Below are 569,192 nucleotides of genomic sequence, written 5' to 3'. Positions count from 1 at the left end.
AGAAAGGTCTATAAACTCAAAGAGTTAATGAAATGGCTGCAGATCAGGGAGAAAAATTCTTAACTACAAACTTGATGTTTAGTTTGACCATAATCCCTCCCTAAATCATAAAGCACTGACCTCCTAAACTGGAATATTAACTTTCCAAATAAAACACAAACTAGTCAAAGATTCATGTGACATGAAAATTAGCTTAGAAGTATCAACAGTACCTAGGATTTAATTTTAGATATAAAGCCTATAGAAATCAAAAAAGAGGGTTAGATGTACAGGAAAAGAAAATAGTTTCCGACCTGTGACAAAACTTCTTAATGAAAAAAAAAAAAAACTCCTTGTGGAGGACCTCCTGGTTATCCAGCCCTCCGTGGCGGGAAAGCCAGGGTGACAGTGCCTTGGAACCGAAGTCTTCCAGCTCTGGGATCTCTGGTCAGCTGCAGGTGGACTGTGGTAGTGGAACCATGTCCCTAAGGGCTGAATAACATTTAGGGTTGTTTTTGTTTGTTTGTTTGTTTGTTTTTTTGTCTTGGTTTTTTTTTTTTTTTTTGAGACGGGGTATCTCGCTCTGTTGCCCTGGCTAGAGTGAGTGCCATGGCATCAGCCTAGCTCACAGCAACCTCAAACTCCTGGGCTTAAGCGATCCTACTGCCTCAGCCTCCCGAGTAGCTGGGACTACAGGCATGTGCCACCATGCCCGGCTAATTTTTTTCTATATATATTTTTAGTTGTCCAAATCATTTCTTTCTATTTTTAGTAGAGACAGGGTCTCGCTCTTGCTCAGGCTGGCCTCGAACTCCTGACCACGAGCGATCTGTCCGCCTTGGCCTCCTAGAGTGCTAGGATTATAGGCGTGAGGCACCACGCCTGGCCTGTTTGTTTGTTTTTTAAAAAACAAGGTCTCATTCTGTTGCCCAGGCTGGAGTGCAGTGGTGCAATCATAGCTCTTGTAACCTCCAACTTCTGTGCTCAAGCAATCCTCCCACTTTGGCTTCCCAAAGTGCTGGGATTATAGACGTGAGCCACTGCACTTAGCCTGAAATATTAATAACATTTTGAATCATTATTGTATTGTTCAGCCATAGTTCAAAGACACATCTATCTGGTGACTCAATGTAGGACTATTTTGAGATGTCCATATGTGGGTGTCAAAAGTCAAGAAAATGTTCATGATTTAGCCATCCGGAGTGGTCGCCTCTATGGAGGCAGGATAGCCCTAACCAAGAGCATGAGCTTTCGATTAAACAGGTGCCTTCAGATTTGTTTGACAAACCTGAATAGCCCAGGACACTGATAGGTGTCCATAGCACCCTTCGACCTACACCAGGTGAGTCGTCAGTTGCCCCTAGTTCATATGCACATACTTGTGGTTTCTGCAGATTAAGTGGAGCTTCAGGGAAGTGGGCAAAGAGGGAGTCCAAGGCAAGTTTTCTAAGAAGAGGGAGTATTTGCCTCCTGGACATTGAATAAATCAGTATGTGAGCATGCTAAGGGGCAAGTTATCTTAAAAACTTAAAAAAAAAAAGTTAAAAGGGTCAATGAAATGAGTGATGGTTTATGGAGGTGGAGGCAGAAGGATGACAACAGGAATCCTCCTGACTGAGCACCTTCAGGGACAAACCAAACATGGAAACATGGGTGAACTGCTAGATATAGAAAGAAAGATTGCTCAATCCAATGGTGAGGGCTAAAATTTTAGCCCTGTAAGTAATTCTTAACAAAGAACTCATCTTTATTCCTACCCACCCCAAAATAGCCTCATTTTAGAGCCTCCGCTTTTGGAGACACCCAAGAACTATAAAAATTGCTGATATTAGTTACACCACTGGGGTTCTCCATAAAATGCAAGAATACTTAAAATATTTAAAATTTTTTGACATTTAAATTTCTATTTAAAATTTATAAATACTTTTAAATTGTAAAGTTAGTTAGGCCAGAGAGGGAGAGCTTGAAAACATAAGTGAATGTTCTAAACAGGCAATACCCTAGAATGCAAGGACAAGGCAGGCAATTGTGCAAGGTAATCTGCATATGTGTTGACATCGAGAAACGAGACCAGGGAATCTCCTAACTGTCGAGAAAACTAGGTTTTTTTGTTTTGAGACAGAGTATCTCTCTGTCGCCCAGGCTAGAGTGCCCTGGTGTCATCATAGCTCACTGCAACCTCAAACTCCTGGGCTCAAGTGATCCTCCTGCCTTGGCCTCCCTAGTAGCTGGGACTACATGCTTGTGCCAGCACACCTGGCTAATTTTTTCTATTTTTAGTTGCCCAGATAATTTCTTTCCATTTTTAAATAGAGACCTCTAACGGGGTCTCGCTCTTGCTGAAGCTGGTCTCAAACTCTTGACCTCAATCGATCCTCCCGCCTCGGGCTCCCAGAGTGCTAGGATTACAGGCATTGAGCCACCACGCCCTGCCAAAACTAGGGTTTTTAAACAGATAATAATTATAAGTGATAAAGCGTTTTTACAAGTGTTATCTTATTTGATCCCCAAAATAATCTTATAAAGCAAGCCCAGGTATTATTACTGTTCCCATTTTAGAGATAATGGAATGAGATTTAATAGAACCAAGTGAAATACCCTAAATCACACAGCCACTATGCAGCTGTGACTCATTCAAGCCCAGGCCCTATGCTCCATCCTTACCCCTACACCAGGCATTGAGGAAACTAAAGTATTATAAATATGCTAATTTGATACAAATATTAATTGATTAAGTAATTCGACAAACATATTTTGAATGCCTACTAGGAGTCAGATCCAGGGCAAATCCCTGCTCTCAAGGAGCTTACAGTCTAATGGAGAAACAGATCTGTAACCAATTAAAATATTATATGAAAAGTTCTTTAAGGACATGTATACAATGGAATCACAGAAAGGAATATCTAAGTGTGCCCAGAAAATTAGACTACATTGTCCTAAAAGAAGGGTGGCAAAACTCCTTTAAAAGGTATCTTTTAAACGGAGTCCAACGGTAACTTCTTAATACAGTGTCTTCAGCATTCTCCACTGATTCTAATGGCCAGTACTAGTTATTAAGGAAGAAAAAAATACTTCTAATTTGGAGAAAAGCAATCATAAACTGGTAGACATATCCAACTTTTTTTGCACAAGTACTGAGCTCACCAAATAGACTTCCAAATTGTATTTAGTAACACTGGGTTTATCCATTTCAGCAAGAGGAAATAAATACTCACTAAAAATAACCTGTTGCTATTTATCCTGCTCAGGTCTTCTTTTGTTGTGAATAAACAGATAGCTGTTCTGGTCTAAAAAGCAGCTGTGGGAGAGTTATTATGAGTCAGTTCTCTATATTAGTGCCATCCAATGGAAATTTCTGTGATGTTGGGCTGTTAAATAGGGTAGCTAGCCACGTGTGTCCGTTGACCATTTGAAATGTGGCTAGGGAAACTGAAGAAGTGATTTATAATGCTATTTAATTTTAATTAATTTAGGTAGCCACATGTGGCTAATGGCTCTCAACTGGGCCAGCACAGCTCTAGACCCTCACTGCTCCAAGTGTGGTCTGTGGGCCAGCAGCAACAGCATCACCTTGTTAGCTTGTCAGAAATGCAGACTCCCACGCCACCCCAAGACATACTGATTCAGCAGCTCCACGTTGACAAAATCCCCCAGTGATTTGTACACACATCAAAATTTTAAAAGGGCATGGTTAGTTCTGGGTAAACTGAAAAAAGAGGCTGAAGACCATGTTTGTGGTGACCCCTCCAAACTGCAGGCTCCCACTCTGGAAATAATATTCAGCATAAAGGGCCTTCTTCTTTCTTTGTTTCTGTCCCTCTCCCACCCCTTAAACATAGCAGAAGAGGAAAGGGAGAGAAGGAGAGAGCCTGGAACACGGGAACCTAGAGAATGTTAGTATAGGATGTGGGCATGAGGGATGGGGTGGGAAGAGTATGTGTTTCTCAGGGATATTTATACAAAATAAAATGATGGTATTTCCTTGATAATTATTGAATATGAATGAGGGCTATATGGGAGTTCATTATTCTATTGTCTCTACTTTTGTGTATGTTTCTCTACAAACATTTTGAAAATGTTTGTAATTTTTCAAAACTAAAAAATAGATGTGATTTCAGAGATGATGTGTGTGATAGCCAGCCTCTTAGATGGCCCCCAGTGACCCTCTCCTCCTGGTATTTGTGCCTGTGTAGTCCCTCCATATTGAATCAGGGCTTGTATATGTGATCAAAGTGGAGGTGACAGGCGGCGTAACTTCAAAGAGTTAGGGGACTGTGAATTCTGTCTTGCTCTGTCTTGGATCTCTTGCTCTGAGGGAAGTCAGCTACAATGTTGTGAGGACAATCAAGCCATCTTGTGGAGAGCCACCGAGATTTCCTGCCAACAGCCATCCATACGAATGATCCACGTAAGTAAACCTCTATGGAAGTTGATCTTATGGCCCCAGCCAAGCCATCTAATGACTATAGCTCCATCTGACATATAACTTCAGCTGCATGACAGACAAACCTCCAAACCAGAACTGTCCACCAAGCTGCTCCCGAATCTCTAACCAACAGAAATTGTGAAAGACAATAAATGTATACTGTTGTAGTAAGCCACTCAGTTTGGGGATAATTTGATATGTAGCAGTAGATAACTGATGCACTGTGATTTCAGGATTTCTCAGTCCTTGCCTGCCGAAAAGAACACCCTCCTCACCTTTTTGCTGATGCCTGATAGAAACAGGAAAAGAAGGACCTTTTCAAACCATGTATAAGGTTAACATGCTAATACCCCTTGAAGAGATAATATATTCACTTAAATTCATGGTAAAACATATGTGACAGATATAAATTCTTTCTTTTTAAAACTCGTAGCGGGCTAATCTATTGAGACATTAATTTCAGTCTTGGTCTTGCTGTTGTAACAGACTAGAAAGAATAAAAAGGTAATTTCTCCCTGAAAGTCCACTATCTCAAGAATAGCTAAAATCTTGAATTATAAGGTTTCTACACCCCCCTTTCCCCACGACCAGCTCACAACAACATACTCTGGCCAACAGCTTCTTCTTGTTTCAGGGGCCACCCTAAAGAAGCGATCCCTCCACCCCCACCACTGGCCTTCATCTTGAGGCTTAGGTAATAGAGAAACTATGCTGGAATTGCTCCATACAGGGAGGGGGAAAGCTGGTACTGGTTCAGGAAGAAGGCAGGTGGCCAGGCCTAAGGGATGAATGACTTCCCCCCAGGCTGGGAAGGGTTTTTCGGGAATGGAAGCCTGTCCCTGGCTTATGTGCAGTCCCTGTGTGCATGTAGCGGGTGGAGTGGGGAGAGCTGCATGGGGTGTCTGGGAAGCGGGGATCCGGGCCTGGGCCTGCAGGCAGCAAAGACACGCCTACGTCTTCCAGGGCTGCACAGCTGGCTTGCAGGCTAGGGAGCCGTGCCCCTCAGCGGGACCTCAAGAGTCATGGACCAGTAGTATCAAGAACGGGAAGGAAAAAAACCCTTTCCCAAATCTGGGGACTTTACAGCCCCAGAGAGAAGGAAGGGGGGGAACCCCAAATCGTGACTGATGAATTTCCCGCCAATACTGACAGGTGGGAGCTGAGCCAGATTTCTTTAATTTGTAAAATTAAAAGATATATGACGCTTCTTGCCCCGGAGTCAGTTGCAGCGAATTCACTTCACTTAGACATACTTTTCCTGAGAGTGGGTTTGGGTAGAAGGCAGAGGAGTACCGGGGGCGGGTGGGGGGTTGGGATGGTGGCAGAGGAAATAAGAGAGGAGCCCGAGGGGCCAGTGCCCCGCTTCACCACCAGCTCGGCGTCCCGGGCGCATTCTCAGAGAGAATGACCCCACGCGGGGACAGCGGCTGACGACCCCGCGCGCGTCCGCCCGGCGGGCTCCGACACAAACACACGCACGTGCGCCCCGCCCCCGCCGCGCGCACGCGCCCCGAGGCTCCGGCGGCGGCGACGGGCGCGCGCGCGGTGCTCGCAGCCCCCACGCCGCTCTCTCCGCCGGGATCTCGGCGCCTCCCGCTCCCCGCACCGCTCCCCGCCGGGCCTGCGGACCCCGAGGCGGCGGCCGCGGCCGGTGAGCTGCAGCGGGCGCAGCAGTCGAGGCGGCGGCGCGGGTGAGCAGAACGGAGCCCGGCAAGTCCCCGGGCGGCGATGTTGCGGGCGCCGGCCCCTGCGTAGGGCGGGCGCTGTGACAGGCCGGCCGGTGAGGCACCGCCGGGGGAGGCCGCGACGGAGCTCCCGGACCAGCCATGGGCTGAGACACGTCCTCGCCGAGCAGGTGCAGTGACCAGAGGTCCCGGGGGGAGCCCGTCCCTACAGGCCCCGGGGCCCCTCAACCCCATCAGGATGCGTCCTACCCAGCCCGGTGCGCTGTTGACCTTCCCTCGGCTCCTCCCAAAAGGCCCTGTCGACCCCGCCTCCAAATCCGGCCGTGCAATCCCTGTGACCTCCAACAGTTCCTGACTACCTGTGCAAACCCCATTTTACACCTCTGTGACCCCAGCCCCGTGGCCCCTTGTGCCACCTCCTCTTCTGCCCCAGTATTTTGAGCCCACCCCCTGCACAGTGCCTGGGAACTACTCAGCATCTTTCTTTATCTTCTAGCGCAACGGGGGTGGAGGTAGGGGTGGGAGGGAAGGTGGGAGAGGTGGTCCTTCCCTGTAGAGTCCTCGGTGACCACAAACGCATGTCTCTCAAGTGACCTTTCTGTACCCCACCAGAACATGCCCGGGTGACTTCCTCCCAGATCTTCCTGTGGCCTTCCTCGCCCACTCTAGTGACACTATGCAACCCCAGCGTGACCTGCGAGGCCTCTGGCTCCTGCTGCTGTCCTTGTTCCTGCTCCTTTTTGAGGCGGCCAGAGCTGGCCGACCCGTGGTTAGCTGTCCTGCCGCCTGCTTGTGCGCCAGCAACATCCTCAGCTGCTCCAAGCAGCAGCTGCCCAACGTGCCCCATTCCTTGCCCAGTTACACAGCACTACTGGACCTCAGCCACAACAACCTGAGCCGCCTGCGGGCTGAGTGGACCCCCACCCGCCTGACCCACCTGCACTCCCTGCTGCTGAGCCACAACCACCTGAACTTCATCTCCTCTGAGGCCTTTTCCCCAGTACCCAACCTGCGCTACCTGGACCTCTCCTCCAACCAGCTGCGTACACTGGATGAGTTCCTGTTCAGTGAACTGCAAGCACTGGAGGTGCTGCTGCTCTACAATAACCACATTGTGGCGGTCGACCGCTCCGCCTTTGATGACATGGCCCAGCTGCAGAAACTCTACTTGAGCCAGAACCAGATCTCCCGCTTCCCTCTGGAACTGGTCAAGGAAGGATCCAAGCTACCCAAACTAACACTCCTGGATCTGTCCTCTAACAAGCTGAATAAGTTGCCATTGCCCGACCTGCAGAAGCTGCCAGCATGGATCAAGAATGGGCTGTACCTACACAACAACCCCCTGCACTGCGACTGTGAGCTCTACCAACTCTTTTCACACTGGCAGTACCGCCAGCTGAGCTCCGTGATGGACTTTCAGGAGGATCTGTACTGCATGAGCTCCAAGAAGCTGCACAATGTCTTCAACCTGAGTTTCCTCAACTGCAGCGAGTACAAGGAGCGTGCCTGGGAGGCCCACCTGGGTGACAACTTGACCATCAAGTGTGACACCAAGCAGCAGGGGATGACCAAGATGTGGGTGACACCAAGCAATGAACGGGTGCTAGATGAGGTGGCCAATGGCACGGTAACGGTGTCCAAGGACGGCAGTCTTCATTTCCGGCAGGTGCAGGTCGAGGATGGTGGTGTGTATACCTGCTATGCCATGGGGGAGACTTTCAATGAGACGCTGTCTGTGGAGTTGAAAGTGTACAATTCCACCTTACATGGACACCATGACACCCTCAACACAGCCTATACCACCCTAGTGGGCTGTATCCTCAGTGTGGTCCTGGTCCTCATATACCTATACCTCACCCCTTGCCGCTGCTGGTGCCGGGGTGTAGAGAAGCCTTCCAGCCATCAAGGAGACAGCCTCAGCTCTTCCATGCTTAGTACCACACCCAACCATGATCCTATGGCTGGTGGGGACAAAGATGATGGTTTTGACCGGCGGGTGGCCTTCCTGGAACCTGCTGGACCTGGGCAGGGTCAAAACGGCAAGCTCAAGCCGGGCAACACCTTGCCAGTGCCCGAGGCAACAGGCAAAGGCCAACGGAGGATGTCAGATCCAGAATCAGTCAGCTCAGTCTTCTCTGATACGCCCATTGTGGTGTGAGCAGGATGGGTTGGTGGGGAGATTCTGCCCCAGGAGAGGTAATGCACCCTGAAGGATATTAGGGGATGGAAAGAGAGGGCTGGCTGGCCAAGGGAGTGGGTTCCTCCTGACCTCAAGGGAATTGGTCACAGGTACAACAGAGGGCAAGACCCCAACCAGGGCGTGGCTGCCATAATTTTCAAATATGGATATATTAATCCTCAGGCAAATGCTACATCCTTACCCAAAGCCCTGGCAATTCTCAGTGTGGTAGAGGAAGAGAAGCATGTCTGAGCTGGATGGGAATGAGGAAGGAGTGAGGGGACAAGCAGATGCCCTAAACTTTTTTGAGGTCATCGCTAGCTCCTTAAGAGAAAACCATTTGGGAAAAAAATTTTTCTGTCTCTGCCCACCCACACCTGTGATGTTCTGTGTGTTGGGGGGAGCTTCCACAGGAGCCACATTGGGGGAAAGCTGTGGTATCTTCTTTGGTCAGGAAGTCATACTTCACATCTGGGGAAATTGGAAACCTTTGTAAAATGAGTTAGGAAAAGACTGAGACCTCAATCAATAACACTCCTCAAATCTATTGAGATAAAGCCTTCCTTTTTCCTGATAAGCCCTGGGTGGGTGGATCTTTGCAGGAGCCTGGCCTTTTGCCTGTTTGGTTAAGGCAGCAAGGTGGGATGTGCCTTGTCCTAGGACCAATGGGACAGGTGTACAGCATGAACTGACAGATCTGTGTCACAGCTGAAGTGCCAGCGCAGAACTTGTAGATGGGGGGTGAACTCCAGATCGGCTAATTCCCTGGTTGGTGAAACCCTTGGTTAGCATTTGATTCCCAGCATCTGTGTGTCAGACCACAGTGGGGGCTGCTAAAGGCAGAGCTTTTATGGATGCCTGCCACAGATGTGGTACATGGGCCCACTTCACACTAGGAGGATGAAGGTAAATCTGCCTCCATTATGTAGCATCCAGCTGGACCTACCTGATTTTCTGTGTATACCATCTCTTCATTCAGTCTCCCTATCAAGCTCAGGTGGGATTCTGAGTTTTCCCTAATATGCTGCTCTGCAAAGGGAGGAGCCAGGAAAGTCTGGCCCTAGCTGGGTTAGACTGGGCTTGGAGGTAGAGGGGACCTGGTATGTATCTCTTCTATACTGACAAGGCTTCCTCGCTCAGAAATCTCACTCCTGCTGCAAAGCCGAAGCATGAGATTTTATCATGAGAGAGGTTGGAAGTGGGTGGTCTCTGCCCCAGACTGGCAATTTGGAGTGGGTCTTAGAGTTCTGCCCTCTCCACAAGATTCCACGTAATCTATAGCAGAGACCATCAGTAGCACTAAACTTACAGAAGGAAAGTTCTGCCACCCCATCCTTCAGTCAGAGCTCTGAGCCATTGTGGTTGTCAGGCCAGAGGAACTTAAAAAAAATGAGCCCACCATATGTTCCATCCAAGATTGCAGAATACTTTTGGGTATGGAGATGACTGATCCCTTTAACTTTTCTCTGTGATTATACTGCATGCCCTGGGAAATGGTTGCTCTGAGCTTTGGCAGCAGGATGAGCAGGGCAAAGGTGAAAATGTTTTCTGACATTGGCCTTTTTCAGTGTCTCTTCTCTCCCATATTTCTTGTCCATTGGAAGTTCTCCATATCCTCTAATTTTCTGACCTGCTCTTTAGATCCCAAGAGGTGTTATTTACCTGCAGATGAGGGCTGCTTGTTAGGAGGGCCTGACTATTAAACTTCCTGTTAAGATTGGGGAAGGGGACTGGAACTCAACATCTTCCCCTTGTCTGGTCCTGGGATCTCAAGACTGCTGTCCATCCTTTATTAGTAACCTAGTTTCATTGAGAGAGAGGTGCAGCATTTCCCTCGAGTACTTGCATGCTCCCAGGTATGCATGCTTATAGGTATGCATGCACACCAGCACCTTGACTTCCATCAGGACAGTGAATCTGTAGTCCCCACTAATGCTCCTCTCAGAATGGTCTCCATCTATGTGCACAACTTCATGCACACAATTTTCTTGCCCTGTAGGAGAGACAGTGACCATGCCAGGCTCCTCAAATACACAAACTCTTGTACTTTCATTTATGACCTCCCTGAAGCTTCACCCACATCTCCATGGCACTGAATCACTTTTCTGCAAACGCTGGGGTTCGGAGAACCATGGGTTGAAGACCTTGGGAGAAGGGTTGGTGAGCTAGCTGGTTTTTCAGGCTCCTCAGAAACCCTCCTTAGATTAAAGTCTATATATATGAGAAATTAAGATAGAACTAGGTCAATGAGGGACCCAGAAGAAAACTGGCAGGGGGCCAACCAGCTGTGAGTTGCTCTTCCTATGTTAGCTCCTCACAGAAGAGAAAAGTTGCCTGGTTATACTCCAGAGACTTCTGAGGATTTTGTTACTGGAGCTATAGGAACCCAGGACTCCTTCCTCAGACTTACCAGGAAACCTGGGAAAATCTCATTTCCATGCTACAGTTTCCCCTCTTGGCACCATCTAGGGCTCTGAAAATCTTTAAAGTGAGTGTCAAATGAAGTAGGCATTCTGGTGGAGCTCTTGAGGACCAGGAGGGCCATTTTCTTCATTAGTCTTACCCAGTTTAGGGAGTGAGAGAAGGCCTGCAGCTCTGAGTCTCCCTACTCTATCCACTAGGTTGGCCCCTAGTTTGAGACACCTGGTAGATGTGCCTGGCTGCCCCAACAAGAGATTTAACTGATTAGCCTCTTCCTGTGGTTTCAGTTGATAGAACCCAAAGGTAGCCTTTTAATTGGGTGATTGAGTACTCAGCATATGTAAGCTCACTAGAACCCTGTGTAGAAAACTACCAGGTATGGTTATAAGAACAGGCTAAGAGATCACCTCCTCCTCACACCCCGCCCTGCACCCATAACCCAGACATGTCTCCTGGGAAGCAGGTGTCCCTGGAGACAGAGTGTGACAGGCTCTACAATCTATGTAATTATTTGTGATTTTTTTTTTTGGCCTATATTTATGGGGCTCCCAGGAGGGGCCAGGAGAGGGTACAGCCCAGCTGGGGAGAGCAAAGCCTACTGATTCCAGTTTTCTGTGTTCTTACCTCTGTGCTTCCTTGTAGCCCTGCTGGCAAAGCAAGCAGGCCCCCCGTGTCCAGGACCCTGTTTCTCCCTTGTGTGTACACCCAGGCTGGCAAACCTTGGAGCCTCTGGGCTCTACAAACTAGACAATGATCATTAAACCTGGCTTGAGTCTCTGTTCTGGCACAATCTGACTGGTTTATTTATCTTTTCAGCCTGTGGGTGGGGTTCACTGTACCTCAGAAGGGCGTGGCCTGTCTAGGGAGAGAATCTTCAAATAAGGACATGGAAATCCACATCTCAGCATTAAGATACGTCAGGGGTCAGCGTACTTTTTCTGTAATGAGACAGACAGTAAATATTTTGGGTTTTACAGCCACATAGTCTCTGTTACAACTCAACTGTGCTGCCGTAGCAGGAGTATAGCCACAGACAGTATATAAATGAACCATTGTGGCTCTGTTCCAATAAGACTTTATTTATGGACATTGATATTTGAATTTCATATAATTTTATCATGTCTTTTGAGTTTTTTCAACCATTTAAAAGTGTAAAAACTATTATTAGCTCACAGACCACATAATATTAGGCAGCAGGCTGGTTTGACCAACAGACCATAGCTTGCCGACCCGAGATAGTCTCAAAAGAAATGTCACTAAGGCTTTGGAGTTCAGAAATCCCATGACTTGGGCCTAAGGCATGTAGATAATGAAGTCTTCCTGGATCCCTGGGGAGGCGAGTTGCCCCCCCCCCCCCCCCCCCCGTAGAGTTCTATTAGAAGTTTGGATCAAGCTTACTAACCATACTATGGGAAAATGCTTGGATTGGGTTTTAAAAAATGGTGGGAATCAGCTTATGTTCACAGAATTTTTTATTGTTACCAGTCTGTTTTCCTGTTGTAAATGGTAGCCATCTTAGGCTAAAAGTATTTTCATCTTAGGCTAAAAGGTTAATATTCAATGACAGTTTAATATGTCCTAGGCATTGCATGGAATGGAAAAATGAAATCCTCACTTTTCTGGTACAAACACAGCCTATCAGAAATTGGACTGGAGTCTACACTCTGGGACCATGCTAATTCTTTGGCTACTCTCTTGGTACCTCTAGAAAGGAATTGTCAGGGTAGATGCCAAAGAGGGAGAGGAAATGATATAAGGAAAAAAGAAACTAAAAGAATCAGTATTTGAATAATTACCTAATTTTTTATATTCATAAAATCCTCACCAAAGGGCAGCCCTCCTCTATCTGGAAAGTTGTCTTTTTCACTTCAGGAGGAACAACCAAAGTGATGAGGGATGGAGACACCTAACAGCCAGCCACATCAGACAAATCAACCTTGGCAGCCAATGAAATTTCAGCTGCTGATGCAAGGGCACTCCTGTAGTCTGCATTTATAGTTTCTGATCTGCAAAGCAGTTTTTGCTATGGCTAAAAGTTTGGCCAACAGGATGAATCTGGTAAAGAGAACAGGTCTGGGAAAGACTACTTGGAGTTCCCCCTTCTATTTTGGCCCATGCCAAGCCTTTAGATTCTGGCTGAGATGTGCAATTTTGTCTACCATGTCTTACAGAACTTTCCCTAGCTCCTTGTAGGCAGCACTTGGGGTGGGGGCTAATATGGCAGTTGCCATTAGAACAGAAGATATGAGTTCCGTGTATTGACTAGCCTGGCCCCTCTTCCACCTAGTGTCTCAACTCCTTCCCTTTCTGCGTTTGCAGTTCTTGCACCACTTACCTTATCTCCCAGGAAACCAGTGGTGAAGCTTCACTTTCCCACATGGCAGAAAAGCCTCAGGCCCCTGCAGTAGGACGATGAGCCTGTGCTGGATGCTTCCTCTCCAGGGGCTTGAGAGAAGAAGGCTAAAGCAGCTGCCAATCAAGCCCCTTTGTCAGGTTTATACACTGTCAGGTGAAAATATAAAATGGATACTTAGACCTGCCCTGAGGCCTTCCAGTCTAGTCAGCCTGGTTACTCTCCTGGGATAACGGAGGTTGTGGAACCATGGCTTAAGAGAACCAACCTCCAGTGAGCCAGGACATGGAGTCCTGCGGTGGGACTTCTGGGTGCCCTTCAACACTGGCATACATACAGCGAGAGTCATTGCCCCCAAAGACACACAAAGATGTGTGTGTGTGCGTGTGGGGAGTGCTGGAGTTGGATAGTACTTTGTGCTGCTTTGCCCTCATTTCCCACTGCTTCCTCACTGGTCGTAGTTTGCTTTTGGTAGGGACCTAAGCAGAACTGGGCATCCTTAGAAAGCATAACTGGGAATCTGCTTTAGAGATGGGGGTACTAGGGGGCCACTCACGTATACTCAGTGAGATAGAAAGTTGACTCCTCAAATACTACAGCATAGCCTTAAGTAATTCCTTAATCTGCTTCCAACAAGGTTAAAAACTCATCTGGGAAATTGACAGTAGCAGGTGGATTAAAAACTGGGATTGTTATTCTCTGACAACACTGGTGACTAGCCAAGCCTTCCGGGTCGGGGCAAGGTCATTTTACTGGAGGTAATTTATATCTGTGTTAAGCCCAGTGCTGGAGACTGGCTACTTCAAACCGCCCTCCATGGCAGTTCTGGGGCATTATCCTCCTGCCTTTCGGCTATGTCTTCTCTCTGCTGTGCGGGCGAGAACCGCTGAGGCTATGCCCACAATGCCTGACTAGCAACTCATTTCTGGATCCCAGGGCAGAAAAAACAATTAAGAGAAAAAGCAAATATTCGAGCCTCTGCCTGCTGTTGTTCCTGCCTCTCTGCATCCACTCCAGGCAGACTGCTGGCTGCTTTCAGACAAATGGAATGGAAAGTATCCTTCCCCCAATTTAAAATTTAAACAGAACTGCTTTCATGGTGTGTGCGCGCGCATGTGTTTTAATTCTGATAAAGCACTTTGAGGAGGAGGGGACTGTGTGATCCTACTCCAAGAGCCTGAAACCAGGAAAGGGAAACCAAGCTATGGACCCCCGGAAGCCAGGGTCACAGCTCTGCACCTCCAGTGCCTGAGGCAGGCGCTGCTCAGCCTGTGGCTACAGGGGAAACCAGAGGGTCAGGGTGGCGGTGCTGTGTTCATTACTGTTGCTCCTCTCTTCCTGGCTTGTCTGCCCCACTTTTCCCTCAGAAGGGCAGAATTAAGCAGGAGAGATTTAAATAGACTTGTGACTTGCAGTCCAGAAACTTCAGCTTGGATGTAGGGGGCAATTATACTGACTCCCAGATCTGTATTCAGCCCCATGACTTATAAACACCAGGTAGGCAGCACTTAAGGCAAACTTCAGTAGTCATAGCCTTGGTGGCATTTCTGGCAGAAGTGGATAAGCACTGACCTTGCATTTAGAAAGAAGAAATGTGTCCGTGTTCTCTTAGGATGACCAGCACAACCTGAGACTCAGGTCCCCTAAGCATCATTATCCGTAACTGCTTATTGCCTCCCTAAGAAGCATAAAGCCCAGAGTCAGGCTCAGTGAAAGAGATAAGGACAACAACATAATAATACCACCTGTTTACATCTGTTTAATGCTTTGAATTTTCCAATGCCTGTTAACATTCGTTCTCTCTTCTAGCCCTCACAACATCCCTGTGAGGTAGGTCAAGCAGCAAGTGGTTTGCCCATAACCACACCAGTGTTAGGGATCAAGTGAACCCATACTGCAGGTTCCCAGCTCCCAGGCCAGTGCACCTTTCATTTCATGATACACTGGGTCTTTATGCCAACCAGATACAGGGGCATCAGGGGCACTCTAGGCTTGCAAGGGGCACCAGAAATGCTGAGGTTGAGGCATCAGGACCAGGGGTGCCCCATGGAAGCCAAGACAGGTAAACAGAAGGGCAGGAGTACTAGACATTCACAGTCACGAGCCACCACTGCCACCACCAGTATCGGCCAAGCATTTACTGTGTTCTCTCCATACCTTGATCTTTGTCAGGTGCAAAGGTCTTATTAGTTTCCTGAGAGGACTCTCAGTGCCCATTCCCAGAGGAGAGAAGCCTCCAGGCATGGCTAGGCAGCAAGACTCCTAAACTCCTTCCCCTCCCACAGTGCCTCCCCATTCTGTTACACTCCGCAGCCCAGGAATAGGGTAACGGGGAGGGCTGGCTGACTCAGCCTGCAAGTGCTTAGAGATCTGGAGCTGAAAGGCTCCACCGCCATTCAGCTAATGATTATTATTAACTCTGAACAGGCCTTGGCACAGCAGCCAGCTGGCTCGGGGAGGATGCCTGGATCTCCCACAGTGAGGTTTTAAAAACAAGAGCCACAGCAGCTATACACAGGTTTGGCAGGGTGGGGACAATGAGAAAGAAGGGACAGGAGTGTAAAGGAGTGGAGAAGGGTAGTCTGACTTGTTAAGGGTGGGGAGAGAGGAGGCACAGGCTGGCAAGTGACAGCAGCCTACCTTTGATGCAGCTGAAGAGCCAAGAAGGTGAGGCTGGAAGACGTCCCTAGACACAGCTCCTGCCATTCGACACCACGCCCAGCCACGGCTAAGGGTGGTTACAGGAAAGATCCGGGCTTGGGAAGGGTATTCAAACCCAGAAGAGTAATCTCATTACCATTCAGATTTGGATACAAAAACCATCTATATTTCTACTGTCCTCAAGGTTGAGTCTGAATATAATCAAACTTGGAATAAAATCAAATTTGGAATCAAGGCTTAGTGAGCTTGATATGAAAATTTGTGCAAATGACATGCAAATTTTTTTTAATCTGCACTTTTTTTTTTTTTAAACGCAAAACAGTCTGACTACTAGCAGCTTTCCCTAGCCAGGGAACAAGGGCAAAAAGGCAGCCATTTGCTGCTCCTGCAAGGCTTCTGTCTCCTTGCTGAGGAGCCCAACTATATCCCAGACCTTAGGAGAAACGGGGAGGTGGGGAAATAGCGGGTGTGGGGAGGAGGGAACACACCAGCAGGAGGCAGATGCAGCTGGTAGCCACGGAGATCCCAGCTGGAGGAAGAGGGCCCTGGCACTGAGGTCTGATGGTTGTCCAGCTGCTGCCCCAGGATGTGAGGGCAGGTGGTGATGGAGGGAGAAATGGAAAGACAGGAGGGGAGGGAAGTCCCCCCTATAATCTGGCCTGCCAGGAAGAAGGGCCCCCTCGGTGACTTACTCCCTATACTGTAGTCAGACCTAGCTAAGCAGGAGGAGACCACCTGTGCCCCCATCTCTACCCTGTGCCCCTGCCCTCCAGGCCCGCTGGTCAGAGAGGCGACAGCTGGGGCCCCTTCCTCCTGCAGAATAAAAATGACTCCCCCTTCCTCCCAGGGCTGGGAATAGACATCAGATGGCACAGCCCACGCAAACTGCCGGCTGTCAGCACGCCTGCCCGCCCATCAGCCCCCGCACCACCTGGGAGGAGGCAACACCTCAGGCAGGCTCAGGCTTTACGCATTGCCTGCTTGCTCTCAGAGCAAGCTGGTGCACTTTACCTGGCCCTCCGACCCTGCTGAAGATAGGGTGAGACCTCCAACACTGGCGTGATGAGAAGAGAGGAGATGGAATCCCTGGATGAAAGTGACCACCCTAGGTGAGACTCTCCTCCACACAGCCCTAGTAACCATTTCTTCCATGTTCACACCACAATGGATACTTTGAGGGGGAGAAACAGCAATGAAAGAGACAGGAACAATCACCCCTCTGCACAACAGGAGCCTCCTTTAGATGCTCACTGTCTAGAGAGCTCCTGGGAGATGCAGTCTCACCCAGGAGCACAGTGAGGTACACTGAGAGGACATTTCTGCCCTTGCAGTCCCCATTCCTGTACTATTGAATCACACTAACCTCCTTACTTCTGAGCTACCCACAGAGGAGGACCTGAATCTTTGGAAGACCTGAGACATCCAAAATACTGACATGTAGAATCGCCTCCCCCTACTCCTGGGAACTGGAGCTCCAGCCCTACACCCCAGGCCTCCCAGAGTTCCCTGTGAGCTGCATCTACCTGGCTCAGCAGTCTTCAGTCCTTGCCATGATCTGTGGAGGTCCCATCTCCCCGACTGAGCCAGACCACAGCTAACCAGTCTGGCCCTCACCACCAAGGGCAGTCTAGGGAACTACTTTCAGCTGGAACAAAGAGGGGGTCTCTGCAGGGAAAAGGCCCGCCCCTCATTTGCCAGCTGGCACCAAACTCAGCCCCCTCTTGAGCCAAAGAGCTGGCAAAAGATGACAGCTGAGGAAAGCTTAGATAACAAAGGGACAAGCGCAACCAGGGGGACTTTGTTTTCCTTGGATAGAAAAGCCCCACCCCACTTCCTTGACCCTTACTAAAAGCTTTGAAATAGCTCCACGAAGCTATGTGCTAAGCTAAGAACCTGAGCCCTAAAAAGGGCAAAGCATGAGATGCCCTGAGAACGGATGCCAGGGGAAGAAGCACACCCCGGTTCTGCAGCCCTCAAGCCTAGATCCTGAGGTGGGCTAAAGGAAGTCCTTAGCCGGGCTGAGCAGCCCAGCCAAGAGCCATAGGCTTACTGAAGCCAATGCCCTCCTGCTCCTCTAAAACCTTTAAAGTGACTTTAGTGCCTTTACTGTCTTGGAGTCCAAAAGACCCTCACCTGGGTCCCTTCTCTCCACAGTGCCTGACCCCTTCTGCCCTGGACGAGGGACCAAATCAGCATAGATTTCTGAAGGGCCCCAAGGACAGACCTGTCGCTAAAGAGGAGTAAAGGGAGAATGAATGTAAGAATTACGTCCTGAGTCTGCTAAGTGGTCCACGTGGTCCAGAGCTGGCAGGGTGTTCTGTTACATCAACCTGATAGACACTGAATATTAGAGATGGAAGGGACTTAGAGATCGTTTAGAAACATTTCACAGATGAGAAAACTGAGTCTTAAGATATGGAACTTACCTAGGGTCACACAACAGAGCCTAAGAGGACATAACCCATAAACAAGACCCATGGGCTCTCTACATCATATCACACTGTGTTCTCAAAAGTGACCCAAATGTTCATGGCTGCCATTCATAACTTACAGGAACCCAACTTCATCAGGCACACAAGGAAGCAATGGCCACCAACACCATCACCACCACCACCCAATACTCTATCTCCCATCAACGAGTGAAGACTTCAGGATCAAGGTCTCCATCACCTTCCACTTGCACCCAGTACACTTCCCCATTTTGGCCCACTGAGCTATCCTTCAACAATAGCAGCTTGGGTTTCTGCGCCTCCTGGCCCAACTAAGAAGTGCAAAAACCTGACCACTTCTGAAGTGGGTCCCTTGTAGGTCACCAAAGGAACCACTGAAGTCCAAGGCAAGTGTTCCATCTGGACTCAGAGTTGGAGGAATTCACATTTCCATTTTCTTCCTTGGCAAGTAGGAGCTGGAGATCTGGTGCATGATCACGAGGGCTGGATAGAGGGGCAGCGCCAGGCACAGGTACCAGGCTGCACCTTTGATCTGGGCCTGGAACCACACTGAGTACATGCTCAGCAGCACTGTCACTGTAGCCATCAGGTACACCACCAGTCCACAAGTCAGATGGTAGAGCTTGAGGCGAGCCACCTTTGAGACCCTGGCTGCCCGCGGACAGAGAAGGCAGAGCCCACACAGTGCCTGGCCACCAGTAGCCAGCAGTGTCAGGGCCCCTACCCAGCTGTGCCAGGACACCAGATGGGGTAGCTCACTGCGGGTCCTGCTGGAGATGATGAAGCCCAGGCCCAGGGCTGCAGAGAGGATGGCTAGAGTCTGCCCCGCCCAGTGGAGCCGGATCCGAGCCTTCCAGGAACAGAAGAAGAATGGGGAGTGCTCAGGTGAGAAGAGTAGGATGGACTCAGCCATGCAAAGGCAGAACTGTGAACATAAAAAGAGGGCTAGTAAGCCTCAGGTCTGGCTTGGGGGCCTGAGAAAAAGGAGGTGCTCTCATACATCCCAACCAAGACAAAGGGTAGGGGCTAAAGAACTTCCTCCAAAACCTCCTGGTTAGCATTTCTGGGAACAACTGGGAATCAGCACTTGTGTGCAGGTCCCATCATTCAAGCTGACATTCCCCAACCCCAGCCTCTACAGACAATGATTCCTATTTCATGACCAGTGAAACAGCAAATGTTAAACTTACTCCTGAACTTTGAGAGCAAAGGAGGAGACAACTGGGTAATACCCCTTCCACTTCCTCCTTTCAAGTCCCAGGGGAGAAAGAAATATCTCCCCTGCCCGTCCACGTTTTCAACCACATGACTTCTTTTTTTTTTTTCTACGTAAGGCCCCGCCCTCCATGTTTCCAAGTCCTATAGGTTACAGGGAAAGATAGGGTGCTAGCTGTTTCCCCCACCTCCCTGTGCCTTAGGAAAGCTGACCCTTCTGAAGGCTGGATGTTTCCCGAGGGGTGAAGCTAGACGTATCCAAACAAATCAATTGCAGACAGAAACCCAAACTCACCGCCAAGGCCATGAACACAGGGTGCCAGGAGAAAAGACCTAAGAATCAAAGAGAAGAGGCTGACGGCTGGGCACCATTGTTCCTGCCCCTGTAGCTAGCTGGGGCCCAAAGAATCTGGCCACAGGAGAAAGGTCAGTGTACCATCCCCAACCCTAACCGGAAATCAGGAACTCAGGGCAAAGTGGAGCAGACAAGGGGCCTCCCCATAAGCATGCGCCAGTTTGGCCTGGGTTCCCCGTTTGGCACCTCTCAGCAGTCAGCCCAGTCTTAGAACAGACATCGCCTTCCTCCTTCACTTGTATCCTCCATCAGGGGCCCGGCTTCTGATGCAGTCGGTTCGGTCTGTTCAATCGTCTCTCCTTCCCCCACACACCCAAAGCCCCACCCTTCCAGGATCCCCGGGGGCCCCGCCCACCAAGCCCTTAAACCCCTTCACAGTCTGCCCCTCCGCCGCTCCGGGACCCCGCTCGGCGTCTCCCGGCGCTCCTAAGCGCGGCCCCGCCCCCTTCCGCGGCCCCGCCCCGCCCCGCACACTCACTGGTTCCTGGCCGGGACAGCACAGTCAGAAAGATGGTGAAGCCCAAAGCTACCAGGTGCGCCAAGATCCCACTGCCTCTCCGCAGCCAGCGGGTCAGTCTCGGCTCTCTTGCTGGGGCGGGAACCAGACCTACCTCCAAAGGCTGCATGGCCGTGTCGGGCCGGCCCGCACACTCCCGCTGGCAGAGCCTGTCTTCCGGGTTTGCGATTGCAGAGGCGGCGGCGGCTGCAGGAGAGGCTCCTCCCCGGGGACGCCGCCGGCAGTGCGGCGGAGCCGCCCACAGCGCCCTCAGGGGGCCGGGGGGGAGGCGCGTGCGTCCGGGAGAGGCCCGCTGCCACGGGAGCCCAAGGGCAGAAAGGGACCGACGCCTCCCAGCCCACCTTCATTTGTATCTGTGTGTCTACAGGGCCTAAATCCCGAGCAGCCTGCGGAAATTACATTTGTGGCAACCGATTTCGGTGAAACCCCAAATCACACAGTGGGTACGCTGAACCAAGAGTGTGAAACCAGTGTTTTGAGCATCTTTCCAGTAGTGCTGGATTCCCCCGGCTGCTCACTCTCCTGTCATCTCCTCTTCTGTCTTGTTAAAGGAACAAGATTCCTCCCTGCCTAAAAACAAGGAGAATAATAGGAGAGGACAAGGCCAAAAAATAGTGCCCTATACCCGGTAACTTCACGTTTGAGGACCAAAGGAGGGAGATGCAAGTCTCATCTGCTATCTGCACAGCAGTTGTCCCCAGTGAGATAAATGGAAGAACTAGGACACTCCCAGCCCTGACGCCTCCTCAACAGCTGCTCAGCCCTGAGGAGCCAGGTGAGCCTGAGGGACCAGGGCATCCCACAAGTTCTGCAAGTGATTATACCTTTTCCCTTCCTGCCTCCAAAAAAGGTGTGATTCAGCCTAAGGAGGCCTACCTGGGAAAGGCTCTACCTCTTCCTTAAGAACAAACCCACAGGCTGTCCAGCAGAAATCAGGGACATCTGAGAGCAGTTACCAACCCAGCTCAAGCTCCCTAAGTGGTTGTGAAAATGAGGCTGTGGTAACAGGGAGGAAGATGCAGGAACAGTTGAAGAAACTGAGGAAATAATTCAGAGAGGGATGGAAGCCTAGGATCGCTGGAAGACCAGAAAAGAGCCACAAGTCAACTCCCACAGACCCTCAGGGCAAGGGTCCCAGAGCAGAGCCAAAGCAGCGGCTGTCCTCCCCCTCTCAAGTTTCCCTTCCCAACGGGACTGGAATAGTCTCTGGGGTCAAAATCCTGGGGTACTTTGCTCATTCAGAGCCACACACCTCATCATCCTATCTGGAGAGAAGACTCCCCCAATGATACAAATCCCAGACATTTCCACGCTATTTAAAAGGCCAAAAAAAAAAAAAAAACCCAAAAAATTAAGCCTAAGACTTCTGCAGGCAAGCTGTGGGAGCTGGGGCATGGCTGCCTATCATTTCAGCCTCCCAGGGTGGGGCTGAGCACAGTAAGGACACTCATTTTTTTTACATTTTTCTTCCTTTTCTATGTTTCTGTTTTTATATTTTCTTAGCAGCAACAGAACAGGGAGACAGTCTTGAGGTATTTTAAAGAATTTTTTTCTTAAAAAAAATAATATAAAGTTATAAAAAGCGGCAGCAGCCTGGGGCCCGGATCTGGAGGGGAGGAGGTGCTGGCGGCTCCGTTGCAGTGGGCAGGCACTTTCTCATTAATGGGCTTTTGACTGCAGGAAAACAAGAGGCAAGAAACAGGGTCAGGGTGAGGACCCACCAGTTGTCCTACCCAGTGAACTCCGGGGACTATAAGGGCTAAAGCTTGATTTCCTTCTGCTAGCCTGGTGAGTAAAACCAAGCAAGGGGGAAGATGAAGGCCAGCCCAACAGGGGCCGCTTGGGTAGTGAAGCTGGAGAGCATATACGGTTTAGGCCCGTGCCGAAACCAGGATGGCTCCCTCCATCCCACCTCCAGTAAGTCCCTCATTGCTGAGATCATATGGATAGCCCATGGCATGCTACTCCAGGGATCCCACCAGAAGAGGCAAATAAACCTGGCTGCAGGCTTCACTAGAAACCCTGGAGAACTTGCCTGTCACCTGAAAACCTAGAGGTGAGAACATGCGCAAGGTGGGCATGCATGCACACGTGGACCTCGAGTTGCATACCTGCCCTTTAATGCCCTGATTCCCAGAGGAAGAACCAATGAGTAAGACCAACCCACCCACCTTGCTGCTCAGCATGTTAGGCCACGGCTCAGGAACCCAAACTCCCTTTCCTTCAAGGGACAGAGGTAGCTCCAGTACCTGGAGTGAGGGCCACAGCCAATTCAGAAAGAAGAGGCCCTTTGATTAAAGCAAAAGCAGGAGTAGAGAAGTGTGGTATCTCTTAGTCTCAGGGAGAGGGCTGGGGATAGGGGAAAGTCCACCAGGCAAAAACAGGTTACCTTGTTAGGAGCTGACCTAAAAGGAGATAGTCCAAGAACTCTCTCAATCTCCCCTTTCTCCCCTTCCCTGCACAAACATCAACTTAGCACCTTCTCTGTGTCAGGTATGCACTGTGTACCCCACCCCCATCCATCTTCAGGGAGCTGGGCCGGTACCTTCAGTGTAGAGCACTTCTCCTCAAAGGCCAGGGCTGGGCCCGGCTTCTTGCGGCGCACAGAGCAGGCCACATCAGCCGGGGGCACCGGCCTGACAGTGCTTGGCCTTCACTGGCCGGCAGTAAGTGGCCAGGTTTTTCCGCTTCTTGGCTACCTCCTCCTCAGAGAGGCAGCTGGTCGGCAGGGCCTTGGCTGGGTGTCCAGCCACTGCCCGGTTCTCCAGCTGAGAAGCCTTGACCGGTGTGGGGGGCTGATGAGGGGAACCCCGACAGTCCAGGGGCCCTGCCCGCTTCACCCTTGGCCCCACTGTCCCGTTAAGCCCCATGCTCAGGGCTGTTTTAGTCTTGGCCGAGAGACCCCGGCAGCCAGAGGGTTTGCCTTTTCCAGTGGGCTCCAGGATGCAGGTCCGTTTGAAAGTGGTGGGGCCAGGGGATAACTTCCGCTTTCGAGAAGGGGCTTCCACCTCTGCCCCGTCCTTGGCTTTGGATGACTTGCTGGCCTTGGAAGGCGGCAGCTTGCTGAAGGACGGGGATGGCGTGTTGGCAGGCAGTGGTGAGGTGATAGCCTGGCTCCCACCCATGCACTCCGCCTGGCTGCAGGCGGCTGCCACACTGGGGGAGCCTGCAGGGTAGCTGGGGACAAGGCTGTCCTTGGTCGGGAGTGTGGAAGCTGGGCAGGCAAGTCTTGGGGGTGGGCCTGGAAGGCGGGGGCAGCTGCCCATAGAGGATGGGCTCAAGGGAGCAGATAAGGGGGAACTGACAAGATGGGATGGAGGTTCAGCGGCTGGTGGGATCTTCCTGTAGCAAAAAGAAAGCTCCGCTGTGACTGTGAAGCAAACAAGAGGCCCTCCCCCAAAACACACACTAATCTCTCTGCCCCACCTAGAAATGGCCCGCAGAGCCCTAGAGTTGCTGCCATCTGCTGGAAGATGCTGGAACTGAGGGTTAAGAAGAAGGCACAGGGATAGAAAGGAATGAACTACTAGTGTATATTAACTAGTAGGAAAACCCATTAAGAATCTCATTTCAAATCTTGGTTTGCGCATCCATTAACCCTCATTACCCAAAAGGTACTGGAAGTGATGGATAAGCATCTAGATTCATCCTCAGACCACCCATCCATGCCCTGCCTTAGCTGATCTCCTGGCTGCTAAGTTTTCCCACCTCCTCTTCATGCCACTCCCCATTTGGGGTCTTCCTGGAAAACTGCCAAGGCACACCTACGGAGATGTGTGAAGGATCAGGGCTTCTGAAACCCATGTGTGCCTGGGGCCTGGGAAGGGGAGTTCTGGGCCCGAGAGACTCACTTCCACATGTGTGAGCTGAGGTGCCGTTCCAGCATGGAGCTCAGTGCTGAACAGAACCGGTCCAGCCGGCGGCTAAACACGTAGCATCCTGGGCTCACCAGCCGGCTCCCAAAGGTACAGAACTGGAGGCAGAAGGAAGGTATATAGTTTGCAGGGCCTGAGGTGCAGGAGGGCATCTGCACACAGGTTCTGACCTCCTCCTCATAATGTGGGCCAGGAAGGCTGGGCCACCCCGCACCCCAGCCCCCTGCCCCAGGTCCTTACCGCCTGTGGCCGTGGGGGCCGGGTTGCATAATGGCAGTCAGGGGGGAGGTGGAGGTCGTCAGATGTCCCCTCCTCCTCACTCTCCTCACTGGAGGCCTGGGCCCCACCCCGGGGCAGGGGGAAAGGGAACAGGCCTGGGTCCCCATCACCACCACAGGGGCCTTCATCATCCAACTCACTCTCAGAGGAGGCCCGGGACCTGGAAGGGCCAAAGGGGATGTGAGGGTAATGTGACTGGTGTGGGGTCAGGGTAGGGGTGTCCCTGAACCCGGCAAGCTCAAAAAGCAGGGCACCAGGGCAGACACCCTGCCGGGCAATCGGAGGAAGAAGACAGAGGGAAAGACGGGAGGAAATGATACAGCTCACAGAGTAAGAGACAGAGAGACCACGGGCCACAGCTGCCAAGGGATTCTCTCCCCAGCCCCTTCACTTCCCAGCCCCTTCCTCCTCAGGGGGAAAATCTGCTCCAGATTCGCCTCGTCCAGAAAATCTTCCGAGTTTAACTGCACCCAGCTCTGGTCAGCCCAGTCAACTCTCTCAACCCCCTTCTTGCATCACATATTCCTGTGAGCCTGTCTGTGAGCTGAGCCTGTGTTTCGTGTCTGCCCCTCGTGTGACAGGCAGAGATGCGTGTGTGTCTCCTTCGGCAAGGCAGGCTCTCCCCGGGGTCCAGCGTAGCCTCTGCACACGAAGGGGCCATTGAATGAATACACAGTAGGACTACCTCACCCAGGACCGTGACCCTTGTGGCTCCCCAATTACAAGTTTTGGCCTGTTGGAGGCAGCTAGGAAAATGTCTGTATCCCAGGGATTGGATCTGGCACACTACAGAGAGGCGCACTTCCATACCACTGCCGAGCCCCAGGTATCCCCCCATGCTCAGGGCCGAGTGAGCACATCTTCCAGGATACTCTCTGAGCCTGTCTCCAGGGGTCCCTGATGGCTTAGGGGCCAAGCATCCCCAGGTCAAGTGGGGCTGGATCTTGCACGTACCTGGGCAGTGCACAGTATGGGTAGGTCTGCTTGACACGAGCAGAGAAGGTGCTGCTGGGAGCAGCCACCGCTGCCACAACCTGGACTGAGGACGGGAGCTCCTGGGAGGGGCGCTCGAGAGCTTGCTCCTTGCGCCCTGGGCTCTTGTCCTTGGGACACTCCCCTTTGCGGGAGTTGGCCTTCAGCTCTGCCACTAGCACGTCAAAGTCCTTGGCACGGCCCTGGACCTCCCGGCGCTGGTGTACTGAGTGGATCTAGAATACAGCAGGGTGGAGGGTTGGGGAGGGCAGTGAGCTGAGCAGGGGTGAGGGGGAGCAGTATGCTCTGGCCTGGGCAAGAGGAGAGAGACGGGGTGTGAATATGCCTGCGGGTGTGTTTGTGTGTCTTTGTTTCACTCCCCCACGGTGCCAAAACCCTCCTTTGGGGTGGGGGGATCTGGAAGCCATCCCCTGCCTATTGCTCCCACTTTGTGCCCACTGGAGGCAGCCTCCTCTCTCCTTCCCTGGTGTGAGCCTAACCCTTATCCCTCAAGCTGAATCTTCAATAACATCTAAATTCCTCTCCTCGCCCAGGGAAGGAGAGGGCAAGTCCTGTGCTGTCCACCCTCATTGTGCAGTGGGAGTGGGGGTTACCTTGCAAGTCAGCAGACGGGTACAGATCTTTTTGGTCTCTGGATTTATTACCCCACACTGCCTGTTGAGGTCGCACTCCTTTCCTGTGGGGAAAGCAGTTTCAATGAACCTCAAGGCCATTTCCAGGAGGCCAATGGAAGGATATAGCCTCCTCCTATCAAGGGACTGGGAAGAACTGGGACTAAGGCAGAAGTGCCTCCAGGCCGCAGGTCTGGGCACCTACATCCTCTGCTGGGCGTGAGAACAATCCCTATCCCCATTCCTATCCCAGACACTCATTTTGGCAACTTCAAGCCCAGAGTGGGGCAACACATATCAAGAAACAAAAGCAGCCACAGGCTTCTGAGATGCCAGAGAAACCAGCTGTGAGATGTGTCTGGTGCCCTGGATCTAGGTGAGAAAAGAGGTAAAGGTCAGCTACCCAAGGGGAGGAAGAACTTCATCTCCTGGGCATGGGCTTCCTTAGCCTCAATCAGGAGACCTGGGCTGCAGAGAAGCTTCCCGGGGAGCAAGCAGGTCAAGAGATGACAGGGGTTCCTGCACCCTGCCACCTATCATGGCCAGGCCCACCTCTTCCTGACCTCCCCATTGGGCCCGAGGACAAAGCAGCCCAAAGGAGTCCTCACTCTATCTTCCTGAGCCCCAAGACCACGACTACTCACGAGCCATCTTCCGGTGGGTTTTGGGGGGCAGCCTGGCCCCACCAGGCTCCTTTTCAGGAGGGCTGCCTTCGGTCCGGTGACTGGACCCCTCACTGGGGATTATCTTGATGCTCTCTCTGCCAGGAGGTTCTTTAGAAGGGGGAGCCACGGGGGTTTTTCCAAGGGAGTCCTTGGTGAGGCTGCCTGGCTGGCTGAGAAAAGCAGAGGGCGGGGCCACCCTGATTCCGTGTCCATCAGGCTTCGGGAGACTGGACATCTTCTCCAGATTCACCACAGGCACGAAAAGGCTACACATGGAGAGAGGGTGTTGGCTGGGGGGCGGGGAGGCTGGGCCTGGGGCCTGGACTCTAGCCCAGAGCCATCTCTTTCCCAGCCTTGGAACTTGGGTGGGCTCCAGCAGGAGTGTGGAATATGGGAAAAGGAGACCCCACCTTCCCTGGAATACATGGAAGGGAGCTGCAGATCGGGTGGCTGCCTCCTGCTGTGAACACTATCCCTCGACCCAGGGCTGCCTCCACTGGTGTCAACCCCTCCCTGGATTGGGGTCAAGGCCAGTCTTAGGGAGTATCCAGCCTCTCCTTACCAGAGGTTGTCCTTCTGGGTCTTCTCAGGAGGCTGGTGGCCACGGTTCCGGGACCCCTGGCCCTTCTCCCTGGAGGAGGTTTTGGTGGAACCTTGGGCCCTACAAGCTGGGCCCTGCCCATTCACTACATGGCATTTCTGAGAGCTGGCAGGGGCTGGAGGTGGGGGTGGGGCCCGGGCATAAAGCTTGCTGAGGGGCCCATGTCTTCTTTCTGTCACCAGGAGGTGGAAAGAGTAATCGAGGTGAGTGGTATCAACTGCCTCCTTATCCAACCTCCTAACCCTGCCCATAGACTCACATTAGAGAATCTGAGTTTCCATAGTTTAGACTGTAAATTTGCCTCTTTCCCATTTGAATTTGAGCCTTTAAGAGTCAAAATTCTAGACTGAGCTTCCTGAACCTCTTAACTCCACTGGATGCTAGAATTTTGTTCAAACAACAACCCTGACCCCCCACAATGCTCTGAAGCCACCCCCAGGACCTTCCTATGCCCAGCACCACCCTCCATTACCCCACATGACCTCCCAACTGACCCTGTCTTCAGAGCTCCATATTCCACCTCCCCCTGTCCCCTCTATCTCCTCCCTACGGTTCCCCTCACCGCAGTGCTTCTGGAAAGCTTGAGGCTTCACCACTTGGCTGCAGTGGTTACACACAACCAAATAGAAGTCGTCATGGGCAGGGCAGTGCCCGAAGATAGACATGTCTGCAATGACAGAAGCCTTTATCACTGGGGCCGGGATCCCATGGTTTCTCTGTTAAGATTAGAGAGGACTCCCATCCCACAACTCAGAAGGCACTTCACCTCCCAACTGATGTGATGGGCTTTATGCTGGATGCTCCCAGTTCCCAGAGTTCAATCTAAGCAGTCCCAAAGTATATATACTTTCAGGTGAGTGGGCAGTCACCTAGATTAGGATCTCCAACAACAGGTCACAGGAGCCAGGACAACAGGCTGACTCAGACCTATCAAAATGAGGATCCCCAGACCTGCTGCTTCAAGTAGCCACCTCCTTCTAGCATGTGATGGAAGAGGGGAGGGTCTCCTGTCTGCCCTGGGTCCCAGCCCTAATGTGTGTTAACTCCCACCTTCTTTAATGAGGGTCATGGCATCCAACTTCTTTGTGTTTTTGCTACTCTCCTCCAGCTCAGCCCCTAGAGGAGAAACATAGCTCAGAAGGACCACTCCCTTCCCAGAAGCCCCATCTCCTACCCAAGCAAGGCATGCAGCCTGGCAGTATGAAGCCCACAAGTTCCTGGTGCTGAGGACAACTTGGAGAACCTTTTAGTGGGTCATTCTCAAGTGCCCATTCTTCCTTCACCTGCTACCTTTAGAATGAGCTGGCCCCATTAAGAAGAATCCAGCACCTTTCTTATGGATTCTTCACTTCAAGGTGCAGTTCAGCGTTCCACTGCTGACTAGTTGGGTGATTGTGGTTAAATATCATCTCATTTCTGGGCCTACTTCCCCATTTAAAGGGGAAATAGTCCTTAACAAATTTTTCTGTAGATCCCTGAGACCCCTCTTAAGATTTCTCAGATGGGTCCTTTCTGCTACTCTGTGGCATCCCAAACACTCTCCCAGGTGTCCACACCATGAACTCAATTTTGCTCCACCTGGGTTACCACAGCATCATCAAAGTTACACCCAGCTTCTCAGGTCCTACACTGATAGGGCGGTCACAAAGCAGAGAAACTGCTGTCTTTTGGCCTTTTGGCATCTTCAAAATCTCCTTGGTCAGCCATGCAAGCCCCTCCCCTTCTTAGGGGGGCTTTGGGCAGGGGTTGCCCTTGTACCTCAGTTTCTGGATTAATGGCAAAAACATCTTAGCTGTGCAAAACAGCTCTTTCCCCATCCCCCTACCTTACTCCGCCCCCCTCCCTCCTCTACGCCCCCTCCCTGTCCCTTGGAAAAAAAATCAATTCTGAGTCACCAAACCCGTCTGACTCCATTTCCGGTTCTCATTGCACCCAGACCCTGACAATGGCCCCATCCTTGCCCACCCAGCATGGGGCAGTCCCAGGGTGGCTGGGCTCCCACTTAGGTCTGCTCTCTGATGCCCACTAACAGATAGGCCCCTTTCTAGGATGAGAAGATTGTTGACAGTCTTATATAATAACCAGATATGAGGGGTGGTGGGTTAGGCATGCAAGAGACAAGGGGCAGCTCCCACTCTTCCAAGTCCGTTAAATGCAATGTAGGGAATGATGTCAGATGTCTCAGAAGAGAACAAGTGTCATTAGAGACCCCTCCATGTGGTCTCCTCCTCCACCTCTTCTCACTTGAAAACTTCTTCAGGGGCGTGATGCCTGCTGTCACCCCCAAAGGCCACGAGGCCAGGTGTCCCCTGGGGCCAGGAGACAAAGATCAGAAGAAGGGGCTGTAGGCCCGCTCACTAAAGGCACTCAGGGGCCTAGAGAAGGTGGGAGTCAGAGGAGAAAGCCAAGAGGCAGGGCAAGAGGCTCAGGAAAGGACGGAGGGTTGAAGGCATGGATGGATGGACGGAGGATGGAGGGACAGAGGGAGGATAGATGGATGGACGGATGAACTAATGCAGAGGCGGCGGGGGTCTAAAAGCACTGCAGCCGGCAGGCAAACGCCAAAAAAGAGCAGGAGGTGTAGGGCAAAAGACGAAGGAACAAGGGGGGTGAGAAGGGGGGCACAGAAGTGGGGTGCGTGGGAAACACGTGGAGAGGACTGTAGCGGATGAGGAAAGCCAGAGGCAGGTGCAGGAGGGCGGGAGATGGAGACCAGCAGGCAAGAAGAAAAATAAAGGCAAGTATATGTGGGGGCAGATATTGGGCACTGGTAGAGGCAGAGGTGGGCAGGGTGGGCTGCGAGCGGTGAGCCGGCGCTAGGACCCGGAGGCGCGAAGGTGACGGAGCGGGCGGGCACTAGGACCCGGCGGGTCCTTTGTTTGGGGGGCCGGGGAGCCGGACGGCGGCTCCTGTCGGCTGCTCCCCTCAGCTGGCGGGGGCCCGGAAGGGGGGAGGGGAGATAGTGATGGGGTCCCTGGACTCTAGGGTGGCTTCACTCACCGTCGGCCGCGGGCAGGTCGGCCCGCTCCACCCACGAGCTCCAGCTCTGTCCCGCGAAGTCATCGAGACTCGGCACCCGCCGCTCCAGAGCGGCCATTGCTGCCGCCGCGCGTTCACGCACCGCCATCACCGCCACGGACGCGCGCCCGCCCCAGCGCCGCCGCCGCGCGGCCCCCTCCCTCCCGCCCCGCCGCGGGCACGCCTCCCCTCTCCCCCCTACCTTTCCAACCCACTCCTTGCGCAAGCGCAACACAGGTCGCTTTTCCCCCTCCCCCTCCCTCACGCATTGCCTTCTGGGAAATGTAGTATTAGAGAGGGCACTATTGCCTACTGAGCACGCAGCGAGAGCCCTTCCGAAATGCACAATTGCAGGGGGAAAAGAGAAGACCAAAGCCCCAGGATCTCCTCTTTTAACCCTTGTGCACACATTTTTGTGCTGCCAGTCTACTCTCCCGAGCTCACTGCACACGCACCCCAGCCCCAAACCTCTCTCTGCCCAGACGCCCCTCTAAGCCGTGCGTCCGCCAGCTGGCTGGCGCCCCTTCCCGGGCTGGCGGCCACGAAGCGACTCTGCTCCCCTGTAGATCGAATGGGGTAGGTGCAGGGAGGTGGGCGCTGTGAATCAGAAGGGCAAGGGGAGGGAGTCTGTAGGATGTGCTGAAGGACACAGGGGTTGGAGTGGGGGAGGGCCTCGGCTCCCGTGTCTTGCCTCCTCTGTGGGAAACCCACACTGCCCTGATGCAGAGCAGAGGGTTGGAGTGGCGTTGTCTGGGTTTGGGAGGACTTGGCTAAGCTGACCGAGATCACCTGTCAGGATGACAGAAGGCTATCTCCGAGCCAGAGCCAGCCAGCCCCGGAACTGGGGTGGCCCCGAGGCTGCTGGTGTTTGCAGCATGTTTGCTGATCGTCTCTCTCCTCCTGAGAACTGCGATCGATAGCCTGCACCGCCTCTTCCCAAACCCTGGCTGGATCCTGACTCCATCCATCACTTTGGCTCCTTTTTCTAATGAATATTTTCTCTGCTGGAAAGGCTGCTACCGAATCCTCGGCATAGGGAGATTGCTTATCAGATCTGTCATTTTCCTTGCTAAGGTCTGGAAAGTACCTTAATCAACCACCTCTTTCTTCTTCTCAGCTGATACCATTTCTTCCTACTGTCACACAATCAAGAGACAAAAGTCTGCCTCCTCCTTCCTCCCAATCACATCAGAAAAGAAATACTAATCCTTTTTTCCCTCCTCAATATCTCACACTTAACCCCATACTCATCCCTTTAGCGAAGGGGAAACCAAGTTTGGAAGCAAATAAGTCAAGGTCTATGACTTTAAGACCTTGGACTTTCTTCTTTTCATCCAGGGAAGGTTTAATTACTTCAAGGATAATCTCTGAGGGTAGAAACTCTTAACCTGAGAACCATAGATGATCCCTGGGAGGTCCAGGAACCTGGTGAAATTGAATGTAAAATTGTGCCCACGTGTATTTTTCTAGGGAATGTAAATGTAGTGTGAGACTGTCTGAAGGGGGATAGAGGTGCAAGTTTGTTCAGCAAGAACCTTATAGTTAAGAGAGCAAAGCATATGGTCCTTAACTCCCGACAGGAAGCTTGTTTGGGTCACAGATGGTAGGAGAGCAAATGGAAACAGCATTGTGGAAGCCACTAGCTCTCACCTTTTGAGTTTGCTCCAAATTTGCTAATGAGTCCCAGTTACTCTGGATTAATTGGGTGGATTAATAAGAGGAGATGTCACCAGACTGGGACCTGCCATGCCAGGAGATTGCTCAGCCGGGAGACTCTATTGTTTGGAGTACAGAGTGGAGAGGAATGGAATGATGTCTTTGTGGAAATGCTGATATTTGTCCAAGAACTTAAAGCAAGGGAGGGGAAGAGAAACAAAATCCCCAGAAGGGCTACAGTCTTGGCTCCTTCATGGCAAATACTCACTGCACTGTTTATTCAAATGTGTAATAACAAGCACCAGAAAACAACATGCAACATTCTCCCCCCACCCCTGATCTGCAATCCCAGAAGTAGGAAACTCATGACCATGATATTAGAGGGAACTCATGTCCAGGAAAGGTCCTAGGTGGGCACCCTGACAGGGTTAGAGTCTACTGGGGCAAAGGACAAATGCCCTGCTGTTGGCCTCCTGCAGTAGCTAGGAAACCAGACACCTTCTTCTACCTCAGGCCCCACTAGGCAAAGCAGTGATGCCAGCCCTGGTTGAAGGGGACATGAGTCCCATGAGGACAGCCCAGCCCTCTAGAGGTGAAGTGGCCTTTCCTCTTAGGGTGGCCATGGAGAGAGAGGCCATAGCCTAAATCAAGGCTCTTCTGGCCGAGAACAAGTCAGTCTCTTGAGGAGAAGGAGAAAGAGCCTTCTCTGCTCTAGAGAAAGTTCTGGGCTGGGAGTCCTTGGCAAGAGTGAATATACCTCCCTTTCCCTAGTTTTGGGGCCAGTTGCTAACTTCAGCCCTCAAATGAGAACAATCTACTCAGCACATTTCAAATAAATTATAAATAAAGACATAGAATCCAAACAAAGTTCCAGTAGAAGCTGCTCACAGACCCCCACAGGGGCTGGCCTGAAGACAAACGAAGGTCACCCCTTTGTTCTCTGTGTCTCTGGAGCCATAGGCAAAACTGTCCCCCTTGTTCTTGAGTAACCATGGGGACAGCTCAGGACAGAGAGAGAGTTTCAGACTTAGAAACACTCTCACCCTATCTCCTTTCTTCCCGCCTCAAATCCCTTCCCCCAAATCTAAAAAACAAAATGAAAAACTTAATTCTTTCACTGAAGGATTCTGGAGCATTTGGGGATATAAATCTCACACTTCCCCTGTCAAGTGGGGAAACTGACCCAAAGAGGAAATGATTGGCCTGGAGTCAAAGGTCCTGACCCCTGGGTACCCCAGGAATGCACATGTTATTATACTATGGATGGTGTTCAAGGAGGTGAGGAGGTTGAAGGGGTTAACTCAGTCCTGAGGAAAGATTGGCACAGGGCACAGTCACCTTTGGGATGCTAAGTGGGCCAGTTGGCACTAAATTGGAAAATGGCTAGATTCATACCTCTTCATCCTTCCCTGGGCAGCCCTATGGCCAGGGCAAATTGAGGTGTTTCCAGCTGGGTAGGAGGTGAACTGTCCTTACCCAGGGAGCACTGACTCTTAGGCCTTGGGGTCCAGAGAGGGACTGAAGGAGGTATCAGGAAGAGGAGACACACCAAAGACAAATATGGAACTGGGTCCCAAAGTGAAGAAGCACCAATAGCATCGGCCTGCCCTGGACTGGGGAGGGGATAGAGCCTGGGAGAAATGAGGACTCTGGGGAGGAATGGTAGGGCAAAGGGAGAGGGCACATCCTTTTGTGAAGATGAGAGGGGCAAATATGAATGAAGGATTAGAGAAGGAGCAGGAAAAGAAAATCGAGCAGGGAGTAAGGAAGAAATGGGCCCATCCATCCATCTATGTCCTGGGGCTCTGGGGCAGCTTAGCTTCATGAAGGTCCTTTGGGCCCTTAGAAAGCCCCTATCTGGCCCCACAAGAATAAAAGGAAGGCCTGGACAGACTTCAAAAAACATCTTGAATGCCTCAGACCTACGAGGCTGGGGAAGGGAGATGGACAGAGGGGTTGGGGTCAGGGGGGTGGGTCCTAGGCCCCACATCTTGTGTCCCGAGTGTGAGACCAAGCCCAAGAAGGACAGGGAGGAGAGTAGGAGGTTTCTAGCATAAGTAGAGTTTTTTAGAGTGTTGGTGGGAAGTACCCCAGCCTTGGGGGTGGGAGGACTGAAGGGATAGAAGAAACTGATTCTGCCTCAAGTTTGCAGGCTTTGGTTTCTTGAAGTTGCAACTCAGTTGCATCTGCTCCCGGCTGAGTCCAAGCCTCATCAGGACCCTCTAAAGGGCTGTTTTCTAGGCCAGTTGGGCACTGTCATTCACACATGATGGACCCTGTGGGCAAGCAGAGGCCAGAAAAGATAGTGGGAAGCACACTGAGCCCTGGGCTGACTGGAGTTCAAACACAGGGACTAGATGACAGCCACTGGGGAGGGGTCACCAAGCCACTGCTGGGGCTTCCACACAAGGGACCAGGGGGAAGGCTACCCATTGATTTCCCTTCCCCCCACCATTATTGAAGCTGGACAGGTTGATATAAAGGTAGCTGCTAGGAACCAGTCTCAGATCTCCAGTTGCCTGCTTCCAACCCTCACCTGCAGCACAGGCTGGTTCTCAAAGGCTGTGAGGGCACAAGTGAGACCCCAAGTCAGATGCCTGGGTCCAGGCAGTGGACAAGAAGCACTGAGTTCCTGCTATCCATGACTCCAGCAAGAAGAGGGATAGGAAGCCACTGGGAGGGCTGCCCAGGTTTCCAACAACTGACGCCTGTCCATCAGTGTCTCAAAGCTCAAAGCCCAGAATGACGGGGGAGGGGAATTGGACGAGGAGGAAGAGGGAGGTCCTGGAAGCCGGAGGTGGTTGAAGAGGTGCTGTCCAGTTCGGGAGTAGCCAGGTGGGGGCTGCTTACTGCTTTTCCACTGCTCCCTGCTCAGCTGCGCTCTCCTGGCTGGGACCCTGGCCCTGGTCCTGGCCCTGTCCATGCCATGGGGTCTCCTTGAACACAAACCAACAGTTCCCAGCCCACAGGAAGAAGTTGATAAAGCCGAAGAGCTGCAAAGACATCAGGGGAGTTTGTGAGAATAGTAAGGGGGACATCATGGGGATGGGGGCGGGGGGCGGGATTCCTGTGGTGGCAGTGCGGGGACAGGGAAGAAGCACAGAGGGCTAGAAAGACCAAAAGACAGATAACTGGATATAGAGGCAGGGTTCAAGGCCATCATCCATTAAGGGAATCCCTGGTGAAAGTGTCTAATTCTGTCCACAGCATGCACCCAAGATATAGCTTGGTCACTAGCGGAATCTGGCCTAGAGCGGAGCACCATGCAAATCATAGCAAGTAGCCAAGGGTCAGCGGGCAGCAGCGCTTCCCACAGCACAGGTGGGGCTGTGTTAGGAGCACCTTCTGCCAGGTGGGTGTGGCAGGAGCTGTCCAAGGTGCTCCTTCCCTAGGACCAGGGACCCAGCCAGGGCTATATTCAAATATTTATCCAAAATATTTTAAAACCTAACAGCAGGAAGTAGTTAGGGGAAAGTGTGCTGATGTCTCCAACTAACTTAGTAATGCATTAAAAACAAGATGAATACTATACTCGGCCATAAAAAAAAAAAAAAGGTGAACTAATACCTCTTGTATTAACCTGGATGGAACTGGAGACCATTCTTCTAAGCAAAGTATCACAAGAATGGAAAATCAAACACCACATGTACTCACCATTGAATTGGAACCAACTGAGCAACACTTATGTGCACATATGGAAATAACATTCATCAGAAATCCAGCAAGTGGAGGGAGAGGAGAGGATGTGTAAATTCACAATTAATGGGTACAATGTACACTATCTGGGTGATGGACACACTTATAACTTTGAATCAAATGGTACTAATGCAATTTATGTAACCAAAACATTTGTACCCTCATAATATTCTGAAATTAAAAAATATATAAATAAAAAAATGACAAAAAACCAAGATGGATTGATGGATGAAGAGGTGAATAGATATGTGATAAAGCAAGTCTAGTAAAATGTTAATGGCACAGTCTAGGTGGTAAGCATGTGGGTGTTCACCATAAAATTCTTTCAACTTTGCTGTACATATGAAAATTTTTACAATAAAATGTTGGAAGGAAAAACCCATCAGCAGGGTTATAGCAAGTTTCAGAAGGCTTCTTGGGATGCCAGCCATTGAACATTTTAGTTGTGGGCCTTGGGGAGGTCCAAGTCATTTTCAGAGCAGGGCTGAGGTGGCTGGGATGACAGGCGGCATTCAAGAAGCTCAAGGTCTCAGCTATTTACCAACTGATATGGATGTGTTTCAAGGTTCTAACAATTGGGATGGCCAAACGTATGCATACCAGTTGGGCCTGCCAGTGTCCCAAAGCCCCTTTCCAGTCTGGAGGACTAAGCAGCAGTGAGCCCCTTGTCCCTCACTCTGAGTCTGCTCCCAGCTTGGAGCTCAGCCACAGCCCCGTGCCCCACTTCATGAGTTCACACGTGCACACACACACAGTGTAGAGCAGGCAGGAAGAGCGGGAGGCAGCACATAGAGCATGCCTAGAGGTGGGGAGACAAGAAGGGAAATGGGAGGCAGAGTGCAGAAGGAGGAAGGAACAGGAGGCTAAATGGCTCTTGTCCCAGATGTCTTCTCAGGGTTGGCCAGGAGCCAGCAGCCAGCATCACGTGCAGGGTGGGCACCAGCTGCAGGTGCAGGGGATACCAGCTCTAGGGACACTCTCTCTGTTCCTCTCAGAACCTGCTGGCCAGGACAGGCCTGGGCAGCTGGGATAGTACTGCCCCCACCCCAGACCCCTTCAGTGGCTGCAGTCTCACCACGGAGATGTTGGCCAGTCCCATGGAGGGCGTGGCCCCGGCACTGCACACTGCATCCTCTCCGTGGCACACGGACATCGCTGCTGTCAGGCTGGATGGCCGTGTGGCCCCCTTGACATCAGTCAGGCCCTTGCCCCAGGCGGCTGCAGCTACCAGCCAGAAGAAGGTGAAGGAGACAGTCACACAGAAGTCCTGGGAGGAACAAAGGGATGGGAAGTACACTCAGAAAGGCCCAGTGAGTCCCCACTTCTTTTCCTCTTTTCCTCTTGCCCCAATGTAGAATACGGGCATCTCAGGACAGCCACCTCTTCACATCCTACCCAACACCTAGAGCCCAGGTCATCAGCGGAGTCAAGGGACCCAGATTGTCCTGAGGAATCTGTCAGGCTGCCCAGGCCCTCAGATCCAAGGTCAGGCAACAATGTACCAAATGTACCATGGCATCTGCTGGTCAGCCTCACCCCAAAACCCATTCACCCCAAGAGTGGGGCCGAAACTCCCAGCTTTTCTTTTGGTCACCATTGCTCAGCTATAAGTAGTGGCAGAGGGCAGACTACAGAAGGCAAATGGGGTCCCCTAAGGCACCCCTCCCACATTGCATGCCTGGAATAGGGAGAGACTAAAGAAGAAAAATATTAATAATACCGAAGACTTACTGAGGCTAAACTGTGTACCAGATACTTTTTTTTATAAAGACAGGCAAGAAGATTCAGCCAAGATGTACCAGATATTTTACATGTATTCTCATTTTATCACCAAAAAAAAAAACCTATAAAGCAGGTATTATTTTATCTGCATTTTATAGTTGAAGCAACTGATTTAGAGAGGTTGAGTACCTTGTCTGAGATCACACAGCTAGTAAGGGATAGTGCTGGGATCTGAAACCAGGCTGTCTTACTCCAGAGCCTGCTTCTTTATGCTGCTATTGTGCCTCCTGTGAGCAGGAGCAAGCAACAGGGGGCTGATAGAAGCAGAGGTTTCATATTTCCCTGTGTCAGGGACCCAGGAAAGCCACCATGTATGTCCTCCCCTCCAGCTCTGACCTCAGTCCCCTAATAAATATCTCCTCAGTTTCTCTGCACGATTCCTTCCGGCCATGCTCACTCACCACCAGTGGGAAGCGCTTGTTCTCCGTGTAGAGGTTGTGGAAGCGCAGATAGAGGACCAGGGCAGCCATGGTATAGAAGAAGGAAAAGATGCCAAGGGTCACAAAGAACTCAGCAGGGGCAGAGAAGTCCCCCATAAGGTGCATGGTCTTCGAAGTGGAGTCATCGTCACAGAGGGGCATCTCATACGGGATCCGGTGCAACCTGGAGGTGGCAGGGGAGGACATCCTGAGCTCAAGCAGTCCTCTTTCTCCCTGCCGCAGAAGTAGTCCTGTGCTAGTTCTCACCCTGAGACTCTTACAGAACCAAGAAAGGGGTGGGTCATGTAGGAATGAATATTTTTGCAGGGAGCCTTGCAGTCAAGAAAGGAACTTTCCAGAGATTCCAGTCAAACCCTCAGCCACCACCCCACACTCATCCACCCTGCCCAGACATGTATTTCCAAGTATCTCTGGGGCCCTTTAGGGCACCACACAATATATGTAGTTCTTCTATTTTGGGCAGCCAAACCACCAGGCAGATCAGCTTCATCCCACCCCTGGAAAGCAGAGGCCTACAGTGGCCAAGTTAAGGCTGGAATCACCCACTCTCAGGCCTTATTTAGGCTCTCCAATGAGACTGTATTGGATAAAATAATGAGAAAAACCACAGCCTATCACGTACAAGAGACAGTTAATCTAACTTAGGTGCTGATACCAGAAATTTCTGAAAAGCTAAACCCTACTCCTTTCTTCTCTAAACATTTAAGCTTCCCACTCCCTAAGCTCCCAAATACCCAGAAAAGAGTATTCTTTTCTACCTCCCGGTCAAGGTGTGCCTCCTTGTATTCTGGTGGCACCAGGTGAGCATCCCACATCAACTCTTTACTTGCTTACCTTCAAGGCAGAGAGGAGGCTGCTGAGGGTCAGAGAGCCCTGCCCAACTTGCCCAAACCCTTGTACACCTCCATCCCAAACTGCATGGATTCTTTCTGTCCAAGCTGATGTGACCTGCTCTTGCTTGTCTATGGACTAGAACATTATTATAACAATGATCTGTGCTTCCCTTATGTTTTTCTCTGGTCAGTGTGTCTGAAATTGCTAAAGAATAGACAGGACCCAAGTCTTATCATTCTATTTGAATCTGGAGTGGCACACAACAAATGGTCTTTAGGTTTCTGGAGGAGAAAGGGACCAAGCAGGTCCTGCCCATCCAGTGAGAGAGGCTGTGCCCGGTCAGGACCGATTCAGGCTCACCTGAAGGGATAGCCGAACGAAACAATGATGGAGCTCACGTCCTTGGCTTCGTTGTTGCAGCGAACCAGGGCTCCTGTCTCCCCGCTGTAGGAGCCGCAGGACCCGAAGGCGAAAATAGCAAAGAGCTGAGAGAGAGTGAAGCCTCTTTGAGAGTCAGAAGGCCTCAACTGGCCAAGGTAACGAACCACCCCCTGACTTTCGGCAGGTGCAGATATTGAGGGTGGGAGTCAGAGGGAGTCAGGATTCCCTTTAATCAAGTTCCTCCTGGGCAGAGACCCATGGTTTCCATTTGTCTTCCAGCTTCAGGGTGCTGTGTTCATTGCACAGCGTGCTGAACTAAATAGCCAAATGAATAAGGCTGACTTTGAGTGGTGTCTGAGAGGGAGGGAGATGAAGAGACAGAAAATAAACAGGGCATGACCTTGGGGACCACAGGTAGCCTCCTTAAGATGATGACTAACACCAAACCTCTGCAATTCAGGCTTTTGAAAACTTCTAGCTCAAAGCTAGACTTGAATTTCCTCCCCAAGGAAGAGGAACCCTCAGAAATAGATTCCCCTGCACCAATCTAGATCAGGCATGTCTGGAATACCTTTCATTTCTCCTTGATCTACTCATCTGATCTTGTTTCCTTGTTGCTAACTTCCAGTGGTTTCCTGCCTCTGTGGAGGTATAGCTGGAGGGGACAACTTCCACCAACAAAGAGCCATGCTGCTGTCCCATAGCACTGCCAGCCAAATTCCTCTTCCCCCAAAGGCACATTTCCTTCCAGCAGTAGTGCTGGCTGGGCCGATGATGACAGTCCTGGCTAGAGCCCAGAGAAAAGTGCCCTCCACTTCCCTTATCAATCTCTACTCTTTCCCCACTGGTGTTTCCCTTTGTCATCTGTTGATACTGCCATTTTTCAGTGTTAAGGACCAGAGGCATTTCAGATAGCTTGAATTGTTTTCTTCTCCACCTTTCATCACATTTTACGACACCTCTTGTCTTGAGTAAAATAAAATTTCCTCATCCTGTGATTTTCAAATTTCTTTCTGGGAAACATGCTTTAGTTAGAAAAGGAGGCGAGAAATTGGAAACTCTTATCCTCCCACATCATCTGCTCAGGCCCAGTTTCCTGTGCACTTACCTTTGGCTTATACACAATATAATCATTCTTGTTAAGCAGCGAGCTGATTCTGTTAATTGTTCATTTTCTGTATGTTTCTCTGTGACTCAGTGTCTTGGACATCAAGCACCTAGAAGACAGCTAATCTACACCCCAGTCCTGCATCCAGAGTCTAGAACAGAGTTGTATGCACTTTATTTTGCTAATGCTTGTTAGTGTTATGGACTGAAAAGGGACTTGGATGAGGAATCTGGAACTCTTGGTTCGAGTCCTGGCCCTGTCACTAGTTAGCCAGGTGAGCTCTGATAAGTCACTCTCCTCTCTGAGTCTCAGTTTCCTCATCTGTATAATGAGGGGTTTGGAGTAGATAATCTGGAGGCCTTTTCCAGCTCTGGAATTCTCCCACTCTCTGAGGGTAGCACTATCAGTGTGCCCTTGGCCAGGCTTGGGCCAACAGCTGTGCTCTGCCCCTGGGAGGTGTCCAGCGCCACTGCCCCGCCTTGCATCGCCTGGCCTGGCAGGTCTCCATGCTGGAGCCATTGACCTCTCTCTAAAGGTCATAATGGGCACCTCTCTGTTTCCAGGAGTTTTATTCCAGACCAATAAGAATTGTCTCCATTTTTAAAGACATCCAGGAAAGAAGACAGTATAATGCCTCCGATACCTACATGACCTTCTCACTTGAATTAAATTATGGAGGCTGTTAGAACCCCGTCTGCTCACCTCTTGACAGAGCTGGAGAGAAGTCACTGGAATCCTCTGCATCATTACGCATTACGTACTCAAAGTTGTCTCACTGGCCTAACTGTGGAACTTCTCCAGCTTTTCCTCACAGGAATTCTCTAATCTTTCGTTGGCTCTGTGGCTCTCTGATTCCTCTCAGAAGTTTCTTTATTCCTCTCAGCTTCTGGTGCCCAGAACTGGACACAATTAGGGTGTCACATTGTAGGAAGGGCAGCACAGTTGGATATATTTTTACCTATTGGCAGTTAGTCAGTGAATGGCTCCTTGTAGGTCCCCTAAGAAAGTAAGTACTCATAACTTGGGGCAGTGAATGGTCAGTTATGGTGCCTTGTTTTCAGCAGCACTCTATGACAGGCACTCCTGAACATGTACAAGAAAGATGACATGTATTGAGCATCTGCTATGTCCCAGGCACTGTTCTGAGCACAACTGTTTAACAGTGAACAAAAGAGAAAAAAATCTCTGTCCTCACAGAGCTCATACTCTAGAGTTGCACTATCCAAAATAGTAGCCACTAGCCAAGCATGGCTATTTAAATTTAAATTCATAAAAATTAAATTAAATTAAAAATTCAGTTCAGGCATGCTAGCCAGATTTCAAGTGCTAGATAGCCGCATGTAGCTAGCAGGTACTATAGTAGCACAGATTATAGAACTTTTCCATCATCACCAAAAGTTCTGCTACGTCTAAATGTTGGTCCTGAGGTTCTGACAATCCCAAATCCGGACTTCTGATGCCTCAGAAGACAAAGTATGCCCGTAATAACTTTAGTATTAACTTTTTTCTTCTATTCTGATTATTTTAAAGTCAGGAATCTCTAAACATCTTACATAAATAATAATTATTTATTTACCAGATTATATGTTTAAATCTGAACACTACACAGCCAGTTGGTGCCAGATAACAGTTTGCTATGAAAAGTGCAAAATGGGAAAATCTGAGGGGAATTGTACAGATTCACAGAGCCGCAGAACAAAAGAGATCTCAGAGATTATCAAGCCCAATGGTCTCATTTCACAGAGATGGAAACTGAGCCCCAAAAGATGACGTGACTTTCCCAAAGTCACATTTAGCTAATATGAGAGCCAGACTTAGAATTCACATCTCCTGATTCCCTGTCCAGTATTCTTTCCTCTTCATTCATTCATTAATTCAACACTTTCTTTTTCTTTTTAGAGACAAGGTCTCACTCTGTCACCCAGGCTGGAGTGTAGTGGCATGATCATAGCTCACTCCAGCCTCAAACTCCTGGGCTCAAGCAATCCTCCCACCTCAGCCTCCCAAAGTGCTAGGATTACAGGTGTGAGCCACCATGCCTGGGCATCTCTTATTCAGCATCTACCTTGTGCCAGGTGTTGGAGATATGAAGATGAATAATACTTGGCTCTTGCTCTCAAGAATTCACATCAAGAAAGGAGTGTCATATTAACACAAACAAACAAATAACAAAAACAAAACCCTGTATCACAGAGTTATTAAGGCTAAAGAAGAGATCTCTACCATGTGCACTGAGGATCACAAGGAGGGAGGAAGTGGCTCTGTGCTCTCAGGTGCAGGAGCAGAGAAAGATACCCTCTCCTCCCCACTTCCATGGCCCCTAACTCTCCCCCTTTCTGCACCAGATTTGCTTTCTTCCCTAACTCTACCAGGTGACTGAGCCACAGGGAAGACAGGGAAAGAACTGAGACCACCCCTGTTACCAAGTACAAGGCTCTGAGATGAGCAAAGCGGTCATAAAGAACAGCAGCCAAGGCAAGATAGAGGTCCTGAGGCAAAAGGAGTTCTAGAGTTCTATTGCCACCCAGCCTTCTTCCTCTTGGACCTGCATTGCCTGAGACAGCAATGGTCATACTCTGCCCTCTACCTATTCCTCCTCCTGCCTCTGCATCTCTTTCGCAAAGATGTCAGAATAATCTCCCCCATTTAAGGATGAAGCTCCACTTTGGTGCTGCCTTGCTCACTGGTGATAATCTTGTGTCAGTCCTAAGAACATTAACATCACCAGTTAGTGCAAAGCTTAAGGAAGATAAGTTCTCTCCCCAGATCCTACTCCCACAATTATCTCTTTGGTTTTATGGACTCTAGTGGTGTTCAGATTCCCTACACTTATTGAGATAATTTATTTTCATTACAAAGACTTCAGATGCAAATAAGTGACTCTGGTGCCCCAAAGGTGAATTATTAATCAGAGGCACACCCAGTTAAAGGTAATATGACTTATTTATAAGCAAATGAGAACAGTGACTAAGTCTCTCAGAGATTTTTTTGTACCTTACCATCAAACTGAGGATTTGACAGTGACATTTGAATAATCCCACCAAAGGACAAGTCTTGCTGGATAGTCTGCCTAAAGGGGGAAAGTCAGGGGAAAAGGGAGGCTCAGGAACAGGAACGAAGGGAACCAACACTTACTGAATACCTCCTGGAGTGCCAGGCTCACTGTGGTCTTCCAGAGTGTTCTAGCTTTACAGATATTACCTCCTAGAATCCTCCCAGTGAGCCTGTAAAATAGGTCTTACCCTCATTTACAGATAAGGAAACTGAGGCCCATAAAGATTTCATCACTTACCCAAGGTTCCAGGGCTAGAAAGCAGAGGGGACTGAATTTAAATCAAGGCCCCTCTAACCTCAAAGTTTGTCTTTTTCTTGTTTGAAAAACTGGTTTTGCAACAATTGGTCTATGTCCAGGTTATTTGGCTAGCTTAGTATAGACTCAGTGAGATTCCAGAATTGGAATTGAGGTGAGATTAGTTAATTTCTCAATTTTAAAAAGACACTCTAAGCTAAGCTCCTGACTAATAAAAGAATAACATTACTTTCTTTTCACAAGGATTCCAGTAAAACCTTTGCTTTTTGGTAATAATGACAACAAAAGCTTTCAATTACCATTACAGTAACTGCAAGGTTTATTTATTTTTTTCCTTCTCCAGTCAGGAGCATTTGATCCCTCCAAGCAGAAAATGAGTGAAATGGCATTTCCACTGTCATTCCTGGTGCTGGTGCCTGTGTACTTTTATACTACCTCATCTGCAGAGCTTCAAAGCAAGTGAAAGCCATGTCCTGAATTCAGGCTACCTAGGAAGGCAGTAAAAGCAAATCATATCTCCTTATGATGCTACCCTGTGAATGAAGGTCAAATTCAGAGTCTAGCACAGGCCCCAGGGATGTGAGAGAAAGGGATCTCCATTTTGCATAACTCCATTTCTAAGAGGTTAAGGATCATAAAAGTCAAAAACAGGTCTTAATTCTTAGGGCATCAGTGCTGACCCTGGAAGGAGACCAGATCATTTCCTAGGCATTGCTTTGTGCAGCCTTAACAGAAATGTTGTTGGTAGTGGTGGGGGTGAGGGGAGTGGAGGAAAGGATAGCACAATCGAAGAAGGAAGCTTTTCAGAATCCCCCCAGGGAAGATGAATCTATCGTCTAAGAACCCCATTGTTGCCCTCATCCCTTGACAGCTTGTCTCAAATTCCATTAGAACCACCTGTCTAGTTTAATGATAAAATTGGTCTCTTACATTTCAGGTTCTGCTCCTCTGGATGGCTCATAATGGCTCTCCTAGTTTTGGATGCCCATCACTCAGAGCCTTAATATCATTCTCATATGTCCCCCTCTGGTACTTGAGTGGTGGGTCAGAACAGGGAAGTCGCCAGAGATGAAAGAGTTCAGTCAGGAGTTGGTCCAACTGCTCTTGAGGCAGTAGGGAAAGTGGAAAGTCCCCATCAGGTCCCAGAGTTTGCACTTGAGACCTCCCAGACTGGACTGATAATCCCAAATGCACTATTGCCCCTGAATTCCATTTGATTCTCATCCAAACCACGATTTAGGAATTGGTGACACAATGCTCATTCCTGTCTCCAGTGAGTTCAAAGCCCTTTAGAACTCAATCCTTCTCAGTATTAATGGTAACATTCCCTAGCTGAATTATGGGCTGAGAGCACATTAACTGAGTTATCCACTGGTATGTGGATTGTCTAATTTAAAATCTCTTCTGCAGTGGTACGCTAAATGCCCCCAACAAGTCTTTATGACTTGAGAAGGTGACTACAACTGTCCACATTCCTAATTTACACCCAGTAGGCCTTGGGTACTGAAGAACAGAGAGCACACCAATGTCTCAAAGTATCAGTGAAGCTAGGAGATGGTATTTCCACTAGACCATAACAGGGGAAACTGAGGACCTAGGCAAGTGATTTTTTTCAAGGCCACAAGGTAAGTCTAACGTAGGGCCATATTCTAGCATGCCAACCCATTTAGAGCATAAGGAGGCCCTAGGGATGGTCTGATCAACATCTGACTAAATAACTGAAGTCCAGACAAGTGACTTGCCCAAGGTGACACAGCTGGAAAAGGCAGGTCCAGCTTTGGAACCCAGTCCCCCAGCTTCCTAGACCAGTGCCCTATCTTATTCTACATGCCACATCTTAGCCATGCTGTGGTTTTTATACTGTCTTAATTTTTTTCTTTTCTGTAATCCTAGAGCCATAAGCTACGTTCATTCATTCGTCCGTTCCCTCACTTATTTACAGGTACCCAGATTACTCCAGTGACCCCAACAAGGAACTGCGAGTTGGGAGCCTATCCCCTCAGTCTACCACCCCCGGGATCATCCAGGTGCTCGTGGGTTTGGGGGCAGGATGGTTTCCATCGCCTGCCTTCTCCCCTCCTTTGCCCTCCGCAGCTTTCTTCTTGGTGTACAGCGGACCTAGTCCCCCTCGTCCTCCACCCCCCTCCTGCCACCAAGTAGTGTGGTATGTGCAGGATCAGAGTTCTGGAAAGGTTACACCCGGGTCCTCTCGCCCTGGTGAAATGTGAGCACCCTGGGCAAAGGCTCCTTGCACATAGAAGGACCGAATCCGGGACTCCACATGCCTCGCTCCTCACCCTCCTGCCACCAAGCCCAGAGAAGCAGCCCCAGCCCGCCCCTCCCCCGCCCACCTGTCGCCGCCCCCCACCCTTCCGCCATGGCCCGGTCACTGCACCTCCCCAGCCCCCACTCTGGCCACATTACTTCGGGTCAGCGTCACAGCCCAGGTTCCAGAAATAGCCCGAGGCTGGGACTGCGACTCACCCACTGGAGAACTTTGATGAAGCCCAGCGGCTCCTCCAGCCGCCGCCAGCGCAGCCCCACGAGCAGGCGGTCCACCTGCGGAGACAGGGCCGGCCGGGGTCAGGGCGGTGGGAACCGCGGGAAAGCCCTGGTCCCCTTTCTCCCGCTCGCACCCGGGCCAGGTCGCGGAATGAGGGTCAGGCCCGACACCTAGAGGGGGCGGTGAGAGACCCAGTGGGCCCACAGGGGATACCTGCTGGCGCGGCGACTTGTCCGCAGTTTGGCCGGAGTTCTCCGTCGAGGACATGCTGGCTCAGCGGGGCTGGGGCGCAGCGCCGGGGCTCGGCTGTCGCGCCGAGAGGCGGCAGAAACTGGGGTCGCGTGGGGGGCTGCTGGCCCGCGGCAGGGAGAGCGAGCGGAGCCGGAGCGCGGGCGGCCGTCGGCGGGCCGGGATCCAGGCTGGTCGCGTGGGTCTCGGGGGCGCCGCTGCTCGCGCTCGCCGAGGCTGTGGCCGCCGCTGTGCCCCTCCGGCCGCAGAAAGCCCCCGAGTCCGATTCAAACTTCTGTCAAACTCGCAAACGAACTCGGCAGCCGAGTCACGTGGCGCGCGCTCGCGAACCCTTCTCCCGCCCCCTTCGCCGCCTTTGCTCCGCTCGCTGGGCGCCTTAAAGGGACCTGTGGCCTCTGTGGCCGGTTCGGCCGCGAGGGGGCTCAGGTTCATTGCCAAAGCCTCTAGGGCCAGTCCCTGCCGGAACACCCCGGCAGCTCCAACCCCACCGCGAAAGTCGGCCGCGCTGGGACGCACGGGCTCCTCCTTGCCTTTCCCTGTTTTCCTGGATTCGGAGCTGCTCTGCGCCGTTTTTTCTCTCCTCTTCCATACCATAATACTCAGAACTTAAAAGATTTTCCTAAGACATTATCAGGGCTAAAATAAAGTTCTAAACCTTACGGTTAACATACGCTTGCTTCCAAGGTCTTCACAAGCCGGTACAGACGAAAGGGCAAGAGAATATAAACTGCTCACTTTTTATTCTGTCTAGGTAGGTATTGTTTTAATATTTTAACAACAAAAGACATTTGTGTGTTAGTGATTTAAAAGTTATCAATCTTTCAAAAGTATAAACTTCATGTCCTTTAAAATGGTCGTCACCATTTAAATGAGTGAAATTAAATCTTTGAGGAATGGGGGGGACGCAAAGAATGTAGTTTGTAATGGAAAGTTGACGTTGTCGCATTTTGGTGACTTTAAATCGTTCTCTAATTTTCGAAGTGTTTGGTAGGAGTGAGCAGTCGTGAATATTATACATTCGGTTTATGGGGAACGTAAATGTAAGTAAGTAGTGAAAGGTTAAGTGATTTGTGCAAGGACACTGAGCCAGTGCGCCACGGCCTGGAGTAGAGAACCGGTCTGCACTTCTATGAATTGGCTCGTAGATATGTATCCGTCTCACCCGAGTCATTCTTGGAGGTCGTCACCTAGCACTTCAGAATGAATGCTTTTTGAACAAACATTTGGCTATTATCTATATAATTCATTCCCCCATTGAGTAAGTGCCTACCCAAAGTTGGGAGTGGGGGGAAGTGGGGGGAAGAGGTCGCTCCGGCTGGATCAGGCCATCTGGTCTTGAAGGAAAGGTCTCCAGTGGATTTCCACGCAAATCTAGGCTGAACAAGGGACAGCTGAGTCCCCAGTCCAGCACTTAATAAATTGTTCTAACGTCTTAGGTCCCTATTCTACGGAATAGGGCTAAAAATTTTGTTCCACTTACTTCTGAAAGCTGTCGTGAAAACCAAGTGGGGTGATATATGTAAATGTCCACACTATTCAAATATGAAATAATACGCATTACCAATGTCTACAGTAATATGCATACAGAATACAACACAATCAGAAAAGAATCAGAATAGCACAGCAAAAATTCACATACCCACTAATCAGTCTTGTTATTCTTTAACTTTTTTGCCTCAAATCCATTCTTTTCCTTGGTTGCCTCAAATCCATTCTTTGAAAAAGAAAAAAAGCATATAAATGCAAAGCCCCATGTATTTCCCTCATGTCATTCCCTCCCTCCCTTCTTCTCCCCAGAAATCACCACTATCCTATCCTGAATTCATTTTTTTCAGTCTCATGCATGTTTTAATACTTTTTCTATATATATGACTATATCTAGAAACAATGCATAGAAACTTACCAGACATAGTATTGTTTTTCAAATTGTTTTAAACTTTATCTAAATACTTTTATACGTTAGGTAACTTTCTTAATGTTTAATTTAATTAACCTTTAATTTAATGTGTTTATGAGAGTCATCTAGCCTGGCACTTGTGACATTTAGTTCACTCCTTTTAGCTATATAGAATTCTACTGCATACATACATATACTACGGTATATTTACTTATCTCATATTGATAGGCATTTAGGTTGTTTCCAAATATCCACTCTTACAAACAGTGCTGCATTGGATTTGTACACATCTCCTTGTGCACACGTGCATAGATTTTTACACAGCCCAGAATTTCCAAATTTTTTTTGTGCGTGTGTATTTTTAAACCACAAACTCTGGTAAGAAATAAAATTTTACAACCTAACCCGCTATATAAATTGAAACAAAAGTTTTGCAAAACGCTCTCATATTTTCTATTCCATTCCATCAAAAAAAAATTCTGGTCACCCAGAGGCAGATCCAGGTTTTGTGGAGACAAAAGTTAATACAATTTGAGGGATCCCTTTAGAAAAAGAAGATGAAATTCTGAATACAAAATTAGTAACCAGGCCTTGGAAGAAGCTTTGCAAGTGAGGGGGCCTGAAGCTTAAGCTTCCTTAGTTTCAGGATAAATACCTCTCTGGGTAGGCATACTGAATTGATTTGATAATTCACTAAGAGTAGGACTCTACCAGCAGTTTGATAAACATTGCTCTATACCTAAAAGTAAGCCACCTAGGTCATGAGATGTGTACCTGTTCAACTTTGAGTTTGACAAATGTATACAACCATGTAACCACCACCGCAATCAGGATATAGAACATTTCTATCATTCCAAAGATGCCCTTTTCCAGTCAATCCGCAGGTGACCACTGGTCTGCTTTCTGTCATTGTAAATTAGTTTACTTTTTGTAGAATTTCAAATAAATGGAATTATATAGTATGTACTCTTTTGTGTCTGGCTTCTCTAACTCAGCATAATATTGAGTAGTGTTCCACGCGTAGTAGTCCATCTTATGAAATATGATCCATCACAGTTTGTTTAGGCATTCACCTGCAAAAGCACATTTGGGTTGTTTCCATTTTTTTGACTATTATGAGTAGAGCTGCTATAAACATTTTTGTACAGGTTCTTGAGTGAACATGTTTTTATTTCCAGAGCACATACCCAGAAATGAGATTTCTAGATCATATGTAAATATATGTTTAACTTTATGCAAAACAACCAAACTGTTTTCCAGAGTGGCTGTACCATTTTGCATTGCATTGTTTTCCACCAACAACGTAGTCCAGTTGCTTTGCCTCTTCTCCAGAACTTGATATTATTAATATTAGTTTAGTGTAGTTTTGGTTTTAGCCATTCTAAAAGGTATGTAGTGGTATTTCATTGTGGTTTTAATTTGCATTTCCCCAGTAGCTAATAATAATTTTAAACATCTTTTAATATGTTTATTTGCTTTTGTATATCTTCTTTGGTCAAATATCTGTTCAAATCTGCTACCCCTGGAAGAGCATGGTGGCTCAATCCTATAATCCCAGCACTTTGGGAGGCTGAGGTGGGAGGATCGCTTGAGGCCAGGAGTTTGAGACCAGCCTGGTCTACGTAATGAGACTCCATCTCTATAAAAACTAAAAAGAAATTAGCCGGATGTGGTAGTACATGCCATAGTCCTAGCTACCTGGGAAACTGAGTCAGGAGAATCACTTGAGCCTCAAAAGTTCAAGGTTGCAGTGAGCTATGATTGCACCACTACACTCCAGCCTGGGTGACAGAGGGAGACCCTGTCTCAAAAAAAAAAAATTTCTTTTGCCCCTTTTAAAATTGGGTTGTTTGTTTCTTACTACTGAATTTTGAGAATTCCTTATATATTCTGGATGCAAGTCCTTTGTTGGATATGTGATTCATAAAATTTTTTTCCCACTCTGTGGTTTATCTATTCATTTCTTTATACTGTCATTGCAAAGCAAAAGTTTTACATTTTGGTGAAATCTAGTTTATCAATTTTTTTTATGGATCATGCATTTGGTGTTATGTCTAAAACACTCTTTGTCTATGTTTTCTTCTAAATGTTTATAGTTTTCTGCTTTACATTTAGGTACATTGAGGGTTTTTAATAAGGTATGAGATTTAGGACAAGTATTTGAAAAAATATTTTAGATGTGGATATCCAATTGTTCCAACACTATTTTTTGAAGGCTATTCTTTTGCCATAGAATTACTTTTGCACTTTTGTAAAAAAAAATCATTTGGCTCTATTTGTATAAATCTACTTCTGTACTCTCTTCAGTTCCATTAATGTAGCTGTCTGTACCTTTGCCAATACCACACTGTGTTGGATACTGTAATTTTATAATAAATCTTAAAATAGAGTAATATTTCTCCAACTTTATTCTTCTCCAAAATTGTTTTAGCTACTCTAGCTCCTTTGCCTTTCAAAATAAGTTTTAGGATCAAATTGTCTAGATCAAAAAAATTCTGCTAGATGCTCTCACTCATTTGGGGGAGCTAAAAAAGTGGATCTAATGAAGATAGTAGATTTGTGGTTATCAGAGGCCAGGAAGGGTAGGGCAGATGAAGAGAGTTTGATTAATGTGTACAAAAATACAGTTAAATAGAAGAAATAAGAGCTAGTGTTCTATAAATCAGTAGTGTAATTATAGTAAAAAATAGTCTACTGTATGTTTCAAAATAGCTAGAAGAGAATAATTCAAATGTTTCCAGCATGAAGAAAAGATAAATGTTTAAAGTAATGGATAATTACACATTATGTTAATGTATCAAAATATCACACGTACCTCAAAAATATGTACAACTATTATGTATCAATACAAAAAATTTTAATTCTGCCGGAATTTTGATTGGAGTTGCATTAAATCTATAGATAAATTTAAGCAAAATTGACATCACTACTATGTTCAGTCTTCTAATCCATGAACACAGTATGTATGCCTTTCCATTTATTTAGTTCTTCTTTGATTTCTTTCATTAACATTTTGCAGTTTTAAGCATACAGATCATATGCATGTTTTGGTAGATTTAAACATTAAGTATTTAATTTGAGGGGAAGACATGACAAATATTATTTTAAATTTAAGTTTCCAATTGGCAATTGCTACTATACAGAAATACATTTTTTTCTGTTAACCATGTATACTGTGACCTTTATAAGCTCATGTTTTAGTTATGTACAATCTACCATACTAATAGTCCAAAGAAGAAAGGACCCATAATCATTATCAATTGATACAGAAAAAGCATTTGACAAAATTCAACATTCATTCATGATTTTTAAAAAACTCTCAGCAAACAAGGAATAGAGAGGAACTTCCTCAACCTGATAAAGGGCATCTACAAAATCCTTTGTAGAATCCTTGGGATTGTCTATGTAGAGAATTATGTCATCTGCAAACAGGATCTGTTTTATTTCTTCTTTTGCAAGCTGTATACCTTTTATTTATTTTCCTTGCCTTATTGCACTGGCTAGAACTTCCAGTGCAACGCTGAATAGGAGGGGTAAGAGTGGGCATCCTTGCTTGTTTCTTAGGGAGAAAGCATTCTGCCTTTCACCATTTAGTATGTTAGCTCTAGGTTTTTTGTAGATGCCCTTTCTCAGGTTGAGGAAGTTCCTCTCTAATCTTTGTTTGCTCAGAGTTTAAAAAAAAAACATGAATGAATGTTGCATTTTGTCAGATGCGTTTGCTGTATCAATTGATAATGATCATGGTTCCTTTCTTCTTTGGACTATTAGTACGGTAGATTGTATTGAGTGATTTTTAGAAAGAATTTTAAATTATATATATATATTTTAAATTAATAGACTTTATTTTTAGAGCAGTTTTTTTTTCTCTTTTCTTTTTGTTAGAGACTGGTGTCTCTCTGTGTAGCCCAGGCTGGAATGCAGTGACATCATCATAACTCACTGCAGCCTCAAACACTCAGGCTTAAATGATCCTCCCACCTCAGCCTCCCGAGTGGCTGGGACTACAGGTGCACACCACCACACTGGGTAACTTTTAAAAATTTATTTAATTGTTTTTCTTTCCTAACCACTAGACAATGTGGGATCTTACTGTTGAATTTTAAGAGTTCCTCTTACACTCTGGATAACATTCCTTTATCAGATAAGTCTTTTGCAAATATTTTCTCTCAGTCTGTGGTGTGTCTTCTCATTCTCTTGGCAGTGTTTTTTGCATAGCAAAAGTATTTAATTTTAATAAAGTCCAACTTATCAATTTTTTCTTTCACAGGTCATGCCTTTGATGTTGTATCTAAAAAGTCATCATCAAGCCGGGCATGGTAGCTTATATCTGTAATCCCAGCACTTTGGGAGACCGAGGTGGGAGGATCGCTTGAGGCCAGGAGTTCAAGGCTGCAGTGAGCTATTATAAGATCACATCACTGCACTCCAGCCTGGACAAGCCTGTATTGAAAAAAAAATTTTTTTTAAAGTAAAAAGTCATCATCAAATCCAAGGTCATCTAAATTTTCTCTTGTTATCTTCTGGGAGTTTTATACTTTTGCATTTCACATTTATGTCTGTGATCCACTTAGAGATAATTTTTGTGAAGGGTGTTAGGGCTATATTTAGACTTATTTTTTTGCTTGTGAATGTCCAATTGGTCCAACACCATTTGTTGAAAAGCCTATCCTTTCTCCATTGAATTGCCTATGCTCCTTTGCCAAAGATCAGTCAATTATATTTTTGTGGGTCTATTGATTGATTTTTCTTAAGAGGTAGGGTCTTACTATGTTGCCCAGGCTGGATTTGAACTCCTGAGTTCAAACAATCCCCCCACATCAGCCTCCCAAATAGCTGGGACTACAGGTATGCACCACCGCACCTGGATGATTTTTGAACATTGAGCCAGCCTTGCATTTTTGTCATGGTGTGTTAGTCTTTATATATTTTTGGTATATATCCTGTCATATATTTTATATATTCATATCATGTATTATGTAATATATTGCTGAATTTGATTTTCCAATATCTATTGAGGATTTTGCATCTATATTCATGAGGGCTATTGGTCTGTAGTTTTCTTTCTTTTATACTGTCTTTGTTTGACATCAAGATAATGATAGCCCCCTCAAGGGAGTTGGAAAATGTTCCTTTTTAAATATTTTCTGAAGAGCTACTGCTTATTAAAAAGCTGAAACCATATTGTAGCCAAACCAAGTATACATTCAAGGTAACATCCCTTTCTCAATGTTTTCTTAATCCATTAAATTATTCCATAGCAGATATTTCACTTTTTGTGAATTCTGCCTGTTATGAGGAGAGACACTTCCAACTACAAAAAGAAATTACCTGCTTGCCAAATTTCTGTCCTATTAGGTTTTTTTTTTTTTTTAATTTAGATAATCTTGAGAGACACTAAAGACTTCTTGGACTTTTGGTAAAATGACTTCTATTATCTGGAATCCTAATTCTGTAGGATTTGGACTTACAAATAATTTGTAAAGGCCTAATACATTTCAACAACCTCTTAATCTTCATACGTGCTTCAGAGGAAAATAGTTTAGGAAAAAATATCTATATGAGAGTAAAAATCAGTGGCTCTAATTTTAATGAAAATCATGACAATTACTGTATGAAACAATGATTTAAAGATTTCCATTTTTCTGGAACCAGTGAAACAGAGAAAGTATTCTTATATAAATAAAGGAATGGAAATATGAAATATGAAAGTATATTGATGGTCAGCAAATACTTCTATTTGCCCTGAAAATCAGATGCATAAAGGTGGAGTAGTAGAAAATAAAATTGGAATGACGTTTGAAAGTAAAGGCCTTGAGTGACAGTCTCCTGGACTTTACTGACACTCACCCTTAGGTTTTGAGCAGATAAGATAAAATAGCATAGTGGTTAAGGACCCAAGCTCCAGAGTCAAACAGACCTGGGTTCCTAACCTGGTTCTGCCATTTAGTAGCTGTGTTACCTTTTCAAGATATTTAATTTTTCTAAGCTTTTTTCCCCCTAATCTAAAGAATGGAGTTAGTGATAGTATCTATTACAAATGGCTGCTGTGAAGGCTAAATATGATAATGTATGTAGAGCCTGGTGCCTGAAACATAGCAAATACTCAATAAATACTAGGGACTACCTAATTAGAGCTGTGCTTCAGCAGTGTGTAAAGAGATGTAAGAAAATGGCTCTCCTTCTTAAAACAGAACCAAAGCCTTCCAATGTTGGTGCCAAGAATATTTCAGAAAGCAGAATCTCTAGATGGGATGGCATGTCTCTGAAATTGTATTAGCAAGATTTAGAGGCTACTTTGATTAAGGTCAGGGAAGAGGGAGTCGTGATTGCACTATTTTTTATATTCCAGTGTTCCAGTGCTATTTTTGTCTTTTTAAAAATTTTATACTATATTTTTAATAATTTTGTGCCTGAAACAAAGTGTGTGTACAGTGAACCATCAGAAAGCAAAGGTGCCTGTCTCAGCCACTCCTGTGGACGACCTGTGGTTGTTTGGAGTCACCACCATTCCGGAGTCTGTGTTCAGAGTAACTAAGCAGCCCAGTAGCATCACCAGAATACCTATATCAGCTGTTAAACAACAGCAACAACAAACAGCAACAAGCTTTCAGGCTCTACCTGTGATGCTGTGTTTTGATTAAAAGGTCACTGTACACTGTGTTTTATTTGTTTAGGTGAGAAGAAACATCAGAAGCAGTTGAAGGACCAGGAAGTGGCTCATCTAGGGATGGGAATACTGTGCTGTTTTTCAGCCTTGAAATTCAGGTATTTTTATTGATGTAATATTGTTATTTTACACATTGGTCCGCGGCTTCATTTACTCTCCTTGGGTCTCTCTTGAAACCCACTTCCCTTCTGCCCAAACCCTCTCCCCATCACTGATACCCTTACCACCATCCCTCCCACCCCATTTTCACCACCCAGCCCCAGCAACTCCCTACCTCTTCCAAACTCCTTCATCCTCTGCTATACTCTCATAGCAAAAAGGCTGGGCAAGGACTAGGAAGGAACAACATTCAAGGTAGGAAATCTCTCCACGGGATATGGAGAAGAGTCAGTCCTTAGTTAGGGCCATCTCTCTTGGACTCGTAGGAGAGAAATCATTTCCAACCAGAGGTAGTAGTCCTGAAAACTCCATGAGGAGTTAAACTGAGCAGAAAGGTCCTGAAGCTCTTCCAAACCAGTTATGTCAGAGATGATGCATGTTTGAGTGTGTGTGGTGGTTGGGGGACTTGTGTGGGGAACAGTGAAGTTACGGAAAGCAGCAGAGCCCGTAGTGACCAGGACACTTGATAATGTGTTTATAATATTTGTTTTTAAATGCATTAAATAATATTTAGTTTCATTAAGGAAAAGCTTTATAAATTCTGAACATGTAAAAAATAAAATCCAAAGTAAATAAAATCCAGCATTTTGGTTTTATAGGAAATTAAAACAGCAACAATAATATAATTTTGCTCTAGTATTATAACTACTCACTGAGGGATGAATCAAAGATGGTTTTAAGTGTGAGAGAATGTTTAGGGAAGTTATAACAATAGGGAAAGTCATTAGGGTCATCAAACATTATCTTGTACTGTAATATAATGAATTATAAAATATGATGTCATGATTAGGGTCTCAAACTGGTTTTTTTCTTTTTTTTCAATTAGAGAGAGAGATTTTATCATTTTCTTTTGCTTTCTTTTGCTATCAGCACCAAATACCCAAACACTGTATTTCATTAAGTGTTCAGAACTTATAAAAAGTTTTTAATCAGTGAAACTGATGCTAATTTACTTGCCTCCGAGCAAAAACCCTTTTCTATTGTTGCTTCTAATCTGCTTGAATCAGAAAACCAGAAGAATTAGTTAAGACTCTTTCAGTATATACACCCAACTCAACCAGGTTTCATGTAACTGAAAAGCCTGAGTTTTAGTCATGGCTGGTTCCAGGGGTTCAAATTATAACATTCAAACTAGGTTCTCTCTCTGTCTCTTTCTCTTTGGTTCTCTCTCTGTCTCTGTTTCTCTCTCTGTCTGTCTTTATCTTTATCTCTATTTCTATTGCCATCTTTCTGCTCTGCTTTCCTCTATGTTGGCTTCACATTCCAGCAGGATCCTCCTGCATGGCACCCATTTCAGTCCGGGCTTACATCTCAATAACCTAGCAACCCCACAAGAATTGCAGGCACAGTTCTAGGTAGGGCTCTCAATGCCCCAGATTGGGCCACGTCCCCATTTCAGAATCAATTACTGTGGCCAAAGGAGTGGCCAGATCTTGGTCATGTACCTTGTGGGTAGCATCAGCCCTACAAAATCCACAAAACTGAAAGTGAGAGCAAGCTAGTTTACCCAAAGGAAAATCAGGGTACTGTTACCTAAAAAAGAAAGAATAGTGAGCAACATAAGGTTCAGTACACCAGATAACTAAATCTGTTAGAACTAAATCTAGAATCATGGCAAACTGGCTCTAAATGAAGATCTGAGAATGTTTCCCATTGATAAAGCTGGTGAACTTTGGTGCATAGACTTTGTGACATCTATCTTGGTAGTCCCAGCTTGCAGAGCTGAAAGCCTAGAGTTTTTCTTTTGCAGAATCATCATCCTCTGTCAGCTCTTTGTGTTGGCATTTCTTAGGGTTTTATTCCCTGTATAATTAAATTGGACATAAATGATCTCCAGAGAAGATAAGTTGTTACCATAATCTGATAAGCAGTATTTCTCTTTTTCTGAATTGCACAAGCAAATCACTAGGTTGCAAAGAGAATCTCACGGGATACTTAAGCCACCTGGATATCAGATAGAAAGCTCCACGTGTAGAATTAATAACTAAGGGATTTGGGATTGCTCTCCAGAATGCAGTTAATTTTTTAAATGGAGTCAATTCAATAAATATCAATTGAGGCTGGGCGCAGTGGCTCACGCTTGTAATCCTAGCACTCTGGGAGGCTGAGGCAGGAGGATCACTTGAGGTCAGGAGTTTGAGACCAGCCTCAGCAAGAGCGAGACCGTCTCTACTAAAAATAGAAAAAATTAGCCAGGTGTGGTGGCGCCTGCCTGTAATCTCAGCTACTCAGGAGGCTGAGGCGGGAGAATCCTTGAACCCAGGAGTTTGAGGTTGCTGTCAGCTAGGCTGATGCCACGGCACTCTAGCCCAGGGGACAGAATGAGATCCTACCTCACACACACAAAAAAAATCAATTGAACACTGCAGTGGGCATTACTGATTTCTTCTACAATATTAATTTCTCCATTTTCCCAATAATAATACCCAGATTTTGCTTAAGGCAGGCAATTTTTGGCAAAATTTTTGGCAAGATTGACCCTACCTCTAGTTTCAGGAGTAGGCTCTGAATAGCTTATGGCAAAACTTCTGGTCATGATAATTTGGTCAAGAATGGTCACATGACCCAAATTGGGCCAATTATACTCAATGCTTGGACATTTGAGTAATCAAGAGTCTCTCTATGTCTTGCTCAGTTTTTCCATCTGTCTCTCTCTCTCTCACTCCCTTTTTCAATTGAATGTAAGTCCACAAGCACATCGTTTCAGGAACTACTGGCAGCCATCCTGCAGCAGGGAAGGAGAATTTGTTGGAAATGAAGCCCGTCTCAAGGTAGCAGAGCAGAAAAACTGATATACAAAAACCAAGTCCTGGTCAGGTGCAGTGGCTCATGCCTGTAATTCCAGCACTTTGGGAGGCTGAAGTGGGAGGATCGCTGAAATCCACACCCCTATATTCAACTGCACTTCGAACATAGCCCTCTACATGTCTCACTCAGCATCTCAAACTTAACATGTCAAAATTTAGCTGTTGCTGTTTTGACCCTCACTCCAACAAATCCACTGTTTCAGTAGATGATTCCACCGGCCATTCAGTTGTGCAAATCCACCTCCTTTGCCTCTTCACTTGTTTTATCACTAAGTCCTAGCCATTCTACCTCCAAGATATAACTTGAATATATTTATTTCTCACCATCCCCAATGCTACTACCCTTGCCCAACCTAACATCATCTTTTGCCTGGACTATTGTAAGAGTCTCCACCTGGTGTCTGTATTTATCCTTGTATCCTTTCAATCCATTCTTTACATAGCAGCCATCACTATATTTTTAATGCAAATTTTATCTTGTCATTTACTCCTTAAAACGTCTCAGAGGTTTCCCATTTCTCTTAGGATAACGTTCAAGATCCTTAGTAAGGTCAACAGGCCTTGCATGATCTAGTCCCCAATTCTTTCCAGTTTGCTCTCCTGTTACTCTCCCCCTCATTCACTGGCTCCAGTCACACTGGCCTTTTCCCTTTCCAAGCTCCTTCATGCCTCAGAGTGTTCATACATACAGTTCTTTCTACTTTGAACATTCCCTGTTCCCTACTCCCCTCTCCATCTGCCCCTTACCGTGTGACAGGAGCTGTGCCCTGGGTAAGACACCACCCTCTCCCCTTAAGGAGCTCACAGATTAATATGGAACTCACACATACATGTAAGAAAAAAATTCAAGCACAGTATGGCAAATCCAACAGAAGCATGGACAAAGAGGGTAATATTTATCTATCTTTGAGAGTCAGAAAAGGGCATTTAAGTAGAAAAGAACCAGCGAGTCCCAAGGACAGAGGCAAGAAGCACATGAGCTGTAAGCATTTTGGTACTGCTAGAGAGTAAAGGTGAGAAGGTGGTGGGAGAAGTGTCTGGAAATGCCTTGAATGCTGTGTTAAAGAGCTGGCTTTATCCAATATGCAAAGAGGTAGTAGGCACGGAGAGAAGATGGACTGAAGATATTTTTAAGAGGTAGAATAGATAGGACTTGGTGACTGAACAAAACAAATCAATTCCTTACTTTTATGTAACTTACATTGTAGTAGGAGAGGCAGATAATATCCAATAAACAGATGCATACATGATATAATTCCTGTACTGTTACAAGGTAGGGAAAAAAGTAGAGCAGAGGAAAAGCACAGAAAATGAAGGAGTTATTTTAGATAGGGTGGTCCCTCTGAGGAGGTGACATTTGAACAGAGACATGAATGTTGTGAGGAAATGAGCCATGTGAATATCTGTGCAAAGAATATTTCAGGCAAAGTGAATAGCAAGTGCAAATGTCCAGAGGTGGCAATGTGCTTGGCATGCATTTGAGAAAAAAACAATGAAGCTGGTATGGCTGAAGCACAAATAAAAGCAAGAGGAGAGTGGAAAGAGATAAGGTCAGAGTACAGCAGGAGCCCAGATCATGAGGGCTTCACAAATCATGGAAAATTGTATCTTATTTTAAGTGTGATGTGAAGAGTTTTGAACAGGGGAGTGGGATATGCTAGCTTGCACTGTAAAGGGATCGCTCAGAATAGATTATTGTGGGGAGACAGTGGAAACAGGGTAGCCAGTTAGGAGGAAGAAACCTATCTGAGAAATGATGGTGGTTTGGATGAGAGTAGTAGTGATCCAGCTGGTGAGAATTAACTAATCAGATTTAGAATATATGCTGTAGGTAGGCTGATGGATTGAATGAGGGCATTAGAAAAGGAGAGGAGTCACTGATGATCCTGACATTTCTGGCTTGAGCAATAGGGTGAATGATAGAACCATTTACTGAGGTGGAGAAGACTGAAGGGGATAAAGCTTGGGTGGCAGGGAATCTAGAGTTTTATTTGGACATGTTTAGTTTGGAATACTGTTAGACATCCAAGTGGCTAGTCAAGATATGAATCTGGAGTTCAGGGGAGGGGTTGAGGTTGGAGATATACGGTTTTTAGAATCACTGGCATATAGATGATATTTTAAATGATAGAATTGGTTAGGATTTTCTAAGAAATGAGTGTCAGCAAAAAATGAGAAGTCCAAGGATGGCACATTAGAATACTCCAGTACTTAAATGTTGAGAAAAGAAAGCAAATCTAACAAAGAGATTGAGAAGGAGAGGCCAGTGTGGTGAGAAGAAAATCAGTAGAGAGTGTGAGGGAAGGATAGTTTTTCAGGAAAGAGGAAATGATCAACTGGTCAAATGCTGCTGTTTAGGTCAAGTAAGTTGAGAATTGAATTGGGCAACATGAAGGCTATTTGTGACCTTGATAAGAGCAGCCTCATTGGAGCAGGAAGAAAGAAAGTAAGAAGTTTTACTATGAAAAGGGGAGCAGAGAAATGAGGTAGTAGCTGGAGAGACACATGGCATCAAGGAGGGGTTTTTATCAAGAAGGTAGGGAAAATTGGTGGTGCAGTAGAGAGATGGGGTAAGCGTGGAGGCAAAGTCCCTGAGTAGGTGGATTCTGTAGATATTTGGATATTTAGGCCTGGAGCTCAGTACAGAGGTGGAGGCTGGAGACACAGGTTTTGGAATGATTAACTTACATATAATAGGGACAAATGTAAGAGTGGATGAAATTGCTTGGGGAGAGTGAAAAACAGAAACCAAGGACAGAACCCTAAAGAATAAAAAAAAAAAATTGAGAGGATAAGGGTAGAAGACCAGTAAGGAAGACGGGGGAGGAATGTCTTCTATTTTTCAATCATTTTTATGCTATACTACACGCCATGTTGTTTCACCCCTCATGCCTGGGAAGTCTTCCATTCCCTGGATTCATCCTCATCTCTCATAATACTTTATACATACCTTTATTAGCACTGATTTCACTGCATTTGCATATGTCTGCTTCTTCCACCAACCTGAAAGTGCCCCCCAGAAAACTCCATTATTCACCTTTGTATCTACAACATTTAACATCATACCCTGAAACATAGTAGGTGCTCAATGAATGTTGCATGGAATCGGGGGGAAGTTAAACCATAAATAGTGTGTATAATACATAAGCATTAGAAAGTGTGAATATGCCTTTTATGCCTTTCTAAAAGCAGTATATATGTTGGAAAGAATTCACCAGTGAAGCCATCTGGAGTTTTCTTTGTAGGAAGTTTTAAATTATGAATTCAACTCCCTTAGTACATAAAATTTTTTATTTATTCTGGTTTCAGTCTTGGCAAGTTTTGTTTCTCCATTTCATCTGAATTGTCAAATCCATTGGTATAAAGTTGTTTGTAATTATCTTCTTATATTTGTAATGTCTATAGGACCTATAGTGATGTCCCCTTTTTATTGTTGATACTGGTAATGTATTTTCTTTCACATTTTCTTTAGTAAAAGGCAAAAAAGATTTATATCATCTGAAGAGAAACCAGAGTATCATATATTCTTGATTAGTCTTGCTAGGAGTTGATAAGTTTTTGTTAATCTTTTAGAAGATTATTAAGTTTTGGCCTTGTTGATTTTCTCTCTTGGATATCTGCATTCTATTTCAGTGATTTCTGATTTTATCTTTATTTCCTTTCTTTTATTTTCTTTGCATGAATTTTGCTATTTTTTTCTCTAAATTTCCCTCTGAGATTTGAATCCTGTGGGCAGTTCTCTAAGTGACTCATTAGAGGAGTCTTGAGTCTCGCAGGAATGAGCCCGCATTAGTACCCCGCCATGCTCAGTCATTGGCTACGAGCAGCTCATGGGAAGCATGACCTAACCTTCAGACACGTTGGTAGATCCAGGTCAGTAGCTGGGATCATCAATTAACTATGCTTTCCACAGCAGGGAATCTGAGAGACCCACTTTCCTAATCCCCACAGTCTATTCTTTGTGCCCCACAGATCACTTTTTCACGCAGGTTTGGGGAGAAGCTCTTCCATGGTTCCCCTGGGCCTCTCTTCCTGAAGGGAAACTTAAAGAGGAAGATTAGTGGGACAAACTACAGCAGTTGTTCTGGAGACCATAATTGATACTGATCCCCTCTCTCCTCCACTATCTACTCTAAATTCCCCTCATCATTAGTTATCACCTCAGCAAGTCTTGATGGCTTATGTGGTAGTATAATCCAAATCTTTATTCCTGAGGGGTCTGAGCTCCTGGTAACCATCCATACACTCTTCTCAGGCCAGATTTACTGCATATGTTCATTCAGTTATAATACTATGGGGCAAGAAAGTATAGGGAGATGCCCAAGTGCATCACATGGTCTCTGTAAAAAGCAGCACTACCTCCTCTTACTGATCAGGGCCATTTACCCCGTCATGGTGGTGATTCTTCTTTTTGCCTGCTGGTCTCTGGACATAAGGAGTCCAAAATGCTCCATCAGTAGCCATAGCTTGTAGTTCAATGAGACCTTCTGTGTATTCTAACAGGAGTGCAACCCCTTCAGCGACCAGGACCTCCAGCCCTACACATCACAGATTTGTGGGTATGGGAAGCACAAAAATCCTTAAGTGGGTCATTGATAGTGAAGGCAAGTGGGGACATCCACTTCTTGATTAGCAGACCCATGTATTTTTCTTACTGGTGTCTGCTATGGTTTGAATATGTCCCCCAAATTTCATGTATTGCAAACTTAATCCCCAAATTCATACATTGAAAGCATCTGGAGGTGGGGCCTTTGGGAGGTAATTAGGATTAGATAAAATCATCAGGGTGGAGCTCCCATGATGGGACTTGTGGCTTTAAGAAGAGGAAGAGAGGGCGGGGTGCGGTGGCTCACTTCTGTAATCCTAGCACTCTGGGATGCCCAGGCAGGGGGCTCGTTTGAGCTCAGAAGTTCGAGACCAGCCTGAGCAAGAGCGAGACCCTGCCTCTACTAAAAAAAAAAAAAAAGAAAGAAAAAAAAAATAGAAAGCAATTAGCTCGACAACTAAAAATATATATAGAAAAAATTAGCCAGACATGGTGTTGCAGGCCTGTAGTCCCAGCTACTCGGGAGGCTGAGGCAGAAGGATTGCTTGAGCCCAGGAGTTTGAAGTTGCTGTGAGCTAGGTTGGCACCACAGCGCTCTAGCCCAGGCAACAGAGTGAGACTCTGTCTCAAAAAAAAAAAAAAGGAAAGAAAGAAAAAGAGAAAAAGAAGAGGAAGAGAGGTGGGGTGCAGTGGCTCACACCTGTAATCCTAGCACTTTGGGAGGCTGAGGTAGGAGGACTGCTTGAGTCCAGGAGTTCAAGACCAGCCTGGGCAATAGAGACCCGGTATCTACAAAAAAAAAAAAAAAAGGTAGTCAGGTATGGTGGCAGCACCTGTAAAAGTATTCTTATAAAATGATTGAAGTAAAAAGTCATACACAGGGGAAGTAGGCACTTATTCTTCACAAATAAGAGAAAAAGCAGTGAACAATGTGAGTCTGGGATCCTGAGCTCTGGGTCATCAGGTCTGATGGACCTGTACTGGAGGGAGGGATCCAAGAAAGAGTTGGTAAAATTACCTTAACCATGCAGAAACTTGAAGACTTCTACATACCAAAACTCACAAACTTTTCTCAACAAACGAGCCAGGTTGGCTGAAGAGAATGGACGCGCCCACAGCGTCGGCTCAGACCTACGGTAGCGCACCCACCACTGTCCTAGTTCCGGAGCCCTCGATAGGGCCTGGGGAAGAAAACCGCGCCAGGGTCTCCGAAGAAGGGGAATTCCGCTAAGTGCTGTCAAGTGGAGAGCGAGGAGGAAATGGGACCGACGTGCTCTGGGGGGGATTACGGGAGTCGGCGAGGGACTCATCAAATCAGGGTTCAGACAGCTCAACTCTCTGTGTAAGCTCTCCCAGATGCCAATCCTGGGGCGGGCTCACACCTACACTAAAAGACTAACTCTCACCTCATGCCCTCATGCCCTGAGTTCCCATCACCCTTAGCAACCACTTGCAATTTAAAACGGAAGGATCCCCCCCCCCTCCGCCTTTGTCCCGCCTCCTCCTCTGACCAACCGAGTCACGGAGAGGAAGAGCGTTGGTCCAATTACCTCGGCGGGAACTACAACCAGCCAATAGGAGGCAGGCGCAGGGGGGCGGGCTAAAGAAGTCCGGGGCGCACGCGCAGTTGGGAGCAGGGCCCTTGGTTCTGTGGCGGTGTGGGTGACTTGGGTGCTGGTGGAGTCGCGTTGGTCCTCAGAATCCCCGCGTAGCCGCTGCCGCCTCCTCCTGCCCTCGCCATGTTTCTCACCCGGTCTGAGTACGACAGGTCTGTGCGGCTGGGGGAAGCCGGTTCGGGATTATGGGTGGGCAGGCCCAGGGCCGCTCCCCCGCCAGGGTTCTGCCGTGTCATGGGGCGCCCCGGGAACCCAAGTCTGGCCGGGCCTGGGGATCTCTTGCCCTCTTCAGGCTCCCGCCGTGATTCCCCAAACTAGATTTGTGCACGTCGGCCGCACTTGTCCTACCGCTGAGTCACCGCAGGGTCCTAACTTGGTGCGGAAGCGAGAAACTCTAGTTTGTGCTCAGGGAGGAAGGCTTGAGGGGCTGGGACTCCTACCTTGAATCTGCAGAAGGCCAGAGGTCAGCCCTTCCCCCGTTCATCTTTCGGTGCCTAGTTTGACTGCCTTTTAAAAGAAATTAAACATGGTGCCTGGAAGACAATGCAACTGAGACTATTTAGTTTATAGTAGGGCATGCTGTAGTGTATAGTTTCTTCGATAGCGCTAAGACATTCTCAGCTATGCCCAGATATATTGTCTGGAGTCTGATTTTATAGGAACCGGAATTTAGAATGGTTTTCAAGCGATTTCTCATCATGCTGATTCCACTTGACCTAGGTTTTTCTGACTTTTTTAAAAAAGCTTAAAGCAAGTTAAACTTTCAGGGCTTGTAAATGCTAACATTATTAAATTGTGCATATTTATGCTGCGGACATTTTTACTTTCAGTTTCTGTTTTTATCATTTAAGTTTTCACATAGCTATTGTTTTATTTTTTTAAAAAAGCCAGGAAAGACAGACGTTTTCTTTGTACTAAGTGGCCTGAGAAGCTGCATTTCTTGTCAAGTATATGTTGACCCTGTCAAAGTTTTATCACCTGGAATTACCACTTTTTCATCTTTTTACTGACTCATAGAAGATGTATGTGAAGTCTTAAAACTGACATCTTTTTCTACTGTCCTATGACTTTGTTAGTCAATATTTAGCTTCCAAAGCATTGAACAGAATCATCTTGGGGAGATATTCTGAATTGGTTGTGTACAATGGAAATTATTATCCTTATCAGAAAGGCTTTATTAAATTTTGTGATCATTTACTTAGTATATGTATTGTTTGCTTTGTTACTCATTTTTGTATTTTCCCAATGCCTAAAATGTAGCCCTTTCATTTTTTTCTTTTCTTTTCTTTTGAGATAGGGTCTCACTTTTTTGCCCAGGCTAGAGTACAGTGGCATCATCATAACTCACTGCAGCCTCAAACTCTTGGGCTTAAGCGATCCTCCTGCCTCAGCCTCCCAAGTAGCTGGGACTACAGGCGTGTGCCACAATGCCCAGCTAATTTTTTTTTAAAAATCTTTTTGTAGAGACAGGGTCTTGCTGTGTTGCCCAAGCTGGTGTCAAACTCCTGGGCTCAATTGATCTTCCTGCCTCCGCCTCCCACAGCCCTTTCTTGCTCGCTTAGCTAATGTACTGGAGTGCTTGCTGTATACAAGGCAGTATTCTAGGTGGTTGTCATGCAGCGTTGGACAAAATCAAGATCCTTGCTTTCATATAGGAGACTGTCTTTTAAAGAACTGTTTACAGAAGTAGCTGTGGTATGAATCAGAAATGTATTAATGCCATTAGAGCAATTCAAATCAATGCTAAGGAAGTTTTGATGAGAGATTGCAGTCAATATTAGAGGATCATAAAAAACTTCACAGAGTAGCTGATATTTAAACTGAATCTTGAGAAAGAGTAGGATTTTAATAAAGACAGTGACAATCAGTAGTTTTGAGTCAGAGAATATAGGATGACCAAAGTTGGGGCAGTGCAAAAGCACAATGCATGTTTGGGAAAAGTCCAGTCTGGCACATATGATATATGTATGGGAATAGAGGAGATATGGGAGAAACAGGATGGGGCTAGATATTGGACCGTTTTTAATACAAAGTAAAGGAGTTTGGGTCTTATTCTGTAGGTAGTCGCATGCCTTTAATTTTCATATTAAGAAGTTATGTAATTATAATTGTGTTTTATAGAGATTACTTGCCTGGATTAGAAGCAAGAGCTAGTCAACACTGGTTAGGAGGCTTTTGCAATAGTTAGGTGAAAGATAATGAGGGCATTGAGAATGGAAGGAAGAGTGATATGTTGCAACATATCTACTGTAGTAGAGTAGGAGTAGATATTAACTGATATGATATGATATAGATATATGCTATAGATATTAACTGATATGCCTTGGCATATGGTTGGATGTAGGAGAAGATGAGGAATGAGTTATTCTCTCATAACTTTCTAGCTTGGGTAACTAGGAGATTGGAGGTGTTTTAAAATAAAACTGAAGTAGGAATGGCAGATGAAGCTGATTTTGCAGGGTGGCTGGATTTAAAGAGATAATATTTCAGATTGGAAAGTGTTGAGTTTTGGTGCTAATGGGATATGCAAGTGGAAATGTTCAGCAGGCATTTAGATTAATTAGAAAAGAGTTCATACTGGTTATAGAGATTTGGAAATAGTTCATGCTTGCCATAGATGAAATAACCCAGGGAGATGGTAAAGTTTGAGAAGCGCGTAGAGCCCATATGGAGGAGGACACAGTAATACCTCATTGGATGAAGTTTCTAAACTAAGGTGAAAAAATACTATAATCACATAGTGCTTTACAGTTTACAAAGTACTTTGTTTTTTTTAATAATAGAGACGGGGGTTCTCACTTTGTTGCCCAGTGATCTTCCCGCCTCAGTTTCCCAAAGTACTGGGATTACAGGTGTGAGCCACCATGCCTGGCCAGTTCTTTCATACTCTGTGCAATTCAGTACTCAATTGTCTTGTGACAGAGGCAGGACAAATATTATATTTTTTCATCTGAGGAAATTAAAGCAATAAGTGGTAGGGCTAGAACTCAATCCCAGATCTTCTGACTTTAAACTTTTGTTTCAGTGATTTTTAAACTGTTATTTAGAGCCCTAAACTTCCTTTTAAGTGGCCTCAGGGATATTCCCTCAGGAGCAAATCTGGGCACTGGGATGGTAGGATTTTCTCTACATCTCTGATTTAGCCAAGATAATTCCCAGAGGTGATATAGTGGAATAGTTGAGAGCTTGGTCTCTATAGTCAGATTGTCTAAATTCTAATTCCAGCTCTGTCACTTATATGTCTCTCACTTAACCTCTTTGTGTCTCAACTCCTTCATCTGCAAAATAGTATTTGCTCTAGAATACTACTTCTTAGGATCATTTTGAGGATTGAGTTATATCATTTAAAGTCCAGGTATATAATAAGTGCTCAGTAAATGTTAGCTTTTATTATTATTGTTTATATTTGGGGGTTCTATATAAAATTTCTTATAAAAAAGTTTTTGGTAAAACAAATTTGAAAACACTGTATTATATATCATATTACCTGTTATAAAATCCAGATTCCATAAACCAAGGATTATGACTATTTTCATTCATTTGTTCAGATACTTTAAAGCGTCCATTGTATGCTGTCAAAACTTTTATAGCTAAGACCATGACTGGTGCCACTTCTGTATAGGGATTTCCAACACACTGGAGCAAGGAAAGGCGGGGAAGTGTTTTAGGTAGAAAAGCAGTCTGGCTTGTAATTGGTGTTAAGTATCTATTGAGTGAATGAACTAGGTTAGGCTTTAGGAACTCTCAATTTATTATTACGATAATAATACTAAATCATACAAATAACTAGAGAAATGTCCCTGTGATTTTCACTGAAAATTAAGATGTTATCCTCAAATGCACATAACGGGAAGAGGATAAGGAAAAACGAAACTTTTCTTGAGAATTGCTTGGTAGTTTGGGGTCACGAACTTACTAAAGGACTTGTTGATTCAGGATTAATCCAGGTTGATTCAGGATTGAAGCAGAAAAGTCACCTGCTCTCATTTGATGAGTTTGGGAAGACTCTGGGAGTGGGACAGAAGGGTTCTACATATAAGTTTCATTCCCTTGAGAAATGGTTATTGCACACACAAAAAAAATAGCTACCGAGTGTTGTGGGTAACATAGAGAATATTGATAACATATATATCCTATAGCCATCTGACCTAGTTGTCAAGGAACTTGAGTTCAGTGTCTATATGACTAGTTTTCCTAAAAATTTTTAATAATTTTTTTTTAAATTATAGGGGCGTGAATACTTTTTCTCCTGAAGGAAGATTATTTCAAGTGGAATATGCCATTGAGGCGATCAAGGTATAGTATAGCAAGTAGCATAGTTTTGGAAGTTTCATGGCAACCTTACACTTTGCTGGCAGAACATTAGAAGTAAATGTGTTTTAAACTATTCCTCTAGAAAATGTTCTCATATCCCTTTAGTCCACCAATATTAACTGTTTTTTTTTCCTGTCGGTCAACACAGCTACAGTTATTAATGATTTTTATAACAATTTCAATCCTATTGCTGACATCTGTTTTAAAGCTTTTTGAGCAGGTAACTACTTCATAGTAGTTTTTTTAATATTTAAACCTCTTCCGTAAGACAGTTCCTACTTCATAATTATGTAAGTAGCTTTTTCTAAGTAGGGTGGGGACATGTTTGTGTTTATAATCCTCTTGGCTATAAAGAGGGGTGTAGAAGTCCAAAGTTAGCACCTGCATTATTTTCTGTTATTTTATATTCTTGAGCAAATCATGTAACTGACCGTCTCTGTATTCTTGTTGGTAAAGTTGTGAATTTTAGGGAATGAATAAAAGATGTATCCTGTAATTTGGTAACATAAAATCGAGTAGTTCAAACCAGTATTCCAAAAACTAGAAAGTAAACTATCTATACCTAAAGTTAGTTATCATGTGGAAACTATATTTGTTGGATTATGGGTAATCTAAATAGTTTTTTGGTTGATGGATGTTTAAGAAGAACCTGAGAGAAAAACAAAGATGAAGGAAACATGGATATCTAAAATCTTTAAATCTAGTGTTGAAAGGAATCACTGGGAATGCTTAAAAGAAAGAAACAAAAAAGATGTCTAAGCCCCACCCTAGAAATTCTGATTTAGGTTGTCTGGGGTTAGGCCCAGGTGTCAGGCCTCAGTTATTTTAATGTCTGACAAGAGTTGAGAATCAATGATCTAGTTCAGTTCTTCACTCTGCTTGAATCACCTCTTTATCCCCAAACAGCCTCTTTGAATAATCTCTCTTTGTATAGTTCTAGTGATAATATTTTCTCACAAGATAGCTCATTCTATTTGAAACAGTTCATGGTGATTTTGGAAATTTATCCTTGTATTGAGTCAAAAGTCTAGCTTCCTGAAGTTTCCTTCAGTTGGCCCTGATTTTGCTCTTGAACCACATAGAATGTTTAAACCTCTTCTATAAGACAGTTCCTCACATAATTGAAGAGATCTGTTGTGTTTCTCTCTTAAGTTACCTCGTGTAGAAAGAGTGCCTTTAGGGAAAATGGGTGTATAAGAATCTGCAAAAGAGGAAAAGAGATTCTGATTAGTTGAAGACAGAAGTGAAAGTGGAAGCATTGTGATAGTGGGACAGAAAATGATCGGCCAGCTACAAGTGCCTATTTTTATATCTGATAATCTTTGCCCTGTATTGAAAACATACATTACTGTGAAATGCTGGACTATCAGAATTTCAAGCTATAGCATTTATTTTGAGCTTTAGCTAAACAAGAGTTCTGTCCAGGCATGCAGGATTAAGAGTAATGCTCAGATTTTTGGTTCCTGCTTTTAAGCTCCTTACAGCTAGTAATTTCCAGATTGTCTACTGGTAATTGAGGTGTGGTATCTTATATCTCTGTAGTCTGAGATTGGGCTAGGTTAGAGATAGTGATGTAGCCCTTAATGGATATGACATGTGAAAATTCAGGCACTTTGGAGTTGAAACAACTTGCTAGTTGCCTTGGCAACTTATGAGTGGCCAATGAGAAAGCAATTTGATAACTATAAGGCTTTAGTAGTATGAAAGGAACTGGAGAATGACTAAAAATGGCTGACGGTAGAAATTATCACTTGGAGCTACCATATGAATGGCATGGGTAAGACATAGCCAGCAGAGGTAGAAGAAAACGCTTTTGGAGTAGGTTTCTGGGGAGAGGGAATGGAAATTTGTGATAATGTCAAAATTGTTATTTGAGCATCTAGATCTTGGTTACTATGCTAATGAGTTATATTCAAGAAATACATGTAGAGCTAGTTTAAAAAGTTCCCTCTCTTCTTTTTTGTCTCTACCCAATCTCCACCAAGTGGGGTGGAGGGAGAAATTTAGGCAGAATTATAATATTGAAATATCTGAAGGAAAATGTAAATATAAAAAGAACATCTTGAATTTTGATACATTTTATTAAATAGCCTTTCTCAAAATAGTGACCCTTTTTTAGATTAGAAACCTAGGAAGTTATTTAAGTTAGAGGCCATATTGAATAGGCTGAGAATTTATTCTTGTGCTATGAGAGCACTTCCTCCACATAGTAATTATAGTCCCAGGGACTATTGACATTTTGGACTAAATAATTTTCTGTTGTGGGGGCCTATCCTCTGCATTGTAGGATATTTAGCAATATTCCTGGCCATTACCCATTAGATGCCAGTAGCACTTACTTTTCTAGTTGTGACGACTAAAAATATCTTTGTACTTTGCCAGTGTCCCATAGGGGACAAAACCATCCCCCATTGAGAACCACTCTTCTAGATAAACTTAAAAAGTAAATATGAATTCTGTCCTATCCTGTTCAATTGGGGATTCAAGATCAGTATACTGTACAAAAAACAATTAAAGAACAACTAAGTGCTCAGTAAATTTTCTGGCAGTGGTTTTTGACTATTTAATTTTTAAGGTATACATGGATGTAGTTTTAGAGTCAAAGGTAAAATACATCTGTAATCTCAGCACTTTGGGAGGCCAAGGTGGGAGGATTATTTGAGGCCAGGAGTTTGATACCAGCCTGGGCAACATAGTGAGACCCCATCTCTACAAAAATTAAAATTAACAAAAAAAGTTAGCCAGGCATGGTAGCACATGTCTGTAGTTCCAGCTACTTGGGTAGCTGAAGCAGGAGGATTACTTGAGTCCAGGAGTTCAAGGCTAAAGTGAGCTACGATTGTGCCATCCCACTCCAGCCTGGGTGACACAGAGCAAGATCCTGTCTCTTACAAAAAAAAAAAAAAAGATAAAATAGTTCTGTAAACTTTGTAACAAAAACAGCAATTCCTGGGCCTGTCCCATCTATTAATATTTTCAGCTTTTCAGGGGTAACACTTTAAATTCTTTTAGCTGAGAATGTTCTAGGGATGTACCTCCATATCTCTAGAACACAGACTTACTTTTTTGTTAGGCATTATCCATGGACTTTTCATTATGGACGATGAAGATTTCTGCTCCATGCTCCTAACCCCCACCACACACAGTTGCCTAGTGGGGTAGAGGTAGGGCATTCCTCTCAATATATAATATCACATTGACTGCCACAGTAGAAAAAAATTTTTCCTTGGGGCCATGGTGTTTTATTACAAAAATTGAATAAAAACTTCAAAAACAATGTAATCCTTTCCAATTTAATGAAAAATTTGTCATTGATTTCTATTCATTTAGTCCATGTTTTTAGAATTGAATTGTCAACATTAATTGTAACAATAAGAAAGAACATCAACAAGTAAGATTTTCACAAACCAACCGCAGGGGTGCCCAGGGAGCTACCCGTCACATAACATGTATGCTACAGCATGGCAGTGTAAGTTGCCTGTGCACCATGTAGCTCCCAAGATAAAGAGTGTGAGTTACATATGCTTTGTGAAGCCTCAGGCTCAAAACTATCGTGAGTTAAATACAACTCACATGGCAGTTAATGTGATATGTATCATAATTTTGTTAGATCATTAGTCAACAATTACATTAGTATGGCTATAAACACTATTCACAGCTGAGCCATTTTGTGTTGTATGATTATTTTTGTTTCTGCACAATGTTGTTTTTCTGAGTTGATTCTTCTTTTTTTAAAAAATTTGCTTAAGTTTTAAGTTACATAACTAATTCATTCCAAAGTCTTTCAAAGTTATGTGTATCCTCTCAAAACATTCAGGCATATTAAGTACCTGTTAAGGATTCTTAAAGAAACCTTGGAGCTTTCTGACCTACTCCAGTCTGGACTGGTTGTTATCTGGGCCTGCTGCACAGCTATAGACTTAAAATTTTCTGTCAGTGTCATTCTAGGTATTCCCTTGAACTCCCCCTTGTGTTTGATTCCATGTTGTTGTCTTTTTTAATTTATTTCCTCAGTTTGATATGAACCCATTTCCAATAGTTTATAGAAACTTTTTAATTTCCAAGCTCTTGTTTTTTTCCTAGCATTCTGTTCTTGTTTTATGGATGAAATATTTATTTTTTTCCAAGAATTTTTTTTCTAACTTTTCTTTAAATTTTTTTCCTTTTGATCTGGTCAGATTCTTTAGAGCTGTGTTTTTCAATCTGTAAGTCTAGACCTGTTAGTGGATATTGGAATCAAGTTAGTGGCCATGAGGAACATTTCTTTTTTAAGTGGAATAGAGCAGTAGATATCATAATGCCTTGCCATAGTATTGGTAAGTATTTTTTTCATGGTATGTATTTATATCTGTGCATTTTGGTCATGATATCAAATGTATTTCTTAGTGTGAATTTTGGTCAAAAAGTTTGAAAACCACCACTCTAGAGAAAACTGCCTCTTCCCATTTCTTTCCAAGAGGGTGTTTCTGGTTTTTGACTTCTCAGAACTGAGTGGAGAAAGAAGACTGGGGTTTTTAACATTAGGTTTGTAAATTTTTACTTAATTCCCCAGTTTTCAGTATAGTATGCCTCCCTTAGACTGTGCTTGGTGTCCCCCAATCCAGAGACCCTATTTTTTACTTTCTCCAGAGATTAAACCCAGAATCTTCTGCAGGAGTGGGGATGAGGGCAGTCATCTAGCATTACAGCATAGGGGAGGGCATCAGAGAATCTGTTTTTTAAGCAGATGTTGAAATACCTTGCCATTTTTAGCTTCTCCTTCATTTCCATTTCCAAAGGTCCTTGTTGCCACCATTTCTTTTTTGGGGGGCCTGTTATACAAATCAGGTTGTCTTTTTTGTTTTTGTTTCTTAGAGACATGGTCTTACTCTGTCACGCATATTGCAGTGCGGTGGCACAGCCTTGAATTCCTGGACTCAAGTGATCTTCCCACCTCAGCTTCCCAAGTAGCTGGGACTACAGGCATGCGCCACTACACCTAGCTAATTTTTAAATTTTTTTTTTTTTTTTGTAGACACAGGGTCTCCTTATGTTGTCCAGGCTGGTCTCTAACTCCTGACCTCAAGTGATCCTCCCACTTTGGCCTCCCAATGTGCTAGGATTACAGGCGTGAGTCACCATGCCTGGCCCAGGTTGTTTCTTGACCTTTTTTAGTACTGGTTTAGGATTTGATTTTCTCGAGTCTGCTTAAGTAAATTATCATTAACCCGTCTTCTTTCTTGCTTCAAAATTTTGTTGCTGTATCTTCTCCCATTCTCTTTGTTTTAGTAGAATTAAGCCTTTTTTTTTTTTTAAAGCCCTTTAATTTTGTATTAACAGACCTGAGGAAGGAGTAGAGCTAATGTATGTATTCAGTCTGCACCTTTAATTAGAAGTATTAGCAGTTATTTTTTACATAAAATTTTTCAACAGGCCGGGCGTGGTGGCTCACGCCTGTAATCCTAGCACTCTGGGAGGCCGAGGCGGGTGGATCGCTCGAGGTCAGGAGTTTGAGACCAGCCTGAGCGAGACCCTGTCTCTACTAAAAATAGAAAGAAATTATCTGGACAACTAAAAATATATAGAAAAAATTAGCCGGGCATGGTGGTACATGCCTGTAGTCCCAGCTACTTGGGAGGCTAAGGCAGTAGGATTGCTTAAGCCCAGGAAGTTTGAGGTTGCTGTGAGCTAGGCTGACGCCACGGCACTCACTCTAGCCCGGGCAACAAAGTGAGACTCTGTCTCAAAAAAAAAAAAAAAAAATTTTTTTTCAACAGTTCGTCTCCTATAGTTATGCATGTATCTGTTGATTAAAAAATACCTGACAAAAAGCTGATATACATTTAATAACATTTCTAAATAAAGTTTCAACTTTATACATTTGAAAAATAATGTGTGAGATATGATCATTCAGTCTTTAGACATGTTAAGCAAAAGATCTATGGAATTCTTTGGAGCATGAAAGATACATTGGAAGAAAGATATCAAAGATAGGGAGAGCTATGGAAGTAATCTAGACCTTAACAAGAATAACATTTGTTCATGTATTATGTGGTAGGCCCCATTTTAAACATTTTATGTGTTAATGTGTTTATCTTTCTCAATGTAGGTATTGTTATCGTTATCGTTGTTTTGGAGGAAACTGAGGCATAGAGAGGTAGATGACTGGGATGTTGGAATGGAGATGAAGAGATGAATTTAGCTATATTGTTGACTTCTAGTGATCTTGAATGATTAAATTTTTATGTTGTTGGTGGTGATGGGGAGGTGTTTCTTTTTCTTTCCCCTCCCTCCTTTCCTCTCCCTTTCCCTCCCTCCCTCCCTCCACTTCCTTCCCTCCTCCCTCCCCTGCCTCCCCCCCCCCCCCCCCCCCCCCCCCCCCCCCGTTCTCTCCCTTCCTTGTTTGGGAAATACCGCTTTTTGGGACAGACCAAGATAGATGACAGAGGTGAAAAGAGACCAGGTCCAGAAAAAAACATTAGTTTTATTCCTTTCTTGCCCACTATGTTTAGAACTTTAGAATCCTCCCTTCCTCCAAATATTGGCATTAGAGAGTGGATTTTTCAGATGTTTTCAAGACTATTGAACTTGCTCTTATAGAAGCACAAAATTCTATAAATCAATGTTATTGCTGTTGACAGGAACAGTATATTATTAAGGTGCTCCTTGTTCTCTCTGCATATTAGATACGGCCAATTAAAGCTTTTATCTTATGAAGATATACAGTGAGATAATCTGGTGAGTATGTTTTTTGACCTATACATGGTAGTCATAACATGTTTCTCTTTAGCTTGGTTCTACAGCCATTGGGATCCAGACATCAGAGGGTGTGTGTCTAGCTGTGGAGAAGAGAATTACCTCCCCACTCATGGAGCCCAGCAGCATTGAGAAAATTGTAGAGATCGATGCTCACATAGGTAAGGAGTAAAAGAAAGCTGTTCAGTAGGGTCTGGCCTGGGTTAATTAGTCCTCTGTGCTATTCTAAGGGAGGTTCATGAGATGAACACCTTATCCCCTCGTTAGCTATTGTTTTCCAGGCAGTAGGCCAGACGCATGACTTTAGGATCAGGACAGTTGCAGGACTCATTTATGTTTAACCTACTCCCAGAAGTTCCTTTCTCCCTCAGATTTAGACTTGGCAAATGTGATAATTGTTGAAATATGTAAAGGTTGAATCATAGGCCAGCGCACTATGATGGCTGGGTCTTAATGTTAGGCCTGGTAGGAGGCCACCAGGAGCAGAGGATCATGTGTGGGAAGGTAGGCTGTCTGTGGAGAAAAGAGGAAGTCTCAAGGATCTTCAGAGTGACTAAGCTTCAGAGAGTTATAACAGATTAGTCGTTTTTTTCTGTTTTTAGATTTATCTTTTTATTCCTTGCCCCCTCATCTCCCCCTTTTTTTGGTCTTTATTATAATTCCCCTGCCTTGGCTTCTAACATCATTGTAGCCTTACAGGGTGAGTAGTTCTATTTCTCTATAGCACGGTTATCCGAATTTTCTTAACCTAATTAGTGAAACATTGGTAAAATAATTAATTGCTTGAAGGCATCAGAACCAAATGCCATGGTGACTCTGGGAGCTTGGTATTATCTCTTTTATAGATGTAGAAACTGAAATTTAGTCTTTTAAGAGTAGAATATTGTATCTACTTTACCTCAAGCCACCTGTCATTTGGAGGTGTGTCAATGTCCCTTCATTCAACAAATTGAGAACCTACCATGTGCCAGACATTACACTAGACCCAGGGATACAGAGCAATAGAGCATGGTCCTTGTTTTCTAGGAGCATACAGTCTAATGATGGTGGTGAACATGTAAATGAGTACACACAATTAAGTGATCTAGGTATTAAGAAAGACTGCTAGTATGTGTGCTCAGTAGGGGTTCAAAGGAGGAAATAATTAGTTTTGCCTGGGGTCAGTGGTGGGCTTTCAGAAAAGGATTCCATGAAGGTGATACTTGAGCTAAGTTTAATTCTTAAAGATAAAGAAGTGTTTACCAGGCGAACAAGTGTCTGGGTATCGCAAGGAGAGAGCATCCTAGTCAGAGGGAATAGAGATGACTGAAGCTATGATGTGAAATATAAAATACCGTGGCACAAGCAGTTTAATATGACTAGGAGGTGAACTATGGCAAGAGATGAGTCTGGTGTCAGAGAGTAGAAGTCCTTTTTTTATTAATACCATGTTAAACAGCTTGAACTTGAGCCATGCATGGGAAAGGTTTTAAGCAATGAGGTAATATGATCACATGAGAATTTTAGAAAGTCTGGTAACAGTGCTAAAGGTAGACTGAAGGGGGCTGAGACTGTAGGCAGGGAGACCAGTTAGGAAACTTTTGTAATAGTCCAGACAAACTAAGGCAATGGACAGAGAATAGAGACTAATGCCAGACAGGTTAATCAGATAGAGATTGACAGAAGTTGGGATCTGATTGGTTGTGAAGGCTAAAGAAGAAGATGGGAGTCTAGAAGGGAAATAAGATGAGTGTGTGGTATATCCATGTGGATACATCAAAGGGGTCATTTGGCTTTATAAAGTCTGAAACTTGGGAGAGAAACCTAGGCTGGAGATTTAGATTTGCGTCATGGCATATAAAATAACAGAGCCATAATCTTGCAAACTTCCTCTTTAATGTAACTAGTTGGTTTGTGTTTGGGACAGGAAGGTAAAAAGGCTTTTGCTTTTATTCTAGGGTCTTCCCCTGTAGCCCACAGTGAGATGGTTTTCTTTTCCTTATTTCTTAGGTTGAGGCATTAGTGTTTGCTTAATTCAAAAATGTATCATGGTCTACAAAGAGTGCTAAAGGCATGTTTAGGGATGTAATATGTGGAATTTCATGTTTGGTTAGCTGCTTTCCTCTGTATTCAGTCTTATTATCTGGACTTCTCTGTCATTGTGGATGGTTTTTTGTTTGTAACATCATGATACTTGGGTTCAGCGTAGATCATTTCCCATCTAACCTATTGGGTATAATGCTATGGGATTGCTGAATGGCTGCCAAAGTTCCATTCCAGAATTTCAGGATTTCCTGAGTGGATGAAAGAGTTCTACAAGGATCTGGCCACTGGGTCACTGTTGCTTTTACATTGCAGGTTGTGCCATGAGTGGGCTAATTGCTGATGCTAAGACTTTAATTGATAAAGCCAGAGTGGAGACACAGGTAAAGTTGGCATCATCTCCTCTTTACCATGATGCTTGAGTTCCTTGTTTAGTCTTGATATAGTTTCCTGGGTTATATTTAGGTACCTTTGTCAATATGAGATGTGGCTCTTGGGAGTGATTTTGGGTAGAATTCCCAGTTATAACTTTCTGGATCTTGGAGTTTAGCTGTCCAACCACTGCAGCTTTAAGGAAGCTCTGGTCAATAGTGCTGACAGTCTCTTGCTTCTTTTGGATTTGCCTTATATAAAGCATGCATTACACTGCATTCTGTTTCCTAATTGACTTTCTGTGGGAGCACCATGGCAGGAGGTGGACATAGTTAAAGGACATTCTCCCCCCAACTGCCTTTGCTGCCAGGCTTGCAAGTAACAGCTCTCCTCTGGTGAGTAATGATTTGTACCAGGTGACAAATACTGGTCAGGAATGCTGATTTTTCTTTTTCTTTCTTTTTTTTTTTTTAACTGAGTACCTGCTGCCTGGAGAGTAGTAAGAAACTAGTAAGAAAAAAATATCTCATGGTAAAATTTTTTGCACTTGTTTGCAAGTTTGCTGTCAGTACTTAAGAAAGAACAAGTCATTTAACTTAAACACCAACAGAGTAAGATAGGGACTTTGAAGGAAGGTAGCACTTGGCTATCAGCATTTACTTTGTGAAAAGAATAAACTTGGTGCTTTGAGGGGAGTAATCCTCTAGTCTGTCATTGCTTAAAGTCCTTTTGATGTTTATTTCCAGAGCTATTTCTGTTCCTCTCATGCAGTCCCAAGTACTCATGTCTAGTGTGAATTAAGAAAAACACACTTGAGCCTTCAGTTTCCAACCACATTTCAAAGGGATGTGTGTATGAGACGGTGGGCTGCTTTAAGGCCCTTCTTATTAGAAGGTGTATCATTCTTGCTCTTCTTCTAGAACCATTGGTTCACCTACAATGAAACAATGACAGTGGAGAGTGTGACCCAAGCTGTGTCCAATCTGGCTCTGCAGTTTGGAGAAGAAGATGCAGATCCAGGTGCCATGGTGAGTGTGATGCTTGTGTCAAGTTTTCTTACTGTCCTATGGAACTTAGGACGTTTATCCTCTGCACATAACTTTCCTAGCTCCTCTTACCTCCCTTACTTCATAGCCACTTATCTTAATACTTCTTTTTGGTTCTAGTCTCGTCCCTTTGGAGTAGCACTGTTATTTGGAGGAGTTGATGAGAAAGGACCCCAGCTGTAAGTACCACTTTGCAGGGTTTTTTCCCTGCTTTTGGTGGTGGTGGTGGGGTATTTTAATTTGGGGTAAGGATTGGTAATTTAAATCAACTGAGAAGATTATTGTAGAGTTGTAAAAAAAAGAAAGGCTTCTAACTCTAAAATGCAGTGATTCATGCTGTTTATACAAACAAATTTGGGGATTCCATAAAGATTCCTATTGGAATCAGTGCTAATTCTAGAAAGAATTAGAAATAACTTTGTTACTATAGGTAGGGTATGTTTTAGAGCTTTGCTCTGGATTGTTGATCTGATCTTCATCCTCAAAATATTACTAAGATAGGCATACACAAGTGCCGTATTTATATATACTGTACTTTTCTTCTTAATCCCTGAGGAAATTACTAATTTTCTTAAACACTTTTTAAAATAACTGGTTTCTCCAGATAGAACATCTTTTGGGTCTGTGCCTCAGTATTTTAGTGGTGGGGTTAACCATTTATACTTTTCTTTAGTGAGATGTTTGTTACATAAAGTGCTACCACTCTTAAACATTTTTTTTTTTTTTTTTTTTTTTTGAGACAGAGTGTCACTTTGTTGCCCGGGCTAGAGTGAGTGCCGTGGCATCAGCCTAGCTCACAGCAACCTCAAACTCCTGGGCTTAAGCGATCCTACTGCCTCAGCCTCCCTAGTAGCTGGGACTACAGGCATGAGCCACCATGCCCAGCTAATTTTTTTGTATATATATTTTTTAGTTGGCCAGATAATTTCTTTCTATTTTTAGTAGAGACGGGGTCTCACTCTTGCTCAGGCTGGTCTCGAACTCCTGACCTCGAGCGATCCACCCGCCTCGGCCTCCCAGAGCTAGGATTACAGGCGTGAGCCACCGCGCCCGGCCTCACTCTTAAACATTTTAATCCTCTTCTTTTGGGGGGTTTTACAGGTTTCATATGGACCCTTCTGGGACCTTTGTACAGTGTGATGCTCGAGCAATCGGCTCTGCTTCAGAGGGTGCCCAGAGCTCCTTGCAAGAAGTTTACCACAAGGTAATTAAACATTCTCACAACTTTTATTATTTTAAAAATCAAGGTATAATTTACATATAATAAAATGTACAGACTTTAAAGAGTTCAGTTCTATGAGTTTTGGCAATTGTATATACCCTTTGAACCACAAGAAGATATAGAACCTTTCCATCACCCTCCAAAAAATGTTCATCCACATTCCAATTTCTCCCCCTTCCTTGCCACCATGTTTACCACTATACATTAGTTTTGTCTGTTCTTGTGCTTTTTTATAAAAGGAATTATACAATTTGTATTTTTTTTTGTTTTTAACATACTGTTTTTGAGATCCATTCATGTTGTATCAATAGTTCATTTTTATTGTTGAGTAATATACCATGGTATGGATGTACCACAATATGTTTTTCCTCTATCCTCATAGCTTTACTTAGCAGTTTATACTTCATAGTTTAGCTCTTGAACCAAGTAGGCATTTGGTACTTTATTTGTGGGATGGGAAGATTTGGTTTTGAGTAACTCATTGGTATGATTGAAGGGTGCCATATTTATCATTCCTGTGGTTCGTACACAGATGCCTGCTCACATCAACTCCTGACAGTATTGATTTTACATGTGGAGGAAATTATAATAGGTAGAAATGGGCTTAAAAAAAAAAAAAGAGTGAATTTTTGGCTGGGCACAGTGGCTCACACCTATAATCCTAGTGCTATGGCAAGCCAAGGCAGGAAGATCACCTGAGCCAGGAGTTCAAGGCCAGCCTAGGTAACATAGCAAGACCCTGTTTCAAAAAAAAAAAAAAAGGCATGGTGGCAGAGATGGGAGGCCTGCTTGAGCCCAGGAGTTTGAGGCAAAAGTGAGCTATGATCATACTACTGGACTACAGCCTGGGCAACAGTGAGACCCTGTCTCTAAAAAAAAAGAAAGAAAGAAAATTTTCTAAACCACTGGACTGCCTTCATAGATCATTTGGGCATTATTATTAACAGGATATCGCCAATATCATCTTATCTTGCTTCTAAATTAAAAGAGGAATTCAAATGTACACTAGAGAAGTGTAGCCCTTTCTTCTTCTTCAAAAATCTTTTAGTAAAAAAAAGCTTGTGATTTTGTTGTGGCTCAAAATAAGGCTTTTTTTCCCCTCTGAATAAGTGTACTCTACTTATTTACCATTTACTTGAGTTTTGGAGATACTTGTGATGCACTGTACTAATTAAGATGTTTGATATGTTAATATTTACTAAATCATTTCTTCATTGAGATAAAGGGAAATCTCTGAAGGAAGGAGGGATTATGTATAATTAATGGCCTATCTTCTCTCCATCTTTGTTTCAAGTCTATGACTCTAAAAGAAGCCATCAAGTCTTCACTCATCATCCTTAAACAAGTAATGGAGGAGAAGTTGAATGCAACTAACATAGAGGTATTTTTCTGTTTCATTGTTTTTTATTCAGACATCATAACTCCCATTGCTGAGGATTGGTAAAAGAGTGAAAGGGAGGTGATGAAGTGAAGAAAACAAGAGTATGTTTTCTCACAAGGTTTGATTAGTCAGAAGGCAGCATTAAAGAAAAGGATTTGTGTCTTTTTAAGGGTGGGGAAAGTCTTGGAAATACTAGTGGATAGAGACGAGTGGGTAGAAAAATGTTAAATGAAAATGAAAGGATAGGTTAGGATAGTGATGGAAAAGTTCTAGAAGAGGAAACCTGTGGTATAAATGAAGGAGTTGGTTTTGAAAAGTAAAATTCACTCAGCATTATATTGAGTACCCATTACATGGCAGATAGCTAGATGCAGGGATATAGACATGGAAAAATCCAATTCCTATTGAAGTAGTATACTGTATAATGTAGAGGACATAACAGATTAATAAGAGCTTAGGATATACTTTATATTAATAATAGCAGTAAAAACAAATTGCCATGAGAACACAAAATTTTGACTAGGGCATTAGGAAAGCTTCCTGGAAGAGGTGATGTCTGGAGGAGGGAGCAGAAAGGTATTTCAGGAAGAGGGACCAGTATGTGCAAAGGCTCAAGATGTGAAAATATGCATAAAAGGAAACTTTGAGGATTTTGTCTGACTGCTGGGGTGTGGGATGTACATAAGATAGGGGAGGTGGCAACAGGTGAGACTGGAGAGGCATGGACCAGATTCTGAACGTCCTTATTTTGAATGCTAAGAGATAGGAGGAAAGGAAGTAATGATGGGTAAAGATAGGTAGGTTTGGAGATAAATTGGGAGAGATGTCTTATGTTTCCCTGGTGATTATTAGGTCATCTGCTGAGGGTGAGTGAATGAAACAGTGAAATTAAGGAGAATGGGAAATAGTTGGAAAGGTCATTATGGATAGGGAAAAGAGAAGACAGGGATGAATGAAAGGATTGCTGGGCCACATGAAAATACTAGCTGAGGCTAGACTAACAAAATGAATTGTTCTAAAAGTCAGAATAGAGATTACCCTTGGAGATATAGTATATATGTATGTTATATTTCAATTAAAAATTTTTAAAGGCCAGCTGAGGCTATAATTATAAATTAGTAATTACATCAGTCAGCACTCATCAGGATATTTGTCAGCCATGCTCATGAGAAAATGGATGGTTGGATTAATCCCTGGTAGGGGATTGACTAGTTAAGGACAGAATGGAGAGTGCTGTTGATGAGTGTCTCATCAGTAGAGCCAGGTTTCATAGTCTGCTGTGAAAGGGGCAAAACTAGATACTAAAGTAGGAGGCTGGCCTTAGGAGTGGTAGGGGGATCTGAGAAGAGGCGCTTGAGTAAGGATAGTGGGAGGTGATTGGCTTGCTCCTTGAGCACTAATGGAGAGAGGGGTGTTTAACATGGTTCCTCAATGGAAAAAGTTACTTCATAAATATGGTGTTTTTTTACCTTCTTAACACAGATTTGAAAATACTTCCTCTTCTTGGCAATCTCTGAGAAGATGAGGTGCAACACATGCAATAATGCTCCCATATTGACCTTTAGGAGGGATTTTATCATTACCTTTCTAGTACTTGTTTTCTTTGGTACTGAATGAGACAGGCTCTTGGCATTTCTACCATCTCTTTGCCAGCTCAAAGGAATTCACTGTAGCTCTGTTGATTTCAGAATGAAGGCTCTAAAGCCTGTTTGATTCAACTGAAGATGTAGTTATTTTCGAGTTCATTCAGTTTTAGTGCCACTAAAGTATTACTTTGAAAAGACCATCAGGTATGTCTCATCCAGGCTCTAGCATTAACCACATTAACCTCTGTGACTACAGTTTTCTTCACATTAAAAAAGGGGTGCTGAATGCGGTGGTTCATGCCTGTAATCTCATCTCCTCAGGAGGCTGAGACTGGAGGATCACTTGAGTGCAGGAGTTTGAGACTGCAGTGAACTATGATTGTGCCACTGCACTCCAGCTTGGCGACAGAGCAGGACCCTGTCTCTTAAAAGGGGTGTCCAAGGCTAACTGCTCTATCAATGCTCTAACACATGGTTTTTAAACTTGTCCATCCATAGGAGTCTTTGCAAATGAGGCCCAGAAATCTATATGTGCAAGCTCCTTGGGTAATTCTGATGGTCAGTCTAATAAGGACAGGCATTTGGGAGCCACTGCTCTAAGCACTTCCTCCTCCATCTCCTTTAAGTCTTTGTTACATCTTTTACCCCTCCATTCTCCAGCCTTGCTATGAGCCACTTCCCCTAAGAAAAGGAAAATATCCATTTACATCTTTCTTTAAAAAAAAAAAGCAAAGTCATCTTTATTGACACCTCTCTCTACCTAGTGTTCTACCTATCTTTTTGTTGAGGTATAATTTACATACAATAAAATGCACCTATTTAAAGTATACAGTTTGGTGAATTGTGACAAATGTGTAACCATTGTATTGCCACCACAATCAAGATATAGAACATTTCCATCGTCCCAAAAGTTCCCCCTACCCCTTTGTAGTCACTTCCCCCACCACTGATCTTTTGTCACTATAGATTAGTGTTCTAGAATTTCATATAGATGGAGTCGTACAATGTGTACTCTTGTGTCTAACTTTCACCCAGCATAATGATTTTTGAGATTCATCTATGTTGTATCATTTATGTTACATTTTATTGCTGAGTGCTATTTATCCATCCTATTTTTTAACCTTTATTGCTAAGTCTCTTCCAAGTAGACTCTGTATTCAGTATCTTCACTGCCTCACCTCTCATTTATTCCTCAGTCACTACCATTTATTTCAGCTCTTATTACCTTCATGAGACTGCTTCTTGCTAAGATAACTCCTGTTTGTCAGATTTCATGGTCACTGTTTGGAATTATTATTTGACCTTTCTGAAGCATTCACCTCGAATTTGACAATTCTAAAATTAAAATCATTCTTCTTATGATATTTCTAATTCTGGTTGATGTCACCCCCAATGTACTTGTCATTCATATCAGAAACCTGGAAGACTTTGACTTCCCTTTTCCTTCACTAAATTGTACCTTTGCCCCCTTTTTAATAACTCTCAGATCAGTGCTTCTTCTCCATCTCTACTTCCAGAGCTTTTTGTTCAGATCCTCATTTTTCTCCTGCCTTATATGTTTTCAGAGGTCTCCTGTTCTTCCTGTTTCTAGCCTTGCCCTCTTCCATTTCCGTCCATTTTTTCCTTATTATACTAGTAGAGTGGATTTTCTAATGCATACCTAATCTTAATTGTTCTCCACTTAAAAAATCTTTTCTGACTCCCACTGTCTACAAGATAAATTCCAAGCTCCTTTTCATGGCATGGTAATTCACTACTTCTAAAGTCGTATGTTTAATCTGTTAGGCACTTTGCTAAACAGTTATTTCTTTTAATCCTCGAATAACTCTAGGATAGGATAGATATTCCTATTTCCATTTTACAGAGGGGCAAACTGCACCTTTGAGAGGGTAGGACCTTGCCCAAAATAACAGAACTGGTAAAGGGTGGAGTCAGGATTTGAATCCAGGTCTGATTTTAGGTCCTGTACTTTTAACCACTTTAATGTACTCTCTCCCTCTGAGCTCTGACCCCCCTGCTCCCTCTCTATTTCATCTCATATCCCATGTGCAACCTCTGCTTTAGCCATACACAATTTTCTTTCAGTTTTGCAAATACATCATGTTGTTTCATGCTTCTATACAGTTGCACATTTAGTCTGCCTGTCCCCCACTTATTCTTGCCATGCTTTAATGTACGACTCAAAGGTTGCTTCTCCTTAAAGCCTTCCTGGAATCCCCCAGATCACTATTTTACATATGCTTAGCTCTATTATAACAGTTAGCTGACACTGAAAGCATTTGGCATCTAGAGCCCTCAGTAAATAAGACACACTCTCCTCATCTTTGTTTTTTTTTTTGAGACAGAATCTCACTTTGTTGCCCGGGCTAGAGTGAGTGCCGTGGCGTCAGCCTGGCTCACAGCAACCTCAAACTCCTGGGCTTAAGCGATCCTACTGCCTCAGCCTCCCCAATGGCTGGGACTACAGGCATGCGCCACCATGCCCAGCTAGTTTTTTTCTATATATATTGTTAGTTGTCCAGATAATTTCTTTCTATTTTTAGTAGAGACGGGGTTTCACTCTTGCTCAGGCTGGTCTCAAACTCCTGACCTCGAGCGATCCACCCACCTCGGCCTCCCAGAGGGCTAGGATTACAGGCGTGAGCCACCACACCCGGCCCGCCTCATCTTTGGATCCTTAGTCCCTAATACATCTGTAACTAGTACACAGCTGCTTAGTAATTATTACTGATGAAACATGACAGAAAATATCTGCTCTACCTGCCTCACAGAGGGTTTTTGAAAGTAAAGTGAGATAAGAAATAGAAAAGTATATTTCATATTCATTATGTAAATACATTTATCAGTATGCAAATGTAAGGGATTATTTTTACTCATCTAGTGATGAGTAAGTTCCTAAAGGCAGTACTTTGTTCAAATCCTGACGTTTTATCTCTCTGTCCTCTTGTCATTGATCATCAAGTAAAGATATTAGACCTTAAGAGAAGCATTAATCACATTTATATTTGTAAATACCCTTGGAATAGAACTCATGACCTACATGGACATGAGTAAATTGTATACATATATTTTGCAAATATATTTGGGAGTCTTTTGACATTTCATGTAATTGGACCTGTCTTTTGGGAGAATCTAGAGGAGACTGCAGGCTTTGAGAGGAGCACATTTTTATTTAGTCTATTCACGGACGACATCATCAGATGTCTTAAGATGTGCAGCAATCTTTCTGAATTTTACTTATAGGTGAGGCAGAGAATAATAAACACCATATAACTGGATTATGTTAATTCTGTCTGGCAACTTTCAAATTATATTAAATGTCAGTAATGAATATTACTTTTAAAATGCACTACTGTGTTTAATTTTAAAACTAAAAGGCTGGGCATGGTGGCTCATGCCTGTAATCATAGCACTTTGGGAGGCTGGAGCAGGAAGATTGCTTGAGGCCAGGAGTTCGAGACCAGCTTGAACATGATGAAACCCTGTCTCTACAAAAAATAAAAAAATTAGCCGGGTATGGTGGTTCACTCCTGTGGTCCCAGCTACTTGAGAGGTGGAGGTGGGAAGATCACTTGAGTCCAGGAGTTCAAGGCTGCGGTGAGCTATGATTGTACCATTGCACTTCAGCCTAGGTGACAGAGTGAGATGTGAGGTCCTGTCTCTACAAAATAATAATAAATATATGTATTATATATTTTATATGTATATATGAATGAGGAAATGACATTTAAAACAAATTAAGCACAAAGCTTTTGAGGCAAATGTGAAGTGGCACCTATTCCTCTGTATTGTCCCCAAATGTGGGACTATGTGATCAGCAAGGATGATGGAAAACGTAGTAGTTTTAGTTAAATTTGAAATTAACCATCTTCAGACCCTAGTTTTTATCACATAAATAGATTATTATCTGGACTGCTGGTTATTACTGATATCTTAAGTCACAACTGATTTCCTATGCCAATATTAATGGAATCTTTTCATGGCCAGTCCTTTTAAAAAGACAAAACAAACTTTTTTAAGTTGCTACATGTACAATTTTAGAGAAAATATCTAACAATGATAGTTAGCAATTATGTGGTGCATTATATGTTCTAGGCACTCTTCTAAGCACTTTACGTATATTAACATTTAATCCTTACAACTACTCTATGAGTTAGGTATTATTATCCCCATTTTACAGATGAGGGAATAAGGCACAGTGGCCAAGTAATCTGAGGTCACACACCACAAGCTCAACTTTTAAGTGTATAAATGTGCCTTAAATATAATTCCAAAGGACTCTTTAACAGAAAAAGTACTGACTCCTTATACTTTGCTACTGCTTATGTGATCCTTGTGGAAGTAACTGCAAGAAGTAACAATGATGCCATGCATTTGGTTAACTATTAGTGGTGTGTTAACCTCAAATAGAAAGTTTGATCAATAAGCATTTTTATTTTAGACCCAGAGAGCTATTTTAGGAACCTACTGCCTGAAAAGAATATCCTTGGGACAGCAGATCCCTTAGTTCCTAATGAACAGCTGCATCACCAGCTCAGCCTCTCCTGACCATGCTAGGGCCATCGGCAGGGTAATTTAGCCCAGCTTATTAACCCTGCTCTGCTTTCTTTCCAGCTAGCCACAGTACAGCCTGGCCAGAATTTCCACATGTTCACAAAGGAAGAACTTGAAGAAGTTATCAAGGACATTTAAGCAACTGTGATCCTCAGAACTTCTCTGGGACAATTTCAGTTCTCTTAATTGCCTGTAAATTTTATTTCCAGCTCCTGTTTCTTGGAAAATCTCCAATGTATGTGCATTTTTTTATGATGTCTGTACATATAAAGGCAGTTCTGAAATAAAGAAAATTTTAAAATATTTGTTAATAGATGTCTGTTCTCTTATAGTGCAGTCTTTTGTTTGAAATGCATATGTTAGCAGGCCAAAAGGATATGGTATTAATATCCCTATCCTATGAAAGTATCTATTCTAAAACTGTTTTAGTGACTCTCCACAACAGAATCAACTGTATCCGTGAATCCTTTGGTGTTGGTAAATGAACTCAAACTAGCTCAGCTCCTCCGAGTGGTTATAGATATTAATGCCACTGTAAATCCATTTCAATCCTATAGTTTCTCTTGAGTAAATATGTATTTTTGCTGCTTTTCTTATATGAAAGAGATGCTACTAATTGATAATCAAAAGAACATGTTTTGAGGTCCTCCCCAAAACATTGATGGGTTGGAGTATGCCATCTACAATGTTGTACCAGTTCTTCAGTTTTCATAGACAATGGAAAGAGATTTCCCTTTTTATGAAGTTAAGGACTATAAAAGAATTAAATTCATGATCTTGGCCTCAGTGGCAATTAATAACAAGGTTTAGCCATATCAGTAAGAAAGAAATATAAAATTCAGAATTAGGTTTACAGTAGATTTTGGAATGTATTACGAACATCCCCCATGAGAGCTGCCATCAAATGATTGGTTGAGATTGTTTAAATAATCATTCTACCTGAGTCTCAAAAATGACCATAGGAAGTAGGTATCATCATCACTACTTAACGGATAAAGAATCTAAGGCTGTGTGCCCATGGATACAGAAAGTAAGTTATTGGGACTTGAACAGTTTAGATTTTCTTGTTTCAAATCACCAGCTCTTGAGTAATAGGGAACTCTGGAGATCTGAAATATACCTGCACTATCCACAACATGATTAATTGTAATTCACTAATGACCCCACAATTACTTGCTGGGCTCTGTATTGTCTTTATTAGTATGGGTAGGAAGTTGTACTCTATGATGTTAAAGTAAATCATGACTTTGAGTGGGCTGAATTCATATTAAATTTATACTGTTAAGCAAAAATCAACTGTTTATATACATTTGGAAACTGCAATGACAGAAAGCATTTGTAAGAAAGGAATTTTGCCCTAGATGTAATGCATATAAGGAAAGTAGAGAACTAGAGTATGTTGTTACCAATGTTCCAGAGAATTTCCCTAGTGATTTGTAACCCTGCTATTAAATATAACATGTTGATCAGAGGCCAGGCGCGGTGGCTCATGCCTGTAATCCTAGCACTCTGGGAGGCCGAGGTGGGAGGATCGCTCGAAGTCAGGAGTTCGAGACCAGCCTGAGCAAGAGCGAGACCCGTCTCTATTAAAAATAGAAAGAAATTATCTGGACAGCTAAAAATATATATAGAAAAAAATTAGCCAGGCATGGCGGCACATGCCTGTAGTCCCAGCTACTCGGGAGTCTAAGGCAGTAGGATTGCTTAAGCCCAGGAGTTTGAGGTTGCTGTGAGCTAGGCTGATGCCATGGCACTCTAGCCCGGGCAACAGAGCAAGACTCTGTCTCAAAAACAAACAAACAAACATGTTGATCAGGAGATTTGTTTCTCTCATGATCGCTTTGTTTTCTTAAATCCAAATAGGAAATAACAATGACAATCCTATCTCAACTTCTGTTTATTCATTTAACAAATTTATTGAGCACCTACCTAACTATATGCCAAGTAATGTATTACGCATTAGGGATAGAGCTGTGAAAATGCTAGATATGGTCTGTGCTTCTATGAAACTTAGATCCAGTGGGGAGAACCAGACAATATTACCTTTTAACACTGTAGGTTAATGCAGAAATGGACAAAGCACGTGCTACTTTATAAAGAGGTGAGTTGTGTCTATGAATCACTTGCATTACATAGGGGAAAAATCAACCCAAATTCTAAGGTATAACTCTTGTTAGCCTATCTCTCTTAGCTTCAGCTTACACTTTTCCCTCCCTCTGGCTGGGCAGTGTATTTGTACCTCACACTAACTGGTAAAAGTAAATTTTATATCCTACATAATTATGTATATTCTTCAAGGAGATAAAACTTTTTTTTGGCAAAGGGAGAGAGAGTGCACACACAGAGAACTTTGATTTTTGGTAGAATATTAAAGCAAGCTTTCCCCTTGTGTCAAAGAAATGATCTTACTAGGAAAAGCAATGGTTTCATGATGTGTAATTGCTTTATGTATGGTTTTTAGTAATAAAATAAATTTACATATTTGAGTCCTGCAAATAAAGTAAGATCTTATGTGCATTATTTCACTAAGAACTGACAGTGCAACTTTTGTATTAAGTGCCCCTGTCCTTAGACAAAAGTGAAATACTAAATCATGTCCCCAGCAGCTGATAACAGTTTCAGGAAGGAAATACATAGGTACTCTAAGCATATGAGTAAAAGCAACACCTTAAAAAGAAGGCACAGATAATGGTAACAAATTTAATATTTAGTTAAAGTGTATTTGGTAATTTCTCCAGGAGATGGCACTGTTGAGTTGGCTTTTTTCTTTTCAGACAGTAAGACAATAGACCATTCATCTTTGTGTCACCCAAACAAAGAAATATTCCTTTATAGCCCCTCTTCTCCCCCTAACTAATCACATGCTACTGGAACTGACTGTCTTGTGATCTACTCCATACTTGGCATAGATTAAAAAATAATCTATTTTTTAAGATAATCTGACACATAGAAGTTACAGAAAGGAACAAATTGTTCACTAGTTTTCATCAGCTTTATCCTGTCAGTCCAGTGGCTGAGAACTTGTCGAGGACTATTCTGCTGATTTTACCACCCTGCTCAGGTGGCATTCAAAAACATTTTTTCACTTTTCACATTTTACTATGGTTGTTTTGGAAGAAACAGAAATTTATAAATCTTTTTGTTTGCAAGTTACCATGACCAGAAGTATTTTGATGTAAATATTGGGTTGGATGTACTGCAACATTTTGCTCTACAACGAATATGCCCTCATTTGGATTTGCCGCCAGTTTATAGTTAAAAGTAATTTTCAAGTTGCTTAATTTGAGTTGTAACGTTTTGCATATTTTGTATCTTTCTACTTGCTACCTTCTCTACTGAACAACTTCTAGCATTCCAAAGGGATGGAGTCAGTAAGGGTTAAGGATTGGGAACTGGTTTTACCTGCGCTGCCCGTACTAGAAGTTGTGTGCCCAGTTTCTGCAGTAAAGGGCAGCAGGGGAGCGGAGGGGGTTTGTTTCACTGAGGCGGGATGCTAATTTAGAGGGCATGATATACGGAACCAAACGTGTGCGAAGCACTCGCTGCAGGGTTAAGGCACTTTGGTAAAGATAAATGTGCATCTCGTGAAATGATAAAGTATTGGGCAATTCTCTCGCTCCCTTTTACCTGCGCCTAATGCCTAAGCTACAATTCGAAGTCCAGGAAAACCAATAAGTAATTCCGCCTTTGGCCTATCTCCCTGCGGAAGAGGAAGGCAAGAGAGGCCAAACGTGGTGGAAAGACTTTTCCTCAGGCTGGCCCGAGTCACGGATGTCCTGATGTGTATCTGCCTCCGCAGGATCCGGCCCACTTTAGCCCGCATTCACCTTCCCGGCAGCAGGGCGGCTGCCGCAGCAGACAATGGGCGCTCCGGAGAGCGGGGGTTGAAAACCCGAAACACTGGTTCGTGACGAAGCCCCCTTTTCCAGCAGAGCGAGCTCAGGGATTCCCTGAGGACATTTTCCAGGCGCTGCCTCGCTGGAAGGAATTTTAGGGGTGTCTCTGGGGGACACACGGGGAGTGACCCAGCCCCAAGTTGAGGCTGCTAGAGGAGCAGCGAGGGGTCGCGCGGCCACCGAGCGGGGGGCTCCGCGGGAAGGTGGGGACGGCTCCTGCGCGAACTCTGGAGGCCCGGCCCCGGCGACGCCAGACGAGGGGGGATGACCTCAGCGGGCTCTGCCACGTTCCAGCCAATCAGTCCCGCATCTTGGCATCCGAATCCAGGGCCCCGCAGCCAGAGGCGACGCGAGCCAATGAGGAGTGGGCCGGGAAAGAAGGACAGGCGGCCGGCCTATGGGGGCGAAGAGGCCGGGCGGCGCGTGTCCGGGGAGCGCCGGCTCGGCTCGGGGGTGTGGCGCGGCGCCGGCGGGGTGGGCGGGCGCTCGGGCGGCAGGTGTCAGCGGCGACGGCATTCGGCGGCGATGGAGCGGCCCCGGGGAGCTGCGGCCGGCTTCTCGCGCTGGCTCCGCGGCCTCGGCCTCCTCTTTCTCCTGCAGCTGCGGCCGCCGGCGACTCTCGGTCAGGACCGGCTGGACGCGCCGCCGCCGCCCGCCGCGTCGCTGCCGCGCTGGTCCGGGCCCGTCGGGGTGAGCTGGGGGCTGCGCGCCGCCGCGGCCCGGGGCCCGTTCCCCCGCGGCGGCCGTTGGCGGCGCAGCGCGCCCGGCGAGGACGAGGAGTGCGGCGGGGCCCGGGACTTCGTCGCCAAGCTGGCCAACAACACGCACCAGGTGAGCGGGCGCCGGGCCGGAGCTGTTGGCCTCACCAAAAATTGTGCTCCCCGGTTTTGCGGAGGAGGCTTGGCACCCGCCGTGGGAAGGCAGTGCGGCCCCGCGGGCGGGCTCGGGGGCCGGCCTGCCTGCGTTCGCATCTTGGCTGTGTCACTGCCGAGCTGTGCGACCCGGGGTAAGTCACTTAAGGCCCGACTGCGAGGGGCCTTCCCGGGCCCCCGCCGCCGCCCCCTTTCCCCGGGCCGCGGCCCCGAAACTGCGGCGGCCGGCGGGGCTGTGTTTCGTCACAGGGGAGGCGATCTTGGACTTTCGCGGCGTTCTTTTTTTTTTTTTTTTTTTTGTAAGTTGTCAAAAATCTCTTGAGCGTCATTGTTTTCTGTCTGTGTAAATAATCAGGATCCGGTAACGCTATTAGGCACCAGGAAGCTGGAGGAATAATTACCTAAGTGCTTGCAGGAGAAGTTTGGCTGCGCAGAGGCGAAGGTGTGTCCTCTCGGGGTCAGTACTTTCAGGGTGGTGAGGTTGGTGTTCGGAAATCCCAGAGCAGTTGTTAGGTTAGTGTGTATTTTAATAGTTAAAGGAACAAGCTTGGAAATGAAATGGCAGTATTTACAGGATCTCTCTCACTTCAAATTCGACCTTCTATGGTGTGATCGAACTCTGCCCAGGATGTCTATATCCTGTTGGGACAAAATGTCCAATAGTTAAGAAACACATTGCACATATTCTGCTTTGAGCTCGTCACTTGGTCAAAAGACTTTCAAAACTGTGGCACCGGTGGGGACCAGCAGCTCAGCCTTTGCACACTACTGGATTGGCAAAGCCAACTGATAAGAAAGTCCTGACTGCTTCCTTTAGTACGACTTGGGCATCTTTCTCATGTTTTTCTAAAATTAACAATTTAATTGTTCCCACCCACATTTGCATAATGTTTATATTCAATGTATTTTCTCCCTTATGTCTTTTCCTCTTTCAAAGAGAATTAATTGCACATGAGAGCAGAGATCGGTGGCTAATGCTCTGTACCTACATTTGTCCTTGTGTAACCACATTCCAGCATCAGCCGAGCCTCCATCTCCCTTTGGATTATATTGTTTTCTGGACCATATATATATATATATATATTTTTTACCTGTGACATAATTCTGAGATCTGGGGACACAAAGCACAAGTATTCAGGGATAACTGTGCTTAATGCAGTCCAAGCAGCAGTTGTATAAAGGTAGCCAAGCTAGTGCTAAAGGGTGGGTCAGGTTGGCTACAGATAGGGTAGAATGTGTACTGGGAAGTCTTCCTATTTGATGAGAAAAAAAAAATTGTGTAGACTTCCTTTGCACGGTGGGGGGTTGAGAAAGGCTTTACAACACTGATGTTTAATTTATACTGGACCACTTCCTTCCTTGAGCCAGCTGGACACAGCATTCTTACTCCATATTTCTGATTCTTCTCTTGCTGGTTGACCTGCCTTTAGGTCTGCTGCCACTCCCGGATTTATTCCTTTAGTCAGAGTCTTCCTGGTTAGTTTGAATTGATATGTCAATTATAATATATTGATTCCAAAGCAAGAGGTTGAGAAAACTGGCTCAGGTGGTTCTTAGGCCAAATCTACTTAAGAGCAGATCTGAAACCACTCATTCTTTGAAGTGCTTATGTAAAGAAATTTCCTTCTATTTCATTTAGCTACTGTTTCCAATGATTTTTAAGCTTTTTTGCCAAATCTTTTTTCAGTGACTTTATTTATTTATTTATTTATTTATTTATTTATTTATTTATTTATTTATTTTTGAGACAGAGTCTCACTTTGCTGGCCGGGCTAGAGTGCTGTGGCGTCAGCCTAGCTCGCAGCAACCTCAAACTCCTGGGCTCAAGCGATCCTTCTGCCTCAGCCTCCCGAGTAGCTGGGACTACAGGCATGCGCCACCATGCCCAGCTAATTTTTTCTATATATTTTTAGTTGTCCAGCTAATTTATTTCTATTTTCAGTAGAGATGAGATCTTGCTCTTGCTCAGGCTGGTCTCGAACTCCTGAGCTCAAATGATCCACTAGCCTCGGCCTCCCAGAGTGCTAGGATTACAGGCGTGAGCCACCGCATCCGGCCCAGTGACTTTATTTAAAATAGCTATTTTTGCATTTGTTAATCATCCATGGTCTCTTCTTCAGAGAGCCCACCCTTTTTGTAACTTGTATATCTGGTTTTTTTTTTCTTTTTTTAAATGGAGGCTTTGTTAATGTCCTTCACCTTAGAAGTGACTGAGTAGAGTAGCTCTTAAAAGTTTTGCCTCCTTAACCAAAAATTGTTAGGTAGTATTCTATTCTGGTTTTCAATTCTTTGTTTTTAGAAGTCATAATAAATCATCCTGAACTATATTGAAGAGATCTAGTATTTTTGGACCCTTTTAAAACAGTGTAACATAAAAGTATCAGCATGACACAACAACTTTTTAACAGAGATATTGTATACTTTGTACAGCTGGGGAATGAAAGTGCCATTTAGAGCAGGTTTTCCCAAATAATATGACAGGATCCAATTCCCAAGAAAAATCAAAAGTTTGTGCTTTTCCTCTTATTTCGTTCATTTCAAGCCATATTAATTCATATAATCAATGTGTATGAATGCCCTCTAAATGCCTAGATCTGTGCTAGATGCTGGAAGTGCCATAATACCTTTTCTTAGGTCATTCAGATTGGAAAGTGAAAAGCCTCAGCAGGTTTTAGCAAACTCCTAGACCTGTTTCTATAGCTTATGAGACTATATCAGCATTTAGTCTTAAGAAAGCAGAACGAAGCTAAAGCATGATAGTGCTTTTACATTATGGTTTTAGGAGATCTGTGCCCTAATGACCTGTAACTCAGACTTCTTTGCTCATGAATTCCAGCAGGTTATTTTATTTGCCTAAGCCTCTTTGTTCTCTCTAGGAGGTTTCCTTTCATATCCTTTATTTTCAATCTATTGGTTTAAAATCTGTTTCAAATATAGTGGGTTTAATGTGCATAGTATATTTTTTCACATAGAAGTCATAATGATTAAGTGCTCTATTTTGGGATTTGAGGCAGGGGAGGAAAACATATTCCTTTCTAGTTATGGTATAAATAATTTATAATAGATTCATGGGAAAGAAAGTGGAAATAAAAAATATTGGCTATTACTAGAAACAAAAAACAAAAGAGAAAGATAAGTACTTACACCTTACCAAAAATTGTGCTCCCTAATTTTTTATGAGGGTTTTATATACCATGGCAGTATAGCACTGTGGGTCAGGCTTTGAGGCCAGCCTGTCTGCATTTGAATCCTGGCTGTGTCGCTTATGAGCTGTGTGATCATGGGTAAGTTCTTAAGTCTTCTATGTCTCAGTTCCTAATCTGTAAAATGGAGATAATGAGAATACTTAATTCATAGAGTGGTTGTGAGAATTAAATGAGTGAATGAGTGTGTGTGTGAGTGTGAAATGTATTATGTAATAACTCGTTAGAACAATGTCTGGCACATAATTAGCACACAATAAGTAATTAGTTATTATTAGGGGTCATTTATAAATGCTCTTTTCTTAGACTCAATAAATAGTCTTCCATTTGCCTTTAACCCAAAACTGTTTTCATGCCACACTTTTAACTGATTCTTTCCTTCAACGCTTGGAGTATTTGTGATGTTTATAACCTTTGTACATGAGAGAAATTGAGCAGGCCTAGAAGATTTTTATTAACATTGGTTGCTAAGTTGGGTTGCTTAAAAACATCTCTCCTGTAAGCACCCCTTTGAGGGTAGGCATGAAACTCTGTCTTAAAGAAACAGATGAAATGCCTTGGCCAGAGTTATGATGGTAGCTGACATAATTTCCTTACTTCTCATTCCTGTGTACAGACCATTTGACAATTTCCTTAAAACTTTTTAAACTTATGATTAGTAAAGCCAGGAACTGTTCCTCATTTTCTCTCATCCCTCTCTTCTGTCTCTAACTACTTCTTTACACATAACTTCCCAACTTCTACCCCAACATCAAAGCATCTGGTTTCTTAAATAAACAGGCCCTGTAGAGAGGCTGTGTTGTATGGGGTGTCGGCTCTGGGAAGAATGTGTGTGTTTGTTTGCTGGCGCTGGCAGGGTTGAATCCAGGCTGACAGGACTGAATGTGCCTGTGAGAGGCTTCAGGGAGCTGCCGCTCACAGCCTGTTGTTGTGGATCACCAGACCTTTATAACACCCGGAAATCCGAAGGTCAGTGCCTTTAACTATCCTGGAACTTCTTGACTGCCTCATTTATTCCAATACTTAGCCACTCTTTAAACTAGCTTCCCCAGCACCTCACCCTCACTCTCTAGTTTATTTAATCTTCTCTTGAGTTCTGTTTCTTCCATTCATTTTTGGGTCAAGGAATAGGAATTCTGCAGAATCTCCTTGGTCCTGGTCGAGCAGAGTGAGCAAAATCCTCATGAAGAGTCCTCTCTCCTGCCATGCATGTACTAGGCAGAACTTTAATCCCTAGAGGGACGTTAAGATGACGTATGCATTGAGGATTTCAGTAACAAGTATCAGCAGATCTGATGAAGTATAATTTATCTGGGGAAAGGTTAGTCTTCATGGGAGGTTTGGTTGGGGTGAGGGTAGAAAGCTAGCCAGGTATGACAGATGGCTCAATGGGAATGCAGTGTAACAATGAATTAAGTTCCCTGCTGACTCAAATATTTGGCTCTGTGCAGAGTGATTTTTAATTAGAAATCTGAGTCTCCTGTCTGCTTGTGGAAATAATTGGAAGAAGGCTTATGTTCTGGTCAATTTCTAATGCCTATTTTCTTTTTGTAATAATAACCATAATAGCTCTCTATCTTGCTGTTTTGATCTGATGTTTCATGTCAGGTTCAGAGAGACTATTAACAGTTTCTTCCGCATTCTGCCAATTTCCAATCAACTCTTGTCAACAGGCGTTGGATTCTCAGTGGGTGAGTGCAGAGATTGTGCTCGCCAACTTGTCCTCCTTGGCCTGTTACCCTTGTGTGATACTGCATGCCAGACAATGCTTAGCACCAAGTTGTAATGGCCATACCAAGAGAGTAACGTTTCTTCTTCTCCCTCCCTTCCTATCTACCCCTACCCCTCAATTTCTTTCTTTGCAGAAAGTGAGCTGTGTTTTGAGGCTGGAGAAATGAGGCTCAGATGTTTTATATAATTAGGAGCTAATATTAGGGCAGACAAAACTATCAAATTTGGCATGTAATTAAAAATACAGCTTTTCTAGAAAAAAACTGTGTGGCAATGGCTCTAAAAATATCATGAATTAGATATTGCATTTGTAAGTTTTCAGTTCCCTTTCTTCCCTTTGTAACCGTATTTTTATTGCTCTTTTACTCCTTTTTTTCAAACCTTGTTCTTTCCACTTTGTGGTCTCATTGGTCTGTGTGTAGGTACGTTTGAGGAGCAATGGAGCTTGAAGAACAAGCTTATCAGTTTCAGTCCGTCCTAGGTGGCTTTTTTGTTGTTGTTTTAATGGTGACTACGGTCAGAATTGGGTCAGAAAATGTGGCTTTGAGATAGTTTGAATGAATCTTCATGACAGATTCTTCATACCTATAAAGTTTGTTAGGTGAATGCTGGATGCATGGGTTCACTTAAAGATTGAGGCTATTTTTCCTTCTCTATCCCCAATCCTAGTCTTAGGAAACCACAGTAAAAACAAAATTCTTTCATTCAGAACCTGTGGTGTTCTGCTGAGAAAGTTTTCTGTGAATGTAATTTATTTTCTGTTCTGCATTCCGGTTTCTGGCCCTCAATTCCTTGTGTACAACATGAGAAGTTTTGGACTAAGTTAAAATTTCTAAAAAAAATTCTGTGATTCATATGGAAGAAAAAGAGGCCAGAGGTTGTGATCACAAATGTTTATTGGTTTATTCCAAATTTAGAAGCAAATTGTGGCTGTTTGACTTCCCAGTTGAACTTGAACAGCATGGACTTCACATCTGGGGGTGATTTGTTACCACCCCCAGAGCTTATGTCAGTGAAATATAAGTGTTCCTAAAGATAGCCGGAGTATTTTTTCATATAATTATGAAAGACATTTATCTCTTTTATTTTAGGGGTAATACTTTATTAGTCCTTATTGGCTGAAAAATCTAATGCTAGTAAAAGCCATTAGCTTGGATAGTCCAAAACCAAACCCAGTGGATAGGTAGCAGTAAATTTTTTTTCCCCTTTCCTACAGTACTCTGCCAAAATTGGGGCTTTTTTTCAACCTGGCTGGCTGTGTGTTTAAAAATGGATGGTCAGCTTAAGATATGTATACTCGCAAGTAGAAGCTTACATGTGATTAATTGGCTTGATTTATTTTCATCAGAAGAAAATGCACATTCCTTCTAGGGCATATGAATACTATCCCTCTTATATTGGCTATTCCTTGGAGTTTTGTTCTTCCTGTTTGTTCTAAAAAACTATTTTCTAATATTGTACTTGAGCCAGTTTGCAAGTCTGATTCAACAGTAAGATTGCCCTGAAGGACCAAGAGAAACTGAACTGGGAAGAAATATTTTTATTAACCTTAATATGTCCCAGACAAGGTAGTTCAAATCAAATGTTTATCTGGTACTTGCTATTTGTCATAAAGGATTCAAAACATAGATACGTTGTATACAAGATTCAGAAGAGATATACCCACATTTGAGTCCTGGCTCTGCTGCTTCATAGTTGTGTGACTATGGATAATCACTTCTCTCACCTTTACAGTTGTTTTTTTTTAAACTAGAGAAGCAGCTCTTAGAATTTTTTGGAGGGTCAAATAACAAAGTGCTTTGTTAAATGCGAAGTATTGAATAGATGTCATTCATTTAGACACTTACTAAGCTACCTGCTATGTACTGAGAGAAGTCCAGGACTGTGCATAAACAAAGCTAAGTACTGATGCCATCTTAAGGATTTAGGTGTTCAGAGACAGATTGCTGGAAGTTTGGGGGAAGGCATGACCACTGCAGTGCAATGTTCTGGGAAGGCCTCCTGGATGAAGAGAGAATCAAGATGGAGGTAATTCTTAGGGAGATCTGTAAAGGCATGGAGGAGGTAGGAAAATCCAAGACATGCTCAGAGGATGGTCAATGGAAACTTTATTTTAGGGAGAGGTTATTGGTGGAGAGTATGACTAAGGTTTCCAGGAAAACATACAGGGAAGTGAAAAAAAGATAGCTCTTTAGGGGGATGGAAAGAGAGAGGAGGTGTAGGTGAGGAGTTTGGCATCAGGACTTAACTTGTGGAAGAGTTTTAACAGGTAGTGTTAGACATGAGGCTAGAGCTGGAGAAACCAGAGGTAGGAATGGGGATACAAGAAGAGTTACCTTTTCAGAGGCTGGCCATGCTGCGGTCTTGGAAGCATATGTTCGGCAGGAGAGCAGAACAGAGGGCGGGCAGACCGACCTTTATACTTGAAGTGCTAAAGGTTCCAAAAAACACTCCCAAACTTCTGGACCTTATTGAAGGAGAATGTGAGCCAAGGTATGAGAAACTAAGACAGTGATGCCTGTGAACAGATTTCTCTTTTCTGAACATTTGTGAACAAGGATAAAGTTGAACACTTGATAATGTGCTTAACAGTTTGAATCATAGATTATTGGGCTGATTAGTTTGTCAGAGCCCTAACTTTTGCTGATGAGGCTAAATGACTTGCTTAGGGACCAAGAGCTGAGAGTAGAACACAGATGTCTCAATATGGTGCTGCATTTGGAAGTGTTTCATAGTTTCATTGTTTTAAATCATTACATTTGCTTTAGGGATAAGACAGGGTTATAGAATCCATTTATAAGTCATATAGTTACGAAATCTACTCTATTCTTCAAGGTCATTGCACCTTTGACAGCTCAATTAGCCTTTCTAAGCCTCAGTTCTCCACCATATAAAATGGAGCATTATCACGAAGTTTTGAAGAGAAAATGTGTGTGAAAATGTTTTGAAAATCTTAAAGTACTGGGCGAATATGATTTGTATGATTTCTTAATAAGCCTGTTGATCCGTCATGGCCTCCACAGGGCCCAGTTGTCAGCCAAATGATCCTGATAAACACAGCCCTCGAACCAGCCCCCAAGGAACGTGTGCATTAAGGGAGACAGATGAGGCATAAGTGCATTTATCACTTGGTGGTTTTATCACTTGGCAGCGTGGGATGACAGGTTGGGTGGGGGTGGCAAGAATGAGAGTGAGTCAAGATTGGCAGAAATGTATAATAAGAAGCATATGTGGTGGCTTTCTTCTGTTTTTTAACCTTTGTGATTACATCAAATTTTTAACTTGTTAATATGATTGATAGTTCTTTGAGGCAGTGGTTCTGGGAGGAACATGATCTCAGGTATCAGACCTGGATTCAAACTTTAGTGGTGACTGTAGACAAACAAATGTCTCTGTATCTTAGTTTTTTCATCTATAAAATGGGATCACTAATACCTGCCTCTCAGGGTCATTGTGAAAATAAAGAGACGGTATGGGATTTAGTGTAAGATGAAAATCTTTTATTGAGAATTTCTTATATGAAGATTATCTCCACAAAGCTTCTGATGCATGACCAGTTAGATGCTTAAACATTTGTGTATGTACTTAAAATTTTTTCTTCATAGCTGTTATATTCTTAGAGAATTATTATGGTTACTTACAGGAACCAAATCTGGATTAAGAAATATTAGTCTCCTATAGTCCCAGCTACTCAGGAGGCTGAGGTGGGGGAATCACTTGAGCCCAGAAGTTTAAGGCTGCAGTGCACTATGATTGTGCCTGTGAATTGCCGCTGCACTCCAGCCTTGGCAGCGTAGCAAGAGCCTGTCTCTGAGAAAAAAGAAAGAAAGAAATACTACTTATGTGGTTGGATTCAGTGTAGGAAAAGAGGGGTTAGGGTCAAGGAGAGATCATCTATCCAAAGTGTCTTTCTCAAAGCTATGAGAGATGGAGGAGAACATAATGATCAGATTAATAATTAGAAAACAATAATCAGATACCTGGTCATCTGGTTATAATAGTTTATATATAGTTAAATAGTTTTAAATAGCTTACAGTTATAAAAATAGGCCTACTTGTAATTTAGTAACTATTTTCCTTCTCCTTAAGCTTTAGTTAGAGTTAGTGACTGTAGTTTAGGTTGATAGCTCTCAAATAACTTCATTCATATTTCATTGACTGAGCAGCCACTGTATTCTACTGTCCTCTGTGAAGTTTTAAGAAATATTAAGAGATGTCATAGGTACTTCTCAGGAACTGTGATTGAAAGAATAGCAGACCAGAATGTCGATGTAATTATTTTTTATTATATGCATATTTCTTTAACCTATTTCACCACTTCCTGGCCTATGTTAACCCTCTGTTCCAGTTAAAGTGACCTTCTCACCTGTCCCTTAAGTTCCTCATGTGCTGTGTTGCTTTTCCATCTTTGTTCTCATGGCATTCCTTCTGTCTGAATGCCCTTTTAGCCCTGATTTTCCTTTTCTCTCCTACAACATTTAACTATGCCATGTAAGCACTTAGAGTGTTCTGTCTTGTATTCAGTTTCATTTATAAAAGTTTTATTTCCTGGTTATAAACTTCTTTTTTTTTTTTTTTTTTTTTTTTTGAGACAGAGTGTCGCTTTGTTGCCCTTGCTAGAGTGAGTGCCATGGCATCAGCCTAGCTCACAGCAACCTCACACTCCCGGGCTTAAGCAATCGTACTGCCTCAGCCTCCCGAGTAGCTGGGACTACAAGCATGCGCCACCATGCCCAGCTAATTTTTTCTATATATATTTTAGTTGGCCAGATAATTACTTTCTATTTTTAGTAGAGACAGGGTCTTGCTCTTGCTCAGGCTGGTCTCCAACTCCTGACCTCGAGCGATCCACCCGCCTCGGCCTCCCAGAGTGCTAGGATTATAGGCGTGAGCCACTGCACCCGGCCTAAACTTCTTAAATGTAGGGCCCAGCCTGTACTATGAGTTCTTCGTCACTTGCCTCACATGGTCCTAGAGAAAGAATAGTCATTAAATGTGTAGTCTGGAGTCAGACAGACATGAGTTTGAAAACTTGCTCTGCCAATTTTTAGCTGTGTGACTTTGGGCAAATTACTTAACCTCTCTGAGCCTGCTTCATTTATAAAGTAGCAGTGGGTGCCTTAATATATATAATGCTAATATAATAAGTACTCAGTAAAGGTTAAATACTCTTATTTTTCTTTTAATGCAACAATTGTTTATTGAGCACCTATATGTGTTAAACACTGTACCAGGTCCTGTGAACTGGTGTGGAACACAACAGACAAGACCTCTGCTTTTATGGAGCTTTATGGACCAATAGAGAAAATGGCCACTAACCAATATATAATTATAAACATGACAAGTATCAAGAAGGAAAAAAATAACCACAGGAGAATAATTGACAAGGTATTTTTAGTCTGGGGCATTAGGAAGAACTCTCTGAGAAATTATTTAAACTGATACTTGAAGATGAATAGAATTTTGCCAGAAGGAGTATCCTAGGCAGAAGAGCGACATGTTAAGGCCTGGGTCTAAAAGAGCTTAGCGTACTCAAAGATCTGCAAGAAGGCCAGTGTGGTCGTAGCAGAGGGACTGAGAGTGTCAGTCCCCACACCCAGTGCGTGAGCAGTGAGCCTTTATGGTTCTCCCAGCTTAGTTGGCAACTAGAGCATATCTCTTAATCACTTTCTTTTCTTTGAAATGGAGTAATATATAAAAATTAAATGCTAAATGTTTTGAAGTGTAGCTCATTTACTGAGTATGGTTAGAAATGAATTGTTGCAAGGAAGTGAATTTTTCAAAAACTGAGCCTATCCCTTTAAGTGCCAAAGGTTTTGTTTGTTTCCTTGCTTTTTTAATGGAAATCTTTCTGTTTCTCTGCTTTCTTAGTCAAGAGTATGACTCTAGATCACTAAGAAGAGATTAAATTATGCTGTTCCAAGACTGCTATGGCTTGAACGTGCCCCCCAAAGCTCCTGTGTTGGAACCCTAATCTCCAGTACAACAGTATTAAGAGATGAGACCTTTGAGAGATGGGACCTCATGATTAGATCATGAGGGCAATGCCCTCAGTGGATTAAGGCCTTTATTGCAGGAGTGAGTATCTCAGGAGTGGATTAATTCTAAAAGGTGGGAGTTTGGCTCTGTTTCCTCTCTCTGTCTTGTGTGCTTGCTTCCACTTTCCACCACGAGACGACCCTTACCAGATGCCAGCATCATGATCTTGGGCTTCCCAGCCTCCAGAAATATGAGCTAAATAAACTTCATTTCTTCATAAATTACCCAGTCTTAGGTGTTCTGTTATAGCAACAGAAAATGGACTAAGACTATGACTCACTCACATCATTTTAATGTGCCATTTAATGCCCACTGGGCTATCGAGATATATGGTGCTATTTTCTCCCATTTTGAATGGCCTAGATTTATAAGTTTAGCACTGTTGTCTGCTTGTTTAAGTTTACTTTTTCCCCCTGCAGAAATTATATTTTCCTTGTAATATCCTGTTCCTTCTTGCTGCTGTCCCTGTCTGTCTCTAAATATACCACCCTCAAATTTGATTTGTTTCTTCTGTATGCTAGGGAAGCAGATTTCTAATATTAGGCAATTCTGACTAGTTTAATAAATTGAATTAGAGTGACAGTCTGCAAGTTTCTCTTAGAGATTGAATGTATAGATGTTTAATGCATAGATAGTGGCATCCGGGGTCTCCCTTGCTTCCTTTCAGTGAGAGTCCAGATTGCAGAGGTGTCGAGATAATGAAGGAAGACTGCTATTGCCCGTCTCCTTTTCTTTTCTCTCTCCTTCCTTCCTTCCTTCCCTCCCTCGGTTTCACTCTGTTGCCCTGGCTAGAGTGCGGTGGCATGATCATAGCTCACTGCAACCGCAGACTCCTGGGCTCAAGCGACCTTCCTGCCTCAATCTTCCCAATATCTGGTACTACAGGTGTGCACCACCCCACACCTTGCTAATTTTTTAGTTTTTTGTAGAGATGGTATCTCGCACTTGCTCAGGCTGATCACCCCCTCCTTTTAACACTGGCATGTTGTGGAGCAGGGAGCTGATTTTTTAATTTAATTAAGTAATTATTTTAGAGACAGCCTGCTCTGTCACCCAGGCTGGAGTGCAGGGGCATGATCATAGCTCACTGTAATTTTGAACTCCTGGGCTCAAGAGATCCTCCCACCATGGCCTCCCAAAGTGCTGGGATTACAAGCATGAGCCACTGTGCCTGGCCTTTTTTTTTAAAAAAAAACAAAAACAGATAACTAGCAGTGGAAGAGCAAACTGAGCGGTTAAATTATTGATGAGTCATAGAATTTTAAAGCTTAGGGGAACTAGAAAGATTGTTTTTCTAGCCCCCTCACCTTGGTGGTGATTTAGGTTGTGCTGCCCAATTTCACACAGCTTTTGGCAGAGCTAGAAATAAAATTCAGGTGGACTGATTATTAGCTCAGTGCTCTCCTCTGTATTATCCTGCCTCTCAGAAAACTCTGAATAATTGAATAGATTTGAAAACTTGTACATTATTTTATGGTTAGCTTTTTCATTTCTAAGAATAGTCTCCATGAGAGCTGGAACATTTGTGATCTTATTTTTGGCCCATGTTTTATGTTCCTAGCAGTGCCTTATTCAACAGAACTGTATTCTGGTAAGATTTTCTTCCTGCCTGTGAAAGCATCACTCATGTTGTATTCCAGACCTCTCTTGCACATCACTGTGTCCTGTCCCTGTGTCCCCTAGTTGGAGTTTGGAAGCCTAATCCTAGATTCCCAGTCTTTTGGGAATCACCAGTGCTTTGTCTTTGTAATGCTATTCCATTTGACTCTTATTCCTGAGTGAAGGAGCATAACTTTGTTTTACTCCTGAGAAAATGGATTCCCAAGAGAGAAAATTATTTGTGCCTACTTTCCCAACAAGTTAGTTACTAGGCTAGGCTTTTATTTTTTTTGAGACATGGTATCACTCTGCTACCCAGGCTAGAGTACAGTGGCATCATCATAACTCACTGCAACCTCAAACTCCTGGGCTCAAGCGGTCCTCCTGCTTCAGCCTCCTGAGTAGCTGAGACTACAGGCATGTGCCACAATGCCCAGGTAAGTTTTCTATTTTTTGTAGAGACAGGGTCTTGCTATGTTGCCTAGGTTGGTCTCAAACTCCTACCCTCAAGCGATCCTTCTGCCTCAGTCTCCCAAAGTGCTAAGATTACAGGTGTGAGCCACCATGCCTGGCCAATGCCCATTTGTGCTTTTATTTTTACTGTGACAGGCTCTCTGCAGATTAAATGTGTAGCATGTTTAGTCTTGACTTTTGTATGTGTGAAGTTTGTTTATGGAGTATAAACTTCACTAGCTCAGGGCATATACTATCACTGCTGTTTCCCTAGTGCCCCACATAGGATCTGGCACATTTGTTGAAAGAAGGAATGTGTACGAAGGATGCCATCATTGAATTCCCTCCCTTCTTTGCTTGTCAGAGAAGCTGCTCTAGATGGCGAGATGGCCAGGCCATCTGCAAGTGGCTTTAAACTGGGCCTTTCCATGGGAAAACTGACCCATGCTCAGTTGTGCCAGTGTTAGTTCTTTTAGTATTTTACTTTTGATCAGGTGTGTAACTAAAGATAGGCAGGAGTTTCTCATGACTAATTTTTTTTCCAAGCTGTAGGGACTCTTGGGACCAACTTTAAGTTCTCCAAGCTTATATAGTAACAGTAATTTAATTAGGCTTCTAGTTTAATTAGATGTGAAGATAAAGTTATTTCCATGAAGAATCTTTTGTTTTGTGGCCTTTCTCCACTTCCGAACAGAACTAGGGATTATCCACACGACCACAGAATGGACATTGTGTTAATTCATAGCCTCTGAAGTATGGGGGCCTCCTGCTTTAAGATGGTAAACCATAAATGGATGGATGAGTCTTACATCAAAACTCTCTAGGTGAGTGTGTTTCAGAGAAGGTAGTACAAGCTGTCTCTACTTTCTAACATGAGTTCCTGAAAACCTATTTGACAGTCAGATGGCAACTGTAAGTGCCAGCCAGTGACTCCCTGCTGCCCAGAGCTCCCCTACTGGGGGTGGTAGATGGCTGTTGGTACCATCCGGGACACCAGAAATCACTCGGTTCACCAGGTAATGGACAAAAGGCTCTGAATGTGACTCTGAAAAGGTAGTTTAGTTATCAGTGGGTAATGATGCTAGGTTATGGCAATAGGAAGTCTTAAATCGAGACCACGTATGTTACTGTGCCTCAGTATAGCAGGAGCTCTCTGACCTATCCTGTAACCTTCTGGTACATCTGTTAGCCAGTGTTATATAAATAAGAATAAACTGACATGATCTAATGATCTATGTGTACTTTTTATACCACCCTTTTCATATATACTTTTTTCGTATATTATTTTTTGCTAAAAATAGCTTACTTATATAGTTTTATTTTAAAAAATGATTCCTGCTAATTGGTGGTGGGATGGGAGTAATTCGTGCACTCTAGAAAATCCATAAAGAAGAATACATCCTCACAAATTCTACCACTTAGAGACAGTTGCTGTTAATATTGTGAAGGGCATCCTTCCAGATGTTTTTTAACCATAAATATACACATATGGTTTTACATGCATTCTATAACCAGACTTTTACTCAATATATTATAAATATCTTTCAATGTCAGTAAATACCTGACACATTTTTAATAGCACCTGGTATTTTTTTTGTAGTTTCACCATACTTTGTCCAAGTGGTATTTTTTTATAGCACAAGATTATTTATTTAACACATCTTCAAGTCTTCATCTATAATGTATGCATATAGTAATATCTCATGGGGTTGTTATGTGGATTAAATAATAATGTGTGTAAGATACCTAATACAGAAGATGACACATAGAGAATACTCAGTATTTGTCAGCTGCAATAAACATCCAGGTATATAACATCTTTTGTAAAGGTATGTAACTATCCGCTTATGATAAATTCCTAAGAGTGGGATTGTGAGGTCACATGGTGTGGACAGTCTCTGTTCTTTTTTTTTTTTTTCTTTTTGTAGAGACAAGGTCTCTCTGTGTTGCCCAGATTAGTCTTAAACTCCCAGCCTCAAGCAGTCCTCCTGCCTCAGCCTCCCAAAGTGCTGGGGTTACAGGCATGAGCCACTGTGTCCCACCATTTCTCAGTTCTAATTTGCATCACCAAATAGCTCTCCAGAAAAATTATAGCAGTTTATATATTCCCACTCACGTGCAGGAGGGTGCTCTGATCTCCATGTCCTCACTGGATACATTTTTAACCTTTGCTAGTCTGAAAGGTGAAAATATCATCAAATTGCTTTTCTTTTAGAGGTTGAATAGTTTTTCATATGTTTATTGGCCATTTCTATGTCCATTTATGAATTGTGTCTTCATGTCCTTTGCCTGTTTTCAGGTCTTTGCCTATTTCTTATTGATTTGTAACCCTTTCTATATTAACCCTTGTTATATTACAAATAATTTTTCCCAGTTTCATTCCACTTTCTCTCTGGTGTTGTTTAAATTTTTTAATATAGTCAAAGTAAATCCTTATGAGTTCTGATTTTTTGTAAAGGTCTTCTAGGATTATTAAAATATTCACTTATATTGCTAGTATTTTTATAATTTAACTTTTTACATGTAAATATTTGCCCTATATGTAATTTATTTGGCAGTGGCAAGAAGAGAGGAATTCAGCTTTTTATTTTTTTCCAAACAGCCAGTTTTTCCAATGTTCTTTCACTACTAACTTGAAGTGCTGTCTTTGTCATATTCTAAAAGAAACCTTATCCATTCCTGGACTCTGTTTTGTTTCACTGATCTGTCTTATCTATTCCTGTACCAGTAACTGTGCCACAGGGTTAATAAATTTCTCCAGAAGCAGCAATATAATTTCATGCTCATCTGTTCCTGATAGACTCAAGCTGACATTTTACCCAACTGGTCTTAAACTTCTTGGTTTCTGAGGTTCCTACCCTAGGACATGATTAGGTAGTCTGAATTACTGCATTTGTTCTGTGGCTCCTCTGGTTACTGGCTTTTGGATTGTTAATTAGAGAAACGACATATTTATATAGTTTTCCTTCATTTTAACCTATTTCTAGATCATATATTTGCTGCCTCCTTAGACCAGATGATGTTATCTTTTTGCTAAATAATCTACCTCTTAGGCATACTACATTAGAGTAGCACAGCTATTATTTACCAAAAGTAAAACATGCTTCAACTCTCTCCACACTCTCCAGTTGATTTGTCATTTATACAGCTAACACATAACATATTTTTTTATAACAGTGCTTGAGATAGACATTCACTCTACCTTCTGTTGGCTAGACTCCCTACTCCTAAATGTTTTTTTGTGGTTCAGTATTTTAATATTGTAGAATATTCATTGGTGATATTGTGTCTGGGATTTTAGTTTTCTCTTCCTAAAGGAATTATTCTGTCTTTCACTTCTTTCTAGCCACAAAGCTTTATCCTCTGCTCATATTTCTTTTATTCTTTTTCCATTGCCTTGATTAGAACAACTGAACCATAATTTATTGGTTGATTATGTTCAGCTCCGTATACCATTGGAAACTGTTCCTGTCTGAGTAAGTGATCCTGTGGCCTCATCTCAGCTTTCTTTGGATCTTTCAAGCAGAAGTACTGTTCCTAAAGTGTCTTCTCAAACGTAATTCCTTTTCTCTATTTTTATTTTCCTTTTGTTTCAACCTTAATTTTGTTTATAAGATCTCGAAGTTCTTATTTAACAAGTACTTCGTAGCATCTACTGTATACTCAGCACTTTACTAGTTGGTGATATTGAGATTTCATTTGTGTTACCCTTTGAAATTTTTCAAGACTCCTAGATATATCTTACTGTTTATTCTACCTGCACAGTTACCTTCTGCCACCATCTTGCTATTGCTTGTATCTGTTCCACCTTTGTAAGCTCTGCTTAAATCTCAGCATTCAGACATTTATTTCTTCATACTCAGATTTTGAATTTCTCTTCTGTATAGTCAATGCCTTTAAACACTTGGGTGTCAGGGCATCTTTAGTAGTTTTTAACTATATGGAGTTAATGGTAACTATGGTGGAAAGGATAGGAGTAAGGTCACCATTACATGTGTAAACACCAAAGAACACATTCTAGTGTTTAACAGTGTTTTGGCTGGCTGTAAGGGAACAGGAATAAACCCTATTCAGCCATTATTTACTGTAACAGTAGTAAACAAGGTAGAAGGAAGGTTACATACAGATCAGTAATGTTAGTAGTTGGAATTTCTGAATAAACTTTTATGGAGATGTTTGTGGAGTACCTAATATATATAAGTCCTTGTGCTAGTGCTGATGTGTAATACCAAATTATAGTGTCAGCCATTGAGAATTCATAGCATAATTTGAGAGGCATACAAATATATATGTAGAAGAAATGTCCCTAAGTGCTGTGAAAATAATATAATACCTAGGAAGAAGAGATCACTTTGAGCTGTGACAATTGGGGGCCAGAATAGTTGGTTTTACGTGGAAAGATGAGACTTCAGCTGTCTTTCAGATCTTTTGCCTGGTTTAGTCCCTCCTTTGTGGCTATCAAAAATGCCAAAGAGCAATGGACAAATGCAGAACAGAACATTTATTTTTTGAAAACAGCAGTTTTAAAAGATATTTTCATTGATTATAGAAGTCTAGTTGGCAGTCTTTTCCTAGTACTTTAAAGATGTTGCTGCACTATCCTTTGGCTTGCATTATTTCTGAGGAAAAGTCTATCATTCTTTGTTTCTCCATATGCAATGTCATTTTTCTAGATGCCTTTAAGATTTTTCTCTATCACTGGTTTTAGATAATTTGGGTATGATGTGCCTTGCTATCATTTTTATCATGTTTCTTGAGCTTGGGGTTTGTGAGCTTCTTGGATCTTTGAGTTTATACTTTTCTTTTTCTTTTTCTTTTCTTTTTTTTTTTTGAGACAGAATCTTGGTCTGTTGCCCGGGCTAGAGTGCCATGGCATCAGCCTAGCTCACAGCAACCTCAAACTCCTGGGCTCAAGGGATCCCCCTGCTTCACCCTCCTGAGTACCTAGAACTACAGGCATGTGCCACCAGGCCCAGCTAATTTTTTCTATTTTTAGTAGAGATGGGGTCTCACTCTTGCTCAGGCTGGTCTCAAACTTCTGACCTCAAGGGATCCTCCCGCCTTGACCTCCCAGGGTGTTAGTATTATAGGCGTGAGCCACCATGCCCAGTCTGAATGTATACTTTTCATCAAATTTGGCAAATTTTTGGCAACTATTCTTTTTTTTTCTGTTCCTGCTCCCCCCAACCTCCTCCAGAGATCTCAATTGCATATATTAATTTATTAGGTTATTTGAAATTGTTCTACAGCTCAGTGATGCTCTCTCTATTCACTTTTTCTGTCTTTTTTTCTCTGTGCTTCACTTTGGATAGTTTCTACTGGTATATCTTCAAGTTTGCTAATCTCTTCTGCAATGTCTAATTTCCCGTTTCTCCTATCCAGTTATTTTTCTTCTGAGACATTGTAATTCTCGTTTCTACAAGTCTTTTTGAGTCTTTTAAAAATATCTTGTATGTCTTTATTTAATATGCTCAAGCTATTCTCTAACTTGCAGAGTACAATCATAACTGTTTTAATGCCCTTGTCTACTAATTCTATTATCTGTATTATCTCTGAGTCAGTTTGATTGATTTTTCTCTTCTTTATGGGTCCTGTTTTCTTTGCGTGCCTGGTGGTTTTTGATTGAATGTTGGATATTGTGAATTTTATCTTGTTTGGTGCTAGATCTTTTTGTATTCTTACAAATATTCATGAACTTTGTTGTGGGACACAGGTCATTTGGAAACAGTTTGATCCTTTCCGGTCTTGCTTATAAAGCTCTTTTATGCAGGATCAGAACAGCATTTAGTCTAGGGTTGATTTTTCTTCACTACAGAGGTAAACTTTTCTGAGTATGCTACCCAGTTCCCTTGAAATATGAGGTGTTCTACTGTGGTTGTTGGGAACAGGAATTATTCCTGGTCCTGTGTGAGATCCAGATACTGTTCTCTCCAGTCCTTTCAGGTAATTCTTTCCTGGCCGTAGGTAGTTTGTGTGCTAACCAGTGTTCCTCCAGAAGACCTGGTGGGTGGTTGGGGAGCCCCTGCTACAGAGCTACAGAGCTCCAGAGTTCTCTGTCTGTGCAACTCTTTCCTCTGTAGCCAACTCTGGCCTCTTTGGCCTCCCCACACTACCAGCTTCATCTCTTCAATAGGGAGACCTCTGGGCTCTGCCTGTGCTCCCCTTCCCTGACCTACGGCCTGAAAATTCTCCCCAGGCAGAAAACTAGGGCAGTTGTGGGGCCCTCTTTGTTCATTTCCTATCTTTCTGGGGTCATTGTCCTTCACTGCCTGATGTCGGAGATCTTGAAGGCTGTTGTTTCATACATTCTGTGGGGTTTTTTTATTAGTTGTTTCAGATGGGAGGGTAAATCAGGTCCCTGTCACTCCATCTTGGCCCAGAGCAGAAGTCCTCTCAGAATAGAACTTTTACATTTCATACTCGTTTCTGTCATGGGGAAATTAAGTGGGTCTGGCCTTAGCTTTTGAATTCATCATCCTCCTTTTTAGAGCTTCACAAGTAGTTCTTAAAGAAAATGGATTCAGTGTTTATTGAGTGCCTACCATATGCTATGCTATATATTAGTTGCTAAAATGTATAGGCTTGATCCCTTCACCAGATGGGCTTCAGGTCTAATGAGGGGGGCAGACAAGGTTCTTGTTGCTGTCGTTAAAAGTACTGTAATATATATCCTGAAAGACTTAAGATGCCACCACATTGTAGAATGACATGGGCATTGTGTCAAATATGATAAATGACTAGGGGTTAGAATTGAAGGCTTTGTGCTGACTCTTGTGAATTCTGTCTCCTAACTATGACCAGGTTGTCACGCATATTCCTTCTCCCATTGAAGGGGCAGGATTGAGTCTGTGCTCTTGGTCCCCTACCTTTCCTGGATTTATCTCCTTTCCATATGATGTTTTCTTTCCAGTTGAGCTTTGGTCTGCTATTAGACTTGGTTTCTTTTTCTTTCTTTCTTTTTTTAACTTTTACCAGTATAAAAATGTTAGAGACAGAAATGTTATAAAAATCAGTTACCTTTGCTGTAGGTGGATGAGTTTTGCGATGAATTCATACATTTTCAAAAGCAAATGCTAATTGGTTATTGGGGGGCTTGGGAGGGAAGGTTAACCACAATTATAGTTCAATCTGGCCTACATTTCCAAAGAAACTCTGGATGATGAACAAGGTCAATTATCATTTCAGTTGTTTAGGTGAAGCTGAATTGCTAGCTTGTTTAGATGAATCTGAGTATGCTACCCGATTCCCTTGAAATATGAGGTGTTCTACTGTGGTTGTTGGGAACAGGAATTATTCCTGGTCCTGTGTGAGGTCCAGATATTGTTTTCTCCAGTCCTATTCATTAATACTCCTTGTTCTGTGATTGAGCAATAGGAAAATGTGGGTCATGCTAGTCTGCACTGACTGGGTCAGGTTTATAGAGAATCGCCTGAGAAGTAAAAGTTGTAGGTCCTGATTGGCTCAAGACTGTCTTATAGTCTGATCAAGACAACCATGAACTCCATTGCCATAGTTGATGGAATTTTTCTTTTATCCTCATCAGTCGTCATGATCAGAATCTTCCTTGGAAAGATGACCTATGTTTAGATTACCTTTAGCCCATGTGGTCTGTCTGGTGCTTGTGATAGCGCTAGATATTCCGGCTTCTCCTCAAGGAACTCATTGATGTAATTTCAGACACTGTATCATCAATCAAGAGAACATGCAGTCTTGCTCATTGTGAACTATACTACAAGACACACTTCTATGTCACTTGTTAAGCTTCTGGTTCCAGGTGTCTCTAGCAGCCCTATTTTTTCTCAGATGCTTGGCAAGTCTATGTGTCTGAATAGCCTTTCTGTCCTGCAGAGGCTATGAGAAGCTGTGCTGAGCGTTTGAGAGTGAACCAGTATTTACTGAGCAAGCCCCGTGCAAGACACTGATTGTATCACTTACAGAGATTGTAAAAGAGATTCTTGTGACTTCAAAGGTGCTTATAGTCCAGGGGAAAATAGCATAGGTAAAATTTAGAGGCCCATTCAGGAAGACCACAAGAAAAAATTAGAAGATAAGCAAAGTAGTTCATGTTTTGAGTTTTGTTTCCTTAGACTTCTCTGTTGGGGTTGGTGGCTTGAGTAGTGACTAAATAGCTGGCATCTCACCATTTATAGACATGCTCTATTTCGAGATTGAGTTTGTGGGTTGGGAAGGATATATAATCATTTTCAACAAATGCTTGTTAAGTATGCAGAGTAGCCTTGTGGTAGGCACAGGGAGCACTGAGAGGTATGAAGTTACATCCTCTGCTTGTACGGAACTGCTCATATTTGGGAAGGCAGGGCATGTTTAAAATTTTTAAATTTTAAAATATAAGTCTTAAGAAAAAAGAATAATCATCAACATTTAGTAGAAATATATACTAAACTATTAAACCCTGTGAAGAATGGGGCTTGGGGTGGTGAGCATGTGGCCCAAAAAAGGGAAGGTTCTTTGTTGTATATGCTGTATATAGTATGTAATTCCTGTATGGTTAGACATTTTTACCAAGTACAGGTATTGCCTCTTTGGAATTTTTATTTTTTTATCAGTTAAAAAAATGATAGAGACTAGAAGGTTGGACATATAATGTTAAGCTTGAGTATCTCTGTGTGGTAGGATTATAAATGACATTTTTATTATTGTATCTCCTTATAATTGTCTACATTTTCTATAGTGACTACATATTATTTTATAAGTAGAAAAAAAAAGTGCTTGAAAAACAAAACCTGAAAGCACCTATAATGATTACTATAACTGTATTTTAACATGCTTACCATACTTTGGATACAATATATGAGCTTTCCCTTTTTTGTCTCCCTGCTCCCACTACAACTCTAGTAGAATTGTTCTATTATTATTATTATTGCTATTATTATTAAATAAAAAGGTGAAACAAGGGCATTTGCTTCTTGCTTCTGCCCCTTGTCATTTTGAGTTAGCCTAGAAGCAAAAGGAATCCAGTTACTAACTATTCAGCTATACTATGAAGGCTTCCCAGAAAAATTTAAATTATGCTGATTGGGTTACAATTATGTCTGTCAATGTGGGCTATGATCTCTTGTTTTAAAGCATTCTAAAAATACATTGCTATATCTTTATATTTAGTTCTTTTGGAGAAAGCAATTAGATTATTCCATCTCCCCATCTGGTGCAATGAAGAAAACTCATCTGCTTGGCTTACTTCGTGTGAGAGAGAATATATTTCCAAGTTATTTGTGATTCAGGTTAAGTAGTTAAATCCCTCCTCTCCCAAATTTTGTTCTGGGAATCCATATCCCCTTATAATTATGAACTTAATTACTCTGAACAGTAATGAAGTTCTGAATTACTCAAGGAAGTGAAAAATTGAAGGAGTGTAGATATCATTTCTAAATCTATTTTATTTTATTTTTCCTTATAGCATGTGTTTGATGACCTCAGAGGCTCAGTATCCTTGTCCTGGGTTGGAGATAGCACTGGGGTAAGTTATATTTTGAGTCTGTTATTTCAGCCTAGCAAGATAATGATGTAGATTTTGGGAGTTTAAGCACCTAATATCATTACTTTCTGAAACCATCTTCAACCTCAATTGCAGAAGCATGTTTGTAGGACAGACTTTCAGGTACGGTTTTGCTTTAGAACTGGGAATATCTTGAGACCACCTTCTTTCCTAGTAGGAAAGATTGATACCTTTTTAGTCCTTGGTGGCAGCTTAGCATCAAAATGGGCAAGAAGAAGAAATAGGAAAGAGAGTGCTATATGCTGAGAAGGGAACCCCATAATATTAAATACTTATGAAAACTCCTGTGTAGAAGCAGAAAATGTGTCTTCCACATCTTGTCCTTTTTCCTTCAAACTGTATTGTTCCTATGTCCTTTTCTACAATTGTGTTGAAGGACTGTGGTGCCCATGGGGTCATGGTTGTTCAGCTCCGTCTGGTGTCGTTGTCCCTGCCACAAAGGAAGTACTGCCAGGATTCGGGGAGCAGAAGGAGAGTCATTCAGCTCCTTGTCCCTCCTAGTATGTAGATGGTCTCCCACTAGGAGGGTCAGCTGAGGATGCATTGGCCCCAGGTCGTAAATCAGGGCTTGTTGTTATACTGCTGGAACAAGAGCAGGGCAATGTTTTGTGTCTCCTGGTAATGGATGTGTCATAACATTGAGGCACATGATAGCTTATCAGAAACCTAAAGAAATAAAATTTGGTGCTGAAAAGTAAATCTTAAATTTCTTATTTTGGCTGGGCGTGGTGGCTCACGCCTGTAATCCTAGCACTCTGGGAGGCCGAGGCGGGTGGATCGCTTGAGGTCAGGAGTTTGAGACCAGCCTCAGCAAGAGCAAGATCCTGTCTCTACTAAAAATAGAAAGAAATTATCTGGACAACTAAAAATATATATAGAAAAAAACTAGCCGGGCATGGTGGCGCATGCCTGTAGTCCCAGCCATTCGGGAGGCTGAGGCAGTAGGATTGCTTAAGCCCAGGAGTTTGAGGTTGCTGTGAGCTAGGCTGACGCCATGGCACTCTAGCCCGGGCAACAGAGCGAGATTGTGTCTCAAAAAAAAAAATTTTTTTTCTTATTTTAATTAATTTTTAAACTTCCAATAGAATTTTTTAAGCATATCTTAGGGTCTTCTAAAGTTTGAGTTATATCCTAATTTCTCTGATTTACCCTTTTATCTGAAATAGTTGGTATCTCTAAGATTTCTTATTATATGGCTTTTTTAGGCTCCCTATTGTACTCATCTATCCAGAATCATTTCCTCCTGCATATTTTTCTGTAGAAAAATAATTATTTAAAAATGAATTTTATAGAAAACTAACAGCAGGGAAAAGGACAGATAAATAAAAGTAACATAGTGACCTCTATAAGAACATCCACACTAGTCTAGCCTCGATAAGCAGAAAAAAAGAGATGGTTCTTGCCTGAGACTATCTTAGATAATATGGATATCAAATAGTTAAATCCTTGCTCTATTATAAATATGTATTTGAGTATCTCTGCCTTGCTGCTTCAAGTGTAGGTGATAGGGATCATTGCAATAAAATGAGCTGAGGACTTCCTGAATCATTGTAAGTAAGCCCTAGTAACTTGATCCTTCCTGATTTTAGGATATATTACAATAAGGGATACTACAAAGTAGGACTATCAAAAATATTTCAGGTGTTGACTTAATCCCATCACATATCAGCATGTAATTGGAATATCTTTCTCATTTACGGAATGCTTTTGTCTCTCTCCAGGTCATTCTAGTCTTGACTACCTTCCATGTACCATTGGTAATTATGACTTTTGGACAGTCCAAGCTATATCGAAGGTGAGAGCAATAACATATGTGAGGGTTATTTGACTAAGCCACACATTGAGAAGGTAAGGTCCCCCCTTTCTAGATTTGATGGGGTCTAAGGTGATTGAAAAGATTTTTCCAGCCATCTTAAATTTTCACCAGACTGCCACATTCAGCACACTTTTAATATCTACCTAGCAACCTGAAGAAATATGACAAGGGACCTAAATCCAAGGAAGTTAGTTTGACCTGACTAAGGGTCAGAATGATAAAGGAAGATGAAGGAAGAGTATATAAGGGTATGTGTTTATGTTAATTTAAATGAATATTTATTTGTGGGAAGGTAGTATGGAGTTTAAAATATCTTTATATTTATTATAAGCACAAAGTGTTTTTTTGCATTCCTGAAATGAAAATCCTCATTATACCTTCCAAGCAAATATTATTTACATAACATTTTGAGGACTAAACAGATTGTTTCTAGAGAAGCAGGAGATTCTCAGGTCATACCTATCAAAATGCCTTCTAGTGTTCACACTGGTAATGACGGTGGTAGCGCATGTTCTGGAACCATAACCTATATTGTAACATTTCACAAAGTTGTAGAGTTGTCTTCTCAAAGGTACAGCTTGGTTAAATAGTAGGTTCCTTTCCTTAACAGTGAAAGTCAAGACCAGCTAACTCCCAGGAATTGCTGATTGTCTTCTCAATTGTTTGTGTCTATCGCATTTTACCCAATGGATCTAAAGAAATAATGACATCCCAATAGATGATGTAGAAACGGCCCGAGGGTCAGGGTATCTCCCAGGAGTCATGGTACTTTCTCAGGGTTCTTTATATGACTGCTGATCTTGGCCTGGGTGGGAGTTAACCTGTGTTGAAGCTCTGAAGTAGAACAGCCCAACCTCTCTTCTTACCCAGTAGGTTTGATCTTTGACTGCTCCTGCCTGGGCCTGGAGCCAGAGCTTTCTGCTCTTCAACACAGTGATGTTGACTTAAAAATAGGTAACATATACCTCTAAGCCAAGAAGGAATTTCCATCTTGAAATTGCTGTGTAAGCTCCATGAAAGCAAAGTTCTTGAGTAACTTGGGGTTCTCCAGCATCTAGCCAAATGACTGACACATTAGTAGGCAGACAGTAGATATCAACTGAATGAATGAATGAATGCATTAGCTTCTCTATAATTTTTAGACTGATTTTTTTTTATTTGTCTCATATAAGATTGACAATGTATTGTAGAGTCTTGGTGCTAGAAAGAGCTATAATAGGTGACTTTGTTTATTCAGTTAGAACAGTAGTTGTACCATTTCAGACAGATGAAAAGTATCCTGTTTGGGGAGGGGAAAATGCATAAAAAAACTTATAGCTTTATTTCAGTAACTGTTTCCATTGTTTAAGAATCCTTGCTGTTATGAAATCTCTCCTTATGATACAGTTTTCCTTACCAATTTAACTTTCAAGCAGCATAATAATATAAAACATTTGGAAGTTTTAAAGGAAAGAAAACATTCACCATGTAGCCAAGTGTAATCTTAATGTTTACTGTCTTGATCATCCCCTTTTGTTATATAGCTGTGTAGTCTTGGGAAGCAACGCAGAACGGCAAAAAGCAGCAAAGTTTTGTTGGCAAGTAGACCAGGGATTGAATCTCAGCACTCTCAGTACAAACAGAATGAACTTGGGAAAGTCATTGAACCTCTTAAGTCTTTTTTACCATCTGTAAAAGAAAGATGATAACAATGCCCACTTCAGTGATGTCATGAGGTATGCTCTACAGTGCCTGGCATGGAATAAGAGCCTGGTGCTGTTAGCGGCCACCATGCCAACGGCCAGGGATGGCATGTAGCCAGCATGTACTGGTGCTGCTGTACCAGTTGTTAAAATGAATTGAAGCTTGGGCAATAGCAAGACCTCACTGTCTCTACAAAAAAAAAATTAGCCAGGCATCATGGCGTGCACCTGTAGTCCCAGCTATTCAGGAGGCTGAGGCAGGGAGGGTCACTTGAGCCCAGGAGTTTGAGGTTGCAGTGAGCTGTGACGATGCCACTGCACCCTAGTCCAGGCAACAAAGTGACACCCTGTATCAAAAAAAAAAAAAAAAGAAAGAAAGAAAGAAAAGAAAAGAATTGAAAGCCTTCCTTGCTAGTTGGTAAAAAGTGACTGCCTGCCCGCAAATGCTTCCACAGCTTATACAAATGCTCACCCCCTCAGCCCCTGCCAACATGCAAGTGTTACTAACACCTGGCATTATGACCTGCGTCCATGCTGATTGGTCAGTGCTCATACCATCCCCTGTACTAGTAACCCCTCACTTATTTCATTTATTTTATTTTTTTAAGAGACAGGGTCTCTCTCTGTCACCCAGGCTGGAGTGCAGTGGCGTGATCATAGCTCACTGTCAGCTCAAACTCCTGGCCTCAAGCAATCCTCCCACCTCAGCCTCCCAAGTAACTAGGAACACAGGCACATGTCACCACACCTGGCTAATTTTTTTATTCTTTGTATAGATGGGGTCTCCCTTTGTTGCCCAGGCTGGTCTCTAATTCCTCACCTCAAGCCATCCTCCCTCCTCAGCCTCCCAAAGCACTGGGATTATAGGCATGAGCCACCATACCTGGCCCACCCTTTATTTTTTTTTTTAGATTGACATAATTAATTATTGCTCCATTGGAGAGTTAGGTTGTAGCTAATTTTTTTCACTGTAACTAATATTGCTTTGATAAATATCATATGTGTTTGTGTAGTAGGGGATGCTCATTTCTGGTCCCTTTTTTTTTTTTTTTTTTTGAGACAGGGTCACGCTCTGTGCAGTGGCGTGATCATAGTTCATTGCAACCTCAGACTCCTGGGCTCAAGCAATCCTTCTGCCTCAGCCTTCTGATTAGCTAGGACTACAGGCATGCACCACCACACCCAGCTAATTTTTCTGTTTTTTTTGTAGACATAGGGTCTCTCTCTTGCTCAGGCTGAGCTGGAGCTCCTGGCCTCAAGCAATCCTCCTGCCTTGGCCTCCCAAAGTGCTAGGGCTACAGGTGTGAACCACCATGCCCGGCACAGTTCATTTTTTAGTAGCAAATGAAAACCTCCTCTCTGATTGATGTCCACATGTTTTGAAGGCTATTTATTAAACTCTTCTTGTCTTCCATTGCTCACCAAAAACAAACAAACAAAAAAAAAAAAACTCTTCCTTCTCCAGATTGAATTATCTTCTATACCTAATGCTTCAACCACTTTTTTGCTTGCCTTCTGAATTTACTTTTTATTCTCTACGTTGTTCTTTAATCATGTGGCTAGGATTGAACCTAACAGGTTTCTGAGTCAGGCCCATGGAAAATGAAAATGTTTTCATGACTTTTTTCCCCAATCCTTTTGCTTTTCAATATTGTGTGTGCTTTAAGGTGACCAAAACTGAAAGAAGAACCAGTACTGCTATGTCACTATTTAAATACCACCACCATCTGACTCAGCCCTTTTTCAGGCTATATTTGTCTAGTCATGTGAGAAACCCCTCTTTCCTGATATATACTTTACTAGAGAGAAATGCTATTTGTTTCTGATATAGTATAATGTTACCAAGGTACTTTTTCTTCGTGTTGCACAGCAGTTTTGGGTTTTTTTTTTTTTAACCACAGTCACTTTGAACATTATCTCTTTCCTGCTATGAAGTGGAAACCAACTCTATGCCCTCTTCCAGAGTCTAGGTGGAAACTGTAAATATGCCTTGTTGCCTCTCCAGCTGGGCTGGGCTGACCTGAAGTGACTCGTGTTGTTGAATACACCAGCCAAGAGGCACCTGTTGCCTCAGAAATGGGAAAGGGAGGGAGCAGTTTGATCAAAATGGGTCCTGAATATGCTGTGGTTGCCCAATTACAAATAAGATAAAAGCCTATTGAATCCACTCTGAAGACTTGTTTTTCATAGCATTAATAATTATTTATTGGATTATCTTTGTGCACTAAATTTTATATGGTTACAGTTTCATTTGGGATTCAAATAAAAGACATCTAATCACATGCCACCTGCTCTGTGTAGTATGGCATGAAGGCACCCAAGAATAGAAAGAAGTTGTCTTCGTTGCCTGTAGTGAGTTAGAGGAGATATACTTCTGTCTCTAGAATGTGAAAAAGACTTGTTGAAGGATTTGGGAGATAATAAAAATATATATCTCTCTTCAGTTTAAAGGAACCATGTTTGAATAGTATAAATTTTGATTCTCTATTAAGGAATATTTATGGAATAGACTGTAAAGTACATTTTTCTCGCTTTTGGAAATACTGAGTTAAGGAAATAAACTAGCTATTATTAAGATGGTAATTTGATTTTTGGCAACTAAAAGGTATTTTGCATCTTTTTGTTTTATGACCTCTTGAGTCTAACTTTTCATGGTACGATCTACTTTGTGAAGCAAATATAAACATTGTTTTACACCAAAATTTTGTATCTAGTTACCACACAAACTACTGGGCTATTTTATTTCTGGTTTTCTTTCCTATTGAGAGTTGCTTACATTTAGGAAATTAATAAGGAAATCTCTAAGAGACTTTACATCACAATTTATTCCATAGTCAATGTAAGTTTTTCAGAATGTTACTTTTCAGGATTTAACTTATAGGTACACAATGGGCAAGGTGCTGCTAAGTGTAGTAAACCAGCTTCTTCAAGATGCCTTATGTAACAACTTTTTAAATGATAATCTCAATTCAGTTTTCACTACAGGAGATTATTAACAATGACTGCATATTTCAGTTACAGGGTTAGCATAAATTCCATTTATAACATATATTTTCCTGGTTTTTTTTTTTTAACTTTTAAGCTTTTACAAGTGTACTAGAACAGGTGAGGGTGGTCGGGGATATTTCCCGACACTTCTCGTGTAAACTCACATTTTAGGTTCTTCTTTGGAGTAAAACAGGTTCTTCGACATGTACAAGGTTATTCCTGAGTTGCAAAAATTCTCCATGTTTTCCCCTGTTTTCCTCTATTCAATCTTGGCTGCCATAATCAGACAGAAAGTGCAAGGACACTTTTTTCTTGTATCTGTAGTGAATCCTTAGAGCAGACAGTAACTACTCCAGTTCTGTCAAATAGATAAATTCTCACCTTTTTTGAAAGAAAAAGTTTATTAAAATGTATGATGATGGCATTTGACTGTCTGTTTGTTTGTTTATTTATTTATTTAGAGACAGGCTTTCACTTTGTTGCCCAGGCTAGAGTGCAGTGGCACAATTATAGCTCACAGCAACCTCAAACTCCTGGGCTCAGGTGCTCCTCCTGCCTCAGCATCCTGAGTAGCTGGGACTACAGGTACACACAACCATGCTCAGCTAATTTTTTAAAAATTTTTTATAGATACAGGGTGTCGCTATGTTGCCTAGGCTGGTCTTGAACTTGTGGCTTTAAGAGATCCTACTGCCTCGGCCTCCCAAGGTGCTGGAGGGTTACAGGCATGAGCCACTGCACTCAGCAGGCATTTTACCTTTAATGCTACTTCACTTTTACACACTTAGAGTTATCTTATCAATCAAAGCAAAATAAAGACCCCAGATATATACTCATGTTCCTTCAAATTAGAAGTTCTGTGATTTTATTTGCAATATCTTACTCTCTTTATTTTCCTACTTGTGTTTTCAAAATTGCTACAGAAAACATGCATCCTTCCCCAACAATGATAAAGCACAGTAAAATATTAAAATAAAAAAACACAAAGTATCAGACAGTGGGGGGAAAAGACTGAAGTATTAGGAATTAAGTTTATTATGAATTCAAATTCTGCCAATTTTACCTGACAGTTGTTTCTGGTATATGATTCTTTGGGCACATTTTAATAAGCTACATTCTCCCTATTGATCTTTTAACTGCAAATCTCAGTACAGTTGTTCTCATTATTCACAATAGTTATGTTCTATAAAATTGCCATGAACACTAAATTAGTGAATACTGAAACCTTGCTCCTAGGGGAAATATAGGGTTAGATTTCTGCAAACCTTTTGTCACAGCATTCATTTTCAACAAATGATCAGCACATAACTTTATGTGTGTTGCTATTTAAGGACCCTTTATTTAATATGTATGGTTGATTTATTAACATTGAACTCATGGCCAACAGCATTACAGCTCATGCTCAAAAGAAGCTTGTCTAACACCTATGTTATTCCCCCATGTGGCACATCAAAGTTATCTTGTGCTTAGGGACACCAAACAACATGTCAACACTACACTTGGAGGCCATTTTAAACAGAAAAATCATCATCAAAAAAGCCCAAAAATGTAAAAACGTGGCACTAAATAGACCTCAAAAAGGATACGTGTTTACAGTATAAGAGTTGAAACAAGAAGGCACAGTATCACTTGTTTGACCTCGGCTGGAAATGTGTGCACTGGGTGACTCAAATTTTTTCTTGTTCTGCAAATGTCTGCAAATGATTGTGAAAGGACCATGAGTATTGATTTTGGGGTTACAAATGAATTTAAGCAAGTAAGCAAGTTTGCAAATACAGAATCCATGAAAAATGAAGATCAACTATAGAAGCTTTCCCAATTAGTGAAAACTACAAAACAATATCTATTTTTGAGAGTTTGCCATCATCCTTCTTGCTTTTATGTTAAAATTTGTAGTGACTTAATCATGGCAAAATGAACAAAAGAAATAGAGAATGGGTAGAGGCAGAAAGAGTTTTGAGGTATGTGCTAGAACCTAGGTTGCTGTTAAGGCAATTTTAAAGGTGATTCAGGTGAGGGCTCAGAAAAGAGGAGAGCTGCAGAGAAAACTTAGAGAACACCATGTAATCCATGGCAGAATGTTGATAAAAATATGGACTACAAAGGCCACTATGATGAGGTTTTAGACAGAAATGAGAAATGTGTTATTGGACAGTGGAGAAAAGGCAATTCTTGTTATAAAGTGGCAGAGAACTTGGCTGAATTGTGTTCGTGTTCTAGGGTTTTGTGGAAGATAGAACTTGCAAGCAATGAAATTAAATATTTAGCTGATGTAATTTCTAAGCAAAGTGTTGAAGATGTAGCTTGGCTCCTCCTGGCTGCTAATAGTAAAATGTGAGAAGAGAGAAATAACTTAACTACAGAATTGTTAAGCGAAATGGAAACAGAACTTAAAGATTCTTAAAATTCTCAATCTATCCATATTAGAAAAATTTAAATACTAAGGATGTGGCCAAGTGAACCAGTTTGGTAAAGAGATTAGTATGGGTACAAACTGTGGACTTAATCAGCCACTGCAGCAAGAAAACTGCCAGTTTGAACTGAAGGGAAGGAATGAGGGAAGGCTGTTAGACTTCTTGGATTTGACAGGACAGGCCCATAGAGCTGTTCAACTGCAAACATGTGTTATCCTTCAAGACATGAGAAGAAGGGTCCTGAAGGCAATTCAAGGATAAGCAAGGCTGCCTCCTCAGTTTCAAAAGAGGGGACTATCAACTTGCTTTCAATGGGCCAGACAGCCTCCACCTAGCCAGTAGGTATAGGGCCACCCATAACTTTGGGGGCCCAACTCCTGCCTAGCAAAGCTGCAGGGCAAGACCCCCAACCCAGTGGATCTGGAAGGAGGGACCCCCACCCACTGGGCCTGGAGGACAGAGTATGGATCCAAAGAGGATTATCTTGAACCCTTACTATCTCATGGAGTTTGCCTTGTAGTTTGCACTTACTTGGGATCCCCTTTCTTCTTTCCATTTCTCTTTTTGGAATGGAAATGTCTATACTGTGCCTGTCCCACCGTTGTATTTTATTATAGAAGCACATAACTTGTTTGCTTTCACAAGTACCCAGCTGGAAAGCAATTTGCTTCAGGATGAATCATACCTTGAGTCTCACCTATATCTGATTTAGATGATACTTAGATGACACTTTGGATTTTAGACTTTAGAGCTGATGTTAGAACAAGTTAAGACTTTTGAGGCTGTTGGGATGTAATTAATGTATTTTGCATGTGAGAAGGACATGAAGTTGGGGGGCGGGTAACCAGGAGAAGACTATTATAGACTGAAAGTTTGTCCCCCCAAATTCATAAGTTGAAATCCTAAACCCCAATATGATGGCATTAGACTGTAGGGCCACTGGTAGGTGATCAGGTCATGAGGGCAGAACCCCCATAAATGGGATTAGTGCTGTTATAAAAGAGACGCCTTGTCCCTTCTGCCATGTGAGGTTACAGTGACAAGATGGCAGTCTGTGAACCAGAAAGCAGACCCTCATCGGACATCAAATCTGCTGGAACCTTGACTTTGAACTTCCTAGCCTCCAGAACTATAAGAAATAAATTATGGTTGTTTATAAGCTACCCAGTTTATGATATTCTGTTATAGCAGCCCAAATGGACTAAGACAAGCTCTATTCCAAGTACATTTGTATTTTAGCATTATTTTCTTGAGTTATAAACATGTGCATATTCTTGTGCATGTTTGTACTATGAATACATGCAAAAGTGATCATTTATTTTTGGTAACTAGAAAGAGTGGATATTAGGATTGATGTGTAGAATTGTTATTAAAAAGACTTGTTTCTAAAGTAGATGGTTTTAATCGTTTAGTTATCCTTTGACTCTTGTTCATAACTCTATTGTCATGTGGAATTTGAAAAGTAGATTTATTTTTCAAGATGTTTCATTGATTTCCTCTTCATGATGTATGTTATATGCAGATACGTACACTGATAGAAAATAAAGGTGTGTTTAAATAAAGTATTATGTTAAAATATATCCCTGGGCCCAAAGTGGCCTTGACAGAACCCTACTTAAATCCCAGCAAGTTGATACTAGTCCATTTTATTTTCTACATTTGTTTAGCTGGCTCAAGTACCCGAGTGTTGTAGCAGGTGATTTTTTGTTTCGTTCATGCTGGTTTCTTTTTCTGAAGCTCAGGGATGTGTTTGTTGTGCCAAGTTCTTAAAAAGCAAGCAGGCTTGCCAACAGGTTTGTAGGGGTTCCCTGGGGATGTCATGAAGGAGGGAAGATTTGTAAACTAGCGATAATCAAGCTGCTGCAACCCCTTTGGAAGGTTTTCTGGGCTGTTGATGATATGCACACTGTAGAGCTAGAAATTGTTTATGTACATCTCTTGGCCAGCCGTCAGGAAGATAAGCGCTGGCCTTCTGCTTCAAAGCCAAAGAAAGGGTAATATAGGAATCTGTTGCATGGTGCCTAATCTCTATTTTATTTATCTAGAGGTTTTCTGTGTATGTGCTAAGGGAGGGGAAGAGTCATTTGAACTTAAAGACATATGTAGTTTGCTTTTACGTGTTATCAGATACAGGTACATGCGTGGATACTTTCCTCCTGTCTCCAGCTTCCTCTTAGGCGGTCTCTACTGCCAGGTGACAAGCTCCAGCAAGATAGAATAAGACCCTAGTCTATAAGGGAAAAACTCTCTAGTTCGGTTCTGATGGTTAAGAGAATTGCACTGTAGTTTCAATGTTGCCCTTAATTAACTAGTTGACTTTTAATGAATTCCTCCCCCTTGCAACTCCTCATCTGTGAAATAAGGGAGTTGGACAAGTTGTTCTCCTTAGACCCCTTCCATCTCTCATGTTCTGTGGTTCTGTGGTTGTTTATTTGTTGAGGCTGCTGCCAAAACTTGTACCATGGTTTTAAGTCATGTACAGTCATGTGTCACTTAACAACAGAGTTATGTTCTGAGAAATGCATTGTTTGGCAATTTTGTCACTGTGTGAACATCACAGAGTGCACTTACACAAACGTAGATGGTATACCCTACTATATACCTAGGCTACCTGGTATAGCCTATTGCTTCTAGCCTACATACCTGTACAGCATGTTACTGTACTGAATACTATAGGCAATTGTAACACAATGGTAGGTATTATGTACGTAAACATTATGTGTGTATATAAACAAAGAAAAAGCATAGTAAAAATACAGTATCATAATCCTAGGGTACCACCATTGTATATGCCATCCTTTGGTGACGGAAACATCATTGTTATGAAGCACATGATTGTATTCTACATGCATTGCAGATGCATACATGATTACATGCATCTACAATTGCAGATTACATTTATCTATGGGCAATAACTTGCAGTGCACAGTGGTCTTCAGTAATGGTTACTTAAATTTAAGGAATATTAAGATTTAGCATTCTGTATTGTGTTTTAAGAGAGCTATACATATTATTAAACCTGTCGGAGTTAGCTACAATTTCTTTGCTCTTATTTTCCAAAATCTATACATGGATTCAAATACCTCTAAAAGGTATTGTTGGAATGAACTTTTGGGGAAAGCTTTGAGAACCCAAGAGTTAATAGTAAGTTTGTTTTTCCTAGCAGTATTGCGTGTATTGCATCTGTTAGAGACTTGAGCCTAGGGATGGCAACCTCTGGGGTGAAGTACTTCAAGACCCTTACTAAGTGATTTACAGCTTTATCATAAGTACTATGGATTGAAAGATTAGTCAGGAGGCTTTGGCTTCATTTTGCAGAGATCCCAACTTAAACTTGCTTGAGTAATAAGGGAATTATTGATTTCATATAACTAAATATAGAGGAAGGACAGACTTCAGGGTCAGTTCAGTTCAATGTCATAGGCTTTGCTTCTCAGGAATTCTGGAATTACTTTAGCTGTGCTCTCATTGTGACAAAATGATAGCAATTTTTTGCTTTGTTTTCATGTTCTACATCATCAGGGTTTCTCAACCTTGGTACAATTGACATTTTTGGAGGCCCGATAATTATTTGTTGTTGTGGGACAGTCCCGTGCATTGTAGGATGTTTGACAACATCACTGGGCACTACTCACTTGATACCAGTAGCATCTCAACCCTGAGTTGTGATAATTAAAAATGTCTCCACGTCAGGCCCACACCTGTGGTCCCAGCTACTCAGACTCAGAAGGCTAAGCCAGGAGGATTGCTTAAGCCCAGGAGTTTGAGGCTTCAGTGAGCTGTGGTTGTGCCACTAGACTCTAGCATGGGTGAGACCCCGTCTCTTAAAAAAAAAATGTTTCCAGACATTACCAAATGTTCCCTGTGGGACAAAAATACTCTGGTTGAGAACCACTCGCCTAAAGGAAGACAGACCATTTCATCAAGTGGCTCTCTTAAGTGTAAGGAGATATGTTTCCTAAAAGACCCCAGATTTTTTCCTTTTTTCTCACTGGCTCAATGTGGGTCACTTCCCCATTCCTGAACCCATCACTGGTGGTGATGGGGGTGGGAAGTGGAATTTTCCTCAGACTAATCAGGCCCCCTCTAGAGCTAGGAATGTGACTATCCAGTGGAGGGGTGAGTATCTAGGTAAGGTTGGTAGAAAGGGGGGGAAGGAAAGCTGAGTAGGAACCCAACAATATCCATGACCCCTGCACTCTAAATTTGCTCTCTTTTTTCTTCCACTTAGTGAGGATTATGGAAAGAACTTTAAGGACATTACAAATCTCATCAATAATACCTTCATTCGAACTGAATTTGGCATGGCTATTGGTCCTGAGAACTCAGGAAAGGTGAGACTCATTCTTGCATATGTAAAGCTTGTGCTTGATAACCGCACGCAGGGCTGTCAGATGTTAGTATCAGAATGATCCAGTGGTACACAATAACATATTTCAGTTTAGTATTGTTATATTTAAAAATTAAACATAATTTAATGCTGATCATATCAGAATGGAATTCAGCACACAGATTTCTATTTTTTTTTTTTTTTTTGGCCCCTGTCCAAGATGCACCAAAACCCTTCATAATTATGTGGCAATTGCTTAGCATTAACAGTGTCCCTAAAACAGCATTTTAGTCTTTTGGGAAACTGACTAATCTCAAAACTGACCAGGCTCAGACTCACAGGTATGCTGCACTAGCTCAATTCAGGAGGTTATTTTTTGATAGAATAAGACTTGTGCAGTGGAGCAATTAATCTGTTTTTATAACTCTTCTTACTTTTGGAACTAAAATTTTCTTAGCCAGTGTCTGGTGAAAATGGTGCAAGAACTTCCTGTGTGTTTATAGTATCGTATCCTGAATCTGATATTTCCTTTTTCTGATCAGGTGATATTAACAGCAGAGGTGTCTGGAGGAAGCAGTGGAGGAAGAATCTTCAGATCATCAGATTTTGCAAAGAACTTTGTTCAGACAGATCTCCCTTTTCATCTTCTCACTCAAATGATGTATAGCCCTCAGAATTCTGATTATCTTTTAGCCCTCAGCACTGAAGTAAGTCCAGTTGAGGAACTTGGCTTACATTTGTATTTTATAGTCTCAGAAATACACTGTCTTAAAAGGACCCTGCAGGTAATTCTTATATATTAGACTTCTTTCTAATGTCTTCTTATACCATGAAGTATGTATTTTTGCTTTTTTTGTCCTATTTAGTAAAGGGCATGATTTCCATGTGTTATCTATTCCAGGTAAGTGTGATGTCTAGTTGTCATAATTTAAGTGAATAATGTGTGTTTTTGGAGTAATGAACTAGAAACCAGTTTAATGTATTAATTCTTGTGCTGCAAGGGACAGGCATAAATTGTCAAACTCCTAATATTATTATTGTTCCTTCCCTGTGACCAAACCACATCTTTATAATATTTTTCTTTTTTGTTAGTTTCTCACTTTATAAAGGATATTGATTTTGGTCTTTGACACTCATGTATTAAACATCCAAAGTTTCAAATCCCTGCACCCCCACCGCTGCATTCCTGTACTTTCCTCAGGAACCAGTGACTCTCCCTAACTCTCCCACCTCTCTGCTGAGAGTCCCTTGAGGAGCACATTCAGCTTTTCCTTTCCTGGAGGACTAGTCTCCTTTATTGTGGGTGTTAAGGGCCCAAATGGCTGAGTTGCTAGACTGTACTAGTCATAATTATACTTTATGTTTATATGGCTGTCTCTCATCTTATTTCTTAAGAGTGTGGGCTTCTAAGCAACAGGATCAGACAGAAACACCTGAGGAACTGGTTTAAGATCCACATCTCATCCCTAGGCCCCAATCCAGATAGAATAAATTGATGACTTTTGGTTGCAGAATGGCTAAAATTGTTAACAAGCTTCCCAGCCAAGCATGCTCACTGAAGTTTGAGAGCCATTGTTGTGCTGACTGACTGGGGACAGAAACAAGATCATCAGCTGGGGACCAGTCAGGCTGAGCAAAGGGGTGGCGTAGGGAGGGTGAACGGCCCTGGAGGAGGAGTCTGTGTCTGGGCCTTCTGTGAGGAGGTCTCTGAGCAGATGAGTCTGGAGGGCTCCAGAAGGGTCAGATTTATGCTTAGCCAATGGGGGCCAGAAGACAGAAACTAGCTTGGTGGGGGTAGGCTTCAGATCTCAGAACAACGATTCCTGGAAATCGGCCACCAGCAGCTTAAGCTGAAGGCCCTATAAGGGAGCAAAGAGCCTCCACAGGAAAGGACAGAACCACAGATCTCCTCTTTGACCATTTCATCTCCATTGCCAGGTATCTCAAGGTTACTAAAGCAGGGCTATTCTCAGGAAGAGACAGGTACAATCTGCTTTTATACCTGAAATTTCTTCCAATTAAGGGTAACTTTGAAGTACAAATAATTGGGATGGAGAAAATGGACCAATTTGTACTAAAGTGCAAATAAGTGATATCAGACCTTTTCTTGCCTTTATAAGTAGAATTAGAAAAATTAGAAATGCTGGGAGGTGAATATTGCCAGAGGAGGAAGAGTTAAAGGAGAATGGTGGGTGAGGGTAGGGGAGCACTGAAGATAAACTCTGCCTGGATCATCTGCATTTAATTGCAGCTGTACCAGGACATCTCTGTCGCATTTCCACTGAAGCTGAGCTCAGTAAGCACGTGTTGCCAGTGTAATTGACATTGTCAGTCTTTACCTTTTTAAGTTTCCGCTACATTTCAAAGTACTAGCCAATCCCTCCTTTGGGGGACTGCACTTGCTTTGCTTCTGTGTCATCATTCCCTTTGGTCCTTCTACTTATCTGGCCATTCCTTCTTGGTCTCTTTGTTAAACTCCTTTCACCCTACCCTTAAATGCCTACTGTTCATTTCACTCTGAGCAATCTCTTCCACTCTTACCATCTAACTACCACTTACAATGTGTAAGATTCTCCAGTCCTTACCTCTAGCCCTGGCTTTCCCCTAGGGTGTCAGATTCCTATCCTGCTGCCCACTGGATATCTCTATCTGGATGTCCCATAGGCACCGCCAATCAGTCTAAAACTGAACTACTTCCCTGCTCTTCTCTCAGGCACGCTCTTTTTCCCATAATCTTTATATTAGTTAATGATACCACAATGCATCCTGTACTCCAACCAGAAACCCAGAGTGACTGACTTATATACGCACACACAACCCCTCCTCCTATCCTGCCCTACAGGAAAAGTCATCCAGTTCTACTATTCTGGCTTCTAAGTTCTTGGAGAGCCTATTCCTCATGGATAAGGTTCAGAACCTCAGGACCCTCTGTAATCCATCTTTCCCATTCTTATCCAAGTATTCCACCGAAAAAAGTGAAACTGACTGTCATTCTCCTGCTTAGAGCACCTTCCTCCTGAGAGTCCCTCATATATAATAAAACCCAGACTTCTTGGCATGGCATGGAAGGAAGGCTCTCCATGAGCTGGCCCTTGCCTTTCTCCCTAGCATTCAGTTCTCATGTGCTCACCTTGGAATTTGCACCCCATTAATGTCCAGCGGCGTTTAGCTCCCTGCACACACTGCAGTGTTTTATCACCTCTTTGCCTTTGCTAGTACTAGTCTATCTTTGTGCAATAACACTTCATCTCCCTGCTTGCCTTATTTTGGTCACACTGCTCATCATTTAAGATTCAGCACAGCCATCTTCATCAGGAAACTATCTCTGGTGCACTGGCCCTCCTTTCCCCATTTCTGCACTAGATCATGTTTCCATAACACTGCATTGTGTAGAACTTTCTTCTTATCTATGTCCGTTGTTAAACTGTGAGCTCCTTGAGAGCAGGGAGTGTGTCTTATTCATCTTTGTATCCCCAGTGCAACGTCTGGTACAGTGCCTGGCACATAGTAGGCACTTCATATGCATTTGTTATTCTGAACTTCTAAGACCCCGAAGGGCCCCAGATAAACCATGTGTATGTCTATAGAGCTAGGGCAGTTCTGATGGGACTTCAGTATGTGTTTTTACTGTCCTGAATGATTGGATATGAATTATTAAAGGTCATACAAGCAGCTGCACAGGATAAAGCTGGAATTTTGATAAGTCATTTATAATCTTTCAGAATGGCCTGTGGGTGTCCAAGAATTTTGGGGGAAAATGGGAAGAAATCCACAAAGCAGTATGTTTGGCCAAATGGTGAGTAACAGAAGACTCCATCTGTGCAGAGCCCTAAACCTTTCCTGGTAGTGCTGCCAAAAATCACATGAAGAAATATTGAGCACTTACTATGTGCCAAGTACTCTTCAGGGTGCCATAAGGGATACCAGAGAGGGGTATGACACAGACCTTGACCTGGAGGATCTTCTAATTCTGCTGGAAAAGAAGATTTAGTCTCACTAAATGTTAGAATATAAAGTATAAAATAAGGCATGTGACTGAGTAGCTGCTGCCTGCAAAAGGTTTATTTTCCATGAATGGTGACATCAGTTGGAATATTATAAAATACAGCTTTAATTTGGGGATTTAAATACTTCTCTGTGCCCAGATTTACACTCCGTTGTCTAGAGAGCCATGTCAGTTAGGTAGAACATAGCAGGGAATCAGGAAGAAAGCTTGCAGAGCTTCCAGACTCCCAAAGTCACACTGTCTGTACACCAGAACTCATTCACTTCTCTCAGCTGGGACGTCCTTCCCCCAGCAGGTGCCTGCTTAAAGATGACACATTGGAGGGAGCTCTTCCTTGGGAGTCATGTCACCTTTGTTCGAACCTCATTCTGCTGCTAGTCAGTGGCTTAACCTCTCTGGGCTTTAGTTTTTTTTTCCTTCTGTGAAAGGAGATGTATTTGGGAAATGATGGCTGAGCTGATCCCTCCAAAATTTGGTTAGGCTCAGACCCTTGTTTAGAGCTTCTTTCTTCTTTCCATTTGACTAATTTCAACAAATTTGTTAATCTGGTTTCCCAGTTTATAGCAGATTGTTTTCCAGAGTTGGGATATGTAGCTGTTAGCAATAAGCACATGACAGTATTAGAATTATAGCCTGAGAGGTAGAAGGAGGCAGAACAACAGACAAAAACTTAGAGACTGTATAACAGTACGAAATCATTTACTGTTAGATCAAGAAAGTACACATACACATACTTCAGTAACTTCTAATGGAAACACTGCATTATAGTTTGATATGATTGATGTTCATGATGAGGACCCAGAATCCCAAGAAAGAGTTTAATGTACTCTACTTGGGGAATCAGGAAAGTGTATAATATACATTAGAAATGTGTCTACCAAAATTAAAATTTTAAGTATGTTGCTTAAATAAAATGGGCCTTTTCCAGAAATGCTCATGTAATGAGGTTTTTACAGCACCAATGGTACACGCACCACGTTTGCTTTCATTTTATGTATTTTAATGAATTGTGTTTGTACCTTATATAGTCTTATAAGGAAGGAAGTAATTTTTAAGGTAACTAAGTTGAATTATTTTACTCCTAATGGACATAAAATATGTGAGACATGCTTAAGTAAGACTGTAGTAATTTTTATCATTAAAACTTATCTTTAAAACTAAAAAGTTATTTTAAAATGGTATTTTATTTTATATCCTATGTAGGGTTTTTTACTTTAGTAACATGTTTCTTTGGTTGGTGTCTCAGTAAGGATAATTAGGCTGCTGATAACTGTTTATTCATCTTTTAGATCTTTAATTTCTAGGAATTTATAACTTTGAGTCCTGAAAGAACATGCTCAAACCTAGTAGCTTTTGCTGGTAGTAATCTATAATGACCATCAGAATCTGAATCTAGTTTCCTGCAAACTCCCTTTCCAAGTTACGTTTTAAATAATTCAGCCTCTGACTTAGTTGTCTATTTGAGATGAAAGAACTAAATTATTTATTTAGCTCATATAAAGTATTGAACTAGATTCTGAGGGGAAACAACAAAGTATAAAACTTGGTACCTGCCCTGAGAAGCCAATTAGTGTAGTAGGGGAGATAAAGCATATACTATGTAATTAAAATTAAAAATAGGAGACAAATGAGTGCTAAGTGGCTGTGTAGAATGCCATAGAGCTCTATAGCACGGTCTTTCAATGTCAGCTCTAATGACATGTGGGGCCAGGTAATTCTTTTTTGTGGGAGTCTGTCCTGTGCATTGTTTGGGAGCATCCCTGGCCTGTACCCACTCGATGCTAATAACAACTCTTGCCCCCCTTGCCCCAGTTGTGATAACCAAAATTGTCTCCAGACATTGTCACACGTCCCCTGGGAGACAGAATTGCCCGTGGTTGAGAACCACTGCTCTAGAATTTTGCAGCAAAGAAGCCTTCCAGCTGGAGTGACAGGGAAAGTTTTGCGGAAGGGCTAGATTTTAAGCTGGAGCCAGAAGATCATGAGCATAAGATTTGGTTAGGTGAGAGAAAAGCATTTAAGGGAGGAAACAGTATGAGCAAATATGAGAGGCAAATTTGGAGAGTGTAAGTAGTCCAGTGTGACTGGCTGGAAGAGTTCACATAAAGAAGTAGTGGGCTATGGAAAATACATGGGGCCAAGCCACGGGGAACTTGACTGGCCCAGCCGTGGAAGGACCAGGGCACAGCACCTGAGAAGGCTGCGCTGGCCACTGCCTGTGGATTGAAGCTAACTGTTAGACTTTCTAGGAACTTTGTGACAAAGATTGACACAGTCCATTAGCAGTGTTAAACTGTTTCTTTTCCCTGTTTTTGCCTCATTGTAGGGGATCAGAAAACACCATCTTTTTTACCACTTATGTGAATGGCTCCTGCAGTAAGTATATTTTAGTCCCAGAAAAGAGTGTCCTGTTGGCCATTTGTGGTAGAAAGTTCTGTGTTGTATGAAGTGAAATAGAAACATAAAAGATCCTTTCATTCTCCTGAAATTTTAATAGCTAAAAAAGTTGATAATAATGTTTTAAATCTTGAAAGGACAACCAAATTACTACACGGTACCCAGATCAAATAAAAGGTAGGCTATACATAGAGGCAGTATTCTTAATTTTAGCAGTGTATTTATATAAAACAAATATTAGGCTATAAACAATAGCAAATTAAAATGCATAGTGATTTCTGCAAAAGAGCATGGGTTATGTTTGTATTGGCAGAAGCCATTGGCCTCCCAATCTTTGGTACAATTTCAAAGCAAAAGGAAAAATCTTTCATTTATTCATTCAACAAATATTTCAGCACCTGCTATATGCTAAACGCTGTTCTAAGGATGGAGAGAACAAAACACCCAAGTTCTGCTCTCATGGGATGTAAATTCAAGTAGGGGTATTGGATAATAAACAAGAAAACCAAAACTCAAACGAGACAACTGAGAATGAGAGCTGGGTTCAGTGGCGCATGCCTATAATCCCAGCTACTCAGGAGGCTGAGGAAGGAGGATTGCCTGAGCCCAGGAGTTCAAATCTAGCCTGGGCAACAGTCTCTAAAAAAAAAAAAAAAAAAGGAAAGAAAAAGAAAAGATAATTTAAATTGTGCCAAGTAAAGCAGGATACTATGGCTATGATATTTTTATGCAACTGTATTGGAACTAAGTAAACTCTGTCTTTCCATCCAGCATAAAACTTCACATGTATAAAAACCCAAATATGAATTCTCTATATGTAATGCTGTATCATACTTATATTGTCATTTGATCAACATGCATAGGATTAAAAATGCTTTAGCTATAAAATAAAAAACAATCCTTAAACAGCTGTTTTGAACTAGGCTCACAAGTAAGTGGAGTTTTAATTAATATTTTGTCTTGTTTAAGAAGCTGACCTTGGGGCTCTGGAATTACGGAGAACTTCAGACTTGGGAAAAACCTTCAAAACCATTGGCGTGAAAATCTACTCATTTGGTCTTGGGGGACGTTTCCTTTTTGCCTCTGTGATGGCTGATAAGGTAGATATTTACCTCTTCTCTTTGGAGTCTGATATTTCTGTAAATATGCCTCATATAGATTCCCTTTGCTACTTAGTACTGACAGAGTTTCTTGTCTTTTTGCAATATTTAATATGACTGTAAGGTTTGGGGGTGACTCTTTTTACAGAGGCTGATTGACTCTGATGGACTATTCTGCACTTTGGCCTTCGTCATCATACGAATTCCAGTTATCTTTTTTGGGATGTGTTGACTCAGTGTTTGGGCTTTGCTCAGACATGGACATCTGAAAAAAGCAATCCACTTGCTCATTTTTCAATAATAATAAAAACTAAAATAGGTAACATTGAGTACCTACTGTATGTTAGATACATACAGTGAACATAGCAGTGAACAAAACAGATACATTTCCTGCTCTCAGAGCTTATATTCAAGGAGGGAAATAGATCCTAACAAATAAATGTGATATGTTAGGTAATAATTAAAGCTATGAAGAAATCTAAAGCAGAGGAAGTAGAAAGTGGCAGGAATTGGAGCGTGCTATCTTGCATTAGGGTGGTTTGGGTGGGTTCTGTGAGACCCGTATGAAGTGAGAGCATGATGACGTGGACAGCTGGGGCAGAGTAGGATGAGGATGCAGAGAGTATGGAGGGCCTCAGGCTGGAGCGTGCTCAGCACATTGAAGAAAAGGGAAGGACGGTGTGGCGGGAACACAGAGAAGAGTGGTCAGAAGTGAGGCCAGAGGGGAGCCAGCAGCCAGGCCGTTCAGGGCCTTTCTAGGTCATGATTAGGGCATTGGCTTTTACTCTTCATGTGCTGGGGAGCTGTGAGAGGGTTGTGAGCAGGGGAATGACGGAATTTGGCTTTAGTTTTGACAGAATAGATGTGCACAGAGTAGCCTGCTGGGGACTCTCACAGTAGTCCAAGGGAAGGAGGTGGTAGTTTGGCCAGGCTGTTAGCAGTGGACCAGGGAGAAATGGTGAGACTGTGGATGTATCTTTAAACATATTGCTAATAGGACTTGCTGATGGATTAAATGTGGGTTGTGAGAGCATGAGCAGAATCAAGGGTACGTTTAGAGTCTTTGTCCTGAGCACCTGGGTGGATTGTGTTGCCATTTTCTGAGATGGCCAAGACTGCAGAAGGAGCAAGTCTGTGGGAGCAAAATCAAGAATTCGGTTTTGGATATGAGAAACCTGTTAGATATCTAAATGGACATGTCAAATGAGCATTTGGGTGTATGAATCTCCCAAATTGATATGGTATTTGAAGCCATGTGACTAGATAGTATCTTGTAGAAGAATACATAGGTAGAGAGGCAGTGGGAGGGCTGAGCAAGCCCTGAACACCCCAACACTGAAAAGTTGGGAACAGAAGAATCCAGCAAAGAAGACTGAGAGGGAGAGATGAGTGGGGGTGGGGCAAAGCAGGACCATGTGATGTCATGAAAGCCAAGTGAAGAAAGTGTTTAAGGCACAGGACATGATCAGCTCTGTTACACTCAAGTGAGATGTTGAGTTAGGTGAATTCTGAGAATTATCCACCAGAGGTGGCAAAGAGGAGATTGTTGGTGACCTCAACAAAAGCAGTTTCATTGGAGTAGTGAAGTTAAAGTCTGATTGAGGTGACTTCAGAGAGAACTGGAGATTGGGAAGTAGAAACAGTAAGCACAGATAATTCTCTCAAGCCATTTTGTAATAATCCTCCCAACAACCCGATGAACTAATACTGTTATCTCGATTTTATAGGTGAGGGAATTGAGTAACTTGCCTAGGTTCACCCAGTGGTGGAACCCTGGTAGAAATCCAGAGGTAGCCTCCGTATAGCCTCCCATGCTGTACTGCTACTATGTACAAAATTAAAATTTGGTGTGCTTTTGAACTCCAGTTTCTACCTATAACATAAAATTCAAACTAATTAGACATCTTGGTATAAGTTAAGTTAAATAAATAATTTAAATGTACCTATCACTGAACTTTAAAGAACATTTAACCTAAGGAGACCCTGAGATTAATTCTCATGCCCTCAATGACTGTGTCTAGGAGCTATTTTAAGCTACTTATCAGAGAGTAAGTTTTAATTGCCTTCTTAACAGACTCCTTTCACCAGCCAAAGACTCCCTGATCCACTTCCTTATAGTAATTTCTGACTCTCCTTGGCCTCTTTCCAGCCCATGCATGTTCCCTTCATTACAACTATTCTGAGAGAGGTCCTTAAAATGGAAGCGTGTGACATCTTGACTTCCCTTGTGATCTCCCAAGCATGGGTTTCGTCTCCATTTTCTAGACGCTTAATTATTTAATTCTTTGGATTATGCCAGGACTGTCTCAAAGGGATGAAACTTATATGCAGCAGTCTTCATTTTGAGAATTATCTGAGCAAGTGTATGTGAATGGCTACAAAGGCAACTTACTCATGGTCCCATCAGAGCCCTAGTTCTGTTGAAGGAGATAGAATATCAGAGATTGGGAGGATACCTTCTTACAGGGCCATGCCAGAATGAGGAAGTACATTGCCTGGAACTTTGCTGGAGGTTAGAAATTGCTTTGGTAATTAGTACTATGACCTTTCATTTATAGCAATTGTACCCAGTGAGGAAATGGATAACAATAATTATTAAAAACATTCCTGTTCTTGTCCCTGCACATGGTGTCTTGGCATAAAATTAAAAAGAAAAATATTGGCATTTGTTCTAGGATACAACAAGAAGGATCCATGTGTCAACAGATCAAGGGGACACATGGGGCATGGCCCAGCTCCCCTCTGTGGGGCAGGAACAATTCTATTCTATTCTGGCAGCTAATGATGACATGGTATTTATGCATGTAGATGAACCTGGAGGTAAGAGCTTTTTAGTGGCTCACCCTTAAACGCATAGAGATGTGAGCTTGAAGCCCTACTTTGAGTAGCTTTCCTTTTTATGTGTTGATTTTTCCTCTAACCCTTAGAAATGTATTAGTGTCTTATGGATTACTCTGTCCTAGAGATAATGTATATCCTCTGTTTAACACATTAAGTGCCGTGTGAGTTGCATTTAACTCTCGCTAGTTTTGAGCCTGGGGCCTGGTGAAGTACATGTGACTCACCTTTCTTCACCCTAGGAGGCACGAGGACTGTTTTTCAAGTTGCCTGTAACTCACGCACAGAAAACAATAAAAAATAACACATTTTTCATTAAATTAGTAAGGATCATTTTGTTTTCAAAGTTTTTATTCTATTTTCATAATAAAACACCATAGCCCCAAGGTAAAACATGTTTTTCCTAGTGTGGCAGTCAATGTGTTAAAAGGCCACTTGTTTTATTTTTTTTAAGCCAGTCAAATTTAGCAGAGAAAAGTCCACTTGTTTTGATACTGTAATCTAGTTTATGCAAAGTATGTTCAAGTGTCATAGAACAGAGAGCTACTGAAAGAACAGTTGTTAGACCAGTACTGATATGCAACTCTATATTACCAAATAAGTGCAGACATTGAGAGCAAGAGTTTAGAAACTCTTCTAGACATTTGACAAGATAATTTTATGTCTGTTGAATCTAATGATAAAATTTAGAGCTTATATTTTGTGTCTTTTCATTTCATTTTTCTAGTAATTAGTTTTTATTTTATGAAAGCATCAGTTTATGACACATTGGAAATTTAAAAAAAGATCCTTCATTGCAGATAGTTTGAGAAGCATTTTTCTAGAGTACAAAGATTTAGAGATGTGTAAAATATGAATCTAAATATAATGCTCTGCCACCAAAATATATATGGGAAGAAGTTTTCTGTAGCATCTGATTAATTCATTCAACAAACTTGCATCTACCATGTTCCAGGCTCTAAGTTAGGTACTAGAATTAAAGATGGACATGAAGATCTTTGGTACCAAACCTTGGTTAACTCTTAGGTCTGAGTCTCCATCATGAAGACAGCCAACTGGGTTTGGTCAGACCATTGCTAGACTATTGTTTTTCTCTCTATTCCCTCCCAAGACTTTTTATTCATTTGCCTATTTCAGATACTGGATTTGGCACAATCTTTACTTCAGATGATCGAGGCATTGTCTATTCCAAGTCTTTGGACCGACATCTCTACACTACCACAGGCGGAGAGACAGACTTTACCAACGTGACCTCCCTCCGTGGAGTCTACATAACAAGTGTGCTCTCGGAAGGTGAGTCTGAGCATGGCTGTTCTGCCCTGCTCCTTCAGCTGAACGTGTTAGGATTTGAGGCTTTTGGGGAAACTGATTTTCCTGTCCCCCCAGTAATGTTGCTTGCCTAGCCAATAAGCCTTCCCATGTAAATTATGGCTCCCTATTTTAAATAAGTTACAGTATATAGAACTGGGAGAGAGAAAAGCAACAGCAGATAGAAAGACATTTTGAGTCTATGTTGTTTAGGTTATACAATGAGTCTTTTATTACTATATGGGAGGTGTAGGCCTGCAGGGACGAGCCTGAATTTGAAACACTTCCTGCTCTTCCTTTTATAGAGGGCATAGCAATAACCAGCCAAGGTTCTTCTTGTGTTCTACTCATTGGCTTGTAGTAAAAAGCCCCATTGTACAAATAAACACATTAGTCTCAAGTATAAGACTTTTAAAGTTTTATTTTATTTATGTATTTATTTTTTGGCAGCAGGCAGGGGCTGTTTGTTTTTATTTTGTAAAGTCCTTGCAATTGTCTTCAAGGTCCTAAAAGATACGGGCTCCCTATTTCCTCCACCTCTTCTCCTTTTCATTTGCTGTACTCTAGTCACACTAGCCACCTCCCAGTTCTTAACACACCAGGTACACACATGCATGGATTAGAGATTTGCACGGATGGTTCTCTTTGTTTCCCAGATATCTGCAAGACTATTTTCCTCCTTCCAGTCTGTGCTCATATATTACTTTCTGAATGAGACCTGCCTTCGCCCTGTCTCACGTACACTCCCAGTCCACCTTTAGCTGCACAAGTTTTTTCCGCAGCACTTATTTTTAACATATTAATATAATTTACTTACTTACTATGTCTAGTACTTTTCTCACCCTACCAGAATGTATATTTCACAAAATTTTTTGTCTATTGTGTTCACTAATATAGTTCCAAAGGCCTGTAAGAGTTTTTACATAGTGGGCAGTCAATAAATGTTTGTTGAATAAATGAATTTTTCTTTATTTGCTTTCTTGTTTGGTTTTCCTTGGTAAACTCAAAGCATGTTATCTCTGAATTTGAACCTATAAGAGTTTATATCATTGAAAATAGGGAATGGAGAAGAGACATAAGAAAAAAAAACTGGGTTTGGGGGCACACATCATTAGTCCCAGCTACTGGGGAGGCGGAGGTGATAGGATCGCTTGAGCTCAGGATTTTGAGACCACCCTGGACAACATAGACACATCTCTAAAAAACAAAAAGAAAGAAAGTATAAGAGAGATAAGATATGGGGTGATAGACAGGAATTATTAATCCAGAACTATGCACACTTACTCAAACCTTGAGAGTTCCTAAAAGAAGCCTGGTGTCATGGTGTTGTCTGAGTAAAGATTAGGATGCCTTCTCATGGTAAATTTTACTTCCAAGGCAAGCAGGCAAGGAAGGAGAATGGACATCAGCTTGTTCATGTTGGCAAGAAGTTAAAGGTATCTTTTTTCAAGAGTATCAGTCCTAGATGATTTCTGGAATTAATTGGCTCCTGTTCAGATAGGAAGCCTTCTTCAAATGATCATATTTAAAGTGCTACTCAGTTACTCACCAACACTGAGCCATTTTGTAAGGCGATAATCTTGTGGAGCTCCAGGGTTATAATGGTGTTATATGGTCTCAGTTCGGAAAGAGTTATATGTTGATAAACTGAATTTAATTAGGTGCTACCAGTGTATTGAGTTAATGTCATTCTTTTCCCATTCAGATAATTCTATCCAGACCATGATTACTTTTGACCAAGGAGGAAGGTGGAAGCACCTGAGAAAGCCTGAAAACAGTGAATGCGATGCTACAGCAAAAAACAAGAATGAGGTTTGTTTACTCCAGTCATCATCACATGTGCCTGGAGCAAAGCAGACTTCTGTTCTGCTCTGATCAGTGCCAGGCTTTTGAATGATGGAGTTTCATACTTGATTAGGGTCCACAGCTTAAGATGGAAAGTTTGGAAATGAGAGTAATGAAATTAACTTAGAATTTGGGAAATAGGAACTGTGAGGAAAGGTCAAAATACTATGGATTATTTGTCTTTTAAAGAAGAACAAACCTGAAGGCCAAAAATTCATGTTTTATTAAACTGCTGAATGAAAGCAGAGTGGACAGAAAGACTGGTGATTGGTTAGGGGTCAGCATGGCAGCTGTAAGACTTTGGAAGCTCTACAGGAAGCTGTAGACCAGCCGTTTGTAAGCAATGCAAAGCCATGCTAATCAGAAACAAGAGGAAGAGCCTTCAGCCTTCTTCCCCTTCCCGCTGCCCCCACTGCCTGGGCCCACGTTGCCAGTGGGTGGTGGTGGTATGGTTAGTCTCTCTCTGAGGAGAGACTAGGAACTAGAGCTACAAAAGTGTCACTCCAGGAGATCCCAGATGCCAGGAGTGACAGGCCTTGACATGCAAGAAAAAAAGAAAAAAACAAGCTTTTTATCTGGCTCTTATAGAATTTGAGAGAAGCTTGGGGGAACACTAGGAGTTTCCTTCAAAAAATGACAGTGCTAGTAGTTCCTGAGCTCTTCTCAGAATACCTGTTGTTGATATGCAGGCTGCTTTTCTGGACTGGGTTTCCTGCTCTGTCCTGAGACTTCAGATGGTGTGAGATAAAGTGTACTAGACCGCCCCCAACACACTTTCCCCCTTCTTATTTCATAAATGCTGTTGAGACTGTCTCTGCCTCCTTATCCCTTTTTCCACCTTCTGGCTTGGTGGGCAGGTTCAGGTCCTCTTTATTTGCCTTGCTCCCTTCAGGCAAATACATTTGGGAAATAGGAACTGTGAAGAAAGGTTAAAATATTGTGATTATTTGTCTTTTAAAGAAGAACAAAATTGAAGGCTAACAGTTTGTGTTTTACTAAACACACCTCTCCCTTCCCAGCATTCTGTGTGGCTCCCCTTTGCCTGGGAGCAGTCTGTGCCCCGGCTGGTGAGGGAAGGTTCTCTCCTGTTGGGCTCTCTTCCGCCTTTTCATTGTCATTGCCCACCCTACCACCGACATACTCCTGTTGTAACTCACTGTTCCCCAAACACCCTATGGCCTTCCCCACATTATTCTTGAGGGGAGTTGTGCCTGTCTTCTCCAACCCCAAATTATTAGGATTAGTAGAAATTCTAACCGTCCTCAGTGCTCATCCAATTAGAACTAATCATTCTTCTTCATTTCATTAATAGTTTGCTTGAACCTCTTTTTTTAAATTATAGTAAAATATATGTAACATAATACTTACCATTTTAACAATTTTGAACTTCTTTTAAAGCACTTTCACTCTGCTTTAGACCTCAACTATAATAGTTTCTGACATTTTTCCTAGCTTTATTGAGGCATAATTGACAAGTAAAATTGTAAATGTTTACAGTGTACAATGTGATGCATCTTGCTTCATGTATACATTGTGAGATGATTACCACAATCAAGCTAATTAATATACCAATCACCTCACAGTTTTATTTTTTTTGTTATTTGGCAAGAATATATAGAATCAATTCTCTTAGCAAATTTCAAGTATAAAATATAGGATTATTGACTATAGTCACCATGTTATATTAATACATTAGGCTCTCCAGAATTTATATTTCCTGCATAACTGAAACTTTGTATGCTTTGGCCAACGTCTCCTCCTTCCCCCCAGCCCTTGGCAGCTACTCTCTGCTTCTGTTAAGTTTGACTTTTTTATATTCCACATTTAAGTGAGATCATGTAGTATTTGTCTTTCTGTGCCTGGCTTATGTTACTTAACATGATGTCCCCTGGGTTTATCCATGTTGTCACAAATGACAAGATTTCCTTCTTTTTTAAGACTGAGTAATATTCCTGTGTGTGAATATGTATTATACTGCATTTTCTTTATCCATTTGTCCATCTATGGACACTTAGGTTGATTCCATATCTGGCTATTGTAAATAGCACTGCAACGAACATGGGAGTGCAATGAACATGGGAGTGCAGATATCTCTTTGAGATATTGATTTTATTTTCTTTGGATATAGACAGAAGTAGGATTAGTTACCTGGTGATTAGTTAGGGGTCAGCATGGCAGCTATGAGACTTGAGAAATTCTACAAAAAGCCATAGACCAGCCATGCATAAGCAATGCAAATATCTTTTATATTTTTAGGAAACTCCATACTGTTTTTGCATAATGGCTATATCAATTTACATTGCCACCAGCAGTGTACAGAGTTCTCTTTTCTCCATGTCCTCGCCCAATACTTGTTATCTTTTGTCTTTTTGATAATAGCTATTCTAACAGATGGGAGATGATATCTCATTGTGGTTTTTATTTATATTTCCCTCATAATTAGTGGTGTTGAGCATTTTTTCATATACCCATTGGCCATTTGTTTGTTGTCTTCTGAAAAATATCTATTCAGGTCTTTCGCCCAGCTTTTAATTGGATTATTTGTTTTCTTGCTGTTGAGTGGTTTGGATATTTATGGGATATATGGTTTGCACATATTTTCTCCCATTCCATAAGTTGTCTCTCTTCACTCTTTTGATTGTTTCCTTTGCTTTGCAGAAGCTTTTTAGTTTGATGCAATTGTCTATTTTTTGCTTTTTGTTGCCTGTGCTTTGGGGTCATATCCAAAAAGTCATTGTCCAGACCAATGTCAAGAAGACTTTTTCCCTTTGTTTTCTTCTAGTACTAATAGTTTTAAGTTTCAAGTCTTACATTTAAGTCTTTAATCCATTTTGCATTGATTTTTGTATATGATATGAAATAAAGGTTCAAATTCATTGTTCTGCATTTGAATATTCCCACCACCCTTTACTGAAGCAGCTTTCTTTTTCCCATTGCGTGTTCTTGGCACTTATGGTGAAGAACAATTGACCATGAATGCATGGATTTATTTCTAGGCTCTCTATTCTGTTCCATTGGTCTGTGTCTGTTTTTATGTCAGCACCATGCTGTTTTGATTACTGTAGCTTTGTAGTATATTTTGAAATCAGGTAATATGATTCCTAGAGCTTTGTCCTTTTTGCTCAATATTACTTTCATTGTTCAAGGTCTTTTGTGGTTTCATATGAATTTTAGGATTGTTTTTTTATTTCCGTGAAAAATATCATTGGAATTTTAATAGGCATTGCATTGAATCTGTAGATTGCTTTGGGTAATATGGGCATTTTAACAATATTAATTCTTCCAATCCATGAACATGGGATATACTACCATTTATTTTTGTCTTCAATTTCTTTCATCAATGCTTTATGGTTTTTAGTACACAAATCTTTTACCTCTTTTGGTTAAATTTACTCCTAAGTATTTTTTATGCTTTTGTAAATGGAATTTTCTTGATTTTGTTTTTTCCAGATAGTTTGTTATTAGTGTATAGTGTATTTTTATGTGTTGATTTTGCATCCTGCAGTTTTACTGAATTAGTTTATTAGTTCTAACAGTTTTTTTGGTGGAGTCTTTGGGAATTTCTATATATCACATCATCTGCAGACGATTTTACTTCTTCCTTTTGGAAAAGATTTGGTTGCCTTTTATTTCTTTTTCTTGCTTAATTGCTCTTGCTAGGATGTCCAGCACTGTGTTGAATAGAAGTAGTACGAGTAGGCATCCTTGTCTTTTTCCTGATCTTAGAGCAAAAGCTTTCAGCTTTTCACCATTGACCATGATGTTAGCTGTGGGCTTGTCATATATGGCCTTTATTATGTTGAGGTACATTCCTTCTGTACCTAATTTTTTGAGTTTTTATTATTAAAGGATATTGAATTTTATCAAATGCTTTTTATGCATCCATTGAGATGATTTTTAATTTTCATTCTGTTAATGTGGCTTATTACATTTATTGACTTGCCTATGTTGAACCATCCTTGCATGCGAGGGATAAATCCTACTTGATTATGATGTATGGTCCTTTTTATGTGGTGCTGAATTCAGTTTGCTGGTATTTTTTTTTTTTTTGAAGATTTGGCATCTTTGTTAATCAGAGATATTGGCCTATAATTTTCTTTTCTTGCAGTGTTTTTTTCTGATTTTGTTATGAGGATAATACTGACCTCATGAAATGAGTTTGGAAGTGTTCTGTCCTCTTCAAGTTTTGGAACAGTTTGAGAAGGATTTGTGTTTATTCTCCTTTAAAGAATGTTTGGTAGAATTCACCAATGAACCCATCAGATCCTAAGCTTTTCTTTGTTAAAAAGTTTTTGATTACTGAGTCACTCTCATTTTATTGATCTGTCCAGATTTTCTGTTTCTTCATTGTTCAGTCTTAATAGGTTGTATGTGCCTAGAAATTTATCCATTTTTCTGGATTATCCAGTTTGTTGGTGTATAATTGTTCATAGTAATCTCTTGCAATCCTTTGTATTTCTTTGGTATAGGTTGTAATGTTTCCTCTTTCATTTCTGATTTTATTTGAATCTTCTCTTTTTTTTTAGTCTAACTAAAAGTTGGCCAACTTTTTCTATCTTTTAAAAAATCTGATTTTTAGTTTTGATTTTTTTCTGTTCTTTTTCTAATCTCTTTCATTTATTTCTGCTCTGATCTTTATTATTTCCTTCCTTCCTGCTAACTCTGGGCTTAGTTTGTTCTCTTTGAGAAGGCTAAAAGGATGTTTGAGATCTTTCTTTCTTTTTTAGAAACAGGATCTTGCTCTGTCATCCAGTCTGAAGTGCAGTGGTGCAATCATAGCTCACTGTCAGCTTGAACCCCTGAGCTGAAGCAATCCTACTGACTCAGCTTCTGGAGTGGCTGGGACTACAGGCACATGCCATCATGCCCAGCTAATTTTTTTTTTTTAAAGACAGGGTCTTGCTATGTTGCCCAGGCTGGTCTCAAACTCCAGGCCTTAAGAAATCCTCCCACTTCTGCCTCCCCAAATGCTACGATTACCAGCATGAGCCACTGTGCCTGGCCTATAATGACCTTCTTTATGTCTTGTGATAGTTTCTGACTTAAAGTCTATTTTGTCTGTTATCAGTATACCCACCTCTGCTCCCTTTTGCTTACTATTTGCATGGAATATCTTCATCTATGTCTTTACTTTCAGCTTATGTGTGTCCTTACACACATGGTCCTTTGCAGACTGGCTTCAGCAGGGAAAGCCCTTCATCAGTCAACCCGTCCAGAGATTCTGGGTGCACTGGCTGGCATGGTCTGCAGATAGGTGGGCCTGGTACCTTGGTCTGTGGGGGTGGGCTTTGAGACTGGATCTGCTACGGCAGCCCCGGGGTGGGTCTGTTGATAGGGTCCACAGGTGGGGTGCCTGGAACCTATGTTTTCAGGGGCCAGCCTAACACAGGGGTCCACTTGGGTGGGCCCAGTGCCTGGGCCCACAGGGGCAGGCCTGGTGCCTGGGACCTTGGGGGCAGGCCTGGACCCTATGACATAGTTTATTACAGACAGGACTAGATCTTATTTTGAATTACTACCACGTTTTGTACAGTGTCTGAAGTATATCAGATATTCATTAAGTTTATTTGTGTGGAGTCATACTTTAAACCTTGGTCAGAGGCTTTGGTGTAATGCAAAAGTAAAATAAGGCAAATTACACATGATGAAATAATTGTATAATTTGCTTCCAAATATTCTTACACATTTCAGAATCAAGAGTATCCCACTGGGCAGGCACAGTGGCTCACACTTGTAATCCTAGCACTCTGGGAGGCTGAGGCAGGTCAGGGGTTCAAGATCAACCTGAGCAAGAGCAAGACCCCTGTGTCTACAAAAAATAGAAAAATGAGCCAAGTGTGGTGGCACACACCTGTAGTGCCAGCTATTTGGGAGGCTGAGGCAGGAGAATTACTTGAGCCCGGGAGTTTGAGGTTGTAGTGATGCCACTGCACTCTAGCACAGGTGACAGAGCAAGACCCTGTCTCAGAAAAAAAAAAAAAAAAAGTATACCACTGAGTGTACAACTGAACAACAAAAAAATAAATAACTTCGATAAAAATTAGGCAAAGAACTTGAGTAGACATTTCTCCAAAGAAGTTATGCAAGTGTCTAACAAGCATATGAATAGATGTTCAATATCACTAATCATTAAGAAAATGCAAATCAAAACCACAATGAGGTATCTCCTTACATACGTTAAAAAAGAAAGTATTGGTGAGAATGTGGAGAAATTGGAACCCTTGTGCACTGTTGGTGGGAATGTCAATGGTGCAGCTGCTATAGAAAACAGCATAGCAGTTCCTAAAAAAATTAAAAATAGGATTATCATATGATCCAGCAATTTCACTTCTGACTATATATCCAAAAGAATTGAAAGCAGGGTCTCAAAAAAGTGGTTGCATACCCTTGTTCATAGCAACTTTATTCACAAGAGCCAAAAGGTAGAAGTAGCTCAAGTGTCCATTGACAGATGAATGGGTAAATAAAATGTGTGCAGCACACACACACACACACACACACACACACACACACACACACACACGGGATACTATTCATTCTGTCTTTAAAAAGAAGGAAATTCTGACATATGCTACAACGTGGATGAAACTTGAGGACATTGTGCCAAATGAAATAAGCAAAACACAAAAAGAAAAATGTTGTATCATTGTACTTATGTGAGGTATCTAGAGCAGTCAGATTCGTAGAAACACAAAGTGAAATGGTGGTTGCCAGAGGCTGAGGGGAGGAAGAGGCGGGGAGCTGTTGCTTAATGGATGAAAGAGTTTCAGTTTTACAAGATGCAAAAGTTTTGGAGATTTGGTTGCACAACAGTGTGAATACACTTTACACTACTGAACTGTACATTTAAAAATAGTTAAGATAGTAAATTTTATGAAATTAGTATTTTACAAGTTTTAAAAAAATATTATCCTACTGAGGTCCAGGCTAAGTTAAAAGCTTTATCAGAGGAGGTCTGTGAGATAAGTAAAGAAATTGTACCTTTGGTTTTAATCTAAGCTTTGGTTTCTTTTCACAGTGCAGCCTTCATATTCATGCTTCCTACAGCATCTCCCAGAAGTTAAACGTTCCGATGGCCCCACTGTCAGAACCTAATGCCGTAGGCATAGTCATCGCTCATGGTACGGAGCTCTCCCACTAACCACCACCAACAGGAACAGCAGCTGAGCACGCTGAGACTCAGCTGCAGGCTTTGAACCTTGTAAGAAAAACCACTATAAGCTGGGCACAGTGGCTCACGCCTGTAATCCCAGCACTTTGGGCGGCTGAGCGAAGGATTGTTTGAGGCCAGGAGTTCAAGACCAGCCTGAGCAACATAGCAAGACCTTATATCTAAAAAAAGTTTAGAAATTAGCCAGGCGTGGTGGCGTGTGCCTATAGTCCCAGCTACTTGGGAGGCTGAGACAGGAGGATCACTTAAGCCCAGGAGTTGTGGATTGCAGTGAGCTGTGATCGTGCCACTGCACTCCAGCCTGGGTGACAGAGTGAGACCCTGTCTCTTAAAAAAAAATAGAAAAAGAAAAAGAAGAAAAACCACTGTAGATGGCTTTTATATTCCTTTGGTAAAATTTCTTTCATTATAACAATAAATACTTAGGGTTTTTCATAGATTCCCATTAGAAAGAGCAACGTGACTTCTGCCTTTTCTAAATTTTTGGTGGCCTTCTTTACTACAAGAGGCCTGATGGGAAATAGTCAGAATAAATTCATTCAAAATTATTCTCCCCTCAGTAAATCCTCTCTTTCATTGACTGTTTATGCTGATGAGATGGTGGCTGTGTTGCAGGTAGCGTGGGGGATGCCATCTCAGTGATGGTCCCAGATGTGTACATCTCAGATGATGGGGGTTACTCCTGGGTGAAGATGCTGAAAGGACCCCACTATTACACCATCCTGGACTCCGGAGGCATCATTGTGGCCATTGAGCACAGCAGCCGTCCTATCAATGTGATTAAGTATGCATGAGTTCAGCTCCACGCACACTATCTGCACAGAGGGCAACTGTGGGGAATGTTGTTCAGTTTAGTAGGGGTCGTTACTGACCATGATTCAAATTTTTGCATTCTACAAAACTAAGGAACGTTCTAGAAGGGGTTACATTTAGAGCAACTCAAATTAAATGGCATTGCTTTTTCCTCCTCCTACCTCTAGCTAACACATTTTGTCACTTTTTAAAAATATTCTTCCTTCTCTCCACAAAAATATTATGGAATTGCTCGAGCTCTCTGGATTGGAAATGGCATCTTAAGTGCAAGTTCTTATAAAATAATTTGAGTTTATTAATTTAGAAGCCCATTCTTACCTGGGTCACTACCCTTTCTTTCCTTCGAAGGAATTTTTGTAAAGGTATTTACTTTCATACTCGCTCTGAATGAATCCCTTTCCCTATCCTGTTAACTAGAGACATTAAAAGTTAAAATAATTGTCAGATGAGGGTTGGAATCAAAGTGCAAGGTGGTTTCCTGATATTCCCCGTACACATTGATCCTCTGTCACGATCTTTCTCTGATTGTGGTTTCAGGTTCTCCACAGATGAAGGTCAATGCTGGCAAACCTACACATTCACCAGGGACCCCATCTATTTCACTGGCCTAGCTTCAGAACCTGGAGCTAGGTCCATGAATATCAGCATTTGGGGTTTCACAGAATCTTTCCTGACCAGCCAATGGGTCTCCTACACCATTGATTTTAAAGATATCCTTGAAAGGAACTGTGAGTGTCTCCTTTGACCTTTTCTACCAGAAACTTATAAGCCCATTTTCTTAAATAATCAATTCAGTTTAACTTCTTTTAGCTGGAATAAGCAAATTCATATACATATGAAAGGGGATTGAAGGATATTCCATGTAGGTTATCAAGTAATGGAATGGTATCAGAAAAGCAGCTTCCTTTTTGGAGCTAGTACTGCCCAAGAGAAATATGAGGGCCACATGATATAATTTAAATTATTCTGCCAGCTACATTATAAAAGTAAGAAGAAAGGTAAAATTAATTTTAGTAATAGAATTATCTTAATATATCCAAAATATTATCATTTCAGCATGTAAGCAGCATTACAAATGATTAATGAGATATTTTGCATTTTTTTTTCTGAGTCTTCAAAATCCAGTGTATATTATAGCAAATCTCAATTCAGACCAGCCAAATGTGGCTAGGGCTACCATCTAGGACAGTATACCTTTGCACTGTTAGATATCTCCTTTAGACTTTTTTCCTACTTATAAGAATAGTGTATGCATGTGTTTGTCTAAAATTATTTCATAACATTTCAGGGTTTTTCACCCCCGAGTAGGGAAATACAGTAGAAATATAAAAGGAAACTTTAGAGGAAAGTGTGTTGCAAAGAGCATCTCATTGATTGTGTCACTTCTCGAAATGTTGAAGTGAGGAAGTTTTCATGCAAAGAGTTTTAGCTTGAATGGCAGTCACAGGTAAGGCTCTAGAATGGCCATTGGGCAGGCATGAAGCCCACACTGACCACTTCAAAGTTCTGTGACTTCAAACTAGAAGACATGTTACAGGCCCAGAAAATAGCTTCAGAAAAGGACTGACAATGTTCATCACATGGTATTTCTAAAGCATCACAAGCAAACCAGTACCCCAATGCCAAAAATGCTGATGTTGTACTAAGAAATATGGAGGATAAAAGAAAAACTTTGGAGAACAGGTGACCTGTAGTTACATGTTGGCATAATACAATAAAAGACTTAAAGTTTCAAGACATTTTAATTAAATTTTAGTCCTGACTATTAGACTGTGTTATGGGTTCATTTTCTCAGCATGTTAGTTCAGTGACTCCTAAGGAAGCAGAGCTCTTGGTTTGGACCTTACTTTTCTGCAAGATGTTTATGATTTAATACCTGAGGATCATTGTCATCTAAATTCATCAAATAGTCTGTAAAGAAGCTAGCTTATGAGTTCCCCCCTCAGCAGATAGTTCTACAGTTATCCCTAAAGTTTAACAACATTAAAAGATTTGTTAAGCACTTGCTCTTTAACAGGCTCTATGCTGGTCTTCTTATTCCAAAGGATAAAAAACTAATCCACAGTCTTTAGGTCATAGCCTTTGAGTCTTTTTACCAAGAGTAAATGATATGACATACTAAGCCAAAAACTGTCATCATTAACAATCTACATTTGAGAGCCAGTCAACTAGAGTTAGAAGTCTAGAAAGAGGATATTTTCCCTTCTGTTTGAAGTAAACTAACACATGATGAAATTGAACCTGTGCTCTTGGCCTGGTGTCTTGTCCTAAACAAAGAGCTTCCGGACCCTGAGTGGAGAACATCTGGTTGCTTACCCCGATCGACGTTGCTTACCGAGGGCATAGGTGTGCCAGACCCACAGATGGCAGCCTCTCAGTTTGGAAGGACCTGGGGAGGTTCTCTGTTTAGTGTCCCACTTCAAAATAAGGTTTTTCCTAATCTCCAAATGGTTGTTGAGGTGGAAAGAATCCTCTTTTGGCAGGAAGAAGTGCAATTGCTGGTAGGCTCTAGACTAATGTAACATTTTATTTGCTGTTCTAAAATGAAGCAATAGGTTGAGTCAGACATTCCCACTTTCCCTCTCCTTGTTCTTCCTAAAGCCTGGCAGCTGTCTCCCGTGGGTGGGTTCTGTGCTGTGCACTTTTCTGAACAGTCTGTCTGTCCTCTAGGTGAAGAGAAGGACTACACCATATGGCTGGCGCATTCTACAGACCCTGAAGATTACGAAGACGGCTGCATTTTGGGCTATAAAGAACAGTTCCTACGGCTACGCAAGTCGTCCGTCTGTCAGAACGGTCGAGACTATGTTGTGACCAAGCAACCTTCTATCTGCCTCTGTTCTCTGGAGGACTTCCTCTGGTATCAGCATTCCTCAGATCCCTCTGTCACCCCTTTCCCTGTTGGAGGAGGTGAAAGACAGTTGTCTTTTAGGGCTAAAAGTTATTGAAATCCTTTTCTCCAAGAGTGGCAAGCTGCTGCTTCTTATTAAGGAAACTGAGGCACAGAGAAAGGGAAGCAAAGTTGTTAATAATTGGACAGATAATATAACCTTACATAACATTATAACGTATTACCTACAAAAGATACAGGAGGTAAAGTGGATCCTAAAAGATTTGGACAAAGAAGGCAGGCAGATAGCAATCATGTCCCCCTATGTCATGTTCTCTCAAACTGCAGTGACAGCACAATACATATCTGAGCAAAACGCAGGTCTGACCCGGTGTGGTTCATCCTGCACGGCGCACGTCTGTATGTGGCATGGTCAAGGGTCCTCCCTTCTCTATTTCCAGGAGGAAAAATATCACTCAGATTGCCTTGGTATTACGGTAGGGCCAGAGGTTGTTGATAAACCTGTAAAACTCCAAAGGGTTCTCTGCCACCCTCCACTCCACACATGCAGGCCCTTTCCCTCACTCCTGCTCTGCATGCCACGCTTCTCCAGAGCTCCACGCCATCACGTGTGCTCGCTCTTCCTGGGAAGTCTCCACGCTCCCTCTGACCCCGAGCCTGGTGCATTCCTGCTCAGCCCAGACAGCACCACGCTAAAGCCTCCCCCGCTTTCCCTCATCTAGGTCCCACAGGCCCCTGTTACAGAACTTACTATGTTTTAGTTATTATTTATAGGTTTGGTTCCACCATTAAGCCACTCCAAATCCTTGAGAGCATATTTTATTTGATAATAATATGGTAGTAATGATAGCAGCTAATATTTATTGAGCACTAACTCTGTACTAGGCACTGTCCCAAACAATTTACATTTAATCTCATAGCAGAGAGGTCATGACTAACTTGCCTGTGGGAAGTGGCAGAGCTGGGAAATGAAACTGGCATCTCAGCTCCAAAGCCTTCATGCTACAACACATATGCTTGAGGAGTGGGTCCTTTATGAACGAGGATACTCCGCTAGAAATTTTGGATTGAATACCTAAAATTCTCACTTGAATTTCCCCCTGCTGTTGGAGGGGTAGTGTCTTCTACATCTTTTGTTCTCCCTACTCTCTCCCCTAACTACTTCTCAGAATAGCCTTGAAGTACAAGCAGCATTTATCTAGTCCCCAAATATTCATTGACTACCTGCCGTGCACAGGACATTGCAAAGTGAGAATGGAAAGTTTGCTGCAAAACAGGTGGTAGGATCATGGGGATTTAGAGAAGGGAGAGAATATTCCATCTAGAGCTGAAAGGAGATGGGTCAAAGAAGGTCTCATTGAAGAGGTGGCATTTGAGCTGAACATTGACAAATGGTAGGGTTTGATTATGTGCATCTGGGGAGAAAGCAGGTCATTAAAGCTAGTGGACTGTTGTGAGCATAGAAACCTAACAGCAAGATGAAAGAAGGGTGTTCTAGAAGATAGCCCCTTGGGGAAGTCACAGTAGTCATGATAAAGAAGTAAGTAGGGTCCAGATAGAGGATGTTCAGGCTAAATTTTCCACTGAAATGGAGGGAAGGAAGGTAGTATCATGGAAAATGTGTGGAAATGATAAGGAGGGCCTGGCACAGAGGAGAAAACACGATGTGTTTTGAATGTTTTATTCTGTTGAGGTTCTGTCAGAATATTTAGGTGGTGATATCCAGCAGGTATTTGAAATAGAGGATTAGAGCTCAAGAGAGGTAAAACCGGGAAGTTTTATTTGCAACCACAAGTGGTTGTGGTCAGTAAGGGAGAGCATATACAGAGAAAGCAAGAGAATGAATTGTAGCAAAAAAGAAGAGCAAGTAGTGGCCAGAGAAACAGAGAGTGCAGCTTTGCCAATGCCAGGGAGGGTAGGGTCACAATGGTGGGTCAGATGCCATAGAACAGGTGAATCACAGGGAATGAGACCAAAGAGGACTCTGCTGGGTTTGATGACTAGTGAGCTTTGGGGGTGCCTCAGACAGTCATTTTCAAGGTGGTAGAGGGGGGGGTTAAAGCCAAAATGCATGGAATAAAAAATAAATGAGTAAAATAGGACAAGTAAAAAATACTCTCTTGAGAAATTTGGCTAATAAGGGAAATGAGGGTCAAGGAAGTAATTTCTAGGGTAGAGACATATGCAGGCTAAGGGGAATCCACCAGCCAAGTGGGAGAGATTGATTCTCCCTCTCATACTGTCAATGAAGCAAGGTCCCAGGGCAGGGAGGAAGAGTGGGCCCAAGGAGTGGAGAGGGGCAGGACATTGTTTCTTTGGGGAAAATAGAAAGGAGAGCAGTGGGTGGCACTATGGAAAGATAGGATGGAGTAGAGGGCGGGAAAAGGTGTTCACATTGGAGGCAAGGACAGTCTAAGAAGCTAAGAGGCACAAAAGTAAGGAAGAAAGAAAAGTTCGACATATCCTACAAAGGCAGCATGATAATGATATTTGGAGGGAAAAGGAAAGAATTGCCAAGTATCCCTGAATTTAGAGCTGCTGCTGATGCTGCTGTTTCTGTGGCCTCTTCGTCTCAGTTGCATGGGTCCCCACCCCACTGCAGGCTGCACTGGCCCCATCCCTGTGCCTGAGCAGTCTACAGGGCACAGCCTTCAGGCTCTAGCTAGTCCTGAATCCACTAGGCCTGACCTGTAAACGTTTTTCCCTCAATAAAGCCCTCTCCATGTCTGTTTTCCTAAATGGACCTTCTTCAGAGTTGCCGCAGGCCTTCCTGAGCAGCTTCCTAGCAATCCAAGATTGTAATGTTAACCGTCCCATTGCCCCACATAAAACCTTTGTTGCTAGTCACTTACTGTCTTTCAGCAACTTTGAAAGATGCTTTCTTGGCTGACTCTTGCAGTGATTTTGGCTACTACCGTCCAGAAAATGACTCCAAATGTGTGGAACAGCCAGAACTGAAGGGCCATGACCTAGAGTTTTGTCTGTACGGAAGAGAAGAGCACCTGACAACAAATGGGTGAGATGCCTTTTTCTCCCTTATCACGATGGGCGAATCATTGCACAGAGCCAAAGCTGCTTCTCTCCATACAGAGAGCTGAGCAATATTTTAGAGTACTCTTTTTTGGTGGGATGCTCCCTCCCCGCTGCCAAGGCATAACCACAGGCAAGGGGTGCTTGCTGCATCAGAGGACCTCAACCCCTCCAATGCCATGAGGCAGAAGGCCAGGGAGCGAGCTCAGCCGGATCCCTCACCCCTGCCTGCCACGGACTGCCCACAGGTGGGGAGGAGAGGCGAGAGGCCCATAGGCAGAACGAGAAAAGCATTCCCATTTGCCATGAATGTCTATCCCTCCCTCATCTGGCTCAACTTAGGCCAGGCCAGGGACAGCATGACATCACCACCTCAATGTGGAGTGCTCTTGAAAAGCACCATCTGACAGAACTTTGTGTGGCAATGGAAATGTTCCGTAATCTGCCGTGTCCAATGTGGTAGCCACTAGCCACATGTGGCTGTAGACACTAGTGCAACTGAGGAACTTAATTTTTCATTTTAATTAATTTTAATTTAAATAGCCACTGTATGGGACAGTGCTGCTGTAGAGGAGCCTCACTACCTCCCTCCCTTAATAATTTCCCCTCTCCCATTTTTGTACCACTTGTTAATGAGCTTTTCCTGGGTCACAGTTCTTTGGCACAGTCTCTGAGGTAGAAAGGACAGGAATGTCCCTGACAGCTAGGGACAGAGATGCCTAATCTGCTCAAGGCCTGAAACTACACAAAATATTCCCAAAACATCCCTGTGGACATCTCCCCAGGCCTGAAAAATGATGTAAGAATGAGAAGCTTTTCAGCAGCTTTTCAAATCTTGTTTCCAGGAAACAGGCAAGAGTGCAGGAATACATCCTTGTATTCTGTTAACAAATCTTCTCTGCCTTTTAGGTACCGGAAAATTCCAGGAGACAGATGCCAAGGTGGGGTGAATCCAGTTCGAGAAGTAAAAGACTTGAAAAAGAAATGCACAAGCAACTTTTTGAGTTCAGAAAAGCAGGTATGTTAAAATAGATCTAGTGTTTAAGTCCAAGTGGGATTTTGTGTTCTGCCAGGAAAAATCAGAGTTATAGCATCAAGAATTTTGTTACTGATACGAGTGGCCAAACCACTTCTATCAGGCTTCCCTTTGCACAAGAAACTGATGGGATGAAGGATGAGTCACATAACCCACTGATAAGCTCATCCTACTGAAAACTCTTTTGTTGTTGTTGGGGATGGGGGAATGGTATTCTGTAGAGTTGTAAAAGTCTTAGAAGCATAGAGTTGTGGGAATTTCTGAGGCTCAAAGTCATTTAGGGACAAGACTCAAGAAGACTGAAGTGCCTACCGGGAGTTCTGTGCAAGAGGAGAAGAGCACTGGATGGTAGGTAGGGTGGATGAAGGAGACTCTGAACTATGGTAATCATGGGCTGGTTTTGATTTAGAAGCAAGTTATGTTTACACATCTGTAGCACTGAACTATCTGGCTGGGATTTGGAGATATGGTGAAGAGGAAGCCTCTTGATAAAGAAGCACTGGACCAGCAGCATGACCTGGCGCGATAAACTGTGGGCCCCTCTTTCCTAATCTGTAATATGAGAGATTGCGCCGGACAATCTGCAGTTCTCCGCTCTGCTGTTCTGAGGGACTTGAGACTGACAAGGGGTGGGATTAAGAAGGCAATGGGAGAAGAGTGTGTGGGTGTGTGTATTTGTAAGGGGACAAGTGCCTCCTCTGCACCCCTGCCCTGGACTCCTGGTGGCTGTCCTCAGAGTGTTTGTGTGTGTGATTGCACAGGACTCCCGCCCACAGGGACACAGCTTGTCCCAGAATCCAGCTCCGCCTCCTCTTGGATACTTTGAAAACACACACTCCCTATCTCCCACCCAGAAGCAGGTAGGTCACATGCAATGATCTGATGAGGCTTATTTGTAAAAACATACCCACAATTAACTAAAAAAGTAAATCTTGGTGTCATATAATGGACTGCCTGATATAGCATTGACATAGCTTCTTCCCAGTGGCCCTGTTGTGGATCATTTAGCCCATTATCACAGTGTCCCTTTCCTGCTCCACACTTAAGCTCCAAGACCTGTGAACAGTGGTAATGTGAAACAGTCACAGTTACCATATTTGATCTAGGCAGTTGCCAAGACTCCTAGTATAACTTTGACATGGAAGCCACTCGGTTTGCAGCTTCAAGGCAGTGGGAGCTCAGATTACCCTCTACTAGCTGTAATATTTTCCTGGTAACATTGAGATGGTTCATCTTGGGGGGTTGGAAAAGTACCATCATTAAGTACCTTGGGACTGCAGATCATTCCCAGAGAAATGAGGGGCATGAGTGGCTGCTTTGAATGCCATCCTGGAATGCATGCCTAAAAGCTTTTGTTTATGTTTTAATTTATCAAGAATTCCAAGTCAAATTCTGTTCCAATTATCCTGGCCATCGTGGGATTGATGCTAGTGACAGTCATAGCAGGAGTGCTCATTGTGAAGAAGTATGTCTGTGGAGGAAGGTAAGGAACATGGGAGTCAATCAAAGGTACTGAATTCAAACCAGAAAGCCAGCCAAGGGCATATGGTTGAGCCTGCTATTGGCAAAATCTAGGTAGTTGAAGTGATGTTCTTGAAAAATCAGGCCCAAATCTCATGTCTTACATTTTTCATATGTCAACTAACTATGGGCTGTGCTTCCTGTATCTATGACTCATTCTGTGAGCGTATGAAACTGGGAAAGTCCACAGTCCTATAAGAAATGCACCCCTGCTCACCACATGAAGGTTAAAGTAGTCTCCGTTCACAGGTTCCTGGTGCATCGATACTCTGTGCTGCAGCAGCATGCAGAGGCCAATGGCGTGGATGGTGTGGATGCTTTGGACACAGCCTCCCACACTAATAAAAGTGGTTATCATGATGACTCAGATGAGGTGAGACTGTTTTTTTGTGAGGGGTAGTCCAAAAATACCAAAAAAAAGTCTGTGTTCTCTTATTTATGATCAAGATACAATTGAGGCAAAGGCAACAATGACTATAAGATTTGGCAAGTCCAGAAACTAGGTGATTGCTTTCAAAATAGGAATTTTGTAGCCTGTCAGTAATATGGTGCATGTCTTTCTTTTCAGGACCTCCTGGAATAGCTCTTCAAGAGAGCTGGGACCCAGCATGGATGGTAGAACCACAGTACCTCTTACACTCCCTGTGGCTCCGACTTGGGAAAATAAATTTCCTGTTGCGAGGGACCCAGCTCTGTTTCTGCTGCTTCCATCAAAGCCAAAAGGACCTACACTAAAGAAATGCAGGGTGGGGGTGGGGAACCCTGAGCACTTTTTACAATTGGCTCCCAGAAGAGGGGAAAAATTTAAATTCTTTAACTTTTTATTTCAAGTTCTGTCTTTTTGCATAGTGTGGGTTTGGAGGGTTTTGTTTTTGTTTTCTAAGGGAAATGAAATGGAATTCAAAGGGACTGGTTCACTAACCCCACCCTTGTTCTGCATGGCACCTGCCCCAGGGCATCTGCCAACTCCAGCATCGGCTCTCACAATGTACTTGGTGCTGTCCCTGGGCTCTGCTGGCAACATGAAGCAGCTGCAGAAATGAAACAGAGGCTGCAGTGGCTGGCACAGCCTAGCCAGCTTTTCTCCATCTGGGGACAGCCCCACTCCAAGAACACTGCACACCAGCTCCTCACACAGATCCTGCTTCCTCTTTTTTTTTTTTTTTTTTTTTTTTTTTTTAGGGACCATAGACCACAGTGATTTTTCTTTTCCCCTGTTTAATTAGGCAATACCCTTGTTAATTGCCCTTTGGCAACTAACTTAACCATGTGCTTCCAACACACTAAATCAGGAAAACTTACAGGGCAATATTTTTAACTTGGGGCAGGAAGAAGGGAGCAGCAGAGAATTGAGTAGATTTAGCACCTATTAAAGAGAGAAATCCTTGCTGCTTCTGAGATCTTTCAAGCTGTGCTTTGTGTGTGTGCCAGTGGACTTGCTCAAGGACAGGGTACAGGCTGGGCTGGAAGTGTGCCCAGGCTGAGTGGTTCCTTCCCCAGAGTTGACTGTGGAGTGCACGGTGTGGCCCTGGGGCCCCGCAGTCTTCCATCCCCCTTTCTCCTGTGGCTCCTATTGAATCCTTATGGTGGCTGCTGATCTGCTTCCTCGTAGGTTGCTGTTATACATGGAGCCAGGACTAGAGATGTTTTCAGATTTATAGACTTTTTCTTAAAAAATCATAATTTTATTACCAGGCTGTCCTCACTCCTATTTCCCAGCTTTGCCACATAATTTGTTGGCATGAAAATTTTGGCTGAACCAATTGAAAACACACTTCCAGTCTAGATGATGCTCTGCCTGATACATTAAGTTCATATTTTGAATTAAGGAAGTTTCCCATTTACATTTTTCCAAATTAAATAAATTATAGAATGTAGTTGGGTAGATTTGGGGGTCACCATACAGTAATGGAAAGCTGCAATAATTAGTGTTGTTTTTGTTTTGAAACAATGTCTTGCTCTGTTGCCAGGGCTAGAGTGCAGTGGTGTGATCATAGGTCACAGCAACCTCAAACTCCTGGGCTCAAGAGATCCTCCTGCCTCAGCCCCCCGAGTAGCTGGGACTATAGGCATGTGCCACCACTCTATCTAGGTTTTATTTGGTGGTGTTTTTTTGTTTTTGTTTTTTTTTAGTAGGCATGGGGTCTCACTATACCCAGGGTGGTCTCAATTCCTGGGCTCAAGCAATCCTCCCAGTTTGGCCTCCCAAAATGCTAGGATTACAGGTGTGAGCCACCTCACCTGGCCAGCAATAATTAGTTTTAATACAGCTTGAATATTTGTTACACAGCAATATAGTATGGTAAATTTTTGGTCTTAATGTACCTACTGTGCTGGTCATAGTTTCTCCCAATGATTATGGTCGGGACATTCTTTGGTAGATGCCATTTTGCTGCTAGTTCATTTTGTGGCGAGAAAGTCAGTAAAAAGTAAATGTGCCAAATTAACTTTTGTCAGAATGTGAGCAGATGGCCAAAAATTCTTTCCTCCCCAGAATGGATTAACAGCAGCATGGAAAGTGGAGGAGGGAGTGGATGGAGATTTTTAGAGACTTTGAAACTGCAGTAAGATTAAATGAGTCAGGGAGTTTTGGTGAGAAAATAAAGTTAGGGCAGTTTTTGTGAAGAAAATTAATATTTGTTAGGGTTAGAGTACACTAGTCTTTTAGCTCATTCATTTTGCATAGTTTTAAAATTAAAAATAATTCCAAAAATATGCCAGCTCACATATGATGACAGTATCAGACTTTGTCCCACCCTCACTTCCTGCCCAAAGTGAATTTGGTGTCCAGAAAAGACCTATTTACACCATACACCTTTTCTCCCAGCATATACCCACTATGGGTGGATGTGCCAATATATGGTAATACTCTTAGTTTCAAGATATAGGAAAGTTAATATTCTGGTCTAACCACATAAGGTTAGGGTTCTTTGCTTATAATAATATTTGGGATTTCTGTTGAACTTGACAATTTTCAGAGCACTTTCACTAGCATTATTATATCATTTGAACCTCACAACTTCCTTCCTTGTGTTGGAGCTGAGGAGCCAAAATTGAGTAAATTGTCCAGGGTCCTTGTGTATGTTATGAGCAATGCTGGTTGGTTGTCTCCAGAATCTTGAAAATTTTTAGGTAAGTGCTGACTACTTGGAGCAGGGCTTCTTTCTTACAGATGATTTGCTGTTCTTTAGGACAGGGAGCAATGGCATTTCTCTCAGAGCAGTATTTAGCATCTTTTTGCCATCTTTGTGAACAGAAAATTCTATTCTCCTGTTTTTCGTGGCTGAAAATGTAAGTAATGGTAATTTCGAATATGTTTTTAGAAACAGCCACTCCTCCAGTTGTGTTCAAGAGTGCAGGAGAGGAATCTCCATTGATGGGTCTCCCCCTCCACCCTCCTGGTTTTCCCCCCTGGCTGGCTAGTTCATTTGGTCTGAGGACTGCTGGCAAGCCTGGCTCATTCCCTTTGTTGGCTAGTTAGCTTTCTTTATTAGCCTGCTCACTCACAAATGTGTGCCCTCAGCCAGAGAGTAAGACAGCCCAAATCCACTATAGCGTCTTAAAAAAAAAAAGAGAAAAGACTTCTCATTTATCCTACTCATGTTAGGAGCATATCTTTGAAGGTAAAACATAGCATATCATTGTGTAACCTCTCAGGCTTGATGGTAGCAGAAGACTATTTCTGGAGGTTTCAGCAGTGGAATTTAGCATTATAAGATAGGTTGGCCATATCAGACACTCCAAAGTGGCCTGAGTTCTTAAATCCAGGTAGAGAACTCACTCTTCCTTCCTGCTCTGGACCTAAGGGGGCTTTGGGTTTTTAGTGAGTCCATAGACCAGTGATGAATACACCTAGGCTATTAATTGAAAATGAACACTATTTAGAAGAATAGCCTTTGGAGAATTGTTGTAGTTCTAGGGCGGGCTCAAGAGATTCCACAGATTAACTATAACTGAAACTTAGAATTCAACCTCTGCCTTTGAGTAGGTTTTCCAGTGTGTCTCCCTCTTACTCGTAGGCTTGCCTGTGGGCCTCTACATGCCCAGGCTGGCCTTTCATCCCTGACAGATGGTAATGTGCTGGCCGCCTCCAGCTGTAAACCATAGCTGGTTCTCCTGTGGCCTTTGTCATGATACCAGGATACAGAGAGGAGCCAGGGACATTCACACCTACCCCTGGGTGACAGGGCTGGCCTAGGTTCAGTCTTTTATTTACTTTCCAAGCAAACCATCCAGGTAGAGAGATTCTCTTGCCTTTTGGGACAGCTCTGAAGAGCCCTGCCCCTGTATGCAATGGCCTAGAGCTCATCCTGCTCATGGTCAGTGTAGACCCCTCACCCCTGTATTAAGCCAAGATACTTGGAACTGTTAAAATAGGAAGGGATTCAGCTTTTCAACTTTGCTGCCACCTTCCCTAAAGCAGGAAAAATGAACATGTACTTAAATATCCTTTGAACAAAACCAAAGTTTAAGATTTGCCATGTGATGGAGTGACAGGGAGGGCCAGAGTCAGCAGGTGCCAGACTTTCTGTTCCATCTGTCACCGATTTGTCCAACTCAGGCAGCTCTGGGAGCACCATCCTGACCTAGCAGAGCCCAGGCTTTGCCCTCATGAAGGATAATTGAAATGGAGCATCTTGATTTCTTGGTTACGTTGCATTATAACAATAAGAGAACATTAATTTGAAATTATCTCCAACAACTTGCTGTATGCATTTTTTCACACCAGTACATTCTTAAGTGTACTTGTTCATAAGGAATAATATAAACTAATCTGTACCTTTATATATGTGTGTGTACATATATACATGTATAAACTGTATAGTGTACATGTTAATGATTTATTGATATGCCCCAAATCTTTAACATGGTTCTCATCCTTCGCATGCCCTCAGTTGTGGTCAGGTGACTTCACGTTCCCTGATGACTCTTCCCACCTCCTGTGTTTGGACCTCCAGGGAAGAGGGTTTTGGTCGTACTCTCCTTATCCTCGTGCACAGAAATGCTCAGGGTCCCCATGTGCCTGTTGTTCAACCCTCTCTTGTCTCTTGTTCCCTTTCTGAGCATGTGGTCCCTCCCCAAGCTGTGGGACGGCTGCCTTCCTATGAGAGTGTAAAGCAGTACTAAGATCTTTACTGCATGTGCTCTAAAAACCCAAGTTTTCTGTTCCTTTGGGACAGAAAATTGCATGTGAGGTGGGACAATTAAGTTTCAATGACCCATGTCAGTTATACAACAAAGCCAGACCCCCTGATAAAATTCCACAAAATGGAAATAAAACTCAAATTTCTTTAGCATTGTGTAAATAAATCTGGATGTGTTTGACTTTGTACTGGTAATTTTCTGTATATTTGCAATATTTGGGTTAGAAATAAAATAGACTGGACTTTGTTACCTGACGTACTGGGATGACTAAGCTACAGTTTGTTAATATGATAGCTTTTCCGGTTTCCTAGCTTCAAAAGTCAAACTCCAACAACCAGAGAGTAGGCCGATTAAAGAGCCAGGGCTGTGCATTTAAAGCATGAAGGTATTAGGTAATTTGTGGGGAAAACAACTCACAAAAAAGTGAAGTTTTCCCCATAAGTTATCTAATTTTCTTGTTCTTCAATTTCTTGTTATTTATGCTCATGCAGATCTGGCTTCTGTGGGTGTTTATAAGACCAGTTTTCTTGTTCTTACTTCCAGAAAGTCTAGCAGACCCACCCTACACACCTTCTCAGGTTTCGGTTGCTATGTTCTTCGTTCTGGACACAGCAGCATATAATTATTCTCCTGAATCCTATGTTCCTTGCAGTGGGTTTGACAGATGACAGTACTGAGAAGTTTAACTTTGATAACTTTCCCTCTGCCCCTCATATTTCTCTTGCTGCTCTTACTCATGGTTTTTCCTCATCCGTTTCATCTAAGGACCTTCAGAGAGCTAGTTTTCCTCTCTTCCAAAATGTTTCCTTTAGGGGAGGCTCCTGCCTGCCTGCCTTGAGCTGTGAGCCATCCCACCCTGCCATCCTGGGGTGATGTTTCCACTTAATACTCTGGTGTCTTGGTCTGAAGATGACAGGGCAAAGGCCTTGTTCTTGAGGCCACCATCTGATGGGAAGGTTTCTACCCCAGGAGATTATCTAAGGTAGTTGTTTTATTTTAAGGAATTCTAACAGTATGCTAAGACTTCCTGCACCAGAATCACTAGGTTGCTTTTTAAAATGCAGATTCCTGGATCCCACCCCACATCTACTGAATCAGACTTTCTGATGGGCAGACCTTAGGATCTGCATTTTAAACTTAATTCTTTACACCTTCGTTTGAACAAACAGCTAAGACTGAAAGCCTGGGCCATTCCTCACCAAAATATGGGTTGTGTGGTGTAAAAAGGGGGTGTGTTTGGAGACTGTATTTATAGAGGCCTTGGCTGGGTCAGACAAGACAAATAGTTCAGAAAGACCTTCAAACTAGTTCTGCTATGGCACAAGTCTAGACTTTTACTAACCAAACCAGCCCCAGAGGCCAGCCTCCCCAGTCACCGTTTTTGGCCATCCTAGCCCCTGATAAACAGGTTTCTGAGCCCAGAGTATATCTATAGGTTGTCTTGACCTTAGCCCCTATACTAGTTACAAAGACGCTGGAACTCATTCACCCCAAAATAATAACATGGGCTCCTGGGATCTTATCCACTGCCCCCAAATTGAGGACAAAAATGTGTAAGGAGCCCATCCATTCAACCACACTCATTTTTTTCCATGAAAAAAAATACAGAGGCAGAGGAGGGGCTATATGGGAACTCTGTACTTTACACTCAACTTTGCTGTGACCCTAAAACTTCTCTAAAAATACAGTATATTTTTTAAAAGTACAGAGGGCACGTTGGCTTCCAGAGGTAAGCAAGTGGAGCATGATAGGAAACCAGACAATTTGGATGAAGTGTACAACATGTGTAGGCAATGGTTTGGTAAGCCTGGAAATCATATAGGACCTTTACTATGTGACTAGCGCCTATAATAGATTGGCCACTTTTCTATATTTTTATCACTATATCCTTGACACAGTCATGGCGCCATCATCCTTTGTTGCATAGACTGGGGACCTGAGGCTCAGAGTGAGTGATTTGCACAGAGTCACCAGCTGATGAGCAAGTGGACAGCCAGAGGCCACGCTCCAGCCCTCTGAGCTCTCCTGCCTGCACCACTGCTGCCTCTCCCTTTATTTGCACTTTTTCTCATGGCAAGGGAGCCATTGACAGCTTTCAAAGGGGGGAAAACGCTGGCCTGACCTAAAAATAGTTTCCATTTATCAAGCACTTAGTCGGCTACAGACTGCTAAGCACTTTACAGAGATTACCTCTTTTAATCCTCATAACGGACCCTATGGTTATTATTATCTCCATTTTACAGATGAGGAAACAGACTTAAGAGAGACTGATGTGTTGCAAGTCACACAGCTAGCTGGTGAAGTGGAGCCTGGCAGGCTGACTGCAGAGTGCAGACTCTCCCACTGCTGCACTGGACTCCACGCCCAGGGGGAGGGGGCTGGGCCCTGTAAAGGTCGAGCTGATAAGACTTTACAGCTCACTGAATGTGGGAGGGGAGGGAGAAAGCAGTTAAAGGTGTGCCTGTGAATCAGATATGCTCTGGACCCAAACACCCTGTTGGGTGAGCTGGAGGTCAGGAGCTGAGATGTCACCCAATCCTGACAGAAGCCAGAGGTCCCTTTTGGATGGTCTCTGCTCAAACTCTCCCCTCCCTCCCTAGTGCCATGAGGGGTGTCATCTCTCTCCCCAGATAACGGGGCCACCTCAGCCCTCCTCCTGTGGCTATTCTGGGCTGCACTCTCATCCCTCTCTCTTCCGCTAGCCCCTACTTCAGCCCTTCTGTTGGGAGTAACGGAGTGGGGAAAGGCCAGCCCAGTTACATAACCCTGTGGCTGGGACCCTGGGAGGCCAGCCTGGAGAGCAGGTGCTCAGCCCCTCCCTCACCACCAGCAGTGAAAATCTTCAGCTGGAGCCCAGCCTCTGGGTAGGCCCAGCATGGAGGCAGCCCCAGCTCCGGAGGTGGCCTCGGGATCCAAACCGAAGGTGAAAGAAGCCGTCCCAGCCGATGCTGAACGACCCCAGGCTCCGCCTGGACAGGGGACTGGCTGCCCCACTCCCCAGCTCCTGCCTCCCATAGAAGGTGACCTCTGGCAGATGGGGGGTGCTGTGGGGAGGCCGGGTGGTGGGAGTTGGGAGAACATGCCTACCACTCTGTCTGCACCTACGGTTTTTGCAGAGCTAAATGACTTTGTGTGCTTGGTACTTAGGATGAAGGATCACTCACTGGAGCTCCCGTCCCCTTCCTTGGTGGATTCTTACTTGCTGCCCAAGTGTCTCTGCTGGGTCTTTGCTTTTTAGCTGAAAAGTCTGTGAATGGTGTTTGTGACACTTTATAGTGACTGAAAATGATCTGTTTATATTTTTACCTTTTATAAAACGTCTGTCACAGGGGCAGGAGGACCTGATATACTCATAGCCAGTCAGGAAGGAATGAGGGGTCAGATGGTGGCCGTCTGCAGTAGGAGAAGGGGGGAATCAAAAGCTGCCGCAATGGGGAGGCTGCGTGTGGAGCTGCACAGTGACAGCCTCTCGCTTGGCAGTGCCTCAGGATCACGACCTACCCCAGCACTCCACTAGCTCCCATGGGAAATCCTGACCCCTCAGAGTCTGAGTTCCATGGAAGTGGAGGCTTTCCAGGAGAAGCATTTGATTTCCCCTCCACGGTGGTCCCTGTGAGCCTCTCAGCAAACAGGCATCCTCAAGCCAGGAAGTGACTGGTGGCCTTTCCAGCCCCAGGTTTCCCTGCTGCCCACCCCCAACTGCCTGCTGAGGCCTCTTGGGCTAACACCTCTGTGATGCTCACTTGGGGGTCCCTGGGAGCCAAGCACAGGTACCTTTCCTGCTGCCCTGGCTCAGCCAACCAGAGGGGGAGGGTGGAAGCCAGGTTCTTCCCTTCTGTGTGATAATGGTGCTAATAGGCAGAGGCAACCACAAGACTGTATCAAACATTTAAGACAGTTACCTGCATGAAGTGTCAGCTTTTGGCACCTTGACGTCTTAAGTGCAGAGGATGCAAAGGCCAAAAATGAGAAAACTGTGGACTCCCGGGGTGGGGAGAGGTAGGAGGAGAAAAGACATAGACTTGAAGGCAAAGATCTAGGCTTAATTCCCAATGCCACCTCTAGCAGCTCTGTGACCTTGGATAAGTCAATGAACTACTCAGTTTCAATTTTTGCTCTATAAAATGATGATCAATAAGATCTACCTTGTAGGGTAGTTGAAGGGATTGCGGAGATGATTCAAAGTGCCTTGGAAGAGGCCAAACCAAGATGTGACTAAATAATACCAAGTCTGGGGTGAAGGCTAAGGGTTCTATCTCTCAAAAGGGCTGTGTAGGGGAAGCTCTCTGCTTCTTACCATCTTAATGGAAGAGGTTGGGGTTTCAGAAACTGAATGTCAAGGCAGCGAGCTGACCGAGTTTGTCCTATTGAAGAAGAGGTGGGGGAGCAGAAGTTATCATAACATTTTAAGCTGGGATGATTGAGGCAGAAAACGTTTCTTCCCTGAAAAGGCCCAGAGAGTAAGTTGCAGGGAGAGGGAGCATGAACTCCCTGGCTACAGGTCTCCACAAAGCCCTGGGGAAGGGCATTTCTCTCACACTTCTACCCTCAGCTGCAGCCAGCTCCTGACAGCCCCTGGCCATGATCTCACAAGTGCAGCCTGAAGACCCTGTCCTTACATGCAGCAACTCTATACACTGCAGGCCTCAGGGCAAGCAGCACCCAGTGGTTCAACACAGTGGTACCCCAGAAATCACGAGTGATAAGGACACCATTTGACACTTTGCAAAGTATGTGTGCATCTGTTAGCTGCTTGGAAAAAGAAGGCATGAGTTCAAATCCTAGTTCTGTCCTTTGACCCTAGGCAAGTCAATCCACTTCTCTGGGCTTCCATTTTCTCATCTGTTAATTAAGGAGTTAAAGTAAATCAATGTCTTAACCTTTTGATGGATATGGACCCCTAGGAAAATCTGATGAGCTATGGACTCTCACCCCAGGAAAAATACACACAAAAAATTCAGGAAGTCCACAGAGCCCCTGAAACCCATCCAAAGATCCTCTGGGGTCCCATGGGCCTGGACTAGATGATCCCTACATCCTCTGAGAGCGCCAAAGACTTTCTTCCTCCTAATTCTTCCTCTTCCTGATAGGGAGCTCTGGGACTGAGGGGTACTACAGTGAGCATGTGAGAGCATGGGAACTGGAGCAGGCATCAGAAGGAGAAATTAATTTGCAAGATCAAAATAAACTGCAACTGGCCAACAATGAGCTTTTAGTTAAGTGAGCCTGCTACATGTCTAAATAAGCAGGCTTAGGTGGCCGGCATTGGTAGACAATTCATGTCTATCCTCAGCACTGCACTGAGGCACTGAGTCCTGGAAACAAAGCTTCGCAGGGCCAGAGGAGAGAGAGCTTCCCAAACCGTGAGAGGCTGGGGAACAGGCTGCATCCGGTCATGGAGAAGGTGAGACCCTGAGACGGAGGAAAGAGGGCTCATCTGCTGATGTTCAGCATAATTCCTCCAACTAACCATGCCTCCTCTTTCAATCTGGACTGTTCTGTGTCCTCCAGGCATGTGAAGCCAAACCTTCCTTTCCTCCTCCTTCCTCCCACAAATACTTATGTTGTGCCTATCATGTGCCAGGCACTGTTCCTTCCTCCCACAATAATTGTGAACAATTATTTCCCATGAGAATAGAATAAGAAAATGGGCATAAATGTCACCAGAATAAAATCAGGGTAGATATTAGGAGGAATTTTCTAATCAGTAGGAGTCAAGATCTTTGGACTTGAAGTGTCTCCTTTAACAATTTTTTCAGAAAGAAAAGAGAGAGAAATACAGTGCTGAGACCAACACAGCTCAGAACTCAGTGGCTTTCAACTGACTTTTCAAAATGCTTTTTCCCCAAGACTCTGTGAAGGGAGAAAACCAAACTGAGGCTGTCACAGACTGGTCTTAGAAAACCCAGGCTCTGCTTTAGGGCTCTAGGCTTTGGCTCGCATCCTTCCTGGCATCTGAGTTAGGAGAAAGACCTTGGGCATCAGGGGAAGCCATGCCTCCCCAAGGTCAGTACAATTTGCGCCTCGCTTGACTGCGGATATGTGAAAAGAGATGCCTCCAAGGAGCCCGCATATTAACATTCTTAGCAAAGGGTCAGATTGCGGCCCGGGTTGCATTGGGAGGTGTTTGGAGAACTTGCTGCTGACCGGGCATCTGGAGCTGTCAAACCTCTTCTGCGGCCCAGGCGCTCTGTCAGCTGCTTCAGCCTCATGCCCATCCTTTGCCCTCCCATGGGGAGCCTGGAAGCCTTCTGAGGGCAGAGTCCTCACCTGCTCATCCTGAGAGTTGCCCATCCTAGTGACTTAAGTTTCATCATCTTCTCAGGAATCCCACTGATAAGCAAAGAACTGGCAGGGGAGCCCTCCAGGGGGGAGAGACCTCGTCCTGGCCAGCAGCCTTCCTCCTCCGTGTCTCTGCCCCAGCTGGCGTCCCCTCTAGATCTCATCCTCCCTGATTCCCCCACCTTAGTTTATGTTCCACATAGACCTAGTTCTTCGATTTTTCTCTTTAGTTCAGGTGTAAAAATGGTAAAACTTTCCGTGGTATTTTTATAAGAAACAAAAGAAACACTAGGTGAGATAAATATGTGCACCGGTGCACATCTACCCATCAGAGCCCACTCCCTACCCAAGGTCTAAGCAGAGGAGGCCTTAGCTGTCACATCTTCCCAGTGTGAAGGCCTAGCTCCTTTCCTCACCACGCCCGCTTCGGTCTGTGAGCGTGTGTGTCCCTCTGCCTTCCCTTCTTTGCCTCCTCCCTCTGGGGCAAGGTCACTGTCAGAGCCCTGACTGTGATGCCCAGTCCTAGGTAGACGGTGGCAGGCAGGTAAGCGGACATGCAGGCCGTGCTCAGAGAACAGGTCCTTCAGGCACAGTCCTGGATTCAGAGGCAGGCGTCATGGGTGCCAGGCACAACTTCACAGCTAGCTGGGAGATCTTCAGCAAATTGGCTTCTCTCTGAGCCCTTTTCCCCCCAGTCTTCTCCTCGTTCTGGGTGCTCACCCAGGTCCTTCACAATGCCGCTATTCTGTAGGCTGCACAAAGGCCGGCAGAGCCGCCTGCTTTCCAGCCCTGTCCCCAGCAAATGTGAAGGGTTACTTCCCCATCCAATAGTAGGAACCAAGCCTGACAAGATGAAGTGTGGAGCCAGCTTTCCAATTACAGCTCTCTTTTTCAAAAAAACCCTTAAGTCATATCCGCCTGTTTTCAACTCCTTGGTTGCTTGCCAAGATGGCCACAGGAGAGGAACACATCACACAAACACTTCTTGTGTTCTTTGTGCCCCAGCCCCTCCCAAACCGAGCAGGGTCACTCTGCTGCCCCGGCCTCCATCGCTGTGGTGTTCTTACTGGGGCGCTCGAGCCCTGAGGAGGGCAGGGAGGAGGGCAGGGAGGACGGTGCGTGATCAAGGCCGCTCCTCCTGTATTCCCGAGGTGCAGTCTAAGACACGCACAGCCCAGGTGAACACACAAGCTACACAGCAAAAAAGGAAAGTAGAGAAATAAAATGGACAGTGCGCACCGTGTCTTTGTAGTTACACTCATTTACAAAGACCAAGTGATCCTGAAATCATAGTAGGGAAAAGTTCTCTAGGCAATGCTCTGCAAGTTGAGATGTGGGAAGAATATGGTAGAACCTCTGTTTGTTTATTTATTTATTTTTAGACAAGATCTCTCTATGTCACCCAGGCTGGGGTGTGGTGGCTACTCACAGGCACCATCATCGTACATTGCAGTCTGGGACTCCTGGGCTCAAGCCATCCTCCCACCTCAGCCTCCTGAGTATCTGGGACAACAGGCACACCCAGCTATTTTATTTTAAATTTCATTACTGAAATTTTTGTGTTCTATAATGTACGTAAACAGTTCAATGTATAAGTAAACACGTATGTTGGAGTGAAGGCTCAAGAATGTATTTACAGGGGAAGGTTTGCTATCAGAAAGTTTGGAATCCACTGTCAAGCACTCACGCTGTTTGCCACAGGAATGCCCCGCGGCTGAAGTTCCTCCAACTGCCGGGCATGAATTGTGGTGGGAGGCCTGGGTTGTTGGTGGGAACTGAGGTGCTGCCACATTCTACTTAAGACAACAGCAGACGGGGACTGTCTCTGCCTGAGAAGGAGAAGACCTCAGCCCTGAGAAGGCCAGAAAATGGTGTCAGTCTCAACCAGGCCCCATGGGAACCCAGATGGGATGTTTGCACTTTGGCAGCCAAGACAGCCTGCGGCATCCTGAGGACAGAAATTGCACCTGGTCATTCTCCAGACCCACCTCAGCACTTTCCCCAGCCTCTCCGCTCTTCATCCTGGAAGCCAATAAACTGTTATCTAATCTCCACTTTTCATGGCGACAGGCCTGGGAGATCAAGGGGAAGTGAGTGGTGGCCCTAATCTTGCTTTCCCAGATTCTGTCTGTACAAAGTGATCCTCCACAAATTGGAAGAACACCACGCAGGCGCCGGAGCGGGCGGGTGGCCGCACAGAGGAAGGGACTCAGACGGCTGCTCCCTCTGTGTGGAGGGCGGGCGGGGGGAGGCCTGGGTGTTGACTCTGCCTGCAGAATGGAAAGCATTCTCCTGAGTCTCCTCCAAACAGGGAGGTCACGATTAACACTGAAAGTGGCCTTGATAAAAGGAATGTTATTAATATTAAGGACAAATGTAGAAAAGGGGTGGAAAGCCAAACCACACAGACTGGACTGATCTGTGCACGAACAAAATCTCAGCTGATGAAAAGTCAGTACTTGAGAATCACAAACTAAAGAAGTAAGTGCCAGGCTTGCACTTCGGTGCTCTTTGTGCAGAGACTGACACTCTCCAGAGGATCATTCAGCCAATCTTTCACCCCTAAATGCCAGTAAGACGATTGGAGCAATCTTCCCATTCCCTAAGGCAAGGGCTTAATTTGGTGAACAATGCCTGGGCCACTCATCGGTAGCTGGCAGCTGGATGCCATGTTCACTTCCTCTGAGTATCCATCACCTGTTCTCTCTCTTTCCATCACTCAGAGCACCCCAAGATCTGGCTACCTCGGGCCCTGAGGCAGACCTACATCCGGAAGGTTGGGGACACAGTGAACCTACTAATCCCTTTCCAGGTGATCATGACAGCCCCATGCTGGGTTCACGTCTGGGACCAGGCCAGGCTTTTTATTTGGAAACAGATACCAAGAGTCCTGCTAGCAGGGAGGTAGTCTTCCTGTCCTTAAATGGAAGGGGCCACATCATCAGAAGTCTGAGGCCAAGTGACCCATCCACTCTGCCCTCCTGAGGATGGGTTTGGGTGGGGTTGGGTGTGCCCCATGAGATGAAGTGAGGCTAATCCATGCCCTTTAGTCTGCAGAGGTCTGGGAGTTCTGGGAGTCTCAGTGTGAAGGGCTGCTGGGAGCTTGGGCAGCTATTCAGTTGGTCTTAGCTGCCCTGGGTGTCCACGACCTAAACTCTCCAAGGGTAGGAGACTCATAGCTGTCCCCCTTTCCCAGATCCTTAGGCTGTGGCTGAAAGGAAGAAGTCCCCTGGGAGAGCCACCAACTTCTAACACAAAGGAATGTGCTGCTGCAAGTCAAGTCACCCTGTGGCCCTGGGGTGGATCTGACCCCTCCCGCAGCAGGGAGGGTTGAGAAGCCTCCTGGGGCTGCTCAAGCCTTATCCCCATTCCTCAGGGCAAGCCCAAACCTCAAGCCACCTGGACACACGATGGCTGTGCCTTGGACACCAGTCGTGTGAGCGTGCGGAATGGGGAGCAAGACTCCATCCTCTTCATCCGAGAAGCCCAGCGTGCTGACTCAGGTCGCTACCAACTCCGTGTGCAGCTGGGCGGGCTGGAGGCCACAGCTACCGTTGACGTCCTGGTGATCGGTACGAGGGGGCAGTGGGAGATGGGGGGTCCTCGGGAGCTCCCTCTCCAGGCTGAAGAGGAGCCATCTCAGAGAGCTGGGGAACTGGGGTGAGGCCCCCACACTGAGTCTGACACCCAGGGTGGGCGTGGGAGGGGTGGCTGAACAGAAAAAGGGTCCAGGGACACTCCTGAAGTGATTTCAATGCAGTTGTACTGTGCCCACTGCCATGGCTTTGCCCTTTCAGAGAGGCCAGGCCCTCCTCAGAGCATTAGGTTGGTGGACGTCTGGGGCTCCAACGCTACCCTGGAATGGACACCTCCCCGAGATACAGGCAATACAGCACTCCTGGGATACACAGTGCAGAAGGCTGACACAAAATCTGGGGTGAGGCCCTGCTGGGAAGGAGGGAGGGATGAAGGAATAAAGCTTTCTGGAATGGACCTCTGGCAGCTCCAAGTGGGGTGAGTTCACAAAACAGGCGTCTCATTTATGGCATCTTCTTGGGCCCCCGCAGCTGTGGTTCACGGTGCTGGAGCGTTATCACCGCACCAGCTGCATCGTCTCTGACCTCATCGTCGGCAACTCCTATGCGTTTCGCGTCTTTGCGGAAAACCAGTGCGGACTCAGTGAAACAGCCCCCATCACTGCCGACCTTGCCCACATCCAGAAAGCAGGTAAGGAGGCACGGGGACCATGAGCTGGGAAGACTTAAGGATGAAGAGCTGAAGAGGGATGGGGATCTCAGACACTACATCATGGCCTCTCTGGGTGCCCTCAGCTACTATTTACAAGACCAAGGGATTTGCCCAGCGAGACTTCTCTGAAGCCCCAAAGTTTACCCAGCCTCTGGCAGATTGTACTACAGTCACTGGCTATGACACCCAGCTCTTCTGCTGTGTCCGCGCCTCCCCCCGGGTAAGTGGGGAGTCCTGGGGGATGGCTGTCTGAGCTGTTTCCTGCTCCTGTCCTGTCCTAACCTAAGGCACAGAGCCTTCTAATATAACATCTGTTACCACCTCCACCCTCTGCCTTTTCAACAGCACGTGATTTAGGAATAGTCAGGGTATTTAGAGTGCAAGACCGACTCATGAGAATGATGTTGCCTTCCAGTGTTTGTTCCTCATATACAAAGATGTCACTTACTGACCTGCTGGCAATTAGGCATGAGCTTCAAGTTGTTCACTGGTAGGCAAGATGGGGTCCCACTGCTTTGTCCTTACTTGCCGCTCCTGACCTCATCTGATCAGAGCCATGCACATGCAAGCTGCCTGCAGTTCAGCCTTGGCCGCATCCCTGAGCAAAGCTCTCTATTTACAATGTAGTCATTGTACGCCACACACAGCATAAAACACCATTAACAACCTTTACCAAGTACCTTTTGGGTTACAAGTCTGGAACAGACTACATGAAAATAACACCTCAAGGAGAATATCAACAGCCCATTCTAGAAACTACTTCCTAACCAGCGCAGACAGGATCAACCCACAAGTCAACAACGGGAACAGGATATGAACATTCACAGTGTGTGCATAAAAAAGAAGAGGCCACAACACACAGTGCTTATGACCCGTGAAGGGGCACTCAAGCAGTGTGGAACAGAAATTATCACCTTTCTTCTAGTCAGCAATACTTGGTGAAGACGGCAAGGTTGCAGGTGCTCTTTCCAACCAAGAGAAGGAGCTTGGGCGACCGCTGAAGGTACTGGAAGGGGAACCCCTTCCCACGGTGTAAGGAATAGGGAGCCTTCCAGAAAGCCACTGTCTACAAGCCCTTATAGGCAGAGCCCCGGTGACTGAGCACAGAAAGAGCAACTGGTTCTGACCCTCCACCTCCTTGCTGCCCCCTCATCTTTATCTTCCAGCCCAAGATCATCTGGCTGAAGAACAAGATGGATATCCAAGGCGACCCCAAGTACAGAGCCCTCACTCACCTGGGCATCTGCTCCCTAGAAATCCGCAAGCCTGGTCCCTTCGACGGAGGCATATATACCTGCAAGGCAGTTAACCCCCTGGGGGAAGCATCTGTGGACTGTCGAGTGGACGTGAAAGGTAAGGGCAGGAGAACTAGTGCCTCAGGGGGCCAATCATCTCCTCTCTCCGAAAGCGGCAGAGTCTGGACCAGAGATGCAGGCCTAGGTGGAGAAGGGCTTCCCCCTGCAGGCCCTCTCACTGTCATCATCAGAATGTGTTTGAGGAGCCATTTTTACTACTCACTGTCTCATTCCTCTCCATCACAATTCTGTAACATAGGAAGAGTTGTTATTTCCATTTTGCAAAGGAGAAACTTGAAGCACAGGGAGATAACTCGTTTACCCAAGATTTCCAGTGTTGGTTAATCAAAAAGCTGGCACTATGGGGGAAAGAGCCCAAACTTCCTGGTCCTCACTCAGATCGTTGTTCTTTAAGCTATACAAACTTCTGACTCAGTTTGGGAAAGCTGCAGCTGTTTGTTGGGCTTTATTTTACTTTCCCTCTGGTTTGTTTAAAGGTAATATTGCACATCCTCTCTACCTCTTTAATGTATTTATTCATGCCTGTCACCTTGTTCAGATCTCTGTCATTGTGTTTCGCATATTGTTTTATAATGATCTATTTATAGATCTGTTTCCCTATTTAAGTATAAGCACGTTTGTCTCCCTAGTGGGCAGTTTATGTACACAGTGGGCGCTCTCTAAATGTTTCTTGCATGAATCAGAATGGATGGGTCCTTACATGTCCTATTCTCATTTATGTATGGACTGCCCAAAAACCTGAAATAGAGTATCCCTTCCCAATGCACTGAAAGAAGGTTTCCTGGAGATTTCAGAGATGTTAACATTCAAAAATATCTGAATTCTTGCAGCTCCTATTTGATGGTAGCTAAGAGGAGGACATGGGACTCTGAGAAAGGTAAGGAAAGAGAGACAGGGAATCTCAGTGGATTATTTCATGTTATGGCTAGTGTTGTTGAGTCAGGGATGATGGGTATTCCTATACCTTTCAACTATATACCCACTGGTGACTTTTTTTTTTAACCACTTTTTAAAAAGCTAATGCTGTCATCGCTGTGGAAGGAATTTACCATAGATGAAGTCTACTTTTGTTACATCCTCTAAATGTCTGTACCCTTCAAGTTGACGGTAGGAATTAAACCTAATGATCCTCTGAAGAAGAGTGATAGCATATACCTAATCGTAAGGGGGTTCTGTGGGATGGAGTTGGGTCGGTACTTTACAAAAAGATATCAAGGGAACAACTAAGAGTGGAGGAATCGATGAGAGTCACCACCATATTATAGCTGGGTGGATAAGGAGAGAGGAGGCTGCTCCTGACAGTTTAGTGTTTCTACTTCAGTATCATAAGCCTGGTAAGAAACAGATTAATATTTTTGTTTTTTACTTTGAAGTTTATAGATTCCTTTCCTTCCAAGGGAAAAAAAAATCAATGTTATCATTATATGTCAATAATAAGTTAACATTTGGGAATGTGGTCCCAAGCAGTCTGTTATTGGCAAAGGGCAACTCAGATCATCATTTATAATTTAATAGCTCCTTTAGATTTTAAATCATTTACATTCGAAATGTTGTGTACAAACTGCTGAGTAGGGTGTAAAAGAAGTTTGTGAAAGAATTAGAGAGAAGTAGTTCCCAATGTCCCCTCTGACTTGCAGCTCCTGGCTGATGAAGATTGAGAATGAGTTCATCCCATAAGCCATTTACTTAAGCCTGTCATTGATATAGAGCAAATGAAAACCCAAAGGGATGCATTAAAAGTACAGGGAATTCAGGAGAGCTCTCTCTGTCCGTTGGCTTGCAGAGATAGTTCTCTCTCCATCCCTCAGCATAGCATAACGTGTTGTGTTGTGTTAGTGTTAGCTGCCCTTTTTTCTCTCTCAGTGCCCAGCAATGAAGCAGGGTAAATAGCGAGTTCATAGCACAGGACGCAGGGACCATGAAGAGGATCCTAGCATCCTAGATGTGCTCTGGCTATTTGCAATTATGGCCACAATATACTTTCTCTTTTCAGTGCCTCCAGGAAGCCAGACTATGGCAAGACTGTGTTCACAAGGAGCTGCAGCACAATGTCTGGTTTGGACTAATCTAAATAAATGTGTGGATCTTCAATCCATGAGTGCTTTCTTTTTTTGTTTTTTTTTTTTGAGACAGAGTCTTGCTCTGTTGCCCTGGGTACAGTACAGTGGCATCAGCATAGCTCACTGCAGCTTCAAACTCCTAGGCTCAAGCAATTCTCCTGCCTTAGCCTCCTGAGTAGCTGGGACTATAGGTGTGCACCATGATACCCAGCTAATTTTTCTATTTTTAGTAGAGACAAGGTCTCACTCTTGCTCAGGCTGGTCTCGAACTCCTGAGCTCAAGCAATCCTCCTGCCTTGGCCTCCCGGAGTGCTAGGATTACAGGTATGAGCTACCATGCCCAGCTAGTTTGAGCCTTTCTGTGAAACATTTAGAAAGCTGGAATCCTTTACCTAGACTGTACAGACTCTCAGGAAAACTGTTTCTCTTCCCATATCTGCGTTCTCATCCACAGAGGTTTCTAACACTGTCTTTTTCCCTAGACAATCTATAATAGAACTGAATTCAACTCTATGCAGTATTAGGTGCTAGAAAGAGATGCTAAAGATGACTTGCTTTCTTCCTCTATGGGCTTTCCAGCATAAGCTGGGATAAGAGGATGCAAATCCATCACAAAGAGGCAAACAGTAGGACACATAAATATTCATTCAGATAATCAAAGACAGAGCCCTAAGCCCTAAGGGCTGGGATGGTACTGACGCTGTGCCAGTTCTGGGCCTAGGCCTTAAGAAGTCTAGTAGTTTCTGCTTTTGGCCTTGTAAGTCAGCTCCCATGTAAGGAATCTCAGGCTAGCTTACTGAATTATGAGAGGCCACATGGAGGACAAACAGCTGATAGCCAGCACCATGGCCTAGACACCTGTGGCCACCTTAGACCCTTCCGCCCTGCTCAAGCCCAATCATCACCTTGTGGAGTAGAGACAGTCATCCCTGCAGAGCCCTGCCCAAATTATAAAATCATTAGCAAATAAGTGGTTGCTGTTGTTTCAAGCCACTAAATTTTGAAGTGGCTTGTTGCATAAAAATAGATAACTGAGACAGCTTTCTGTGCTTCAGGAATGAAGTGCTTTATCTCTTTTAATCTTCATTTTACAAATGAGGAAGTTGAAGCTCATCAGTTGTCCCGAGTCATGCAGCTGGTTGTTTGGCTCCAAACCTTTCCTATTTCCTCTCATCTCTTCCACCCAGTGACCCCCACCATAGTGGGTCTGGGTTGGAATCATGGGTTTAAGAAAGAAAATATTTCCAGGAGGTGACAAATATTAGGCAAGGTTTTAAGGAGGAAAAGGGATGTGATTTGGCTGAGAAGAGTGTGGAGGGCTTTTCTGTTCAGACCAAAGGTGTATTTTCAGTTGAGGCAAAGTATCTATTCCAGCCCTTCTCAGATGGAGTTCACAAGAATTAAGGCTACATGCTTCCTCCCCCACTCACCTAAGGATAGGTGAAGAAGTGTAGAGTTCCCCTACTCAGGCTCCTAGTGGAAGAACCAACAGCTCCGTCCCCTCTGCGCTCCCTTCCCCACTACTTGCCTGGACAGAGGGAGGCTATTGGCTCTGCTTTTCCACCCTTCCTGGGCCCTGCAAGCAACTAAAATTCCATCTTCACCAGCAGGCAGAGGCAATCCTCTCCTCTTCCTCACGTAAACTTGCAAGTTCTGGGCCTTCCCACCCTTTCCCTTATCACCCTTCTGAATTCCAAGGCTCTTCTGCTTCCGTGGCGTTTATTGCAGTAACATCTTACCCCTGCAGACCTAACCACTTCAACCTCACAGCCAAAACGAGGAAGTAAACAAGCCTATAAATGGCCAAAATAACGGGCATGAACTCCGGAGACTAAAGCTCAGACTCCTTGTTTACAGGAAAGCTCCTCAGCGTTTTCACTCGAAGCTTTTAGCTTTCTAAGAAGCTCGGTTAACGGGTGGCCCAGCCTAGTCACGGGCAGCACTCGAAGCAGAGAACTTCTCTAGTAAGCAGGCTTACAGTTTACAAACACGGCTTCCGGTTCCGAGTAGCGGAACTAACACACACCCTGGAAAGCCCCCGAGGGCACACGGCATGAAACCTGTTAACTACCCTTCTAACCCTACAGCTGCGAGGACCACGAGCCGCGTTTCACAGATAAGCGAACAGACCCAAAGAGGGCGACTATGCTCCAGGCTGCCCGACTTTTAAACGGAGGAGTTACGGTTGAATTTGAACGCAAGTTTCCCTCAGTTTTCTTGCCCGTCTTTTTCTTTACACCTTGGCTGCCTCAGGTTCCGAACGTTCTCACATAAAAAGGCGGGGGAAGACGTACTTCTTGGAGACCCTCAATGTATCTAAAGTATACATATTTAGCCGCTTCCTTAACTTGGAAAAACGTCACAACTGAGGAAATCCGACCAAGGCGGCGCTTGCTCACCGAGCGCGCCCACGGAAACGAATTTCCTCAGGCAGAGCGACAGCTTTAGGGCGACGGCCGCGCCCGCCCGGCAGAACAGCCACTCCGCAGGGCGGCCGGGGCGCGCGGAGGAGCCCGGCCCGCGAACCCCAGCTCGGCGGCGCGGCCGGAGCAGCAGGGGCGGGGCGGGGCGGGGCGAACCCCACACTCTTTGGGCCGTCCCCTCCCGCGCCGCCACGAGGCCCTGCCCCTCCCGGATTCAGAGCCACTCGGCTCCCTGCCGGGGAACGGAAAGACGGTCTCGCGGCCACGCGCGCGGGCGCGGCCGTACCCGCAGCCCCGCTTCAGCAGTCCCGGATGAAGTCTTTCTGGGAACTGTTCTCCCTCCCACCCCTGGCCCCCACCGACAGACTTCCGGCCGGCTGCCCGCCGCAGCCCCGCCCCCTGAAGGTCCGCCAATCACTGTGTGTATGGGGCAGGAGTGGGTGGGGCCTGAGAGATTCGAAAGGAGCCCCGCCCCCTGAAGGCCGATTCCCGGGACCAGGTTGTGGGAGGAAAACCTCTTCTGTGGAAGATAAGGCGGCTCGGGAAGTGGAAACTGAGGGTGGGCTACAGGTGTGGTGTGAGTGTGGTGCCGGGGGAGTGGGAAGGTGGCGTGGGGAGAGGAAGAACCCTGAGGATAGTAGCGGGGAGGAAGATGGAGCTAGCAGACCGCCCCACGCTGAGTCCTGGCTGCAGGGAGCGGGGCGGGAGGGCAATGGGGGAGGGGAGGTCTCCGCGCCTTTCCCGGAGAAAACAGGGCCAGTCACTGGGGCAGGTGCAATGGCGCTTGCTTTGCCTTCAGCATGACCCCTGCCCCTAGCTTGCACCCTGAGTCTAGCTGGAGCCTTGGGCAGGGTGGATACCTGAGGAAAGGTGCGGTTTCTCTCCAGGTCTAAGCTGATTCTTGTTCCTGCCGGCTGGACATGGAGGATTTGGAGGAAGGTGAGGAACCTGTGGAGGGAAGAATGAGGCCCAGCCATTGAGAGCCACATCAGGGACCCGGGACTGACATTCATTCTTCCCCTTCAGATGTAAAGTTTATCGTGGATGAGACCTTGGACTTCGGAGGGCTGTCACCATCTGACAGGTACCGGCCTCTTTATCCCACTTATTTTACCGCGAACAACACCTTTTTGCCTCTGACCCCTTACTGCTGAATTCTTGACCTCTGGGGCCTGGGTTGGTGTTTTAGCAAGGTTTGGTGAACTCTGGCTGCTGGGTGTCTGGTTGAGTCGGACCTCTACGACACTATTGTGGAGGTAAAGAAGGGAGAAGCTGGAGTTAGATTTCTGGGTGTGTTAAGAAGCAGGGTAAGTAGATTTGCTGCATCTCCATCCTGCCATCATTTGTGGTGTCAGTAAATGCTAAACACCTGTTAGGCCTCATAGAACCAGGTATTTCTTTACCAAGAAGCCAGAGCTCACAGCCAGCATGGGCATCAGGTCCCTGGCTCTGCTGTGGGGGTTTTGCCAGTGTCCCCTGCATAGTCTCCCGTTCTCTTTTGTATGGGCATGGTGCCTGGCTTGTTTTCTGTCTCAGTCGTGAGGAGGAAGACACAGCAGTGTCGGTGAGTCCAGAGAAACCACTCCGACGGGGCCTCTCCCACCGAAGTGACCCAAATGCAGTGGCCCCTGCCTCCCAGGGTATGAGGCTCAGCTTAGGCCCCCTCAGCCCAGAGAAGCTGGAGGAGATCCTCGATGAGGCCAACCGGCTGGCTGCTCAGCTGGAGCAGTGTGCTCTGCAGGAGCGGGAGAGCGCAGGTGAGGACCCAGCACCTCGCCGCCAAGTGAAGCCCAGCCCTCGGCGGGAGACCTTTGTACTGAAGGACAGCCCTGTCCGAGATCTGCTGCCCACTGTGAACTCTTTGGCTCGGAGCAACCCCTCCCCAAGCAGCCTGACACCTCGACTCCGGAGCAGCGATAGGAAGGGGTCTGTCAGGGCTCTTCGGACAACATCTGGAAAAAGGCCCTCCAGCATGAAGAGGGTGAGTTTAGAGGATTGAGTTGAATGTGTGCCCCCAGACACAGTGCGTGACATGATACAGACGGAGACTGGTTTCCACATTGGTAAAATGGGGATAGTAATTCTGCTTCCAGAATTGTTAGAATTAAATGAGAACCATAAGCAAGGCACTTACCATGGTGCCTGTGTACAAACTCCATGTCTATAATAAGCTCTCAATAAATGGTATTTGTGGTGATGATGTTGTTGGCGGCTAACTTCTGCCCTTCATTACCGGAATCTAGACAACTCTCCACCTCTATTCTTTAACCCCTTAAGATGCAGAACAGATAACTTTTTCCACTCTAGTCCTTTTTTCTCTCTCCTTGTGTTTCAGGAGTCACCCACTTGCAATCTGTTCCTTGCGTCCAAAAGCCCAGCATCTTCTCCTCTTGCCCGATCAACTCCTCCAATCTGGAAGAAAGCTGGGCCCAGTGGGAGAGCAGCAGCAAGTGAGAAGACCTGGGAATCCAAGCTGCAGGGAGTGAGAGTAGGGAGGGTGTGGGACTGACCCTGAAATTCCTCCACTTCTCTCCACCAGGCCCACCTACTCCTGTCAGACCCAGCCTGGCCCCACAGCCTTCTACCAGCAACTCTCAACGTCTGCCCTGGCCAAAGGGAGCAGCTGCTAAATCTTCCAGTCAACTGCCTCCGTCAGCCATCCCTAGGCCTGCTGGCCGAATGCCACTTACCAGCCGGAGTGTACCACCCAGCAAAGGTGCCCTACCTCCAGACTCTCTGTCAACTCGGAAAGGGCTTCCAAGACCAAGTGTTGCAGGGCAGAGAGGTGAGGAAAAGTAGACATAAGGGTAAGAAGACAGGAGGGCTACCTGCCCTTGTCATAGCCTGACCTCACCCCCCCCCCAAAGCTGGCAACAGTGACCACTTTTGCCATCTTTGTTACAGTTCTATTGGAAGACCGGAGACTGAGTTAGGGAGAGAGTGTGGGGCTAAGCAGAGAGTCTGAGCCTTGGTTTCCAACTACCTCATGGTGGGAGGAGGGCACTAATCCCAAACTTACTCTGCCTTCATCCAGTATTTCTTTTTGAGAAGGTCAGTGGAACTTTCTGCTAACTCATTTCTTTTGTTAACCCCCATTAAGTTCCTGTTTCCCAGCGACCAAATCTTCCTGTCATGGGTGCTACTCGAAGCAGTCTGCAGCCCCCCAGGAAGGTTGCAGTCCCAGGACCTACCAGGTAAGACTGGTCCCCCACCATGTGGGCTTCCAAGCTATTATGCACATCAGCCCTGACTTCTGTGTGGAAAGATAGGGATGAGGAGGGGAGTAGGGTCCCATTTCTTCACCACGCTGAAGAGCTTGAACTCAGCTGGGTAAGAAATGGGCTTGAGGAAAAGGGCAATTGAAAGTAGTTTCTCCTTCTGTCTCTTTAGGTAAAGAGATCAGGACAGCAAGCAAGAATTCAGTAGCAAACCACTACAGTCACTGCCTGGACTCGCCTCCACCCAGCAGGCCCTGCCTCCAGCAAATTCTGGCCTGAGGACAGGAGGAAGAGATGCTGCCAGAGCTGGTCCCCCAGGAGTAGAGACCCTGGGAGTTGGGGTGGATTAGGGTTGAGCTGGAGAAGACTTAAACTCTCTGGGTTGAAAGAAGATTAGGGAAAAAGAGGTCACCTTCCAGCAGGGAAATTAGCAAACAGAAAATGAGAAATGCAGGCAAGTGGCTTGTCCTCATCCACCCCTACTTTTGTGGCCAGCCCCAGGGAGTTTGATCTTCTTCCCAGGCATTGGTTCACTGGACATTTACATGTGAATGGCCTCTGTGGCTAACCTCCCTGCTCTCTGAGGAGCCCTCTTCCTGAATCATCCTCTACACTGGACTCAGGCCCATTTAGAGAGGCAGAAACAGGCATTTGATCTCCAGAACTTGTTTCCTGTGAATTCTGTGACCCTTAACAGGCCAGTCTGTGATAAGCTTACTCCATCAGTCTTCCTTTTTCTAAAATAAAATGAATGTATTTTTATATTCTCTGTATATCTGAAAGTATTAATAGATCCTGCTCCAATTTCTAACAAATTTGGAGTAAATCTCTGTGTGATTCCGTGAGAGAGCCAGGATGGGCCTCCCAGGCAGGGGCCTGAATAGTCCCTAGGACCTTGAGATTCCAGCTCAGCAGGCTGTGACTACCTACCTTGTTGGCGTTAGATGAGGACAGGCTGCCTTTCCCAGGATTCACATGTTATTAGAAGGTCCAGATCAAAGTTAAGAATGTCTAAGTTCACAGTGTGTGAAGCTGTTAAGCCAGGATCTAGGTAAATTATTTATATCTGAAACTTGATTTCCTTTTCTGGCAAGAGAATGGAGCCTCCTAGTAACTCACTAGCTTTTTGTCTGTTATACCTGTGGGATGAGGAAGCCCTTTGGTGGTGTTCAACTTCCCTGATTGCCTCATCCAGAAGATGCTGGAATACCTTTTCACACTCTACTTTACATCACCAGAGTTGTCTGTGTTTGTATTCTCTTATCTCCCCTACTGGACTCAAGGGCTGGCACCAGGATTTATAAGCCCCTGCAGTGCCCTGGTATTGTGACCTGTATGTAGCAGAGCATTTCATTCATTTTTTTAGAAAATATTTGCAAGATGGTGAGTGTTTGTTGAATGAATGACAGACTCATTTAATAGATTCAGCTTAGGGTCTTCCCTTTTTTGCAGCCTTTGACTCTTGTAACCGGAACCAACTTGATTCTTGAGGAAGTTTCCCTCCTTGAAGGCCAGGTCATGCTTAACGACAGCAAACAGAAGTAGGACTGCCAGCTGGTGCCCCTGCCCATGCCTGTGTGCCCATAAGTGCCTGTCCCCAGAGCCAGGGGCCTCCACTGCTTTCCCACATCTATAGCTGATCTTAAGGTTCATTTAGCCCTTCATTTCTAATGACAGCTGCTTAGCTCACCTTTCCCCGAGCCTCCTGCAGCAACTCCTGCAGTCTCTAGGATTCCAAGAATTGATGTAGGGGAGAGGTGTGGGGACAGACACCCAGTATTTGGCTCTGGGAAATTTGGCATAAAGTAAGAAAACTTCAGGTGTTTCCCAACTTCGTCCTGCACTGGCGTCTATTGTTTCAGAGCCTGTTGGTGAGTTCCGGCTCTGACAGAAGCCCTGGCAGGCCAGCAAGCCTAGGTACGTAACCTAGGGGTGGTGTCAAGGTGGCAACATTTGCCTGGGCTGGGTGTGAGCCACACCACAGGTGGGTCATTAGAGGCAAAACAAGTGGCAGGTCCGTGTGTTGTCGCCACCTGGTGGCTGGAGAGGGCAAGGCATGTCCTGTTCACTCAGTCAGCCTTGAGTTCCTTTGCACCCCACACCCTCCCACTCCAAACCTGCTTAAGCAGCACATTCAGTAGGCAGTGCCAGCCAGGAGGAGGCCTACCTGCCACAGCTGCCCTTCTTGTTCAGCCACCTGCTCACTGCCTTCCCTTTGGGCCTGGCTATTTTTTCTGTCTGCACTCTTCTACCCCCACCCAGTAGCAACAAGGAAAGCCAGTGTTTATTGACCTCTTACTATGCACTATGAACTGTTCTAAGCACTGTACATGTGTTAACTCATTTAATCCTCATAAAAGCTAAATTAGGCAGATGCTATTATCATCATCCTCAATTTGCAGGCAGAGAAACAGGCTCAGAGAGATTAAGTCCCTAAGTCCGGTCCCTGGGTTTATGTTTTTAATCACTACCCTATATTGCCCCCATGTTAACTCCCTTTCTAGTTTATCGAACAGACCTTTGGCAAACACAAAACTTGGGGCTAGAAGTAATGTTGCAGAGCACATACTTGGCTAGAGTATGAGTAGTTGCTTCATTTTCCAATGGGGGGGAAAAATGGCCCAGAGCAGTGGAGTTAGAAGGTACCTAGTCACTGAGCAACCTTAAATTCCCACCAGCCTCTCAACTCAGCCGTCCCTGCCTGGGCTAGAGTGCAGTGGCATCATCATAGCTCACAGTAACCTCAAACTCCTGGCCTCAAAGCAATCCTTCTGCCTCAGCCTCCCAAAATGCTAGGATTACAGGTATGAGCCACCACACCCGGTCTTACTACATCTTCTTTGGAAATGCCAGGACATGGCTCTGTGCTGATGAGGCTATTTGGGGAGCATTGTCATGGATCTATGCAGAGGGACAAGCTTATCAGCCAGTTGGTATCTGAGTCCTGACCTCCTGGTGGGGCTTTGGGGGTGGGGTGGGGAGCTGCCTATTCTTTTGTTTACCGGAGACCAGGCCTCCCTCCCTATGGGAGAACGGTACCACACAGAAGCACATGATAGCACTGGACCCACACAGAACTAGTTTATTCAGTAGTATGGGGAATGAAAAAACAACAACAAAACTCTACCATATTTACAGTAACAATCAAACTGTACAATCTGATGGTTAGTATCAAGTTAGCATCCAGCATCTTTGTATTTTTTTAAGTCAAGTCATCAGTAGTAAAAACCAGTTAAATTTTTAACCCTTTGCAGGAATTGCTGAGGGGAAAGGGCCGGGGGAGAATCCATGGCAGAAAAGCCCGAGGCCAGCCTTACAAATGAGAAACAGGAACACTTTTTTCCCTGTTCATGGCCTCTTTTTCTAGCCACCTGCTCCAGAAGGAAAGTCAGTGACAAGTCTGGAATACATGCTTAGAATAAATGGTGACTCAGATGAACAGCAGTTGGCAAAACTGAGGAGCGGGGAGGAGAGGTGGGGAGATGACAGCCTGGAGCAAGGGGAAGGGCGTTAGGCCCCCAAGCCAGGGCTGCTGGGACACACCCAACCTGCAATGGCCACATCAGACCCCCTGGGACAGGACACCCACCCATCCCGACACAAAAAGCAAATAAATAAATATATATTAACTCTCTCTTCACAGGGAGCTGGGATGGAGCGAGGGAGAAAGAGGACAGGACCTGGTCCTTTGAAGAAGAGAGCCAATTCCAAGAAGGGGTTAAAAATAGAACGTGTCTCAGAGGCCACGGCAGGTCAGACAAAGTGGCGTTTGTCTGATTTGGGGGTGGGTGAGTGGACACCAGAACCCAAACGTGAGACCTGTGCTCAAGGCCCCTCAGGGCCGCTGAGCCAGCACTGCGTGTCCTCTCCCTCCCGCCCCACCCACACAACAGCAAAGAAGCGCAACTGAACACATGACTGGCCTGCCCCACCAGCGTGCGGGCCAGGCAGGAAAAATGAAGCACTTTTGGGTCAGCAAACTGAGCAAACACCTGGGCTGCGGCGCGGCCAGAGTCCAGGAAAAGGAGAGGGGCTGGGGCAGCCCTGCCGCCCTGGGGGCACAGGCTCCCCTCAAAATGTGTTCATGCAGCATTTGGGGGTCCGGGGGCACTGAGTCCTTCTGCCCCCTCGCCGGACAGGGCTTTTTCAGTTCCTGGGAGAGGCGGCATAGGCAGGTGAGGCGTGCCCTTTGCCCTGACCCCTCGCCATTCTGAGGCCTGCCCGGGTGCAGCCTGCAGGGTTCGACACCCTGGGTGCGTGTGGCTTTGTCCTTTCCTTTTGGTGATGGCAAATGAGGGGCAGGCCCCCCAAGAGTCCCTCTCCTCCCAGAGGCACAGCAGATGGGAAACTGAGGAGAGGCTGGGAAGCATCCTGGGAGGTCCTATCCTCTTTGGGAAGGGAAAGGGGAGTCAACTTCCAGCGTATAAAAAAAATTAATCCCTGAAGTCATGAAGAGTGGAGATCTTTTTTTACAATTCTTTTTTTCCTCTTTTCTGAAAAACTTTGTCTTGGAGATGTTGGCCCCAGGGGTCCAAAGTGCAGTGAGGGGGATGGTGGGGGAGGGAGTTGGCACTAGATGGCCTTAGGTGGGGCGGGCACCCCTCCCGGCAAGGCCCAGGCTCCTCAGATGGACGTTTCGTCGCTGCTGCTGCGGGCAGGCGATGGGGAGCGGGCAGGATAAAGCACAAGACAGGAGCGGGCATGAGCGCGGCTGGGGAGGGAGGGGGCCGCGGACGGAGGAGCACGGCCCGGGGTTAATGCAGGAAGTTAAAGAAGAGAAATCTGGAGAGGCAGGAAAGGAAAGCGGCAGAAAAGGCAGACAGAGGGTTAGTTGGAACAGAAGAGACAGTGAGAGCGTTCACCAGAAGAAGGAGACAGAAAAGCACCCCCAGCTCCCCGTCCTCCCTCACTCTGCCCTATGCTGGGCTGCGCTGCACAGGGCCAGGACAGGGTGGCCCACCCCACAGGGCACCAAAGGTGTGCGGGCACGTTGTAGTAAGGGAGCCGGACCGCGCACAGCCCGTTCGTCCTCTGACTGCCAACCAGAGTGGCCTGGGGAGGCCTGGGGGCAGCTCTGGGGGCAGCTCTGCAGGGCTGCACCCTGTCCCGCCCACCCAGCCACACTCACTCGGAGCCTGACGAGTCCTCATCCACGGTGCCTGCCTTGATGCTCATGGCGATGGGCATGACCCCGTTCAGCTGCTCCTGGAGACTCTGCCGGGGCGGTGGGCGGGGAGGGGGCCCGGCCCGGCTGCCCTCACTCGCCGAGGAGCCCCGAGAAGACCCTGTGCCCTGCTCCAGGGGTAGCCGTAGGAGGCTGCTCTTCTCGCTGATGGTGGGCAGACACTTCTTCTTGAGGATGCCTGTGGAGGGCAGGCGCTGTAACAGGTAGGCGGGAGGAGCAGGGGGCTGTCCTAGAAAGCCCAGCAGCCACGGGGCGGGACGTGGGGCATGAGGTTGCTAACTGGGACCGTGTGCAGCTGGGGGTGCCCCACTCACCTTTGTGAGGCTGGACAGAAGAGCCTGGAAGGGGGCCCAAGGACCCCTCCCGAGACAGGGCATCTCCATTCTCCCGTGGCCGCTCCTCAGGGGCCCTGTTGCCACCACTCTCCTTTGCTGTGGTCCCAAAGTCTCCCGGCCAGGGGGTCTTCCCAGGCCCTGGGCCCCCATCTGGCAGGGAAAGGAAGTAGATGAGGCCCAGAGGGCAGACAGCTAGGAGAGTCACCACTCCAGCCTAGCTGCCCAAGAACCCTGGGCTCCTGCCCTCCCACGGGCCCAAGATGCCACAGCCCCAGTGCTGGCCCACCCTTGGGGGTGCTGTGCAGGGGCAGTCTCTCGGCTCCAGGCCCCAGCAGGCTATCCCAGCCCTGCTCTCCAGGGAAGGCAGCCTCCTCCTCCTCTTCCTCTTCCTCCTCCTCACTGTCTGAGGAGTGGGTGGAGGCATAGGAGCCACTCTGGTCATCCTCCAAGGACAGGTCACTGTCAGAGTCTGTGTCAGGATCTGGAAAGCCAGGAAGAGATCACAGCCAGCCCACCCACCTCTACCCACCCTCAGCAAAAGCCAGCTGCCTCACTGGGCAGCCAGGGCCTCCCGTCCTCACCATGCTGTTGGTCTTGACCTTCTAGGAACAGGCTGCTTGGGTCCCCCAGGCCAGGAGGCCCTTGGCCAGGGTTCAGTGTGGACTCCTCCCTAAGAAGACAAGACCATGCTGGAGGAGTCAGCTTGGCTCCATGCCCAGAGTCCCATTCTCTTCTGTCCTCTGGGATCCTGGCTCCTGCCTTGGGTCCCCTACTGCTCCTAATTCAAGCTACTACCCGTATCAGCCACGGTGGGTGCTACTCAGCTCCCAGCAGCTGGCTGGCCTGGGGCCAGCAGGCATGGTCCTCTCCTCCCCTCCTCAGCCCTCCCATCTCCAGGGTTCACCTCAGCAAGAAGGGGATGTAGCTGGGCTGACTCTTGCCCGAGCGGCTGGCGCTGTGCAGAGAGCCGGCTGAGTCTCCATAGGGCTGGTACAGCTGCCCATCTGCGTAGGGGCTGGGGCAGTTGTAGGACTAGGCAGGGAACAGAGAAGTTGATCAGTGGGGGAGCAGGAAGGGATAGCCCCAGGCTGGGAAGTGGAACGGTGGAGGGAACTTCCCCTAAGTTCTACCTCCCACGGGGCCAGGTCTGAAAGAGGGGGCCCCACATCTCTGCTGCCCCGCATTGGGGTCTGGCAGTAGTCAGAGCTCCACCTTAGCTGTGCCAGCCCTGCACACCTGGATTTGCTGTACAAGAGCTTATTGGTAAAAGACAGTCCAGGAATTATCTCCTGAGAGCATCCTGGGAGACAGGAAATTTACCAAAATTCGTGAGAGATTGTCAGGTGCAGGGTACTGACTACCTGATTACCTGTCTCCAGCCGCATCTCCCACAAAATGCTACACCCCTCATGGGCTCCTCCCCAGGCCACACATACCATTTCACCACTCCTCCTCCTTCCAAGGAGGGATGGAGGAAGGGAAAAAGGAAGGAGGAGAGTGGGGCAAGAGAACAGGCTTCTTAGGCCTCCTGCCCCCCCATACCCCTCCGCCTCTCTGGCCCCTATCTGCTCACCGAGGTCAGGGTGGACTTGGTGGTCAGAGCAGGGTCAGGGCTGGGCTTGCGGCTGCAGGCAAACTTGAGTGCTTTCCGGACCTCCTTGCTGAGCACCACGTAGGAGAGGAAGATGAAGGGGCCCTGGCAGGCAAGAGGCAGCAACAGTCTGAGCATAGTCAGGCACCTCACAGCCATGCTTGCCCCTCTCCATGGGCCAGGCCAGGTACCTGGATGCAATTGCAGGCAGCAAAGAGGTAGTGGAAGAGGAGGGTGTCGCTGTTGACGGACAGCAGCGCCAGCAGCCACGTGGCGCTCAGCAGCAGCAGGACAGCGAAGGAGGGCCGCAGGCCCAAGCTGGGGAGCGGGACAGGCTGTGAGTCTGGCCACGAGGCCGCCCACACTGGTGCCCGCCTACTGCCCAGGCACCGCCACCCCATACTCACACAGGGCCCTTCTTCTCAAAGCCCTGCCGCTGAGCAGCACAGGAGGCCCGGGCCGCGAGGATGTACAGGAAGACGCTCATCTAGGCAAAGGAGAGAGGGGATCACCAGGGGCCAGACAGCTTCTACCCCACGGCATGGGGCCCTGCAGCCTCACAGATCCCTTTAGGATCCTGTTCCTCAAGGGGATCCTGAGGACACCCTCAGTCTGCTCACCCCCAACCCACTTCCTAGCACTTACCGAGACAGCAAAGGCTACCGGGCCAGCAAAACTCCAGATGAGCGTATCGTAGAGGGAGAGCCAGCAGAAGTCAGGGTTCCCATAGCCCTCGGGGTCCAAGCCCACAGCTAGACCTGGAAGTGTGGAGACAGCAGCAGGGGAAGGGGGATGAGGGGCCCGGGAAGCAGGGCTGTAGGCAGGCAGGCTCAGCAGGCCAGGCAGGGAGCATGGGGAGGGTTCCACCCACCATCCGCCCATGCCGTCTCCTCCAGGATGGGGACCAGCCCCTGGGTGGGGGCCTCAGGGCCTGGGGTGGGGGTGGGGTACCTGTGATGAAGGCCGGCACGCCCCAGCCCAGCATGTAGTAGAAACGCATGGGGCCAGTGTTGACGTCGCGCACCTCAGTGAGCGCCCGGTACAGGTGCAAGGCCTCCAGCAGAGCCCAGGAGAAGGCGCAGAGGTATAGGAAGTGCAGCAGGATGGCGATGACCGTGCAAGCAAACTGCGGGCCCAGGCCACACTGGGTCAGTGCCCAGGGCACACCCAGAGCTTGGGCTCTGCTTCAGGTGGTGCAGGGGAGCAGGGCCTGGGTGATGGGAGCTACTTCGGGAAGTCCGGGCCAGAGAGGCCTCTGGGATGCTGGGGGATTCAGGGGGAGCTGGAGGAGAGGAAGCCATGGGCCAGGCGCTGGGCTAGGCTCTTTACTAGAGTTAATGCTGCAGGGATTCCTAGTGGGGGCCGGGGAAGGGATCCCGAGGGAGCCTGAGAGGGCTGGAAGTTGGGAAGGTCTCGGCGGTGGGGGCATCTTACAGGCAGGTCAGCCTGGTTGATTCCTAGGAGGAAGACCAGCTGAGCCAGGCCCAGGGCGGCTGTCAGGTTCCGTCGGATGCCGTGTTGGTTGGAGCGCAGGGCACGCAGGACAGTGAGGAAGCAGAAGGTGAGCAGCAGGGCGGCCAAGGTGACCCCTAGAGCCACGTATGTCAGCGTCTTCAGTGGCAGGATCTCCCCATTCTGCAGGGTGGCAGGGGCCCGGGGAATTAGGAAGGGCAGGGCCTGAGCACCCAGCCCCGTGCCCTGGGCTCCCACCCACAGCTCTGCGGCTGTCCCTGGTGGGTCCAACCTCCCGCCGGGACACATCCATGAGCACAGCAAAGCTTGTCATGTGGTTGCACTGGCAGCTGACATGGCTCTCGTTGCGGAAGACGACTTCGCAGCCTCGGGCTGACCAGCCACCTGTGCCGCTGACCCTGTGTGGGGAAGGCAGGGTCAGGGAGACAAGGATGGTGGGATGCTCAGGGGCTGGGCTTTCGGCCCAAAGCCTTGGGGGCGAAGGCAGCGCAGGCTCACAGGATCGAATGGTTCCAGAAGACACAGATGGGCTTGGTCCGCTCCTCCGTCTCCAGCAGCCGGAACTGCACTGTGACTGGCTTGTCCAGGGCACGGGGCAGCAGCTCCTCATCGTCATGGACGCTGATGCTCACCACGGGCGTGTTGATGACAGGGCGTTTGGGGACTCTGAGGTGGGCAGATGCACAGACTGGGAGACACTCCCCCAGGCCCCCTCCGCGCCTCAGCACACACCTGCCAACCCACGCCCCCATCCGTCTCTAGTGCCCTGGCCACTGACCTCAGGCTGCGCTTGTCCGGGTCGTAGTTGTGGGGCAGTAGCCCGGCCAGGGTGCGGTAGATGATAACGCTGGCCACAGCCTCACCCTGGCTCAGCTCCGGGTGCCGCCGCTGCCGCCGTGCCAGCTCTTCCAGCTCCTGGGCCTCTCCGGGGCCCGCGGGCCTGACCACAGGGGGAATCTCTGGGAGCAGAATACTGTCACACTCAGCTGGGCCCTGCCCCCTGTGCAGTCTGCACAGATACCCAGGACCTGGCCCTTGGCCCCCACTGACCTCTGAAGACAGACTCAGGCAGAATGACTGTCGTCTCAAGGTCCGGGGGCCTCTCCCCACGCAGCGCCTCATAGCGGGGCAGCTTGGCCCCAGCGAAGTTCCCCTTGTCCAAGCGCACTACGGAGATGACTGGGGGGGGGATGGTCACAGGTTGGACACGGTGAGGAAGGCAGGCCCCAGCGTGGCCACCCTTGAGGGGGGCTCTCTCCACAAACCCCTCCCCGACCTGGGTGGCAGCCTCACCAATGTTGGGCGTGACAATGGTGAAGGGGCTTAGGTAGGTGTGCCGCATGTTCTGGGCCAGGGCGCTGGCGTAGGCCTCGTAGTGCTGGAGCAGCCAGGCGGTGCCCCCCTCTGTCTGCTGGATCAGCTCCCAGTGCCGCTTGTTGGCTGCGTCCAGGAGGGCACTGCCCACCCGCAGCAGATTCTGGGGTGGGCAGGGTCACAGTGGGTGTGCTCGCAGCCCACACCTGTCATCCCCACCCCCAAGCCCCAGCCTGTGCCCAGCCCGTCCCTCAGCACTCACCACTGCCGCCCCTGGGAAGCCCCCTGGGCCACACAGCCCACCCCAGTCACTGGATACTCTGCCTCTAACCTTTCCCCCCACTCTAAATAAGAGCTTCCCAGCCCCTGTGCCTGGACCCACACAGAAGTCCTGAGGAACTGCTCCTCCCAGCCCTTGGCACAGTGGGCAGGCCTCTGCTCTGGGTCAGACCATGCCGCCTATGAATGGTGTCTTCTATGGGCACCTTGATACAGAAATGCTTGGGAGAGGTGCTCTAAATACCCACGGGCTGGGCCATGGCTCACGGGATCTCACAGCGGTCTCGCGTCAGGTGGGAACTCCCTGACGGTGAGGTAGGGGGTGTCCCCACTCTTCCCCCGGGTGGCCAGGAGCAGGCTCACTCACCGTGACCCCCACCTAACCAGCCAGCCCAGCCTCCTCCAAGACCCACCTCGGTGAAGTGCACATCCTGCGTGGCAGACAGCCCGAAGCCCCGCTGGGCGCTCTCGTGGGCCAGCAGCCGCGTGGCCAGCTGGTAGGCCACCTTGACGTCACTGCCGAAGTAGCCAGCTGTGTGCTGCGTGGCGTTGCGCAGGAGCAGGGCCAGCCGCTGGGAGCGCCCCGAGTCCAGGCCTGACTCGTTCCGCTGCAGCCGCTCAGCCTGGACGGAAAGGGTGGGGGGCGGGGTCAGCGCAGCGGGGCAGGAATTGGAACTCTGGAGCAAAGGAGAGAGATGGCCTCTCCAGGTGGGCCCAGGAACACAGAGGCTGGGATTTCAGAATCCCTTTTCTCAAAGATGGCAGTGGGGACCAGTGGGGACCCACGCTGGGAGGGCGAGGAGAGAGGGGAGGAGATGAAGATGAAGGGTCCACTTACAAAGCCCTTCAGCTCTGAGAAGGTGACTGACGTGCAGTTGAAGAGGTTTGGGGGGAGCCAGCCCCTGTGCTCATCACAGTGGCGCACAGCTGTCCCTGAGGGAAGGAAGCCAAGAGGGCTGGGCTCAGGAAGACACATAGGACACAGGGAGACACCCCTGAGACCTGGCTGAGGGGTTCTGCCAGAGGCCAGCACCTCCTGGGCCAGAGGCAGGAGACAAATAAATACGAGCTGTGCCCTCCCTCAGCCCAAGTAAAACAGGAAGACAGGTGTATAGAACACTAGAGCCCAAAATCTCTGCGAGACCGGTCTAAGCAGGGCTATGGGAGCATGGGGCATAGGGCCTCCTTGAGCCCCCAGACAGCACCCACTGACCCTCTCTGGCTTCCACCTGTGCTCTCTGCCACTCCCTGCCTACGAATGCTGCTCACTGCCCATCCAAGGGGCCAGCACCAGCCCCCATCCTGGGGCTGGGTCTCCTGGGATAGCACCCAACACCCCTACTCCCCAGACTGTCTGGTGGCATAACTCCAGTACTAGGTGGTGAGCTGAGAATGGAAACCCTGTGCGATTCACCTTTGAAACTCTAGCACCCAGCCCTGTGCACCTGTGCAAAGCACAGTGCAGGTTTTTTGGCTTTTTTATTTTTATTTTTTTAGAGACTGGGTCTTGCTCTGCCACCCAGGCTGGAGTGCAGTGGCATGATCATAGCTCACTGCAGCCTCGAACTCCTGGGCTCAAGTAATGCTCCTGCCCCAAAAGCCTCCTGAGTAGCTGGGACTACAGGTGCATGCCACCACAGCTGGCTAATTTTTCTATTTTTTGTAGAGACAGGATCTCACTATGTTGCCCAGGCTGGTCTCAAACTTCTGGCCTCACGTGATCCTCCCACCTCAGCCTCCCAGAGTACTGGGATTAACAGACGTGAGCCACTACACCTGGCCATTTTTCAGCATTTTTGTTACGAGTCTGAGATGTAGATGTGCCTGGGCCACCTTGGGAGAGCGGGGAACAGTGAACCAAGAAAGATGGGACATGGAGTCTCCAGGACTTAGAGGCCAGAAAGCAGGGTCCCAGGATCTGCAGCCAGGAGCTTCCTGCCTTCACCACACTGATGGCAGAAGCCGCATCCTCAATATCACATCTGGGGCCCCCAGCACCTACCAAAGGAGCCTCTGGGGCAGGGGGCAGCAGCAGGCAGCCCGAAGCGAGTACGGGGCCACCAGATCCCAGCCTCAGTCGCCCGTGGGCAGCTGTCATAATTCACTGCAGAGAAGAACACACAGTCACCCTGGTGCAGCTCCCCCTCTGTAGCTCCGCCCCGGGCTCCCCAGCCCTCCCCCAGGCTCCTCAGGCCTTTGACCGGCCCCTCCTGGCTTCCCTGGGATGCTGCTACCTGGCGCACCATGGGAGGGCTGCCCACCCATGCCAGGAGCCCCACCTTCACAACCGTTGGTGGTGACCTCAGCAAAAGGGTTGTCACAGCGGTCGCACTGGCGCCCAATGACACCTGGCTTGCACGGACACTGGCCGTCCTCAGGGTCACAGACTCGGGACAAAGAGCCTGTGGGGTAGCAGTCACACAGGAGGCAGGTTGGGCTGCCAGGGGGCCGGTAGTGGTTCTCCTGGGAGAGAGGAGGGAGGAAGGGTGTCATTGGCTGAGGCTCGCTGCCCCGGATGCTCAGGGATCCTTTCAGCTGTGGCCCTCTAGAGAGAGGCTCCCTGACCTCCGGTCCCATCAGGAGTGGTGTTCAAAATATTTAACAACTGGCAATGATTTGGAGCTGAACCCATCAGTGAGATGCCACGCACTCAGAACAGGCTGCAAACAACCTCTAGGGAGGGCCCAGAGCTTACCTGTCCCCCTGCACCCCAGGCACCTGAAGACAAATAGCCACTTGCCCTGCCCATTAGAGCACAGGCTCACAGCCCTCAGCTCTCTGCACCCAGGCCCATCTCTACTGCCTCCCTCTAGCGCCCCGGAGGTGTGGGCAGAGGCCCAGGCAGCCATGGTGGAGGCTTGGTTGGGGCTGTCACCTTGCAGTGGCACTCGCCGCTGGTCTTGTTACAGTCTGGGTCGAAGCCTTTGCTGACATCACAGTTACACGGGCCACATGTGGGATGTCCCCACCAGCCACGGGGACAAGGCTGGTCAATCCTGCAGAGAGAGGCCCAGGCAGGAGTGAGCTCCCTGAGCCACATAGGTTAGCCACGTGTGGCCCTTCTGACCCTGGCCACAGGTCAGCATGGCTTTCGGGGCTCTGAGGGACACACTGAGATGAGCTGCAGCCACTGGGACCAGCTGCTGCATGCTCTGGTCCACTTACCTGGTCTCACAGTATGGCCCGAGGTAATTTGGGGGACACTCGCAGGTATAGCCGTGGGGGGCACTGGGCTTGCGGGTACACACAGACTGGTGCTCACATGGGTTCAGGTCACATACGTTAGTACAGTTGTCACCATAGTAACCTGGGACGACAAGAACCAGAAAGGCTCAATCCTCATCCTGCCCTGGCACTGTCTTCCCTCAAACCCACCTTTATCTACTTCCTTCTACTCTGAGCATCAGACCAGCAGGCTGTGGCTTTGTAGTATAGGTGACTAAGGCTCAGAGAGGTGATGCGACTGGCCCCAGGTCACACAGCAGAGCCAGAGTGAGACCCCAGGCACTTGCTAACCTGCCCCATGGCCCTGGGTCCCTAGCATACCTGGATCACAGCTGCAGGAGTAGCTGTCCCAGTCGTTGCTGCAATAGCTGTTGGCAGGACATGGATTCGAGTCACAGGGGTCTGGCAGGCTACAGCCTGGCTCCACGTTGATGCTCTCCCCACGGCTGGGATCCAGACTGCTAATACCCTCGGGTGTCTCGCTTACCCGCACGCCCTGGAGGGACAGGGCCAGTGTTGGCCATCAGTGGAGTGGGGCTCCAGGTGGTGGTGGGGACAGCAGGGCCGGGGAGGATGCTCACCTGCAAACATCCCCGGAAGCCACGGGCCACACCGCTGGCTGGCCCAGGCACTCCCCCCACCGTAATGTTGCTCAGGTGTAGCCCGTGGAGCCGGGGGCCCAGGTTGCCCTCTGCTTTCTGCTGCCCATAGTCGAAGGACAGGATGGCATGGCCAGGGCCCCCGCTGGCTCCCAGTGCCAGCTGTGCATGGTGCCAGTCGCCGTCATTGGCCCGGCCTGGCTCCAGCCGGAGAGACGAGGCCTGGAGCCCTGTGCCCTCCACGCTCAGCACCACGTGGCCCTCCCGCAGCTGGCACCAGGAGGACAAAGAGAAGGGTCAGCAGACTGCCTTAGTCACTCTTCTTCCAGCCCACTGTCCCCCTTCCTGGACCACCAAGCCCATTCTGCTGCCCAGCTGGGGCCACAGAGAAAAGGGTATTTATTTCCCTCAGGCCCAATAGGTGGCAGTATCGACCTACCAAACTAATCCAGCCGCCTCTATATCCAATCCCCCCAACACACACCCAGCCACCTCTGTCCAACCCCCTGGAGGCTACTGTAGCCTGGCCAGGCCAAGGCCTGCCTGTCCCCACCAGTCCCTGCATCACCTGCAGGGTGATGGTGCTGCGCCCCCTGGTGACGGCCTGCAGCAGGACGCCGTCGGCCTGGCGCGTGCGGAACATGAGGCTGAGGTGCCAGGGCTGGGAGATGGGCAGTGAGAGGCCATGCCAGGCCACCAGGCTGCTACCCAGGAAGTGCTGTGGATTGGCCATTTCTGGGGAGGCAGATAAAGGCAGGCTCTGAAGGGCGGAGCAGCAGAGTGCCCTGGGGGCTATGATGCTCCTGGTAGTGGCTCCACCGGAGGCCGGGCACTGCCTACCTAGCGCCCATTCCCGTCAGCCCCGCCCTTCAGAGCACTGACCTGCCCTGCGCCCGCCCCACCCTATGCCCAGGCCTGCCTCTGACTGGGCCCTTTGTCTCCTGTGCTGCCCTCTCGGGGCTGTGCCCAGACACGCTCTTCCACCCACAGCCCAGCTCAGCTGAGCCCTGCCCACGGCCTGCCCCGGCCCTGCCAGTATTCCCAGACTGTTGACAGCACCCAGACCTCAGCCACTGATGGCTGCCTCACCTACCCTGGGCGCAGCTCTTGCCCCCAAAGCCCAGGGGGCACTCGCAGCTGAATGTGTCCCACTGGTTCACGCAGGTGCCTCCATTATGGCAAGTGTTGCTGTCACATACGTTCTTCTTGGCAGGGCAGCCTGGAATGGAGAGAAGGGGGCTCAGTGGCCCCAGGCTGGGGCTCCAAAGAGAAAACCTGTGGCAGTAGCTAGAGAGGGCTTTGAGATCCCCTATTCTGGTGTCCCCACACCAGGCACGGCCTCTGTCTCTGGGCTCCCGGCCTTGTCCCACCCCTAGACCCCATACCAGGCACGGTGCCATTGTTGGCGATGAAGTCGGCCATGTCCACGTGCCGGCTGTCCACCTGCAGGTTCCTCATGCAGCCCACGAAGTGCCGCATTCGGACAGGGAAACTCTCGGGCAGGTCAGGCACCCCACCGAGGAGCAGGGGGCCCGTCAGATCCAGGGACCTGGAGGAGCAGAAAGGGAAGGAGGTGGCCGTGATGGAGGGTTGGGAGCTTCCGGCTCTCCTCTTTCCCTATGCCCTGTCACCAGGCCAGAGAGAGGAAGGGCCTGGGCAGGAGTCCAAGGGGCCCTACAGAGCAGCAACAGGAGAACGGGAGTCACCTCCAACCGGAGCTGCTCTTGTCCCATACCCACGCCCTCCCCAGGCCGCGCCACAAGGCCTTGCTCTAATTTCCCAATCCTGACCCCTCCCCCAAACGGAGCAGGGCCTAAGGGTCCCAAGGTGAGGGAGGGCCCCCATCTAGCTCTGTTCCCACCTCGGAGCCCCCTCAAGCCTGCCCTCCCCACCTCCCCTCCCAGCCTGGCCTCGCGCCTCCTCCCACCCCCTGGCCCTTGCCCCTGCTCACTTCTTGCTGCCACCCTGGGTGCCCTGTGCAGCACAGGAGTAGTTGCCCAGCACAGCCCCAAAGCGTAGGGCCACCCCTGTGTCACAGCCATCCACGGTCACCACGGCCACCTTCTGCTCGGATGGGCCCTGCGGAAGCCCCGTCTGACCCAACAGTGGCTGTGGACAGGCAAGAGCAGAGAAGGGAAAGGGTGGGCAGGAAGCCCACTAGGTTCAGGGGCCAGCACACCTGTCGCACCTTTGTGTGCACCCGTACAACGTGTGTACAGACATGATTTATGTGCTTAACTGCCTTCCTCAGTGTCCATCTGAGTCTGTGCCTGCCTAATGGAACAGGGGGCAAGGAGCACTGCCCAGTGGGGTGGGAATGCCCCAGCAAAGTGGCAGTCCCCACCCACTTCCTTCCTCTCAGCTACAAGTGCCACAACCAACCCCCGGAGGCAGTCACCCAGGTCTGGGCGGGCACCTGAGCCAAGAACAGAACCCTCCAACCCCTCTGTCCCCTCCCATACCCACCTTATTGTAGTACTTCAGCTGCACCGTGTGCCACTGGCCATCACTGACCCCTCCGGGCACAAATGGGGACACAGTGGTGGTCGACTCCCCTGGGGAAAAGACCAGGTGAGCTGGGACACCAGAGGAGGGCTGGGAATGGCAGGGGTGGGGGGTGTTCACGATTGGGGCTGGGCCCAGGTTTGGCGGGGCTTGGGGTCTGGGCTGAGGAATGGGCCTTTGGAAGATGGGAAGGACACGGGCACCCGTGATCACCTGCAGAGAAGGTGAGCTGAACCTGCTCCTGGATCACCTCAAGGGCCACAAAGTCATGCTTCTCGTTGAAGCGCCCATTGTACAACAGCAGCCCATCTCGCTCCTTTGTGGCAAACCTGAGCGGGAGTCGGGGATGGGGGCAGGAATGGGGCACCCACCTGGATGCTGGCACCCCAGCCCACTCACCAGCACCCGGTCCTACCCAGGACCCTCCATGGGACTGACACCTTGGCCAAGGCTATGGGCCACTGGGCTAGAATGTGGAAGATGGGTCCAAACGAGAACCCTGGCATCCGGGCTTCCCACCCTGGAGGTGGCTGGGAGGAGTGACAGGCAGCCCCTGGCTGGCAAGGAAGGTCCGCTGGCAAGGTGCACAGGCAACCCCCAGAGCAGAGCTGCCAGCAACCCGCTCCCAGCACCATCACTGCCTGACCTCCCACTTTATCCCAGGACAGGGGGAGCCCCGACTCCCACCGGGCCCCCTCCGCCATCCCAGCACCCAGCCACTCACGAGAGGGCCAGGGTGAAGTGGAAGCGCTGGCGCAGGCCACGGAAGGTGATGAAGGAGCGGGCGGGGAAGCTGCGCGTGGTCACCTGGCAGTAGGGCTTCTCGAAGTCTCCAGATGGGCAGTCACACTTGAAACCGCCCACCAGCAGGTTGACACAGGTGCCCCCATTCTTGCAGACACCTGGGGTGCAGCGGCCTGAGCGGGCACTCACCTCACAGTGCTCACCTGGGCAAGAGGAAAGGCGAGTGAGCCACAAGAACCTGAGGAGCGGAAGGGGAAGTGGACCGCCCCCCCCCCCCCGCCGGGTGATATCTCCTGTGGCCTCTTGTGACCCCTGTAATGCTCCCAAACTCCCCTGGGCAGCCCTGCTTCCTTTCGTGTGGAAAGGATCCATAAGCACAGCCCTTCCCGGTGCTCTGTCCGGCCTACTGTGCCATTTTCACAACCCTACACGGCTCCCCTGCGACTTCCTTGCCACTCCTGGTCCCTTTCCTACCCCCATTTGGGCTTCCTAAGTACAGGCCTGCTGGGGCCCCTGGTTGGGAGGCCCAGATCCCAGTAGCCTTCAGCACCCTGCTACCCAGCAATCTTGGGGATGCTCCGGCCCCCTGCAGGAGTAAATGTGCATGGAGGGGAAGGGCTTGCAGAGCAGCATGAGGGCTGTGCCAGCCCCTCCACTCTGCCCCCACCCCACTGCTGCTTTTGTCCGCGTCAGGCACCAAGATCAGTTTTCCTCCCTGGGGATGGGACCAGCTTCCACTTGGATTTGTTGGGGTTACGGGGGGCAGGGGAGAGAAGCTGGGTCCTCCGAGGAATCAGGCAGAGAACTCTCACCCTGAGCCCTGGGGTCCGGACTGAGGACCTCTGTGCACATGGGAGACGCTGAGAGGGTGGGGAACTGAGCCCTGGGAGCAGATAAGGAGTCAATGGAAGAGATGAAAATCCCAGCAATATCAGATGGGAAAATCCAGCCCTCTCTCTCCCTCCCCATTCCCAGATTCTAGAGACAGGTTCTCGGCTCCTGTGCCTAGTGACTGGCTCTTGTTTCCATGGAAACTGTTGTTCGCCTACTATAAGCACCCCCCTCCATCCTCCTGGACAAAGACTCTCCTCCCCTCCCCCAAGCCCACCCCTCCCCTTGCTCCCACCCCCAGCAGCAGCAGAGAGGAGTCAAGTCTGGCAAGTTCTGGTCAGAAAGATGCAGCAGGGAAGGGAGTGGGGCCTGCCTCCTGGGGCTGGCAGAGCCAGTGGGCATGGCTGGGGAGGACAGGGAGCAGAGCTGAGGCATCTAGGGAGGAAGAGCACATGGGAAGGGGAGCAGGGAATGTCCTGAGAAGCAGGAGCTTGAAGGGAGGGGTGGGGAGCACAGAGCAGCGGCAGTGGGGGCCCAGAGAGAGGCCAGGACAGGACGTGTGAAGGCCTCGAGTCACAGGCCAACAGACAGGCCTCCTAGCCAGGACCCTCTTTTACCGGCACCAGGCAGGAGTGGAGCCATTCTGCCCGGGGCTGCACAGGGGCAGCGATCTTCCTGAGCATTCCTGTCTCCAAACCCAAACCCCTCCAGTTTGCCCAGCTCTTATGTGCCTTCACCTAAACACCTGGGGGAAAAGTGCTTGCCGTAACTCAATCAGCAGCTGGGGAGACAGCTTCTAGGCCTAGCATCATCTCTAATCAAGCTGCCAGATGAGACCTAGAGACATCACCCAAGCTCAGCATTCCCGTAAATCAAAGCCAACACTTTCCAAGAGCCAGTTCTTTCCATGTATCAAATTAAATTAATCCTCACAATCAACTTATCACCTAAGTAGGTTCACTATCTTCATGTTAAATTGCTGAGGCCCAGAGAGGTTAAGTAACTTGCTCAAGGTCACACAGCTACTGGTGGCAAAGCTGGGACACTAGCTTTGGGTCGGGCGCTAGCACCGACCTCAATTACTGTCGCTAGGCGTGTGCCCGTGTCGTGAGGAGAGGCTCCTTGCTCTGCCTTTCTCAACGGGCTGCTGTCAAAGAGCAAGTGCGATCTACGAATGCCCAGTGTAACTGCGCCTTACTCTGAAAACAAATGCGGGCCCCCTGTCACTTAGCCTGATTTGTGCTTGAGATACAAAGTCTCCCTCGGCTCACCCGTGTAGCCGTCGCGGCACAGGCAGGTATAGCCGCCCTCGCGGCTGCGGCAGCGCCCGTGGGGGCCACAGGGCCGCGAGTAGCAGAGGTCCACCTCGGTCTCGCAGTAGTCGCCGGTGAAGCCGGGCGGGCAGCGGCAGCGCAGGCCCCCGACCGGGTGGATGGGCCGGAAGAGCACGGAGGAGGAGGCGATGAAGGGCGCGGACGAGTCGAAGCGCAGCACGGACACGCAGCGCATGTAGTTCTCACAGGGCTCGCGCAGGCAGATGTTGTCGTCGAAGGGCAGCACGCGCTGCGCGGAGATGGCCGTCAGCAGGCTGCGGTTGAGATACAGGCGCTCCTGCAGGTCCTCCGAGGGCAGGAAGGGCGGCCCGCCCCCGGGCCCAGGCGGCCGGCCCACCGACAGGCTCACGTTGAGGATGTGGCCGCCCGGGGCATCGGTGTCGCGCTGCACGTTGAAGACCACCACGTGGTCCGGGGGCGTGGCCAGCGTGGCTGCCACGGCCTGGATGAAGAGGCCGAGCAGCGGTGACAGGAAGCGCTCAGGAGACATGTCCTCCAGGCGCAGCGTGATGCTGTGCGTGAGCATCTCGTCCGTGATGATGGTCACCCGCAGTGCGCACTGGGCCGACACGCTGTGCACGCCATCTGCGGGGAGGCGACACAGGTCAGGACCCAGCCTGGAGTGGGCTGGCAAGCCTGGGCCGTGGCGGCGGGGGGGGGGGGTTTCAGGGGGACACGGAGGAGGGAGCCGTGGGGGGGGGGCTGTGCAGGGGGACACGGAGGAGGGAGGCGTGGGGGGGGGCCTGTGCAGGGCCACACGGAGGAGCAGAAAGGTGCCCAGGGAAGTCTGTCACCTGTAGGTAAATCACTCGTTTAGGCGTCAGCCCCCGTAAGTGCTTAAGGGGATGAGACTTTCAGAAGTTCTCTTTGCATACTTTCCCAAAGCCTCCTCTTGTGAAGCACAGCACCCTCTCCGTGTCGCGCACCTGCCCCCGCGCAAGCCATGGGTCCTGCTCCCTTGTGCCAGAGTAGGAGCTGCCCGCACAGGAACCCTACTTCCTCTTGTTCTTCTCTACAGGGCCCAGAGCACCATGAGAGACCCACAAAAATCATCGCCCTGCACCCTCAGCCTCTATACCTCAACACTAGGATAATCCTGACCCTGGCTGTGCTCCCAACTCCCCCACTGTGGCGGGTGGGGGTGGGGAACTGGGTCAGTGGGCCACCCAGCCCCCTCCCACTGAGCCCATAGCCGCTTGGGCACAGGCCCACTATCTCCATGGCAACGCCAGGGACAAAGCATTCTTCCCGCCCAACTCTCCCCACTGGTGTGGGCAGCCTGGGGGGACCCACCCCAGGAAATCCAGCTGAGCCACCTTAACTGGTGGCAGCGCCACCCACTGCTCCATGCTGGAGACAGGGTGAGTGGGGTGGGGGAACTGGGAGCAGAGATGGAAGGGCCTGGGCAGCTCTCCACCCGAGACCCCAGGGCCCCACCGGGCCAGTCTCTTCTCTGGCTGTAGGGCCTCGAGCTCCTCATCACCCGCTTGGCTCACCATAGTAGACCCAAATGCCTGCCACACCCCCAGACAGACTCACGTATAAACAGCTAAGTACTAACACACACCGGCTGGTGTCTCACTCCACCCACACACCCTAACCTCAGAAATACCGCACACACCTGAATGCACAAACACACCGGAATGGATTCTTAGCTCAAAAATGAAAGCTGGGAGCCAAGGGGAGGAGGGAATAGCTTGGCAGGGCTATAAAGGATGTTCAAATTTTTATTTACTACAATGCCTTACACATAGTAGGTGTTCAGCAAACACTGAGATGTAGATGGGAATCTATTCAGTCTCCATAGAGAAGAAATGGTCTTTAAAACACAGCAGAAGGGGCACCAACTAGATATAAAACTGGAATGCTCACCCTAGCAGGCATGGGCAGGAGCCAGCGTCCCGGGGTGGGGTGGGAGTAGGAGAGGGATATGGGAACAGATTCTGCGTCTGTGTCATACCCACTTGAGGTGGCTGACTACACCGGCCACGGCTCAGCTGAGCCTGGGAAGGCTGCAGGCAGACACCCATCCCAGCCGCCCGCGCCCGGCTGCCCGCCCGCTCTCACCAGCACGCCTGCTCGTCATCGCCCACTGCTGCTCCTCCCACTCTCATCTTGAAGCTGCTGCACAGGCTGTTCCTTCCTACTTAGTGTACCCAGACACCAGTCCACAGTCCTCCGAGCCTTCTAACCTGCCCTAAGCTCACCTGCTCCAGGAAGCCTGCCCAGATTTATGACCTCAGGCTCTACTTTCCTGCTCCCTTCAGGCCTCTGGGCGCTCAGGTACGGCCTGGCCCAGGCTCTGTGTACCTGGTGCCTCTGCCCAATGATTCCTTGATGGGATACGCCCTCCAGGCAGAAAGCAGCCCAAGACTCCACACATAGTGCTCCTAACTGATTAGGGGAGGAGAGGAGGCAGTCGAGGCCAATGAGCAAGAGAAACTTTGCTACCCTTATCCCTGGGAACAAACATTCCTCCCTGTGTCCCCCTCCACCGTCTCAGGCCCCGCCTGTGCCCCTCTCCCAGCATGTCTCTGTTGCTTCCCATCTGGTCCCCCATCTGTGGCCACCTGCCCCCTCTGCTATTGTCCCCACCTTCAACAGTCAACCCACTGCTCTCTCCTTTCTTTGTCCCTCTCACCTCCCTTGACCTGGGTCACCCCTCAGGTGCAAAGGCAGGATGGGAATAGGGGTGGGGGTGGACTGCCTGAGCTGTCCTCCTGAATAGAAAAGAAAGAGTTGGGATGGCCTCTGACCCCAGGAAACACCACCTGTGCCCAGAGCTCAGCCAGCCACACCTGGAAAAGTGCCAGGTCCCAGACTGTGGCAGAATCGGACTCCCAGCCTCTCTTCCCGGGCACATGTGCCAGTGGAGGCTGAAGCCTGGAGGGGCTCTGCTGTTCTGGGGGCTGCCCAGGCCATGGACAGGAGCTCCTGTGTGTCCTAGCAGAGGGAAAAGGAGGCAAGGGGAATTCGGGCTCCAGGAGCGCCATCAGCCCAAGCTGGGGCAGCTGCAGCCACAGGGAAGAGAGAGGGGGAAGACAGAGAGGCACTAACACAGAGACCAAACAGGGAAGACAAAGGCCCAGGAAAAGAGCCAGCAATGGGGAGAGGAGGAGAGAGACTCGCAGGAGCCGGGGAGAGGGCCATGGGGAGAGGCAGCGCTGAAGGGCCCCGCATGGGCAGGGGCGGGAAAGAAAGAAGAGACAAAGAACAAGGGAAGGAAAACAAAGGGGCAGTGGGAGTCAGTTCCCCCTCGCCCCAGCCTCCCTGAACTCTGGGGTTGCCGTGGTGACTGCCTCCAAGGGTCAGGGCTGTGGGAGAGGGTGGGGCCAGGGCTGAAGGGCCAGCGGGCTGCCCTGGGTGCTGCCCTAGCCTTCCCCTCTAGTCTAGGGAAGCCCAGGAGGCTGGGTGGGGGCCCTCCTCTGCGCCCATCCCCAGTGCCTGGCCAGGCTCACCTCTGGCAGGCTCAGGGTGGGGGAAAGAGGGAGAGGCCCTTTCCCTCCACGCCCTTCCCACTGTCTCAGGTGCCCTGGCACAGAGAGCACGCACTTGGCATACAGGAACTCCAGCCTCCCACTTCCTCCTCCTGGAAGGGACACTGAAGCGCCAACAAGCACGGAGCCTTGTCCACAGCCTCCAAAAGCTCACACTGCCTGGTTCCCATGGCCACCTGCGGGGCGGGACAGGAGAAGCATCTGTCCAGCAAGGACCACGTGTGGGGAGGGGACTGCAGCCACGCCCTGACTCTCCCAGACTCCCTGGGTGGGAGTGGGGGCCTGCCATGCTCTTCTTTCCTCCTTCCCTGCCGTGTCTGGAGGCTGCCTGGGGCAGAGGTGCCCTGACCCATCCCTAGGGGTGCAGCTAACAGTGGTCATGGCTTGTTCCTAGGCTTGGGGAAGGTGCTCAGCACCTTGGGTCTGGTCCCCTTCCTTGCTGCTACCTCTCACTCTCATAGCTAATTAAAAAAAAAAAAAAACAGAATGCCGTCACCACCCCCTCCAACTCTCCTCCCCCAACCCTGCTGTCCAGGGAGTCTGCAGGCTGAGCGCTTGGCCAAGCAGCAGGAATGCCACAATGTGGGTCCTGTCGGGGCTCCCACGCCCCTGGGACTGTTCTCTCCCCATTGCAGCTGGTGCCTTGGGGTCTCTGCCCTCAAAGCCCAGCAGTCCCCTGACTCATCCTGGTCCCCACAACCCTCCATTCCCTGAGCCTGGGCTAGTCATAGCCAGCAAGGAAGGCCTGGCACCCTAAGAACAGTCCATGGGGGGCAAGGGGCCCAGGAGGCCTCAGCCTGCCCCTGGCTTCATTGCAGCCCCACCCCCATGCCAGACCCCGAACCACGGACTCTGACAGTGGGGTCTGTTTGGACAGAGACAATGAGTTCTGGCCTCACTTCCTGCGGGAGCTGTGAAGGGGGAGCCAGGCCAGGCTCTTTCTGCCTGGAGGGAAAAGAATGTGCTAGACAAAGTCCACAGCCGATTCTGTGGCTGAGCCGAAGGGGCCAGAGGAGGACTGCAGGGTCCTGACCCCTTGGCAGGCAACCCTGTGCCCCCACGGCCCTCCGCTCTGCCAGAGGCTGGATGAGATCACAGGAATGCCCCGATGGGGCACGAAGGCTGCTGAGGGGCCTCAGGCCTCTCCACCCCGCCCCCAGCTCTCCCGGCCCCCCACTCTTCCACACGCGCCTTTTTTTTTTGCACAGTTCTTGGCAGCCATAGCCAGGGCAGCCTCACAACACTTCCCCCACCACGTCACAGGCTGGTAGACAGGGGGCAGCCAACCGAAGCAGCCCAGCCGTGCCTGGGCCACCAGGATTCCTGGGGCTTCTTCCCAAGCTGGCTCTTGCCCCCTCGCCCCTTTGCCAGAGAGGTGGGTCAGCAGCTGCTTTTTGGGTGGCTCCTACCACCAGTGGCTGCCCAGGCCCGCCCCCGGGGGCTAGCCCCACCCCGAAGCCACCTGGGCCCTTCCTTACCTGACACCAGCACGCTCATGATGGCCTCCAGAGGCCGGTTGTTGTCCAGAGCCCGGCTCAGCCTCAGCTCTCCCGTGGAGGCATTGAGCAGGACCAGGCTGAGTTCATTCCCCCGCTCAAAGCTGTAAGTCAGGCTATCTGAGATGTCAGGGTCATGGGCAGGCACTCGGCCGATGGCACCCCCGGGGAAGCTGCTTGAGCGGTTGGTGACATAGTTGTTGAAAAGGATCTCAAAGTTGCCCAGCACCGGCGGGTTGTCATTGCGGTCAAGGAGGCGGACGTGGACTGTGGCCCGGCTCACCAGAGGAGCCGACGTGGCCTGGATGACCAGGATATACTCAGGCCGGTCCTCGTAGTCTAAGTCTACCAGGGCTGTTAGCTCCCCGGAGAAGATGTCCAGCTGGAAGACCTCGGGGATGTTGCCCTCCACAATCTGGTACATGATCTGCGCATTGGTGCCTTCGTCGGGGTCAGTGGCTGTGACCCGGGCCACGGCCAGCCCAATGGGGCTGTTCTCTTCCACAAATACATCAAACTCGTCCTGCTCAAAGACAGGTGGATTGTCATTCACATCCAACACAGTGACTGTCACTTCCATGGGTGTGCGGGCCGGGGGCATCCCCTTGTCCACCGCATATGCTCGCAGGATGTACTGGGCCACATTCTCGCGATCTAGCCTTCGCAGTGTTCGCACAATGCCTGACGTGGACTCCACAATAAAGTCACCGTCTCCATCATCGCCTCCTTGAAAGGTGTAGAAGACCCTGCCATTAAGGCCAGAATCACGGTCAGTGGCTGAGATCTGCAGGACGCTGGTGAAGGGGGGCACATCTTCATAGACGCTGCCCTGGTAGGAGTCCCGCAGGAACTGAGGGGCATTGTCATTCACATCGTTTACCAGGATCTCCAGGTAGGTGGTGTCAGACTTCTGGGGAATGCCATTGTCCCGAGCAGTGATGGCCAGGGTGTAAGACACCTGGTCTTCATAGTCCAGCTCAGCCTGGGTGGTGACAGCTCCCGTGTCTGCATCAATGCGGAACTGGGGGATGCTGTCCTCCATGAAGTAGGTAATGCGGGCATTCTCACCTGTGTCCTCATCCGTGGCACTGATCAGCACCACCGTGGTGCCTGCTGGCCGGTCCTCATTAACATTCACCGTATAGTGGGAGCTCTGAAAGACGGGACGATGGGTGTTGGCGTCAGTGACATTCACCACGATCTGTGCTGTGTCCTGCCTCGTGCCATCAGAGGCAGTAACAGCCAGCACATACTGACGCTCAAGTTTGTAGTCCAGTGGCAGGGCGAGGGATACCAGCCCACCACCACTTTGACTGGTGATGGAGAAGCGGTTGCGGGTGTTGCCGCTGGTGATCTGGTAGGTGATGACACTATGGGCATCACGGTCCACGGCTGACACCGTCACCACACTGGTGCCCACAGCTGCATCCTCATTGAGCCGGACTGTGTACTCTGGTTGGGTAAAGGTCGGGTTGTTGTCATTGACATCCAGGATGGTCACACTGACACTGGCGGAGGCAGTGAGCGTTGGGGTGCCATGGTCTCGGGCTTCTACCCCAAAGCTGTAGAAATCAACCTCCTCCCGGTCCAGCTCAGCAGCCACAGAGATCCAGCCTGTGCCATTGTTGATGGCGAAGGGGAAGTCCTGCCCGACCCCTGCAAGGCGGTATTCCAGGCGGGCATTGTCACCAGCATCAGCGTCAATGGCCTGGACATGGAGAACCAGGTAGCCTAAGGGGACACTCTCCAGGACAGTAGCCTGGAAGGGGGTGCTGACGAATATAGGAGCATTGTCATTGATATCCAGGACCTGCACTGTCACCAAGCCAGAGACGTTGGAGAGTGGGGGGCGTCCGCCATCCTGTGCCCGCACTCTTAGTGTGTACTCCTTGGTCGTCTCATAGTCAAGAGGACTCACCACATCCAGAGCCCCAGTCTGGGCATCCAGGTAAAACTGTCCCCGAGCATTGCCACTCATGATGCTGTAGTGCACCAGGGCATTGCTGCCCTTGTCTCGATCTGAGGCTGTGACCCGGAGTACTGGAGCCCCTGGGGTCACATCTTCCCGAACCTGGACCACATAGCGCTTCTCACTAAACTGGGGGGCATTGTCATTGTCATCCTCCACAGATAGGAAAACAGCAGCAGTGGCACTCCGTGGGCCCGGGTCCCGACCCTGGTCACTTGCCTCCACCGTCAACTGGTAGGATTCCACCTCTTCTCGATCCACAGGGCCACGGGTCCGGATAACCCCAGAGCGAGGGTCAATCTCAAAGACTTCAGAGGGGCTGCCCCCAGGCCCCTCCAGCAGGCGGTACAAAATGTTGGCATTGGGAGGGGCATCACCATCGGTGGCCCTGACAGTGAGTACCTCATAGCCAACCTCCAGGTTCTCCCTGAGGCTCTCCTTGTATTCCTGCTGCTCAAAAACAGGGTCATGATCATTGGTATCAGTAACCAAGATGGTGAGTGTGGCCAGGGCACTTCGTCGGGGCATGCCATGGTCCTGCGCTGTGACCCGAAAGACGTGGGTGCTCTTGGTCTCTCGGTCTAGCTCCTCAGCTGTGGTTACAGCACCAGTGATTGGATCCAGGGAGAAGAAATGGTTGGAGCGGCTATCGAAGAGGGCATCCATGGTGTACTCAAGCCGACCTGCCTCACCCTCATCTGGGTCAATGGCCCGCAGGGATGCAACAGGAGTACCTGCTGGCTGGTTCTCCGGCACTGTGGCCTGGTAGCTTGGGGGCTGGAACTGGGGGGCTGTATTTACATTCCTTTTCCGACGCCCTCCCGTGGACCCTTCTGGTGACCCTACCCCTGCCCTGGGCCCTGGGGCCTGTGCCAGCTTGCAGGACTGGCATCTGAGCTGTGGGGCCTTTAAGCATGGGTGCTCCTGGGGCAGAGTGAGTTTGCCCTGTGGGGAAAGGTGGCCTCCAATGCCCAGGAGGCGACAGCTCCAGGAGCAGCCTTGAGGGGCTGGTGGCAGGGGGATATGGGCCCCGGATTCTGGACACCAGACCCTCAGGCCATCGTGGTGGGGCACCAGGTGGCCAGTCAGCTCTGTCCCCGAATCCCTGCAGCGGCTGGTGTAGAGCCAGAGGTTCGAGGCTGAGGCTGGACAGAGCCAGCCTACGGGGGTGCAGGCCCCCGAGGAGCCGCGTCCCCCAGACCCCAAGGAACGACAGGGCCCCACTTGATCTCCCAGTAGTGGCGGCAGCAGCAGCAGTAGCAGCAGCGGCGGCAGCGGCGTGGGGAGGGGGGCGCCGGTGGCCGGGCGCCGCATCTCTCCCCGCTCCCGGCCGGCCGGGTCAACAGCGGCGGCGGCTCCTCCTCCGGCTTCCGCCGGCCCCAAAGCGCCTCATGCCCGGGCCGAGGCGCCGGTCCCCGGGGGCCACCCGTACGCCCAGCGGGGCCTGCGCCTAGGTGGCTCGGCGGGGCCCCGCGCTGCGTCCCAAGACGCGCCCGGGCTCCCACCGCTCCCAGAGCCAGGCCCGCTCCCGGGTCACCCCGAACACCGCGGGCTGCCGCCGCGCCTCCACCTGTGCTCCAGGCACTCGCCACCTGCGCCCGCGGGCCCCGCGGCGCCCGTGGCCTTGCCGGGCCCCCGGCCCCCCGCCGCCCTGTGGGATCGCCCACCTGCGCCCGCGTAGCCGCACGCCCGACCCCGGCCCGGCCCCGGCGGCCCACGACGGTCTTGCGCCGCCGCTCGTGCCCTACGTCCCCGCCGCGGCTGCTGCCTGTCGCCGCGGCCCCGGGCCCAGCCCCGCGTTCCGTCGCCTCCCGGCGGGCGGGCGGGCGAGCTCTGCAGAGCGGCGGCGGCGGCGGCTCATTACCATAGACCTGCTCGCGCCGCCGCCGCCTTAAAGCGGCAACGCCGGCCGCGCAGAAGGAGGTGGGCCCCACCCAGCGCCCTCCTCCGCAGATGCGCTCTGATTCCCGCCAGCTGCACCCTCCATCCCGATTCTCCCAGGCCTGGCCCGAGGCCGGAGGCAGGTCCCTGCCACAGCCTGGAGAGTAACTAAAAATCGGGAGCCGGACAGCAAATGATAATAATGGTGGCAGCACCCTAACTATGCTTTAGAGGTTTTCAGAACATTTTGGAGGGCTGTCAGAGGCGAAAGTCTCACCTCACACCAGTCACAAGAGTCCTCCTTGCTGTCCCCTCCCGCAGGTCCCAGGTCAGACTGAGCTAAAGGACCCTGCTCAGTACACAAAGCCTCCCCCAAACCCAGAGAGGCACCCTACAATGAGGTCCTGAGACACACCCCCCAACAGCTGGGTTATGGGCTGACCAGGATGTCCGCTGGGGTCCTGCTGCTGGGAAGAATGACCCAGCCTCATCTGGGACACAACTGGGCTTTTCGGGGGTAGGTAAGCAGGGGCACCAAAGCGCCAGAAGCCAGTTGGTATAAACACGCTAATATTACCGGATCCAGAAGCCAGCTGGGGTGGAGCCACACCCCAACATAGGCTTCCTGGGTGCAGACTAGTGGCCGGCACTGCCCCATACGGCCTGCTGGCTGGAGAAATGGCCTCTCCGCACCCCCCACCTCCCTACCAATGTCCAGCGGCGGCCCCTCCTCCCTGCAAACAGTGTGCCCAGCACTGGGGCTCTTGAGCCTCTTCACAGCGTGAGCCCGTGGACCTTCCACTTGAGAGGGTGTGAGGGACCCCAGGAGTCCCCAGGGAGGCCGGGACATGGAACTGGCCAGAGAAGAGCCAGGCAGGGGAGGCGGAGGGCAACCCAGGCAGGGCTGGGTCCGGTGGTAAGAGAGCTGGCAGGGGAGAAGGAGGCCTGAGCTTCCAGCACCGCCACCCCTAGCTGTGTGACCACGGTCAGTCCGTGCCTCACTGTCTCTTCTGTAAAATGAGGGCACTGAATAAGATTAATGCTTTTCAAAAGTTTCTGTAGCAGTAGGATCCTTTTTTCAAAGGAAATCTGAAGTAGAAGCCCTGAATATAAAACAGATGAGTAGTGCTGCTGGGTTGGCGTGGGCAGTCAGGGCTTGCCCATCCACCGAGAAATCCCTGGGCTGCTCTGTGGAACAAGAGGGCCTGCAGGAACCCAGTTTGAAAAGCACTGGATCAGGTGCTCCCTTCCAACCCTGCCCTCTGGTCACAGCAGTGTTGCTCTCAGTGGGTCACAGCAGAGGACTCACCCTGGCCTTGGGCCCAGGGAGTGTCGGTGTGACCACACAGTGACGCCAAGAATGAGAAATCAGTTTTTCTTTCTTTCTCCTCGAGGTAGGAAAGGAGATGGGCCTTGGGTACAGCAAGAAGAATTAGGGTTAGACACTGTTCCTGGCAATGGTGGGTGGGTGGGATGGAGGGAAGGAGGTAGGAGGACCCATGGCTCAGGGCAATGCCCTCTCCTTTGACCAAAGATGAGTTTTCTTCCTCTGAGCAAGGCCAAGGGTGGCTCCAAGGATGAAGCAGTGGCTTAAGCAGCCTCCGCAGGGCTCTGCCTGTCCGACTTCCTTTGACTCTGTAGTTTGGATGATCTAGGGGCTGCGTGGGCATTTTGCTCTTCACCTAATAGCCATGTGGTGCGGGGAATGCTCGGAAATTATACCATCTGTTAATTATCCTTTGGATTGGGGTTGGGTAATGAGACTGTCATTTCTGATGAAGGCCCAAGCCAACACAGGGAGAAACTGCAGCTCTCCATTCATTGCTCTCCCTTTGTAGCTAAAATAAGCTTTCTGGGTGGGAGGGAAGAGTAGCCTTGGCTCTGGATCCTGGAATGTGATTCTGGGGCCAGGGAAGGCATGAGCACAGGAGCCCCCCTCTAGGTGGGTGGCTTTTCTGCCCAAGGGCAGACAGGTTGGGAGATGCAAGGAACCCTTCCCTTTATCTCCAAGCACCTTTGGCAAACAGTCCTCAATCCGCTCCTGGCCCTGCCCCCAGGGGTACAGGATGGAGCTGCCTCCCCATCGCCTGCTCAGATACTCCACCTCCCAGCAGGAAGGAAACTTCCAATGTCATATGCGTCACTGGGAGTCTCACAGAGGGGTCACCCTGGTGGTGTTCTCCTTGATCCCTAGAGGAAGGATTGCCTGCTTCGTGGAACATTCCAGCTTTAAGGAACTTTTAGACCTCTCTGTGAGGGAGTTATCGTAGCTCCTAGGTGCTACCAAGATGCAGCAAGGTCCTGAAGTCTGTCATAAGGGAACTTGCTGTTCTTCTAGCCCAACCCCCCACTTCACAGTGGGGGGCCAGGGAGGGAAAGAGCCCTGCTGAGATCGCCCTGGGGCTCTCCTCCAGTTCTGATGGGTTTTCCTCACTCGGGCTGCTTCCTCAGGGTCCCCCAGGCCTATGGAGAGAGGACACACTTGGATAAGGCATGGCTTGGCTCTCAGCTGAACAGGGTAGCGTGAGTAAAGTGCGCCAAGAGCAACTGAGACAGAAAAGGCTGAAGGAATTCAGAGGAGAGAGCAGTGAGGGTGGAGGAAAGCCCAGAGGGCTTCCTGGAGGAGATGGGACTTGGGCTGCATCTTGAAGGATCAGGAACAGCATTCCTGGCAAGAGAAATTCATCAGCAAAGCCATTTAACCTACGGTTAAGCGTCTTCTCCAAGATTACACAACCAGTAAATGGCAGAGTTAGGATTTGATCCCAGGCAATCTGGCTCCAGAGTCTATGCTCTCAAGCGGTATACTATGAATGAGTGAAAGGAATGAATGAAACGTGAGCATCACCTTGGCTGCAGCTGAGATTGGGGCAGTCTGTTGTGGCCAAGCACGCTGGAGGGGCAGACAGGAGCCATGTCGGAAAGAACCAGGTGACCTCTGTCTTGGGCAGATCCTTGTGGGCCAAAATCCTGGAACCAATGACCTGCTGGGAAGGAGGAGTAGGGAGGAAGGTAGCTGATGGGAAAATGGTGATCTTTGGTGGGTGAGTGGCAGTTTCTCTGGCAGGAGAGAATAGTCGGGGGGAAAGGGCCCAGCACCTGATCCCATTTCTGGGCTCAGTGCTGCTTTATAAAGGACACAGAAACAGGAAGGAGAGCGCCTGGCCATGTGGGGCTCCTGGGCTGTGGGGTGGGGCAGAGCGAAGGGGCCAGGAGCCAGTAGACTGGGTGGGCCACAACCTGAGCGTTCTTCTGTCCACACTCGTTCTTTTGTCCACACTCGCCTTGAGTGCCCAGCCTCCTGCTTGGCTGGAGGGTTGGGGGTTGCACTCCTCGAAGGTGGGCACTGTTGTTTCTCAGCCCCCTGCTCCAGGTCTGTCACAGAGGGGGACACTCTATCACATCTTTGTGGATTCTTCATGTGGTTGCTTCCCCTCCAAACTAGTCTCCACTTAGCAGCCAAAGTAATATGTTCAAAAACCCTAATAGATATTTTTCAGGTTTAAAAAATCTAGGGGGCCCAGACATGGTGGCATGCACCTGTAGTCCCAGCTATTCGGGAGGGCAAGGCAAGAAGATCGCTGGAGCCCAGGAGTTCAAGGCTGCAGTGAGCTATGATGACACCACTGTACTCTAGCCTGGGCAACAGCAAGACCTTGTCTCCAAAAAAAAAAAAAATCTGTCCCTCAGGTGTAGTGACTGTGCCTGTGATCCCAGCTACTTGGGAGGCTGAGGCAGGAGGATCGATGAGGCCAGGACTTCAACATCAGCCTGGGCAACGTAGCGAGACCCTGTCTCTAAATAAATAAATAAAAACCTTCCCCAGTGTTTTTTATTTTGGGAAATTTCAAGCATTCAGAAAAACTGAGAGAATAGTATAATGAATACCCAGATGTATCCTCACTAGATTCAGTTAATTGTTAGCACTCTGCTCTCTCTCTCCCAATTTTTGGAGAAGGATAGAACAATGATGTGCCCGAACCACAGACCCCTTGGCAGGCAGCCCCTGAGACTCAGGGCCCTCTCCTCTTTGCATACCCACAGGACCACTGTCTCGACCAGGAACATGCACGAGAATTCCTGGGATCGCCTAATAGCCAATCCAATCCAAATTCCTGTCTCTCAAAGGTCTCAGAGAGCTGCTGCTCAAACTGGAAGTTTATGGATTGATTACGTTTGGTCATATGTCACATCAGTTTTCTTTCTCCCGCCCCCCCCCTTTTGTTTCATTCTTTCTATTTTGGTGACATTGACTGAAAAGTCTAGGCCAGTTTTCTTGTTGAGGTGCCACACTCTGGATTTGTGTGATTAAAGGACCCCTCATAGTGTCCTTCACCGAGTAATATTGTAAAGTCTTAAATCTGAGCGTGTCCCTCCCCTTCTGAAAACGCTGCACGGGGCTCCTGCTGTACCTTGAATAAACTCCAACTTGCTTACATTGATCCGCAAAGCCCGGTGTGAAGTGGCCCGGCTTCTGTTCACTCCTCTCCCTTCCCTCTGTTCTGCACGCCCTGGCTTCCTTCCAGTTGTTGAACATGACAGTCTTAAATGCTCCCACCTTCCTGGCACACATGACAATTTGTAATTACATAAAGTATTTACGCATTAATCTGCCTGGTTAACATCTGTCTTATCCACTGGCGGTAAGCTCCAGGACCAGACAGAACACATATGTCTCGAATACTCAGACCCTAGCACAGGGCCTGACATATAGCAGGCACTTGGTAAATATTGGTCAAATGAATGAATACACGGATGGATGGACGGATGGCAGAAAAGGGAGACCAGGTGTCCCTTCTTGCCCACAGCCACCATCTGGTAGGCCAGTTGGGTCTCTAGGCTGCTCTGTGGGAAGCTCTGAACTCATTCACTTTAACCACAAAACTGCATTCCCAGTGCCAGGTCTCACCAGGGGTAGTAGGCCTGATGTCCCAGCCCTGTTAGACTTTCCTTGGGGCTTGTTAAACTCTGGTATTGGATGCCTCCCCCTAGTAATAGGTTCAACCCACAGTGCCAGCCATTGTTTGTCAAGGGTGGCTTAATAGGCCTAGCATTCCACAGGGACGTAGAGTCCATCTGAGGCAATATTCGGCCCTGGGCACAGAGGGAAGAGACGGAACCTATGAGCAGCAGATCCCGAAGCAACATCTGCAGGAACTTGGTTGTTGAGGTTGTCGGAGCAGGCCGAGGAGGGAGCACCCGCCTGGCTCTGGCCATGCTCCAGCCATGGGGCAAGGTGGCAAGGCGTGAGAGGTGCACAGATGAGCTGTGGCCTCAAGGGGCAGCCAGTCTAACGTGGACAGAGAAAAATGCTGTTGCAGAGCTATATTCACTAATATTTTTGTGTGGGGGTGGAGGAGTTAGGGAAAGCTTTGTCAAGAAGGTGGCATTTGAGCCACTTTGAAGAGGAAAGAATTCCACACATAGGCAGGAGGAAAAGGCATCTGGGCAGAGGGAATGGCAGGAGCGAACATGGAGGACGCAATGCATGGTCAGTGCTGGGAGACGAGAGGAATCGGGGCGCTGGTGGGATGAGAAGAGCAGGGAGCCTGTTACTCTGAGCTGGCCGCAGCCCCATAGCCTGGACTCTGAGGGGACCCTCTGCAGTGTGCTGGCAGGGAGAGATGACCGTGGCTGTACCATCCGCAGACCACTCTGGCACAGGAAGGAGGCTGCACCTGAAGGAGGGCCTGGGGTCCGGCAGACCAGCAAGGAGGTGGTCCTCATTGTCCTGGAGGAGGAGAGCTGGTGTTGGGGCTGAGGAACAGGCTTTTACGGGCAGATCTGCATGACAGAGACTCAGTGGGACTGCACAGGACACTGGCAGCTGGGGATGAAGAGGGAGTTGTCCAGGGTGACTCTAGGCTTTGGGGGTGCCTGGATCCTGAGAGAAGGGTGGGGGGAGAGGATCAGATAAGGATTTAGAATTTGGACTTCTGGGTTTGAGATCCTGGTGGAGATGATCAGATGAGAGAAAATGGATGTGGAGGTCAGAGCACCGGAGATAGAGCAAGGAGAGGCCAGAACCCTGGGAATCTCCTTAGCCTGCCTACGCCTCTAGCCTCTCCAGCCTCGACTCCCTCTCGCCCTCACTCACTCCTGCCACCCTGGCCTCCTTCCTGCCCCCTCCTGCTGTCCCTTGTCTGGAACATTCCACCTTCCCTCTGAGGGGGCTGGGGAATGTTAATGAGGTAGCAGAGCCCGCAAGTGTCCACTGTTCATTAATCTTTGAGGGAAAGGAGCCAGATGGGATCACAATTTGACAGGAGAGGCAGGACTGCAGTGCTGAAGAGCAGGGACTCCGGGGACACACAGCAGTGTGAGACCCAGGCCACAAGTAGACAAGGGCTGGTTTTGGAAAAAGAGTAAGAAGAATTTTCTCTGAGACAAGATGGAAGGAGGAAAGGATAAAGGCTATTCTAAATGCAAGCTTAATTCTTCCGTTTCTTCAGCATTTAAAAAACAAGACTCTTGAGAGGGGCCATGCCATCTCATCAGCAATTTACACCTCAATAAAGATAATTTCCCAGGCCATTTCTGACGGCAGGTTACTGTATGGGGAGGGAAGCCCAGTCCTCCCACTCTCCAAAATGCAGGGCTTGTGAATTAACCAATTAGAGCAGCTAGAGGGGACCTTCCCCTGCAGAAAAAAGGGGCTCTCTTAGAGGTCACTGGGACCCCCTACCTCTGTCCCAAAGGTCCCGGGGCATAGAGGCTGAGAACCGGAGTCCAGGTCGTCTTTCCTGGCAGGTCGGTGGGGAGCTGCACATTGCTGGGTTTCTGCAAGAACCTGCCTGCAGCACCCCCAACCCGCCCCCATTGGGGGGGCTCTTAAAAGGGCAATGTCAGAGGCCGAGGCTGCAGCCCCACTAGGACCTGGCCAGTCCAGGCTGCAAGGATTCACCTCCCTTTTGTGTGTATCCGGGAGGAGCTGCTGGGGATCCCCAAGCCGGGAGGTAACGGGGGAGCGAAGCAGGCCCCGCATCCTGGCACAGGCTCTGACACGCAGCACATTTCTCTGGGGCCCATCCCAGCTCGGCCTGTCAGACTCATCCTGGGAGTGTAGCCAGGGCCGCCCCAGGCCCCCCATGGGAGGGATGGGGGTTGGGGAAGAGGCGTCCTCAGGACCCTGGGTAAACTGGAAAAGCTTCCGGGAAGGAAAGGCAGGACAGTTCACAGGGAGGGCAGTCCCCAGGAGTGAGGTGTCAGTGCTGGGCTGGGGAGCTGCCCGCCCGGCTATGCGCTCAGGCAGGCCGCTTGGCCTCACGTGGGGTCACTGCAGTCACCTGCCGCTTTCCCAGCTGGAAGCCTGGCTTCTAGCTGTCTCTCTTGATGGAGAGGCTAGACACCTGGTCCCAGTGTCTCCTCATTCTTGCCTTAAGCACCCGGCCCTGCATTTTGGGCCTGGAACTTCTGGGTGTGGGAACCAAGGCTTGGTGAGGGACCCAGGGCTCTGACTCATTCCATTGGGCTCCGGAGGCTGTTTGCTAACTGAGGTAACCTGGATAGCTGAGGTTGGAGATGGAGCAGGTCAAGGTGCCAGGGATGAGGGCATCAGCCGTGGGTTGCGGAGGCAGCTACAAGGGTGGAGTCAAGGCTATCTGGGCCCGTTTCCAAATGCTCAGCTTCCAGGTGGGTCAGCTTGTGCTGAACAAGGCTTGCATCAGCCCCTTCCCACTGCTTCAGCGAGGGAAGGAGTCTGGTTTTCAATTCACTACAGAGCAAGACAAGCTACACCTTTCCCAACAGACTGAGTTCTTTTAACAGCAAGGACTGTGTTCCATTCTCTGTAAGCCCTACTCCTAATGGTGCCGGGCACAGGCTAAGCACTCAGTAAATGACTGTGTGCACGCCCTCCTGCTGATGTGTTCTTGTGCAAGACTCACGGGGAGGGACCTCAGCCACCGTCATCCTTGCCTTCACTATCATTGACTCGTTTTCTCTCCTCAGGCTTCAGGAAGCAAGGGGTATACTTGCTGCTAACAGACCACTAGTCCACACAGCAGCTACCTTCCTAGCCTGGCTCTGGGGCCAGTTCACACACTGAGCCTGCCACAGGGGAAGGCTGGCATGGGGAGGGGCTTTGCACAAAACAGCAGGGGATCCGGACTCCCAATGCAGCCAGCTCTAATACCAGTGGAGTGAGGTGAAGTCAGCTAGTGTGAGGAAACCAAGAGCACGGCTGTGTGCCCAGGGCTCAGAGCCCCAGCTTCTGCCCTCCCACAGCGTCCAGGGCCGTGGAGAAATGCAGAGCCTCCTGCTGGTAGGAAGGTCGTAGGCACCAAGAGGATAGGAGTGGGACGCAGAGGAGGCAGTTGTAGGAACCTCTAAGGCTAGAGCTAAGACAAACATGGTGGTGTTTTTTGAGACAGGGTCTTGCTCTGTCACCTCACTGCAGCCTCCCACTCCCAGGCTCAGCCTCCCAAGTAGCTGGGACTACAGGCGTGCGCCACCACACCCACCTAATTTTTTAAAAAATTTTTTGTAGAGATGAGGTCTTGCTATATTGTCCAGGCTGGTCTCAAACTCCTGGGGTCAACTGGCCCTCTCGCCTTGGTCTCCCAAAGTGCTGGGATTACAGGCATGAGCCACCATCTCAAAGTCTCTGATGGGCTTCTGGAACAGAGGTGGGGGTGGGGCAAAAATAGCCTCCTGCTTACTGTGTAAGCTGCCTTTCTTCAAACCAAAGTTGAGGCTACAAGAATGTGAATTTCTGGTCCTTCTGAATTACAAATGTGAGCAGCTTGCTCTTTTGTTCTCTCACCCTGATTTTGTTATCTCAAAGCTGAGGGCAATGGGCTGTTTGAGCCTATCTGTGGGACCCCAGCTGGCCTAGCCAGGCAAGGCAAGAGAGCCACTGTGGTCACCCTTTCAGGAGCCCCCATTTTGACAGGGTTTCTGGAAGCCCCCAGTGCAAAACTGAGCACATGGCCTCTTTCCTCGGTGCCAAGCTCCGGCAGGCCCAGGGAGTTACTGCTTAGGGACTCAGGAAGATGAGGTGAGATGAAGGCTCCTAGTGACAGACCAATTCAGATTCTAACTCTCAGCCTCCCGAAGGAACACAACAAACATAAAGCACTGCTGAAGAGGCAGGACTCCCAACCTTTACCTGGCCCTGTTGTCTTACCTCCCTTTACCCACCTGTATTTCTGTCTTCCATAGGATGGAATGGGTATAATCATGTCCCCACCCTACCTTCTGGGACTGTCACAAAGATAAAAGAGATCCTCCATTTTAACCTCCTAGGAGAGAAGCACTAAACTAACACAAGGTGTTATTAAAGTAAAGGGTTTGTAGATTGCAGATGAAAGGCAGCAGGTAAATAAAGAGCCTAAATATCACCCTCCCCAGAGAAAGGGAGAACTGGCTATTAGGGCAACAGTGGGAGCTCCAGAGAAGGGATTAGAACATCCTTCCCCTCCGTGTGCCAAGCTGGCTGTCTCAAGCCTTTGGAGTTGCAGCAACAAGCTGCTATGCAGCGGGTCTCCCCATCTGGGGTTGCTGTAAAGAGAGAAGCCACTGTTAATGAGACCCTGACCCATGCTCTTGAATCCAGGGGCTCTTCTAAATTAAATACAGCTTCTCTCCCTTTCCACGGAGCCCTTCCTAGGGAAAAGAAGTGCCTAAGAGGCTTTTACATCAACTCTGCTCTCTACACTAGTCAATTACCTCAATGCTTTTAAGCAGAAGTAAAATTACAAAGGAGGGTCCTGGCCCTTGCCCCGCAAGCTTGTGTATCTAAGACTCTAGGTTTTCGCTTTCCCCTGAAGCCTTTACAAAATCTACCCGTGCCTTCGCCTACTTGCCCAAAGGCTGTCTGACTTGCCAACAGAGGGAGCAGCCTTATTTGGAGTGAGTACAGTCTCAGGAAGAACCATCAGAGACAGGGCTTGAGCCCTGGGAAGAAGACTGAGGAAGAGTCCTAGGCCCTCCCCAGAGATGCTTTATTACACGGTTTCATCAGTCATCGGTGATTAGCTCCTATGCCCATGCGAAGAGACAGGAACATGTGTGTTGTACATGGCAGACTGCTGCCCTTCTAGCTATGCAGTCAGATGGGAGCAGGGCAATGAGTGGGTGCTTGGCTTCCCTGCTCCTGGGCAGGCTCTGAGATCCCAGCAGACAGAAAGGAAAGCCTGGCAAACCGGGAGGCAGGAATGTTCAGGCATCAGTGACCTCCATATTTTGCAGCCGGTTTTCCAGGGTGACATCTCTTGCTGCCACTTTCTTTTTGCTGCCCTCATGTTGCTTCTTCTGCTTCTTTGATGGCTCCTGGTCAATGGGTGCAGGCTTCACAAAGGGGATCAGTTCTTGGAGTCCTGGGAGGGAAGAGCCAACCAAATGACCCATTGTTTCTCAGAGAGTGGGACAATGATCTCTTTGAACAAAGGGGTCCCCTTAATAGGCACTGGTTTCATTTATTCTTTTCTTCCCTAGTATGAACTTAAGCAGCATTTAAATACCATACCTGCACAGGCTACTTCCTCAGCCAGATCCCCGCATTGCCCAGCATTAGAGGGTAGACAGAGTTTCAAGGGACTGTTGTCTTTTTTTTTTTTTTTTTTTGAGACAGAATCTCACTCTGTTGCCTGGGCTAGAGTGCCGTGGTGTCAGCCTAGCTCACAGCAACCTCAAACTCCTGGGCTCAACCAATCCTACTGGCTTAGCCTTTCGAGTAGCTGGGACTACAGGCATGTGCCACCATGCCCGGCTAATTTTATATATATATATATTTTAGTTGTCCAGCTAATTTCTTTCTATTTTTTTAGTAGAGACAGGGTTTCACTCTTGCTCAGGCTGGTCTCAAACTCCTCACCTTTAGCGATCCTCCCACCTCGGCCTCCCCGAGTGCTAGGATTACAGGCGTGAGCCACCATACCCGGCCCGGGACTGTCTTAACAAGAAAACTTGGTACATCCTGAAGGGGGCCTGCGAATCAGAAGAGTGTAAAGACAGAAAAGAAGAGGGGGGAAATGAGCTGAGCTGGGAGTTTTACCTGGTGGCATGAACTCCTTCAATTTCTCAGGCACCATGATGCCCTTCTCTGTCTGGTAGTTCTCCAGGATGGCGCAGATCGTACGAGTAGTGGCGCACATTGTAGCATTGAGCATGTGGACAAACTCCACCTGGGAAGAGAGGGTCCCACAGGGAAAGTTAAACTCAACTCTCGGCTGGTCTCACCGATGACCAGAAACCATCCACTCAACCAGAACTCCCCCAACTCCAACTAAACAAATCAAAACGATGGGTTCTACCCATTATCGACTTTTTTCTCAACTTGAATCTGCTTGGTATTTATTGCTTAGTAGACAACTCCAGATAGATTCCTCATGCTTCCCTGAATGACAAGTGGTAGGTCCCCATATTCTGAGGAGTTGGGCCCTTTGAAGGAAGGAAGAAACTACTACCGTGGCCTCTCCTTTTAACCCCTTCTGAGCCCCTGACTTGGAAAAGATTAGGACCTGAAGATTGGGTTTGAAGAGATAAGCTTACAACCCAGACCTTCTTGGGTGAGAAGAGGGAAGACATTGCCTTCAACTTGTTCTGTGTAGATAAATGGAGATTATTCTTTCTCTGGAGTTAAGAAAAACAAAGCCAAAAAGAGAAAAGGTAGAATTACCTTGCAGAATAGAGCTAGATTTAGGTTTCTATTTAGAAGAATTCAGTCCTGACTCAGTAGAGGTCATTTTTAGGTTCCCTTTTTGGTACAGACTGAGAAGCTCAGATTTTCCCATGATGCTGGGAACTCATGTTCCCCCACGGCTGAGAAATAGGGCGGATGCGTTCTGTGCTGAAGCCCTGCTTCCCACCTCCCTGGGGGCTGTCTACCTTGTCCATCATCTTCTTGGTCTGCCCGTATCGGATGCGGAGCCGGCGAGCCTGGTAATCCGTGCAATTAGAACAGGAGACTAACTCACGGAAGGCTCCCGAGCCCGGAAACCAGGCCTCCAGGTCGAGCTTCTTACTGGCAGCATGATTCAAGGAACCTGTAAGGAAAAGCCCCTAGAATTCATGGAGGGATGGTATTCAGAAGGCTAACCTTTAGTGAGCCTGAAGAATTCTTTAACTCACGTCCTATCCCCAGAAGTGAAACTGCACCCAGAGAGTCTTATCGCCAAACACTCCCAAGTGAGGAGAGTGTCATATTTTAATTAATACGGGTAATGAGCTGCATTGTGAGCTATTTCTTAGTGTGGAAGCCCAGCTGGTGAGGGTGGTGTCTGTGGGACGCAGGAGAGGGAAGCTGAGAAGATGATGGGTCCCGTACCTGAGACAATATTCACAATGTGGTAAGGGATCCCCAAAGACTGGTAGAACTCCTCTGCGGTGGTGATCATCTCTTCAAACATCTCCCACGACTTGTTGTCATGGGGCGATGCGTACACAAACTGTTCGATCTGCAGAGGGGGACCCAAGGAGACGGTGACAATGGTATAGGGTGAATAAAGGACTGAAGTGGGAGATGGCTTTGCAAGGAAGACCGATTCCTACACCATAGAGAGGCAGCAAAGCTGGGCCTCCAGCAACAGGGACTGGACTGCAGCAAGAACAGATGCTTACACAGACAGCTCGCCATATACCCACGCCAGCCCCTGCTCTGAGTGCTCTGCACGTGGTAACTGGGATAATCCTCACAGTAGGCCTGGTGAGGTAGGCACTATTATTATTGTCCTCCCTTTTCAGAGGCAGAAACTGAGCACAAAGAGGTTACGCAGCTTGTCCAGTGTCATACAGCTGGTAAGTGGTGCAGCAGGCATTTGTTTTCAGGCTGTCTAGGTCCACAGTCCGTACTCCACGCCCCGCCACGTGCTTCCCAGGCTCTTCCCCAGAAACACAGACGGAGCAATGAGAGGAAAAGTGGGGGCCAGGATGTGCCTGAGCAACACAGATCCTGTCTCTCCTCTGACCACCCTGGACAGACAGAAGGTTCCTCTCCTTACCCTGACCTGCTACTCACCTTCTCAAACTGATGGACTCGAAAGATGCCACGGGTGTCACGGCCGTGCGAGCCCACCTCCTGGCGGAAGCAGGTGGACAGGCCAGCGTACTTGATGGGCAGGTCCTCTGGCCGGAGCCACTCGTCCCGGTGTAGGGCAGCAATGGGCTGCTCTGAGGTGGCAATCAGGTATTTCTCATCATAGGAGTTGTCATCCGACTTTTCACTGCCTTTGCCAATCACCTGTGGAAGGAGGGACCTGTGCCAGTTAAGAGGGAGAGAGGACCTTGGCTAGAACAAGGAAAAGATACAAGGGACAGGGCAGGAAGAATATTCTTAAATCCCCACCTGGGAGTGGGGAGGGAATGCTACAAAGACAAAGAGGTAATGGGTCAGTCCAAAATGGGGTACCTGATAGAGATCAAGGGAATGCAAATTACGGGGAGTATTTTTCACTTATCTAATAAGGAAAACACTTACAAGGTTTATTGTCTGTTTAGTGTCAAAGTTATTTATTTATTGACAGCAAGAAAGGAAGCCCCCTAAATACTCAACAGTGGAAGAGCTGACTATCCTATGTTCAGTCCATGTGATATTATGCAACCATTAAAAATGATTACGAAGACCATGTGATAATACAGAAAAACGCTTTTGACATAATGGTAAGTCAAAAGGCAATCTATGTACATTGTGATTATAATTATGTGAAAATGACGTAGGTATGGAAAAAGTCTCAAAGAGATTATTTAAAAATGACAATTGTTTTAGGGCAATGGGAAAGTAGATAATATCCCCTTGTCATTTCTAAATTCTCTAAGATGTGGCATTATTTTAACAAACAAACAAACAAAAGATGTAGAGGAGAAAATTTTCTCTAGGCCCGTGTTTGGAGGCCTGGAAAGCTACCCTGCTACCTCACAGTAAGACATTAGCCCTTGTGGGGCCATTCACATACAACAGAGAAAATCTCCATAGCTGCACAGCCTGATACGGCACTGGCACTAGCCACAGATGGCTATTAAATTAAATTAAAATTTAGTTCCTCAGTTGCACTAGCCATATTTTGAATGCTCAACAGTCACATGTAGCCAGTGGCTGCCATCCTGGATCATGCAGATATAGAACGTTTCCATCACAGCAGAAAGTTCTATTGGACAGTACTGCTCTAGAGAATGAATAAACTGAGGTTTAGATCAGGGAAGAAGTACCAGTCAAAATTCCTCACTATAAAAACCTGGGATTCTTCCTATTTGTAGATCCAAAAAGCATCTGGATAAGAGATGGAGGATGCAGAACACACAGGGAACACTGGCTGCTAATATTTCTTGTAATATTCCACATCAGTTTCTCCCTAGCATTACCTGCAGTGGATATTTCTAAAGTTCTGTTGGTGATTATCCAACTTCGAGGGTTGAAATTAGAAAAAAAGAGAAAAGGTAAAACAGGTTTTAGCTGATACATGAACACACTCCTCCCGTCATTAAAAGACAGGAAAGAAAGAAGGAGGATGCCGAGGCTACACTAATGCTCAGGGTTTAGAGAGAGCATTTTGATTCCCGGTGCATCTTGAATGAAAACGTAACTTCAACCTCATCAGAAGGACCAGCAGAAAGACATTTCTAAATATTAAACTTATCTCCCTGCATAAATCAATCAGATGAGCCCAACAGCAGCTGTCTAACTCTTCCTCCACATGGGTCTGGGGAGGAAGTAAGCCAGTAAGAACAAAGCCCCCACTTCTGACAGAGGAGTCTTGAAGGAGAGGGACAAGTGAGAAGCAGACTCTGCTGCGATGGACAGCTGTTAGCAGAGATGCTCTAGAAATTCTGAGTGCTGGACACAGACTGGGGTGCTACCATTGGTGTTAGAGCCAGTTGATCAGAATGACATTCTGAACCTTGACTTGAATCCTCTGGCTCTCCTTGAAATGGTCCATGGTTGAGAAGAAGTCACAAACTGGAAGCCACATCCATCCCAAGGCAAGATGCCTCGATCTGTAGAAACTTCCGGTCTGGGGTCAGGAGTGGAAGGATGTGGGAAGGGGACTGAGAGATCAGCGCCACTTCTATACTTTCCTTTTGTCCAAGCACCCAATAAATGGGCTTCTTTTGTAAGCTCATGGTGTTAAAGTATGCTTCATTTAGATATATCATAAAGATCACCTAGGGAATGATAAAAGAGGCTCCGTATCTGCACTGTCCAATATGGTAGCCACTAGCCACATGTGGCTGTTAAATTAATTAAAATTAAAAAATTTGCTTCCTCATTTACATTAGCCACATTTTAAGTGCTCAGGAGTCACAATATAGAACATTTCCATCATTGCAGAAAGTTCTGTTGGAAAGTGCTGCTCTGTATCACTGAAGTTTAGGCTACATAACTCAAGAAGTCGTTCTGCCACGTGCCCTGGCTACTCACCTTATAAAGTTCTTCATCAAACTGGCTGAGCTGTGCCACCTCCTGCATGACCTCCTTCCTCATGAAAAAGGGAGTATAAATGGGGGTGTAGCCCCGACTTCCCAAGGTGCGAAGGGCATACTGGATGAGTGCCTGTTCCAGGAATACCAGGACGCCCTAAAGGAGCAGAGACACAGTACTGTGTGATTGGTCCTGTCACCATCATGCTCACCTGCTAGAACTGACACTGAGAGGCGACTGGGGCAAGAGAACAGAATTACCCAGGGGCACACAGGAGGCCAACAAAACCATGGACGGCAGCAACTGACTCAAGAGATTCTTTCGTCACACCAAAGCCCAGCTTGTCATACAGGCACACTGTTAAGAGACTTCTCATTAAGATACCAAAGTAAGGGAAAAGGATTATTTACCCAGAGTACGTGGGAGACTTTTCTTGTGCTAGTTCTTTTTTTGTTTTAAGAGACCAGGGTCTTACTCTGTGACCCATGCTGGAGAGCAGTGGCATGATTATAGCTCACTGCAGTCTCCAACTCCTGGCCTCAAGTGATCCTCCTGCATCAGCCTCCCAAGTACTTATGACTATGGGCACACTCAACCGTGCCTGGGTAATTTTTTATTTTGTTTTTTACAGAGAAGGGGGCTTGCTATGTTGCCTAGGTTGGTCTTGAACTCTTGGCCTCAAGTGATCCTCCTACCTCAACCTCCTCAAGTGCTGGGATTACAGACATGAGCCACCACATCTGGCCTTCTTGAGCTAATTCTTAAAACACTGGACTCATTTGTATATGTAAAACATACTTACATATATGTATTCATGTGCAGTATTTCCAAAATTATTTTACCATATTCTCCGGATGGCTTCCATGAATTCATCTGCCCTCTGCCCCAGCTAATCTGGGTTTACTGCCTCCACCTACCTGTTTTCAAACCCCTCTGGGCCTACTCACACCATAGCACTTATCACAGCGGGTTTTGATTCTTTGTTACTTGTCTGATTGTCCAATTATACTGAGCTCCTTAGAGGCAGAGACTGTTCTGATTCAGTCAGCAAAACATATCTTCATTATGGAGGATCATTTAGTGGCTTTTGTTCTATGGAATCCTGATAAGCCCTCTCTGGCTTTAGAAAGAGAATTGCATCTAATTGCCAGTACATTTGCAGAAAAGCGAGTACAAATGGTGGAGCTGTAGGCCTCCTTAAGTAGATTATGTTTTTCTGCAAAAAAAAAGTTTTAGTTCCTTCTTGGTAATCCTATCCCCACTGGTTTCCAACTCTTACCTTCAGGAAGTACCCTCGACTCCCAGCCACCACGGCTCCCTTTTCGCCTTCAAAGCCATCTACCATGACCACCAGGTCCACATGAGAGTACTTCTTCCTGACCGTGCAGTCGCCCCAAATTCTCTCCACTTTGTTGTCTGCGTCCTAAGGAAACGAGACCCAGAAAGATACATTATTTCCTAATTCTATAATCCCCATCTTTCCAAACCCCATTCCAAGAACAACTTAGCTTTGTGACGCCATCGCGTAACTCATTCTCTAGGTTTTGGTCATTGTGTACAGTGACTAGAGAAGAGAATTTGCTACTCAACAGAGAAATAATAATTTACAAAGTCCTAGAAGCAACTCCAGCAATGAAACTGGGAAATCAAGATTTTCCAAGTGATCTATGGTATTCTCTCAGGGGTTTTTTTGGTTTTTTTGTTTTTACCCTTTTAAATGTCTCCTCAAATCCTGCACAAGGACAACCCCCCCCCCCACCCCCAGACAACCAGCATCGCCTGGGGTGCAGAGGAGAATGTAGATTTTTTTTTTTCCAGGCTCTTATTGGTCCCAGGGCCACACGAGGGCGGGCTCGGGCCCTGACCTCCCAAGTCTGCTCACGATCTGTGCTCAGTGGCCTCCTGCACACCCCAGCCGGCAGTGAGTTTAACGTTCACCAGGGAATGAATGAAAGAGGCACAGATGGGCCCTGCCACGGCTGGGGTGTCAGGGAACAAAGGCTGGGCTCAGAGCAGCTTTGTGCTGGGGAAGCTCCAGCTCAGCAGGAAACTTTTGTCATGCAGATTTCCCTTCAACCTGCAGCTTCTCAGCGGGGTGTGGGTGAGGGGGTTAGGTTGATTTAACAGATCCCTCCCACAAGACTGCTGCTACCACGGGCAACATGCAGCGGAGGACAGCAGCTCTATTTAGAAGAGATTTCTGTGCTAGGAGTCTCCTCCTACCTGCTGTCTCTGCTACTTCCCAATCAGGCAAGGATCTGACTCCTGCAATTCTCAATTGGTGGGCAGAGGGAATATACAAAGAGCCTGCTTCTGACACACAGTGCCAGTGTTTCACAGTTCTCCTCCCACCCCACCCCCACAGAGACAGCCTCGACGTCGTAAGGCGGCTTCCTGCTGCGGTGCAGCCACCTACCTCATCAGTACAGCCACCTACCTCATCGTTACTGATGGGCACAGAGGGGTGCAGAAGGTTGCCGATCTCTCGGAGGTTCTCAAATCGCTCTGCTTCCAGCTTTATCCGCTCAGCATCACACTTCAGAATGGCTTCATCAATGAGGAGTCGGACTTTTTTGATTTGTGAGACGCTCAGTTTCTGTAGATAAAGAGGCCAGGCCCACAAGCAGGACACAGTGAATCAAGGACAGTATAGGAGTAAGATTCTGTTGCCCTAACCCCGTTGTGCTATGATGACAACCCTTGTGGCAGCATTTTAAAAACTGAGATTTATTTCACACAGGGAGATATAGAGTCTTTCTCTACAAGTCCATTAGCACTTTTCTTTGGGGTTGCCTAAGGCAGAGGTGGATAAATTCTTGCCACTCCTATTGCTCCCAAACATCTCAGGAGTTTTAATACTGTGGCTCTCTTTAAGAGAGCTTTCCCTTTTATTTGCACTTTCTGATTTTCCTGATTGAACCAATTTTGCATTCTATCATGCACTACAGTTAATGGTTCTCAAGGAAGATTATAAGTTTATTAGGAGTAAGAGACCTGTCTTAAGCTTATTTTGTATTCCTTATTGCAGAAGTTTCAAGCTGTGCTCTGATTGCCTTTGTGGGAACGCTTAGTAGGTAGGGTTAGGCAGAATAGGCTGCCAACCTAGCCCTTCAAGCACAGCAACTTTGTTTCTTTGGTTTATACTCTTGCTATGTGTTAAGGGTTTCAAATAGAGCTCAGTGACTAAAACACTCAAAAATTACTACTTTAAGCCCAGTGTAGTGAATTTTTACTGTATTACAATAAGTTGAAAAGTACCTTGACTTTGTGAAATAAAGTGTAGAAAATGGAGTTATATAAACCAAACACAGTTCCGTTCTTTTTTCTATTCTTCCTACCCTTGATTTTCTTTCCTACCCCATCTGTCTCCATCTCTGCTGTCTGATAAATGCTCAAGTATAGAACACAACAAGAGTAGGTGGAGACATTTCCCCGTGGCAAAAATTCAAGGATGCCACAAGGCAGCGTGGAGCAGAGTGTCCGCACTTGCTGTCTAGGAACAAAGCTAAGACAAAAGAACAGAGGTGCCGACTTACAAAGAAAAGGATGATAACTTACAGCTAAAGTGTCTGCAGTGAGGTCATCAAAATTTAACACATTCTCTGGAATGGATTCATCATCTCCCACTGGCTCTTTTTTCTGCAGGAAGAAAAAACCCCAACATGATTAAATAAAAGAAAATCTCTGGCGCTGTTTAATGAATTATATACCAAATTAATATATCATATAAACTAATCACAGGACTTTCCACATAACTTTCTCTAAAAGATGCTACAGGTAGGAGGAAAACTAGTGAATTCAAAGCCTGAAGTCAAAGTTTCAAGTCCCTATTCTGCCACTTCCTACCTAGCTTTTTGCTCCTGGAAAAATCAATTAACCTGTTGAGGTCAGAGCTAACATCATCAAGAACACAAGAAGACTGTCTTTCCCTGGACACGGAACATCATAAGAATCAAAAGAGAATGTATTTGAAATGTTCATGAATCATAAAGCACAGGAGAGGCAGTGTGGTGCTCAGGAGTGAGCCTTGAGGCACATGCCTGGGTGTGAATCCTTGTCTGCCTGCTAAGAACAATCCCAGGATTAAGACTAAGGGGGGAAAATGGATGGAATGATGGAATATCAGACTGTCAAGGAAAACAAAACAAAAAGTCAGAATCTAGAACTAAGTTTAGAACAATCAATGCAATTTGACAAAATGGCCGGGGTGGAACCAACCAGGGCTAGGTTTCTTTCTCTCTGGTTTTTCTTCTCACCCTCCTTCATGATATTCTGCCAAATCATCATTTCTTGTTCTTGCACACAACCAGACAATTTTAAGACCAATTTTAAATGTCAAATTCTCTCGAAGTATGTTTCCAAAAAAAAGTCAAATTATTTTTAAATTAAAAAAACTAAAGGAAAATGAGTCAAAGGCCATTTTAACAAGATATCTAAGACCTCAGCAAAACCTGTATAAAAATAATTTGAGAAAATTAAGCACCTGCTTTGCAATTATAATAAAATGAAGTGTAGAAATCATGTCCAATGCCCTAAAGATTTTTTTATTCTCTACATACACCAGTAGGCAACGATGTTTATGCAACCTCATATCCTACTGCACAAAGCTGAGTTGCAAGAAGGGACTAAATCTTCTAAAGGTAAAGTGTGGAAATCCTTTAGGTTAATTACACTTTCTCATACACCAAAGAGGATTCTAACCCATAACCCCACTCACACACTTCAGTGACTCAGAGCAAAATCATCTTAAAAAGCAGGAAAAATCTGAAAATATCAGAATGAGTCTTGATAGAATAAGCAGAGACTATTCAGGTAGGAAAAAAATGGCCTAAACCTCAAGATTTTTGCAATGGCAGTATAGGCAGGGTGAACAAGCGTTAGCAAAATAGTTATGAGGCTCCCTTGCTATTGACAGTCCATTAGGCAGCAAATTTAAGTTTTGAGTTCAAAGTCTGCCTCTGCAAATAACTTAGGGTGTGATTTTAAGCAAGCTCCTTAATTTCCTAAGCCTATTCCCTTACCCTTTAAATAGGGCTGACAAATATTCTACCTACAATCCAGGTTTGCAACGAGGATCAAAACCAAAATGAGATGTCTATGAAAGTACTGGAACACAAACTAAAGCACTATTCCCACCATTCCAATGGACAGGATGCGTGACATTCCCTGCATGGCTAGCAGCAAAGTCAGATCTAAGAATGCTATTGTAAATGAAAACACTCACTCCCACCTTCTTGTTACAAAAAATACCTGGCTGGCATTATCAGTATATATGCCCCCAAAGAATACCCAGGCAGAGGTTTACATAGAAATTAACACAATTATGGGGCCTCTGACATGCAAATGATTAGGAAGAAACTATGAGTCCCACAGGAAGAAAATATGATTGCATCAGTTTCCACAGCTGAAAGGGTTACATATCAAATACTGCCAAAGAGAAGGATGCAGACTATAGTGAAGTTAAGTGTAAGGGTGCTCGAATCCCAAGGTAATCTTTTTCTTATGCTTTTTATTGGTTCAGGTTCCAAGGTGTTGTGATTTTTTTGGTTTAGTTTTGAGGTTTACAACTTAAAAATAATCTAGATTGTACGGTGCATTTAATATGCTTTTTAAAAAAGTGATTAAGAGGCTAAATGGGTATTTTTGAAGAAAGGTTAAAAACATGAACCACTCTGGATACCAAAGCAAAAGGTGAAATTTAATATTTTTTTCAGGCATAGGCAGGAGTTTTTGGATGAAGGCCAGTAACTACTTGCCATCCACTGTAATTCACAATTGCTGAACAACTACATGTTCTAGACACTGTGCCAAGTTTTCTACATTTAAAAAAAATTTTGTTCTAACAATTCTATTCTATGGGTGAGTTGTTAGTATTGTCATTTTACAGATGAGAAAACTGAAGCTCAGAAGTTAACTTGTCTAAAAGTCACAGAACTAATAGGACAAGGCAAGATTTGGACTCCGTATCTATGCTCTTTTCATTATGAAGCACGACTATCTCAGGAAGAAAAATCTGAAGTCTGCCACAAGAAATCCTTTCTGGTAGCATAGGTTGAGCCTGGAAAGGATGACTGGTGGCATTTCTATTCCTAGTATAAGAACAGAATAGACAACAAATGACTTGTGTGGCAAGAATCTCATCTGAACACAGAAGACAGACTCACCCTGAAGTCAATGAAAGTGCCTCTTAGTTCCCTCCCTCCTTTTCTTTTTAATATAATGTTTCCCCCTTTTGTAAGAAACTCAGCATCTCACAGAATTAGACATTGAATTATAACTTCTGTGAATATTAACTAAGAACACGATCAAATACCTTTGCTCAAGCCCTCAAGGCTGTTTGTTACTGAGTTTTCTTACCTTCATTTTCTCTCCGATTGTCTTGCTGCATAGGTTCTTCAGCTTGTTCAAGTTGTCTGCCCGAAATCTGCCTAAGAAAAAAAAACCCCAAGAATATACCAAAGAAATACGCATAAAAGATACTCCCTTCTCCTGATCATGGTTCCTTAGTACTGATCTCAGCTTAAGGCCAAAATGCAGGCAGGACTGAAGGATCTGCCTCATAAAATGGTGAAGTGTTGGAGCTTTACAGCCCCAAATTTGGTTGGCATATATTGGTGACTACAGTAGTGTATCCCCAGCATTTGGTGATAAGGAAAAGGCCACTCTGAGACTGAAATTTAAAAGTATCATAGCCTCTATGACACTACCATACAGTAACACATCTGAGAAACTTGGAAGATACTCAAGTAACTGTAACCTGCCCAATTATCTTAAAACTCATTTAAGGAAACTACATGCTGTTGCACATGAATCTAGAAAGAGGCAATCATGTTTCTATTCCCATGAACTTGGTTGCTACATCTCTATGCTAGAAATGGTTAATGTTATCCCTTTGCTCTCATAGAATGCTCACCTGGCAGCCTTGAGAATAATTTAGTTTAGGGGCAATATGGTAAAAATCAAGCTTTTGAGAGGTAAAATTAATGACTAGAAATGAGACAGCACCTAGACATATTAACAGGTACCCTAAGGCTTTGCCAATAAGCTTCCTCCTTTGATATCTCTTTAACTAAACTTTAGTACAAAATGATATAACTATCTTCTCATTCACTTATTCACACTGACAAAACTATAGAGATAGAGATGGAGTATAGATTAGTGGTTGCCAGGGGTTAGACGGAAGACAACGGGAAGGGACTACAAAGGGACAGATAGCAAGAAGGACCTTTGTGTGATGAAACAGTTCTGTATGTTAAGTGTAGTGGTGGTTACACAAATCTACACACATAAGATTACACAGAAATACACACGCACACACAAGTGTATGCAAAGCTGGTGAAATCTGAGTAAGGTCTGTGGATTGTAGCAATGTCAATTTCTTGGTTTGAATGTTGTACTATAGTTATGTAAGCTGTTACCATTGGGGTAAACCGGGTGAAGTGTACACAGGACCTCTCTACTATTTTTGCAACTTCCTGTGAATCTATAACTATTTTGAAATAAAGTTTTCAAAAATTGCATTTTATTTAGTCCTTCCTATTTGCAAGGTACCATGCTAAGGTTTGGGAATACAAAAGAAAATAAGTCAAAAACCAACATTATAACAATGCTGAAAGTTTCAGTCAATGAATATAGCATATCCATCCCTTCATTATCTTTAATTTCTCTCAGTAATCTTTTGTAGTTTTCAGTGTAGAACTCCTTTAAAAAAAAAAAATCTTTGCTGTCTTCAAAACAGTGTTGCCAAAAAATAAAAACAAAAAAACTCTTTATCATTTTTTATTTTATTTTATTTCTTTAGAAACAGGGTCTCACTACATTGCCACGACTGGCCTCAAACTTCTTTGGCTCAAGCAATCCTCCCACCTCAGCCTCCCAAGTAGCTGGGATTACAGGTGCCATGCCACCACGCAAAGCAGTGCAAGAGTCTTGAATGTTATTTATTAGATATACTTCTAGGTATATGACGCTTTTTCATTGTTATTTGTATAGAGAAATACTTGTGATTCTGTATATTGTATCCAGTGATCTTGCTAAAGTTACGGGGTGTCCCAAAAGTCACCATACATAAAGAAAATAGGAAATTTAGCTAAATATACCTTTATTTACAAGATATTCATTACAAAATTTTTCCTTTGTATAGACACTTTTGGGACACCCTGTATTTAATTTTAATAGTTCGGGCCGGGTGCAGTGGCTCACACCTGTAATCCTAGCACTCTGGGAGGCCGAGACGGGCGGATTGTTTGAGCTCAGGAGTTCGAGACCAGCCTGAGCAAGAGCGAGACCCCATCTCTACTAAAAATAGAAAGAAATTATATGGACAGCTAAAAATATATAGAGAAAAATTAGCTGGGCATGGTGGCACATGCCTGTAGTCCCAATTAGTCGGGAGGCTGAGGCAGGAGGATTGCTTGAGCCCAGGAGTTGAGGTTGCTGTGAGCTAGGCTGACGCCATGGCACTCTAGCCTGGGCAACAGAGTGAGACTCTGTCTCAAAAAAATAAATAAATAAATAAAAAATAGTTCAGATACTACACACACTATGAAGTGATCTGTAAATAATGACAGTTTTATTTCTTCCATTCCAATCTTTTATTTCTGTTTCTTGCCTTATATCACACAGTCTGGAACCTCCAGCATGATGTTGATTAGAAGTGGTGATAATGGACATCCTTGTCTTGTTCCTAACCTTAGGGGGAAAGCATTCAATATTTCATCATTAAGAAAAATGTTAGCTATGGGGATTTTTGGTAAATGCCTACTATCAGATTAAGGGAGTTCCCTTCTATTCTCAGTTTGCTGTTCTTATCATGAGAAATTGACTGTCCACATGAAAATAAAACCTTTGATCCCTATCTCACACAATACACCAGATTGATGTGAGATATATCATGTATTTAAATGTGAAAGGTAAAGTAATAAAACTTCTAGGGAAAAAACTGGAGAATCTCTTCTGAAGCTTAGGATATACAAATCTAATCATTTCACTTGCAGGTTTAAATTCTGTATTTCCTAAACAGAACACAAGAAGCACAAATCACAAAATTCAATAAATCAGACTTCATTAAAATTAGGAAATTATATTCATCAAAAGACTGAAAGAGTGAAAAGGCAAGTCACAGACTGGGAGAGGAGATCTGCAGTATATGTATTAATTGGTATGCTTCTTTCCAAAATATATAAAGAATTCCTACACATCACTAAAAAAAAGATAATCAAATAAATTTGGTCAAAAGGCTTAAACAGGTGCTTTTCAAAATAGGCTATCCACATGTCACCAAACTTATCAAAAAGTGCTCAATATCTTTAGTCATCAGGAAAATGCAAATTAAAACCACAATGAGACACCAATATATATCTACCAGAATGGCTAAAACTAAAAGGGCTGTTAATGCCAAGTATTGGCAAGAATCCCAAGCAAGTGGAACTCTTAGATGTTGCTGGTAGGAACACTGATCATTGCAACCACTTTGAAAACTATTTGGCATTATCTACTAAATCTAAACATGTGCCTACCCTATGGTCCAGCAGTTTCACTCCTGGGTACATATCAACAGAAACGAGTTTTTATTTCCACCAAAAGATATGTATAAGAATGCATATAGGGCCGGGCGCGGTGGCTCACGCCTGTAATCCTAGCACTTGGGAGGCCATGGCGGGTGGATCGCTCGAGGTCAGGAGTTCGAGACCAGCCTTAGCAAGAGCGAGACCCCTGTCTCTACTAAAAATAGAAAGAAATTATCTGGCCAACTAAAATATATATATAGAAAAAATTAGCCGGGCATGGTGGTGCATGCCTGTAGTCCCAGCTACTGGGGAGGCTGAGGCAGTAGGATCGCTTAAGCCCTGAGGTTGCTGTGAGCTAGGCTGACGCCACGGCACTCACTCTAGCCTGGGCAACACAGTGAGACTCTGTCTCCATAAAAAAAAAAATAAATAAATAAAGAATGCATATATGGGCCAGGCACGGTGGCTCACACCTGTAATCCTAGCACTCTGGGAGGCTGAGGTGGAAGGATTGCTTGAGCTCAGGAGTTTGAGACCAGCCTGAGCAAGAGCAAGAGCCCATCTCTACTGAAAAATAGAAAAAATTAGCTGGGCGTGGTGGTGTGCACCTGTAGTCCCAGCTACTCAGGAGGCTGAGGCAGGAGGACTGCTTGAGCCCAGCAGTTTGAGGTTGCTGTGAGCTAGGATGATGCCATGGCACTAGCCCAGGCAACAGAGCAAGACTTTGTCTCAAAAAAAAAAAAAAAAAAAAAAAAAGCATGTATGTCTTTTGATGACTTTGGGAACAACTGAAAAAAAAAAAAAAAAGACACATATAAGAATATGCCAGGAAGAATCAACAGTCATGGAAGTGTGAACGAGTAAGAGTAGCAATGACAAGACTAGAACAAAGAGTGGGAGGCCAGATGTAGCAGTGGTAGAAGATGAAGCTAGGAAGGCACGGGGCGGGGAGTGGCTTTCTAAATTGTGTTAAGAAATTTGGATTTTAGGCTGGGCACGGTAGCTCACACCTGTAATCCTAGCACTTGGGGAAGCTGAGGCGGGAGGATCACCCGAGCTCAGGGGTTCGAGACCAGCTCTGAGCAAGAGCTGGTCTCTACTAAAAATAGAAAAATTAGCTAGGGGTCGTGGCGCATGCCTGTAGTCCCAGCTACTGGGGAGGCTGAGGCAGAAGGATCACTTGAGCTGTGAGGCTGATGCCACAGCACTCCACTCAGGGCAACAGAGTGAGATTCTGTCTCAAAAAAAAAAAAGAAAAAGAAATTTGGATTTCATAGCTCACTGTAGCTGTGAACTCCTGGGCTCAAGCAATCCTTCTGCCTCAGCCTCCTGAATAGCTGGGACTACCACTGCACACCACCACGTCTGGCTAATTTTTTAAGAGACAGGGTCTTACTATGGTCACCCAAGCTGGACTCAAACTCCTGGGCGCAAGTGATCCTCCTGCCTCAGTCTCCCAAATCGCTGGGATTACAGGCATGTGCCACCTTGCCTGGCTCTAAATGCATTTTTGACTTAGATATTTTCAACTTATCATGGGTTTATCAGGATGTAACTCCATCATAAGTTGAGGAGCATCAGACAGTGCTGCTCTAAGGTATGAGTGTTACTACAAAACTTAAGCCAGCAAGTGAAATGATGAGATTTGCATTCTAAAAAAATCACATGCCCTGGGTATGGCCTCCACCAGAGTAAGGCTAGAGTGAAACTGAAAGCAGTTAGAAAGCTATTCCAATTGCTGGGGCAAACAATGATTAAGAACTTGGCTTAAGGCACCTACAGTAAGTGTTAAGAGAAAATAACAACTTCAATTGATAGTAAAAAGAAATTTCACTCAGGACAGCACTTTTTACGGAGGATAGAATTCCTGTAGTTGGCAGCAGATTTCAAGATACAGAGTTGCCTCATGAATAAAAAAGAAGAAATCACAGTTCAAATCTCTGGAGTTAGAACAGTTGTGGAAAACTCCAATGTGATATGATGACTCCAAGTTATGTTAGAATACTGTTTTTTCCATGGAACCTTAGTGGCATTGGAAGTCTACAGGATAACAAATAGGTGTAGTTGTAATGGAGGGCTTGGTGAAGCTTGCTGCATCCTCAGTCAGGCAGCATGATCTGAGTTCTTAATGTGGCTCTGGTTCCTTGTTGCGGCCAATAATGGAAGAATCCTAACCTCTGACCTGAAGTTCAAGATGCAAAAGAACCTTGATACAAGATCTGTTCAAGGTCAATTGGGCAGCCAGGGACTAGGGGAAAATCATGAACACCCTTTGGATCCAAAGAGAATATTAGAAAGGGTTGTCAAGTAGAGAAAAATCAAATTAATACATACATTGAAAATAAACTACATAAACTGCCTTTCATAAAGAGTGTAAAGTGCCCCGAACACAGAAGATATTCATGCAGCCAACAAACCTTTATTAAGCCCTTCTAAGAACCAGGGTGCAGTGTGCTAGGTAATGAGATTGTATGTACATATGTGTATATGTATATCTTATATACATATATGTATATCCTAGATGCTGGGATATACAGATAAATAGAAATTCAATCTTTGTCACTGAAGAACTCACCATACATCTATCATCACATAAGGGCAAAACTTCCCACAGATGGGTACATTATACACAAGAGACTAACTGACACATTCAAAGTCATTTAGCAGCTGGCTAATTGTTGGACGGACACAAAAACCTGATACGCCTGACTTTAGAGACAGTATAAGAGTGCTCAGTCTAGCTTTATCTTAGACAAAAAATATGGCAAAATTCAATTCCACTGCAACTCAAAACTTCAGATTCAAGTATAGAATCTCACAATCAAACAAACTACCCCATTAGAGTGTCTCAGGTGTACAGAATCAGCAGACAAATCAAGCTAAACAAATATTCTTTCGGCATCCAAGGCCCTTATGGAAAATCAATTTTTCTGAGAGAAATCCATCACACTCTTGGATAGCGGTTGCCTTTGCAGTATGCTGTCATAAATCTGGCTCTCGGCTGGTTGCAGACCTATTGCATCAGACAAAATGAATCACATGTGCTTGGTAGCATTTGCCCAACCAGTGACCACTCTAGTTAATCTAGGCAGAGATTGACAGGCAGATTGTTCTATGGTTTTATATAGCTTCATGAAAGATGCTCGGAACAGTTCCAGGTTCTAGCTCAACTCTGCCAACGTCGTTTAAGGAAAACTTCCACAAACCAAAATTAAACAGCCTCAATAATTACAAGCTATTTCTTGCCTCACCACACCCCTCTCTCAAGTCCGATCTACATCGGAAAAGACTTTTCTGATGCTTAAAGGTATGCTCACAGGCCAGGGGGATAGTCTTCCTAAAAGCTCTGGGATCATTGCTTTTAGCCAGGAGTGGCCTCCAACGTCCCAAAATGCTTCCGATAGGGATGGAGTGAACCTATTGTGACTCAGTCTCGGGCAGAAGCCTTTAATCCTCTCACAACAAGGGAAACCACTCTGGCCTTGCTGAAGATGAGAAAGACTGGGGGCCACCAAAGGTAAGTGTTAGGGGGCCTCCCAACCCTCCCGCCCCGGCTTTCTCCCGGTTACTCAAGAGGCAGGAAGACTTGACAGCTCTCCACGCGCATGCGCACATAAGCTGTGCTCCGCACTGAGCACGCGCGGAAGGGACCTTGCGCCGCTGGGGTGGAGGATAAAGTGGGACGATCCCAGTTCCCAGGCTGTGTTTTGGGGGATAGGTAGAGCCTTGGAGCCACTGCACCCTGGGAGGGGGCGTCTGACGAAGGGTGGAAACTGTGGCCTCAGGAGCAGCGACCGGATTCGAGAGCTGAAGTAGGTTTAGGATCGGGGGATAACCCGTGCGTCCCGGTACTCACATCGTCGCCACTCGCTGTCTGCCTTCACCAGCTGGTCCACCAGTCCCGGGTCCTTGAAGCGCTTCTCTTGTGCCTCTCGGATGAGGGCTGGGTCTCCTCCTTTATCCACCCTAAACAAATCCAGATCCAGCACCATGTTGTTTTTCTGCTGGACTTTTGGCTGGGCCAAACCTCAGGAAAACGAGGACCGAACTGCAACACCCAGCCTGTGACTAACGCACTGCGCCGGCGCGCTGACCCGCCCTCCCTGCGCAGGCGCGGCGGGAGCGCGCTGGCGCCCCCTCTCGACCGGAAGCGGCTGCGTTGGAGGCGGGGCCGCGGAGGGAGGGGAGGGTAGAGCGGGTGGTCTTGGGCTTCTGCCTTATCTGGGGCTGTGTCCTCTGTAGGGTGGGGGCCCTAGGTAGCCTCAGGGTGGGGCCAGTCGCCAGAAAGACCCAGTGATTAGCTATTAGCAGGATTAGAGGTTTGGAATTTTCAGCCCTACCCACCAGTGCCCAGGAAAGGGTGAGGGTGGGGGGTGGGGGGAGGTGCTGAACATCAAGGTCTAAAAACAGTCAGGGACACGAGTTGATGAGCTTCCAAGTTGCTGAACACTAGGACGTGCCAGAAGGATGGCTCACCCAGAGGGGACGTGGAAGCTTCCCTGTCTCCCGGCATCTTGTCCTATCTGTCTCCTCTTCATCTGGCTGTTCACCTGTATCCTTTGTAATATCCTTTATAATAAACCAGTAAACTGGTTAATAAACTGGCAAATGTTTCTCTGAGTTCTGTGAGCCATCTCAGCAAATCAAACCCCAGTTTATAGCTGGTTGGTCAAAAGTATAGGTGGGGCCAGGTACTGTGTGTCTCAACGCCTGTAATCCCAGCACTTTGGAAGGCCAAGGGAGGCGGGAGGATCACTTGAAGCCAGGATTTCAGGACCAGCCTGGGCAAAATAGTGAGACCCTGTCTCTACAAAAAATGTTAAAAATTAGCCAGGCGTGGTGGCACATGCCTGTCGTCCTAGCTACCTACTCAGAAGGCTGAGATGGGAGGATCGCTTGAGCCCAGGAGTTCCAGGTTGCAGTGAGCTGTGATCGGGCCACTGCACTCCAGCTTGAGCAAGAGTGAAAAAAAAAAAAAAGTAGAGGTGAAATCTACTATTAATACTTGCAGTTGGCATCTGAAGGGGTGGGGGCAGTCTAGTGTGACTGAGCCCTTACCCTGTGGGATCTGACGCTATCTCCAGGTAGCTAGTGTCAGAATTAAAGTGAATCACTCAGCTCGTGTCCACTGGAGAATTGCTTGGTGAGTCGGGACCCCTCTACCCCCTGCGCCTGGTTGCAGAAGTGTTCTGTGTTGAGTGTGTGACTAGAAGGAGAAAAACAGTTTTGTTTTTTTTTTTTACTTCTTACACTATCCCTGCTCCCCAAGTCTCTGCCAAGCCAACCCTAAGATGCAGGTCAGGGCTAAAGACAGTGATAGAGGTGACAAGTAGAGACCCCAAGGGAGGCTTAGGAAAGGGAATTGTCTGGGCTTGCTCCCCTTGGTTCAGCTTGCGTAGGGTGTTAGGTTTACAACCAGTGGAAGGAAGGGTAGGGAGTTGCGGTCTCTGAGGAAAATATGTAAGAAGACTCTACTCAAAGTATTGGGTTCCCTAAAACCTTCTGAGGGCCAGGTCTGAGATGGGGGGCTACCTGCTTCCATGTCGGTGAAGGTACAACCAAAGGGGTATTGTCTACTCAGTTTCAAAAACAGAGATGGGTGTTCCTGAGGCTGACACTGAGCCCAGGCCTAGGGTAGGGGAGCTACTGGGCCAACTCTTTTTTTTTTTTTTTTTTTGAGACAGAGTCTCACTCTGTTGCCCAGGCTAGAGTGCCATAGCATCAGCCTAGCTCACAGCAACCTCAAACTCCTGGGCTCAAGCGATCCCCCTGCCTCAGCCTCCCAAGTAGCTGAGACAACAGGCATGCACCACCATGCCTGGCTAATTTTTCTATATATATTTTTAGCTGTCCATATAATTTCTTTCTATTTTTGGTAGAGACGGGGGTCTTGCTCTTGCTCAGGCTGGTCTCGAACTCCTGAGCTCAAACAATCCTCGTGCCTCAGCCTCCCAGAGTGCTAGGATTACAGGCATGAGCCACCACTCCCAGCCTGGGCCAACTCTTTAAGGAGGTCATCAGTGTATTTCAAGGGATGACCTTAAAATTCTGGACTCTCCAAATTTCCTTCCGGATTTTCAGCGTTACTATTATCATTAGATGACTAACATATCCCTTTAAAATGTTCAGCGTACCTGATAAGTATAACAAATTCACATGCTAGCAAACTTCATTCATCAACTTAGAACCATAGGATTTTTAGTGCTGGAGGGGAACTTTAGCTGTTAGCCTAATAAGTCCCAATCTTTTCGTCTGTCCCCATGTTTTAAAATATGTTTGTCTAATGAACATGATTTTTGAAAAAATAATTTATTTGCCTTTTTTGTTAATTATATATATATATGGCTGCTAACTAGAGATTCTTTTATTTCTTTCTTTGTTTTTTGTTTTTTTTTTTTAGGAAAAGAGGCATGTGGATAACTAGAAATTCTGATCAGTAGGAAATGACCAATGTTACTACACTGAGCAATTCTTGCCTGAAGCTAACTCAAAAAGAAATTGACATAAAGCTTTACTTATGGAACGATGGTAGGAAGCCCTAACGTCTTTGGAAGTGTGATTTCTGTTAGCCTTTAGTACCAAGAATAGCTCTTGGGGGCTGCCTCAGAGGACTCAAGGGTTCAAGGAGCCGTGACCAGAAAACAGTGAGCCATGCCAACCCTTTTTTTATTTTCTATATGAGGAAACTGAGGCCCAAGGAAGTTAAGTGATGGGACCAAAACAAGGACACAGGTAAGTGTCTGAGATAGCCTAATGTTTGGGCTTGCACCTTTGTTAGCAGAAAACAGGGCCATGAGAACCTGGGCTAGAATATGGGGCTTTTTCTTGTAGGACAGAGACCAGAGGGTATTTGCATCTTTCTCCCCACAGGACCAATGCCTTCCACACCATGAGTGATTACATCCTCGCCTGGGGGAGTGAGTTGCAGGGCAGAGGCAGAGAGGGTGGAAACTTTTTGCAGGTTCAGGGAGCAGATCCTGGGTGAGATACTGCCTTGGGGATGCTGCAGCCAGTGGGCAGCTCAAAGGGGTGAACACCTGCAGTGAGGGAGCAAGAAAAGAGAGCGAGGGGCACCCAACCGAAGCTGCCTTCCTCGGTTTTTCCCAGTTCAGAGCTGGCTAACTTGTGAGAGTTCTCTTAGACTTTTGTAGCTCTGCATTCCTCCTTTGGTCTTGGATTTGAAGTAGAATTTCTCAGTGTTTGACAAGTAGGTGCAATCCTGTCACTCTCTTGCTAAGACGTGGCTACCTGTTTATTCTCTTTTTTTTTTTTTGAAACAGTCTCACACGGTCGCCCCGGCTAGAGTGCAGTGGCATCATCATAGATCACTGCATCCTCCTGGGCCTAACCGACCCTCCTGCCTCAGCCTTCTGGGTGGCTGGAACTACAGGCATGTGCCACCACAGCCTGGCTAATTTTTCTATTTTTTGTAGATGTGGGGTCTCCCTGTTGCTCAGGCTGGTCTTGAACTCAAGGATCAGCCTCAAGTGTTCCTTCCACCTTGGCCTCCCAGAGTGCTAGGATTACAGGAGTGAGCCAACTAGCTTGGCCACATATTCCTTCTTTATCTCTTATTTCGCCCTTTGAGCTCCCCATTCCAAACTACTTATGGCTCCCCTTTCTTGCCTCTAAGCCTTTCTTTATACAAGCTCCTTGTACCTGGAACTCCCTTTCCCTCCTCTGTTCCTCCTAACTGGCTAATTCCTCCTTCCTCATGGAAGCCTTCTCTGACATCCTCTCCACCCCTCCCCCTAGACTGGTTAGGCAGCCTCTGGTTTCCCACAGTGTGGTAGTACTTACTGTACTGTTTCAGGAGGAGCTGACAACCCAACCTCCAGCTCTGGGTTGCCCACTCCCTTCTATCAGAGAGACACAGTAACAAAGGAAGTTAATGTTGTTGTCCTTGGGCAACTAAGGAGGAACCATTTAAAAATAGAATGGTCAGGGAAAGCTACCAGGACCTGGGGGACTTTAATCCAGCCTCTCCTGATAGAACTGGGGTGAGGTATCAATTCTCCCACCACACTGTATCGTACAGTAGTCCCCCCCTTAGCCCCAGAGGATACGTTCCAAGACTTTCAATGGATGCCTAAAACTCGTTAGTACTGAACCCTGTATATACTGTGTTTTTTCAATCTGATAACCAAGACAGTTACTAGTGACTAATAGGTGGGTAGTATAAATGGCGTGGATATGCTGGACAAAGGGATGATTTATGTCCCAACAGGATGGCACAAGATCTCATCATGCTACTCAGAAGGACACACAATTTAAAACTTATGAGTTTGTTTCTAGAATTTTCCATTCAATAGTTTTGGACCACAGTTGACTTCAGGTAGCTAAAACTGTGGAAAGTGAAACCCAGGATATGGGGGAAATACTCTATAGGGAATTGCATTTTATGTGGGATTGTTAACTTCAGCACTGAAATGAAATTAGTTTATATTTCAAATTCTCCTTTAATAGCTCTTGAATTATCCACAAAGTTTTGTATTGCAGCCCTACGTCAGTTTCTCCAACTCTTCAGTAGTCGTTGTCACTCTGTGGTTCCCAATTAATTAAATGTCTTCTTTAAGTTGTAGACAAGTCATAAGTATCTTTTTGCCTGGTCACCTGACCAATGTCTTTTACTTCTTTGTCAGTGATAGAGATGACATTGAGATAGAGATGCCAAATTAACACATGTTCCCATTCCTACTTTCCTTCTTAGGGTTTGGACTTTATAATGAAGGGTGATAATCAAAATATGTAACTACCAGTACAACCCAGGTACCACCCAGTAAAAATCGATGCGGATCATAAACCACCAGCCTTGGAGTATAGATGGGTACCTGCTGCTCAGTCCTACCTGACACCAATAAGAAACCCTGAGAGATGGCACATCTGAGTGCCATCAGATGTGTGCGAAAAGGACTCTGAGTGTTACAGTTCTCTTAGAATTTGTCTAGCAGGTTTTCAGGGGCTCTAGCTGCAGAGCAGAGGGTTGACTGCAGGAGTGGGAGGCACTGGAGGAGGAGAGGCCTGTTTGAAGACTAAAAATTACTCAAAGACCCTAATGTAGAACATCTGGCACTTAGCACCATTCAGACTGAAAAGTTTGTGAAGGCCCAAACTCATTTAGCTGAGATGATTCTTTCTGAGGTCAAGTGCCCTCAGTTAGAGTGAAGGGAAGAACTGAAGCAGAAAAATCCAGCAACCCTGGAAAATGGTAAGTCATTGATGTCCCCTAGGATTCTCTCCATATCTAGTGTGTAGTAATCTACCTCATACCCAGAGAAACTAACTGGACTTGTATTTGTGGATATATTGTTATGTGGCTGGCCTCGGGCCACCCAAGAGAAACCTGAATGAAGCGAGGTAATGTGCTAAGTGTTTCATGTGTTGTCTCTTCTGACCCTTACCTGGGCTTGGGATGTAAGATATCATTAGAAGCATTTTATTATTGTGGAAACTGAGGCTTTGGTCACAGATTAATTCCTTAACAGGTGATAAGAGGCTTCTAGTCTAGGTCCATCTTGCTCCACACTCTGTGCTCTTTTCTTTTTCTCTTTCGGGATCTGGAATCCTCCTCTTCAGTTTTAGCTTGCAGGACACTTACTATTTCCTGCTCACCCATCCAGCCATCCAACCATGTTCAAGAAAAACAACTCGAAAGTATATTTTTATTTCACACACACAAAAATGTGACATGCAATACCCATCCCCTAACAAACTATTAATGCTTGAAATACAGAGTAAAAAGAAAATCCAACTAGTCCTGATAAGACAAAAATTTGATTTCACCAAGCTGAAAAATCCATTACAAAGTCTCTGTTGTATAAATATAGTCAGTCTTATCTTTAATGTAGAGGCAGACAGAAAAAAAAAGTTTTGTTGGCATAAAAAACTCCCTGATCCTTGGATACACCACAATCTTCATTTGTATTCCCAGCCAAATACAGGTGATGACTACAGGATGAGAGTTACTTGTATGTTCTAGGACTCTAAGTAACCAAATGGGGTTTAAACATTTTATCTCCTGAGCCACACTCCCTCCACCAACAGCCTGTGCAAACCACTGTAGCCCTGGGTCAAGGGCTTTCTCCCATAGAAAATCGAACATGTCTGTGTTCTAAAATGGATGCAGAACTCTGTGAGTATAGTAAAAGCCTTTGAATTGTAGGTTTTAAATGGGTAAATTGAGTGATTTGTGAATTATATCTCAATAAAGTTGTTAAAAAAGAAATCTGACTTGTCTGAGTTGCAAGTAGTAGCGTAACTCAGGAGCTCCTGACAAGGTCAAGGGCAGACCTGTAGAAGTCAGCCCAGTAAAGGGTAGCAGAGAAGAGATCCTTAAGGTATTATGACTAAATCAGAGGAGTCAGAATAAAGAAGTCAAATGGGTATTTTTTTCCTACTGTTTCCAGAATAGTCTAAGGACCTTCTGTGGCCTTTGTCACAAAAGAAAATTATTCAGTGAGAAGGCAGATGCCCAGGTGTCGCTGAGGCTACAGAAGACTTTGGGCCGGAGCTCAGGAGCTACGTATCTGCATCTACTGGGGGAAATTCCTACCTGGACACAGGTTCTGAAAGCCTGACTCCCACAAAAGGGGAGATAATTTGCATAACCCAAACAAAAGCTTCTAGATTCATTGAACCAAAGGGACTCCCTGCTATCACCAATGCTGTTGATGGCCAGAAGTCACGGCACAGCTCCAGTTCTCACTGGCTCTTGTAAGAGCATTGCCAGGGCAGCAGTGGCTATTCAGATGAGCAAACTATTTTGTGGCAGACAAACCATGTGGAAATGCCATCTCCTTTATCTACCATCTAGTCAGCAAATGGTCACTAGAGAAGGGGCACAGGCACGAACCATAGGCAACTGGGTTTGACCAAGGATGGTCATCCCAGCCTGATAGTGAGGGAGGGAGAATTGCCAGTGGTAGAAGGAAGAAGGTAATTTAAAGTCTTGCTCTGGTTTGATCATTCTAAGGTACCTAAAGTTCACCAATTATAGTTGGGATAAAAGTGGGGGAAAGGGGCACAAAGAACACCCACTCTACTCACCTTTCAAAAGGGATATTGCCAGAAATTAGGACCAGATGTCTTTTTAGTTTTTTAGCACACAAAGGAAATGAGAATTTGAAAAAGGGAAGGAAAAGGGCTTGAGAGAGAAATATCCCAGTTTGGTGAATACCTTGTTAAACTCTCCTAGCCTTCCCTCCATGAAGACCGGTCTGATTCTGCCGCTAGGGGGTGGGCCTGGGATTCAACTCATTTTTAGACCAGCCTAGACATTATTTATTCTGTGGCTGAGCAGGTGAGTTAAGCTTAGAAGCAGACATCATGGCCACCTCAGGCCCATGCCATTGTGGGCTCGATCCCCCAGGATGGCCCCGTTAAAACCTGGCCTCCATGTGCTCTTTTGAAAGAAGATACCCCTGGCCAAGCCTCTAGGACAGGGGCGCTCAAGGATGGGGAATTTTCCTCACTGGTAGGGGTTTGCCCTCTCTGTGGGTAAAAGCCAACAGAGGATAAAACTAGAGCATCTGGGTTTGGAGCTTACCTGGTTCTCTTTATTGTCACAGGGAGACAGTGGGAGGTGAAAAGAAAATCGGCAGAACAGACCCCCCAGTGCTTTGGGCATTTTCTTCATGAACTTTTTCCTTTGGCTTCAGTGAGAATATTTATCACTTTCTAAGAGAAGGGAATGAGGTATCCAGTTTAAAAAACAAAAAACCCTTAGTGCCTCTCTTGTGCTTACCCAGCCTTCCTCACCTTGCCCTCAGACTACCCGTTCCTCTCAGTTTGAGCTGGCTATCCAGGAGAAGTGAATCCAGGCCACCATGAACACTGTCCATCAGGGAACCCCGATCCCCCCACCAGCCTCTCTCCCAAAGAGATCATGAGCTGAGGGCATAACGGTCAGCAAAACGCCCAGATGTTTCTGCCCTTAAATAAGAAGACAGAGGAAATAGTCTCTACACTTAGCAGAGAATTCGGAACTATAAGAATTTTGGTCAGACAAAGCTATGGCTCTGGCGGATGGGCCATTTTGGGAAACAAAATGCAAGCATGGGAATAATTTACAACCAAAGTGTGGGTATATTTGGCAGGTTTGAGGCAAGCAGAAAGGAGGGTTTGGGTACTCTATAAAAAAACCAAATATCTGAAATTCAAAAGTCTTCTGATAAGGCCACAATGAAGAGATTTTCAGCAGTGGGTGTTGCAGGATGCGGACACCCAAATTGCCACAGGCTTGCAAGGTGATGTGCCGAGGTGAGGAGGCAGGTGCGGCAGGCAGTGCCTTTCACAGGTCCATGTCTGGGCCTCCTGAGGATGTCTTCAGCGGCACTGAGTCAAATCCATCAGGAGTCCTCTGAAAGAGAGATGGTGACAGGAGCTGGCTGCTGCACAGGGACAAGTTTGGGGGACAAAGGAGAGAAATGGAAAACAGGTGACAGAAGGAACCCTTATGGAATTCCCGTTTTCAGTGGTTTTGTAGAAACACAGAAATGAGATATCCTCTATTTATCTTGCTCCCTTCAGGGTCAGTCAGAGAATAAGAAAAATCTTAAAAATTCCCTGCTTTGCACCTTTTCTAAATTCTAGAAGTTCCAGATCGACTCAAGAGTCCCAGGGTGAACTGTTCTCCCATTGGTAACAAAAACAAACAAAAAAAATCACAGTCTAAAGAGGCCACGGGAGTCACCCTGGCAGGTCAGCACAAAGGGAACAAGATTCAGCAATCTAAACACCTAGGCGCCATCCTTTCTTCACCACCCCACCTGTACGCTCCTCCCTCTTTCCACCCTCCCCACCCACACCCGTTGGGATGAACTGGTTCAGGGCAGTAGTCAGGTGTGGGCGCTGGCAGAGTGGAGCTGCAGACGGCTGTAGCCCTGGAGGAGTTGCTTGGATGCTCTTTGCTGGCCCCACGCCCAGTGACAGAGTTGTCTGTATTGCATTTAAGAGTTTCACACTCACTTACCCACCCACACAGAGCCAACCCTCCCAGCTCAGAATTGCTCAGTGGTGAATAGCTTAGACTTAGCTATGATTCAGTCCCCAAAGGACCAGGCCCAAACACCTGGGGGACAGCACCCTCCACTGGTCAAAGGAGAGCCCCACTTCTATCAGAAGTTGATCCTAGAGATCACCTCTTCCCCCTTCCAAAAAAAAAAAAAAAAAAAAAGCGGGAGAGGGTAATTCTTATAACATGGATGGTTCAATACTCCATCTGGAAGTTAAAAGGGCCAAACAGTTCACCAACTGCAGTGCATGTTGGAAGAGAAGGAGCTTGGTCAAGAGCAGCCTTGGGCCCCAGGGGAAAGAGTATCAGCATCGAAAGGCAGAAGGCAGGATTTTCAGATGGGGAAACAGAATAGTATGGGGAGTGGGGAGTCAAGTCGTGGTCCCTGATCAGCGCGGGACCACTCAGTGTCCTGGCAGCAGTGTCTCCTCTGGCCCTTCCTGCTGACTTCAGTGCACTGGCCGGGCCCCTTACCTTGGAGGTAAATGATTTGATCTTCCCAAAGAGCGACTTCTTGCTAGTAAAGATAAGGTCATCCTCTACATCCTCGCCTTCCATGATGGCACAGCTGTCAGCTGCTGGCAGGTCACAGTCCTTGAGGGTAGCATTCATCACCAGCTTGGAGTACTTGTACTCTAGTCTGTGAAACAGGAGGATGGGAAAGACAAGACACTGAAATGCGGGAATAAGGGGAAAGAGGGAGAGAGACTGGGTTATAAACAGATACTACTCCCATGCCATGGGGAAGGAAACTGAAGCATGGCAAAATGGTGTTACGCCTGGTGTATAAAAGGAATCTTAGCTCCCATTTCAGTGATCTTTTCTCCTTAAGGATGATTGTTTCTCTGATCTCAAAGCTTAGTAGAATATTGAAATCATAAAGTCATTATTTGTATTGTAAATAATAACAACAAATTAAGGCTACTCTTTGCTTTTCCTCTGAGCATCTAACAGCCATTTATAGACTGCCACGTGGTACCATCCCTGTTCAGGAGTCAGGATAACCAAGGCATACACTGGATAAGTGTGGCTCAACAGGTCTCTGGCCAGAGTCACAGGGTCTGTGGCCAACTCCAGAGAAAAGCCCCATTAATTTATACTCTCAGATGTTCTCCCTGCTCAATAATCCAACCCTGTTCATCCCCAATTCCAATTCCCCATCATGTACTTTTGATTCTTTTTCCAGAAGTAGCAGGTCAAGACTGTGAGCAGGATGGCAGTACAGGTGCCCGCAGAGATGCCCACTTTCAGCCAGAAATCTATCGTTTTGCAGATGGTGACTCTCTGCTCAGGCAGAGAGATGCCACCGGAGCATAGCTTTGGTTCTCGCCACACATAAGTAGTCTTCTGTTGGGGAGAAAAACAAGAAACTCAGATTTCACCTTCCCTTTTCTCCTGGGACGTCCCGAATCACAGGGAAACCTACCTGGATCCCAGCCACACAGCTGCTGACGATGGCGTGGTAGTCAGCCACTGAGCACAGCGGGCAAGCGGCCACGCTCTCCCATAGGAAGTGGAAGTTGCAGCCATCACACGTCCCATCGGAGCACGTGCTAGCAAAGCAGAAAGGAGGCCTGAGCTCTACTCGCTGGACCAGTGGGGGAGGTCCGGTTGGAGGCCTGTTGTCTCATGGCTTGCCTGATGCATCCTCTCCCTGTCCCAATCGTTAGCCCTACCAGGATCCTTCCAATTAGTCCTTAACACAGGCTTGATCTACGATCTCCCTGATGATAAGAGGCCTTCCCAGTTTCCACTGGGCTCCCCACCCTCTGCCCGTTTATGCTTTTGCTGACATCAGATGAGAGCTGATGTAAAGTGTCTAAGCTCTAGTGTGGCTCCCCATCCATCCCTGAGGTTCCCGTTCTCCCATGGATATGTGACATTTTGCAAATTGCACTTTGATGCAGCATCCTGGGGGTGGGATTGGTCTTGAGGAATGAATTTCAAGTCATGGATATCTGTTATGTACTTTACTGTGACGGTTACAATGGCAAGAACAGTGATTTTACACTTGGATACTACTGCTGGGTCAAGATGCCCTGCTCTGCTCCCCATCTTCCCAATCAGTGTTTGCGTAGGAGCAGCATTTCCCAGGCTGTCTGCCTCAAGGCACTAGTGCCCATCAAGATGTTAGTTGGTGTTATGTGGGAAAAAAAGGGGGTGATGGTGTCCTGTGGTCATATTAGTTTGGAAACTTTCAGTTTAGTACACTAAGTTATTAAACTCAGAATTGGATCTTTCAGTTGCAGAGAGATTCTTAGGATCCCTAAACCTTTACTAATCCTAAAGTCCTAAAGTCTCATTGGTTTCCTCAATTCTCAGAATAACTCCCTGAGGGAACTTATATGATGTCCATTTTACAGATAAGGAAAAAAGAGGCCTAGAGTAGATAAGAAATATATCCATGATAACATAGGTAGTAAATGGAGGAGCTGATTTTCATCTGGCTCTCAGGCAGAGCCACTGGCCACCCTGCTGCACAGCTGCCACTATAATGGTCTGGGAACATGGGGGCAGCTTTGACTCTTCCTTCTGCCCCATTCCTGCCATCTGAAGACTGAGAATTTGAGGCCATGACTATGCCCCTAAGAGCCCATTAAGGGATCTCAAACTCTTTTCCCTTTTGCTCTTTTTCAGTAACCTCTGGCTCTTGGGATAGAATGAGTCCAAAGAAGGGAAACTGTGGCCTTTGTTACATCCCTTTGTAGGGCTTACCTTGGCAGTGACAGACTTCCAGGGGCAGATTTCTGTGGATTGCACCTGACACGGATGGTGGTTGATCTCCCAGAACTGCAGGATTGGGTCACATCATTGGACCTGCAGAGAAAGCCAGCCCCCGTGGGGGAACAAGTCAATCCACCATGTTATCAGAGAGCCACTAAGTACAGCCAACATGGACTGATTCCCTTGCTGGGGAAGTCAAGACTTGGGCTCTAGCCCGACACACAGGGAATGCACAGGCCTTGGTTTACACATGGAGGGTGGGGATCAGCAAGATCTAGTCAAGGAGGAAATGCAACGGTCTAGGAAAGGCACAGCATACACTGGAGGCTCCTGAGGCTGGAAGGGAAGTCCACTGCAGATCATCCAGTATTTCTCTCTGCCTCCAGGACAGACCTGCCCCCAAGAAGCTGGGCTCGGGGAACCCCCAGCCTTTAGCTATCATGCCTAGGCAGATCTGCTAGACCTCAGACATGTCCTGGCTTTATAAGCAGCAGGTGGCTAGAGGGGGGGGGTGTAGCAAAGTTGTGGAGGAGTCTTAGGTTTCACTTGCATTAGCCTGGCCTCTCATCTTCACCTATAAAAGAAGATCACGTCCGGTATTCCCAAGGACTCCGGGTGGAAAAGTTCAGCTGGGGAGGTGATTCCATCCAGAGTCATATCTGTTGTCACCCCTGCCAAATTAGAGCTCCTAATTAGTTCTTAGCTAGCAACCACTTTAATTCTTTCAATACCTTTCAACATCCAACCTCACTTCACCTCATCACATCCCTGAGTGGCTCATGAAAGGATGAACAAAGGTTTGTCAGAGGCCCCAGGGGCACTTGACACACAGGACGGAGTGGAAAACAGGGGTCAGAAGGTTGGGCCCCTCACAGGGTGCCTTTTACCCCCAGCCTGGCGGCCTCACTGTCTTGCGCACCCACACGCACACACGCACCCACGCAAGCAAGGCTGGAGCAGCTGAGTTACTCACCGATAAGTCGGTCAGCGAGGCTGACAGGCTGCGAGGACACCCCAGCCTTGTAGCCTGTCACCTCTGGGGGGATGATGACCGCCTGGCAGACGTAGGCTGCGATGGATTTGGAGAACCCTGACTCACCCTCGGGAATCCGGAGGTCAGTGACATTGTCGGTGCACACGGACATTTTCTTACCCTGGTGGTGGGAGGGGTGTGGGATGTGAGAAAAAAGAAGTGAGAAGTGAATAGTCAGAGAGGAATTCCCAGAAAGGAACAGGGAAAGGTTTTTTTCACATCTAAAAAATTCAGCCTTCCAACAGTATGTTGCAGTGGAATGATTCATCCCAAGTGTAATGACAAAACAGATTTAAATGTTTTTAAAAAGCCAGAAGTAAGGCCTAGGTGCCCCAGTTTTTGGAACTCTGGCCCAAGGTCTCAGTTTTTTTGTTTCTTTGAGTTTGTTTCACCTGAGAGCACTACATAAGCCAGCTGATGATGGTGGCAACTGATTTAGACATCTAACCTACCAGCCCACCAGTTAAGGGTACTTCCTTATCCTAATCAGTTTCCTAGACAGAAACTGAAATATATATCTGATCCTAGAAACCAGTGAAAATTTTTCTGAGGTGGGGTCTTACTATGTTGCCCAGGCTGTTCTCAAACTCCTGGCCTCAAGTGATCCTCCCACCTCAGCCTCCTGAGTAGCTGGGATTACAAGCATGAGTCACCATGCTCAGCAGAAACCAGTGAAATTTATTTGCACATCTGGCCTGGTTCACATCCCTTCTGTTTCTCCCTTGGTGCTGTGATTCTGCCATGTTTGTCTCAGAAGCACTTTCCAAAGACTCCCAAGGGTCAAAAAAGGCCCCATGACCAGCCCTCTCCCTGCCTTGAGGTAGGACATCTAAGGGCAAAAGGAACCCATTCCATTTTTAAACAAACATATCAAGAGAAGGAAGTTTGCTTTTCCTCCAGTCTTGAACCCTCACAGTGTAGAAATCTGGAAGGCAGTGGCAGTTGAGACTTGAACTTTTAAAATAGAGGAAATATCAAGACATTGTTCCTTCAAGAATGTTCAATTTATGGAATATCAATATTTAGCTTGTTTGCTAATATAAAATCATTTAGTCAATATTTTAAATTTAAGTGGACGAAGTAGAACATAAGATTTTCAATGTTCTAAATTTTATTACAAATGGAGCTAAATCTCAGCTTTTTTTCTGTAAGAACTAGATAAAGTGCTTGAGAACAGAAGGAAACCTTTATGTTATGATAAAACACAGAATTATTTTGTCTTTGAACTGAGGATCTATAGCGTGGCAGTACACAGTAAGCATTTCTGAAAAGAATAAAGGAGCAAAGGAAAAAAAAAGACATCATCTCCCCAAATTCCCTGTCTTCACCTCTCTCCATAACTCACTGAATGAAATGTTTGCAACCCGGGGCTTGCATTCATCCTTATTTCGTGAGTTACCACTACCTGTTACTTCTGAGGCTTCGCCTCTCCAAGGACTTCTAAAAACAAGATAGAGACACCTATCTCTAACCCCTCGTAGATGACTTTCTTTCTTGGTATGTTCTCTATATTAACACACATCGGCTTCTTTGCACGCTGCAGAAGGCGGGTAGAAGCTGTGTGATGCAGAGGCCTTAACACCACACAGTCGCAGACTAAAAGCTCAAGACACTTTTTTGGGGGGTTAACATTTGAAATGAACTTTCCAACTGCTAACTGTGGCTTGTTTGCAGTTTAGTCAAGCGCAGTAGGGGTGGGATTACCCTTTACATTTCTGCCTTTGAATTTTGGATCCACAATATTTGCAGCAACGTGAAATGGCTGGTGGTAACAGTCTTTCCTTATCTTAGAAAGTCTTTCATGTTACTTTCTTTTGTACTGTCAGCAAAGACACATGCAGGTGAACTAAAAATAGTTGATTTTATCCAGCCTCTAGAAAGCAAGTGACAGATGCAGTGATTGCTAAAGACTGCTGCTTTAAGGGGGGGAAAGAAATCTTCCTGCATGTTTTCTTTACATACACATCTGGAGGGAATAAAGGTCAGGTGAGAGTAAATGAACATCTTATTTTAAACAGTTTTATTTTCCTAAGTCCTCAGAGAGATTTATAATCATTTAAAACCCCTTTAACCTCTCCAATCCTCTGCTGCCAGGAGGATTTCTAGTTTTCTCCTGCATCTGTCCCTGGCCTGGGATCTCCTGGCTTCCCTCCTCGCTTCTCTGACTGTCAGCTCGCAAACCTTACCTGGTTTCCGCAGAGACTGAAGGTAAAGTGATGGAAATACTTCAGCCCTTTGGAAGTGAAGCTTGACCCTCCAGCCAGAGTGACAGTGTTTGCCAACGTGGAGAAGTTGTAGTTGAAAGTCCTGGCTGGGGTGTTGCGTGTGAAGGTGCAGTCATTGTAGCACAGAGAGTGGATCTGGGGGGGGAGAGAGAGGGTCGGACCAGTTGGGTGGGCAGGGCCTTGAGGGCCCGCAGCAGAGAGAGTAACAGTTTTCTCCCCAGCTTGCTCCAGCCCAAATGGGGTGAAAGAGGAGGAAGAAAGGATGGGGGGTGGGCATGAAAAGCAGTGAAGCAGGCATCAGTGGGATTTATGTACATCTTGCCATTCAATTTTTAGCACATGTATGATGTGCTAAAACCCAAACCTGTTATTTTCCTGTAGGTAGTTCAGTGAAATTTTATAGCCGTCTCCCTGTGCCTAGAGTATAGAACCCTCTCAAGACACAGGATTGCCCTTCTTACTTCCAAGCAGAAGACAATGGGGTACTAACAAAGAGAAGGGTACCCAGGATGGCAGAAGATAAACTACGGGTCTTTCCCCCTCACCCCCTGAACACTGCTCCCTCTTTCTCAGGTTCTCTGCAGGAAAGGGGTTTTACTTCCCATAAACCCATTCCTCACCCTGTTTTAGGGTCCCCATTCAGCAGCAGCCTTATACACCGCCATCCCCTCATGTCGCGGCAGGGGGAGCTCCAGGGGAAGAAGGTTGTGGCAAAAGTCCAGGCTGCCCAAAAGAGGTCGCCAGGGATCTGCGGAACCCTTGCCCTTGTTGCAGAGCTGAACTGAGCTACGTTTGCAAAGCACGCATAAATAATGCCTTACATTGTACCCAGACTCCAGTCGGTTGAAAAAATATATAAAATAATATAAAATAAAAAGATAAAAATAAATAAATAAAGCCTTACGGAGATGTATGTGCGTGTGGTTGAGATCAGTAAAATGCAAACCATTTAAAAGCATCAGTGAATATCTAAGAGCTTTTAGTCATATGTACTTTCTCAGACACAGAAAGTGCACGGGGTCAACAGCGCTGTTTTTCCACTTTAGAAAGGAATCTTTCTACCTGTCAACCTGAGAAGCTGCGGGGATAGAACACAGCAATGCCAGTGAACCATGTGTCCCAGCAAAGGTTCAGTTACCGTCCCAAAGGAGAGGGGGCAAACTGCCATGAGAACAGGCTGGATCGGACTAGGCTGAATTTGAGCCACAGGCCCCACCATTCCCTCCCTTCAGGGCACACATGCCAAATAACCTTCTGGACCAGACAGTCACCGATTTCCCTTACCCATCAACTGAAGATGGGACTGGTCCATGACTGAGCCCTGGACCCTGGAAATCAAGTCCAACTGCTAAGAACTCACCGCCCACAGTCACGACCTGGGAATATCCTAGGGGAGTGCTTGAGGATCAGCCCTTAAACCCCACCCAGGACCCAGCACCCTCTGAGGCCATCCAACCAGAGGGACAAGTTTAGGATGCATGACAGACTGCTGGCACCTTGTTGTTCTTGGTCCCTGGACCGCAGGGCACGCAGGCCTGGACACCATAAGGCTGGTGGGCTTTCAGGATTGTGTTAGGGGGGCAGGAGTGGCAGGTTCCTGAATCTCGGTCAATGTAGTAACCAGCAGGACAAGAGGTGCAGGAGGAGCCTATATTAGAGGCTTCTAGGGCACAGGGACGGCAGTAGGAGGCCACCCCATCCATGACATTGGTGACATTGATAGAGTAGATCTTGGCAACATCATTGGTATACTTCCTGCCCTGGGGACAAGGAAACAAGAGGGAAGAAGGTGAAGGCCTAGTCAGCAGCAACAATGGAGGCCTCTGGAAATAGCAAACTCTTTCTCTCTCTTTCTTTCTTTTTCTTTCTTTCTTTCTTTCTTTCTTTCTTTCTTTCTTTCTTTCTTTCTTTCTTTCTTTCTTTCTTTCTTTCTTTCTTTCTTTTTCTTTCTTTCTTTTTCTTTCTCTCTCCCTCTCTCCCTCTCACTCTCTCTCTCTCTCTCTCTCTCTCTTTCTTTCTTTTTTTTCAAGAGATAGGGTCTCACTATGTTACCGGGGCTGGGGAGCAGTTGCTATTCACAGGCACGATCATGGTATACTACAGCCTCAGACTCCTGGCCTCAAGCAATCCTCCCTCTTCAATCTCCCAAGCAAAGTACTTCTTAATCTTTTATCCTATGATACTCAAGAAAAATCTTAGAAGCATGCTACTCTTTTTATTCACTTAACAGGGGCTCTTTATGTACATTTTGTGCCATTTTAAAATAAGATTGAACCATTTTAAATGATGTATAAAAATATTAAGTACCATGGGGGAAATATGCAGTAGATACTGTCATAGGGAAAAAGCAAGTCTTTTCCTTGTAAAAGAAAAAAAAAAGTGTAGAGAAACAAAGACTATATAGGAGATACTCCAGGTGTTAACTGGATTATCTCTGGGCAGTTGGATTATGGCTGACTTTATTTCTTCTTTTTTGCATATTTCTATTCTCTAAGTTTTCTGCAATGAACTTGTATTACTTTGAGTTAAGAAAATAAAACCAGGCCAGGCAAGGTGGCTCACGCCTGTAATCCTAGTGCTCTGGAAGGCAGAGGCAGAAGGATTGCTTGAGATCAGGAGTTCAAGACCAGCCTAAGCAAGAGCAAGACCCTGTTTCTACCAAAAATAGAAAAAATTAGCCAGGTGTGGTGGCATGCACCTGTAGTCCCAGCTACTTAGGAGGCCGAGGCAGAAGGATTGCTTGAGCCCAGGAGTTTGATGTTGCAGTGAGCTATGATGATGCCTCTGCACTCTAGCTGGGGCAACAGAGTGAGACTCTATCTCAAAAAATAGGACAGGGACTGCAAGGAGAGATAGGTCACTTAAGGTGCTTATATTGGCATCTTCCCAGGAAGTCAATGGCTAAGGCTAGGTGATCCTCAGAGGGCTGGCTTAGACACTTCCCTGCTTGACTCCTTGAGATCCTTCCAACCCTTGGATTCTGGACCTCAGAACTTAGGCTGATGCTAGGCATGCTCCTGGGTCCAGAGGGTCTCTTCTGGGAGTCAGGGGGCTAAGGAAAGGGGAGGAATTTACCGCCTCGTGAAAAGTGGTCCTCTGGAAGGCCCAGGTGAAGCTCATGGTGGCGTTCTCCTCGATGGTGTAGGTATAGGACTGTTTGCCTTTGGACCCTTTCCACGTCTCCACGGGAGTGTTGGTCCTAGAATTCATGCCCTGAACCCAGGACAGACAAGTGAAGAAAGTGCGATGGCTGGAGGTGACGTGGGTGCCCATACTGCTGCCATCCCGGGGCCATCACAGGTGGTCAGACCCATGTTAAACTGTGAAGTCCCTGACGGTCAGCCTGGGCCTTTCCTCTGTGGCATCACTACGAGGGGGTGTCAGTTACACTGATGCGCCAGTGGCGCAGATGGAGCCAAGCCTCCCCCGGAAGCCCCACAGCAGGCAAAGAAAGAAAAACGTACCACCATGAAGTAGAGCTCACAGTTCACGGAACAGATGGTCTCAAAGACAAATGTGATTCTGGCCACCTCTTTATTCTCTGTGTCTGCCATCACCGACTCTGGAGGTCTGTAGGGGCAGAAATTAAAAGTCAGTCCCAGAGGCCAGGCGGTGCTTATTGAAGAGCCCGGACAGCTGCAAAGGGTATACTCAGGGATGGGATTAGGTTCTGAGTACCCTGGAAAGAGTGTGGACTAAGTCCAGTTCTGTCCCCCCCACTATGTAAGTTTGACCTAGCCAAGCCGTAGTTTCCTCATCTGTAAAATGCAGGCGATAATGTATCTTTCTTACCACCCTCCCCTCATTGTGGTGAGATCCAAAGGCATGACAGATGTGGAAGTGCTTTATAAAATGCTATATAACCTCACCCAGGCGCAGTGTGTGTGCCTATAGTCCCATTTACTTAGGAGGCTAAGGCAGGAAAATCACTTGAGTCAGAAGTTCAAGATCACCTTGGGCAACATAGTGAGACCTCATCTCAAAAAAAAAAAAAAATGCTTTATAGCCTCACTAGCAGGGTATGGCCTGCAGACCAGCAGCATGGCCATCTTCAGGAGTTTATTAGAATTGCAGAACTTCAGGCTCCTCCCCAGACCCGCTGAATCAGAATCTGCACGTGAACATAATTCCCAGGTGATTCGTATGTTTTAAGTTTAAGAAGCACTGCTATCATGAGATGTAAGTTGTCTGCATTTACTCAGCAGCTCACTCTCCAGCATAATGGGAGCTTTGCCTGGGTCAAGTGAGCAGAATCTGTGGTATCTTCAGCAAAGTTCTCAGGTTGCTCCTACTTTTGGGAGAAAGAGAGCCATGCGCAAGCGGGCTGGAAGGTTGGGGAGTGAGGCAACACTTTACTACGGTAAGCAGATTTGCAAATTGAGAAGTGCCTTTTGAATGTTATTCAAAAAAAGCCTAAAAGGTTTGCTCACCTTGCAAACACAGGATATATCTGGTCAGCTCTTGGTAATGTGGATTAAGGAAAGGGAAATTGAGTACCTCCCAGGGGTGGAAAGCAGAGACCCCAGGGGAGGGAATGGAGAAAGAAGTCAAACTAGCAATAGAGAAGGCTGTTCAGTGGTTCCCCCTCATCTTCAAAGCACATATGGGCAGAAGAGTTCACTTTGGCTTTGGAAATCCATTTATGGCTTTTATTTTGGCTTCAGTGATTTGCTTGAAGTCTGAAGCCCTCCAGTTCCCACCTCCTCTCTACACAGTTGTCCTAACCAATGAGCTGGAAGAATCATCTCAACCTCAGCTAGTCCTAAATCACAGACTTGTTTTATAGATGAGGGGCCTGAAGCCTGTACAGGCGAAGTGACTTTTCCAAGTTCACAAAGCCAGTAAGTGGCAAAGCTCAAGTGCGTGTCTTCCAGCCCAGTGTACTTTTCCACCATACCACACTGCCAGGAGCAACTTTTTCTTTTAAGTGGCAAACAAATTGCTTGCTGCCCTAGGTCTTCTTGGGATATGGGGACAATTATGACAATAAGAACAACCTCTCTCAATCTTCTTGTACCAAATAAAGATGGATGGACTATGGGCACGTCTAGCCCTATTTTTTAAGGTTTTTTTTTTTTTTTTAATCTTCTCTGTGCTGTGAGGAGGAAGAATTTGAGTAGCACGTGGCCAGCCGATAGGATGAGAGAGCCTGCACAGCACTGAGAAAATGCACGGGCATTTGCTCCACATTGGCCAAACCATTACTGCACCCTCCACTCTGAACTGACAGTGAAAGGAAATTCAGCTCCCGAAGCCCTCTCCTGTACAACATTCGAGTACGTGGGATTTGGGTGTGGCCAAGGTGGCTTGGGCTTCCCCTTGGCCTTGTATTCCTCACCTAAATCCTGGCACAACCAGAGTGAGAATCATGAAGTCATTGTCTGAGGCTCCAACAGCTGTATAAATGTAATCACCAGCCACCTCCCAGCCTGGAAAAGGAGAGGGGAGAGTTAACACCCTGGTGCTCTTGGGTGCAGGGCAAATGTGCACCCAGATGACACCCTGGAAGGGACATATGGCACCATCTTTTGGGGCATCCAGAACCACCGCTGAACACAAACCCATGTTACTTATCGGAGACTTTGGTCAGAGACTCTGAAGCTCTCAGAGCAAGACCTTCAGGGTGCATGCTCGTTGTTTCTAGCTCTGATCTTGCATCTGAAACTAAGTTTTGGCAGAATGTATGCTCATGAAGAGCGGAACTTTCAAGGGAATACACGATATAATTAGCTTATTTTTCTCAGACACCACTATTATGAAGAAATGTGACATTGGAAGAACTGAGGGAGTGCAGGGAGTGGACAGCTCATGGTAGGATGAGAGGATGTTACCTGTCATGCCCTTGTACTCAAAGTTGATCCCACTGAGAACAGTCGTTTCCATGTTTGCGGGCAGCGTGTTCCACCACTTGTATTCAAATCCCACGGCAGGTTGGGTCCCAGCTGGGCAGTGGGTACAATCTGGGGAACCACAGATCCACGCATTCAGCAGGAAGGCTGCTTACGGCCACCCAGCCCAATGACGGTGGTCACTGAGTGCTGCTGCACAAACTTCTGTCAAGCTGACTCAAAACCATTCTGACAGTGTATTTAACTACAGATGAGGTAAACACTGAGCCTTCATTCCAATATGCCAACCATCCTACTTGCCCCCCAAAATTTTCATTTCAAAACTTAAATGTATCTTCTAGTCTGATGCATGTAGTTCATATTATTGTCACATTACCACTGACAGATACAAAGATCCCCCCAAGGTGGCATAGCTTCTAGGTTCTGATTACGTCAGGCTGGTCATCCCAGCCCCTTAAACCTAGAGAGCGTCTCCACCACATGCCGCAAGCCTCTGTTGTGAGGGTTCGGTACCTTCCGGCCTGAGTCCCATTCGCGGTTGGAACGAGGAGGCAGGAGAGCAGTTCTCAAGTCTGACTCTGACCTATAGACAGACCATGTCTCCGCCTGAACTCAGTCCTCAGAGGTGGCCTGGTCCTTCCTGCCTCCCATGGAAGGGCAGGGGCCGCATTCTACTGGCCACTCTAAGTGCCCACACGGCCCACCCCCAGGTGTGACACGGGGAACAGGGCAGTGAAGAGGTTACCGGAGCCATTGGAGTAGGAGCCGTACGGGCAGGGCTCGCAGGTGCTGTTGTTGGTTTTGAAGAAGCCTGGGTTGCAGGGTGGGCAACGGTTCTTCACGCCAGAGGCAGGTAGTTTTACTGCCCCCTCAAGGTCTTCGCCACAGATTTTTGGCTTGGCCCATTTGTACATGAGCTGCGTCTGTGGAAAATGGATTAAGTGCGGTTCAGCCTGTGTGGGGCTTAGCCTGTCTTCAGGACTCTAACTTGCAGATGGGGGTTGAGGGGTGGAGGTGGGATTCTGGGCCAGATGACAGCTCCACCAGGGTGGGGAACTTGGTGTTGGTCACTGATGTATCCCAAGCACCTAGCCCAGTGCCTGGCACATGGTTGTGCTTAGAAACTACCTGCCACATGAAGTGCCTGGATGAAGAGGAAGACACCTAATGAGGACTTTGTGATAGAGGGAATGGGGGCAAATTCTCTTCAGAGAAAGCTCTGATTCCAGTGTAGAAGCTTATTACTACCAAGCTCACAGGAAAAGCAGCTGGTGAAAATCGCAGAACACAAAAAGGCACACAATGGAGGTGGCTTACATAACTCCTGGGGAAAGAGGAAGTGGCTGAGATGTCCCAATTTGTTTTCCAAGTGGTATATTCTTTGCTTTTTCATTTATTCAGTAAGCATTTATAGAAAGCCTAATATATCTATGTGCCAGACCAGACCTGGTGTCTCAGAGATGAATGAGACATGGCTCCCGCACTGGGTACAAAGGGGACCCCTGGTGAGTCAGGGTGAAGTTGGACAGCTCCAGTCTTCCCGTGTGGCCCTCAGACCAAGTCAGGGGCAAAAAGGTGCCCTTATGGCCCGCACTGAGGGGCTATGAGAACGATCTGCACAGAGTGCCATGCATGCGAAAGGACGAATGCGTAAGGCCTCTATCCATTTTATCCAGGATGAGAAATGAGAGGCTCTTAAGGAGGGACCCACACTTTCTCCTCCCCCTGCTCAGCTCAGCCCTCCTCCCTGTGAAGAGCAGCCAATGGAGAGCCCCGGGCTTGCATGTTACCCTTACCCTGCCCACCTGTCTCCCGGGAGTCTCAGGGCGAGGAGGGTGTTGGGAGTGGGGACACTGACGTGGGCCCTCTCCCGGAGAGGCACATTCAGCAAGCCCAGTGCATTGGCCATCTGGGTCCCTGAGAAACCACTACGGCACGGCAAAGGTGAGAAGGGCCATCACAGGAGCCAGCTCGAGGTGTTTCCGTTCATTTTAAAACACGGTTCAGAGACAAACTGAAATCACCAGACTGAGCAGAAGCTGTGTGGGCGCGAGGCACAAAGCAGGGGACTTCTGTAAGGCGCTGCTGGTGAATGCATATTCACGCACACGCCTCACACCACACGCCTCAGTGCTCCTCTGAGCGGGGCTGTGGCTGTGCTGCAGGGTGGGCACACGGCCTTTGGCCTGACCCAGCACCTCCAGGACCGGGAGTGGCCAGTCAGCCAAGGCAGACATCCCGGCTGGCAGGCAGCAGAGCCAACTACAGATCTAGAAGGCCTTGGTCTGTGCCTGGTAGGTGAGAGAGTGGGACAGAAGGCAGGAAAAACACTCACATTCGCTCACATATGAAGAGGAGGGAGAAGAGGAGCAGGATTAGTTGTCCCCATTTGATTAGTGAGTCCACTGAGACCAAGAAGATGACAATAATTTTTGCAAGGTCATACAGAACACCGGACACTATGGAACTGAGTCTAAGATGCAACTGACAAGACACGCAGCCATTCTGTCTCTGCTGGGGAAGGGGATGACGCTCCAAATATAGGTGGGAAGATGGTAGTGGTGGTCAGAGACGACGATGAACAATAATCACTGTTAAGGACCAGACTTTATTCCATGCTTAATTAGCAAAGGGATAATTCAGCCAGCCATCCAGCCAGCAAACATTTATGCATCCTAATAGCCAAGCACTATGCTTAGTTCTGAATGCAGAATTCCCGTCTCCTAACGCTTTCTCCTTGACAGGCTCCGGTTTAGGGATACAGACAGTTCATCCAGAGTGTCTAACCTGAGTCAGATCCCTCTACCTGGCCCTCGAGCCCAGCCCGGCTCACCACTGCTCCTGGAACTCGCCGGGCACACAGCTGCCTCCTCTGCTCCTGCCATACCCTCTGCCCGCAGAGCTCCACGATGCCTCCCTCATCTCCTTCAGGTCTCTGCTCAAATGTCCCCTCTTCAGAGAAGCCATCCCTATACTTTCTAGAATAGCATCCCCATCTTCTATCATTCCCTATCTCCTTATCCTGTTTTATTGTTTTCCTTCCTACTACTTGTTGCCATTTGATACATTACACACCCATTTGTTGTCTGCTATCTCCTTCTCCGCTCCCTGCACAACAAGAACTAAGAGCTAGATGTTCCCTTGGTTTTGTTCATTGATGTGTACTCAGTACCCGGCACGGTGCCTGAAATGAACAAGCAGCCTCCTCCGAGAGGCCTTCTCTGGGCCCCAGTCCTGGTCGCTCCCCGCCTGGGCTCCCCCAGTGCCCTGTACGCCTCTCTGGTCGCCTCATTCACGCTCATCTCGCTCCTCTCAGCCTCCCACACAGGACTGGGACTCCCTGGGCGCAGGAGCCTGTCCCAGTCATCTCTGACTCCCCCGCCTGCAGCACACCTGCCACACCAGTTAGCACTCAGAGGGAGTGGCTGGCTCAGTGGCAATGCAGACAACCAAGGAAAGCTCTTTTCTGAGGCAGAAAGCCTGGGGGAAGAGAAACAGCAGCAAATGAACAAGTCAGGCCATTCTCCAGTGAGCCAGGAAGGAGGAATCAAGTCCCCTTGGCAACCCGCGAAAGTGGCGCTGAGGGGACAAGTCTGACAAGCTACACGAGGAAGTAAGTGTGCACGGAGAGGCAGGCACTGCCCAGAGCAGCTAAACAAATGGGAGAAACCAAGCAAAAGAAAATGAAATGTTTTTTTTTGAAACAGAGCACATGTGAATAAGCAGTGAAACAAATGTGGCAGAAACAGTTTCCTGACCTGAAAGTGAACAAAGCCATCTCGTTTTGCTCCCTGACCAGCCCTGGGGTCACCTGGAAGGTCTGTGGGGTTTTATCTGGTGCCAGCTTGGCTGACTGCTCAATAGTGGCAAAGCCCGGGGGGCAGGAGACAGTCCCCACGGGGCAAAGGGGCTCCAGGACCGTGGTACCCACCTCTCCATTGGCATCGCAGGCCGTGTGTGTGTAGAAATAATCTTTGTCTGTGCAGGCTGGGCGCACTTTGCAGGAGGAGGATCCTTTTTCTAAATTGCCGAAGCAAGAATAAATATTGGAAGTTACATAAGAAAGCCGAGCTCTTGACCACTTGCTCATGACTGTTACTCCCAAGCCCCCAGGGTACATCACCACATGCCCACCCTTCCCCTTGCCCCAGTAGTGTCCTTTCCAGCTCCCAAAGCCCTGCTCAGATATCCTATTGCCCCTCTCCCAGCTGCCTATGAGAAACCACTGGCCCCGCACCACCGTGGGACAGGGTATGGAGAAGTGGCCTGGCCAGAGGACCAGCGGGGAGGGGTGGAAGCATCTTGCGGGTTAGCCACCACCAACCCAAGTCCCTAGACACCTGCCATCTTCCAGTGCCTCAGTGTCCTGACTGTGGGTGTGGTTTTGCTACTCCTGAAGGGTTGAAGTAAAACAGTAAAGCTTAGGACAGCGCTTTCATACTCTTATTCCAAGCCTTTCTCTGAATTTTCTCTTAATATATGCCTCACATGAAGGTCTTCTATTTTTGAAATTTCTCTTTCTTCGTGCAACCAGCCTACACAAAAAGCTTGTGATTTCTCTGGACTCCACTTACGACATAAGGGTCTTCCCACCTGCCTCAACCCAAGCATGCCAGCATTATCTTTAACCCTTGACCTTTGCCTAATGAAAACTGCTCACTCTCGGTTTTATCCTGCTCTGTGTGGTCTCCTATCTGTTAGTTCTACTTTATCCCTGAGAGCCTCTGCATAACAAGAACCATTTCAATGAATCCCTCTTTAAAGCAATGGATTTCACCTTTTTTGAATTTAGAAACTCTTTTGAAAAATTGAAGAAAGATGTATAATCCATGCAAATAAAATTTTAAAAAGTTTTCCAGGGGACTGATCTTCTCCAGAATAAAAACCACTGCTTTATAGAGTGCACATGACAACACTACTACTACTGCCACCAAGACTTCTAATATGGCTACTGTGTCACCTGCAGGTAAGCATTTAATAATGATAAGACCTCCTCTCTCTCTCTCTCTCTAAATATATATATATATATATGTATGTATATATATATATATATATATATATATATGTATTACCTGGCAGGCAGTATGGTTAGTGGAATAAGATTTTAAGCTAGACAGGTCTGGGTTTGGAACCTGCTTCATTATTTAGTAGCTGTGTCACTTCAGGCCTCAGCCTTCCCATCTGCGGAGCAGGAATAGTAAGATCTACCTTGCTGGAGCCAGCACATACCTGGCACATTGTAAGTAGATACTCACTAAATAGCAGTTAACTATTAATACTATGCATGTTTGGGGATTATTTTTATTTGAGAACCATCACACGAGAGATTTAATAAGGATTAAAAGTCTCTTCTTCTCCTTTCCAATTAAGGGCTTATTTCTCAGTTGATCCTTCTTTTCCCCAAGGCACCACATGAGTTCCTGGATCAGAGACTCTCCTAATTACAGCCTCGCTGGCCTGCACTGGGAAGTTCCCTCAGCTGCACCTCTCCACACCTCTTCTGTTCCCGTCTTATTAGGCCGGGCAAGAGGGAACGACTGGCTGAGAAACAGCTGGGGTCTTCTCAGCTCATTTCCTTTGTTAACAAGCAGAAGGCCCAATTCAGCATGGAGGGATCCAGGGACTCCAGCTTTGGACTGCCTTGGCCAGGAGAAATTTGGGGAGAGACGCTGAAAACGTGCCAATTCCCAGGACCTTGCGTAGTGGGTGTAGCAAAGTACAAGTGTAGAGAATGCATTCCATACAAACCCCTTTCTCTGCTTGTCAAATATTTGCTCAGCCTGACACCCTACCTCCAGGTTTTAGCAAAGATGGTCCAGCTGTTTACACACTGACCACTGTTAAGGTGGTTTTAATAAATGATTAACCAAAATGCTGAGACAGACCTCACTTTCCTAGCTCAGGTTTCATGGAGGTGTTTAAGTTGGATACTAGTCAAGTTTGAAAGATCAGCCTAAATGTTTGGTTGAGGGAGTGAGAAGTGATTTGAATAGGACTGCCGCTGAGCAAAACGGTAAGAAGATAAAATTTATCTCAGGGACTCCAGCTCCTTTTTCTGCACCTCCCTTCTCCTTTCAGTATTTTCTCCTCACCTCCAGGAGTACAATGTTCTCACTGGGACCCCTTTTATCAAAGGAAAACGTTTCCCCTGAGAGATTAAGTACCTAATGACACAAGGCCCAGCTCAGACACCATTTCAGACTCTTGGCAACCCCTTAAGGTTTCTGAGTTTCTCTTTATTCATCTGTAAATGGTAAAATCACTCCTGTACTATGCTATGAGTAATAAATGAAAACTAATGTTTTGTCATTTGGAAAGTACTATACAAGGGACTAATTGCGGTAGTAACCTCTACCAAGAGTATTTTCCTATCAAAATAGGAGTGTTGGGACAGGTCTTAATGTAAATAAATTAATAAAATTAGTGCTTACTATGTACGTGCAGGCCCCTTTCTAAATCCTCTACCTGTATTTATCAATCCTCACAGTCATGCTATGAGGCAGATATGATTACTGTCGTTCCCATTTTATAGATGAAGAAACAGGCACAAACAATTTGCAGAGCTGTTTGGCACAGCTACTAAGTGGTGGAGCAGGGATTTGAACCCTACTAATTTAGCTCTGGAGCCCACACTCTTAAATTCCATGCTATTCTATTAGGAAATGGATTGTTAAGATAAACAGAGCACAAAGAAATTAATCCTAATAATCAAATTTTAGGTATCAACGAGAAAGACGCTTTTAGCCAAGCTTTTGTCTTGAACATCTCTCCTGTGAGTTCTCCAGCCTCCACCCGCATGAGCTCCGGCTTAGTTTAGGTCCTGGTCACCAGCAACGGTGCCTGCTGTGGCCTCTGCCTCCAGCCATCCCTCCCTCCCCCGTGTGGCAGCCAGAGGGGTGTTTCAAAAGCACCAGGCAGAGTGACCGTGTCACTCTCCAGTTTAAAATTCTTTAATGGCCTCCACTGCTGATAGGATCAAATCTCAATTTGTTTTCACTATAGCACAGAAGCGTTGCCCCGCAATCTGTTCCCCGCCTGCCTCCTGGCCTTGGATGCTACTTCTGTCCACCTAATCTCCAGCCAAAGTGAATTACTCGCAGTTCCCTAAGCCGTCTGGCCTTGGCTCACGCTTCTCCTATCCCCAAAGTCCTGCCCCCATCAAATCACCCATTCATCTTTCAAGACTCAGCTCATCTTTCAAGACCTCAGCTGGTGAAGCTTTTCCTCCTTTCCCAGAGAGGATCAGGCACTTCCTTTTTTTTTTTGCTTGCACTCATGCTACACCCTGCACTCCTATCCCAACACCTACTGCACCATGGAGAGTTACTGCACTTAGGTGTTTACGTAGCCACGTTTTGACATAAACTGAAGGGCAGGCACCAGCTCTAACCCTAGCACCAAGTGCAGTCCTTGGCGCCTGGCAGGCACTCAGAATATATTTGTATAATAAATGGATGGGTCTTCTCTCCCTCCCTTCATGCACATTTCATCATAGGCTGTCATCAGACTCTGCATTTTGCCAGCCTCCCACCGCCCCTGCATTCTGAAAGAGGCAAGTCTCAAAGAAATGTGACTCTCTTTGTACCCTAAGCTAGTGAGGTTGTCAACAAGTTGACCATGTTCTTTATATTAATAGTAAAAGCTCACTTCTTAGTCTAAGAGACAGATTGAGAAATCAGTGGCAGGCTGGGTGTGGTGGCTCACACCTGTAATCCCAGCACTTGGGGAGGCCGAGGCGGGAAGATCGCTAGAGGTCAGGAGTTTGAGACCAGCCTGGGCAAGAGTGAGATCCTGTCTCTACTAAAAATAGGAAAATTAGCCAGGTGTGGTGGCGCATGCCTGTAGTCCCAGCTACTCCAGAGGCTGAGGCAGAAGGATTGCTTGAGCCCAGGAGTTTGAGGTTGTTGTGAGCTAGGCTGATGCCACGGCACTCTAGCCCAGGCAACAGAGTAAGACTCTGTCTCAAAAAAAAAAAAAAAAAAAAAAAAGAGAGAGAGAGAGAAATCAGTGGCAGAAAGAGAATAGACTCTGAGAATTCAGACTCCCAACCTAACACTTTCATAACAGCTCTCTGGATAAAAATCAGTTGCATAGAATTGATTGAAACACACATAGGCAGTTTTTGTAGAACCACCTTGCCATCCAAACTCTTGCACAATTGCTGGGCTGGAAAGGGAGCCAGAGACTTCAACTAACAAAGGCTGCTGTTGATAGAGGTAGAGCAGGGAAGAGGAATAAGAAATTGAAGTGGAAAAACAGGAATTTAGCCTTATACATTAAAAACTTCCTCCAAGAGCTAAACATTATTGTTCTGACTAAAAACTATACTCATTTGGCAAGATCTATGTAGAGAAATAAGACTTTTATTTTAGGAATTGTGTAGAAATAAGCAATTCACAGGTCGATGGCTGGTCTTGGCAGAGCAAACACATACTATAACACCTGTGTGAGGTGTGCGTGTGTCCGTGTAGGGACATGGGGGTCTGCTTGAGAAAGGGCCTTGAGAAGGGGCCCTGTGCTGGGTTTACATAAAGTTCTGTGTAAGGAGGGAAAAACAGAGTAGTTATGAGTGTTTCCAGGAGAAAAGAGGGAACTGTTTCTCTCTCCCTTCTTGTCTGTTTCAGAACCTGCCTTGGAGGCTGACCCCCCTGCACCTGCCTGAGCACAGGGTGCCTGGTGGCACTGCCTGTCTCACACCAGAGCCTCGATGCCCCCTGAGAACCCCTCAAAGGACCAAGTCCTGTTTCTCAAATTGGGATGCTTTAGGAAGCTATCCAAGAACTGTAAACATAGGCTACTTCCAGCTGTCCCCTCCCTGTCCCTCAGAGTAGTGGTTTTCCCAAAATGCCTGCTTTGAATTCAACAGATGCTGAGGCTGATCAAAGATTGTAACCTCTCCACCAGCATGGTGGCTCACGCCTGTAATTCTAGCACTCAGGGAGGCCGAGGCAGGAGGATCCCTTGAATTCAGGAGTTCGAGACCAGCCTGAGCAAGAGCGAGACCCAGTCTCTACTAAAAATAGAAAACCTTAGACGGGCGTGGTGGCCAGCACCTGTAGTCCCAGCTACTCGGGAGGCTGAGGCAGGAGGATCCCTTAAGCCCAGGAGTTTAAGGTTGCTGTGAGCTGGGCTGATGCCACGGCACTCTAGCCCTGGCAACAGAGGGAGACTGTCTCAAAAAAAAGATTCTAACTTCTGTGTTTAGTCCTTGTTATCAAAATATTTGTGCTTATCAATGCAACCTCATGGTTCTTATACACTAACTTGATAATAATTGCTATAAACTAAAATGTATAAATTTATACCTCTTGTATCTACCGTGTCTATTGCTTATAATTATAACCTTATATAAGGTTTCATTTTAAAAGAAGATTTCACTGCTTAAAAAAAGATCACAACTTCTTTCGCTAGCTTTCCTAATCCCTCCAACTCTGAGTTGATTTTCTTTTTGTCACGGCACCATGGCACTTTTTGCCATCTAACATACTATATAATTTATTAAATATGTATCATGTATTTCTTATAGTTTCTTTTATTATTTTTATTTTTTCATTTTTAAGAGACAGAGTTTCACTCTGTTACCCAGGCTGGAGTGCAGTGTCACAATCATAGCTCACTGCAGCCTTGAACTCCTCGGCTCAAACAATTCTCTTGCCTCAGCCTCCTGAGTAGCTGGGATTACAGATGCATGCCACTATACCCAGCTAATTTTTAAATTTTTATGGAAATGGGGTCTCACTATGTTGCCCCAGCTGGTCTTGAAGTCCTGACCTCCAGCGATTCTCCTATCTCGGCCTCCCAAAGTGCTAGAATTACAGGCGTGAGCTGCCGTGTCTGGCCTATTTCATATAGTTATTTTTCATAGTCTGTTTTCTCCCCACTGGAATGCAAACTCCATGAAAATAGGGACCTTTGTCTGTTTTGTTCACAGATGTATTCCCAGCTCATAAAATAGGACCTGGTAGGTAGGAGAGGCTCAGTAAATATTTACTAAATGATTTCATTTTTATTTACAGAGTGATTAGTGGAAATATGAATTAGCAAAGGGTCTTCCAGGGCAGGGAAGGGTTTAAGAATTATTGTCCCCAGTTTGGCCAGAAGGATGGCTCTACTTCCTGGTTTCTTCCTGTGTATTTGTTGGTACCCCCCCACTCCCAAACTCTCCCACCTTCAGAAACATCACCTGAGTATTTGTCAGGGTCACACTGGTGGCAAGAAGTTTCTCCTTTATTTGAATAAGTGTTGGCTGGGCAGAGTTTGCAAAAAGAGGAGCCCTGCTTGGCTGCATATGTGCCGGGTTTGCAGGGGAAGCATTCTGAAGTGTAGGCCACCCCTAGGGAGAAAAAACAGCATAGAAAAGCAAGGACTGACCCTGGAGCCTGGGCCCCCTGGGGACTGACTCCCACCCTCCCTACAAGATCAACAGGCCAGGAAGTCAGTAACTCCACCTCCAGCCCCACTCTCAGTACCTGTTATGGCGATGTTTCTCACCAGCACAGCCTTGGAAACTTTGGACCCCACCGAGAAGGCTGTGGTTCTCCAATAGAGGACATTATTGCCTCGATTTAACTCGACCTGAAAACCACAAGCAGGAGGTGTTAGTTCATCACAGAGACAGATGTCACTAATGTGTGGGGAGCTCTCCTCTCACAGCCTGCCTGGCTGTGCCTACGCTGACCCTCTCCCTCCTCTTGCTCAGCTTTGCCCTTCCTCCCACCTTAGCTTAGCTCCTCTCTTTCTAAGTCTCCTCCTGCAACCCTGTCATGTCCCCCCCTCTGCTCCCTCGATCACATAGTCCATGAGCATCTCTTATGGCCAGACCAGTAAAGGGACCTGAAGGTACTAACAGCAGGGTGACTGGCATCCCCTCATTCTTCTCTGGTTCTACAGGGAAGAACCCCCATCCCCAGAAAACACAGCCTTAAAGCTAGAAAGCTGCTGGTCTTTGGGTCAAGCCACAGGAGCAACAAGTCGGCCACACCCATATTCCATCAACTCTAGAGGAGAAGGAACATAGTGTCCCTGTCACATCAGAGCCCTGCTGTGCTAGAGGCTCAGACTGGGAGGAGGTGACACTCTGAGGAATGGCCCTTGGTCCCTTTTCTGGGATCTCCAGGAGAAGGCTGGTGTGATACTCACACTGTGGAATTCCCATCCTTTCTCTGTGGTTTTCATCCACCTGGAGTCATCCACATTGGGCTGGCACTGGTCGTTCTGAACCTGAGGCACAGGAGTTTGGGACCAGAGCCTCAGCTTTCTAAGGAAATGGGTGCCTTACCCCATGCCACCAGCCCTCCAGAGGGCCCTTCTGTGAGGAGAAGAGTTGTCAATTTCCTTGAGGGACTGAGCTGAGAATGCACGAGCCTTGAAGTAGGGCAGGGGCTAGATGCACACGCAAGCGTCTGAGCATCGACATCAAAGAAACGATGCGTAACTCAGACATGCTGTTTTTGTGTCTGAGCAGGACAAAACACCTAGAAATCTTCCAGACTCTCTTCTGCCCCCCAAAGTCCTTTGACTTTAGCCTTTTCGCCTTGCCTCTTTAGGCCTCAGCTCATTTTGCCCATAGTTCTGTCCAGAGGGAAAACAACTGTGATGTCCCAAGCAGAACTACACTCATGATGGATTCTTGCAAATCCAGCTGAACCTTGGGGAGCCTGTACCTCCCACCCTCTCCCTTGGCCAGGGGCTTACAAAGAACTCGAAGATGATGCTGGAGTCTGGGTAGTAGTATTCAAAGTTAACGGTGCCAGACTGCTTCAGGTTGACGGCGTACATCAGCGTGGCTGTGCATTCGTCCGTGTTGGAGGCGATGTAGTCACCCCGGGGGACCCACTTGGACCTGTGAGGGAACAGGAACCAAGTTCATTGGCAGGAGCACGGCCTGCCAGGCTTTGTGCCACGTACAGGTCTCCTGTCCCGCATGGTCTCTGGGAATTCTAGACCTGTGATTCACAAGCCAAGCTTGGACCTGAACATTGCAGTGAAGAAGGACTAAAGAAGCTCTGAGGTAGATCAAGGAGCCTGGAGTGCAGCCAACAAGAGAAAGGCAGGCAGGTAACCTCCCCATACACAGAACTACCCAGCAGGTAGATGGCAGGTGAACTGGGGGCTGGGTAAATACTTATTGGTTGCTTACTATCTCCCAGGTATTAAACTACATGGTATTTGTCTTCTTTTAACTTAATTCTTATTGTATTTAGAGATGGGGTCTCGCTCAGTCACCCAGGCTGGAGGGGGGTGGCACAGTCATAGCTCACTGTGGCCTCAAACTCCTGGGCTGAAGCGATCCTCCTGCCTCAGCCTCCTGAGTCTGTGTAGCTGAGACTACAGGCGTGCATCACCGTGCCCAGCTGAACTACATGTTTTAAATTCATGATTTCTTTTCCTCAATAAGAGGAAGTGCTATTTCTTTCCATTTAACAGATGATGAAACTGAGGCTGGGGGAGTACCATGCCCAATACCACGAAGCCAGCAAATGGCAGGGCTAAGATTCAAACCCACCTCTGCCTAACTCCAAAGCTGCCAAAGTCAGTCAGTAAACACGGATGTTCTTCAGAAGTCAGAAGTCCACCCAGTCTAGTCTACCTGGTTTTCTGGAAATGTCCACTTTATTCTTTTTTTTTTCATATATCAGTTGAATTTGCAATTAATGGAAACATTCACTTGCAGATGCTACATGTAAGTGGTTTTTATGGGAAGGGGTAAGGCCAGAGAACCCCAGAGACAACCAATCTAGTCATGCCCAGGGGCTTTCCCTACGCCCACCACCTCTGAACTGCCTCCAAACTCGTCTCCCCGCATCCAGTCCTGCATCCTCCAACCCCTCTCCACACTGACCACGTCACTCCCCTGCTTAAAACCCCTGTGACTGACTCCCTGTTCCCCTTAGGATGAGGTATGAATTCTTGGCCTCCTCTTTATACTCTAGCCCTACAGAATTTCTTTCAATTCCTCTGCCAAACTTCTCTTACTCCTGGGCCTCCCCACATGCTGTTCCCTCTTCCTAGAACAAACTTCGTCTTCCTTCCCTCAATATTTAATTCCTACTCATGTCTTAGAGTAAATGCCACTTAATCTAAGAAGTCTTCCTTGACTCTATCTGCCTCTGCTATGGGTACCCTCAGCTCTCTTTGTTTCCCTCCTCACGTCCATAACCCCATTCTATTTTATTTATCTTTAGCATATTATGCAATATTTAAGACCTACACGAAGTTATAATGAACACTCATCTACCTGCCACCCTGCTTAAGAAACAGCACAGCAAAAGCCTCCGTGTGCCCCTGGCCAACCTCACCCCCTTGCCTGTGACACACTCTCTTCCCCACTGCCAAGTGAGCACTTCCCTGAAGCTGTTGTTCCAACATCCCATGTATCGCTCTATCTGTATGTATCTCTACACAATATACTGTATGGTAGTACTTTGCATGTTTTAAAACTTTATGTAAATGGTACTATACTTTTATGTTCTGCAACTTGCTTTTTTAGGGGGAGGCTTCAATATAATAATTGTAGGATTCATCCATGTTCTCACATGTAGGTCTTCTCCCTTCATTTTTACTACTGTGTAAAATTGCTCTTAATGGCTCTACCATATTTATTTATTCATTACTTGTTGGTGGACATTTAAATTGTTTCCAATTGTTTGCTATTGTGCACACTCTGCTATGAACATTCTTGTTCCTGTCTCCTTATGCACATGTCTGAGTGGAATGCCTGGGAGTAGAACCATTGGGTCAGAGGGTATGTGAACCTCCAACTTTACCAGCTACTGCTACCCTGTTCCCCAAAATGGTCGTATCAATTTACACGCACCAGCAGCATAAGAGAGCCCCTGGTATTCTGCATCCTCTCCAAATTTGGAACTGTCAGACTTTAAAATTGTTGCCAATATAATGTGGTAGGAAGTAAGTGTCTAACTGGGCTTTAAATCCTATTTCCTTGGTTACTAGTAAGGTTGAGCATCTTAGTTTATTTGCAATTTGAGTTTCCCCTTCTGATCAAACTTTATTTTAATTCTTCTTCAGCTGTCTATCTTCCTGGTTGGCCTGTAGACTCTGTGAGGGCAGAGATCAAATTTACCTTGCTCACTAATGTATCCCCAGCACAAAGCCCTGGGTCTGGCACAGAGGAAGGACTCAGGGATTAAACAGAGGAATGTGGGAATGGGTGATCAAAGACAACCCCACTATTTCACTGTTTTGCCCGACACTAGACCAGGTCTCCAATTGCTTAATAATGGCCAGTTAAGGGAACCTCAAATTAGTTCACAGGTTTCCCCCTGTTTGCCAAAATAACATGGTATTTCCTGTTCTTCAGTAGTCCGTGTTATTCTCAAAATGGAAACATGAACTGAGCTCATCCAAAACATCCCAGCTAACCAAGGAGAGAGCATTGATCTCTCCTTGTTGAAAGAGACTTTTAGTGCTGATGTGCTCCATGGCATAAGCTATAAATAACTCCTGAAGTTTGATGAATAATTAAAAGGATGCCATAAGTGGGTCACATTTGCAAATGCATCTCAATTCTGATTTTCATCAGAGTTGTCACTGGTAAAGACATTTCCACATTGAATAATAACATATTCTGATTAATTTCCAGGGCCAGGCATTGCTGTAAATTCTTTACCTGTATCATCTCATTTAATTCTTACCACAACCTATGAGAGCACTATTTTTTCATCACTTTCAGGATGAAGGAACTAGAGGCTTAGAGGTGATTAGGAAACTTGTCATAGATCAGTTAGTTGTGATCTGCATATAATGTTTTTAATTTCTAATGTTTACATTTATTTTTCTCTTATTTTTATTTCACTGTCACAGTATTAGAGCTTCTGCTCACTCTTTTCTATATGATATCCTGAGCACATAGCACATGCCTATGATCCCAGCTACTGGGAGGCTGAGGCGGGAGGATCTCTTGAGCCAATGGTTTGAGACCAGCCCAGGCAACATAGCAAGACCCTATCTCAAAAAGAAAGAAAGAAAAAAGAAAAAGAAAAGAAAAAAAAAAGAGAAAGAAAAACCTGGCATATTTTCTTTAGGAATGGTCTTCTAAAAACAAAACTAACATCCTTTCTCTTACTCCCTCTTCACTCCTACTGCCTTTTGCTTATCCCAGTCTCTGATCTCAGACTGTTTCCTGCACCTTAGCCCTGGGACACATACCCAGGAACCACGGAGGATTCCTGAAGGCTCGGGATGCTGCCATGAAGACTACATTCAGTTGGTCTGTTTTGCTCCCAATTATTTATTTTGTGTCTACTTTGGGCTAGATGCTATGTTATATGCCAGAGACACAGCAACAGACCAGGCTAAAGCTTGGCTTGCATTCTGTTTCTAGTAGAGGAGACAGAAACTTAACTAATCACACAATCAGTCGCATAGTCATGACTGTGATAGGTACCACAGGAGAAATACAAGATGATACAAGAGTGTGTAACAGGAGTCTATGGGGTCAAAGATGGTTTCTTTGAGGAGGTGACTTTTAGGCAGAGACCTGAGGGTTAAGTAGGAGTCATCTAGGAGAGGGGACAGAGTCCAAAGGCCCCAAAAAGGGAAGGAGCGTGGTGGTCAGTGTGGCTGGAGCACAGCAAGCGAGAGGGCAGGTACTTGGGAGAGGCTGGGCAGAGGCCAGAGCGGCACGGCCCCGCCAGCACTCTGAAGGTAGCTGATTTCATCCTGAGAGCAATCAGTAACCATAGGATCCAGAGTTTTGAACAAGAAAGTATTGTGATTGGATATTTGTTTTAAGAAGATGAATCTGGCTGCTGAGAGGACAGCGGCCGAGAGGGGGCTGGAAGTGGAAACAGGAGACCAGCTGGGAGGCTCTTAAGGCAGAACCGGCAGGAGCCGACGCTGGCTTGGGTGAGGTTGGAGGCTGTGGGGCTGGATTTGGGCAAATACACAGCTGAACAGGAAAGCCAGACACTTGGGCTCTTGGTACCAGCTGAATCATTGCCTTTCAGTGGGATGGTGGGAAACCACAAAACCTCTCCAGGTGGCCGTTTCCTCTCCATCTACAGAGCAGAAACATCCTCTCCCTCCCTCCCTCCCTCCCTCCAGGGATGTCGTGGGCTGCCTTAGGGTCCAGGCCCTGATATAGTCTGTGCCATAAATTGTTATTAACCTGCCCGCATTCTGCCTTGCTGAGAGATAATGATTTCTAGACTCTCAGTGTTGTCCCCAGAGAGAGGAATCCTTCCTTTACACGGGTAGGAATTGATTGAGCCAGGTCTGCACCTTGTCCATGGTCAAATGACATTCTCCATTAGGACTCAAATGGGGATTGGTTGTCTTAACCCACACATTCCCTTTCCTTCCAGCTTGAATCCTCTCTAGCTTTATCTCTAGCTTTATCTAGCTTTTTTAATTTCTTCTGCACTTTGGTGTTTTATTACTTCCAAATCTCAGGCTATGTACAGGAAATGAGAGCATTGTTAAAATAAAAAAAAAAAAAGGACCTAAAATGGCCTGGCTGGCACCGCCAGCCACGAGGAACAGTGGGGCCTGGGCCCTAGGGCCTCTTGGCACTGTGTGGCCTGTGCACCTGGCAAGCTGGTTTTGCAGTTGTCCTGGCAGAGCTGGGGGGGCAGAGCCTGCAGTCTTGTCCCCAGAGGTCTGGAGTTGCTGTAGGTGTCCCTAGACATGCTAATGAATTTGACACATAAACTTGAACTCTAAAATAACATTAAAGCTGGATGACATATTGAACACCTGCTTTTTGGCTCAGACAAGATTTAGGTATAGGAATGGGGGACATTGGTCACAGTTTTAGAAATCCAAGTGTAATACAATTCTTAAGTCCCTTCTATCCATTTGATCGCCTGGGTATAAGAGAAACTCACTTAGTTTTCCTCCCATGTTCATTGTCAATATTTAACAAAGAGCAGTGTACTTTCACATCCTTGCATCCTTCCTCTTTTACTCCCTAGGACCCAACATTGCCTTGCACACACTAAATGTCATTTGAAGATGGTTTTATGGGGCAGCAGAAAGCTTGGGACCAGGTTGGAATTCCAGTCTCACCAGTTGTAAGCTGGAAAACAAAGGGCAGGTCACTTAACCTTGCTGAGCCTCCAGTTCCTCCTCTCTGTAATACGAACAGTAATACCTATTCCACGGGGTTCTTGTGAGGATTAGAGAAAATAGTATGTGTAAAGCACCCAGAATAGTGTCTGGCACTCACACACAGTGTGAGAAAGAATGAGAGTTATGGATGTGTTATGCACATCTGAAATAAATAGCCAGTTCTCCACATACCTTGGACTGAGCTTTTCAATTACAGGCAAAGGTCTCCTTCTGAGCTAGGAAATTTTCCAGGCACTGGGGTCTCAGCCAGCTCTGACCAAAGCTCGGGTCTGGTCTTACTCTATCCCCTCATAAACTCAGGTGAGGCAGAACCAGTTTTAGAAGTTAGCACTCAAGCCAGGAAGAGCCCCGACTCTTGGCAATAAAGCATTGTGTTCTAGTCAAGTTGAGGAAGTGTGTTGGCTGATCCAAAATTCCACGGTGGAAATCCAGTGGGTTTTGTCTTAAGCAGACTGGGCCATTTAACTTTTGTCCCCCCTTATCTACTTTATTTCCCCGTGTTTTTCACCTCCCACAAAATGCCTGTCAGTCACTGGTAAGCTTAGAGCAGTGAGCATCTGAGGCGGAGTGACATCCAGCAGTGCCGGGGGACCTGCAGCAGCCCTGGCCCTGGCAGCGTGGCTCCTCTTCCCATCCTGTGCTCCCAGCCCAGCCTGAGGAGCAGCGGAGGGGCAGGGGGTGGCATGTAAACTCACGAAGTGCAGTTCTCGGTGGACTCAGAGAGGCCATCATCGATCTCCATGTTGGCGGAGAGGCTGGCAAAGCCGTGGGGCAGCTCATCCCACTCGTCGAACCGGATGCCTGTGCCGAGGGAGTAGCGGCCCTCTGCGCACGGCTTACAGGACTGGTCCTTCATGTCCAGAAACTCCCCGGCGTTGCAAGAGAAGGCTGGAAAAGAGGACGGGGACACGGGACCGGGGTGAGGTCGCCGCAGCCCCAGGAGAGGTGGTCGGGCTGTGGGCACCCCCAAGGGAGGAGCACAGGGCTGGGTGCGAGGAGTCTGACCCACTAATATGTAGGACCATGGCAGGTATTGTGTGATTCTGCTTGTATGGAATGTCCAGAAAAGGCAAGGCCATCGAAGACAGAAAGTAGATTTGTGGTTGCCAGGGGCTGGTGGGAGGGACCTGGGGAGAGATTGCTAATGACATGAGGTTTCTTTTCAGGGTGATTAAAATGTTCTGAAATTACAGAGTGAGGATGGTTGTCGTGAATACTCTAAAAACCAATGAATTTTACCTTTAAAGGGGTGAATTTTATGGCATGTAAATTATATCCCAATAAAGCTGTTAATAAAAGAGAGAGTGATTGATTTAGGGCCATGGACGCTCTGCCTTGCTCCAGGACTTTGAGCTTATCCCTGGCAGTCTCGTTTCCTTTGGAGAGGCACGTAGGCCATTCTGGAGCTCTCCAGTGAAGAGGATGCCATGGTCTCTCCTGCTGACCCCTCTGAATGGTGCACAGCCCTTCAGCCTTGAATCTCCCCCTTGAGTCTCTGGCCTCTGTCTCCTCCTTTCTTGTTCTACTACTACCATGCTAGCTGGGATGCCCATGACCTGCTAACTCAACCACTGCAATGCCCTCCTAATTAGGTCCCTATTCTTATTCTGTGGTCAGAGGTATCTTTCTAAAACACTGATATGCGCTACTAGTCTCCTTATTTAAAATCAGCCTAAGGCCGGGCGTGGTGGCTCACGCCTGTAATCCTAGCACTCTGGGAGGCTGAGGCGGGTGGATCGCTCAAGGTCAGGAGTTCGAGACCAGCCTGAGCAAGAGTGAGACCCTGTCTCTACTAAAAATAGAAAGAAATTATCTGGCCAACTAAAAAATATATATAGAAAAAATTAGCCGGGCATGGTGGTGCATGCCTGTAGTCCCAGCTTCTCAGGAGGCTGAGGCAGGAGGATCGCTTAAGCCCAGGAATTTGAGGTTGCTGTGAGCTAGGCTGACGCCACGGCACTCACTCTAGCCCAGGCAACAAAGTGAGACTCTGTCTCAAAAAAAAAAAAAAAAAAATCAGCCTGGCATTCAGATTCTACCACAATTTCCCCCAGACTAACTCTCCGTCTTGACTTTCCACTACAGCTCCATCTCCACCGCAATCCCGCCTGTCGCCTTCTCGGTGTTGCCTCCACCCAGGACCACAAGCTCGTTCCCAAATGTGTCGCTGTTCTTCCACCTCCAGACTTTTGCTCAAGTGGTCCTCCCAGCCGCTCCTGATTTCTAAGCACCCATTATGCTCATTCTTTCTCACACTGTATATGTCTGCCACCCACTAGGCTCTGAGCTCCTCCGAGGACAGCTGGCTCAGTGACTAGCACAGACAGAGTGGGAGCTCCACGAGGTTTGCTGAAATAATGAGTGGATGAATGAAAGTCTGCTCCTCCCACCACAGTGTAAGCTTCTGAAGACAGAGACGGGGCCTTATTTGTGTTGTGGTCCACACTGCATGTGCACATCATAGTGCTTACACGTAGTGGGAGCTCTCCGAAGTCGGCAGAGTGAACTGAAGATGGCTTATTTGTTTCCATTAGTCACACCTTGGTTCTGCTCAGATCTCAGCAATATCCATTTATTAACTTAATAAGTATTTATTTATAAATACAGTGCCTACTCAACCAGGCACTGTGCTGAGCTGATTTTAGAATTTGAATACCTTCAATCGCCTTTCAAATTCTTCAAATGATTCCTTAATTTCTAGTGCCTGATTTTTATTGTTATTCTCTTTGCATTCCTAAAAGAACAGTGCAAGGGCGGAGCTCCAATCGGTTGGTTACCCCATGGTACTTTTACAGAACAGTGCAGGAGAAATTGCCAATTGTAGAAAAGTTGTGACTGCAGAGTCACAGAGGCAGGGATGGGAGCTGCACCGAGACACTGTCTTTCTAGTGCACAGTCAGAGCCACAGTTGGGAGCATTCTTGTCTCCTGAACTGATGCCTGGTGCATTTTAAAGGATGTCTCTGCAGAAATTTATCCTCTCTGGCTTCCTTTTTAAGAACACAAGCAAATCGTAATCTTCCCTAATGACTGATTGTGGCTGGGGAGTGTAGATTGGAGAGAAATACATAGGCAAAAAAGAAAATGTGGGCAAAAAGAAAAAAAAAAATCCGAGTGGCACACAGCTGGAATTTTTGCTTATGCTGTATCCACTGATGGGATTTAAATTTTTTTTAAAAAATGAAAACAAATTCAAATATCCAGTTTGCATCCATTAAATAGTATTTTTGCACCAAATTTCAAAAGGGTTGGGGATGATGACTAAGTAGGGGAAAGATCTGACTCCTTAAGGCAGCTGCACTGCCAGGAAGGGCCTATCTTGGACAGCAGGAGGCTTGGAGGGAAAACCAAAGCTAAGTGGCAGGGAGGCCCTGGAGCAGGATGGCTGCTTACAGCACTCGGTGCCCTTGACAGGGTCGGGAAGGCTGGTGCACAGGCCCGGGGTGTGCGGCACGGCGACCCTCCACCTGGAACCCGTGCTGTCACACGCGGTGTACTCATAGTGGTACTCAGACTGTAGGGGAGAGAACAGTGGGCAAATGTCCATTAGCAGTGATCAAACATTAACAGCTTCCCACCCACTTCCTGCCCAGCAGGATGGCTACTGACAGTCATTGTCACAGTAATGGGCCCTGGAAACCCGGGCAGAGAGCCAGGCATCATGGTGCTGAAATGGTTACGATGCAAGTATGAGAACTACAGTAATTTGAATCATTTCTTTCCACCTGGCCATGGTCTAGTCCCTAGAAATACAATTTCTGTGTATCTGACTCCCTTCACTGTTGTGTCTAAGTAATGTCCTGATGGAACAGAGGAATGTGGGAAAGTAACTAAAGAACAGGCTAGAAACAGATGGAGTTTTTCTTCTTCCAAACTGTAGAAATTATGAGCAAGGACGTTTTAAATGGAATGATGTCCCGAATGGAAGGGCTAGTCCACAAAAAAATTACAAAGGATTGTCCCAGAAGCTGTATTTCTATTTCCCTGTGTTCCTCACGCCCCCTTATGCCGAGAATGACTACAAATTCCTACTTGCCTTTTATGAAAATGTCATATTTAGCCCAGGCAGGTGATGTGTTCTCATCACATGAGCCTGTTCACGCCTACTTTCTCTGTGCAGTGAGAAACTCACAGTTCAGTTGCTCTACCTGAACTAAGAATAAACTGAATGATAACAGCAAAACAGCCAAATCAAGCATGAAATAAAACAACAGCAAAAACAACAAAAAGTGCTACTCAGGAGAAAGAAAACACAATTGATGGCTCAAATGTTCTTAAGTATTTCTCACTCTTTTAGATCTTATAATAAACAACTGACCATGGAATTAGTGATGATTTGGGCTCTGACAAGTATTTCACAATCTGCTTTACCTAAAACTGTATTCAAACCCAGAGGTACTTTGTGTTACTGTATCCATAAGAAAAATAAAACTAATGTTCCCCTTCAATCCACATGACAGCATGATTACATGGCATGTATAACTTCAAGGAGCTGACACTAAAAATGAGACAGTTCTGAGTTTGCTAATCTAATAATGCATCAGGACCAAAAGGAAAAGTTTTGCCTTTTGGAATAGGCAAATATACTACATTTGATCCACTCTAAGATGCATGTTTTTTCTACATTTAACCTCTATGAAACCAAGATGCATCTTATAATTGACACAGTAAGGAAGCATTGTGTCGTGTTAACTGACAGAGCTGTTTCTTTCTTTGTGGCACATAAAAAATGGTCTTAGAAGAAGTGACATTATGGGTTTGTTGAAATATGATAAACGTATTGTTTCTTGATCTCTGGTTTCAGACACTTAGAATGATCAGAGAACAATTTTAGGGCTTCACTTTTGATTTCCTCTATGAGAAATATCACCAAATACATATTGTTTGCCAAGCACCTAGAGGTAGCAGATGTGCCTGGTGAGCCCAGGACAGCAACACATAAACTCAGCATTTTCACCTAGAGGGAGAAGGTGCAGAGGAGATGGGGAAAATTTATGGAACTTCGAGCCTAAATTTTGATCAGCATCTTTGGCTTTGGATTTAAATATCAGTGTCACCTAGGAAAGAAAGAGAAGACCAGGATGGGAGTTCTTTGTGCCCTGGGGCTACTGTCTCTTTGGGGCTATTTTTCCTCACAATTCCACTCTTTTCCTCATCTCAGAGGATGCTGAGGATAAATAAGGCGACTACACACATATCACATCAATTCCGGTTCTAAAAATGATTTCTCAAAAGGGTTTTGCTGCAAGAATGAGGGGTCAAATCCACAGTATGTAAATTAAATGGAGAATTGTGTGAACAAGGCAGAAAGGATTCAATGTTCTGCCCATGAGCGTAATCATGTGGTCTTTTTATAGTGCTTTCATTGTTCCCAAACACCTCATTTGATCTTCACAACTCCCTATAAGGCAAACAGAGCAGAGGCTGTTCCCTTCATTGCACCAATGAGAAAACTGACACTCAATGGGGTGAAATAGCTCATCCAAGGTCACACAGCATGTACATCACTGAGCTAGAACCCAGCCCCTCCCACCAGGAATCCTCTCCACCCTCATAGAGCTGATCAAACACAAACTCACACTGGGCCAAATTTAAAAGCCAAATCTAAAAATTAAATATGACAGTGTTGGTTGTCTGCCAGCAGCCAGGCTCACATTCTCACTGAGAATCAGTGTTAAAATATCTAATCTGTTCAAGTAGATAATTTCCATTCACTCTGACTGCATTTGGCCTTTTGGGAGCACATGGGCCAAGTCCATTACTTTTCATAGTCTTTCATTTGGTGTCCCCTGAGCCCCACTCGGGTGGGAGGTTTGCTGGGGAAAAATGGTAGTTCTAAGCCTTAGAAAATTTCCCTTTCAATATGTGCTAATTTATTTCATGCCATTTGGGAATATTTACAGCCTTGGAGGTAGCTGGCTCTGATGCACCTGTTTCAAATCTGAACTGTATTTGAGATCGTACCACTCAAGACATAAGCTTAGAGAGAGTTAAATCAGGGGTATAACTGGCAGGACTCCTCAATTATATTAAGTGTTCTGTGAACAATCCCCCAACAGTACCTCAATCTACCTAGTGATCTATCTTTGAAAGTGTGTAATCTGCATATTGTACAGATTCACCAAGGAGGCACACAAACACATTTGGTGTATATATCCGGCACACAATTCCTTCCACCCCACCATGCATAATTATAATGACACATATCCAAACCATAATGCTAAATGAGACACAGCAGGCAGTGGCTGCTGCCTGTTCATCAGGGAAATAAGGGAAGGGTTAGGAATAAGGGAAGGGGACTATTAGTTAATCCATCCTCCCCAGCATCACCCCACTGTGTAATACTCCTGGGCATATAAGGAGGAAGAGGAAAAAACTCTGAAGTTGAAGTCTGCTTTGCCTAATATTGAGCTATTTGTTGGTAACACTGGTCTTTCAGCTCCAGAAGAATTTACTCAGACCCACAATAGTTTTAGTCCTTGCTGTCTAGGTACTGAATGGACTGCTGAAATGATTTTTTTTTTTTAATTGCGAAGTCAGGATGGTATCTGGATGGAAACCTGTCCTTCCTTCCACCTTTCCCCACCTTTCTTTCAAAATAACCTGTCTTAGTTTTTAAATGATTATCAAAGCAATAGATTAGAGACTAAAGATTGTTGGTAATCTGTGGTTAGATGCTAGAGAAGTGTTTGATTGCCATCCACTGTGGAAAATAGATACAATTTAAGCTGATGAGCTGGTGACAAAGAGATGTAGTCCACAATGCTGGTGGTGGGAGGGACATAAGGACTGGGTTAGCCTCTTTTGTATGTCTTAAGTCAACAGGCCAGTAAGAAGTGATCCCACCACATGGTGCACAACTTCCCTAAGCCACAGTTGCCTTATCAAAAAATGGGGATACACAAATATCTGCCTTATTAGCAGGGCTGCTGTATACGGTTGTGCAGCCTATTCACAAGGTTACCTAGCTCAGGGCGTGAGTGGACGGTGAAATCTAGCTCCAACTACTAGGTGGTATGCCCTATCGTGGGGCTTTATCTGCCCTGAGAGGGAGTGCCTTTTTCCCATGTGCAATTGGTCAGCTGTGAGCATAATTAAGGTGATGTAGGTCAAGCACTTAGCACAGTAGGCTTTTTCATCTTCAAAACAACCCAATGAGGTGGGTACTATTATTTTACCATTTTACAGATGAGAAAACTGAGGCATTGTGAGGTGAACTTGCTCACTCAAGACCACATAGCCAGGAGGTTGCCAAGCCTGGGTTGGACCCAGGCTATCTGAACCCAGTCTGTGTTCAAGGCTGCTGGTATTTGAGAGCCTCCTGTCACACACACTCACAAAGTGTGTCTGGGGCTCAGCATTGGCTCTCAAGCTGCTGAAAACTTTGCAAGGAAAGCCAATCATATCAAAAACTTTGCAAACACACATAGAAGTAACATTCACAGGGCGTTGGGCAGGTTGGTGGGGAAGGGGAGATGGGTAAATTCATACCTAATGGGTACGGTGTACAATGTCTGGGGGTTGGGCACGCTTGTAGCTCCAACTTGGGTGGTGCAAAGGCAATATATGTAACCAAGACATTTGTACCCCTGTAATATTCTGAAATTTTTTATAAAGGACATGAAAAAAAAATTTTGCAACCAAGGCCCAGGGGGAAAAGGCTCAAGTTCAAAACTGTGTGGAATGGGAAGGCTGGAAAGTACTTCAAACCTTGGAGGTTCAACAAGGACATCTGTTGTTTTTGCCTGCCTGGTGTCCATCCCCCCTCCTGCTGGTAACAGCGCCCCTGTGGGAGGATGCATTGCCTCCTTATCATATACAGGCTCCGTGGGATTGTCAAATGAGGTGGCCCACGCTCCTCTGCCATGGGATGGACATGCGACCCACACTGGCCAATCGGGTGCTCTCCCTGAATAAGTGGGAAATGGGATGAGGGGGCTGAGAACACTTAGCCACTGAGCAGGGACCTCAGGTGGGTCGGAACTGAGAGAGGGATGGGGTAGGAAAGTGGGCCCGCTGGGGATAAGCCCCACCTTACTTCCCAGTTCCGCCTAGGGCTGCTGTTGGTGCTCCCCAACAAAAATCCACAAAAGGACATGTACTGTATGATTCCATGTATATGAGGTACAGAGTAGTCAAACTCATAGAGACAGAAGGTAGAATGGTGGTTGCCAGGGGCAGGGGAATGGGGCGTTACTGTTTAATGAGCACGGTGTTTCAGTTTTGCACGATGAAGAGTTCTGTGGATGAGGGTGATGGCGGGCTGGGGAGGGGACAGATCATAAGTAGATATGCAAATAAGCTTCATTGCCACTGCGCACTCTTGCTTGCCCTCAATTCTCCAGAGAAGGGTCTTGATGTCTAGACAAAGACTGGCAAAAACAGTAACGCCTATCTCTGACTCCAACCTGACACCAACCATTGAACTACATTTTTTCTTCTCCAAGTGACGGTGGTTTGAAAGCCAGGACACGCCAGCCCCCACAGACAGTTAGCCCAGTTGCTTAGAAGTAACCTCTCTGCAACAGCAGAGCTGAGAACTACCTGAGTGAGAAGCACAAGGTGACCGTGTGGAAGTGGAGTCTACTGTTCTACTGGCCTTCTTCCTGCCAGGGCGTGTCTCCAGCCCAGCTGGCCAAGGATGCTGGTAACAGACGGCTCAGACAGGCTGGAGAGCCAAAGGGCTGCCCCCCAAACAGGGCCTCCCAGGATTAACACGGGCACTCCCGGGCCTGCAAAAGTCCTCAGGGCATGTGAGGGCTGGTGGTGTACTAAGACAAGCAGTCTGAGAAACTAGGAAAGAACGACCTAGGTGGTCATTTGACTCCTCTAGTCCTCAGTCTCCTCATCTGTAAGATGAGGAAGTTGGACTTAGGCAATTTCTAATTTCTAAATTCTTTCCAGTTCCAAGACCTTATTATTTTGTGCTGGTACTTGCATGGAAATCTGTCCTTCCTTCCATATTTTTCCTCCTTTCCTTCAAAATAGCATATCTTAGTTTTTAAAATAATTATCAAAGTAATACATGTTAATTGTAGAAAAAAATGAAAATACAGACTAGAAGAAAAAAGAAAATAAAAATCTGCCATAAATCCACCAAGCAGAGATAACTACTTTTAACATTTTGCTGTATTTCTTTCTACACTCTTTTTCTGTACGTGCATGTGCATTTCAAAAACACAGTGAAGATCATATGGTATCCAGTTTTGTGTTCTAACTTTTTTTTCTCCATTTAATTTTAGGTCACAAGCACTTTCCTATGTCTTTAATGGCTGCATCATAGTTTCTTTAACTGCTCTCCTATTGTTGGACCTTGAATTTTGTCCCGTTTTTTGTTATTTTAAATAGCACTACAATGACATTTTCTGTGTATCTCTGATTATTTCCTTTGGATAAATTCCCAGAAGTGGAATTACTAAGTTAAAGGAGTATGAATTCCTTTAAGATTCTTGATTAGCAAGGGAGATTTCTAAGATAAAATAAATCTCTAAGTCCTTTTTTTTTTTTTTCTTTTGGAGACAGAGTCCCACTCTGTTGCTCGGGCTAGAGTGCCATGGCATCAGCCTAGTTCACAGCAACCTCAAACTCCTGGGCTCAAGCGATCCTTCTGCCTCAGCCTCCCGAGTAGCTGGGACTACAGGCATGTGCCACCATGCCTGGCTAATTTTTTCTATATATATTTTTAGCTGTCCATATAATTTCTTTCTATTTTTAGTGGAGACGGGGTCTCACTCTTGCTCAGGCTGGTCTCGAACTCCTGAGCTCAAATGATCCAGCCGCCTCGGCCTCTCAGAGTGCTAGGATTACAAGCCTGAGCCACCACGCCTGGCCTCTAAGTCTTTTTTTAAAAAACACTTTCTAGGCTAGGTGCGGTGGCTCACGCCTGTAATCCTAGCACTCTGAGAGGCCGAGGCGGGTGGATCCTTTGAGCTGTTCTTGCTTCATCTACCTCCACCTGCTTCTCCCCACATGAGATTGTTTGTTATTATGTTTTTTTCCTATGTCTCCGAGGCAAAAGATCTTTTTTTATGGTTCTTTTTTTTTAAGGTAAAATTTATATACGTTGAAACGCACAAACCTTTTTTTTTTTTTTTTTTGGAGACAGAGTCTCGCTCTGTTGCCTGGGCTAGAGTGCCGTGGCATCAGCCTAGCTCACAGCAACCTCAGACTCCTGGGCTTAAGCGATCCTACTGCCTCAGCCTCCTGAGTAGCTGGGACTACAGGCATGAGCCACCATGCCCGGCTAATTTTTTGTATATATTTTTAGTTGGCCAGATAATTTCTTTCTATTTTTAGTAGAGACGGGGGTCTCGCTCTTGCTCAGGCTGGTCTCGAACTCCTGACCTCGAGTGATCCACCCCCCTCGGCCTCCCAGAGCTAGGATTACAGGCGTGAGCCACCGTGCCCGGCCGAAACGCACAAATCTTAACTGTACAATTTTGATAGATGGGTACACTTGAGTAAAACATTAACAGGGCTAAGCATAGCTACCCAAGGACTGTGGGGCAGAGGGGACAACTCCCCCGCCACCTCTAAGCCCCAGAGAGAACAGACAGAGCCAAGCAGGTGTCTCTCATTCCTAGTCTTAAAATCACCAAGCCACTGCTGCAGAGTCACAACCAGCCAAGGAAACAGAAGATCAACAGGACTTGGGTTTGTCTTGGCTGGGACAGGGCCCAAGTTAAGAAACAGGTTCTTAAGTAAACCCACATTTTGACCAGAGCCAACTTTTGACTGGAGGCCTCGGGGTCTGCAGGGGGCCACCTCCTTCTTCCCCCCCCTTCCCAGACTCACCTCCCTTCTCCTCTCACAGTCCCTGGAGAGCACCTGACCCAGACAGGTGCAGATCCCATTAATCAACCCCACGTTGTCACTTCTGGCATCCTCCAAAAGTTCCCTGTTAGGGACAGACTAGCCCTTTGCAGGGAAGTCCCAATGAGCTCCACTTAACACAGGCATATGGAAAACCATAGAGAAATGTCAGAATTTGAAACAGAAATCCCCTAGATGAGACTTTCTCTCAGGTCCAGCCCCTGCTGGATGGTTTCCTGAACTTTGTTCTTTTTGCTTCAGGGTGCCCTGCTCCAGTTTTGGGTGGATGGTCTGGCTGAGCCTCAGGGGCATAGCGACCTCAGGGAGGTGGAGTGGGGAGGACCTTTCCTATTGTTCTCCAGCTGCTCAGACTGCCGCCTTCCTCCCTCCGCCACCGCCCCCCCCAGGACTGCCGGCTCAATAGCTGTGTCCCCTGGGTCCTAGGGCCTGCACACACCAGCTCGACCTCTGTCTGATCATTAAAACTGCCTGGAGATCATGTTCAAAACACACATTCCTGGGCTCTACTCCCAAGATTCCAATTCTCCTCTAGATTTTCTCCTCCTTTCTTCCCTTTCAATACTCACTCTTCTCTGCCTCAAGACTAAGTATTTATACCATTTGGAAATAAATCAGATAAACAAATCTCACACAAGAGAGGGGTCCTTAACCTGCAGTCCATGGACCACTTCTGCCATACAACCAGATGCAGAATTTTAGGTATATGCATTTTTCTGGGCAGCAGGTCCACAGTTTTCATCAAATCCTCTAAGGAGTCTGGTATCTCTCTCCCCGCTACATAGAAAAACATTGAAACCTGCCATAATATATTAATAACTTTAAAGTACAATAGTTTAATATTTTACCACACTAAATCTGTTTCCTGTTTGTTTTTTGTTTTGTTTTGTTTGGACCCTGTCTCCCAGGCTAGAGTGCAGTGGTGTCATCATAGCTCACAGCAACCTCAAACTCCTGGGCTCAAGTGATCCTCCTGCCTCAGCCTCCGAAGTAGCTGGGACGACAGGTGCATACCACCAAGCCCGGCTAACTTTTGTATCTTTTGTAGAAAGCGGGTCTCACTATGTTGCTCAGGCTGGTCTAGAACCCCTGGCCTCAGCGATCCTTTGGCCTCAGCCTCCAGAAGTGCTAGGATTACAGGTATGAGACACCATGCCTGGCCTGTTTACTTTTTAACAGCGTGGCTGAAAACTTTAACTCAGTGATTTTCAAATTATGCTCCAGAGCCTAGGGGTTTGGAAAGCCAGATCCTTCAAAGAGTCCCCCCTTTAATGAAGCAATATTTTAAAAATGTCTTTTACATGTTTATGCTTCTAAATTAAAATTTTGTTTAAACCAAAAATTTCATGCATCAAAAAAGCTAGGATGCCAGAGTCTTTACTTAAAAGAACAAGTTGCTAATGGTGAAATTGCAGGCACTGAGGCAGGCTCACAGAATCAAGGATGCCTCTTTGGCTTCCCTTTAATCATCCCACGTGGTTAGTTGTTTCCTCTGCCCACAAGTAAGACCTCCTCTCCCTCAGAGCAGGCGCCAGGCCCAGCAGCGCCCGAAGCAAACGGACCCCAAGCTGGCTGATCTCTGCTGGTTGTCCTCAGTCCCTCACTGTTGCCTGGCAACATGGTGGGCTGCTCTGGGGCTCCCAGTATGAAGGGGTCTGGGGGAGCCCTGACTAAACACTGCCCGTTCCGTCAGCATTGTTCAACTCTACTCTGGGTTTCCAGCTTCTATTTTGATCAAAAACAGCAGAGACAGCACCTGATCACCCTGGCAGGGCTTACCCTGCTGGTTTGGCTATGGACACATCACCCAAAGCAGATAGTGGGTCTCTAGTCCAGCTGGGGAAGTTTGTGCCACCATGCTCTGAGCCAGACAGGACCCTGACCCTGCTGTCCAACCTGTCTGTACCTTAAGCTGCCTGCCTTTTGGGGGCAGAGCCTCGGCCTGGGTGTTCCTGGGAGACACTGACCAGTCAAGTGAAGGAGACAGGACTGCTGTGGTGATAACAGCCACCACAGTGAGCACCTATGAGCACCCCTGTGCCGGGCTCTGGGCCGGGGACTGCACATGCAACTTTCCCTTTAGCACTCACAGAAGCCCTCTGAAGTGTTGCCAATATCCCTGCTGCCTTGACCTCCCAGTCTACAATTGTAATCCACTCCCCTATTCCCCCAACAATTGATCCCTCAAATCTGCCTGACTTTTTTTTCCCTATAGCACTTACCACCTTCAAACACACTTTATAATTGTGTTTATGTCTATTTCTGCCCCTGCCCCCATTCCAGATCAGATATAAGCTTCTTAAGAACACACATCTTTGTCTATGTCCATGGCTGTAGCCCAAATACCCAGAACAGTGCCTGGCATGGTAGCTGTCAATAAATATTGGTTGAATGACTTAATGGTGGAAGAGGGTGTGGCCCTACAACACTCCAGAGTTGTGCAGGTGCTGGGATGAGCCCCCAAAGGTCCAGACCCTGCTGTCATCCTGCCACCCCACACTACATGATTGTGGCCAGTCACCCCTTATCTATAAAACAGGGATGGTAACACCCTGCTAAGATGATTAAATAGATCACCCCACTCCCAAAAACCGAGTAACACTGATCTCTCCAGATGATTAGGAGAGATTATGTTCAGGAAAGCTCTGTAAACTGTTTTTTTTTTTTTTTAAATCCAGCTACTGCTATGACCCTGCCTGAAGAGGGTTTACGAGGGGACACCCAGGCGTTCTTGTCTCTTTCTGGCAACAGGGCTAAGAGAAAGGACACTTCTGGCCTAGCAGTGACGGTCCTCAGCAGCTAGATCCTCCTGGGCTCCCTTTTGATGTTTACTGCCAGCCCTGGCTCACCCTGTTCTCTAATCCCAGTCTTCTCATACACATGCAACAACATCTGTCCCTTTTCCACTTTTTCTCCCCCAGCAACTCCCCAAAGCTAATCTCGCTAAGAGAAATGCTGGTTGCTGACATTTATGACACTCAGTAACTGTAGCCAGTCCATCAGGTGCAGAGGATTGTTCAGTATTGGTGGTAAATATCCCTAGGATCGAAATAGCCTAGCTTTGTTGCCAAGAAATGAAATGTCCCTTTATAAATTCCAATCCCTTTCTGATAGGGGAGTATATGGTGTACACATCTGTCTACAAGGCAGGGCTTGATGGGATTATATTTCAACGATGTGCTTCTCTTGCTTTTTAATGAGATCAGAATGTTCCATTAAATATTTTTCCTGAGCTTTTAATCATACATGTCAGAACCAGGCCAACTAGATCCTGGCCTGTGGAAAACCCTCCAAGAGCATAGCCTGTTTGGATATGTTAGCTGTCTGATGGAGAACTTGAACCCGGAGAAGAGACTTCTAGCCTGGCCACCCAGGCCAACGGATAGGGCTTCTATAACTTCACTGGAGAAAAACATATGAGCAGCTGCAATACCCAAGCCCCTAGAACACTGTTTCTCAAACTGGGGCCCCTAGACCCCTGTGAAGGCCCATGTGTGTTCTCAAGAGTCCTCAAAATATTCTCTAAAATACTTTTTAAAATAATGAACTTCATTTTTCAGAGCAGTTTTAGGTTCACAGCAAAATTGAACAGACGGTATAGAGATTTCCTATACGTCCCCGACCCCCCACAAGCACAGCCTCCACCCTCATCATCTCACATCAGTGTTCTTACACTTGATGACCTGCACTGACACGTCATTATCACCCAGACACCACAGTGGCCATCAGGGTTCACTCTTGGTGTTGTGCATTCTGTGGGTTTGGAAAAATATGTAATGACATATATTCACTATTTATAGTATCATGCAGAGTAGTTTCGCTGCCCTGAAAATCCCCTGTGCCCCATCTATTCAGCAACCCCCACCATCCCTGGCAACCAGTGATGCTTTTACTGTCTCCAAAGTTTTGTCTTTTCAAGAATGTCACATAGTTGGAATCATGCAGTACGTGTAGCCTTTTCAGATTGGCTTCTTTCGCTTAGCAATACACATTCAAGTTTCCTTCCATGTCTTTTCATGGCTGCGTAGATCGCTTTAGAATAATTTTTAAATTTTGTTATAATTTGATGTTACTCAAAACAATTTAGACATATCTGAGTTCATCTTGATGAACAGCTTCCCTCAAGAACAGCCCCAAGTTTCCAGCGCCTGCTTTCGCATTTGTGTGGACAACTGCTGCCTCACCTAGCGTGGCTGCCAATTCTTTCACATCCCTCCCTAAGAAAAGTGGCTTCTGCTCTGCCCCCCTGTCCCCCGGACTTGGATCTGGACAGACTTGTGACTACTTTGACCAACAGGCAAAATACAGTGGAAGTGACACTATGTGACTGCCAAGTCTAGGTCATAAAGAGCCACACAGCTTCCACACTGAGGTACATCAATATATGGATTTATTTTTATATCTAGTCTGGGATTCCTAATTTTTGAATCTGATGATTCATATATTTTATTAATTCTAAAATTTTCTTAGACATTTACTCTTTGAATATTGTCTGTTTCCTGCTTTCACTGCTCTTTCTCTCTCTGGAAGTCTCATTAGATATAAGTTGGACCATCTCATTCTATTTTCTCTTTCATATGTTGTCTCTCTCTCTGTGCTGCATTCTGAGTAATTTCTTCATATTTTTCATATTTTTTCCACTTCATTAATTACCTCTTCATTGCTGTCAAATTGGCAATTAACCCAGCCATTTAGAGGTTTTTTGTTTGTTTCTTTGTTTTTTGAGAGAGGGTCTTGCTCTGCTGTACTGGCTAGAGTGCAGTGGTGTCATCATAGCTCACAGCAACCTCAAACTCCTGGGCTCAAGTGATCCTCCTGCTTCAGCCTCCCGAGTAGCTGGGACTACAGGCATGCGCCACCACACCCAGCACTCTATTTTTTGTAGAAACAGGGTCTCACTCTTCCTCAGGCTGGTCTCAAACTCCTGATCTCAAGCCATCCTCCTGCCTCAGCCTCCTAGGATTACAGGTATGAGCCACCGCACCCGGTGAGTTTTAAATTCCAGTGAATATTGTCTTAGTCTGTTTGTGCTGCTGCAACAAAATACCTGAGACTGGATAATTTATAAAGAAAATAAATTTATTTTCTGACAGTTCTAGAGGCTAAGAAGTCTAAGATCAAGGTACCGGCATTTGGTGTCTGGTGATTGCCTTGTTGCTGTGTCCTTACATGGCAGGAGGCAGAAGGACGAGAAAAGGGACAAACTCCCTCTCTCATGCCACTTTATCAGGGCACCTAATCCCATTCATGACGGACGAGCTCACATGGCCTAATTGCCTCTTTTTTTTTTTTTAGACAGAGTCTTGCTTTGTTCGTGGCATCAGCCTAGCTCACAGCAACCTCAAACTCCTGGGCTCAAGCAATCCTCCTGCCTCAGCCTCTCGAGTAGCTGGGACTACAGGCATGCGCCACCATGCCTGGCTAATTTTTTCTATATATATTTTTAGTTGGCCAGATAATTTCTTTCTATTTTTAGTGGAGACGGGGGTCTCACTCTTGCTCAGGCTGGTCTCGAACTCCTGACCTCGAGCGATCCACCCGCCTCGGCCTCCCAGAGTGCTAGGATTACAGGCGTGAGCCACCGCACCAGCCCTAATTGCCTCTTAAAGGCCTCACCTTTTTTATTTGTTGTTTTTATTATTTTTATTGATGCATAATAGATATACATAGTTTCAGGTATATGTGATAATTGGATACATTCATACAATTTGTAAAGATCAAATCAGTGTATTTAGGACACTCATAAACTTAAATATTTTTTTATTCTTAATACTAGAACCATTCCAGTTCTTCTCTTCTAGCTATTTTGAAATATTCAATAGATTATGGTAAACTATAGTCACTCTACTGATCTATCTAAGACTAGGTCTTATTTCTTCTCTCAAACCATATATTTGTACCCATTAATCAACTTCTCTTCATCCCCTCTCCCCACTTCCATTCTTGGCCTCTGGGAACCACCAGTCTACTCTCTATCTTCATGAGATCCACTTTTGTAGCTCCCAAATATGAGTGAGAACTGGCGAGATTTGTCTTTCTGTGCTTGGTTTATTCACTTAACATAAGGACCTCCAGTTCCATCCATGTTGCTGCAAATGGCAGGACTTCATTCTTTTTTATGGCTGAATAATATTCCATTATATATATATATATATATATATATATATATATATGTATATAACACATTTCCTTTATCCATTCATCTGTTGATCGGCATTTAGGATGACTCCACATTTTGGCTATTGTGAATAATGCTGCAATAAACATGGAAGTGCAGATGTCATTTTAATATACTGATTTCCTTTCTTTTGCATATGTAACTCATAGTGGAATTGCTGGACCATATGGTAGTTTAGTTTTTTGAGGAACCTCCATACTGCTCTCCATAGTGGCTGTTGTAATTTATATTCCTGCCAAGAATGGATGAAGGTTCCCGCATCCTCACCAGCATTCATATTTTTGATAAAAGCCATTTTACCTAGGGTGACATGATATCTCACTGTGGTTTTGATTTGCATTTCTCTGATGATTAGTGATGTTGAGCATTTTTCCATATACCTGTTGGTCATTGGTGTGTCTTCTTTTGAGAAATGTCTATTCAGATTTTTTGCCCATTTCTTTTATTTATTTTGTTTATTTTTGAATCACTTAAACCTGGAAGTTGGAGTTTACAGTGAGCTGTGATCACACCCCTGCACTCCAGCCTGGGTAATATAGAGTGAGACCCTGTCTCTCTAAAAAAAAAATTTTTTTTAAAGTAATTTATTTAATGCCACCTACCTTTTTTTCACCTCTAATCTGTATCTATAATCTCTTTCAATATCTGGCTTAAAATTCAACTCCTCCAATCCCAGTCTGAATAATTAAAATTGATTTAAAAGAACCCCTCATTACCTGTGTGCTGTGTAGTGTGTATACTGTATCATGCACTGTGTGTACTTTGATTTTGTGACTAGCACATTGTTCCGTGAGCATTCTTCTATCTGGTTTTGTTGTCCCAGAGAGAGAAGCCTGTGATCAGGGCTGTCATGGCTTCTGTGTCCCCCCCAGTGTCTACAGGGTGCCTCAGGAATGCTTGTTCAGTACAAACTAACTTCAGTAGTTAATTCCAAAGGCAGCAGCGGCTACTTCCTGGAAGGAGAACTAGGCCCTGGGGACAGGAGTGGGAGGGACTCTTACTTTTCACTCTGTACCCCCTTATACTTTTTGAATTAATTACCATGTGGATGAATTACCTGTTCAAAAAATTATTTTAAATTAAATATTGAAAAAAAATTAATGTCTCCTTTAGAGAAAACACTCTTTAGCAGGATTTTCCGAGGTGGGAAGACGGGGAGAAGGCTGAAGCAGCATTTTACCACCCTGGGCAGGAGCTGACACTGAGCTGACACTGGCATTGTGTTTCTCAGATTACTCTGACCCATGGGAAAAAATGTTCTCTAAAGGGAAAATTAGGAAATCAGGAAGTCTTAGTCTGCTGGTGGAGGGAGGGTGAGAGAAACAATTTCTCAAACTATGTTTGACATTTAACTGTGCCTCACAAAGTGGTCTTATCAGCTATGGACACACCTGTGATGTGTGAGTGATCCAAACCAGAGACGCCTAATACACACCTGGTCAGGTGCCTGTGTGTCCTGTAAAGTGAAAACTGAACTGGCAACTGGTGTGGCTGTGGACGTGTGTGTCACGTTTGTAAAGGAAATACTGAATAAAACCACAGGCCATTTTCTGGGTCAAAGTCTCACCCTCAGCCACTGCCAAGTGTCACCAGCTGAGATTCTGACCCAGACTTCTGCCTTCTCCGGTGAACTGGAGATGGGTGAGTGGAGAGTCGTCTCTAGGGTGCCAGGCCTCCTCTGGCCAGACTGATCCTAAAGCCAACAGGAGCCTGGCTCTTACTTAAGCAGGTTCATCTGCAGCCTGGGACCAAGCTCTGAGGGCAGGGTTGGGTGGAAGTGCTTTTAGAAAAGATTCCCAGTGATTGATAAGGTTTCTGCACCGGCAGAGTTCAGTCAGTGTTCCATGAAGCTAGAATCTAGTCTTTCTGGGCCTCAGTTAACTTGACCTTCATTCTAGAAGCACCTAAGAAATCAGAAAAGTCTGTACACTTGTGAAGGAGAAAAGAATGCAGATCTTTCTCTTGTCCCCTTTATGCTTTTTGAATTGATTACCATGTGAACATACTACCTGTTCAAAAATTAATTTAAAAATCAAATATTTTAAAAAATTGTCTTACCCTGCCTTTATCACATACCCCTCCAGAGTGACATGGGTTTACAACTGATCCTCTAAGAAAAAGCGTGAGAAGAGAGCCTTGTAGCGGCTCCCCCGACCCCATGGCATGCCCTGCCTAATCCCCTTCACCCCTCCGGTTCCAGCAGCCCAGCTGGAGCACCCTTTCTCAGTCCTTCCTGACACTGTTCCTGATCCTTCTAGAAGGTGAGAGCGCTCTCCTCCACAACATTCCTGGGGCAATGATCACAAACTGCCTTGCTTTGTCGTTACCTCTCAGTTCTTCTGGTCCCAGTTAAATGGTGAATCCCTGAACTCACATTTCTGTGTTATAACCCTTAAGTGTCTAACTGTGCTTTGCCTGCAACAGACACTCCACGGGTATTCTGAAGAATTTCACATTGTTTTAGAATTGGAGTGGAATCTTCTAATCCAAACTCTGACCCAGGGCAGACTTCCCTGACAGACTGACGACACATGGGTTAGGGCTGTTGGTTAACTGAGAGATTAAAAATATCTAGAGGCACAGGAGTTCATTCTTTTAAGGGTATTTGGCAGTAATTATATCTACAGTTAATTTTTTAAAATTATAAGCATATTCATTAAAAATTCAAACAATAAGCTGGGCACGGTGGCTCACATATACCAGCACTTAGGGAGGCCAAAGTGGTAGGATACTTGAGCCCAGGAGTCTGAGACCAACCTGGGCAACAAAGTAAGACCCCATCACTACAAATAATTTAAAAATTAGCCAGGGGCCGGGCGTGGGGACTCACGCCTGTAATCCTAGCACTCTGGGAAGCCGAGGCAGGCAGATTGTTTGAGCTCAGGAGTTCGAGACCAGCCTGAGCAAGAGCGGGACCCCGTCTCTACTAAAAAAATAGAAAGAAATTATCTGGACAACTAAAAATATATAGAAAAAATTAGCCGGGCATGGTGGCGCATGCTTGTAGTCCCAGCTACTTGAGAGGCTGAGGCAGGAGGATTGCTTGAGCTCAGGAGTTTGAGGTTGCTGTGAGCTAGGCTGACGCCACGGCACTCTAGCCTGGGCAACAGAGTAAGACTCTGTCTCAAAAAAATAAATAAATAAATAAAAATTAGCCAGGTGTGGTGGTGTGTGCCTGTCATCCCAGCTACTTGAGAGGCTGAGGTGAAAGGATCTCTTAAGCCTAGGAGTTCAAGGTTGCAGTGAGCTATGATGAGGCCACTGCTCTCCAGCCTGGGTGACAGAGCAAGACCTTATCTCTTAAAAACAAACAAACAAACAAACGAAAAAGAGATGTATGGAATAAAAAGTAGAAGTCCTCCATCCCCTCTCCTCAACACACCTGTTCTTGATGTGATGTTATACTTCACGGTGCCTGTAGTAGTCGGCTAAGGCTGCCTTAACGAAGTATCACAGAGCGGGTGCCTTTAAACAACAGAAATTTATTGTCTCACAGTTCTGGTTGCTAGAAGTCTGAAATCAAGGTGTCAGCAAGGTTGATTTCTTCTGAAGCTATGAGACAGAACCTGTTCCAATGCTTTTGTCCTTGGGACAGCCAGCAATCCTCGATGTTCCCTAGCTTGTGGCAGCGTAACTGCAATCTTCACATTGCATTTTCTCTGTATGTCTCTGTGTCCAAATTTTCCCTTTTTTATAAAGATTCCAGCCATATTGGATTAGGGCCCACCCTAATGACCTCATCTTAACTTGACTACATCCACAAAGACCCCATTTCCAAATAAAGTCATATTCTGAAGTGCTGGAGTATATAGAGGGCACTCTAAGGTACATATGAATTTTTGGAGGATACAGTTCCACTCCTAAAAGTACCCATACCTCAAATTTTTCATCTACACAAGGAGAGAAGCACAGCTCTTGGTTCCATGCTGTGAAATTTGAGAATGGCTTCTTGGACCAAAACATAAAAAATAACAGCAGAATCATGTTTATCTCCTGTGAGGGAAATAAAATTAATGTTTACTGGGCATCCCTCATGGTCCTTTAACTTTGCAAATGTAATCTCTTTAATCTTCACAACGACCCACATATCCTTGCCTTCGAAGACCGTCTCATCCATTTTCGGGCCCTCACTGCCCAGCCCAGAGCCTGGAACTGCAACAATCATACAATAAATATCTGTAGAATCAATGAGCTCTGTGGGGTAGATATTATTTCCCCCACTTTAAGGATGAAGAAACTGGTTCAGAGATAGTCATGTGGCCCAAAGTCAATGGCTGGTAAGTAAGCTGCAGACGTAGGACTCAAACCCAAGCCTACTTTTCTTCAAAGCTCTTGTCCTTTCCATTAAAACTTAAACCAGTGGTTTGCAAAGTGTGCTCCCAGGACCGGCAGCACCACCAGCAGCAGTAGAACCTGGGAACTTGCTAGAAATTTGAGGCCGGGCGCGGTGGCTCACGCCTGTAATCCTAGCCCTCTGGGAGGCCGAGGCGGGTGGATCGCTCGAGGTCAGGAGTTCGAGACCAGCCTGAGCGAGACCCCGTCTCTACTAAAAATAGAAATAAACTATCTGGACAACTAAAAATATATATAGAAAAAATTAGCCGGGCATGGTGGCACATGCCTGTAGTCCCAGCTACTCGGGAGGCTGAGGCAGTAGGATCGCTTAAGCCCAGGAGTTTGAGGTTGCTGTGAGCGAGGCTGACGCCACGGCACTCACTCTAGCCCAGGCAACAAAGTGACACTCTGTCTCAAAAAAAAAAAAAAAAAAAGAAATTTGAGTTCTTAGGCCCCCCTTCACTGACCCACTGGATCAGAACTCCTGGGGTGGGGTCTAGTAACCTGGGTTTCAGCAAGCCCTCAAGTGTGGTGCTCATATCCACAGTACAGAGCTGTACCAAACCAGGAAGCTGCCTAGGAAAAGCCAAGAGTGGGGGTGTACTAGTGGAACCCATTCTACTAAGTGAAGTATCCCAGGAATGGAAAAATAAGCACCACATGAACTCACCATCAAATTGGGTCTAACTCATCAACACTTACGTGCACATATAGCAATAACATTCATCGGGTGTCGGGCAGATGGGAGCGGGGAGGAAGGGATGGGTATATACACACATCATGAGTGTGGCGCACACCATCTGGGGGTTGGACACGCTTGAAGTTCTGACTTGGGTGGGGCAAGGGCAATATACGTAACCTAAACATTTGTACCCCCATAATATGCTGAAATAAAAAAAGAAGAAAAAAAGAGTGAGGATGGAGTTAAAGATTGGCTTGGTCGTTTTTTGTTTTGAGTCACCTCAAAAGAGTTGCAAGATGTCCAGAAATCTTATCTCCTCCTCAAACACTGTTGCCAGTTTTTATGCTGAAAACTTACATTATCCCACTATTTTTAAAAGGGAGGGGAGAGAGAGAGAAAAGTGCTGGGAGGTAATTACTTAAATCTGAATTCTTTCTTCAAGTTTCTTCCCTCTGCTGGAAATGATGAGACCTCCCAGGGGCCAGCCCCGGTGAGAATTCCCAAGTTCAGCTTCAGCTTTCCCACCGAGAAGAGAACTGGCGTCCTCTCCAGGATAAGACTGGCAAGATGCTTTGAAAGCTGCCAGAGGGTTTCAAAGTTGTAATGATGAAGGTGAAACCAGCTCAGCTTCACAGAGCTTCATCATCCAACCAGGAAAGAAATGATAAGGGCAGCAGGTGCCGCAGCCTGAGCGGCCATCACTTCTTATCAGTGAGCCAACAGGAGACCGTCATAAAAGCTGGCTGTTCGCTGGACAGATGTTCCTTTTTATGTTACACAGAGGCCCGGGACTAACCTTTGCAGAAATAACTTGGTTTCTGAAGGAAGCTAATTTTCTTCTGGGAGGTCTGGGTGGCAGAAGAGGGTGGCAGCCAGACGCCAGCTGGAGGGGCAAGGCCCAGAGTGCCTGTGCGTGGCCCAGACCAGGGTTCCACCACTGGGCTCTGACTGGAGAAGGTGAGGAGACTTTGCAGAGTAAAATCTGGAAACCCTGAAGCAGGAGGACAGCAGACAGCTGAGTTGCCTTCAGTGTTTCCCTTGGGAAACTGTGATACTGACCGTTGTGAAAAGGGGAGGTGGGGCTAGCAAGAGGGGGTTCGGAGAAGAGAATGAGACCTACAGCAGAATGCTCAACTGCAAGCCATCTGCCTAAGTTCATTTTCTCAGGTGGCTTCTGCTGCAAGGTATTATAGAAAAGGAAATGCTCATTTTTAAGTTACTAAAATTGATAACAGCGCTCCTCTGCCTCCTCCCACTTCCTCCCACCCACCACCAGACGACAGTTCCTGGGGCCAGCCTGGAGCAACATCACTGGGAACAGGAGTTCGCATTAGCACCTCATGCTTTGCCAAAGCAGAGGTGGCCCGGGTCCAACAGTGAAATTTGGTGGAAGAAATTAAGGCAGGATGCCGTTCTCCCTAATTTTCAGGAAGTCCTCAGATGATCGTTCGGCTGTTTCCCAGTCACAGGAGGAAACAGGACAAATCTTGCCACTTCTCTATGTTTATAATTACGGATAAACAAGCCATCTCTTTTTTTCCTCCTACTCTGAGCAGTGCCAGCCTCTGTAATTTCTGTTGTTTAAAGCCACCTGCTCTGTGATACTTCATTGCGGCAGCCCTAGCCGACTAATATAGGCACTGTGAGGTATAACATCACATCATGAACAGGTGTGCTGAGGAAAGGTGATAGAGGACTTTTATTTCATACATCTCTTTATTTTTATTTCATTTTATTTTTTTTACTGACAGGGTCTTGCTCTGTCACCCAGGCTGGAATGCATAGATAGTAGTTAAACATCATATCCCCTGCTAGTCCCATTTGAGACAAAAGGAAATTACTCTGGCTTAAAAAATAGGATATATTCCATTTCTACTTCATATATATGTGTGTCTGTGTATATGTGTATATACATATATGGCAGAGAAATAATAATCCCTGGTTCCATAATAATCCCTATAGATATGGGACATAATATCCACAGCTACTACAGAGTCTCAGTAACCATGTTAACTAATCAGTAAATCTCTCTGCGATGTCTTCCTCTAATGTTCCTAATCTTTTCCATTCTCATGCCATACCCAGCCCATCAGTACATCTTTCTGTTGTATCTGCCTGCTAAATGATTTTCCCATGTGTTTTCTTCATGGGCTCTGAGCACTGCATGTTCTATAATGTTTTTGTCTTTCACCTTGGCTACCAGGAAGCTCCAGGTCAAGTTTCCAGTCTATTTGCTTATATAGCGTTCATATATTTATTTAATGATTCTTTCTGCATTTGTCATTCTAAGTTGTATTTTTCCTATCATAACTTTTATTTTATATTTGTATTTTACTACTTTGATAGAGGTATTTCCTGGAAACCGAAGTCCTTATAGGTGGAGGCACTATTAATTAATTAACTGATTAATTAAAATAAGACCATTTGTAGTTTGATCCTTGCCTTCCTCTCCCACCTCATATCTAACCATGTTCTCCTTCCCTCCTTATCTGCTGCTCCCACTACATTGGCCTTCTTTCAGTCCTCTGTACTTATCTCAGGGCCTTTGCACGTGCTGATTCTTACCCTCTCAGGGTTTATTGCTTCTGGACATCCTTCAGACCTCATCTCTGTTGTCACTGCCCCGAGAAGAGTTCTCTGAACTTCCTGCTTAAGTCAAATTCCCTAATATGTGCTTTCATTGCACCCTGTACCTTTCTTGGTACCACTGTCCAAGTTGTAATTTTATCTTTGTGATGATTTGATTAATACGTATGTCTCCCACGAGGCTATAAACTCTCTTTAAACAATGCCTGGTGGGTATGCAATAAATTTTGAATACATGAATGAATGAATGAGTTCGTACATACAGACACATAAGTTTCTCTGGCTCCAGTTGTTTCTGTTCTCTAAAACATATATCTAATCATGTCTCTCCCCTGCTCAGAAAACACAAGTCATTCTCCAGTGCGTTCAGAATCAAGTCCAACCTTTCTCTTTACCACAGTCTCTAAGAGCCTCCCAGACTGGCCTCAAACCACTTTCCCATTCCTTTTCTCCCCATTCCATTCAAGTAACCCTGGAAACCTGACTTTCCCGCATACAAGTCCTGCACATTCCCACCTCCTGGCCCAGAATGTCCCCCCTCAATGGCCTGCCCAAGAGCTACACTATACCAGAGGTGGGCTAAGCTTTGGATGCTATCCTAGACCCTCAAATACCACCTACCCCTTCCTTAATATCTTCAATTTCCCTCTTATAGTTGCAAACCCAAAGTCCGCTGTTTATGTTCACTTTTATCTCTTATACACATACATTACATTTAGGGACATATTTCCTTTACCCCATTAAACTATAAACTCCTTGAGGACAAGCACTGGACTAATTCATTCCAAATTCCCAGCTTCAAGCACAGTGTCTGGAACATTGTGAGTGCTCACAATTATCACTGTATTAATAAATAATAATAACATGTAGATTTGGGAACATCAAATTTAGGAAACTAGTCCAGCATCTAAAGGACCAGATGATTTAATCATACACTGTGGTGTGGTAGTTTTAAAATATGTCCACAGATTCTTTGATATTCCTTCCTTCAAGAGGAAGATAGAGCTTAATTCTCCTCCCTGAGAATGTGGGCTAGACTAGTGAACTCCTGGGCTCAAGAGATTCTCCCACCTTAGCCTCCAAGTAGCTGGGACTACAGGCACATCCTATTGTGCCCAGCCACTAAATGTTTGTTATTTTAAGCCACTAAGTTTTAAGGTAACTTGTTACAAAGCAATAGATAACTAATGTATACGGTTATCCATTTGGAAAAAAATGATAGTTTGTTTTTTTCTTTTTTGGAGATGGAGTCTCACTGGGTTGCCCAGGCTGGAGTGCAGTGGCACAATCATAGCTCACTGGAGCCTCGAACTCCTCAGCTCAAATGATCCTCCTGCCTCTGCCTCTGAAGTAGCTGGGAATACAGGCATATGCTACCGAGCCCAGCCACTAAATGTTTGTTATTTTAAGCTTCTAATCTTTAGGATAATTTGTTACAAAGCAATGGATGTGGTCATCCATTCATAAAGAGATTATAGTTTTTAGTTCCCATTGGGCCAGAGGAGATTTCTGTCTCACTAATAGCTGATTTTACAAGGTTAATAACTCTATTACAGTTAAAATATTGATATGCTATTCTCCCCGCCGAATAAGAATTTTCAGTTCTTATCTAAATTCTACTATTAATACTTCTGTTAAAGCCTTGTATAACTCTTACTTCTGTGAAGCTTTCCTTAACCACTCTAGCCCACACAAATAGTTTTTCTCTCCTCATTGGCATTTTGCACTTGATAACCATAATAGCTTCCACTTATTCAGTACATACCATGCCAGTGTACTGGGTTGAACAGTGTCCCTCCAAAATTCATGCCTTCCCAGGACCTCAGAATGTAACCTTATTTGGAAACAGCGTCTTTGCAGATGTAATTAGTTAAGATGAGGTCATACTGGATTAGAATGGGCCCTAATGTCAATGACTGGTCTCCTTAGGCCACATGAAGACACAGGAGACACACAGGAAAAGTACCATGTCACGACAGAGGCAGAGGTTGGAATGATGCAGCTGCTAGCCAAGGAACACCAGGATTGCTGGCAACCACGGGAAGATAGGAAGAGGCAAGGAAGGATTCTGTCCTAGAGCCTTCAGAGAGAGCACGGCCTTGCAGACGCTTTGATTTCAGACTTCTAGTCTCCAGATCTATGAGAAAATCAATTTCTGTTGTTCTAAGCCCCCCAGTTTGTGGTGCTTTGTTGTGGCAGCCCTAGGAAACTAATACGACTGGCGCATGTCTTATTTCTCCTTTCTAATTTTCACAGCAGTCCTTCGAATGAAATACAATTAGCTCCTTTGGTAAATGAGACGCTGAGAGTCAGCAGTTTGCCTGAGTCTCACAGCCGGTGCAGCTTCACCTGGGATGTGAGCTGGTCCCCAAAGCCTGTCCACTGCTCCTTCCTAACCGGCCCCATTCCGTCATGCACTTGATCTCTATCTGTAGCTACCTGTAATTGCTTGTTCCCTTAAGGCTGTATGTTCCATCAGTGTTGGTTTTGTATCAGGTAATTCTTCTATGTCTCTTTCAGTCCATTATGTTTAATAAATACTTGGTGAAGGGATTATTTTAAATTTCAGAGGATTAAATATTAAAAGTATAAGAGGAAAAATAACTATTTGCTAGGAAAAAACATGACAACAACCCATGATCTCTAGACGGAATCTCTCATTGATATTTTCAAATTGTAAAATACTCTGATGATACCTCTTCTCTGGAACCAGGTACCCAAATGGACAGTATTTGTCAATATTCCTAAAAGGAATAAAAACCAGAAAGGGTATAGGGTAGAAGAAATGAATGTCATAAATAAGTGACCATCAAGTGACCACTTATGCTGCTTAATTGGTAAATGTGAAGCTTCTTGTGACAATGGCAAAGACATTTCTTTCCCTGCATCAGATGTTTGGATTCTAAAGGCCCTCCAGGGTTCACATAATCCCTTCCTCTCAGTTGAGGATAATGGGCATCTGTAGGATTTTTAAAGGCAGTTTAGTTAAAGAATGTTCACAATGTCTTCAAGACTCCTTTCTAGTGTCTAACGACCTTCTATGTGTTACAGCAATTCACAATGTCTTAGGAAAAATATTGTACTTTCTTAAACTGAGTACAGTGACCACTAGAGGTTAATCCTAAATTACTTTCTTAAACGCATCCCAGAATGAGCCATAGGTAGACTTCCTTGAAAGGTGGTCTTAGTAATAACCTATCTAACAGAGGAAAATAAACTATTAAACAGAAAGTAAGGGAAATAAACTCACAATACATAATTGCCCCTTTGAAGAGAAAACTCACAACTACTCCCCTTGTTTTGTTTAATTAAAACACCTGTGGCCTAACTCATTCTCTCTAAGAGTTTCATTTTCTCAACCTTGAAGAGCCCTAAGCAGACAGTAGGGTTGTGGACTCTCTGCCTCAGTTCCTCCCAGGACCAGATTCCAAGGACTCTGACAAGCTGGTCTTACAGAGAAAAAAGAAAAAAGAAAGAACACCTGCAACAGCTTCACTGCCGCTGCTGCCATCAGTCTGCTAAAGCAGAGGAAAAAAGCCATTTTTACCCTTTAAAAACTCCAAGCAACTTTTCCTCAGGGCCCGGCACTTCATTCCTTCCTTCCTCTGTGTGTCATGGCCACTCCCTCCTTTTCTCTCTCTTTTTCTCTTTCTCTACCTCTTTCTTTCTTTCTTTCTCAGAAAAATAAATAAACTTTTTACTACTCTATATCTTAACCTCTGCTTGATAAATCTGTCTCCACCTGCGGTGTGAGCCCTTAGTGACCTTTCTATCCTTTGCTCCTTAAATGTTCAAGGCTCAGGTTCTCAGTCCAACCAATCCTTTAAGAAACTGATGATTCCTCTTATTTTATAAGCTGGGAAATGGAGCTCTACAGAGATAATATCCTTGGTCTTGGACAACAGGGAATAAATTTGCAGGCTCTCCAAAGAGCCTGTCTCAAACCTGGGCTCTGGTCTCAAATCTAAGGTAGAAAATTTGAAGCATGTGAAATCTAGAAAGGGTGGTAGTAACAAGTTTCAGTTCAAAATATTCAAGAATTCCTTAACATTTAGAAATGTTTAGCCCAGGCATAGTGACTCAGGCCTGCAATGCTAGTACTTTGGGAGGCCGAGATAGGAGGATGACTTAAGGCCAGGAGTTTGAGACCAGCCTGAGCAACATAGCAAGAACCTGTATCTACAAAAACAATTTTTTAATTAGCTGGGCATGGTAGCACACATCTGTAGTCCCAGCTACTTGGGAGGCTGAGGCAGGAGGACTGTTTGAACCCAGTAATTCAAGGTTGCAGTGAGCTATGATCACACCACTGCACTCCAGCCTGGGCAACAGAGTGAGACTCTGTCTCTCTCTTAAAAAAAAAAAGTTTTAAGAAATAATACTTTTTATAGTTTTTTACCCCAATGGCATGGCTTTCCTTTAGAATAGTGAGCTTCTCATTACCAGAAAGGTTCAGTCCCACCTGAGGGTAAGGATCCAGCCAGGTATTATATGGGGCTGGCAAGGATGCCTTGGGACTGGATGGCCTCTAAGATCCACCCTAACACCAGCATTTCGTGAAGTCACAATTTTATATCTAGATGACACTCGCCAGAGTGAACAACCCTGTTGATCTCTGTGGGCCTCAGTTTCTGCATGTAAAAAAATTAAGATTTTAATAGGAATGGGATTATATATCAGTGACTTTTTTAAAAGCTTAGACTTTTAGGTTATCTAAAAATTAAAAGGATGTCCCTCTTGCAGAGAAGCTCCTGGAAGTCTGTTTGCATACTTCAGTGGTACAACCTTTACCTGCTCATACTCATGCATGTCCACTCCCTTCAGTTACTCACCATCTCACAAAATGAAAATGTCTAAGCAATTGACTACATTAAAGGCAATCGAGTGCACTGGCTATGATTACACATTCCCCAAATCTGACAGGAATCTATCTATATAGGGGTACACCTAACTGGTGAATATGAGAATTAGGGACAGCATTTTAGATAATCCAGGACTGAAAAAACTCTACATGTCCTTTAAAAAATCTGCCTTTTGTTTTTTTTTTTTTTTGAGATAGAGTCTCGCTCTGTTGCCTGGGCTAGAGTGCCGTGGTGTCAGCCTAGCTCACAGCAACCTCAAACTCCTGGGCTCAAGCAAACCTTCTGCCTCAGCCTCCTGAGTAGCTGGGACTACAGGCATGCTCCACCATGCCCGGCTAATTTTTTCTATACATATTTTAGTTGTCCAGCTAATTTCTTCCTATTTTTTTAGTAGAGACGGGGTCTCACTCTTGCTCAGGCTGGTCTCAAACTCCTGACCTCAAAGGATTCGCCTGCCTCAGCCTCCCAGAGTGCTAGGATTATAGGTGTGAGCCACCATACCCGGCCCAGCCTTTTTCTTTTTTCATAGTTCGTTTTTTCATCTGACTTTCTGTTAGCCTGTTACCTATTTTATATTTGGGCACAGCCCCTTCTTTTCTTTTACAGATGATTTTCACAGCTGTATTAATATTTGTAAACGAAGGCCCTAGCATTACTCTCTTCAAACTTTTTTACAAGGAAAGTGAATTGATCCATTAATTCACAATTTTATTGAGCATCTAATTAAGGGCTTGATGGGCCTGACTTTTCCCAAATGCTCTCCTGAGTCAGGTGAGTTTGAACAAAGGCAGGTAAACAGATATGACAAATCTCTCTATATCTTTTCTCTTAGTGGCTTACTAGCCACTCTATTTTCATGTGATTGGGGTTGGAGGTTGAAGTAATCAATTTCAAGCAGAAAATTAGCCAATTTCTTTTTTCTTTTATTGTTCTGCATGGGATAAAAAAAGAAAAAGGGATACTCCAATTAGCATGCAGGATTTTTACAATTAAAGTCCATTTTTTTTTTCTTTCATTTTGTATCAGCAGTAAGATTCAGGTTTAGAAAACCACATTCCAGGCCTATGACACTCAATTTACGTATTTTTTCATTCTGTATCATTTTGTGGGTATTTTTAAAAATGGCTTTAATGATACATGACAACTCCAAGATAAAAAATATAGGTGATAACCTCCGATTAGGCTTCTCAGGCTTAAAAAAATTTAAAAAGTGGAGGGCCTAAGAAGTATGAAGAATATATTTTCTTTCAGCAGCTGTCAACCACTAACTATAATTATCTGTTCTATTCTTTATCTGGTACGACATAGAAGAGAGCTTAAGAAAGAAATGTGACAAACAGCATGATTTTTATACTTGCCAGAGGGACAATACAGACTGAGGAAAAGATGGGTTTGACTAACTTATTTTCAAAAAATTTGGCAGAATCAGCCAATGGGCCAGTCTGCCTTGATTTGCACAAGCTGGTGGTTTGATAAAGCAACCAGGCTCTTGGGCCTGGCCCTCAGCGATTCTGGGTGAAAATGAGCTCTCTCAGCTGGCAGCCAAAGCTTCCCCCCACCCCCAGCCTGTCAGCTGACCACAGATGGAGAAGGCTAATGATGTCTTTAAAAATTCATGCTACCAACTAGACACACTTCTATCAAAATATTAAACGCTTATATATCCTTTGACCCATGAATTCTACTTTTAAGAATTTATTCTACAGATAGATTCAAGTGTGCATCAATGTATGTAGGAGGATGTTCACTGTAGCATTGTTATAAATTACTGGAATCAGCCTATTCATCAAGAGGTTTCTGTTTCAATGACTTATGTTTCATACACAAAATGAATCACAATTTGGTTGTTAAAAATAGGCCAGGCGCGGTGGCTCACGCCTATAATCCTAGCACTCTGGGAGGCCAAGGTGGGCGGATTGTTTGAGCTCAGGAGTTTGAGACCAGCTTGAGCAAGAGTGAGACCCCATTTCTACTAAAAAAATAGAAAGAAATTAGGTAGACAACTAAAAACATATATTAAAAAAATTAGCTGGGCATGGTGGCGCATGCCTGTAGTCCCAGCTACTTGGGAGGCTGAGGCAGGAGGATCGCTTGAGCCAGGAGTTTGAGGTTCCTGTGAGCTAAGCTGACGCCACGGCACTCTAGCCTGGGCAACAGAGTGAGACTGTCTCAAAAAATAAATAAATAAATAAATAAATAAAGAGGCAGAGCTATAGTAATGAAAACAGTAAAATACAGAACAGGACAAATATTCTGATCTGATTTTTACAAAAAATAAAAGTAAACAGACAGATGTGCTTCTATAGGCATATGACATTCTAGGAAGAATATATTTAAGCAAGTGGTGACAGAGTTTAGCCTTCTGGGATTTGCAGGGGTGAGGGAAACTTTTATTTTTAAGCTTATTCCCTTTGTACTGTTTGGATTTTTAGCATGGACAGGTATAAAATAGCATGGATAAGAGCCCAGCTTCCGGAGCAGGAAGTTCCTGCCCTGTCCCTAGCTGAGTAACCTTGGACAGGCAGAGTCTCTGTGTCTTAATTTCATCATCTGCAAAATGGGGATTCATTCAGGAAATTTTTTAAGTATTTATTATGTGGCAGGCACTAGAAATGTAGAAATGAATAAAACATACAAGAACATTGGCTCTTGTAGTGTTTACCTTCTAGTCAGAAGAGATGGACAACTAAAATATATGTGTGTAGGCTGCGTGCGGTGGCTCACGCCTGTAATCCCAGCACTTTGGAAGGCTGAAGAGGAAAGATTTCTTGCGGAGGCAGAAGGGGAATAGGAAAATTTGGCGTTCAGTCTCATTCCAAAATCAATATTTTGTATTCTTTGCCTTGAGTATATTTGACTACTACGCTGTAGTTTTCTTGTATTCCTAAAGCAATGATTTATACCCACAGATACAATGATTAAAAATTCTCATATGTAGTGGCTCATGCCTGTGATTCTAACACTCTGGGAGGATCGATTGAGCTCAGGAGTTCAAGACTAGCCTGAGCAAGAACGAGACCCCATCTCTACTAAAAAAAAATAGAAAAATTTGCCCAGTGACATGGCACAGCCCTGCAGTCCCAGCTACTTGGGAGGCTGAGGCAGGAGGATCACTTGAGCCCAGGAGTTTGAGGTTGCTGTGAGCTATGATGACACCACTGCACTCTACTTGGGGCAACCAAGTGAGACTCTGTCTCAAAAGAAAAAAAAAAATTCTCATATGTCATCTTTCCAGCAAGATGCTGAAAGTGTATAAGAAATCTTGTGGTATACTGTAAATTAGATCTCCTTGTAATAATCTCTCATATCCTTCACTTTTCTTTCATAGTACCTAGCCAAATTTATAACTATAAGTTGATTGGAGTGGTTGGTTATTTTTATCAATTCCGCTTTTCACAATGGTATGCTGAAAAAATGGCAACAAATTATTTCTATCCCCATATACATGCCCCTTCCCCCTTCCCAATGTGACTTTGCAGGGCCTCCCACCAAGACGTGGAGTCTATTTCATGGCCTGACCATGTGACTTGCTTTGGCCAATAGGACATTAACAATCATGACAGGCAGAGGCTTGAGAAGAGCTTGTGCACTGGGGCTTGCTCTGTTATTGCACTTGCAACTCTGAGACCATCACGTAAACAAGTGTAAGCTAGCCTGCTGGAGGAGAGGCCACCTGGAAGAGAACCTGGGCGCCCCAGTCAATAGCCTGTCAACTGTCAGGCATCTGGGTGAGGCCGTCCTAGACCATCTAGCTTGCAGTCAACCCACCAGCGTAAGGGAGCCCAGCGGAGATCAGCTATGCTGCCCAGACCAGAAGAACCAGCCAGTCAAACTGCAGGATTGTGAGCAAAACAGTGGTTACTCTTTCAAGTCTCAGGGTGGCTTGTTACACAGTAAAAACTAACTGATACAGATTCTTTTTAAAATTTTATTGAAAGCTTATCTGGGCAGGAGAAGCCACATCTAGATTAAGAATATAAAGTTCTCTGGTTAAAAATTCCCTCTAAAATAAGGAGTACATAGGCAAAAAAGACCTCCATTATTGGACCATCAGAGTATGAACACGATCCACATTTGCAGAAATTACCTAAACTTCATAAGGCTAGACAGTTCTTGGTAATGTTCTTTCTCAGAACTTAGTCCCTCCAGTGCCTAAGGCGGCATTAAGCCTCTCTTTTTAGGATTCATCGTGAATGTAAAGGGAAACTCTAAAGTGTAACTGAATCCACCAAATATGGATACAAGGTTAGTTGTGCCCACAGGACACTTCCCTGAGAGCCATTACAATAACTAAGACTCCTCTCAAGTAGAGTAGAGAGCAGTAGTTTTCTCCTATCTAGTGACACTTCTGTTTTACCCTAAGATAATACCTTGAGACCTTAAGATGCTACCAATTTCCAGAAGCCTATTACTAGAAGTTGCTTTCACCCATGCTCTACTTAGTGAGTGATCTGAGTGTGAAGACATCTGTCCATATTCCAAAATAGAAGAAAACTCATCCAACCTGGGACACATCAGATTACAAATCACTCAAAACTGAAGAAAGCTATAAAACTTTAGATACTGTCAACATCCCCCACCAGAGTAGTACATTTGTTACAATGTAAACCTACACTGACACATCATCATCACCCAAATCCATAGTTTCCATTAGGGTTCACTCTTGGCAGTACATTCTACTGGTTTGGAAAAATGTATAACATCTATCCACCATTATAGTATCATACAGAATAGTTTCACTGCCCTAAAAATCCTCTGTGCTCTGCCTAAACGTTTTAAAATTTAACTGTTCTGGTAAAATCCCAAAGTCTTAAAAAACCACATTAGAGGCCAGGTGCGGTGGCTCACGCCTATAATCCTAGGACTGTGGGAGGCCAAGGCGGGTGGATCGTTTGAGCTCAGGAGTTTGAGACCAGCCTGAGCAAGAGCAAGACCCTGTCTCTACTAAAAAAAAAAAAAAAAAAAAAAATAGAAAGCAATTAGCCAAACGACTAAAATATATACAAAAAATTAGCCGGGCATGGTGGTGCATGCCTGTAGTCCCAGCTACTAGAGAGGCTGAGGCAGGAGGATTGCTTGAGCCCAAGAGTTTGAGGTTGCTGTGAGTGAGGCTGATGCCACGGCACTCTAGCCCTGGGCAACAGAGTGAGACTCTGTCTCAAAAAAAAAAAAAAAAAAGAAACCACATCAGAAATGTTCGGCACAGCCCCGGCACGGTGGCTCACACCTGTAATCCTAGCACTCTGGGAGGCCGAGGTGGGTGGATCACTCAAGGTCAGGAGTTCGATACTAGCCTGAGCAAGAGCCAGACCCCCGTCTCTACTTAAAAATAGAAAGAAATTAAACGGACAACTAAAAATATATAGAAAAAATTAGCTGGGCATGGTGGTGCATGCCTGTGTAGTCCCAGCTACTCGAGAGGCTGAGGCAGGAGGATCGCTTGAGCCCAGGAGTTTGAGGTTGCTGTGAGCTAGGCTGACGCCACGGCACTCTAGCCTGGGCAACAGAGCGAGACTCTGTCTCAAAAAAAAAAAAAAAAAAAAAGTTCAGCACAGTACCACCTAATATAAAGTTACATTCTCACTGGAACACTATAGGAGCTACTTTCTAAATTCAATCAATGGGAATTAGAAATCAGCAAACACTTGATGTTTCCAGTAGAGCCAAGTGAATATACACAGGTTTTACAATTCTTTTAAATTAGCTAACAGGTACTGACATTTTTAAGGTGGGTGAGAGTTAGCTATTTTCCTACAATCTCTGTATCAAGTTAGGGAAAAAAATTCAAGCCCAGATTAATCATATACAGATTTCAGGAAACATTTTTTAGCAAGCATCCAAAAATAAAAATAAAAATAAAAACCTCTAGGTAAACATAAACCCTAAGAGCTCTGAAGAAATGACATCACTTATGAAGGGAGAGTGGCCCCACAATTAAGCCCTAACTTAGTATGTCTGGGGCTAAAGTGACTGTCTGTTAGGGCGGCTATAACACAACACCTTAGCCTGAGTAACTTATAGACAATAGAAATTTATTGCTCACAGTCCTGGAGGCTGGGAAATCCAAGATCTAAGTACCAGCAGAATGGGTGTCTGGTGAAGGCCCATTCCTCATAGATGGTGCCGTTTATGTGTCCTCACATAGAGGAAAGGGCAAACAAGCTCTCAAGGGCACTAATTGCATGGGACTAATCACCTCCCAAAGGCCCCACCTTTCTTAATACTACTTCACTGAGGATTAGGTATCAACATATGAATTTTTGGAGTCACAAACATTCAGACCACAACAGTGACTAAGGTCCTTCATGGAATCTCAATCTCTAGAGTCACTGAAGAATAAATTAGGATTAGTTCCCTCACTTTGGGAAACAGTTTGGCATTCTCTTGTAAAGGTGAATCTGCACACATCTCACAACACAGCACCCCACTTCTAGGTTTACAGCATCAAGAAATTTGTACCTGTGGCCAGGCATTGTGGCTCACACCTGTAATCCTTTTGGGAGGCTGAGACAGGAGGATCACTTGAGCCCAGGAATTCAAGACCAGCCTGGGCAACACAGTGAGACTCTGTCTCTACAAAAATTAAAAAATTTTTGTAGGTGCGTGGTGCCATGTGCTTTGTAGTCCCAGGTACTTGGGAGGCTGACGTGGGAAGATCGCTTGAGCCCAGAAGTTTGAGGTTGCAGTGAGCTACAACTGGGCCACTGCACTCTAGCCTAGGCAACAGAGTGAAAATCTGTCTCAAAAAAAAAAAAAAAAAAAATTTGTACCTGAGCACCAGGAGACAGATTCAACAATGTCCATAGCAGCATTGTTGGAAATAGCAAAACACTGGAAACCCAAATGCCTACCAACAGGAGAATGAATTTTAAAATTGTGGAATACTCACACAAAGGAATATTTTACAACACTGAAAATGAGCAAAATATAGTAACATACAATAACATGGATGAATTTAGAAGTTCAACGTTGAGTTAGAAAAGCAAATCTTTTAAGATTACACACAGTATGATAGTTTTTATAAGGGTACAAAGTAAACAGAACCAAATAAGATTTTGTTTAGGGAGACATATACATGTGAAAAAAATTTAAAAAGTAAGGAACAGAAAACCAAAATTCAGGGCAGCAGTTACTTCTGGGGCTGGGATTGGAGATAGGCTCCGGGGAAGTTTTGTCAGCATGAACTGTGTTCTAGTTCCTAAATTGGGTGGTGGGTTAATAACTTACACATATGTATATGTATATTTTATACATATAAATTATTACATAATTAAATAAATTTAAACAGTGAATGGGAACTATGATCATGCCACTCTATTCCAGCCTGGGTGACAGAGCAAAGTGCTGTCTCTAAAAAATTTTAAAAAATTAAAAAAAAAAGTGACTAGAAATGAGTAGAAAAATGGATGTTATATCCAAAAGTAATGAACTAGAAGAAGTGAATATTAAAATAACAATGAGGATTTTTTAAGCTATAAAGTTGGCAAAGAAAAAAACCTCTGTGTTGTGATGGTGGCAGGGAAAAGCCCTCTCACACATTACTGGTAAGAGAATACACTGATCTGTAAAAAAACATTTGGAAAGCAATTTAGAAAAAATACACCTGAAAATAATCTTATCCCCTCCCCCAGCAATTGCATTTCTAGGAATTTGTTCTAAATAAGTAATGACAAATATGCTAAAAGGTGTATGAAAAAAGAGACTCAGCATTGTTCATAATAGCCAAAAGTTGGAAACAACTTGTATGTTCAACAACAGTTAAATACATTCCCTCAGTGGAATCTATGCATCTATTTCATTCATTTATTGAGGGCCCACAATGTGCCAGATGCTATTTTGGTGCTGGAGACACAGTATCAAACAAAACAGAAAAATCCCTCCCTTCATGTGCTGTGTGTTAGTGAAGAAAGACAGAAATAAGTGAAATATAGAGTATGTTAGAGAGTGAGGGGTACTCTGGAGAAAAGAAAACAGAAAATGGGTTGGGGAATGGGATGACATTTCAACAAAAACCTGAAGGGGACTGAGAAATAAGCCACATATCTTGGGGAAGAGCCTTCCAGGCAGAGAAAACAGCAAAGGCCAAGACCCTGAGGCAGCAGGTTGCCCCTGGGATCTGAGAACTAGCAACAAGGCTGGTGTGGCTGGAGAGGAGGAGGAGGAGGGGCCAGCTGTGTGTGGGGCCTTGTCAGTCATTATTAGGAACTGGTTTCTACTCTGAGATAAGAAGCCTTAGGGAGGTTTTGACCAAGGATGACAAAATCTGTCTTATTTTCAGGTTTACTCTGGCTAAGTACTAGACAATAGGTGGGCAGGGTGGAAGCAGAGAAACTAGTTAGGAGGCTTTTGCAATCTTTCAGGTGAAAGGTGATGGTACCTTGGATAAGGGTGGTGGCAGTTTACCAAATGCTCAAATTCTGGATATATTTTGAAGGTAGAGATAGTAAGGTTTTCAAATGAATTTGGAAAACTTCATTTTCTAATGAATAGGGGGAAGAGAGGAGTCAGGATTTGGGACCCGAGCAACTGGAATGATGGGGTTACCATTAGCTGAGGTGAGGAAGCTTCTGGGATGCACAGGTTTGATGGCAGTGGGGACATCAGGTGTTTGGACATGGTCAATCTGAGTTGCCAATCAAATACATATGTACATAGAGAGGTCATGGATGCAGCTGGATGTTCAAGTCTGGAGTTAAGGGACGAGGTCCAGACTGGAAGTGTGAACGTGGGAGTCAGCCATGTACAGATAGTATTTAAAGCCATGATGCCAGATGAGATCACCGAGGGCATGAAAACAGAAGAGACTGGATAAAGACAGAGATAGACAGATACAGGTTTAATGACTGAGCCCTGGGGAATGGCCAAGTTTAGAGCTCAAGGAGATGGGGGAAAAAATAATCAAGGGGACAGAGAAGGAGCTACCAGGGACATAGAACAAAATAAAACAACCCAGCAGAGCCAGAAGCCAAGAGAAGAAAGTGTTCCTGGGAGGTGAGAGTGAGCATAGCTCTGTCTAATGTGGGTAGATGAAGCCTAATTGGGACTGAAACATTCCCACTGGATTGAGCTAAGGCAGTGTTGATGGAATCATGGGAATAAGAGTTGGCTTGGAATGGATTCAAAAAGGAAAGGAAAGAGAGGGTTTAGAGGCAGTGATGATAGACATGATTTTTCAGGGGCCTTTGCTACCCAGGGGAGTGGTACACTAGAGTAGCAGCTGGAGAGGACGTGGCAATCAAGAGAAGTTGGGCTTTTTTTCTATTTTTCTACTCTTTAAAATAAGTTGATTTTAAAATATCAACCTCTTGAAGGTTGATAGAAATGATTCAATAGAGAGGAAAAAGTAATGGCTCCAGAAAGAGGGAAGAATTGCTGAAGTATTGTCTACAGTAGGTGAGCAGGGATGGGTCTAAGGCAGGTGGTCAGAGTGAAAGGGTTAGCATTAGAGATTAGCCGGGGTAGTCCATCCAGTTCATCACTAAAATGATATCATACAAGACCATTAAATGACGTAGAACAATGTTCCTGCTAAGTTTTTGAAAAGTAGATCAAAACACAGTATCAAGCAATTTATTGAGGTATATGTGCAATGCATTTTGCAAAGCACTTTTCAAGCATTATCTTGCTTAACCCTCCCAGTGATCCATAAAAGGCAAGATCTAAATTATCCCCATTTTCCAGATGAAAAAGTGGAGGCTGGCCGGGCGCAGTGGCTCACGCCTGTAATCCTAGCACTCTGGGAGTCCGAGGCAGGAGGATCGCTCGAGGTTAGGAGTTCGAGATCAGCCTGAGCAAGAGCGAGACCGTCTCTACTAAAAAAAATAGAAAGAAATGATCTGGACAGCTAAAAATATATATAGAAAAAAAAATTAGCCGGGCATGGTGGCACATGCCTGTAGTCCCAGGTACTTGGGAGGCTGAGGCAGGAGGATCGCTTCAGCCCATGAGTTTGAGGTTGCTGTGAGCTAGGCTGACACCATGACACTCTAGCCCAGGCAAGAGAGTGAGACTCTGTCTCAAAAAGAAAAAAGAAAAGAAAAAGTGGAGGTTAAGAGAGGTGAATATCTTGCTCAAGGTAATGTAGCTGAAATGGTAGAATTAGGATTCCATAGCAGGCTCCAGGCCTACTATAAGACAATGTTAATTATACTTCCACTAAAAATCTAATTATAACAGCTGACATTTATTGAGTATTTGCTATGCACCAGGAACTATTCTACGTACTTTGTATGTATTAACTCTCTTAATTGTCATATTATAGTAATTAAGTGGACTCTATTAATAGTCTCATTTTAAAGATGGAGAAACTGAGGCATGAGAAGATTAAATAACTTCCCCAAAGTCATAATGTTACTACATGGAGGAGCTGGAAGTTGAACCCAGCCCACCCAGTTTTATCCGGACCCCACACTCTGAACCAGTATTCTCCCTTTCCCCCATAAGTATTTACATCAAAATGGTAGTTTGAGTGGTGAGATTATATAATAAGTAATTTTTATTATCTCCTTTCTATTTACCTATATTTTACAATTTGTCTGTCAATGAAATGTGCCACTTTTGTCATTTTTAAAGCTTTTTTAAAAAATAAGTCAGGTGATTATGTCTAGTTTGGTTTTAGGATACACTTACCTTGGGACAGGAGAATAGACAAACTAACTTCTTAAATGTCTTCACATCCCAAGAATGTGTTATTCTTTAGCCCCCTCTGATATCAAACAAAACAACACATCTTGCTACCCTATCAGTGCTTCATGATACTTGGAGAGTTTTAATTTTCTCTCTTCACCTAATATGGCAGGGTGGTTTAAACATCCAACCTTAATGGTAACCCACCAAGGGAGTCATTTTAAATTTTATACTTTCCTGAAATATTTCCTGAAAACTCACAAGTTCTGAATGTTTTCTAGATCTAGCCATTGCCCTGTTGTGTTCAAACCTCAAATAATGTGTGTGAACCAAATACAGGAAAACATATAAAAGCCTAGAAACTGGTCATACAGTGAAGCAGCATGCCAAAGGCTCAGGACTTTTCCCCACCTACTACAGGGGCTGGTTCCAGGAAGGTCAGAACCAAGAAAAGAGATCACTCTGCTCCCTAAAGCTGTTCTTTCTGCATTGTGACTAGGAACTCCTACCATTCTCCACTCTAAAATCCTCGCCTGCCCCTCACTGTCACCATACACCTCCAATCAGTCGCCAAATCCTTTAACTGTAGCTTCACCGTATCTTTCATCCCTACACCTTTCCAATTACCCTGCTGCCACCATGCCACTGCAGTGCCTGTGTCAACTTTCTTCTTGACCTCAGTAAAGCCTTCTGGTCTCCATGCCCCACCTCTGCGCCCTCACCTTCCTGCCCACCTCAACCACATTTACTCTACATTCATGGTAATCCACTCTGAGCAGGCTGCTATGACTGTCAGAAATCCTCCAGGGATTCCCCACTTAGTTTCCAACTTTACAACTTTACTTTCTACTGTAGCCCACATGCTTTCACGTTTCAGCTACCTGGTCTACTTGCCATTCCCAAGATCATTTGCCTTTTCCGCCTGTGGACCTTTCCTCAGGCTCCTCCCTCTATCTAGAAGGCACCCTTCCTCCACTGCTGCCCACTGAAATGCTACTGATTATTCCAGAAGCAGGTCGAGTGCCAACTGTTCAAATAAGTTTTCTTCCTTCTTTTCCTATTAACCTTTATACTGCCACTCCTGCATTGTTTACCACATGCTAACCTTACATCATCATTCATATGTCATTATTTAGGTACTTAGCTTTTCTGCCTATCAACATTTATTAAGCACCTATGATATGCCAGGGGTATGTACCAGGCACTTTACAAGTGTTATCTCACTTCACTGAATTCTCGCAACAGCCCTATCCTGAGGAATTACCACCCCCATTTTACAGATAGGAACCTGAGGTTGGTAGAAGTTAATTAACTTGCTCAAAATAGCATCCTTAGTAAATCACATCACTCATTCAACAAATTTTACTGCACTCTATGTCTGCCAGATTCCTAAGCCCCCTGGGCTTTTCTGTATAGAATGAGAAGTCCTTTTGAGGGCAATTAGCACTGGAGCCTCAGGACAAGGCAGGTCTTGTCAAAGGCAGTTTTCTGCCCCTCTCTCATTAGATTTGATTCACTGTGCTAGGGGAAATGCTCCTTTGACTCTCAGTCAGCACTTAGTCTGGCTAGCGCAGGGCTAAAGAAATGATTCATGAAGACAAACATCATACAGGATGTTTAGTTCCACTTGTGACCCTGATTATTGTAAAACTGTGAGAGGAACGCCAAGCCCCAGCAGATACTTAGCAGTCTAGAACTCCCAGTTCTCTGCCACCTCAGTTTAGGCTTCAAGTTAAACCTCTGTGTTTCCTGATTAGATCCAGGGGGAGGCCTCAGCTTTGACAAACAAGGCTGGAGCAGCATTGTTGTCACTACGGTCAGCCTTGGCCTGATAAGAGTCCCTGCCATCAACACCCAATAAAGACTCACAAGAAATTCATATGAAGATTAAGGACAGAGAAGGGATAGTCTACCCTGAATTGGTTTTTCACCATTTAGGGTTGGAAGCCCCCAAACTTGTTGGATCAGTTCATATTGCCAAAAGAAGAATATTATAATAATGGGTTTATTCTCTTCCTTATTGTTTTGGAGTCAGGGGTGTTCAGCCGGCCACTATTTGCTCAAGGAGAGTGTAAACAGTTCTTGCTGATGCCTGTGGCCAATAAGCATGCCTCCTAAGCCATTTTCAACTTGGCATGGGGTGTAGATCTAATGGTAAAGAAACTGAACAGGGGCCTTGGTGGTTCACGCCAGTAATCCTAACACTTTGGGAGGCCAAGGCAGGAGAATCGCTTGAGGTTAGTTCAAGACCAGCCTGAGCAACATAGTAAGATCTTGTCTCTACAAAAAATAGTAAAATTAGCTGGGTGTGGTGGTATGCACCTGTAGTCTCAGATACCTAGGAGGCTTTAGGAGGATCACTTGAGCCCAGGCATTTGAGGTTGCAGTGAGCTATAATGATGCCACTGCACTCTAGCCTGTGAGACAGAATGTCTCAAAAAAAAAAAAAAAAAGATAAACAGGGCATGGAATGGGATTAGGCAACTCTATTTTATGTTTTACATGCATTTTCTCCGTCAATGCTCAAAGCAGTCCTTTCTGAGGTAGGTGTTATTGTAATACCCATTCTGGGGATCCAAAAACTGTGGTAAGTGACAGGACTAGGACCCTGGTACATTGAGCTTCACAGCTTTCCATCACCCTAAGCTCATTCTTCGTGGCAAGATCTTTTGCTTAGGCAAATGTTGGTCATTTAAATGGGGCCAAAGGCAAAATTTGTACACAAGTTAGAGTTCTCAAATACCAATATTCTTCCCTCCCTCCAAACCAAGATGATACAAAGTGTTTAATTTCTTAAATGTCTCATATTTTCCATAGTTGACAAAGATCTCAACAAGAATTAGGAGTTGATCTGTAAGATTCTTACCTTCCACTCAGGAGACTCTTGTGTTTGATTCTTAGGCAAAGAATCTTAGGCTAGGCTCTCATTATTTTGGTTGGTTAGACCATGGGACACTAAGGCCAGTGAGTCAGAGCCACTGGTAAGATGGCTGTTCCCAGCCATCTCTAAAACAAATCATAAAGTGAGTGGGTGGAAATACAGATGGCCCACGGTCATTGGGACTAATAAAAGTTATCAAAAGTCCCATGTCATATTCATGAATCTTCAAAGCCAAACATCTTTATTCACACAAATATCTTCCCCCCTTCTTCATGATCTGCTATGTTGTAGACAGTCTAATGCATAGAACACCTTTATACTAACATACCTCCACAGGGAATGTTGTTGTTGCTAATCAGTTAACACTAACAACTCATAAAAATATTTTAACATCTCAAAACCTTACCCAAGTTTGACATTTGGGATTACATTCACAGAGCTAGACTCTTGACTTTTTATGAAGTCTTCCTTCACGTTTCACAGCGATAACAGAATTTTTATTTTGCCTTCCACAATGCAGTTACTGTTGCCTCTGCCATATGGTTAAAAAAAGGTTACTCAGAGCACAACCAAATATGGTTATTTCAATAATATAGAAGCTACTTAGTTTGATTACTCCAAACAAACTTTTCGTGTCCCTCCAAAAAGACTTTTCAAAAGACATTTTTGTTGGAAAACATTCACTGTCTATTGTCTGAATTCTGTTGCCAACAGTTTGTAAATACCTTGAAAAAGACTTATGACATATGTTAGCAGAAGTCCAGAGAAGAGTAAAGACTGGTAGAAAATGAGATATTAAAGAACTCAAAATCAGGACAAAGGTGGGTTACGTGCTGTCAGGTACACTAAACAAAGTGTGCCGGCAAGGGACGAAGCTGTGAAGAGGACCCACATTCAGCCTGCAAGGTACCTGGATGTTTAATACTGAGGCATGGGAGGGTTGATGGGATCCTGCCATCCCTCTCACATATCTCCCACCTGGACACTGTTGTTGAAGCCATGATAAAACCACAGGGACTTCTACTTTTCTCGGCTACTTTTTTCTGGCCTCTTAACGTGTTTCTTATCCCACTACTCTCCTTTCCTCTTTCTATTTTGTTTCTCTGTACATAGTCTTTTGTCGTCAACCACTTTTAAGGAGATTTCACCCCAGCTGGGAAACAACTCATGTCTTCTTCCTCCCTCTTTCTGAGTCCAAGGACTCAGGTCACTCCTCCTCTTGGAGCTGGGACCTTTCGCTGAGCTCAGCACCCCAAGCTGTGAGGATGATCTGTTTCGTGAGTCCTCCAGGGGGCTGGCCTTCTCATGACGCCACTGTGCTCCGCTCTGCTCCTCTTCCCTCCCCCTCGGCCTCATCCCCAAAGAAACCTAAACTCCGTGGCGTCTGAAACTGTCTGCGCCCGGCCTCCAAGGTCTCTGCCTGGATCCAATATTTTTGTGACCTAAGCGGGGTCAGGTCAGGGGGTGGCAGTACCTCTTTGCAGGCGTGAAGCTCCGGTCCCGTTCCCTGGGTCACCTGGAAGGCGGTCCCAGCCCAGAGCAGCAGCCGCAGAAGCCGGACTGTGTGCCGCTCATTCCTTCCCCTGCCCCTGGCACTGGGCTGGTGGCTGTGCCCGGGCTCAGCCATCGCGCTGTCCTGAGTGAGCGGGAGTAGTGGCTCAGGTGCTGCGGCCGCCGCTTCTGCTGGCAGCAGGCGGAAAAAAAGGGGAGGGAGGTACACAGGGGGAGGATGCAAGGGGCTGGGCTCGCTTCAGTCACCTCCCTGCGGCTACGCCAAGGCCGCCCATCCTTCCTCCTCCCTGCGTCCTCTCCTCCTCCTACCCACGTCGCCTTGACAACCGCCTCCTCTTTCGCTCCGCGCGGGTGGGGCAGGGACCACGCGCGCCTCTGCCGCTCACCTGCCGGTCGCCATGGCAGCCGCCGCCGCTGGCGCGCGCGGGGTGGCAGTGCGCGCAACCGCGGGGTGCAACCGGCCCAACAGGCGGATCCAGGGCTCGTGGAAAGAACGCGGTAGAAACAGCCTCCAAACCATTGCCGACAAATTCCGGTTTTCTACTGCCCTTTCGCGCCTGGGGCCATTTATGAACCTCTCTAACGTTGCAGACGCGGCGTATGGACTGAAAGAAGATTGGGAGGCCGTCTCTCCCCTCCAGAAGTTGTCGCCCACACAAGTGACCCCAGTACGTGTTACCCACTGCAAAAGCCGCTTCTGGAGATCTTACTTCCACCCCGCCAAAAGCATCGTGCTTTTGCAACTGGCTCTCTGAGAAACTCTCAGACTCGTGTAGGTAAACCGAGTTTAAGCAAGGAGAGTTTGCCTTAGCTGGCAATTTTCCAAGCACGACACGTGGGCTCTCTGGTCTCTTGACATCCTCATTCTCTCACTGCTTTGAAAATAGGAAAGCCTTTTGCTACGTGCGAAGAAAAGGAAATTTCTGGGTCATCTTTTAGGACGTCCTTCCTCAGCCGAAGTCTTTTCCATAAGTCCTGTACGGCGGGAGGCCGGCGCCTTTCAACCGAGGCTCAGGAGTGCAAATTCAGGGCTCCCTGGCACGGTCTGCGGCTCTTTCCAGTAACTTCCTCCCGAGGGGCCTCCCGCGTTGGGCCGCCAGGTGGCGCCCTTCTCCAAGGGAATTCATCTGGGTCACAGATGGCGGGGCAGTTGCCAGGCAACAGAAACTGGGCGTTCCAAACAATTGGGACCCGGGATCCTCCGCCGGCAAGATTGTGCAGCGCCTGCGCTGGCCTCCCATCCCTCATAAGAACGTCTAGTTGGACATTTAACCATGCCTCCCACCCGGGACCCTTTGCAGCACGCTAAGTTAGATAACGATGATTCCTACTTGGGAGAACCGCGGGCTTCCAAGGTACTGTGGTTTCTTGAGCAGATCCCCAGTAGGGTCGCTGGCAGTCTTCTTTCTGTCGGTGTGACAGGCAGCAGTGGAAAGATAAAGGACTCTGGTGAAGACATTGAGTCGGATACTGCCTCCTTGTCCCCATGTTCAGGTCTTCTGACGTTTCAGAGGTGCTTTTGAGCAGAGGAAAGTAGAGCTCTAGTCTAGAGGAACAGGGGGCTCTCAGAGCCCAAAGCAATGATTAGCAGAAGTAATGGAAGGACCCACTTTCAATCAAGTTACCCTTTTCCCTGCTTGGAAAACTGTTCTCTAAAGAGAAATGGACATATGGAGTGGGAGAGAACCCTCCGAGAGCCACCAGGTCATGCTTTATACGTCTGTCTTCACATTGTCTCTGTCTTCTGGCTAATGCAGCAATGTGTTTGTATATGTGTGTGTTTACCGTGATTGTGGTCAGTGATTTGGAAATTTAGATGAGCTTTTTTCTGGTAGAAGTGTTTGGGGTATTTGAAGTGGTGCAAAATAAGGTGAATTAAACGGTAACTGTGGCTTAATAACAGTATCCAAGAGCTTCCTTTTATTTATTCAATATTTATTATTTACTATATACCAGGCACTCTGCAAAACATTGAGGATATGTACATCATTTAGATATAGCTCCTGCTCTCAAGGAACTCTAGGAGAAAAGATGGACCAACAGCAACAACAGTAAAAAAAACATGCTTGCACGATAGCACATGTGTTGTGACACACGTAGGGTGCCCTGAGAACCAGGAACTTAAAGCAAAGCTTCCCAGATCAGGTGGCTTTTGGACATCCAATTATGAGTTAGTTGGGCCAGGTGAGGGAGAGGGCAGAATATGAGTTATGAGAAAGGAAACAGGAACCAGACATTCAAGGCAAAGGAAGCAGCAGGTGCAAATACATGGAAAGGAGAGAGAGAGAGAGAGAGAGAGTGGCCTGTTTGGGGAACTACAAATAGTCCATAAGGGCTGAAGTGTAGGTGTGACATGGAGGTGTGAAGTGATAGGGGCTGAAGAAGTGCCCTTGGTGGGCTGGGTGTGCTGTGAGCATCATGAGAGTTAGCTGGGATTTCATCCTGGAGATGTGGGGAATCGTGGTGGGATTTTAAGCACTGAAGTGACACAATCAGATAAGTGTTTTAGAAAGCACAAGTGGCAGTGGACTGGACAGGATGAGAGTGAGACGAGAGGGATCAGCGAGGAGGCAGGTGCAGCGATCTCCTGGGGAGAGAATAACGGATCTACAGCGGTGACACAGGGGATGGCGACAAGGTGCAGATGTGAGAAAGATGCCAAAGGCCGGGCTGATAGGACTTGCTCGCTGACTGGATATGGGCCCAAGAGAGGGGACAAGTCTAGGATAACTCTTAGGTTTAACTGATATCATTCACTAACATGCATCATCCCAGGGAAGCAGGTTTGGGGAGAAAGATGTTGAGATCAATGAGGCAGATGTCTTTGTGGTGCCTGAGGGATATTTAAGTGAAGATTAATAGTAGACAACAGTGTTAAGAGTTCCGGGTTGAAGATGTATGTCTGGAAGCCATGGGAGGGAGTCAGCTCTTCCAGTGAATGTGAGCGTAAGAAAGGCAGACCCTTGGGGAATACCACTATCTAAGGGGCAGAGAGAAACACAGCCCAGAAGGGCTGAGAAGTAAGAGCCAGAGGCCGGGTGCAGTGGCTCACACCTTGTAATCCTAGCACTCTGGGAGGCTGAGGTGGGAGGATCACTTGAGACCAGGAGTTTGAGACCAGCCTGAGCAAGAGCGAGACCGTCTCTACTAAAAATGGAAAAATTAGCTGGGCATCAAAGTGCGTGCCTGTAATCCCAGCTACTTGGGAGGCTGAGGCAAAAGAATTGCTTGAGCCCAGGAGTTTGAGATTGCAGTGAGCTACAATGACACCTGCTGCTTTCTGGCCCAGGTGACAGAGCAAGACTCTGTCTCAAAAAAAAAAAAAAAAAAAAAAAAAAACCCAGAGGCAGGAGGAAAACCAGGAGGAGCTGGGCCCACAGAGGATGGAGAAAGCATTTGAGGGAGTCAGCGTTGTGGTGCTGGAAACTGCAGAGATGAAATCAGATCAGATCTAGAAAGAATCCACTGACCTGGACTCAGACATCATTGGTCACTAGCAAGAGCAGTTTCAGTGGGCGCTTGAAGCAGAGGCCAGACTTCAGTAAGCTGAAGAGAGGATGGGAACAGGGGGGAAGTGGCCATAGGAAATGTTGGCTCTCGAGTAAGTCTGGTTCTGTAGGGAAGGTGATAGGGTGGTTACTCAGAAAAGAGAGGATGCAGAATGGTGCAGGTCTCAGAAGCACAGGGAATGGCTGAGGCCAGGGAGGAAAGGTCACTCTTGAATAAAAGGGACTTCCCTTTCCCTGACATAGACGGAAAGTGGATGTGAAGATGGCATTTGTGCTTGACAATCTTGACTTTCTCAGTGAAAGATACAGATAATCTCATCCTTCTGCTCACAGAGATGAGGAGCCTTAAGTAGTCACATCAAAGATAATTAAACCTATGCTTGCATCATATGTAGTTGTAGTTTTCTTTCTTTCATATTTCATCTCTCTGGTGATAGCACAGTGCCTGGCGCATACTGTTCAATTTTTTCTTTTTTTCCTTTTCTTTTTCTGAGACAGGGTCTCACGCTGTTGCCAGGACTAGAGTGTAGTGGCATCATTCCAGCTCACAGCAACCTCAGACTCCTGGGCTCAAGCGATCCTCCTGCCTCAGCCTCCTGAGTAGCTGGGACTACACTTGTGTGCCTCCACACCCGGCTAATTTTTTTGTGTAGGGATAGGATCTTGCTATGTTGCTCAAACTGGCCTTGAACTCTTGGCCTCAAGCAATCCTGCTGCCTCACCCTCCCAAAGTGCTAGGATTGCAGGCGTGAACTACTGCACCTGGCCTCAATTAAGGTTTAATTGAGCTGACTCACACAGCACTTTGTCATATTGTGGGGAAGGAGCTTGAATGTGATTTCTAATAGGTTGTAATTGTATTCATTGGAATTCAGTAATGGACTCAATATACAATTTTGAATACCATGTGCCAGGTCACTGTGCTAGGTACTGGGGACACAGTGGTGAACAATATGGCATTTTACATGTAATGAAGAAATCAGTTATATGCTTTTAACATTCATGATTATTCGGTTTTAATTAGAGGACTGAATGCCCAGTGGACTTTTTCTGACATTCCTGCGGTCAATCAATGACTATTCCCTGCCTATTGAAATCTTTTTCTTACCTGCTTAGACATTGCATTGTCCTGATTTTGTCTCCGATTGCCCCTCTTGGGGTCCTTCCCCACTCTCAGTTATACTGTGCAATCCTTATGAACTAGCTTTTCCCTTTTGGTCTGACTCCTTTTTGCAGGTTCAACTAGTACTGGGATGGCCTCAGATCTATATTAATTGTTCTGAGTTCTCCTCCAACAAGTTACACACTTCCAGTTTTCTACAGTGAATTGCATTAGACTGTCTCAACTTTTCTTCTAACTCAGGACACTGAAACCTGAGCTCATCATCTTTCCTATCTGTTCCCACCCTTTGTCCCACCCTAGTCCCACTCCACCCCTTCTCATGTATTCCTGGCCCATTTCTATTGCTTCACACTAAGAACACTTAGATCAAAAGCCTGGGAAGTCTTGCCCCGTATCATTCTTGTCCTTGTAGATGTCCCTCTGAGACTCAAATAAAACAGGACGGAGGCTGTAATCCTAGCACTCTGGGAGGCCAAGGCAGGAGGATTGCTTGAGCTCAGGAGTTCGAGACCAGCCTGAACAGGAGGGAGACCCCGTCTCTACTAAAAATAGAAAAAAATTAGCTGGGCATGGTAGGTCTTGCCTGTAGTCCCAGCTATTCAGGACGCTGAGGCAGGGGGATCACTTAAACCCAGGAGTTTGAGGTTGCTGTGAGCTAGGCTGATACCACGGCACTCTAGCCTGGGTGACAGAGCAAGACTCTGTCGCTCAAAAAAAAAAAAAAAAAAACAAAACAGGGTGGAATGAGGGGATGTCGGTGAAGCTACATTAGCAAGGACTCCTGTAACCAGGTCATCCTGGATATGGTTTCTCTTTTGCAGAAATTGCCCTACAAGAACCCAACTCACCTTGCTCAGCAAGAGGAACCCTGGAGGCGGCTCAGCTTAACTCCCACAATTACTTCCATGAGGCGGGATATCTATTTTTTTGATCCCGAGGTACCTAGCATTGAAATACTATTTCTCTTTACCTCCACTTAACTAGATCATTAATATCCTTTTTGAAAATTAGGTCTGCCCCTGACTGCTTCAGTACCTTTCCTCTTGTCCCCAACACAAGATCCTACCAAATCCAAAGCCCAATTTATTTGGCCTCTGGGAAGTGAGTTTTGCTCCAAGCTGTTATCTGGAACAAACCATTTTACCGGCCTTCCCATTCTTTTGATGAAAACAAGAGCTGAACATAAACACAAATGATACAAAGTTCACTAAGCCCAAGACAGGGACATGATTCCCATGTCTCCAGTGAGAGGCCACCACTCCTTAGATCTAACCATGTAGACAACAATTCCATATTGACAAAAGTAAAGTCATCATGTACAATTTAGTGTGTAAGGATTTGGTAGATTTCAGGCCCCAAAGGGCCTTCACTATACTTTTGAGAGAGCAGAGTCCAACGGAACTCCCTAGAGCAGGGGCACAGGTGGCCAAGCTAACCCTGGGGTAATTGACTTCTGTAGATACCCAAGGATGACCTGGATTTCCGCCTAGCAGCCTTGTACAACCACAACACTGGGGTGTTCAAGAACAAAAATGAGATACTGTTACACCAGGAGACCATCCAGGATACTCGTGGGTAAGTGGTAGAGGCAGAGCCTCTCCACCCTAAGAATGCTGCCATCCAATCACATAAGGTAAAATGTCACCTGGGCGTAACAATCAGCAGGTACTCATTTGTATACAAATTTCTGTATTTTATTGTCTAAAATGAACAAACCCCCCCCAAGATTGTGCTCATCTACATAAACAAAATCTTTGGTTAACTCCACAGAGGGTAAAAAGGGCCTTTGGCTGCTTTTTTTTTTTGGAGACAGAGTCTCACTCTTTTGCCCCGGCCAGAGTATAGAGCGCAGTGGCGTCATCATATCTCATTGTAACTCAAACTCCTGGGCTCTGTCCATCCTCCTGCCTCAGCCTTCCAGCTTCTGAGTAGCTGGGACTACAGGTGTTCAACACCACCCCTGGCTAATTTTTCTATTTTTTGTAGAGATGGGTCTTGCTTTTGCTCAGGCTGGTCTCGAACTGAGCTCAAGCGATCCTCCCTCCCACCTTTGCCTCCCAGAGTGTGAGGATTACAGGCGTGAGCTACCGAGCCCAGCCTGGCTGCTTTATTTTTGAGGTTGTATGCCACTACCTTTCCCTCCTCACCTTTCTCTCTGATTTCACTCTCTCCTCTCTTTTTACCCACACCATCTTCTAGAATCAGCAAGATCCAATTTCCTGGAGAATTCTTACCCCCTCCCTCTCCACCCCCCATCACTTCCCGGGCTAACATCAGACACTGGATCAATCCTAAGAAGGAGTCCATCCACAGCATCCAGGGATCCATAGGTAAGGGTTAGAAGACTGGGTGGGCAGATGGGGCAACGCAGTCTTCCTAAATAGACCCAGGAATCAGGGATTAGAGGTGAATGGCTTGTACGGAAAATCAGGGATTGATGGTCTTGGAAAGCAGTAACTAAGTTGGCACTTTATACTAATCATATCATACTAATACCAGGGATCATGCCAACTATAGAGCTAAGAAAGTAATTCCATTTTTTAGGGCCTCTTATCTCAGTCTTAGGTCTTGGACAAACACTGATAGCAAGGGCAGAAACCTGGGAATGGAAGAGCTATAACTACGTCCCCTCAGTCCTCTATATGCCAGTTTCCTCAGCTGTTACAAGAACCTTCTCCATAGTACCCACAAATGTATGGGTCTTTAAAGGCTCCCAGAAAAGGCAAAGGATCTGAAATTCACAGCCCACTCCCTCTTCTTTCTCCACAGTGTCCCCTCACACTGCAGCTACCAATGGAGGTTACTCCCGAAAGAATGATGGTGGCTTCTTCTCCACCTAAGGTAGACAGGCCCCTGTACTAATTATAGTGCAACATCCTGCCGCCCACCTCCATTAAATACATTTGTGCAAGATGAAGCATGAAGTGTCTGTTACCCATGGACTACGAGTTGTCACTTTACTACTCTTAAAATACAGGAAGGAAATCTCCCAACTTCTAGAACCTACTCCTGTTGGGTACACTTGCAACTTGGAAAAGTCATTTTACCTTAAAAGATAAAGATTTAGGACAGAATAGCAGTTTTTGGCAGGACGCAGGTATTCACATTTTGTAAACTGAAGTCACTTCAACCACACAGAGCCATCCATTCAACATTTCTTGCTAGGCACTAAGTGTTGAGGAAACAAGAACGGACATAGCCCATTCTCTCAATGAGCTTACAAACATAATTTCAGCAGCTCTCAGTAGCATTAATATTTTTGCTAAGGTCACACTTAAATTTCATACCTCTTGGTTTTTGTCATCTGTTGGGCTCTATTTTTCCTTGAGGGCTCCATCTCCCTGGTCCTGACTCCTTGCCATTGTTCAGTTTTGTTTTGTTTTTTAATTTTTTTCACAATTGTGTTACTGGGATTTTTTTTTTTTTTTTTTTTTTTTGAGACAGAGTCTTGCTCTGTCACCCAGGCTAGAAGGTCATGGTGTCAGCCTAGTTCACAGCAACCTCAAACTCCTGGGTTCAAGCAATCTTCCTGCCTCAGCCTCCCAAGTAGCTGGGACTACAAGCCTGCACCACCATGCCCAGCTAATTTTTCCTATTTTTAGTAGAGATGGGGTCTCGCTCTTGCTCAGGTTGGTCTTGAACTGCTGACCTCAAGCGATCCTCCCACCTTGGCTACCCAGAGTGCTAGGATTACAGCCCTGAGCCACCATGTGGGCCCATTGTTCAATTTCTAACTCTGCTACCGTTTCCTTGCCTGGGAGTGAACTCCTTTTTCTTTGTGTCAGTTTGTGCTGTGATACATTGCCCTGATTCTTATAAACATGGTTCGAAATCTGGTGCTTGGGTTTGAAGGTACCTAAAAACTGAGGCTTTAATATGGTTTCTAAAATTGCAAGTCACTCACAGGAACCTGCTGTATCATAAAAAAAAAGATCGGACAAGAGCGGCAGACCTTTTAGAATACTATACAATAAATTCTCATTTCTAATTAAGTTTGATGGCATATACATTGTTGAATAATTCAGATATGAAAGGAGTTCTTCCAGGTACAAAGGTGCAGGCAGGGTCCTTAAACCAAACTGCCAGTCCCTTTCCACTGGGACCCTCCAATCTATTACTATAGCATCCAGTGCCAAATGGCAATATGAAGTTTCAGTTTTCATTATTTAAAATGGATGAAGGTGACAAAGAGGGGTGACTCCCTGGATAATCAACTCATGCAGGTTAAGATACTGAACATCAAAAAATTTATTAGCTTTTAAAATATGGATTCCTAGACCTCCCCAATTCTAATTTAGTAACTCTCGGGTGGGTCCCCAGAATCTGCAGTCTTATAAACTCTTCGGGTTCTCTTGATATATTTACGTGTATAGACACACACACACACACACACACACACACACACACACACACACACGTGTATATATTAATACATCCCTTAGCAGTAGACGCTGTATAGTGCCTTTAGGCCTGGGGGCTCCAGTGTTGATATCACACGATGAATCATAAGACAAGCCGAGTCTAAAGTAAAACAGAGAGGGAGCTAGGGAAGAAAAACTGCAGGGGTGAACAAGGCCGCTGTCACCTTCCAGCTCCAGCTCCCAGAGTCAGGGCAAGGGCTCATTCGCCCCCCGCCCCCGGCGGCCGTGGCCTGGGGCCGGGCTCAGATCAGAATCGCCTCGATAATCAGCGGCCCGGGACAAGCCCGGCCTCGTCTATCTGATCAATTCATCACTTCTGAGCGCCGGGCCCCGCAGGACCCGCTCCGGGACCTCGGAGACCGCGGCGCTGCCGCCGCCCAAGGGGCCTCGCTGCACAGCGCCCCGAAGAGGGGGCTTCGCAGGAGGAGAGCTTTTCATTTCGGGCCTGCCCGGCGCGGCGGGGGCCACCACCCGATCAAATAAGATCAAGGTGTAGGCGGGGGGAGGGGCGCAGGGGCGGGCGCGCACACTCGCCTAGCACGCCCCACTCGCGCACACGCACACATTCGCGCACCCACGCACACTCGGCCCACACGCGCCTTCCACGCCACACCACGGCACCGCACTCACAACCTCGCCCCAGGCCGCTCTCCCTCCCGTCAGCACCGGAAGCGCGCGACCTCTTTTAAACCCTCCGGCCCCTCCCGCGCCTCGGAGGATTCTGGGAGGAACCACCGCGCGCAGGCGGGCGCCGGGTCGGAGCGCGCGCTGCTGCCCTCGCGTGGCTGGGAGGGGAACCAGGGCGAGGCGTGACTGATCTCTTAGAATCGTGGTTGTCTTTTGATCTTTGTGTAAGCTACGTATTTAATCTATATGGATAGTTTTTCTTTGATCTTGACTTATTTTTGTTGGTCTTAAATTTTTAAATATTCCATTTCTGGATATGAGATGGTTCAGCTTCAGGAGATTTATAGGTGAATGACTTCTTTCCCATGGACACAGCAACCCCTGGTCATTACCAAGCAGCGCATCGGCTCCTCCAGGAGCTCCTCCTAAGGGCGAAGGCAAACATGATTTTACCGAAACGTAAGGTGAGAAATAGAGTATTTAAACCCAAAGACTAGATAGTCAGGGTATCTGTGAAATGGGTAAAGGTAGGAAAGGCGTATCCCCGCTCTCTCTGGCTGCCCAGAATTTGATGCTGTGGCAGTCATAATGCTGAAACTTTATGTTCACATCTATTAAAACATCTTATTTTCAAACTCCAGAATGAGTGAAAAATAACAGGGATTATATAAGTATAATTAGCTCCTCTCATATTAGAGATCACCATTTTAATGTCTCAGTTCCCTTCTTTCTCCTTTTTTTGCTTTTGTGAAACAGAGTCTTGTTCTGTCACCCAGGCTGGAGTGTAGTTGCATGATCATAGCAGACGATACTTGTATTTTAACAGCAGTGATGGGTAAAATGTATTGGGAGTGCTACCTTATTTAATACACCTCGAAACCTACTAATACATATACATGAAAATAGGAATGATGGTATTCACTGATGTGAACTATTAATAAAAAGGTATGCTATGGGCAGATCCCTCGGGAGTATTGAAAAAATTTCAATAAATTCAGCATGTGACAAATAAAATGGACAAAGATTGTAGGGAAGGAAAGTTTATTTTCAAGGATTTGTACATACAATGGTGAATAAAAAATTGTATTTCAACTATAAAAGGGAGCTGACTTCATTCCATTTTGGCATACAGTATTTATGGTGATGCCAGTTTGAATCTGAGGCAATACCGCCATCCCCATTCCACCACCCCTAAAAAACTCCCCCAGCAGAATAACTTCCTATAATTTTTACTCAAAAATATATGACACATCAACCAAAGTAATGAGTTAAACAAGTTTCTGTTTATCTGCTTACATAAAGTCAAAAAATGAAATAAGCTGTGTATTTTGTTTCCTGCTATAAATCACCTTCGCCTTGTGCACTTTTTGGTACATTCTGATATGAAGACATCTCAAAATATAACAACTCAAGAGTTTAAGTCAAGATGACCCACCCAGGAGGCTATAAAAATTGGTTTGAACTAGAATTGTGGAATGGAACTAGTTTAAAATATGAAGCAACTCTAAGCACCAACCTTACAGACATTAACCCTATTAGAAAACAAAAGTCATTAAAGCTACAAAATAACAAGTGCAAAACATGCTGAACCTGTTTCCAGGGAGGGACATTCCCTTTGACCAACAGGTCCCACACTCACACCCACAAGGTGTAACTCTTCTTTCTTGTTCCACTAGATTTCCTTTCTCTCATGTGAAAGGTCCTCACAAATGACAATGGAAAATACACGAATCATTGAAATTTACCCTGTGGACCAATTCCTGAAGAGATAACAGCCACAACTCTGAGATGATTAGACATGTAGTGTTCACTGATGATTTTCTATACTTCTAGAAACCCTCAAAGCACTAGACTGCATATTTCAGAATCTAAACTTCTTAGCAGCTTTTATTCTTCTGGAGGAAGCAGACAAAAGACAATTTACTGCCACACAGGAGTCAACCACAGTTAACTTGCCCACAGTTAAGTTTTACTGTAATGGACAATTCAACTGGAAGACCTATGTCTATGCTTACTTATAATAATTTAATTTTAGAGCTACATTTTTTTTTAATAGAGAAGTTCTAGACTTCATAAATCCAACAACTGATCCTTTTGCAGATATAAGGACGATGGAATGGAGAAGTCTTCCCTTCAAATGTGAAGTCATCTAAAATGATTTGCTCAGCAGTCAACTATACTCCATGGCAAAGCCCTTTAATCTGAATTGCAAACCTCTGTTTTCCTTTACTTCAGGAAACACTCTCATTTTATTCAAGTATCCTCTGTCCTGTCCAAACATGCTAATGAATATCAACAACTTCTCTCATTTGAATTTCTCATGTTCTTACAGTAAATAGAATTTCCAGAGACAACTACAGAGCACTGCAATATGAAGAAAATTAAGAGTTGGCCAAGAAAAACAAGTAATCAACTAAAAATTGCCATAACCACCCAGACTTAAACAAAAAAATAAGTTTGTATCTTTTAGAACATGACAAAACTTCCATTTAACATTATAATAAATTCTTATACTAGATGAATTCACTAGTATATGAATCAATATACTAGATTTATTTCTTCTACTCTAACTGTAAATATTAATATGTTAAACAATTATTTCTTCAATAGTTTCTTTTTCTCTTAGTGGTAGCATTACAAATTGAATAGAAGTATTTAGCACAAAGTAATCTAGAAAATATAAAAAGACTTTAGGAAACACTAAGAGTTGATTAATTTTCATATACCATTTGATCGAGTCACGTCTCCTTTTGGGGATACTGACAAACAGAAATTTTTTGTCTAAGCCACTGCTTTCTGATCTCATCACAGATAACTCACAAATTTTATGTAGTCCCAGGTTCTCTTGGCAAAACTCTTGAACAACCAGCACATAGCACAGCTACTTCATCTGTTCTCTTTTTGCAACAGGGCCATGTCTGTCACTTATGTTCCCAGATGGGTATATGAAAGATAAATTCCCAAAGCCAAACAATTTCTTGGCATTGCGTAAGTCCTGTTTCCCACCCAACACTCCCTCCCCAATTTGCCAGATCCAAATGAAACGGTAAAAAACAGTCAAGTCTTGTCTTGAAAATTATCTCTCCTCCCAAGATGTCTGAACACAGCCTATTTCCTTCCCTAACGAGCCTCAGTTTGAAAAGATCCTGATGAGGGGGTGAAGAACAAAATAGGTGACAGGTTTTTAAGTAGAAGGTATGTAATCTTATCACCGAGGGGTATAATTTATCTGGACATTATATGCACTCTGCCAAGGACTGATTTACACACAGATCAAAGGAAGTTGGCTTTGTAGAGTCCCCTGAAGCATATATAATGTTCATGACCATAAGGAGTTTTCCTCACATGTGGCAGGGGCAGATACTGTGGTGTCATCCTGGGGACTTTGATAATTTTAGCTGAACTCTCCTACACCGGGTCCGGGCCTCCAACACGTTCTTCATCCTCGTCCCCTTGGTTGGCAATTGATGAGTTGGATACTTTGGGATTCATTTTATAAACAGGACGTAAAAGGCCATTACAACACAAGCAATTGCCACAGCAGCATGCAGCCTGGTTCCAATCACAGCAGCTAGCAGGCAAAAGTAAAAAGAGAAAAGAAATCACATCCTGCTCTTCACAAAAGTCCTCATTTTCAAGGTGATATTTTAAAATCTCTAGTCACAGATGCAGAGACTTATCGAGGGTCTCAAGGACCTGGGAACATTTTTGTTTGAGGTTTTCTTAACAAAGAGTCTCACACTGTCATCAAGGCTGGAATGCAGCAGCACGATCATAGCTCACTTCAGCCTCGAACTCCTAGGCTCAAGTGATCCTCCTTCCTCACCCTCCTCAGAGTAGCTGGGACTACGGGCATGTGCCACCATGCCCAGCTAATTATTATTATTGTTTTTTAATTTTTTGCAGAGACGAGGTCTCAAACTCCTGACCTCAAGCAATCCTCCCACCTCAGCCTCCCAAAGTGCTGAGGTTACAGGCATAAAGCCACTTTGCCTGGCCATATTTTGCCCTTTTTTGAAAAAAGATTTAGGTGAGTAGGATTCCAGCTGAATGTGCCCAAAATAAAAAGTAAAAAAGCATCTGAGTCAATTAAATCAAACCTTACCCTTCACAGACAATCATAAAAATTTTTAGTGGAAAAATATTTCTTCCACTGAAGGGAGGAATTCCAGCCCAGCCTAAAATTTTTTAATTTGGATACTTTTATTCCATGGAGAATACTAAAATTACTTGGATGCTACAATAAACAATTATGTTTTTAAATAAAAGGAAACTTTAATATTTACCTCTTCCCTCAAATTTGGAAAATGATTATTTAATTTTGCAGACTCTCAGACCTGATCTCAGGATGTTTTCTAAAAGAGAAACCAAATACAGTCCCAGACCATTCCACCCCCCACTTTCTAGCACCACACTGTGCGGAGATGGCAATCTCCTCTCCCTGTCCAGACATGGCCTTACCTTTGTAAAACACACCCCAAACGCCCTTCTTCTCTGATAGCAGCCAGGTTTTGAGACGAGGTACTTTCTTGAAGTAGGCACAGGTGCAAACAAAGAGCAAACCAAATACCAGAATCCCATCCAAGGAGTACACTGTTACATAGAGAAGAAAAGAAAACCTTTGGTGTGAATTTCACTTGTGACAGGTGAGAATTCTCCTGAGAATTCTCAGAAGGACAGAGTGTGGTATGATAACAAAATGATAACCTCAAGTGGGAATGCCAACACTTGACAAGAGGGAACCAAGGTCCTAGGATTAAGAAGGTTACTTTATTGTTCTTCAGAAATTGCTTGTAGACATCCCAAAGGGTACAGGGATGAACAAATTCACTCCTCCCTCCTCTTACCTTTCAAAAAACTAGAAATCCTGGGCAGAGTGCATCAGTTTATGTGGATAGAATTAGCTTCCCAGGAATAACCAGTGTTGGCAATAGGTTGAAAGAGGCATAAGAATCCTTAAAGACTGAGCACAGAGAATTAAACATGTTATTGTTATAAATCATTTATAATAAATGATAAAGAAGAACTAGATAGCCAAGTCTGTCAAATCTGCAGCTGTTGGTAAAGAATATGTTAAGTCAAAAAAAATAAAGCTTAAAGGAAACTACAGGAGTTAAAATACACATGACTACAATTTTCCTATACTTACCTTACACTTTATGCATGATATTCTACTTACAAACCAAACTTCTGCTAGAATAACAACAGATTCTTGTAAAAAAAAAAATCTGAGGATTCAACATAGTGGAAAGCTTTAAGCTCTTAGTTCCATTTCTTACACATGTAAACCAAGTTATTTGTTGCACAGGTAAGCACAACGAATCACTAACAGCAAAAAAAGACAAGATATTGGACCACAAAGGCAGGGGAAGGGGGGAGAATGACTAAAATTTATTCAGCAATTACTATGTGTCATACTGCTCTCTTGGTTGGGTGTGGTGGCTCACGCCTGTAATCCTAGCACTCTGGGAGGCCAAGGCAGGAGGATCGCTTGAGCTCAGGAGTTCGAGGCCAGCCTAAGCAAGAGCGAGACCCCGTCTGTACAAAAAATAGAAATAATGGCTGGGCGACATGGCACGCGTCTGTAGTCCTGGCTATTTGGGAGGATGAGGCAGAAGGATTGCTTGAGCCCAGGAGTTTGAGGTTGCTGTGATCTATGACGATGCCTCTGCACTCTAGCGGGGGTGGCCGACAGAGTGAGATTGTCTCAAACAAACAAAAAGATTGCTCACTTATTTCTTGGTTTAGATTAAATTTTCCTTTAGGTGATGTCCCTTCTCTTACTGTGTTTAGTATCCTGAGACTTCTGACTTCCCAGGAAGGTCCAAGTGAATGTTATGTATAACTAGTGTCTCCTAGTTCTAGACTACACTATCTACCTCCCTGTCTCACAACTGTCACATAAGAAAGGATCCAGTAAATTAATACACTAAGTTCTTTCGAGGAACTATACCCTTACGTATTACTCTTTTTCTCCCATAAGCTTTTGCAGACAGTGCCAAAATTCACAAGGAGGTGAAATTTAAGTCTTCAGTGGTAGGCCAATGGACAACGTACCTTTGAGAAATGCTTTCCTGAGCCCCTCAAATTATACTGCCTAAAAGGCCTTCTCCTTTCCTGTGGGCTGATTCTAAAGGCTCTGTTTGGAAATCATGTCTATAAAGTGTATGAAGAGACCTGGAAAACTGGGTCCGATAAACAGGGTGGCAACTGCCACATCCTTTGGAAGAGGCAGTGTCTAAATCCATCCTTTGTAACATTAGCCAGGGTCTCCAGATGGGATCACCCAGCCAGGACTTAGGAATCAAACAAGAGAAGGCTTCCTGGCATTTTTTCAAAACAAGAACTTTTGGGGAGGTCTACATTCACCTACCCCTAAAAGTGTGGGATTTGATATTCTCTGTGATTTCTCGGTCCTCTCAACAAGCCTACTGTCCGAAAGTATGAGAACGCAGGGGTCTGGGAGGAGGATCCTCTCTCCTCCCTGGGTCTCAACAGCAGTAGTTCCACCGGGGCTGGCCTCCCTAAGGGCCAGAAAGAACTTCTAGGAAAGAGAAAAGGGAACGAAAAGGATGGGGACCGAGGACTCGAGGTGTGGGCACGAAAGGCACTGGGGGATGGGGTGGGAGTCCTAGATGGATACAGGAAGGGGGAATGCGTGGAGGGGTGCAGGGAACATAAGTTAGGGGCGCCGAGAGGCCAAGGGGGGCCGGGCTGGGAGGGGGCGGGGAGAACGACCACGTCAGTCCTGGCTCCGCCCGCCACGTTTCCCTCTCTTCCTTCACGCCAACCCTCCGCTCAGGGCACCAGCTCTCACCGTTCGTCATGACGGATGGGCCTGGAACTAGGTAGAGGGTCTGCGTTCAGCGGTGGTAGCGGCGAAGGCGGGGAAACCCCACTCCCGCTTGACACTTCCCGATCCGGGCCGCGACGACGGGCAGGAGCCGTAGTACGCAGGCGCAGGGGCCCAGAGGCGAGCGCCGAACGCTATCAGGGGTGGCTAGCCGATTGGCGAGCTAGGGAGCCTGCGCGCTTCCGTAGGGTAAGAAGAGCGCTATCCTGGAGGCTTCCTACGTGGCCATGGTAACCAAGGCTTCTCTGCGTGCCCCTGCGGAGTTAGAGCTGGGGCGCAACCTGACAGGTTTGAGTCTATGTGTTTGGAAAGGTAAAGGCTTGGAGTTTTGTACTTTATTTTGCGCTGTGGCTGCTGCTGCTGCTGCTGTGTGTGTGTGTGTGTGTATAAAAGCAGCAGCCCCCTGCAACCGAGAGGTACTAATCATTCCAGGCCTCCACTTAAGCGAATCCCAACACCAGGGGTCAAGAAGCGCCCCCTGCGGCCTCCGGACTGCCCTTGCTGCGCGGCTTTTCCTGGTGGAAATCTAGATAATCATCCTGCTCCTAAAGTTTCCAAATGAATCAAGGAACTTTATAACAAAAACAAGTCGCATATTTCATATCCTAAAGGACCACGTTGTTGGGAAACATTTAGATAATTGCCTTGTTTGTACAGACTTTTCCTTAAAATATCAGAAGAGTATCGATTATCTCCTGTACTTAATTCATGCTGGGGGCACCTCGGCCACGTTAGCCAGACATCAGCGATATCTGGTCAGCGCTTCTCTGAGGACACGTTGACACTTGGACAACGTGACAATAGACAGTCAGATGGGGTTAGGGTGAAGGAGACAAAACTACAGATTTGATTTTTTAAACTGAAATCCTTAATTTCACACAATTCAGCCTGCTTTATTAGAGTCCCACGAAAGTGCAACACTGAGTCTCCCGAGGCTGAAGTTTTAAGGTTACCAGCCTGCAGTGGTTGTCAAGGACCTAAAGGGACTCTACGCCTCTCTGTTGCAGTGCCATCTGCTGGCTGTCCTACATTTCTTTTGTTTTTACTTCTGCTGCCCAGTGGTGTCACCAACAGTTCTACGTTTCTAACAGATGTTCTTCTAACATCTGAAATGCTTGTTTAAAGCCAAACTCATTTCCCTCTGTTTTCCCATTTCTATGCTTAATATCTCTTTTTCCTAATAACCAAGTTAAAAATGTGTAAAATTTTAAAAATCAAATTCTTTTTTCAAAATGTCATTCAAATTGCCCCCTTTTTAATCCTACATCCATCACCCTAGTGAGGTTACAATTTCAGTGTTCTTTAAGCATCAATTAAATCTTCACAACAATGAAGACCTATATTTTTATAACATTTTAACATTTTCAAAGCAAATAAACTTTGTCATATGATATTATTTAATCCTCACAACTACCTTATTATTCCTATTATAGAAATAAAGCAAATGGGCCGGGTGCGGTGGCTCACGCCTGTAATGCTAGCATTCTGGGAGGCCAAGGCGGGAGGATCGCTCGAGTTCAGGAGTTCAAGACCAGCCTGAGCAAGAGTGAGACCCCCTGTCTCTACTAAAAAGAGAAAGAAATTATCTGGACAACTAATATATATAGAAAAAATTAGCTGGGCATGGTGGCACATGCCTGTAGTCCCAGGTACTCAGGAGGGTGAAGCAGGGGGATCCCTTGAGCCCAGGAGTTTGAGGTTGCTGTGAGCTAGGCTGATGCCACGGCACTCTAGCCCAGGCAACAGAGCAAAACTCTGTCTCAAAAACATAAAATAAAGCAAATGAAGTTTAGGGTAAGGACTGCCCAGTATAATACACAGTAGTTCTGGACTAGAAAATTTTTCTTCATGCAACATCTGCTGTTTCCTTTAACAGCAACCATGCCTGCTGAATGATGTCTGACTCCTTAGCCTGCTAGTCAAAGCCTTCTGGCAGCATTTTCCACTGTGCCCTAGGTGGACATTAAGCTTTGCCTGTGAAAAGACTATTGTATACAGTTTTTTCCCTCTTATTTTTGCTCATGCCATTCACTTTTTTGGAGATAACTTTATCTCCCCATTTTTTTACTAAGATGAAAATCTTTCCAATGTTTGTCATGCTCTGAAAGGTAATTCTTTCCTCTTCTATCACTCTCAGAGATTAAGAATAAAGTTTAAGAAATCAAAGTTTAAGAAGTAGGAAGAATGATTAATGGGCCAAATACTATTTTTAAAGGACAGTGATAATGTCCAATATCTTATTCTGATTGAATATTTTTTTTGTTCTGCTCAAAATTTATTCTTTTCTGTGTCTTCTTTTTCCATGGATCTCTCTTCTTCTTACTCTTTCTCCCGCTTTTACATTTATTTTCTTTCTTCTTTCTCCACCACATTTTTTCTTTTTCATGTATTATATTATATTTTACCTTTTTTATTGAATAGAGTGAATCTCACCATGTTTTTATTTCAAAATTCATTGTATCAAGAATTATATTTTATTTTATTTTTTAGAGTCAGGGTCTCACTCTGTCACCCAGGCTGGAGTATAGTGACCAGATCACACCTCACTGTAACCTCGAACTCCTAAGCTCAAGCGGTCCTCCTGCCTCAGCCTCCCAAAGTGCTGGGATTACAGGTGAGAGCCACTGCACCTGGCCAAGAATGTATAGTCTAAAAAAAAATACATTCAGTTTTCTCCTAGGTAAAACTGGGTTTTAATGGTAGCTTCTTTCTAGGGTTGTTGGAGGATTAAGAGAATTACTATTTATAATATCTGCGATGAAGTAAGTGCTCTATAAATATTAGCTATTGTTGTTGTTGCTTATTTGTTAAAAGAAAGTATTTACCAGTGTCTACTATGTGCTGGGTACTTTGCTAGATTTTGCAGGAATAGAGGCAAAAATAAGTCCCTGCCCTCAGAGAACAAAATATGTTGGGTAAGATAGATGAATAAACACATTTTAATAGAATACAGGCATTGTGCTTTGTAAAAACGTTATCTTTTATTTTCACAACTGTTTTTAAGATTATTTTTTAAATGAGAAATCTTGGGCTGGGCAAGGTAACTCATGCCTGTAATCCCAAGGCAGGAGGATTGCTTCAGGCCAGGAGTTGGAGACTAGCATGGGCAACATAGCAAGACCCAGCCTCTAAAAAAAAAATTTTTTTTTAAATTAGCCCAATGTGGTGGTGCATATCTGTAGTCCTCCTACCTATTCGGGAGGCTGAGATGGGAGTATCGCTTGAGCCCAGGTGTTTGAGGTTACAGTGAGCTATGATTGGGTCACTGCACTCCAGCCTGGGCAACAGAGCCAGACCCTGTCTTTAAAATAAACATGTTTGGCTCTCCTGGGTACTGATAATAAATAAATAAATAAATAATGAAATGAGAAATTCTGGTGCTCAAGGAAGGCACCTGGGTGAGATCACATAACTAGTTAGGATCCAAACCCAGGTCTAACTTCAAAGCTCCCTTACTCTTGTTATCACACTGCCTGAAATTGCAGTGCTTTCCACTGATATTGATCTTTGATGATTTTGTTACAAGCATTAATGTTTCTGTTAACCTAAAAAGCCTCACTGCCACCCATCCCCTGCAGTCTTGTCTCACATCAGGCCAAAGCATGGGTCACTGGCTGTTGTAGCCCAATTGCCAGAAATAAATAGAGCCCCACTGTACTCTCAATTCATACAGTCCTTCCTCAGGTCATTGCAGCCTACCCTGGAGAACTGGCAGTTGTTGCCAAATGCCTGTCAGTCAAGAACAGTGGCCTATTTGTTAGGGTTGTTTTAGTCATTGTGGTGAACACTAATCAGTCATGGGGACCATGACTATGGCATTCTGGTTTAACCAAAGAGTAAATTTAGTCTCAAAGGCACAACTTGCAACAATAGCTTCATTTGAATTACAACATATTTGAAAAGGGATGTCAAACAGGCATTAATTTATGCTACAAATATTTGTTCCGGAACTTCTAAATCTAAGGAATGTGCTAGCCTTTGGGAGTGCAAAGATGAATGAGAAACAGACTCTGTTCTTAATAAGTTTAAGATTTTGTAGAAAAAGGTAAGCTGTGTGTATAAATAACCAGAAAATACAGTAGAAAGTGAGAAGCGTCAAAGGAAAATGAAAACTAACTGCTGTGGGAATATAAAGGAAAAACTGCTTTCAGCTGGAGAGCTCAGGGAAGCCTTTATTGAGGAGCAGACATTATAGCAGGGCCTGAAAGGCATGAAGAATTTTAATAGGCAGAAAGGAAAAGTATTCTAGTGGGAAAGGAATACGGTGATCAAAGGTCTAGAAAGGGAAAGTACAGAATAAGTTTAGGGCATAGTTCACCCTTTCTTTCCTTCACTGGCTAATTGCCATTCATCTTTCAAGTCTCAGCTCAAACCTCATTTACTCAAGGGAGGCTTCTCTGACCTTCTTGGGTCTCTTTCTCCCATCATAAGCTTCCAAAGCCTACAATATGTGCTGAATTCATGTTCTCCTGCTATACTGTGAGATTCATTTGCATTGTTTTCCATTTTATCCACAGTCCTCTAGCAAGCGCTGAACGTTTTGCAGGTACTTGATAAATATTTATTGCATAAATAATTGAATATGACCCTGTGGAACTGGAATGTAGAGTTCAAGAAGGAGAACAGCAGAAGACAATGGTGAAAGGTAGGTTCTTGAATAAAAAAAGCTGACACTTATGTTTAATATATGCCAGGTGCTACCCAAATCACCTTATGAGTATTAATACATTTAAGCCTTAATACATTAAGCCTTAATACATTTATCCCCATCCCACAGATGAGGAAATGGAAATTTATGAAGAAGTCAATTAAGTTGTCTCAAGGTAACACAGCTGATAAGGGGTATAGCTAGGATTTCAAACTCAATCCATCTGACCTCAGAACCTGCCTATTTAACCAAGGAGTGTGAGCATTATTTGGGAAATAAGCAAATGGTTAGACTACATAATATTTCAAGAAGGAAAAGGTGTCTCAGTAAAAAAAAAATTAATTAGTTACTAATTAGTTGAGACAGAATCTCACTCTGTTGCCCTGGGTAGAGTGGTAGAGTGCAGTGGCATCATCATAGTTCACTGCAGCCTCAAATTCCTGGGCTCAAGCAAGCCTCTTGCCTCAGCCTCCTGAGTAGCTGCGACTACAGGCACATGCCACCACACCCAACTAATTTTCTATTTTTAGTAGAGATGGGGTCTCGCTCTTGCTCAGACTGGTCTTGAACTCATGAGCTCAAGCAGTCCTGTACCTTGGCCTCCCAGAGTGCTAGGATTACAGGCATGAGCCACCACACCCAGACAGATTAAAAAATATATTTTTTAAAGACTGCATAAGATTATTGTGGAAATTCTGAAAGCCATTTTAAAAGTGACATTACTTCACTAATAGGGAGTCTACACCCTGGGATGGAGGAGTGGCAGTGGAGGTAGAAGGTGGGACTGCAAGCCTCCGTCTGGATTTAGAGTCTGATTGGTGCCACCTGCCTGTCTTCTCCCATCCATCACTAACACCTGTCTCAAGCCCACCACCTAACCCCCTGCCTTCCTCATTTCTGATAATCCCACCTCTGCCATTCCTTCCAAATTATTCTCACACAACTCAGATCTACTTCTCCCTTCTATCAATTACACCTGTCTGCTTCTCTGCTGACTCCATTTTTTTTGTGAACAAATCTCTTTTTTCATTAACCTTTTCTTTAAAAGCTCATTCCCCTTTTTTGCTATAATTAAAATCTGGCTTTTCTGACCAATTAGCTAAGGGTCGGGGACAAGTTCACAGCCTCATTCCTTCAGTAATCATTTATTCAAAGTCTGCTTTCCTTGATCCTACTGCCCTCTTAAGGCTACTTTCCTCTTTTTGCTTTTCTACCCTTCAGTATCCAACTATACACTGTCAATGTAAAAGGAAGAGGCTGAAGCACTAAATGTAAAGAGTTACTTGAGCCAAAGTGAGGACAGCTGCGCAGAGTACTGAGCCCTAAGTAACCTTGGATATGAGCTCCATTCAGCGTTTGTTACAAGCAGTTTTTTTTTCTTCATGGCTGCCAGGTAGAATGGTACAAGCAGGTTTTTAAAGGTAAAAAAGGAGGACAGGGAGTGGGCTCATACACAGTTGTTTGTCAGGAATTCTCACTGGTTTATTTACAGAAGTAACATTGATTAGTGATTAGCTATGCATCATTAAGCTGTAGGGTGTGAGTTATAGGTCCAGTGTGACATTATTAGGTTAATTTATAACTACTTGTGGCAGTAGCAAGCAGTTTCAAGAGATGAATACATAGCTCAAAAGGGGAAGAAGGACATTAGGTCTTATCTTAATTTCTCGCTAGGCCCGATAATTTTTTTTTCAGAGACAAGGTCTCACTCTGTTGCCCAGGTTGGAGTGCGGCAGTGAGATCATAGCTCATGGTAATCCCCTGGGCTCATGCAATCTTCCTGTCTCAGCCTCCTAAAGCTCTGGGATTATAGGTGTGAGCCACCACACTTGTGGGCCCAATAATTTAAAAGGACTCACATTCCTCATATAAAAGTTCTCTTCTTTTCTTAACACTTATTCTTTAACTAATTGTTTTATTATCTGGCTTCCATCTTCACCGCTGCCTTCAAACTATTTTCAGCAGATTATTCTCTTACCTCTTAATTGTCAAATCTAAGGCCTTTTCTTAAATCATTCTATCTCTTCATCTCTGTGGCAGAGCCAGGGGCGGTGGCTCACACTTGTAATCCTAGCTACTTGAGGTTGAAGTGGGAGGATCACTTGAGGCCAGGAGTTAGAGGCTGTAGTGAGCTATGATCACACCATCGCACCCCAGCCTGGATAACAGAATGAGACCCTCCAAAAAAAAAAAAATCTCTGTAGCACCGAGCATTCCAGATTACCTGTTTATTTTTGAAACTTTTTGTTTTCCAAAGTGTGTGTGTGTGTATGTATGTGAGTATATATTTTTTGAGACATAGTCTACCTCTGTCACCTCAGCTCGAGTGCAGTGACATCATCATAGCTCTGCAACCTCAAACTCCTGGTCTCAAGCAATCCTCGTGCCTCAGCCTCCCAGAGTGCTAGGATTATAGGCACGAGCCACCATGCCCCGCCCCAAAGTATATTATTATTCTCCTCCTCCTCCACTTCATCCATCTTTTATCTTTTCCTACTTCTTATGCCATTCCTTCTTTCTTTTCTCTCTCCTTGATGTACTGTTTCTAAGGATCTGCCCTTTGTCTCCCTTCTCTCTTGCTTTTGTTCCCATGTAGTCTTTAAAATACCACCTTTGTGTTGATGTCTCCCGTATCATTTTCTCTCTTCCTAATTTCTTGTGGATTTCCAGGCCTGTACTTCCATCAGTCTGTAGGACATATCTAGAGTCTCAAACTCAGACTAAACTCATTTCTTTCCACCCCCAACTGCTTTCCCTTTTTTCTTTCTTATTTACATTAATAACATTCAATGCATCTGGATATAAACCTCTCTGTCCATAGCTCTCAGATTCATTGTCACAAAGTCCTGTAAACTGGATCTTGTAAAGTTTCTCTTAAATCAGTTCCTTTTTCTTCTTCCCCTTTGCCTTAATTCAGATTATAATCATCTCTCATCCTAGGTAGTTTCCCTGCTAAAGTGGTCTTTTTAAAAAAGATTGTCATGCGACTCCTTTGCTTAAAGACCTCCCAAGAACTTTGCAGTTTGAAGTTCAGGCTCTGAAGAGAACATTTAAGGCCTTTCACACTCCAATTCCAGCCTCATTTTCTGCATCCCCACCCAACAAACTTGGTTCTGGCAACCCACCTGGAACATCTTGTAGAAGCACACCATGCCTTTTCACTCTCTGTGCTTTGTTTCTGCTCTGCTCATCACAATTTTTTTCCACTTTATATTTTGGATCTCAGGTTCAGAGGATTGAATTATTTCTGCTCCACAATTCATGGCATACTATTGCAACTGACCTTTCCAAAGATCCTCACTTTTACTTATTTATTCCCTTTATCCCTATTCCCATTTCTCCTACACTGCAACCTTTCCAATATGTTTAATGTCTATGCTTTTAAAATATGTTCCTGTAAAATATATTGTTTTGTGTGTATTTTTAATTTACATAAATGGTATTGTGTTGTAGATCTCATTGTATTTCTTACTTTTTTTTACTTAACACTGTTTTTAAGTTCTGTCCATGTTGCTAGTCCATCACTTCTGATTGCTGCATAATACTCCTTGGTGTGCGTCCAGCACATTTTACCTATCTACTCCTCTGATAGTGGACACTCTGAATGTTTTATACCCAAGCCCCTGGACAAGGCCAGCGTTTGATTATTGCCTAACGTCAGTTCTCAACCCAATCAGACACAACAACCCTCCTTAAATAACAAATATAATGTCTTCTTCATTGTTCTGAAGTGAAATTCACAGATAATATAATTTACTGTGGTAGGTGGCCTTTCAGACAGCCCCTGATGATCTCCCCATCCTCATATTCTCATCCTTATGTAATCCCCCCATGAGTGTGGGCTGCTCTTACTGAAAAGAACAGGGCAGAAATGATAGGATGTCATTTCCAAAATTAGGTTACAAAAAACTGTGACTTCTGCCTTTTGGGTTCTCTCATTTGTCTGCTCTGGAGGAAGGCAACTGCCATGTTGTGGGCTGTCCTATGGAGAAGAACAGGACTATGTGGCAAGAACTGAGGGAGGCTTCTGGGACACAATTAGTAAAGAACTGAGGCCCTTAGTCCAATATCCTGCTAACATCGAGTGAGTGATTCTGGAAATGGATCCTCCACCATCAACACTTCAGATATGACTGCAGCTCCAGCCAACATCCTGACTGCAACATAAGGGACCTTGAGCCAGAGGCACCCAGCTAAACTGTACCCAGATTGCTGGTACATAAACAGAAACTGTGTGATAAATGTTTGTTTGAAGCCATTAAGTTTTGGGGTACTTTGTTTTATAGCAATAAATAATATACTTACTCACATAATTTTAAAATAATATATAATGCCCTAACTGTAATATAAAGGTAAAATAAAGACAATAACCTATGTTGTAATATGTACATGTTTAAGCACGATTACACTAGGGGCTATAATGAAGATTTCTGATGCTTGTACCTGTATGTGTAGATGCACCTTGAATGCAGGAGCTAGGAATGTAGACTGACTGGGGTGAGTTGATGACATTATTTCCTGAAATAGTCCAAAGCTCTTAATGAGTTACAAACAAAATAAAGTACAATATATGTTCCTAGAAAATTCAAAGTACATTTTGTCTTTTTTTGTTGTTGTTGTTGAGACAGAGTATCACTCTGTTGCCCGGGCTAGAGTGCTGTGGCGTCAGCCTAGCTCACAGCAACCTCAAAGTCCTGGGCTCAAGCAATCCTCCTGCCTCAGCCTCCCGGGTAGCTGGGACTACAGGCGTGCGCCACCATGCCCGGCTAATTTTTTCTCTATATATTTTTAGTTGTCCATATAATTTCTTTTTATTTTTAGTAGAGACGGGGTGTCACTCTTGCTCAGGCTGGTCTCGAACTCCTGAGCTCAAACCATCTGCGAGCCTGGGCCTCAAAGTGCTAGGATTACAGGCATGAGCCACTGAGCCCGGCCTCAAAGTACATTAAAAGCATGGGGAAAATGCTTTGTCTTTGTATGTTAACAAAGATAGGTTCGAGTCTCAGAGATAATTATCCTTTTCACTCACTGAATTTTCAGCAAGACACTCAGAAGTCCTGTGTATTATGGGACTTTCGTCCTGTGGCATCATCTGTCACACTGCAGGACATTTTGTATCCCTAGAACAAGTCTTCTAGCTCATGGTTTTCCTAATCATGGTTCTGACCAAAAACCTTACCAACAAAATATTAAATCTTCTCAGTCTAGGGACACTGCCTTCTTGGAAACTAGTAGTGAAGCACAGTATCCCCCAGTAATTAACACAGTGCTTGGAAATAAACAGTGGAACTGTAAATCTCTGAAACTAAATAACACCTTCAGTCAGACTGACAACCGCTAGCCTGACCCTCTATGATCCATAGCTTCGCAGTCCGGAATCCGGCAGCCATGATTCAACATGCAGAAGCAAATTTGGATGTACCCCCATGAGGAGCTGAAATAAAAAAAAAAAAAAAAAGAAGCAAATTTGGGGTGACAAGGTACACGCCGCTACCCTATGACTTCCTTTTCTTTGTTAATTTTAATTTCCTTCTTCGGGATTACAGAGGCAATCTCAACCCGCCCTCCCTGGGGACTGCCTTGATTCCGCCGCCAGGCAGATGCACCGACCCCTCCTGCCATGGGTGGCCCGACTAGGCCCCGCCCAGGTCGGGCGTGTCACCGGAAGTGAGGGACCGGAAGTAGTAAAATCCGCTGGAAGCGGGCTGGTGCGGCGCTGTAGGCTTGCGGGCTGGGGGGATGGCGGATGAGGAGGAAGACCCCACCGTGAGTAATCATCTCTGTCCCAACTCTCTCATTTCTTCACCCCCTCAGGCTCAGTAGCGGTGGCCGAGCTCAGAAGAGGATCTGTTTTCCTTAATGAAATCAGCCCAGAGAGTTCGGGACGCTTTTCCCTTTGGATTCATCATTTTAGTACGTGGGGCAAGACGGGAAGGAAGAGTAGGAGGGTGACCTCCTTTCCCTTCAGCTTTGGTCTATATTTGCCAGACACCCTTTGAAACACCTAAAGAATCCTTAGAGGTCAAACCTAGTATTTATCAGTGCTTAGTACGAACCACCAGTTCAACTGGTAACAAAACTGTGTACTTACTGTGAAGTAGTGGAAAAATAATGGATCAAAAGTCAGGGAGCCTGGATTTCAAAATCTCCATTCTCTATGAGCAATTTACTTAACTTTGAGCGTTGATTTTCTTGTTATAAAATAGGGTTAAGGCTTACTTAAGGAAACTTTTTAGCACTGTATAAGCAGGTGCTTAGTAAACATTAGTTTTGCTTACTACAAGGAAGTAGACCTTGATTCAATACCAACTCTTTAGCAGTAACGCTGTCTAGCAATAGGCCAACTTAGTTGATTTAAAAAAAAAAAAACCAAACTCGTGGTTCATTAGAACTCTTAAATATAGAGGCTATAGAATTATTTCTTAGGGATCTTGTAGAAGCCGTTGCTGCATGAGTTGGAAGTTGGACTAGATAGTCTTTAAGGCCCCTTCAGTGCTAAGGATTCATGTTTTATTGCTACTAGCTTTAGGCTTTCTGGCTTGATAACAATGTTAAAAATGAAAAAAATTAATTATTAAAATATCACATGCAATGCAATCAATTGACATTTCGGTGTATACATTTTAACTTCTAGTTTGAGGAAGAAAATGAAGAAATTGGAGGAGGTGCGGAAGGTGGACAGGGTAAAAGAAAGAGACTTTTTTCTAAAGAATGTAAGTTGTGTTTGACAATGATTTTATTACAGTTGCTGAAAACTTTTGGATATGTCCTTTCAAAGAGGATTTATTGTTCTGAATGTTTCCCTATAGGGACAATGTTCTCAGACTTGTCCTATAAAATTCTGTTTAACTTTTGAATCAGATAGTAATGATCCTAACCCCAGTTTTATATATGTGTAAAAAATTATTTATATATACATGTATATATATTTGGTGAGAAAATGTGATCAGTGTTTTAATTCAGGGCAGAACAACATACCTCCATTAGTTTTCCTGTCCCTTAACCTGTCAGCAATAAAAACAGGGACTCATTTGATTTTAAGCAACAGGTAATGATGGGTCCAGGAGTAGGTGCTGAAAGTAGGAACTAAGTTGGGGCTTTGGATTAAGGCAGTGAACAAACCAAGAAGGTGGTGAACAGTGTGAGTCATTAAAATGGCACGGAGATTATAATGTATTGGTCCTCTGTCCTTACTCCCCAGTAGACAGGTTTGACCCTTTTGGGCAGTAGCAAGAGGGAGAGCTGCTGCTACTACTGGTGGTCCAGGCCAACCCCTGAAAGGCACCATGAGAATGTGCATTCCATCTCCCAGTCCTTTGTCCTTTATAGTTATGGCTGAGTATTGAGAAATGAGGCAACAGATTTATGAGTACCTGGTTTATTTAGGCTGGGTCATCTGTGAGCAGTTCGCAAATGCCCTTGAAACTACGGGGTCAGTGGTTTTTTTTTTAAACCATCTAAATCTTTTTCCATATCTCAATTCCTAGCCTAAAACTGACCACTCCCTATTCCATTTGTCTGATGCTATTTACTTCACTTGTATGTGGTTAGCATAAAAAGGGGATCTCTATACCAAAGCATCCCACAGTGATGCTTGCTCAGTTGGTTGTTAGTAAAGACCTTTGTTTCATTTGGATTATTTTATTTCTTTTTATTTTATTTTTTTTAGTATTTTTTTAATTATTATTTCAGCATATTGTGGGGATACAAAAGTTTAGTTTACGTATATTGCCCTTGTCCCCCTGCCCCCCGAGTCAGAGCTTCAAACATGTCCATCCCCTAGACAGTGAGCATCGCACTCATTATGTATGTATACACCCATCCCCTCCCCCACCCCCAGATTATTTTATTTCTGTGATGACAGGAATTTGGAATCTTCACAGTCCTCTTCTTATCTTACCTGCATCTTCATATATCTTACTGACCAAAGATCTGTTCTTCTAAGCCCTCTTTTTTTGTTGTTAATATAACATAGAATATCAAAGCATTCACCGGCTTTTGCTTATGCTTTTATAAACCATTTAACCAAATGCGGTTTACATAATTCCTATATAAGTGTCCCTTTGCCAATGAAATATATTTTTCTACTGGTGAATTCTACCCATGAAAATGTTAGTGACAAAATATCTTCCTCAGAATATTTAACAGTAAGCTTACAGTGGAGAATTCTGGCAGACACTACGGTAGCCAAGTGATCTAAGTTAGCATCACCAGTAATATACAGTATATTGACATCACATACCCTTGATATGATGCATTAAGAGGACACATCACCTTCTTTGTATCCTTTCTATTATAGTAATGTATAACTTCAGTCTAATCATGAGAAAACATCAAACAAACCCAAATTGAGGGACAGTCTTCAAGATAACTGACCAGTATTCAAAAGTGTCAAGGTCTTGACAGGGAAAAGATGAGTAACTGTCAGAGGTTGGAGGAAACTAAGGAGGCATGACAACTAAATAGTGTGGGATCCTGGATCAGAAAAAGGACATTGGTGGAAAAACTAGTAAAATTTGAACGAGGTCTGTACTTGTATCAATGTTAATTTCTTAGTTTTGATAAATGCCTATGGTTATATAAGATGTTAACATAAGGGGAAGCTGGATATAGGGCATATGGGAGCTCTGTACTATTTTTGCAACTCATCTGTAAGTCTAAAATTATCTAAAAAAGAAAAAAGGCAAAAAAATAATTTTAGAATCCAAAAAAGAAAGAGAAAATATTGGCTCCTGTGCTTGTTTTCTACCTTCTGTTTCTGGAACTAAAGGCTCTTGCCTGTGTAAACCCTAGGGATACGTCTATCCTAGGCTGATTTCCAAGTCACCCTTTTCTTCTGTAGGCTTGGTCTATTTTATTGTCTTTTCACTTCTAGTTTTTACTTTTCCTAAATAGGAATTAGTCTTAATGTACTCTTTCCTTCTTTTACAAATGTTCTAGGAATTTCTTGCTTTTTTAAAAAAATGTAAAACTTACATACAATAAATTATACAAATCTTATGTGAACAGCTTGCTGAATTTTACATATGCTACACAGAAGACCCTCTGTATCCTTGGGTCCTACATCCATGGATTTAACCAACCTCCCATAGAAAATATTTTTTTGGAAAAAAAATTGCATCTGTATTGAAGATGTACAGGCTTTTTATCTCTTGTCATTCTTCCCTAAACAATATAGTATAATAACCATTTACATAGCATTTATATTGTATGAGGTATTATACATAATCTAGAGATTATTTAAAATACACATAGGATGTGCATAGGTTATATGCAAATACTATGCCATTTTATCAATACATCAGGGACTTGAGCATCTGCAGGCTTTGGTACCTAGGGGAGGTCCTAGAATCAAGCCCCCATGGTTATCGAGAGACAACTGTATGTGTATATATACACACACACTTGTAACAACCGCTAAGATGAAGATACAAAACATTTCCAGCATTGACAGCATTTATTAACATTTACATACCCCTTTGAGAATCTGATAAAAGTTATAATTCTTCCCAGGAAAATGTACACATACAGATAATGTATAAAATTTTTCTATATAATTTCAGGAAAGACTCAAGGACTTCTAAGCTTGTCTGTGGACAAAATGGGAGTTTATAGGATAAGAATCCATATGGATCCCATCTGTCCTAAACTACCAAGTGAAATACTGTTGTGGCCCTGTAATATGCTGAAATTAAAATAAAATAAAATAAAACAAAACAATAACCCTGGGAAAACATAAGAATTGCATCACTTAGCTTAACAAGAAAGTTTTGATATATGAAGAGGTCCTAGTGAGAGCAGAACCCATTATTATAGTTAAATACAGGTTAAGAATCAAAATGTCAGTGTGGGGTTGATCTATTAACTTATTAATTAACAGCATCCTGCTCATGTACGTTAGGTTTCTGTCACTCATAGATATATAAACTAATGCTTATAAAAAGTAAATAAACAAATAAAAAGCCAGTAATCAAGCGGTCAGGCTAAACTCCAGAGTCAATCTACATATATAGCTTTTTAGTTGATATTTCTTATCATGGTTTGCTTCATATTCAATGTTCCTAACAAGGTATATAGTTTGTGAAATTAAAGAAGAAAAGAATAAACAGAAAGAAAAAAAGAAATACTATTGTGGGTAGGAGTGAAGACTCTAGAATCAAATGACCTGGGTTCAAAGTTAGGTTCCATTTCTTAGCTGTGTGACCTTGGGTAAATCACTTAACTCAGTGCATCAATTTTCTCCTCTATAGAATGGGGATAATAGTAGTATCTACCTCAAAGAATTGTTGTGAGGATTAAATGATTTATATATGAAAAGGACTTAAAATAGTACCTGGCATATAATAAGAGCTAATAAGTTTTAGCTCTTAGTAGTTATTTTTATTGCTATGTATTAGACTTTTTTCTCTTTTGCATTTTCCATGGTTCCTTCATATGACACCTGAAAGGGCTTTGCTGGCAGTTGCATTGATCTGTTATAGGAAATGAAATGTCAAAATTCTTTGTAGAAGCCTTCTGCTTTTTCCTTTTGAATACCTTTTTTCCCTATAAGAAGGTAATTGGGACATTTTCTCTCATGTCCTTTCCCCTATGGTAATATCAAAAAGGATTCTGCCTTCTCTTTTCTAATGCCCCTCTGCTGTGCCCACACACAGAAAGCACCTCCCAGAAAAGGCTAAGCCATTGCTACCCGTCCTGTCCCTGCCACGGAGTCTCCTACTTAAATGTATTCTGGAGTTGCTGGCGAGTAGATGATAGAGATTAGGAAAAGAATGTTGACGTTAGGGTTCAATAGCTGAAGGAAGTAGAGTTTTGTTGGTGGCCAAGTGGGAACAGTTGGTCATAAGACTGTGGTTAAACCTTTTATGCCAAAATTCATACTTGGAGACAACAAATACAAGGTGAATATGTTTTTATACCAATCATCTATGACCTGGTTCATTTCGAGTTTATTTTTAAAAAGTATTGGTCAAATTGTTAAATCTGTTCAACTAAACAAAAATGATTTTTTTTTTATAGTGAGATGTATGATGTATGGCTTTGGAGATGACCAGAATCCTTATACTGAGTCAGTGGATATTCTTGAAGACCTTGTCATAGAATTCATCACTGAAATGGTAAGATTCTGTTGTAATTGGTCTTAGTTAACTGAAGAATAGATTTGAAATTATAAGCTTTAGATAAGACTAAAACTTATGGCATCTTTTTGAAATAAGCTATCCATTTGAGTGCTTGTTTGTGGAAGTTACTGGTTACTATTTATCAGTAGGGATGGAGATTATACCTATATATTCTATCCCTGCCTCCTGAATTTTATTTATAAAGACATAAAATCCTTGAATACAATAAAAATATTATATACAATCCCATTATCCAACGTAGTTTTTTTTTCCCCCCTCCTTTTTTTTTTTTTTTTTTTTTGAGACAGTCTCTTCATCACCAAGACTAGAGTGCCATGGCATCAGCCTAGCTCGCTGCAACCTCAAACTCCTGGGCTCAAGCAGTCCTCTTGCCTCAGCCTCCCGAGTAGCTGGGACTACAGGTGTGCACCACCACACCTAGCTGATTTTTACTATTTTTAGTAGAGATGGGTTCTCACTCTTGCTTAGGCTGGTCTCTAACTCCTGAGCTCAAACAATCCTCCAGCCTTGGCCTCCCAGAGTGCTAGGATTACAGGTGTGAGCCACTGTGCCCAGCCTTCCCCTCCTTTTCCAGTGTTAACTTAAAGATACATAATGTTTTACATAGTAGTGATCATAGTAACATTCTTTTTACTCAAAGTTTTATAATACTTATTTCTTGTGTTCTAATCATAATTATTTTAGTACCTACCTAAAATTTATTCAAATTGTTTTCTAACTTAAACATTTCCTTATTATATAAGTTATTTCCAGGTTGTTTTACTTTTATCTGAATAGTTAATGTTGAATAATCATATTAATGAAATTTCCCCTCTCTCCTTTTATTGGATACATTCACAGGGATGGGATTATAGAGTTTGGTTGTATTTAGTACTTATAAATTTTCACCCTGTGTTTTAGATTGTTTCCTTACTACAGAATAGAAGTAAAATTACTGGGTCAGAGAGTATGATGCATTTAAAAATTTTTTTTCTATTTATAAAAGTATTTAATATTGATTAATATCTAAAAAGTATAAAAAAGTACAGCAAAGAAAATAAAAATTTGTAATCCTTCCAGTTAGAGACAACTAAAGCTAAAATTTTGGTGAATATTATTTTGTCTTTTTGCACATATTTTTAACCTCTTTATAAAATTGGAATCATATAGTCTTAGAACTTGCTTTTTCCCTTAGGAAAGTCTTGAACATTTCTTCCATGTCATTGCATAGTATTGTACAGTATTTTAATCGGTTTATAGTATTGATTGTATGTACTCAAATTTATTTACTAAATGCCTTATTATGAAATAGTTTCCGTATTTTAGTTATTAGAAGTAATGGTATGGTAAATCTTTGTTTTTGCACAGGATGAGTATATATAATGGATGAGGTTTATTTATTTGATTTTAAGAAAACCCGCTAATATTTATTGGCTATTGGGATGGAGGGAGGACTTAAAGCATAAATGGAATGGGTGGTTACAAAGAAATTATAAAATTATTTTATACAAAGGAAGACAAAAACTACATATATCAAAAAAATAAAAAAGGAACATCAATAAATTTGATGGTTTTAATGTCTTTAATTTTTTTTTTTTAAAGTGCCTATGAAGCATAAAGAGAAACATTGCTGATAGCCTAGTAGAAAATGGTCAAAGGACATGAATAGAAAGTTCACATATGAATAACTATAATAATCAGAAGAGAAAATCTTCAACATCAACCAGCAATTAATAAATGCAAATTACAACAGTAAAATATTAGATTTTTAAAAATTGAATTTAATATCTTTCTTTGTAATAGACTCACAAGGCAATGTCAATTGGAAGACAAGGTCGAGTACAAGTTGAAGATATCGTCTTCTTGATTCGAAAGGACCCAAGGAAGTTTGCTAGGGTTAAAGACTTGCTTACTATGAATGAAGAATTGAAACGAGCTAGAAAAGCATTTGATGAAGCAAACTATGGATCTTGACACCTTTTGTAGTAACTGAAACTCCATTATGTTCTAGGGAAAATGTATATAATAATTGTATATTTTCCTATAGTAAGGTCCTGATACCTACCTATGTAAATGAAAGGTGGAAAAACACAGAGTTTTCTGCCTTTCTTTTCATGCCTTAGATTTTAGAGTGATATTGGATTAATTGCCTGCCTTTATATGACCATACTTGAATTACTTATTTGGTTTTAATGACCATACATAAGTTAAAGTACCTTGCAAACCATGTAGTTCCTTCTGATTTTTGACTATCTAAAGGATAAAATAGTATTTATGTGTTAGGTATATTTGTGCCCTTGTAAGCTGTACTGTAGCTGTTTAATACGTGAAATTTAAATGGCATCTTTGACTCCATGATAGCTGAAACGTGCTTTATGTATTCTGAAGTTTTTATACAAAAGTAGTCTGAGATTATTATAGTGAACTTTTTTGTGTTTCTTTTAAGATGATACAGGAAAATAAAGTTTTTTTTTTAAGAATGTTTGTTTTAAAAGATAGTTTGTTTTAATATTCTTTTCTTCAGATAACAAGAATGATTTTATTTTTTTTGGAGAAACTCAAAGTTTCACGTGAATGCTTCTGTGTTGGAAGGCTTTTTTGATTTAAAACCTTTTGGGGCTTATAACATACTATTTGTTAAGTGTTGGGATAACTCATTTTCCAGATCAGATTAAAGCTTCTAAAAATAAATGCTTTCAGTAGCAAGAATGACACTGCTTAAAAATTGAATGGCATTGATGGCAAAATAAGCATTTAAGATAGGGTTTTATTAACATATTTGTAAGTACTTGTTCATTGTGGAAATGTGTACTTGATGAAAACCATATGTGTCTATGAAACTACTTTTGTCTTGTTTTTTTGTTTTTTTTTTTATTTCACCAATCACAGTAGCAGAACTAGATGGAAACTACTTTTGTAGTTCAGGATATACAGGTTTTGTGTGCATGTAGCTTATTGTATTAAATTATTATTGCACTTAGCTTAAAACAAGGATTAAAATTGTATTTAAATAGATCACTGAATATTACTCTTTGTGAAACTGAACTTTTTATGTGCCACTTATTACCTATAAGTGAGTGCTTGGGAAAATTTTACTTTTTCAACCTATTAATGCAAGGAATAAAGTATGAAAAGTTAAACAGGTTACTGCTTGAATTGGACCGTGATTTATAACCTTTTTTTCTCCCAGAATATTATGCCCATTACTGGTAATATGATAATTCTAGCTGCTTAATCACACTAAAAACTTTTTTCTTATTCTTGCAATGCTCCTGAATTGATAATGAGATTCAGTGCATATCTAGATTGATCTTTTTGTTATTTAAAAAAGCAACAGCCAATTGAAAAGCTATCCTAGTCTAAACCAAAATAAAGAATGGGAGTAGAATAATAAAATATTATTATATTACTATTTTTGCTAATTGGGGCCTGCTTCACTCTGAGAAAGGAGATAGTAGTAACTGGCACTAAGAGAGTTATATACCAGGTACCATTAGTCTGTATTTACTTACCCTGTGCAGCGCAGTGTGCTGTAAATACACTGACTGACTCGAATCATGTCTCAGTCATGTTGAGTGTCTTACTATTCTAATGACCTTCGAATTTAAAAAGTTTTTTATGGGATTTTGTGTTAAGACTTTTTTAGGTTGTGATAGAACTTAAAACTAGCAGAAGCAAAAAAGGAATTTATTGGCTTACCTAACTGAAACATGGGAAACAAGGGATGAAGCTGACTTCAGGGTTGACTGGATCTAAGTACTTGAGAATGAAGACTCTTTGTCTCTCCATCTTGTATCCTAATTTTGGTTTTACTCTCTAAGTATGGCAAAGGAACGTGATGGCCAGCAGTTCTAGGATTCCATCCTTACAACTCCACATTGAAGGAGGTGCTTCACTTTTTTTTTTTTTTTTTTTTTTTTTGAGACAGAGTCTTGCTCTGTTGCCTGGCTAGAGTGAGTGCCGTGGCGTCAGCCTAGCTCACAGCAACCTCAAACTCCTGGGCTTAAGCAATCCTACTGCCTCAGCCTCCCGAGTAGCTGGGACTACAGACATGCGCCACCATGCCCGGCTAATTTTTTGTATATAGATTTTTAGTTGGCCAGATAATTTCTTTCTATTTTTAGTAGAGACAGGGTCTCACTCTTGCTCAGGCTGGTCTCGAACTCCTGACCTCGAGCGATCCACCCGCCTCGGCCTCCCAGAGGGCTAGGATTACAGGCGTGAGCCACCGTGCCCGGCCTGTGCTTCACTTTCTAATACAGAAAATTCCAAACAAGGATTATCATCGTCCTGGCACTGGTAACTTTCGTCTTGAACTAATCACTGTGGCCAGGAAGGAGTTGTACTATATCCTGCATCTCATCATGCCCCACCTCTGTGGTAAAGAAGGGCTTGCACTGGGAGTTGGGAGCAGAAGGCTGGATACTGCTACTTAGCGAAAAGGAGAAAGGGAGGCTGAGAAGACTGACTTGATTCATGAACTTAACTAACTTTGAATTCTATTAGTGAGGCAGCATGGCTGTCTTCCAATATCTAGAGCTGCACTGTACAATATGGTAGCCAGTAGCCACATGTGGCTGTTTAAATTTAATTAAAATTAAATTAATTCAGTTCCTCAGTTGCACTTGCTCTGTGGGTGTATATGGGTGTGTGTGTATACATATTTTTGAGACAGGATTTCGCTCTGTTGCCTTGGTTGAAGTACAGTGGTGTGATCATAGCTCAGTGCAGCCTTGAACTTCTGGGCTCAAGTGATCCTTTTGCCCCTGGCTTCAGAGTAACTAGGCCTACAGGCACTCTCCACCATACCTGGCTAATTTTTCTTAATTTTTGTAGAGATGAGGTCTTGCTATGTTGTCCAGGTTGGTTTTGAGCTCCTGGCCTCAAGTGATTGTCCTGCGTTAGCTTCCCAAACACTTGCTATATTTTAAGTGCTCAATAGCCCCATGGCTAGTGGCTACAGCATTGGACAGTGCTGATAGAGAACATTTTCTTCATCACAGAAAATTCTTTTGGAAAGTGCTGATCTGGAGTGTATAGGTGCTCTCTCCTAAGTTAATTCACTTTTTTTTTTTAAACTTACTATGGAAAATCTTGAACATAAACAAAAAATAGGATAGTGTAACGAACTCTCAGTTTTAACAAGTAGCCAACTTTTTGGCAATTTGTTTTATCTATTTCTCTGCCTTTTTTAAGGGGGCAGCAGTATCATTTGAAAGCAAAGCCCAGACATTATTGTACTATTTTATCTATAAATACTTTAGTAGGTATTTCAAACAAAGTGGTAACCCAAATACTATTATCATATCCTATCAAAAATTAATACTAATTCCTCGATATTCCATCTAACACCCAATGCCTGTTTAAATCTTCCTGGTTTCTCAACATATCTCTTTTGAGTTTGTATATCAGTTTTCTATTGCTGCTGTAACAAATTACTGCTCATTTAGTGACAACACAAATTTATCATCTAGCCAGGTGTCTAGATAAGAAGTCTGACCCTAGCCTCACTGGGCTAAAATCAAGGTGCTGACACAGTTGTGTTCCTTTTTGGATGTTCTAGGAGAGAACCTGTATACTTGCTTTTTCCAGCTTCTAGAGGCTACATTTCTTGGCTCATGGTCCCTTTCTTCAAAGCTCGCAATGTTGCATCTTCCTTAACCTTCTGTAGTCACGTCTCCCTGTGACCCCAGCTGGGAAGGATTCTCTATGGTTATATATTGGACCTGCCTGGAGAACCCAGGATATTCTCTGCGTTTCAAGGTCCTTAACTTAGTCACTCTAGCAAAGTTTCTTTTACCATGTCAAGTAACATATTCACAGGTTCTGGGGATTAGTTCTTGGACATCTTTCAGGGGCTATTATTCTGCTTCCCACAGTTTGTTTGAATAGGATCTAGGTGGTTCATGCCTGTAATCCTAGCATTCTGGGAGGCCAAGGGAGAAGGATCACCTGAGGTCAGGAGTTTGGGACTAGCCTTAGCAAGAGCAAAACCTAGTCTTTACAAGGAAAATATTAGCCTGGTGTGGTGGTGAGCTATCGTGATGCCATTGTACTCCAGCTGGGGTGACAGAGCGAGACTCTGTCTCCAAAAAAAAAAAAAAGGATCCTAAACAAGGTCTCACCCATTGCATTTGGTATGTCTAAATTTCTTTTAATCTATAATAGTTCCCTCCCTACTTTGGTTTAAGTGAAACTCTCTCTTTAAAAAAATTATGCCTTTCTTTATCTGTCATGTTTATTAGATGCTCACGTAGAGCATCTAATATAGATCTATGATTACTGGTGTTCTTGAATAAACTGTAATATTACTGCTAAGGGTAGAAATTTTTAAATAGAGAAAATAGCTTACTTGGCCTCCCATCAGTGGAGAGGGGTGTTGCCTAGAGAGTCATTTGGCTATTTTCCAAGAGGCCTCAGGAGGTTGCATTACTTGGGTGAATATGCTATAGTCCAGAGTTTGGTTTGCAGCACTGCAGGCTCAGAAACTGATTTCATCAGCAAATGGAGAGCATATCCATCTCTCTGGGTGGACTCATAGAAGCCGAGCTCATAAGACCAATGTATGAAAATGGTTATAGATATAAGGAAAAATTGCACCTGTATGACCATCATATTCTTCCTTCTCTAGGCAGACACATGTAGGAAATGCAAACAGAATTATGAGGGTGTATCATAATGAGGGGAGTAACACGAATGCATTCTCTAGAGCATCAAGTAATATAGGATAGAATTAATACAAAATTAGGAAAATGGTTCACTAGGGCCTGGAGCAATGCAGAGGGGTGGGTTGCCTGGAGAGCCACCTTCAGGATTGTCTTGTTATTGACACTGGAAACTTGGCTTGAGTCTTCACTTCCATTGATGATACCCATCCAAGCACTGTCTATGTGTTTCACTTTATGGTGACTTTGCATATCTCTAGTTCATTTAGATGTTGATCTCAGAAGTAATTGAAAGAGGGTAATTTTTCCTCCAAGTTTATTTTATTTTATTTTTATCTATGTATTTATTTTTTTTATGAGGGTCTTGCTCTATCTCCCCCAGGGTGGTATGATCACAGCTCTCTGCAGCCTCGAACTCCTGGGCTCCAGAAATCCTCCTGCCTCAGCCTCCCAAGTAGCTGGGAATACAGGTGTGCACCACCATGCCCAGCTAATTTTTTTTTATTTTGGTAGAGACAGGGTCTCACTATGTTGCCCAGGCTGGTTTTAAACTCCTGGTCTCAAGTGACCATCAGCTTCCCAAAGTGCTGAGATTACAGGCATAAGCCACTGCACCCAGTGTGTTCTAAGTTCTTTAGAGAAGCCTCATAGTTGCTCATAAGAGCTAACAACACTGACCATTATGCCTGAAAATCAAGAACTTTTAAAATCTCTGTCTGCATCCCAGAACATTCCCAATTCTCTAGGCCTGATTTTCTTAGGGTCCCATGTTTTCTTTCTTGCCACAAATAGAGACTGGAGTGTAGATGATCAGTGAACAAGGTGTTAAATGTTGTTGAAGGCTGTGGCTTTTCCTGGGTCCTAGTAAATGACCACATGAGCTATTCACAGTGTTATTAATAAATTATGGGATAGGATCAAGAAAAAAGTTTTGATGTATCAGACAAGTATTTATTAAACACCTTGTTGTATTTGAGGCATAGCACAGATACCAGTTTGCTATGTGGTATCTGGATAAATGAAATTCTAAAGGTATAGAAATAAAATAAGAAGCACATTTCTTACATGTTGCCAGTAGATTGATAGAAGTTCCTATATGATATTTATAGTACTGAGACTTCTATGTACATATTCACTTTATTTTTTATCCTTGTACAGAAAGCTTGGTAAACTGCTTTGACATCTTGGGTGTATTCTTTTAGGACAGGGAGAACAATTGCTAAAACAGTTTGTCATTTGCCTTTGCAGGGTCATTTTAGATAGTTTTAGAAATTTTCATTGGGAAAGGACCTATTTAGTTACCAAACTCTAAAAGAAATACTATTAATATTACTATACTTGATTTTTCTGAAATAGATTTTGGGGAGCATATGAACTTAAAACAAGACACCTATCCAGACTTGTTTTAGTGAATCTCTGACATTTCTTCCATCTTTATAGCAAGTTCTACTAAATGGTCTCAAGCTTATTGCTAGAACCTTTCTAACCTTATCTTAAAACATCTATCTGAAATTATGATGTCTAATGTGTTTTATGTATTATTAATACTAACATTTCCTAACATTTAGTTTCCCTTGACATATATCAATGACTTGATCAAAATGGGATATTTTTTTCCAAAATAAAATATAACACATCAGATACTAATATAAATAAAAGCACATTTTTTTTTTTTGAGACAGGGTCTTATTCTGTTGCAGAGGCTAGAGTGCAGTGACCACAAGCTCACTGGGACCCCAAACTTCCAGTGATCCAGCTCAAGTGATCCTCCCTCCTCAGCCTCCCAAAGTGTTGAGATTACAGATGTGATATCTCTTTTATGTGTAATTTAAGTTTTTGTTTAGGGGTCTAGTAGGAGTCCTGATAGCCCCAGGTTATTCTACCTCCATAATCCTTGATCTGTTTGAAGGAAGCAGCAGGGGTGGTGCTTTGTTCTCCCAAAGCCTCACTTAGGTTGATTCCTTATGTTGGGTATTGTGCTGCTGGCTCTGGAGCACAGAGCTCTTTGATATGTGTATGCATGTGCCTATGTTCTAGGAATGAGAGTGGAGCTTCTAAAACAAGTTCCCTTATCCCCATTGAACTTCTCCTGAACTCCTTGAGGCAAGATTTCCTAGTTTGGGCTTGTGCACGGATTCCTTTCTATTTGGGGAAAACCAAAGGCTTCTATTCCCCTTTTTAGAAATAAGATTTGAGAATCATATTAAAAGCGGTCCACCTTAGCCTACAGGCATTTAAGTCACAAACCACCATGAATCATTTGTCAAGTTAGAACCTGCATTTCCAAATGATGCCTAACCTAGTTCCTGATGCAGAGTAGGCATTCAGCAAATATTTGGTGAATGATAGAGGCAGTAACTTGGGATCTCAGGACAGTCCTTCATCTAAGAAAGCTTTGTCCTTTCTGAACAATTCACTGCTATGGCAGCAACTAGAGTGAAAGACGAGATCTAATCTTAACCAGTGTGGCTGAGTATAGAAGGAAAGGTAATAGCTTAGGCTAACAGCTATTTTTTAAAAAACTATTTTTTTAATTTTTTTTTTTAAAGGCTAGTCAAGTGAAGCAGCAAGAGTGAAGAAGGAACAAAAGAATCTGTAAGTGGTAGTGATCAGTTAGTTGTAAACACCATTGCACTGGGACCAGCCAGGCTAACAGCTATTGCGGTTGGAGTGTAAAACTGGGTGTTACATTAGGAAGCAAATATATAGTCAATGTGTTTATCAGTGTACAAGTGATAAGGGGTACCAGATGTCTTATATTTCTGTGGCTGGTTCCTTCCCTCCTCCCACCCCCTTTTCCCAGAAATATAATGGTTATGTATTTGCTTCTGACAATGCTGATTACTCTTTATTGAAAATTTACATGGAAATAACACTGTGCCACAGGGTATGGGGGATATAATTATAAATAAGACCTCTTATCCTCCCTACCTTGTCAGGATAGGGCCCATTTTTTTCAAGCTAAAATTTCCATTTGATACAGTGAGGTAGAGTGGAAAAAAGTGGTTTTAAAAGTCAGATCAGTTAGAATCCTGGCTTTGCTACATATTAGCTGTGCGACCTTGGCCAAGTGATTTCCTTAATCTCTAAAATGGGAATAATTAACAGGTGTTTTAAAGGAGAGTGTGAGGGTTAAGTGAGAACACAGGCAAAGCACTTCATTTTGTGCTAAATGAATGCTGAAACCAATCTAGTACTAGAAGATCAGGTTCTTCCTTTTTTCTAGCACTTTGTCCCAGGTGGGTGCTCAAATGTTTGTTAGATTGTCCCTGATTACTAACTCTTTCTAGATCTAGTTGAAGATTTAAATATTCAAATGATGCTGGCTCACTCTGTCCATGCACACGCAGAGGAAAGACCATGTTAGGACATAGTGAGAAGTCGGCCATCTGCAAGCCAAGAAGAGGAATTTCACCAAAACCCAACCATGTTGACACCTTGATCTTGGACTTACAACTTCTAGGACTCATGGTAGAGTGGAATTCTGATCTCAGAAATAAGAGTACAAGAGAACCTTCTCACTGGGTGGGTGAACTTTGCAAGGTATCTGTGAACACTTCTCAGTGGACTGACTGAATGGAAATATGGAGATATAAAGGAAATGGAAGCTACATCACTATAAAAATCCATTTATCCCCCTAGATATAACACCAGCATGCAAATATCATATAAAGCATGGTTTCCAGGATTAAATGAAACCACAAATGTGAAAGTGTCATGATAAAAAACATAAAATAAGAATCATGTGAAAAAGATAAATAAATGATGCTGGTTCTTGCGAGTGCTGTTGTTCAAGAGTCAAGATTTAGAGGTGGTTTCTTAGATGAACTACACTGGCAAAATAATTGAGAGACTATTTCCAGAATACATCATATCTTCCCACTCTTTCATTTTAAACATTTGTAAACTATTTTTTATTTGCTTGTTTTGTTTTCAACATCAAGACCCTGAGAACATTAAACTGTGGTTATATTTATTTGACTGTCATCACTGAGAGAGTTAATGAAGACTTTCTTGTAGGAGTTAGTCAAGACTAGGCAATTGTGGTTTTGCAGTTCAGCTTTAATGCGGTAATTGTTTTCCCTGAATTTATAAATATTTTTCGTAGAAAGTTTACCTCAAGCTATTGCTTCTTTTATCTTGAATTGGATAAAATGATTCCTTTCCAGAAATGTATTTTTTTAATTTTCAATTTTTATGGATACATAATAGTTGTACATATTTATGGTACATGTGATATTTTGATACAAGCATACAATGTGTAATGATCAAATCTGGGTAACTGGGATATCCTTCACCTCAAACATTATTATTTCTTTATGTTGGGAACATTCTAAATCTTCTCTTCTAGCTATTTTGAAGTATACAATAAATTATTGTTAACTATAGTCACCCAGTTGTGCTATCAAACACTAGAATTTATTCCTTCTACCTTTATTTTTTTAAAAATGTTTATTTTTAATTATGGGTACATAAGTTGTATATATTTATGGGGTACATGTGATATTTTGATAAAGGCATATAATGTGTAATAATCAAATCAGGGTAATTGGGGGTATCTATCACTTCAAGCATTATCATTTTTTTGTGTTGGGAACATTCTAATTCCACTCTTTTAGTTATTTTAAAATATACACAACTTATTGTTGACTATAATCACCCTATTGTGCTATCGAATATTGGATCTTGTTTAACTGTATTTTTTTATCCATTAACCAACCCCTCCTCATTCTCCTCTACCCCTCAACTACTCTTCCCAGCCTGTGGTAACCACCATTCTATTCACAGCCTTCATTATATCAATTTTTTTTAAGCTCTCACATATGAGTGAGAACATGAGATATTTGTCTTTTTGTGCCTGGCTTATTTCACTTAACATAATATCCTTCAGTTCCATCCACATTGCAGCAAATGACAGGATTTCATTCTTTTTAATGGTTGAGTAAGATTCCACTGTGGGCCTAGTGCGGTGGCTCACAACCTATAATGCTGAAGTGGTAGGGTCACTTGAGACCAGGAGTTCAAGACCAGCCTGGGCAAAATAGCAAGACCCAGTGTCTACAAAAAATTTTTAAAAATTAGCTGAGCGTGGTGGTGAGTGCCTGTAGTCCTACCTACTAGGTAGGGAGCTGGGAAGATTGCTTGAAGTCAGGAGTTGGAGGCTGAAGTGAGCTATGATTGTGCCACTGCACTCCAGCCTGGGCAACACAGCAAGATCCTGCCTGTAAAAAATAAAAGAAAAAGAAAAAAAAGTCCATTGTGTGTATATACCACATTTTCTTTAACCATTCATCCATTGGGAACTTAGCTTAACTGCATATTGTGGCTATTGTGAACAATGCTGCAATAAACATGGGAATCCCAGCAATGTTTTTGATGTTTATTGTCTTTACCAGTCTCTTTCACCCCATTTTCCCCTTTTGGGAGATCCAGCTCACTCTGGCCTTTAGCCTTTGTGAGGAAGAGGTTCTTACTACAGGTTTGTGTAACTATATTCTTTCTTAGCTCTACATAGTTATCCCCTTTGAATGCTTAATTCAGCTCTGTGGAGCATCACGTGTATTTGCGGAATACTATTGTACCTATGGTGTGGGAATAAAGGGCTTACAACCAAAAAGGGGTAGAGAAACACCGTGAACAAGTTAAAGGCTAAATGACTGAAAAATGCTTCAAGGCAAATCAGGTTTACAAAATGAGAAAGAGGGAAGGGGAAAAATAAACTAAAAAAACTACTGGAGTTTTCAGGGACCTGGAAAAGCGGGATGAGGCAAGATTTATCTCATTAGTCCTTATTAACAAGTTATCGGGGGCGAGTATTAAGAGTCAATCCTAATGCGCCGACGACTTCTGTTTTTGGAGGCGACAACCCTGTCCACGCTATTTTGGGACACGGGGTCACCGGTCAACTATGGGTCTACGTCCTGGCTTACGAGGCCCTCACGCAATTGCAGCGTCCGCCTTTCCCTCTGTTCCCGCTGGCCCCGGGAGAGGGGCCCAGCCTGTCCCCTCGCGGCCGGCCCCCGCCGCGGCTGCAGCCGCCCACCCCCCGGGCCCCGCCCCGCCCCGCCGGCCCCGCCCCGCCGACTCTCCCTTCGGCGCAGGCACCTGCCTGGCCGCCCCGCACGGCGGGGTCCTGAGGCGCCTTGGGGAAGCGCGGCGATTGGCTGCCTCTGGAGGTTGGAGCTCCGCTCCAGCAGCACTTGACAACCGCAGTCTGCTCGAGGCTGAGCTGAGCGGTCGCCGGCCCGGGAGGGGTGGATGCGAGGACGGACTGACGAACTGATGGATTGACGCGCGGGCGGCAGGAGGGAGGGCCGACGCGAAACCCAGACCGCCGCCCTCGCGCTCCCGCTCCCGCCCCCGCCCCAGCCCCGAGCCGGCCGCTTCGGGGCCCCGGCCGCCGGCCTCCCAGCTGCGTTCTCCTCCGCTGCTTCTCCGGGCTCGTCCTGAGCCCTCAGGTGAGCGACTCCGGAAGGCGGAGGCGGGGTCGGGCCGCCGCACACTTCGGGTTGCCATGGTCACCCATCGCCTCCTGTCTCCACCTGACAGGGCTCCAACCCCGCGGCGCCGAGGGCGGCGTTTGCGGCCCCGGAAAAGGCTCTTGAGTAGGCTTGGGTGCCGACTGGGAGGGCACGGGGGTCGTGGGTGAGGCTCCGGCACCCCCAGATGAGGACCTGCGAACTGCCGGGCTCGCAGTCGAGGCCGCTGCTCCTGGACCACACCTTTCCCTCACTACCGGGCGGGTTCTCGGGCAGAGCGACACCCCTCGTCCTGGCACTGAGCGGAAAGCGAGCGCAAGGGTCGTGGCCACCTCGCCGCTGCCGAGAGGCAGGAGTGGGGCTAACCGCGCCGATCCTTCCTCGCCCCTCGGCGGAGCCGGTGCCAGCACCGAGGGGCGCGCTTGCGTCCCTTTCTGGGCACGCCTTGGCCGGGCGGAGGTGGGGGAGTGGCGGGGCGGCGAGCCGAGCGGCTGCTTAGGGCAGCCCCGTGGGGGCTGAGTTTGGCCTTTCTTACGTCAGTGGTCAGTGGGAGCCCTTTGAGGGTCTGGGTGGGGTCAGAGAGGGGCTGCGACTGGATTTAGAACCGGGGTTGTGCCGAGGGACGCGTGCGTAGAAGAACGAGAGGTTATGGAACTCAGGGTTGCGCCGCTTCCCTTTATTGGGAAGAAAAGATTGGGACTGTAGCCCCGGGGCGAGGCCTTGGGCAAAAGAGGCGGGGGCGACGGTAGGCAGGGGCGGCATTTGACCGAGGATTTTTTTCTTCTCTATGCCCAGACGTACAGTTAGTAACCACGCGTGGTATCTGAGGGGACTGTTTTTGGCAACTTGGTTCCCTCTGCATAATGGAAGGAGAAGTCTTTGTTCCACCCAGATTCATAGGTTGTGATGCTAATACTTATTCCCTCTCTTTGTTGTAGACTTACTAGAATGCTTCAAAAAGTTAATGACAAGAAAATTAACACGTAGGTTTTGAAAATACTGTAAAAAATGATTTACAGGAAAAATCCAAGTAGAATTTTTTTTTGTCTCCAGTGTTGGCATATGTTGTGTTAACATTTTACTGGAAAGGAGAAACGCATAACAGCCCATTTTCCTTTACATGGCACATTCTCGCGGTCTCATTTAGGAAGATGGAATGAATAATTTTACCTTAGATTTTGGGGGGAGGGTAGATTGCTTCCAACAGGGAAAAAAAGTACTATACAGTGATGGAAAAGACAAGTAGGTAAGCCGTAACAGTATATTGTTAGGTAAAAAACCAAAACCACAAAACACTTGAATTTAGATGCCATTATGAGTATGTAAATTTTTTCCCCCGAGATTTTTAACATGTGTTTATCTCCCACCCCCCTACTTCCTGGTTCTTTTCTCCCTTGTCATAAAAACCAGTACTTGTAGGAATATATCATAAGAGAATAGAGGTACTGTTCTATGTTCCTAGTTACATAATCATGTTCAGCCTCTTTTTCTGTTTGTGAAATTGAGTTTATCAGTTACTGAGTGGACAGCATGTGATATGCTTAATATATGCTGCAGTTTGAGAAACACTTTATGAAAATATATGCAGTTTTCTTTAGTAGATCAGTAAGCTGGAAATCAGAATACCTGGATTTTAAGCTTCCCTTTGCTACTGATTACATTCTTGGAAGAGATACTTACTCTATCCTTGATTCTGATTTTGCATTCTGTAAAATGGGGATAATGCCTGCTATTGTTTTTGTGTGGGAATGGACTCTGCAGTTGAATCAAATAATGCATTTGAAAAGCACTTTGGAAAAAAATTTAAGACATCTACTGATTACCTTTTAATAGAGTGGAGCATTATCAAAGATAATTAAAAATTTCTGCATAATCTATTTAGCATTTCTGGGACTAAGACCTTATTTCTTACAGTGGTCTTAAAGGTGCATCCCTACTCCTTGAGGTGCGTCCCTACTCCTTGGCTGAAGTTATTTATTAATGTGGTGACATGGAGAAAAGGGTGTTTCCTTCCTATATGTGAGTCAGGATTGCTTTCTTGCTTTCAGTAGGATGTTCTCATAGAAAATAAATCTTACTTGAGTTATATTTGCTGCTTAATAATTGTCAGTATGGATCATTGGCTCTTGACTAACGAAAAATAGCTTACTTATCCTCTCTGACCTATGATTTTCAAATTAGAGAATTTGCACTGTTATGCTACAGTGTGCCATGAGATAAAACTGTGGTCACATAAGATGGAACACATTTATGGAATTATCATCAATTTCACTTGAAGACTTGGGTGAAAATATTGTTGGCTGCACATGGTAGCTCATGCCTGTGATCCCAGCATTTTGGGAGGCTGAGGTGGGAGGATGGCTAGAGGACAGGAGTTTGAGATCAGCCTGAGCAACATAGTGAGACCTTGTCTCTACAAAAAAAAGAAAAATTAGCTGAGTGTGGTGGCTGGCACCTGTAGTCCCAGCTACTTGGGAGGCTGAGACAGGAGGATCTTGAGCCCAGGAATTTGAGGTTGCTGTGAGCTATGATTACGCCACAGCACTTTAGCCTGGGCAATAAAGCAAAACCCTGTCTCCAAATTTTTTTTTTTTACATTAAAACATATGGAGAAGGCAATATTCACACTAATTTTTAAGGCAAAATTCAAAGACTTCAAAGAAAATTCATGCTTAAGGGCTCTCTTGAGATGTGTTTAGTTTCTTCTTCCCTTAAGTGAAAAAGTTTAGGAAGCATTGCTGTAGACTTACTCAGCTAATAAATGGCAAATCACTACATAGCACAGGAAAGAAGATGAATTCCAGTGTCTAAAACTTTGACTGATATTAGGCTCAAGATTATTTGAGTCCTAATTATCCTCTCTTGTTTCTGTTCCTGTAAAAGTCAAAAATGTTGTAATGGAAAGGTCACAGAATTTTAGTCAGACTTGGTTGTCTCATTCTTGGCTCTGTACTTATTTGCTCTGTGACTGTAGGCAAATATTTAACATCTCTGAGCATTAGTGTAATAGTCTCTAAAATGAAGATCATGGAGTTGTAAGAATTACATAGATAATGTATGGAAGTATTTAGCATAGGGCCTGACACATTGTAGATGCACAATAAATGTTAGTACCTTTTTCCCTTCCGCTCTCTGCATATTAGAATATTAATAACCCTTTAAACCCATTCTTAGCAGGAAACTTCATTTAAACCTCATTACCTCCCTGAACTTCCATGGCATTTTATTTATTTATTTATTTATTTTTATTTTTTTGAGACAGAGTCTCACTCTGTGGCCCAGGCTAGAGTGCAGTGGCGTCAGCCTAGCTCACAGCAGCCTCAAACTCCTGGGCTCAAGCAATCCCTCTGCCTCCGCATCCCGAGTAGCTTGGGACTATAGGCATATGCCACCATGTCCGGCTAATGTTTTCTATATATTTTTAGCTTTCCAGCTAATTTCTTTCTATTTTTCTTTTAGTAGAGACGGGATCTTGCTCTTGCTCAGACTGGTCTCGAACTCCTGAGCTCAACCGATCCACCCTCGGCCTCCTGGAGTGCTAGGATTACAGGCTTGAGCCACTGTGCCCAGCCGGCATTTTATTTATAATTCTCTTATGGTACTCTTTACTTTATATCTTATGTATATATTCTTTCACACAGGGTACTTGAACCCAGGTCTTCAGGCTCCAAATCCAGTGCTGGCCCATGCCTGAGATACTTTCAATTTTGAGACCACTACATTGAATTGCCAAAGGTTCCATATTTCAACTAATTTTTCTCCACGTTGAAGTTTGTTTCTGTTCAAGTGAAAAGATAATCCTTACAAAATACCACACCCTTCCTTAAAACCTTTCTTTTGTGTTTTATCCTTTTGTTCTCTGTAGTAGCTTAATCATCATATCCCGGTATATAGCATGTCTTTAGCACACAGTAAGCACTCAAATGTTTTTAAAATGGCTTCAAACAAGTATTGCCATAAGTAGGAGTCTCTTCCTGTGGCATCTTTAACATAATTGATCTAATTGAACTTCCCGATATTTTTTAAATTATACCTAAAATATTTTTAAAAATAAGTAAACTTATTCTGAAGAAAATTTTCATACTTCATCCACTGCACAATAGCTCTCCCACAGCATTTAATTAGCAGTCCTTTTGACACATTGTCTTTACCAAAGCTATGAGCTCTGAAGGGAGGAAATTTACATTTATTGAGTACCAGTCACATACTTGACACCTACTAGTAGCTTTTTCTTATTTTACAAGTCAACATCCAGTTGTATAGAGAAATAGTACTGCATGAAAAAGAACATAAAATGTTTCTACTATTGGCCAGGTTCGGTGGCTCACACCTGTAATACCAGCATTTGGGAGGCTGAGGTAGGATTGCTTGAGGCCAGGAGTTCAAGACCAACCTAGGCAACATAGACCCAGTCTCTACAAAAAATATTTTAAAAAATTAAAAAATTTATACTGTTTATACTTGACATATTTAATTCGAATAATTTTTTTTCTATGGCTAAGTACCATGTTTTGTGACTCTTCTTGATGTGTTGAAAAAGAGAATGGAACCTTATATAAAATATGAGAAAATTTTATAGAACTGAGCTAAAATTAGAGCCTTCACGTCCCTTTTTGGTGAAATTTGGGATGTGCGAAAACAGCATTTCACAAACAGATGACATAAAGCAACTTCAGGTGTGTTCATTGTAAAGAGCCCATATTATGGGACGTGTTAGTTTACTGTATACAGTTGCTGACCAGACCATACCTGGGATGTTGTATTCTATTTTGGGTGCTTTGAAAGGGAGATTAACAGATATTCAGAGGAGGATGACCAGAATGGTAGGGGATCTGGAAGCTATGTTTTGTGAGGAATGGTTTTTGTAAGGATCAATTAAACAATATACGTAAGATCCTGTAATAGTACATGATAGTTTTGCATTATAAACATAGCAGTTAATCCTGTTTTTGAGATTCTGCTCTAGTTGATACCTTTGTACAGATTAGAACCTTTGAGATCTAATTATTTAATTTGTTTTCACTTTCATAGTTTTTTCTCTTTAAAATTAAAAATTGAGCCAGGGTGGTGGTGCCTGCTTGTAGTCCTAGCTACTCAGGAGGAAGAGGTGAAAGAATCACTTGGACCCAGGAGTTCGAGGCTATAGTGTACTAGGATCCCGCCTATGAATAGCCACTGCACTCCAGCTTGGGGAGCATAGCAAGACCTTATCTCTTAAAAACTAAATAAAATAATTGTATTCATATTAGAAATGCATGGCTCACGCCTGTAATCCTAGCACTCTGGGAGGCCGAGGCGGGAGGATTGCTCGAGGTCAGGAGTTCAAGACCAGCCTGAGCAAGAGTGAGACCCCATCTCTACTAAAAACAGAAAGAAATTATCTGGACAACTAAAAATATATATAGAAAAAATTAGCCAGGTATGGTGGCACATGCCTGTAGTCCCAGCTACTCAGGAGGCTGAGGCAGAAGGTTTGCTTGAGCCTGGGAGTTTGAGGTTGCTGTGAGCTAGGCTGACATCATGGCACTCTAGCCTGGGCAACAGAGTGAGACTCTGTATCAAAAAAAAAAAAAGACATTTTAGAAATACATGTATTAACATACAAGTAGTGCATGAATATATACTGGTTGTCAGCTATTCAGATAATATAAACTGTAAAGAGTAAAAATCTCTCCCTTTCCCCTCCTAGATCCTACCCCCCATTATAGTCCGATTCCTTTCTTCAGAGGTAACTACACTGAACAGTTGGTATGCATCCTTCCAGATCTTTTTTTGTGTATTTATTTAGACACAGAGATATCATGTTCTGCCTTTTTTTAAATAAATGGGCATATTTACATTTGTTCAGTCAACAAATATTTATTGATAGTTATTTTTATTTTTTTTATTTTTTTGAGACAGAGTCTTGCTCTGTTGCCCAGGCTAGAGTGTCATGGCATCAGCCTAGCTCACAGCAACCTCAAACTCCTGGGCTCAAACAATCCTTCTGCCTCAGCCTCCCAAGTAGCTGGTATCACAGGCATGTGCCACCATGCCTGGCTTATTTTTTTCTATATATATTTTTAGCTGTCGAGATAACTTGTTTCTATTATTTTTAGTAGAGACGGGGTCTTGCTCTTGCTCAGGCTGGTCTCAAACTCCTGACCTGAAGTGATCCTCCTGCCTCAGCCTCCCAAAGTGCTAGGATTACAGGCGTGAGCCACTGCACCCGGCTATTGATAGTTATTAACACATTATTCTGTGATGCACTTTTCCATTTTAGGATGCATGGAGCTACATCAGTGCATTAGTATTCTACAGTATGAATTTACCATAATTTATTTAACAATTATGCTATTGGTGGGAGCTGTTTATTTCTAGTTTTTCTCTGTTAAAAGCAAATCTTCAAGGAACATCTTTGTATGTGTATCTTTGTGTACATTTGGAAGTATTTTTGCAGGCTAGGTTCCTCCAAGTACAATTGGAAATGATGAGTTAAAGGGCATATACATTTAAAATTTTCATAGGTAAAAATTTCATGCTGTCAAATTCTCTCTCAAAAAGTCTGTCCTACTTTACATTCTTAATGACAGTATATGAAAGGGCATTTACCCACATTCTTGCCGACACTAGATACTATTCAGATCTTTTTAATTTTTGTAAAAGTAGCAGGCTGTAAATGGTACCTTGTTTTAGTATAAGTGCTGCTGAAGGGAGCACGTTGGTACTTTGTTATAAAACTACTATTGAGGTTGAACATCTTTTTGTGCATTTATTGGTTATTTGTAATTTGGTGAATTGTCTGTATTCTTTGCTCATTTTTCAACTGTAAGTTTTTTGAGGGTATTGATTTGAAGATGCTATTTATATATTATAGATGATAACCATTTAACTTTTTGTTGTATTTAGTCCTATGTTTGTCCCTTGTCTTTTAACTTTGTGGGCAAGTTCTATTGAATGGAAGATTTACATTTTACATTTTTAGTGTCAAAGTTGATGCTAAAAGTTACCTTTTCTGGGTTATGTGACTTAATTGAGCAGTCTGAGTCAAAAAATCATTTTTATCTTATGAAATTTTAGTACTTCAGTAATTATAACATACTTGTTTGAAAGATATTTGTGGGTTTGAATATGGAAAGAAGACAAATACTTTAATCTCATAAAGAATAATTGAAATAATATTTAAATCAGATTTGAGAAGAGGTCTTGGGTTATAGGAAAAAATATCAATCCTTTTGAAATACATACATTCATTACATACATTAGTTTACTAATTCCTTCCAATAATTTGCAATTGGAAATTAGTTGCTTATGTTTTATTATTTTTTAATTTTTTGAATAGGTAATATTTGTACATGGTACAAAATTCAAAGAGTATAGAGTGAAAAGTTGTCTTCCTATTCTTATTTTTTAATTATCTAGTTTTCCTTCTTGGACACAACCATTATTACTCATTTCTTCTGTCTTTTTCCAGAGATATTTTATGCACATATACAACATATAGTTGATATTAATTGAATTCTTTTCTTTTTATAGTTATATAAAGGTGCACCTGCTTTAAACATAATTTATTTCTTCAGGCCAAAAATCATTAACAGTTCCAGAAGGCAAATTAAAATAATTGATGAATAGAGAACAGCTGTCAACTGTAAGAAGGAGCACATGCTGGATCCATGTTACACATGTTAGGTGATTAGCAGACGTGACAGCTTTGCAGTTAGAAGGGTTTTTCTTTTGTTTGTTTAAATGATCTAAAGCAAGTCTATTTTCTTTCCTCTTATAAAACTGACCTTATAAATTAGAGACTTCTGACTATTCCATACTTGATATTTCCCACCCTCCCAATATATATTTCCTGTTATTGAAATGTGAGTTAAAGCAAATTTTATAACTTGAAGGGAAATCATAGAAATGAGACAAACTAACCCTCTTACTTTTATGTGTGAAGAAATCGAGGCCCATAGTGGTTAAGTGACTTGCAACATCAACTGTATATTCCCAAAGGACCAGACATTTAAAATTAAATGAGCTAGCAGCAACATAAGTTTTTAGAGTGCCATATTATTAAAAATACAGCTAGCAAATTTTTTTCGCATTTTTTCATTCATTTATTTTTTGAGACAGAGTCTCACTGTGTTGCCCAGACTGGTGTGCAGTGGCATGATCACAGCTCACTGCAACCTCAAACACCCAGGCTCAAGCGATCCTCCTGCCTCAGCTTCCAGAGTATTTTGTGCCACCACACCCTGATAATTTTTCTATTTTTTGTAGAGACGAGGTCTTGCGCAGGCTGGTCTGGAACTCCCGGCCTCAAATGATCCTCCCACCTCCCAAAGTGCTAGAATTACAAGCATGAGCCACCACTCTCAGTTTTTCATATTGTTTAAAAAGGAAAAGGTGCAGTAGTCCTATGTTGCAGTTTGATATTTTATTAGAAAGGTTTATAGAACTTCATTTTCTTGTCTGCATTTTTGCCTGTAAACTTCAATTGTTCGGTGTTAGGCACTCTGTAATGCTTGGAAGATTAAAGAGAGCAGTTTTTATTGTGTGGGATGGACTTGGAGATTAATAGAACCTTTCTTAAGCACTTCTTTCATGACTATAACATTTATAATGGCTTCTAAAATTTCAGGATTAAAAAAAGAAAAAAATTTATAATGACTGTGCCCTAATTCTTCTTACTCTTATGCTTATAATTATTCTTAGCCTTGTGTATTTTTCTTCCTTCCTAATGTGTGTTTTAAGTAAGTAACCTCATTGCAAAAGAACATTTAAATCATATCTATTTATATTTGGTTAGAAAGCTACCATGATTTTTTTTCATGAAACTTTTTCCATATCTATGTATGAAAATATAAAGTAAGAATATTTTTATTACCTTTCTTTTTCTTTCTTTTTTCCCCTTTCCTCTCCTCTCCTCTCCTCTCCTCCCCTCCGCTTCCCCTTCCCCTCCTCTCCCCTTCCCTTCCCTTCCCCTCTTCTCTTCCCTTCCCTTCCCTTCCCTTCCCTTCCCTTCCCTTCTCTATCTCTTCTCTTCTCCTCTCTTCTCTCTTCTCTTTCTCTTTCTCTTTCTCTTTCTCTTTCTCTTTCTCCTCTTCTCGTTTCTTTTATCTCACTGTCTCCCAGGCTGGAGTGCAGTGGTGCAATTGAACTCCTGGCCTCAAGGGATCCTCCTGCCTTAGCCTCCTGAATAGCTAGGACTACAGGCGCATGCCATCACACCAGCTAATTGTAAAATTTTTTTGTAGAGACAAGGTCTCACTATGTTGCCAAGGCTCTTTTGAACTCCTGGCCTCAAGTGATCCTCCTGCCTTGGCCTCCCAAAGTGCTGAGATTACAGGCATGAGCCACTGTGCCTCTTATCTGTTGTTAACATTTTACCTTTAATCTTAGATTTCTAAAGATAATTTTATTTCTTGCCCTCTAATACATTCTTCTAATCTTGTTTCACTAAGGTAATAATAAGTAGAAGTCCACATAGAGACCCATTTGAAATTTATTTTCAGTAAATGTTACTCGTATCTAAGGACTAAAATACTAACTACTTTCTAACTGGTTTCCAGATATCCTTGTTTTTCACTTCTTTTTTTAGAATGTTTCAAGAACTGAATTATAACAAGACAGATATCCTTATTTTAAAATAAACTCTTACTTCTTTACTTCACATAGTCCAGATATTGGATATAAGGGAAATTGACTTCTTAAAGGAAAACCCATATTTGTGTTTTTGTGATTTTTAAAAAAAATCTGCCATTTAATTTGGAAATATTGAGACATTTAGATTTTTTCCTTTTTTTTTTTTTTTGAGACAGAATCTTGCTCTGTGGCCTGGGCTAGAGTGCCGTGGCATCTGCCTAGCTCACAGCAACTTCAAACTCCTGGGCTCAAGAGATCCTCCCACCTCAGCCTCTCGAGTAGCTGGGACTACAGGTGAACACCACCACACCCAACTAATTTTTTCTATTTTTTTGGTAGAGACGGGGTCTTTCGCTTGCTCAGGCTGGTCTTGAACTCCTGAACTAGATCAATCTTCCCACCTCGGCCTCCCAGAGTGCTAGGTCATGATTGTTCTTGTTTCATCTTTATCTCTTCCACTCCCCTCTTTTTATATTATTTTGAAACAAATCACAGACTTTATATCATTTAATCTGTAACTATTCCAGTGTATATCTCTCAAAGGTAAGGACTTTATTAAAAAAAACATATCACACATTAAAGAATGACTTGATTTTAATAAATATTAAATTACTTTCACTTCAAAATATCTATACTAAAAATTCTCAAGAAATGTGTTATGTGTAGTTTCCAGGCAGTTAAACATAAAACAATAGGGCTAACTTTTTGGTTGTTCTGTTTCATATTTAGGCTATCAATATGACGGCTGAAGAAACAGTGAATGTAAAAGAGGTTGAAATCATTAAGCTAATTTTGGACTTCCTGAATTCAAAGAAGCTTCATATTAGTATGTTGGCCCTTGAGAAGGAGAGTGGAGTCATAAATGGCCTGTTTTCAGATGATATGCTTTTCCTGAGGTATGATTTCATTAATACTGTGAGGTTTGTAGCTCCTTTAAAGAAAAGCGAAGTATTAATAAGGCAATATATATAGTACAGCTAGAACTCTATAGCCATGAAAAGGCTAAGTGTAATTTTTAGAAATGTTTGTTTTTATAATGGGACATTTACAAAATAATGTTTTCTGTAGAATGTTTTCAGTAGTAAGATCCAGAGGTCTATTAACAAAACAAGAGTCACAACTCCATTGTGATTGTGGCAGCATCATAAAAAATATTTGACTAAGAAATCAGAGACTCTGGAAAGATAAAGAAAATATTTCCAAATTACTATTTTTTGGCCATAGAAATAAAATATATTCATTATAGAAAACAGAAAAATAAAGAAAACAAAAATCATGTCACCACCCAGACACACTACTGATAATTTCTGTACATATTAAAAAATAACAGCAATTCTGTTGTATTTATAATTTAGAATCTTGTTTTATCCATTAATAACACAAGAATTCTCTGTGGGATTACAAATATACAAGGTCTCTCCAGAAAGTATCCAGCCATTGTTAATATAACGAGAATGGTTTGTGCAACACCAATGTAACGTGGCAGCCAAGGGAGTGGACTGTAATGCGCATGTGTGAACAATGAAGCCTTCGCTGTACTGCTAGTCAGTGGGGCTCTAGATGCCATTGAGTGAGCGTGTGTACTGTGTGACCATCGCATTCAAAATGACTGATCGCGTAGAGCAACGAATCTGCATCAAATTTTGTGTTAAGCTTGAACATTCCTCCACAGAAACTATTCAGATGATTCAGAAGGCTTTCAGGGATGATGCAATGAGTGAAGCGCAAATAAAGGTATGGTACAAATGCTTCAAAGATGGTCAAGATCCAACAAGCCATAAAAGAAAAGAAAGAAAAAGGAAAAAAAAACTGATGGTCGAGAATCTGTTGAAAGTGATCCCTGTTCTGGAAGGCCTGCAACAAGCAGAACACCTGAGAATGTTAAACGTGTATAGGTTAGGTTAAGACACACTGGGAGAACTGTGTGAAGTCCCAAGGTGCTTACTTTGAAGGCAACTGAGGCATCCTTGTCCTATGTACAATGTTTTTTGTATCTTATATTTTCTTCAATAAATGTCTCTATTTTTCATATTACATGGCTGGATACTTTCTGGACAGACCTCATATACTTTAAAATTTTCAGTTTACTTGATTTCCTAATGGTTCCCCTATTTTTAGACAATTGGTTCCAATTTTTCTTAAATAATTGCTCTACAGAGCATCTTTTATACATGAGTCTTTTTTTGTATCTTAGATTATTTCCTTAGGATAAGATTCTTAGAGGTGGAATTGCAAGGCAAAGGGAATTAATGTTTGCCAAAATGGAAAGCTAAATATATCGTAGCTTGAATTGGATGGAAACAGAAAATCCCAAATTGAAAGGCAGAAATGTATTCTATTTTTATATGATACCAAATATCCTTGACAATGAGTACAGATTCTTGGACAAGTGGCGTTTTGTGACTTGGAAAGCTTTAAGAAATGAAGTGTTCCTAACTCACAAAAAAGGAACTTAAAAAAACCCCAAAACCAAACATTTATTATATTAGAGGAATTTATTTAAACTTGTTGCATTTCCCTGTATTTTGTGTTATGAATGTTATCCAGCTCCAGGGAGCTTAGTCAATGGTATAGATAGGAACCAGTACTGAGGCAGTATTGTTTTGGCCCTGTCTTTCAAGCATTGCTACTCCTGGAATTTAGCAGTGGCTCTCAAGTACCTTCCAGGAGCCTGTTAGTCTGTGATGAAGTTTTACTGGTCTGAGGTGAAGTGCAAAGAATTATGGAATAGTACATTTTTCAGGCTGGGTGCAATGGCTCACGCCTGTAATCCTAGCATTCTGGGAGCCCCAGGTGGGAGGATCGCTTGAGCTCAGGAGCCTGAGCAAGAGCGAGACCCTGTCTATACAAAAAATAGAAAAATTAGCCAGGCGTGGTGGTACATGTCTGTAGTCCCAGCTAGTTGGGAGGATGAGGCAGGAAGATTGCTTGAGCTCAGGAGTGTGAGGTTGCAGTGAGCTATGATGACGCCACTGCACTCTAACTGGAGCGACACAACAAGATCCTGTCTCAAAAAAAATGAAAAAAAGAATAGTAACTTTTTCATTAAACTAAATGAGCTGGACTTTAAAATTGTGTCTTTTCTACTTTTTAAATATTAAAGTGTCTTTGATTATGATTATAATCATAAGTAATTATCGTACATATTGTGATTGATTTTATTGGCATTCCTTCTTTGCCAAATAAAAAATTGGTAATCCTTTGTAGGTCCTCCTGCCCATTCCTCCCTTTTAAAATTTTACTGTCCTAAAAAATCCAAAAATAGGAGAATTGCCATTGTGAAAGAACAGAGATAAGAATGCTTTGCAACTTTTGGAAATTCCCATAGACTACTTAAAGTGTGATGAAACTTGTTCTTACTCCTTGCTGTTTTCATTCTCACGGTATAAACTTTAGTACCAAATTTCTCAAAGCTGTAAAATTTACAATTTAGAGCAGAGTTTCTCAACCTTGGCCCTGTATTAACATTGGGCCAGATAATTCTTTGTTGTGGAGGGTTGTCCTCTGCATTGTAGGATGTTTAGCAGCATCTCTGACCTCTACCCACTAGATATGAGTAGTACCCTTACTTGCAACAACCCAAAATGTCTCTAGATATTGCCAAGTGTCCCAAGGGGTGGTGGTGCAAAATCACCTTCAGTTGATTTAATGAGAATAGAACACACACACACACACACACACACACACACGTTCCTAAATAATAATACATAATAGCTTTAAAACTGTAAGATGAATAGGGAAATAAAGGAACTTTTAGGCTTAGTTCAATGTTTTTATGTAGGTCAAAAACCACATATACATTAGTGTGAGGAGTGGTTGTAGATTCACAGATTTTTCTCATATAGCATATGTTGTTATAAATAAGTTGTAAAAAATTTTGTTTTAGTTTTGAGGAACCAAATAAAATGTTAATCTCATGTGATTTGTGAAGTTTTAATGTTATTTTGTCATCTATTCTGTTTTTAATTAGTGTAACCTGAATTTGGTAACATGCTGGGTTTTTCTTTATTTAGACAGCTAATCCTTGATGGTCAATGGGATGAAGTTCTTCAGTTCATTCAGCCTCTAGAATGTATGGAAAAATTTGACAAAAAAAGGTAAGATTTTTATGTGAAGTTTTTAGTGTCTTTTCATTGGTAGGAGCTTAGCAAAGCAAAATAATAAACAAAATATTTAAAACAAGACTCTTATCTTTTCCTAGAAAACAGTGCACTCAATCTGATTGAGCTGGAGGACTTCTGAAGGACAGGTTACATGTACTTCAATTATTTGAAAGTCATATTCAAACCTACTTAATCATCAATGTCCACATGCAAAATGTCACAAGAGCTGTTTCTTAATAATAGTATGAAGACTTTGAAGATATTGTTCCACTGTGTCCTGGCCTTGTTGTTTCTGATAAACAGTCAGCTGTCACTTGTAGCCTTATTCTCTTTTTTCTTCCCTGGCTACCTTTGAGATTTTCTCTTTATCATTGGTTTTAAGCAGTGTGATTATGATATGCTTAAATGTGTTTTTTTGTATTTTTCCTACTTGGGATTTGCTGAGCCATTTGGATTTGTAAGTTTATGGCTTTTTGTTTTTTTTTTAAATCAAATTTGGGAAGTTTTGGCCTTTATTTTTTAAAATTTTTTCTACCCCTTTCACTTTTCCTTCTGGGACACAATGTTAGACAAATTGATTTTGTCCCACAGAACTGAGACTTTGTTTATTTTTATTTGTTTTTATTTTTATTTATTTATTTATTTTAACCATTGTTTTCCTCTGTCTAGTCTGGATTATTTTTATTGATTTAATGTTCACTGACCCTTTCTTCTATTATTAGCAATCTGATGATAAACAGTGAGTTTTTCATTTCGGATGTTGTACTTTTTTATTTCAAAATTTTCTTTTATAATTTTTCTGTCAAGATAGTCCCATCTGTTCACTCATTATGATTACATTTTCCTTTATACCCTTGACCATCTTGATAGTAGCTGCTCATTTACTGGTGTAGTCCTTAATTTGGTAATTTGAACTTCTAGTCATATCAGGGCTCAGTTTCTAATGATTGTCTTTTCTCTTAACTTTGAGTCACCTCCCCCTTTTTTAACATATCTATTCCTTTCGTAAATGTATTCTACACATCATAGATTCATTCTTGAGGCTCTGCATTCTGTTATCTTCCTATAAAAGGTTTGATTTTTATTCAAGCAAGTTTTTAACTTGGTTAGCCTCAAAATGTAAACTCTGTCTGCCCTCTTGTGGACACTAGCTGAAATCTCTGCTCAGTTCTTTAGCTTTTCATCTGTTGGAGTCTCCCTTGCATCTTTACAGTTTAGAGGATAACCAAGGATTTGTACACACAAGTTTATACAGTAGATTTTGGTGTATTTTTTATTTTGGATCTCTCCTTTTTTGGATGCCCCTCTCACTTTTCAGCTGTCCTAGCAGTACCAAACTTTGTTGATTATTCAAGCCTGTAAAACCACAGCTTTCTATTTGAGTTCTAGCTTACAGTGTGTGGACTGGGGAGTACCCTCAGCTGGAAAGTCTTATACCCTTGAGTCTTGCCCCCTAACGTTCTCTTTTTTCAAGGATTGACTTCCCTCTAGTTGTGCCAGCTTTTGGTGTTCTTCAGTGCATTCAAATAGTTATATATATTTTTTGTATTTTATCCAGAGTTTATTGTTGTCTTTGGAAAGATTAGCAGATACAAGTTACTCCATCATTATCAGAAGTTGAACGTTATGTTGTTTTCGATTCACCATTGATACCATGATATTTGATATTTCTTCTTTTTTTTTTTTTTTTTCGAGACAGGATGTTTCTCTGTCACCCAGGCTGGACTGCTGTGGTGCAATCATAGCTCACTGTAACCTTGAACTCCTGGGCTCAAGTGATCCTCCCACCTCAGCCTCCTGATTAGCTAGGGCTCCGGGCACATGCCACCATGTCCATCTAATTTTTAAAAATTTTTTGTAGAAACATGGTCTCAATATGTTACCTGGACTGATCTCCAACTGCTAGGCTCAAGCAATCCTCTCATCTAGGCCTCCCAAAGTGCTGGGATTACAGGCATGAGCCACCGTGCCTGACCGATATTTCTTTGTTTTTGTGCATCCTTCATTTATCTGGACTGCTAGTCCATTCACCATCTCCTGCCTTTACTTGGCACACTCTGATCATCTTCTAAGAGTCAGTTCTTACAAGTATTTTCTTTTACTTCCCACTCCTTTGGTAGAATTGGTTTCACACTCTTTTGACATCTTGCTGAACCCTGTAAATATTTCATACAATTTATTAGATGACCCTCTTCTTGAAGGCAGGGATTTTGTTTTATTTGACACACATTTGCTAGTACAACTGTGGCTGAAAGGATGACTGAAGGCTCATTATTTTTTCTTCTAACTCTTAGAAACACTTTTTCTTTACAGTGCTTAAAACATCAAAACTTTTTTGATTCTTAGACATTTAGGTAGAGTCTTTGCCCTTCTCACCCCTCCTTGGAAAATCAGTGTTAAAAATTTTTAATTATATAGTTATTTAATTATATAGTTATTATTTTTAATTATATAGTTAATTATAATTATATAATTATATAGTTATTTAATTATATAGTTATATAGTTATTATATAGATCCAAATATATAGTTATTTTATGACATTTTAGAAATGTTCATTTCCTTCTACCCTTTTAGCCCCACTTTTATTAGATTTTTCTCATGTTTAAAAAGAAAAAAACAGCTTGATTTACTCTTTCTACAGTGTGTACATATATCAAAACATAACATCATACCCCATAAAAATATATAATTATCATTTGTCAATTCAATTTTTTTAAAAAAGATAAAAGCAGGATATATTTCAGGAAAACAAAACACGTGAATACAAAGAACTTTAATTTTGTATATGTAACATTTGATATTTTCCAAAAAAATTGGATTTTTGTTTAGAATTAATATTAAAAATAGATATGCTTCCTCAGTGTTACTTATGACTGAAATTAGTTCAATTATGGCCTCAATGTGATAAGAAGCTTAGTAAAATATTTTAAGAATTTTCTGGGCCGGGCGCAGTGGCTCACGCCTGTAATCCTAGCTCTGGGAGGCCGAGGCGGGTGGATCGCTCGAGGTCAGGAGTTCGAGACCAGCCTGAGCAAGAGTGAGACCCCGTCTCTACTAAAAATAGAAAGAAATTATCTGGCCAACTAAAAATATATATACAAAAAAATTAGCCGGGCATGGTGGCTCATGCCTGTAGTCCCAGCTACTGGGGAGGCTGAGGCAGTAGGATCGCTTAAGCCCAGGAGTCTGAGGTTGCTGTGAGCTAGGCTGATGCCACGGCACTCACTCTAGCCCGGGCAAAAAAAAAAAAAAAAAAAAAAAAAAAAAGAATTTTCTGATAGCAAAGGTACTTGTAAGTACATTTGACATCAGATATTGGATAATTAATTTTTTTAAAAAAGTCTTTTTTGAAAGAAATAATTGGTCCTTAAAACAAAGTTGGCCTATTTTGGTTCAGAAACTTGAGTTTCATTTCCAGTCTTTGACATTGCTGTCATTCAACTTTTTAATCACTTTAATGTTTTATTTTTTTTTTTCACAGGTTTCGTTATATTATCCTGAAGCAGAAGTTTTTAGAAGCTTTGTGTGTTAACAATGCAATGTCAGCAGAAGATGAGCCCCAGCATGTAAGATTTTTATTCCTGAAGGTTTGCGCCATAGTCTTGTTTTCAGTCATAAGTATTTTGTTCACTAAAACAAAAGATTAGTATCATGAGTTTTCAAAGTTTTTATAAGTTGGGATGGGGCAAGACACACTGTTTTCCAGATATAGTATTTTCTTCAGTCTGTAGTGCTTCTATTCTTGTGATTTAAGTCAAGATGATATATGAATAGCGGGCCAGTTGAAGAGTGTGTGCTCCTCTCTTGTTTAAGTTAAGGTAGATAGCAATAGATGTTTGACTTGATAATTCTTCATCATTGCTTCTTTTCTTATCCTAGCGGTGAGTTGGTTATGTTTACCTCCTTTTTCTTTGTCTCTTCTTTGTATTTTCTTTGATCTAGAGGTAGTTTTTTGCTGAAATGTTTGTCTTCATGACTATTTAAATTTAATGATATTAAGTTCATTTTGATTAGAAGTTTCTTTTAAAGTTTCAATATTAATATTGTCACATCCAAAACCAAGAAAACTTTTATTAAGTTCTAGTAAGTGTTTACTGACATAAACTGTCTTAGTCCATTCAGTATGCTGTAACAAAATATAAACTGGGTGGCTTATAAACAACAGAAACTTATTTCTCACAGTTCTGGAAGCCAGTAATTCCAAGATCATGGTGCCAGCAGATTTAGTGTCTGGTGAGCGAGCGCTTACTCTCTGGTTCATGGATGGCGCCTTCTAGCTATGTCCTCATATGGTAGAAGAGGCTAGCTAGCTCCCTGGGGTCTCTATTTTAAGGGCACTAGTCCCATACATGAGGGCTGAGCCCTCATGACCTAATCACCTCACAAAGGCCCCACTCTTCTACCATTACCTTGGGGGTTAGGATTTCAACATATGAATTTTAGGGGAACACAAACATTCAAACCATATCACCAACCAAAGAATATTACAGTGAGGACTTTCATGTATAATAAAGAAGTGTTTGCCAGATCATGATGTTCAAAGTGAAAGGAGCACTGGAATGTGAGTCAGAAGACCTAATTTTTATTCTGTCTTTGTGTCTAATCAACTGAATTACTTTGGCTAAATCTGCATTCTAACTTTTCTCATATGTAATATATGGAGGCTACACTAAGTAAGCTCTAACATTCCTTATGTATAAAAGTATGATTCTAAAACAGTATTCATTATATTATACAAATTATTATAATTTGTCTTTCAGCTAAGCTTCCTTTTGTTCTGTCTCTGGATTGTTTTTGTAGTAAATCAACTGTAGATGTTCTCTTTTCTTGGTTTTCTTTCTGTCCCTGCACAAATTTGTCCTAAGGCAAGTTTGGACTAAGAGAATGACTCTTTTGCTTTTGGGGTAAGCTAGAGTAATAGCAAGCTTTAAAAATAGTTCAGTATTGGCATGCTTTAATTTTCATTTCTAGAACAATTAATTATTCTTATCCTTTAAAAATTACATATTTAAGAGCTGGGTGCAGTGGCATGTGCCTGTGGTCTCAGGTACTCGGGAGGCTGAGGCTGGATGATTGCTAGAGCACATAAGTTTGAGGCTGTAGTGTGCTATATTCATGCTTGTGAATAGCCTGTGCTCTAGCCTGGGCAACACAGCAAGATCCCATCTCTTAAAAAAGAAAATTTGGCCAGGCACGGTGGCTCACACCTATAATCCTAGCACTCTGGAAGGCCAAGGTGGGAGGATTGCTTGAGCTCAGGAGTTCAAGACCAGCCTGAGCAACGGTGAGAAAAAAGAAAGAGAAGAACAGAAAATTTAAAAATAATAATCTTAAGCCTGAACTAGCACACTTTTTTTTTTTTTGGCACAGTCTTGCTCTGTTATCTGGGCTCATAGCTCACTGCACCCTCAAACTCTTGAGCTCAAGCAATCCTCTTGCCTGAGCCTCCTGAGTATCTGGGAATATAGGTGTGTGCCACCACGCCCAGCTAATTTTTTCTATTTTTGGTTGAAACGGGGTCTCACTGTTGCTCAGGCTGGTCTCGAACTCCTGAGCTCAAGCAATCCTCCCTCCTTGGCCTCCCAGAGTGCTAGGATTATAGGCATGAGCTTATAATCCTATAGTCTAGAACACTATTTTTATAGATAAAATTTTAACGTGCTAATTAACTAAATTTTTATTCTTTTTTAGTTGCGAAAACATTTTGGTTCCTGACTTCAAAGTTGTTAACATATCCTACAGATTATACGAGTATTTTGTGGCACTAGAATTTATCCTTTATACTTTTATTGTTTTTGTATCTCACAGCATCTCTTTTTATGGTGATCATTTATATTTTTCTTATAGCTGGAATTTACCATGCAAGAAGCTGTGCAATGTTTACATGCTCTAGAAGAATACTGTCCTTCTAAAGATGACTATAGCAAGCTCTGTTTGCTTTTGACTTTGCCTCGTCTGACCAATCATGCCGAATTTAAGGACTGGAATCCCAGCACTGCACGAGTTCACTGTTTTGAAGAGGCTTGTGTCATGGTTGCAGAATTCATCCCTGCTGATAGGAAGCTGAGTGAGGCTGGTTTTAAAGCAAGTAACAATCGTTTATTTCAGCTTGTAATGAAAGGCCTGCTTTACGAATGCTGTGTAGAATTTTGTCAGAGTAAAGCAACTGGAGAAGAAATTACAGAAAGTGAAGTACTTCTTGGCATTGACCTCTTATGTGGTAATGGTTGTGATGATTTGGATCTGAGTTTATTGTCATGGCTTCAGAATCTCCCATCTTCTGTCTTCTCTTGTGCTTTTGAACAGAAAATGCTTAATATTCATGTTGACAAACTTCTGAAACCTACAAAAGCTGCATACGCTGATCTTTTGACTCCTCTTATCAGCAAACTTTCTCCCTATCCATCATCTCCAATGAGAAGACCTCAGTCAGCTGATGCCTATATGACCCGCTCTCTGAATCCTGCTTTAGATGGCCTCACTTGTGGACTAACCAGTCATGATAAGAGAATTTCAGACCTTGGAAACAAAACTTCTCCAATGTCACACTCCTTTGCTAACTTCCATTATCCAGGGGTTCAAAACCTCAGTAGAAGTCTCATGCTTGAGAATACAGAATGTCACAGTATTTATGAAGAATCCCCTGAGCGGTAAGTATTTGCTCATAAAAATTAGTGAATCTTCATATAACTGAGATAATCTCATTGTAGTATGTATGTATGGTTTCTTAATGTTCAAGTTCCTTTAGTTGAAAGTCCTTAAAACATTAGAAAGGGTTTTAAAATTTTTATAACTAAAATAAGGGAAAATATATGTTTATTGAACTTACTATTCTTTTTTAATAGAGACAGTTTCGCTCTGTTGCCCAGGCTGGAGTGCAGTGGCATGACCATAGCTCACTGCAGCCTCAAGCTCCTGGGCCCGGGTAATCCTCCCACCCCAGCCTCCTGAGTAGCTGGAACTACAGGCACATGCCACCATGCCTGGCTAATTTTTGAAGGTTTTTTGTAGAGACAGGGTCTCACTATATTAACCATGCTGGTCTTGAACTCCTGGCCTCAAGCGATCGTCTTCGCTTGGCCTCCCAAAGTGCTGGGATTTCAGGTGTGAGCCACTGTGCCTGGCTGATTTTCCATATTCTTAAACATGTCTTGAGATCAATGATTAATGATAAGTGTGCAGTATTTCATTGTATGACTATATCATAAATTTAACCAATTCCTTATTGTAGGATACTGGGTTGTTTATATTTTTTCTCCTATACGTAGTAATGTAATGAACAATTGTATACATAAGACTGATAATTTCCACTTATCTTTCATTATAGATTCTGTATATATATGAAGGAAATAATTATTAAAGCCACTTAAGTTTTCAAACGTAGCATGAAATAATAATTTCCTGATCAGCAGGAGGTTTCGGGGGTTAGAAAACTTTCTGCCTTGCTTTTCCAGTAAATACATCAAGACATATAGATAGTTTCCTATAACTCAGAGTTGGTACTATGAAGTATCAGTACTAACTGCAATAAATTTATTTCATGAAAGAGCACAAAAACCTTTTCTTATCATACAGGATAGTTGAAAGCATTCTTTGCAAAAGAAGGTTCACTGGACTCAGAATTTCTGTTTCTAATTAGAGCAAGTGGAGGTCTTTGGTTAAGGCATAAGAAATATAGGGTAGGCCGGGTGCGGTGGCTCACGCCTGTAATCCTAGCCCTCTGGGAGGCCGAGGCAGGTGGATCGCTCGAGGTCAGGAGTTCGAGACCACCCTGAGCGAGACCCTGTCTCTACTAAAAATAGAAATAAAAATTATCTGGACAATTAAAAATATATATAGAAAAAATTAGCTGGGCATGGTGGTGCATGCCTGTAGTCCCAGCTACTGGGGAGGCTGAGGCAGTAGGATCGCTTAAGCCCAGGAGTTTGAGGTTGCTGTGAGCTAGGCTGACGCCACGGCACTCACTCTAGCCCGGGCAACAAAGTGAGACTCTGTCTCAAAAAAAAAAAAAAAAAAGAAATATAGGGTAAATATATAGGGAATCATTTTCTATCAAATTGCTGTGAGATTGTAGACAGTGTAGACAGAGAAGTTGTGATACTTTCTTTAAATTTCTTTAAAGAGAAGGGCCACTAATGTGGATCGTCTAAGTGAGGGACTTCCTGAAGGATAGGGTGAGTTCTTAAGGTACTTTGTTGCTCCATACTTCATCTTTGAAAGATAAAGATGATATTTAGTGATGAAAATGGATAAGTATAATTTCATGTAAGAGCATCCTATTTAAATCCAAAAGGAATAGGGAGTCTTGAGCATGGGTAGAGACTATTTTAAACTTTTGTTAGACTTACTAACATTTTTTGAAAAATTCTCACTGGGATGATGGGCTTCAATTTTGGGAGAGCTGCTGATATACTTCTATGTATGTAAGGTGACAGAAGCTTCTTCATCAGTATTTGAATAGCATGTTGTCTGGACTTATGCATCATAGTGTTATCTTTATAGAAAGAAAAGATGCATAAAAATCCACCCAAATCTGACTGTTCATGTGCTGTTTCCTAAATAAAGAAAGTAGAAGTTGAGAAATGTCTGTATAAAGATGGAAAGAAGTGAAGTATAAGTTGTTAGACCATTATAGAAAAAGCAGAGAGGTAAAATGTGACATGTCAAGAAGTAAGTAATACATGTGTTATTAGCTAAGTCATAGCAGTAATCCAGAAAATATCTGTCATGCCTCTGAAATTAGAAAATTTATGAGGCAAAGCAGTGTGGAATAATGAATAGAACATAGTCTTTTAAGTCAGACTTGGGTCTGAACAATGGCTATGCAATTTATTAATACTACCTGTGTGACCTTGGGAAAGGTACTTAATCTCTCTGAGCTTCAATTATCCTCCTCTGTAAAATAGGGTGTTGACTTGCAAAATGAGATAAAGCTCCTTGAAGAGTGGCAAGCATGTGACTGGTGCTCACAGTGTAAATTTCTTCCCTTCAGAGTTCATAGCCTTGATAAGGACAATGTGTCAAAAGGACTGCTAATGAAATGCTGTGGAAGAGCTACTGTGCTGTGGATCGAGTATAAAAAATTTACTTTGGTCTGGGTTTCGTGGCTCACTGTTGTAATCCCAGCACTTTGGGAAGCCGAGGTGGGAGGATCACTTGAACTCAGGAGTTGAAGACCAGCCTGAGCAACATAGCAAGACCCCATCTCTACAAAAAAATTAAAAATTAGCCTGGCGTGGTAATGGTGCACATGTAGTCCCAGCTACTCAGGAGGCTGAGGCAAGACGATCACCTGAGCCCAGTAGTTCAAGGTTGCAGTGAGCTATGATCACATCACTGCACTGTAGCCTGGGCAACAGAGAGTCAGACACTATCTCAAAAAAAAAATTTACTTTGGTACAGTTATTTTAAAAAAGTATTTTAGGTGTAATTAAAAAACATTGGGAAGCTCAGTTAGATAAATTATGTTAAAGATGCCACATGAAGAAATTCCTACTTGTAATACTTGTTTGAAGTCAGTATCCATTTGAAAAAAATTTGAGTGTTTACTGTGCGTTAACATCGTGCTATATACTGGGATACAATTATTGAGCCACTGTGGTGAATAAGAAGATAAAACATGAAAAATAGGTTTATAAGGGAGAGTGTGGTATTTTGTAAGGATATCTTTTAACTTGAATAGAAACAAATTCAAAAGAGAGAAAAATCAGTTGAAATATGTAAGCTTATAATGATCTCAAAATTGAAGTATCTCAAGTGTGGGCCAGCATTGAATTTGGAGTTTGAGGACTGAGTTCAAGTTTCAGCTCCATTTTCCAGCTATGCAATTTTAGGAAAATCACTTGTCTTTTGAGTCTGTTTCCTTTCTATGAAATGGGGGGGGGGGTGTATTAGCTTATTTCACAGATTATTATACAAATTAAATGAGATAATGCATATGGAAGTTCTATATAAATTACACAATTAAATGAAATGTTACTTTATGAAGATCATTTTATTCTATCTCTAACAGTTAATAACTCTTAAAAATTCTATTTTACAGAGATAAAATGGGGCTTATGGTCAGTAATTTACAGTCTGGTAGCCAAAAACTCTTCAGAGGTCTTTTTACTTTCTCTTCTAGATGTGTGCATGTAGGTATGTTTAGGTACTTAGGAATACAGGCTCCTACCTAATAGTGCCTTTGTGAAGACGACTATCCAGCTTTGTTTTTGTGAGCCCTAGACCTATATTTTGATATATCTTACATATTTCTGCCTGGAGAGGCCATTGAGGCCATCTCATAATCAAATTCCTTGAAGGAAAAGATCATTTTACTTTTGTAGTTGTTCATGTGGTAATCTATATAAATATCTCTGGGATATATCATCTTCAGATGAAGTTAGTTATTAAAATTTTTGAATAGAGTAGCAAGAAAATTAGAAATTGTTAGTGTTTTAGAAGAATATTAGGAACAACCTGACATAAGATCTCAAGCTTACACTTACTATACTTTAAAAATATTGAGGCCAGGCACAGTGGCTCACACCTATAATCCTAGCACTCTGGGAGGCCGAGGCGAGAGGATCGCTTAAGGTAAGGAGTTCGAGACCAGTCTGAGTAAGAGTGAGATCCCATCTCTACAAAAAATAGAAAAAATTAGCCAGGCATGGTGGCATGCCCCTGTATTCCCAGCTACTCAGGAGGCTGAAGCAGGAGGATCACTTGAGCCCAGGAGTTTGAGGTTGTAGTGAGCTATGATGATTCCACTGCAATGGACCCGGGGCAAAAGAGGGAGGCTCTGTCTCAAAATAAATAAATAAATAAATTGAAAAGATGTATGTTTAGCTTTTAACCAAAGGAAGTCTTTTAATAAAATCTCAAAAATTCTTAAAATTCTATAGAAAAATTCTGGAGGAGAAGTTTGAATAAAAAGTTTAGATTTTATAAAGAGAATTTAGGCATTAGATCATCCAATTTATTATTCATATTCATTAGCCTATAATAAATGAAGCTCAGTCCCAGAGAATGTAAGTGTGTCCTAAGGCTACACAACTGATTTTAGACTGGAGATCCTACTCTCCTTGCTTAATAACCCAGTACTCCTGTATTAAGAACCCATTCTATTTTTTAAAAACCCTTTTTGTAGTGTGCTTAAGAAAGAAAAATAAATTTATTTTTGTTCAGTTGATAAACACTTAGGCTAAATATTCCTTTTTTAAAATTAAAATCCTCTAACTAAAACATATTTTCCTTTATACCCACCTCTGCCTTTTTGGTTTTTTTGCACCTTTCTGGAAGAAGTGATACACCTGTTGAGGCACAGCGGCCTATCAGCAGTGAAATCGTAGGCCAGAGTTCAGTTTCAGAAAAAGAGCCTGCAAATGGAGCACAGAATCCAGGACCAGCTAAACAAGAAAAAAATGAGGTAATATTTACTGTACTTAGTGTCTTTTAGAGTTGTTGTCTTTGTAAGAAGTAATATTTTCTTGGATTGGATTTAAAAAGAATTTTCTAATATTTGGGAGTAGGAAAGAGAATGAAAATGTCTAGATTTTATTACTAGCTCATTTTCTCTCCTTTCTTCAATAGAATATATGGTGTATTAGGTTGTCATTGTGTATTTTGGGGCAATTTTAACAAGTGAATTTATTAACAATCTAAAATACCACAGTTTTACATGTTTAAGAACTCAAATAATTGAGCTTACATTAAATATGGCCAGTTTGCATTTTAAAAATATATTAGCAATATATTTTTACTAATATATTAGTAAAAATTTTACTAATTACATTTAATGAATAAGAAATTAGATATTTATAATATAAAATAAGATTTTTATCTATGTCTAGGGTTTCAGGTTATTTTTCTTTGGTTTTATTGAGAGGAAATTGTATTGGAAAGTAAAGTAGGGTATAAATTCTACAAAGGGGTTGTTAAGTGGTTTTAATAAGTTGAATAATTTTTTTGTTTTCAACTCAATATTAGGAATCAACTAGAAAAATCACTATTAAAGGTACATATGGATATGACCAAATAATAGATCTACAAAATATGATGCAAAAATTGACAGAGTTGAAGGGAGAAATAGTTCTGTAATAATAGTTGGAGACTTCAATACCCCGCTTACAATAATGGATAGAATTTATCTAAATAGAAGATCAGTAAGGGTATGGAGGACTTAAACAATACTATAAATGAACTAGTGGGCATATATAAAATGCTTCACCCAAGAACAGCAGAACATATATCCTTTTTAAGTACACATGGAACATTCTTTTTTTTTTTTTTTTTTTTGAGACAGAGTCTCACTTTGTTGCCCGGGCTAGAGTGAGTGCCATGTCATGAGACTAGCTCACAGCAACCTCAGACTCCTGGGCTTAAGCGATCCTACTGCCTCAGCCTCCCAAGTGGCTGGGACTACAGGCATGCACCACCATGCCCGGCTAATTTTTTCTATATATATTTTTAATTGTCCAGATAATTTTTATTTCTATTTTTAGTAGAGATGGGGTCTCGCTCAGGGTGGTCTCGAACTCCTGACCTCGAGCGATCCACCTGCCTCGGCCTCCCAGAGGGCTAGGATTACAGGCGTGAGCCACCGCACCTGGCCACATGGAACATTCTTAAGTGCCATATGTTAGGGCATAGAACAAGTCTCAGTAAATTTTAAAAGACTGAAATCATGCAAAGTGTCTTTTCTGACCACCATGGAATGAAGCTAGAAATTAATAACAGAAAGAAAACTGGAAATTCAAACATTTGTGGAAATTGTAACAAAACAACACACATTTAACCAGTGGGTCAAAGAAGAAACCACAGGGGAAATTAGAAAATACTTAGAGACGAATGAAAATGAAAATACAGCATACCAAAATTTATGAGATTCAGTGAAGGCAGTGCTTGAGGGAAATTTATAGCTATAAAAGCCTACTGTAAGAAATAAGAAAGATCTAAAATCAGTAACCTAATTTTATGACTTGATGAACTAGAAAAAGAACAAACTAAACCTTAAGCTAGCAGAAGGAAGGCAGTAATAAAGATTAGATGGGGAGATAAATAAAATAGAAAATAGAAAAACAATAGAATCAATAAAACCAAAAGTTTTATTGTCTCTTTGAAAATATTAACAAAATTAACAAACTCTTAGATAAACTAACAAGACATATCAGAAATGAAAGTGGGGACATTACTGTTGACCCTACATTAATAAAAGGGCTAATAAGAATACTGTGCGGATCTTGTTTCACTCTAAAGACCTTTCACAATTATGGTGAAAAGTGCTTTAGACTGAAACAGGATCTGCACATTTCACCTCTCACACAAATGCGCACTTGTCATGTCTGGCGGTAATCAAATCAAACACAGGACTGACAGAGGCCCTGCACTTGCAACCCCACACAAAAATCTAAACTCCAACGAAGGATTCTTATGCTACAGATGAAAAGTGCTCCCATTCTTGAAATAATGGTGAAAGGATGGTGAAATAATACTTAAAAGAATGATTTCTTCAAAGGCTCTAATACCAAGTGTTGGAAATGCCAAGTTAGCTGGGCCTCAGCATAGTTTTGTCTGCGAAGACTATCTTAGGCTTAAGGATGCAGAGACCAACGTTATCACAATGATGGTGAAAAGTGCTATAAAAAAATGGCAAATAATTCTCAAAATAGTGGTTATTTCAAAAGTTCTGCTGCACACCTCATGGAAAAATCCAGTTACCTGGGCCTAGACTTAGATTGGTCTAGAGAACCAATCACGATTCCCAGCTGTTGAATCAAATGATTCTGAAAATGACAGTGCAAAGTGCGGATCCTGTTTCAATAGACTGAAACAGGATCCGCACTTTTCACCTCTCACACAAATGCGCACTTCTCTTGTCTGGCGGTAGTGAAATCAAACCCGGGACTGACAGAGGCCCTGCACTTGCCACCCCAGCCAGAAATCTCATCTCCAAGGAAAGATTCTTACGCTAATGGGTGAAAAATGCTCCCATTCCTCAAATAATGGTGAAAGAATGGTGAAATAATACTGAAAAGAATGGTTTCTTCAAAGCCTCTAGTACCAGTATGGGAAATACCAAGTGACCATGCCCTCAGTAGTGTTTTGTCTGCGAAAACCGTCCTAGGCTTAAGGATGCAGAGACCAACCTTATTAGTATTAAGGTGAAAAACGCTAGAAGAAATGGAATAATTATCAATATGCTGGTTATTTCAAAAGTGTCAGGCTCAAGTCTGAAACAGGATCCAGACTTTCACGTCTGTAACAAATGTACACTTCTCATCTCTGGCAATAATCAAATCAAACACAGGACTGAAAAAGGCCCTGCACTTACACCCTACACAGAAATCTCAACTGAAACGAAGGATTCGTATGCTAACGGGTGAAACTTGCTCCGGTTCTTAAAATAATGGTGGAAGGATAGTGGAATAATACTTAAAACAATGACTTCTTCAAAGGCTCTAGTACCAAGTCTAAAGACTGAAAGAGGATCCGCACTTTTCACCTGTCACACAAACCTGCACTTCTCTTGTCTGGCAGTAGTCAAATCAAACCTAGGACTGACAGAGGCCCTGCACTTGCCACCCCAGACAGAAATCTAATCTCCAAGGAAGATTCTCATGCTAATGGGTGGAAAATTCTCCAATTCTTTAAGTAATGGTGAAAGGATGGTGAAATAATACTGAAAGCAATGGTTTCTCCCAAGACTCTACTACCAAGTATTGCAAATGCGAAGTTTACTGGGCCTCAGCATAGTTTCGTCTGCGAAATCTATGTCAGGCTTAAGGATGCAGAGACCAACCTCACCAAAATTATGGTGAAAAGTGCTATAAAAAATGGCAAATAATTCTCAACATAGTGGTTATTTCAACAGTTCTGCCGCACACCTCTTGGAAAAATCGAGATACCTGGGCCGAGCCTTGATTGGTCTAGAGATCCAATCGTCATTCCCAGCTGATGAATCAAGTGATTCTGAAAATAACGGTGAAAAGTGCGGATCCTGTTTCAGTCTTAGACTGAAACAGGATCCGCACTTTTCACCTCTCACGCAAATGCACACTTCTCTTGTCTCTCGGTAATCAAATCAAACCCAGGACTGACAGAGGCCCTGCCCTTGCCTCCCCTGAAAGGTATCTCATCTCCAAAGAAGGATTCTTAGGCTAACGGTTGAAAAGTGCTCCCGTTCTTGAAAAAGTGGTGAAAGGACGGTGAAATAATACTGAAAACAATCGTATCTCCAAAGGCTCTGGTGCCAGGTATGGGAAATACCAAGTTAGCTGGGCCTCTGTAGAATTTTCTCTGCGAAAAGCATCATAGGCTTCAGGATGCAGAGACCAACCTTATCACTATTGCGGTGCAAAACGCGATGGAAATTACAAATAATTACCAACATACTGGTGATTTCAAAAGTGTCAGGATGAAATCTAAAGCACCATCCACACTTTTCCCAGGCCACGCAAATATGCTCTTACCAACTCTGGAGGTAAACAAATCAAACACAGGGCTCACAGAAGCCCCGCCCTTACACCCCACACAAAAATCTCAACTAGGAGGGAGGATTCTTATGCTAATGCGTGAAACGGGCTCTGGTTCTGAAAATAATGGTGAAACCACAGTGGAATCATACTTAAAAGAACACTTTCTTGATAGTCTCTAGTACCAGCTATTGGAATTGCCAAGTTTCGTGGGTCTCAGCATGCTTCTGTCTGTGAAAACTATCCTATGCTTCAGGATGAAGAGACCAACCTTATGACAATTATGGTGAAAAGTGCTACAGAAAAATACCAAATAGTTCTCAACCTAGCGCTTATTTCAAAAGCGGTGCCACACACCTCTTGGGAAGATCCAGTTACTTTGGCCTAGCCCTCCATTGGTCTGGAGAAGGAATCGCCCTTCCTAGCTGATGAAGCAAATGATTCTGAAAGGAACGGTGAAAAGTGCGGGTCCTGTTTCACTCTTTAGACTGAAACAGGATCCGCACTATTCACCTGTCACACAAAGGCGCACTTCTCACGTCTGGCGCTAGTCCAACAAACCCAGGACTGACAGAGGCCCTGCCCTTGCCACCCCGGAAAAATATCTCATCTCCAAAGAAGGATTCTTAGGCTAACGGTTGAAAAGTGCTCCCGTTCTTGAAACAGTGGTGAAAGGACGGTGAAATAATACTGAAAACAATCGTATCTCCAAAGGCTCTGGTGCCAGGTATGGGAAATACCAAGTTAGCTGGGCCTCTGTAGAGTTTTCTCTGCAAAAAGCATCATAGGCTTAAGGATGCAGAGACCAACCTTATCACTATTACGGTGCAAAACGCGATGGAATTGGGAAATAATTACCAACATACTGGTGATTTCAAAAGTGTCAGGATGAAATCTGAAGCACCATCCACACTTTTCCCATCTCATGCAAATATGCACTTACCAACTCTGGAGGTAATCAAATCAAACACAGGGCTGACAGAAGGCCCGCCCTTACACCCCACACAGAAATCTCAACTAGGAGGGAGGATTCTTATGCTAATGCTTGAAACCGGCTCTGGTTCTGAAAATAATGGTGAAACCACAGTGGAATAATACTTAAAAGAACACTTTCTTGATAGTCTCTAGTACCAGCTATTGGAATTGCCAAGTTTCGTGGGCCTCAGCATGCTTCTGTCTGTGAAAACTATCCTATGCTTGAGGATGCAGAGACCAGCCTTATGACAATTATGGTGAAAAGTGCTATGGAAAAATACCAAATAGTTCTCAACCTAGCACTTATTTCAAAAGCGGTGCTACAAACCTTTTGGGAGGATCCAGTTACTTTGGCCTAGCACTCCATTGTTCTGGAGAAGGAATCGCCATTCCTAGCTGATGAAGCAAATGATTCTGAAAGGAACGGTGAAAAGTGCGGATCCTGCTTCAGTCTTTAGACTGAAACAGGATCCGCACTATTCACCTCTCCCACAAATGCACACTTCTCTTGTCTCTAGGTAATCAAATCAAACCCAGGACTGACAGAGGCTCTGCACTTGCCTCCCCAGAAAAGTATCTGATCTCCAAAGAAGGATTCTTATGCTAAAGGGTGAAAAGTCCTCCCGTTCTTGAAATAATGGTGAAAGGATGGTGGAATAATACTGAAAACAATGGTTTCTTCAAAGGCTCTGGTACCAAGTGTGGGAAATACCAAGTTACCTGGGCCTCAGTAGAGTTTTCTCTGCGAAAACCATGGTAGGCTTAAGGTTGCAGAGACCAACCTTATCACTATTACAGTGAAAAAGGCAATGAAAATGGCAAATAATTATCAAGATACTGTTTATTTCAAAAGCGTCAGGCTCAAATCTGATACCTGATCCGGACTTTTCACGTCTCACACAAATGTGCACTTCTCATCTCTGGAGATAATCAGATCAAACACAGGACTGACAGAGGCTCTGCACTTACACCCCACACAGAAATCTCAACTACAACGAAGGATTCCTATGCTAACGGGTGAAAATTGCTCTGGTTCTTAAAATAATGGTGGAAGGATAGTGGAATAATACTTAAAACAGTGATTTCTTCAAAGGCTCTAATACTTAGTATTGGAAATGCCAGGTTTACTGGGCTTCAGCATAGTTTTGTCTGCAAAAACTATCTCAGGCCTAAGAATGCAGAGACCAACCTTATCAAAATTATTGTGAAAAGTGCTATAAAAAATGGCAAAATATTCTCAACATAGTAGTTATTTCAACAGTTCTGCCGCACACCTCTTGGAAAAATCGAGATACCTGGGCCGAGCCTTCGCTTGGTCTAGAGATCCAATCGCGATTCCCAGCTGATGAATCAAGTGATTCTGAAAATAACGGTGAAAAGTGCGGATCCTGTTTCAGTCTTTAGACTGAGAACCAGCTAAAGTAAGTGAATGCTGGAGACTTTTCCTAAATTTGCTGTAGCAATGGGGTTTGGGGGGACTGAGATTTTAGATTGATCCTTGTTTTTTTCTCACATTTTACATGACTGATAACAGATGATAAAACAAAAAAGAATACTGTGGATTAAGTAAAATTTCAGATCTTGTAAATTGGTGGGAAGGGAAACAAATTAAATTTTTGCACTGATAAAAAAAAAAAAAGAATCCGAAGATAGAGCAGCAAGTGCTGAAGAGATCAAGGCTTTTGAAAAAGAGCTCTCTCAGGCAACCATTGATTGGAAAACTGGTGATTTAGGGGACATTAATGCTGAGCAGCTTCCTGGGAGGGAACATCTGAATGAACCTGGTACTAGAGAAGGACAGACTTGTCTAATCAGAGATGGGGAGAAAGTCGAAGCCTATCAATGGAGTGTTAGTGAAAGGAGGTGGATAAAAATTGGTGATGTTGTTGGCTCATCTGGTGCTAATCAACAAACATCTGGAAAAGTTTTATATGAAGGGAAAGAATTTGATTATGTTTTCTCAATTGATGTCAATGAAGGTGGACCATCATATAAATTGCCATATAATATCAGTGATGATCCCTGGTTAACTGCATACAACTTCTTGCAGAAGAATGATTTGAATCCCATGTTTCTGGATCAAGTGGCAAAATTTATTATTGATAACACAAAAGGTCAAATGTTGGGATTTGGGAACACCAGTTTTTCAGATCCTTTTACAGGTGGTGGTCGGTATGTTCCCAGTTCTTCAGTGTCTTCTAACACACTGCCTACAGCAGATCCTTTTACAAGGAATAGTGCCTACCGTTCAGCTGCATCTAAAACAGTGAATATTTATTTCCCTAAAAAAGAGGCTGTCACTTTTGACCAAGCAAATCCTACACAAATATTAGGTAAACTGAAGGAACTTAATGGAACTGCACCTGAAGAGAAGAAGTTAAGTGAAGATGACTTGATACTTCTTGAAAAGATACTCTCTCTAATATGTAATAGTTCCTCAGAAAAACCCACAGTCCAGCAACTTCAGATTTTGTGGAAAGCTATTAACTGGCCTAAAGATATTGTCTTTCCTGCACTTGACATTCTTCGATTGTCAATTAAACATCCCATTGTGAATGAGAACTTCTGCAATGAAAAGGAAGGGGCTCAGCTCAGCAGTCATCCTATCGATCTTCTGATCATCTTATCGATCATCTTATCGATGACTTTTCACCTGTCACACAAATCCGCACTTCTCTTGTCTGGCAGTAGTCAAATCAAACCCAGGATTGACAGAGGCCCTGCACTTGCCACCCCAGACAGAAATCTAATCTCCAAGGAAGATTCTCATGCTAATGGGTGGAAAATTCTCCGATTCTTTAAATAATGGTGAAAGGATGGTGAAATAATACTGAAAGCAATGGTTTCTTCAAAGGCTCTACTACCAAGTATTGCAAATGCGAAGTTTACTGGGCCTCAGCATAGTTTCGTCTGCGAAATCTATGTCAGGCTTAAGGATGCAGAGACCAACCTCACCAAAATTATGGTGAAAAGTGCTATAAAAAATGGCAAATAATTCTCAACATAGTGGTTATTTCAACAGTTCTGCCGCACACCTCTTGGAAAAATCGAGATACCTGGGCCGAGCCTTGATTGGTCTAGAGATCCAATCATCATTCCCAGCTGATGAATCAAGTGATTCTGAAAATAACGGTGAAAAGTGCGGATCCTGTTTCAGTCTAAAGACTGAAACAGGATCCGCACTTTTCACCTCTCACGCAAATGCACACTTCTCTTGTCTCTCGGTAATCAAATCAAACCCAGGACTGACAGAGGCCCTGCCCTTGCCTCCCCAGAAAGGTATCTCATCTCCAAAGAAGGATTCTCATGCTAAAGGGTGAAAAGTCCTCCCGTTCTTGAAATAATGGTGAAAGGATGGTGAAATAATACTGAAAACAATGGTTTCTTCAAAGGCTCTGGTACCGAGTGTGGGAAATACCAAGTTACCTGGGCCTCAGTAGAGTTTTCTCTGCGAAAACCATGGTAGGCTTAAGGTTGCAGAGACCAACCTTATCACTATTACGGTGAAAAAGGCAATAAAAATGGCAAATAATTATCAACATACTGTTTATTTCAAAAGCGTCAGGCTCTAATCTGATACCTGATCCGGACTTTTCATGTCTCACACAAATGTGCACTTCTCATCTCTGGAGATAATCAGATCAAACACAGGACTGACAGAGACTCTGCGCTTACATCCCACACAGAAATGTCAACTACAAGGAAGGATTCCTATGCTAACGGGTGAAAATTGCTGTGGTTCTTAAAATAATGGTGGAAGGATAGTGGAATAATACTTAAATCAATGATTTCTTCAAAGGCTCTAATACCACCTATTGGAAATGGTAAGTTTACTGGGCTTCAGCATAGTTTTGTCTGTGAAAACTATCTCAGTCTTAAGGATGCAGAGACCAACCTTATCAAAATTATGGCAAAAAGTGCTATAAAAAATGGCAAATAATTCTCAACATTGTAGTTATTTCAACAGTTCTGCCGCACACCTCTTGGAAAAATCCAGTTACTTGGGCCAAGGCTTAGATTGGTCTAGGGAACCAATCACGATTCCCAGGTGATGAATCAAGTGATTCTGAAAATAACGCTGAAAAGTGCGGATCCTGTAATTGCATTCACAGTATTGTGCAACCATCACCGCTATCTATTTCCACTATCTAGTTTCTCTCTATGGAAACCTATTAGAAGCCAGGCATGGTGGCTCTCGCCTGTAACTCTAGCACTCTGGGAGTCCGAGGTAGCAGGATTTCTTGAGACCAGTAGTTCGAGACTACTCTCTACCAAAAAAGAAAAAAAATTAGCCAGGCATGGTGGTGCATGCCTGTAGTTCCAGCTCCATAGGACACTGAGGCAGGAGGATCACCTTAGCCTGGGAATTTGAGGTGCAGTGAGATAAGATTGTGCACTGCACTCTAGCCCAGGCAACAGAGTGAGACCCTGTCTCCAAAAAAAGAAAAAAGAAAAACCTGTTAGGCCATTTATGTGTTTATTAAATATTAATGCAGTACCTCAGTATTTGTTTTTTTTAAAGAAATGCCAAATTTGTATTAGTATGTATCCACTTTCATATTCTTTGACCATGTCACCCTTATAACCCGTATAATTTTTATTTTTATTTTGGATTAGTCAATGAAACAAGGCAGTCATTCATTTTGGTTATTTTTTTGCTATAGAATAAAGCAAATTAACTGATCTACTTGAGTATTAAGACCTATGATATTTTTCTAAGAGTGTTATATTATTTTGTAAACTATTGTATATTTTATTCAGCATTTATAAAAGATCCTGTTCAGTAAAAACATATATTGTGATAGTCTGCCCAAATATATTGTTTTTTCTAATATTTTTAAGCTTCGAGATTCAACAGAACAATTTCAAGAATATTACAGGCAAAGATTACGCTATCAACAGCATTTAGAACAGAAGGAGCAACAGCGACAGATATACCAACAGATGTTGCTCGAAGGAGGTGTCAATCAGGAGGATGGTCCTGATCAGCAGCAAAATCTTACTGAACAGTTCCTTAATAGGTTGGTCTTTAAGTCACTTTTTAAAAATATAAGGAATTATCTGAAAGCTATTTAAAGCATGCAATAATTGCTACTTTCCATGTATAGTTTGAAATTTTAAGGCTTTTTAAGTGTTTCAGATAACATGGAGTTACATGTTGTTTTCCAGTCATAGCATTCTGGGGCTCATCTAGTTTTGTCCTTCTTTCCTAAGCAACTAGAGCAGAAGAGTGTGGTGGTTCAGTACACAGAATGGAAGAAGACTGCCAGATAGATCCAGCTCTGTCCTAGGGTAGCTGAAGACCTAGGGGAAGTTACTCTGTTTTGGCCTGTTTCCTTTATCTACTTCACAAGGTTACCACGAAGATTAACTGAGTTACTCTATGTAAAGTGCTTGGAATAGTAACTGGCACATTGTAAGCACTCAGTTGTTATTGATTGTTATTATGAGTGCTTAAGCCTACAGATTGTTTGGGATTCAATATATTTAAATGGTTCTTTCTTATGATTCCTGCCAAAGCAATATGAGCTATATTGTTTTTAGTTATAGGAGATAATGTATACACACATACACATATATGTGTGTATTTTTTTAAAATCAATAAAATAGAATATATATATTTAAATGAGCAAGGATTGTTGGCAGATTAAATGAGTTAATATATTACTGTGTAAATGTACTTAGAACAGTTCCTGGCACATAGGAAGCATGCCATAAACATTGGCTATCATCATGATTATGATTAGGTGACTGCGATGGTGACTGTCAGTTCTTCACTTGATTCAATAATATTAGAAGTAATCTGCTTGACACTCTGAGCATTGTGCAAGTCAATGAGCCTGAAAATGATCCTGTCTTCAAACCTTTAGACAGAGAGTGTTTATAGTGGTGATCTCAAGAATCTAGTAGGCTTCTCAACATTCACTTTGCGGATTGTTTTCTTATCATTTCTGATCAAGTCAGTGGCTTGTCAGAATTATCCTAATCTGATGAATTGCCACTTCTGGTTTTTGGATGTCTTCTTCATAGCCATAAAAGTCATGGTTGCAATTTGACTTCCTGACCAACTTATTTTTCAGTGAAAGCAGAGTAGCTAGCAGTGACTCCAATAGTGGTAGGGATGTACTTCCTCAGGAAAAAAGTTAAACTACTCAAGAAGATTCATCTTTCCTTTAAAGACAATTATAAATAGAATTAAAATTCTTTCTTTTAGTTTAGGTTCAGTTTAGAACATATTTATTGTTAAACAGCTGTTTTCAATTTCTTTAGCAGAGTTTCAAATTACATTAAAAGGTAAATAACTCTTTAGTGTTACAATATTTTTTTTCTAGACTCTTTAGTTTTAATATTTGAGCCTGTACCAAGACTTTAAAGTGCCTGATTAATATCAAGGACAAATTGAATGGAGATAGAATTTATAATTAAAAAGTACTTTTTTTAAAATGTCTTATCCTTCCAAATCATTCTTGTAGCAGATCATCGTTTCCAGATTTATATTTTACTTCTTCCTTCCAAGAGGCACAGAAAGAAGAGAAATAAGTCATGTTATATAATAGATCTTACTGAAAAAAATCAACTATAGCATGATAGGATTTTTATTAATAGTTCTGTATCATTATTTTATACCTCTTGATCTTTTGTTTTTATTAATACTAATAATTGGCATTACTGATTTGACATTTAGTTTTAGGCATATTCTTCCCCTCCCCCATCCCACCTCACTTTAAGAAAGTCAAACTGATGTATTAGCATTTTAAAGACTCTTTATACTTAGTATTTACTAAATTTACTTGACCTCAGACCCTTTTTTTATGGGGAGCATTGCACAGGATTAATGTTTAACAGAACACAATTTGGAAAATGCTGCCTAATTAAAATTTTTAACTGATATTTAGTAAAGGCTGCCAATTCCTTTAATAATATTGAACTGCTTTTTTAAACTGATTTTTAAAGTCTTTTTTATACCCTAGAAATACACATATACAAGGTTTAATGTAGGAAAATTACAAAATAAAATGAACCATAATACCTCTCAATAATCCTTGTGTTAGTCCTGTCTTATATTGAATCTAGGCTGGATGAAGTGATGCCTGGCTATTTCTGGGTCTAAGTCTTAAGACACCCCTCCGGTTTCCTCTTTATGCCCTTTGTAGCCTTGAGCCCAACATAAGGAGTCAGGCTAGCCTGATGGAGAGACTATTTTTTAAGGGTGAGGCCCTGATGCTGACTTGTTATGCTCTGTTTTATCTCCCTGGTGCCTGGATCAGAGACTGGCAAATGGTATTTGTAGAATGAATGCATGAGGGCATGTGTGAATAAGAAGTGATGCCACTTGACTTTTTTTCATCATGGCCTGCTCATCCATTTCTTAGTTGATGTGATGTTACTCGAGACAGATGGAATGAAAATGGCTTGTTTTGTTTTATTGGTGAAAATTTTGGTAGTGGTGATGCTGTTATTGACTATTTTTGAAAACTTAATTTCAAATTGAAAATTTAACCAAATTTATACTGGGGAAGAAACAGATTTTTTTTTTCTGTTTTTATTATAAAAGCTACCTCTAAAAAGTCTATGATACCCCTTATGCCTATCTCCTTTGCAGTGTTACACCATGGGAAAATTTGGATCTTCTTCCAATATCTTGGTTATGTCTTAAGCTGATGATGGTAATTTTTAACACTAAATTTGCCATAAATTATATGTGTATATATTTACCTTCTCAAGCTTTTAATCTTCTATACATTAGGAATGTAGTGAAGTTTTTATTTTAAAATAATTGCATTGTTTAATTTTATAGGTCCATTCAAAAGCTTGGTGAATTAAATATTGGAATGGATAGCCTTGGTAATGAGGTATCAGTGCTCAACCAGCAGTGTAATGGGAGCAAAGGCGATGGATCTAATAGTTCTTCTGTGACTAGTTTTGCTACACCACCCCACGACTGTAGTCAGAGATTAACACATGAGACTGCAAATATTCACACAAGCACTCCTCGTAATCCTGGATCAACAAATCACATACCTTTTCTGGAGGAATCACCTTGTGGAAACCAAATGTAAGTACTTAACTTTGAAAAATATGGAAATATTAACTATCTGCTAATGAATAGAAACACAGAAAGTTGAATTCTCTTTGGAGCCTTATAAATAAAAGTTTTTGGAGCTCACTACCTATCAAATGTTTTTCTAGTCTGCCTTCATTTATCTATATTCTCTTCTACCAACTTCTGAGTCTCTTTATATCTTTATTTTCCTTCTATTATTTTGTTTGCTTCCTCACTTCAGAATATCTTCCTGATTTTCTTTTTTCTTGCCATTGGTATATTTCAACAAATAATCTCAAATAAAACTCAAAGACTTTCAGAACACTGGAAGATGTTTTACAATATGGTGGAGTGATTGCAGCAAGACAGCGTTGGCAGCTCTGGCAATTACAGCAGTTGAAGACTTTGCATATTTGTGTTTTCACTAGCCAGGGAAAATTTTTATCTTGCTATCATTAGTAAACAAGTGTTAACTATGCAATGGGAATAGTTAGGGAGCATTTTCTTCATTTGTTAACAAAACACTTTTCAGAGTGGTTCATTTAAAAATGCATGACATCATTTCTCAGCTTTTGGCTAAGATCAAGTGTGAAAATGCATAACTTGCTTTTGGCATTTGGATTCTTATAGGAATTAGGCTTATATCTGGGCATACATTTATCTAGCATTTGCTTCTTCATTATAGTTCCTGTAATACTTGTTTTGAATACTCCTAAAACTAGAACTCAAATTAAAAAAAAATTTTTTTTTAATTTTTATTTTTTTCCTTCATTCTACCTCCAGTCAAATTTTGAAATTTAATTTTTTATCAGTGTAGTATACAACAATGGTTTTAAAAGACAAATAGTATTTCAAGGCTTAAAATAAAACTCATCTTTGTTCATGGTTTTTATTTCCTGTAGGCTACCATTTTTGATCCATTTCTGTTTCTTTTGCTATATATTTCCACATTTCTGGGTAACATACTTCTATTACTTTTTTTTTTTTTTTAAGAGACAGGGTCTCACTCTGTCACCCAGACTAGAGTGGCCCAATCATAAGCTCACAGTAACCTCAAACTCCTGGGCTGAAGTGATCTTCCCACCTCAGCCTCAGGAGTAGCTGAGACTGCAGGCATGTGTTACCATGCCCAGCTGATTTAAAAAAATTTTTTTTTTTTTTTTTTTTTTTTTTTTTTTTTTTTGAGACAGAGTCTCACTTTGTTGCCCGGGCTAGAGTGAGTGCCGTGGCGTCAGCCTAGCTCACAGCAACCTCAGACTCCTGGGCTTAAGCGATCCTACTGCCTCAGCCTCCCGAGTAGCTGGGACTACAGGCATGAGCCACCATGCCCGGCTAATTTTTTTGTATATATATTTTTAGTTGGCCAGATAATTTCTTTCTAGTTTTAGTAGAGACGGGGTCTCACTCTTGCTCAGGCTGGTCTCGAACTCCTGACCTCGAGCGATCCACCCGCCTCGGCCTCCCAGAGCTAGGATTACAGGCGTGAGCCACCGCGCCCGGCCTAAAAAAAAAAAAAAAAAAAATTTTTTTATTGAGACATGGTCTCGTTATGTTGCCCAGGCTAGTCTTAAACTACTGGGCTCAAGCAATCCTTCTGCCTTAGCACCCCAAAGCAATAGGGTTACAGGCATTAGCAACTGTGCCTGGCCATATTTTGTTATTATCCATTGATTCCCTACCAGACTCCTTAGCCACAATACCCTCATTTTGTCTACCCCCTTCTTTCCAATATGTATCAACTTTTGTTTAAATCAGTATTCAGTGTTAACATTCCTGTGATCATGAAAATGTTATTTACAACTGGGTCATGTAGTGTAACATGATTACATTTCTTTTTCACACAACTACTGATTTTTCCTGGGGACAATAATTGCCTCAATTTGGTGTATGTGTGTGTGCACATGCTTAGTTTTCTTAGTATATGTCACTATCTGCAAATGCTTTGAAGCATTTTTGAAAATCATAAAACTTCTCTCATTATAGTAAAAAATATCAGATAATTTCTCTATTCCATTTATTTTCTGTGGTAGCCATCCCTCCAGGTTCACTCCTGCTCCTAGGTCATTTCATATATAGATCTAGAGAATCCTGAGACTTTCTTCACTGTTTTCCTGAGATTTTCTTTGCCTCTTCCCTGTATTGGATTCCCTTTCAGGACCTCATGTAGTTTCCTGAGAAGGGGTACATCAGAAGTGAAGTTTCTGAGATGCCGCATGTCTAAACATGTGTTTACTGCATTTAACACTTGATTTGTAAGTAAAGCTGGGTATAGAATTCTAGGATGGAAATCATTCCTTAGCATTTCGAAGGCATTGCTGCATGATCTTCCAATTTCATTTTTCTTATTAAGGAGTCTGGTGCCATTTTGAGTCCTCATCCTTTGTATGAGGCCTGTTGCTATTTCCACTCTGGAATTTTTCAGGTACTTCTCTTCCCTGATAGTCAGAAACTTCGTGATAGTGTATCTCAGAATGGGTCTGTTTTCCTTCATTCTGCTGGGTATTTCATGGGCCCTGTTAAGCTGGAAACTTAAGCTCTGGGAAATTGAAAAATTATTATTTATTTAACAATTTTCTCATCTCCATTTTCTATGGATTTTTTTCCCCTATCATATTTTAATTTTCTAAGAGGTCTTTCTTATTCTCTAATTTTCTTCTTTTTTTTAAATAGATCTTGCTTTTATTTCCTGGATTCATTATTTCCTCTTATATTTCTAAGGTTTTTAATTATATTTTTGGAGTTTTGTTCCCTAAATTGCCTCTCTTCTTCCAAGTTCTTTTTTGTTTGTTTTAGTCTCTGGCTTTTTTCTAGGAGGCTTTCTTCACGTATCTAGAAATATCTCTCTCTCTCTCTCTCTCTCTCTCTGCCGCGCCCCCCCCAACCACTCCCCTATCTAGAAATCTTTTGTCTGTAAAGAGTGAAGCATTAAAAAAAATCTGTTTGGAAGGAAGGACTACGTATTGTGAGTGGATCTGTCTACCCATTGGCCTCCCAAAAAGTGATTAAGTGGAAACATTGTTTAATAAGGGACCCTCAACTGTCAGGTTCTGTTAGTTTTTTCTCTTGGGCCAGTTAATTTTCCTAAATAGCAATCTCCACGCTCATGCCTGGAATAGGATTTAAGCATAGCAAACAGAATTCTGGAACTAAGCTGAGGAAGGGTACTTGACATTTCACTATAAAATATGTGTATTTCGACTTAATCTTCTTTCCAGAATAGCTTTTCACCTACTCCTTACAACTTCTTTGGAATCACTGAATCCAGAGCATCTTAATAAATGTCTCTAGAGAGTAATTTTAACTGGGGTCAGTTGAGGGTCATTTGCTAAAAAGAAAAATTAGTGATTGAAAGGATAAATTAATTTACTTTCTGTTTTGATATTTAAAGTAAACTTTATTTGAATTTCTACTCCCACAGCTCATCAGAACATTCGGTCATTAAGCCATCTCTTGGAGATTCTTCAGGGAATCTATCAAGGTCAAGAGGGGAAGAGGTAATATTTTGGGGAAGAAGTTTCATTGTTTTCATATATACATGCAAATTTTGTTAAGGAACTTTAAATTAAAAAAAAAAAAAACGTTTTAGTCAGGTGTGGTGGCACATGCTACCTGGGAATCTGAAGCAGGAGGATCACTTGAGCCCAGGAGTTTGAGGCTGTAGAGTGTTATGATTCTGCCTTTTAATAGCCACTGCACTCCAGCCTGAGCAACATAGCAACATCTCTTAAAAAAAAAAACAAAAAAAACCCATTTTTAGAAGTAGTCATTATTGGCCAGGTGTGGTAGCTCATACCTGTAAACCCAGGGTTTTGGGGAGGCTGAGGTGGGAGGATCACTTGAGCCCAGGAGTTCAAGAGCAGCCTGAGCAACACAGACTCCATCTCTACAAAAAATTTAAAACTTAACAGGGCATGGTGGTACACACCTGTATAGTCTTAGCTACTTGGGAGGCTGACGCAGGAGAATCACTGGAGCCCAGAAGTTCCAGGCTTCCGTGAGCTTTGAGCATGTCACTGCATCCTAGCTTGGGCGATGAAGCAAGACACCATCTCATAAAAAAAAAGAAAAGTAGTAGTCATTATTGTAGTGTTATGTATTTATGTATGTATGTATGTTAGTATTTGTCTCAAGGTAGTTGAGCTCTCTGGGCTTAGTGAAAAGGTTGCCTTAGAAAGCACATTTGGACATCTAGAGATACTCGTATTAATAGCCTTGGCACATGAATTGGGGCTCTGCACTACTCTCTGAACTCTATGGTTAATTTCAGATATAATTGATATCTCCTTTGGGCTTTTCATCAATACACCTGTATTTTTGCTTTGGAACTAGACATCCTTCCCTAACTGGTATACAGCTTCACCATATCTTAGTTCAATTTTAATCCCATAAACAAAGTTATTATTTCAGATGTCAAACAGTTAACATAAATGAATAAAGTCAATCATTTTCATGATAAGCACATAGGAGTATTTGTTCTTTGCAAAATAATTAAACAAGTGCAGTGTTTCCAGTCCTTTTGATTTTCAAGAAAAGGTAGAAATCTAGATTTGAATGTGAAATCTCCTATTTTTAAAATGGCAACAAATTAAAAAACTTTTTAAAACACACTGGAGGAGAGCAAATAAAAGCAATATTTATGGCTTTTGCTATAAAGCAAACTTTAGTAATTATTAATGTGCTGTAGGCCTTTTAATCATTAGTCATTTTCCTCCCTTTTATCTACTCCACGCTATTCATTTTATAAAGAGTCACATTCCTTGAATATGGATTAACGGATAATGTAGCATTTCCAGTCAAATAAATTCATATGAATAACATAGGAATGCAATTCAATTACATGAGACAAACAGTGTGACACATTAGGTTTGCCCCCTACTCCTCCAGTGAGGATGTACTGCATGAATACATAAAAGCTTAGGTAGGGAGAGCATAGTCCTTTCATTGGTATAGTTATTATGGGTCCTAGAGCTCTCAAGATACAACCAGAGCAGAAGTGATTTGCCTTTGTGTGTGCACTTGACATTCGTACTTCCCAAAGACGGGATTTGGTTGAGTCTGTTGACCACATCCAATCTGGAGGTCCCTGTTCCAGGTCCGGTAAGTCCTGGTCAGGATAACAGAGTGGTTTCAAATGACGCCAATAATAGGAGTCACCAAAGCTTTTATACAGAACTGCTTCAACTTGTCTCTTCGGAAGAGATCTGTGGACAGACAGATAAGTTGACAGTTTAAAATAAAATGAAACTCAAATTAATGTTCTGTTTAAAACTATTTTTACAGTTTTAAAAGGGTATTTTATTATAATTTCAGTTTGAAATACTTAACTATTCACTGCTGGAGATAATGGTAAACTTTCTTTTTTTAAGTGGACTAAATAATAGTCCTTTATACTTCCTAATTTTAGAAACACAAATGGGCCAGGCACGGTGGCTCATGCCTGTAATCCTAGCAATCTGGGAGGCTGAGGCAGGAGGATTGCTTGAGTTCAGGAGTCCTAGACTAGCCTGAGCAAGAGTGAGACCCCATCTCTACCAAAAACAAAACAAAACAAAAAAACCCAGGCAGGCATTGCAGTGCGTGCCTGTACTCCCAGCTACCCGAGAGGCTGAGGCACAAGTACTCCTTAGAGCCTAGGAGTTGGAGGTTGCAGTGAGCTATAATAATGCCACTGCACTCTACCGAGGGTGTTCCTTCTCAACAAAAACAAACAAGGCAACTCAGCACCCGTCCTCACAACCTCCCACCCTTTCATTAAAAAAAAAAGAAACACAAATGATGTTCTGTTTTTTGTTAGAACTTCTATATATGTGAGGTATTTTTTCTCCTTGATGGTTATGGAGAACTTAGTATGAGAATAAATGTTTATTCTTATATTTTATCTTAATAAGTGAAGACAAACTTGAATATTTATGAACTATCTGAGTTTAAGTTAGCAATGAGTAGTGAAAAATAGAAAAATTAGGGTTAATTTGGATTTGCCACTTAACAAGACTATATGATTGTAGGTAGTAAACATAAAATAACCAAACAGGAATAATACAGTTCAGATGAATTTAAAATGAGGTAAAAATGAATTCATTCAAATTCATTTTTTTGAGAGGATGACTTTCATATTTATTCTTTCCATAGGATGACAAATCAAAAAAGCAGTTTGTTTGTATTAATACCTTAGAAGACACACAAGCTGTTAGAGCAGTGGCTTTTCATCCAGGTGGTGGTTTATATGCTGTTGGTTCAAATTCAAAAACTCTGAGAGTATGTGCCTATCCAGAAGTCATTGATCCAAGGTAAGGAAAGGTGGTTTGTATTGTCATTCTTGCCTTAGTTTTTAATTTAGCTATATGGGTCCTTTTTTCAGAATTACCATTCAGTAGTGTTTCAGTTCTACCTTTTCTTCTATTAAGCTTTATTTTCAGTGCTTAGGAAATACACTTAAGTCATTGATTAACTGTATAAATTTTTTTCATAAAGTGTTTTTTACTAGGCCATTGTTCATTGTTTAGTCTTCCTTATTTTCATTGCTTTTGTATTTTGTTTTTTATCTGAAAAGTCCTTATACAGTAGTCCCCACTTATCTGCAGGGCATATGTTCCAAGACCCCCAGTAGTAGATGCCTAAAACCTCAAATAGTACTAAACCTTATATATATTATGTTTCTTCTATACATAACATATCTACCTATGATGAAGTTTAATTTATAAGTTACGCACAGTAAGAGATTAGCAAAAATTATAATAAAATAGAATAATTAGAACAATTTACTATAATAAAACTTAATGTGTATGTGTTTTCTCTCTCTTTCTTGAAATATTTTATTGTCCTGTACTCACCTATTTTGGAGCTGTAGTTGACCATGGATAACTGAAACAGAGGAAAGCCAAACAGCAGATAAGGGAGGGACTACTGTATTCTAATTAAATTACGTAAGATAAAGACAAAGTAATACTAGTTATAGACTTTGAGAGAATACAGATTTCTTACAGTAGCTTCAGAGAAGTATTAGGTTGGACTATATGAAATTGCTGATATTTGAGCATCTTAAACCTACAAAAATTAAAATTTTATTTGATCAACCTAATAATGATTTTACCCTCTTATTTTAACAGATTAGGGGATTTGAAAATAAAGGCATATGTCTTTAAAGACATATGTCATTAAAAATGGACATATGACTTAATCTATTAGGTGTACAACTAATTCTTTAGAGTTACTAAGAAAGCAAATAGTTTAGATGTATCCTTACAGACAACTGAATTGAACTCTTTACTCTTTGATTAGGGAGCCTTTTTGTTGATCTATTTGTTAAAACTTTTACTATCAAAATACTACATGGGAAGCTGAGGCAGGAAGATTGCTTGAGCCCAGGAGTTTGAGGCTACAGTGAGCTATGATTGTGCCACTACACTCCAGCCTGGGTGACAGAGTGAGACCCCATATCTAAACAAATAAATAAATTAGCATGACAAAGATCATGAGCTATTTGATAGATTTTGTGATTAGGGAAATGAATGCCACAGATGGAATAGTTTTCATACCAATAGACAAAAACAGCCAAACAAAACAAGCTATAAATCTTTGAAAGTTTTAATTATGAAAAGCACTACATGTCATAGTATGTTTTAGATATTTTTTGCAACTCTTAAGACTTTTTATTATAACTCCAGTTTGGGGAACAGAGGGGTGGGATTTTTCATTTGTTTGCATTTGGGCTATGTATGTCTAATGCCAGTAATTTTGGCTTTTGGACTGTGGTAGCATTTAAAGATTGGGAAAGAGACTAATAGGGCCCATGTTAGATGGTAGTATTACAATTTGTTGGTGCTCATTCTATTATATAAGTAGAAATACATGAGAGAAAATGGCAGAATTCTAGATCAGGTAGCAAAAAATAGCAATAATTATGGAGCTAGAGCCAAAGGTTTGTATGTTTAGGGTTAACCTTATCTTAACTGTTTCTCATCTTTTATATTTCTTATGCTGGCACAGATATTTCATAGACTGTGAAGAAACTGACATTTATGAATATAAATGCTTTTATTTAGCAAATATATTTTGAGCTCCTATGTGCTAGGTACTATGACAGCCTATAGGGATTGTTGTGTGTAAAACAAATATGTTTACTAACTTCATGGAACTTCTGGGTTAGTAGAGAAGGTGGATATTATATCAATGAACACAAATAAATATAAGTATACATGGTGGTAGGTGTTAGGAGGAAAAATTACAAGGTGCTATAAGAGAATAAAATGGGGATGAGGTTGGATACAGACTGGCAAGTCAGAGCAAGGCCTCTTTGAAGAAGAGGCATTAAAGGTGAGATCAGAGGATGAGTAGAACCTAGCCATGTGAAGAGAAAGGAGAAGAGTAATACAGAGGGACCATGAGGTGAGAAAGAGTTTGGCTTCTTGAGGAACTGAAATTAGATTGGTTGGAATATTGTGAGCTGGAGTGTGATAAGGGCACAGAGACAGATGTGAACTAAATTATGCAGAGCTTTCTAGCCATTTTGGATTTTATGCTGAGCACAGTGGAAGCCACTGAAAGTAACAGATCAAGTGTGATCTAAGTGTATTTTGAGATGATCACGGTGGCTATGGATCAGATGGTAATAAGAGTAGGCACTAAGACAAAAGCAGGAGGCTGTTGTATTAATAGTTGATGGCTAGTGTGATGGCAGTGGATATGGAGCAGAACGGGTGCATTTGAGATAAAATCCGTTTAAAGAATCAATCAGTGGGACTTGGTGATCATTGTCTGTGCAGCTGAAAAGAGACTCTTCTGATCTATTCTCTAGATCAATATTAAACACTTTCTAGGTATTGGAGGTTGATCGATCTTCTTTGTTGTTTTAAAAAAAATTTTTTCTTAATTATGAAAATTCTCAAAAACCCAAAGTAGATAGACTAGTCCACTGAAATGCAATAGTTGTCAAGATTTCTGTCACAGGGCAGGTACAGTGGCTCATGCCTGGATTCCTAGTACTTTGGGAGGCTGAGAGCGGGAGGTTTGCTTGAGGCCAGCCTGAGCAACATAGTGAGACCCCCATCTCTACAAAAAAAAAATTTTTTTTAATTAGCTGGGCATGGTAGTGTATGCCTGCAGTCCCAGCTTCCCGGGAAGCTGAGGCAGGAGGATCGCTTGAGTCCAGGAGTTTGAGGTCGCAGTGAGCTATCATGCCATTGTACTCTAGTCCAGGTAACAGAGTGAGACTTTTGTCTTAAAAAAAGAAAGACTTTTGTCACATTTGCTTCATTGATCCTCTTTGTTTGCTAAAGTATTTTAAAGTAAATCCTAGATATCATGTCATTTCACACTTTCATCCTCCAGGGTGAATCTCCAGAAGCATGTACATTTTCTTCCATAGACTTGATTTTATCATTGTACCTAATTTGAAAATCATTAGTATCATATTAGTCTGCACTTTACAGTGCAGATAAAATGCTATTACTCCACTAAGACACTATTACTGCACTAAACCAATGTTTGACCGCCATTAAAAGCCAAACTCTTGAGGAGTGTGACATTTAGAAACCTCCACCAGCTGAGCTTCTGGCGCATCACCCACTATATCCATCCCTCTCAGTCCACTGAATACCTCACGTTTATCATCTCCAGTGCCACAGACTCTTTCCCAGGCTGCATGCCAGCCAGTACTTTCCCTACTATATTTTATTTTCACTCAAACTGTTCCCCTGCCTTTCAACTTTTTCTGTAAAATTCTCCTTATCTGTTATGGCCCAGTACTTTACACTGGACTATAACAACTTATACTTGCCTTAGTGTATATGGGTAGTCACCACAATATCTACTTGTACCAGATTTTAAACTCTGGACAGAGATCTTGCCTCCTTTATTTTTTATCCATTCCACATCTCCCCTCAACCCTAGGCACATTGTTTCTCATATGTTTGATAAATGTTTATTGGATTTTTAAAATTTGTGAAGCATTAACTCTCTTTTATTTTTTTCTTTTTGTTTCCAAGTTTAAAATCCATGAAAAATATGAGAAATGGAGATTTTTAAGAAGTCATATATCCTGTTCCCTATGTGATCTGAAATCAGAGTTAGTTTATTGTGGCGTAATGGTTTACAATTTCACTTTGTGGACTTTAAACATGCTTTTATTTTGTTTTATTTTATTTTTTATGGTAGAGAAAGCCATATTGTCTTAAAGTGTGTGAGCCTTGATTGGTTACTGCTATGAAGAAATCAACTGTAAAAAGATGTTCAAATTAGGGAAATTTGCATGTTATTAAATGATATTAAGAAATTATCGTTAATTTAGTTCTGTGTAATAATGACATTGGGGTATGTGAGACAAGTTTTCCTTTATAGATGTATAAATATGCTTTTCATTTTACTTCTTCTACGATTTTGAAAACGGTTAGTAACCTGTAGCCTGATACTCTTTTTGCTCCCTCGCTCAAGAACAACCATAATGTAGAACTTGATATTAACTAATTTTAGCAAGCAAGAAATTGAAATAACTTTCTGTAATTTTGTTTTTCAGCGCACATGACACTCCTAAGCAGCCAGTGGTACGTTTTAAAAGGAATAAACATCATAAAGGATCCATTTACTGTGTGGCCTGGAGCCCTTGTGGACAGTTATTAGCAACAGGATCAAATGACAAATACGTTAAAGTGCTGCCCTTCAATGCAGAGACTTGTAATGCAACAGGTAGGGCCCAAGTTTGTAAGCAGCAGTTAGCTGACCAGTGTACACCTTATGTTTTCTCCATGTTGTGTCTCTGTATTGTCTTTAATGAAATCTAAGAATCTTAAAGAATTTTTCTTTACATTCTAATTGTTTAGATACATTCATGAGGCATTATTCTTTTTTAGTAAATCCTTACAGGTGGCCAGGTAATGTTTGAGCTTTAGAAAATTATCAGAAAAACAAGTTACATAACTATCAAAATTGTATTAATGGATATTTTCTAGCAATCATCTGTCTTTCTTTTTCTACGGGATAACAGACAAGAAGGTAACTGTACAAATTAACTCTATTTTAGGGATGGTAATAACTGTCTTGATTTCTTGAAGTTCTTTGCCCAGGAAAGCAAAACTGCATATGATATCAATCCCTAAATGAAAATATAAACCATACCACCACACCGTTCTTCTTAACCAGTTTTAAGGCAGTTTAGCAATTTCAAGTTATCACAGTAAGTTGAGCAGAATTTTTTTTTCTTTTAATTCTTATTGCTGTTTCAGGACCAGATCTGGAGTTTAGTATGCATGATGGGACAATTAGAGACTTGGCCTTTATGGAAGGCCCAGAAAGCGGTGGAGCTATTTTAATAAGTGCTGGAGCAGGGGATTGTAACATTTATACAACAGATTGTCAAAGAGGACAAGGCCTCCATGCTTTGAGTGGACATACTGGTATGTAATATCAGTTTCAAGTGCTGCTTTTCTTTTTGTTCAACCTGTGCTTTTTTTCTTCTCTGCATTTTCATTTATGGGGTATATTTCATCAATATGTATCTTTTCAAGACAGGAAATTTTTATTTCTAAAATTTAAATTGTGAGCCTGGGTACGGTGGCTCACACCTGTAATCCCAGCACTTTTGGAGGCTGAGGCGAGAGGATCACTTGAGGCCAGGAGTTCAAGTCCAACATGACCAACATAGTGAGATCCCCGTCTCTACAAAAAAATTTTTTAAAAAATTAGCCAGGCATGGTGGTGCGTGCCTATAATCTTAGCTACTTGGAAGGCTGAGGCAGGAGGATTGCTTGAGCCTAGGAGTTTGGGGCTGCAATGAGCTATGATCGGGGCCACTGCACTCCAGCCTGGGTGACAGGGAGAGACCCTGTCTCTTTAAAGAAAAAAGAAATTGTGAACTTTGGATAACACCACTGTAACAATGATAGCTAACCTTGATATTTCCCTACATGCTAAATCCTTTAGTTATACACATAATTCCTTAATATAATCCTTACAACCACTTTATGAGGTAGGAAGTTTTATCCCCATTTTATAGGATGAAAGGATAAAATGACTTGTCCAATATCATAAAGTTAATAAGTGGCCAAACTAAGATATAACCCCAGGTTTGCCTCTTCAAAAGCTGGTAATCTAACCCCACAAGCCTGTGCTTCCTCCATGGAAAAGTTGCCATAATTTCAAATGATAATGGTAATTTTGTTTCAGTGCTAATCATGATGTCCTGAAATACTGAAAGAGCCTATTGTACTAACGGGGTCACTAAAGAAAGACTGAGTTTGTTCAGTGTGGTTTTGATGTTGTGTATTTCACTGAATTTTAATTTTTTTTGAAAAATTGTTAATCTACTTGATATATGTAGAAAATCTCTATCACATAGTATATTTGATTAACCAGACAATCACTTGCCCAGTAATGAGAAGTACTTAGCTTTGAATATATTATGGAAAGGTATTCTCCCATGGTAATAACTGAGTATTTGATCTCTTATAGGGCATATTTTAGCACTTTATACCTGGAGTGGCTGGATGATTGCATCTGGTTCCCAAGATAAGACTGTTAGATTCTGGGATCTTCGAGTACCAAGCTGTGTTCGTGTTGTTGGCACAACATTTCATGGAACTGGTAGGTTTTTCTTTAAATGAATTTATATGAGAAATAAACCTTATAAATTACACTAGCCTATTTCCTCTCCCCTGTGGTTAAAAAAAAAATTAGAAAAAATGGTGAAATAAATACTTGCTATTTTATTGATTACTTTCAGTTCTTTCAAAATGCTTTTATCTGTTAACTTTATTTGTAAAAATAATATTCAGCTTAGGAAACCAAGGCCCAGGGAAATTAAATATAATGTTCCAAATTATCTGTTAGCAGGGCTATTTTAGAACTCAGACCTTTAAAAACATTTTTTTAAATGCATGCATATGATAAACGTTGAAATTAAACAAAAGATTTTACTGTTTTCTTTCCATTCCTATTCCTTGGTTCTTTCACTAAAGGACCAGTTTCTTATTTATTCTTCTAGAACTATTCTATAAATATATAACCAGAAAGTTTATATATATCGTAATCTTCCTTTTCCCATAAACACAAATGCATGAATCACACACATACAGATGGTAGCATATAATACAAATCTTGCTTTTTAAACTTAATAAGTCTTGGATTATTCCACGTAAACCCAGGCTATTGTTCTTTGTATCATATCACCTTTCAAAACACTGATATCTAAGAGTGACACAGAATTCTGCCATTGTCTTTATTTTTATTTTAGAGTACCTTTTCTGCCTTTGTAGTTTTTTTTTTTTGTTTGTTTGTTTTGTTTTTTTGAGACAGGGTCTCACTGTGTTGCCTGAGCTAGAGTGCAGTGACATGATCCTAGCTCACTGCAATCTCAAAGTCCTGGGCTCAAGTGATCCTCCTGCTTCAATTTCACGAGTAGCTGAGATTACAGACACATGCTGCCATGACCTGCTAATTTTTCTATTTTTTGTAGAGATGGGGTCTTGCTATGTTGCTCAAGCTGGTCTTGAACTCCTACGCTCAAGTGATCCTCCTGCCTGCCTTGGCCTTCCACTTCCTTTTGCAGTTTTTAATAGCAATTTTATGGCACTATTCCAAATGAAAAGGGCTGCATTAAATTTTTAATTTTGTGTGTGTATGTATTTTTTTATGCCTTGGGTATTCTTTTTACATTCATGGACCTTTTCTATACTTTTATTCAAACCAGATATGATTTGTTATGGCAAATTTGAGTCCATGATGATTGATTTACTAAAGTTTAGTTTGTATCATAATCAAAATTAATGTATAAGTTTAAAGAACCAAATGGTTCAATAAGCCTTTTAAAGAAAAATAGCATTGCCCTCATTAGTATAATGTAGACAATGGCTACTGATCTAACCAAAATGGATATACGAATATTGAAAAGGTGTGGAGAGAGGAAGAATGTATTTGGATGAGGGATGATGGGAGTTGGAAAGGCACATGAAAAAGTGACTGAGCTCTCCTCCTCTTCTGTACTATGTAGAGACTCAAATTTGCTATAACAAATTACATCTGGTTTGAATCAAAGTGTAGAAAAACGTCCACGAACATAAAAAGAATACACAAGGCAAATTTTATAGAATTGGCAATGCCAAAAATTACTCTCTTAACCTCCTATTCCCCGCCCAGCTCTCACCTCAATTTTTGCTCCCTTTCTTACTTAGATGTCTCAAAAGTCTTGCCTATGTATACTGTTACTCATTTCCTCACCTTAGTCTTTAACGTAACCTGGTTCTTGCCACAACCATTCTAACAAATGCTGGCTTTTTCAAGATCACCAACAAGTACATGTTGTCAAATCACTTTTTTTTTTTTTTTTTTTTGAGATGGTCTTGCTCTGTCTCCCTGGCTAGTGTGCAGTGTTGTCATCATAGCTCACTGCAACCTCAAACTCTTGGGCTCGAGTGATCCTCCAACTGTCAGCCTCTCAAGTAGCTGGGACTACAGGTGTGTGCCACCATGCCTAGCTACTTTTTTTATTTTTTGTAGAGACAGGTCTTAATCTTGCTCTGGCTAGTCTTGATCTCCTGGCCTTAAGCAATCCGATTGCCTTGGCCTCCCAAAGTGCTAGGATTACAGGTGTGAGCCACCGCACTGGCTTTCAAATCACTTTTGTATCCTCACTTTACTTCAACTCTCAGTGACATGCAACACAGTTGACCTCTTCTACTTTTCTTTTGGACTTTGTATTCTTCTCTTATCTTTCTGGATAATTACTCCTTCGCTGGTTCTTCCTCTTTTACTCAACCTCTAAATTCTGGCATTCCCTGGGGCTCGAGACTCTAGTCTCCTTTCTTTCTCTAGATGATTGCATCCATTCTCTGGCTTTAAGTATAACTCATATGCTGAAAGACTTTAAATTTTTATCTCTAGCCCCAAACCTATACATGCCAGGCTCATAATTCTAACCCATGTACTTGATGTCTCCTTTTGGATATCTTATATCTCAAACACAACATGTCTTAAACCAAACTACTGATTCATGACCTCTTGCCACAAACAAAATTGCCCCTGACCTCCTGATCTAAGCAGTACCACCCACCAGTTGTACATGCCAGAAACCCTGGAGTCTTTCAGAATCCCTCTTTTCTTTCCTCCAGTATTCATTCCATAAGCAAATCCTGTTTTGCTTATGGATTGAATTTTTGCCTCAAAAATTTGTCTGAAGTCCATCTACTTTTCCACATTATTGCCACCACTCTAGCATAAACCACCACTCTCTCTCAAATGAACCACTGCAATAGCTTCCTTAGACTATGCACTTTCACTTTTGCCCCCTCCAGTCTGTGATCCACATAGAAGTCAGAGTACTCTTTTGTAAAAACAAATCCAGTCACTTCATACCTTACAACACTTCAGTGACTTTTCATTTCTCTTAGGTTGAAGTGCAGACTGTTTATCGTGGCCTACGAGACTCTCCTAATTTGGCATTGCATGCCCTTCTAGTTTCATCTCAGATCACTTGCTTTTTTCCTTTCAGTTCCTAGAACGTGGCAAGCCCTTCCCCTCTCCAGTGAATTCAATGCTATTTCCTTAGCCTGAAATGTTCTTCTTCTTGTCTTCTCAGGGTTAGGTCCTTCTTAGCTCTTAACTTCACTATCACCTGGCCAGAATGGCCTTCTCTGACTGCCCTAATTGGGGCCCCACCATTATTTTCTATCACTGAAGTCTTATTCTTAAAATTATGTATTTGGGCTAGGTGCAGTAGCTCACGCCTGTAATCCTAGCACTCTGGGAGGCTGAGGTGGGAGGATTGCTTGAGGTCAGGAGTTTGAGACTAGCCTAAGCAAGAGTGAGATCCCGTCTCTACCCAAAATAGAAAATTTAGTCTGTTTTGTGGTGGTATGTGCCTGTGGTCCCAGCTACTAGGGAAGCTGAGGCAGGGGGATCACTTGAGCCCAGGAGTTTGAGGTTGCTGTGAGCTAGGCATGGCACTCAGGGCACCAGAGTGAGACTCTGTCTCAAAAAAAAAACCAACCAAACAGAAACCTGAAGTGATGCTTCATTATCTACAAGAACAAGTTTAAACTCTTGCAGTTTGAGATCTAGGGTGCTTGATGGTCTGTCTGGCCCTAATGTGCCTTTTTATATCTCAATTCCCAGCTGTTTTTCATGTTAACTTCTGTTAAACTGAATAGCTCCAGCCATACTGACCCACCTGCCCTTGAGCGTTTAATACTTTTCCCCCTAAACCTTTTCTCATGTAATTCTTCCTGTTTATAATAGCCCTCTTCTCTGTCAAAATTTCAAGAAAATATTCAATTACATGTGTACATGTGTGTGTTTATATATGTATACACGCACATTCTTACACTGTTTACTGTTTTTCAAGATCTAATGTAAGTCCTATTTTTCTGTTAAGTCTTCCCAGACCTCTTTGGTCTACAGCAGTGTTATTCAACCTAGTTTTCATAATTGTGCCCTCCCTTAAGGAGGAAAATTAATTTTTTTCTTAATAAGAGAAATTAAATACTAGGAAATAAGATTTTATTGAACAGGGTTGAGTTTTGGAGGGCCCACAAACCACTGTTAATGTTAAGAAGGCAACTCTGGCCAGGTGATACTGAAGCTAAGAGCTAAGAAGGACCTAACCATGAGAAGACAAGAACATTTCTGGCTAAGGAAATACCATTGAATTCACTGGAGATGGGAAGGTCTTGGCATGTTCCAGGAACTGAAAGGAAGAACCCGTAAGAACCATTTTGTGTCCCCTTAGGGGTACAATTGCCTCATTGGCTTTAGCCAAAAGGTTGAGAAGCAAGGTATTACCTTCATTGGGAATAAGTGGTCTAGAGTTGGGCTCTAACCTTCGGACTCACAGCTTATTTTCTGTTCATTTCCTATTGGTAGTAAATCATGTGTTGCTTTAGGGCATTTCTTACACTGTTGTTTTGAAATATATTTTGGGGAACAGTCATTCTCTTTTATAGAATAAATTGTTGCCCAATTCTAAAAAAGGGGATGGGAAGAAAAGAAGGAATAAAAATTTTTTAAATATATATTTTTGTTATTGAATTTTTTGTTCCCCCAACTACACTCTAGCTGGGTATAGGAATATGTCTGGAGATTTACCTAGCAGTGAAAACACTGGATTAGGAAAAGTGGTTTCTCCAGCCTGGCTCGTTTATTGTACTATAGATGATGCTGTTCCAGGGGGTTCTCTCAAATGACAAAAAATGGACTTTCTCATTCCTTACAGAATCTTGCTTTATGCCTTGCCCCTAAAAAAAAAGGACACATTTTCAAAACCAAATTACAGGGAAAAAAAGGGCACAAGTGTTTATTGGTTGATTTTTAATTTGGATTTTTCCATAACTGAACAGTATTGATAAGCTACATTAAATCATTAGTATATGGTTCAGTGAACATAATTAGCTATGTTGTAATTCAGGTATATTGATTTTTTATATTTAAGCTTTCATTCCCCCCCTACAGGCAGTGCCGTGGCATCTGTAGCTGTAGATCCCAGTGGCCGTCTTTTAGCCACAGGTCAAGAAGATTCTAGCTGCATGTTGTATGACATAAGAGGAGGAAGAATGGTACAAAGTTATCACCCTCATTCCAGTGATGTTCGCTCTGTTCGCTTCTCCCCTGGAGCTCACTACTTGCTAACGGGCTCTTATGATATGAAAATAAAAGTGACAGACCTACAAGGTGATTGCTTTTACTCTCTTTGTTTTTACTTTCCTATTCTACTTGAGACCTTTATTTTTTGTTAATCTTGTGTGATTGACTATATAATATTTTCAAATCTTAATTTTATATTATTTACTGAACAGATTACTGAGACTATATTAAGATGTAGTCTAGAAAATTATTAAATAAACAATGAATAGCCTTATTTTTATTGTTAGTTTTTAACATATTTTAAAAATCAACATTTATTATAGTTATAGCATATTCTATTATGAGATAAATGATGGATTTATGTATTCTTACTAGCTCTACTTTAAAAAAATCATTAGTGTATTGTCTGTGCAATTAGGTCTTCTCTATCTAGTTTTATTTTTAAACATTCATTAAGCAAATATTTATTGTGTACCAAGTAGGGACATATAGGTGAATAAGACAGCTCCCTCCTTGATGGAGCTTATATTTTAGATGTCAATAAAAAGTAAACGAATAAACAATAATAATTTTAGGTATTGGTAAGTGCTATTTGAAAAATTAGCATGGTAGGCCAAGCGTAGTGGCTCATGCCTGTAATCCTAGCACTCTGGGAGGCCAAGGCAGGAGGATCACTTGAGGTAAGGAATTCAAGACCTCCCTGGGCAAGGGCGAGATCCCCATCTCTACCAAAAATAGAAAAAATTAGCCAGGTGTTGTGGCACACACCTGTAGTCCCAGCTACTTGGGAGGCTGAGGAAAGAGGATCGCTTGAGCCCAGGAGTTTGAGGTTGCCGTGAGCTGTGATGATGCCACTGCTCTTTACCTAGGGCAACAGAGTGAAACTCTGTCTCAAAAAAAAAAAAAAAAAAAAATAGCCTGGTAGTAGAAGATAGTGACTAGGTAGGCAGGGGAAGCCTATTTTAGATATGGTAATTAGAATAGGTCTCTCCAAGGAAATGCTGTTTGCACAGAGACCTGAATGAAGAGAAGGAACAAGCCAGGCCAGGACCCTAGGAGAAGAGCATAAGTATAAAGGTGCTGAGGTAGGAACAAACTTGGCATGTTCATGACTGCAAGAAGCCAGTGTTCCTGGAACTTAGTGAACCAGGCGAGAGAGAGAGAGACAGAGACAGAACAATAAATCAGAGGTAGGGTTTTATAGGCATTTTTTAAAAAAATAGGCTTTTATTTTTAAGAGCAGTTTTAGGTTAACAGCAAAATTGAGACAAAGACATAGAGAATTCCCATATACCTCCATCCCACACATGCATAGCCTCCTCCATTATCAGCATCCCGTTCCAGAATGGTATATATGTTATCATTGATGAGGTATAGGCATTTGAAAAAGTATAACATGAAGCCTTTGGACAATTTTAAGCCAGGGAGTGATATGATCTGAATTACATTTTTAAATAACTTTGAGTTCCATAAGGGGAGTGGATTGCAAGGGGGTCAAGAAGTAGAGTATAAATGTCAGCAAAGAGGCTACTGGAATAGTTCAGGTGAGAGATGATGGTAGCTTGGACTGACATGGTAGAGGTGAAGGTATAAATAGCAAGAAATGACTCAATTGGGGATATATTTTAATTTGTTTGGATTAGATTTGGGGAGTGAGGGAAAAAAATCGATGATTCCTAGGTTTTTGGCATGAGCAACCAGATGGTGCCATTAATTGAGAGATGAGGAAGATGGGTGAGGGGCAGAACAGGTTAAGGGAAGAAAATCAAGAGTTTGGTTTTAGACAAGTTAAAATGACTATCAGGCAATCAAGTGAGATGCCAAATGACTATTTGGATACTAGTCAACAACTCAGCTAAGAAGCCAAGGTTGGAGATGAAATGTGTATGTATCCTAAATATTTAGATCACAGTGCTAGATGCAGTTTCATAGGAAGTTAGGTAGAGAGGGAACAGAAGAAATCTGAAGTCTGAGTCCTGGGATTCACCAAACTTTAAAGTCAGGAAGAGAAGAGAAACCACTAAGATGGAATGACACTGAAATCAGGGAGAAGTCAAGCTGAGTTTCAAGGAGAGAGTGGCAGCTGTGTCAGATGTTGCTGTGTATGTGTTACTAAATACTACTAACATGAGTAGATGTTCAGTGACTTGTCCCTGTGTAAACCTTTCAATGTATTGTATTAATGCAGTTTAGGATTTTTTATACTGTAATGTCTTATAGTAACAAGAAGTCTGTTAAATCTGTACATATACTTATTTTGTTTTGTAAATCAACATCTGTTTTCTTCTTTAATTTAGGGGACCTCACTAAGCAGCTTCCTATCATGGTGGTGGGGGAGCACAAGGACAAAGTGATTCAGTGCAGATGGCACACCCAAGATCTTTCCTTCCTGTCGTCCTCTGCAGACAGAACTGTAACCCTCTGGACTTACAATGGATAGAGTACAACTCATGTCAGTCTATGCAGTGAAAGCACAGAGACTTAAGACTATTGACTTGTAAAAATTACAAATCTGAAGAACATAGACTGTCCAGGAAAGTGGTTTAGCATGAGGAGGCCCCCTTCTTCCCATGTATACTGTTGAGAGGTATTGGGTGGTGTTATTCTGCAGTGCTTTCAGTCTTCCTTGTGAGCTCGTGCTGCTGTGACCTGATATATGTAGTCTCGTTGCCAAAGTCTATGCAAGAGCTCTTATGTTGTTGGTGTGCACTCCAAGTTGAGGTGGATGATGTGTTTACGGTTTAGTATTAAATGCATTCCTTGGTCTCTGCCTAAATAACAGTTTTATATAAACATTGAACTTCAATGATATTATTACATGTAATGCAACCAGGTTCTATCCAGATTAAACATAGGTGTTCAGAAATTACTTTTACTCTTCTCACAATCCCATATTGTTATCACTTGTCTTCTAGAGGTCAGAATTTTATATGCCACTCAAAAGTTACATGGTTATTTTCACTTGAGGATCATTATGGAGTTTAAAGATAAATGGAAAACTGCTTCTTAGTTCATTAAGGGTATAGGCCTTTTCTTTTTTCTTAAACCCAGGGATATGATTACTATTTTGTCACACAATTTTGTTTCAGGCTAAAAGGTAAATGTGTTTGCTTCAGAAACTTGTTTTTCAATTTTTTGAATGCAACAAGATACCTCCCTTCCAAACTGCACTGTAGAAGCAGAACTGCAGCAGTTATGTGATGCAACACTTGATGGTACAGTAAATTTAATGTCTAGCATTTTTCCTCTTAAAAATTAAAAACTTTGTCATAGACCATAGCATGGCTTCAAATGCTATGTCTGCATGATCATTTAAAATGGAAAATTTAAACTTTGCACTCCGAAAGCTTATTTGGGTTTTTTTTTTTGCACTGTTTTGTGTAACGCAGAGTAATGATTTTATTTCTATGGCATTGTAGATCTTAACATTTATGTATCTTTATTTTCATATTGTACAGTAATTTTACTTTAAATTATTAAATAGGCTATTTTATTTATTTCAAATGCAGTTGTTTTGGTTCTAATTGAACTGTCTGTGCACTGTATGTAGCAAGCATTTTCAGTCTATTATATACAAGTAGAAAGGGTATTAGAAGTGTAATTGTGCTATTATTTCAATAAAGACCTCTTGACACTTAAAACTATTTGTTTCTCAGAATCTTTGGTTTTCAATTTAGAATGTTATTTTTCCAGTTTACTTGGAGGAAGTGTGGTCCATTGGATGAATTCCATAATCAGTTTCTTATACATTTCTTTCTTTCTTTCTTTCTTTCTTTCTTTCTTTCTTTCTTTCTTTCTTTCTTTCTTTCTTTCTTTCTTTCTTTCTTTCTTTCTTTCTTTCTTTCTTTCTTTCTCTCTCTCTCTCTCTCTCTCTCTCTCTCTCTTTCTCTCTCTCTCTCTCTCTCTCTCTCCTTCCTTCCTTCCTTCCTTCCTTCCTTCCTTCCTTCCTTCCTTCCTTCCTTCCTTCCTTCCTTTCTTTCTTTCTTTCTTTCTTTCTTTCTTTCTCCTTCCTTCCTTCCTTCCTTCCTTCCTTCCTTCCTTCCTTCCTTCCTCCCTCCCTCCCTCCCTCCCTCCCTCCCTCCCTCCCTCCCTCCCTCCCTCCCTCCCTCCTTCCTTCCTTCCTTCCTTCCTTCCTTCCTTCCTTCCTTCCTTCCTTCCTTCCTTCCTTCCTTCCTTCCTTCCTTCCTTCTTTTTTTTTGAGACAGGGTCTCACTCTCTTGCCCAGGCTAGAGTGCAGTGGCGTCATGATAGCTCACTGCAGCCTCAAACTCCTGAGATCAAGCAATCCTCCTGTCTCAGCCTCCCGAGTCTGTCTCAGCTTCCCGAGTAGCTCGGAGTATTGTGTACCACCATACCCAGGTAATTATTTTTTTAGAGACCAGTTCTCGCTCTTGCTCAAGTTGGTCTCAAACCCTGAACTCCTGGCCTCAAGTAATCCTGCCTTGACCTCCCCAAGTGCTAGGATTACAGGTGTGAGCCATTACCCCTGGCCTGTAACATTTCTTTCTAAAGTTCTACTAATTTGCTTTTTATTCCTTGGCAGCTATATAATTTTTGTATGTCTTCTATCTCTTTTATACAAGATTTTAGAGAAGTTTCTATCCTGAATATATTGTGAAACGTGATTAATAAAAGCCTAGCAACATGTGCAGAGCACAAATATGTTGAATTAGGTACTTCAACATAGAAAGAAATAAAATCTAGTTAGCTTGTGGGTATTCAATAAGGACACAGTTTTCGTACCTCTCAGGCATGTAGAAGGGAATTCTGCCAAAAATAGATTCTGGTCTCACCTCTAGTTTACTTCCATGCTGAATTTCACACATTTTAGATAGTATAACAGGTCATTTGTGTTAAGTCCAAAACTAGGAAAAAGGGCAATTTCTTAATACAGATCAGTTCAAGTTCATGGTAAAAAATGTTGATGAAATTATGTATCCCACCTTCATCACTGTCAGGGAGAAAACTTAAAGTTTTCCTAGATATGAGGTGTAGAATTCATTTACTGCAGTGCGTTAGATAATAGACACCAGAAATGGTTTTATTTACTTCAATAAATAACTAGTTACATATGTCCTTTTTCTTTTGCCTCCACACTGTCTTCTGTATGGGGGTGAATAGATTCTTTGAGGTTTACATAAAAGAGAAAATGAGAGGACTGAAGTATCTACGCTCACTGGCCCCTTCTCAGTTGGGAGTGTGGGGAAGGAGAGTGGGGGTGAGAGGGCAGTGCAGAGGTTTTTAACTCTTCCCAGGCTGGAGTTTCAGAGGTCTGATTCAAATTTTATTTTTTAGATGTTTAGTTTTTCAAAAATTGTAATAAGCCAAGGGACACAATCAACAGAGTAAAAGGCAACCCACTAAATGGGAGAAAACATTTGCAAATCCTACCTGATGAGGGGGTTAATATCCATAATATATAGAAAACTCCTAAAATGTAACAACTAAAAAAGCCCATTATTCAATCCAAGGAGCCAGATTTAAAAAAAAAAAAGGTCCATTTACATTCAATATTACTGATAGGTAAGGCCTTACTATTGTCATGTTGTTATTTGATTTCTGGTTGTTTTGTGGTCCTCCCTTCCTCCCTCTTTTCCTTCCTTCCTTCCTGTTTTCCTTTGTGTAAATATGATTTTCTGTGTTATAATTTCTTGCTTTTCACTTTTCATGTTGTAGGGTTTTTTGATTTGAGGTTACCATGAGGCTTGTGAATTCTCCAATCAAAAGACATAGAGTAGCTGAATGGATTAGAAAACAAAACCATACTTGATCTACAAGAGACCCACTTCACCTATGAAGACACACATAGACTGAGAATAAAGAGATGGAAAAATATATTCTATGCAAATGGAAACCAAAAAAGAGCAGGAGTAGCTATACTTCTATCAGATAAAATGGATTTTAAGACAAAAACTATAAAAAGAAACAAAGAAGGATATAATGATAAAGGGGTGAATTCTGCAAGAGGATATAATAACTCTCAATTTATATGTACCCAACACCGGAGCACCCAGATATATAAAGCAAATATTATCAGGGCTAAAGAGAGAGATAGACCCCCATACAATAATAGTTGGAGACCTGAGGACCCTACTTTCAGCATTGGACAGATCATCCAAGCAGAAAATCAGCAAAAACATTGGATTTAATCTGCACCATAGACCAAATGGACCTAATAGATATTTACAGAACGTTTCATCCAACAGCTGCAGAATACATTCCTGTAGTCCCAGCTACTCAGGAGGCTGAGGCAGGAGGATTGTTTGAGCCCAGGAGTTTAAGGTTGCAGTGAGCTATGGTGATGCTACTGCAATCTAGCCTGGGCAACAGAGCAAGACCCTGTCTCAAAAAAAAAATTAAAAAATTTCTTGAAACAAATGAAAAGGAAAACACAACTTACCAAAACCTATGGGATACAGAAAAGCAGTACTAAGAGAACAGTTTATAGCAGTAAGTGCCTACATCAATAAGTAGAAAAGCTTCAAATAAACAATCTAAAAACGTACCTTAAAGAACTAGAAAAATAAGAGCATACCCAACCCAACCCAACCCAAAATTAGCATAAGAAATAAAGATCAGAGCATAAATAAATGAAATTGAAACCAAAAAAATACAAAAGATCAATGAAACAAAAAGATGACTTTTTAACAGATAAGCAAAATTGACATACCTTTAGCCAGACTAAGAAAAGAAAGAAGACTGAAATAAACGAAATCAGAGAGGAAAAAGGAGACATTACAACTGATACTACAGAAATTCAAAGGATTATTAGAGACTACTAACTATATCAACTATATGCCAATAAAGTGGAAAACCTAGATAGATTCCTAGGCACATACAGCCTACCAAGATTTAACCAGGAAGAAATCCAAAACCTGAATAAACCAATAACAAGTAACAAGATAGAAGCAGTAATAAAAAGTCTCCCATCAAAGAAAAGCTCAGGACTCAATGGCTTCACTGCTGAATTCTACCAGACATTCAAAGAAGAACTAATACCAATCCTACTTAAACTATTCCAAAAAATGGAGGAGGAAGGAATACTCCCAAACTCATTCAACAAGGCCTGTATCACCCTGATACCAAAATCAGACAAAGACATGACAAAAAGAAAACTATTGGCCAATATCTCTGATTAACACAGATGCAAAAATCTTCAACAAAATACTAACAAACTGAATTCAACAACCCATTGAAGATTATTCATCATGATCAAATGAGATTCATCCCAAAGATGCAAGGATAGTTCAACATATGCAAATCAATGTGATACATCATATCAACAGAACGAAGGACAAAAACCATATGATAATTTCAAATGATGCTGAAAAAGAATTAAATGAAATTCAACATCCCTTCATGAAAAGACTTTCAAAAAACTGGGCATAGAAGCAACATACCTCAACACAATAAAAGCCATATTTGACATACCCACCGCTAGTATCATACTGAATGTGGAAAAACTGAAAGCTTTTTCTCTAAGATCTGGAACAAGACAAGGATGCTCACTTTCACCACTGTTACTTAACACAGTACTTACTGGAAGTGCTAGCTAGAGCAATCAGACAAGAGAAAGAAAGAAAGGGCATCCAAACTGGTAAGAAAGAAGTCAAATGATCCTTGTTTGCAGATGATATGATTTTATATCTAGAGAAACCTAAAGACTCCACAAAATAACTATTAGAACTTCTAAACAAATTCAGTGAAGTTGCAAGATACAAAAATCAACATACAAAAATCAGTTTTTCTATATGCCAACAGCGAACAATCTGAAAAAGGAATCAAGAAAGTAATCCCATTTACAAAAGCTACAAATAAAATAAAATACCTAGGAATAAACTTAACCAAAGAAGTGAAAGATCTCCACAAGGAAAGAAGTAAAAGATGTCTACAATGAAAACATGGATGAAAGACATTGAAGAGGACACACACACACACACACACACACACACAAAAAGGAAAGATATTTCATGTTCATGGATTGGAAGAATCAACATTATTAAAATGTCCATACCATCTCAAAGCAATCTACAGATTCAGCGCAATCCCCATCAAAATACCAATGACATTTTTCACAGAAATTGAAAAAAAAACCTAAGATTGCCTGACTTTAAATTATCCTACAGAGCTGTAGTGACCAAAACAGCATGGTATTAGCATAAAAATAGACAAATAGCACAATGGACTAGAATAGAGAATCCAGAAATAAATCTACACATCTCTAGTGAACTCATTTTCAGCAAAGGTGCCAAGAACATACAGTTGGGAAAGGACAGTCTCTTCAATAAATGGTTCTGGGAAAACTGGATATCCATATGCAGAAGAATGAAACTAGATCCCTATCTCTTTCCATATAGGAAAACTAAATAAAAATGGATTAAAGACTTACATCTAAGACCTGAAACTATGAAACTACTAAAAGAAAATATTGGGGAAATGCTCCAGGACATTGGTCTGGGCAATGATTTCTTGAGTAATACTCCAAAAGCATAGACAGCCAAAGCAAAATTGGACAGTTGGGATCACATCAAGCTAAAAAGCTTCTGCACATAAAAGGAAACAATCAACAAAGTGAAGAGACATCCCACAGAATGGGAGAAAATATTTGCAACCTACCCATCTCACAAGGATTAATAACTAGAACATATAAGGGGCTCAAACAACTTAATAGGAAAAAAAATCAAATAATCTGATTAGAAAACGGGCAAAAGATTTGAATAGACATTTCTTAAAAGAAGACACACCAATGGCCAACAAGTATATGAAAAAATGCTTAACATCATTAGTCATCAGAAATGTAAATCAAATCAAAACTACAATGAGATGTCATCTCACCCCGTTAAAATGGCTTTTATCAAAATGACAGGCAATAATGGATGCTGGTGAGGATGTGGAGAAAGGGGGACCCTCGTATACTGTTGGTGGGTGTGTAAATTAGTGCAACCACTATGGAGAACAGTATGGAGGTTCCTCAAAAAACTAAAACTAGAACTACTATATAACCCAGCAATCCTACTGCTAAGTTTAAATCCAAAAGAAAGGAAATCAGCATATCAAAAAGACATGTGCACTTCCATGTTTATTGTAGCACTATTTACAATAACCAAGATTTGGGATCAACCTAAGTGTCCATCAATGAATGAATGGATAAGGGCATTGTAGTACATATTATAATGGAATGTTATTCAGCCATAAAAAGAATGAAATCCTGTCATTTGCAACAACATGGATGGAACTGGAGAACATTATGTTAAGTGAAAGAAGCCAAGCACAGAAAGACAAATCTCAAATGTTCTCACTCATATGTGGGACCTAAATATTAAAACAATTGATCTCACGAAGACAGAGAGTAGAATGATGGTTACCAGAAGCTGAGAAGGGTAGCAGAGAGGAGGGATAAAGTGGGGATGGTTAACGGGTACAGAAATATAGTTAGATATATAGAATGAACAATATTTGATAGCACAACAAAGTGACTATAGTCAACAAGTTATGGTATACTGTAAAATAACTAAAATAGAGTGGAATTGGAATGTTCCTAACACAAAGAAATGGTAAATGCTTGAGGCGATGGATGTCCCAATTACCCTGATTTGATTATTTCCCATTGTATGCCTGTACCAAAACATCACTTGTACCCTATAAAAATATACAACTATTATGTGCTCATAATAATTAATCAAAATTTAAAAAAATTTAAAAGCCCATTATAAAATGGGCAAAGGACTTGAATAGACATTTCTCCAAAGAATATATAAAAGTGGCATGGTCAATAAGCACATGAAAAGATGCTCAACATCACTAGTCATTAGGGAAATGCAAATCAAAACCTCAATGAGATACCACCTCACAGCCATTAGGATGGCTACTATCAAAAATCAGTTAAGTGTCGGTGAGGATGTGGGGAAATTGGAACCCTTCTGCACTGTCGGTGGAATGTAAAATGGTGCAGCCACTATGGAAAACAGTATGGCAGTTCCTCAAAAAATTAAAAATATAATCACTATATGATCCAGCATTTCCACTTCCGGGTATATACCCAAATGAATTGAAAGCAGGGAAATGAAAAGATATTTGTACATCCATGTTCATAGCAGCATTATTTCACAGTAGCCAAAAGGTGGAAACAACCTATGTCTGCTGACAGATGAACGGATAAACAAATTGTGGTATACACATATGATGGAATATTATTCTGCCTTAAAAAGGGAAATTCTGATATGTTACAATATTGATGAACTTTGAGGACATGATGCTAAGTGAAATAAATCAATCACAAAAAGACAAATACTGTATGATTGCACTTATATGAGGTACCTAGAGACAGAAAGAATGGACAGTTGCAGGGAAGGGGGGAATAAGGAGTTGTTGTTTAATATTATACAATTTCAGTTTTGCAAGGGGAAGAGAGTTCTGGAGATGGATGCTGGTGATGGTTGCATAACAATGTGGATGTACTTAATGCCACTGAACTGTACCCCTAAAAATGGTTAAGACGGTAAATTTTATGTCATGTGTATTTTAAGTTTTAAAAAATTGCAGTAAACGACATGCACACTCAAGTGTACTGAATTGTATATCAAATTTTAACACACCTTTTAATTTGTTGCCAGTTAACTGATTTTTGTGTATGCCGCTAGAAAAACTCATCATCTCCTCTTTGGAAAGTTTCCTGAAATTACAAGTGCAGCAGTTAAAGACGAAGACAAAATAAAATTTACAATTTCCAATTACTCCGTAGTATGCAGAGCTCCTCCCCGCCCCGCCCCAATATAGGACTACTGTTGTCAGTCATTATACCCATTTTAAAACTATGGTCAAAATAGATCTCCGGTTTCATTGCAAATGTTGTTCGAACTTATGAAATAAGGAAAATACGTTTCCTATCCGTTTCATGTATTTGGATTACACGTAGAATTTCATTGGTGGAGAGGGTACCGCAGACGAAAACCCCCAGCATAAAACCGGCCCGCAAGGTCGGCCCCGCCCCTTCGGCGGGGCCAATCAGCGACGCGCGCAGGAGGGACACCCAGCCCCCGGCCGAGCGAGTGGATGAGGAGGTGCGAGAGGTCCCGCGGGCGTTAGAAGCGCTTGGTGGCCGGGACGAACGGCTGGCCATCTTCTCCTGCAGGCCCGGGCAGATATTTTCCTGGAGAGGCGGACAAGCGACCCGGGACGTGAGTCTGCGCGGTCGGGTGTATGTGTGCGGCGGGCGGGGCTGCAGGTTCGGCCCGGCGGGTCGAGGGGGCTGCCGGGCGGCGCGGACGCCGGGAGCCCGCGGGCGCTACCCGGGCTGGGGCTGCGCTCGCGCCTGGGGATGACTCCGCAGCGCTTCGCTCCCCGGGCCCGAGCACCCGCCCCTTATAGCTTCTGAGCCGGGTGGCGGCCCTCTCGCTGGTGGCCGCGCGAGTGCTGTGACGTTACTTGGCTCGAAGAGAGGCTTAGGGAAAGGGCACGGCAAGTGCAAAGCGAGACCCGAGGGAACGCTCAATTTTGTTGGCTTCATTATCTCTGAAAACTTTAAGCATAGTTTGAACAAATACTGTCAGCAAAATAGCTCGGATTTGTAGTAGTAATTTTAGTTAAAACTCCAAATTTGTGAATTAACACAGTTAAAACATAAAAAAAAAAACCCCTCCAACTCTGATTTGAGTGTAAAAAGTTAGAGATGCCATAACCCTGTATGTTTATGACTGGGTGGTGAAAAACAATTCAGGTTTTCTCTATGTCAGTGATTATGAAAGTGTGGTCTCCAGGGTAGCTTCATTGTCATCTGGGAACTTGTTAGAAATGCAAATTCTCAGTGTCAAGAAACCACAACAAACACAGTCGACCTAAATTGCAAACTGCTGACTTTTACGCTGTGGTGCTTGTAGACTAATACTGAATTTGATTCCACTGTGCAAGTTAGTCTTGCCTTTCGCATTACACGTGTAAATTTGTTGAAATCAAAGACTTTCGTTTGTGCCAGTTTCCACTCAGTGACTGCCTGCCTTCGTGGAGATCTGCATTTCCTGCTAGCTCTCTAGTAGCTCCTGTAACAGCCCACTCTTCGTATTTCCCGCTGTATGGAGATACGGATCCAACAGTTTCTCTCCACCCTGAGACCCTGTTCTCATTGAGAAGCCCCTCAGGGCCACTAGCACTTTTGCCCTAGAGAGGCGGTTTAGGTAGAGCCAGTCTGGATTCTACCATTTACTAGCCTAGTGGCCTTGGGCAAGTTACTTGTTTCTCAGTCTATAAAATGAATGTAATAATACGACTCCCAAGAATTTTTTTTGAGGATTAAATGAATGAATACATGTAACAGTGCTTGGCACATAGTAACAAAATATTAGCTATTATACATATTATAATTTTGATATTATTAGTACCAAAGCCTGAGGCAGACGAGAAAAATAAAAATAGTAGGAAGTGGGGGAGAGAGAGTAGTACCCACTGACAAGTAGTATTAATAGAATGACACAGGTGCCTCCATTAAATTAAACCAATGTAGGATGGTCACATTGCTCCTCAGTGTGGTCTGTGGGCATCACCAGGAACATGTTAGAAGTGCAGAATCTTAGACTCACCTTAGATTTACTGAATCAAAGTCTGTTTTTTAAAACAAGCTCCCCAGTAGGTTTAGATGCAGCTTTTTTTGGAACAAGCGTATTAGTTGTAAGATTTCTCAAGGAACTCCAGCCTTAAACCAGTGGCCACAGGGATCTGGCAGGGGAGCTTGAATTTCCAGCTGATTCTGCTGTTCTCGTTCACCCACTGGTGGTCCATCATTTCTGCATTGCTAATGTCTAGCCTTGGATAAATCTCTGGTTCTGCTGATCATTATTGGAGAAAGTAACATGGTTGTCAATAGTATGACTTCATGCATGTCACAGGCTTTTCATTCACTTTTCTTTATCTATTGCCCTCATAGTGCTTTTTTTTTTTTTTTTTTGACACAGAGTCTCACTCTGTTGCCTGGACTAGAGTGCCATAGTGTCAGCCTAGCTCACAGCAACCTCAAACTCCTGGGCTCAAGCAATCCTTCTGCCTCAGCCTCCCGAGTAGCTGGGACTACAGACATGCACCACCATGCCCAGCTAATTTTTTCTGTATATATTTTTAGTTGTCCATATAATTTCTTTCTCTTTTTAGTAGAGACCGGGTCTTGCTCTTACTCAGGCTGGTCTCGAACACCTGACCTTGAGCAATCCTCCCGCCTCGGCCTCCCAGAGTGCTAGGATTACAGGCATGAGCCACCGCACTCGGCCCCCCTATAGTGCTTTTTTTCCAAATCTCCATCCCCCCCATCCCAACCTCCGCACATACAGTGGCATTCCTAATGGAGTATTTCTTTGTCCATTTGATATCATATTATAACATGAACTATGTCAGCTTCTCTTCTTTAGAAATTTTGTCTTCATTCCTCCTCATTCATTTCTATTCATGAAGAAGTGTGTAACCTTGTTGCCTATGAAAAACCTTTCCTGTAGCCTTGATTTCATATACCCCCATCTTCTTGGAGACTTTCTTCAGTTTATACACTCCCTTTGTCACCTACGTCTTAACCACTTTGGATTTAGGCTTCTCCCTGTTATTCTGTGAAAGGTTAAAAATGGCCAACTAATTAACCAGTCCAATGGCTTTTTTTTTCAGACTTTTTTCAACTTCTCTGAAGTATTTAATATGATTGATTAATAATACCTCTTTCTTAAAATTTTTAAGGCGAGCACAAGGTGAAGTTTATTGTGTAAAGTAAGATATGTTTGCTACAGACAAGGAACAGACCCCCTGTTGTAACAGGAGGGCTCTGATTATGGTCTGGGGTCCTGTTTTATATTGCCTAAGCTGGGCCATCCTGTGGTTCAAACATCACCATCGAACCACTTTGATGGACAGTTGGGAGTTACATAACCTGAGTCTTACTCTTCTTAAAATTAAGCACCTCCTTGGTTTCTACGCATCGCATTGTTTGGCTTGCCCTGTGTTGCTCTGATCAGTATTCACTCTTTTCTCTCCAACTCCCTTTTTAAAAAAAAAAAAAAAAAAAAAAAGATCTTGCTGGAATACAGTGGTGCAGTCATAGCTCACTGCAGCTTCGAACTCCTGGGCTCAAGAGATCTTCCCGCCTCAGCCTCCCGAGTAGCTAGGACTACAGGTGCTTACCACCACACCCATCTAATTTTTAAATGTTTTGTAGAGATGGGGTGTTGTTATCTTGCCTAGGCTGGTCTTGAATTCCTGGCCTCAAGCAATCCTCCTGCCTTGGCCTCTCAAAGCCCTGGGATTACAGGCATGAGCCACCACACCTGGCCTTTCCATGGTTTTATTCCTTAGCTGAACTCTAATTTTTAACAGTAAAGTGTAAAGTTATTCAGTATTTCCGGATGTCTGCAGAGTATGACAGGAATCTTAGTATTTTGGATTTTACATTTTTAAATACAAAGTTGGGGGTGGTGGTTTGTTTTTTACTATCAGTACCTTATTAAATTTATCAATATATTTGATTAATTCCTGTGTTCATCATTTTTCTTTTATTCATAACTTTCCTTATTGTGGTCAGACTTCTTTAGCATATTAGGAGTGTATGGGTTGCAGACTTTTTTAGTCTTTTTAGGTCTGAAGAAATCTGCATTAGTTTGCTAGGGCTGCCATAACACTATTGCGAACTGGATGGCTTAAATAACAAATTTACTTTCTGACAATTCTAGAGGATAGGATTTGTTTCTTCTGAAGGTGCTCTCCTTGGCTTATAGGTGGTTTATGTCTTCACATTGCCTTAGCTCTTCTGTGCCTAAACTTCCTCCTCTTACAAGGACACCAGTCTTATTGGATGGGACAGGCCCATCCTAATGACCACATTGTAACTTAATTATTTGGAGATGAGATAATTTTCTGGGGTGGCAAGGGCAGGGCCTCTGTCAGTCCTGGGTTTGTTGCACTAGCGCCAGACATGAAAAGTGGGCCTTTGTGTGAGAGGTGAATAGTGCGGATTCTGTTTCAGTGTAAAGACTGAAACAGGATCCGCACTTTTCACCGATCCTTTCAGAATCATTTGCTTCATCAGCTAGGAATGGCGGTTCCTTCTCCAGACCAATGGAAGGCTAGGCCAAAGTAACTGGATCTTCCCAAGAGGTGTGTGGCACCGCTTTTGAAATAAGCGCTAGCTTGAGAACTATTTGGTATTTTTCTGTAGCACTTTTCACCAGAATCGTCATAAGGTTGGTCTCTGCATCCTGAAGAATAGGATAGTTTTCACAGACACAAGCATGCCGAGGCCTAGGAAACGTGGCATTTCCGATAGCTGGTACTGGAGACTATCAAGAAAGTGTTCTTCAAGTGTTATTGCACTGTGGTTTCACCATTATTTTCAGAACCAGAGCCAGTTTCACGCATTAGCATAAGAATCCTCCCTCCCAGTTGAGATTTCTGTGTCCATGTAAGGACAGGGCTTCTGTCAGCCTTGTGTTTGATTTGTTTAACTCCTGAGTTGGTATGTGCATACTTGCCTGAGATGGGAAAGGTGTGGATGGTGCTTCAGATTTCATCCTGACACTTTGAAATCACCAGTATGTTGGTAATTATTTGCCATTTCCATCGCGTTTTGCACTGTAATAGTGATCAGGTTGGTCTCTGCATCCTTAAGCCCATGATACTTTTCGCAGAGAAAACTCTACTGAGGCCCAGCTAACGTGGTATTTCCCATACCTGGCACCAGAGCCATTGGAGATACGATTGTTTTCAGTACTTTTTCACCGTCTTTTCACCACTGTTTCAAGATCGGGAACACTTTTCAACCATTACCCTAAGATTCCTTCTTTGGAGATGAGGTTATTTTCTGGGGTGGCAAGGGCAGGGCCTCTGTCATTCGTGGGCTAGTTGGACTACCGCCAGACGTGAGAAGTGTGACTTTGTGTGACAGGTGAATAGTGCGGATCCTGTTTCAGTCTAAAGACTGAAACAGAATCCGCACTTTTCACCGTTCCTTTCAGAATCATTTGCTTCATCAGCTAGGAATGGCGATTCCCTCTCCAGACCAATGGAGGGCTAGGCAAAAGTAACTGGATCTTCCCAAGAGGTGTGTTGCAGCGCTTTTGAAATAAGCGCTAGGTTGAGAATTCTTTGGTATTTTTCCATAGCACTTCTCACCATAATTGTCATAAGGTTGGTCTCTGCATCCTGGTGCATAGGATAGTTTTACAGACAGAAGCATGCTGAGTCCCTGTAAACTTGGCATTTCCGATAGCTGGTCCTAGAGACTATTAAGAAAGTGTTCTTTTAAGTATTATTCCACTGTGGTTTCACCATTATTTTCAGAACCAGAGCCGGTTTCACGCATTAGCCTAAGAATCCTGTCTCCTAGTTGAGATTTCTGTGTGGGGTGTAAGGGCGGGCCTTCTGTCAGCCCTGTGTTTTATTTGTTTACCTCCAGAGTTGGTAAGTGCATATTTGCGTGAGATGGCAAAAGTGTGGATCGTGCTTCAGATTTCATCCTGACACTTTTGAAATCACCAGTATGTTGGTAATTATTTGCCATTTCCATCGCGTTTTGCACTGTAATAGTGATAGGCTTGGTGTCTGCATCCTTAAGCCCATGATGCCTTTCACAGAGAAAACTCTACTGAGGCCAAGCTAACTTGGTATTTCCCATACCTGGCACGAGAGCCTTTGGAGATACCATTGTTTTCAGTATTATTTCATCGTCCTTTCACCACTGTGTCAAGAACGGGAGCACTTTTCAACCGTTAGCCTAAGAATCCTTCTCTGGAGATGAGATAATTTTCTGGGGTGGCAAGGGCAGGGCCTCTGTCATCCTGGGTTTGTTGGACTAGCACCAGACATGAGAAGTGCGCCTTTGTGGGACAGGTGAATAGTGCGGATCCTGTTTCAGTGTAAAGAGTGAAAAAGGATCAGCACTTTTCACCGTTCCTTTCAGAATCATTTGCTTCATCAGCTAGGAATGGCGATTCCTTCTCCAGACCAGTGCAGGGCTAGGCCAAAGTAACTGGACCTTCCCAACAGGTGTGTCGCACCACTTTTGAAATAAGCGCTAGGTTGAGAATCTTTGGTATTTTTCCGTAGCCCTTTTCACCGTAATTGTCATAAGGTTGGTCTCTGCATCCTGAAGCAGAGGATAGTTTTCACAGAAAGAAACATGCTGAGGCCCAGTAAACTTGGCATTTCCAATAGCTGGTACTAGAGACTATCAAGAAAGTGTTCTTTTAAGTATTATTCCACTGTGGTTTCACCACTATTTTCAGAACCAGAGCCGGTTTCATGCATTAGCATAAGAATCCTGTCTCTTATTTGAGAATTCTATGTGGGGCGTAAGGTCAGGCCTTCTGTCAGCCCTGTGTTTGATTTGTTTACCTCCAGAGTTGGTAAGTGCATATTTGCGTGAGATGGCAAAAGTGTGGATGGTGCTTCAGATTTCGTCCTGACACTTTGAAATCACCAGTATGTTGGTAAGTATTTGCCATTTCCATCGCGTTTTGCACCGTAATAGTGATCAGGTTGGTCTCTGCATCCTTAAGCCTATGATGCTTTTCGCAGAGAAAACTCTACTGAGGCCCAGATAACCTGGTATTTTTAATACCTGCCACCAGAGCCTTTGGAGATACGATTGTTTTCAATATTATTTGACCGTCTTTTCAGCACTCTTTCAAGAACGGGAACACTTTTCACCCGTTAGCCTAAGAATCCTTCTTTGGAGATGAGATAATTTTCTGCGGTGGCAAGGACAGGGACTCTGTCAGTCCTGGGTTTGTTGGACTAGCGCCAGACATGAGAAGTAAGCCTTTGTGTGACAGGTGAATAGTGCGGATCCTGTTTCAGTCTAAAGATTGAAAAAGGATCCGCACTTTTCACCGTTCCTTTCAGAATCATTTGATTCATCAGCTAGGAATGGCGATTGCTTCTCCCGACCAATCAAAGGCTAGGCCAAAGTAACTCGATCTTTCCAAGAGGTGTGTGGCCCAACTTTTGAAAGAACCGCTAAGTGGAGAACTATTTGTTATTTTTCCGAAGCACTTTTCACCGTAATTGTCATAAGGTTGGTCTCTGCATCCTTAAGCATACCAGAGTCTTCACAGACGAAACAGGCTGAGGCCCAGTTACCTTGGCATTTCCAATAGTTGGTCCTAGAGACTACCAAGAAAGTGTTCTTTTAAGTGTTATTCCGTTGTGGTTTCAGCATTATTTTCAGAACCCGAGCAGGGTTCTCGCATTAGCATAAGAATCCTGCCTGGTAGTTGAGATTTCTGAGTGGGGTGTAAGTGCGGGGCTTCTGTAAGCCCTGCCTTTGATTTGTTTACCTCCAGAGTTGGAAAGTGCATATTTGCGTGAGATGGGAAAAGTGTGGATCGTGCTTCAGATTTCATCCTGACACTTGGAAATGACCAGTGTGTTGGTTATTATTTGGCATTTCCATGGCGTTTGGCACCGTAATAGTCATGAGATCGGTCTCTGCATCCTGAAGGCTATGATGCTTTTTGCAGAGAAACCTCTGCTGAGGCCCAGGTAACTTGCTATTTCCCATAGCTGGCACAGGAGCCTTGGAAGATAGGATTGTTTTCAGTATTATTTCACCATCCTTTCACCACTGTTTCAAGAACGGGAGCCCTTTTCAACCGTTAGCGGAAGAATCCTTCTTTGGAGATGAGAGATTTTTCTGGGGTGGCAAGTGCAGGGCCTCTGTCAGTCCTGGGTTTGTTGGACTAGCGCCAGACATGAGAAGTGCGCCTTTGTGGGACAGGTGAATAGTGCGGATCCTGTTTCAGTCTAAAGACTGAAACAGGATCCGCACTTTTCACCGTTCCTTTCAGAAGCATTTGATTCATCAGCTAGGAATGGCGATTGCTTCTCCAGACCAATCGAAGGCTAGGCCAAAGTAACTCGATCTTTCCAAGAGGTGTGTGGCCCAACTTTTGAAAGAACCGCTAAGTGGAGAACTATTTGTCCTTTTTCCAAAGCACTTTTCACCGTAATTGTCATAGGGTTGGTCTCTGCATCCTTAAGCATACCAGAGTCTTCACAGACCAAACAGGCTGAGGCCCAGTAATCTTGGCAATTCCAATAGTTGGTCCTAGAGACTACCAAGAAAGTGTTCTTTTAAGTGTTATTCCATTGTGGTTTCAGCATTATTTTCAGAACCCGAGAAGGGTTCTCGCATTAGCATAAGAATCCTGCCTGGTAGTTGAGATTTCTGAGTGGGGTGTAAGTGCGGGGCTTCTGTAAGCCCTGCCTTTGATTTGTTTACCTCCAGAGTTGGAAAGTGCATATTTGCGTGAGATGGGAAAAGTGTGGATCGTGCTTCAGATTTCATCCTGACACTTTGAAATCACCAGTGTGTTGGTAATTATTTGCCATTTCCTTGGCGTTTGGCACCGTAATAGTCATGAGGTCGGTCTCTGCATCCTGAAGGTTATGATGCTTTTTGCAGAGAAACCTCTGCTGAGGCCCAGGTAACTTGCTATTTCCCATAGCTGGCACAGGAGCCTTGGAAGATAGCATTGTTTTCAGTATTATTTCACCATTTTTTCACCACTGTTTCAGGAACGGGAGCCCTATTCAACCGTAGGCGGAAGAATCCTTCTTTGGAGATGAGATATTTTTCTGGGGTGGCAAGTGCAGGGCCTCTGTCAGTCCTGGGGTGTTGGACTAGCGCCAGACATGAGAAGTGCGCCTTTGTGGGACAGGTGAATAGTGCGGATCCTGTTTCAGTCTGAAGACTGCGATTGCTTCTCCAGACCAATCGAAGGCTAGGCCAAAGTAACTCGATCTTTCCAAGAGGTGTGTTGCCCAACTTTTGAAAGAACCGCTAAGTGGAGAACTATTTGGTATTTTTCCGAGCACTTTTCACCGTAATTGTTCATAAGGTTGGTCTCTGCATCCTTAAGCATACGAGAGTTTTACAGACGAAACAGGCTGAGGCCCATTAATCTTGGCGTTTCCAATAGTTGGTCCTAGAGACCACAAAGAAAGGGTTCTTTTAAGTATTATTCCGTTGTGGTTTCAGCATTATTTTCAGAAGCCGAGCAGGGTTCTCGCATTAGCATAAGAATCCTGCCTGGTAGTTGAGATTTCATTGTGGGGTGTAAGTGCAGGTCTTCTGTCAGCCCTGCCTTTGATTTTTTTACCTCCAGAGTTGGAAAGTGCATATTTGCGTGAGATGGGAAAAGTGTGGATCATGCTTCAGATTTCATCCTGACACTTTGAAATGACCAGTGTGTTGGTAATTGTTTGCCATTTCCATGGCGTTTGGCCCCGTAATAGTCATGAGGTCGGTCTCTGCATCCTGAAGCCTATGATGCTTTTTGCAGAGAAACCTCTGCTGAGGCCCAGGTAACTTGCTATTTCCCATAGCTGGCACAGGAGCCTTGGAAGATAGGATTGTTTTCAGTATTATTTCACCATTTTTTCACCACTGTTTCAAGAACGGGAGCCCTTTTCAACCGTTAGCGGAAGAATCCTTCTTTGGAGATGAGATATTTTTCTGGGGTGGCAAGTGCAGGGCCTCTGTCAGTCCTGGGTTTGTTGGACTAGCGCCAGACATGAGAAGTGCGCCTTTGTGGGACAGGTGAATAGTGCGGATCCTGTTTCAGTCTAAAGACTGAAACAGGATCCGCACTTTTCACCGTTCCTTTCAGAATCATTTCATTCATCAGCTAGGAATGGCGATTGCTTCTCCAGACCAGTCGAAGGCTAGGCCAAAGTACCTCGATCCTTCCAAGGAGTGTGTGGCCCAACTTTTGAAAGAACCGCTAAGTGGAGAACTATTTGGTATTTTTCCGAAGCACTTTTCACCGTAGTTGTCATAAGGTTGGTCTCTGCATCCTTAAGCATACCAGTGTCTTCACAGACGAAACAGGCTGAGGCCCATTAATCTTGGCGTTTCCAATAGTTGGTCCTAGAGACCACAAAGAAAGTGTTCTTTTAAGTATTATTCCGTTGTGGTTTCAGCATTATTTTCAGAAGCCGAGCAGGGTTCTCGCATTAGCATAAGAATCCTGCCTGGTAGTTGAGATTTCATGGTGGGGTGTAAGTGCGGGTCTTCTGTCAGCCCTGCCTTTGATTTTTTTACCTCCAGAGTTGGAAAGTGCATATTTGCGTGAGATGGGAAAAGTGTGGATCGTGCTTCAGATTTCATACTGACATTTGAAATGATCAGTGTGTTGGTAATTATTTGCCATTTCCATGGCGTTTGGCACCGTAATAGTCATGAGGTCGGTCTCTGCATCCTGAAGCCTATGATGCTTTTTGCAGAGAAACCTCTGCTGAGGCCCAGGTAACTTGCTATTTCCCATAGCTGGCACAGGAGCCTTGGAAGATAGGATTGTTTTCAGTATTATTTCACCATTTTTTCACCACTGTTTCAAGAACGGGAGCCGTTTTCAACCGTTAGCGGAAGAATCCTTCTTTGGAGATGAGATATTTTTCTGGGGTGGCAAGTGCAGGGCCTCTGTCAGTCCTGGGTTTGTTGGACTAGCGCCAGACAGGAGAAGTGCGCCTTTGTGGGACAGGTGAATAGTGCGGATCCTGTTTCAGTCTAAAGACTGAAACAGGATCCCCACTTTTCACCGTTCCTTTCAGAATCATTTGATTCATCAGCTAGGAATGGCGATTGCTTCTCCAGACCAATCGAAGGCTAGGCCAAAGTACCTGGATCTTTCCAAGAGGTTTGTGGCCCAACTTTTGAAAGAACCGCTAAGTGGAGAACTATTTGTTATTTTTCCGAAGCACTTTTCACCGTAATTGTCATAAGGTTGGTCTCTGCATCCTTAAGCATATGAGAGTTTTCAAGGACGAAACAGGCTGAGGCCCAATAATCTTGGCATTTCCAATAGTTGGTGTTAGAGAATACCAAGAAAGTGTTCTTTTAAGTATTATTCTGTTGTGGTTTCAGCATTATTTTCAGAACCCGAGCAGGGTCCTCGCATTAGCATAAGAATCCTGCCTGGTAGTTGAGATTTCTGGGTGGGGTGTAAGTGCGGGGCTTCTGTCAGCCCTGCCTTTGATTTGTTTACCTCCAGAGTTGGAAAGTGCATATTTGCGTGAGATGGGAAAAGTGTGGATCGTGCTTCAGATTTCGTCCTGACACTTTGAAATGACCAGTGTGTTGGTAATTATTTGCCATTTCCATGGCGTTTGGCCCCGTAATAGTCATGAGGTCGGTCTCTGCATCCTGAAGCCTATGGTGCTTTTTGCAGAGAAACCTCTGCTGAGGCCCAGGTAACTTGCTATTTCCCATAGCTGGCACAGGATCCTTGGAAGATAGGATTGTTTTCAGTATTATTTCATCATTTTTTCACCACTGTTTCAAGAACGGGAGCCCTTTTCAACCGTTAGCGGAAGAATCCTTCTTTGGAGATGAGATATTTTTCTGGGGTGGCAAGTGCAGGGCCTCTGTCAGTCCTGGGGTGTTGGACTAGCGCCAGACATGAGAAGTGCGCCTTTGTGGGACAGGTGAATAGTGCGGATCCTGTTTCAGTCTGAAGACTGCGATTGCTTCTCCAGACCAATCGAAGGCTAGGCCAAAGTAACTCGATCTTTCCAAGAGGTGTGTTGCCCAACTTTTGAAAGAACCGCTAAGTGGAGAACTATTTGGTATTTTTCCGAGCACTTTTCACCGTAATTGTTCATAAGGTTGGTCTCTGCATCATTAAGCATACGAGAGTTTTCACAGACGAAACAGGCTGAGGCCCATTAATCTTGGCGTTTCCAATAGTTGGTCCTAGAGACCACAAAGAAAGTGTTCTTTTAAGTATTATTCCGTTGTGTTTCAGCATTATTTTCAGAAGCCGAGCAGGGTTCTCGCATTAGCATAAGAATCCTGCCTGGTAGTTGAGATTTCATGGTGGGGTGTAAGTGCGGGGCTTCTGTCAGCCCTGCCTTTGATTTTTTTACCTCCAGAGTTGGAAAGTGCATATTTGCGTGAGATGGGAAAAGTGTGGATCGTGCTTCAGATTTCATCCTGACACTTTGAAATGACCAGTGTGTTGGTAATTGTTTGCCATTTCCATGGCGTTTGGCCCCGTAATAGTCATGAGGTCCGTCTCTGCATCCTGAAGCCTATGATGCTTTTTGCAGAGAAACCTCTGCTGAGGCCCAGGTAACTTGCTATTTCCCATAGCTGGCACAGGAGCCTTGGAAGATAGGATTGTTTTCAGTATTATTTCACCATTTTTTCACCACAGTTTCAAGAACGGGAGCCCTTTTCAACCGTTAGCGGAAGAATCCTTCTTTGGAGATGAGATATTTTTCTGGGGTGGCAAGTGCAGGGCCTCTGTCAGTCCTGGGTTTGTTGGACTAGCGCCAGACATGAGAAGTGCGCCTTTGTGGGACAGGTGAATAGTGCGGATCCTGTTTCAGTCTAAAGACTGAAACAGGTTCCGCACTTTTCACCGTTCCTTTCAGAATCATTTGATTCATCAGCTAGGAATGGCGATTGCTTCTCCAGACCAATCGAAGGCTAGGCCAAAGTAACTCGATCTTTCCAAGAGGTGTGTGGCCCAACTTTTGAAAGAACCGCTAAGTGGAGAACTATTTGGTATTTTTCCGAAGCACTTTTCACCGTAATTGTCCTAAGGTTGGTCTCTGCATCCTTAAGCATACAGGGTCTTCACAGGCGAAACATGCTGAGGCCCAGTAATCTTGGCATTTCCAATAGTTGGTCTTAGAGACTACCAAGAAAGTTTTCCTTTAAGTATTATTCCTTTGTGGTTTCAGCATTATTTTCAGTACCGAAGCAGGGTTCTCGCATTAGCATAAGAATCCTGCCTGGTAGTTGAGATTTCATGGTGGGGTGTAAGTGCGGGGCTTCTGTCAGCCCTGCCTTTGATTTGTTTACCTCCAGAGTTGGAAAGTGCATAGTTGCGTGAGATGGGAAAAGTGTGGATCGTGCTTCAGATTTCATCCTGACACTTTGAAATGACCAGTGTGTTGGTAATTATTTGCCATTTCCATGGCGTTTGGCCCCGTAATAGTCATGAGGTCGGTCTCTGCATCCTGAAGCCTATGATGCTTTTTGCAGAGAAACCTCTGCTGAGGCCCAGGTAACTTGCTATTTCCCATAGCTGGCACAGGAGCCTTGGAAGATAGGATTGTTTTCAGTATTATTTCATCATTTTTTCACCACTGTTTGAAGAACGGGAGCCCTTTTCAACCGTTAGCGGAAGAATCCTTCTTTGGAGATGAGATATTTTTCTGGTTTGGCAAGTGCAGGGCCTCTGTCAGTCCTGGGTTTGTTGGACTAGAGCCAGACATGAGAAGTGCGCCTTTGTGGGACAGGTGAATAGTGCGGATCCTGTTTCAGTCTAAAGACTGAAACAGGATGCGCACTTTTCACCGTTCTTTTCATAATCATTTGATTCATCAGCTAGGAATGGCGATTGCTTCTCCAGACCAATCAAAGGCTAGGCCAAAGTAACTCGATCTTTCCAAGAGGTGTGTGGCCCAACTTTTGAAAGAACCGCTAAGTGGAGAACTATTTGTTATTTTTCCGAAGCACTTTTCACCGTAATTGTCATAAGGTTGGTGTCTGCATCCTTAAGCATACCAGTGTCTTCACAGAGGAAACAGGCTGAGGCCCAGTACTCTTGGCATTTCCAATAGTTGGTCTTAGAGACTACCAAGAAAGTGTTCCTTTAAGTATTATTCCTTTGTGGTTTCAGCAGTATTTTCAGTACCAGAGCAGGGTTCTCGCATTAGCATAAGAATCCTGCCTGGTAGTTGAGATTTCATGGTGGGGTGTATGTGCGGGGCTTCTGTCAGCCCTGCCTTTGATTTGTTTACCTCCATAGTTGGAAAGTGCATAGTTGCGTGAGATGGGAAAAGTGTGGATCGTGCTTCAGATTTCATCCTGACACTTTGAAATGACCAGTGTGTTGGTAATTATTTGCCATTTCCATGGCGTTTGGCACCGTAATAGTCATGAGATCGGTGTCTGCATCCTGAAGCCTATGATGCTTTTTGCAGAGAAACCTCTGCTGAGGCCCAGGTAACTTGCTGTTTCCCATAGCTGGCACAGGAGCCTTGGAAGATAGGATTGTTTTCAGTATTATTTCAACATTTTTTCACCACTGTTTCAAGAACGGGAGCCCTTTTCAACCGTTAGCGGAAGAATCCTTCTTTGGAGATGAGATATTTTTCTGGGGTGGCAAGTGCAGGGCCTCTGTCAGTCCTGGGGTGTTGGACTAGCGCCAGACATGAGAAGTGCGCCTTTGTGGGACAGGTGAATAGTGCGGATCCTGTTTCAGTCTGAAGACTGCGATTGCTTCTCCAGACCAATCGAAGGCTAGGCCAAAGTAACTCGATCTTTCCAAGAGGTGTGTTGCCCAACTTTTGAAAGAACCGCTAAGTGGAGAACTATTTGGTATTTTTCCGAGCACTTTTCACCGTAATTGTTCATAAGGTTGGTCTCTGCATCATTAAGCATACGAGAGTTTTCACAGACGAAACAGGCTGAGGCCCATTAATCTTGGCGTTTCCAATAGTTGGTCCTAGAGACCACAAAGAAAGTGTTCTTTTAAGTATTATTCCGTTGTGTTTCAGCATTATTTTCAGAAGCCGAGCAGGGTTCTCGCATTAGCATAAGAATCCTGCCTGGTAGTTGAGATTTCATGGTGGGGTGTAAGTGCGGGGCTTCTGTCAGCCCTGCCTTTGATTTTTTTACCTCCAGAGTTGGAAAGTGCATATTTGCGTGAGATGGGAAAAGTGTGGATCGTGCTTCAGATTTCATCCTGACACTTTGAAATGACCAGTGTGTTGGTAATTGTTTGCCATTTCCATGGCGTTTGGCCCCGTAATAGTCATGAGGTCCGTCTCTGCATCCTGAAGCCTATGATGCTTTTTGCAGAGAAACCTCTGCTGAGGCCCAGGTAACTTGCTATTTCCCATAGCTGGCACAGGAGCCTTGGAAGATAGGATTGTTTTCAGTATTATTTCACCATTTTTTCACCACAGTTTCAAGAACGGGAGCCCTTTTCAACCGTTAGCGGAAGAATCCTTCTTTGGAGATGAGATATTTTTCTGGGGTGGCAAGTGCAGGGCCTCTGTCAGTCCTGGGTTTGTTGGACTAGCGCCAGACATGAGAAGTGCGCCTTTGTGGGACAGGTGAATAGTGCGGATCCTGTTTCAGTCTAAAGACTGAAACAGGTTCCGCACTTTTCACCGTTCCTTTCAGAATCATTTGATTCATCAGCTAGGAATGGCGATTGCTTCTCCAGACCAATCGAAGGCTAGGCCAAAGTAACTCGATCTTTCCAAGAGGTGTGTGGCCCAACTTTTGAAAGAACCGCTAAGTGGAGAACTATTTGGTATTTTTCCGAAGCACTTTTCACCGTAATTGTCCTAAGGTTGGTCTCTGCATCCTTAAGCATACAGGGTCTTCACAGGCGAAACATGCTGAGGCCCAGTAATCTTGGCATTTCCAATAGTTGGTCTTAGAGACTACCAAGAAAGTTTTCCTTTAAGTATTATTCCTTTGTGGTTTCAGCATTATTTTCAGTACCGAAGCAGGGTTCTCGCATTAGCATAAGAATCCTGCCTGGTAGTTGAGATTTCATGGTGGGGTGTAAGTGCGGGGCTTCTGTCAGCCCTGCCTTTGATTTGTTTACCTCCAGAGTTGGAAAGTGCATAGTTGCGTGAGATGGGAAAAGTGTGGATCGTGCTTCAGATTTCATCCTGACACTTTGAAATGACCAGTGTGTTGGTAATTATTTGCCATTTCCATGGCGTTTGGCCCCGTAATAGTCATGAGGTCGGTCTCTGCATCCTGAAGCCTATGATGCTTTTTGCAGAGAAACCTCTGCTGAGGCCCAGGTAACTTGCTATTTCCCATAGCTGGCACAGGAGCCTTGGAAGATAGGATTGTTTTCAGTATTATTTCATCATTTTTTCACCACTGTTTGAAGAACGGGAGCCCTTTTCAACCGTTAGCGGAAGAATCCTTCTTTGGAGATGAGATATTTTTCTGGTTTGGCAAGTGCAGGGCCTCTGTCAGTCCTGGGTTTGTTGGACTAGAGCCAGACATGAGAAGTGCGCCTTTGTGGGACAGGTGAATAGTGCGGATCCTGTTTCAGTCTAAAGACTGAAACAGGATGCGCACTTTTCACCGTTCTTTTCATAATCATTTGATTCATCAGCTAGGAATGGCGATTGCTTCTCCAGACCAATCAAAGGCTAGGCCAAAGTAACTCGATCTTTCCAAGAGGTGTGTGGCCCAACTTTTGAAAGAACCGCTAAGTGGAGAACTATTTGTTATTTTTCCGAAGCACTTTTCACCGTAATTGTCATAAGGTTGGTGTCTGCATCCTTAAGCATACCAGTGTCTTCACAGAGGAAACAGGCTGAGGCCCAGTACTCTTGGCATTTCCAATAGTTGGTCTTAGAGACTACCAAGAAAGTGTTCCTTTAAGTATTATTCCTTTGTGGTTTCAGCAGTATTTTCAGTACCAGAGCAGGGTTCTCGCATTAGCATAAGAATCCTGCCTGGTAGTTGAGATTTCATGGTGGGGTGTATGTGCGGGGCTTCTGTCAGCCCTGCCTTTGATTTGTTTACCTCCATAGTTGGAAAGTGCATAGTTGCGTGAGATGGGAAAAGTGTGGATCGTGCTTCAGATTTCATCCTGACACTTTGAAATGACCAGTGTGTTGGTAATTATTTGCCATTTCCATGGCGTTTGGCACCGTAATAGTCATGAGATCGGTGTCTGCATCCTGAAGCCTATGATGCTTTTTGCAGAGAAACCTCTGCTGAGGCCCAGGTAACTTGCTGTTTCCCATAGCTGGCACAGGAGCCTTGGAAGATAGGATTGTTTTCAGTATTATTTCAACATTTTTTCACCACTGTTTCAAGAACGGGAGCCCTTTTCAACCGTTAGCGGAAGAATCCTTCTTTGGAGATGAGATATTTTTCTGGGGTGGCAAGTGCAGGGCCTCTGTCAGTCCTGGGTTTGTTGGACTAGCGCCAGACATGAGAAGTGCGCCTTTGTGGGACAGGTGAATAGTGCGGATCCTGTTTCAGTCTAAAGACTGAAACAGGATCCGCACTTTTCACCGTTCCTTTCAGAATCATTTGATTCATCAGCTAGGCATGGCGATTGCTTCACCAGACCAATCGAAGGCTAGGCCAAAGTAACTCGATCTTTCCAAGAGGTGTGTGGCCCAACTTTTGAAAGAACCGCTAAGTGGAGAACTATTTGTTATTTTTCCGAAGCACTTTTCACCGTAATTGTCATAAGGTTGGTCTCTGCATCCTTAAGCATACCAGTGTCTTCACAGACGAAACAGGCTGAGGCCCAGTAATCTTGGCATTTCCAATAGTTGGTCTTAGAGACTACCAAGAAAGTGTTCCTTTAAGTATTATTCCTTTGTGGTTTCAGCATTATTTTCAGTACCGGAGCAGGGTTCTCGCATTAGCATAAGAATCCTTCCTGGTAGTTGAGATTTCATGGTGGGGTGTAAGTGCGGGGCTTCTGTCAGCCCTGCCTTTGATTTGTTTACCTCCAGAGTTGGAAAGTGCATAGTTGCGTGAGATGGGAAAAGTGTGGATCGTGCTTCAGATTTCATCCAGACACTTTGAAATGACCAGTGTGTTGGTAATTATTTGCCATTTCCATGGCGATTGGCCCCGTAATAGTCATGAGGTCGGTCTCTGCATCCTGAAGCCTATGATGCTTTTTGCAGAGAAACCTCTGCTGAGGCCCAGGTAACTTGCTATTTCCCATAGCTGGCACAGGAGCCTTGGAAGATAGGATTGTTTTCAGTATTATTTCACCATTTTTTCACCACTGTTTCAAGAACGGGAGCCCTTTTCAACCGTTAGCGGAAGAATCCTTCTTTGGAGATGAGATATTTTTCTGGGGTGGCAAGTGCAGGGCCTCTGTCAGTCCTGGGTTTGTTGGACTAGCGCCAGACATGAGAAGTGTGCCTTTGTGGGACAGGTGAACAGTGCGGATCCTGTTTCAGTCTAAAGACTGAAACAGGATCCGCACTTTTCACCGTTCCTTTCAGAATCATTTCATTCATCAGCTAGGAATGGCGATTGTTTCTCCAGACCAATCGAAGGCTAGGCCAAAGTAACTCGATCTTTCCAAGAGGTGTGTGGCCCAACTTTTGAAAGAACTGCTAAGTGGAGAACTATTTGGTATTTTTCCTAAGCAGTTTTCACCGTAATTGTCCTAAGGTTGGTCTCTGTATCCTTAAGCATACGAGAGTTTTCACAGAAGAAACAGGCTGAGGCCCAGTAATCTTGGCATTTCCAATAGTTTGTCCTAGAGACTAGCAAGAAAGTGTTCTTTTAAGTATTATTCCGTTGTGGTTTCAGCATTATTTTCAGAACCCGAGCAGGGTTCTCGCATTAGCGTAAGAATCCTGCCTGGTAGTTGAGATTTCTGGGTGGGGTATAAGTTGGGGGATTCTCTCAGCCCTGCCTTTGATTTGTTTACCTCCAGAGTTGGAAAGTGCATAATTGCTTGAGATGGGAAAAGTGTGGATCGTGCTTCAGATTTCATACTGACATTTGAAATGATCAGTGTGTTGGTAATTATTTGCCATTTCCATGGCGTTTGGCACCGTAATAGTCATGAGGTCGGTCTCTGCATCCTGAAGCCTATGATGCTTTTTGCAGAGAAACCTCTGCTGAGGCCCAGGTAACTTGCTATTTCCCATAGCTGGCACAGGAGCCTTGGAAGATAGGATTGTTTTCAGTATTATTTCACCATCCTTTCACCACTGTTTCAAGAACGGGAGCCCTTTTCAACCGTTAGCGGAAGAATCCTTCTTTGGAGATGAGATATTTTTCTGGGGTGGCAAGTGCAGGGCCTCTGTCAGTCCTGGGTTTGTTGGACTAGCGCCAGACATGAGAAGTGCGCCGTTGTGGGACAGGGGAATAGTGCGGATCCTGTTTCAGTCTAAAGACTGAAACAGGATCCGCACTTTTCACTGTTCCTTTCAGAATCATTTGATTCATCAGCTAGGAATGGCGATTGCTTCACCAGACCAATCGAAGGCTAGGCCAAAGTAACTCGATCTTTCCAAGAGGTGTGCGGCCCAACTTTTGAAAGAACCGCTAAGTGGAGAACTATTTGGTATTTTTCGGAAGCACTTTTCACCGTAATTGTCATAAGGTTGGTCTCTGCATCCTTAAGCATACCAGTGTCTTCACAGACGAAACAGGCTGAGGCCCAGTAATCTTGGCATTTCCAATAGTTTGTCCTAGAGACTACCAAGAAAGTGTTCTTTTAAGTATTATTCCGTTGTGGTTTCAGCATTATTTTCAGAACCCGAGCAGGGTTCTCGCATTAGCATAAGAATGCTGCCTGGTAGTTGAGATTTCTGGGTGGGGTATAAGTTGGGGGATTCTGTCAGCCCTGCCTTTGATTTGTTTACCTCCAGAGTTGGAAAGTGCATAATTGCGTGAGATGGGAAAAGTGTGGATGGTGCTTCAGATTTCATCCAGACACTTTGAAATGACCAGTGTGTTGGTAATTATTTGCCATTTCCATGGCGCTTGGCACCGTAATAGTCATGAGGTCGGTCTCTGCGTCCTGAAGCCTATGATGCTTTTTGCAGAGAAACCTCTGCTGAGGCCCAGGTAACTTGCTATTTCCCATAGCTGGCACTGGAGCCTTGGAAGATAGGATTGTTTTCAGTATTATTTCACCATTTTTTCACCACTGTTTGAAGAACGGGAGCCCTTTTCAACCGTTAGCGGAAGAATCCTTCTTTGGAGATGAGATATTTTTCTGGGGTGGTAAGTGCAGGGCCTCTGTCAGTCCTGGGTTTGTTGGACTAGCGCCAGACATGAGAAGTGCGCCTTTGTGGGACAGGTGAATAGTGCGGATCCTGTTTCAGTCTTAAGACTGAAACAGGATCCGCACTTTTCACCGTTCCTTTCAGAATCATTTGATTCATCAGCTAGGAATGGCGATTGCTTCTCCAGACCAATCGAAGGCTAGGCCAAAGTAACTCGATCTTTCCAAGAGGTGTGTGGCCCAACTTTTGAAGGAACCGCTAAGTGGAGAACTATTTGGTATTTTTCCTAAGCACTTTTCACTGTAATTGTCCTAAGGTTGGTCTCTGCATCCTTAAGCATACGAGAGTTTTCACAGACGAAACAGGCTGAGGCCCAGTAATCTTGGCATTTCCAATAGTTTGTCCTAGAGACTACCAAGAAAGTGTTCTTTTAAGTATTATTCCATTGTGGTTTCAGCATTATTTTCAGACCCCGAGCAGGGTTCTCGCATTAGCATAAGAATCTTGCCTGGTAGTTGAGATTTCTGGGTGGGGTATAAGTTGGGGGATTCTGTGAGCCCTGGCTTTGATTTGTTTACCTCCAGAGTTGGAAAGTGCATAATTGCGTGAGATGGGTAAAGTGTGGATCGTGTTTCAGATTTCATACTGACATTTGAAATGATCAGTGTGTTGGTAATTATTTGCCATTTCCATGGCGTTTGGCACCGTAATAGTCATGAGGTCGGTCTCTGCATCCTGAAGCCTATGATGCTTTTTGCAGAGAAACCTCTGCTGAGGCCCAGGTAACTTGCTATTTCCCATAGCTGGCACAGGAGCCTTGGAAGATAGGATTGTTTTCAGTATTATTTCATCATTTTTTCACCACTGTTTCAAGAACGGGAGCCCTTTTCAACCGTTAGCGGAAGAATCCTTCTTTGGAGATGAGATATTTTTCTGTGGTGGCAAGTGCAGGGCCTCTGTCAGTCCTGGGTTTGTTGGAGTAGCGCCAGAGATGAGAAGTGCGCCTTTGTGGGACAGGGGAATAGTGCGGATCCTGTTTCAGTCTTAAGGCTGAAACAGGATCCGCACTTTTCACCGTTCATTTCAGAATCATTTGATTCATCAGCTAGGAATGGCGATTGCTTCTCCAGACCAATCGAAGGCTAGGCCAAAGTACCTGGATCTTTCCAAGAGGTGTGTGGCCCAACTTTTGAAAGAATTACTAAGTGGAGAACTATTTGGTATTTTTCCGAAGCACTTTTCACCGTAATTGTCATAAGGTTTGTCTCTGCATCCTTAAGCATACCAGAGTTTTCACAGACGAAACAGGCTGAGGCCCAGTAATCTTGGCATTTCCAATAGTTGGTCCTAGAGACTACCAAGAAAGTGTTTTTTTAAGTATTATTCCATTGTGGTTTCAGCATTATTTTCAGAACCCGAGCAGGGTTCTCGCATTAGCATAAGAATCCTGCCTGGTAGTTGAGATTTCATGGTGGGGTGTAAGTGTCGGGCTTCTGTCAGCCCTGCCTTTGATTTGTTTACCTCCAGAGTTGGAAAGTGCATATTTGCGTGAGATGGGAAAAGTGTTGATCGTGCTTCAGATTTCATCCAGACACGTTGAAATCACCAGTGTGTTGGTAATTATTTGCCATTTCCATGGCGTTTGGCCCCGTAATAGTCATGAGGTCGGTCTCTGCATCCTGAAGCCTATGATGCTTTTTGCAGAGAAACCTCTGCTGAGGCCCAGGTAACTTGCTATTTCCCATAGCTGGCACAGGAGCCTTGGAAGATAGGATAGTTTTCAGTATTATTTCACCATTTTTTCACCACTGTTTCAAGAACCGGAGCCCTTTTCAACCGTTAGCGGAAGAATCCTTCTTTGGAGATGAGATATTTTTCTGGGGTGGCAAGTGCAGGGCCTCTGTCAATCCTGGGTTTGTTGGACTAGCGCCAGACATGAGAAGTGCGCCTTTGTGGGACAGGTGAATAGTGCGGATCCTGTTTCAGTCTAAAGACTGAAACAGGATCCGCACTTTTCACCGTTCCTTTCAGAATCATTTGATTCATCAGCTAGGAATGGCGATTGCTTCTCCAGACCAATCGAAGGCTAGGCCAAAGTACCTCGATCTTTCCAAGAGGTGTGTGGCCCAACTTTTGAAGGAACCGCTAAGTGGAGAACTATTTGGTATTTTTCCTAAGCACTTTTCACTGTAATTGTCCTAAGGTTGGTCTCTGCATCCTTAAGCATACGAGAGTTTTCACAGACGAAACAGGCTGAGGCCCAGTAATCTTGGCATTTCCAATAGTTTGTCCTAGCGACTACCAAGAAAGTGTTCTTTTAAGTATTATTCCATTGTGGTTTCAGCATTATTTTCAGAACCCGAGCAGGGTTCTCGCATTAGCATAAGAATCCTGCCTGGTAGTTGAGATTTCTGGGTGGGGTATAAGTTGGGGGATTCTGTCAGCCCTGCCTTTGATTTGTTTACCTCCAGAGGTGGAAAGTGCATAATTGCGTGAGATGGGAAAAGTGTGGATCGTGTTTCAGATTTCATACTGACATTTGAAATCATCAGTGTGTTGGTAATTATTTGCCATTTCCATGGCGTTTGGCACCGTAATAGTCATGAAGTCGGTCTCTGCATCCTGAAGCCTATGATGCTTTTTGCAGAGAAACCTCTGCTGAGGCCCAGGTAACTTGCTATTTCCCATAGCTGGCACAGGAGCCTTGGAAGATAGGATTGTTTTCAGTATTATTTCATCATTTTTTCACCACTGTTTCAAGAATGGGAGCCCTTTTCAACCGTTAGCGGAAGAATCCTTCTTTGGAGATGAGATATTTTTCTGTGGTGGCAAGTGCAGGGCCTCTGTCAGTCCTGGGTTTGTTGGAGTAGCGCCAGACATGAGAAGTGCGCCTTTGTGGGACAGGTGAATAGTGCGGATCCTGTTTCAGTCTATAGAGTGAAACAGGATCCGGACTTTTCACCGTTCCTTTCAGAATCATTTGATTCATCAGCTAGGAATGGCGATTGCTTCTCCAGACCAATCGAAGGCTAGGCCAAAGTAACTCGATCTTTCCAAGAGGTGTGTGGCCCAACTTTTGAAAGAACCGCTAAGTGGAGAACTGTTTGTTATTTTTCCGAAGCACTTTTCACCGTAATTGTCCTAAGGTTGGTCTCTGCATCCTTAAGCATACAGGGTCTTCACAGGCGAAACGGGCTGAGGCCCAGTAATCTTGGCATTTCCAATAGTTGGTCTTAGAGACTACCAAGAAAGTTTTCCTTTAAGTATTATTCCTTTGTGGTTTCAGCATTATTTTCAGTACCGGAGCAGGGTTCTCGCATTAGCATAAGAATCCTGCCTGGTAGTTGAGATTTCATGGTGGGGTGTAAGTGCGGGGCTTCTGTCAGCCCTGCCTTTGATTTGTTTACCTCCAGAGTTGGAAAGTGCATAGTTGCGTGAGATGGGAAAAGTGTGGATCGTGCTTCAGATTTCATCCTGACACTTTGAAATGACCAGTGTGTTGGTAATTATTTCCCATTTCCATGGCGTTTGGCCCCGTAATAGTCATGAGGTCGGTCTCTGCATCCTGAAGCCTATGATGCTTTTTGCAGAGAAACCTCTGCTGAGGCCCAGGTAACTTGCTATTTCCCATAGCTGACACAGGAGCCTTGGAAGATAGGATTGTTTTCAGTATTATTTCATCATTTTTTCACCACTGTTTGAAGAACGGGAGCCCTTTTCAACCGTTAGCGGAAGAATCCTTCTTTGGAGATGAGATATTTTTCTGGTTTGGCAAGTGCAGGGCCTCTGTCAGTCCTGGGTTTGTTGGACCAGAGCCAGACATGAGAAGTGCGCCTTTGTGGGACAGGTGAATAGTGCGGATGCTGTTTCAGTCTAAAGACTGAAACAGGATGCGCACTTTTCACCGTTCTTTTCATAATCATTTGATTCATCAGCTAGGAATGGCGATTGCTTCTCCAGACCAATCGAAGGCTAGGCCAAAGTAACTCGATCTTTCCAAGAGGTGTGAGGCCGAACTTTTGAAAGAACCGCTAAGTGGAGAACTATTTGTTATTTTTCCGAAGCACTTTTCACCGTAATTGTCCTAAGGTTGGTCTCTGCATCCTTAAGCATACCAGAGTTTTCCCAGACGAAACAGGCTGAGGCCCATTAATCTTGGCATTTCCAAAAGTTGGTCCTAGAGACTACCAAGAAAGTGTTCTTTTAAGTATTATTCCGTTGTGGATTCAGCATTATTTTCAGAACCCGAGCAGGGTTCTCGCATTAGCATAAGAATCCTGCCTGGTAGTTGAGATTTCTGGGTGCGGTGTAAGTGCGGGGCTTCTGTCAGCCCTGCCTTTGATTTGTTTACCTCCAGAGTTGGAAAGTGCATAGTTGCGTGAGATGGGAAAAGTGTGGATCGTGCTTCAGATTTCATCCAGACACTTTGAAATGACCAGTGTGTTGGTAATTATTTGCCATTTCCATGGCGTTTGGCACCGTAATAGTCATGAGGTCGGTCTCTGCATGCTGAAGCTTATGATGCTTTTTGCAGAGAAACCTCTGCTGAGGCCCAGGTAACTTGCTATTTCCCATAGCTGGCACAGGAGCCTTGGAAGATAGGATTGTTTTCAGTATTATTTCACCATTTTTTCACCACTGTTTCAAGAACGGGAGCCCTTTTCAACCGTTAGCGGAAGAATCCTTCTTTGGAGATGAGATATTTTTCTGGGGTGGCAAGTGCAGGGCCTCTGTCAGTCCTGGGTTTGTTGGACTAGCGCCAGACATGAGAAGTGCGCCTTTGTGGGACAGGTGAATAGTGCGGATCCTGTTTCAGTCTAAAGACTGAAACAGGATCCGCACTTTTCACCGTTCCTTTCAGAATCATTTGATTCTTCAGCTAGGAATGGCGATTGCTTCTCCAGACCAATCGAAGGCTAGGCCAAAGTAACTCGATCTTTCCAAGAGGTGTGTGGCCCAACTTTTGAAAGAACCGCTAAGTGGAGAACTATTTGGTATTTTTCCGAAGCACTTTTCACCGTAATTGTCATAAGGTTGGTCTCTGCATCCTTAAGCATACCAGAGTTTTCACAGACGAAACAGGCTGAGGCCAAGTAATCTTGGCATTTCCAATAGTTGGTCCTAGAGACTACCAAGAAAGTGTTTTTTTAAGTATTATTCCATTGTGGTTTCAGCATTATTTTCAGAACCCCAGCAGGGTCCTCGCATTAGCATAAGAATCCTGCCTGGTAGTTGAGATTTCTGGGTGGGGTGTAAGTGCGGGGCTTCTGTCAGCCCTGCCTTTGATTTGTTTACCTCCAGAGTTGGAAAGTGCATAATTGCGTGAGATGGGAAAAGTGTGGATCGTGCTTCAGATTTCATACTGACATTTGAAATGATCAGTGTGTTGGTAATTATTTGCCATTTCCATGGCGTTTGGCACCGTAATAGTCATGAGGTCGGTCTCTGCATCCTGAAGCCTATGATGCTTTTTGCAGAGAAACCTCTGCTGAGGCCCAGGTAACTTGCTATTTCCCATAGCTGGCACAGGAGCCTTGGAAGATAGGATTGTTTTCAGTATTATTTCACCATTTTTTCACCACTGTTTCAAGAACGGGAGCCCTTTTCAACCGTTAGCGGAAGAATCCTTCTTTGGAGATGAGATATTTTTCTGGGGTGGCAAGTGCAGGGCCTCTGTCAGTCCTGGGTTTGTTGGACTAGCGCCAGACATGAGAAGTGCGCCTTTGTGGGACAGGTGAATAGTGCGGATCCTGTTTCAGTCTAAAGACTGAAACAGGATCCGCACTTTTCACCGTTCCTTTCAGAATCATTTGATTCATCAGCTAGGAATGGCGATTGCTTCTCCAGACCAATCGAAGGCTAGGCCAAAGTAACTCGATCTTTCCAAGAGGTGTGTGGCCCAACTTTTGAAAGAACCGCTAAGTGGAGAACTATTTGGTATTTTTCCGAAGCACTTTTCACCGTAATTGTCATAAGGTTGGTCTCTGCATCCTTAAGCATACCAGAGTTTTCACAGACGAAACAGGCTGAGGTCCAGTAATCTTGGCATTTCCAATAGTTGGTCCTAGAGACTACCAAGAAAGTGTTTTTTTAAGTATTATTCCATTGTGGTTTCAGCATTATTTTCAGAACCCGAGCAGGGTCCCCGCATTAGCATAAGAATCCTGCCTGGTAGTTGAGATTTCTGGGTGGGGTGTAAGTGCGGGGCTTCTGTCAGCCCTGCCTTTGATTTGTTTACCTCCAGAGTTGGAAAGTGCATATTTCCGTGAGATGGGAAAAGTGTGGATCGTGCTTCAGATTTCATCCTGACACTTTGAAATGACCAGTGTGTTGGTAATTATTTGCCATTTCCATGGCGTTTGGCACCGTAATAGTCATGAGGTCGGTCTCTGCATCCTGAAGCCTATGATGCTTTTTGCACAGAAACCTCTGCTGAGGCCCAGGTAACTTGCTATTTCCCATAGCTGGCACAGGAGCCTTGGAAGATAGGATTGTTTTCAGTATTCTTTCACCATTTTTTCACCACTGTTTCAAGAACGGGAGCACTTTTCAACCGTTAGCGGAAGAATCCTTCTTTGCAGATGAGATATTTTTCTGGGGTGGCAAGTGCAGGGCCTCTGTCAGTCCTGGGTTTGTTGGACTAGCGCCAGACATGAGAAGTGCGCCTTTGTGGGACAGGTGAATAGTGCGGATCCTGTTTCAGTCTAAAGACTGAAACAGGATCCGCACTTTTCACCGTTCCTTTCAGAATCATTTGATTCATCAGCTAGGAATGGCGATTGCTTCTCCAGACCAATCGAAGGCTAGGCCAAAGTAACTCGATCTTTCCAAGAGGTGTGTGGCCCAACTTTTGAAAGAACCGCTAAGTGGAGAACTATTTGTTATTTTTCCGAAGCACTTTTCACCGTAATTGTCCTAAGGTTGGTCTCTGCATCCTTAAGCATACCAGAGTTTTCACAGACGAAACAGGCTGAGGCCCAGTAATCTTGGCATTTCCAATAGTTGGTCTTAGAGACTACCAAGAATATGTTCTTTTAAGTATTATTCCATTGTGGTTTCACCATTATTTTAGGTACCCGAGCAGGGTTCTCGCATTAGCATAAGAATCCTGCCTGGTAGTTGAGATTTCATGGTGGGGTGTAAGTGCGGGGCTTCTGTCAGCCCTGCCTTTGATTTGTTTACCTCCAGAGTTGGAAAGTGCATATTTGCGTGAGATGGGAAAAGTGTGGATCGTGCTTCAGATTTCATCCTGACACTTTGAAATGACCAGTGTGTTGGTAATTATTTGCCATTTCCATGGCGTTTGGCACCGTAATAATCATGAGGTCGGTCTCTGCATCCTGAAGCCTATGATGCTTTTTGCAGAGAAACCTCTGCTGATTCCCAGGTAACTTGCTATTTCACATAGCTGCACAGGAGCCTTGGAAGATAGGATTGTTTTCAGTATTATTTCACCATTTTTTCACCACTGTTTCAAGAACGGGAGCCCTTTTCATCCGTTAGCGGAAGAATCCTTCTTTGGAGATGAGATATTTTTCTGGGGTGGCAAGTGCAGGGCCTCTGTCAGTCCTGGGTTTGTTGGACTAGCGCCAGACATGAGAAGTGTGCCTCTGTGTGACAGGTGAATAGTGCGGATCCTGTTTCAGTGTAAAGACTGAAACAGGATCCGCACTTTTCACCGTTCCTTTCAGCATCATTTGATTCATCAGCTAGGAATGGCGATTGCTTCACCAGACCAATCGAAGGCTAGGCCAAAGTAACTCGATCTTTCCAAGAGGTGTGTGTCCCAACTTTTGAAAGAACCGCTAAGTGGAGAACTATTTGGTATTTTTCCGAAGCACTTTTCACCGTAATTGTCATAAGGTTGGTCTCTGCATCCTTAAGCATATGAGAGTTTTCACAGACGAAACAGGCTGAGGCCCATTAATCTTGGTATTTCCAATAGTTGGTCCTGGAGACTACCAAGAAAGTGTTTTTTTAAGTATTATTCCATTGTGGTTTCAGCATTATTTTCAGAACCCGAGCAGGGTTCTCGCATTAGCATAAGAATCCTGCCTGGTAGTTGAGATTTCATGGTGGGGTGTAAGTGCGGGGCTTCTGTCAGCCCTGCCTTTGATTTGTTTACCTCCAGAGTTGGAAAGTGCATATTTGCGTGAGATGGGAAAAGTGTCGATCGTGCTTCAGATTTCATCCTGACACTTTGAAATGACCAGTGTGTTGGTAATTATTTGCCATTTCCATGGCGTTTGGCACCGTAATAGTCATGAGGTCGGTCTCTGCATCCTGAAGCCTATGATGCTTTTTGCAGAGAAACCTCTGCTGAGGCCCAGGTAACTTGCTATTTCCCATAGCTGGCACAGGAGCCTTGGAAGATAGGATTGTTTTCAGTATTATTTCACCATTTTTTCACCACTGTTTCAAGAACGGGAGCGCTTATAAACCGTTAGCGGAAGAATCCTTCTTTGGAGATGAGATATTTTTCTGGGGTGGCAAGTGCAGGGCCTCTGTCAGTCCTGGGTTTGTTGGACTAGCGCCAGACATGAGAAGTGCGCCTTTGTGGGACAGGTGAATAGTGCGGATCCTGTTTCAGTCAAAGACTGAAACAGGATCCGCACTTTTCACCGTTCCTTTCAGAATCATTTGATTCATCAGCTAGGAATGGCGATTGCTTCTCCAGACCAATCGACGGCTAGGCCAAAGTAACTCGATCTTTCCAAGAGGTGTGTGGCCCAACTTTTGAAAGAACCGCTAAGTGGAGAACTATTTGGTATTTTTCCGAAGAACTTTTCACCGTAATTGTCCTAAGGTTGGTCTCTGCATCCTTAAGCATACCAGAGTTTTCAAAGACGAAACGGGCTGAGGCCCATTAATCTTGGCATTTCTAATAGTTGGTCCTAGAGACTACTACGAAAGTGTTCTTTTAAGTATTATTCCGTTGTGGTTTCAGCATTATTTTCAGTACCCGAGCAGGGTTCTCGCATTAGCATAAGAATCCTGCCTGGTAGTTGAGATTTCATGGTGGGGTGTAAGTGCGGGGCTTCTGTCAGCCATGCCTTTGATTTGTTTACCTCCAGAGTTGGAAAGTGCATATTTGCGTGAGATGGGAAAAGTGTGGATCGTGCTTCAGATTTCATCCTGACACTTTGAAATGACCAGTGTGTTGGTAATTATTTGCCATTTCCATGACGTTTGGCACCGTAATAGTCATGAGGTCGGTCTCTGCATCCTGAAGCCTATGATGCTTTTTGCAGAGAAACCTCTGCTGAGGCCCAGGTAACTTGCTGTTTCCCATAGCTGGCACAGGAGCCTTGGAAGATAGGATTGTTTTTAGTATTATTTCACCATTTTTTCACCACTGTTTCAAGAACGGGAGACCTTTTCAACCGTTAGCGGAAGAATCCTTCTTTGGAGATGAGACATTTTTCTGGGGGGGCAAGTGCAGGGCCTCTGTCAGTCCTGGGTTTGTTGGACTAGCGCCAGACATGAGAAGTGCGCCTTTGAGGGACAGGTGAATAGTGCGGATCCTGTTTCAGTCTAAAGACTGAAACAGGATCCGCACTTTTCACCGTTCCTTTCAGAATCATTTGATTCATCAGCTAGGAATGGCGATTGCTTCTCCAGACCAATCGAAGGCTAGGCCAAAGTAACTCGATCTTTCCAAGAGGTGTGTGGCCCAACTTTTGAAAGAACCGCTAAGTGGAGAACTATTTGGTATTTTTCCGAAGCACTTTTCACCGTAGTTGTCATAAGGTTGGTCTCTGCATCCTTAAGCATACGAGAGTTTTCACAGACGAAACAGGCTGAGGCCCAGTAATCTTGGCATTTCCAATAGTTGGTCCTAGAGACTACCAAGAAAGTGTTTTTTTAAGTATTATTCCATTGTGGTTTCAGCATTATTTTCAGAACCCGAGCAGGGTTCTCGCATTAGCATAAGAATCCTGCCTGGTAGTTGAGATTTCATGGTGGGGTGTAAGTGCGGGGCTTCTGTCAGCCCTGCCTTTGATTTGTTTACCTCCAGAGTTGGAAAGTGCATAGTTGCGTGAAATGGGAAAAGTGTGGATCGTGCTTCCGATTTCATCCAGACACTTTGAAATGACCAGTGTGTTGGTAATTATTTGCCATTTCCATGGCGTTTGGCACCGTAATAGTCATGAGGTCGGTCTCTGCCTCCTGAAGCCTATGATGCTTTTTGCAGAGAAACCTCTGCTGAGGCCCAGGTAACTTGCTATTTCCCATAGCTGGCACAGGAGCCTTGGAAGATAGGATTGTTTTCAGTATTATTTCACCATTTTTTCACCACTGTTTGAAGAACGGGAGCCCTTTTCAACCGTTAGCGGAAGAATCCTTCTTTGGAGATGAGATATTTTTCTGGGGTGGCAAGTGCAGGGCCTCTGTCAGTCCTGGGTTTGTTGGACTAGCGCCAGACATGAGAAGTGCGCCTTTGTGGGACAGGTGAATAGTGCGGATCCTGTTTAAGTCTAAAGACTGAAACAGGATCCGCACTTTTCACCGTTCCTTTCAGAATCATTTGATTCATCAGCTAGGAATGGCGATTGCTTCACCAGACCAATCGAAGGCTAGGCCAAAGTAACTGGATCTTTCCAAGAGGTGTGTGGCCCAACTTTTGAAAGAACCGCTAAGTGGAGAACTATTTGTTATTTTTCCGAAGCACTTTTCACCGTAATTGTCATAAGGTTGGTCTCTGCATCCTTAAGCATACCAGTGTCTTCACAGACGAAACAGGCTGAGGCCCAGTAATCCTGGCATTTCCAATAGTTGGTCCTAGAGACTACCAAGAAAGTGGTCTTTTAAGTATTATTCCATTGTGCTTTCAGCATTATTTTCAATACCCGAGCAGGGTTCTTGCATTAGCATAAGAATCCTGCCTGGTAGTTGAGATTTCATGGTGGGGTGTAAGTGCGGGGCTTCTGTCAGCCCTGCCTTTGATTTGTTTACCTCCAGAGTTGGAAAGTGCATAGTTGCGTGAGATGGGAAAAGTGTGTATCGTGCTTCAGATTTCATCCTGACACTTTGAAATGACCAGTGTGTTGGTAATTATTTACCATTTCCATGGCGTTTGGCACCGTAATAGTCATGAGGTCGGTCTCTGCATCCTGAAGCCTATGATCCTTTTTGCAGAGTAACTTCTGCTGAGGCCCAGGTAACTTGCTGTTACCCATAGCTGGCACAGGAGCCTTGGAAGATAGGATTGTTTTCAGTATTATTTCACCATTTTTTCACCACTGTTTCAAGAACGGGAGAACTTATCAACCGTTAGCGGAAGAATCCTTCTTTGGAGATGAGATATTTTTCTGGGGTGGCAAGTGCAGGGCCTCTGTCAGTCCTGGGTTTGTTGGACTAGCGCCAGATATGAGAAGTGCGCCTTTGTGGGACAGGTGAATAGTGCGGATCCTGTTTCAGTCTAAAGACTGAAACAGGATCCGCACTTTTCACCGTTCCTTTCAGAATCATTTGATTCATCAGCTAGGAATGGCGATTGCTTCTCCAGACCAATCGAAGGCTAGGCCAAAGTAACTCGATCTTTCCAAGAGGTGTGTGGCCCAACTTTTGAAAGAACCGCTAAGTGGAGAACTATTTGTTATTTTTCCGAGGCACTTTTCACCGTAATTGTCATAAGGTTGGTCTCTGCATCCTTAAGCATACCAGTGTCTTCACAGACGAAACAGGCTGAGGCCCAGTAATCTTGGCATTTCCAATAGTTGGTCCTAGAGACTTCCAAGAAAGTGGTCTTTTAAGTATTATTCCGTTGTGGTTTCAGCATTATTTTCAGTACCCGAGAAGGGTTCTCGCATTAGCATAAGAATCCTGCCTGGTAGTTGAGATTTCATGGTGGGCTGTAAGTGCGGGGCTTCTGTCAGCCCTGCCTTTGATTTGTTTACCTCCAGAGTTGGAAAGTGCATAGTTGCGTGAGATGGGAAAAGTGTGGATCTTGTTTCAGATTTCATACTGACATTTGAAATGATCAGTGTGTTGGTAATTATTTGACATTTCCATGGCGTTTGGCACCGTAATAGTCATGAGGTCGGTCTCTGCATCCTGAAGCCTATGATGCTTTTTGCAGAGAAACCTCTGCTGAGGCCCAGGTAACTTGCTATTTCCCATAGCTGGCAGAGGAGCCTTGGAAGATAGGATTGTTTTCAGTATTATTTCACCATTTTTTCACCACTGTTTCAAGAACGGGAGTCCTTTTCAACCGTTAGCGGAAGAATCCTTCTTTGGAGATGAGATATTTTTCTGGGGTGGCAAGTGCAGGGCCTCTGTCAGTCCTGGGTTTGTTGGACTAGCGCCAGACATGAGAAGTGCGCCTTTGTGGGACAGGTGAATAGTGCGGATCCTGTTTCAGTCTAAAGACTGAAACAGGATCCGCACTTTTCACCGTTCCTTTCAGAATCATTTGATTCATCAGCTAGGAATGGCGATTGCTTCTCCAGACCAATCGAAGGCTAGGCCAAAGTAACTCGATCTTTCCAAGAGGTGTGTGGCCCAACTTTTGAAAGAACCGCTAAGTGGAGAACTATTTGTTATTTTTCCGAAGCACTTTTCACCGTAGTTGTCATAAGGTTGGTCTCTGCATCCTTAAGCATACCAGAGTTTTCACAGACGAAACAGGCTGAGGCCCAGTAATCTTGGCATTTCCAATAGTTTGTCCCAGAGACTAGCAAGAAAGTGTTCTTTTAAGTATTATTCCGTTGTGGTTTCAGCATTATTTTCAGAACCCGAGCAGGGTTCTCGCATTAGCATAAGAATCCTGCCTGGTAGTTGAGATTTCTGGGTGGTGTATAAGTTGGGGGATTCTGTCAGCCCTGCCTTTGATTTGTTTACCTCCAGAGTTGGAAAGTGCATAATTGCGTGAGATGGGAAAAGTGTGGATCGTGCTTCAGATTTCATCCTGACACTTTGAAATGACCAGTGTGTTGGTAATTATTTGCCATTTCCATGGCGTTTGGCCCCGTAATAGTCATGAGGTCGGTCTCTGCATCCTGAAGCCTATGATGCTTTTTGCAGAGAAACCTCTGCTGAGGCCCAGGTAACTTGCTATTTCCCATAGCCGGCACAGGAGCCTTGGAAGATAGGATTGTTTTCAGTATTATTTCACCATTTTTTCACCACTGTTTCAAGAACGGGAGCCCTTTTCAACCGCTAGCGGAAGAATACTTCCTTGGAGATGAGATATTTTTCTGGGGTGGCAAGTGCAGGGCCTCTGTCACTCCTGGGTTTGTTGGACTAGAGCCAGACATGAGAAGTGCGCCTTTGTGGGACAGTTGAATAGTGCGGATCCTGTTTCAGTCTAAAGACTGAAACAGGATCCGCACTTTTCACCGTTCCTTTCAGAATCATTTGATTCTTCAGCTAGGAATGGCGATTGCTTCTCCAGACCAATCGAAGGCTAGGCCAAAGTAACTCGATCTTTCCAAGAGGTGTGTGGCCCAACTTTTGAAAGAACCGCTAAGTGGAGAACTATTTGGTATTTTTCCGAAGCACTTTTCACCGTAATTGTCATAAGGTTGGTCTCTGCATCCTTAAGCATACCAGAGTTTTCACAGACGAAACAGGCTGAGGCCAAGTAATCTTGGCATTTCCAATAGTTGGTCCTAGAGACTACCAAGAAAGTGTTTTTTTAAGTATTATTCCATTGTGGTTTCAGCATTATTTTCAGAACCCCAGCAGGGTCCTCGCATTAGCATAAGAATCCTGCCTGGTAGTTGAGATTTCTGGGTGGGGTGTAAGTGCGGGGCTTCTGTCAGCCCTGCCTTTGATTTGTTTACCTCCAGAGTTGGAAAGTGCATAATTGCGTGAGATGGGAAAAGTGTGGATCGTGCTTCAGATTTCATACTGACATTTGAAATGATCAGTGTGTTGGTAATTATTTGCCATTTCCATGGCGTTTGGCACCGTAATAGTCATGAGGTCGGTCTCTGCATCCTGAAGCCTATGATGCTTTTTGCAGAGAAACCTCTGCTGAGGCCCAGGTAACTTGCTATTTCCCATAGCTGGCACAGGAGCCTTGGAAGATAGGATTGTTTTCAGTATTATTTCACCATTTTTTCACCACTGTTTCAAGAACGGGAGCCCTTTTCAACCGTTAGCGGAAGAATCCTTCTTTGGAGATGAGATATTTTTCTGGGGTGGCAAGTGCAGGGCCTCTGTCAGTCCTGGGTTTGTTGGACTAGCGCCAGACATGAGAAGTGCGCCTTTGTGGGACAGGTGAATAGTGCGGATCCTGTTTCAGTCTAAAGACTGAAACAGGATCCGCACTTTTCACCGTTCCTTTCAGAATCATTTGATTCATCAGCTAGGAATGGCGATTGCTTCTCCAGACCAATCGAAGGCTAGGCCAAAGTAACTCGATCTTTCCAAGAGGTGTGTGGCCCAACTTTTGAAAGAACCGCTAAGTGGAGAACTATTTGGTATTTTTCCGAAGCACTTTTCACCGTAATTGTCATAAGGTTGGTCTCTGCATCCTTAAGCATACCAGAGTTTTCACAGACGAAACAGGCTGAGGTCCAGTAATCTTGGCATTTCCAATAGTTGGTCCTAGAGACTACCAAGAAAGTGTTTTTTTAAGTATTATTCCATTGTGGTTTCAGCATTATTTTCAGAACCCGAGCAGGGTCCCCGCATTAGCATAAGAATCCTGCCTGGTAGTTGAGATTTCTGGGTGGGGTGTAAGTGCGGGGCTTCTGTCAGCCCTGCCTTTGATTTGTTTACCTCCAGAGTTGGAAAGTGCATATTTCCGTGAGATGGGAAAAGTGTGGATCGTGCTTCAGATTTCATCCTGACACTTTGAAATGACCAGTGTGTTGGTAATTATTTGCCATTTCCATGGCGTTTGGCACCGTAATAGTCATGAGGTCGGTCTCTGCATCCTGAAGCCTATGATGCTTTTTGCACAGAAACCTCTGCTGAGGCCCAGGTAACTTGCTATTTCCCATAGCTGGCACAGGAGCCTTGGAAGATAGGATTGTTTTCAGTATTCTTTCACCATTTTTTCACCACTGTTTCAAGAACGGGAGCACTTTTCAACCGTTAGCGGAAGAATCCTTCTTTGCAGATGAGATATTTTTCTGGGGTGGCAAGTGCAGGGCCTCTGTCAGTCCTGGGTTTGTTGGACTAGCGCCAGACATGAGAAGTGCGCCTTTGTGGGACAGGTGAATAGTGCGGATCCTGTTTCAGTCTAAAGACTGAAACAGGATCCGCACTTTTCACCGTTCCTTTCAGAATCATTTGATTCATCAGCTAGGAATGGCGATTGCTTCTCCAGACCAATCGAAGGCTAGGCCAAAGTAACTCGATCTTTCCAAGAGGTGTGTGGCCCAACTTTTGAAAGAACCGCTAAGTGGAGAACTATTTGTTATTTTTCCGAAGCACTTTTCACCGTAATTGTCCTAAGGTTGGTCTCTGCATCCTTAAGCATACCAGAGTTTTCACAGACGAAACAGGCTGAGGCCCAGTAATCTTGGCATTTCCAATAGTTGGTCTTAGAGACTACCAAGAATATGTTCTTTTAAGTATTATTCCATTGTGGTTTCACCATTATTTTAGGTACCCGAGCAGGGTTCTCGCATTAGCATAAGAATCCTGCCTGGTAGTTGAGATTTCATGGTGGGGTGTAAGTGCGGGGCTTCTGTCAGCCCTGCCTTTGATTTGTTTACCTCCAGAGTTGGAAAGTGCATATTTGCGTGAGATGGGAAAAGTGTGGATCGTGCTTCAGATTTCATCCTGACACTTTGAAATGACCAGTGTGTTGGTAATTATTTGCCATTTCCATGGCGTTTGGCACCGTAATAATCATGAGGTCGGTCTCTGCATCCTGAAGCCTATGATGCTTTTTGCAGAGAAACCTCTGCTGATTCCCAGGTAACTTGCTATTTCACATAGCTGCACAGGAGCCTTGGAAGATAGGATTGTTTTCAGTATTATTTCACCATTTTTTCACCACTGTTTCAAGAACGGGAGCCCTTTTCATCCGTTAGCGGAAGAATCCTTCTTTGGAGATGAGATATTTTTCTGGGGTGGCAAGTGCAGGGCCTCTGTCAGTCCTGGGTTTGTTGGACTAGCGCCAGACATGAGAAGTGTGCCTCTGTGTGACAGGTGAATAGTGCGGATCCTGTTTCAGTGTAAAGACTGAAACAGGATCCGCACTTTTCACCGTTCCTTTCAGCATCATTTGATTCATCAGCTAGGAATGGCGATTGCTTCACCAGACCAATCGAAGGCTAGGCCAAAGTAACTCGATCTTTCCAAGAGGTGTGTGTCCCAACTTTTGAAAGAACCGCTAAGTGGAGAACTATTTGGTATTTTTCCGAAGCACTTTTCACCGTAATTGTCATAAGGTTGGTCTCTGCATCCTTAAGCATATGAGAGTTTTCACAGACGAAACGGGCTGAGGCCCATTAATCTTGGTATTTCCAATAGTTGGTCCTGGAGACTACCAAGAAAGTGTTTTTTTAAGTATTATTCCATTGTGGTTTCAGCATTATTTTCAGAACCCGAGCAGGGTTCTCGCATTAGCATAAGAATCCTGCCTGGTAGTTGAGATTTCATGGTGGGGTGTAAGTGCGGGGCTTCTGTCAGCCCTGCCTTTGATTTGTTTACCTCCAGAGTTGGAAAGTGCATATTTGCGTGAGATGGGAAAAGTGTCGATCGTGCTTCAGATTTCATCCTGACACTTTGAAATGACCAGTGTGTTGGTAATTATTTGCCATTTCCATGGCGTTTGGCACCGTAATAGTCATGAGGTCGGTCTCTGCATCCTGAAGCCTATGATGCTTTTTGCAGAGAAACCTCTGCTGAGGCCCAGGTAACTTGCTATTTCCCATAGCTGGCACAGGAGCCTTGGAAGATAGGATTGTTTTCAGTATTATTTCACCATTTTTTCACCACTGTTTCAAGAACGGGAGCGCTTATAAACCGTTAGCGGAAGAATCCTTCTTTGGAGATGAGATATTTTTCTGGGGTGGCAAGTGCAGGGCCTCTGTCAGTCCTGGGTTTGTTGGACTAGCGCCAGACATGAGAAGTGCGCCTTTGTGGGACAGGTGAATAGTGCGGATCCTGTTTCAGTCAAAGACTGAAACAGGATCCGCACTTTTCACCGTTCCTTTCAGAATCATTTGATTCATCAGCTAGGAATGGCGATTGCTTCTCCAGACCAATCGACGGCTAGGCCAAAGTAACTCGATCTTTCCAAGAGGTGTGTGGCCCAACTTTTGAAAGAACCGCTAAGTGGAGAACTATTTGGTATTTTTCCGAAGAACTTTTCACCGTAATTGTCCTAAGGTTGGTCTCTGCATCCTTAAGCATACCAGAGTTTTCAAAGACGAAACGGGCTGAGGCCCATTAATCTTGGCATTTCTAATAGTTGGTCCTAGAGACTACTACGAAAGTGTTCTTTTAAGTATTATTCCGTTGTGGTTTCAGCATTATTTTCAGTACCCGAGCAGGGTTCTCGCATTAGCATAAGAATCCTGCCTGGTAGTTGAGATTTCATGGTGGGGTGTAAGTGCGGGGCTTCTGTCAGCCATGCCTTTGATTTGTTTACCTCCAGAGTTGGAAAGTGCATATTTGCGTGAGATGGGAAAAGTGTGGATCGTGCTTCAGATTTCATCCTGACACTTTGAAATGACCAGTGTGTTGGTAATTATTTGCCATTTCCATGGCGTTTGGCACCGTAATAGTCATGAGGTCGGTCTCTGCATCCTGAAGCCTATGATGCTTTTTGCAGAGAAACCTCTGCTGAGGCCCAGGTAACTTGCTGTTTCCCATAGCTGGCACAGGAGCCTTGGAAGATAGGATTGTTTTTAGTATTATTTCACCATTTTTTCACCACTGTTTCAAGAACGGGAGACCTTTTCAACCGTTAGCGGAAGAATCCTTCTTTGGAGATGAGACATTTTTCTGGGGGGGCAAGTGCAGGGCCTCTGTCAGTCCTGGGTTTGTTGGACTAGCGCCAGACATGAGAAGTGCGCCTTTGAGGGACAGGTGAATAGTGCGGATCCTGTTTCAGTCTAAAGACTGAAACAGGATCCGCACTTTTCACCGTTCCTTTCAGAATCATTTGATTCATCAGCTAGGAATGGCGATTGCTTCTCCAGACCAATCGAAGGCTAGGCCAAAGTAACTCGATCTTTCCAAGAGGTGTGTGGCCCAACTTTTGAAAGAACCGCTAAGTGGAGAACTATTTGGTATTTTTCCGAAGCACTTTTCACCGTAGTTGTCATAAGGTTGGTCTCTTCATCCTTAAGCATACGAGAGTTTTCACAGACGAAACAGGCTGAGGCCCAGTAATCTTGGCATTTCCAATAGTTGGTCCTAGAGACTACCAAGAAAGTGTTTTTTTAAGTATTATTCCATTGTGGTTTCAGCATTATTTTCAGAACCCGAGCAGGGTTCTCGCATTAGCATAAGAATCCTGCCTGGTAGTTGAGATTTCATGGTGGGGTGTAAGTGCGGGGCTTCTGTCAGCCCTGCCTTTGATTTGTTTACCTCCAGAGTTGGAAAGTGCATAGTTGCGTGAAATGGGAAAAGTGTGGATCGTGCTTCCGATTTCATCCAGACACTTTGAAATGACCAGTGTGTTGGTAATTATTTGCCATTTCCATGGCGTTTGGCACCGTAATAGTCATGAGGTCGGTCTCTGCCTCCTGAAGCCTATGATGCTTTTTGCAGAGAAACCTCTGCTGAGGCCCAGGTAACTTGCTATTTTCCATAGCTGGCACAGGAGCCTTGGAAGATAGGATTGTTTTCAGTATTATTTCACCATGTTTTCACCACTGTTTCAAGAACGGGTGCCCTTTTCAACCGTTAGCGGAAGAATCCTTCTTTGGAGATGAGATATTTTTCTGGGGTGGCAAGTGCAGGGCCTCTGTCAGTCCTGGGTTTGTTGGACTAGCGCCAGACATGAGAAGTGCGCCATTGTGGGACAGGTGAATAGTGCGGATCCTGTTTCAGTCTAAAGACTGAAACAGGATCCGCACTTTTCACCGTTCCTTTCAGAATCATTTGATTCACCAGCTAGGAATGGCGATTGCTTCTCCAGACCAATCGAAGGCTAGGCCAAAGTAACTCGATCTTTCCAAGAGGTGTGTGGCCCAACTTTTGAAAGAACCGCTAAGTGGAAAACTATTTGGTATTTTTCCTAAGCACTTTTCACCGTAATTGTCATAAGGTTGGTCTCTGCATCCTTAAGCATACCAGTGTCTTCACAGACGAAACAGGCTGAGGCCTAGTAATCTTGGCATTTCCAATAGTTGGTCCTAGAGACTACCAAGAAAGTGTTCTTTTAAGTATTATTCTGTTGTGGTTTCAGCATTATTTTCAGAACCCGAGCAGGGTTCTCGCATTAGCATAAGAATCCTGCCTGGTAGTTGAGATTTCATGGTGGGGTGTAAGTGCGGGGCTTCTGTCAGCCCAGCCTTTGATTTGTTTACCTCCAGAGTTGGAAAGTGCATAATTGCGTGAGATGGGAAAAGTGTGGATCGTGCTTCAGATTTCATACTGACATTTGAAATGACCAGTGTGTTGGTAATTATTTGCCATTTCCATGGCGTTTGGCACCGTAATAGTCATGAGGTCGGTCTCTGCATCCTGAAGCCTATGATGCTTTTTGCAGAGAAACCTCTGCTGAGGCCCAGGTAACTTGCTATTTCCCATAGCTGGCACAGGAGCCTTGGAAGATAGGATTGTTTTCAGTATTATTTCACCATTTTTTCACCACTGTTTGAAGAACGGGAGCCCTTTTCAACCGTTAGCGGAAGAATCCTTCTTTGGAGATGAGATATTTTTCTGGGGTGGCAAGTGCAGGGCCTCTGTCAGTCCTGGGTTTGTTGGACTAGCGCCAGACATGAGAAGTGCGCCTTTGTGGGACAGGTGAATAGTGCGGATCCTGTTTAAGTCTAAAGACTGAAACAGGATCCGCACTTTTCACCGTTCCTTTCAGAATCATTTGATTCATCAGCTAGGAATGGCGATTGCTTCACCAGACCAATCGAAGGCTAGGCCAAAGTAACTGGATCTTTCCAAGAGGTGTGTGGCCCAACTTTTGAAAGAACCGCTAAGTGGAGAACTATTTGTTATTTTTCCGAAGCACTTTTCACCGTAATTGTCATAAGGTTGGTCTCTGCATCCTTAAGCATACCAGTGTCTTCACAGACGAAACAGGCTGAGGCCCAGTAATCCTGGCATTTCCAATAGTTGGTCCTAGAGACTACCAAGAAAGTGGTCTTTTAAGTATTATTCCATTGTGCTTTCAGCATTATTTTCAATACCCGAGCAGGGTTCTTGCATTAGCATAAGAATCCTGCCTGGTAGTTGAGATTTCATGGTGGGGTGTAAGTGCGGGGCTTCTGTCAGCCCTGCCTTTGATTTGTTTACCTCCAGAGTTGGAAAGTGCATAGTTGCGTGAGATGGGAAAAGTGTGTATCGTGCTTCAGATTTCATCCTGACACTTTGAAATGACCAGTGTGTTGGTAATTATTTACCATTTCCATGGCGTTTGGCACCGTAATAGTCATGAGGTCGGTCTCTGCATCCTGAAGCCTATGATCCTTTTTGCAGAGTAACTTCTGCTGAGGCCCAGGTAACTTGCTGTTACCCATAGCTGGCACAGGAGCCTTGGAAGATAGGATTGTTTTCAGTATTATTTCACCATTTTTTCACCACTGTTTCAAGAACGGGAGAACTTATCAACCGTTAGCGGAAGAATCCTTCTTTGGAGATGAGATATTTTTCTGGGGTGGCAAGTGCAGGGCCTCTGTCAGTCCTGGGTTTGTTGGACTAGCGCCAGATATGAGAAGTGCGCCTTTGTGGGACAGGTGAATAGTGCGGATCCTGTTTCAGTCTAAAGACTGAAACAGGATCCGCACTTTTCACCGTTCCTTTCAGAATCATTTGATTCATCAGCTAGGAATGGCGATTGCTTCTCCAGACCAATCGAAGGCTAGGCCAAAGTAACTCGATCTTTCCAAGAGGTGTGTGGCCCAACTTTTGAAAGAACCGCTAAGTGGAGAACTATTTGTTATTTTTCCGAGGCACTTTTCACCGTAATTGTCATAAGGTTGGTCTCTGCATCCTTAAGCATACCAGTGTCTTCACAGACGAAACAGGCTGAGGCCCAGTAATCTTGGCATTTCCAATAGTTGGTCCTAGAGACTTCCAAGAAAGTGGTCTTTTAAGTATTATTCCGTTGTGGTTTCAGCATTATTTTCAGTACCCGAGAAGGGTTCTCGCATTAGCATAAGAATCCTGCCTGGTAGTTGAGATTTCATGGTGGGCTGTAAGTGCGGGGCTTCTGTCAGCCCTGCCTTTGATTTGTTTACCTCCAGAGTTGGAAAGTGCATAGTTGCGTGAGATGGGAAAAGTGTGGATCTTGTTTCAGATTTCATACTGACATTTGAAATGATCAGTGTGTTGGTAATTATTTGACATTTCCATGGCGTTTGGCACCGTAATAGTCATGAGGTCGGTCTCTGCATCCTGAAGCCTATGATGCTTTTTGCAGAGAAACCTCTGCTGAGGCCCAGGTAACTTGCTATTTCCCATAGCTGGCAGAGGAGCCTTGGAAGATAGGATTGTTTTCAGTATTATTTCACCATTTTTTCACCACTGTTTCAAGAACGGGAGTCCTTTTCAACCGTTAGCGGAAGAATCCTTCTTTGGAGATGAGATATTTTTCTGGGGTGGCAAGTGCAGGGCCTCTGTCAGTCCTGGGTTTGTTGGACTAGCGCCAGACATGAGAAGTGCGCCTTTGTGGGACAGGTGAATAGTGCGGATCCTGTTTCAGTCTAAAGACTGAAACAGGATCCGCACTTTTCACCGTTCCTTTCAGAATCATTTGATTCATCAGCTAGGAATGGCGATTGCTTCTCCAGACCAATCGAAGGCTAGGCCAAAGTAACTCGATCTTTCCAAGAGGTGTGTGGCCCAACTTTTGAAAGAACCGCTAAGTGGAGAACTATTTGTTATTTTTCCGAAGCACTTTTCACCGTAGTTGTCATAAGGTTGGTCTCTGCATCCTTAAGCATACCAGAGTTTTCACAGACGAAACAGGCTGAGGCCCAGTAATCTTGGCATTTCCAATAGTTTGTCCCAGAGACTAGCAAGAAAGTGTTCTTTTAAGTATTATTCCGTTGTGGTTTCAGCATTATTTTCAGAACCCGAGCAGGGTTCTCGCATTAGCATAAGAATCCTGCCTGGTAGTTGAGATTTCTGGGTGGTGTATAAGTTGGGGGATTCTGTCAGCCCTGCCTTTGATTTGTTTACCTCCAGAGTTGGAAAGTGCATAATTGCGTGAGATGGGAAAAGTGTGGATCGTGCTTCAGATTTCATCCTGACACTTTGAAATGACCAGTGTGTTGGTAATTATTTGCCATTTCCATGGCGTTTGGCCCCGTAATAGTCATGAGGTCGGTCTCTGCATCCTGAAGCCTATGATGCTTTTTGCAGAGAAACCTCTGCTGAGGCCCAGGTAACTTGCTATTTCCCATAGCCGGCACAGGAGCCTTGGAAGATAGGATTGTTTTCAGTATTATTTCACCATTTTTTCACCACTGTTTCAAGAACGGGAGCCCTTTTCAACCGCTAGCGGAAGAATACTTCCTTGGAGATGAGATATTTTTCTGGGGTGGCAAGTGCAGGGCCTCTGTCACTCCTGGGTTTGTTGGACTAGAGCCAGACATGAGAAGTGCGCCTTTGTGGGACAGTTGAATAGTGCGGATCCTGTTTCAGTCTAAAGACTGAAACAGGATCCGCACTTTTCACCGTTCCTTTCAGAATCATTTGATTCACCAGCTAGGAATGGCGATTGCTTCTCCAGACCAATCGAAGGCTAGGCCAAAGTAACTCGATCTTTCCAAGAGGTGTGTGGCCCAACTTTTGAAAGAACCGCTAAGTGGAGAACTATTTGGTATTTTTCCTAAACACTTTTCACCGTAATTGTCCTAAGGTTGGTCTCTGCATCCTTAAGCATACCAGAGTTTTCACAGACGAAACAGGCTGAGGCCCATTAATCTTGGCATTTCCAATAGTTGGTCCTAGGGACTACCAAGAAAGTGTTCTTTTAAGTATTATTCTGTTGTGGTTTCAGCATTATTTTCAGAACCCGAGCAGGGTTCTCGCATTAGCATAAGAATCCTGCCTGGTAGTTGAGATTTCATGGTGGGGTGTAAGTGCGGGGCTTCTGTCAGCCCTGTCTTTGATTTGTTTACCTTCCGAGTTGGAAAGTGCATAGTTGCGTGAGATGGGAAAAGTGTGGATCGTGCTGCAGATTTCATCCAGACACTTTGAAATGACCAGTGTGTTGGTAATTATTTGCCATTTCCATGGCGTTTGGCACCGTAATAGTCATGAGGTCGGTCTCTGCATCCTGAAGCCTATGATGCTTTTTGCAGAGAAACCTCTGCTGAGGCCCAGGTAACTTGCTATTTCCCATAGCTGGCACAGGAGCCTTGGAAGATAGGATTGTTTTCAGTATTATTTCACCATTTTTTCACCACTGTTTCAAGAACCGGAGACCTTTTAAACCGGTAGCGGAAGAATCCTTCTTTGGAGATGAGATATTTTTCTGGGGTGGCAAGTGCAGGGCCTCTGTCAGTCCTGGGTTTGTAGGACTAGCGCCAGACATGAGAAGTGCGCCTTTGTGGGACAGGTGAATAGTGCGGATCCTGTTTCAGTCTAAAGACTGAAACAGGATCCGCACTTTTCACCGTTCCTTTCAGAATCATTTGATTCATCAGCTAGGAATGGCGATTGCTTCTCCAGACCAATCGAAGTCTAGGCCAAAGTAACTCGATCTTTCCAAGAGGTGTGTGGCCCAACTTTTGAAAGAACCGCTAAGTGGAGAACTATTTGTTATTTTTCCGAAGCACTTTTCACCGTAATTGTCATAAGGTTGGTCTATGCATCCTTAAGCATACCAGAGTTTTCACAGACGAAAGAGGCTGAGGCCCACTAATCTTGGCATTTCCAATAGTTGGTCCTAGAGACTACCAAGAAAGTGTTTTTTTAAGTATTATTCCATTGTGGTTTCAGCATTATTTTCAGAACCGGAGCAGGGTTCTCGCATTAGCATAAGAATCCTGCCTGGTAGTTGATATTTCTGGGTGGGGTGTAAGTGCGGGGCTTCTGTCTGCCCTGCCTTTGATTTGTTTACCTCCAGAGTTGGAAAGTGCATATTTGCGTGAGATGGGAAAAGTGTGGATCGTGCTTCAGATTTCATCCTGACATTTGAAATGATCAGTGTGTTGGTAATTATTTGCCATTTCCATGGCGTTTGGCACCGTAATAGTCACGAGGTCGGTTTCTGCATCCTGAAGCCTATGATGCTTTTTGCAGAGAAACCTCTGCTGAGGCCCAGGTAACTTGCTATTTCCCATAGCCGGCACAGGAGCCTTGGAAGATAGGATTGATTTCAGTATTATTTCACCATTTTTTCACCACTGTTTCAAGAACGGGAGCCCTTTTCAACCGTTAGCGGAAGAATCCTTCTTTGGAGATGACATATTTTTCTGGGGTGGCAAGTGCAGGGCCTCTGTCAGTCCTGGGTTTGTTGGACTAGCGCCAGACATGAGAAGTGCGCCTTTGTGGGACAGGTGAATAGTGCGGATCCTGTTTCAGTCTAAAGACTGAAACAGCATCCGCACTTTTCACCGTTCCTTTCAGAATCATTTGATTCATCAGCTAGGAATGGCGATTGCTTCTCCAGACCAATCGAAGGCTAGGCCAAAGTACCTCGATCTTTCCAAGAGATGTGTGGCCCAACTTTTGAAAGAACCGCTAAGTGGAGAACTATTTGGTATTTTTCCGAAGCACTTTTCACCGTAGTTGTCATAAGGTTGGTCTCTGCATCCTTAAGCATACGAGAGTTTTCACAGACGAAACAGGCTGAGGCCCAGTAATCTTGGCATTTCCAATAGTTTGTCCTAGAGACTAGCAAGAAAGTGTTCTTTTAAGTATTATTCCTTTGTGGTTTCAGCATTATTTTCAGAACCCGAACAGGGTTCTCGCATTAGCATAAGAATCCTGCCTGGTAGTTGAGATTTCTGGGTGGGGTATAAGTTGGGGGATTCTGTAAGCCCTGCCTTTGATTTGTTTACCTCCAGAGTTGGAAAGTGCATATTTGCGTGAGATGGGAAAAGTGTGGATCGTGCTTCAGATTTCATCCAGACACTTTGAAATGACCAGTGTGTTGGTAATTATTTGCCATTTCCATGGCGTTTGGCACCGTAATAGTCATGAGGTCGGTCTCTGCATCCTGAAGCCTATGATGCTTTTTGCAGAGAAACCTCTGCTGAGGCCCAGGTAACTTGCTATTTCCCATAGCTGGCACAGGAGCCTTGGAAGATAGGATTGTTTTCAGTATTATTTCACCATTTTTTCACCACTGTTTCAAGAACGGGAGCCCTTTTCAACCGTTAGCGGAAGAATCCTTCTTTGGAGATGAGATATTTTTCTGGGGTGGCAAGTGCAGGGCCTCTGTCAGTCCTGGGTTTGTTGGACTAGCGCCAGAGATGAGAAGTGCGCCTCTGTGGGACAGGTGAATAGTGCGGATCCTGTTTCAGTCTAAAGACTGAAACAGGATCCGCACTTTTCACCGTTCCTTTCAGAATCATTTGATTCACCAGCTAGGAATGGCGATTGCTTCTCCAGACCAATCGAAGGCTAGGCCAAAGTAACTCGATCTTTCCAAGAGGTGTGTGGCCCAACTTTTGAAAGAACCGCTAAGTGGAGAACTATTTGGTATTTTTCCTAAACACTTTTCACAGTAATTGTCCTAAGGTTGGTCTCTGCATCCTTAAGCATACCAGAGTTTTCACAGACGAAACAGGCTGAGGCCCATTAATCTTGGCATTTCCAATAGTTGGTCCTAGGGACTACCAAGAAAGTGTTCTTTTAAGTATTATTCCGTTGTGGTTTCAGCATTATTTTCAGAACCCGAGCAGGGTTCTCGCATTAGCATAAGAATCCTGCCTGGTAGTTGAGATTTCATGGTGGGGTGTAAGTGCCGCGCTTCTCTCAGCCCTGCCTTTGATTTGTTTACCTTCCGAGTTGGAAAGTGCATAGTTGCGTGAGATGGGAAAAGTGTGGATCGTGCTGCAGATTTCATCCTGACACTTTGAAATGACCAGTGTGTTGGTAATTATTTGCCATTTCCATGGCGTTTGGCACCGTAATAGTCATGAGGTCGGTCTCTGCATCCTGAAGCCTATGATGCTTTTTGCAGAGAAACCTCTGCTGAGGCCCAGGTAACTTGCTATTTCCCATAGCTGGCACAGGAGTCTTGGAAGATAGGATTGTTTTCAGTATTATTTCATCATTTTTTCACCACTGTTTCAAGAACGGGAGCCCTTTTCAACCGTTAGCGGAAGAATCCTTCTTTGGAGATGAGATATTTTTCTGGGGTGGCAAGTGCAGGGCCTCTGCCAGTCCTGGGTTTGTTGGACTAACGCCAGACATGAGAAGTGTGCCTTTGTGGGACAGGTGAACAGTGCGGATCCTGTTTCAGTCTAAAGACTGAAACAGGATCCGCACTTTTCACCGTTCCTTTCAGAATCATTTGATTCATCAGCTAGGAATGGCGATTGCTTCTCCAGACCAATCGAAGGCTAGGCCAAAGTAACTCGATCTTTCCAAGAGGTGTGTGGCCGAACTTTTGAAAAAACTGCTAAGTGGAGATCTATTTGGTATTTTTCCGAAGCACTTTTCACCGTAATTGTCATAAGGTTGGTCTCTGCATCCTTAAGCATACGAGAGTTTTCACAGACGAAACAGGCTGAGGCCCAGTAATCTTGGCATTTCCAATAGTTGGTCCTAGAGACTACCAAGAAAGTGTTTTTTTAAGCATTATTCCATTGTGGTTTCAGCATTATTTTCAGAACCCGAGCAGTGTTCTCGCATTAGCATAAGAATCCTGCCTGGTAGTTGAGATTTCTGGGTGGGGTGTAAGTGTGGGGCTTCTGTCAGCCCTGTCTTTGATTTGTTTACCTTCCGAGTTGGAAAGTGCATAGTTGCGTGAGATAGGAAAAGTGTGGATCGTGCTGCAGATTTCATCCAGACACTTTGAAATGACCAGTGTGTTGGTAATTATTTGCCATTTCCATGGCGTTTGGCACCGTAATAGTCATGAGGTCGGTCTCTGCATCCTGAAGCCTATGATGCTTTTTGCAGAGAAACCTCTGCTGAGGCCCAGGTAACTTGCTATTTCCCATAGCTGGCACAGGAGCCTTGGAAGATAGGATTGTTTTCATTATTATTTCACCATTTTTTCACCACTGTTTCAAGAACGGGAGCCCTTTTCAACCGTTAGCGGAAGAATCCTTCTTTGGAGATGAGATATTTTTCTGGGGTGGCAAGTGCAGGGCCTCTGTCAGTCCTGGGTTTGTTGGACTAGCGCCAGACATGAGAAGTGCGCCTTTGTGGGACAGGTGAATAGTGCGGATCCTGTTTCAGTATAAACACTGAAACAGGATCCGCACTTTTCACCATTCCTTTCAGAATCATTTGATTCATCAGCTAGGAATGGCGATTGCTTCTCCAGACCAATCGAAGGCTAGGACAAAGTAACTCGATCTTTCCAAGAGGTGTGTGGCCCAACTTTTGAAAGAACCACTAAGTGGAGAACTATTTGGTATTTTTCCGAAGCACTTTTCACCGTAATTGTCATAAGGTTGGTCTCTGCATCATTAAGCATACCAGTGTCTTCACAGACGAAACAGGCTGAGGCCCAGTAATCTTGGCATTTCCAATAGTTGGTCTTAGAGACTACCAAGAAAGTGTTCCTTTAAGTATTATTCCTTTGTGGTTTCAGCATTATTTTCAGTACTGGAGCAGGGTTCTCGCATTAGCATAAGAATCCTGCCTGGTAGTTGAGATTTCATGGTGGGGTGTAAGTGCCGCGCTTCTCTCAGCCCTGCCTTTGATTTGTTTACCTTCCGAGTTGGAAAGTGCATAGTTGCGTGAGATGGGAAAAGTGTGGATCGTGCTGCAGATTTCATCCTGACACTTTGAAATGACCAGTGTGTTGGTAATTATTTGCCATTTCCATGGCGTTTGGCACCGTAATAGTCATGAGGTCGGTCTCTGCATCCTGAAGCCTATGATGCTTTTTGCAGAGAAACCTCTGCTGAGGCCCAGGTAACTTGCTATTTCCCATAGCTGGCACAGGAGTCTTGGAAGATAGGATTGTTTTCAGTATTATTTCATCATTTTTTCACCACTGTTTCAAGAACGGGAGCCCTTTTCAACCGTTAGCGGAAGAATCCTTCTTTGGAGATGAGATATTTTTCTGGGGTGGCAAGTGCAGGGCCTCTGCCAGTCCTGGGTTTGTTGGACTAGCGCCAGACATGAGAAGTGCGCCTTTGTGGGACAGGTGAATAGTGCGGATCCTGTTTCAGTCTAAAGACTGAAACAGGATCCGCACTTTTCACCGTTCCTTTCAGAATCATTTGATTCATCAGCTAGGAATGGCGATTGCTTCTCCAGACCAATCGAAGGCTAGGCCAAAGTACCTCGATCTTTCCAAGAGGTGTGTGGCCCAACTTTTGAAAGAACCGCTAAGTGGAGAACTATTTGGTATTTTTCCGAAGCACTTTTCACCGTAATTGTCCTAAGGTTGGTCTCTGCATCCTTAAGCATACGAGAGTTTTCCCAGACGAAACAGGCTGAGGCCCAGTAATCTTGGCATTTCCAATAGTTTGTCCTAGAGACTAGCAAGAAAGTGTTCTTTTAAGTATTATTCCGTTGTGGTTTCAGCATTATTTTCAGAACCCGAGCAGGGTTCTCGCATTAGCATAAGAATCCTGCCTGGTAGTTGAGATTTCTGGGTGGGGTGTAGCTGCGGGGCTTCTGTCAGCCCTGCCTTTGATTTGTTTACCTCCAGAGTTGGAAAGTGCATATTTGCGTGAGATGGGAAAAGTGTGGATCGTGCTTCAGATTTCATCCAGACACTTTGAAATGACCAGTGTGTTGGTAATTATTTGCCATTTCCATGACGTTTGGCACCGTAATAGTCATGAGGTCGGTCTCTGCATCCTGAAGCCTATGATGCTTTTTGCAGAGAAACCTCTGCTGAGGCCCAGGTAACTTGCTATTTCCCATAGCTGGCACAGGAGCCTTGGAAGATAGGATTGTTTTCAGTATTATTTCACCATTTTTTCACCACTGTTTCAAGAACGGGAGCCCTTTTCAACCGTTAGCGGAAGAATCCTTCTTTGGAGATGAGATATTTTTCTGGGGTGGCAAGTGCAGGGCCTCTGTCAGTCCTGGGTTTGTTGGACTAGCGCCAGACATGAGAAGTGCGCCTTCGTGGGACAGGTGAATAGTGCTGATCCTGTTTCAGTCTAAAGACTGAAACAGGATCCGCACTTTTCACCGTTACTTTCAGAATCATTTGATTCATCAGCTAGGAATGGCGATTGCTTCTCCAGACCAATCGAAGGCTAGGCCAAAGTAACTCGATCTTTCCAAGATGTGTGGCCCAACTTTTGAAAGAACCGCTAAGTGGAGAACTATTTGTTATTTTTCCGAAGCACTTTTCACCGTAATTGTCATAAGGTTGGTCTCTGCATCCTTAAGCATACGAGAGTTTTCACAGATGAAACAGGCTGAGGCCCAGTAATCTTGGCATTTCCAATGGTTGGTCCTAGAGACTACCAAGAAAGTGTTTTTTTAAGTATTATTCCATTGTGGTTTCAGCATTATTTTCAGAACCCGAGCAGGGTTCTCGCATTAGCATAAGAATCCTGCCTGGTAGTTGAGATTTCTGGGTGGGGTGTAAGTGCGGGGCTTATGTCAGCCCTGCCTTTGATTTGTTTACCTCCAGAGTTGGAAAGTGCATATTTGCGTGAGATGGGAAAAGTGTGGATCGTGCTTCAGATTTCATCCAGACACTTTGAAATGACCAGTGTGTTGGTAATTACTTGCCATTTCCATGGCGTTTGGCCCCGTAATAGTCATGAGGTCGGTCTCTGCATCCTGAAGCCTATGATGCTTTTTGCAGAGAAACCTCTGCTGAGGCCCAGGTAACTTGCTATTTCCCATAGCTGGCACAGGAGCCTTGGAACATAGGATTGTTTTCAGTATTATTTCACCATTTTTTCACCACTGTTTCAAGAACGGGAGCCCTTCTCAACCGTTAGCGGAAGAATCCTTCTTTGGAGATGAGATATTTTTCTGGGGTGGCAAGTGCAGGGCCTCTGTCAGTCCTGGGTTTGTTGGACTAGCGCCAGACATGAGAAGTGCGCCTTTGTGGGACAGGTGAATAGTGCGGATCCTGTTTCAGTCTAAAGACTGAAACAGGATCCGCACTTTTCACCGTTCCTTTCAGAATCATTTGATTCATCAGCTAGGAATGGCGATTGCTTCTCCAGGCCAATCGAAGGCTAGGCCAAAGTAACTCGATCTTTCCAAGAGGTGTGTGGCCCAACTTTTGAAAGAACCGCTAAGTGGAGAACTATTTCGTATTTTTCCGAAGCACTTTTCACCGTAGTTGTCATAAGGTTGGTCTCTGCATCCTTAAGCATACCAGAGTTTTCACAGACGAAACAGGCTGAGGCCCAGTAATCTTGGCTTTTCCAATAGTTTTTCCTAGAGACTACCAAGAAAGTGTTCTTTTAAGTACTATTCCGTTGTGGTTTCAGCATTATTTTCAGAACCCGAGCAGGGTTCTCGCATTAGCATAAGAATCCTGCCTGGTAGTTGAGATTTCTGGGTGGGGTATAAGTTGGGGGATTCGGTCAGCCCTGCCTTTGATTTGTTTACCTCGAGAGTTGGAAAGTGCATAATTGCGTGAGATGGGAAAAGTGTGGATCGTGCTTCAGATTTCATACTGACATTTGAAATGATCAGTGTGTTGGTAATTATTTGCCAGTTCCATGGCGTTTGGCACCGTAATAGTCATGAGGTCGGTCTCTGCATCCTGAATCCTATGATGCTTTTTGCAGAGAAACCTCTGCTGAGGCCCAGGTAACTTGCTATTTCCCATAGCTGGCACAGGAGCCTTGGAAGATAGGATTGTTTTCAGTATTATTTCACCATTTTTTCACCACAGTTTGAAGAACGGGAGCCCTTTTCAACCGCTAGCGGAAGCATACTTCTTTGGAGATGAGATATTTTTCTGGGGTGGCAAGTGCAGGGCCTCTGTCAGTCCTGGGTTTGTTGGACTAGCGCCAGACATGACAAGTGCGCCTTTGTGGGACAGGTGAATAGTGCGGATCCTGTGTCAGTCTAAAGACTGACACAGGATCCGCACTTTTCACCGTTCCTTTCAGAATCATTTGATTCATCAGCTAGGAATGGCGATTGCTTCACCAGACCAATCGAAGGCTAGGCCAAAGTAACTCGATCTTTCCAAGAGGTGTGTGGCCCAACTTTTGAAAGAACCGCTAAGTGGAGAACTATTTGTTATTTTTCCGAAGCACTTTTCACCGTAATTGTCATAAGGTTGGTCTCTGCATCCTTAAGCATACGAGAGTTTTCACAGATGAAACAGGCTGAGGCCCAGTAATCTTGGCATTTCCAATGGTTGGTCCTAGAGACTACCAAGAAAGTGTTTTTTTAAGTATTATTCCATTGTGGTTTCAGCATTATTTTCAGAACCCGAGCAGGGTTCTCGCATTAGCATAAGAATCCTGCCTGGTAGTTGAGATTTCATGGTGGGGTGTAAGTTCGGGGCTTCTGTCAGCCCGGCCTTTGATTTGTTTACCTCCAGAGTTGGAGAGTGCATATTTGCGTGAGATGGGAAAAGTGTGGATCGTACTTCAGATTTCATCCAGACACTTTGCAATGACCAGTGTGTTGGTAATTACTTGCCATTTCCATGGCGTTTGGCACCGTAATAGTCATGAGGTCGGTCTCTGCATCCTGAAGCCTATGATGCTTTTTGCAGAGAAACCTCTGCTGAGGCCCAGGTAACTTGCTATTTCCCATAGCTGGCACTGGAGCCTTGGAAGATAGGATTGTTTTCAGTATTATTTCACCATCCTTTCACCACTGTGTCAAGAACGGGAGCCGTTTTCAACCGTTAGCGGAAGAATCCTTCTTTGGAGATGAGATATTTTTCTGGGGTGGCAAGTGCAGGGCCTCTGTCAGTCCTGGGTTTGTTGGACTAGCGCCAGACATGAGAAGTGCGCCTTTGTGGGACAGGTGAATAGTGCGGATCCTGTTTCAGTCTAAAGACTGAAACAGGATCCGCACTTTTCACCGTTCCTTTCAGAATCATTTGATTCATCAGCTAGGAATGGCGATTGCTTCACCAGACCAATCGAAGGCTAGGCCAAAGTAACTCGATCTTTCCAAGAGGTGTGTGGCCCAACTTTTGAAAGAACCGCTAAGTGGAGAACTATTTGGTATTTTTCCTAAGCGCTTTTCACCGTAATTGTCATAAGGTTGGTCTCTGCATCATTAAGCATACGAGAGTTTTCACAGAAGAAACAGGCTGAGGCCCAGTAATCTTGGCATTTCCAATAGTTGGTCCTAGAGACTACCAAGAAAGTGTTTTTTTAAGTATTATTCCATTGTGGTTTCAGCATTATTTTCAGAACCCGAGCAGGGTTCTCGCATTAGCATAAGAATCCTGCCTGGTAGTTGAGATTTCTGGGTGGGGTGTAGGTGCGGGGCTTCTGTCAGCCCTGCCTTTGATTTGTTTACCTCCAGAGTTGGAAAGTGCATATTTGCGTGAGATGGGAAAAGTGTGGATCGTGCTTCAGATTTCATCCAGACACTTTGAAATGACCAGTGTGTTGGTAATTACTTGCCATTTCCATGGCGTTTGGCCCCGTAATAGTCATGAGGTCGGTCTCTGCATCCTGAAGCCTATGATGCTTTTTGCAGAGAAACCTCTGCTGAGGCCCAGGTAACTTGCTATTTCCCATAGCTGGCACAGGAGCCTTGGAACATAGGATTGTTTTCAGTATTATTTCACCATTTGTTCACCACTGTTTCAAGAACGGGAGCCCTTCTCAACCGTTAGCGGAAGAATCCTTCTTTGGAGATGAGATATTTTTCTGGGGTGGCAAGTGCAGGGCCTCTGTCAGTCCTGGGTTTGTTGGACTAGCGCCAGACATGAGAAGTGCGCCTTTGTGGGACAGGTGAATAGTGCGGATCCTGTTTCAGTCTAAAGACTGAAACAGGATCCGCACTTTTCACCGTTCCTTTCAGAATCATTTGATTCATCAGCTAGGAATGGCGATTGCTTCTCCAGGCCAATCGAAGGCTAGGCCAAAGTAACTCGATCTTTCCAAGAGGTGTGTGGCCCAACTTTTGAAAGAACCGCTAAGTGGAGAACTATTTGGTATTTTTCCGAAGCACTTTTCACCGTAGTTGTCATAAGGTTGGTCTCTGCATCCTTAAGCATACCAGAGTTTTCACAGACGAAACAGGCTGAGGCCCAGTAATCTTGGCATTTCCAATAGTTTGTCCTAGAGACTACCAAGACAGTGTTCTTTTAAGTACTATTCCGTTGTGGTTTCAGCATTATTTTGGAACCCGAGCAGGGTTCTCGCAATAGCATAAGAATCCTGCCTGGTAGTTGAGATTTCTGGGTGGGGTATAAGTTGGGGGATTTGGTCAGCCCTGGCTTTTATTTGTTTACTTCGAGAGTTGGAAAGTGCATAATTGCGTGAGATGGGAAAAGTGTGGATCGTGCTTCAGATTTCATACTGACATTTGAAATGATCAGTGTGTTGGTAATTATTTGCCATTTCCATGGCGTTTGGCACCGTAATAGTCATGAGGTCGGTCTCTGCATCCTGAATCCTATGATGCTTTTTGCAGAGAAACCTCTGCTGAGGCCCAGGTAACTTGCTATTTCCCATAGCTGGCACAGGAGCCTTGGAAGATAGGATTGTTTTCAGTATTATTTCACCATTTTTTCACCACTGTTTGAAGAACGGGAGCCCTTTTCAACCGTTAGCGGAAGAATCCTTCTTTGGAGATGAGATATTTTTCTGGGGTGGCAAGTGCAGGGCCTCTGTCAGTCCTGGGTTTGTTGGACTAGCGCCAGACATGAGAAGTGCGCCTTTGTGGGACAGGTGAATAGTGCGGATCCTGTTTCAGTCTAAAGACTGAAACAGGATCCGCACTTTTCACCGTTCCTTTCAGAATCATTTGATTCATCAGCTAGGAATGGCGATTGCTTCACCAGACCAATCGAAGGCTAGGCCAAAGTAACTCGATCTTTCCAAGAGGTGTGTGGCCCAACTTTTGAAAGAACCGCTAAGTGGAGAACTATTTGGTATTTTTCCGAAGCACTTTTCACCGTAATTGTCATAAGGTTGGTCTCTGCATCATTAAGCATACGAGAGTTTTCACAGACGAAACAGGCTGACGTCCAGTAATCTTGGCATTTCCAATAGTTGGTCCTAGAGACGACCAAGAAAGTGTTTTTTTAAGTATTATTCCATTGCGGTTTCAGCATTATTTTCAGAACCCGAGCAGGGTTCTCGCATTAGCATAAGAATCCTGCCTGGTAGTTGAGATTTCTGGGTGGGGTGTAAGTGCGGGGCTTCTGTCAGCCCTGCGTTTGATTTGTTTACCTCCAGAGTTGGAAAGTGCATAGTTGCGTGAGATGGGAAAAGTGTGGATCGTGCTTCAGATTTCATCCTGACACTTTGCAATGACCAGTGTGTTGGTAATTACTTGCCATTTCCATGGCGTTTGGCACCGTAATAGTCATGAGGTCGGTCTCTGCATCCTGAAGCCTATGATGCTTTTTGCAGAGAAACCTCTGCTGAGGCCCAGGTAACTTGCTATTTCCCATAGCTGGCACAGGAGCCTTGGAAGATAGGATTGTTTTCAGTATTATTTCACCATCCTTTCACCACTGTGTCAAGAACGGGAGCCGTTTTCAACCGTTAGCGGAAGAATCCTTCTTTGGAGATGAGATATTTTTCTGGGGTGGCAAGTGCAGGGCCTCTGTCAGTCCTGGGTTTGTTGGACTAGCGCCAGACATGAGAAGTGCGCCTTTGTGGGACAGGTGAATAGTGCGGATCCTGTTTCAGTCTAAAGCCTGAAACAGGATCCGCACTTTTCACCGTTCCTTTCAGAATCATTTGATTCATCAGCTAGGAATGGCGATTGCTTCACCAGACCAATCGAAGGCTAGGCCAAAGTAACTCGATCTTTCCAAGAGGTGTGTGGCCCAACTTTTGAAAGAACCGCTAAGTGGAGAACTATTTGGTATTTTTCCTAAGCACTTTTCACCGTAATTGTCATAAGGTTGGTCTCTGCATCAGTAAGCATACCAGAGTTTTCACAGAAGAAACAGGCTGAGGCCCAGTAATCTTGGCATTTCCAATAGTTGGTCCTAGAGACTACCAAGAAAGTGTTTTTTTAAGTATTATTCCATTGTGTTTTCAGCATTATTTTCAGAACCCGAGCAGGGTTCTCGCATTAGCATAAGAATACTGCCTGGTAGTTGAGATTTCTGGGTGGGGTGTAAGTGCGGGGCTTCTGTCAGCCCTGCCTTTGATTTGTTTACCTCCAGAGTTGGAAAGTGCATATTTGCGTGAGATGGGAAAAGTGTGGATCGTGCTTCAGATTTCATCCAGACACTTTGAAATGACCAGTGTGTTGGTAATTACTTGCCATTTCCATGGCGTTTGGCCCCGTAATAGTCATGAGGTCGGTCTCTGCATCCTGAAGCCTATGATGCTTTTTGCAGAGAAACCTCTGCTGAGGCCCAGGTAACTTGCTATTTCCCATAGCTGGCACAGGAGCCTTGGAACATAGGATTGTTTTCAGTATTATTTCACCATTTGTTCACCACTGTTTCAATAACGGGAGCCCTTCTCAACCGTTAGCGGAAGAATCCTTCTTTGGAGATGAGATATTTTTCTGGGGTGGCAAGTGCAGGGCCTCTGTCAGTCCTGGGTTTGTTGGACTAGCGCCAGACATGAGAAGTGCGCCTTTGTGGGACAGGTGAATAGTGCGGATCCTGTTTCAGTGTAAAGACTGAAACAGGATCCGCACTTTTCACCGTTCCTTTCAGAATCATTTGATTCATCAGCTAGGAATGGCGATTGCTTCACCAGACCAATCGAAGGCTAGGCCAAAGTAACTCGATCTTTCCAAGAGGTGTGTGGCCCAACTTTTGAAAGAACCGCTAAGTGGAGAACTATTTGTTATTTTCCCGAAGCACTTTTCACCGTAATTGTCATAAGGTTGGTCTCTGCATCCTTAAGCATACGAGAGTTTTCACAGAAGAAACAGGCTGAGGCCCAGTAATCTTGGCATTTCCAATAGTTGGTCCTAGAGACTACCAAGAAAGTGTTTTTTTAAGTATTATTCCATTGTGGTTTCAGCATTATTTTCAGAACCCGAGCAGGGTTCTCGCATTAGCATAAGAATCCTGCCTGGTAGTTGAGATTTCTGGGTGGGGTGTAAGTGCGGGGCTTATGTCGGCCCTGCCTTTGATTTGTTTACCTCCAGAGTTGGAAAGTGCATATTTGCGTGAGATGGGAAAAGTGTGGATCGTGCTTCAGATTTCATCCAGACACTTTGAAATGACCAGTGTGTTGGTAATTACTTGCCATTTCCATGGCGTTTGGCCCCGTAATAGTCATGAGGTCGGTCTCTGCATCCTGAAGCCTATGATGCTTTTTGCAGAGAAACCTCTGCTGAGGCCCAGGTAACTTGCTATTTCCCATAGCTGGCACAGGAGCCTTGGAACATAGGATTGTTTTCAGTATTATTTCACCATTTTTTCACCACTGTTTCAAGAACGGGAGCCCTTCTCTACCGTTAGCGGAAGAATCCTTCTTTGGAGATGAGATATTTTTCTGGGGTGGCAAGTGCAGGGCCTCTGTCAGTCCTGGGTTTGTTGGACTAGCGCCAGACATGAGAAGTGCGCCTTTGTGGGACAGGTGAATAGTGCGGATCCTGTTTCAGTCTAAAGACTGAAACAGGATCCGCACTTTTCACCGTTCCTTTCAGAATCATTTGATTCATCAGCTAGGAATGGCGATTGCTTCTCCAGGCCAATCGAAGGCTAGGCCAAAGTAACTCGATCTTTCCAAGAGGTGTGTGGCCCAACTTTTGAAAGAACCGCTAAGTGGAGAACTATTTGGTATTTTTCCGAAGCACTTTTCACCGTAGTTGTCATAAGGTTGGTCTCTGCATCCTTAAGCATAGCAGAGTTTTCACAGACGAAACAGGCTGAGGCCCAGTAATCTTGGCATTTGCAATAGTTTTTCCTAGAGACTACCAAGAAAGTGTTCTTTTAAGTACTATTCCGTTGTGGTTTCAGCATTATTTTCAGAACCCGAGCAGGGTTCTCGCATTAGCATAAGAATCCTGCCTGGTAGTTGAGATTTCTGGGTGGTGTATAAGTTGGGGGATTCGGTCAGCCCTGCCTTTGATTTGTTTACCTCGAGAGTTGGAAAGTGCATAATTGCGTGAGATGGGAAAAGTGTGGATCGTGCTTCAGATTTCATACTGACATTGAAATGATCAGTGTGTTGGTAATTATTTGCCATTTCCATGGCGTTTGGCACCGTAATATTCATGAGGTCGGTCTCTGCATCCTGAATCCTATGATGCTTTTTGCAGAGAAACCTCTGCTGAGGCCCAGGTAACTTGCTATTTCCCATAGCTGGCACAGGAGCCTTGGAAGATAGGATTGTTTTCAGTATTATTTCACCATTTTTTCACCACTGTTTGAAGAACGGGAGCCCTTTACAACCGTTAGCGGAAGAATCCTTCTTTGGAGATGAGATATTTTTCTGGGGTGGCAAGTGCAGGGCCTCTGTCAGTCCTGGGTGTGTTGGACTAGCGCCAGACATGAGAAGTGCGCCTTTGTGGGACAGGTGAATAGTGCGGATCCTCTTTCAGTGTAAAGACTGAAACAGGATCCGCACTTTTCACCGTTCCTTTCAGAATCATTTGATTCATCAGCTAGGAATGGCGATTGCTTCACCAGACCAATCGAAGGCTAGGCCAAAGTAACTCGATCTTTCCAAGAGGTGTGTGGCCCAACTTTTGAAAGAACCGCTAAGTGGAGAACTATTTGTTATTTTTCCGAAGCACTTTTCACCGTAATTGTCATAAGGTTGGTCTCTGCATCATTAAGCATACCAGAGTTTTCACAGACGAAACAGGCTGAGGCCCAGTAATCTTGGCATTTCCAATAGTTGGTCCTAGAGACGACCAAGAGAGTGTTCTTTTAAGTATTATTCCATTGCGGTTTCAGCATTATTTTCAGAACCCGAGCAGGGTTCTTGCATTAGCATAAGAATCCTGCCTGGTAGTTGAGATTTCTGGGTGGGGTGTAAGTGCGGGGCTTCTGTCAGCCCTGCCTTTGATTTGTTTACCTCCAGAGTTGGAAAGTGCATATTTGCGTGAGATGGGAAAAGTGTGGATCGTGCTTCAGATTTCATCCAGACACTTTGAAATGACCAATGTGTTGGTAATTATTTGCCATTTCCATGGCGTTTGGCCCCGTAATAGTCATGAGGTCGATCTCCGCATCCTGAAGCCTATGATGCTTTTTGCAGAGAAACCTCTGCTGAGGCCCAGGTAACTTGCTATTTCCCATAGCTGGCACAGGAGCCTTGGAAGATAGGATTGTTTTCAGTATTATTTCACCATTTTTTCACCACTGTTTCAAGAACGGGAGCCCTTTTCAACCGTTAGCGGAAGAATCCTTCTTTGGAGATGAGATATTTTTCTGGGGTGGCAAGTGCAGGGCCTCTGTCAGTCCTGGGTTTGTTGGACTAGCGCCAGACATGAGAAGTGCGCCTTCGTGGGACAGGTGAATAGTGCGGATGCTGTTTCAGTCTAAAGACTGAAACAGGATCCGCACCTTTCACCGTTCCTTTCAGAATCATTTGATTCATCAGCTAGGAATGGCGATTGCTTCTCCAGACCAATCGAAGGCTAGGCCAAAGTAACTCGATCTTTCCAAGAGGTGTGTGGCCCAACTTTTGAAAGAACCGCTAAGTGGAGAACTATTTGGTATTTTTCCGAAGCACTTTTCACCGTAGTTGTCATAAGGTTGGTCTCTGCATCCTTAAGCATACGAGAGTTTTCACAGATGAAACAGGCTGAGGCCCAGTAATCTTGGCATTTCCAATAGTTGGTCCTAGAGACTACCAAGAAAGTGTTTTTTTAAGTATTATTCAATTGTGGTTTCAGCATTATTTTCAGAACCCGAGCAGGGTTCTCGCATTACCATAAGAATCCTGCTAGGTAGTTGAGATTTCTGGGTGGGGTGTAAGTGCGGGGCTTCTGTCAGCCCTGCCTTTGATTTGTTTACCTCCAGAGTTGGAAAGTGCATATTTGCGTGAGATGGGAAAAGTGTGGATCGTGCTTCAGATTTCATCCTGACACTTTGAAATGACCAGTGTGTTGGTAATTATTTGCCATTTCCATTGCGTTTGGCACCGTAATAGTCATGAGGTCGGTCTCTGCATCCTGAAGCCTATGATGCTTTTTGCAGAGAAACGTCTGCTGAGGCCCAGGTAACTTGCTATTTCCCATAGCTGGCACAGGAGCCTTGGAAGATAGGATTGTTTTCAGTATTATTTCACCATTTTTTCACCACTGTTTGAAGAACGGGAGCCCTTTTCAACCGTTAGCGGAAGAATCCTTCTTTGGAGATGAGATATTTTTCTGGGGTGGCAAGTGCAGGGCCTCTGTCAGTCCTGGGTTTGTTGGACTAGCGCCAGACATGAGAAGTGCGCCTTCGTGGGACAGGTGAATAGTGCGGATCCTGTTTCAGTGTAAAGACTGAAACAGGATCCGCACTTTTCACCGTTCCTTTCAGAATCATTTGATTCATCAGCTAGGAATGGCGATTGCTTCACCAGACCAATCGAAGGCTAGGCCAAAGTAACTCGATCTTTCCAAGAGGTGTGTGGCCCAACTTTTGAAAGAACCGCTAAGTGGAGAACTATTTGTTATTTTTCCGAAGCACTTCTCACCGTAATTGTCATAAGGTTGGTCTCTGCATCCTTAAGCATCCGAGAGTTTTCACAGATGAAACAGGCTGAGGCCCATTAATCTTGGCATTTCCAATAGTTGGTCCTAGAGACTACCAAGAAAGTGTTTTTTTAAGTATTATTCCATTGTGGTTTCAGCATTATTTTCAGAACCCGAGCAGGGTTCTCGCATTAGCATAAGAATCCTGCCTGGTAGTTGAGATTTCATGGTGGGGTGTAAGTTCGGGGCTTCTGTCAGCCCGGCCTTTGATTTGTTTACCTCCAGAGTTGGAAAGTGCATATTTGCGTGAGATGGGAAAAGTGTGGATCGTACTTCAGATTTCATCCAGACACTTTGCAATGACCAGTGTGTTGGTAATTACTTGCCATTTCCATGGCGTTTGGCACCGTAATAGTCATGAGGTCGGTCTCTGCATCCTGAAGCCTATGATGCTTTTTGCAGAGAAACCTCTGCTGAGGCCCAGGTAACTTGCTATTTCCCATAGCTGGCACAGGAGCCTTGGAAGAGAGGATTGTTTTCAGTATTATCTTACCATCCTTTCACCACTGTGTCAAGAACGGGAGCCGTTTTCAACCGTTAGTGGAAGAATCCTTCTTTGGAGATGAGATATTTTTCTGGGGTGGCAAGTGCAGGGCCTCTGTCAGTCCTGGGTTTGTTGGACTAGCGCCAGACATGAGAAGTGCGCCTTTGTGGGACAGGTGAATAGTGCGGATCCTGTTTCAGTCTAAAGCCTGAAACAGGATCCGCACTTTTCACCGTTCCTTTCAGAATCATTTGATTCATCAGCTAGGAATGGCGATTGCTTCACCAGACCAATCGAAGGCTAGGCCAAAGTAACTCGATCTTTCCAAGAGGTGTGTGGCCCAACTTTTGAAAGAACCGCTAAGTGGAGAACTATTTGGTATTTTTCCTAAGCACTTTTCACCGTAATTGTCATAAGGTTGGTCTCTGCATCAGTAAGCATACCAGAGTTTTCACAGAAGAAACAGGCTGAGGCCCAGTAATCTTGGCATTTCCAATAGTTGGTCCTAGAGACTACCAAGAAAGTGTTTTTTTAAGTATTATTCCATTGTGTTTTCAGCATTATTTTCAGAACCCGAGCAGGGTTCTCGCATTAGCATAAGAATACTGCCTGGTAGTTGAGATTTCTGGGTGGGGTGTAAGTGCGGGGCTTCTGTCAGCCCTGCCTTTGATTTGTTTACCTCCAGAGTTGGAAAGTGCATATTTGCGTGAGATGGGAAAAGTGTGGATCGTGCTTCAGATTTCATCCAGACACTTTGAAATGACCAGTGTGTTGGTAATTACTTGCCATTTCCATGGCGTTTGGCCCCGTAATAGTCATGAGGTCGGTCTCTGCATCCTGAAGCCTATGATGCTTTTTGCAGAGAAACCTCTGCTGAGGCCCAGGTAACTTGCTATTTCCCATAGCTGGCACAGGAGCCTTGGAACATAGGATTGTTTTCAGTATTATTTCACCATTTGTTCACCACTGTTTCAATAACGGGAGCCCTTCTCAACCGTTAGCGGAAGAATCCTTCTTTGGAGATGAGATATTTTTCTGGGGTGGCAAGTGCAGGGCCTCTGTCAGTCCTGGGTTTGTTGGACTAGCGCCAGACATGAGAAGTGCGCCTTTGTGGGACAGGTGAATAGTGCGGATCCTGTTTCAGTCTAAAGACTGAAACAGGATCCGCACTTTTCACCGTTCCTTTCAGAATCATTTGATTCATCAGCTAGGAATGGCGATTGCTTCACCAGACCAATCGAAGGCTAGGCCAAAGTAACTCGATCTTTCCAAGAGGTGTGTGGCCCAACTTTTGAAAGAACCGCTAAGTGGAGAACTATTTGTTATTTTCCCGAAGCACTTTTCACCGTAATTGTCATAAGGTTGGTCTCTGCATCCTTAAGCATACGAGAGTTTTCACAGAAGAAACAGGCTGAGGCCCAGTAATCTTGGCATTTCCAATAGTTGGTCCTAGAGACTACCAAGAAAGTGTTTTTTTAAGTATTATTCCATTGTGGTTTCAGCATTATTTTCAGAACCCGAGCAGGGTTCTCGCATTAGCATAAGAATCCTGCCTGGTAGTTGAGATTTCTGGGTGGGGTGTAAGTGCGGGGCTTATGTCGGCCCTGCCTTTGATTTGTTTACCTCCAGAGTTGGAAAGTGCATATTTGCGTGAGATGGGAAAAGTGTGGATCGTGCTTCAGATTTCATCCAGACACTTTGAAATGACCAGTGTGTTGGTAATTACTTGCCATTTCCATGGCGTTTGGCCCCGTAATAGTCATGAGGTCGGTCTCTGCATCCTGAAGCCTATGATGCTTTTTGCAGAGAAACCTCTGCTGAGGCCCAGGTAACTTGCTATTTCCCATAGCTGGCACAGGAGCCTTGGAACATAGGATTGTTTTCAGTATTATTTCACCATTTTTTCACCACTGTTTCAAGAACGGGAGCCCTTCTCTACCGTTAGCGGAAGAATCCTTCTTTGGAGATGAGATATTTTTCTGGGGTGGCAAGTGCAGGGCCTCTGTCAGTCCTGGGTTTGTTGGACTAGCGCCAGACATGAGAAGTGCGCCTTTGTGGGACAGGTGAATAGTGCGGATCCTGTTTCAGTCTAAAGACTGAAACAGGATCCGCACTTTTCACCGTTCCTTTCAGAATCATTTGATTCATCAGCTAGGAATGGCGATTGCTTCTCCAGGCCAATCGAAGGGTAGGCCAAAGTAACTCGATCTTTCCAAGAGGTGTGTGGCCCAACTTTTGAAAGAACCGCTAAGTGGAGAACTATTTGGTATTTTTCCGAAGCACTTTTCACCGTAGTTGTCATAAGGTTGGTCTCTGCATCCTTAAGCATAGCAGAGTTTTCACAGACGAAACAGGCTGAGGCCCAGTAATCTTGGCATTTGCAATAGTTTTTCCTAGAGACTACCAAGAAAGTGTTCTTTTAAGTACTATTCCGTTGTGGTTTCAGCATTATTTTCAGAACCCGAGCAGGGTTCTCGCATTAGCATAAGAATCCTGCCTGGTAGTTGAGATTTCTGGGTGGTGTATAAGTTGGGGGATTCGGTCAGCCCTGCCTTTGATTTGTTTACCTCGAGAGTTGGAAAGTGCATAATTGCGTGAGATGGGAAAAGTGTGGATCGTGCTTCAGATTTCATACTGACATTGAAATGATCAGTGTGTTGGTAATTATTTGCCATTTCCATGGCGTTTGGCACCGTAATAGTCATGAGGTCGGTCTCTGCATCCTGAATCCTATGATGCTTTTTGCAGAGAAACCTCTGCTGAGGCCCAGGTAACTTGCTATTTCCCATAGCTGGCACAGGAGCCTTGGAAGATAGGATTGTTTTCAGTATTATTTCACCATTTTTTCACCACTGTTTGAAGAACGGGAGCCCTTTACAACCGTTAGCGGAAGAATCCTTCTTTGGAGATGAGATATTTTTCTGGGGTGGCAAGTGCAGGGCCTCTGTCAGTCCTGGGTGTGTTGGACTAGCGCCAGACATGAGAAGTGCGCCTTTGTGGGACAGGTGAATAGTGCGGATCCTCTTTCAGTGTAAAGACTGAAACAGGATCCGCACTTTTCACCGTTCCTTTCAGAATCATTTGATTCATCAGCTAGGAATGGCGATTGCTTCACCAGACCAATCGAAGGCTAGGCCAAAGTAACTCGATCTTTCCAAGAGGTGTGTGGCCCAACTTTTGAAAGAACCGCTAAGTGGAGAACTATTTGTTATTTTTCCGAAGCACTTTTCACCGTAATTGTCATAAGGTTGGTCTCTGCATCATTAAGCATACCAGAGTTTTCACAGACGAAACAGGCTGAGGCCCAGTAATCTTGGCATTTCCAATAGTTGGTCCTAGAGACGACCAAGAGAGTGTTCTTTTAAGTATTATTCCATTGCGGTTTCAGCATTATTTTCAGAACCCGAGCAGGGTTCTTGCATTAGCATAAGAATCCTGCCTGGTAGTTGAGATTTCTGGGTGGGGTGTAAGTGCGGGGCTTCTGTCAGCCCTGCCTTTGATTTGTTTACCTCCAGAGTTGGAAAGTGCATATTTGCGTGAGATGGGAAAAGTGTGGATCGTGCTTCAGATTTCATCCAGACACTTTGAAATGACCAATGTGTTGGTAATTATTTGCCATTTCCATGGCGTTTGGCCCCGTAATAGTCATGAGGTCGATCTCCGCATCCTGAAGCCTATGATGCTTTTTGCAGAGAAACCTCTGCTGAGGCCCAGGTAACTTGCTATTTCCCATAGCTGGCACAGGAGCCTTGGAAGATAGGATTGTTTTCAGTATTATTTCACCATTTTTTCACCACTGTTTCAAGAACGGGAGCCCTTTTCAACCGTTAGCGGAAGAATCCTTCTTTGGAGATGAGATATTTTTCTGGGGTGGCAAGTGCAGGGCCTCTGTCAGTCCTGGGTTTGTTGGACTAGCGCCAGACATGAGAAGTGCGCCTTCGTGGGACAGGTGAATAGTGCGGATGCTGTTTCAGTCTAAAGACTGAAACAGGATCCGCACCTTTCACCGTTCCTTTCAGAATCATTTGATTCATCAGCTAGGAATGGCGATTGCTTCTCCAGACCAATCGAAGGCTAGGCCAAAGTAACTCGATCTTTCCAAGAGGTGTGTGGCCCAACTTTTGAAAGAACCGCTAAGTGGAGAACTATTTGGTATTTTTCCGAAGCACTTTTCACCGTAGTTGTCATAAGGTTGGTCTCTGCATCCTTAAGCATACGAGAGTTTTCACAGATGAAACAGGCTGAGGCCCAGTAATCTTGGCATTTCCAATAGTTGGTCCTAGAGACTACCAAGAAAGTGTTTTTTTAAGTATTATTCAATTGTGGTTTCAGCATTATTTTCAGAACCCGAGCAGGGTTCTCGCATTACCATAAGAATCCTGCTAGGTAGTTGAGATTTCTGGGTGGGGTGTAAGTGCGGGGCTTCTGTCAGCCCTGCCTTTGATTTGTTTACCTCCAGAGTTGGAAAGTGCATATTTGCGTGAGATGGGAAAAGTGTGGATCGTGCTTCAGATTTCATCCTGACACTTTGAAATGACCAGTGTGTTGGTAATTATTTGCCATTTCCATTGCGTTTGGCACCGTAATAGTCATGAGGTCGGTCTCTGCATCCTGAAGCCTATGATGCTTTTTGCAGAGAAACGTCTGCTGAGGCCCAGGTAACTTGCTATTTCCCATAGCTGGCACAGGAGCCTTGGAAGATAGGATTGTTTTCAGTATTATTTCACCATTTTTTCACCACTGTTTGAAGAACGGGAGCCCTTTTCAACCGTTAGCGGAAGAATCCTTCTTTGGAGATGAGATATTTTTCTGGGGTGGCAAGTGCAGGGCCTCTGTCAGTCCTGGGTTTGTTGGACTAGCGCCAGACATGAGAAGTGCGCCTTCGTGGGACAGGTGAATAGTGCGGATCCTGTTTCAGTGTAAAGACTGAAACAGGATCCGCACTTTTCACCGTTCCTTTCAGAATCATTTGATTCATCAGCTAGGAATGGCGATTGCTTCACCAGACCAATCGAAGGCTAGGCCAAAGTAACTCGATCTTTCCAAGAGGTGTGTGGCCCAACTTTTGAAAGAACCGCTAAGTGGAGAACTATTTGTTATTTTTCCGAAGCACTTTTCACCGTAATTGTCATAAGGTTGGTCTCTGCATCCTTAAGCATCCGAGAGTTTTCACAGATGAAACAGGCTGAGGCCCATTAATCTTGGCATTTCCAATAGTTGGTCCTAGAGACTACCAAGAAAGTGTTTTTTTAAGTATTATTCCATTGTGGTTTCAGCATTATTTTCAGAACCCGAGCAGGGTTCTCGCATTAGCATAAGAATCCTGCCTGGTAGTTGAGATTTCATGGTGGGGTGTAAGTTCGGGGCTTCTGTCAGCCCGGCCTTTGATTTGTTTACCTCCAGAGTTGGAAAGTGCATATTTGCGTGAGATGGGAAAAGTGTGGATCGTACTTCAGATTTCATCCAGACACTTTGCAATGACCAGTGTGTTGGTAATTACTTGCCATTTCCATGGCGTTTGGCACCGTAATAGTCATGAGGTCGGTCTCTGCATCCTGAAGCCTATGATGCTTTTTGCAGAGAAACCTCTGCTGAGGCCCAGGTAACTTGCTATTTCCCATAGCTGGCACAGGAGCCTTGGAAGAGAGGATTGTTTTCAGTATTATCTTACCATCCTTTCACCACTGTGTCAAGAACGGGAGCCGTTTTCAACCGTTAGTGGAAGAATCCTTCTTTGGAGATGAGATATTTTTCTGGGGTGGCAAGTGAAGGGCCTCTGTCAGTCCTGGGTTTGTTGGACTAGCGCCAGACATGAGAAGTGCGCCTTTGTGGGACAGGTGAATAGTGCGGATCCTGTTTCAGTCTAAAGACTGAAACTGGATCCGCACTTTTCACCGTTCCTTTCAGAATCATTTGATTCATCAGCTAGGAATGGCGATTGCTTCTCCAGACCAATCGAAGGCTAGGCCAAAGTAACTCGATCTTTCCAAGAGGTGTGTGGCCGAACTTTTGAAAGAACCGCGAGGTGGAGAACTATTTGTTATTTTTCCGAAGCACTTTTCACCGTAATTGTCATAAGGTTGGTCTCTGCATCCTTAAGCATACCAGTGTCTTCACAGACGAAACAGGCTGAGGCCCAGTAATCTTGGCATTTCCAATAGTTGGTCTAGAGACTACAAAAAAGTGTTCTTTTAAGTATTATTCCATTGTGGTTTCAGCATTATTTTCAGAACCCGAGCAGGGTTCTCGCATTAGCATAAGAATCCTGCCTGGTAGTTGAGATTTCTGGGTGGGGTGTAGGTGCGGGGCTTCTGTCAGCCCTGCCTTTGATTTGTTTACCTCCAGAGTTGGAAAGTGCATATTTGCGTGAGATGGGAAAAGTGTGGATCGTGCTTCAGATTTCATCCAGACACTTTGAAATGACCAGTGTGATGGTAATTACTTGCCATTTCCATGGCGTTTGGCCCCGTAATAGTCATGAGGTCGGTCTCTGCATCCTGAAGCCTATGATGCTTTTTGCAGAGAAACCTCTGCTGAGGCCCAGGTAACTTGCTATTTCCCATAGCTGGCACAGGAGCCTTGGAACATAGGATTGTTTTCAGTATTATTTCACCATTTGTTCACCACTATTTCAAGAACGGGAGCCCTTCTCAACCGTTAGCGGAAGAATCCTTCTTTGGAGATGAGATATTTTTCTGGGGTGGCAAGTGCAGGGCCTCTGTCAGTCCTGGGTTTGTTGGACTAGCGCCAGACATGAGAAGTGCGCCTTTGTGGGACAGGTGAATAGTGCGGATCCTGTTTCAGTCTAAAGACTGAAACAGGATCCGCACTTTTCACCGTTCCTTTCAGAATCATTTGATTCATCAGCTAGGAATGGCGATTGCTTCTCCAGGCCAATCGAAGGCTAGGCCAAAGTAACTCGATCTTTCCAAGAGGTGTGTGGCCCAACTTTTGAAAGAACCGCTAAGTGGAGAACTATTTGGTATTTTTCCGAAGCACTTTTCACCGTAGTTGTCATAAGGTTGGTCTCTGCATCCTTAAGCATACCAGAGTTTTCACAGACGAAACAGGCTGAGGCCCAGTAATCTTGGCATTTCCAATAGTTTGTCCTAGAGACTACCAAGACAGTGTTCTTTTAAGTACTATTCCGTTGTGGTTTCAGCATTATTTTGGAACCCGAGCAGGGTTCTCGCAATAGCATAAGAATCCTGCCTGGTAGTTGAGATTTCTGGGTGGGGTATAAGTTGGGGGATTTGGTCAGCCCTGGCTTTTATTTGTTTACCTCCAGAGTTGGAAAGTGCATATTTGCGTGAGATGGGAAAAGTGTGGATCGTGCTTCAGATTTCATCCAGACACTTTGAAATGACCAGTGTGTTGGTAATTATTTGCCATTTCCATGGCGTTTGGCCCCGTAATAGTCATGAGGTCGGTCTCCGCATCCTGAAGCCTATGATGCTTTTTGCAGAGAAACCTCTGCTGAGGCCCAGGTAACTTGCTATTTCCCATAGCTGGCACAGGATCCTTGGAAGATAGGATTGTTTTCAGTATTATTTCACGATTTTTTCACCACTGTTTCAAGAACGGGAGCCCTTTTCAACCGTTAGCGCAAGAATCCTTCTTTGGAGATGAGATATTTTTCTGGGGTGGCAAGTGCAGGGCCTCTGTCAGTCCTGGGTTTGTTGGACTAGCGCCAGACATGAGAAGTGCGCCTTCGTGGGACAGGTGAATAGTGCTGATCCTGTTTCAGTCTAAAGACTGAAACAGGATCCGCACTTTTCACCATTCCTTTCAGAATCATTTGATTCATCAGCTAGGAATGGCGATTGCTTCTCCAGACCAATCGAAGGCTAGGCCAAAGTAACTCGATCTTTCCAAGAGGTGTGTGGCCCAACTTTTGAAAGAACCGCTAAGTGGAGAACTATTTGTTATTTTTCCGAAGCACTTTTCACCGTAATTGTCATAAGGTTGGTCTCTGCATCCTTAAGCATACGAGAGTTTTCACAGACGAAACAGGCTGAGGCCCAGTAATCTTGGCATTTCCAATAGTTGGTCCTAGAGACTACCAAGAAAGTGTTTTTTTAAGTATTATTCAATTGTGGTTTCAGCATTATTTTCAGAACCCGAGCAGGGTTCTCGCATTAGCATAAGAATCCTGCCTGGTAGTTGAGATTTCATGGTGGGGTGTAAGTGCGGGGCTTCTGTCAGCCCTGCGTTTGATTTGTTTACCTCCAGAGTTGGAAAGTGCATAGTTGCGTGAGATGGGAAAAGTGTGGATCGTGCTTCAGATTTCATCCTGACACTTTGAAATGACCAGTGTGTTGGTAATTATTTGCCATTTCCATGGCGTTTGGCACCGTAATAGTCATGAGGTCGGTCTCTGCATCCTGAAGCCTATGATGCTTTTTGCAGAGAAACGTCTGCTGAGGCCCAGGTAACTTGCTATTTCCCATAGCTGGCACAGGAGCCTTGGAAGATAGGATTGTTTTCAGTATTATTTCACCATTTTTTCACCACTGTTTGAAGAACCGGAGCCCTTTTCAACCGTTAGCGGAAGAATCCTTCTTTGGAGATGAGATATTTTTCTGGGGTGGCAAGTGCAGGGCCTCTGTCAGTCCTGGGTTTGTTGGACTAGCGCCAGACATGAGAAGTGCGCCTTTGTGGGACAGGTGAATAGTGCGGATCCTGTTTCAGTGTAAAGACTGAAACAGGATCCGCACTTTTCACCGTTCCTTTCAGAATCATTTGATTCATCAGCTAGGAATGGCGATTGCTTCACCAGACCAATCGAAGGCTAGGCCAAAGTAACTCGATCTTTCCAAGAGGTGTGTGGCCCAACTTTTGAAAGAACCGCTAAGTGGAGAACTATTTGTTATTTTTCCGAAGCACTTTTCACCGTAATTGTCATAAGGTTGGTCTCTGCATCCTTAAGCATACGAGAGTTTTCACAGGTGAAACAGGCTGAGGCCCAGTAATCTTGGCATTTCCAATGGTTGGTCCTAGAGACTACCAAGAAAGTGTTTTTTTAAGTATTATTCCATTGTGGTTTCAGCATTATTTTCAGAACCCGAGCAGGGTTCTCGCATTAGCATAAGAATCCTGCCTGGTAGTTGAGATTTCATGGTGGGGTGTAAGTTCGGGGCTTCTGTCAGCCCGGCCTTTGATTTGTTTACCTCCAGAGTTGGAAAGTGCATAGTTGCGTGAGATGGGAAAAGTGTGGATCGTACTTCAGATTTCATCCAGACACTTTGCAATGACCAGTGTGTTGGTAATTACTTGCCATTTCCATGGCGTTTGGCACCGTAATAGTCATGAGGTCGGTCTCTGCATCCTGAAGCCTATGATGCTTTTTGCAGAGAAACCTCTGCTGAGGCCCAGGTAACTTGCTATTTCCCATAGCTGGCACAGGAGCCTTGGAAGATAGGATTGTTTTCAGTATTATTTCACCATCCTTTCACCACTGTGTCAAGAACGGGAGCCGTTTTCAACCGTTAGCGGAAGAATCCTTCTTTGGAGATGAGATATTTTTCTGGGGTGGCAAGTGCAGGGCCTCTGTCAGTCCTGGGTTTGTTGGACTAGCGCCAGACATGAGAAGTGCGCCTTTGTGGGACAGGTGAATAGTGCGGATCCTGTTTCAGTCTAAAGCCTGAAACAGGATCCGCACTTTTCACCGTTCCTTTCAGAATCATTTGATTCATCAGCTAGGAATGGCGATTGCTTCACCAGACCAATCGAAGGCTAGGCCAAAGTAACTCGATCTTTCCAAGAGGTGTGTGGCCCAACTTTTGAAAGAACCGCTAAGTGGAGAACTATTTGGTATTTTTCCGAAGCACTTTTCACCGTAATTGTCATAACGTTGGTCTCTCCATCCTTAAGCATACCAGAGTTTTCACAGACGAAACAGGCTGAGGCCCAGTAATCTTGGCATTTCCAATAGGTGGTCCTAGAGACTACCAAGACAGTGTTTTTTTAAGTATTATTCCATTGCGGTTTCAGCATTATTTTCAGAACCCGAGCAGGGTTCTCGCATTAGCATAAGAATCCTGCCTGGTAGTTGAGATTTCTGGGTGGGGTGTAAGTGCGGGGCTTCTGTCAGCCCTGCCTTTGATTTGTTTACCTCCAGAGTTGGAAAGTGCATAGTTGCGTGAGATGGGAAAAGTGTGGATCGTGCTTCAGATTTCATCCTGACACTATGAAATGACCAGTGTGTTGGTAATTATTTGCCATTTCCATGGCGTTTGGCCCCGTAATAGTCATGAGGTCGGTCTCTGCATCCTGAAGCCTATGATGCTTTTTGCAGAGAAACCTCTGCTGAGGCCCAGGGAACTTGCTATTTCCCATAGCTGGCACAGCAGCCTTGGAAGATAGGATTGTTTTCAGTATTATTTCACCATTTTTTCACCACTGTTTCAAGTACGGGAGCCCTTTTCAACCGGTAGCGGAAGAATCCTTCTTTGGAGATGAGATATTTTTCTGGGGTGGCAAGTGCAGGGCCTCTGTCAGTCCTGGGTTTGTTGGACTAGCGCCAGACATGAGAAGTGCGCCTATGTGGGACAGGTGAGTAGTGCGGATCCTGTTTCAGTCTGAAGACTGAAACAGGATCCGCACTTTTCACCGTTCCTTTCAGAATCATTTGATTCATCAGCTAGGAATGGCGATTGCTTCTCCAGACCAATCGAAGGCTAGGCCAAAGTAACTCGATCTTTCCAAGAGGTGTGTCGCCCAACTTTTGAAAGAACGGCTAAGTGGAGAACTATTTGGTAATTTTCCGAAGCACTTTTCACCGTAATTGTCATAAGGTTGGTCTCTGCATCCTTAAGCATACGAGAGTTTTCACAGACGAAACAGGCTGAGGCCCAGTAATCTTGGCATTTCCAATAGTTGGTCCTAGAGACTACCCAGAAAGTGTTTTTTTAAGTATTATTCCATTGTGGTTTCAGCATTATTTTCAGAACCCGAGCAGGGTTCTCGCATTAGCATAAGAATCCTGCCTGGTAGTTGAGATTTCTGGGTGGGGTGTAAGTGCGGGGCTTCTCTCAGCCCTGCCTTTGATTTGTTTACCTCCAGAGTTGCAAAGTGCATATTTGCGTGAGATGGGAAAAGTGTGGATCGTGCTTCAGATTTCATCCAGACACTTTGAAATGACCAGTGTGTTGGTAATTATTTGCCATTTCCATGGCGTTTGGCACCGTAATAGTCATGACGTCGGACTCTGCATCCTGAAGCCTATGATTCTTTTTGCAGAGAAACCTCTGCTGAGGCCCAGGTACCTTGCTATTTCCCATAGCTGGCACAGGAGCCTTGGAAATAGGATTGTTTTCAGTATTATTTCACCATTTTTTCACCACTGTTTCAAGAACGGGAGCCCTTTTCAACCGTTAGCGGAAGAATCCTTCTTTGGAGATGAGATATTTTTCTGGGGTGGCAAGTGCAGGGCCTCTGTCAGTCCTAGGTTTGTTGGACTAGCGCCAGACATGAGAAGTGCGCCTTTGTGGGACAGGTGAATATTGCGGATCCTGTTTCAGTCTAAAGACTGAAACAGGATCCGCACTTTTCACCGTTCCTTTCAGAATCATTTGATTCATCAGCTAGGAATGGCGATTGCTTCACCAGACCAATCGAAGGCTAGGCCAAAGTAACTTGATCTTTCCAAGAGGTGTGTGGCCCAACTTTTGAAAGAACCGCTAAGTGGAGAACTATTTGGTATTTTTCCGAAGCACTTTTCACCGTAATTGTCATAAGGTTCGTCTCTGCATCATTAAGCATACCAGAGTTTTCACAGACGAAACAGGCTGAGGCCCAGTAATCTTGGCATTTCCAATTGTTGGTCCTAGAGACTACCAAGAAAGTGTTCTTTTAAGTACTATTCCGTTGTGGTTTCAGCATTATTTTCAGAACCCGAGCAGGGTTCTCGCATTAGCATAAGAATCCTGCCTGGTAGTTGAGATTTCTGGGTGGGGTATAAGTTGGGGGATTCTGTCAGCCCTGCCTTTGATTTGTTTACCTCGAGAGTTGGAAAGTGCATAATTGCGTGAGATGGGAAAAGTCTGGATCGTGCTTCAGATTTCATACTGACATTTGAAATGATCAGTGTGTTGGTAATTATTTGCCATTTCCATGGCGTTTGGCACCGTAATAGTCATGAGGTCGGTCTCTGCATCCTGAATCCTATGATGCTTTTTGCAGAGAAACCTCTGCTGAGGCCCAGGTAACTTGCTATTTCCCATAGCTGGCACAGGAGCCTTGGAACATAGGATTGTTTTCAGTATTATTTCACCATTTTTTCACCACTGTTTCAAGAACGGGAGCCCTTTTCAACCGTTAGCGGAAGAATCCTTCTTTGGAGATGAGATATTTTTCTGGGGTGGCAAGTGCAGGGCCTCTGTCTGTCCTGGGTTTGTTGGACTACCGCCAGACATGAGAAGTGCGCCTTTGTGGGACAGGTGAATAGTGCGGATCCTGTTTCAGTCTAAAGACTGAAACAGGATCCGCACTATTCACCGTTCCTTTCAGAATCATTTGATTCATCAGCTAGGAATGGCGATTGCTTCACCAGACCAATCGAAGGCTAGGCCAAAGTAACTGGATCTTTCCAAGAGGTGTGTGGCCCAACTTTTGAAAGAACCGCTAAGTGGAGAACTATTTGGTATTTTTCCGAAGCACTTTTCACCGTAATTGTCATAAGGTTGGTCTCTGCATCATTAAGCATACCAGAGTTTTCACAGACGAAACAGGCTGAGGCCCAGTAATCTTGGCATTTCCAATTGTTGGTCCTAGAGACTACCCAGAAAGTGTTTTTTTAAGTATTATTCCATTGCGGTTTCAGCATTATTTTCAGAACCCGAGCAGGGTTCTCGCATTAGCATAAGAATCCTGCCTGGTAGTTGAGATTTCTGGGTGGGGTGTAAGTGCGGGGCTTCTGTCAGCCCTGCCTTTGATTTGTTTACCTCCAGAGTTGGAAAGTGCATATTTGCGTGAGATGGGAAAAGTGTGGATCGTGCTTCAGATTTCATCCAGACACTTTGAAATTACCAGTGTGTTGGTAATTATTTGCCATTTCCATGGCGTTTGGCACCGTAATAGTCATGAGGTCGGTCTCTGCATCCTGAAGCCTATGATGCTTTTTGCAGAGAAACCTCTGCTGAGGCCCAGGTAACTTGCTATTTCCCATAGCTGGCACAGGAGCCTTGGAAGATAGGATTGTTTTCAGTATTATTTCACCATTTTTTGACCACTGTTTGAAGAACGGGAGCCCTTTTCAACCGTTAGCGGAAGAATCCTTCTTTGGAGATGAGATATTTTTCTGGGGTGGCAAGTGAAGGGCCTCTGTCAGTCCTGGGTTTGTTGGACTAGCGCCAGACATGAGAAGTGCGCCTTTGTGGGACAGGTGAATAGTGCGGATCCTGTTTCAGTCTAAAGACTGAAACAGGATCCGCACTTTTCACCGTTCCTTTCAGAATCATTTGATTCATCAGCTAGGAGTGGCGATTGCTTCTCCAGACCAATCGAAGGCTAGGCCAAAGTAACTTGATCTTTCCAAGAGGCGTGTGGCCCAACTTTTGAAAGAACCGCTAAGTGGAGAACTATTTGGTATTTTTCCTAAGCACTTTTCACCGTAATTGTCCTAAGGTTGGTCTCTGCATCCTTAAGCATACCAGTGTCTTCACAGAAGAAACAGGCTAAGGCCCAGTAATCTTGGCATTTCCAATAGTTGGTCCTAGAGACTACCAAGAAAGTGTTTTTTTAAGTATTATTCCATTGTGGTTTCAGCATTATTTTCAGAACCCGAGCAGGGTTCTCGCATTAGCATAAGAATCCTGCCTGGTAGTTGAGATTTCTGGGTGGGGTGTAAGTGCGGGGTTTCTGTCAGCCCTGCCTTTGATTTGTTTACCTCGAGAGTTGGAAAGTGCATAATTGCGTGAGATGGGAAAAGTGTGGATCGTGCTTCAGATTTCATCCAGACACTTTGAAATGACCAGTGTGTTGGTAATTATTTGCCATTTCCATGGCGTTTGGCCCCGTAATAGTCATGAGATCGGTCTCTGCATCCTGAAGCCTATGATGCTTTTTGCAGAGAAACCTCTGCTGAGGCCCAGGTAACTTGCTATTTCCCATAGCTGGCACAGGAGCCTTGGAAGATAGGATTGTTTTCAGTATTATTTCACCATTTTTTCACCACTGTTTCAAGAACGGGAGCCCTTCTCAACCGTTAGCGGAAGAATCCTTCTTTGGAGATGAGATATTTTTCTGGGGTGGCAAGTGCAGGGCCTCTGTCAGTCCTGGGTTTGTTGGACTAGCGCCAGACATGAGAAGTGCGCCTTTGTGGGACAGGAGAATAGTGCGGATCCTGTTTCAGTCTAAAGACTGAAACAGGATCCGCACTTTTCACCGTTCCTTTCAGAATCATTTGATTCATCAGCTAGGAATGGCGATTGCTTCTCCAGGCCAATCGAAGGCTAGGCCAAAGTAACTCGATCTTTCCAAGAGGTGTGTGGCCCAACTTTTGAAAGAACCGCTAAGTGGAGAAATATTTGGTATTTTTCCGAAGCACTTTTCACCGTAGTTGTCATAAGGTTGGTCTCTGCATCCTTAAGCATACCAGAGTTTTCACAGACGACACAGGCTGAGGCCCAGTAATCTTGGCATTTCCAATAGTTTGTCCTAGAGACTACCAAGAAAGTGTTCTTTTAAGTACTATTCCGTTGTGGTTTCAGCATTATTTTCAGAACCCGAGCAGGGTTCTCGCATTAGCATAAGAATCCTGCCTGGTAGTTGAGATTTCTGGGTGGGGTATAAGTTGGGGGATTCGGTCAGCCCTGCCTTTGATTTGTTTACCTCGAGAGTTGGAAAGTGCATAATTGCGTGAGATGGGAAAAGTCTGGATCGTGCTTCAGATTTCATACTGACATTTGAAATGATCATTGTGTTGTTAATTATTTGCCATTTCCATGGCGTTTGTCACCGTAATAGTCATGAGGTCGGTCTCTGCATCCTGAAGCCTATGATGCTTTTTGCAGAGAAACCTCTGCTGAGGCCCAGGTAACTTGCTATTTCCCATAGCTGGCACAGGAGCCTTGGAAGATAGGATTGTTTTCAGTATTATTTCACCATTTTTTCGCCACTGTTTGAAGAACGGGAGCCCTTTTCAACCGTTAGCGGAAGAATCCTTCTTTGGAGATGAGATATTTTTCTGGGGTGGCAAGTGCAGGGCCTCTGTCAGTCCTGGGTTTGTTGGACTAGCGCCAGACATGAGAAGTGCGCCTTTGTGGGACAGGTGAATAGTGCGGATCCTGTTTCAGTCTAAAGAATGAAACAGGATCCGCACTTTTCACCGTTCCTTTCAGAATCATTTGATTCATCAGCTAGGAATGGCGATTGCTTCTCCAGACCAATCGAAGGCTAGGCCAAAGTAACTCGATCTTTCCAAGAGGTGTGTGGCCCAACTTTTGAAAGAACCGCTAAGTGGAGAACTATTTGGTATTTTTCCGAAGCACTTTTCACCGTAATTGTCATAAGGTTGGTCTCTGCATCATTAAGCATACCAGAGTTTTCACAGACGAAACAGGCTGAGGCCCAGTAATCTTGGCATTTCCAATAGTTGGTCCTAGAGACGACCAAGACAGTGTTTTTTTAAGTATTATTCCATTGCGGTTTCAGCATTATTTTCAGAACCCGAGCAGGGTTCTCGCAATAGCATAAGAATCCTGCCTGGTAGTTGAGATTTCTGGGTGGGGTGTAAGTGCGGGGCTTCTGTCAGCCCTGCCTTTGATTTGTTTACCTCCAGAGTTGGAAAGTGCATATTTGCGTGAGATGGGAAAAGTGTGGATCGTGCTTCAGATTTCATCCAGACACTTTGAAATGACCAGTGTGTTGGTAATTATTTGCCATTTCCATGGCGTTTGGCACCGTAATAGTCATGAGGTCGGTCTCTGCATCCTGAAGCCTATGATGCTTTTTGCAGAGAAACCTCTGCTGAGGCCCAGGTAACTTGCTATTTCCCATAGCTGGCATAGGAGCCTTGGAAGATAGGATTGTTTTCAGTATTATTTCACCATTTTTTCACCACTGTTTGAAGAACGGGAGCCCTTTTCAACCGTTAGCGGAAGAATCCTTCTTTGGAGATGAGATATTTATCTGGGGTGGCAAGTGAAGGGCCTCTGTCAGTCCTGGGTTTGTTGGACTAGCGCCAGACATGAGAAGTGCGCCTTTGTGGGACAGGTGCATAGTGCGGATCCTGTTTCAGTCTAAAGACTGAAACAGGATCCGCACTTTTCACCGTTCCTTTCAGAATCATTTGATTCATCAGCTAGGAATGGCGATTGCTTCTCCAGACCAATCGAAGGCTAGGCCAAAGTAACTGGATCTTTCCAGAGGTGTGTGGCCCAACTTTTGAAAGAACCGCTAAGTGGAGAACTATTTGGTATTTTTCCGAAGCACTTTTCACCGTAATTGCCATAAGGTTGGTCTCTGCATCCTTAAGCATACGAGAGTTTTCACAGACGAAACAGGCTGAGGACCAGTAATCTTGGCATTTCCAATAGTTGTTCCTAGAGACTACCAAGAAAGTGTTTTTTTAAGTATTATTTCATTGTGGTTTTAGCATTATTTTCAGAACCCGAGCAGGGTTCTCACATTAGCATAAGAATCCTGCCTGGTAGTTCAGATTTCATGGTGGGGTGTAAGTTCGGGGCTTCTGTCAGCCCTGCCTTTGATTTGTTTACCTCCAGAGTTGGAAAGTGCATAGTTGCTTGAGATGGGAAAAGTGTGGATCGTACTTCAGATTTCATCCTGACACTTTGCAATGACCAGTGTGTTGGTAATTATTTGCCATTTCCATGGCGTTTGGCACCGTAATAGTCATGAGGTCGGTCTCTGCATCCGGAAGCCTATGATGCTTTTTGCAGAGAAACCTCTGCTGAGGCCCAGGTAACTTGCTATTTCCCATAGCTGGCACAGGAGCCTTGGAAGCTAGGATTGTTTTCAGTATTATTTCACCATTTTTTTACCACTGTTTCAAGAACGGGAGCCCTTTTCAACCATTAGCGGAAGAATCCTTCTTTGGAGATGAGATATTTTTCTGGGGTGGCAAGTGCAGGGCCTCTGTCAGTCCTGGGTTTGTTGGACTAGCGCCAGACATGAGAAGTGCGCCTTTGTGGGACAGGTGAATAGTGCGGATCCTGTTTCAGTCTAAAGACTGAAACAGGATCCACACTTTTCACCTTTCCTTTCAGAATCATTTGATTCATCAGCTAGGAATGGCGATTGCTTCTCCAGACCAATCGAAGGCTACGCCAAAGTAACTCGATCTTTCCAAGAGGTGTGTGGCCCAACTTTTGAAATAACTGCTAAGTGGAGAACTATTTGGTATTTTTCCGAAGCACTTTTCACCCTAATTGTCATAAGGTTGGTCACTGCATCCTTAAGCATACGAGAGTTTTCACAGACGAAACAGGCTGAGGCCCAGTAATCTTGGCATTTCCAATAGTTGGTCCTAGAGACTACCAAGAAAGTGGTCTTTTAAGTATTATTCTGTTGTGGTTTCAGCATTATTTTCAGAACCCGAGCAGGGTTCTCGCATTAGCATAAGAATCCTGCCTAGTAGTTGAGATTTCTGGGTGGGGTGTAAGTGCGGGGCTTCTGTCAGCCCTGACTTTGATTTGTTTACCTCCAGAGTTGGAAAGTGCATATTTGCGTGAGATGGGAAAAGTGTGGATCGTGCTTCAGATTTCATCCAGACACTTTGAAATGACCAGTGTGTTGGTAATTATTTGCCATTTCCATGGAGTTTGGCACCGTAATAGTCATGAGGTCGGTCTCTGCATCCTGAAGCCTATGATGCTTTTTGCAGAGAAACCTCTGCTGAGGCCCAGGTAACTTGCTATTTCCCATAGCTGGCACAGGAGCCTTGGAAGATAGGATTGTTTTCAGTATTATTTCACCATTTTTTCACCACTGTTTCAAGAACCGGAGCCCTTTTCAACCGTTAGCGGAAGAATCCTTCTTTGGAGATGAGATATTTTTCTGGGGTGGCAAGGGCAGGGCCCCTGTCAGTCCTGGGTTTGTTGGACTAGCGCCAGACATCAGAAGTGCGCCTTTGTGGGACAGGTGAATAGTGCGGATCCTGTTTCAGTCAGACTGAAACAGGATCCGCACTTTTCACCGTTCCTTTCAGAATCATATGATTCATCAGCTAGGAATGGCGATTGCTTCTCCAGACCAATCGAAGGCTAGGCCAAAGTAACTTGATCTTTCCAAGAGGTGTGTGGCCCAACTTTTGAAAGAACCGCTAAGAGGAGAACTATTTGGTATTTTTCCTAAGCACTTTTCACCGTAATTGTCCTAAGGTTGGTCTCTGCATCCTTAAGCATACCAGTGTCTTCACAGACGAAACAGGCTGAGGCCTAGTAATCTTGGCATTTCCAATAGTTGGTCTTAGAGACTACCAAGAAAGTTTTCCTTTAAGTAATATTCCTTTGTGGTTTCAGCATTATTTTCATTACTGGAGCAGGGTTCTCGCATTAGCATAAGAATCCTGCCTGGTAGTTGAGATTTCTGGGTGGCGTGTAAGTGCGGGGCTTCTGTCAGCCCTGCCTTTGATTTGTTTACCTCCAGAGTTGGAAAGTGCATATTTGCGTGAGATGGGAAAAGTGTGGATCGTGCTTCAGATTTCATCCTGACACTTTGAAATGACCAGTGTGTTGGTAAATATTTGCCATTTCCATGGCCTTTGGCCCCGTAATAGTCATGAGGTCGGTCTCTGCATCCTGAAGCCTATGATGCTTTTTGCAGAGAAACCTCTGCTGAGGCCCAGGTAACTTGCTATTTCCCATAGCTGGCACAGGAGCCTTGGAAGATAGGATTGTTTTCAGTATTATTTCACCATTTTTTCACCACTGTTTCAAGAACGGGAGCCCTTTTCAACCGTTAGCGGAAGAATCCTTCTTTGGAGATGAGATATTTTTCTGGGGTGGCAAGTGCAGGGCCTCTGTCAGTCCTGGGTTTGTTGGACTAGCGCCAGACATGAGAAGTGCGCCTTTGTGGGACAGGTGAATAGTGCGGATCCTGTTTCAGTCTAAAGACTGAAACAGGATCCGCACGTTTCACCGTTCCTTTCAGAATCATTTGATTCATCAGCTAGGAATGGCGATTGCTTCTCCAGGCCAATCGAAGGCTAGGCCAAAGTAACTCGATCTTTCCAAGAGGTGTGTGGCCCAACTTTTGAAAGAACCGCTAAGTGGAGAACTATTTGGTATTTTTCCTAAGAACTTTTCACCGTAATTGTCATAAGGTTGGTCTCTGCATCCTTAAGCATACCAGAGTTTTCACAGACGAAACAGGCTGAGGCCCATTAATCTTGGCATTTCCAATAGTTGGTGTTAGAGACTACCAAGAAAGTGTTCTTTTAAGTATTATTCCGTTGTGGTTTCAGCATTATTTTCAGAACCCGAGCAGGGTTCTCGCATTAGCATGAGAATCCTGCCTGGTAGTTGAGATTTCATGGTGGGGTGTAAGTGCGGGGCTTCTGTCAGCCCTGCCTTTGATTTGTTTACCTCCAGAGTTGGAAAGTGCATAGTTGCGTGAGATGGGAAAAGTCTGGATCGTGCTTCAGATTTCATACTGACATTTGAAATGATCATTGTGTTGGTAATTATTTGCCATTTCCATGGCGTTTGTCACCGTAATAGTCATGAGGTCGGTCTCTGCATCCTGAATCCTATGATGCTTTTTGCAGAGAAACCTCTGCTGAGGCCCAGGTAACTTGCTATTTCCCATAGCTGGCACAGGAGCCTTGGAAGATAGGATTGTTTTCAGTATTATTTCACCATTTTTTCACCACTGTTTGAAGAACGGGAGCCCTTTTCAACCGTTAGCGGAAGAATCCTTCTTTGGAGATGAGATATTTTTCTGGGGTGGCAAGTGCAGGGCCTCTGTCAGTCCTGGGTTTGTTGGACTAGCGCCAGACATGAGAAGTGCGCCTTTGTGGGACAGGTGAATAGTGCGGATCCTGTTTCAGTCTAAAGACTGAAACAGGATCCGCACTTTTCACCGTTCCTTTCAGAATCATTTGATTCATCAGCTAGGAATGGCGATTGCTTCACCAGACCAATCGAAGGCTAGGCCAAAGTAACTCGATCTTTCCAAGAGGTGTGTGGCCCAACTTTTGAAAGAACCGCTAAGTGGAGAACTATTTGGTATTTTTCCGAAGCACTTTTCACCGTAATTGTCATAAGGTTGGTCTCTGCATCATTAAGCATACCAGAGTTTTCACAGACGAAACAGGCTGAGGCCCAGTAATCTTGGCATTTCCAATAGTTGGTCCTAGAGACGACCAAGACAGTGTTTTTTTAAGTATTATTCCATTGCGGTTTCAGCATTATTTTCAGAACCCGAGCAGGGTTCTCGCAATAGCATAAGAATCCTGCCTGGTAGTTGAGATTTCTGGGTGGGGTGTAAGTGCGGGGCTTCTGTCAGCCCTGCCTTTGATTTGTTTACCTCCAGAGTTGGAAAGTGCATATTTGCGTGAGATGGGAAAAGTGTGGATCGTGCTTCAGATTTCATCCAGACACTTTGAAATGACCAGTGTGTTGGTAATTATTTGCCATTTCCATGGCGTTTGGCACCGTAATAGTCATGAGGTCGGTCTCTGCATCCTGAAGCCTATGATGCTTTTTGCAGAGAAACCTCTGCTGAGGCCCAGGTAACTTGCTATTTCCCATAGCTGGCATAGGAGCCTTGGAAGATAGGATTGTTTTCAGTATTATTTCACCATTTTTTCACCACTGTTTGAAGAACGGGAGCCCTTTTCAACCGTTAGCGGAAGAATCCTTCTTTGGAGATGAGATATTTTTCTGGGGTGGCAAGTGCAGGGCCTCTGTCAGTCCTGGGTTTGTTGAACTAGCGCCAGACATGAGAAGTGCGCCTTTGTGGGACAGGTGAATAGTGCGGATCCTGTTTCAGTCTAAAGACTGAAACAGGATCCGCACTTTTCACCGTTCCTTTCAGAATCATTTTATTCATCAGCTAGGAATGGCGATTGCTTCTCCAGACCAATCGAAGGCTAGGCCAAAGTAACTGGATCTTTCCAGAGGTGTGTGGCCCAACTTTTGAAAGAACCGCTAAGTGGAGAACTATTTGGTATTTTTCCGAAGCACTTTTCACCGTAATTGCCATAAGGTTGGTCTCTGCATCCTTAAGCATACGAGAGTTTTCACAGACGAAACAGGCTGAGGACCAGTAATATTGGCATTTCCAATAGTTGTTCCTAGAGACTACCAAGAAAGTGTTTTTTTAAGTATTATTTCATTGTGGTTTTAGCATTATTTTCAGAACCCGAGCAGGGTTCTCACATTAGCATAAGAATCCTGCCTGGTAGTTCAGATTTCATGGTGGGGTGTAAGTGCGGGGCTTCTGTCAGCCCTGCCTTTGATTTGTTTACCTCCAGAGTTGGAAAGTGCATAGTTGCGTGAGATGGGAAAAGTGTGGATCGTACTTCAGATTTCATCCTGACACTTTGCAATGACCAGTGTGTTGGTAATTATTTGCCATTTCCATGGCGTTTGGCACCGTAATAGTCATGAGGTCGGTCTCTGCATCCGGAAGCCTATGATGCTTTTTGCAGAGAAACCTCTGCTGAGGCCCAGGTAACTTGCTATTTCCCATAGCTGGCACAGGAGCCTTGGAAGCTAGGATTGTTTTCAGTATTATTTCACCATTTTTTCACCACTGTTTCAAGAACGGGAGCCCTTTTCAACCATTAGCGGAAGAATCCTTCTTTGGAGATGAGATATTTTTCTGGGGTGGCAAGTGCAGGGCCTCTGTCAGTCCTGGGTTTGTTGGACTAGTGCCAGACATGAGAAGTGCGCCTTTGTGGGACAGGTGAATAGTGCGGATCCTGTTTCAGTCTAAAGACTGAAACAGGATCCACACTTTTCACCTTTCCTTTCAGAATCATTTGATTCATCAGCTAGGAATGGCGATTGTTCTCCAGACCAATCGAAGGCTAGGCCAAAGTAACTCGATCTTTCCAAGAGGTGTGTGGCCCAACTTTTGAAAGAACCGCTAAGTGGAGAACTATTTGGTATTTTTCCTAAGAACTTTTCACCGTAATTGTCATAAGGTTGGTCTCTGCATCCTTAAGCATACCAGAGTTTTCACAGACGAAACAGGCTGAGGCCCATTAATCTTGGCATTTCCAATAGTTGGTGTTAGAGACTACCAAGAAAGTGTTCTTTTAAGTATTATTCCGTTGTGGTTTCAGCATTATTTTCAGAACCCGAGCAGGGTTCTCGCATTAGCATGAGAATCCTGCCTGGTAGTTGAGATTTCATGGTGGGGTGTAAGTGCGGGGCTTCTGTCAGCCCTGCCTGTGATTTGTTTACCTCCAGAGTTGGAAAGTGCATAGTTGCGTGAGATGGGAAAAGTGTGGATCCTGCTTCAGATTTCATCCTGACACTTTGAAATGACCAGTGTGTTGGTAATTATTTGCCATTTCCATGGCGTTTGGCACCGTAATAGTCATGAGGTCGGTCTCTGCATCCTGAAGCCTATGATGCTTTTTGCAGAGAAACCTCTGCTGAGGCCCCGATAACTTGCTATTTCCCATAGCTGGCACAGGAGCCTTGGAAGATAGGATTGTTTTCAGTATTATTTCACCATTTTTTCACCACTGTTTCAAGAACGGGAGCCCTTTTCAACCGTTAGCGGAAGAATCCTTCTTTGGAGATGAGATATTTTTCTGGGGTGGCAAGGGCAGGGCCTCTGTCAGTCCTGGCTTTGTTGGACTAGCGCCAGACATGTGAAGTGCGCCTTTGTGGGTCTAAAGACTGAAACAGGATCCGCACTTTTCACCGTTCCTTTCAGAATCATTTGATTCATCAGCTAGGAATGGCGATTGCTTCTCCAGAACAATCGAAGGCTAGGCCAAAGTAACTCGATCTTTCCAAGAGGTGTGTGGCCCAACTTTTGAAAGAACCGCTAAGTGGAGAACTATTTGGTATTTTTCCTAAGCACTTTTCACCATAATTGTCCTAAGGTTGGTCTCTGCATCCTTAAGCATACCAGTGTCTTCACAGACGAAACAGGCTGAGGCTCAGTAATCTTGGCATTTCCAATAGTTGGTCTTAGAGACTACCAAGAAAGTTTTCCTTTAAGTATTATTCCTTTGTGGTTTCAGCATTATTTTCAGTACTGGAGTAGGGTTCTCGCATTAGCATAAGAATCCTGCCTGGTAGTTGAGATTTCATGGTGGGGTGTAAGTGCGGGGCTTCTGTAAGCCCTGCCTTTGATTTGTTTACCTCCAGAGTTGGAAAGTGCATAGTTGCGTGAGATGGGAAAAGTGTGGATCGTGCTTCCGATTTCATCCTGACACTTTGAAATGACCAGTGTGTTGGTAAATATTTGCCATTTCCATGGCGTTTGGCACCGTAATAGTCATGAGGTCGGTCTCTGCATCCTGAAGCCTATGATGCTTTTTGCAGAGAAACCTCTGCTGAGGCCCAGGTAACTTGCTGTTTCCCATAGCTGGCACAGGAGCCTTGGAAGATAGGATTGTTTTCAGTATTATTTCATCATTTTTTCACCACTGTTTCAAGAACGGGAGCCCTTTTCAACCGTTAGCGGAAGAATCCTTCTTTGGAGATGAGATATTTTTCTGGGGTGGCAAGTGCAGGGCCTCTGTCAGTCCTGGGTTTGTTGGACTAGCGCCAGACATGAGAAGTGCGCCTTTGTGGGACAGGTGAATAGTGCGGATCCTGTTTCAGTCTATAGAGTGAAACAGGATCCGGACTTTTCACCGTTCCTTTCAGAATCATTTGATTCATCAGCTAGGAATGGCGATTGCTTCTCCAGACCAATCGAAGGCTAGGCCAAAGTAACTCGATCTTTCCAAGAGGTGTGTGGCCCAACTTTTGAAAGAACCGCTAAGTGGAGAACTATTTGTTATTTTTCCGAAGCACTTTTCACCGTAATTGTCCTAAGTTTGGTCTTTGCATCCTTAAGCATGCAGGGTCTTCACAGGCGAAACAGGCTGAGGCCCAGTAATCTTGGCATTTCCAATAGTTGGTCTTAGAGACTACCAAGAAAGTTTTCCTTTAAGTATTATTCCTTTGTGGTTTCAGCATTATTTTCAGTACCGGAGCAGGGTTCTCGCATTAGCATAAGAGTCCTGCCTGGTAGTTGAGATTTCTGGGTGGGGTGTAAGTGCGGGGCTTCTGTCAGCCATGCCTTTGATTTGTTTACCTCCAGAGTTGGAAAGTGCATAGTTGCGTGAGATGGGAAAAGTGTGGATTGTGCTTCAGATTTCATCCTGACACTTTGAAATGACCAGTGTGTTGGTAATTATTTGCCATTTCCATGGCGTTTGGCCCCGTAATAGTCATGAGGTCGGTCTCTGCATCCTGAAGCCTATGATGCTTTTTGCAGAGAAACCTCTGCTGAGGCCCAGGTAACTTGCTATTTCCCATAGCTGGCACAGGAGCCTTGGAAGATAGGATTGTTTTCAGTATTATTTCATCATTTTTTCACTACTGTTTCAAGAACGGGAGCCCTTTTCAACCGTTAGCGGAAGAATCCTTCTTTGGAGATGAGATATTTTTCTGGGGTGGCAAGTGCAGGGCCTCTGTCAGTCCTGGGTTTGTTGGACTAGCGCCAGACATGAGAAGTGCGCCTTTGTGGGACAGGTGAATAGTGCGGATCCTGTTTCAGTCTAAAGACTGAAACAGGATCCGAACTTTTCACCGTTCCTTTCAGAATCATTTGATTCATCACCTAGGAATGGCGATTGCTTCTCCAGACCAATCGAAGGCTAGGCCAAAGTACCTCGATCTTTCCAAGAGGTGTGTGGCCCAACTTTTGAAAGAACCGCTAAGTGGAGAACTATTTGGTATTTTTCCGAAGCATTTTTCACCATAGTTGTCATAAGGTTGGTCTCTGCATCCTTAAGCATACGAGAGTTTTCACAGAAGAAACAGGCTGAGGCCCAGTAATCTTGGCATTTCCAATAGTTTGTCCTAGAGACTAGCAAGAATGTGTTCTTTTAAGTATTATTCCATTGTGGTTTCAGCATTATTTTCAGAACCCGAGCAGGGTTCTCGCATTAGCATAAGAATCCTGCCTGGTAGTTGAGATTTCTGGGTGGGGTATAAGTTGGGGGATTCTCTCAGCCCTGCCTTTGATTTGTTTACCTCCAGAGTTGGAAAGTGCATAATTGCGTGAGATGGGAAAAGTGTGGATCGTGCTTCAGATTTCATCCAGACACTTTGAAATGACCAGTGTGTTGGTAATTATTTGCCATTTCCATGGCGTTTGGCCCCGTAATAGTCATGAGGTCGGTCTCTGCATCCTGAAGCCTATGATGCTTTTTGCAGAGAAACCTCTGCTGAGGCCCAGGTAACTTGCTATTTCCCATAGCTGGCACAGGAGCCTTGGAAGATAGGATTGTTTTCAGTATTATTTCACCATCCTTTCACCACTGTTTCAAGAACGGGAGCCCTTTTCAACCGTTAGCGGAAGAATCCTTCTTTGGAGATGAGATATTTTTCTGGGGTGGCAAGTGCAGGGCCTCTGTCAGTCCTGGGTTTGTTGGACTAGCGCCAGACATGAGAAGTGCGCCGTTGTGGGACAGGTGAATAGTGCGGATCCTGTTTCAGTCTAAAGACTGAAACAGGATCCGCACTTTTCACCGTTCCTTTCAGAATCATTTGATTCATCAGCTAGGAATGGCGATTGCTTCTCCAGACCAATCGAAGGCTAGGCCAAAGTATCTCGATCTTTCCAAGAGGTGTGTGGCCCAACTTTTGAAAGAACCGCTAAGTGGAGAACTACTTGTTATTTTTCCGAAGCACTTTTCACCGTAATGGTCATAATGTTGGTCTCTGCATCCTTAAGCATACCAGTGTCTTCACAGACGAAACAGGCTGAGGCCCAGTAATCTTGGCATTTCCAATAGTTGGTCTTAGAGACTACCAAGAAAGTGTTCTTTTAAGTATTATACCTTTGTGTTTTCAGCATTATTTTCAGTACCCGAGCAGGGTTCTCGCATTAGCATAAGAATCCTGCCTGGTAGTTGAGATTTCATGGTGGGGTGTAAGTGCGGGGCTTCTGTCAGCCCTGCCTTTGATTTGTTTACCTCCAGAGTTGGAAAGTGCATAGTTGCGTGAGATGGGAAAAGTGTGGATCGTGCTTCAGATTTCATCCTGACACTTTGAAATGACCAGTGTGTTGGTAATTATTTGCAATTCCATGGCGTTTGGCCCCGTAATAGTCATGAGGTCGGTCTCTGCATCCTGAAGCCTATGATGCTTTTTGCAGAGAAACCTCTGCTGAGGCCCAGGTAACTTGCTATTTCCCATAGCTGGCACAGGGGCCTTGGAAGATAGGATTGTTTTCACTATTATTTCATCATTTTTTCACCACTGTTTCAAGAACGGGAGCCCTTTTCAACCGTTAGCGGAAGAATCCTTCTTTGGAGATGAGATATTTTTCTGGGGTGGCAAGTGCAGGGCCTCTGTCAGTCCTGGGTTTGTTGGACTAGCGCCAGACATGAGAAGTGCGCCTTTGTGGGACAGGTGAATAATGCGGATCCTGTTTCAGTCTAAAGACTGAAACAGGATCCGCACTTTTCACCGTTCCTTTCAGAATCATTTGATTCATCAGCTAGGAATGGCGATTGCTTCTCCAGACCAATCGAAGGCTAGGCTAAAGTACCTGGATCTTTCCAAGATGTGTGTGGCCCAACTTTTGAAAGAACTGCTAAGTGGAGAACTATTTGGTATTTTTCCGAAGCACTTTTCACCGTAATTGTCCTAAGGTTGGTCTCTGCATCCTTAAGCATACCAGAGTTTTCACAGACGAAACAGGCTGAGGCCCAGTAATCTTGGCATTTCCAATAGTTGGTCCTAGAGACTACCAAGAAAGTGTTTTTTTAAGTATTATTCCATTGTGGTTTCAGCATTATTTTCAGAACCCGAGCAGGGTTCTCGCATTAGCATAAGAATCCTGCCTGGTAGTTGAGATTTCATGGTGGGGTGTAAGTGTGGGGCTTCTGTCTGCCCTGCCTTTGATTTGTTTACCTCCAGAGTTGGAAAGTGCATATTTGCGTGAGATGGGAAAAGTGTGGATCGTGCTTCAGATTTCATCCAGACACTTTGAAATGACCAGTGTGTTGGTAATTATTTGCCATTTCCATGGCGTTTGGCACCGTAATAGTCATGAGGTCGGTCTCTGCATCCTGAAGCCTATGATGCTTTTTGCAGAGAAACCTCTGCTGAGGCCCAGGTAACTTGCTATTTCCCATAGCTGGCACAGGAGCCTTGGAAGATAGGATTGTTTTCAGTATTATTTCACCATTTTTTCACCACTGTTTCAAGAACGGGAGCCCTTTTCAACCGTTAGCGGAAGAATCCTTCTTTGGAGATGAGATATTTTTCTGGGGTGGCAAGTGCAGGGCCTCTGTCAGTCCTGGGTGTGTTGGACTAGCGCCAGACATGAGAAGTGCGCCTTTGTGGGACAGGTGAATAGTGCGGATCCTGTTTCAGTCTAAAGACTGAAACAGGATCCGCACTTTTCACCGTTCCTTTCAGAATCATTTGATTCATCAGCTAGGAATGGCGATTGCTTCTCCAGAGCAATCGAAGGCTAGGCCAAAGTAACTCGATCTTTCCAAGAGGTGTGTGGCCCAACTTTTGAAAGAACCGCTAAGTGGAGAACTATTTGGTATTTTTCCGAAGCACTTTTCACCGTAATTGTCATAAGGTTGGTCTCTGCATCCTTAAGCATACCAGAGTTTTCACAGACGAAACGGGCTGAGGCCCAGTTATCTTGGCATTTCCAATAGTTGGTCCTAGAGACTACCAAGAAAGTGTTTTTTTAAGTATTATTCCATTGTGGTTTCAGCATTATTTTCAGAACCCGAGCAGGGTCCTCGCATTAGCATAAGAATCCTGCCTGGTAGTTGAGATTTCTGGGTGGGGTGTAAGTGCGGGGCTTCTGTCAGCCCTGTCTTTGATTTGTTTACCTCCAGAGTTGGAAAGTGCATATTTCCGTGAGACGGGGAAAGTGTGGATCGTGCTTCAGATTTCATCCTGACACTTTGAAATGACCAGTGTGTTGGTAATTATTTGCCATTTCCATGGCGTTTGGCACCGTAATAGTCATGAGGTCGGTCTCTGCATCCTGAAGCCTATGATGCTTTTTGCAGAGAAACCTCTGCTGAGGCCTAGGTAACTTGCTGTTTCCCATAGCTGGCACAGGAGCCTTGGAAGATAGGATTGTTTTCAGTATTATTTCACCATTTTTTCACCACTGTTTCAAGAACGGGAGCCCTTTTCAACCGTTAGCGGAAGAATCCTTCTTTGGAGATGAGATATTTTTCTGGGGTGGCAAGTGCAGGGCCTCTTTCAGTCCTGGGTTTGTTGGACTAGCGCCAGACATGAGAAGTGCGCCTTTGTGGGACAGGTGAATAGTGCGGATCCTGTTTCAGTCTAAAGACTGAAACAGGATCCCCACTTTTCACCGTTCCTTTCAGAATCATTTGATTCATCAGCTAGGAATGGCGATTGCTTCTCCAGACCAATCGAAGGCTAGGCCAAAGTAACTCGATCTTTCCAAGAGGTGTGTGGCCCAACTTTTGAAAGAAGCGCTAAGTGGAGAACTATTTGATATTTTCCCTAAGCACTTTTCACCTTAATTGTCCTAAGGTTGGTCTCTGCATCCTTAAGCATACGAGAGTTTTCACAGACGAAACAGGCTGAGGCCCATTAATCTTGGCATTTCCAAAAGTTGGTCCTAGAGACTACCAAGAAAGTGTTCTTTTAAGTATTATTCTGTTGTGGTTTCAGCATTATTTTCAGTACCCGAGCAGGGTTCTCGCATTAGCATAAGAATCCTGCCTGGTAGTTGAGATTTCTGGGTGGGGTGTAAGTGCGGGGCTTCTGTCAGCCCTGCCTTTGATTTGTTTACCTACAGAGTTGGAAAGTGCATAATTGCGTGAGATGGGAAAAGTGTGGATCGTGCTTCAGATTTCATACTGACATTTGAAATGATCAGTGTGTTGGTAATTATTTGCCATTTCCATGGCGTTTGGCACCGTAATAGTCATGAGGTCGGTCTCTGCATCCTGAAGCCTATGATGCTTTTTGCAGAGAAACCTCTGCTGAGGCCCAGGTAACTTGCTATTTCCCATAGCTGGCACAGGAGCCTTGGAAGATAGGATTGTTTTCAGTATTATTTCAACATTTTTTCACCACTGTTTCAAGAACGGGAGCCTTTTTCAACAGTTAGCGGAAGAATCCTTCTTTGGAGATGAGATATTTTTCTGGGGTGGCAAGTGCAGGGCCTCTGTCAGTCCTGGGTTTGTTGGACTAGCGCCAGACATGAGAAGTGCGCCTTTGTGGGACAGGTGAATAGTGCGGATCCTGTTTCAGTCTAAAGACTGAAACAGGATCCGCACTTTTCACCGTTCCTTTCAGAATCATTTGATTCATCAGCTAGGAATGGCGATTGCTTCTCCAGACCAATCGAAGGCTAGGCCAAAGTAACTCGATCTTTCCAAGAGGTGTGTGGCCCAACTTTTGAAAGAACCGCTAAGTGGAGAACTATTTGTTATTTTTCCGAAGCACTTTTCACCGTAATTGTCATAAGGTTGGTCTCTGCATCCTTAAGCATACCAGAGTTTTCACAGGCGAAACAGGCTGAGGCCCAGTAATCTTGGCATTTCCAATAGTTGGTCCTAGAGACTACCAAGAAAGTGTTTTTTTAAGTATTATTCCATTGTGGTTTCAGCATTATTTTCAGAACCCGAGCAGGGTTCTCGCATTAGCATAATAATTCTGCCTGGTAGTTGAGATTTCATGGTGGGGTGTAAGTGTGGGGCTTCTGTCAGCCCTGCCTTTGATTTGTTTACCTCCAGAGTTGGAAAGTGCATATTTGCGTGAGATGGGAAAAGTGTGGATCGTGCTTCAGATTTCATCCAGACACTTTGAAATGACCAGTGTGTTGGTAATTATTTGCCATTTCCATGGCTCTTGGCACCGTAATAGTGATGAGGTCGGTCTCTGCATCCTGAAGCCTATGATGCTTTTTGCAGAGAAACCTCTGCTGAGGCCCAGGTAACTTGCTATTTCCCATAGCTGGCACAGGAGCCTTGGAAGATAGGATTGTTTTCAGTATTATTTCACCATTTTTTCACCACTGTTTCAAGAACGGGAGCCCTTTTCAACCGTTAGCGGAAGAATCCTTCTTTGGAGATGAGATATTTTTCTGGGGTGGCAAGTGCAGGGCCTCTGTCAGTCCTGGGTTTGTTGGACTAGCGCCAGACATGAGAAGTGCGCCTTTGTGGGACAGGTGAATAGTGCGGATCCTGTTTCAGTCTTAAGACTGAAACAGGATCCGCACTTTTCAACGTTCCTTTCAGAATCATTTGATTCATCAGCTAGGAATGGCGATTGCTTCACCAGACCAATCGAAGGCTAGGCCAAAGTAACTCGATCTTTCCAAGAGGTGTGTGGCCCAACTTTTGAAGGAACCGCTAAGTGGAGAACGATTTGGTATTTTTCCTAAGCACTTTTCACCGTAATTGTCATAAGGTTGGTCTCTGCATCCTTAAGCATACCAGTGTCTTCACAGACGAAACAGGCTGAGGCCCAGTAATCTTGGCATTTCCAATAGTTGGTCTTAGAGACTACCAAGAAAGTGTTCTTTTAAGTATTATACCTTTGTGTTTTCAGCATTATTTTCAGTACCCGAGCAGGGTTCTCGCATTAGCATAAGAATCCTGCCTGGTAGTTGAGATTTCCTGGTGGGGTGTAAGTGCGGGGCTTCTGTCAGCACTGCCTTTGATTTGTTTACCTCCAGAGTTGGAAAGTGCATAGTTGCGTGAGATGGGAAAAGTGTGGATCGTGCTTCAGATTTCATCCTGACACTTTGAAATGACCAGTGTGTTGGTAATTATTTGCCATTTCCATGGCGTTTGGCCCCGTAATAGTCATCAGGTAGGTCTCTGCATCCTGAAGCCTATGATGCTTTTTGCAGAGAAACCTCTGCTGAGGCCCAGGTAACTTGCTATTTCTCATAGCTGGCACAGGGGCTTGGAAGATAGGATTGTTTTCAGTATTATTTCATCATTTTTTCACCACTGTTTCAAGAACGGGAGCCCTTTTCAACCATTAGCGGAAGAATCCTTCTTTGGAGATGAGATATTTTTCTGGGGTGGCAAGTGCAGGGCCTCTGTCAGTCCTGGGTTTGTTGGACTAGCGCCAGACATGAGAAGTGCGCCTTTGTGGGACAGGTGAATAGTGCGGATCCTGTTTCAGTCTAAAGACTGAAACAGGATCCGCACTTTTCACCGTTCCTTTCAGAATCATTTGATTCATCAGCTAGGAATGGCGATTGCTTCACCAGACCAATCGAAGGCTAGGCCAAAGTAACTCGATCTTTCCAAGAGGTGTGTGGCCCAACTTTTGAAAGAACCGCTAAGTGGAGAACTATTTGTTATTTTTCCGAGGCACTTTTCACCGTAATTGTCATAAGGTTGGTCTCTGCATCCTTAAGCATACCAGTGTCTTCACAGACGAAACAGGCTGAGGCCCAGTAATCTTGGCATTTCCAATAGTTGGTCTTAGAGACTACCAAGAAAGTGTTCTTTTAAGTATTATACCTTTGTGGTTTCAGCATTATTTTCAGTACAGGAGCAGGGTTCTCGCATTAGCATAAGAATCCTGCCTGGTAGTTGAGATTTCATGGTGGGGTGTAAGTGCGGGGCTTCTGTCAGCCCTGCCTTTGATTTGTTTCCCTCCAGAGTTGGAAAGTGCATAGTTGCGTGAGATGGGAAGAGTGTGGATCGTGCTTCAGATTTCATCCTGACACTTTGAAATGACCAGTGTGTTGGTAATTATTTGCAATTCCATGGCGTTTGGCCCCGTAATAGTCATGAGGTCGGTCTCTGCATCCTGAAGCCTATGATGCTTTTTGCAGAGAAACCTCTGCTGAGGCCCAGGTAACTTGCTATTTCCCATAGCTGGCACAGGGGCCTTGGAAGATAGGATTGTTTTCACTATTATTTCATCATTTTTTCACCACTGTTTCAAGAACGGGAGCCCTTTTCAACCGTTAGCGGAAGAATCCTTCTTTGGAGATGAGATATTTTTCTGGGGTGGCAAGTGCAGGCCTCTGTCAGTCCTGGGTTTGTTGGACTAGCGCCAGACATGAGAAGTGCGACTTTGTGGGACAGGTGAATAGTGCGGATACTGTTTCAGTCTTTAGACTGAAATAGGATCCGCACATTTCACCGTTCCTTTCAGATTCATTTGATTCATCAGCTAAGAATGGCGATTGCTTCTCCAGACCAATCGAAGGCTAGGCCAAAGTACCTGGATCTTTCCAAGAGGTGTGTGGCCCAACTTTTGAAAGAACTGCTAAGTGGAGAACTATTTGGTATTTTTCCGAAGCACTTTTCACCGTAATTGTCCTAAGGTTGGTCTCTGCATCCTTAAGCATACCAGAGTTTTCACAGACGAAACAGGCTGAGGCCCAGTAATCTTGGCATTTCCAATAGTTGGTCCTAGAGACTACCAAGAAAGTGTTTTTTTAAGTATTATTCCATTGTGGTTTCAGCATTATTTTCAGAACCCGAGCAGGGTTCTCGCATTAGCATAAGAATCCTGCCTGGTAGTTGAGATTTCATGGTGGGGTGTAAGTGTGGGGCTTCTGTCAGCCCTGCCTTTGATTTGTTTATCTCCAGAGTTGGAAAGTGCATATTTGCGTGAGATGGGAAAAGTGTGGATCGTGCTTCAGATTTCATCCAGACACTTTGAAATGACCAGTGTGTTGGTAATTATTTGCCATTTCCATGGCGTTTGGCACCGTAATAGTCATGAGGTCGGTCTCTGCATCCTGAAGCCTATGATGCTTTTTGCAGAGAAACCTCTGCTGAGGCCCAGGTAACTTGCTATTTCCCATAGCTGGCACAAGAGCCTTGGAAGATAGGATTGTTTTCAGTATTATTTCACCATTTTTTCACCACTGTTTCAAGAACGGGAGCCCTTTTCAACCGTTAGCGGAAGAATCCTTCTTTGGAGATGAGATATTTTCCTGGGGTGGCAAGTGCAGGGCCTCTGTCAGTCCTGGGTGTGTTGGACCAGAGCCAGACATGAGAAGTGCGCCTTTGTGGGACAGGTGAATAGTGCGGATCCTGTTTCAGTCTATAGAGTGAAACAGGATCCGCACTTTTCACCGTTCCTTTCAGAATCATTTGATTCATCAGCTAGGAATGGCAATTGCTTCTCCAGACCAATCGAAGGCTAGGCCAAAGTAACTCGATCTTTCCAAGAGGTGTGTGGCCCAACTTTTGAAAGAACCGCTAAGTGGAGAACTATTTGGTATTTTTCCGAAGCACTTTTCACCGTAATTGTCCTAAGGTTGGTCTCTGCATCCTTAAGCATACCAGAGTTTTCACAGACGAAACAGGCTGAGGCCCAGTAATCTTGGCATTTCCAATAGTTGGTCCTAGAGACTACCAAGAAAGTGTTCTTTTAAGTATTATTCTGTTGTGGTTTCAGCATTATTTTCAGAACCCGAGCAGGGTTCTCGCATTAGCATAAGAATCCTGCCTGGTAGTTGAGATTTCATGGTGGGGTGTAAGTGCGGGGCTTCTGTCAGCCCTGCCTTTGATTTGTTTACCTCCAGAGTTGGAAAGTGCATATTTGCGTGAGATGGGAAAGGTGTGGATCGTGCTTCAGATTTCATCCTGACACTTTGAAATGACCAGTATGTTGGTAATTATTTGCCATTTCCATGGCGTTTGGCACTGTAATAGTCATGAGGTCGGTCTCTGCATCCTGAGGCCTATGATGCTTTTTGCAGAGAAACCTCTGCTGAGGCCCAGGTAACTTGCTATTTCCCATAGCTGGCACAGGAGCCTTGGAAGATAGGATTGTTTTCAGTATTATTTCACCATTTTTTCACCACTGTTTCAAGAACGGGAGCACTTTTCAACCGTTAGCGGAAGAAGCCTTCTTTGGAGATGAGATATTTTTGTGGGGTGGCAAGTGCAGGGCCTCTGTCAGTCCTGGGTTTGTTGGACTAGCGCCAGACATGAGAAGTGCGCCTTTGTGGGACAGGTGAATAGTGCGGATCCTGTTTCAGTCTTTAGACTGAAACAGGATCCGCACTTTTCACCGTTCCTTTCAGAATCATTTGATTCATCAGCTAGGAATGGCGATTGCTTCACCAGACCAATCGAAGGCTAGACCAAAGTAACTCGATCTTTCCAAGAGGTGTGTGGCCCAACTTTTGAAAGAACCGCTAAGTGGAGAACTATTTGTTATTTTTCCGAGGCACTTTTCACCGTAATTGTCCTAAGGTTGGTCTCTGCATCCTTAAGCATACCAGAGTTTTCACAGACGAAACAGGCTGAGGCCCATTAATCTTGGCATTTTCAATAGTTAGTCCTAGAGACTACCAAGAAAGTTTTCTTTTAAGTATTATTCTGTTGTGGTTTCAGCATTATTTTCAGAACCCGAGCAGGGTTCTCGCATTAGCATAAGAATCCTGCCTGGTAGTTGAGATTTCATGGTGGGGTGTAAGTGCGGGGCTTCTGTCAGCCCTGCCTTTGATTTGTTTCCCTCCAGAGTTGGAAAGTGCATAGCTGCGTGAGAAGGGAAAAGTGTGGATCGTGCTTCAGATTTCATACTGACATTTGAAATGATCAGTGTGTTGGTAATTATTTGCCATTTCCATGGCGTTTGGCACCGTAATAGTCATGAGGTCGGTCTCTGCATCCTGAAGCCTATGATGCTTTTTGCAGAGAAACGTCTGCTGAGGCCCAGGTAACTTGCTATTTCCCATAGCTGGCACAGGAGCCTTGGAAGATAGGATTGTTTCCAGTATTATTTCACCATTTTTTCACCACTGTTTGAAGAACGGGAGCCCTTTTCAACCGTTAGCGGAAGAATCCTTCTTTGGAGATGAGATATTTTTCTGGGGTGGCAAGTGCAGGGCCTCTGTCAGTCCTGGGTGTGTTGGACTATTGCCAGACATGAGAAGTGCGCCTTTGTGGGACAGGTGAATAGTGCGGATCCTGTTTCAGTCTAAAGACTGAAACAGGATCCGCACTTTTCACCGTTCCTTTCAGAATCATTTGATTCATCAGCCAGGAATGGCGATTGGTTCTCCAGACCAATGGAAGGCTAGGCCAAAGTAACTCGATCTTTCCAAGAGGTGTGTGCCCCAACTTTTGAAAGAACCGCTTAGTGGAGAACTATTTGTTATTTTTCCGAAGCACTTTTCACCGTAATTGTCATAAGGTTGGTCTCTGCATCCTTAAGCATACCAGAGTTTTCACAGACGAAACAGGCTGAGGCCCAGTAATCTTGGCATTTCCAATAGTTGGTCCTAGAGACTACCAAGAAAGTGTTTTTTTAAGTATTATTCCATTGTGGTTTCAGCATTATTTTCAGAACCCGAGCAGGGTCCTCGCATTAGCATAAGAATCCTGCCTGGTAGTTGAGATTTCTGGGTGGGGTGTAAGTGCAGGGCTTCTGTCAGCCCTGCCTTTGATTTGTTTACCTCCAGAGTTGGAAAGTGCATATTTCCGTGAGATGGGAAAAGTGTGGATCGTGCTTCAGATTTCATCCTGACACTTTGAAATGACCAGTGTGTTGGTAATTATTTGCCATTTCCATGGCGTTTGGCACCGTAATAGTCATGAGGTCGGTCTCTGCATCCTGAAGCCTATGATGCTTTTTGCAGAGAAACCTCTGCTGAGGCCCAGGTAACTTGCTGTTTCCCATAGCTGGCACAGGAGCCTTGGAAGATAGGATTGTTTTCAGTATTATTTCACCATTTTTTCACCACTGTTTCAAGAACGGGAGCCCTTTTCAACCGTTAGCGGAAGAATCCTTCTTTGGAGATGAGATATTTTTCTGGTTTGGCAAGTGCAGGGCCTCTGTCAGTCCTGGGTTTGTTGGACCAGAGCCAGACATGAGAAGTGCGCCTTTGTGGGACAGGTGAATAGTGCGGATCCTGTTTCAGTCTATAGAGTGAAACAGGATCCGCACTTTTCACCGTTCCTTTCAGAATCATTTGATTCATCAGCTAGGAATGGCGATTGCTTCTCCAGACCAATCGAAGGCTAGGCCAAAGTAACTCGATCTTTCCAAGAGGTGTGTGGCCCAACTTTTGAAAGAACCGCTAAGTGGAGAACTATTTGGTATTTTTCCGAAGCACTTTTCACCGTAATTGTCCTAAGGTTGGTCTCTGCATCCTTAAGCATACCAGAGTTTTCACAGACGAAACAGGCTGAGGCCCAGTAATCTTGGCATTTCCAATAGTTGGTCCTAGAGACTACCAAGAAAGTGTTCTTTTAAGTATTATTCTGTTGTGGTTTCAGCATTATTTTCAGAACCCGAGCAGGGTTCTCGCATTAGCATAAGAATCCTGCCTGGTAGTTGAGATTTCATGGTGGGGTGTAAGTGCGGGGCTTCTGTCAGCCCTGCCTTTGATTTGTTTACCTCCAGAGTTGGAAAGTGCATATTTGCGTGAGATGGGAAAAGTGTGGATCGTGCTTCAGATTTCATCCTGACACTTTGAAATGACCAGTGTGTTGGTAATTATTTGCCATTTCCATGGCGTTTGGCACCGTAATAGTCATGAGGTCGGTCTCTGCATCCTGAAGCCTATGATGCTTTTTGCAGAGAAACCTCTGCTGAGGCCCAGGTAACTTGCTATTTCCCATAGCTGGCACAGGAGCCTTGGAAGATAGGATTGTTTTCAGTATTATTTCACCATTTTTTCACCACTGTTTCAAGAACGGGAGCACTTTTCAACCGTTAGCGGAAGAAGCCTTCTTTGGAGATGAGATATTTTTGTGGGGTGGCAAGTGCAGGGCCTCTGTCAGTCCTGGGTTTGTTGGACTAGCGCCAGACATGAGAAGTGCGCCTTTGTGGGACAGGTGAATAGTGCGGATCCTGTTTCAGTCTTTAGACTGAAACAGGATCCGCACTTTTCACCGTTCCTTTCAGAATCATTTGATTCATCAGCTAGGAATGGCGATTGCTTCACCAGACCAATCGAAGGCTAGGCCAAAGTAACTCGATCTTTCCAAGAGGTGTGTGGCCCAACTTTTGAAAGAACCGCTAAGTGGAGAACTATTTGTTATTTTTCCGAGGCACTTTTCACCGTAATTGTCCTAAGGTTGGTCTCTGCATCCTTAAGCATACCAGAGTTTTCACAGACGAAACAGGCTGAGGCCCATTAATCTTGGCATTTTCAATAGTTAGTCCTAGAGACTACCAAGAAAGTTTTCTTTTAAGTATTATTCTGTTGTGGTTTCAGCATTATTTTCAGAACCCGAGCAGGGTTCTCGCATTAGCATAAGAATCCTGCCTGGTAGTTGAGATTTCATGGTGGGGTGTAAGTGCGGGGCTTCTGTCAGCCCTGCCTTTGATTTGTTTCCCTCCAGAGTTGGAAAGTGCATAGCTGCGTGAGAAGGGAAAAGTGTGGATCGTGCTTCAGATTTCATCCTGACACTTTGAAATGACCAGTGTGTTGGTAATTATTTGCCATTTCCATGGCGTTTGGCCCCGTAATAGTCATGATGTCGGTCTCTGCATCCTGAAGCCTATGATGCTTTTTGCAGAGAAACCTCTGCTGAGGCCCAGGTAACTTGCTATTTCCCATAGCTGGCACAGGAGCCTTGGAAGATAGAATTGTTTTCAGTATTATTTCACCATTTTTTCACCACTGTTTCAAGAACGGGAGCCCTTTTCAACCGTTAGCGGAAGAATCCTTCTTTGGAGATGAGATATTTTTCTGGGGTGGCAAGTGCAGGGCCTCTGTCAGTCCTGGGTTTGTTGGACTAGTGCCAGACATGAGAAGTGCGCCTTTGTGGGACAGGTGAATAGTGCGGATCCTGTTTCAGTCTAAAGACTGAAACAGGATCCGCACTTTTCACCGTTCCTTTCAGAATCATTTGATTCATCAGCTAGGAATTGCGATTGCTTCACCAGACCAATCGAAGGCTAGGCCAAAGTAACTCGATCTTTCCAAGAGGTGTGTGGCCCAACTTTTGAAAGAACCGCTAAGTGGAGAACTATTTGTTATTTTTCCGAGGCACTTTTCACCGTAATTGTCCTAAGGTTGGTCTCTGCATCCTTAAGCATACCAGTGTCTTCACAGACGAAACAGGCTGAGGCCCAGTAATCTTGGCATTTCCAATAGTTGGTCCTAGAGACTACCAAGAAAGTGTTCTTTTAAGTATTATACCTTTGTGGTTTCAGCATTATTTTCAGTACCCGAGCAGGGTTCTCGCATTAGCATAAGAATCCTGCCTGGTAGTTGAGATTTCATGGTGGGGTGTAAGTGCGGGGCTTCTGTCAGCCCTGCCTTTGATTTGTTTACCTCCAGAGTTGGAAAGTGCATAGTTGCGTGAGATGGGAAGAGTGTGGATCGTGCTTCAGATTTCATCCTGACACTTTGAAATGACCAGTGTGTTGGTAATTATTTGCAATTCCATGGAGTTTGGCCCCGTAATAGTCATGAGGTCGGTCTCTGCATCCTGAAGCCTATGATGCTTTTTGCAGAGAAACCTCTGCTGAGGCCCAGGTAACTTGCTATTTCCCATAGCTGGCACAGGGGCCTTGGAAGATAGGATTGTTTTCACTATTATTTCATCATTTTTTCACCACTGTTTCAAGAACGGGAGCCCTTTTCAACCGTTAGCAGAAGAATCCTTCTTTGGAGATGAGATATTTTTCTGGGGTGGCAAGTGCAGGGCCTCTGTCAGTCCTGGGTTTGTTGGACTAGCGCCAGACATGAGAAGTGCGCCTTTGTGGGACAGGTGAATAGTGCGGATGCTGTTTCAGTCTAAAGACTGAAACAGGATGCGCACTTTTCACCGTTCTTTTCATAATCATTTGATTCATCAGCTAGGAATGGCGATTGCTTCTCCAGACCAATCGAAGGCTAGGCCAAAGTAACTCGATCTTTCCAAGAGGTGTGTGGCCCAACTTTTGAAAGAACCGCTAAGTGGAGAACTATTTGATATTTTCCCTAAGCACTTTTCACCGTAATAGTCCTAAGGTTGGTCTCTGCATCCTTAAGCATACGAGAGTTTTCACAGACGAAACAGGCTGAGGCCCATTAATCTGGGCATTTCCAAAAGTTGGTCCTAGAGACTACCAAGAAAGTGTTCTTTTAAGTATTATTCTGTTGTGGTTTCAGCATTATTTTCAGAACCCGAGCAGGGTTCTCGCATTAGCATAAGAATCCTGCCTGGTAGTTGAGATTTCTGGGTGGGGTGTAAGAGCGGGGCTTCTGTCAGCCCTGCCTTTGATTTGTTTACCTACAGAGTTGGAAAGTGCATAATTGCGTGAGATGGGAAAAGTGTGGATCGTGCTTCAGATTTCATACTGACATTTGAAATGATCAGTGTGTTGGTAATTATTTGCCATTTCCATGGCGTTTGGCACCGTAATAGTCATGAGGTCGGTCTCTGCATCCTGAAGCCTATGATGCTTTTTGCAGAGAAACGTCTGCTGAGGCCCAGGTAACTTGCTATTTCCCATAGCTGGCACAGGAGCCTTGGAAGATAGGATTGTTTTCAGTATTATTTCACCATTTTTTCACCACTGTTTGAAGAACGGGAGCCCTTTTCAACCGTTAGCGGAAGAATCCTTCTTTGGAGATGAGATATTTTTCTGGGGTGGCAAGTGCAGGGCCTCTGTCAGTCCTGGTTGTGTTGGACTATTGCCAGACATGAGAAGTGCGCCTTTGTGGGACAGGTGAATAGTGCGGATCCTGTTTCAGTCTAAAGACTGAAACAGGATCCGCACTTTTCACCGTTCCTTTCAGAATCATTTGATTCATCAGCTAGGAATGGCGATTGGTTCTCCAGACCAATGGAAGGCTAGGCCAAAGTAACTCGATCTTTCCAAGAGGTGTGTGGCCCAACTTTTGAAAGAACCGCTAAGTGGAGAACTATTTGTTATTTTTCCTAAGCACTTTTCACCGTAATTGTCCTAAGGTTGGTCTCTGCATCCTTAAGCATACCAGAGTTTTCACAGACGAAACAGGCTGAGGCCCAGTAATCTTGGCATTTCCAATAGTTGGTCCTAGAGACTACCAAGAAAGTGTTTTTTTAAGTATTATTCCATTGTGGTTTCAGCATTATTTTCAGAACCCGAGCAGGGTCCTCGCATTAGCATAAGAATCCTGCCTGGTAGTTGAGATTTCTGGGTGGGGTGTAAGTGCGGGGCTTCTGTCAGCCCTGCCTTTGATTTGTTTACCTCCAGAGTTGGAAAGTGCATATTTCCGTGAGATTGGAAAAGTGTGGATCGTGCTTCAGATTTCATCCTGACACTTTGAAATGACCAGTGTGTTGGTAATTATTTGCCATTTCCATGGCGTTTGGCACCGTAATAGTCATGAGGTCGGTCTCTGCATCCTGAAGCCTATGATGCTTTTTGCAGAGAAACCTCTGCTGAGGCCCAGGTAACTTGCTGTTTCCCATAGCTGGCACAGGAGCCTTGGAAGATAGGATTGTTTTCAGTATTATTTCACCATTTTTTCACCACTGTTTCAAGAACGGGAGCCCTTTTCAACCGTTAGCGGAAGAATCCTTCTTTGGAGATGAGATATTTTTCTGGTTTGGCAAGTGCAGGGCCTCTGTCAGTCCTGGGTTTGTTGGACCAGAGCCAGACATGAGAAGTGCGCCTTTGTGGGACAGGTGAATAGTGCGGATCCTGTTTCAGTCTATAGAGTGAAACAGGATCCGCACTTTTCACCGTTCCTTTCAGAATCATTTGATTCATCAGCTAGGAATGGCGATTGCTTCTCCAGACCAATCGAAGGCTAGGCCAAAGTAACTCGATCTTTCCAAGAGGTGTGTGGCCCAACTTTTGAAAGAACCGCTAAGTGGAGAACTATTTGGTATTTTTCCGAAGCACTTTTCACCGTAATTGTCCTAAGGTTGGTCTCTGCATCCTTAAGCATACCAGAGTTTTCACAGACGAAACAGGCTGAGGCCCAGTAATCTTGGCATTTCCAATAGTTGGTCCTAGAGACTACCAAGAAAGTGTTCTTTTAAGTATTATTCTGTTGTGGTTTCAGCATTATTTTCAGAACCCGAGCAGGGTTCTCGCATTAGCATAAGAATCCTGCCTGGTAGTTGAGATTTCATGGTGGGGTGTAAGTGCGGGGCTTCTGTCAGCCCTGCCTTTGATTTGTTTACCTCCAGAGTTGGAAAGTGCATATTTGCGTGAGATGGGAAAAGTGTGGATCGTGCTTCAGATTTCATCCTGACACTTTGAAATGACCAGTGTGTTGGTAATTATTTGCCATTTCCATGGCGTTTGGCACTGTAATAGTAATGAGGTCTGTCTCTGCATCCTGAAGCCTATGATGCTTTTTGCAGAGAAACCTCTGCTGAGGCCCAGGTAACTTGCTATTTCCCATAGCTGGCACAGGAGCCTTGGAAGATAGGATTGTTTTCAGTATTATTTCACCATTTTTTCACCACTGTTTCAAGAACGGGAGCACTTTTCAACCGTTAGCGGAAGAATCCTTCTTTGGAGATGAGATATTTTTGTGGGGTGGCAAGTGCAGGGCCTCTGTCAGTCCTGGGTTTGTTGGACTAGCGCCAGACATGAGAAGTGCGCCTTTGTGGGACAGGTGAATAGTGCGGATCCTGTTTCAGTCTTTAGACTGAAACAGGATCCGCACTTTTCACCGTTCCTTTCAGAATCATTTGATTCATCAGCTAGGAATGGCGATTGCTTCACCAGACCAATCGAAGGCTAGACCAAAGTAACTCGATCTTTCCAAGAGGTGTGTGGCCCAACTTTTGAAAGAACCGCTAAGTGGAGAACTATTTGTTATTTTTCCGAGGCACTTTTCACCGTAATTGTCATAAGGTTGGTCTCTGCATCCTTAAGCATACCAGTGTCTTCACAGACGAAACAGGCTGAGGCCCAGTAATCTTGGCATTTCCAATAGTTGGTCTTAGAGACTACCAAGAAAGTGTTCTTTTAAGTATTATACCTTTGTGTTTTCAGCATTATTTTCAGTACCCGAGCAGGGTTCTCGCATTAGCATAAGAATCCTGCCTGGTAGTTGAGATTTCATGGTGGGGTGTAAGTGCGGGGCTTCTGTCAGCCCTGCCTTTGATTTGTTTACCTCCAGAGTTGGAAAGTGCATAGTTGCGTGAGATGGGAAAAGTGTGGATCGTGCTTCAGATTTCATCCTGACACTTTGAAATGACCAGTGTGTTGGTAATTATTTGCCATTTCCATGGCGTTTGGCCCCGTAATAGTCATGAGGTAGGTCTCTGCATCCTGAAGCCTATGATGCTTTTTGCAGAGAAACCTCTGCGGAGGCCCAGGTAACTTGCTATTTCCCATAGCTGGCACAGGGGCCTTGGAAGATAGGATTGTTTTCAGTATTATTTCACCATTTTTTCACCACTGTTTCAAGAACGGGAGCCCTTTTCAACCGTTAGCGGAAGAATCCTTCTTTGGAGATGAGATATTTTTCTGGGGTGGCAAGTGCAGGGCCTCTGTCAGTCCTGGGTTTGTTGGACTAGCGCCAGACATGAGAAGTGCGCCTTTGTGGGACAGGTGAATAGTGCGGATCCTGTTTCAGTCTAAAGACTGAAACAGGATCCGCACTTTTCACCGTTCCTTTCAGAATCATTTGATTCATCAGCTAGGAATGGCGATTGCTTCACCAGACCAATCGAAGGCTAGGCCAAAGTAACTCGATCTTTCCAAGAGTTGTGTGGCCCAACTTTTGAAAGAACCGCTAAGTGGAGAACTATTTGTTATTTTTCCGAGGCACTTTTCACCGTAATTGTCATAAGGTTGGTCTCTGCATCCTTAAGCATACCAGTGTCTTCACAGACGAAACAGGCTGAGGCCCAGTAATCTTGGCATTTGCAATAGTTGGTCTTACAGACTACCAAGAAAGTGTTCTTTTAAGTATTATACCTTTGTGGTTTCAGCATTATTTTCAGTACCGGAGCAGGGTTCTCGCATTAGCATAAGAATCCTGCCTGGTAGTTGAGATTTCATGGTGGGGTGTAAGTGCGGGGCTTCTGTCAGCCCTGCCTTTGATTTGTTTCCCTCCAGAGTTGGAAAGTGCATAGTTGCGTGAGATGGGAAGTGTGTGGATCGTGCTTCAGATTTCATCCTGACACTTTGAAATGACCAGTGTGTTGGTAATTATTTGCAATTCCATGGAGTTTGGCCCCGTAATAGTCATGAGGTCGGTCTCTGCATCCTGAAGCCTATGATGCTTTTTGCAGAGAAACCTCTGCTGAGGCCCAGGTAACTTGCTATTTCCCATAGCTGGCACAGGGGCCTTGGAAGATAGGATTGTTTTCACTATTATTTCATCATTTTTTCACCACTGTTTCAAGAACGGGAGCCCTTTTCAACCGTTAGCGGAAGAATCCTTCTTTGGAGATGAGATATTTTTCTGGTTTGGCAAGTGCAGGGCCTCTGTCAGTCCTGGGTTTGTTGGACTAGCGCCAGACATGAGAAGTGCGCCTTTGTGGGACAGGTGAATAGTGCGGATGCTGTTTCAGTCTATAGACTGAAACAGGATGCGCACTTTTCACCGTTCTTTTCATAATCATTTGATTCATCAGCTAGGAATGGCGATTGGTTCTCCAGACCAATCGAAGGCTAGGCCAAAGTAACTCGATCTTTCCAAGAGGTGTGTGGCCCAACTTTTGAAAGAACCGCTAAGTGGAGAACTATTTGATATTTTCCCTAAGCACTTTTCACCGTAATAGTCCTAAGGTTGGTCTCTGCATCCTTAAGCATACGAGAGTTTTCACAGACGAAACAGACTGAGGCCCATTAATCTTGGCATTTCCAAAAGTTGGTCCTAGAGACTACCAAGAAAGTGTTCTTTTAAGTATTATTCTGTTGTGGTTTCAGCATTATTTTCACAACCCGAGCAGGGTTCTCGCATTATCATAAGAATCCTGCCTGGTAGTTGAGATTTCTGGGTGGGGTGTAAGAGCAGGGCTTCTGTCAGCCCTGCCTTTGATTTGTTTACCTACAGAGTTGGAAAGTGCATAATTGCGTGAGATGGGAAAAGTGTGGATCGTGCTTCAGATTTCATACTGACATTTGAAATGATCAGTGTGTTGGTAATCATTTGCCATTTCCATGGCGTTTGGCACCGTAATAGTCATGAGGTCGGTCTCTGCATCCTGAAGCCTATGATGCTTTTTGCAGAGAAACCTCTGCTGAGGCCCAGGTAACTTGCTATTTCCCATAGCTGGCACAGGAGCCTAGGAAGATAGGATTGTTTTCAGTATTATTTCACCATTTTTTCACCACTGTTTCAAGAACGGGAGCCCTTTTCAACCGTTAGCGGAAGAATCCTTCTTTGGAGATGAGATATTTTTCTGGGGTGGCAAGTGCAGGGCCTCTGTCAGTCCTGGGTGTGTTGGACTAGCGCCAGACATGAGAAGTGCGCCTTTGTGGGACAGGTGAATAGTGCGGATCCTGTTTCAGTCTAAAGACTGAAACAGGATCCGCACTTTTCACCGTTCCTTTCAGAATCATTTGATTCATCAGCTAGGAATGGCGATTGGTTCTCCAGACCAATCGAAGGCTAGGCCAAAGTAACTCGATCTTTCCAAGAGGTGTGTGGCCCAACTTTTGAAAGAACCGCTAAGTGGAGAACTATTTGTTATTTTTCCGAAGCACTTTTCACCGTAATTGTCATAAGGTTGGTCTCTGCATCCTTAAGCATACCAGAGTTTTCACAGACGAAACAGGCTGAGGCCCAGTAATCTTGGCATTTCCAATAGTTGGTCCTAGAGACTACCAAGAAAGTGTTTTTTTAAGTATTATTCCATTGTGGTTTCAGCATTATTTTCAGAACCCGAGCAGGGTCCTCGCATTAGCATAAGAATCCTGCCTGGTAGTTGAGATTTCTGGGTGGGGTGTAAGTGCGGGGCTTCTGTCAGCCCTGCCTTTGATTTGTTTACCTCCAGAGTTGGAAAGTGCATATTTCCGTGAGATGGGAAAAGTGTGGATCGTGCTTCAGATTTCATCCTGACACTTTGAAATGACCAGTGTGTTGGTAATTATTTGCCATTTCCATGGCGTTTGGCACCGTAATAGTCATGAGGTCGGTCTCTGCATCCTGAAGCCTATGATGCTTTTTGCAGAGAAACCTCTGCTGAGGCCCAGGTAACTTGCTGTTTCCCATAGCTGGCACAGGAGCCTTGGAAGATAGGATTGTTTTCAGTATTATTTCACCATTTTTTCACCACTGTTTCAAGAACGGGAGCCCTTTTCAACCGTTAGCGGAAGAATCCTTCTTTGGAGATGAGATATTTTTCTGGTTTGGCAAGTGCAGGGCCTCTGTCAGTCCTGGGTTTGTTGGACCAGAGCCAGACATGAGAAGTGCGCCTTTGTGGGACAGGTGAATAGTGCGGATCCTGTTTCAGTCTATAGAGTGAAACAGGATCCGCACTTTTCACCGTTCCTTTCAGAATCATTTGATTCATCAGCTAGGAATGGCGATTGCTTCTCCAGACCAATCGAAGGCTAGGCCAAAGTAACTCGATCTTTCCAAGAGGTGTGTGGCCCAACTTTTGAAAGAACCGCTAAGTGGAGAACTATTTGGTATTTTTCCGAAGCACTTTTCACCGTAATTGTCCTAAGGTTGGTCTCTGCATCCTTAAGCATACCAGAGTTTTCACAGACGAAACAGGCTGAGGCCCAGTAATCTTGGCATTTCCAATAGTTGGTCCTAGAGACTACCAAGAAAGTGTTCTTTTAAGTATTATTCTGTTGTGGTTTCAGCATTATTTTCAGAACCCGAGCAGGGTTCTCGCATTAGCATAAGAATCCTGCCTGGTAGTTGAGATTTCATGGTGGGGTGTAAGTGCGGGGCTTCTGTCAGCCCTGCCTTTGATTTGTTTACCTCCAGAGTTGGAAAGTGCATATTTGCGTGAGATGGGAAAAGTGTGGATCGTGCTTCAGATTTCATCCTGACACTTTGAAATGAGCAGTGTGTTGGTAATTATTTGCCATTTCCATGGCGTTTGGCACTGTAATAGTCATGAGGTCGGTCTCTGCATCCTGAAGCCTATGATGCTTTTTGCAGAGAAACCTCTGCTGAGGCCCAGGTAACTTGCTATTTCCCATAGCTGGCACAGGAGCCTTGGAAGATAGGATTGTTTTCAGTATTATTTCACCATTTTTTCACCACTGTTTCAAGAACGGGAGCACTTTTCAACCGTTAGCGGAAGAAGCCTTCTTTGGAGATGAGATATTTTTGTGGGGTGGCAAGTGCAGGGCCTCTGTCAGTCCTGGGTTTGTTGGACTAGCGCCAGACATGAGAAGTGCGCCTTTGTGGGACAGGTGAATAGTGCGGATCCTGTTTCAGTCTTTAGACTGAAACAGGATCCGCACTTTTCACCGTTCCTTTCAGAATCATTTGATTCATCAGCTAGGAATGGCGATTGCTTCACCAGACCAATCGAAGGCTAGGCCAAAGTAACTCGATCTTTCCAAGAGTTGTGTGGCCCAACTTTTGAAAGAACCGCTAAGTGGAGAACTATTTGTTATTTTTCCGAGGCACTTTTCACCGTAATTGTCATAAGGTTGGTCTCTGCATCCTTAAGCATACCAGTGTCTTCACAGACGAAACAGGCTGAGGCCCAGTAATCTTGGCATTTGCAATAGTTGGTCTTACAGACTACCAAGAAAGTGTTCTTTTAAGTATTATACCTTTGTGGTTTCAGCATTATTTTCAGTACCGGAGCAGGGTTCTCGCATTAGCATAAGAATCCTGCCTGGTAGTTGAGATTTCATGGTGGGGTGTAAGTGCGGGGCTTCTGTCAGCCCTGCCTTTGATTTGTTTCCCTCCAGAGTTGGAAAGTGCATAGTTGCGTGAGATGGGAAGTGTGTGGATCGTGCTTCAGATTTCATCCTGACACTTTGAAATGACCAGTGTGTTGGTAATTATTTGCAATTCCATGGAGTTTGGCCCCGTAATAGTCATGAGGTCGGTCTCTGCATCCTGAAGCCTATGATGCTTTTTGCAGAGAAACCTCTGCTGAGGCCCAGGTAACTTGCTATTTCCCATAGCTGGCACAGGGGCCTTGGAAGATAGGATTGTTTTCACTATTATTTCATCATTTTTTCACCACTGTTTCAAGAACGGGAGCCCTTTTCAACCGTTAGCGGAAGAATCCTTCTTTGGAGATGAGATATTTTTCTGGTTTGGCAAGTGCAGGGCCTCTGTCAGTCCTGGGTTTGTTGGACTAGCGCCAGACATGAGAAGTGCGCCTTTGTGGGACAGGTGAATAGTGCGGATGCTGTTTCAGTCTATAGACTGAAACAGGATGCGCACTTTTCACCGTTCTTTTCATAATCATTTGATTCATCAGCTAGGAATGGCGATTGGTTCTCCAGACCAATCGAAGGCTAGGCCAAAGTAACTCGATCTTTCCAAGAGGTGTGTGGCCCAACTTTTGAAAGAACCGCTAAGTGGAGAACTATTTGATATTTTCCCTAAGCACTTTTCACCGTAATAGTCCTAAGGTTGGTCTCTGCATCCTTAAGCATACGAGAGTTTTCACAGACGAAACAGGCTGAGGCCCATTAATCTTGGCATTTCCAAAAGTTGGTCCTAGAGACTACCAAGAAAGTGTTCTTTTAAGTATTATTCTGTTGTGGTTTCAGCATTATTTTCAGAACCCGAGCAGGGTTCTCGCATTACCATAAGAATCCTGCCTGGTAGTTGAGATTTCTGGGTGGGGTGTAAGAGCAGGGCTTCTGTCAGCCCTGCCTTTGATTTGTTTACCTACAGAGTTGGAAAGTGCATAATTGCGTGAGATGGGAAAAGTGTGGATCGTGCTTCAGATTTCATACTGACATTTGAAATGATCAGTGTGTTGGTAATCATTTGCCATTTCCATGGCGTTTGGCACCGTAATAGTCATGAGGTCGGTCTCTGCATCCTGAAGCCTATGATGCTTTTTGCAGAGAAACCTCTGCTGAGGCCCAGGTAACTTGCTATTTCCCATAGCTGGCACAGGAGCCTAGGAAGATAGGATTGTTTTCAGTATTATTTCACCATTTTTTCACCACTGTTTCAAGAACGGGAGCCCTTTTCAACCGTTAGCGGAAGAATCCTTCTTTGGAGATGAGATATTTTTCTGGGGTGGCAAGTGCAGGGCCTCTGTCAGTCCTGGGTGTGTTGGACTAGCGCCAGACATGAGAAGTGCGCCTTTGTGGGACAGGTGAATAGTGCGGATCCTGTTTCAGTCTAAAGACTGAAACAGGATCCGCACTTTTCACCGTTCCTTTCAGAATCATTTGATTCATCAGCTAGGAATGGCGATTGGTTCTCCAGACCAATCGAAGGCTAGGCCAAAGTAACTCGATCTTTCCAAGAGGTGTGTGGCCCAACTTTTGAAAGAACCGCTAAGTGGAGAACTATTTGTTATTTTTCCGAAGCACTTTTCACCGTAATTGTCATAAGGTTGGTCTCTGCATCCTTAAGCATACCAGAGTTTTCACAGACGAAACAGGCTGAGGCCCAGTAATCTTGGCATTTCCAATAGTTGGTCCTAGAGACTACCAAGAAAGTGTTTTTTTAAGTATTATTCCATTGTGGTTTCAGCATTATTTTCAGAACCCGAGCAGGGTCCTCGCATTAGCATAAGAATCCTGCCTGGTAGTTGAGATTTCTGGGTGGGGTGTAAGTGCGGGGCTTCTGTCAGCCCTGCCTTTGATTTGTTTACCTCCAGAGTTGGAAAGTGCATATTTCCGTGAGATGGGAAAAGTGTGGATCGTGCTTCAGATTTCATCCTGACACTTTGAAATGACCAGTGTGTTGGTAATTATTTGCCATTTCCATGGCGTTTGGCACCGTAATAGTCATGAGGTCGGTCTCTGCATCCTGAAGCCTATGATGCTTTTTGCAGAGAAACCTCTGCTGAGGCCCAGGTAACTTGCTGTTTCCCATAGCTGGCACAGGAGCCTTGGAAGATAGGATTGTTTTCAGTATTATTTCACCATTTTTTCACCACTGTTTCAAGAACGGGAGCCCTTTTCAACCGTTAGCGGAAGAATCCTTCTTTGGAGATGAGATATTTTTCTGGTTTGGCAAGTGCAGGGCCTCTGTCAGTCCTGGGTTTGTTGGACCAGAGCCAGACATGAGAAGTGCGCCTTTGTGGGACAGGTGAATAGTGCGGATCCTGTTTCAGTCTATAGAGTGAAACAGGATCCGCACTTTTCACCGTTCCTTTCAGAATCATTTGATTCATCAGCTAGGAATGGCGATTGCTTCTCCAGACCAATCGAAGGCTAGGCCAAAGTAACTCGATCTTTCCAAGAGGTGTGTGGCCCAACTTTTGAAAGAACCGCTAAGTGGAGAACTATTTGGTATTTTTCCGAAGCACTTTTCACCGTAATTGTCCTAAGGTTGGTCTCTGCATCCTTAAGCATACCAGAGTTTTCACAGACGAAACAGGCTGAGGCCCAGTAATCTTGGCATTTCCAATAGTTGGTCCTAGAGACTACCAAGAAAGTGTTCTTTTAAGTATTATTCTGTTGTGGTTTCAGCATTATTTTCAGAACCCGAGCAGGGTTCTCGCATTAGCATAAGAATCCTGCCTGGTAGTTGAGATTTCATGGTGGGGTGTAAGTGCGGGGCTTCTGTCAGCCCTGCCTTTGATTTGTTTACCTCCAGAGTTGGAAAGTGCATATTTGCGTGAGATGGGAAAAGTGTGGATCGTGCTTCAGATTTCATCCTGACACTTTGAAATGAGCAGTGTGTTGGTAATTATTTGCCATTTCCATGGCGTTTGGCACTGTAATAGTCATGAGGTCGGTCTCTGCATCCTGAAGCCTATGATGCTTTTTGCAGAGAAACCTCTGCTGAGGCCCAGGTAACTTGCTATTTCCCATAGCTGGCACAGGAGCCTTGGAAGATAGGATTGTTTTCAGTATTATTTCACCATTTTTTCACCACTGTTTCAAGAACGGGAGCACTTTTCAACCGTTAGCGGAAGAAGCCTTCTTTGGAGATGAGATATTTTTGTGGGGTGGCAAGTGCAGGGCCTCTGTCAGTCCTGGGTTTGTTGGACTAGCGCCAGACATGAGAAGTGCGCCTTTGTGGGACAGGTGAATAGTGCGGATCCTGTTTCAGTCTTTAGACTGAAACAGGATCCGCACTTTTCACCGTTCCTTTCAGAATCATTTGATTCATCAGCTAGGAAAGGCGATTGCTTCACCAGACCAATCGAAGGCTAGACCAAAGTAACTCGATCTTTCCAAGAGGTGTGTGGCCCAACTTTTGAAAGAACCGCTAAGTGGAGAACTATTTGTTATTTTTCCGAGGCACTTTTCACCGTAATTGTCATAAGGTTGGTCTCTGCATCCTTAAGCATACCAGTGTCTTCACAGACGAAACAGGCTGAGGCCCAGTAATGTTGGCATTTCCAATAGTTGGTCTTAGAGACTACCAAGAAAGTGTTCTTTTAAGTATTATACCTTTGTGTTTTCAGCATTATTTTCAGTACCCGAGCAGGGTTCTCGCATTAGCATAAGAATCCTGCCTGGTAGTTGAGATTTCATGGTGGGGTGTAAGTGCGGGGCTTCTGTCAGCCCTGCCTTTGATTTGTTTACCTCCAGAGTTGGAAAGTGCATAGCTGCGTGAGATGGGAAAAGTGTGGATCGTGCTTCAGATTTCATCCTGACACTTTGAAATGACCAGTATGTTGGTAATTATTTGCCATTTCCATTGCGTTTGGCCCCGTAATAGTCATGAGGTCGGTCTCTGCATCCTGAAGCCTATGATGCTTTTTGCAGAGAAACCTCTGCTGAGGCCCAGGTAACTTGCTATTTCCCATAGCTGTCACAGGAGCCTTGGACGATAGAATTGTTTTCAGTATTATTTCACCATTTTTTCACCACTGTTTCAAGAACGGGAGCCCTTTTCAACCGTTAGCGGAAGAATCCTTCTTTGGAGATGAGATATTTTTCTGGGGTGGCAAGTGCAGGGCCTCTGTCAGTCCTGGGTTTGTTGGACTAGCGCCAGACATGAGAAGTGCGCCTTTGTGGGACAGGTGAATAGTGCGGATCCTGTTTGAGTCTAAAGACTGAAACAGGATCCGCACTTTTCACCGTTCCTTTCAGAATCATTTGATTCATCAGCTAGGAATGGCGATTGCTTCACCAGACCAATCGAAGGCTAGGCCAAAGTGTCTCGATCTTTCCAAGAGGTGTGTGGCCCAACTTTTGAAAGAACCGCTAAGTGGAGAACTATTTGTTATTTTTCCGAGGCACTTTTCACCGTAATTGTCATAAGGTTGGTCTCTGCATCCTTAAGCATACCAGTGTCTTCACAGACGAAACAGGCTGAGGCCCAGTAATCTTGGCATTTCCAATAGTTTGTCTTAGAGACTACCAAGAAAGTGCTCTTTTAAGTATTATACCTTTGTGGTTTCAGCATTATTTTCAGTACCGGAGCAGGGTTCTCGCATTAGCATAAGAATCCTGCCTGGTAGTTGAGATTTCATGGTGGGGTGTAAGTGCGGGGCTTCTGTCAGCCCTGCCTTTGATTTGTTTCCCTCCAGAGTTGGAAAGTGCATAGTTGCGTGAGATGGGAAGAGTGTGGATCGTGCTTCAGATTTCTTCCTGACACTTTGAAATGACCAGTGTGTTGGTAATTATTTGCAATTCCATGGCGTTTGGCCCCGTAATAGTCATGAGGTAGGTCTCTGCATCCTGAAGCCTATGATGCTTTTTGCAGAGAAACCTCTGCTGAGGCCCAGGTAACTTGCTATTTCCCATAGCTGGCACAGGGGCCTTGGAAGATAGGATTGTTTTCACTATTATTTCATCATTTTTTCACCACTGTTTGAAGAACGGGAGCCCTTTTCAACCGTTAGCGGAAGAATCCTTCTTTGGAGATGAGATATTTTTCTGGGGTGGCAAGTGCAGGGCCTCTGTCAGTCCTGGGTTTGTTGGACTAGCGCCAGACATGAGAAGTGCGCCTTTGTGGGACAGGTGAATAGTGCGGATCCTGTTTCAGTCTTTAGACTGAAACAGGATCCGCACTTTTCACCGTTCCTTTCAGAATCATTTGATTCATCAGCTAGGAATGGCGATTGCTTCTCCAGACCAATCGAAGGCTAGGCCAAAGTACCTGGATCTTTCCAAGAGGTGTGTGGCCCAACTTTTGAAAGAACTGCTAAGTGGAGAACTATTTGTTATTTTTCCGAAGCACTTTTCACCGTAATTGTCCTAAGGTTGGTCTCTGCATCCTTAAGCATACAGGGTCTTCACAGGCGAAACAGGCTGAGGCCCAGTAATCTTGGCATTTCCAATAGTTGGTCTTAGAGACTACCAAGAAAGTTTTCCTTTAAGTATTATTCCTTTGTGGTTTCAGCATTATTTTCAGTACCGGAGCAGGGTTCTCGCATTAGCTTAAGAATCCTGCCTGGTAGTTGAGATTTCTGGGTGGGGTGTAAGTGCGGGGCTTCTGTCAGCCATGCCTTTGATTTGTTTACCTCCATAGTTGGAAAGTGCATAGTTGCGTGAGATGGGAAAAGTGTGGATTGTGCTTCAGATTTCATCCTGACACTTTGAAATGACCAGTGTGTTGGTAATTATTTGCAATTCCATGGCGTTTGGCCCCGTAATAGTCATGAGGTCGGTCTCTGCATCCTGAAGCCTATGATGCTTTTTGCAGAGAAACCTCTGCTGAGGCCCAGGTAACTTGCTATTTCCCATAGCTGGCACAGGGGCCTTGGAAGATAGGATTGTTTTCACTATTATTTCATCATTTTTTCACCACTGTTTCAAGAACGGGAGCCCTTTTCAACCGTTAGCGGAAGAATCCTTCTTTGGAGATGAGATATTTTTCTGGGGTGGCAAGTGCAGGGCCTCTGTCAGTCCTGGGTTTGTTGGACTAGCGCCAGACATGAGAAGTGCGCCTTTGTGGGACAGGTGAATAGTGCGGATCCTGTTTCAGTCTAAAGACTGAAACAGGATCCGCACTTTTCACCGTTCCTTTCAGAATCATTTGATTCATCAGCTAGGAATGGCGATTGCTTCTCCAGACCAATCGAAGGCTAGGCCAAAGTACCTGGATCTTTCCAAGATGTGTGTGGCCCAACTTTTGAAAGAACTGCTAAGTGGAGAACTATTTGGTATTTTTCCGAAGCACTTTTCACCGTAATTGTCATAAGGTTGGTCTCTGCATCCTTAAGCATACCAGAGTTTTCACAGACGAAACAGGCTGAGGCCCAGTAATCTTGGCATTTCCAATAGTTGGTCCTAGAGACTACCAAGAAAGTGTTATTTTAAGTATTATTCCATTGTGGTTTCAGCATTATTTTCAGAACCCGAGCAGGGTCCTCGCATTAGCATAAGAATCCTGCCTGGTAGTTGAGATTTCTGGGTGGGGTGTAAGTGCGGGGCTTCTGTCAGCCCTGCCTTTGATTTGTTTACCTCCAGAGTTGGAAAGTGCATATTTCCGTGAGATGGGAAAAGTGTGGATCGTGCTTCAGATTTCATCCTGACACTTTGAAATGACCAGTGTGTTGGTAATTATTTGCCATTTCCATGGTGTTTGGCACCGTAATAGTCATGAGGTCGGTCTCTGCATCCTGAAGCCTATGATGCTTTTTGCAGAGAAACCTCTGCTGAGGCCCAGGTAACTTGCTGTTTCCCATAGCTGGCACAGGAGACTTGGAAGATAGGATTGTTTTCAGTATTATTTCACCATTTTTTCACCACTGTTTCAAGAACGGGAGCCCTTTTCAACCGTTAGCGGAAGAATCCTTCTTTGGAGATGAGATATTTTTCTGGGGTGGCAAGTGCAGGGCCTCTGTCAGTCCTGGGTTTGTTGGACTAGCGCCAGACATGAGAAGTGCGCCTTTGTGGGACAGGTGAATAGTGCGGATCCTGTTTCAGTCTTAAGACTGAAACAGGATCCGCACTTTTCACCGTTCCTTTCAGAATCATTTGATTCATCAGCTAGGAATGGCGATTGCTTCACCAGACCAATCGAAGGCTAGGCCAAAGTAACTCGATCTTTCCAAGAGGTGTGTGGCCCAACTTTTGAAAGAACCGCTAAGTGAAGAACGATTTGGTATTTTTCCTAAGCACTTTTCACTGTAATTGTCCTAAGGTTGGTCTCTGCATCCTTAAGCATACGAGAGTTTTCACAGACGAAACAGGCTGAGGCCCAGTAATCTTGGCATTTCCAATAGTTTGTCCTAGAGACTACCAAGAAAGTGTTCTTTTAAGTATTATTCCATTGTGGTTTCAGCATTATTTTCAGACCCCGAGCAGGGTTCTCGCATTAGCATAAGAATCCTGCCTGGTAGTTGAGATTTCTGGGTGGGGTATAAGTTGGGGGATTCTGTCAGGCCTGCCTTTGATTTGTTTACCTCCAGAGGTGGAAAGTGCATAATTGCGTGAGATGGGAAAAGTGTGGATCGTGTTACAGATTTCATACTGACATTTGAAATGATCAGTGTGTTGGTAATTATTTGCCATTTCCATGGCGTTTGGCCCCGTAATAATCATGAGGTCGGTCTCTGCATCCTGAAGCCTATGATGCTTTTTGCAGAGAAACCTCTGCTGAGGCCCAGGTAACTTGCTATTTCCCATAGCTGGCACAGGAGCCTTGGAAGATAGGATTGTTTTCAGTATTTTTTCATCATTTTTTCACCACTGTTTCAAGAACAGGAGCCCTTTTCAACCGTTAGCGGAAGAATCCTTCTTTGGAGATGAGATATTTTTCTGGGGTGGCAAGTGCAGGGCCTCTGTCAGTCCTGGGTTTGTTGGACTAGCGCCAGACATGAGAAGTGCGCCTTTGTGGGACAGGTGAATAGTGCGGATCCTGTTTCAGTCTAAAGACTGAAACAGGATCCGCACTTTTCACCGTTCCTTTCAGAATCATTTGATTCATCAGCTAGGAATGGCGATTGCTTCTCCAGACCAATCGAAGGCTAGGCCAAAGTAACTCGATCTTTCCAAAAGGTGTGTGGCCCAACTTTTGAAAGAACCGCTAAGTGGAGAACTATTTGGTATTTTTCCGAAGCACTTTTCACCGTAATTGTCATAAGGTTGGTCTCTGCATCCTTAAGCATACCAGTGTCTTCACAGACGCAACAGGCTGAGGCCCAGTAATCTTGGCATTTCCAATAGTTGGTCTTAGAGACTACCAAGAAAGTGTTCCTTTAAGTGTTATTCCTTTGTGGTTTCAGCATTATTTTCAGTACCGGAGCAGGGTTCTCGCATTAGCATAAGAATCCTGCCTGGTAGTTGAGATTTCATGGTGGGGTGTAAGTGCGGGGCTTCTGTCAGCCCTGCCTTTGATTTGTTTACCTCCAGAGTTGGAAAGTGCATAGTTGCGTGAGATGGGAAGAGTGTGGATCGTGCTTCAGATTTCATCCTGACACTTTGAAATGACCAGTGTGTTGGTAATTATTTGCAATTCCATGGCGTTTGGCCCCGTAATAGTCATGAGGTCGGTCTCTGCATCCTGAAGCCTATGATGCTTTTTGCAGAGAAACCTCTGCTGAGGCCCAGGTAACTTGCTATTTCCCATAGCTGGCACAGGGGCCTTGGAAGATAGGATTGTTTTCACTATTATTTCATCATTTTTTCAAAACTGTTTCAAGAACGGGAGCCCTTTTCAACCGTTAGCGGAAGAATCCTTCTTTGGAGATGAGATATTTTTCTGGTTTGGCAAGTGCAGGGCCTCTGTCAGTCCTGGGTTTGTTGGACTAGCGCCAGACATGAGAAGTGCGCCTTTGTGGGACAGGTGAATAGTGCGGATCCTGTTTCAGTCTAAAGACTGAAACAGGATCCGCACTTTTCACCGTTCCTTTCAGAATCATTTGATTCATCAGCTAGGAATGGCGATTGCTTCTCCAGACCAATCGAAGGCTAGGCCAAAGTAACTCGATCTTTCCAAGAGGTGTGTGGCCCAACTTTTGAAAGAACCGCTAAGTGGAGAACTATTTGGTATTTTTCCGAAGCACTTTTCACCGTAATTGTCATAAGGTTGGTCTCTGCATCCTTAAGCATACCAGAGTTTTCACAGACGAAACAGGCTGAGGCCCAGTAATCTTGGCATTTCCAATAGTTGGTCCTAGAGACTACCAAGAAAGTGTTTTTTTAAGTATTATTCCATTGTGGTTTCAGCATTATTTTCAGAACCCGAGCAGAGTCCTCGCATTAGCATAAGAATCCTGCCTGGTAGTTGAGATTTCTGGGTGGGGTGTAAGTGCGGGGCTTCTGTCAGCCCTGCCTTTGATTTGTTTACCTCCAGAGTTGGAAAGTGCATATTTCCGTGAGATGGGAAAAGTGTGGATCGTGCTTCAGATTTCATCCTGACACTTTGAAATGACCAGTGTGTTGGTAATTATTTGCCATTTCCATGGCGTTTGGCACCGTAATAGTCATGAGGTCGCTCTCTGCATCCTGAAGCCTATGATGCTTTTTGCAGAGAAACCTCTGCTGAGGCCCAGGTAACTTGCTGTTTCCCATAGCTGGCACAGGAGCCTTGGAAGATAGGATTGTTTTCAGTATTATTTCACCATTTTTTCACCACTGTTTCAAGAACGGGAGCCCTTTTCAACCGTTAGCGGAAGAATCCTTCTTTGGAGATGAGATATTTTTCTGGTTAGGCAAGTGCAGGGCCTCTGTCAGTCCTGGGTTTGTTGGACCAGAGCCAGACATGAGAAGTGCGCCTTTGTGGGACAGGTGAATAGTGCGGATCCTGTTTCAGTCTATAGAGTGAAACAGGATCCGCACTTTTCACCGTTCCTTTCAGAATCATTTGATTCATCAGCTAGGAATGGCGATTGCTTCTCCAGACCAATCGAAGGCTAGGCCAAAGTAACTCGATCTTTCCAAGAGGTGTGTGGCCCAACTTTTGAAAGAACCGCTAAGTGGAGAACTATTTGGTATTTTTCCCAAGCACTTTTCACCGTAATTGTCCTAAGGTTGGTCTCTGCATCCTTAAGCATACCAGAGTTTTCACAGACGAAACAGGCTGAGGCCCAGTAATCTTGGCATTTCCAATAGTTGGTCCTAGAGACTACCAAGAAAGTGTTCTTTTAAGTATTATTCTGTTGTGGTTTCAGCATTATTTTCAGAACCCGAGCAGGGTTCTCGCATTAGCATAAGAATCCTGCCTGGTAGTTGAGATTTCATGGTGGGGTGTAAGTGCGGGGCTTCTGTCAGCCCTGCCTTTGATTTGTTTACCTCCAGAGTTGGAAAGTGCATATTTGCGTGAGATGGGAAAAGTGTGGATCGTGCTTCAGATTTCATCCTGACACTTTGAAATGACCAGTGTGTTGGTAATTATTTGCCATTTCCATGGCGTTTGGCACTGTAATAGTCATGAGGTCGGTCTCTGCATCCTGAAGCCTATGATGCTTTTTGCAGAGAAACCTCTGCTGAGGCCCAGGTAACTTGCTATTTCCCATAGCTGGCACAGGAGCCTTGGAAGATAGGATTGTTTTCAGTATTATTTCACCATTTTTTCACCACTGTTTCAAGAACGGGAGCACTTTTCAACCGTTAGCGGAAGAATCCTTCTTTGGAGATGAGATATTTTTGTGGGGTGGCAAGTGCAGGGCCTCTGTCAGTCCTGGGTTTCTTGGACTAGCGCCAGACATGAGAAGTGCGCCTTTGTGGGACAGGTGAATAGTGCGGATCCTGTTTCAGTCTTTAGACTGAAACAGGATCCGCACTTTTCACCGTTCCTTTCAGAATCATTTGATTCATCAGCTAGGAATGGCGATTGCTTCACCAGACCAATCGAAGGCTAGACCAAAGTAACTCGATCTTTCCAAGAGGTGTGTGGCCCAACTTTTGAAAGAACCGCTAAGTGGAGAACTATTTGTTATTTTTCCGAGGCACTTTTCACCGTAATTGTCATATGGTTGGTCTCTGCATCCTTAAGCATACCAGTGTCTTCACAGACGAAACAGGCTGAGGCCCAGTAATCTTGGCATTTCCAATAGTTGGTCTTAGAGACTACCAAGAAAGTGTTCTTTTAAGTATTATACCTTTGTGTTTTCAGCATTATTTTCAGTACCCGAGCAGGGTTCTCGCATTAGCATAAGAATCCTGCCTGGTAGTTGAGATTTCATGGTGGGGTGTAAGTGCGGGGCTTCTGTCAGCCCTGCCTTTGATTTGTTTACCTCCAGAGTTGGAAAGTGCATATTTGCGTGAGATGGGAAAAGTGTGGATCGTGCTTCAGATTTCATCCTGACACTTTGAAATGACCAGTGTGTTGGTAATTATTTGCCATTTCCATGGCGTTTGGCCCCGTAATAGTCATGAGGTAGGTCTCTGCATCCTGAAGCCTATGATGCTTTTTGCAGAGAAACCTCTGCGGAGGCCCAGGTAACTTGCTATTTCCCATAGCTGGCACAGGGGCCTTGGAAGATAGGATTGTTTTCAGTATTATTTCACCATTTTTTCACCACTGTTTCAAGAACGGGAGCCCTTTTCAACCGTTAGCGGAAGAATCCTTCTTTGGAGATGAGATATTTTTCTGGTTTGGCAAGTGCAGGGCCTCTGTCAGTCCTGGGTTTGTTGGACCAGAGCCAGACATGAGAAGTGCGCCTTTGTGGGACAGGTGAATAGTGCGGATCCTGTTTCAGTCTATAGAGTGAAACAGGATCCGCACTTTTCACCGTTCCTTTCAGAATCATTTGATTCATCAGCTAGGAATGGCGATTGCTTCTCCAGACCAATCGAAGGCTAGGCCAAAGTAACTCGATCTTTCCAAGAGGTGTGTGGCCCAACTTTTGAAAGAACCGCTAAGTGGAGAACTATTTGGTATTTTTCCCAAGCACTTTTCACCGTAATTGTCCTAAGGTTGGTCTCTGCATCCTTAAGCATACCAGAGTTTTCACAGACGAAACAGGCTGAGGCCCAGTAATCTTGGCATTTCCAATAGTTGGTCCTAGAGACTACCAAGAAAGTGTTCTTTTAAGTATTATTCTGTTGTGGTTTCAGCATTATTTTCAGAACCCGAGCAGGGTTCTCGCATTAGCATAAGAATCCTGCCTGGTAGTTGAGATTTCATGGTGGGGTGTAAGTGCGGGGCTTCTGTCAGCCCTGCCTTTGATTTGTTTACCTCCAGAGTTGGAAAGTGCATATTTGCGTGAGATGGGAAAAGTGTGGATCGTGCTTCAGATTTCATCCTGACACTTTGAAATGACCAGTGTGTTGGTAATTATTTGCCATTTCCATGGCGTTTGGCACTGTAATAGTCATGAGGTCGGTCTCTGCATCCTGAAGCCTATGATGCTTTTTGCAGAGAAACCTCTGCTGAGGCCCAGGTAACTTGCTATTTCCCATAGCTGGCACAGGAGCCTTGGAAGATAGGATTGTTTTCAGTATTATTTCACCGTTTTTTCACCACTGTTTCAAGAACGGGAGCCCTTTTCAACCGGTAGCGGAAGAATCCTTCTTTGGAGATGAGATATTTTTCTGGGGTGGCAAGTGCAGGGCCTCTGTCAGTCCTGGGTTTGTTGGACTAGCGCCAGACATGAGAAGTGCGCCTTTGTGGGACAGGTGAATAGTGCGGATCCTGTTTCAGTCTTTAGACTGAAACAGGATCCGCACTTTTCACCGTTCCTTTCAGAATCATTTGATTCATCAGCTAGGAATGGCGATTGCTTCCCCAGACCAATCGAAGGCTAGACCAAAGTAACTCGATCTTTCCAAGAGGTGTGTGGCCCAACTTTTGAAAGAACCCCTAAGTGGAGAACTATTTGTTATTTTTCCGAGGCACTTTTCACCGTAATTGTCATAAGGTTGGTCTCTGCATCCTTAAGCATACCAGTGTCTTCACAGACGAAACAGGCTGAGGCCCAGTAATCTTGGCATTTCCAATAGTTGGTCTTAGAGACTACCAAGAAAGTGTTCTTTTAAGTATTATTCCATTGTGGTTTCAGCATTATTTTCAGACCCCGAGCAGGGTTCTCGCATTAGCATAAGAATCCTGCCTGGTAGTTGAGATTTCTGGGTGGGGTATAAGTTGGGGGATTCTGTCAGGCCTGCCTTTGATTTGTTTACCTCCAGAGGTGGAAAGTGCATAATTGCGTGAGATGGGAAAAGTGTGGATCGTGTTACAGATTTCATACTGACATTTGAAATGATCAGTGTGTTGGTAATTATTTGCCATTTCCATGGCGTTTGGCCCCGTAATAATCATGAGGTCGGTCTCTGCATCCTGAAGCCTATGATGCTTTTTGCAGAGAAACCTCTGCTGAGGCCCAGGTAACTTGCTATTTCCCATAGCTGGCACAGGAGCCTTGGAAGATAGGATTGTTTTCAGTATTTTTTCATCATTTTTTCACCACTGTTTCAAGAACAGGAGCCCTTTTCAACCGTTAGCGGAAGAATCCTTCTTTGGAGATGAGATATTTTTCTGGGGTGGCAAGTGCAGGGCCTCTGTCAGTCCTGGGTTTGTTGGACTAGCGCCAGACATGAGAAGTGCGCCTTTGTGGGACAGGTGAATAGTGCGGATCCTGTTTCAGTCTAAAGACTGAAACAGGATCCGCACTTTTCACCGTTCCTTTCAGAATCATTTGATTCATCAGCTAGGAATGGCGATTGCTTCTCCAGACCAATCGAAGGCTAGGCCAAAGTAACTCGATCTTTCCAAAAGGTGTGTGGCCCAACTTTTGAAAGAACCGCTAAGTGGAGAACTATTTGGTATTTTTCCGAAGCACTTTTCACCGTAATTGTCATAAGGTTGGTCTCTGCATCCTTAAGCATACCAGTGTCTTCACAGACGCAACAGGCTGAGGCCCAGTAATCTTGGCATTTCCAATAGTTGGTCTTAGAGACTACCAAGAAAGTGTTCCTTTAAGTGTTATTCCTTTGTGGTTTCAGCATTATTTTCAGTACCGGAGCAGGGTTCTCGCATTAGCATAAGAATCCTGCCTGGTAGTTGAGATTTCATGGTGGGGTGTAAGTGCGGGGCTTCTGTCAGCCCTGCCTTTGATTTGTTTACCTCCAGAGTTGGAAAGTGCATAGTTGCGTGAGATGGGAAGAGTGTGGATCGTGCTTCAGATTTCATCCTGACACTTTGAAATGACCAGTGTGTTGGTAATTATTTGCAATTCCATGGCGTTTGGCCCCGTAATAGTCATGAGGTCGGTCTCTGCATCCTGAAGCCTATGATGCTTTTTGCAGAGAAACCTCTGCTGAGGCCCAGGTAACTTGCTATTTCCCATAGCTGGCACAGGGGCCTTGGAAGATAGGATTGTTTTCACTATTATTTCATCATTTTTTCAAAACTGTTTCAAGAACGGGAGCCCTTTTCAACCGTTAGCGGAAGAATCCTTCTTTGGAGATGAGATATTTTTCTGGTTTGGCAAGTGCAGGGCCTCTGTCAGTCCTGGGTTTGTTGGACTAGCGCCAGACATGAGAAGTGCGCCTTTGTGGGACAGGTGAATAGTGCGGATCCTGTTTCAGTCTAAAGACTGAAACAGGATCCGCACTTTTCACCGTTCCTTTCAGAATCATTTGATTCATCAGCTAGGAATGGCGATTGCTTCTCCAGACCAATCGAAGGCTAGGCCAAAGTAACTCGATCTTTCCAAGAGGTGTGTGGCCCAACTTTTGAAAGAACCGCTAAGTGGAGAACTATTTGGTATTTTTCCGAAGCACTTTTCACCGTAATTGTCATAAGGTTGGTCTCTGCATCCTTAAGCATACCAGAGTTTTCACAGACGAAACAGGCTGAGGCCCAGTAATCTTGGCATTTCCAATAGTTGGTCCTAGAGACTACCAAGAAAGTGTTTTTTTAAGTATTATTCCATTGTGGTTTCAGCATTATTTTCAGAACCCGAGCAGAGTCCTCGCATTAGCATAAGAATCCTGCCTGGTAGTTGAGATTTCTGGGTGGGGTGTAAGTGCGGGGCTTCTGTCAGCCCTGCCTTTGATTTGTTTACCTCCAGAGTTGGAAAGTGCATATTTCCGTGAGATGGGAAAAGTGTGGATCGTGCTTCAGATTTCATCCTGACACTTTGAAATGACCAGTGTGTTGGTAATTATTTGCCATTTCCATGGCGTTTGGCACCGTAATAGTCATGAGGTCGCTCTCTGCATCCTGAAGCCTATGATGCTTTTTGCAGAGAAACCTCTGCTGAGGCCCAGGTAACTTGCTGTTTCCCATAGCTGGCACAGGAGCCTTGGAAGATAGGATTGTTTTCAGTATTATTTCACCATTTTTTCACCACTGTTTCAAGAACGGGAGCCCTTTTCAACCGTTAGCGGAAGAATCCTTCTTTGGAGATGAGATATTTTTCTGGTTAGGCAAGTGCAGGGCCTCTGTCAGTCCTGGGTTTGTTGGACCAGAGCCAGACATGAGAAGTGCGCCTTTGTGGGACAGGTGAATAGTGCGGATCCTGTTTCAGTCTATAGAGTGAAACAGGATCCGCACTTTTCACCGTTCCTTTCAGAATCATTTGATTCATCAGCTAGGAATGGCGATTGCTTCTCCAGACCAATCGAAGGCTAGGCCAAAGTAACTCGATCTTTCCAAGAGGTGTGTGGCCCAACTTTTGAAAGAACCGCTAAGTGGAGAACTATTTGGTATTTTTCCCAAGCACTTTTCACCGTAATTGTCCTAAGGTTGGTCTCTGCATCCTTAAGCATACCAGAGTTTTCACAGACGAAACAGGCTGAGGCCCAGTAATCTTGGCATTTCCAACAGTTGGTCCTAGAGACTACCAAGAAAGTGTTCTTTTAAGTATTATTCTGTTGTGGTTTCAGCATTATTTTCAGAACCCGAGCAGGGTTCTCGCATTAGCATAAGAATCCTGCCTGGTAGTTGAGATTTCATGGTGGGGTGTAAGTGCGGGGCTTCTGTCAGCCCTGCCTTTGATTTGTTTACCTCCAGAGTTGGAAAGTGCATATTTGCGTGAGATGGGAAAAGTGTGGATCGTGCTTCAGATTTCATCCTGACACTTTGAAATGACCAGTGTGTTGGTAATTATTTGCCATTTCCATGGCGTTTGGCACTGTAATAGTCATGAGGTCGGTCTCTGCATCCTGAAGCCTATGATGCTTTTTGCAGAGAAACCTCTGCTGAGGCCCAGGTAACTTGCTATTTCCCATAGCTGGCACAGGAGCCTTGGAAGATAGGATTGTTTTCAGTATTATTTCACCATTTTTTCACCACTGTTTCAAGAACGGGAGCACTTTTCAACCGTTAGCGGAAGAATCCTTCTTTGGAGATGAGATATTTTTGTGGGGTGGCAAGTGCAGGGCCTCTGTCAGTCCTGGGTTTCTTGGACTAGCGCCAGACATGAGAAGTGCGCCTTTGTGGGACAGGTGAATAGTGCGGATCCTGTTTCAGTCTTTAGACTGAAACAGGATCCGCACTTTTCACCGTTCCTTTCAGAATCATTTGATTCATCAGCTAGGAATGGCGATTGCTTCACCAGACCAATCGAAGGCTAGACCAAAGTAACTCGATCTTTCCAAGAGGTGTGTGGCCCAACTTTTGAAAGAACCGCTAAGTGGAGAACTATTTGTTATTTTTCCGAGGCACTTTTCACCGTAATTGTCATATGGTTGGTCTCTGCATCCTTAAGCATACCAGTGTCTTCACAGACGAAACAGGCTGAGGCCCAGTAATCTTGGCATTTCCAATAGTTGGTCTTAGAGACTACCAAGAAAGTGTTCTTTTAAGTATTATACCTTTGTGTTTTCAGCATTATTTTCAGTACCCGAGCAGGGTTCTCGCATTAGCATAAGAATCCTGCCTGGTAGTTGAGATTTCATGGTGGGGTGTAAGTGCGGGGCTTCTGTCAGCCCTGCCTTTGATTTGTTTACCTCCAGAGTTGGAAAGTGCATATTTGCGTGAGATGGGAAAAGTGTGGATCGTGCTTCAGATTTCATCCTGACACTTTGAAATGACCAGTGTGTTGGTAATTATTTGCCATTTCCATGGCGTTTGGCCCCGTAATAGTCATGAGGTAGGTCTCTGCATCCTGAAGCCTATGATGCTTTTTGCAGAGAAACCTCTGCGGAGGCCCAGGTAACTTGCTATTTCCCATAGCTGGCACAGGGGCCTTGGAAGATAGGATTGTTTTCAGTATTATTTCACCATTTTTTCACCACTGTTTCAAGAACGGGAGCCCTTTTCAACCGTTAGCGGAAGAATCCTTCTTTGGAGATGAGATATTTTTCTGGTTTGGCAAGTGCAGGGCCTCTGTCAGTCCTGGGTTTGTTGGACCAGAGCCAGACATGAGAAGTGCGCCTTTGTGGGACAGGTGAATAGTGCGGATCCTGTTTCAGTCTATAGAGTGAAACAGGATCCGCACTTTTCACCGTTCCTTTCAGAATCATTTGATTCATCAGCTAGGAATGGCGATTGCTTCTCCAGACCAATCGAAGGCTAGGCCAAAGTAACTCGATCTTTCCAAGAGGTGTGTGGCCCAACTTTTGAAAGAACCGCTAAGTGGAGAACTATTTGGTATTTTTCCCAAGCACTTTTCACCGTAATTGTCCTAAGGTTGGTCTCTGCATCCTTAAGCATACCAGAGTTTTCACAGACGAAACAGGCTGAGGCCCAGTAATCTTGGCATTTCCAATAGTTGGTCCTAGAGACTACCAAGAAAGTGTTCTTTTAAGTATTATTCTGTTGTGGTTTCAGCATTATTTTCAGAACCCGAGCAGGGTTCTCGCATTAGCATAAGAATCCTGCCTGGTAGTTGAGATTTCATGGTGGGGTGTAAGTGCGGGGCTTCTGTCAGCCCTGCCTTTGATTTGTTTACCTCCAGAGTTGGAAAGTGCATATTTGCGTGAGATGGGAAAAGTGTGGATCGTGCTTCAGATTTCATCCTGACACTTTGAAATGACCAGTGTGTTGGTAATTATTTGCCATTTCCATGGCGTTTGGCACTGTAATAGTCATGAGGTCGGTCTCTGCATCCTGAAGCCTATGATGCTTTTTGCAGAGAAACCTCTGCTGAGGCCCAGGTAACTTGCTATTTCCCATAGCTGGCACAGGAGCCTTGGAAGATAGGATTGTTTTCAGTATTATTTCACCGTTTTTTCACCACTGTTTCAAGAACGGGAGCCCTTTTCAACCGGTAGCGGAAGAATCATTCTTTGGAGATGAGATATTTTTCTGGGGTGGCAAGTGCAGGGCCTCTGTCAGTCCTGGGTTTGTTGGACTAGCGCCAGACATGAGAAGTGCGCCTTTGTGGGACAGGTGAATAGTGCGGATCCTGTTTCAGTCTTTAGACTGAAACAGGATCCGCACTTTTCACCGTTCCTTTCAGAATCATTTGATTCATCAGCTAGGAATGGCGATTGCTTCCCCAGACCAATCGAAGGCTAGACCAAAGTAACTCGATCTTTCCAAGAGGTGTGTGGCCCAACTTTTGAAAGAACCCCTAAGTGGAGAACTATTTGTTATTTTTCCGAGGCACTTTTCACCGTAATTGTCATAAGGTTGGTCTCTGCATCCTTAAGCATACCAGTGTCTTCACAGACGAAACAGGCTGAGGCCCAGTAATCTTGGCATTTCCAATAGTTGGTCTTAGAGACTACCAAGAAAGTGTTCTTTTAAGTATTATACCTTTGTGTTTTCAGCATTATTTTCAGTACCCGAGCAGGGTTCTCGCATTAGCATAAGAATCCTGCCTGGTAGTTGAGATTTCATGGTGGGGTGTAAGTGCGGGGCTTCTGTCAGCCCTGCCTTTGATTTGTTTACCTCCAGAGTTGGAAAGTGCATAGTTGCGTGAGATGGGAAAAGTGTGGATCGTGCTTCAGATTTCATCCTGACACTTTGAAATGACCAGTGTGTTGGTAATTATTTGCCATTTCCATGGCGTTTGGCCCCGTAATAGTCATGAGGTAGGTCTCTGCATCCTGAAGCCTATGATGCTTTTTGCAGAGAAACCTCTGCTGAGGCCCAGGTAACTTGCTATTTCCCATAGCTGGCACAGGGGCCTTGGAAGATAGGATTGTTTTCAGTATTATTTCATCATTTTTTCACCACTGTTTCAAGAACGGGAGCCCTTTTCAACCATTAGCGGAAGAATCCTTCTTTGGAGATGAGATATTTTTCTGGGGTGGCAAGGGCAGGGCCTCTGTCAGTCCTGGGTTTGTTGGACTAGCGCCAGACATGAGAAGTGCGCCTTTGTGGGACAGGTGAATAGTGCGGATCCTGTTTCAGTCTAAAGACTGAAACAGGATCCGCACTTTTCACCGTTCCTTTCAGAATCATTTGATTCATCAGCTAGGAATGGCGATTGCTTCCCGAGACCAATCGAAGGCTAGACCAAAGTAACTCGATCTTTCCAAGAGGTGTGTGGCCCAACTTTTGAAAGAACCGCTAAGTGGAGAACTATTTGGTATTTTTCCGAAGCACTTTTCACCGTAATTGTCCTAAGGTTGGTCTCTGCATCCTTAAGCATACCAGAGTTTTCACAGACGAAACAGGCTGAGGCCCATTAATCTTGGCATTTAGAATAGTTAGTCCTAGAGACTACCAAGAAAGTTTTCTTTTAAGTATTATTCTGTTGTGGTTTCAGCATTATTTTCAGAACCCGAGCAGGGTTCTCGCATTAGCATAAGAATCCTGCCTGGTAGTTGAGATTTCATGGTGGGGTGTAAGTGCCGGGCTTCTGTCAGCCCTGCCTTTGATTTGTTTCCCTCCAGAGTTGGAAAGTGCATAGCTGCGTGAGATGGGAAAAGTGTGGATCGTGCTTCAGATTTCATCCTGACACTTTTAAATGACCAGTGTGTTGGTAATTATTTGCCATTTCCATGGCGTTTGGCCCCGTAATAGTCATGAGGTCGGTCTCTGCATCCTGAAGCCTATGATGCTTTTTGCAGAGAAACCTCTGCTGAGGTCCAGGTAACTTGCTATTTCCCATAGCTGGCACAGGAGCCTTGGAATATAGATTTGTTTTCAGTATTATTTCACCATTTTTTCACCACTGTTTCAAGAACGGGAGCCCTTTTCAACCGTTAGCGGAAGAATCCTTCTTTGGAGATGAGATATTTTTCTGGGGTGGCAAGTGCAGGGCGTCTGTCAGTCCTGGGTTTGTTGGACTAGCGCCAGACATGAGAAGTGCGCCTTTGTGGGACAGGTGAATAGTGCGGATCCTGTTTCAGTCTAAAGACTGAAACAGGATCCGCACTTTTCACCGTTCCTTTCAGAATCATTTGATTCATCAGCTAGGAATGGCGATTGCTTCACCAGACCAATCGAAGGCTAGGCCAAAGTAACTCGATCTTTCCAAGAGGTGTGTGGCCCAACTTTTGAAAGAACCGCTAAGTGGAGAACTATTTGTTATTTTTCCGAGGCACTTTTCACCGTAATTGTCATAAGGTTGGTCTCTGCATCCTTAAGCATACCAGTGTCTTCACAGACGAAACAGGCTGAGGCCCAGTAATCTTGGCATTTCCAATAGTTGGTCTTACAGACTACCAAGAAAGTGTTCTTTTAAGTATTATACCTTTGTGGTTTCAGCATTATTTTCAGTACCCGAGCAGGGTTCTCGCATTAGCATAAGAATCCTGCCTGGTAGTTGAGATTTCATGGTGGGGTGTAAGTGCGGGGCTTCTGTCAGCCCTGCCTTTGATTTGTTTCCCTCCAGAGTTGGAAAGTGCATAGTTGCGTGAGATGGGAAGAGTGTGGATCGTGCTTCAGATTTCATCCTGACACTTTGAAATGACCAGTGTGTTGGTAATTATTTGCAATTCCATGGCGTTTGGCCCCGTAATAGTCATGAGGTCGGTCTCTGCATCCTGAAGCCTATGATGCTTTTTGCAGAGAAACCTCTGCTGAGGCCCAGGTAACTTGCTATTTCCCATAGCTGGCACAGGGGCCTTGGAAGATAGGATTGTTTTCACTATTATTTCATCATTTTTTCACCACTGTTTCAAGAACGGGAGCCCTTTTCAACCGTTAGCGGAAGAATCCTTCTTTGGAGATGAGATATTTTTCTGGTTTGGCAAGTGCAGGGCCTCTGTCAGTCCTGGGGTTGTTGGACTAGCGCCAGACATGAGAAGTGCGCCTTTGTGGGACAGGTGAATAGTGCGGATGCTGTTTCAGTCTAAAGACTGAAACAGGATGCGCACTTTTCACCGTTCTTTTCATAATCATTTGATTCATCAGCTAGGAATGGCGATTGCTTCTCCAGACCAATCGAAGGCTAGGCCAAAGTAACTCGATCTTTCCAAGAGGTGTGTGGCCCAACTTTTGAAAGAACCGCTAAGTGGAGAACTATTTGACATTTTCCCTAAGCACTTTTCACCGTAATTGTCCTAAGGTTGGTCTCTGCATCCTTAAGCATACGAGAGTTTTCACAGACGAAACAGGCTGAGGCCCATTAATCTTGGCATTTCCAAAAGTTGGTCCTAGAGACTACCAAGAAAGTGTTCTTTTAAGTATTATTCTGTTGTGGTTTCAGCATTATTTTCAGAACCCGAGCAGGGTTCTCGCATTAGCATAAGAATCCTGCCTGGTAGTTGAGATTTCTGGGTGGGGTGTAAGAGCGGGGCTTCTATCAGCCCTGCCTTTGATTTGTTTACCTACAGAGTTGGAAAGTGCATAATTGCGTGAGATGGGAAAAGTGTGGATCGTGCTTCAGATTTCATACTGACATTTGAAATGATCAGTGTGTTGGTAATTATTTGCCATTTCCATGGCGTTTGGCACCGTAATAGTCATGAGGTCGGTCTCTGCATCCTGAAGCCTATGATGCTTTTTGCAGAGAAACCTCTGCTGAGGCCCAGGTAACTTGCTATTTCCCATAGCTGGCACAGGAGCCTTGGAAGATAGGATTGTTTTCAGTATTATTTCACCATTTTTTCACCACTGTTTCAAGAACGGGAGCCCTTTTCAACCGTTAGCGGAAGAATCCTTCTTTGGAGATGAGATATTTTTCTGGGGTGGCAAGTGCAGGGCCTCTGTCAGTCCTGGGTGTGTTGGACTAGCGCCAGACATGAGAAGTGCGCCCTTGTGGGACAGGTGAATAGTGCGGATCCTGTTTCAGTCTAAAGACTGAAACAGGATCCGCACTTTTCACCGTTCCTTTCAGAATCATTTGATTCATCAGCTAGGAATGGCGATTGCTTCTCCAGACCAATCGAAGGCTAGGCCAAAGTAACTCGATCTTTCCAAGAGGTGTGTGGCCCAACTTTTGAAAGAACCGCTAAGTGGAGAACTATTTGTTATTTTTCCGAAGCACTTTTCACCGTAATTGTCATAAGGTTGGTCTCTGCATCCTTAAGCATACCAGAGTTTTCACAGACGAAACAGGCTGAGGCCCAGTAATCTTGGCATTTCCAATAGTTGGTCCTAGAGACTACCAAGAAAGTGTTTTTTTAAGTATTATTCCATTGTGGTTTCAGCATTATTTTCAGAACCCTAGCAGGGTCCTCGCATTAGCATAAGAATCCTGCCTGGTAGTTGAGATTTCTGGGTGGGGTGTAAGTGCGGGGCTACTGTCAGCCCTGCCTTTGATTTGTTTACCTCCAGAGTTGGAAAGTGCATATTTCTGTGAGATGGGAAAAGTGTGGATCGTGCTTCAGATTTCATCCTGACACTTTGAAATGACCAGTGTGTTGGTAATTATTTGCCATTTCCATGGCGTTTGGCACCGTAATAGTCATGAGGTCGGTCTCTGCATCCTGAAGCCTATGATGCTTTTTGCAGAGAAACCTCTGCTGAGGCCCAGGTAACTTGCTGTTTCCCATAGCTGGCACAGGAGCCTTGGAAGATAGGATTGTTTTCAGTATTATTTCACCATTTTTTCACCACTGTTTCAAGAACGGGAGCCCTTTTCAACCGTTAGCGGAAGAATCCTTCTTTGGAGATGAGATATTTTTCTGGTTTGGCAAGTGCAGGGCCTCTGTCAGTCCTGGGTTTGTTGGACCAGAGCCAGACATGAGAAGTGCGCCTTTGTGGGATAGGTGAATAGTGCGGATCCTGTTTCAGTCTATAGAGTGAAACAGGATCCGCACTTTTCACCGTTCCTTTCAGAATCATTTGATTCATCAGCTAGGAATGGCGATTGCTTCTCCAGACCAATCGAAGGCTAGGCCAAAGTAACTCGATCTTTCCAAGAGGTGTGTGGCCCAACTTTTGAAAGAACCGCTAAGTGGAGAACTATTTGTTATTTTTCCGAGGCACTTTTCACCGTAATTGTCATAAGGTTGGTCTCTGCATCCTTAAGCATACCAGTGTCTTCACAGACGAAACAGGCTGAGGCCCAGTAATCTTGGCATTTCCAATAGTTGGTCTTAGAGACTACCAAGAAAGTGTTCTTTTAAGTATTATACCTTTGTGTTTTCAGCATTATTTTCAGTACCCGAGCAGGGTTCTCGCATTAGCATAAGAATCCTGCCTCGTAGTTGAGATTTCATGGTGGGGTGTAAGTGCGGGGCTTCTGTCAGCCCTGCCTTTGATTTGTTTCCCTCCAGAGTTGGAAAGTGCATAGCTGCGTGAGATGGGAAAAGTGTGGATCGTGCTTCAGATTTCATCCTGACACTTTGAAATGACCAGTGTGTTGGTAATTATTTGCCATTTCCATGGCGTTTGGCCCCGTAATAGTCATGAGGTCGGTCTCTGCATCCTGAAGCCTATGATGCTTTTTGCAGAGAAACCTCTGCTGAGGCCCAGGTAACTTGCTATTTCCCATAGCTGGCACAGGAGCCTTGGAAGATAGGATTGTTTTCAGTATTATTTCACCATTTTTTCACCACTGTTTCAAGAACGGGAGCACTTTTCAACCGTTAGCGGAAGAATCCTTCTTTGGAGATGAGATATTTTTGTGGGGTGGCAAGTGCAGGGCCTCTGTCAGTCCTGGGTTTGTTGGACTAGCGCCAGACATGAGAAGTGCGCCTTTGTGGGACAGGTGAATAGTGCGGATCCTGTTTCAGTCTTTAGACTGAAACAGGATCCGCACTTTTCACCGTTCCTTTCAGAATCATTTGATTCATCAGCTAGGAATGGCGATTGCTTCCCCAGATCAATCGAAGGCTAGACCAAAGTAACTCGATCTTTCCAAGAGGTGTGTGGCCCAACTTTTGAAAGAACCGCTAAGTGGAGAACTATTTGTTATTTTTCCGAGGCACTTTTCACCGTAATTGTCATAAGGTTGGTCTCTGCATCCTTAAGCATACCAGTGTCTTCACAGACGAAACAGGCTGAGGCCCAGTAATCTTGGCATTTCCAATAGTTGGTCTTAGAGACTACCAAGAAAGTGTTCTTTTAAGTATTATACCTTTGTGTTTTCAGCATTATTTTCAGTACCCGAGCAGGGTCCTCGCATTAGCATAAGAATCCTGCCTCATAGTTGAGATTTCATGGTGGGGTGTAAGTGCGGGGCTTCTGTCAGCCCTGCCTTTGATTTGTTTCCCTCCAGAGTTGGAAAGTGCATAGCTGCGTGAGATGGGAAAAGTGTGGATCGTGCTTCAGATTTCATCCTGACACTTTGAAATGACCAGTGTGTTGGTAATTATTTGCCATTTCCATGGCGTTTGGCCCCGTAATAGTCATGAGGTCGGTCTCTGCATCCTGAAGCCTATGATGCTTTTTGCAGAGAAACCTCTGCTGAGGCCCAGGTAACTTGCTATTTCCCATAGCTGGCACAGGAGCCTTGGATGATAGAATTGTTTTCAGTATTATTTCACCATTTTTTCACCACTGTTTGAAGAACGGGAGCACTTTTCAACCGTTAGCGGAAGAATCCTTCTTTGGAGATGAGATATTTTTCTGGGGTGGCAAGTGCAGGGCCTCTGTCAGTCCTGGGTTTGTTGGACTAGCGCCAGACATGAGAAGTGCGCCTTTGTGGGACAGGTGAATAGTGCGGATCCTGTTTCAGTCTAAAGACTGAAACAGGATCCGCACTTTTCACCGTTCCTTTCAGAATCATTTGATTCATCAGCTAGGAATGGCGATTGCTTCACCAGACCAATCGAAGGCTAGGCCAAAGTAACTCGATCTTTCCAAGAGGTGTGTGGCCCAACTTTTGAAAGAACCGCTAAGTGGAGAACTATTTGTTATTTTTCCGAGGCACTTTTCCCCGTAATTGTCATAAGGTTGGTCTCTGCATCCTTAAGCATACCAGAGTTTTCACAGACGAAACAGGCTGAGGCCCAGTTATCTTGGCATTTCCAATAGTTGGTCCTAGAGACTACCAAGAAAGTGTTTTTTTAAGTATTATTCCATTGTGGTTTCAGCATTATTTTCAGAACCCGAGCAGGGTTCTCGCATTAGCATAAGAATCCTGCCTGGTAGTTGAGATTTCATGGTGGGGTGTAAGTGTGGGGCTTCTGTCAGCCCTGCCTTTGATTTGTTTACCTCCAGAGTTGGAAAGTGCATATTTGCGTGAGATGGGAAAAGTGTGGATCGTGCTTCAGATTTCATCCAGACACTTTGAAATGACCAGTGTGTTGGTAATTATTTGCCATTTCCATGGCGTTTGGCCCCGTAATAGTCATGAGGTCGGTCTCTGCATCCTGAAGCCTATGATGCTTTTTGCAGAGAAACCTCTGCTGAGGCCCAGGTAACTTGCTATTTCCCATAGCTGGCACAGGAGCCTTGGAAGATAGGATTGTTTTCAGTATTATTTCACCATTTTTTCACCACTGTTTAAAGAACGGGAGCGCTTTTCAACCGTTAGGGGAAGAATCCTTCTTTGGAGATGAGATATTTTTCTGGGGTGGCAAGTGCAGGGCCTCTGTCAGTCCTGGGTGTGTTGGACCAGAGCCAGACATGAGAAGTGCGCCTTTGTGGGACAGGTGAATAGTGCGGATCCTGTTTCAGTCTATAGACTGAAACAGGATCCGCACTTTTCACCGTTCCTTTCAGAATCATTTGATTCATCAGCTAGGAATGGCGATTGCTTCACCAGACCAATCGAAGGCTAGACCAAAGTAACTCGATCTTTCCAAGAGGTGTGTGGCCCAACTTTTGAAAGAACCGCTAAGTGGAGAACTATTTGTTATTTTTCCGAGGCACTTTTCACCGTAATTGTCATAAGGTTGTTCTCTGCATCCTTAAGCATACCAGTGTCTTCACAGACGAAACAGGCTGAGGCCCAGTAATCTTGGCATTTCCAATAGTTGGTCTTAGAGACTACCAAGAAAGTGTTCTTTTAAGTATTATACCTTTGTGTTTTCAGCATTATTTTCAGTACCCGAGCAGGGTTCTCGCATTAGCATAAGAATCCTGCCTGGTAGTTGAGATTTCATGGTGGGGTGTAAGTGCGGGGCTTCTGTCAGCCCTGCCTTTGATTTGTTTACCTCCAGAGTTGGAAAGTGCATAGTTGCGTGAGATGGGAAAAGTGTGGATCGTGCTTCAGATTTCATCCTGACACTTTGAAATGACCAGTGTGTTGGTAATTATTTGCCATTTCCATGGCGTTTGGCACTGTAATAGTCATGAGGTCGGTCTCTGCATCCTGAAGCCTATGATGCTTTTTGCAGAGAAACCTCTGCTGAGGCCCAGGTAACTTGCTATTTCCCATAGCTGGCACAGGAGCCTTGGAAGATAGGACTGTTTTCAGTATCATTTCACCAATTTTTCACCACTGTTTCAAGAACGGGAGCCCTTTTCAACCGTTAGCGGAAGAATCCTTCTTTGGAGATGAGATATTTTTGTGGGGTGGCAAGTGCAGGGCCTCTGTCAGTCCTGGGTTTGTTGGACTAGCGCCAGACATGAGAAGTGCGCCTTTGTGGGACAGGTGAATAGTGCGGATCCTGTTTCAGTCTTTAGACTGAAACAGGATCCGCACTTTTCACCGTTCCTTTCAGAATCATTTGATTCATCAGCTAGGAATGGCGATTGCTTCCCCAGACCAATCGAAGGCTAGACCAAAGTAACTCGATCTTTCCAAGAGGTGTGTGGCCCAACTTTTGAAAGAACCGCTAAGTGGAGAACTATTTGTTATTTTTCCGAGGCACTTTTCACCGTAATTGTCATAAGGTTGGTCTCTGCATCCTTAAGCATACCAGTGTCTTCACAGACGAAACAGGCTGAGGCCCAGTAATCTTGGCATTTCCAATAGTTGGTCTTAGAGACTACCAAGAAAGTGTTCTTTTAAGTATTATACCTTTGTGTTTTCAGCATTATTTTCAGTACCCGAGCAGGGTTCTCGCATTAGCATAAGAATCCTGCCTCGTAGTTGAGATTTCATGGTGGGGTGTAAGTGCGGGGCTTCTGTCAGCCCTGCCTTTGATTTGTTTCCCTCCAGAGTTGGAAAGTGCATAGCTGCGTGAGATGGGAAAAGTGTGGATCGTGCTTCAGATTTCATCCTGACACTTTGAAATGACCAGTGTGTTGGTAATTATTTGCCATTTCCATGGCGTTTGGCCCCGTAATAGTCATGAGGTCGGTCTCTGCATCCTGAAGCCTATGATGCTTTTTGCAGAGAAACCTCTGCTGAGGCCCAGGTAACTTGCTATTTCCCATAGCTGGCACAGGAGCCTTGGAAGATAGAATTGTTTTCAGTATTATTTCACCATTTTTTCACCACTGTTTCAAAAACGGGAGCACTTTTCAACCGTTAGCGGAAGAATCCTTCTTTGGAGATGAGATATTTTTCTGGGGTGGCAAGTGCAGGGCCTCTGTCAGTCCTGGGTTTGTTGGACTAGCGCCAGACATGAGAAGTGCGCCTTTGTGGGACAGGTGAATAGTGCGGATCCTGTTTCAGTCTAAAGACTGAAACAGGATCCGCACTTTTCACCGTTCCTTTCAGAATCATTTGATTCATCAGCTAGGAATGGCGATTGCTTCACCAGACCAATCGAAGGCTAGGCCAAAGTAACTCGATCTTTCCAAGAGGTGTGTGGCCCAACTTTTGAAAGAACCGCTAAGTGGAGAACTATTTGTTATTTTTCCGAGGCACTTTTCCCCGTAATTGTCA

General features: G+C 44.3%; 15 protein-coding genes, 2 long non-coding RNA genes, 2 other non-coding genes and 1 pseudogene across 40 annotated transcripts; 10 read left to right on the top strand and 10 right to left on the bottom strand.

The window, feature by feature from the left end:
• Positions 1–6,100: 6,100 nt before the first annotated feature.
• AMIGO1 (adhesion molecule with Ig like domain 1) lies at positions 6,101–11,477 on the top strand. Its single transcript, XM_045546726.1, has 2 exons — positions 6,101–6,260; positions 6,703–11,477. Exon 2 carries the CDS (start codon positions 6,767–6,769, stop codon positions 8,246–8,248), a length of 1,482 nt encoding a protein of 493 aa, XP_045402682.1. The 5' UTR covers positions 6,101–6,260; positions 6,703–6,766; the 3' UTR covers positions 8,249–11,477.
• Positions 11,478–11,613: 136 nt separating this feature from the next.
• On the bottom strand, positions 11,614–14,702 carry LOC123634998. Its single transcript, XR_006734032.1, has 3 exons — positions 14,616–14,702; positions 13,026–13,192; positions 11,614–11,628 (listed from the first exon to the last, which is right to left on the bottom strand). It is a non-coding gene; the product is annotated as an uncharacterized LOC123634998 (long non-coding RNA).
• Positions 14,703–14,776: 74 nt separating this feature from the next.
• LOC123634997 (probable transmembrane reductase CYB561D1) lies at positions 14,777–21,060 on the bottom strand. Of its 3 annotated transcripts, none has more exons than XM_045546723.1 (3): positions 20,336–21,060; positions 19,665–19,702; positions 14,777–19,079 (listed from the first exon to the last, which is right to left on the bottom strand). In XM_045546723.1, exons 1-3 carry the CDS (start codon positions 20,586–20,588, stop codon positions 18,576–18,578), a joined length of 795 nt encoding a protein of 264 aa, XP_045402679.1. In that variant the 5' UTR covers positions 20,589–21,060; the 3' UTR covers positions 14,777–18,575. The 3 variants fall into 3 exon arrangements, with proteins under 3 accessions (XP_045402679.1, XP_045402680.1, XP_045402681.1); XM_045546724.1 differs by having other exon boundaries at positions 20,203–20,443; XM_045546725.1 differs by lacking the exon at positions 20,336–21,060 and adding an exon at positions 19,911–20,094.
• A 1,726-nt stretch (positions 21,061–22,786) lies between these two features.
• On the bottom strand, positions 22,787–30,435 carry ATXN7L2 (ataxin 7 like 2). 2 transcript variants are annotated; one of them, XM_045546722.1, is made up of 10 exons: positions 30,266–30,435; positions 28,316–28,381; positions 27,828–27,932; positions 27,227–27,437; positions 26,644–26,834; positions 25,982–26,064; positions 25,350–25,603; positions 24,357–24,555; positions 24,093–24,214; positions 22,787–23,583 (listed from the first exon to the last, which is right to left on the bottom strand). In XM_045546722.1, exons 1-10 carry the CDS (start codon positions 30,390–30,392, stop codon positions 22,860–22,862), a joined length of 2,082 nt encoding a protein of 693 aa, XP_045402678.1. In that variant the 5' UTR covers positions 30,393–30,435; the 3' UTR covers positions 22,787–22,859. The 2 variants fall into 2 exon arrangements, with proteins under 2 accessions (XP_045402678.1, XP_045402677.1); XM_045546721.1 differs by having other exon boundaries at positions 26,644–26,930; positions 30,266–30,399.
• A 1,751-nt stretch (positions 30,436–32,186) lies between these two features.
• Positions 32,187–46,640, bottom strand: SYPL2 (synaptophysin like 2). The gene is made up of 6 exons (XM_045546719.1): positions 46,207–46,640; positions 45,975–46,049; positions 39,052–39,176; positions 37,819–38,020; positions 36,711–36,902; positions 32,187–34,932 (listed from the first exon to the last, which is right to left on the bottom strand). The coding sequence occupies exons 1-6, from the start codon at positions 46,258–46,260 to the stop codon at positions 34,786–34,788; spliced, it is 795 nt and encodes a 264-aa protein (XP_045402675.1). The 5' UTR covers positions 46,261–46,640; the 3' UTR covers positions 32,187–34,785.
• A 17,286-nt stretch (positions 46,641–63,926) lies between these two features.
• PSMA5 (proteasome 20S subunit alpha 5) lies at positions 63,927–87,469 on the top strand. Its single transcript, XM_045546718.1, has 9 exons — positions 63,927–64,086; positions 68,164–68,230; positions 75,018–75,144; positions 77,321–77,388; positions 78,298–78,405; positions 78,544–78,602; positions 79,525–79,627; positions 80,940–81,026; positions 87,227–87,469. Exons 1-9 carry the CDS (start codon positions 64,058–64,060, stop codon positions 87,302–87,304), a joined length of 726 nt encoding a protein of 241 aa, XP_045402674.1. The 5' UTR covers positions 63,927–64,057; the 3' UTR covers positions 87,305–87,469.
• A 4,072-nt stretch (positions 87,470–91,541) lies between these two features.
• Positions 91,542–158,452, top strand: SORT1 (sortilin 1). Of its 2 annotated transcripts, none has more exons than XM_045546716.1 (20): positions 91,542–91,893; positions 114,378–114,437; positions 116,198–116,271; positions 127,608–127,710; positions 128,249–128,413; positions 131,429–131,502; positions 134,039–134,088; positions 135,079–135,209; positions 137,885–138,029; positions 139,185–139,340; positions 141,061–141,167; positions 148,219–148,321; positions 148,987–149,155; positions 149,722–149,912; positions 151,855–152,044; positions 154,935–155,051; positions 155,975–156,083; positions 157,478–157,584; positions 157,872–157,995; positions 158,191–158,452. In XM_045546716.1, exons 1-20 carry the CDS (start codon positions 91,588–91,590, stop codon positions 158,203–158,205), a joined length of 2,496 nt encoding a protein of 831 aa, XP_045402672.1. In that variant the 5' UTR covers positions 91,542–91,587; the 3' UTR covers positions 158,206–158,452. The 2 variants fall into 2 exon arrangements, with proteins under 2 accessions (XP_045402672.1, XP_045402673.1); XM_045546717.1 differs by having other exon boundaries at positions 91,549–91,893; positions 135,082–135,209.
• LOC123636275 lies at positions 121,210–121,337 on the bottom strand. The gene has a single exon (XR_006734467.1). It is a non-coding gene; the product is annotated as a small nucleolar RNA SNORA31 (small nucleolar RNA).
• Positions 158,453–165,576: 7,124 nt separating the features above from the next.
• MYBPHL (myosin binding protein H like) lies at positions 165,577–176,704 on the top strand. The gene is made up of 9 exons (XM_045546715.1): positions 165,577–165,787; positions 171,773–171,861; positions 172,426–172,621; positions 172,847–172,986; positions 173,117–173,276; positions 173,381–173,517; positions 174,464–174,650; positions 175,444–175,490; positions 176,607–176,704. The coding sequence occupies exons 1-8, from the start codon at positions 165,643–165,645 to the stop codon at positions 175,452–175,454; spliced, it is 1,065 nt and encodes a 354-aa protein (XP_045402671.1). The 5' UTR covers positions 165,577–165,642; the 3' UTR covers positions 175,455–175,490; positions 176,607–176,704.
• Positions 176,705–179,534: 2,830 nt separating this feature from the next.
• On the top strand, positions 179,535–186,112 carry PSRC1 (proline and serine rich coiled-coil 1). Of its 8 annotated transcripts, none has more exons than XM_045546714.1 (8): positions 179,535–179,666; positions 179,984–180,035; positions 180,123–180,180; positions 180,633–181,077; positions 181,432–181,584; positions 181,763–181,881; positions 182,197–182,290; positions 182,487–183,076. In XM_045546714.1, the coding sequence occupies exons 2-8, from the start codon at positions 180,017–180,019 to the stop codon at positions 182,520–182,522; spliced, it is 924 nt and encodes a 307-aa protein (XP_045402670.1). In that variant the 5' UTR covers positions 179,535–179,666; positions 179,984–180,016; the 3' UTR covers positions 182,523–183,076. The 8 variants fall into 8 exon arrangements, with proteins under 8 accessions (XP_045402670.1, XP_045402662.1, XP_045402664.1 ...); XM_045546706.1 differs by lacking the exon at positions 182,487–183,076 and adding an exon at positions 185,958–186,112 and having other exon boundaries at positions 179,545–179,666; positions 181,432–181,546; positions 181,636–181,881; XM_045546708.1 differs by lacking the exon at positions 182,487–183,076 and adding an exon at positions 185,958–186,112 and having other exon boundaries at positions 179,545–179,673; positions 181,432–181,546; positions 181,636–181,881.
• Positions 186,113–186,322: 210 nt separating this feature from the next.
• CELSR2 (cadherin EGF LAG seven-pass G-type receptor 2) lies at positions 186,323–210,528 on the bottom strand. Its single transcript, XM_045546705.1, has 34 exons — positions 206,705–210,528; positions 201,667–202,314; positions 199,545–199,767; positions 199,034–199,149; positions 198,782–198,870; positions 198,267–198,424; positions 197,701–197,864; positions 197,409–197,534; positions 196,884–197,050; positions 196,298–196,585; positions 196,038–196,212; positions 195,657–195,798; positions 195,367–195,487; positions 194,771–194,954; positions 194,494–194,595; positions 193,330–193,424; positions 192,905–193,114; positions 192,192–192,375; positions 191,949–192,077; positions 191,677–191,857; positions 191,397–191,564; positions 191,170–191,296; positions 190,860–191,060; positions 190,377–190,551; positions 190,071–190,183; positions 189,833–189,912; positions 189,617–189,743; positions 189,408–189,530; positions 188,739–188,866; positions 188,416–188,504; positions 188,121–188,315; positions 187,814–187,984; positions 187,443–187,677; positions 186,323–186,962 (listed from the first exon to the last, which is right to left on the bottom strand). Exons 1-34 carry the CDS (start codon positions 210,003–210,005, stop codon positions 186,938–186,940), a joined length of 8,760 nt encoding a protein of 2,919 aa, XP_045402661.1. The 5' UTR covers positions 210,006–210,528; the 3' UTR covers positions 186,323–186,937.
• Positions 210,529–220,462: 9,934 nt separating this feature from the next.
• On the bottom strand, positions 220,463–239,543 carry SARS1 (seryl-tRNA synthetase 1). 2 transcript variants are annotated; one of them, XM_045546704.1, is made up of 12 exons: positions 239,293–239,543; positions 232,285–232,355; positions 229,486–229,566; positions 228,365–228,523; positions 227,207–227,350; positions 225,928–226,083; positions 223,531–223,752; positions 222,841–222,970; positions 222,402–222,559; positions 222,075–222,146; positions 221,569–221,698; positions 220,463–220,891 (listed from the first exon to the last, which is right to left on the bottom strand). In XM_045546704.1, the coding sequence occupies exons 1-12, from the start codon at positions 239,426–239,428 to the stop codon at positions 220,734–220,736; spliced, it is 1,617 nt and encodes a 538-aa protein (XP_045402660.1). In that variant the 5' UTR covers positions 239,429–239,543; the 3' UTR covers positions 220,463–220,733. The 2 variants fall into 2 exon arrangements, with proteins under 2 accessions (XP_045402660.1, XP_045402659.1); XM_045546703.1 differs by lacking the exon at positions 222,075–222,146 and having other exon boundaries at positions 239,293–239,540.
• Positions 239,544–244,353: 4,810 nt separating this feature from the next.
• On the top strand, positions 244,354–244,403 carry LOC123636240 (annotated as a pseudogene).
• A 3,094-nt stretch (positions 244,404–247,497) lies between these two features.
• Positions 247,498–322,188, bottom strand: ELAPOR1 (endosome-lysosome associated apoptosis and autophagy regulator 1). 3 transcript variants are annotated; one of them, XM_045546700.1, is made up of 22 exons: positions 321,824–322,188; positions 280,763–280,883; positions 278,066–278,258; positions 271,974–272,121; positions 271,419–271,499; positions 270,749–270,854; positions 270,463–270,612; positions 264,211–264,299; positions 261,025–261,202; positions 260,262–260,390; positions 259,769–259,859; positions 257,895–258,000; positions 257,506–257,643; positions 255,927–256,190; positions 254,392–254,565; positions 252,146–252,326; positions 251,747–251,843; positions 251,164–251,265; positions 249,875–250,001; positions 249,617–249,795; positions 248,923–249,088; positions 247,498–247,825 (listed from the first exon to the last, which is right to left on the bottom strand). In XM_045546700.1, exons 1-22 carry the CDS (start codon positions 321,974–321,976, stop codon positions 247,784–247,786), a joined length of 3,015 nt encoding a protein of 1,004 aa, XP_045402656.1. In that variant the 5' UTR covers positions 321,977–322,188; the 3' UTR covers positions 247,498–247,783. The 3 variants fall into 3 exon arrangements, with proteins under 3 accessions (XP_045402656.1, XP_045402655.1, XP_045402657.1); XM_045546699.1 differs by having other exon boundaries at positions 247,498–247,794; XM_045546701.1 differs by lacking the exon at positions 255,927–256,190 and having other exon boundaries at positions 247,498–247,794.
• An 809-nt stretch (positions 322,189–322,997) lies between these two features.
• On the top strand, positions 322,998–329,410 carry CFAP276 (cilia and flagella associated protein 276). Its single transcript, XM_045546698.1, has 5 exons — positions 322,998–323,216; positions 327,315–327,431; positions 327,953–328,068; positions 328,693–328,823; positions 329,263–329,410. The coding sequence occupies exons 1-5, from the start codon at positions 323,136–323,138 to the stop codon at positions 329,331–329,333; spliced, it is 516 nt and encodes a 171-aa protein (XP_045402654.1). The 5' UTR covers positions 322,998–323,135; the 3' UTR covers positions 329,334–329,410.
• Positions 329,411–331,156: 1,746 nt separating this feature from the next.
• Positions 331,157–331,578, bottom strand: LOC123636332. The gene has a single exon (XR_006734511.1). It is a non-coding gene; the product is annotated as a small Cajal body-specific RNA 2 (non-coding RNA).
• Positions 331,579–331,766: 188 nt separating this feature from the next.
• On the bottom strand, positions 331,767–338,503 carry TMEM167B (transmembrane protein 167B). Of its 3 annotated transcripts, none has more exons than XM_045546697.1 (4): positions 338,359–338,503; positions 335,942–336,134; positions 334,887–335,112; positions 331,767–331,966 (listed from the first exon to the last, which is right to left on the bottom strand). In XM_045546697.1, exons 1-3 carry the CDS (start codon positions 338,366–338,368, stop codon positions 334,950–334,952), a joined length of 366 nt encoding a protein of 121 aa, XP_045402653.1. In that variant the 5' UTR covers positions 338,369–338,503; the 3' UTR covers positions 331,767–331,966; positions 334,887–334,949. The 3 variants fall into 3 exon arrangements, with proteins under 3 accessions (XP_045402653.1, XP_045402652.1, XP_045402651.1); XM_045546696.1 differs by having other exon boundaries at positions 331,786–331,966; positions 336,003–336,134; positions 338,359–338,500; XM_045546695.1 differs by lacking the exon at positions 331,767–331,966 and having other exon boundaries at positions 332,566–335,112; positions 336,003–336,134; positions 338,359–338,500.
• Positions 338,362–347,593, top strand: LOC123634985. 2 transcript variants are annotated; one of them, XR_006734030.1, is made up of 3 exons: positions 338,362–338,706; positions 342,912–343,039; positions 347,001–347,593. It is a non-coding gene; the product is annotated as an uncharacterized LOC123634985 (long non-coding RNA). The 2 variants fall into 2 exon arrangements; XR_006734031.1 differs by lacking the exon at positions 338,362–338,706 and adding an exon at positions 340,973–341,008.
• Positions 347,594–348,732: 1,139 nt separating this feature from the next.
• On the top strand, positions 348,733–356,642 carry TAF13 (TATA-box binding protein associated factor 13). The gene is made up of 4 exons (XM_045546694.1): positions 348,733–348,808; positions 349,677–349,755; positions 354,062–354,159; positions 355,966–356,642. Exons 1-4 carry the CDS (start codon positions 348,782–348,784, stop codon positions 356,134–356,136), a joined length of 375 nt encoding a protein of 124 aa, XP_045402650.1. The 5' UTR covers positions 348,733–348,781; the 3' UTR covers positions 356,137–356,642.
• Positions 356,643–366,899: 10,257 nt separating this feature from the next.
• On the top strand, positions 366,900–426,701 carry LOC123634982 (WD repeat-containing protein 47). 5 transcript variants are annotated; one of them, XM_045546693.1, is made up of 15 exons: positions 366,900–367,285; positions 377,651–377,817; positions 380,935–381,018; positions 384,509–384,593; positions 386,875–387,677; positions 392,311–392,434; positions 402,297–402,475; positions 405,253–405,510; positions 408,917–408,992; positions 411,628–411,785; positions 416,009–416,178; positions 416,715–416,885; positions 417,940–418,071; positions 422,929–423,147; positions 425,358–426,701. In XM_045546693.1, the coding sequence occupies exons 2-15, from the start codon at positions 377,660–377,662 to the stop codon at positions 425,498–425,500; spliced, it is 2,760 nt and encodes a 919-aa protein (XP_045402649.1). In that variant the 5' UTR covers positions 366,900–367,285; positions 377,651–377,659; the 3' UTR covers positions 425,501–426,701. The 5 variants fall into 5 exon arrangements, with proteins under 5 accessions (XP_045402649.1, XP_045402647.1, XP_045402648.1 ...); XM_045546691.1 differs by having other exon boundaries at positions 416,709–416,885; XM_045546692.1 differs by having other exon boundaries at positions 392,308–392,434.
• Positions 426,702–569,192: the final 142,491 nt, after the last annotated feature.

Source organism: Lemur catta, chromosome 3 (assembly GCF_020740605.2).
Source record: "Lemur catta isolate mLemCat1 chromosome 3, mLemCat1.pri, whole genome shotgun sequence".
NCBI lineage: Eukaryota > Metazoa > Chordata > Mammalia > Primates > Lemuridae > Lemur > Lemur catta.
This window is presented reverse-complemented; position numbering and strand designations above follow the sequence as displayed.

What these genes read in the sequence shown, in the direction of transcription:
- AMIGO1 (XM_045546726.1), top strand. Translation starts at nt 6,767, where the DNA reads ATGCAACCCCAGCGTGACCTGCGAGGCCTCTGGCTCCTGCTGCTGTCC.
- LOC123634997 (XM_045546723.1), bottom strand. Translation starts at nt 20,588, where the DNA reads ATGAAGGTGGGCTGGGAGGCGTCGGTCCCTTTCTGCCCTTGGGCTCCC. An exon ending in CGGCCATGCAGCCTTTGGAG is followed by an intron (nt 19,703 to 20,335) that starts GTAGGTCTGGTT and finishes TTTGATTCTTAG; the next exon opens with GTCTTTTCTCCTGGCACCCT. An exon ending in CTGTGTTCATGGCCTTGGCG is followed by an intron (nt 19,080 to 19,664) that starts GTGAGTTTGGGT and finishes TTATGTTCACAG; the next exon opens with TTCTGCCTTTGCATGGCTGA.
- ATXN7L2 (XM_045546721.1), bottom strand. Translation starts at nt 30,392, where the DNA reads ATGGCGGTGCGTGAACGCGCGGCGGCAGCAATGGCCGCTCTGGAGCGG. An exon ending in ACCCAGAAGGACAACCTCTG is followed by an intron (nt 26,931 to 27,226) that starts GTAAGGAGAGGC and finishes CTCCATGTGTAG; the next exon opens with CCTTTTCGTGCCTGTGGTGA. An exon ending in CCATACTGTGCACTGCCCAG is followed by an intron (nt 24,556 to 25,349) that starts GTACGTGCAAGA and finishes TGGCCCTTCCAG; the next exon opens with GTCCCGGGCCTCCTCTGAGA.
- SYPL2 (XM_045546719.1), bottom strand. Translation starts at nt 46,260, where the DNA reads ATGTCCTCGACGGAGAACTCCGGCCAAACTGCGGACAAGTCGCCGCGC. An exon ending in TCGTTCGGCTATCCCTTCAG is followed by an intron (nt 38,021 to 39,051) that starts GTGAGCCTGAAT and finishes TGCCACCTCCAG; the next exon opens with GTTGCACCGGATCCCGTATG. An exon ending in ACAAGCGCTTCCCACTGGTG is followed by an intron (nt 36,903 to 37,818) that starts GTGAGTGAGCAT and finishes TGTTCCTCCCAG; the next exon opens with GACTTCTGTGTGACTGTCTC.
- PSMA5 (XM_045546718.1), top strand. Translation starts at nt 64,058, where the DNA reads ATGTTTCTCACCCGGTCTGAGTACGACAG. An exon ending in AGAGATCGATGCTCACATAG is followed by an intron (nt 75,145 to 77,320) that starts GTAAGGAGTAAA and finishes TTTACATTGCAG; the next exon opens with GTTGTGCCATGAGTGGGCTA. An exon ending in ATGCAGATCCAGGTGCCATG is followed by an intron (nt 78,406 to 78,543) that starts GTGAGTGTGATG and finishes TTTTGGTTCTAG; the next exon opens with TCTCGTCCCTTTGGAGTAGC.
- SORT1 (XM_045546716.1), top strand. Translation starts at nt 91,588, where the DNA reads ATGGAGCGGCCCCGGGGAGCTGCGGCCGGCTTCTCGCGCTGGCTCCGC. An exon ending in CCTCTGTGATGGCTGATAAG is followed by an intron (nt 135,210 to 137,884) that starts GTAGATATTTAC and finishes CATTTGTTCTAG; the next exon opens with GATACAACAAGAAGGATCCA. An exon ending in TCTCTGGAGGACTTCCTCTG is followed by an intron (nt 152,045 to 154,934) that starts GTATCAGCATTC and finishes TGACTCTTGCAG; the next exon opens with TGATTTTGGCTACTACCGTC.
- MYBPHL (XM_045546715.1), top strand. Translation starts at nt 165,643, where the DNA reads ATGGAGGCAGCCCCAGCTCCGGAGGTGGCCTCGGGATCCAAACCGAAG. An exon ending in GCTCCTGCCTCCCATAGAAG is followed by an intron (nt 165,788 to 171,772) that starts GTGACCTCTGGC and finishes TCCATCACTCAG; the next exon opens with AGCACCCCAAGATCTGGCTA. An exon ending in TGCCCACATCCAGAAAGCAG is followed by an intron (nt 173,277 to 173,380) that starts GTAAGGAGGCAC and finishes GGGTGCCCTCAG; the next exon opens with CTACTATTTACAAGACCAAG.
- PSRC1 (XM_045546706.1), top strand. An exon ending in GGGCTGTCACCATCTGACAG is followed by an intron (nt 180,181 to 180,632) that starts GTACCGGCCTCT and finishes TTTCTGTCTCAG; the next exon opens with TCGTGAGGAGGAAGACACAG. An exon ending in AAGTGTTGCAGGGCAGAGAG is followed by an intron (nt 181,882 to 182,196) that starts GTGAGGAAAAGT and finishes ACCCCCATTAAG; the next exon opens with TTCCTGTTTCCCAGCGACCA.
- CELSR2 (XM_045546705.1), bottom strand. Translation starts at nt 210,005, where the DNA reads ATGCGGCGCCCGGCCACCGGCGCCCCCCTCCCCACGCCGCTGCCGCCG. An exon ending in CACCACCAACGGTTGTGAAG is followed by an intron (nt 194,596 to 194,770) that starts GTGGGGCTCCTG and finishes TCTTCTCTGCAG; the next exon opens with TGAATTATGACAGCTGCCCA. An exon ending in TTCTGGAACCATTCGATCCT is followed by an intron (nt 191,297 to 191,396) that starts GTGAGCCTGCGC and finishes TTCCCCACACAG; the next exon opens with GGTCAGCGGCACAGGTGGCT.
- SARS1 (XM_045546704.1), bottom strand. Translation starts at nt 239,428, where the DNA reads ATGGTGCTGGATCTGGATTTGTTTAGGGTGGATAAAGGAGGAGACCCA. An exon ending in TTGATGAAGAACTTTATAAG is followed by an intron (nt 223,753 to 225,927) that starts GTGAGTAGCCAG and finishes CTCCTTCCACAG; the next exon opens with GTGATTGGCAAAGGCAGTGA. An exon ending in GAGTCCATCAGTTTGAGAAG is followed by an intron (nt 222,971 to 223,530) that starts GTGAGTAGCAGG and finishes CCCCCTCTGCAG; the next exon opens with ATCGAACAGTTTGTGTACGC.
- ELAPOR1 (XM_045546699.1), bottom strand. Translation starts at nt 321,976, where the DNA reads ATGGCTGAGCCCGGGCACAGCCACCAGCCCAGTGCCAGGGGCAGGGGA. An exon ending in GAGAAACATCGCCATAACAG is followed by an intron (nt 270,613 to 270,748) that starts GTACTGAGAGTG and finishes TTTTCTCCCTAG; the next exon opens with GGGTGGCCTACACTTCAGAA. An exon ending in TGACCCTGACAAATACTCAG is followed by an intron (nt 264,300 to 270,462) that starts GTGATGTTTCTG and finishes TCGGCAATTTAG; the next exon opens with AAAAAGGATCCTCCTCCTGC.
- CFAP276 (XM_045546698.1), top strand. Translation starts at nt 323,136, where the DNA reads ATGCCTCCCACCCGGGACCCTTTGCAGCACGCTAAGTTAGATAACGAT. An exon ending in TCTATTTTTTTGATCCCGAG is followed by an intron (nt 327,432 to 327,952) that starts GTACCTAGCATT and finishes TGACTTCTGTAG; the next exon opens with ATACCCAAGGATGACCTGGA. An exon ending in CAGCATCCAGGGATCCATAG is followed by an intron (nt 328,824 to 329,262) that starts GTAAGGGTTAGA and finishes CTTTCTCCACAG; the next exon opens with TGTCCCCTCACACTGCAGCT.
- TMEM167B (XM_045546697.1), bottom strand. An exon ending in GCACAGTGTGGTGCTAGAAA is followed by an intron (nt 335,113 to 335,941) that starts GTGGGGGGTGGA and finishes TTTGCCTGCTAG; the next exon opens with CTGCTGTGATTGGAACCAGG.
- TAF13 (XM_045546694.1), top strand. Translation starts at nt 348,782, where the DNA reads ATGGCGGATGAGGAGGAAGACCCCACC. An exon ending in ATGAGGAGGAAGACCCCACC is followed by an intron (nt 348,809 to 349,676) that starts GTGAGTAATCAT and finishes TTTAACTTCTAG; the next exon opens with TTTGAGGAAGAAAATGAAGA. An exon ending in GAGACTTTTTTCTAAAGAAT is followed by an intron (nt 349,756 to 354,061) that starts GTAAGTTGTGTT and finishes TTTTTTTTATAG; the next exon opens with TGAGATGTATGATGTATGGC.
- LOC123634982 (XM_045546689.1), top strand. Translation starts at nt 377,660, where the DNA reads ATGACGGCTGAAGAAACAGTGAATGTAAAAGAGGTTGAAATCATTAAG. An exon ending in GATGATATGCTTTTCCTGAG is followed by an intron (nt 377,818 to 380,934) that starts GTATGATTTCAT and finishes TTCTTTATTTAG; the next exon opens with ACAGCTAATCCTTGATGGTC. An exon ending in CCAGAAGTCATTGATCCAAG is followed by an intron (nt 411,786 to 416,008) that starts GTAAGGAAAGGT and finishes TTTGTTTTTCAG; the next exon opens with CGCACATGACACTCCTAAGC.